At 34.8% G+C, this 479,395-nt stretch overlaps 4 protein-coding genes across 4 annotated transcripts in view; 1 reads left to right on the top strand and 3 right to left on the bottom strand.

The window, feature by feature from the left end:
* The window catches only part of LOC129516129 (disintegrin and metalloproteinase domain-containing protein 18-like), a 164,913-nt gene extending 135,948 nt beyond the window's left edge, over positions 1-28,965 (top strand). The window contains exons 17-20 of the mRNA XM_055335467.1: positions 3,875-3,955; positions 15,515-15,633; positions 19,684-19,697; positions 28,820-28,965. Coding sequence (XP_055191442.1) covers positions 3,875-3,955; positions 15,515-15,633; positions 19,684-19,697; positions 28,820-28,965 — 360 coding nt within the window. The remainder of the gene's footprint in view (positions 1-3,874; positions 3,956-15,514; positions 15,634-19,683; positions 19,698-28,819) is intronic.
* Positions 28,966-89,351: 60,386 nt separating this feature from the next.
* ADAM2 (ADAM metallopeptidase domain 2) lies at positions 89,352-229,095 on the bottom strand. The gene is made up of 20 exons (XM_055335466.1): positions 229,030-229,095; positions 223,781-223,900; positions 218,062-218,117; positions 210,721-210,799; positions 201,896-201,972; positions 200,903-201,071; positions 196,770-196,826; positions 166,575-166,646; positions 165,968-166,134; positions 165,023-165,104; positions 148,484-148,620; positions 145,417-145,597; positions 141,203-141,301; positions 140,895-141,090; positions 123,423-123,528; positions 115,401-115,584; positions 94,421-94,498; positions 94,059-94,194; positions 90,586-90,751; positions 89,352-89,385 (listed from the first exon to the last, which is right to left on the bottom strand). The coding sequence occupies exons 1-20, from the start codon at positions 229,093-229,095 to the stop codon at positions 89,352-89,354; spliced, it is 2,262 nt and encodes a 753-aa protein (XP_055191441.1).
* A 12,485-nt stretch (positions 229,096-241,580) lies between these two features.
* Positions 241,581-330,065, bottom strand: LOC129516127 (A disintegrin and metallopeptidase domain 3-like). Its single transcript, XM_055335464.1, has 20 exons — positions 330,008-330,065; positions 329,396-329,478; positions 324,989-325,044; positions 320,371-320,449; positions 314,685-314,761; positions 313,824-314,001; positions 304,313-304,375; positions 297,219-297,290; positions 296,817-296,983; positions 295,591-295,672; positions 293,564-293,700; positions 282,433-282,622; positions 268,385-268,483; positions 266,500-266,695; positions 265,932-266,022; positions 265,554-265,746; positions 252,369-252,455; positions 250,191-250,305; positions 244,754-244,916; positions 241,581-241,629 (listed from the first exon to the last, which is right to left on the bottom strand). The coding sequence occupies exons 1-20, from the start codon at positions 330,063-330,065 to the stop codon at positions 241,581-241,583; spliced, it is 2,235 nt and encodes a 744-aa protein (XP_055191439.1).
* An 18,658-nt stretch (positions 330,066-348,723) lies between these two features.
* On the bottom strand, positions 348,724-479,002 carry LOC129516126 (disintegrin and metalloproteinase domain-containing protein 5-like). Its single transcript, XM_055335463.1, has 21 exons — positions 478,948-479,002; positions 477,854-477,933; positions 472,878-472,933; positions 470,397-470,475; positions 469,881-469,957; positions 468,891-469,065; positions 467,921-467,986; positions 446,532-446,603; positions 446,194-446,357; positions 445,325-445,406; positions 438,447-438,583; positions 432,219-432,408; positions 428,115-428,210; positions 409,745-409,940; positions 382,704-382,794; positions 381,944-382,163; positions 362,454-362,537; positions 361,626-361,737; positions 358,315-358,474; positions 356,556-356,606; positions 348,724-348,808 (listed from the first exon to the last, which is right to left on the bottom strand). The coding sequence occupies exons 1-21, from the start codon at positions 479,000-479,002 to the stop codon at positions 348,724-348,726; spliced, it is 2,328 nt and encodes a 775-aa protein (XP_055191438.1).
* Between the last annotated feature and the right edge of the window lie 393 nt (positions 479,003-479,395).

Genomic DNA, 479,395 nt, shown 5'->3' with positions numbered 1-479,395 from the left:
TTGAACGGTTTTTACTGATTTTAGGGGGGGGTCTCTCTATTTCCTGGATCTGAATGCCTGTTTCCCTTCCCAGATTGGGAAAGTTTTCAGCTAGGATTTGTTCAAATACATATTCTGGCCCTCTGGCCCTTTCGGCGCCCTCGGGAACCCCAATTAAACGTAGGTTTTTCTTCCTTAGACTGTCATTTATTTGCCTTAATCTGTCTTCATGGTCCCTTAATTGATTGTCTCTTTTTTCCTCAGTTTCCCTCTTTGCCATTAACTTGTCTTCTATGTCACTCACTCGTTCTTCCACCTCGTTAACCCTCGTCGTTAGGACTTCTAGTTTGGATTGCATCTCATTCAATTGATTTTTAATTTCTGCCTGATTGGATCTAAATTCTGCAGTCATGAAGTCTCGTGAGGCCTTAATGCTTTTCTCTAGAGCCACCAGTAGCTGTAGAATAGTGCTTCTGAATTGGCTTTCGGACATTGAATTGTAATCCAGATTTTGTAATTCTGTGGGAGAGAGGGCTGTTTCTGATTCTTTCTTTTGAAGTGAGGTTTTCCTTCTAGTCATTTTGCTCAGTGCAGAGTGGCCAAAAACAAGTTGTATTGGAACACGGGGGAGTATCACTGGTCCGTCCAGCTGGTCTTCTGGGGGAGGGGCCTGCTGTGCTGATTTTCAGGTGTTAGCACTTGGGGGAGCTGCTCTGCCCCTGCCTGCTGCAGGGCTCAGCGGGGGTTGTTTACCCCGTGGGGCCCCAGGAGGAACAGCAGCAGTTGCTATGGCAACTCTGGAAGCCTGGATTCAGCCTCCGCAGGAACTACGGGGCTCGGGGCTCTCGGTTCTCCGTCTGCAGGGCCTGGAGGCTCCGGGGCGGGGCCGCTGATCTGCTCAGCTCGGGGCAGGAGCGTCCTTGCTGTCCTGGGCCCTCCCGGCCTCTGCCTGTCCCGGGGGAGGCCGGATCCTGGGCTGTGTCCCGGCGCCCTGTGCTCCGGGGCCTGCGCTGTGGGATTCGCGCTCCCGCCCTGCAGCCCCCTCCGCGGAGCCGCCGCCCGAGCCCCTCCGAGCTGCTCCGGTCGGTCCTGCCGTGCGCGCTGCAGCCCTTAGGGAGCTCGGCGCACTCTCCCGGGGTGCAGGTGTCTGTTAGTGTCCCAGGGAGCCCGAGGGCATCCCCGCCCTCCTGGGTCCTGCTCCAACTCCCTGCGAGCCCCTTTCCGCCCGCCCGGGAAGGTTGGTGCAGCTCCTGCTCCTCCGGGACGGGGCTCTCCTGTCCTGGGGACACTCGCCCCGGCCTCAGCCCGGCTCCTCGCGGGGCCCCTCCCCCTCGGAGGCCTTTTGTTCCTTTATTTCTTTTTCCCCGTCTTCCTACCTTGATAGAAGCGCGAACTCTTCTCACTGTAGCGTTCCAGCTGGTCTCTCTTTACATCTCAGGCCGAATTCGTAGATTTTCAGGATGGTTTGAAGGTTATCTAGGTAATTTGGTGGGGACAGGTGATTTGGGGACCCTGCTCTTCCGCCATCTTGCCCCTCCCCCCTCCTCCTGTTATTTCTTTTGGTATAAATTTCTGTCTCCTCATTTTGTCTTCCTGTTTGTGTCTGTTTCCATGTGTTAAGAAAGTCAGCTGTGTCTTCTGCTCTTGGAAAGTAGTAACAACATGAAGAAGCAGTCCTAGAGCGCCCTGCAGTGCAGTGTCTCCTATTCACTGGAACCTGACAACTCAGGAGATGATCTTATATGTGTTATTTATGCCTTGCTGTTGTGTATGAGTCATTTTTCCTTTCAGTGATTCAGAAGCATTCCAGTTTGTTTACTTCTTCACTAACACTTTGTTTTATTTTTTATTTGGATAATAACCATCCTAAAGATGTGAAGTGATATTTTGTTGTGCTTTTAATTTTTGTTTTCTAAATAGTTAGTGAGGTGTAGAATGTTTTTTCACAAGCTTGTTGTCTATATCTTCTTTGGAGAAATGTCTATTTATGTCTTTTGCCCATTTCTAATTTGTTATTGGTTTTTTTGTTATTTAGTTTAAGGAATCCTATATATATTTTGGATACCAATCCTTCCAGATCATGATTTGTTAATATTTTCTCCCATTCTGTGTATTGCCTTTTCAGTCTCTGGACACAAAAATCCTTTTAATTTTAATGAAGTTCATTATATCTTTTTTCTGATTTGTTCTCTGTCATTGGGGTATTATATCCAAAAAGTCATTTCCAAATTAATGTTATGAGGCTTTTTTCTATGTCTTCTAAGAGTTTTATCATTTAGCTCTTTAGGTATTGAATCCTTTTTAGTTAATTTTGGTATATGGTGTAAGATAAGGATCTAATTTCATTCTTTGGGTATGGATATCCAATTTTCCAGGATCATTTGTTGAAAAGTTTGTCCTTTGCCACTGAGTGATCTTGGCAGCTTTCTTGAAAATCATTTGACTATATATGCAAGGATTTATTTCTTGGCTGTTTAATGTATTCCATTCATCAATATGTCTGAATTTATGCCAAGATCAACGCTGTTTTCATTGCTGTAGCTTTGTAGAAAGTTTTGATATCAAGAAGTGTGAGTTCTCCCACCTTATTCTTTTTCAAGGCTGTTTTGGCTATTTAAAATCCCTTGAAATTCCATTTTAGATGGGTTTTCTATTTCTGAAAATGCATCTTTGGAATTTTGACAGATACTACATTGAATTTGTACATTGCTTGGGGTAGTGTTAGCATCTTAACATATTATGTCTTTGAGCATAAGACAAGTCCATGAACATAGGTTATTTTTGTATATCTTTATGCTTTTAATTTTTTTCAGCATTTCTTTATAGTTGTCAGTTTACAAATCACTTACCTGGTTAAGTTTAGTTGGTTAATAATAGTTGATACTGTTATAAGTGGAATTGTTTTCTTAATTTTTTCATGATGTTTATTGCTAGTATAAAGAAATGCATTTGATTTTTGTATGTTAATATTTCATCCTGCAACTTTACTGTATTTGCCAATTAGTTCTGACAAGCTATTTATTGTGTGGAGTCTTTAGAGTTTTCTATACATAACATTATGTCATTTGCAAACTTCTTTCTCTATAATTTGTATGTCTCTTATTCATTCTTATCACTTAATTGCTTTGGCTAGAATTTCCAATATTATGTTGAAAAGATAAGGCAAATTTAGGCTGGCATATGCAACATTATTTATGTATTGAGTGTACATTAATTTTCAGGGAATAATTGCAAAATGCTAATTTTTATTCTTATTTGATATCTTCATATTTTCAGTGTATTACTTATAACTTATACTTCTTTTTAAAATAAAAGAAAATAAGCCAGGAGACCAGTTTACAAAACACAACAAGGTAAATGAGGCAAAAGTTACATATCCAAATGACTAATTATGACTGGATTACCCATTTTGGTATAACAAGGGCTTTACAATGGATACAAATTAAGTTAAAATATTTCTCTTGACAATTTAATTATTCTTATCAATATTATAACAAGATTCGTGATAATTTATAATCCAAAATATTAACTTATGTTTGAAACTCAAACAAAATAATGAGTTATGTTCCAATTTTTGAGGGAACAAATCATTAATATTAATCTAATCGTTTCAAACAGAATATTAATATAGAAAATTCCTCTGATAGAGATTCTCAATTCAATTCTCAGTTCTAATTACATTATTACATAAACTATATCAAAGCAAACACCATCAGTTATTTTTCTTCAGTTGATTATTGTTTAGATTTTGTATTGGAATATTAGAATCTTTGTACCAGAATCAGAGTAACATGGAATAAAATGTCTCAACTTGAGCATCTCTTATGTGTGTATAAATAATTTTCTCATATTACATCAAATGTGAGTGATTATGAAATATCTTGTTTTACTGTAGTATTGTATAAATAAAACCTGCAGAAAAGTTCATTTGATGGGATACAACTGTAATGCTATTGCAAAATGCAGAGGAAATGGGGTAAGTAACTTTTCTTTTTGTAGTTCTAAATTAAATGTTGTTTTTGTGGGTAATTCAAAGTAAAAGTTTACCTTATTTGGGAGAGCTGAGAATGTAGTTATTTTTAAACTGACCTTGCTTAGGAATAGCTAAGTAATATAAAGAAAATCAGTGGAGCTAATTCAAAAACTGTTAAGCAAGTCGCAATATATATGTTGAATTTATTGTGAACATCCACAGCTTACGAATTAATAACGTTTAAATGAAAAACATATATTCTTTTCATATGACAATAAATGTATGTTTTGCTTGTAATTATGAACATATTTTGTTCCCCTTAGTTTTCTTAACAATTAAAATTTATGGCTATATAATATTTTATAGAAAGTATACTCAAGAAACCTATTGACATGTTAGCTACTTTTCTGATTGTTTTTATGAAGAGGTTTCTAATAGGAAATGTATCCTTATTCAAAAACTTTTTATTTCTTCCCAGCTGATAATCTATCTTAATCTGTTAATACAAATTTGCTGGTACTTTTATATTTAATTTGTACATCTTAAAATATATAGTTTTGGTCCCTTTAAAATTATTTTACCTAAATGAAAACCAGTATAAGATGTAGTCAACATTATAAAAATTATTCTAGATTTACCAAATTTATCAGTATTCAATTTTATAATTTTTGAATTGATTGGACTTAGAATATATAAGATCCCTCTTGCATTGTCTTTAATTTTCTAGACACTGTCAACAAAAAGGATAACTACATTTTTCATGTTTTGTTTTTTACTTTCTATAGTTACAATTATTGGCCTGATCTTTTGCTTTCCTTTATTTAATTATCTGTTTTAAGTCTTCAGCACTAAATGATGTTGATTAAATCTCAAAAAAGTTACAGATTATAGATTATTGATACTATTTTATTGGATCCAAATTTGTTTTCTTCATCTACCACCATTTATTTATTTTTTTAAAGAGTTTATTTGTTTGAGAGAGAGAAAGAAAGAGAATGAGCAATGAGACAGGCAGAGGCAGAGAGAGAGAGGAGCAGATTCCCCACTGAGCAGGGAGCCAGATGTCGGGCTCTGATCATGACCTGAGCCAAAGGCAGATGCTTTACCCACTAAGTCACCCAGGTGCCCCATAATTATAGCTTTGTGGTTCCACTAGGGGATGACATCTACAACCATTTAGATTCCATTTTTATTTTACTTAGATTTTTTGATTATTTTAATAAAAATTTTTACTATGAAATATGACATATATAAATAAGTAAATAATATTAAATTCTGCATTTATTTTAATATTTTCTCTCTGCTATTAATTTCAAAAATAAAATTAAAATGTCAAGTAAAATCTAATTGAAGCTAGGATTACTTTCCAGTGACATCTCAGATAGGTAATTCTATTTTTATAGTTAATAGAGTTGACTTGCAATTTTATAATTTTCAATTTGTTCAATTTTATGAGGATATAGTTGTTTAGAAATCTTATTGTGAAAATGACATGTACCCATTATTATAATACCATAAGAGAATTTCACTGGCCAAAAAATCCTCTGTGCTCCCCCTCTTCATCTCTTCCCCAGCCCCAACCTACAGCAAACACTCATCTTTTTACGGTCTCCATAGTTGTGCCTTTTCCAGAATGCTATGTGGTTAAGAATGTGTAGCTTTTTCATTTTTTTTTGTGTGTGTAGCTTTTTCAAATTGGATTCTTTCACTTAGTAACATACATTTAAAATTTCTTCATGTCTGTATTTGCCACAGTTTATTTATTTATTCACCAATGAAAGACATATTGGTTGCTTCCAAATTTTTGCAGTTATGAATATAACTATTTAAATATCCATGTACAGAATTTTGTGAAAAGATAAGTATCTAACTCTTTTAGGTATATACTTTTCTTTAAATTAGACTTCCTAGCAATTTATCATTTTATTACTCTGAAAATTAATGACCTAAATATATCAAGTTAAGAAAAGAACAATAGATTATACTGAAAATTTTAGTTATTGATTGACTGTAAGTGGTGGACATTCGTGAATCTGGTCCCCATTGTTAAAGAAAAAGTTTTCAATATTCAATTCCATGTCTTTCTTTCTACAATATGCTTTTGATGTTGTATATAAAAAGTTATCCCCAAACACAAGGCCACCAAGATTTTCTTCAGTGTTATCTTTTAGCAGTCTTATAATTTTACAATTAGTTCTATGATCCATTTTGAGCTACTTTTTATTAAAGGCATAAGTACAATTTCTTTTCATGTGGATTTCCATTACCATTTGTAAAAAGATGATTCTTTCTCCATTGAACTGCCTGCCTTTGCTCCATTATCAAAGGCTAGTTTTTTTTAAAGATTTTATTTATTTATTTATTTATGAGAGACACAGAGAGAGATAGAAAGAGAGAGGCAGAGAAACAGGCAAAGGGAGAAGCAAGCCCATGCAGGAAGCCTGATGCAGGACTTGATCCTGGGACGCTGGGATCACACCCTGAGCCAAAGGCAGACACTGAACCACTGAGCCACCCAGGCATCCCATATCAAAGACCAGTTGACTATATTTATGTGGGCTTATTTCTGGTTTCTTTATTTCATACCATCAATTTGTTTATCTATTCCTTTGCCAATACTACACTGTTTTGACTATTGTAGCTTTAAAATAAGTATACACATCAGGTAGTTAAAGTGATCCTTTTTTGTTCTTCAGTATCACGTTGGCTACTCTTGGTCTTTTGCCTTTCCATATAAACATGTTTGCCAAGTCAGTTTGTCCGTATCCACAAAATAACCAAATGGAATTTTTATTGTGATTGTATTGAATGTATAGATCAAGTGGGAAAGAACTAACATCTTGGCAATATTGAATCTTCATATCCACATACATGGAATATCTCTCCACTTACATAGATCTTTGAGTTTGTGACATTAGACCCTTGCAGTTCTCCTAATACAGGTGTTGTAAATTTATAACTATTTTTTTGGTGTTAATGTAATGGTATTGTTTTTAATTTCAAATTCTATTTGTTTATTGTTGTATATAAATAGCAATTGACTTTTATATATTAACCTTTCATTATGCTATCTTGCATAAACACTTATTGGTTCTTATAGCCCTTTTGTTGATCCTTTGGGATTATTTACACAAATAATTATGTCATCTGAGAACAAAATATTGTTTTTCTTTCCAAATTTTATATCTTTTATTTCCTGTTCTTACTACATTAGCTACAACTTCTAGTATAATGTTGAAAAGAAAAAAAAGTAGTAAGAGTAAACATCCTTGCCTTCTTCCCAATCTCAGCAGGAAAGCTTCTAGCTTCCCACTCCTTTTTTTTTTTTTTATGTTCCGTTAATGGAGTAGGCCATAATAATTTGTGAATTTCTAAATAAAGTAGAACAATTTCTTATCTGTATTTTTTTTAAAAGTTCAAACTTTATAGAGAATCATATTCAAATAAGCATGTCTAAAGAAAATAATAAAAACACTTACTTCCTGGAAAGCAACAAAGAGAATGTATTCATAAACCAGGGAACACTTCTCACATTCCTTTTTTCCACTTCTCCACAATTATCTTCATTTATTTATGAAATAAATATTATTTATGTTGGAGCCTCTCATCTGTGACCTTTTACCACCAACACAAGTGAAAGCTTGCAAAATAATTTATCTTTTTCTCTGAACCTCATGGCTTGCTTACTCTCTTCTTTCCATTTGTTCTTTTTTCCTTTCTCTCTTGACTATTTTTTTTTACTCTTTTATTTATTTTTTCTCTAGGTTTCTCTCGATTCGCTAATGTAATCTTGGCTTCAAATTGTTCTCTGCCTTTTTTAATTGAAGCATAATTGACACATAACAGCAAATTGGTTCAAGATATAGAATATTATAATTATTTAATATTTGTATGTATTGCAAAGTGATCACCACAATAATTCTAGTTAATATCCATCATCATACATAGTTACAATTCTTTTCTTGTGCTAAGAAGTTTTAAGATCTACTGTCTTGGCAACTTTCAAATATTCAATACCATATTATTAACTATATTCACCAAATTTATATTACATCCTTATGATTTATTCATTTTATAACTGGAAGCTTTTACCTTTGACAACCTGCACTCACTCACCCACCATACCTCACCCTTCACCTGTGGCACCTACCAATATGTTCTCTGAATTTATATGCTTTTTTTAAAAAAAATTCTACTTATAGAAGGAATCATATGGTAATAGACTTTCTCTGTCTGACTTATTTTACTTAGCATAATGCCCTCAAAGTCCATCCATGTTGCCACAAGTGACAAGATTTCATTGTCTTTATGCTAAATAATACCCCATTGTGTGTGTATAGACATATCACAACTTTTTTATCCATTCATTCATAGATAGACTCTTAGATTATTTATGTATCTTTACTATTATTTAAAAAATGCTGCCATAAACATCTGTTCAAGTTAGTGATTTGGTTTCTTTGGATAAATACCCAGAATTGGAAGTACTGAATCATATGGTAGTTCTATTTTTAACTTTTTTGAGAAAAAGCCATCCTATTTTCCACAATGGTTGCTCCAAATTACATCCTCACCAACAATGGTTCCCTTTCTCCTCATTAGCCTATTAATATGATAGATTACATTAATTGATCTTCAAATCATACAAATCATACTTAAAATGATACAAGGAATAAAATACATTTTATTCTGTTATATTATTCTTTCATAAATTAATTTGATTTGCTAACATTTTTTATGCTTTTTGCAATATGCTTATGAGATATTGGTCTATAGTTCTCCTTTCCTGTAATGTCTTTCTCTGGTTTTGACATTAGGATAATGCCAACAACCTCACAATGAGCTTGGAATTGTTCCTTCTGCCTCTATTTTCTGGATGAGGTTGTAAAGAATTGACATAATTGCTTTCTTAAATATTTGATCAAATTCACAAGAGAATACATCTGAGCTATGTGCTTTCTGTTTTGGAAGGTTATTAGTTATTGACTAATATCCTTATTTGGGGCAGCCACAGTGGCCTAGCGGTTTAGTGTTGCCTTCAGCCGAGGGCATGATCCTGCAGTCCCGGGATCAAGTCCCATGTCGGGCTCCCTGCATGGAGCCTGCTTCTCCCTCTGCCTGTGTCTCTGCCTCTCTGTGTGTGTGTGTCTCTAATGAATAAATAAATAATCTTAAATAAAAATAAAAATATATGCTTATTTGATTCCTAAGATGAGAGATTAAACCACTGTTTCAGATAAAAATATATTGCTATGACAGATTTTAGTCCAACTTATAATTTAAAGATGGCTTATGGAATATTGCCAAGTCTTTCTTGTATGTGGTACTGTGGTACTTTTAGGAAATAGCCTTTGTTTTAAAAAATATTTATGTGTTTAACTGCCCTTTCTTTTTTCTTTATTATGTGATGCCCTCTGATGGCCACAGGGCATTGATGGTACTAAACAGTGTAGTGCAAGCCAGGGTTCTTCAACCTTGACACTGTTGATCAGGATAATTCTTTGTGGCAAGGAGGGAGCATTGTTGTTTATTGTAGGATGTTTAGCAGTATTCCAGTAGCACCTTTCCCTTTACAGTTGTGACAAAAGTATTTCCAGACATTTGCCAAATGCTTCCTGGGAGCGAAACTGCCCATGCTTTAGAATCACTGGTGTAACTGGACCACTCATAGTTCTATAAACAGAAGGGAAAATTCTCTTGACAATCAGAACTCAGATAGTTCTCATTGACCAATAAGTCTTCATTTCTCTCTAAATAAACAAACCAGGTATAATATTCCTATTTTAATAAAGCACTGAAAATTATTAAAAAGACTTGGTATTTGTTATCTTTAGATAAATTTGGGTGAACTAAGACTGTTCACCAATATCCTAAGGCTGCCTCTTTGATAATATGGTCAGTCATTTCAGTTTTAAAGAATACCTTTTCTGAACCTCCATCACCAGGGAATGAAAATAAGTTTTGACATAAATACCAGATATTTATATCAAAATGTTATAAACATTTTTCATTTGAAACTCTGGTGCATGGATCAGAACCAGTTGGAGTGTTTGTCCAAAATACAAGTTCCCAGGCCTCTTCCCTGATCATCTTTGGTGGGGGCGTCCAGAAGATGAATCTTGGACATCCTGTGTAATCTGAACTAAAGTTTGGGGACTGTAAATAGAGATAAACTCCTATGCTGGTACTGCTTGCAGTGGCTCATTAGGCAGGCACCTCTACATTAGACTTCTTATCAGTCTTTCTTACATCCAGTGATTGTTTTGCTTTCTAACTACCCAAGTGACTCAGAACCCCAACAGTCCCTTCCTTTTCATTACCTCCTTTGTTGGGTATAAATGGAAGGGACTGAAATTGGGAAGGCAAGAGAGCAAGGGAGGAAGGCAGGAGGAACATCAATAAAGAGGAAACCACCAAAAAATTAACAAAAAAGTATGACAATTAAGGACCTTTCCATGGATAAAGTTCACCTTAAGACCCTCTCTCTCCCCAGTAATGCTTATTACTGCCTTCCGGAAATTTTGGCTTGTAACTTAACTGTAATTTTTAAAGAAACTCAGGTTATAGATGGCAGAGAGATCCAATTAAGAAAGGCCAACATTTATTGACATTAATTTACAGATCAAATTTTAGTTGTGTGAAAGCAGTGGTGAATGTTCCTAAGCTTTGTGGATCATGAGACTGGATTGCCTTAAGTTACATTTTGAAGAATAAAAAGTCACTGAACAACAACAACAAAAAAGTAATCATTGATATAATTAGATTGATATCTACCTTCTTTGATACAGTTTTCTATTAGTTGCCCTAGTTTTTCATTTATATTTTATCTTCCATTCTTTTTCGGTTTTGAATTCAGCATTTTATAGGATTCAATTTTTACTTTTCTATCAGTAAATCAACTATACTTAGAAATTTTTATGGGTACTTTGTAACAGAGTATTCCCAATCTCTCACTCTCATGACTTATATTTCTGTAATTCATTTTTCTTACCTATAAGCTATAATCACCAAATACAATGTTGCCATTATTTTGATCAAACTATTATTTCTTACATCAATTAAGAATAAGAAAAATAAAAGATTTTATTTTACCTTCCTTTTCCTTCTCTTTTACTTTTTTCTTTATGTATGTATGAGTCTCTAATCTATATCAGCCTTAATTGAAGCATTTCTTGCAGAGCAGATCTACTCATGAAAAATTTTTTGAAAGTTTGCTTGAGAAAGCTTTTATTTCTCCTTCTCTTTTGAATAATAATTTTAATGGATATACATTCAAGGTGGATATTTGTTTTTCTTTCAATATTTTAAATATTTCACTCCATTCTCTTCTTACTTCCCTGATTTCTGAAGAGAAGTCCCATGTAATTCTCACCAATGCTCTTCTACAGATAAAATTATTATTTGTTACTTCTTTCAAGATTTTCTCTTCCCTTTCTATTTTCTGGTTTGAATATGTTAATTGTACATGCATTTTTGAAATATTTACCCTCCTTGGTATTCTCTGAAGTTTCTAGTTATAAGGTTTTGTATCTGTCATTAATTTTGGGAAATGCTGCTTCAAATATTTTTCTGTTCCTTTCTTTTTTTTCTCCTTTTGGTATTCCCATGACATGCATGTTAAGTATTTTTTAATTGTGCCACCCTTCTTGGATATTCTGTTATAACTTTTTGATTATTTTTTGTTCTTTGATTCCAGTTTTGGAATTTTCTATTGATGTTTCCTCAAGCTCACTAATTATTTCTTTGGTTGTATACAGATGAGCCCATCAAAGGAATTCATTTATTCCATACTGATTTTGATTTCTGGCATTTTAAATATATTTTTTTTAGAGTTTCTATCTCTCTGCTTACATTACCCATCTATTCTTTTACGTTGTCTACTTTCCCCTAGCACATCAACCATGGTTGTTTTAGACCTCTGGTTTCATAATCACAACATCTCTGCCATCTGTCTGATCTGCACCTTGTTCTATCTCTTCAAATTATACTTTTTGTCTTTTAGTATAGTTTGTAATCCTACAGAAATGGTCCATTTATATCCATCAAGGGATGACATTTCCTGCTTGCTAGATTATACAGAGGTCTGGTCCTTGCAACTTAATGTCAGACATTCCTCTCCTAAAGTTACATAAAAACAAAATATGGAGTTACAAAGGTTACAATAATACTAGCTTTTGTACTAATATTTTTTTTAAATTTATTAGTTTCTTATCATGTAGAAAATAAAGAGTAGAGTTATAATTATAACTTTAGCTTTTAAAAATGCTTATGAATTTATCTTTATTGAGATCTTTACTTCCTCATATAGCTTTAAATTAGAATATACTGTCCTTTCAAGTCACTCTGCCAGAGACTCTTTTACTGTTATTTACAGGGGAGCTCTAGTAATAATGAATTCCCTTAATTTTTGTTTCTTTGGGAATTACTTAATTTCTTCCTTACATTTGAAGAACAGTTTTGCCAAATATACCATTCTTGGTTGACAGGTGTTTTGTTTTTTCTCTTATTTTTCTATTAGCACTTTAAGTATGTCAGCCATTTTGCCTGCTGACTTCCAAATTTTCTCATAAGGAAGCTGCTGATAATCTTACTTAAGATCCCTTGTATGTGACAAGTTTTTTGTTTTGGTGGTTTTTTGTTTTTTTTTGTTTTTTTGCTTTTTAGGTATTCTTTATTCATGAAAGACAGAGAGTGAAGCAGAGGCACAGGCAGAGAGAGAAGCAGGCTCCCTCAGGGGATCCAGATGTGGGACTTGATCCCAGGTCCCTGGGATAATGACCTGAGCCAAATGCTCAACCACTGAGCCACCCAGGCTTCCCTGTTTGTGACAAGTTACTTCTATCGCTGCTTTCTAAATTTAAAGGCCTAGAGATGCCTGGGTGGCTCAGTGGTGGAGCATCTGCCTTTGGCTTGGCATGATCCTGGAATCCCGGGATTGAGTCCCACATCAGGCTTTCTTCATGGAGCCTGCTTCTCCCTCTGCCTATGTCTCTGCCTCTCTCTGTGTGTGTCTTTCATGAATAAATAATAAATAAATAATAAATAAATAAATAATCTTCAATTTAAAAAATATTTTAAAAATAAAATAATAAATTTAAAAGCCTTTGGCTAAAGGCTTTTAGTTTGATTATACTATGTAACAGTGTGAGTCTGACTTCATCTTAAAGTTTGTGGGCTTCCAGATGTTTATATACATGTTACTCATTGAATTTGGGAAGTTTTCAGTAATTATTTCTTCATATATTCTCTCTTCTGAAATGCAAAAAGGTGTTCTTCAAGATTAAAAAAAAGATACTAACAACATGAAAACACATTAAAGCATAAAATCACTGTAAAAATTAAAATATATTCAAATTCATGATACTCTAATATTTTAATGTTAGCATGTAAATTACTTTAAACCCTGGTATAATAATTAAGGGACTAAAGTTTTAAAATTAACTAGGTACAAAAATGTGTTAATGGGTACACCATACAAAATGATGGAAATCGTGGCATTAGTTACACAAAATGTGGGAGAAGGAGTAATTAAAGTGTAGAATATTTGTATAAGCTCAAAGTTGGGTTGTCATCAGCTTAAGATAGACTGTTATATCTACAAAATATTTTATGTGAGCCTTGTGATAGCCACAAATAAAAAGCCTATATTAGGCACACCAAAGAGAAAGAGAAAGTAATCAAAGCATAAAAGTGATTTGATTTTTAAAAAATCAAATCACAAAGGAGAACAGAAAGAGGAAAAACAGAACAAAGAAACCACCAGAGGGACTCCTAGGTGGCTCAGGGAATGAGCATCTTCCTTCTGCTCAGGTCAGGATCCCAGGTCCTGGGACAGTGTCTTATGGTGCTCCTCACAGGGAGCCTGCTTCTCCCTCTGCCTATGTCTCTTCCTCTCTCTGTGTGTCTCTCATGAATAAATAAATAAAATCTTTAAAAAAAAAAACCACCAGAAAACGAGAAAAACAAAGGCAATAGTAAATCGTTACAAATCCATAATTACTTTAAACATAAATTAATTTAAGTTTTATTAAAAAACAACATCAAATGATATACTGCCTACAGTAATTTACTATACTTTTAAGGACACACTTAGGCTGAACATGGAGGAATAGGAAAGATTTTCCATGCAAATGGTAACCAAAAGGCAATAGTGTGGCTATACTTATATCAAAGAAAATATACACTTTAAGTAAAAAAATGTCAACAAAGACATTATTATATAATGATAAAAGACTCAATTCATCAAGACAATATAAAAATTAGAATAGACATGCACCTGAATTCCAAACATCTAAATATATAAAGGAAATATTAACAAAACTGAAGGAGAGAAATAAGAGAGCGATACAGTAGTAGGAAGGAAGCACAGAAAATTTTTTTTAGTGATGGTGAGTGGAACTTAATTAGTGGGTGAGAACTCTTAGTTTTATGCAAACTAAACTGTTTGTATTTTACAAAATTGTATTTATCTAATTTACTTTGTTTTTTTAAATTTGTTTTTAAAGATTTTATTTATTTATTCATAAGAAACACAGAGAGAGAGAGAGGCAGAGACACAGGCAGAGGGAGAAGCAGGCTCCATGCAGGGAGCCTGATGTGGTACTCGATCCTGGGTCTCCAGGATCCCACCCTGGGCTGAGGCAGCACTAAACTGCTGAACCACCTGGGCTGCCCTACCTAATTTACTTTAAAATGAAAATTAATACTCAACTATTAAATGTAAAAGCAGAATAACATGTAAACACCATAGGTGTAAACATCTAGAATTGCAAGTTTATCATAAAGTTTTATTTTATTATTCATTTTAAATATTTTTTACATCTATTTTATTTTGGAAAATGTGTTCACTTAAAAATGAAATACAAATAGCTGATCACTAAAGTAACATTTTAAAAAGGGCATTAGGATAAGAAATTAAAGTTTCCAGGGGTGCCTGGGTGGCTCAGTGGTTGACCATCTCCCTTCAGCTGAGGGCGTGATCCCAGGTCCTGGAATTGAGTCCCACATCAGGCTCCCTGTAGGGAGCCTGCTTCTTCTTCTGTCTATGTTTCTGCCTCTCTGTCTGTGCCTCTTATGAATAAATAAATAAAATCTTTAAAAAAATTAAAGTGTCCAAGTCAATTGATGGCAATATTATTACAATATTTTCTATAGAAATTAAAGTGTAGGAGTAGAAAATCCAAAAGTGGTGATAGCAAATGTTCACAAAATAACTAAATGAGATATTTTTGAAAAATTCTAAATTCATCCAATGTTGTACTCTCTTCTGTGAATACAATGGCCATAATTTATTGAATCCTGTGTTTAAAAATGATTGGGGAAGGGTAAAATATTTATCAAAAATGGTCCATATATGGAGGTCATAAGTATACTATCATGTAGGTAGTGATTTTTTTAATTAACTATTATGTTAAAATTTTCACTACTTTTTCTAACTTATTTCTCATACAGTATTTAGAAACTTAGAAAAATAGTGATTTTATTCTTTTGAACATATACATAAGATACAAAAACTAACATAATTTATAGTAATTATATGGCTTTTTTGTTTGTTTGTTTCAGATATGTAATAATTTGGGTAACTGTCATTGCTTTCCTGGCTATAGACCTCCATATTGTGAATTCCAGATTGGTTCACCAGGGGGAAGTATTGATGATGGAAATGTTAAGAAATCTGGTGAGTAGAAATGACACTTTTAAAGTACATGCAGTTTTTTTTTTGTACATGCAGTTTTATGAAATACTTAAAGGGCTATAATGCTCAGTCAAATCTTTCATGATCACCTGAGTAAATTAAGAGAGTTACCTTGATGTGGAGAAAAGGGAACCTTCTTACACTGTTTGTGGGAATGTGAACTGGTGCAGCCACTCTGGAAAACTGTGTGGAGGTTCCTCAAAGAGTTAAAAATAGACCTGCCCTACAACCCAGCAATTGCACTGCTGGGGATTTACCCCAAAGATACAGATGCAGTTAAACGCCAGGACACCTGCACCCCGATGTTTATAGAAGCAATGTCCACAATAGCCAAACTGTGGACGGAGCCTCGGTGTCCATCGAAAGATGAATGGATAAAGAAGATGTGGTCTATGTATACAATGAAATATTACTCAGCCATTAGAAATGACAAATACCCACCATTTGCTTCGACGTGGATGGAACTGGAGGGTATTATGCTGAGTGAAATGAGTCAGTCGGAGAAGGACAAACATTATATGGTCTCATTCATTTGGGGAATATAAATAATAGTGAAAGGTAATAAAGGGTAAAGGAGAAAAAATAAGTGGGAAATATCAGAAAGGGAGACAGAACATGAAAGACTCCTAACTCTAGGAAACGAACTAGGGGTGGTGGAAGGGGAGGGGGTCGGGGGGTGGGGATGACCGGGTGGCGGGCACTGAGGTGGGCACTTGACCGGATGAGCACTGGGTGTTATTCTGTATGTTGGCAAATTGAACACCAATAAAAAATTTATTTAAAAAAAAGAGAGAGTTACCTTGAATAGTGGCTTTAATTAAATTAGTATTACACAATATTTGTAATGAGATTTTCTCAGATACTTAGTTTTCATTAACTTAGTTTAATACATCAGAAACAGTCCTCAGGTTTTAATTAATGTCAAAGCAAGAAATAAGATGGTGAACTTAATGAATAAATAATAGATGTGCTCTGACTGCTATACCAATAAACTATCCCTCTTGTCTCTCTTCTTGTGCCTCCATATTCCCTAATACACAACAATATTGAAATTAGTCCAGTTAATAACCCCACAATGACCTCTAAGTGCACAAGGGAAAAAAAAGTCACATGTTTCTGACTTTAACTCAAAAATTCCAAATGAGTAAGCTTAGTAAGGAAGACATATCGAAAGCCAAGACAGGCCAAAAGCTAGGCTGCTTGCACTAGTTAGCCAAGATGAGAATGCAAAGTTTTTGAAGAAAATTAAAAGTGCTAATCCATAAACATACAAATAATAAGAAAGCAAAATAGCCTTACTGCTGAAATGGAGAAAGTTTTAGTAGTCTGGATAGATCAAACCAGCTAGACCATTCCTTTAAGCCAGGCAATGCCCAATCCAGAACAAGGCCCTAATTTTCTTCAATTCTTCAAATGCCAAGAGGTTTGAGGAAGCCGAAGAAGAAAAGTTTGAAGCTAGCAGATGTTGGTTCATGATGTTGAATAAAAGAAGTTATCACCATAACATAAAAGTGCAAAGGAAAGCAGCAAGTGATGATGTAGATACTGTAGCAAGTTAGCCAGAAGATTTAGCTAAGAAAACTAATGAATGTGACTACACTAAACAACCGATTTTCAATGTAGACAAAACAGTCTTCTATTGGAAGAAAATGCTGTCTATGAGTTTCAGAGCTAGAAAGGAAAAGTCAATGAGTGGCTTCAAAGTTTCAAAGGGTGGGCTGAGTCTCTCCTATTAGAGACTTATGCAGCTGGTGATTGAGTTGAAGCCAGTGCTCACTTACCATTCTGAAAATCCAAAAAATCCTTAAGAATTATGCTGCATCTACTCTGCATGTCCTCTATAAATGGAACAGAAAAGCCTGGGTGACAGTACATCTGTTTACAGCATGGTTTACTGAATATTTTAAGCCCACTGTGGAAGCCTGCTGTTGAGAAAAATAGTTGCTTTTCAAAATATCATTGCTCATTAACAATGTGCCTGATACCCTAAGAGTTCTGATGGAGATGTACAATGAGATTAATGTTGATTTCATGCCTGCCAAAAAAAATAATTCATTCTAAAGCCCATGGATGAAGGAGTAATTTTAACTTTCAATCCTATTATTTAGGAAATCCATTTCATAAATTTATGGCAGCTATAGATAGTCTATAGTGATTCCTCTGATAGAGCAAACGAAATTGAAAAACTTCTGGAAAGGATTCACCATTTTAAATGTAATTAAGAGCATTTGTGATTCACTGGAAGAGAAAATATCAACATTAACAGGAGTTTGGAACAAGTTGACTCCAATCCTTACATAGATGACTTTGGTGGCTCAAGTCTGGTGGAAGAAGTAACTGCAGATGTGGTTAAATAACAAGAAAATTAGAAGTGGTACCTGAAGATGTGACTGTATTACTGCAATCATTATAAAACTAACTATTGAGGAGTTGCTCCTTATGGATGAGCAAAGAAAATGGTTTGCTGAAATAGAATCTACTCCTGGTCAAGGTGCTATGAAGATTGTTGAAATGACAGCATAGAATTTAGAATATTAGTTAAACTTAGTTCATAAAGCAGAGTTTTAATTTTAAAAGAGGGTATACTATAGGTAAAATGCTATCAAATAGCATTACATGCTACAAAAAATTATTCATGAGAGGAAGAGCCAGCACATACACAGATAAGGCACTCTCCTGCTGCATTGCTGAAGCTCAGGGGCTTGTGTAATCAGGACATTTTTTTTTCCTGATGTTTTTCTGAAGCTGGTAAGCATGTTCCTCCCCATGCACTCTCTAGTTGCCTTGTTAAAGTGAATGGTTGCACACAATCCACAGAGGAGACACCATTTGATCTAACCTGGTGGGCAAGAATGCAGGCATTCCAGAACTCCATGGAACCATAACAATCAGAAAGAGTTTTTGACAGACCACCATCAATAGGATAGTGCACAGACAGCAGACTGAAGCACAACCATAGTCTTTCTATGGAGAGGCCTATTTAGGTAGCCTGGAGTTTAGGCTTGAGGGACAGTCTTTAAGTTTCCCACAAATGTAGAGGCTAAGGAGGTACTCCCAGAAAATGTAGTCAGGGAGACACCATCCTTGTGCACACCTTTGGCTTCACTAGAGCTCAAGAACACTTCCTAGAAAAGGTCTGACACCCATGCAGCCCCCAGGGGATAGCTTTAGATCTCCTGGTCTCAACACCAGCAGAGGTTATGATTATGGCCTCACAGGACTGCATATATTTATATATATTAAAAGCTGATGCCTGAGGGTCTGGCATTCAAGCAGCCTGAAACTAAGTGTTAAATGAGATTCCTCCCTCTGGATCACAACAGGTCGTGACACACACTAAACAACAAGGGACTATTGAGAATAAACATGCAGTTTAGAAAATCAAAAAAGTTCAAGAAATAACCAAGAGTTAGAACAAGATTCGAATGAGAATAATTATCATCTACAAGGTCACTCCTTCAAGACTGAGAGGTAGATGTTTTGCCTAAAACACAGAATTAAACACAAAATAAGGAAAAGAGAAATACATTCCAGATTAAACAAGATAAACTTTCAGAAAAATATCTTAATGATATAAAGATAATTATAAAGAGTTCAAATACTCATTAAGATGCTCACCAAATGGGAAAAGAATGGATAAATACGAGAACTCCAAAAAAGACAGATAGCATAAGAAAGTAACAAACATATGTCATCATCTAAAGAATACAACTGAAATGAAAAATACACTACAGGATTCCACAGCAGTTTAGATTAAGCAGAACAGATTAGTGAGCTGAAAGATATAGCAATGGACATCATGAGAGTAGTAAAGTTTACTTATTTATTGTTTGTTTATTATTTATTTATTTATAAGTAGTTATCCAGTTTTCCCCTTCATGATTTGTTGAGGAGACTACTTGGATCTTTTGTCAAATATTACTTGATGATATATGCAGGAGTTTATTTCTGGGCACTCAATTCTGTTTCATTGGTTTACATATCTATTTTTAAGCCATTACCATACTGTTTTGATTACTATAGCTTTGTAGTACAGTTTGAAAACAGAAAGTGTGACGCTTCAAGTTCTGGTCTTCTTTTTCTGGATCATTTTGGCTCTTCAGGGCCTTTTGTGACTCCATACAAACTTTCGAAATTTCTATTCTGGATTCTTTCTGTGATATGCCTTTGGAACTTTGATAAGCATTCCACTAAACCTATGGATGGCTTTGAGTAGTATGGACATTTTAACAATATTAATTATTTCAATCTATGAACATGGGACACATTTCCATTTGATATCGTCTTCTTCAATTTCTTTCATCAAAGTTTTGTCGTTTTCAGTGTATAGATCTTTCATCTCATTGATTAAGTTTATGCCTCAATAATTTAAATTTCTTTATGTTATTGTGAATGGAATTATATTTTTCTTCAGATATTTTATTGTATATGTATAGAAACACAACTGTTTATTGGACATTGATTTACTACTTGACAACTTCACTGAATTTGTTCGGTAGATACAATTTTTTAGTAGCGTCTTTAGTATTTTCTATATACAGGACCATATTGTTATCGGTGAAGACAGTTTTTCTCCTTTCTTACTGATTTGGGTATTTATATCTTTATCTTATTACTATAAATGGGAGTTCCAGTACTATGTTGAACAGAGTGACAGTTTTGTCTTATTTTTCATCTCAGGTAAAAGTCTTTCAAAATTTTAGCATTACCTGTGGACTTGTATATGGACTTTATTATGATAAGGTATCATAATAAATTTGTTGAGAGTTTTATAATGAAAATCTTCTGTATTTTGTCAAGTGTTTTTTGTGCATTTGACATGATGATAGGGTTTGTATTTTTATATCTTTCATTAAATTTATGTGGTTTCACATTTATTGATTTATATATGTTGAATAATTCTTGCATCTCAGATAAAATCCCACATTCTTATGATGAATTATCTTTTTAATATGCTATTAAATTTGGTTTGGTAATATTTTGTTAAGATTTTGTGCATCTATATTTATGACAGATATTTGTCTGTAATTTTCTTTTCTTGTGGTATCCTTTTCTGACTTTGGTGTCAGGGTAATGCTGCTTTTGTAGGATGAGTTTGAGAGTGTCTTCTCTACAATTGTGGGAGATGTTTGAGAAATATTGGTGTTTATCTTTCTTTAAATGTTTGTTAGCATTCACCAGTGAAGCAATCTCGTTTGGCGATTTTCTGTTTTGGGAGTTTTTGATTACTGATTCATCTCCATACTCTTATTGGTTTGTTCAGATTTTCTATTTTTTCATGTTTCAGTCTTGATTACATGTTAATAGGGATTTATCCATTGCATCTAGGTTATCCAGTTTGTTGGCTATAATTATTGATAGTAGTCTCTCATAATTATTTGTATTTCTGTGATAGTAGTCTCTCACGATTCTTTGTATTTATGTGGTATCTGTTTGTATGTCTCCTCTTTTATTTCTGATTTCATTTGATTTCTTTTTCTGTTTTCTTGAGTTAGTATAGTTAAAGACTTGGGTTTCTTAGTATTTTTTAAAAAGTCAGGTCTTAGTTTCATTGATTTTTTTTCTGTTGTTTTTCTAGCCTCTATTTAATTTACTTCTTTGATGTTGGTTATTTCCTTCTACTAACTTTGAGCTTAGTTGTTTTTTTTTTCCTTTGTTCTATGAGGTATAAAATTAGGTTATTTCCATCTTTCATTCTGTTATTAATTTCTAGTTTTATACTATTGTGATCGGAAAAGATACTTGGTACGATTAAGGAACTTTTGTGCACTGTTGGTGGAAATGTAACTTGGTACACCACTGTGGGAAATAGTATGAAATGTACTCAAAAATCTGAAAATAGGAATACCATAGGATCCAATAATTCCACTTCTGGGTATTTACCCAAAGAAATTGAAAACAATAATTCAAAAATATGTATGCGATTTTGTTTATTTCAGCATTATTTATAATAGCCAAGATAATGAAAGCAACCTAAGTGTCCATCTATATGTATTTATATAAATATAATGGAATTTTATTCAGCCATATAAAAGAATGGAATTTTGCCTTTTGCAATGACATAGATGGACTTACAGAGTATTATTCTAAGTGAAATAAGTCAGCCAGAGAAAGACAAATACCGTATGATTTCACTCATATGTAGAATTTAAGAAACAAAACAGATGAGTAGAGAGTTGGGCAGGGGTAGAGAAAAGGAGGCAGACCAAGAAATAGGTTCTTAACTATGGAGAACAAACTGATGGTTACCAGAGGGGAGGTTGTTGGGGGATGGGTAAAATAGGTGATGGGGATTAAGGAATGCACTTGCTGAGATGAACATCAGGTATTGTATGGAAATGCTGAATGATTATATTGTATGCCTGAAGCTAATATTATACTGTATGTCAATTAATTGGAATTTAAATAAAACTTAAAAAAAGACAAATGGATAAAGATGATTTTACTCTTTTAAAATTTGCTAAGACTTGTTTTGTGACCTATCATTATCTACCCTGGAGAAAGTATAAATGAATATGTTATGTATTCTATTGCTTTTGGATGAGTTTCTATATGTGTCTGTTAGGTCCATTTAGTCTATGTTGGTGATCTAAACAATCAATTTCCTTGTTGATGATCTAAATGATCCATTCATTGCTAAAAGAAGAGTATTGTGGTCCTGTACTATTATTGTATTGTTTTCTATTTCTCCCTTCACACCTCTTACTATTTGCTTAATATATTTAGTTGTTCTGAAGTTTGGTACATGAATATTTATAATTGCTATAGCTTCTTGATTAATTGATCCCTTACTATAATAACCTTCTGTTTATTGCTACTGTTTTTGGCTTAAAGTCTACTTTGTCTGATTTCAGTATAGCTACTTCTGATCTCTTTTAGTTTCCATTTGCATGGAATATCTTTTGCCGTCTCCCTACTTTGAATCTATATATGTCATTGAAGCTGAAGTGGGTCTCTTGTAGGCAGCAAATGGTTGAGTCTTATTTCTTAACCATTCAACCTCTCAAACCCTTTTATTTTTTTTAAAGATTTATTTATTGAGAGAGTGAGTGAGCAAAAGCATGCATGTGAACAGGGAGAAGGGCAAAGGGAGAGGGAGAGAATCTCAAACAGATTCCCTATTGAGTGTGGAGCCTGATGTGGGATTTGATCATGACCTGAGCAGAAATAGTCAGATGCTTAACCAACTAAACCACAAATGCAGGTCCCATTCTATGCTTTTTAATTGACATATCCACTAACACTAAGAGTAATTATTGATAAATAAGGACTTACTAATGTCATCTTATGGTTTCATGGCTGTTTTAAAGTTCTATTTTTCTTTTATTCCTTTTTTGATTCCTTCCTTTATAAATTGATGATTGTCTTTACCTTTTTTGTTTCTATTTTAGATTTTTCTTTGTCATTATTATAAGGTTTACATAAAGGATAAAACATTATAAAACATAATAAAACAAATAATATATAGGTTAACTTTGATCATATACAAAACCAATATTATTTTATTCCCCCTTTTATGTTTTTGATGTCAAAATTTATATTTTTTATTGTGTATCCATCAAAAATTTGTGAAACTGGGGCACCTAGATGGCTCAGTGGTTGAGCATATACTTTTGACTCAGGTCATGATCTTGGGGGTCCTGGGATTGAGTCCCACATCGGGCTCCCCATAGGGAGTCTGCTTCTCCCTTTACCTATGTCTCTGTCTCTCTGTCTCTGTCTCTGTGTCTTTCATAAATAAATAAATAAAATCTTTAAAATAAACAAACAAAAAAAATGGTGAGACTATGACTATTTTTATACTTTTTGTCCTTTAACCTTTACTCTAGAGTTGAAAGCATATCATTATATTACAATATTAGGATATTTTCAATCTGACTACATATGTTTGCCAATGTGTTGTATATTTTCATATGTTTATATGTTACTAATTAGCATTCTTTTGTTTCAGCTTGAAGAAAACTTTTCAGCATTTCTTATAAGGCAGGATTGGTGGTGATACATTTCCTCAGCTTTTGTTTGTTTGTTAGGGGAAAATCTTTATCACATTTTCAATTCAGAAGGACAACTTTGCTGGTTAAAGCATTCTTCCTTGGCAGTTTCTTACTTTTAGTATTTTAAATATTCATCCCATTCTCTCCTGGCCTGTAAGATATCTTCTCAGAAACCTACTGATAGCATTAGGGGAATTTCTTGTCTGAGTGAATTTTTTTCCCTTACTTATATAATTCTCTGTCTTTGGTATTAAAAAGTTTTATTATTATTTGTCTTAAAGAAGAACATTTAGATTGAAATTTTGAGGTGACCTGTTTGCTTTATGAACTTGGATGTCCAAATCTCTTCCTAGGTTTGGGAATTTCTCAGCAGTTATTTCTTTAAATAAGCTTTCCATTCCTTTTTACCCCTTGTCTTCCAGGAATCCAATAATACATATGTTATATCTTTTCATGTTGTTCCATAACTCTCACAGACTTTCTTGATTCTTCTTCCTTCTGTTTTTTTTCTTTTTGCACTTCTGATGAAATAATTTCAACTGATATTTCTTTTAGCTCACTGATTCTCTCTTCAGCTTGTTCAAGTTTGCTGTTGAAGGTCTCTATTGAATTCTTTAGTCATATATTTCAACTATTACTTTTATAGGGTTTTTTTTCTTTTTTGTTTCCTTCTCCTTGTTGAGCTTCTCACTTTGTTCTCATATTTATCCCTGGTATTATCATTAAATTGTTTATCTGTATTCTCTTGTAGCTCTCTGAGATCTGTAGAGCAGTTACTTTGAGTTCTTTGTTGAATAATTACTTGATCACCATTTGTTTTAGGACAGTTACTGGAGGTTTACTATATTCCTTTGCTGGAGACATTTCCTGATTCTTCAGGATCCCTGTATACTCTCATAGGTGTCTATACATTTAAAGATGTGGTCACCTCTTCCAGAATTTATGTACCAATTTTAAAAAGGGGAGGATTTCACCTGTGAATGGAGCACACTTGATCATCCTATGATCCTGGGCCTGATGGTGCAGAGTACCAAGTGTAGGGCCACACAGTGGCACAGGGTCCAGGGAGATGTAATACCTTTTTGGTTCAGGCCACTGGGGTCTACCTTATCAACAACTGTATGGTCCTTCTGAGCACCCTATGGGATCTATAGTTGCTGCAAGTGTTGTTTGGGCACTTCCAGGAACAATAGCTCAGGATGAGCTTAAGCAATGGTGATTGCTAGACCAAGTGGTGTGAACACATTTGGCTGCAGGGCCCAGCTGCAAGTGCCTATGTATTGTCAGAGATCAGTCTCAGAGACACTTGTGGTGATCAGGGTCAGGGAAGATAGCAAGGGCCAGTGCCAACTATGGGCTCACAGGAAGTGGTAGTGGCTCTGGGTGTGTTTGCTTTCATGGCTTTACACTCCATCTCCAGTTGTGCATGCTTCAGCATGCTTCATGCTTTAGTGATGGGCCTTTGGCTAAGAGGCATCCAGATGCACAGTTGGAGGAACTCTCTTCAGCTGCACTGATAAAGTGTTTGTATTTAGAATATACAAAAAAATTATATTAAGGATATATAAAGAATCCTTGAAACAATAAAAAGCAAACAACCTTATAAAAAGTGAACAAAATACTTTAATTGAAACTTGATCAAAGAAGATAGATAGATGACAAATAAGCTCATGTACAATTGCCCAGCATCATTTTTCATTGGGAAAATTAAATCAAAATTAAATATAATTACCTATTAGAAATTGGTTAAATGTAAACCAATACATACATACATGACTGCTGTTGTAATGTAAAATTGCAGTTTCACAGTTTCTTAAGAAGATAAACATTCATCTATCATATAATCCAGTCATTTCATTATTTACTGCAGACATAGAATCCTTATGCCAATAAAAAGCTTTGTATATAAATATTTATAACAGCTTTATTTGTAATATATAAAATCTGAAATAACCCAAATGTAAATCAACAGGTGACTTATATACAAAGTGTTGTATATTCAAATACATTACTATTGAACAATAAAATGGAATGAGCTATATAGTTATATGTACCAATGTGGATTAATTTCAGCATTACCTTATGTGAAAAAAATCAAGATTAAAAAGAATACTGTTTAATATTAAATTGTAGAACATGCAGATAGAGCAGTGGCTGCCCATGTGGAGGAGTGCTAGCATGATGAGTTTATAAAGGTGCAAGAGGAAACTTTTGCAGATGGTGGATATATTCATTATTCTGATTAAAGTGATGATTTCATGGGTGTAATAAACTTATCAAATAAATTTTAAATGTATGTATTTATTATATGTCAGAAATACCTCCAAGATGTTAAAGTAACAAAATTTAAATGGTAAATGAGAATATTCACACTATTTCATTGTCAAGTCTCAGGCACTAGTTAAACCTATCTTATTTATTTAACAAATAAAAATTTATAAGAATTTTACACTAAATGGAGAAAAGCCACAGAGGTCAAACAAAACAATCTTTAAAGTGTTTGCCTAATTGGAGCATATATTTTATCAAATCTTATCCATATGTACAATTAAAATGTTTGTATTTTATTGTATATAAGAATAAGTATACTTTTAAAAAAGGAAGTACTGTATATATGAAATATCCAAGACTCCCATCCTCTGTTAATGGGAATATAATTGTTACAACAATTTAGGAAAATCTTTTGAAAATTTACTAATGTTTACTATATGCATATGCTATGAATAAAGACTGCTACTCTAATCACATATATCTATTGAGAGCTATGTGTATATAAGTTGATTAAAGGACACACAGTAGAATATTCATAGCAGCACTACTCATAATACTCATCATTGCAAATTACTTAAATACCCATAAGGAACAGAATGCATTAATGGCTGCCATTTCTATGCAAATATATAACATACAGTGGGGTGAATGAACATTTTACAATTATAAACAATAATGTGGGTGAATTCCAAAATAGGTAATAATGAGCAAGAAAAAAAACAGACAAATATGTATATACAATATAATTCTATTTACATTAAGCCTAAAATCTGTAAAAAAAAGGTTTCTCCTTTTATTTTTTTATTTTTTTAATAAATTTTTTATTGGTGTTCAATTTACCAACATACAGAATAACACCCAGTGCTCATCTCGTCAAGTGTCCCCCTCAGTGCCTGTCACCCACTCATCCCCACCCCTCGCCTTCCCTTCCACCACCCCTAGTTCGAAAATCTGTAAAATATTGATTCAGGCTCTTAGAGACCAAAATAGTAAGTATATTTGGGAAGGATAATGATGGGAAGAAATCAGACTGGGAGTTCTGAGGTACTGGTAATATGCTTCCTGGATTTGATATTGGTAACATGGATGTGTTTAATTTAGAAAATCCTTTGAGCTGTACAATTATGGCATACATTCAATTCTGTTTACATGTAATACTTCAGCAAAAAACTAGCTAAATAAACAATAATATAAGATATTTGCAAACTTTGGAAAGAAATGATGATTAAAAATGTCCTGAGGATTCTCTTGGATTCTGGCAGGATCTGTTTTTTTGTTTATTTTTTTTAAAAGATTTTATTTATTCATGAGAGACACACAGTCAGAGAGACAGAGACACAGGCAGAGGAGAAGCAGGCTCCATGCAGGGAGCCTGACGTGGGACCCGATCCCACCCTGGGCGGAAGGCAGACGCTAAACCGCTGAGCCACTGGGGCTGCCCTGACAGGCCAGGATCTGTTTTGAAATCTGGATTTCAGGGATCCCTGGGTGGCGCAGCGGTTTAGCGCCTGCCTTTGGCCCAGGGCGTGATCCTGGAGACCCGGGATTGAATCCCATGTCAGGCTCCCGGTGCATGGAGCCTGCTTCTCCCTCTGCCTATGTCTCTGCCTCTCTCTCTGTGTGTGACTATCATAAATAAATAAAAATTTAAAAAACATGAAATCTGGATTTCAAATAAGAAATTTTTCCATTTCACTGATAATACATTTATATATTATGCACTTTGTGATTCACATAATGCTTTAGTTTTTAAGTGCAAGAAATAACAATATACTTGTCTTTCTCTGACTTAATTCATTTAACATGATAGTCTCTCCCTCCATCCATGTTATGAATGGCAAGACTTTATTATTTTTTATGGCTGGATAATACTCCATTGCATATAAATACATACACTCACACTCACAAATATAGCATAACTGTCTTTTTTTTTCTTTTTCAAGTTTTCACTTGAATTCCAGTTAGTTAAACATGCAGTGTAATATTAGTTTCAGGTATATAACTTTATGCATTTTCATCTACACTGTATGTCAACTATACTGGAATTGAAATTAAAATACAATTAGATATAATTAAATTAGATACAATTAAATTAAAATAATAAAGTATAATGTGAATAGAATAAATCTAGGGGGATGAAAACCCCTAATACCCATAGAGGTGGCCTGAGGCATGAGTGAAACAGATAAAAGGATTAAGAGTACATGTATCTTGATGAGCACTGCGTAATAAATGGAATTGTTGAATCACTCAATTGTAATCTGAAATGAATATAACACTGTATGCTAAGTATACTAGAATTATATTTTTAAACTTCAAAAAATTAGAAAAAAGAATGAACAGAAGGGCACATGTTATAGAATGTCAATAAGATGGAAAAACACACATACACACATTATATATAAGTATACAGATATAGATACAAATAAAGTATACATATGGATTTTATTTAGATGCACAAAACACAATCCATTTAAATATGATTTTCTTCAAGAAGAGAAACTGTATCTTAGCACGGGTTGGGGAAGGGGATTTTCACAGAATATTCCTTTCTAAATTTTTAAATTAAATCCTATTAATTTGTGACTTTTAACAAACATTGATATCATAAATATACTGAATATAGTAAGCAGTGCTCAAACATGTATACAGTTACCATAATAATTAAACAAATATGCATAAAAAAATAAGAAATGTGATGACAGTGCTGTTGTTGCCTAGGATTATGACCTTAAATGTTCTTTTATTTTCCTCCGTAAGAATTTGCAATGTATTAAGATTTCAATTATTTATATAAATATTGTATATATATATAATTTTTAATTGAAAGAAATATGTTTATTTAAATATTTAGTGAGATACCCACTGATGTCTATGTTTAATTTATAGATATAATTTTTATTAAAGAAGACTACAATGCACAGCAGAATAACTGGCTTATTCTGAGTTTCTACATTGTTCTGCCATTTATCATAATATTCACCATTATGATCATAAAACGAAATGAAATGAGAAAGTCATGCAAAAGAGAGAATGCAGAATATGAAGGGTAAATATGAATATGAAAATAATTTCTGATCTAAATTGCACTGTTCATTGACCAGTGAAATAAATTTATAGTTACATAACAATGATATTCATTCCTAAGTATGCACTATTTTTAGTGCATATTCCTATGTAAATGGTATTTTATAGTTTTTTTCAATGGATTGTTGCTAGCATATTGCAGAAAGTCAACATTTTTGCTCTTCTAGAATTTTTTTTTCATGAAAATTTAGTGTTTATTTTTTTATTTTTAAAGATTTTATTTATTTATTCATAGAGAGCGAGAGAGAGGCAGAGACACAGACAAAGGGAAAAGCAGGTTCCACGCAGGGAGCCTGACGTGGGACTCGATCTTGGGTCCAGGATCACACCCCAGGCTGCAGGCAGCACCAAACTGCTGTGACACCAGGGCTGCCTGAAAATTTACAGTGTTTAGATGTTGTATTAAAACTTTCTTTAATTCCTGGAACCTCAAAATGTCTCTCTTTAGTAGTTTCAAATACTGTGAAAAAAGTATCTTCAGAATTCCTTTGAAATTAGGTACTTTTTCTTATAAATTTCTATAGGCTTTTTAAATTTTTTAAATTTAAATTTACATATAGTATATTATTAGCTTCAGAGGTAGAATTTAGTGATTTATTAGTTACATATAACACCCAGTACTCATTCCATCAAGTACTCTCCTTAATGTCTATCACCCAGTTACCATATCCCCCTAACCACTTCCCCTCCAGCAACCTTGTTTGTTTCCTATAGTTGAGAGCCCCCTACGGTCTCCCTCTGTTTTTATCTTATTTTTGCTTCCCTTCTTCTAGGTTCACCTGTTTTGGTTCTTAAATTCCACATATGACTGAAGTCATATTGTATTTGTCTTTCTCTGACTTATTTCACTAGTTTCATCCATGTCATTGAAAATGGCAAGATTTCACTCTTTTTGATAGTTGAGTAATAGTCCATTGTATATATATACACCACATCTTGCTCAATAATGTATTCAGCATCAGGGAAATACAAATCAAAACTACATGCTATTCTTATATTTGTCAATCTTATCTTCTGGTGACCATATAGTTAACTCACTGAAGGCAAGAAACCTTCATATAAGTCTTTAAGTATGTATGCCCTTTCAGTCCTTGCTTTCTACGACACACCCAGTCTTTGATTTGAGTGAACCTATGCAAAAATAATAGAGAAAACTGGGCTGCCCAAGTGGCTCAGCAGTTTAGCGCCGCCTTTGGCCTGGGGTGTGATATAGGGACCCGGGATCAGGTCCCATGTCAGGCTATCTGCGTGGATCTACATAGAGCCTGCTTCTCTTTCTGCCTGTGTCTCTGCCTTTCTCTCTGTGTCTCTCATGAATAAATGAATAAAAAAATATTTTTAAAAAATAATAGATAAAACATTGGATCTTCAGGATGCCTGGTTGGATCTTCAGGATGCCTGGGTAGCTCAGCAGTTTAGTGTCTGCCTTTGGCTCAGGGCTTGAACCTGGAGTCTAGGGATCAAGACCCCCATGGGCTCCCTGTGAGAAGGCTACTTCTCCCTCTGCCTGTGTCTCTGCATCTTTATGTCTCTAATGAATAAATAAATAAAATATTTTTTAAAAGATTGGATTTCCTTACAAAATATGGTAATCAGGATCACTTATTCTGTCCTTCATAAAAATAGTCATTAAATGAATAAAATAACACACTAATAAAGTGTTATATTAGGTTAAACCCTGATAAAAACTAGAAACCAGGGTAGTGGTTTTCAAAAATTAAGGAAAGCTCCAGCAAGTCTGGCAAAGTTAAAGAAGAATACTAGGAATAGCCTTGGTATTTCTGGGGGCTTCAAACAACTGGGAGGTTTTTCAAATCCAGATCTAAGACCAAGATTTCATAAGGGATTAAATTTTACTGTACATGAGATAGGTGATGATAATTGTATCTAATATTGTGTTTCTTATATTTTTAAAATTACTAGTGAGGCTGCAAATCTTTATTTTCATTTGGGCCATACTGGTTTTCTTTCTACATGGAAGTTTGTTTATATTTTATCTTTTACAGAAGTTGTATACACACACACACATACACATATAGTTTGCTAATGTTTTTTTTTATATATGAATATTCTCTCTGGGTTTTTATTGAATTTATAAAGTAATTGGAAAATTGATAGATTTAAGTATTGTGTATTTCTATTCATTCTGGAATATGTAAAACAGAAATAAGTTTAAAAAATATCAAATAATTTTTCATCACATAAATGAATAATTATTGACTTGCATTGATACATTGAATATGTGTGTGAACTGTTAAAAACATATATAAGAAGCACACAATACAGTATGAGTTAAAAACATCAAAGTGAACACTCATGTCCTCCAACAAATTAAGATGTAAGATATCACCAGTAACACTATCCAGTTCTGGACTTCTCTTTATAGGAAGAGTTTTAGCTATTGTTTCAATATATTTATTTGTTGTAATTTATTCACATTTTATGTTCTTTCCTGAGTCACCTTTGGAAATTTGTGTCTTCTAGGAATATTATTTCATAAAAATTATAATTTTTATTACATAAAGTTGTACATAGTATTTTTTGCAATTATTTTAATTTCTGTAGGACCAGTAATGAATTCTTAAATTTCATTTCTGGTTTGTTTGTGTATAATCTCTTTTTTTCTCCCAAATATAGTTTAAGCTTTCTTAATTTTCATGCTCACCATGTTGTATTGTCTTCCTCCTTGCAGTATTTCTGCTAATCTTAATGAAATTTCTTTGTATGTGATAAGTTATTTATTCTTACTACTTTCAAGATTATTTTTTGTCCATGTCTTTCAAAATGTTGACTATCGTGTCTAGTTATGTATCTTTGTGCTTTTCCAACTTGGAATTCATTGAACTTCTTGGATTTTGATGGTTTCTCATCATATTTGGGAAATTATCAGCCATTAAATCTTCATATATGTACTTTTTTCTCCTATATCTCTCTATTCTTTTTAGAATCCATTAGTTATATACCAGGGCTTTTCATGGTGTCTACATTTTTGTGAAGCTCTTCTCATTTTTTCAAAAATTTTTCCTCTTTTTCTAAGTATTTATCAGCATGGACCTGTGTTAAAGTTAGTTAAGTCACCCACAAACTCAAATCTACTGCTGAGCCTTTCTATTGACTTTTTCATTTTAGTTATTTACTTTCACCTCCATAATTTCCATTTGTTTGTTTTTTATAATTTTGACATTTTTGTTATCCTTTTTTTTTTTTTAATTTTTTTTTTATTTTATTTTATCCATTTATGATAGGCACACAGTGAGAGAGAGAGAGAGGCAGAGGCACAGGCAGAGGGAGAAGCAGGCTCCATGCACCGGGAGCCCGATGTGGGACTCGATCCCGGGTCTCCAGGATCGCGCCCTGGGCCAAAGGCAGGCGCTAAACCACTGCGCCACCCAGGGATCCCTGTTATCCTTTTTTTAAATTGAGATATGATTGATATACAGTATTATATTAGTTTTAAGTGTATAACATAATGTTTTATATCTATATACATTGTAAAATGATGACCACAGTTAAGTCTAGTTAATCAGTTGTACCTTCTATTTCATTTCTGATTCATTTTTAATTCTCTCTTTTTTCTCAGTGAGTGTAGTAAAACTTTATGTTTATCTTTTCAGAGAAACAGCTTTTAGTTTTAATGTTTTTTTTCAGTTGTCTTTTCAGTCTCCAGTTCATTTACTTCTGTTATTATCTTTGTTATTTCATAGTTTTTACCAACACCAAGTTTTGTTTGTTCTTTTTATAATTTCTTCAGATGTAAAATTATGCTATTTATTTGAGATTTTTCATGTTCTTGATGTAGGCATTTATTGCTATGAAATTCCCACTAAGAAATGCTTTTGTTGCAGCCCATAAACTTGGTAGGTCTTATTTTCATCTTTATTTGTCTCAGGTATTATTTGAATTCTCTTTTCATTTCTTCTTTGACTCATTGGCTGTTCAGTAGTATATTGTTAAACTCCACATATTTATGAACTTTCTAGTTTTCTTCTTGTAACTGTTCTCTAGTTTTACACTACTGTGATCAGAAAAGATGCTTGATATTTTATTCCTTAAATGTATTAAGACCTTTTCATAGTTTAATATATCATTATCCTGGAGCATTAGATCGAGATCTATCATATCTACATATCTATAGCTTAACATATGATATAACTTTGATCTATCTTAAAGTTCCGTGTGCACTTGAGAAAATATGCATTCCCTTTCTCTTGCATAGAATGTTCTGTATATATCTGTTAAGTCCATCTGGTCTAATATATCATTTCAGGCAGTTTCCTTAATAGTCTTTCTGTCTGATGTTCTCTCCATTGATGCAAATGGAGTTCTGAAGTCCTGTACTACTATTGCATTGCTATATCTCCCTTCAGGTCTGTTGTTGTTTGCTTTATATATTTAAGTGCATCAAAAACGTTATATCCTCTTTGGATTTACCCCTTCATCATTTTGTAATCTCTTTCTTTGTCTCTATTATAATATTTGCTTTAAGGTCTCTTTTGTACACCCTAGCTTTCTTTTTTTTATTTTTTTTTAATTTTTATTTCTTTATGATAGTCACACAGAATGAGAGAGAGAGAGAGGCAGAGACATAGGCAGAGGGAGAAGCAGGCTCCATGCACCGGGAGCCCGACGTGGGATTCGATCCTGGGTCTTCAGGATCGCGCCCTGGGCCAAAGGCAGGCGCTAAACCGCTGCGCCACCCAGGGATCCCAACACCCTAGCTTTCTTTTGTTGTATTGTTATTCTATATTGGGTGAGAAATTATTACAAAGCTTTTTCTTGTTTTTCATGGTTTCCTTTAGTTCATGGAACATATTTATGACAACTGCATTAAAGTTTTTTCTTCTAAATCTGACAACTGCTATCTCTCAGGTAATTTGAGTTTCCTGCTTTTTTCCCTGGGTGTAGGTAACACTTTCCTATTTCTTTGCAGTCTGTAACATTTTTATTGGAAACTGGAAATTTTGGATAATACATTACCACAATAGCAATTTTGGATACTTATGCCCACCCTCCTACACAACCATTTAAGGCTTCTTATTCTTAATTTTTGTTTGTTTAATGACTTAACTGGAAGATTTCATTGAAAATAAATTTTCACTGTAATGTGATGCCTCCATGCAGCTCCTCAGATGGCACAAATTGCCCTATTGCCTGATCCAATTATCCTACCACTTTTGCAAGTGTAGCCTTTGAGGCTTGTTTCTCTCTGACCCCAAAAGGATTTTTCTTAGCTATTTTTCTGGCTTGCTCTGTTAAAAATTTAGATGGTCTTTAATTTAGCTTGTTTTCATGAATTGCTAGCCTTGTTTACCAAAATAATTTTCACAGTGTATGACAGTGTCTTTAGGTTTGAACTGCTTCACCTTCTGTTCCCAATAAATCATTTACCTTTAGAGAGCTACAGATCCAATTTCACTCTTGGGCATTTATCTCTGAGAAATGAAAATCATTTTTTTTCACAAAAACTTGAACACAAATGTTCATAACAACCTAATACATAATCGCCCAAATCTGGAACTTAAGGTCATTCAATGTATAAATCATTACACAATCTATGGTAAATCCATACTACCACATACTACACAGTAATAAAAGAAAACAAAATATTGAAAGAAACAATTTTGAGGACACAAAGGGAATTATGCTAAGTGAAATAAAACCCTTTTCAAAGCTTATATACCCTATGATTCCATCTATATAAAATTTTTGTCATATTAAAAATTACAGGTTTGGAAAATAGATTAGTAATTGACAAGAATTAGGGATAATGGGGAAAGTAGGCGATTATGTCTATAAGAGTAGCAGTAAAAACTTTTGTTGATGCTATACTTCTAAATATGATGTGATTATAGTTACATGAAACTACACATGTGATCAAGTGGCATAGAATTACACACACATACACTCATGAATGCATGTGGAAATGGTGCAATCTGAGTAATCTCTGGGTTATATCAATGTCAATTATCTTGCTTTCATATTACAGTATAGTTAGGCAAGATGTTAATATGGGAGAGGCTTAGTAAAGTGTCCATTAAACCTTTCTATACATATCTTTGCAACTTGCTATGAACATAAACCTACTTAAAAATTTTAAATGTTTAAAAAAATGGATCATGGACTGAATCTAAATAAGTTAAATTATGCAACTTTCTGACGAAAATATGAAAAACTCTGTGGACCTAGGACGAGACCAAGAGTTCTTTGACATGACAACAAATCATGATCCATAAGGAAAATTTGTAGGTGGTCAAAATTAAAGATATTTGATCTGAAAAGTACCTTGTAGAGAAGACAAAAAGACATGCCTCAATCTCGTAGAATGTATTTGCACACCATATATCCAATAAAGATTTTCTATCTATAATATATTAAAAAAATTCAAAACCAATAGTTTAAAAAATTGGTTAAAAAAGGCAAAGACAGGGATCCCTGGGTGGCTCAGTGGTTTGGCGCCTGCCTTCGGCCCAGGGCATGATCCTGGAGTCCTGGGATGGAGTCCCACATCAGGCTCCCTGCATGGAGCCTCCTTCTCTCTCTGCCTGTGTCTCTGCCTCTTGCTCTCTCTGTGTCTCTCATGCATAAATAAATAAAATCTTTTAAAAAAAGGGCAAAGACATGGAGAGTATATACAGATGGCAAGCAAGCACATTAAGTTATGCTTAACATAATTAGTCACTGGAGTAATGTAAAGTCACAATAAGATATCACACTTTTCCTAATAGATTAAGATAAAAAATTAGTAATAATAGCAAATATTGATGAGGATGCAGAAAACTGATCACTCATGATATATTCCTGGAGGAAATGCAAAACAGTATAGCTACTAAGATATATAATTTGTCAGCCTTATCATACAACCTGGCAATTTCACTGTTAGGTATTTATCCTAGAGAGAACTTTTACATATATGCAAAAAAAACTACACATAAACATCCATAGCTATTTATTATAAATTCATGTTATTTGTAATAGTTAAAACTAAAAATTATTCAAATAATCTTTTGGGGGATGACAAGGTTAACAAACTGTGGGACATTCACACCATGGGAACTACTCAGGAATAGCAAGAAATTAGTTATTAATACATGATACAATTTTGATGGATCTCAAAGGAATTACATGAGAGAAAGAAAACAAAGCTCAAGAGCTGCTATATGATGTCATTTATATAAAGTAGTTATATTATAATTACAGGAATGAAGACCAATTAGTGGTTGCCAGGGATTAAGAATAGGGAGTAAGGCAGATAGGTGTACTATGTAGGGATTGTATGGTTTCTTTTTTTTATGATTGCAGAACAATTATATATGTTGATTTTGGTGTTGGACACATTAATCTAAACATGTAATAAGACAAAATGTATTTATGCATATATAAGTACAAGTCAGTGTTTGTAAAAAATGATGAAATTAAATTAGTTCTGTAGATTATACCAGTGTTGATTTCTTGGTCTTGATAATGTAATATAATCATGCATAATTTTACCATGAGAAAAAAACAAGTGAAGGATATACACATGAAATCTCCCAATAAAGATTTTTTAAACTTCTTATAAATCTACAATTATTTCAAAAAACTAAGTAAAATTAACTTTTGCCCCCAAAAGTCTATTAAATGATACTGAAGAATCTAGAAAAGAGGATTTAAAAAATGACAATAATAACATATAGTAAAGTGTTAAATTGAAACCCAACAATATTAAGAGTCAATAAATGTAAGTCGTCTAAATACTCTAATTAAAAAAAAGCAAATGTATGGGTGGATAAAAATCAAGATAAATAAATGCTGCCAACAAGAAATCCACTTACTAAAGAAACACATGAGTTAAAAGTAAAAGATGTACCATCTTAACACAAACCAAAAGAAAGCTAAAGTGACTCTATTTATATTTATATCATCCAGAGTAGTCTGAAGAAGAAGTATTACTTTGCACCAAGAGCATAATTTGATCATTGTAATCATACTAAAAGGATCAAGTCTTTAGGAGCACATATAATTCCTTTAGTCCTAACAGTCTTTGCTCTATGTATTGAAGCTCTTTTGCATGAGAGAAAAAGCCACAAGTATAATTAGAAGTTTCACCCTCTCTCTACCTCAATTTAAGTAGACTGAAAAACAGTAAAAATATAAAAGAAACTTAAAAAAAAAACACTAATTAGCAGCATGATCTTTTAGAAGACCTCACTACAACAGCAGAAATCATATTTATTTCAAATGCACCTGGAACGTTTAACAAGTTAGACCAAATGTGTGCCATGAAAATGTAACAATAAATTCAAACAGATCCAGATCATGCAAAATATATACTCTGAGCAAAAAGAATTATACTTGTTGTTAATAACAGTAAGAAATATAAAGATAGCAGGGAAAGCACACATATTTTTAACTAATTCACTGATCAAAGAAAAAATCAGTGAAATTAAACCATATTTGGACACAAATAAAAAATAAAAACATGGATAAAATTTGTCAGATCAATATAAAGCAGTACTTTAGGGAAAAGTTATATTATTAATAAATTAATCAGAAGTATAAGAAAGTTTAAAACAACCACATACGCTTTCACATAAAGAAAGAAAAAGAAGAGCAAATTCAAACCCATGTAAAGAGGAGGTGAAATTAGGAAGTTTAGAAAATATCAATAGCAAAATAGAAAAATAGGAAAACAATCAATGAGCTCAGTGAAGCGAAAAAATTGTTTTTTGGGGGAAACACCAGAAAAAGTACTAACTGTGTAGCCACACTGGTAAGAATGAAGAGAGTAGGCAACAATTACAAATATTTAGAATGAGAGAAGATCCCTCATCACTGATCCTATAGACAATGAAAAAATACGGAGGAAGTATTTTAAAAGTATTAATATTAATAAATCTGACAACCTAAATGAAATGGACAAATTCCTGAAAGACTAAAGCCAGCAAAGCTTACTCAAAAAGAAATGGAGAGGAGCTAAGATGTTGGAGTAGTAATGGGAACCTAGGTAGATATAATCAAATCATTCTGAATACCCAAAAAATCAATCTGAGGATGGACAGAACAAACTGCATAACTAGAAGGAGAGAAGAAGTCACAACATGGAAGAAAGGAGGTGTGGAAATGTGATATGAGGGAGAAACAGATAGCAGGTGCTGTCAAGGTGAGAGAGTCCCGGTCAGGAAGAGAGGGGAGAGAGAGAGAGAGAAGCACATAGAGGACCACACAAGGAAAACACTCCTTCAAAGCCATTGACTAGAAAAAAAGGGGGGGGGGCTGATATTCATGAGTTGTTTTTTTTTAAATCAGTGGGGCTCAAAGACTGCGGTTTTAGAGGTCTATGGTGAGGTAACTGTAGGTTCTGAGGGTGTTGCAGTGCTCCTGTGGAGATGGAGGGCAGATTGTCTGGAAACAAATGGTGCCATCTGAGGGTTTCTTGGGATGCACAGGGAGAGATAGGTCCTCCTTGTTGGGGAGCATCTGGAAGAGGTGGTATTTTTTTTCCAGGAACAAAAGACCTGGTAGGCACATTACCCATCCTTGCCACTCAGTATAGATGCAGAGACCCCTACTGAGGGTAAGTAACCTTCACACTGGTTCTTTGCTGCACTTTATTGCAAACTCTACTGTACTGGGCTTTGGTGCAACTGCTTTTCTGAGACAAATCTGTGTCAGTCCTAAAGCAGCAAGATCTTCACCAAGAGGACCAACATGGGCTTGCACCACACCAGACCCCTAAAGTTGGAGTTTTAAAATTCCGCCTGCCTGCCCTGGGATAGAACATAGGTGTCCTGCACTGCCAAGAGGGCAGATATCCAGGACACACACAGGGTGAACGCAGGGATCTGAGGGATGCCTGGGACACATGAGAAGAGATTGTTCACTCTTTTGGAAAGACTTCCCAGATAGTAATGAGCATGAACTCTCCTCTCCAAGGATGAGGGAGGTGACTGGTACCATTTCTGTCCCCTGTTCTTTAGTATAAACTAACTTCAGTAAGGACCATAATGCCAACAGTGGTGGCCTAAGCTGCTTACATAAGACCCCGCCCCCCTGAACTCTGCAGATGCTGCTTTTCTCAGGCAAATGTGACTGAGACCCAGTACAGTAATATCTTCCCACAGAAGACCAGCACAAATTCTCCCCCCTCAAGCTCCACCCCCACCCCACCGTGTACCACCATGCCTACTGACCATAGAGTTCTGCAAAGCTTCGGCTCTAGTGGAAATAGCATCAGGTATTTTTTTTATTTTATTTTATTTTATTTTATTTTATATTTTATTTTATTTTATTTTATTTTTAAATTTTATTTATTTATTTATTTATTTATTTATTTATTTATTTATGATAGTCACAGAGAGAGAGAGAGAGAGGCAGAGACACAGGCAGAGGGAGAAGCAGGCCCCATGCATCGGGAGCCTGACGTGGGATTCGATCCCGGGTCTCCAGGATCGCGCCCTGGGCTAAAGGCAGGCGCCAAACAGCTGCGCCACCCAGGGATCCCGCATCAGGTCTTTTTAAACAAGCAGACCAGAACACATCTAATTAAAATTCACCACACTCTGGTGAGGTGAAAAAACAGCCAAAACACAACAGCAGAGTACATGCAGTACACATCAGAGTCACTCCCTGAAGTTCCAGGTCCTGGACAGTATATGACCTCTTCTTCATAAAGTCATTAATTACTCTCAGGAGCAGGAAACATAACAGGCTTTCTTAACACAGAGAAGAAGAAAGAAAACCAGACCAAATGCCAAGATGGAGGAATTCATCCCAAAAGAAAAAACAAAAACAAAAACAAAAATAAACAAGAAAAAGTCATAGCCAAGGTTTTAATCAAAAGAGATATAAATAATATACCTGATCTGGAATTTAAAGCAACAATCATAAGGATACTACTTGGGCTCATGAAAAGCATAGAAGACACAAGGGTGTCCCTTACCACAGAGATAAAAGACCTAAAAACTGGTGAGGCCAAAATGAAAAATGCAGTAACTGAGACTCAAAACATACTGCATATAATGACCACAGGATGGAAGAAGTGCAGGATAGAATGAGTGATATAGAAAATAAAATTATGGAAAATATTGAAACTTTAAAAAAAGGGAAAGAATAATATTAGATCACAAATTTAGACTTAGGGAGCTCAGTAACTCTGTAACTCATATCATAGGAGTCCCAGAATAAGAAAAGGAAAAGGGGAACAGAAGGTTTTATTTAAGGAAATTATAAGTGAATAATTCCCTAATCTGGGAAGGAAACCTACATCCATAAAAGAAAGCACAGAGAACTCACATTAAAATCTACAAAAGCAAGCCATCATCAAGACACATTGCAGTTAAACTTGCAAAATATAGAGATAAAGAAAAAAACCCTAAAATCAGCAAGACAAAAAAAGTCCTTAACTTACAAGGGAAGAACCATAAATTTAGCTGCAAATGTCTTGGAAGGCCAGAAGCAAGTGGCATGATATAGTCAATGTGCTGAATGGGAGAAATCTGCAGGCAACCATACTCTATCCAGCAAGGCTGTCATTCATAATAAAATGAGAGATAAATAGATTCCCAGACAAGGAATAATTAAAGGAGTTTGTGATTGCTAAACGATCCCTGCGAGAAATATTAAAGGAGAAAATTGGAGTGAGAAAGAAAGACCAAAAGCAACAAACACGTGAAGGGAACAGAGAAAATCTCCAGAAACAATAACAAAACAAGTAATAAAATGGCACTAAGTTAATATCTATCAATAATCATTCTGAATGTAAATGTATTAAATACTCCAATCAAAAGACATGAGCTATAAGGATGGATTGATTAAAAAAAAAAAGACTCATATATACTGCCCACAAGAGAATCATTTTAGACCTAAAGACACTGCAGGATGAAAGTGAGGATATGGAGAACCATTTATAATGCTAATGGATGTCAAAAAAAAACCCAAATTATCAATACTTATATCAGAAAAATTAGATTTTAAACCAAAGACTATAACAAGAGGTGAAAAAAGGGACTATATCATAAGAAGGCCGTTTATCCAACAAGAATATCTAATGATTGTAAATGTGTGAACCATCAACCCTAATATATAAAACAATTAATAACAAACATAAGGTAACTCATCAATATCAATACAAAAGTAGTAAAGGACTCTGACACCCCACTTACACCAATGGACAGATCATTAAGCAGAAAATCAACAAGGAAACAATGGCTTTGAATGACACGCTGGAACAGATGGACTTCGCAGATGTATTCAGAACATTTCATCCTATCATTGGAATACACATTCTTTTCAAGTGTATATGGGAAGGTCTATAGAATATATCACATACTGGGTCACAATTCAGGCCCCAATAAGCACAAAAATATTGAGATCATGCCATGCATACTGTCAGACCACAATGCTATGAGGCTTGAAGTTAACCATAAGAAAAGTTTGGAAAAGACCACAAATATGGAGGTTAAAGAACACTCTACTAAGGAACAAATGGATCAACCAAGAAATGAAATAAGAAATAAAAAGATTGCATAGAAACAAATGACAATGATAATCATTGGGATACAGCAAAAGTGGTCATAAGAGAGAAGTATTAGCAATGCTACCCTACCTCAAGAAATAAAAAATATATCTCAAATACACAACCTAACCTTACACCTAAAGGAACTAGAAAAAGAATAGCAAATGAAGCCTAACACCAGCAGAAGAAGGCAAATAATAGAGATTAGAGCACAAGTAAATGTCATAGAAACAAACAAACAAAAAAAGCATAGAACAGGGCAGCCCCAGTGGCCCAGCGGTTTAGCCTTCAGCCAGGGGTATGATCCGGAGGACCCAGGATCAAGTCCCGCATTGGGCTCCCTGCACAAAGCCTGCTTCTCCCTCTACCTCTCTCTCTCTCTCTCTCTCTCTCTCTCTCTCTCTCTTTCTGCCACGAATAAATAAATAAAATCTAAAAAAAAAGCATAGAACAGAATCAATGAAAACAGGAGTTGACTCTTTGAAAGAATTAATAAAATTGATAACCTCTCACCCAGACTTATATAAAAAAAAAGAAAGGACCCAAATGAATAAAATTATAAAGGAGAAATTACAACCACCACCACAGAAATGCAAATGATCATAAGAGAATATTATGAAGAATTATATGCCAACAAATTGCACAATCAGGAATAAATTAATTCTAGAAACACATAAATGACCAAAACTGAAATAGGAAGATATAGAAAACATGAACAGACCCAAAACCAGCAAAGAAATTGAATCAGTAATCAAAATTCTCCAAAAAGTCCAGGGCCAGATGGCTTCCCAGAGGACTTCTACCAAATACTTACAGAAGAGTTATTTCCTATTTTCTCAAACTATTACAAAATATCAAAAAGAAAGGAGAACTTTCAAACTCATTCTATGAGGCCAGCATTACCTTGATTCCAAAACTAGATGAAGACTCCATTAAATAAGAGAATCAGGCCAATATCCCTGATGAACATGGATGCAAAAATTTTCAACAAAATACTAGCAAATCAAATCCAACAATATATTAAAAGAATCATTCACCACAATCAAGTGAGATTTATACCTGGGCTGCAAGAAAAGTTCACAAATCAATCAATGTGACACACTATATTAATAAAATACACAATAAGAACCATCTGATCCTCTCAACAGATATAGAAAAAGCAAATGTTTTTTGACAAAATACAGTATCCTTTCTTGGTAAAAACCCTGGAAAGTAGAAGGAACATACCTTGACATCTTAAAGGCGATGTATGAAAGACACAGCTATTATCACCCTCCATGGGGAAAAACTGAGAGCTTTTCCCCTAGGGTCAGGAATATGACAGAAGTGTCCACTTTCACCACTGTTGTTCAACGTAGTATTGGAAGTCATAGCCTCAGCAATCAGACAACAAAAAGACATAAAAAAAACACAAAAGACACTAAGTTGGCAAAGAAGTCAAACTTTCACTCTTCACAGTCACTCTTCATGCTATGTAGAAAACTCAAAAGACTCCACCAAAAAATTGCTAGAACTGATAGAAGAACTTAGCAAAGTCACAGGATATAAAATCAATGTACAGAAATCTGTTGCATTTCTATACACCAATAATGACATAGAAGAAAGAGAAATCAAGAAATCTATATCATTCATAATTGTGCCCAAAACTCTGAGATACTTAGGAATAAACCTTACCAAAGAGGAAAAAGATCTGTACTCTGAAGACTATTAAAAAACTTTTCAAAGAAATGGAAAAGGACACAGAGAAATTGTACATGAATTAGAAGAAAAAACATTGTTAAAATGTCTATATATACTTTTTAAAATTTTTATTTATTTATGATAGTCACAGAGAGAGAGAGAGGCAGAGACACAGGCAGAGGGAGAAGCAGGCTCCATGCACCAGGAGCCCGACGTGGGATTCGATCCCGGGTCTCCAGGATCGCGCCCTGGGCCAAAGGGAGGCGCTAAACCGCTGCGCCACCCAGGGATCCCCTAAAATGTCTATATATACTTAAGGCAATATACATATTTAGTGCAATTTCTATTAAAAAACCACCAACACTTCTCATGAGCTAAAACAACCCTAAAAAATTGTATGAAATCAAAAAGACCCTGAATACCCACAGCAATCTTAGGAAAAAAAAAGAAAAGCTGGAGACATCACTATTCTGGCTTTCAAGTTATACTACAAAGATGTAGTGATCAAAACAGTATGGTACTTCTACAAAAATAGACACATAGATCAATAGAACAGAATAGAAAACCCAGAAATGGACCCACAACTATATAGTCAACTAGTTTCAAAAAGATGGAAAGAATATGCAATGGGAAAAAAATCTCTTCAACAAATGTTGCTGGGGAAACTGGACAGCAACATACAAGAGAAGGAGACTGGACCACTTTCTTACACCATACACAAAAATTCAAAATGGATAAAAGACCTCAATTTGAAGCAGGAAATCATCAAAATCCTAGAGAAGAACACAGTCAACAACCCCTGTCACATTGTCTGGAGCAATTTCTTACTATAAATGTCTCCTCAGGCAAGGGAAACAAAAGCAAAAATGAATTATTGGGACTTCATCAAGATAAAAAGTTTCTGCACAGCAAATAAAAACAATCAGTAAAATGAAAAGGCAAAACAAAAAATGAAAAGGCAACCTTTGAAATGGGAGAAGATATTTGCAAATGACATATCTGATGAAGGATTAGTATCCAAAATTTATAAAGAACTTAGAAAACTTAACACTCAAAACCAAATAATCAAGTTACAAAATGGGCAGAAGACATAAATAGACATTTTTCCAAAGAAGACTTACAAATGGCTAACAGATACATGAAAAGAAGCTCAACATCAGTCATCATCAGGGAAATTCAAATCAAAACTACAATGACTATCACTTTATACTAGTCAGAATGGCTAAAATTAATAACTCAGCAAACAACAGATGCTGGTGGGAATGCAACTGGTGCAACCACTCTGGAAGACAGTATGAAGGTTCTTGAAAAAGTAAAAAATAGATCTACCCTATGACCCAGCAATTGCACTACTAGCCACATATCCAAAGGATACAGACATAGTGATTAGAAGGGGCACATACACCTAAATATTTATAGTAACAATGTCCGCAATAGCCAAAATATGGAAAGGGACCAGATGTTCATTGATACATGAATGGATAAAGAAGACATGGCATATATATACACACACACACATAATATACGTATTACTCAGCCATCAGATATAATGAAATCTTGCCATTTCCAATGATGTGGGTAGAACTAGAGTGTATAATTCTAAGTGAAATAAGTCAGGAGGCGAAAGATAAACACCATATGTTTCACTAGCGAGTGGAACTTAAGAAATGAAACAGGCAAACATGGGGGATGGGGGATGAGAGGCAGGCCATAAAAGAGCATTTTAACTATTGAGAACAAACTGAGGGTTGTTGGAGGGGTGGTGAGCTAAATGGATGATGGATATTAAGGAGTGTGCTCGTTGTGATGAGTACTGGGTGTTATATGTAAGGATGAATCACTAAATTCTAATGAATCGTTAAATTCTGCACCTGAAATTGATATTGCACTGTATGATAACTAACTGGAATTTAATAAAAAGTTGAAACAGAAAAAAAAACAAAGATCAAAAATAAAAACAAAAGAAATGGATAATCTGAACAGTTTTCTATCCATATTAAAATTGAATTTGTAGTGAAAATCTGTCTATAAAGTTGTTTTCAGACCCAGATAGCCTCACTGGTGCATCCTACTAAGCATTAAAGGAAGATACAATACCAAGGTTACACAAACTCTACCACATATTTTAAAAGAAGGGGAGAGGAGAGGGCAAGATGGCGGAAGAGTAGGATCCCCAAGTCATCTGTTCCCACAAACTTACCTAGATAACTTTCAAATCATTCTGAAAACCTATGAATTCGACCTCAGATTTAAAGAGAGAATAGATGGATGCTACAGTGAGAGGAGTTCGTGATTCTATCAAGGTAGGAAGATGGAAAAAATAAAAAAGCATCTAGTGGGGGAGGGGCCCCGAGGGGGCGTGCTAAGGCCAGGCAGCGAGGGCCTCCAGGACAGGAAAGCCCAGTCCCAGAGAAGTAGGATCTTTACCAATCTTCCCGGAGGGAAAGGCGCTCGCAGGGAACTCGGGCAGGATCTCAGGAGGGGCAGTGGAGCCCCCAGGTTCCCGGGAGCACTAACAGAGGAAGTGCACCCTGGGGGAGAGGGTGCCACACACCGTGAGCCGAGCTCCCTAAAGGGCTGGAGCATGAGCCCCGCGGGACCTCAGGAGCAGCCCAAGCGGGGCTCAGGCAGCAGCTCCATCCACATGGAGGGGGCTGCAGGGCCCCGGGGGTACAATTCCAGCAGGGCAGGCCCTGGAGCCCAAGGGACACAGCTCTGGATCCAGCCTTCCCCTTGGGACAGGTGGAGGCCGGGAGGAAAAGGAGAGTTAAGTACGCTTCTGCCAATGGGCAGCCCGAGCTGTGCAGATCAGTGACCCCCGTCCCCGGAGCATCCAGGCCTCTGCAGACGGGAAGACTGAGATGGTTACTGCGGGAGCTGACTCCAGGGCAGGAGAGCTGGCCACCGCCATGTGGTTGTTCCTCCTGGTGTCACCTTGTGCCTGGAACTGAGACGGGCCTCCAGGGAGCAGGGGCCTCAGAGAATAAACAGCTCCCACTGAACCTTGCACCCGGCAGGGGCGGGGCAGCTCCTCCAGGTAAACCCGCCTGAGAATCAGCACAGCAGGCCCCTCCGCCAGAAGACCAGCTAGAAGGACAGGGGAAGAGCAAGTTCTTTTAAAAGCAGCATTGGGAAGTTCCAGAGGAAGTCAAGGGATTTACAGTATATAGAATCAGAGGATACCCCTCCTTGTTTTGTTGTTGTTTGTTGTTTCTTGTTTATTTGTTTTCCCTCTTCCCCCCCTTTTCCTTCCTTTTTCTAGTACAACTTGTTTTTAGCCAGTCTGCACTGAGCAAAATGACTAGAAGGAAGAATTCACCACAAAAGAAAGAATCAGAAACAGTTATCTCTCCCAAGAGTTACAGAATTTGAATTACAATTGGAAGTCAGAAAACCAATTCAGAAGCACAATTATAAAGCTACTGGTGACTCTGGAAAAAAGCATAAAGGATTCAAGAGACTTCATGACTGCAGAATTTAGATCTAATCAGGTCGAAATTAAAAATCAATTAAATGAGATGCAATCCAAACTGGAAGTCCTAAGATGAGGGTTAGTGAGGTAGAAGAGTGAGTGACATAAAAGACAAGTTGATGGCAAGGAAGGAAGCTGAGCAAAAAAGAGAAAAACAAAATATCATGAGGAAAGGTTAAGGGAAATAAATGACAGCCTCAGAAGGAAAAACCTACGTATAATTGGGGTTCCAGAGGGCGCAGAACGGGAGAGGACCAGAAAGTGTATTTGAACAAATCATAGCTGAGAACTTCCCTAACTTGGGGAGGGAAACAAGCATTCAGATCCAGGAGATACAGAGATTCCACCCTAAAATCAAGAAAACCATTCAACACCCCAACATTTAATAGTGAAACTTGCAAATTCCAAGATAAAGAGAAAATCCTGAAAGCAGCAAGATACAAGAAATCCCTAACCTTTAAGAGGAGAAATATTAGATTAACAGAAGACCTCTCCACAGAGACCTGGCAGGCCAGAAAGGGCTGGCAGGATACATTCAGGGTCCTAAATGAGAAGAACATGAAGCCAAGAATACTGTATCCAGCAGGCTGTCATTCAGAATAGGAGAGATAAAGAGTTTCCAAGATAGGCAGGAACTGAAGGAATATGTGACCACCAAACCAGCTCTGGAAGAAATATTAAGGGGGACTCTGTAAAAGAAAGAGGAAGTCCAAGGAAACAATACACAAAAACAGGGACTGAATAGGTATCATGATGACACTAAATCATATCTTTTTTTTTCATTAAATCATATCTTTCAATAGTAACTCTGAATGTGAATGGGCTTAACGATCCCATCAAAAGTTGCAGGTGTTTCAGCCTGGATAAAAAAGCAAGACCCATCTCTTTGCTGTCTAGAAGAGACTAGATTTAGACCTAAGGATGCATACAGCCTGAAAATAAAAGGTTGGAGAACCATTTGCCTTTTTTTTTTTCCATTTGCCATTTTTAAATGATCCTCAAAAGAAAGCAGTGGTAGCCATCTTCAGATCAGATAAATTAAAGTTTATCCCAAAGACTGTAGAAAGAGATTAAGAGGGACACTATATCATACTTAAAGGGTCTATCCAACAAGAGGACCTAACAATCATGAATATTTATGCCCCTAATGTGGGAGCTACCAAGTATTTCAATCAATTAATAACCAAAGTAAATACATACTTAGATAATAACACACTTATACTGGGAGACTTCAACACGGCACTTTCTGCAAATGACAGATATTCTAAGCACAATATCTCTAAAGAAACAGGAGTGCTAAATGACACACTGGACCAGATGGATGTCACAGATATTACAGAACTTTACATCCAAATGCAACTGAATACACATTCCTCTCAAGTGCACATGGAACTTTCTCCAGAATAGACCACATACTGGATCACAAATCAGGTCTTAACGGATGCCAAAAGATTGGGATTGCCCCCTGCATATTTTCAGACCATAATGCTTTGAAACTAGAACTAAATCACAAGAAGTTTGGAAGAAATTCAAACACATGGAGGTTAAAGAGCATCCTGCTAAAAGATGAAAAGGTCAACCTGGAAATTAGAGAATAATTAAAAAGATTCATGGAAACTAATGAGAATGAAAATACAACCATTAGAAATCTTTGGGATACAGCAAAGCAGTCCTGAGGGGGAAATACATTGCAATACAAGGATCCCTTAAAAAATTGGAAAAAACTCAAATACAAAAGCTAACCTTGCACCTAAAGGAACTGGAGAAAAAAACAGCAAATAGATCCTGCACCCAACAGAAGAAGAGAGTTAATAAAGATTCAAGCAGAACTCAATGAAATAGAGACCAGAAGAACTGTCAAACAGATCAAAAAAACCAAGAGTTGGTTCTTTGAAAGAATTAATAAGATAGATAAACCATTAGCCAACCTTATTAAAAATAAAAGAGAAAAGACTCAAAATCATGAATGAAAAAGGAGAGATCACAACCAATACCAAGGAAATACAAACGATTTTAAAAACATATTATGAGCAGCTATATGCCAATAAATTAGGCAATCTAGAAGAAATGGACGCATTTCTGGAAGACCACAAACTATCCAAACTGGAACAGAAGAATATAGAAAACCTGAACAGGCTGATAACCAGAGAGGAAATTGAAGCAGTCATCAAAAGCCTCCCAAGACACAAAAGTCCAGGGGCAGATGGCTTTCCAGGGGAATTCTATCAACATTTAAAGAAGAAACAATACCTATTCTACAAAGGTGTTCTGAAAGATAGAAAGGGATGGAATACCTCCAAGCTCATTCTATGAGGCCAGCATCACCTTAATTCCAAAACCAAAGACTCCACCAAAAAGGAGAATTATAAACCAATATGCGTGATGAACACAGATGCAAAAATTCTCAACAAGATACTAGCCAATAGGATCCAACAATACATTAAGAATACTATTCACCATGACCAAGTGGGATTTATCCCCAGGATGCAAGGCTGGTTCAGCACTCGTAAAGCAATGAATGTGATAGGCCATATCAACAAGAGAAAAAACAAAAACCATATAATCCTCTCAATAGATGCAGAGAAAACATTTGACAAAATACAGCATCCACTCCTGATCAAAACTCTTCTGAGGGAATAGAGGGAACATTCCTCAGCATCTTAAAAGCCATCCACGAGGTGCCCACAGCAATATCATTCTCAATGGGGAAAAGCTGAGATCTTTTCCCCTAAGATCAGGAACACTACAGGGATGTCCACTCTTACCACTGCAATTCACACTACTAGAAGTCCTAGCCTCAGCAGTCAGGCAACAAAAAGAAATAAAAAGCTTCCACATTGTCCATGAAGAAATCAAACTCTCCCTCTTCACAGATGACATGATACTGTACATAGAAAACCCAAAAGACTTCACCCAAGATTGCTAGAATTTATACAGCAATTCAGCAGTGTGGCAGGATACAAAATCAATGCCCAGAAATCAGGGGCATTTCTATACACTAACAATGAGACTGAAGAAAGAGAAATTAAGGAGTTGGTCCCATTTACAATTGCACCCAAAAGCATAAGATACCTAGGAATAAACCTAACCAAAGAGGTAAAGGATCTATACCCTGAAAACTACAGAACACTTCTAAAAGAAATTGCGGAAGACACAGAGATGGAAAAATATTCCATGCTCATGGATTGGAAGAATTAATATTGTGAAAATGTCAATGCTACCCAGGGCAATTTACACATTTAATGCAATCCCTATCAAAATACCACGGACTTTATTCAGAGAGTTGGAACAAATCATCTCAAGATTTGTGTGGAATCAGAAAAGACCCTGAATAGCCAGGGGATTTTTAAAAAAGAAAACCAGAGCAGGGGGCATCACAATGCTAGATTTCAAGTTGTACTACAAAGCCGTGGTCATCAAGACAGTGTGGTACTGGCACAAAAGCATACACATAGATCAATGGAACATAATAGAGAATCCAGAAGTGTACCCCCATCTTTATGGTCAACTAATATTTGACAAAGCAGGAAAGACTATCCACTGGATAAAGGACTGTCTCTTCAATAAATGGTTCTGGGAAAATTGGACAGCCACATGCAGAAGAATGAAACTAGACCATTCTCTTGCACCGTACACAAAAATAAACTCAAAATGGATGAAAAATCTAAATGTGAGACAAGAATCCATCAGAATTCTAAAGGAAACCACAGGCAACATCCTTTTTGAACTTGGGCACAGCAACTTCTTGCAAGATACATCCATAAAGGCAAGGGAAATAAAAGCAAAAATGAATTATTGGGACTTAATCAAGATAAAAAGCTTCTGCACAGCAAAAGATACCATCAACAAAACTCAAAGACAACCTACAGAATGGGAGAAGATATTTGCAAATGACGTATCAGATAAAGGGCTAGTTTCCAAGATCTATAAAGAACTTATTAAACTCAACAGCAAAGAAACAAAGAATTCAATCCTGAAATGGGCAAAAAACATGAACATAAATTTCACAGAGGAAGACATAGACATGGCCCACAAGCACATGAGAAAATGCTCTGCGTCACTGGCCACCAGGGAAATACAACTCAAAACCACAATGAAATACCACCTCACACCAGTGAGAATGGGGAAAATTAACAAGACAGGATGCGGAGAAAGGGGACCCTCTTGCACTGTTGGTGGGAATGTGAACTGGCGCAGCCACTCTGGAAAACTATGTGGCGGTTCCTCAAAGAGTTAAAAATAGAACTGCCCTACGACCCAGCAATTGCACTGCTGGGGATTTACCCCAAAGATACAGATGCAATGAAACGCCGGGACACCTGCGCCCCGATGTTTATAGCAGCAATGTCCACAATAGCCAAACTGTGGAAGGAGCCTCGGTGTCCATCGAAAGATGAATGGATAAAGATGTGGTCTATGTATACAATGGAATATTACTCAGCCATTAGAAACGATAAATACCCACCATTTGCTTCAACATGGATGGAACTGGAGGGTATTATGCTGAGTGAAATAAGTCAATCGGAAAAGGATAAACATTATATGGTCTCATTCATTTGGGGAATATAAAAATTAGTGAAAGGGAATAAAGGGGAAAGGAAAGAAAATAAGTGAAAATATCAATGAGGGTGAAAAACATGAGAGACACTTAACTCTGGGAAACACACAATGGTTAGTGGAAAGGGAGGTGGTGGGGGGTTGGGGTGCTGGCTGTTGGGCACTGAGGGGGGCACTTGGTGGGAGGAGCACTCGGTGTTATGCTATATGTTGGCAAATTGAACTCCAATATAAAAGTTAAAAATTAAAAAATTAAAAAACAAAACAAAACAGTGGTGACTTTTGGGTGCCAGGGTGGCTCATGCAGCTAAATGTCTAATTCTTAGTCTCAGTTCAGGTCTCAATCAAGTTTGTGACTTTGAGCACCTCATCAGGCTCCATGCTGGGTGTGGAGCCTACTTTAAAAAAATTAAAAAAAAAAGAATAATAAATTATGATGACTTTTATATATCTTTTCATTTTAAAATGATTTTTGTTGGACATTTGCGTTATGTTCATTTTACTTACTATTTTCTGTTATAGATGTCTATGAGGTATAGACCATTTTTACATGTTATTGAAATATATAATCTTATTACAATATACTGGTTAATAACAATTACGATATACTTTGCCTTTGTTATTAAAATAAAAAATAAAAAAATAAAAGAAGGGAACATTTCCATATGTCTTTTATGAAGCTCCTAAAGGAAGATGTAATACCAAAGTTACACAAACTCTCCCACATATTTTAAAAGAAGGGAACATTTCCATATGTCTTTTATGAAGCTATATTATCCTAATAGGAGACAGACAAATAACAACATAAGAAAGATACTACCAGTTTGTACCCCTCATGAAAGTGGATGGGAATTTTAACAAAGTGTTAGCAAATTAAATCCAATGTTATATAAAAAAAAGGATACTATATCATGATCAAATGTGATTTATCCAGGGAATACAAAGTTGCTTTACCTTAAAATTCCATCAATAATTTACTATATTAGACTGGAATTTTAGAAGATCAACTCAATAGATGCAAGAAAAGTATTTGGCAAAATCACAATATTAACATCTTCTAATTCTTAACCTGCCTAATTTTAAATCTTTATTACTTTCATTTTCTCTTTTGATTGCTATTCCCTTGATCACTGAAATCATCTGTATGATCCACAAATTCCTTTTGGACATCCACTTTTCTTCCTATATGTTTTTCTTAGATTGTCTAATTCACTTTCTTTCTTCCAAATTACCTTTTTTAGGTGTTTAATTCAAATATTAAGGATCAAAATTAATCTCCAATACCTATTGCTTGTCTACAAAGACCTCAAATTCAAGTCTTCAACCTAATTATCTCCCAACTCCTGCACAAATCTGTCTCTCCTAAAATTGGTGGTACTATCATCTCAGTTGCTTAGTTGCCTTAACAGTTCATCAAACTTCATATCAAACTAGTCAACACACCTGTTCTGTTTCCTGTGTTGCAAGGGTAAATGCATATCTACAAAATAAAACATTAATTTTCCCTGGCACCACACTTGAAAGAAACTAACACACACACACACTTTTCTAGATTTTTTTTCAGAAAACTATAATTGTTAATCCTTTCTCTGTCTCTTTGAGAAGTATGTAATTCTTTTGAAAATTAAATAAAATTTATCAACTTTACATTTGCGGAATATTTTCATTAAGGATTTTGTGGGCATCTATTTCAAACATGAACATTAAGGAAAATCGCTTCTTATCTTCCTGGCTCCTTGGGAATTTAACATTGGTGTCTAGTTCCAAGCTGTAACTTCTTGGTTATCCCAAAGAAATTGGAAGTTTTATTTACACTTTTGATAAATAAAGTTAACATGTATGACATGGACTATATCTGCCTGGTTATATAAGAGAGTGAGATTTCCTTCCATCTTTGCAATCTCCTTAGCACAACTTGGTTAGGTTTGGCACCTATTCAATTATAAAACTACTTTGTTCCTTTCTACATTTGTGAAGAGATTTCTGATGGGTGATAGGGATTCTATTTTTAATTATCCAAAATACCTCTCATATTTCTATTTCCCCATCATGGTTTAGCCATGAGGATGTTGACATTTCTGGCCTCAACTATGCACAATTCTTCTAATTAGATGTACTGCTTCCAGTCCTCATCATTCCTATATCACCATCCCAGGACTATGATGTTATTTTTTGAGATAAAATATTATTTATTCACACTTAAAGACTTTGGATAATTTAATATTACTCTTAGGAGAAAATTTACTGACTTTATACAGTTCATTTACTCCTCCAATTATGGTTCAAATCTCAAATGTGACATCCTTTCTGTAGCTACATTTGATATATGTAGAGAAAGCAAATTAGCTATATTCCCAGAGAACTTCGTATATTTTGCTAACAATGAATTTATACTTTCTAGCTATGACTCTCTTATGCATATCTGGTTTCCTTCAGTCTCTTACCTGTTTGGATATATGGATGATGGGTTTTTTTGCTTTTGTTTTATTGTTGTTGTTTTTAAGAGAGAGAGAACACTACTGGCAGGGAGACGCAGAGGGAGAGAGGTGAGAAAGAATCTTAAGCAGGCTCCATGCTCAACAAGGAGCTGGACACAGGGCTCCATCTCATGACCCTAAGATCATGATCTCAGCTGAAATCAAGAGTCAGACACTTAACCTACTGAGCCATCCAGGCACTCCACAAGTGGATGACATTCTTTGTATTTTGATAACACAGGCATACTATTTGGTTTATGCTGTGTACTCAACTATTTATATTTATATATTCAAATACTTATATTATTATTTTTAAATTTATTTATTTATTTATTTATTTATTTATTTATTTATTTATATGAGAGATAGTGAGTGAAAGAGAATGAAAGAGAATGAGCAAGGGGAGAGGCAGATGGAGAGGGAGAGGCAGACTCCCCACTGAGCAGGAAACCCAATGCAGGGTTCTATCCCAGGACCCTGGGAACATGACCTGTGCTGAAGGCAGATGCTTAACTGACTGAGCCACCCAGACACCCCAATCATTATACATATTATTAATAGTAATATAATATTGTGTTATGAATATTTATAAATATTCAAGTATTTTATATACTTAAATTAGTCACAAAAAACACATGCTTAAGAAGTAAATATATTTTTAAGGATTTTATTTATTTGAGAAAGACAGAAAAAGATCAAGCATGAGCAGGGAAGTGGCAGAAGGAGAAGGAGAAGCAGATTCCCTGCTAATCAGATAGCCTGACACAGGGCTCAATCCCATGACCTGAGCTTAAGGCAGATGCTTAACCGACTGAGCCACCCAGGCAGCCCAAGTAGTAAATACTTTAGTAAAATAGACAGACATGGGTATTTTAGGATTGAATATTAAATTATTTGTTACTAAAAAAGAATTTGTATTTCTGCTTACAAACAAGAAGAGCAATATTTGAATTTGTCTATAGGTATCGATTTAAAGGTGTATAAGCACAAGTTTCATGGAAGAAAAATTTAAGAATATCTTGTAAAAAATATCCTTATGAAACTGAAATTAGGTAGTTTTGTTTTAAATATTTTGAAGAACTTCCATACATTTACAGAATCTGTGCCATTTTACATCCCCACCAGTGCACAAAGGTTTCCATTTCTTCCCACATTGGCAACATTTGTTATTTCCTGGTTTTTATTATTTTTATTTTTTATAATAAATTTATTTTTTATTTGTGTTCAATTTGCCAACATACAGAATAACACCCAGTGCTCATCCCGTCAAGTGCCCCCCTCAGTGCCCGTCACCCATTCACCCCCACTCCCCGCCCTCCTCCCCTTCCACCACCCCTAGTTCGTTTCCCAGAGTTAGGAGTCTTTATGTTCTGTCTCCCTTTCTGATATTTCCCATACACTTCTTCTCCCTTCCCTTATATTCCCTTTCACTATTATTTATATTCCCCAAATGAATGAGAACATATAATGTTTGTCCTTCTCCGATTGACTTACTTCACTCAGCATAATAAATTATTTCCTGGTTTTTAATAGCCATCCTGGGGGATGTAAGGGAGTAGTTCCTTGGGGGTTTGATTTTCATTTCCCTAATGATCAGTGATTTGAGCATCTTTTCATGTGCTTATAGGCCACTTCTATATCTTATTTGAAGAAATATCTGTTCAGCCATTTTTTTTAAGATTTTATTTATTTATTCATGAGAGACACAGAGAGGTAGAGACAAAGGTAGTGGGAGAAGCAGGCTCCCTGCAAGGAACCTGATGCCCATCTCAATCTCAGGACCCCAGGATCATGACCCAAGCCAAAGGCAGAAGCTTAACCACTGAGCCACTCAGGTGCCCCATCAGCCATTTTTAAATTAGATGTGCGTTTTTGTTGAGTCACAGGAATTCTTTGTATAGTCTAGATATTAATCCCTTATCAAATATATGCAATCCAAATACTTTCTCCCATTTTTGGGGGTTGCCTTTTACTCTGTTGATATTCTGGGTATATATCCAAAATAACTGAAAGCAGAGCTCAGAAGAGAGATTTGTATACCACTGCTCATTGCAGCATTATTCATGGTAACTAAAAGATGGAAGCAAACCAAGTGTCCATGACAGATGAACAGATAAGCAATATGTGGCATGTACATACAACGGAATATTTCAGTTTTCAAAGAAAAATTCTGCAATATGCTACACAATGGATGAAGCTTGATGAGGTACCTGGAATAGTCAAATTTCTAGAGACAGCAAAATTCTGGTTGCCAGGGTTTGGGAGAGAGAAAAGTAGAGACTTGCTCAATGGATATAGAGTTCCAGTTTTTCAAGATGAAGAGTTCGGGGGACAGTTGGTGGGAATGTTTGCATAACAACGTGTATGTCCTCTATAGCAATGAACTCTACACATAAACATGATTTAGATAGTAAATTTTTATATTAGGTCTATTTTACTACAATAAAAAATAAGTTTTGAAAAAGATCCTGTAATTAAGCAAATAATCAATCTGTATATTAAAGCATGAAATGACAGTTCTTTCCAAGTTAATTCTATTGCCTTTCAATGTGTGAACTCCATTAAACTCCAATTAAACTCCATATTAATTGGGAAAAATTTTCCACTTAGACATTCACTTGAATCTCCTAAACATATATTTTTCTAAGAAACAAAAGTGTACAAAACCGAATAAACATATTTTGATTTTTTTCAGTCATTTCATAGCCATAATTATTTTGCCTCATACTTAAATTATAAATCAATATTAAAGTAGTAAACGCATTCACATCTGTTTAGTTTTATTTGGACTCCTTAGTTTTGTAAGAAACAAACTTATCTATAACAGAATTGATCTTTAAAATTTTTAGTGTCTGTGTTTCTTTTGCATGTGGTGTTTTGACTTGAGACTTAAATTAGAAATCCCGCAATAGATATGCTTAAAACAGACACCTGTCTGCTAATAAACATATTGTGAATTTCCATTTCCTATTTTCTTTCACTACAGTAATTCAGCCATTGCGCCAGAAACCTACGACGTGGAATATTAACACCGCCAAGCACTTCACCGGCAAACGGCCCATTTCCAGGGTAGAAAATGCACTTCGTGACCCTTACGTCACCCCCGAACGAGTCTCCGATGTCCCCGCTTTGCAAAATAAAGCGCGAGCCCACGAGGGCAGCAGGACCCGCGGGTGTGTGCGTCCCACGCGCAGCGGGCGGGGGGGGGGTGGAGGGGGGCGGGGGGAGGGACTGCGGCTGCGCGCGGGTCCGCGGAGGGGGCGGAGGGGGCGGAGGGGGCGGGGGGCGGGTGGGCGGAGCAGCCGCGCCCCCGCCCCCCGCCCCGCCCCGCCCCGCGGCCCGCGCCGACCCTTCCCACCCGCCGGAGGGCAGCGCCCCGCGCGCCGCCACCGTTCCGCAGCCAACAGCCGTCACCGTGGCCAGGCCGGCGGGCCCCGCGATGCTGTCTCTCCTGCTGATGCTCTCAGGTCTGGGCCGGCTGACCTCCGCGGGCCATCGTGAGTGACGGACCCTGCTCCGCGGAGGGCCACCGGCCGCAGAGCCCCTGGGCTCGGCGGGCCCCGGGCCCTTGCTCCAGAGCCCCGGTCCGCTGGGGAGAGACCAGCGTCTTGTCTTGTCAGAGCCCGCCTGGCGTCAGGGTCGTCCTGGGCCTGCTGCGGGGAGGGCTCGGAGCGAGGCTGGGACAGGTGCCCCTCCCTTGCCGGACCCTGCACCTGGAGGGGAGGGCGCGCACCTCTGGGGCCTGGGGCCTGGGGCCTGGGGCGCAGCCCTCCTTCACCTGCGGGCTGCGGTCGGCCAGCCCCGAAGTCTCTGGACGGGGGCAGGGTCACGCTCCCCACTTCCTGGGAGCCTCTTCCCGGGATGTACAAAGTCTGATTTTGTGGTGGGTGCGTGCGTGCCTCTGTGTGTGTGCGTGTGTGTGTGTGTTGGGGCTTGGAGCTTCAAAGGGTGAGGTGATGTGAGAGGAGAAGTGAAGAAGGAGGATGCTGCCAGGCACTGGGGAAGGCTCACACATGTCGTCCTTACTGTAGATCCCGAACCATCCCTTCTACAAATTACCGTGCCGCGGAAGATTGGGACAAACAGCAGTGATGACAAAGTTTCTTGAATGCGTGCAAATAAATCATTATTTGTATTTTCTGTGCACCTTATTCTTTGGACTATATGTGCCAAACGAATTCGTACATAATCATTTGTAAAATTGTGTTCATATTTACTTCTTTAAAGAGCTCTGACATTTGAACAAGAGCAAGAGCAGGTCTTTTGATATTTAATTTTCAAAAAATATTTCCCAAGTAATTTATAAGCATAATTCTGTCTCACACAGAGCTCTACAGACTACTGGACCTTTTATTTACTAAAAATATGTAATTGAAATATTTCATACAAGTGAGACTCATACTAATACATTTGATTACTGTGGTAGCTACATTTCATAAAGTCCCACCATCCCGAATTAACTTCTACTGAATCATTGCTTTTAGGGGAAATATGTATATATTTCATATATATAATCTGAAATTCTATGAGCAACCTATCCTGGGAGATTCTGTTTTCTTAGTTTACAAAGAAGCAAAGTAAAAGTAAAAAGCAAAATAGAAGTAAAATTGACTTGCATGGGGCCACCCCACTTATAGAGGCCAGTGTTGAGATTTAAACACCCTCCAATTGGCCCCACAATGTGAGCTTCTTACAATACAGTGCATTGCTCTCTATCTTTTTCATTTTCTGTTCCTCTGTATTAAAGTTGAAAAAATGCAAGAGTATCTCTGTTCAACCTCAGCTGGGAATGTAAACCCCAGTATGAAGGAATTTTTTGTCACCTTGGACATTAGTTCAAATGATCAAGTGACATCTATGCATATTGAATTGGGGATTATTAAAAAATGAATTGAGGATCATAAATACTAGCAAGTAAGCAAACTTGCAAATATGGAATACTTGAGTATTGATTATTTTGTAACATAATTTTAAAATAAATATGAAATGGATAAGGCTTAAAAGGTAAAATATAGGGGCGCCTGACTGGCTCAACCAGAAGAACATGCAACTCTTGATCTTGAGGCTGAGGGTGTGAATCCCACTGTGGGTGTAGAGATTACTTAAAAAAATATTTTAAAAAATTAAAAATTAAAAAATAAAAGGTAAAATATAAACCAGATATTTTTGTAGAGTATATGTTTAGGTTGAAAGCCTGAAACATTTTACATACAATTTTTAAATATTAATTAGAAAGTTCAGCAAGAGACATCTGGGCACTGAAACAGATAAGTATGTATATAATACTGGTGTAAACGCTGAAATGTATTAAAAGAACTGATGCTTCCAAATCTCCATCACATACTAGCTATGTATCAAAATAAACCTATCTTTAGTTTCCTTAACTATAAAATGGGTAAAATAGAAACTAAGCTCTCTCTCTCTCTCTCTCTCTCTATATATATATATATATATATATATATGTATATATATATATATATCATCTATCTATAGTGAGACTTTAAAAAGCACTTTATAGAATGCTTAGCTATAATGCAAAAAAAGTATTTTTAATATTTCTGTTATAATCAGTAAGGTGCAAGTATATTATGTTGTTGAAACAGAGATTTTGGCCTTGGGTAATGATATATAGTGAAGTCATTACATAATATCCAGAATATGGAAGGCAAATTACATATTTGTAAACAATAGGATAATGGAAGGATAATGAAAGTACTTCATTGGTTTGTTTCCTATACAGTTTGTAGCAAATGTAGTAATAAAATTCATCATGGAGTGCAATATACAAAAGCAAATAATGCAGTGCAACACAGAGAATAAAGGAAAGGAACCACATATTTAAATCAATGATGTGAAAAAATTTGACAAACTGCACATTTATGACTAAAACAAGGTAGAAACAGAAGGAAACTACCTCAAAATAATAAAAGACATATATTAAAACCTATAACTAACATCCTCAATGGTAAGATACTGAAAACATTTCCTCTAAAATCAAGAAGGTAAGGATGCCCATTTCTTTTAACAAAGTACTCTGGAATTTCTGGCCAGAGCAATGAGGCAAGAAAAATAAATTAGGCATCCAAATTGCAAAGAAAATTATCTCTATTCATAGATATAATCTTGAACATACAAAATCCTAAAGATGCCTCCCAAAATTGTTAGACCTCATAAAACCAAAACATCAGGATACAAAATCAATACCTGAAATATCAATTACATTTCTATACACTTAATAATGACAAATCCAAAAAGAAAACAGCTCCATTTGTAATAGCATCAAAAAGAATGAAATACTTATGAATAAACAACAAGATGAAAGAAGTATAAATAAAACTAAAATATTGCTTAAAAAAGTTGAAAGAAGATAGTCATCCATGTTCATGGATTGGATTGGTTGGCTTAATATTTAGATACAAATACCACTCATGGAAGCCTATGGATTCAATGAAATTTCTATCTAAATCAAAATGAATTTTTGGAGAAACAGAAAAATATAAAAATTCTGATAGCCAAAACAATCTTGAAAAAGATGAACAAAATTGGAGGACTCAACACTTCCTGATTTCAAAACTAACTACAAATCTATGGAAATAAAAAAGAATGGTATTGACAGATCTGTAGACCAACTAATGAACATATATATGTATATATACCATAATATATAAGCTCTCACATATATGCTCAAATTGTTATTGAGTAAAGTATCAAGACCATTCAATAGGGAAAAGGCAATCTTTTCAACGAATGGTGCTGGAAAAACAATATCCATAGCAAATGAATGGAATTAGACTGTTACAAAAATTAGACCTGTACAGAAAGTAACTCAAAATGATCAAATACTTAAACATAACAGGATTAATAAAGTTTTCTAAGAAAAAAAAGAAAACATAGGGCAAAAACTCCACAATACTGAATTTGGAAGTAACATTAAATTCACAGAAGAATAACAAAGTTAAGAGCATTACGCTTCCACATTTCAAAATATATTACAAAGCTACAGTAATCAAAATATGTTACTATGATTAAAAACAGACATATATGTCAATAGAATAGAAAAAACAATCCAAAATTACATTCACATATATAGTCAATCGGTAATCAACAAAACTGCTAAGAATACACAATGATGAAGGGATTGTGTTGTGAGAACTTTTCAATAAACGGTGTTGTGCAAACTATATTTCCACATGCAAAAGAATGAAATTGGACCTTCATCTCACATCCTACACAAAAATAAATTCAAAGACTTTCATATAAGACCTGAAACTCTAAAACTCTTAGAATTAAATATAGGACAAACTTTCTTGACTTTGGTGTAGACAATAATATTTTGGATAGTTTGAATATTTGGATATAATATTTTGTTCTCCAAACACAGATAACAAAAGCAAAAATTGACAAGTGGGACTACACCAACTTTCCTAAAACCTTTCTGTATAGCAAAGAAAACAATCAATAGATCGAAGAGACTACCTACCTTGTGAGAGAAATTATTTACACATTATACATCAAATAAGAGATTAACACCCAAAATATATAAAGGAATTTAACTCACTGGCAAAAAAGATATAACCCAGTTTAAAATGGGCAAAGAGATGAATAGACATTTCTCAGAAAGCATAAATGGTCAATAGGTATATGAAAAGCTGCTCAACATTACTAGTCATCAGAGAAATTCAAATCAAAACCACTATGATGGAGCAACTAGCTGGCTGGGTCTGTAGAGCATGGAAGTCTTGATCTTGGCATCATGAGTTTGAGCCCCATGTTGGATATAGAGATTACTTAAAAATAAAAATTTTAAAAGATCAAAACCACCATGGGATATCACCTTACCCTTGTTAGAATAACTAATATCAACTAGACAAAAGATTCTAGGTGTTGGCAAGACATGTAGAAAAGGGAACCCTTGCACCCTTTTGGTGGAAATATAAAATGGTGCAACCACTATGGAAAATAATTTGTGGGTTTCTCAAAAAATTAAAACAGAACGATGCTACTTTTGGCTATTTATCAAAAAAAATGAAAACACTAACTTGAAAATATATGTGTCCTTCTGTGTTCATTGCAGTATTATTCACAACAGCTACACATGGAAGTAAAGCAACTGCCCATCACAGGTTAATGAAAATCTCTACTTATATATATCAATATAACAATATTATTTAGCCATAAAATAGAAGGAAATCTTGCCGTTTGTGGCAGTATGAATGAAACTGAAGGGCATTACACTAAGCGAAATGAGCCAGAATCAGAAAGACAAATACATCATGTTCTCACTTACAAATGGAATCTGAAGAGTCAAACTCATAGAAGCAGACTAGAATGGTAGTTGCCAGGGCCTAGGGAGTGGAGGAAATAGGGAGACTTTAATCAAAAGGTAGTTTCATGAAATATGTATGAAAGATGGACAGGCTCTAGAGATCTAATATTCAATAATGTGACTGCACTTAATACTGTTGAGGGAGATAATTGAGAAAATGTTACCACTGGTTGATGAGTGAGCTAGACCTTGGCAACTAGAGGCTTTTCCTCTCCTCTCCTATCCTTGGAGTGTGTAGCCTACTTGTCTTTCTTGCTCTCAGATATTTCCCAAAGGACACAGTTGAAAGAGCAATGTGCTGGTTGAGACCATCTGGATGGTATATGTGACTGAATCACATTAAAACTTCTATGTACACTTTTAAGATTTGGTGGGCTGTTGTGGAGATCTACTCATCTTGCAACCATCCAAGACAACTCTTCCTTGTAAGTTCCCTCGGTTACTAAACCTGCCATCTAACAATCCAAAGTGGTCTGACTCTTTCGCTAGTCTCTCCCTGACTACCATGTATAGGGTCCAGTTCCAGATTATACATGGGAAACACCTGAGACCTTGTGAACTGACAAAATTTATATTGTATATTTGATATTTTAAGAGTCCTTGTTACAAAATAAAAAACATAGAAAGTGGTATTTATTTGAACTATGGGTATGTTAATCAGCTTAATTGTGGCAACTATTTCACAACATATGTGTATATATGTTGTATATATACAACATTTTGTATATCAAAACATCTAGTTGTACATCATAAATATATACATTTTTCTTTAAATAGTACCTCAATAAATATAGGGTTTTTAAAAATTTGGTATCACTTACTGAAGAAACAGTTACAGTACCAGTGGGAAGAGAGCATCCTGAAAGAATGGGATTTTGTCATATAAGATGTAATATATGCTTTATTTTTTTTTAGTATTGTTAACACAATGTTACATTAGTTTCAGATGTACAACACAATGAATCAACAACTCTGTATGTTATGTTATGCTCACCACAAATGTGACTATCATCTGTCCCCTACATTGCTGATACAATATCATTGACTTTATTCCTTGTTCTCTGACTTGACCTCTTATTCATTCCAAAACTAGAAGCCTGTATTCCCTCATTCCCTTTCACTATTTTCCCCAATCTATGTCATTTCTCCCATCCAGCAACCATCAGTTTGTTCTCTGTATTTATAAGTATGATTCTCCTTTTTGTTCCTTAATTTGGTTTTTGAGTTTTTTTAGATTCCAATTATGAGTGAAATTCAATTATGTCTGCCTCAGTCTGTCTGTCCCTATCATAACATCTTACAGGTCTATCCATATTGTCACAAATAGCCCAGTGTCATCCCTTTTATATGTCCACATAATATTTTATTATTTATATATGCCACATCCTCCTTATTCATTCATCTATCAGTGAAAACATGTTGTTTCCATATCTTGGTGACTGTAAATAATGCTGCAATGAACATAGGGATGCAGGTATCTTTCATATTCTTTCGGTAAATACTCAATAGTGAAATTATTGGATCATACGGTAATTCTATTTTATTTTTTTAAAAAGTCGTGGGATCCCTGGGTGGCGCAGCGGTTTGGCGCCTGCCTTTGGCCCAGGGCACGATCCTGGAGACCCGGGATCGAATCCCACGTCGGGATCCCGGTGCATGGAGCCTGCTTCTCCCTCTGCCTGTATCTCTGCCTCTCTCTCTCTCTCTCTCTGTGACTATCATAAGTAAATTTAAAAAAATATTTTAAAAGTCTTCATACCGTCTTCTACAGTGTCTACACCAATTTGCAATTCCAACAACAGTGCACAAGGGTTCTTTTTTCTCCACATCCTCTCCAACACTTGTTATATCTTATCTTTTTTATTTTAGCTATTCTGACAGGTATAAGGGGATATCTCATTGTGCTTTTGATTTACATTTCCCTGATTATTAGTGATGTTGAGTATCTTTTCATATGTCTGTTGGCCATCAGTATGACTTCTTTGGAGAAATGCTGTTCATTTCTTCTGCCCGATTTAATCGGATAATTTGGTTTTTATTGTTGGGTTGTGTAAGTTCTTTATATATTTTGGATACTAACTACTATCAAATATATTGTGTGAATATCTTCCCCCATTCAGTAGGTTGCCTTTTTGTTTTGTTGAATGTTTCCTTTGTTGTGCTAAAGCTTTTTATTTTTCAAAAAAATGTATAAGAATGCATCATGAATCAAATTTAGAATATCAGAACACAAAACATTGTTAAAACATCATATACTGCATGCTGCTGAAAATCATTCAAGATGAAATATATTAAAACCTAAACCTTCAGAATATTAAAGAGTGAAAAATGGCCACTTTTTGTAAACTAGAACATTTGTTGCAAATATTTCTCTCTTACTAAAAATACAAACTATGGAGACATTTAATTAAATTTGCTATCTCTCATTTGAAAAGTAAAATTCAGATATATTTAACATTCTTAATTTTATCACAAGGATCTTTCCCATAAGAAATGATATTTTTATCTATAGATCATTGTCCATTTCTATACTCTTTATTTCTATTTATTTTTCAAATCAGAAAGTTAATGTCTATGTCTCGTTAACATTTACATTTCTCGGGGCACTTGGGTGGCTTAGTCACTTAAGTGTCTGCCTTTGGTTCAGATCAAGATCCCAGAGTCCTGGGATCAAGCCTCACATTGGGCTCTCTGCTCAGTGGGGAGCCTGCTTCTCCCACTCCTTCTCTGTTATCCCTGTTTGTGCTCAATAAATAAATAAATAAATAAATAAATAAATAAATAAATATCTTTAAAAATATTTTTAATAGGTTACATTTCTCTAAAATATTTCTTTTTTGACACACAATGTTACTTTACATTATGCTATGGTCATCACAAGTGTAGTTACTATCTGATCCAATTCATTGTTATTACAATATCATTGATTATATTCTTCATGCTGTGCCTTTTATTCCCATGAGATATTCATTCCACAACTAGAAGCCTGTATCTCTCATTTGCCTTCACCCATTTTGCCCCCCTCCAAAAGCTTTTTGTTTTATTATAGTCCCAAATGTTTATTTTTGCTTTTGTTTTCCTTGCCTCAAGAGACATATCTAGAAAAATATTGCTATGCTGATGTCAGAGAAATTACTGCCTGTGTTCTCTTCTAAGATGTTTATTGTTTCAGATCTTGTATTTGGGTCTTTAATCCATTTTGAGTTTATTTTTGTGTATGGTGTGAAAAAGTGGTTCAGTTTCATTCTTTTATGGTAGCAGTCTAGTTTTCCCAACATTTTTTGAAGAAAATTTTTCTCATTGTTTATTCTTGCATTCTCTGTTATAAATTAACTGATTATATGTCCATGGGTTTATTTCTGGACTCTAGTCTGCTTCATTGATTTTTGTGCCCATACCATACTGTTTTGATTACCATAATTTTGCAGTATATTTTGAAATCTGGAATTGTGATTCCCTCAGCCTTGTTTTATTCTCAATATTGATTTGGATATGTATGGTCTTGGGTGCTTCCATAAAAATTTTAGTATTTTGTCTAGTTTTTTATCTCACATCTTCTTTACTTATTCATCACTTGATGGACATCAGTCCATGATTTGGCTATTCTAGATAATGATTTTAAACATTAGGGTGCATGTTTCCCTTAGAATTAGTACTTTTCATTCTTTTGGTAAATACATAGTACTGTGATTGCTGGATCATAGGGTAGTTTAACTTTTTGAGGAAGCTCCATACAGTTTTCCAGAATGGCTGTCCCATTCTGCATTCCCACCAACACTGTAAAAGCATTCCTCTTTCTCCATGTCCTCACCAAAACTTCTTGTTTTTTTTTTTTTTGTGTTGTCAATTTTAGCTACAACTCTTTAATATTTCTTATAAGACTTGTTTAATGGTGACAAACTCATTTATCTTTTATTTTTCTGGGCAAGTCTTTATCTAAATTAAAATAACCTGGTAGAGTATTCTTGGTGGTAGGTTTTTTTTTTCCTTTCAGCACTTTGAATGTATCATGTCACTTCCTCCTGGCCCACAGTTTTTGCTGAAAAGTCAGCCGATACACTTAAAGATTTTCACCAGTAGGTAATTTTTTGTTTCTCTCTTGCTGCATTTAAATTTTTCTCATCTTCAAACAATTTAATTATTATGTATGTGGTGTGGATCTTCTTGGGTCCGTCTTATCTGGAACTTTCTTGGACCTGGATGTCTATTTCTTCCTAGGTTGAGGGAGTTTTCAGCAATTATTTATTTTCTTTATTTTTAAATTAGTTTTAATTTAAATTCCAGTTAGTGAACATACACAGTAATATTAGTTTCAGGTCTATGCAATATAGTAAATCAACATTTCCATACAACATCTAGTACCCATCACAAGAAGTACACTCCTTGATATCTACCACCTATTTCAACTGTCCCCCATCCATCCGCACTCTGGTAACAATCAGTCTGTTTTCTAAAGTTAGAGTCTGTTTCTTGGTTGGCTTCTCTCTCTTTTTTCCTATGATTATTTGTTTCACTTTTAAATTTCACATGTGAGTAAAATCATATGGTATTTATCTTTCCCTTAATGACATATTTTCCTTAGCATAATACTTTCTAGCTCCATACAGATCATCGAAAATGGAAAATTTTCATTCTTATTTTATGTCTGAGTAATATTCCATTGTATGTATATAGCACCTCTCCTTATCTACTCATCAATGGACATTTTGTCTGTTTCCATAATTTGGCTATTATAGATGATGTTGCTATAAAATATCAGGGTACATGTATCCTTCAACTTAGTGTTTTTGTATTCTTTGGGTAAATAACTAGTAGTGCAATTGCTGGATCATATGGTAGTTCTAATTTTGAGGAGCCTCCATACTGTTTTCCAGAGTAGCTGCACCAGTTTTCATTCCCACCAACAGTGTAAGAGTTTCCCTTTCCCTGCATCTTCACCAACACCTATTCTTTCCTGTGCTGTTGAATTCAGCCATTTTGACAGGTGTGAGGTGATATCTCATTGTGGTTTTGATTTGAATTTCCTTGATGATAAATGACGTTGAGCATCTTTTCATCTGTCAGTCAACTGTATGTCTTCTTTGGAAAAAATGTCTCTTCATATTTTCTGCCCATTAAACAGGGTTATTTGGGTTTAGGTTGTTGAATTTTCTAAGTTCTTTATAGATTTTGAATATAAACCCTTCATCAGATACATTATTTGCTAATATTCTCTCCCATTCTGTAGGTTGCTTTATAGTTTTTTTGATAGATTCCTTCTCTGTGCATAAGCTTTTTTTATTCTGATGAAATACTAATAGTTCCTTTTTGCTTTTGTTTCTCTTGCTTCAGAAGAAATATATAGACATTTCTAAGGCCAATGTCAAAGGTTACTGCCTGTGTTCTCTAGGATTTTGATAGTTTCCTGTCTGATAATCCATTCTGAATTTATTTCTGTTTATGATATAAGAAAGTAGTCCAATCTCATTCTTTTGCATGTTGCTTTGCAGTTTTCCCAGCACCATTTGTTGAAGAGACTGTTTATCCCACTGTATATTCATTCCTTCTTTGTTAAAGATTAATTGAATTTATAGTAATGGGTTCATTTCTGAGTTTTCTAGGTATATCACCTCTTCAATAGGTTTATTCCTAGGTAACTTATGGTTTTTGGTGCAATTATAAATGGGATTTATTCCTTTATTTCTCTTTCTGATACTTCATTATTGGTATATGAAAATACAACAGAATTCTGTACATTTGATTGTGTATCCTGAGACTACTGAATTTGTGTATCAGTTCTAGCAATTTCTTTGATGGAGTCTTTTGGGTTTTCTATGTAGAATATCATGTCATCTGCAAATAATGAATGTTTGACTTCTTTCTTGCTGATTTGGATTCTTTTTATATCCAAACCTTGGACTTCCAATACTACATGGAGTAAAAGGGCTGAGAGTGGACATCCCTGTCTTGTTCGTGACTCTAGAGGAAAAATTCTCAGTTTTCCTGAATGGAGATGGTATTAGCTGTGAATTTTTCATATATGGCCATTATTATGGTGAGGTATATTCCTTCTAACCCTACTTTGTTGAGAGTTTTTGTCATTAATAGAAGTTTTACATTGTCAAACACTTTTTCTGCATCTTTTGAAAGGATTGTATGGTTCTTATCCTTTCTTTTATTAATGTGGTGTATCATGCTGATTGATCTCCAAATATTGAACTTCTCTTGCAACCCAGAATAAATCCCACTTGATCTTGTTGAATATTCCTATTAATATACTGTTGGATTCAATTTGCTAATAACTTGTTGACATTTTTGGATCTATGTTCATCAGGGATATTGGTCTGTAATTTTCCTTTTAAATGGAGTCTATATATTTTTGGTATCAGGGCAATGCTGGCCTCATAGAATGAATTTTGAAGTTTTCCTTCTTTTTTTATATTTTTGTAATAGTTTAAGAAGAATAGAAATTAACTCTTCTTTAAGTGTTTGGCAGAATTTGTCAGTGAAGCCGTCTGGCCCTAGACTTTTGTTTGCTGATAGATTTTTGATTACTGATTCAATTTTTTGGAGGTTATTCGTCTTTTCAAGTATACTATTTCTTCCTGTCTCAGTTTTGGTGGTTTATTTTTCTTCTTTTTTTTAATAAATTTATTTTTTACTGGAGTTCAATTTGCCAACATATAGAATAACACCCAGTGCTCATCCCGTCAAGTGCCCACATCAGAGCCCTTCACCCAGTCACTCCCGTCCCCGCCCACCTTCCCTTCCACCACCCCTAGTTCGTTTCCCAGAGTTAGGAGTCTTTATGTTCTGTCTCCCTTTCTGATATTTCCCATTCATTTTTTCTCCTTTCCCCTTTATTCCCTTTCACTATTTTTTTTATTCCCCAAATGAATGAGACCATATAATGTTTGTCCTTCACCAATTGACTTATTTTACTCAGCATAATACCCTCCGGTTCCACGCACGTCAAAGCAAATGGTGGGTATTTGTCATTTCTAATGGCTGAGTAATATCCCATTGTATATGTATACCACATCTTCTTTATCCATTCATCTTTCGATGGACACAGAGGCTCCTTCCACAGTTTGGCTATTGTGGACATGGCTGCTAGAAACATGGAGGGGGCAGGTGTCCCGGCATTTCATTGCATCTGTATCTTTTGGGTAAATCCCCAGCAGTGTAATTGCTGGGTCGTAGGGCAGTTCTATTTTTAACTCTTTGAGGAACCTCCACACAGTTTTCCAGAGTGGCTGCACCAGTTCTCATTCCCACCAACAGTGCAGGAGGGTTTCCCTTTATCCACATCCTCTCCAACATTTGTGGTTTCCTGCTTTGTTAATTTCCCCCATTCTCACTGGTGTGAGGTGGTATCTCATTGTGGTTTTGATTTGTATTTCCTTGATGGCAAGTGATGCGGAGCATTTCCTCATGTGCTTGTTGGCCATATCTATGTCTTCCTCTCTGAGATTTCTGTTCATGTCTTTTGCCCATTTCATGATTGGATTGTTTGTTTCTTTGCTGTTAAATTTAATACGTTCTTTATAGATCTTGGAAACTAGCCCTTTATCTGATACATCATTTGCAAATATCTTCTCCCATTCTGTAGGTTGTCTTTGAGTTTTGTTGACTGTTTCTTTTGCTGTGCAAAAGCTTCTTATCTTGATGAAGTCCCAATAGTTCATTTTTACTTTTGTTTCTCTTGCCTTCATGGATGTATCTTGCAAGAAGTTACTGTGCCCAAGTTCAAAAAGGGTGTTGCCTGTGTTCTCCTCTAGGATTTTGATGGAATCTTGTCTCACAATAAGATCTTTCATCCAGTTTGAGTTCATTTTTGTGTATGGTGCAAGAGAGTGGTCTAGTTTCATTCTTCTGCATGTAGATGTCCAATTTTCCCAGCACCATTTATTGAAGAGACTGTCTTTTTTCCAGTGGATAGTCTTTCCTCCTTTGTCGAATATTAGTTGACTATAAAGTTGAGGGTCCACTTCTCTATTCTCTATTTTGCTCCATTGATCTACGTGTCTGTTTTTGCACCAATACCACACCGTCTTGATGACCACAGCTTTGTAGTACAACCTGAAATCTGGTATTGTGATGCCCCCAGATATGGTTTTCTTTTTTAAAATTCCCCTGGCTATTTAGGGTCTTTTCTGATTCCACACAAATCTTAAAATAGTTTGTTCCAATTCTCTGAAGAAAATCCATGGTATATTGATAAGGATTGCATTAAACGTGTAAATTGCCCTGGGTAACATTGACATTTTCACAGTATTAATTCTTCCAATCCATGAGCATGGAATATTTTTCCATCTCTATGTCTTTCTCAATTTCTTTTAGAAGTGTTCTGTAGTTTTCAGGGTATAGATCCTTTACCTCTTTGGTTAGGTTTATTCCTAGGTATCTTATGCTTTTGGGTGCAATTGTAAATGGGATTGACTCCTTAATTTCTTTTTCTTCAGTCTCATTGTTAGTGTACAGAAATGCCACTGACTTCTGGGCATTGATTTTGTATCCTGCCACCCTGCCAAATTGCTGTATGAGTTCTAGCAATCTTGGGGTGGAGTCTTTTGGGTTTTCTATGTCCAGTATCATGTCATCAGCGAAGAGGGAGAGTTTGACTTCTTCTTTTCCAGTTTGAATGCCTTTTATTTCTTTTTGTTGTCTGATTGCTGAGGCTAGGACTTCCAGTACTATGTTGAATAGTACTGGTGAGAGTGGACATCCCTGTCTTGTTCCTGATCTTAGGGGAAAGGCTCCCAGTGCTTCGCCATTGAGAATGATATTTGCTGTGTGCTTTTCATAGATGACTTTTAAGATGTTGAGGACTGTTCCCTCTATCCCTACACTCTGAAGAGTTTTGATCAGGAATGGATGCTGTATTTTGTCAAATGCTTTCTCTGCATCTATTGAGAGGATCATATGGGTCTTGTTTTTTCTCTTGCTGATATGATGAATCACATTGATTGTTTTAGGAGTGTTGAACCAGCCTTGCATCCTGGGGATAAATCCTACTTGGTCATGGTGAATAATCTTCTTAATGTATTGTTGTATCCTATTGGGCAGTATCTTGTTCAGAATTTTTGCATCTGTGTTCATCAGGGATATTGGTCTATAATTCTCCTTTTTGGTGGGGTCTTTGTCTGGGTTTGGAAATAAGATGATGCTGGCCTCATAGAACGAATTTGGAAGTATTCCATCCCTTTCTATCTTTCAGAACAGCTTCTTTCTTTAAACAATTGATAGAATTCCCCCTGAGAAGCCATCTGGCCCTGGACTTCTGTGTCTTGGGAGGTTTTTGATGACTGCTTCAATTTCCTCCCTGGTTATCAGCCTGTTCACATCTTCTATTTCTTCCTGTTCCAGTACTGGTAGTTTGTGGTTTTCCAGAAATGCGTCCATTTCTTCTAGATTGCCTAATTTATTGGCATATAGCTGCTCATAATATTTTTAAAATCGTTTGTATTTCCTTGGTATTGGTTGTGATCTCTCCTTTTTCATTTGTGATTTTATTAATTTGAGTCTTTTCTTTTTTGTTTTTTAATAAGGTTGGCTAATGGTTTATCTATCTTATTAATTCTTTCAAAGAACCAACTCCTGGTTTTGTTTATCTGTTCCACAGTTCTTCTGGTCTCTATTTCATTGAGTTCTGCTTGAACCTTTATTAAATCTCTTCTTCTGCTGGGTGTAAGCTTTATTTGCTGTCCTTTCTCCAGGTCCTTTAGGTGCTAGGTTAGCTTGTGTATTTGAGTTTTTTCCAATATTCTGAGGGATGCTTGTATTGTGATGTATTTCCTTCTCAGGACTGTTTTTGCTCTATTCCAAAGATTTTGAACAGTTGTATCTTCATCTCATTAGTTTCCAGGAATCTTTTTAATTCTTCTGTAATTTCCTGGTTGACCCTTTCATCTTATAGCAGGATGCTTTTTAACCTCCAGTGTTTGAATTTCTTCCAAATTTCTTCTTGTGATTTAATTTTAGTTTTAAAGCATTATGATCTGGAAATATACAGGGGAGAATCCCAATCTTTTGGCATCTGTTAAGACCTGATTTGTGATCCAGTATGTGGTCTATTCTGGAGAAAGTTCCATGTACACTTGAGAAGAATGTATATGCAGTTGCGTTTGGATGTAAAGTTCTATAAATATATGTGAAATCCATCTAGTCCAGTCATTTAAAGCTCTTGTTTCTTTGGAGATGTTGCGCTTAGAAGACCTGTCATTTGCAGAAAGTGTTGTGTTGAAGTCTCCCCGTATAAGTGTATTATCTAAGTATGTCTTTACTTTGGTTATTAATTGATACACTTGGCAGCTCCCACATTAGGGGCATATGTGTTCATGATTGTTAGGTCCTCTTGTTGGATAGATCCTTTAAGTATGATATAGTGTCCCTCTTCATTTCTTACTACAGTCGTTGGGATAAACTTTAATTTATCTGATCTGAAGATGGCTACCCCTGCTTTCTTTGAGGATCATTTAAAAATGGTAAATGGTTCTCCCACCTTTTACTTTCAGTCTGTAGGTGTCCTTAGGTCTAAAATGAGTCTCTTATAGAAGGCAAAGAGATGGATCTTGCTTTTTTATCCAGTCTGAAACCCTGCACCTTTTGATGGGATCGTAAAGCCCATTCACGTTCAGAGCTACAATTGAAAGATATGAATTTAGTTTCATCACAATACTTATTTTGTCCATGTTTTCGTGGATTATTTCTTTGGACTTCCTTTTTCTTTTACAGAGTCCCCCTTAATATTTCTTGCAGAGCTGGTTGGTGGTCACATATTCTTCCAGTTTCTGCTGATCTTGGGAGCTTTTTATCTCTCCTTCTATTCTGAATGAAAGCCTTGCTGGATAGAGTATTCTTGGCTGCATGTTCTTCTCATTTAGGGCCCTGAATATATCCTGCCAACCCTTTCTGGCCTGCCAGATCTCTGTGGAGAGGTCTGCTGTTTTTTTTTTTAATTTTTATTTATTTATGATAGTCACAGAGAGAGAGAGAGAGAGGCAGAGACACAGGCAGAGGGAGAAGCAGGCAGAGGGAGAAGCAGGCTCCATGCACTGGGAGCCCGATGTGGGATTCGATCCCGGGTCTCCAGGATCGTGCCCTGGGCCAAAGGCAGGCGCCAAACCGCTGCACCACCCAGGGATCCCAAGTTCTGCTGTTAATCTAATATTTCTCCCCATACAAGTTAGGTACCTCTTATCTCTTTTGCTGCTTTCAGGATTTTTTCTTTATCTTTGGAATTTGCAAGTTTCATTATTAAACGTTGAGGTCTTGAACGGTTTTTATTGATTTGGGGAGGGGGCATCTCTATCTCCTGGATCTGAATTCCTGTTTTCCTCCCCAAGTTAGGGAAGTTCTCAGCTATGATTTGTTCAAATACACTTTCTGGTCCTCTGTCCCTTTCGGTGCCCTCTGGAACCCCAATTAAACATAGATTTTTCCTTCTGAGACTGTCATTTATTTCCCTTAACTTTTCCTCATGGCATTTTAATTGTTTTTCTCTTTTTCCTCAGCTTCCTTCCTTGCCATCAACTTGTCTTCTATGTCACTCACTCTTTATTCTACCTTATTAACCCTCATCATTAGGACTCCATTTTGGATTGCATCTCATTTAATTGATTTTTAATTTAAGCCTGATTAGATCTATGTTCTGCAGTCATGAAGTCTCTTGAAACCTTTATGCTTTTTCCAAAGCCCCCAGTAGCTTTATAATTGTGCTTCTGAATTGGTTTTCTGACACCGATTGTAATCCAAATTCTGTAACTCTGTGGGGGATAGGACTGTTTCTGATTCTTTCTTTTGTGGTGAGTTCTTCTTTCTAGTCATTTTGTTCAGTGCAGAGTGGCTAAAAATGAGTTATACTGGAAAAAGGAAGAAAAAAAAGAGAGAAAATTAAAAAACAAACAAGGCCGGATATCCTCTGGTTCTATATATATATATATATATTTTTTTAATTTTTATTTATTTATGATAGTCAGAGAGAGAGAGAGAGAGAGAGAGGCAGAGACACAGGCAGAGGGAGAAGCAGGCTCCATGCACCGGGAGCCGGATGTGGGATTCGATTCCGGGTCTCCAGGATCACGCCCTGGGCCAAAGGCAGGCGCCAAACCACTGCGCCACCCAGGGATCCCCATCCTCTGGTTCTATATACTGTAATTCCCTCGACTTCCCCTGGAGCTTCCCAGCGCTGCTTTGTCAAGAACTTGCTCTTCCCTGTCCTTCTAGCTGGTCTTCTGTGGAAGGGGCCTGCTGTGTTGATTCTCAGGTCTGTGCCCCTGGGGGAGCTGTCCCGCTCCCTGCCGGTGCACGGCTCAGTGGGAGCTGTTTACCCCATGAGGCCTCTGTTTCCTGGTGGCCCCTCCAAGGTACAGGGTGACAGGGTGACAGCAAGAGGAACAACCCCACTGGCGGCGGCTAGCTCTTCAGCCCTGGAGTCAGCTCCTGCAAGTAACTACCGCAGCTTCCAGTCTGTGCTGGCCTGGATGCTCCTGGGGTGGGGAGTGCTGATCTGCACAGCTTGGGGGCGCCCAGCGGCAGGAGAGTCCTCGCTGTCCTGGACCCTCCCAGCTTCTGCCTGTCCTGGGGAAGTGCAGGATCCTGGGCTGTGTCTCCCAGAGCCCTGGGATCCCTGGCCTTCACCACTGGAACTGCGATCCTGGGGCCCGGTAGCTCCCTCCCCTGGAGCCGCCACCTGAGCTGCCCCCAGGCCAAGCTGGGGTATCTAGACCTTTACCGCTTGGTCCATGGTGTGTGTCATCTCTCCCCCGGGGCACACTTCCTCTGTTAGTGCCCGGGGGAACCTGGAGGCTCCAAAGTCCCCCTGGGATCCTGCCCGAGTTCCCTGCCAGCGCCTTTCCCTCTGGGATGAACCTGTGCGGATTTTTAAAGTTATTGCTTCTCTGGTACTGGGCTTTCCTGTCCTAGAGGCTTTCGCTGCCCCCTTTAGCCCAGCTCCTCGTGGGGCCCCTCCCCACTTGATTTTATTTATTTATTTATTTATTTATTTATTTATTTATTTATTGATTATTTTTCTTCCTTCCTACCTTGTTAGAAGTGCAAACTCTTCTCTCTGTAGCTGTTTTCTCTTTAAATCTGAGGCCGAATTCATAGGTTTTCAGGATGATTGTAAGTTGGTGGGGACAGGTGACTTGGATACCCTACTCTTCCACCATCCTGCCCCACCCCCAATTTATCTAATTTTTATGGTATATGAACCTTGTCAGGAAGCTAAGGCTATTGCAGAGGCAATTAGAAATCCACAAATGTTCTATTTCCCTCCATTGTAAATCAGAAAGGAATACAATAACATCTTTAGAGTACTAAATGAAAATTATGACCTCTAATGTACTAAATGCAACCTTAAATTGCACTAAAAGAGCTTTTAAAATTGAAAGTGAAAAGTGATATTTCCAAACAAATGAAAATATAAATCGTTTGCAACGCATTGATAGTAAGATAGTCAAGTGATTTCTTCCATTAGAAACATTTTTGTAGGAAAAAAATACCAATATTGGGAAGAAGAACTGAAAGGGTAAATATTGTCAGGACATAAATTGAAGTAGACACGAAATATTAAGATTAGTAGGTTGATTTCTAAAACATGGCTAAGATGTATTTTAAATATGAAAATAAACAAGGTAGAAAATAAAAGAATAGAAAAAAGATCTATATTCATACTTTGAAAGAAATCTGCTGAAGTGCAGCCACTTTGAGGAATTTTGTCTTTAAAGCAAATATAAGCAGAAATATGAACAGTGCCATTTATTAAACATAGAGGAGATGCCAACCAGGAAGATAATACATTCAAAATCTTTCTACAACTCATTATAGCACTTCAAAATCTGAAGTGCTTTTTGAAATTTAGAAATATTAAGATTTAAAGCAATATTGGGTCTGTCAATTCATAACAATTGTTTTGTTTTGTTTTCTAATTCATAAACATTGTTTATGTCTTCATTTATTCAGGTCACTTTTACTTTCTTTTAGTAGTAATTTATAGCCTTCTTGTAGAGGTGCCAAAGGTTTTTCAAATGTTTATTTCTAAGTATTTGGCATATTGCTAATATACATAGTATGCTTTGTTGGAATTTAAAAACAAAACAGATGAACAAAGAGAAAAAAGGGGTGGCAAACCAAGAAAAAGACTCTTGTTCTGTTTTGTTGTGCTTTTGTTTGTTTGTTTTTATTTAAATTTGTTAGTTAACATACAGTGTCATATGAGTTTTGGTTGTACAACATAGTGAGTGATTCAACACTTTCATACAACAACCAGTGCCCACCATGCCAAGCTTCTCATTAATCCCCATACCTATGTCACTCATCCCCCCACCCATTCCCCTTCACCTCCTCTTTGGTAATCATCAGTTTCTTCTCTAGAGTTAAGAATCTGTTTTATGGCCTGCCTCTATTTTTCCCCTTTTCTCATTTGTTATGTTTCTTAAATTCCATGTATGACTGAATTCATATGGTATTTTTTTGACTGGCTTCTTTCTTTCTTGGGACTCACAATATCCCAGTAGGCAGGGCAAGCAGTTAGTTTACAATAAAAGGTAATAGCATAATTAATAATACCAAGGTGCATATCATGTTCTGATTGCTATGATTACTTACTATTTACATAATATTGCTAATTTGGTTACATTTTCTTCTTTTTTGGTTCATATTTTAAGAATATTTAAAAGTCCTGTAAAAATCAGAATTGGCCAATTGCAGGTAAAAATATTTCCTCAGAAATGCATCTATTTGTGTTTCTCGGGGGATGCCTGGGTGGCTCAGCAGTTGAGCATCTGCCTTCTGCTCAGGGTGTGATCCCATGTCCAGGGATCGGATCCCATGTCCAGGGATCGAATCCCATGTTGGCCTTTCTACAGCAAGCCTGCTTCTCCCTCTGTATATGTCTCTGACTCTCTCCCTATGTCTCTCATGAATAATTTTTTTAAAAAAATTGTCTTTCTTTGACTGACTTATTTTGCTTAACACAATATTCTCTACCTACATCCACGTCATTGTAAATGCAAGATTGCATTCTGTTTTATGGCTGAATAGTATTCTATTATATATATATATATATATATATATATATATATATATAATCACTTCTTTATGCCTTCATCACTTCAAACCAGTATTTTTGTATCGTTTGAGTAAATATCTAGTAGCAATTGTTGGATCATAGGATAGTTCTATTTTTAACTTTTTAAAAAAAATTTATTTATGATAGTCACACAGAGAGAGATGAGAGAGAGGCAGAGACACAGGCAGAGGGAGAAGCAGGCTCCATACACCGGGAGCCCGACGCGGGACTCGATCCCGGGTCTCCAGGATCGCGCCCTGGGCCAAAGGCAGGCGCCAAACCGCTGCGCCACCCAGGGATCCCTATTTTTAACTTTTTAAGGAACCTCCATACTGTTTTCCAAAGTGGCAGCACCAGGTTACATTCCCACCAACAATGTGAGAAGGTTCCCCTTTCTCTGCATCCTCATCAACATCTGTGGTTCTTTGTGTTGTTAATTTTAGCCATTCTGACAGATGTGTAGTGATATCCCATTGTAGTTCTGATTTGTACTTCCTTGATGATCATTGATGCTGAATATCTTTTCATGTGAGTGTTGGCCATCTGCATGTCTTTTGGGGGAAAATGTCTATTCATATCTTTTGCCCAATTTTTCATTGGATTATTTGGGTGTTGAGTTTGCTAAGTTCTTTATATTTTTTGGATGGTAACCCTTTATTGGATAAGCTATTTACAAAAATACCTGCTCTCATTCTGTAGATTGCCTTATAGTGTTATTGATCATTTCATTTCCTTTGCTGTGCAGAAGCTTTTTATTTTGATGAAGTACCAGTAGTTTATTTTTGCTTCTGTTTCCCTTGCTTCAGGAGACATATATAGAAAGAAGTTGCTACAGCCTATGTTAAAGATCATACTGCCTGTGTTTTCTTCTAGGATTTTGATGGTTTCATGTCTCACATTTAACCCTTAAGTCCATTTTGAATTTATTTTTGTGTATGGTGTAAGAATGGGCTCCAGTTTCATTCTTTTGCATGTCACTATCCAATTTTCCCAACACCATTTTTGAAGAGACTCTCTTTGTCCCATTAGATATTCTTTCTTGCTTTGTTGAAGATTAATTTACTATGTAGTTGTGTGTCCATTTCTGGGTTTTCCATTCTGTTCCATTGATGTATATGTCTGTTTTTGTGCAAGTACCATACTGTTTTGATCACTACAACTTTGTAATATAACTTGAAGTCTGGAATTGTGATACCTCCAGCATTGCTTTTCTTTTTTCAAAATTTCTTTGGCTATTTGGGGTCTTTGTGGTTCTGTACAAATTTTAGGATATTTGTCCTAGCTCTGTGAAAAGTGCTGTTGGTATTTTGATAGGGATGGCATTAAAGGAATGGATTGCTTAGGGTAATATACATATTTTAACAATATGTGTTATTCTAATCCATGAGGAGGGAATGGTTTTCAATTTCTTTGTGCCCTCTTCAATTTCTTCATCCTTGTTTTATAGTTTCAGAGTGCAAATCTCACAAATCAGTCCTCAACAAGAACAAAAGGATTGAGATCATACCATACATATTTTCCAACCACAACGCTATTAAAACTTGAAGTCAACCACAAGAAAAAATTTAGAAAAACCACAAATATGTGGAGGTTAAAGAACGTCTTACTAAAGAATGAATGAGTCAACCAGAAAACTAAAGAAGAAATAAAATAATATGTGGAAACAAATTATAATGAAAACAAAATGGTCCAAAACCTTTGGGGTGCCACAAAAGTAGTCATAAGAGAGAATTATAGAGTAATACAATCCTACATCAAGAAGCAGGAAAAATTTCAAATAAGGAATGAAACCTTATACCTAAAGGAGCTAGGAAAAGAACAACAAATGCAGCCTAAAGTCAGAAGAAAAGGGGAAACAATAAGATTAGAGCAGAAATAAATGACATAGGAACAAAACAAACAAAAAACTTAGTAGAAGAGATCAATGAAAGTAGGAAATGGTTCTTTGAAAAAATTAATATTGATAAACCCCTAGTCAGACTTGTCAAAGAGAGAAAGAGAGAGAGAGAGAGAGAGAGAGAGAGAACCCAAATAAATAAAATTACAAATGGGAAAGAAATAACCAACACCATGGAATTATAAACAATTATAAGAGAATATTATGAAAAATTTTATGCCAGATAATGGACAATTTGGAAGAAATGGATAAATTCTTAGAAACATACAAACTACTGAAACCAAAAAAGAAAGATACAGAAACTGTGAACAGACTTAAAACCAGCAAAGAAATTGAAAAAGTAATTTAAAAACCAGCCAACAAACAAAAGTCCAAGAGCAGATGACTTTCCAGAGGAATTCTACCAAACATATAAAGAAGAATTAATACCTATTCTTCTCAAACTATTCCAAAAATGGAAATGGAAGGAAAATTTCCAACCTCATTCCATGAAGTCACTATTATCCACTAGAAAAGAGAACTACAGGCCAATATCCCTGATGAACATGAATGCAAAAATTCTCAGCAAAATATTAGCAAATTAAATTCAACTAGTATATTAAGGAATAATTTACCCAATCAAATGGGATTTATTCCTAGGTTGCAAGAGTGGTTCAATATTTGCAAATCAATCAATATTATACATCACATTAATAAAAGAAAGAACCATACAATCCTTTCAATAGACACAGAAAAAAGCATTTGACAAAGTACAGCATCTGTTCTTGATAAAAACCCTCAACAAAACATGCTTAGAGGGAACATATCTCAACATAATAAGGGCCATATGTGGAAAACCCACAGCTAATATCATCTTCATTGGGGAAAAACTGAGGATTTTTCCTCTATGTTCAGGGACACTCTCCATTCCTGTTATATGACATATTACTGGATCTTAGCCTCAGCAATCAGACAAAAAGAAATAGCAAGGAAGAAATCAAACACTCCCTATTTGCAGATAACATGATACTGTATATAGAAAACTCAAAGACTCCACACACACAAAAAAAAAAATTCCTGGAACTGATACAGGAATTCAGCAGTCACAGGATATGAAGTGAATATATTGGAGTCTATTGCATTTCTATACACCAATAATGAAGAAGCAGAAAGACAAATCAAGGGATCAATTCCACTTACAATCATATTAAAAACCATAAGATACCTAAGAATAAACCTAACCAAAGAGGGAAAAGATCTAATTTCTCTAAGGGTTTGGCTCCTTTAGACACTTCATATAAAAGTGTAATTGTGAAGTATTTTTCTTTACATGACTAGTTTATTTCACTTAGCGTAATGTCTTCAATGTTCATCCATGTTGTAACATATTGCAAGAGTTCCCTCTTTGCTAACATGGAATAGTCTTTCTGTGTTTTTATCCATTTTTCTGACTTCTGAAAGGAATTGGTGTATTTAAGACTGATGGTTTATCTTCTTAAGCATTTGCTAGATTTCAATAAGAAAAACATTTCTCTATGAGACATCTTTTAACTATGATTATGATTGTTCTATTAACTAAACTTCTATCTAGATATTTAAATTCATCTTAGGTCACTTTTTAAAAAATCTTTTTAAAAAATAATTCTACCTTGGGATGCCTCAGTGGTTGAGTGTCTGCCTTTGGCTCAGGTCATGGTCCTGAGGTCCTGGGATCAAGTCCGGTATCAGGCTCCCCATGGGGAGCCTGCTTCTCCCTCTGCTTATGTCTCTGCCTTTCTCATGAATAAATAAAATTTTAAAAAAATAAAATTCTATTTATGTAAATATTTAAATGTTATTTTTAAAGACTGTGTGCCTTTTTCTCATATTGATAATTTGCACATCCAAAATTTTTCTTTACCTTGATAATCTTTTGAAAGGTTAATTTTATTAGTATTCTCAAAGAAATAACTTTGACTTTGCTTATTCTCAGTATTATATATTTTGTTTCTCCTTTATTTTTGCTTCTTTCAGTATTATTTTTTACCTTAAATTACTTTTTAAATAATTTAATGTTAGTTTTTTTAAAATTTTTCCTTAATGTTTTCAGATAGTTTATATTCCTTCTAAGCAAGGTCTAAGGTTCCCTCTAAACAAGGACTCTCTATATTATGCATTTTTTTCTGGAATTAGTATATCTAAAAGATGTATATATAGTTTGAAGGATATTTGAATTTCCATTAATTTTTCTTCTGTGACTCATGGATTATTTTAAGCAATATATTGCTTATTTCCTTATATTTATGAATTTTTAATACAACATTTGTTTTAAATTTTAGTTAGAAAATATAATCTAAATATTTCAATCTTAAGAAAGTATTTGGGTTGTTTTTTATCCAAGCATGTGGTATATATCAGTAAATCTTTCATTGTATATATATATATATATTATATTATATATTATATATATAATATTGTAAAATATATAATTATATTATATTTTATTAATATTGTTATTATATGTATATAATATATATGTGTACATATGTATAGATGTATATAATGTACATATACATATGTTATTGGGCACAGTGCTCTCTGTATCAAATAGCCCATATATGTTCATCATGTTCAAATCCCTCACTATCTTTGATAATTTTTCTAAACCTTTTTTTCTGAAATATTTGCTTCATTTATGTTGAAGCTATATTAAAAGTCATGAAATATAATTTGTTGTTATGCTTAATTTTATGTATTAATTTAAATAGGCTAAGGGATGTCTGGGTACCTAGTAAAACATTATTTCTGAATGTCTGTGAGGGTGCCTCTGGAAGAGATTAGACTTTGAATCAGAAGACTGAGAAGAAGATCATTCTTGATAAAACTGGTGCACATTCTCCAATTCTTTTAAGGCCTGGATAAGGCAAAAATGTAAAGGGGGAACTCACTCTATGCTTGAGATGAGACTTTAAATTCATCTTGCCTTTAGACATCAATAATTGTGGTTCTTAGACTAGGACTTATAGCACCACTACCCCCACCACCGTTTTCATTCTTAAACTTTTGAACTTGAATTGAATTAGATCAGCAGCTTCCCTGGTTCTCCAATTTGCAGATGTCAGATCATGGGATTTCTTGCCTCTATAATCATGTGAGCCAATTGCTACAATAAATATTATATCTATCCACTTGTATGTATCTCTATACCTATCTATCATCTATCTATCTTTTTTTAAAAAAGATTTATTTATTTATTTATTCATGATAGACACAGAGAGACAGAGAGAGAGGCAGAGAAGCAGGCTCCTTGCCGGGAGCCCAACGTGGGACTCGATCCCGGTACTCCAGGACTGCACCCCAGGCCAAAGGCAGGCGACAAACCGCTGAGCCACCCAGGTATCCCCTCTATCTATCTTTCTAATCAATCTATATATACTATTGGTTCCCTGGAGAATCCTCATACAGATTTGGGGATTTATTTTTAAAGATTTTATTTATTTGAGAAAGAGCGAGTGAGCAAATGAGGGAAGGGGTAGAGGAAGAAGGGGAGAGAGAGAATCTCAAGCAGACTGAGCTGAGCAAGGAGCCCAACTCAGTGCTCAGTCTCACAACACTGAGATCATGACCTGAGCCATAATCAAAAGGTCAGGGGCTTAGCCAACAACCACCCAGATGTCCTTGAACTTCTGTTTCTGTGGTGTGAGCTATAGGTTCCATAGATTATTTTTTTTAAATATTTTATTTGACAAAGAGTAAGCATGAACAAAGGATGGGGAGGGCAAAAAGGGAAGCAGGCTCTCTGCTAATCAGGGAACCCCATGTGGGGCTGGATCCCAGAACCCTGGGATCATGGTCAAAGCAGAAGGCAGACTCTTTCCTGACTGAGCCACCCAGTCACCACCAGAGATTTGGGGATTTTTAAGAATGAGTTTTCTAAATTGGTTCTGAGATTTCTGGATTTGGCTATCTAATTTAATATTAAATTTAAATATACTAATGACTCCATTTCTAGTAGTAAAGACAGCATTGAGAATCCATGACAAAAAACTGTTTATAAATATGTGCAAAATATCTTCATTGGATACTCCTAATCAAGCACTTGTAAGAGGCAAGAAGACTAAGGACTTTTACATGATACTTTTAAACATTTTTTTAAAACTAAGGAATACAGTAATGTTGATTTGGTTTTTCTTAATGTTGCCAGACAACATAGTGACCAAAAAAAATGACTAGTGATTTGAATTCCCGTGTAAAGCATTGCATAAATGACCTAAAATATCTACATATGCCCTGAAAAAAATTAATCTGTAGCCTCAGGGCTGAAACTGCTGAAAATTAAATTAAATTAAATCTCATCCTGTGATTGGCTGAATTATAATGCAATTAGAACTTCAAGACTTACAAGGTGTCTACCTTTATATTAAGGACATTGATTGGAAAAGACTAGAATTTTGTAAGTTGGAATGGAGACATGTGAAACTGATAATAGTGTATTTAGCCCCTAACTTCTGCTGAGTCTTTTTTTTAAAAGATGTTATTTATTCATGAGAGACTGAGAGAGAGAGAGAGAAGCAGAGACAAAGGTAGAGGGAGAAGCAGGCTCTATGCAGGGAACCCAACATGGAACATGATTCCGAGTCTCCAGGATCATGCCCTGGATTGAAGGTAGCGCTTAACTGCTGAGCCACCTGGGCTGCCCCTGAGTCTTCTTTATGGAAGAAACCTCCCCACCCTCAGAGGAAGTGACCTCACTATCCTCTGCTAAAGTGTCCTCTCTAACCCCAGTGCAAGTGGCCCTCCCACCTCCAGTGGCAGTGGCTTCTCTACTCATGTTGGTGTTTCTTTCCAAGGTAGTTTTAGCCTTCCTACCTCCATTTAGGAGATTAACTTTGAGGAAATTATCATGGCTTCCCCTGAGGTAGCTGCATGTAACAGTGTTAATTCTTCTCAGGACCCATCCCCACCACCTTCTTTGCTTCTAGACCTATAGCTAAACTCAGTCCCAGTAAATCCTTAAAGGTAAAGTACAAAATATGACCCACGAAGTGGTGGACTACACTCCAAAATAACTATCTGAGTTTTCTAATTTATACAGGAGGGAATCTGGGGAACCTGTGTGGAAGTGGATTAAGGATGTGGGTGGGATTATAGTGGAAAGAATAAAGATGGATCAGGAGAAATGTATTGGTAGGGTTTGCTTAGCAGAGATTTTGCATTTAATGTTGCAAAAACATGGCCCACTGTATAAGTTCAACCTCTGTTGGTTTAACATATAGAAGGGGAATCACAGGTGACATCATTGAGGACTTGAGAGATGTGGGGAGGTAATTTCTACCACATACTCATTCAACCCTTTTGGTTGGGCAAAAGATAGATGGATTTGGGGAAATAACCATGAATTTATAATAAGGCTTAACCAGATGGTGAATTCCATTGTATATGCTCTACCAGAGAGTTTCACTGTTTGAACAGATTAACACATCCTTTGATCCCTGACATGTAGTGGTTAATCTGGCAAATGCTTTTGTTTCCATCCTTGCCCATAAAGTCCACTGGAAGGACTTTGCTTTCAGCTGGCAGAGCCAGGGAAACACCTTCACTGTCCTACTTCATGGATCTATGAACTTTCCAGTCTTGTGTCATAATAAAGATCTTGATTGCTTTTCCCTTCCATAAGATATCACATATCACACTTGTCGATTACCTTGATGACATTATGTTGATTGGACCTAGTGAGCAAGAAATAGCAAATGTTCTAAGCTTAAAACACTTCTATCAAAGGGTGGGAAATAAATCTGACTAAAATTCTAAGATCTAAGATAGATCTAAGATCTCTATTTCTAGTAAAATTTCTAGGACTCCAGTAGTATGAAGCATGTTGATATAAACCTTCTATGGTGAAGGGTAGATTGTTGTAACTGGACCTTTCTACAACCAAGATAGAGGTGCAATGCCTAGTGGGTCTCTCTGGATTTTGGAGACAATATATTCCTAATCTGGGTGTTTTACTCCAATACATTTACCAAGTGACTTGTAAAGGTGCTAGTTTTGTGTGGGGCCCAAAATAAGAAAAGGCTCTGCAACAGGTATAGGCTTCAATGGAAGCTGCTTTATCACTTGGGCTATATGATCCAGCATATCCAGGGATGCTTGAAGTGTCAGTGGCAGATAGGGATGCTGTTTGGAGCCTTTCGTAGGCCCCCCCTAAGTGTATCACAGTGCATGCCTTTAGGATTTTGGGGGAAATCCCTGCCATAATCTACAGATAACTACTTTCATTTTCAGAAACAACTCTTGGCCTACTACTGGGTCTTTGTAGATACTGAATGCTTGACCATGGGCCACCAAGTTACCATACAACCTCAGCTGCCTATTGAGTGTTTTCTGACTCATCAAGCTATAAAATTAAGCATGCACAGCAGTACACCATCATCAAATGGAAATGGTAAATATGTGATCAGGCCCAACCAGCCCTGAAGGCAGAGGTAAGTTACATGAAGAAGTGGTCTAAATGCTCATGGTCCCCTCTCTTGCTACACTGCCTTGTCTGTCCCAGCTTGCACTTATGGCCTTATAAGGATTTCCTTATCATCAACAAACAGAGGCAGAGAAGATGTGGGCCTAGTTTACAGATAACTCTGCACAGTATGCAAGAACCAACAGAGAGTGGAGAGCTGCAGCACTATAGCCTTTCTCTTAGACATTGCTGAAGGATAATAGTAAAAGGAAATCCTCCCAAGAGGAAAGAACTTCAGGCACTGTACTTGGTTGTGAACTTTGCTTGGAAAGAGAAATAGCCAGACGTAATTTATGTTGATTCATGGGCTGTAGCCAATGGTTTGGTTGAATGGTCAGGGGCTTTGAAGGAACAAGTGGGAAAATAGTGACAAATTTGGGGAAAGAATATGTGTATGGATCTCTCTGAATGGGCAAAAAATGTGAGGTTATTTGTGTCCCATGTGGTTGCTCACTAAAGGGAAACTTCACCAGAGGAAGATTTTAATGATCAGTTGAAGAGGATGACTTATTTTGTGGATACTAGTCAGTCTATTTCTCTATCTGCTCTTACTCAAAGGGCTCATGAACAAAGTGGTCATGGTAGCAGAGATGGAGTTTATAATTTGGCTCAGCAACATGGACTTCTACTCAACAAATATACATGGTTACGGTCCATGCTAAATGCCTAATCTGGGGCAGCCTGGGTGACTCAGAGGTTTAGTCCTGCCTTTGGCCCAGGGCCTGATCCTAGAGACCTGGGATCAAGTCCCACGTCGGGCTCCCTGCTTGGAGTCTGCTTCTCCCTCTGCCTGTGTCTCTGCCTCTCTCTCTCTCTCTCTCATGCATAAATAAATAATTTAAAATAAATTAATTAATTAAAAAGAAAACACGCCTAATCTGTCAGCAGCATAGGCCAATGCTGAGCCCCAGGTGTGGCACCATTTCCCAGGATGACCAGCTAGATACCTAGTTGCAGGTTGCAGGTTGATTACACTGGACCACTTCCATCATGGAAGGGGAAATGTTTTTTCCTTACTGGAATAAACACTTGCTCTGGATTTTTATCTGCCTTCCCTACATGCAATGGTTCTGCCAAAACTACCCTCTATGAACTTATAGCATCCCTTACCTACTATTATGTTATTCTACTCAGCATTTATTCTGGCCAAGGAACTAACTTCAGAGCAAGAGAGAAGTGTGGCAATGATCCCAGGCTCAGGGAATTCACTGGCTCTCCACTGTCATGAAGCTGTTGGCTTGATAGAATGGTGGAATGGCCTTTTGAACGTTCAAATTACAGCATCAATGAGGTGGCAATATCTTTTGGGGCTGGGACAAAGTTCTCTAGAGGATAGTATATGCTCAGTGTTCAGTATATGGTGCTATTTCTAACAGGATTCATGGTTCCAAGAATTGAAGGGTGGAAATAGGAGTAGAGCCACTTATTCTTACCCCCAAGTGACCCACTGGCAAAAATTTTGCTTCTTATTTCCATGACTTTATGCTGTGCTGACCTAGAGGTCTTAGTTCAGAGGGAGGAATGCTTTCATTAGGAGACACAACAATGATTCTTGAGAAGGAAATTGGAAGATTTTTTAGGATGTGTCTTAGTGTTGCCATGCCCTGTGATAAAAGTCAATAGAGAACTACAATGACAGGACTACTAATAGTCCAGAAGTGAAGGTTTAGATCACCAAACCAGGCCAGGTACTGGCTGAGGTCATAAGGAAAACAGAATGAGTAGTAGGAGAAGGTGAATACCAGCTATGACCACATGACCAGCTACAAAAATGAGGACTGAAATGCTATGAGTATTTCCTCTTTATTTTGTTATAAATACACTTATGTGTATATATGCATATCTTGAGCTTTATTTTTTCCTCTCATTCTTTTATAGTAAGAGGTTTTGACTTTATATCAATGTTTTAATTATTGCTGATTTTATTTATATCATAGTATTTAAGCTAAAGGATATCAGAAGAATAAATATTACTCAAGGACTTTATTTCCTTTTCTGAGAAGGGATTAGTGCCTTTTTGTTTGTACACAGGATATTTATATCACAATAGACAGCTATGACATTTATTTATTTTTTATTTATTTTTTTAATTAATTATTTATTTATTTATGATAGTCACAGAGAGAGAGAGAGAGAGAGGCAGAGACACAGGCAAAGGGAGAAGCAGGCTCCATGCACTGGGAGCCCGATGTGGGATTCGATCCCGGGTCTCCAGGATCGCGCCCCGGGCCAAAGGCAGGCGCCAAACCGCTGCGCCACCCAGGGATCCCCAGCTATGACATTTATTTGAAGAATACATATAGGAATGCAAGTTGAGCAGGGGTAGATTGTGATAGTTAATTGTAAATGTCAACTTATGAACCACAAGAAATCTGATAAATCATTATTTCTCTGAATGTGTCTCTGAAAGAGATTAGTATTTTTAATCAGAAGATTGAATGAAGATTACCCTCATCAATGAGAGTAGGCATTATTCAATCCGTTGAGGACTTAAGAGAAAAAAAAGGTGGAGAAAGGTGTATTTGCTCTCTGCTTGAACTAAGGCATCCTTCTCCTGCCCTTGGACATCCACTGGCACTCTTGGTTCTCATTTTGAACTCAGACCTAAACTTACACCATTGGCTTTCAAAGTCTCAGGACTTTAGATCCATACTGAGTTACACTACCAGCTTTCCTGGTTCTCCAGCATCCACATGACAGCTCATGAGACTTCTTGGCTCCTATAAACATGTGAACCAATTCCTATAACAAATCTTCTCATTTACCTATCATCTATCATCTTTATCATCTAATTATCAATCATTGATATCCTATCAATTCTGTTTCTCTAGACAATTTGACTAGTGCATTTGTATTGTTGGAATTTCCTTTTAAGAATAACCCTTTGCATTACGATTTTTTTTAATCTCTATGAATGCTTTCAGTGTTAAAGTCTACCAAGCTTTCTTTTGTATAAAGTTTTTGGATAAAGTTCCATGGCATATATCCTCCCATCCCTTACTTTGAACCTTTACATAACTGAGTTGTACCTTTTGTGAAGAGCATATAATTGATATTTTTTTTCCAAATCTTAGAATCATTGTTTTTTGATTGGTTACAGATCTGACTATAACATAACTACATAGCATTGCAGTTTAAAATATAACAGTGAGCTTTAATCATGGTATTGGATTTATTATAAAGTGTTTCTCATGCCTACTGATAATTTAGTGCATACTAGTGCATACTAACAATTAGTATGACATAACTTTAAAAATAAGAAATGTAATATAAATACTCATAAGCATGCATTTCTTACAAGTAATTCATCTGTGGCATTTTATGTATAAGTATAAAGGTATATTTGTTATAGTAGAAATCTTCTATATATTCTTGTCATATCAGAACAATAAAATACAGGTTTTGAATCCTAGACAATCCAGCAATGCAAGTAGTTTTTTGTTTTTTCTTTTTTTCCATCTGTCTTGTCCATTGAAGATAACTGCTCTGAAAGAACAAATAAAAGGGGAAAAGTTACTTGTTTGACCAATCAATTTAAAAGTGGTTAATTCAACAAATAGCATGAGGTTATCCTAATTATAAGAGTTCTATCATGCAATTTATTTGTGACCAACTTCTGAATGCACAAATACTAAAGGATTAAACATTATTAGAAAAAATTTAAAATCACACCACAAAGAAGTTTTTAAATGGCAAAATGAGGTCATTTATACTTTATCATGTCATGGTATAGTTTGCAACATTGAAAATATTCTGCGATTCAATTTTATTATATGTAGCTATATGACTATCATCATTAATATATGTTTATATTATTTACATTTATTTAATATGTTAATTTTTTTTCATTTCTCTGTCTCTACCTTTCACCTTTAAACTATTTTATACTCACTGTGATATGATGGATTCTGTTGTCCTGGCTACTCTTTAGGTTCACTCTCACTTTCAAGTTGCCTATATGTTTCAAAATAAATATAGTCACTTAAAATTATATTTTCTTTAGGATTGTCCTATAAAACTCTGTATACAATATCAATTTTGAAAAATGTTTGAATTCCTATTTAGGATCTGAGGGCAGCCACTACTTGAGAATATCTTACCATTGAGGACATTTCTCAACTAGTATCTCAAGCTTAACTTGAGAAAAAAACACAGTAATACAATTTTACCTAAAAATGAACGAATAATTTTTCATAGTCATAACATTAGCTAAATAGCTTTAAGTTTTCCTGTGATTCATCTTCTTACATATTTATTCCTACACATTTTCATAGCTCTTTCCCCTAAAGATATTTGATATCAGTCTTTCCACAATAAAGTCCTCCAACATATGAATATTACTTTAATATTGAATTATGTTAACTACACACTGCATATTATTCAGTAATTTTACATAAACTTTTCAAAACATTTCTGTGAAATGTGTTGTTCTCTTTTCATTGATATCTTATCAATTTTAAATATTTTAATAAAATTTACCTTATGTTAAATAAAATGAATAATACAGATATAAAAATTCAAAAGCAGAAACTATTTTATAGCAATTTCTCTGAAGAAAACTAAACAATTTTAATATTATTTTTATTTTTGAGGCATATCATCAGATGTTTCTAAGGTTTTTTTAATGAAAAACCATTTGTCTTATTTTTTCTGAAGATTAGCTTTTACTATAATTCAGATTTTTTCATTCTAACTATTATTTATTGACTTTTAACTTTTTCTATCTCTGGTTGCCCTACTCTCAACTTATTTAACTGCCTAAAGGGCTAACTACTCTTTTAGATTTATCTGCTTTCTTTTAGTAAGATAATAAACACAAAATACTTTGAAATGTATAACTATTAAAAAATAATGTTCATATATATTTAATAATTAAGATCAAATAATAAAAGGAAGTAAATAATCATTAAACTAGAAGTCATTTCCACTTAATTTTACCCCAGCAGAGTTCAAGTTGTTATAAGACTAAAACTGCTGACCTTTGAAAAAATTCTGTTAACCACTATACTAATATCAACATATTAAGTATTTTGTTTTCATGTAGAGATAAAATTTAAATCTGAATTATTAGTTACATCATGATGATATTTTTAATGTTATATATATCTCTACAAATTATAAAAGTAATGAATCTTAAATATTAAATCAATATACTCATCACTTGTATACTCCTCAGTTCTCCATTTTTTCCTTTGGAAATAAACTTTTACCAGTATGATGATCAGTACAGAGAGAATAATGAGAAAAGGAATTAGTAAGAAAAATGGCCATTTTGTAGATTTGCCATGGTAAACATTCTCAACGTAGCGTCTTTCTGGGAGAGAAAACATCAGTGATTTAAAAGCAATTACCAGGAATATAATAAAGACATTTCTATATTTTAATATGACTATCAGCACAAAATTTTTAACTCTTGTATAATGTTATAATTAACATGTTTTTAAATGAAGTAGATAAGTTAACAGCATTTAAATGTGCTCCAGAATTTTTTTCTTCCATAATAGTCCTATTATTTGCTTTATCATTGAGAACCTTTTATTTAATACTCTTTTCAGAATAGTTTAATAATTAATATAGATGAAAAGAAAGTGTGACCCCTGGAAAAAAAGAATTTTTCTCAATACCCTATTTTTAGTAAGAGATACTGCTGTGAATGTTGTAAAATTTTCCTGAGGTCCAAAGTACTTTTCTTTTATTGCATTGATACGTATCATCAACATCTTATCTAATAAAATTTACTTTATGTTAAATAAAATGAATAGTACAGATATAAAAATTGCTTATTCCAACATCGTGTGGGTATTTCTCTGCTTCTTTCAAGAAGATATATAGTGTTCATTTATGTTCAGATTTATGATTTATTTCATATAAATTGTTAAATGAGTTGAGATTTTAAGGGTCATTTGATCTTATGTGAATATTCAATTATTACAGAAGAATGTTTTGAACTAATTTTCCTTCTTCATGGAACTATCTGTATTTTTCTTGAAAAATTGATTAACCATATAACAATGGGCATATTTCTGCTTCCCTATTCCATTCCATTGATCTAACTGTATATCTATCATTTACCAATGCCACATTGTCTTCATTAGTGTAACTATATGCTAAATCTATAACATAGTATATTCAATATAAGGGCAATAGACTAAGGTGTCTTTCTTTGTTGTTCTTTTTCTATTCTGAGCACTTTGGCAAATACTGTAGAATCAAATTGTTAATATATAAAAAGTTGCATGCCTTTATGATTGGGTTTTTCAATCTATAAATTTTGTGAGACTTGCCATCTTAACAATAATACACCTTCCAATGGGTAAACATGGCATATTTCTCCAATTGTTTTTGTTTAACATCTGTCTACATTTCTGTTTTAGTTTCAGTGTAAAGGTATTACATATATTTTGTTAAATTTATTTCTAAAATTTATATTTTAATAGTGTCCTAAATGGTACTGATTTTGATTTCCATTTACAGCTGCTATTATATAGCAATACTACAGACTTCTGTTTGCTTCAAGTTTTCATTTAAAGTCTAATTAGTTAACATACAGTATAATGGCAGTTTCAGGAGTAGAATTTAGTGATTCATTATCACATCGAGTGCTCAACACAAGTGCCCTCTTAATAACCATCACCCACTTAGTCCATGTCCCACCCACCGTCCTTCCAGAACCCTGTTTGTTTTCTCTAGTTAAGAATCTCTTTTCAAAAAGAAACTCTCATATGGTTTACCTTCCTTTAATTTCTCCCCTCCCCCAATGTTCATCTGTTTTGTTTCTTCATTAGTTATTATTGTCTTCTCATGTTTTATCATAGATTACTTATAATCACCTACTGGAAATCTTTACAATCTACCTGGAAACCTTGCTGACCAGAACCAATGAATTTTATTTTCCACTTTACCACAGGCTGCAGTGATTTAAACTATTTACCACTTCATAATAAATGTCCTATTTCTCCAACTTTTAATAACATGTTTTTGAATTGTCTTTGGATTGCTCACCAACAGTATTCTCAAGACAATTTCAACACATAATAAATGTCTTCAACAGTTTCCTAGGGATCCCTGGGTGGCGCCGCGGTTTAGCGCCTGCCTTTGGCCCAGGGCGCGATCCTGGAGACCCGGGATCGAATCCCACGTCGGGCTCCCGGTGCATGAAGCCTGCTTCTCCCTCTGCCTCTCTCTCTCTCTCTCTCTCTCTCTCTCTCTGTGTGACTATCATAAATAAATAAATAATAATAATAAAAAAACAGTTTCCTAGAGGTCTTTTTATGTTCTGTGCACCATTCAGTTCCAAAGCTAATGCCACGTCTTAGGTTCTTTTTATATAAATACACCATCTGAATACCATATTGTTTTCTATATTATATATATAAATATATATTGTTTACGGATAGGAGAGAGAGAGAGAGAAAGATGTGTAGGAAACTTATCCCAAATGTAGTAATTTAGAACAACCATTTAATTTTGTTCATTTTGTGTGGCATGAATTTGAGGATTTTGCATTTTCATGTATCAATGTAATCACATTTCAAACAGGAAAGATGATTTTCTGCACAATGAGTGTTCTAATAATGAGAGTTTCAAGAAAGAGTATTCTAAAAGACCCAGTCAGAATCTCACATATACATGCTATTGATCAATTACATTGTAAGGTCAACCTGGAATGATATGTGTATGCTCAAAATATGCTTTTTTTTAAAATATTTTATTTATTTATTCATAGAGACGCAGAGAGAGAGAGAGAGAGAGAGAGAGAGAGAGAGAGGCAGAGACAGAAGCAGGCACCATGCAGAGAGCCTGACATGGGACTCGATCCAGGGTCTCCAGGATCATGCCCTGGGCTGTAGGTGGTGCTAAACTGCTGTGCCACCAGGGCTGCCCCAAAATATGCTTTAATTATCTGTTAATTTAGGTTTTTATGTAGAGTTTGACCCTAAGCATCATTGGATATACTGCATTATTCTAAAACCCATCCCTCTTTGGAAAAAAAGAAATGTAGGAAACTACTTCAAACTTCTACTTATAATTGGCTAATAGGAATAACTGGCTAACATTTGCAGGGTCAGAATAGGTCAGAAATATTAAAGATATTTATTCCCCAATCTCTGCAGCATCTCCCATAGTGGCTGCACACGCTCTACAGCTCCAACTTCTGCTGGGCAGTACTCTCCCTGTGACTTAGATCCTGATATGTGGCCCTGACCATAGTTACATGTCATGAAGGTGCCTCGGATTCTGGTTCTAGTAATAATGCCTCCTTTCATTGTCCTTTTAGCCCTAAGAAGTAGTAGTGGATCCCTCTGTTGCCTCAAGATTCTCTGATTGGCTTTCAACTCTGCCATTATGTGTTAGCCTTATATTGAATATCTTCTGTGTGAAGGACTAAAATGATTTCTATTTCCCTGTCTGGGCCTTTACTGATATATCTTATTTATGATATATGTTATGTATGTTATATTATTCTCTATGGTAAAACATAAACCAGCTTTATATGTTTTACTATTTGATGTCCATACATAATCTAAATATAGATTGGTAGGCAAATAAATAAAATTTTATTTTATTAAATTTAATAAATTAAAATGTTGTTTTAATTATGTTTTCAATTTGCTATTAATACTTACCAGAACTGAGTTGGGCAAGTTGAGGTGGAAAATTGCCACTGTCAACACTCCCACCAATCCATGCATCATCAGTATTTTGGCAATTAGGAGGCAAATATGAAGGATTACAATGACAGTTTTTTTTATTATTGCATATCTGAAACCAGGAAAAATATCACCTTATGAGATAGGTAGCTATAATTATTTGTGTTCCAGTAGAATTTTAAAATAATACTTAGGTCAGATAAGGGCAATCTTTTTACATGGTTTATGAATATATAAATGTGCGTGTGTGTGTGTGTGTGTGTGTGTTTAGTTATATGTTTGCTTTCTAGGATTATTCACAATGAGTTTTATTCTCCCATCATATTACTGGTACTTACACCCCGTTCATTGCATTTGCTTGGAGTACAATCATAATCCAAGTACCCAGCATCTACACATTCTTGGTTCTTGCAAACCTAAAAGGAAAATAAGCCAAAGTAAATTAACTGAAATAACATTTGTATTTGACATTTTACTAAAAGAATTCTATATATTCTTATATAAGGATATTCATTTAGCAATAAGTGAAATATACTAAGTGATTAATTTATAGGGCTACTATGTTTCCAGCACTAGATGAGACTCTGATTATCTGATAGTAAAGAAAACAACAAAAGTATCTTCCCTTCTTATAGCGGGTTAAAAAGTACAGACATCAAATAAATAAAGTGATGATAAATATGTCATAAATACTATAATGAAAAAATAGTCTTATGAAAGATTAAAGTACAGGCAATTTATCTGATATGTGAGAACTGTTCTCATATCATATGTTCTCATATCATATATCACATATATCATAACTGTCTTATCAAACCTGGATGTTGAACAAGACTTAGTCAAGAATAGAAATGAGAGGGGATCCCTGGGCTGCTCAGCGGTTTGGCGCCTGCCTTTGGCCCAGCGCGTGATCCTGGAGTCCCGGGATCGAGTCCCGCATAGGGCTCCTGGGATCGAGTCCCGCGTAGGGCCCCCAGCATGGAGCCTGCTTCTCCCTCCTCCTGTGTCTCTGCCTCTCTCTCTCTCTCTCTATCTATCTCTATTTCTATCTCTCTCATGAATATATATATATAAAAAAAGAATAGAAATGAAGAATGCCTGGGTGGCACAGTTGGTTAAGCTTCCGACTCTTGGTTTCAGCTCAGGCCTGATCTCAGGGTCCTGAGACAAGCCTGCATCAGGCTTCATGCTCAGTGTGGAGTCTGCTTGAGTTTCTCTCTCCCTCTACCTCTTCCCCCCTAAAATAAATAAATCTTTTTTAAAAAAGAATAGAAATGAAACACAAAGTACTTATAGGAAAAGAAATATTTAAAATGACCCTACGTTGAAAGATAGTATAGAAATTTGAGAAATATTAACAGCAGTGTAGCTGTTACACAGAGAATAGCCATTCAATCATTAAATCACTATGTATTTGAGTCCTACAATGTGCCTACCCTAAAAACACACCAGTGAACAACAAAAAAATTCTCATATTGTTCATATGCAGTGAGAGATACAGAAATACAATACTAAATTTATTTGTAAAAGGGCAGGTATGATGTGATAGAAATTGTTATGGCAGGACTGTGTAAGCCGAAAGTAGGCCTATAACCTACAAGCAACTCATTATATTTAGAGATTTTATTGGAAGATGGAAAGCTGATAAAAGTAGGTTTTTGAAAGAGGATGGGAAGAGCAAGAGAAAATGTAGGATACCATTACAGTAGTCCAAGAAAATGATAACCATAGAGTGAAACTGAGTGGCTGTGGTGTGAAAATCTGTGGTTGTATTTGAGATATAATTTAGAAATTTAAATCATTTAAGTTTAATTATAATTATGAATTTTATATAGAGAATGAAAAGGGAGACAGATCAATGACACTAAGTTTCCTGGCTTATCTAACACTTTGGTGGTGGTACAATCAATTGAGGTAGAGAAAGCTAAGCAGAAAACTCAAAAGTGCAGCAATTACTTTTCGAAATTTCTTTCAACTATGCTTCATATTTTTAAAAAATTTTAAAATTTACTGCCCTCATAGAAAGGTTCTGCATGATATGGTGAACATATAATTGGAAATAGTTTTTCTAAAAATGTTTTCAAAATAATATTGTCAATATTTCTTTGGAATTCTTTCCTCTTGAAAATATATGATCAAAATATACTATTTATAAAGATTTGATCTATTTATTTTAGAGAGAGAATGGGTGGGGGAGGGGGTAGGACAAGAAAGAAAACTCCACTCTCAATGCGGAGTCCAACATCAGGCTGAAACCAAGGGGCAGATGCTTAACTGACTAAGCCATCCAGGTACTCCCATAATATGTGAATTTTTAAACCCAGAGAATGAATCTGCTCAAATAGGTTTTGCAAAAATTACTGAATGTGGAAAAATATATCATTAAAAGTGTTTGATAATTGTAGCAACTCATACCTCTGCTCAAGACTTAGAAGGATATATACTGATGTTAAATGGATGGCCAGGTTATTCTGAGGGGTTATGGTAAGAGTATAAAACTTCTAGCTCTGGTTACAGACTAGTGTTGCTATAGTTAGAGATATATGTGTTCTGTATAAATGACACATTAACATCTAATTAGCACTTGTGCAGAGAAGTTAAATATGTAATTTGCAGAGCTGTTGTCCAGAAGAAGATAAACTTAACTCTCAGAACCATTAAATAAATTCTTTGAACCAGAGAAGAAAAAAGTTGAAAAGATATTGTTGATATTATGGGTATCTATTACTGCAATGATTTTATTTTATTTTATTTTATTTTTTTGCTTAAACATGCTTACTTCAGTAGTGCCATGCAGAAAGGCTAGAAAAATATTATCTGAAGTGATGAGCTAGCTACAAAACCACAGAAGTTCTTTATCACCATATAATAATAACATAAAGAAAACAATGTTTTTTCACTAAAGTCTTTGAAATAGATTTTCAGAAATGTGGCTGTAGATAAGAAAATGATGCAGCTTCCTATTTCTCTTACTATGATAGAATAAGATTCTGTTGAAATCTTCTTGTACAGAGAACTTAAAATGGAGGATAAAATAAATGATGTACACATATTCTTTAAAAAAAACACATGCCTATACTAGAGATAAAATAAACATTATTTTTAGGTTCTCAAAATAATGAGACATTGTGGTTCCACAAAACTAACCAGAAACTGAAGCCAATATTCCTCCACTGGCCATCAGTGACCAAGCACATAGGCTTTAAATGATCATATTTACCCTGCACCAGTGACAGAATAACAAGCAGACTTTACCAAATACTGAAAAAATAATCTGGAGAGTTGCTCAGTATAATGGTGCACTAAGAAGTCTCAAGTTCTTGTTCTCCCTTGGAGATATTTTTTAAAAGAAGAAGAAAAGCTGGCTAAAATAACCAATAGGAACTCTAGAAACAGTCAATGGTCAACAGCAACCAAGAAAATGCCCAATCAAGAAATAGCCACATTCAAAATGGTGGAAAAATGAGTGAGATGTTTGATCAAATTTTCCCCACTCCTTCCCCAACATGGCACAGTCTTGGTCTGGAGGAGGAAACTGCTTAGGTCACAATTATTTCCTTTGAACTGAAGGGAGCAGTGGAAACCTAGTTTTCAATATTATAATATTTCTAGGAACTGCCTGAAGGACTGGTCTCTGCTTCACCTAACTTGAATCTCAAATAGAGAGAAGCAATGAACACTGCTCAGGAAAGCTGCAAGGAGACTAAGATTCTCAGACAGACACCTGGGGCAAAAGATTATGCATAAAACACACAATAGACTATTTAAGCACCAAGGAGAGGCTGGTATGAGACTGTTTGGAAAAATGGTACATTTGAAAGCATTCGTGTATGTGAGAAAAGGAAAAAGCCAAAAGGAAGATCAGGAAGGATGCATAATCACAAAAGTTCTGAAAAGACCACAAGCACTCTCTCTTCTCAGGCTGATTGCAAGGCTCAGAGCATCCCCCAACTGCCCTAACACAGAGCCAGTCTACAGACAGTAGAAGTGTCTGTTTTTACAAAAGTCCAATGTAAAAAAAAAAAAATTAAAATGCAGAAAAAGAAACAGGAAAACATGTCCCACTCAAAAGAAAAAAACAAAGTGATATAATGGTATTTTAATAACCATACTAAAAGGGTGCTTGGGTGGCTCAGTTGGTTAAGCATCTGACTCTTGATTTAGGCTCAGGTCATAATCTCATGGTCATGAGATCAAGCCCTGCACTGGGCTCCATGCTCAGTATTGAGCTTGCTTAAATTTCTCTCTCTCTCCCTCTCCCTTTGGCCCTCCCACCACTTGTAGTCTCTCCTCTAAAAATAAAAATGCTGAAAAGCTAAATAAAAACATGGATTGAAAATGACCAAAAATCAGAAAAATTCCATATGAATTAAATAAAAATATCAACAGAGAGAGCAAATATAAATAGCAATCCAAAAATTATGATACTGAAACATACAACAGCTAAATTTAAAAGTTCAATATATGGGTTCAACAACAAATTTTGGTTGGCAGAAGAAAGAATCAGTGATTTAATGATAGGGTATTTTACATTTTGAAGTATTAGAAAGAAAAAAAGAACAAAGAAAAATGAACAAAACCAATGGGACTTATGAAATACCATTAGGCAAATCAAATACATATTATGGGAGTTTCTGAAGTAGATGAGAAAAAAAAGGGGGCAAGGAGATTACTTGAAGAAATGATGGCTGAAAACCAAAAATGATGGCCCCATGTTTGAAGAATAACATAGATCTAAAAATTCTAGGAGTCCAGTGAACTCCAGTAAGACAAATGCAAACAGACTCATACCAAAGCACATTACAATCAAATTCAAATGACAAAGAAACAAAGAGAATCTTAAAAACTGCAAGTGAAAAAGTAATCACCATGTACAAGGGATCCTAAACAAGATTACAATAGGTTATTCAGAAAAACTTTGAGGCCAGAAGGCAGTGGACTGATATATTGGAAGTACTAAATGGAGAAAAAAAAGCTCTGACAACTGAGAATTCTATATCCAACAAAACTCTCCTGAATTTGATGGGGGAGATGAATACTTTCTCAAATTAAAAAGAAACAAACTTTAAAAAGTTGAGGGTACTTAATATCATAAAATTTAGCCTACAAAAAATACTAAAGGGAGTCCTACAGGAGGAATAAAAGGTTGCTAGTCTGTAACTAGATTTTAGAGAAATAAAGGTCTGTGGTAAAGTTAAATAAATGGTGAAAGTATAAAAACCAGTAATATTGTAATTTTCATTTAGAACTCAAATTTGAGGGATGCCTGGGTGGCTCTGTGGTTGAATGCCTGCCTCCAGCTCAGGTTGTGATCCAGGTGTCCTGAGATCAAGTCCCACATTGGGATCCCTGCAGAGAACCTGCTTCTCCCTCTGCCTGTGTCTCTGCTGCTCTCTGTGTGTCTCTCGTGAATAAATAAAATCTTAAAATAACTCAAATTTGAAAATTTCTATGACTTTAAAAGATAAATACATAAAATTAAATAATTATGAATCTATTTTAATGTATATAAAGTATATAAAATATAATTTTGAAATCAAAAACAAGTGTGGAAGGAAAAACTGTACAAGAGTGGAGGTTTGTATGTACTTGAAGTTAATTTGGTATCATTTCAAATCAGATTGTTGTAACTTTAGGAAGATATGTGTAATTCCATGGTAACCACAGAGAAAATATTTATAAAATATACACTAAAGGAAGAAGAGAATCAAAACATGTCACTACAAAACATGAACTAAACAAGAGTGAAATTGGTAATGGGGAAATGAGATTCAAAAAGCTATTATAAAAATACCAACAACAACAACAAAAAAAAGTAAAAGAAAGTCCTTCTCTATCAGTAATTACATTAATGTTAATGGATTAAATTTCCCACTCAAACTCCATGGATTGACAGAATGGGAAAACACTGCTCAAAATATGCTTAATATTCTTTCTATGCAAGAAACTCACTTAATAGCCAATGACACAAATACATTGAAAGGATGTAAAAATATATTCCATGCAAATAGTAACAAAAGGGAATGGAAATGGCTATAATAATATCAGACAACATAGATATTTTTTTAAAAAAGGTTTTTATTTATTTATTCATGAGAGACACAAAGACAGAGAGGCAGAGACACAGACAGAGGGAGAAGCAGGCTCCATGCAGGGGGCCTGATGTGGGACTCACTCCAGGATCTCCAGGATCACGCCCTGGGCTGAAGGCAGGCACTAAACTGCTGAGCCACCCAGGCTGCCCCAGACAACATAGATCTTAAATCAACCATTACAATAAAAAAAGTTCTAGATTAATGTTCTAGATTAATAAGTGATCAAATTAATCAGAAAACATACAAATTATAGACATGTGTATACCAAACATCAGAGCTCCAAAATATATGGCACAGAGAGAACTGCTGGGGAAATAGACAGCTCTACAATAATAATGGCCTTTAATATCCCACCTTTGAAAAGAAGATCAATAAGAAAACAGAGGATTTGAACAACACTATCTATCAATTGGATCTAAAAGGCATATATAGAAAATTGCCTGACAACAGCAGATACACATTTGTCTCAACTGCACATGAACATTGCTTAAATTAGGCCATATGTTAATTACAAAATGAGTCAATAAATTTAGACTAAAATCATACAAAGTACTTTTTCTGGTTAGAGTAAAGTAAAACTACAAATTAAAAGCAGAAGGAACACTGGAAAATTTAAAAATATATGGAAATTATTACATTTTAATAAAAAATTGGTCAACAAAGGACACAAGGGAAATTATAAATTATTCTCAAACAAATTAAAAATGCAATACACCAAATCTGTGAGATGCAGAAAAATGCTGTTGACAGTCATTTTTAACTATAAATCAGCATGTTAAAAATTAAAAAGTATTTTAAATCAACAACTTGAATTTGCACTATCAATCAATCAATAAATGAATGAATAAACAAACCTAAAGATAACAGAAGTAAGAAAATAATAAAGAATAGAACAGAAACAAAAGAAAATTTAGAGAAAAAAAAAGACCAATAAAATTGAAAAAAACTTTTACCTAGGAAGACTAAAATAAATAATTTTCAAATAATTAAATTACAGATGAAGATGGGACATTGCTATCAATTTTACAGAAATAACAAGCTTTATACGATCAAAAACTGAAAGCCAACATTTGAATAAGATAACAAAATGGGGGATCCCTGGATGGCTCAGCGGTTTAGCGCCGCCTTCGGCCCAGATCTTGATCCTGGAGTCCCAGGATTGAGTCCCACATCAGGCTCCCTGTGTGAACCCTGCTTCTCTCTGTGTGTTTCTGCCTCTCTCTCTCTCTCTGTGTGTGTGTGTCTCTCACGAATAAATAAATAAAATCTTTTAAAACAAAGATAATAAAATGAACACATTTTTTAGGAACACCCCATCTACCAACACTGAATCACAAAGACATAGAAAGTCTGACTAGACCTATAACTCATAAATAGATTAAATCAGTAATCAAAATCCTTTAAACAAAGAAAATTCCTGGACCAGATAGCTTCACTGGTGAATTTTACCAAATATTTACAGAAGAGTTAGATCTATTTTTGTCAAACTCTTCCAACAAATACAAGAGGGCATACACCCAGATGCATTCTATGAGGCCAGAATTACACTAATATAAGAGCCAAGGACACAATAATAATGGAAAATTACAACCAAATATTATGAACATTAATGCAATGTCCACAACAAAACACAAGTAACAGAATTCAACAGAATGTTAAAAAAAATTCTGTATTATGACCAAGTGGGAATAATTCATGTAATGTGAGAATGACTCAACATACAAAAATTAATGTAATATACCACATTAAAGGACTAAAAGGGAAAAAAATCACACAACCATCTCCATTGAAGCAGAAAAATTGACAAAATTTAACATTTTTTAAAATTATAAAAAAAATCTAACAAATTAAGAATAGAAGAAAACTCCCTCAATATAGTAAGGACTATCTATAAAGAACATACAGCTGTACTTCCAGGGAAGATGACAGAATTGGAGAATCCTAAGTGCACCGCATCCCATGGATACAACTAAATAACTCAGTATAAATAATCCAGAAAATGATCCAAAGACCAGCAGAACAGACTTTCCACATTCGAAATGTAGAGAAGAGACCATCTCAGAGAAGGTATGAAGGACAGAGATATGGACCAGAGCTAAACAGCCCTGTGAGACTGACCACAGGAAGGACAGACATCTCAGGTGTGGAGAGAAGAAACAGACCCTCACACCAGAAAGCTCAGGCATGGGAGATTCATATGAGAAAGACAAATCCCCATAATATTTGGCTTTAAAAACCAGAGAGCGTAACTTCATAAGAGTTTACAATCAGTGGGGCTTAATACCTGGAACTTTAAAAATCACTGGGCTTGGCTCTGGGAGAGCCTTTGAAAGGTGAGAGGAATTTGAGTCCCAGCCCTTAAGGAGAAGGCACAACAAACAGTGTAGAAGGAGATGGAGCATAGAAAGCAGTTTTAAAAACACCTGGGTTATACAAGGGGGATATTTATTTACTAATCTCAGAGCCTGAGCTGGAGTGGAGGGATCTTTGAGATACTTCTCCAGGAACAACGGAGCTGGCAGACACCATTTCCCTCCTTTGCCCCACACCCTAGATATACAGACACCTGTGGGAAACAATGCAGCAAAACACTAGTTTGCTAAAAGGCCTCTCTGCCCCAGTATTCTACTGCAGACATGCCCTTTCCAGCCAGATCTTATGCCAGGTTTCTTCCCATAGTTCCTGACACTGCACACCTTGCTCCTGAGTTACCGTGCAAACTTGTCCCCTCAATATTCCCTTGACCAGAGCCCATCCAAAGTGGTACCACAAACCTGGCAGTGTGCAAGCTGTCCCAACAGGGGCCAGTGCCACTCCAAAGTGAGTCCAGCTCTGGGGAGAGAAGAAGGCATCTGGTCTGACTGCAGGCCCTGACCACCAAGCTTCTCAGGGGACAACACAGGGAAAGTGTCCTGCAATTTGATGCTAACATATCTCTGGGAAACTCCTGGTATGACCCAACTCAAGCCCAAGATAGCCCCAAATTTGCCTCCTGACAGCACAGGGACCAAATCCTGCCCATACAGGCAAAGAGAACTAAGGCAGGTGACTGAACTGAAGGGAAAACCAGCTTAACCATAATAGTAGGTACATACAACAAACAAAGGAGATACCCTTGATGCACTAGGTTCTTGTAAACAGGGGACATTGCACTGCAGGGCACTATAGGACCTTTTCTTTGTAAAGCCACTACTTTCTAGAGAAGGACACCTAGCTTCCTTTCCTAACACATAGAAACAGAGAGGTAGACAAATATGAGAAGACAGAGGAATATTTCCCAAATGAAAGAATGGGACAAAAATCACAGCAAGACACCTAGATGAAATGGAGAGAAGTAATATGTCTGAAAGAGAATTTAAATTAATAATCATAAAGATACTTACTGGACTTGAAAAAAAGAGTGGAGGACATCAGTTAGACCCTTAACAAAGAGTTAGAAAACAAAAAATAAATCCGAGATGAAGAATTCAATAACTGATGGGATCCCTGGGTGGCGCAGCGGTTTGGCGCCTGCCTTTGGCCCAGGGCGCGATCCTGGAGACCCGGGATCGAATCCCACATCGGGCTCCCGGTGCATGGAGCCTGCTTCTCCCTCTGCCTGTGTCTCTGCCTCTCTCTCTCTCTCTCTCTCTGTGACTATCATAAATAAATAAAAATTTAAAAATTATTTAAAAAAAAGAATTCAATAGCTGAACTTAAAAATGCACTAGACAGAATAGTAGACTATAGGAAGGAGAAGAATGAATCTGCAACCTGGAGAAAAGAGTAATGTAAAGTGATCAAGTGAATAAGAGAGAAAAAAAATAATAACAAATGAAAATACGGAACTGGGCAACATCTAAAAGTATAATTACATTTGCATTATGGGATCTCAGAGGAGAGAGAAAAGGCAGTAGAAAATTTATTTGAAGAAATAATGGTAGACAACTTCCAGAATCTAGGAAAGGGAACAAAACTCCAGACCCAGTAGGTATAAGTGGTCCCCACCAAATCATTCTGAGAAGGTCCACACCAAAAGACATGGTAATTAAAATGGCAAAAAGGAGTGATAAAGATAATTTTAAAATGAGCAAGAGAAAAGAAAATGGTTATGTATAAAAGAAATCCCATAAGACTATCAGTTGATTATTCAGCAGAAATTTTGCAGGCCAGAGAAGAGTGGCATGATATATTCAAAACTGAAGAAAAAAAGGCTGTGACCACAAACATTCAATCCAGCAGACCTATCATTCAGAATAGAAGGAGAGATAGTTTCCCAGATAAACAAAAATTAAAGGAATTAAAGGACACTAAACTAATCCTATGAGAAGTGTTAAAGGGGATTCTTTGAGTGGAAAGGGAAAAAAATAAGTAGGAGAAAAAAATAGGAAGTACAAAAGCAATAAAAATAAGTATATCTATAAAAATGAGTCAAGGGATTCACAAAATAAAAGGATGTAAAGGATGATACTATATATATAAAGTTTAGAGATATTAAATAATGGGTTCAAACTTAAGCAACCATCAACTTAATATAGACAGATATGCAGATATGCTATGCAACTTAATATAGACAGATATGCAACTTAATATAGACAGATATGCAGAGGATGCTATATATAAATGTAATGGTTGCCACCAATCAAAAACCAGTAACAGAGCTGCAAAAAATAAAAAGGAATCCAAATATATCACAAAAGAAGAAAGCAAGAGAGGGAACAGTGAAGAAATAAAAAAAAAACGGCCATTATACAAGTAACAAAATGGTAATAAGTACATACCTATCAATTATTTTGAATGTAAATGGACTAAATGTTTAATCAAAAGATGCGGGGGGCATCTTGGTGGCTCTTGGTTGAACATCAAACTCAATTTCAACTCAGGTCATGCATGATCTTGGGGTCAGGATGGGGCCCCATGACAGGTTCCTTGCTCAGTAAGGAGAATGCTTCAGGATTCTCCCCCTCTGTTCCCCCCCCCACTCACTCTCTCTCCCTTTATTTTCTCTCTTTCTTTAAAATAATTTTTTTAAAAAGATATAAAGTGACAAAATGGATAAAAAGCACAATTTTTCTATATGCTGCCTACAAGAGACTCATTTCATACCTAAAGACCAATGCAGATTGAAAGTGAAAAAATGGAAAATCAGTTATTATAAAAATGGAAGTGAAAAGAAAGCCACAGTAACAATACTTATATTAGACAAAATAAAATTTTAAAAGAAGAACACTATATAATCATAAAGGGAACAATCCAACAAGAAGAGAAAGTAATTATAAATATTTATGCAACTATCATGGGAGAATTCAAATATGTAAATCAGTTAATAACAAACATAAAGTAATCAATAGTAATACAACAATAGTAGGAGACAGTAACATTTCACTTACATCAATGGATAGATCATCCAAACAGAAATCAACAAGGAAACAATGGCTTTGAGTGGCACATTGGATCAGAGGGATCTAACAGATATATTCAGAACATTCCATCTTAAAACAGCAGAATACACATCTTTTTTCAAGACAATTAAAACATTGTCCAGAATATATTATATATAGGAACAAAACAAATATCAACAAACTCCAAAAGATCAAAGTCATACTACGTATCTTTCATCTTTTCTGACTACAATGCTATGAAACCAGGAATTAACCACAAGAAAAATCTGGACAGAACACAAATACATGGAGGTTAAATAACATGCAACTTAACAATGAATGGGTCAACTAAGAAATCAAAGTGTAAATTTAAAAATACATAGATATATACAAATGAAAACACATGGTCCAAAATCTTTGGGATGTAGCATAAGCTATTCTAAGAAGAAAGTTTGTAGCAATATAAGCCTACCTTAAGAAGCAAGAAAAATAAAAAAATTAACAATCAAATCTTACACCTAAATAAGCCAAAGAAAACAAACAAAACTCCAAACAAGTAGAAGAAAAAAAAATACAATAAAAATTAGAGCTGAAAAAATGAAATAGTAACTAAAAAAGTGAAACAGATCAGTGAAACCAGAAGCTGATTCTTTGAAAATACCAATAAAATTGATAAAACTTTATCCAGACTCATTATTACTTATCAGTAATAAAATAATAATAATAATAATAATTAATAATAATACTACAAAAGTTCAGGACGAGGGGCACCTGGGTGGTACAGTCGGTCAAGCACCTGCCTTCAGTTCAGATCATGATCTCGGGATCTCAAGATTAAGTCCTGTGTCAGGCTCTCTGCTCAGTGGGAAGTCTGCTTCTCCCTCTCCCTCTGCTCCTCCTCTGCTCATGCTTGTGCTCTCTCTCTCAAATAAATAAATACTTTTTTTAAAAATTTCAGGACCTCACAGAGGAATTCTACCAAACAATTAAAGATGGGTTAATACTTATTCTTCTCAAACTATTCTAAAAAAAGGGGGGGGGGAGGAAGGAAAATTTTCAAATCCGTTCTATGAGGTCAGCATTACCCTGATAACCAAACCAGATAAAGACACTCCAAAAAGAGAGATAAAGAGATAGAGAAAACTACAATTCAATATCTCTGATGAACATAGCTGCAAAAATCCTCAACAAAATGTTAACAAACTGAATCTAACTCTATATTTTTAAAAATCATTCACCACAATAAAGTGGGATTTATTCCCAGAATGCAGGAGTGGCTCAATATTCACAACTCAGTCAACGTGATATATCACATCAGTAAAAGAAAGCATAGAAACCATATGATCATTTCAATTGATGTAAAAAAAGCACGTGGCAAAGTACAGCATACATTAATAATAAAAACCCTCAACAGAGAAGGTTTAGAGGAAACATACCTCAAGATAACAAAGGCTGTATATGAAAACCCACAGCTAATACCATCCTCAACAGATAAAAGGTGACAGCTTTTCTCTCTATGATTTAAGCAATACAAAAATATCCACTCTCCCTACTTTTATTCAATGTAGTACTAGAAGTCCTAGCCACAGCAATCAGACAACAAAAATAAATAAAATTAGTAAGGAAGAAGTAAAACTTTTAATATCTGCAGATAACATAATACTATATACAGAAAACTATAAATAATCCATCAAAAACCTACAAAACTGATAAATGAATTCAGTAAGGTCACAGGATAAAAAGTTAATATATAGAAATCCATTGCATTTTATACACTGATAATGAAGTAACAAAAAAGAAATTAAGAAAAAAACCTTTACATTATATCAAAAATAATACCTTGTAATAAACCTGAAGGAGGTGAAAGAATTATATTCTGAAAACTATAATGATGAAAGAAATTGAAGTTGAAACAAATAGAAAGATATTCTGTGCTCATGGGTTGGGAGAACAAATATAGTTAAAATGTCATTACAATCTAAAGCAATCTACAGATTTAATGCAATCCCTATCTAAATATCAACAGCATTGGGCTACTTGGATGGCCCAGCTGGCTAGGTGATTGACTCTTGATTTGGGCTCAGGTCATGCTCTCAGGATCATGAAATTGAGCCCTAGGTCAGGCTCTCTGCTTAGAGTGGAGTCGGCTTAGGATTCTCTCTTCTTCTTCCTTTATCCCTTCCCACTCACAATCTCTTTCTCTAAAAACAAAAAATAAAAAATAAAAGACCAACAGGATTTTTCACAGAACTAGAACAAATAATGCTAAATTTGTATGGAGCCACATAAGACACCAAAAAGCCAAAGCAATCTTTTTTTTTTAAGATTTTATTTATTTATTCATGAGAGACACAGATAGAGGCAGAGATATACACAGAGGGAGGAGAAGCAGGCTCCACGCAGGAGCCTGATATGGGACCTGATCCTAGAACTCCAGGATCATGCCCTGAGCCAAAGGCAGATGCTCAACCACTGAGCCACCCAGGTGTTCCGAGCCAAGGCAATCTTTAAAGAAAAACAAAACTATAACCTCTGGAGATTTGAGTCCTTAGGTCTGAGATGGTGCCTGGGAATCTGTTTTTGTGAGCAGAGCTTCAGGTGATTCTTAAGGACCAAGCAGGTTTGGGAAATATTGGTGTTGTAGTTAATAACAAGGCTTTGATATCAGATGGATCTGGGTTCTAGTCACATTGCATTTGCTTGACAGCTGTGTGTTTTGAAGCACAGAAATAACCTCCTTAAGTGTTAGCTTCTTGTAATAGCAGTACTTACCTCTTAGAATTGAGAGGATTCAAAGAAATAACATATATAAAGAGTGAGGCCCACAATAAATATGCAATAAACATTATCCACTATACTCATATTCTATTTAACCATAATTAGATATTTGACCATTAATGGCCAATGATAGGAAAACTCACTTTGCTTTCTAGGTGGAGATGAGATTTTACAGGAAAGTCAGTAAGGGGCACTGACTGGCTTAGTTTGTAGAGCATGTAACCCTTGATCTTGGCGTCCTGAGTCTGAGCCCACTTTGGGTATAGAGTTTTTAAAAAGTTATATCATCAATAAGACCCATTTTTTAAAAAAAGATTTTATTTATTCATTTTTTCAGGTGCCCCACTTGTTTTTAAATGGACTATATAGAAAGTCTCTACTATGGACATTTTTCCTTTATTTACTTAGATTACTAGAAAGTCTTTACTATGGACATTTTTTTCTTTATTTACCTAGATTATTGGAGTTAAACACATTACCTTTCAGATGTATTTTAAGCATTTGTATTTTGTTTTGAGATGTAGATTCCTATTGTTATTAACCTTGAATTACTATTGCATCACTATTACTATTGAAACAAACTCCTAATTTTTCCCCCAAATTAATTCTTAAGTTCACATTGCCAGGTTAATTTGAAGTACCTTTTTAAGATGTGTAAAGTACACTATACTCTTATTAATATTCTCCTGTTCAAAATCTTCAGTAGAAACAAAAGCCAGGCCCCTTAAATCTCTCAAAAACCCACCAATCTTATTATCTTTATCTCCTGACACTATTCCAAGTTTACATATGAAAGAAACCAATGGGATTGATCCCTGTTTTGTGAAGAAGCTTTATCATTTCCTGCCTCTGAGTCTTCATTGTTCCTAGTTCCCATAGGACTCCATCTCATTCACTCACCCTATAACCCAATTCTAATATATTCTGCCTATGTAATTTCTTTTATTCAAAAAATAGAACTTGGGGCACCTTGGTGGCTTAGTGTTTGAGCATCTGCCTTTGGCTCAGGTCATGATCTCAGGGTCCTAGGATGGGCTCCCGCATTGGGCTCCCCTCGGGGATTCTGCTTCTCCTTCTGCCTATGTCTCTACCTCTCTCTGTGTCTCTCATGAATAAATAAATAATAAATATTTTTTAAAGGTAAAAATTAAAACAATTTTTTAAATATAAAGCAAAAACAACACTGGAGTTATCATAATCCCAGATTTCAAGATATATCACAAAGCTGTAGTAATTAAAACAGTATGGCACTGGCACAAAAATAGACACATAGATCAATGGAACAGAATGCCCAGAAATAAACCCATGACTGTATGGTCAATTAATCTTCAACAAAGGAGGCAAGAATATGAAAATGGGAAAAAGACAGTCTCTTCAATAAATAGTGGTAGAAGAACTGAACAGCTACATGCAAAAAAGAACAAATGTTGAGGATGTGAAGCTACTGTAACCCTTTTGCACTGGTGGCAGAAATGTAAAGTAGTAGAAAATAGTATGGGAGTTCCTCAAAAATTTCCCCCTCGCCCTCCCGGTGCGACCAGCCGACCGACCGGGTCTCACGCCCCGCCCCGCCCCGCCCGCTCCGCCGGCCGCACGGCGCGCCCGTGTCTCCGCCCCTCCGCGGGTCGACCAGCAAGCCGTGCCCTCGCGCCCGCCTCGATTCCCCGTGCGGGGGCACTCGAGTGGTTTGTGCCATCGCGACCGGCGCCTGATGACCCAGCGATTCCCCAGGTCTCACCCTTTTATCCTCTCCCCCCCCCCCCCCCCATGGATCTATTCGTGACAGACGCACAGAAGCAGAAACGTAGGCACGGGGAGAGGGGAGAAAGACGCACCGGACGGGAAACCCGATGCGGTACTCGGGGATCATGTCAAACAGAATTGCAATATGATCCAGAATGCCTTTAGATACAGAATCAAACAGTTGGAAACAGTGACCTGAACAGACTTGTACACTGATAGTGGTAACAACCCTACTTACAATAGCCAGAAGAAAAACAAACCAAATGGCCATTTACAGATACATGGATAAGCAATTTATGGTACAAACAGGCAATGGAATATTATTCAGACTGAAAAAGGAATGACATTTTGGTATAGTAATAAAATGGGTGAATTTGAAAACATATTATCAGGGGAAATAAATCAGACTCAAAAGGTTAAATACTGTATGATTCCACTTGGATTGGGTACCTAGAATATTCAAATTTAGAGACAGAAAGTAGAATAGTGATTACCAAGCATTGCGGGGAAGGCTCATTGGGGAGTTATAGTTTAATGTGTAGAAAGTTTCAATGTTTCAATTTATAATAAAAATTATCTGGAGATAGTGATAGTGGCTGCAACAACAATGTGAATGTACTTATGTTTCTGAACTGCACATTTGAAAATGATTAAGAGGGTAAAATGTATGCTATACATATTTACCTATAATTTATGCTATACATATTTTACATACAAAAAATTGTATGTATTTTATACACAGTGTTTTAAAAACTAAGATAGTAGGTACAATCACTAAACTGTGAGAACAGTATATACTACTATTCACAGCAGCCGAGGGCACCCTAAAAGATGGTATATTGTTTGTTAGTATTTGGGGAATATACAGTCTAAACAAATTGAATTATTTTCCACAGTTGAAAGGGTGGAGGAAAAACAGAATATTTATTTAATACACACTATAAAGTGATTACATGTAAATAAAATGTGAGATAAGTCAAATCAATCCAGATAAATGTTTTTTAAAAAATTAACATTCATTCCTTATAATAAAACCTATTTGAAAATAAGAAAGGGGCATCCTAAAGGAGTACCATTTTATTTTTTATTTATTTATTTTTTTAGGAGTACCATTTTAAATGTTATGCATTTTTGTCCATTAAAATTGATTATGCCTGGAGTTTTATTCAGCACAGTCAACCAGTGTGATTTTTCAGACCCAGCCAGGTGACTTCCAACAATCTATTTCAATACCATCAGTAGTATGATATACTGACTTGTGTATATCTTCAGGGTTTTAATCCTTTATGTTTATGCAAAAAGTTTATGTTTTAGGAACATATGAAATCAACTCTTGTTTTCCATTCTGTAGGAAGAGGCAAATAAAAATTACCCTGCCCACATTGTAGAGATTTTTCTCATACTGTAATGTTTTACATTTTTTTACTCAAGGAAAAACAAATAAAACCAATGTATAGCAGTGCTCATAATTATCATTTCTATTTTTAGTGCTGTCTTATTCCTGTCTTCCCTTATAGCTAGCCATAGTAGCAGTAAAAATGATGGCAATTGTCAGGAATTTCTTGTTTCCACCATATTCTTTTATAACTCTTTCAGTTTCTCCCTCAGAATCATACAATATTTTCTACTCTGATCTTCCTTAAATATGGTAATAGAGTATCTGTGCTGGTTTCTTTTTTTAAAAAATATTTTATTTATTTATTCGAGAGATAGTTAAAGAAAACAGGATCAGGGAGAGAGACTCTGTTGAGAAGGAAGTCCAATGTGGGGCTCAATCCCAGGACCCCAGGATCATGACCAATTGAAAGCAGACATTTAACCAACTGAGCCATCTAGGTGCTCCTGTGCTTATTTCTTTTGAGAGAACATTTTCATATTAGGTTTTGTGCTTATCATTTTTGTTTGAATTTCAAGATCAAGACTTAAATACATATCTTAGCAAATCCGTGTTAGATTCCCTTTAAGATTAACTGTGCACAAGTAGGTAGTAACATGTACTATTTCTCATACTTAGTCACTAATGTCTGAAAATTGAAACAATATGCTTAGGATTCAATATCTCCTGCTATTTCTTTTTTTTAAGATTTTATTTACTTATTCATAGAGACACACACAGAATGAGAGAGAGAGAGGCAGAGACACAAGCAGAGGGAGAAGCAGGCTCCATGCAGAGAGCCCGACGTGGGACTCGATCCCCGGTCTCCAGGATCAGGCCCCGGGCTGCAGGCGGCGCTAAACCGCTGCGCCACTGGGGCTGCCCTCTCCTGCTATTTCTTTGTAAACCAAAAGAATTATAAAATTTCTTGTAATGATGAATCCATTAAAATTCAAATGAACATTTATAGATGAAGCATGTAAAAAACAATGATACTCTAATTTTCAGAATACCAAAATGATTTATTAGAACACTAACATGAAGCTAGCTTGATTATCTTTTGCTGGTAGAAATATATGGATATAAATGAAGCCAAAAATCTTGCAGATACCATTTGGATAATATCTCCCATAATCTCTGCCCAGCACCTGTATCCTCCCTACCTTGAAACAGAAACTTTTCCAACATTATATCTATTGCTTATTTAATGATGAATAGTATAATGGTTTAAATCTGCTGACACAGATGTCTTATTTAATAAAGCATCACCTTAATCACAAATACTGTGGCAGAGTAGTGACTACCAAATATTCCTCATTCTGTTTACTAACTGTGGTGAATAAAAATGACATGCATTCTTTTTACACTTTAGCTATTTCCAAAAATCATTCTTAAAATGTGGAGATAGTTGGAGTTCCACCAATCATCTTGAAAACACCAGGAAGAGTATCACTGTTACAGGATCTATAGCTGAAAATTAGACTGAATCTAGATCATTGATGATATGGAACCCATTAACTCTTCTCGATAAACAGTCTCCCCTACTTTTTAAATAATGGGAAAGAATAAGCCATCAACTGTTTAAGTCATTCTTGGTGGGTCTTGTGCAATTCCTAATTCATGATAGCCTATGTTTGGCTGCTTAGAAATAATGGAGAGTTAAAAATACAAGACAGTTTAGGCAATAATTTAGGAAATATTTTGTGAAGTAAATTTTATGAAATTAAAACTTATTACAAAGTTTTAAAAATGAGTTTTTGTGAGAATTTGGGGTGACAAGCTTTAGATACTTTTTTACTTACTAATTTTTAAAATAAACATTAGTAAAGCTAGGTTATAATAGGACATTAATTGTATGGCAAATATTTCCATAATTATCAGGTAATATGTTAATATATATATCCTTATTGAATATAATTAACATACAATGTTTTATTAGTCTCAGGTGTACAACATACTAATTTGACAGTTCTATGTATTATTCAATGTTCAACACAGTAAGCTTAAAAACATCTGTGACCAAACAATGTTATTATAGTATTATTAACTATATTCCCTATGCTGTACTTTTAATATATATATAAATATATTTATTTATTTATTTATTTATTTATTTATTTATTTACTTATTTATTTGAAGGAGAGAGAGAGAGAGAGGGTATATGAGTTGGGGGAAGGGCAGAGGGAGAGAATCTTCAAGTAGACTCCTAACTGAGCATGGATCCCAACATGAGGCTTGATTTCACTACCCATGAGATCATGACCTGAGCTGAAACAAAGAGTCTGATGCTCAACTCACTGAGCCACCCAAGTGTCCTCTGCCTCCATCCTGTACTTTTTATCTCCATCACATTTATTTTATAACTAGAAGTTTGTACCTCTTAATCCACTGTATCTATTTCATGCATCCCCCAAACCACGTCCTCTATGGCAACTGCAACAAATTTGTTCTCTGTATATAAAAGTCTGAACAGATGGCCAAGACACACATGAAAAGATGCTCAACATCACTAATCATCAGGGAAATGCAAATCAAAGCCACAGTGAGATATCACATCACACCTGTCAGAATGACTAGTTTCAATGACTAGCCACCTGGGTGGCTCAGCAGTTGGGCATTTGCCTTCAGCTCAGGGCATGATCCTGGAGATCCTGGAGATTGAGTCCCTCATTGGGCTTCCTGCATGGAGCCTGATTCTCCCTCTGCCTCTGCCTATGTCTCTGCCTCTCTCTCTCTCTCTCTGTGTGTCTCTCATGAATAAATAAAATCTTTTAAAAAAATAAGAAATAACAAGAGTTATTACATATATAATAATACATATTATATATAATATCTAAATAAAAAATCTATATATACTTTATATATAATAAATATAACACACCAATATGTACTACATTATATATAATAAAATATGTATTATTTTATTAAATAAAAATAAGAAATAACAAGAGTTATTATATATAATAATATATATTATTATTAATTATATAATATATAATAATATATTATTATTAATTATATAATATAGAGAGAGAGGGAGAGAGAGAATATTTGTCATAAAAGATAATGAGATCTTGCCATTGGTGACGACATGAATGGACCTAGAGGATATTATGCTAAGTGAAATAACAGGCAGAAAAAGACAAATACCATATGTTTTAATTGATATATGGAATCTAAGAAACAAACAAACAAATAATAAAAATAGCAGAAGCAGACCTATAAATACAGAGAACAAATTGATGGTTGCCAAGGCAGGGTAGAGAGGAGATGGCCAAATGAGTGAAGGACAGTCAGTGAGAGAAACAGGAATGGTGATAAATGATAACTACCCTTGTTGTGAGCATAGCTTAATGTATAGGCTTTCCAAAAATCACTGTTATACACCTGGAACTAATGTAATGTTGTATGTCATCTCTACTTCAATAAAAATTCAAGTATTGTGTATACAAAATGTAGTTATTATAATAAATATTCTATATTTATGTAAATGAGTATATAAATTAAGAGTTGTTGGAAAGTTCATGAAAATAGAGAGTGGTTACATCTCAGGTGTGTGCCTTTGAAAGATTTTGCTTTAGTCTCTTTATCTTTATTATTTTCATTGCAAAAATGACCATATATTATTTTAACAGCTATTTTAAACAATTATAGGAAAAGATAAATTCATGGCGTTGGTACTCTCTATGTAATATGAGACAGGTTAATAAAATACAGTGAATAAACAGTATGATTCTCAGTTCAGTGAATATATATAATTTCCATGAAAAAAAAGTATGAATAGCCAATAAAATGTTCATAGCAAAGTAATGTGTGTGAATGCAGATTTAAGTTTTTTTTCTTATTCTTAAAGTTTTTTATTTTTGAAATCAAATGTGCACTTAGTTATGAAAAAAATATTGAACATGCATTTGAAAATAAAGTATAAAATACTAGGAATTTATTTGGTAATAAAAGACTACGTACCTTATTAAGACCACAAACAGTTCCTTCTTTTACCCACATCTTATTGCCATCAATAAAATCATGTGGAAAATCCAATGCAACACAGAGGCGTCCATTTATTTTGGCATAAATAGCAGTGGCATTTGGAATATTAATTATTCCTTCTCCTCTATATTCACATATTAATTTTCCACATGGCAGATCCCTATAATTTACAAATAAATGAAATCATTAGCTTTTAATAAAAAGAAATATTAGAATATCATTTATAAAGTAAAATGATTTAGGTAAAGCATTGAAGGCTTGCAAAGAGACGCATGCAAATTAATTGTAAAATGACAAAAAGTATTAAGGCCTTGCCTGCATTGTTAAAAATAACTCAATATTTTAATAATTTTTAATTATTCTCAGCCTGATCACTTTTTTGGTAATAATTCCTTCACTCTTTTTTTGATTTTTAAAGATAAGTAATTCCAAGCTTATTCCATTTTAAAAAATTGGTAAAAGTTCATCTAATTATGAATCTCATTGGATTTTCTTTCCAATTTTTCAAACATAATACCTAATATCAGAATTATTAGTCCCAAAAAGACAAGAGATTGAGACCCATATTCAAAAAGCATTATTCATAATAAATATTAAAATATAGCCATGAAACTTCATCATAAAGATAGTCTATAAACCACAGAAAAACTGGTAAAAGTAACCAGAATATAAAAAAGTATTAAAAGCAAAAGGGCAATAAATAAAATTTAAAATTGACTTTCCAAGGGAAACAATGGAAACCAGAAGATTATTGAATGACAGATTCAAAAAATAAACAAACTGTCTTCCCATTCTATATATAGAGAAAAAAATCTTTCAAAATGAAATATAGCATTTTCAGACAATAATTAAGAAAATTTGTCACCAGCAGTCCTGTCCTGGACTAAAGAAAATGTATACCAAGTTCTTTACACTGAAGGGAATTTATCCTAGATGGAAGCTTGCAGAAGTACAAAATGTATATAGCTTTACCAGATTAAGGAAGTCTCTCTTTTTTCTTTTTCTTTTCTTTTCTTTTTTTTTTTTTTTTTTTTTTTTTTTTTTTTTTTTTTGAGATGGAGAGAGAGAGAGGCAGGGAGAGAGAGGGAGAAGCAAGCACCATGCAGGGAGCCCAATGTGGGACTCGATCCCAGGACTCCAGGATTATGTCCTGGGCGGAAGGCAGGCGCCAAATTGCTGAGCCACCCAGGGATCCCCAAGGAAGTCTCTTTTTATGCTTAGTTAGATGACAGTATCTATCATGGATCAGTGCTAGATTTTGTGATAAGTTAGACACAGAATCAAGAAAATTGTGCAGATAAATCTAAATGAGGAGGCTATGAGAGAGAAGAAATATTTAAATCACCTACCCCCAAAACAGATATAAAGCTGGGCAAATTTGTCAAAACAACCATTTCAGGGTGACAGATCAGACAGAAATTAAAGGCATGATCCTGAAAATAATAGCTCCATAAAGGGTAGTGATAAATTCTCCTTATATCACATCCCTAGCTGACAGGGAGGCTACATGCATGTGCTAGAGAAAACTGAAAAAGACTGACAGGAAGTAACACCAGTGAAAACTTTAAATTTGCCTAGAATATAAATGTACTCCCCAATTACAAAGAAAAGTGCAATGCCATGTGGCTCATATGATAAAATCTATAAAATGCATAAAGAAAAAAGTAATTCCACCTAAAATTTACAGAAAGTGAGAAATCGATGCAAAAACACATTAATGAAAGAAAGGAATAGAACCATTTCAAGAGTTGCAGAAAAAGCGTTCAACAAACTACAACATCCATTCATGATAAAAATCCTCAATAAAGTAGGGTTAGAGGGAACATACCTCAACATAATCAATTATGAAAAACCCACAGGTAATATCCTCTTCAATGAGGAAAAACTGAGGGTTTTTTTTTCCATATAGTCAGGACAGGGATGTCCAATCTCAACATTGCTATTTAACATAGTCCAAGAAGCCCAAACACAGCAATCAGACAACACACACAAAAAGAAAAAAAGAAGGAAGGAAGGAAGGAAGGAAGGAAGGAAGGAAGGAAGGAAGGAAGGAAGGAAGAAAGGAAGGAAGGGAAAAAGACAAAGAAAAGGCATCCAAATTGCAAGAAAGAAAACAAAGTTTCACTATTTTCAGATAACATGATACTATATCACATACACAAATTAAGTAAAGTCACAGGACACAAAAATCAATGTAGAGAAATCTGTCACATTTCTATACAACAATAATGAAGCAGAAAGAAAAAAGAAAGAATTGATACCTTTTATAATTGCACCAAAAATCAAAACATACCTAGGAATAAACATAAACAAAGAGGTAAAATATCTGTAATCTGAAAACTATAAAACACTAATGAAAGAATTTGAAGATGTCACAATGAAATGGAAAAACATTTCATTCCATACTTATGGATTGGAAGAACAAATACTGTTAAAATGTCCATATTACCCAAAACAATCTATACATTCAAAGCAATCCTTATCAAAGTACCACCATTTTTTACAGAGTGAGAACAAGCAATCCTAAAATTTGTATGGAACCACAAAAGGCCTTGAATAACCTATAAGAAAACTTGAAAGAGAAAAGCAAAGCCAGAAGCATCACAGTTCTGGACTTCAAGGTATATACCAAAGAAAATATAGCTCTGGTATAAAAGTAGACACATAGATAAACAGAATAGAATAGAAAACCCACAAATGAAACCACAACTACATGGTCAATTAATCTTCAACAAAGCAGGAAAGAATATCCAGTGGGAAAAAGACAGTCTTTTCCAGCAAATGGTGTTGGGAAAATTGGATAGCAACATGCAGAACAATGAAACTGGACCATTTTCTTACACCATACACAGAAATAAATTCAAAATGGATGAAAAACCTAAATGTGAGACAGGAATATCAAAATCCTAGAGAACACAGGCAATGACCTCTTTGACATCAGCCATAGGAACTGCTAACTAGATATGGCTCCTGAGGCAAGTGAAACAAAAGCAAAAATAGACTATTGGGACTTCAGCAAAATAAAATGCTTCTGCACAGCAAAGGAAATAATCAACAAAACTAAAAGGAAACCTTTGGAATGGGAGAAGATGCTTGCAAATGACATATGCAATAAAGGGTTAGTATCCAAAATATATAAAGGACTGATACAATTCAATGCCCAAAAAGCAAATAATCCAGTTAAAAAGTGGGCAGAAGACATGAATAGACATTTTTCCAAAAAGAAATACAGATGACCAAAAGACACATGAAACGATGCTCAACAGCACTGGTCATCAAGGAAATGTAAATCAAAAGTACAGTGGGATGTCACCTCACACCTTTCAGAATGTCTAAAGTCAACAACACAAGAAACAAGTGTTGGCAAGGATGTAGATGTTAGTAGGAATGCAAAGTGGTGCAGCCACTCCAGTAAACAGTATGGAAGTTAATCTAAAAGTTAAAAATAAAATTACTCTATGATGCAGCAACTGCACTATTAGGTATTTACCCAAAGGACACAAAAATACTGATTCAAAGGAATATATGCACCCCAATATTGACAGCAGCATTATCTACAAGAGCCAAGCTATGGAAAAAGCCCAAATGTCCATCAACTGATGAATGCATGAAGAAAAAAGTGGGAGTATATACATATATACATATATACATATATACATATATATACATAATGCAATATTATTAAGCCATAAAGAAGAATGAAATCTTGCCATTTGCAGTGATATGGATCAGCTAGAGTATTAGACTAAGTGAAATAAGTCAATTAGAGAAAGACACATACGATATGATTTCTCTCATTTATGCAAATTAAGAAACAAAGCAAATGAGCATAGTGGGGAAAAAGAGAGAGGAAAACCAAGAAACAGACTCTTAACTATAGAGAACAAACTGAAGGTTATCAGAGAGGAGATGGGTGGAGGAAGATGGGTTAAATAGGTGATAGGGATTAAGTGGTGCACTTGCTGTGATGAGCACCAAGTGTTGTATATAAACGTTGAATCACTAAATTGTATACCTGAAACTAATATTATACTATATGTTAACTGGAATTTAAATAAAAACTTTAAAGGACACCTGGGTGGCTCAGTTGGTTAAGCATCTGCCTTTGGCTCAGGTCATGATCCCAAGTTCCTGGGATGAGCCCCACATTGGGCTCCATACTCAGTGGACAGCCTGCTTCTCTCTCTCTCTCCCTCTTCCTCCCCCAACCTTGCTCATGCTCTCTCGCACTGTCTCTCAAAAAAATAAAATTAAAAAAAATTAAGATTTCAAGGGCTAAACTTAGATTAATTAATGAAAGCAATTCAATTATGTACTCTAGAATTATCACTATGTACATTAAGGCATATGCAGTATTTTAACAAAATGTGGATCTTGAAAATTATGTCTTATGGTTAATGTGAGCATCTATTTAAAGTGTATTAACATACACTAAAAATTTTATTTGGCTTATGAATCCTTTTGGAGATCTTAAATTCTACCACACAGCCAGTGGTACATCAGAGGCTTCACCAAAAGTGGTAGGGGAGAGTGACACCAGCCCAACTGTACACAATGTTCTCTAAATAACTTCCTAAACAGTAAAATCATAGCAATGATGAAAATATAGATATCTTTCTATGGTCTGATTTTTTTCTGCCTTTGGGCAAAAAAGGAAAGCGGAAAAGAAAAAGCAGCTCTTGACATTCGGGTGAAAGTATTAACAGCAAGGCATTAGAGTACTGACCTGCACTCATAACTAAATCATCATGCTTAACTGTTGAATATAAGCAATTTTAGGGGCATTAACTTTAAGCCAAGTCACTCTGTGGCCATGATGGATCAAGAAAAAGGAAAAACTTGCTCCATAAATTATGTCTTGAACATAAAAGACATGACATAAACGTTGTCCAAACAAGATTACCAAGCATCCCTTTCATCCAGCTGAGTGACTATTGCTTCATTATCAATGACTTTAACTTCTCTCCAGTCTTCCTGCTTCGTATATAAGTTCTAATGAGGTATCCAATCATAGAATTACCTTCACTTTCTGAGAACATCCGATTCAGAAGAAAGATCCACTTTCTAAAATCCTGTTGAAAATCACTTAAAACACACCCAAATCCTACAAGAAAAAGTTTCTAAAACTCTGGAACCAAGATGTCCCACAGTTTCCCATAGTGTTTAGTTTCACTGACTGGTACATGTAATATATGTTCATATATGATATGAACATCACATGTTCAACTACAAGTGTGTTCCTGTGGTCTTTGGCTGGAAGGCATCGACACAGAACCTGATCTACAAAGCATGGGTTGAAGTATATTCCAGTAAGGGTACAATTCTAATCTGAAACACATGCACATACACATACACACACAGAAGGCATCTGAATATAACCAGAAAGGGAAGAATTATATGATTAACTGAGCCTTAAGAATGAGAACTAAATCAAGAGATACTGTGGATTGTTTTTTTTTTATTCAGTGTAGAACATTCTATCTCTTAACTTGAATAATAAGAGTGCAGAACAAAACAATGGGCCTCCGTCAATTAGGTAACTGGAAATTAAAAGGTACTTAGCACTAAAGTGTGTACAAACTTCATTCTAAAATCTGGATGACCACTGAACCAACCATGTGCAGCGAAGACTCCAGGAAGTTCATAAAAAGCATCTTAAGAGGCTTAAAGAAATAAACAGTATTTCAGCTGCTACTCAAAGAGAGATTATTGTTTATAGCATGAGTCCAACTATGTTAAATGCCTCCCATAACAAAATTCTATAGCTTTCAGAAAGCATAAATGAATGCAAAGTATCTCTTACATATTTTTCATAGTATCCAATATAAAATTTAAAAATTGTGAAACATGCCAAAAAAAATTAAAGGTGATTAAAGGTGACATAGTTAAGAAGCATATTAATCACTAGATACCAATATCAAACTTATTCAAATATTGCAATTAGCAGAGAAGCACTTTATAAAAGTTAATATAAAAATGATCATTAATTTAAAGGAAAATACAGTCATAATAGCTAGAAGTTTTTCTTTAGTCAGTATACACAATTTTTATACACAATTTTAGTAATTGTGAAACAAACTTCAATGTATTTTGAGCTTGAACATATGAAAGGCAACTTATATAAATATACTAAAATGTACTCTGTGGTGTTTAATCAGAAATAAAATTATCACTGGAAGTTCATGTCTTAAATACAGAGATATATGTGAACATATAAGAAATTGCATGATGCATATATTACATGTATGTTCTAGCTCTACTGACTAAGAAGGCTTAGAAGTAATGAAAGACATTTTAAATAAGCACATCTGGTGCCCAGATATTTATTTTTTAAATATTATTCTCTACTAAAAGGAATATGGGCTACTTGGATATATAGCTGTATCCAGAGTAGGGGTAGGAAAAAGCATAACAGGAGTATAGTACATTTTGTGATAGAAAAACTTGGAAGTTCTTAAAGAGCCATACACACTTTTGATAAAACACTATAGCCAAATAAAAGAAACTCCCAGTAGCCAAAACTGAGACAATTTGAAAAGGAATAAAAATAAATATCAGTAATGTATTCTATACTATTAAGTAAAATAACAATTGGTGAATCTGAACTGATATTAACAAATATGTAAACAAACAAATAAATATAGTGAAGGGAATACTTCCTACAGCACATTTCTAGCTTAGAAAAGTAGAATCAATAATGGAGTTACAAATCATCAATGGATTTTAAACCTAGTGGGTGAAAGTTTGAAGAGGAACATGGTCTCAATATAATTTAACCTAAAATATCCAAGATTGAGAAAAAAATGTCAAGCACCTTTTAAAAACTTCATTAGGGCATACATCACTTCAGTAGTAAGCATGCCAAAATGCATAACATGAATAATTATGAAAAATATCCATCAAAATCAAATTGAAGGAAATCTTTAAAACAATTACTCTGTAGCATTTTTAAAAAACCATATGGAAAAAGAAAAAATTAAAACAAAATTTTCTAGATGAAAAATTGGTATGACTGGATTTGTTCCTTAAATAGGCAAAATAGCTATAAATACTTCACTGAAACAAAGAAATTTTAATACAAGCTATGTTTTTATAGCTGCAATGTAGTTATATAAGAAAATATCTTTATTCTCAGGAAAGACACATGATTTATTTAGGGGTTAGAGAAGGATAGTTTTTAATATTCTTTCAAATATTTTAGGAAAATCATTTTGAAGATGAGAGGAGAGTTGGAAAAACAGAAGGATAAAGCAAATGGGCAAAATGTAAACAATCGGTAAACCTAGGTAAAGGTGTATGAGGAATCTATACTATTCATGCAAACTGGAAATGTTTCTTTTTTAAATTGGAAATGTTTTACAGAATTTTTACTTTTACTATCAAATTTTTAAATCATATCAAAATAAAATATTATAATAACAGCAACATTCTAAATATTCCCAACAGACTATCTAAATTCCACACTGGCATCAACCCAATAGTGTTAATGGAATTCATGTTTATATTTTACATATCAGAAAAATGAAGCACATATCCAAGGTCACACAAGTAAGTAAGCAGTGGGATTAGGATTTGAAACCAAGATGCATGACTATAGAGTATCTATTCTTAACCACAGTGCTTTCCTTACTGGATAGTAAAAATTCATGTATTTTCATTTCATCACCAGAAGAATGCTCATTCTTTGCAAAATTAAAGTGACAATTGTTTCTCAGCCTTTTGGCTAAGATCAAGTATTGTAAAATTAAAGTGACAGTATGCAAAATAAGAAGGATCAGTCTAACTAATGTTAATGTACCTATATAAATTAAACACTGTGGGAAGGCATAAGGGATAATTAGATATAGAAGAAAGAACAGTATAAATATTCTGTATTAAAGACATAATTTCTAGTCTTCATGATCAAGTAATATTCTGATTACTCATAACTTTAATTATCTGGTGGTATTTTCTAATTTAAAGCAATAGAGTTTCTCAAATAGATTTCTTAAAGCATACTTAGTTTTACACCGTATGTATCCTGAAGCACCTGAACCACAGTTCCCAGATATATCAGCCTTAGTATTAAGGTAAGCATAACACTCTTCAGGACCAAAATCTGCATCTGAAAAAAATATGTGGTTAGTCATATTGAGCTTGTATAAATTTAAAATATTTTATGAATATATTTGAAATTCTGAAATGTTTTAAAATATATTGTAGAAAATACAATCATAATATAAATTGAAAACAAAAACTAAATTTAAGATCACACTAAATTACCTCAATGAAATATTTAAAAATTGAAAGCACTCTTGTCAACTATCCAAAAGGATATCTTAATCATAGTGTACAGTTTATTTTCTAGTTTTTAGTAAGTCTAGATATCTGTAAGTGTATTCTTATTCACTTACAGATTCAATTAAAATTTGACTTATTAGTCAATAACCTATTTTCCATAAATGTCTTTTTAAGTCAAACCATTAGACTAATATCTTATTTTTTATATTTTTCTCAAACCAAAAAATCTTGGAGGTCATAATTTTTACATTCACTATTCAATTCATGCATATGATATGTTCAATTCTCTTAAGATCTAACCTACTCAAAGTAGTTTATTTATGATGACCTCTAATCAGTTTTAATGTAGTCGAAAGATTAACCCAAGAACTTTGATAGGAAGATTTAACCACTGAATTGTGGTACTGAAGAAAAATGACACACCTAAGAGGATCCACAGTGGACACATCAGGATCTCAGCTGAAATTCCCACAGGCTCTAGTGAACTGAAAATAAGCAGTTTATTTTATCCCAGAGGTCATTTGCAAACCTCCTTATGAATGAGAAGTCAAAATTATGTGCTTCAATAGGGAAGCAGGCCATTGCTGGTGGAGATAAAAATAGACCGAAGTTGAAAGATCTTTATAGCTATAGTGACTAAATTAGAGACCCAAAGGGCTTCAACATATAGTTTATCCCCTCCCCAAAGCTTTTTCCTGCTTCTAAATGTGTGAAGAGCAAGAGATTAACCCATAAGAGACCCTTGACTATAGGAAACAAACTGAGGGTTCCCAGAGGAGAGGTGAGTAGGGGATGAGGTAAATGAGTGATGAGTAGTGAGGAGAGCACTTGTTGTAATGAGTACTAGGTGTTATACACAACTGGTTAATCACTAAACTCTACCTCTGAAACTAATAATACACTATATGTTAACTAATTGATTTTAAATATTTTTTAAATAACAAAATTAAATAAAATATAAGATGACTTCCATAGAGCAGGATGGATTTTTCTGCAGTCTCTGTATTGTCACGTATCTGCCAAGGGCAGGAGTCTCAGTAAACACAACTCTCAGTTGAAAACCCTGAAGAGTTATGCCATGAAACAGTGAACTAGATGGACCAAATTTTATTTAAACCACGTATCAGTTTCTGATTTAATTAAAGTGATGAGTCTCTCATTTCATACACTTAATAGAAGAAAAGATAGGAAATAGTAGTATCTATACAAAAGAAGCATTTTAGACTGAAAGCAGGGCTTCAAAAAGGCAAAGATTGAAGAAAATAAAAAAAAATTACTAGAAATATCTTTGTCATTCAAGAAAAAATATAAGATAAAGATATCTACCTACATTAAAATAGTTGAGAAAGGGAACAATGATATATATATGAAAATTACAAAGGATATAAATATGCGAGAAAAAAAGTATCAAAAATAAATATATTGAAGTAATTTATGGAGAGACAATTAAATATAAATATAAACTGATTTTTTAAGAAAATATGCATAATAATACAGGGTTTACACCAGAGTTTCAAGAAATTCACAGAACATTAAGAAGACTTAAGCATACAAATATACTTAAAAACGTCCAAACATATGATATGAAGACTGGCCAAAAACAAGGAAAATTTGTATCGTTCAAGGAGAAAAGAGACACAATTTGACAGATTTTCTTTAGAAAGTATGGAAACCATATGACAATAGACTAACATCTTTAAAATGTTAACGGGGATAGAGGTTCTAATTCAAGGTGGCGGTGTAAGAAGAGTCTGGGCAAATCTTCAGCTCCATATGGAAAAATTTCACATCAGTAAAACTAAAAACTAAGTGGACAACTCCTACGGATTGAGCAAAGGAGAAAAATCCACATAGAATTTGATAGTAGAGACTGAGACACAGACAGCACCACCCCACCCCTGGCATAGTGACCTACAATCATAAGGGAATACAAAACCCGAGCAATAACACAAAAAGAGCTGGAATGCCTATACTAACATCACAAAAATGCAGTATAAGAAAAATATTGTTACTAAAGACAACCAAAGAATTCTTACAATGACAAGTCAATCCACTAATAAAATATTAGTTATTAAGTGTGTTCCCTAAGAACAAAACACCAAAATCTAGGAAATAGAAACTGGCAGAATTGAAGTAAGAAATAGGCAAAAATAATACCTGATTTTTGTCAGCTTTTTTTTTTTAAGATTATTTATTTATTTGTGAGAGACACACATACAGAGAGAGAGAGAGAGAGAGAGGCAGAGGCACAGGCAGAGGGAGAAGCAGGCCCCAGGCAGGAAGCCTGTGGTAAGACTCTATCCGGGGTCTCCAGAATCATGCCCTGGGCTGAAGGCAGCGCTAAACTGCTGAGCCACACGGGCTGCCCAGTCAGCTTTCAATAATGGATAGAATAAATAGATCAGTAAGGAAATACAAAACTAGAACAACACTACAAATGAACTAGACCTATCAGATATCTGTAGAACACTATCCAACAATAGCAGGATACATATTCTTTTCCATGCATTTGGAAATTCTCCAAAATAGATCAGATAAAATGTCAAGATAGTCTAAGTAATATGACATAACTTCTCTGAACACAATTAAATTACATTAAAAATCAATAATAAAAGTACATTAGGGAATGTGCAAATATGGGAAATTATAAAACACACTCCTAAATAACCGAAGCATCAAAGAAAAAAAATCTCATGGGAAATTAGAAAATAATTTAAAGTAAATAGGTATAAAAATATGACATACAAAAATTTATGGGAAACATTTAAAGCAGTAATTAGAAAGTGTAAATTTTTTTAAAAAAAGATTTTATTTATTTATTCATGAGAGACCCAGGCAGAGGGAGAAGCAGGCTCCACGCAGGGAGCCCGACATGGGACTTGATCCCAGGTCTCCAGAATCACAACCCAGGCCGAAGGCTGCACTAAACCGCTGAGCCACCCGGGCTGCCCGAAAGTGTAAATATTTAAAATAGGAAAGAGTATTTCAAATTAATAACCTAGAATTCCATCTTAAGATACTAAAAGTAGAATTCTTAAAATAAAGCAAACAGAAGGAAAGAAATAATAGTGATTATAGCAGAAAACAATACAATAAAAGATACACAAATGACAGAAAATCAACAAAACCAAAATTTCGTTCTTTGAAAAGATCAACAAAGCTGACAGACTTGAATTATTAATTAGGAAATTTCCTGCAATGAAATGGCTGAGTGCAGATGACTTCATTGGTAAATTCTCCAAAATTTTGAGACAATACGATACATTACAGATTCTTCTAAAAATATGAGTAAGGAATGCTTTTGCATCATGCAATGTGACTTATTAAAACAACTCAAGACATTTCAAAAAAGAAAAAAATTAGAACAATATCTTTCACAAATATAGATATAAAAATTTCAAAAAATCTACAGAATTTAAGAAACAAAACAAATGAACATAGAGGGGAAAAAAGAGATGAGAATGAAAAAACAGACTCTTAACTATAGAAAACAAATGGATGGCTGCTAGAGGGGAGGTGGGTAGGTGGATGGGTTAAATAAGTGATAGGGATTAAAGAGCACACTTGTGATGAGTACTGGTTGTTGTATAGAAGTGTTGAGTCACCATATTGTACACCTGAAACTAATATATTATACTATGTGTTAACTAACTGGAATTTAAATAAAACCTTTAAAAAATCTACAGATACATTGTCCTGTATGAATAGCGATTTTAAAAATCTCAACAAAATGCTAGTAAGTTGAATTCTAGAGCATATTTAAACATTGTACATCATTACCAAGTGAGATTTATTCCTGGCATGCAAGGATGATTCAAATACAAAACTTCGTCAGTCTTATACACCAAACTAGCACAATAAAAAGGGAAAACACATGGTCATGTCAACTGATGCAAAAAAAGTATATGAAAAATTCAATGCATTTTAATGATAAAAACAACAAACTAGACATAGGAAAGTCCTTCAATATAATAAAGGCCATCTATAAAAAACACAGTGAACATAATGCTCAATGGTGAAAAATTGAAACCTTTTCCTAAATGACAAGGAACAACACAAGAATGCCAGATTTTGTCACTTAATGTAGTAGGAGTCCTAGCCTAGAGCAAGAGGCAAGTAAAAGAAATAATAGGCACCTAAACTGGAACAGAAAAAGTATTATCTCTGTTCACAGTTGCCATGATTTTATACATATAGAACCCTAAGGATTTCACACAAATACACACACACACACACACAACTAACACATCAATTCAGCAAAGCTTCAGGAAACTATTAAGATGATCTACAGCTCCAATGCAAACTATATCAAAATACCGACTTTTCTCTGCAGAAATAGAAAAATCTGTCCTAAAATCTGCATAAAATCTCAAGGGCCCTAAATAGAGAAAATAAACTTAAAAACGGAAGACAAGCTTGGAGGTCTCATACTTCCTGATTTCAAAACTTATCACAAAAGCTACAGTATTCAAAACAATGTATATTGGCATACTAGTATAAAGACAGATATATATATATATATATATATATATATATATATATATATACACAAAAATAGAATAAAATAGAGATAGAATAAAATATAATTTTCATACGTCTGATAATTTTTGATTAGGGTGCCAAAACCATTCAGCTGGAAAGGATGGTCTTTTCGATGATCAGTGTTAAGAAACTGGATATACATATGCAAATGAATGAAGTTGAACCCTTAGTTATATGATATTCTAAATTAACACAAAATGGAGTAGATACATAAATATAAGAACTACAATTATAAAACTCTCTTTTAAAATGATAGGGATTAAGGAGTGCACTTGTTTTGAAGAACACTGGGTGTTTTATGTAAGTGTTGAATCACTAAATTGTACATCTGAAATTAATATTACCCTATATGTTAACTAACTTGAATTTAAATAAAAACTTTAACATCTTTTTTTATTTGTGTATAATTTACACAGAGTGTGTTGCATTAGTTTCAGGTATACAGCATATCAATTCAATGTCTCTATACATTGTAGCTAAAAACTACAAAACTCTTAGAAGAAAATATAGAGGATAAGTTTTCTGACATTGGATTTGGCAATTATTTCTTGGATGTGACGCAAAAAACACAGACAACAAAAGAAAATATAAGTCAAAATCTTAAAAACAGTTGTACTTGAAAATGAACAGTGAAGTCACCTTTAATGGATATGAAATTTCAGTTTGGAAAAGTGAAAAAATTCTGCGGATGGATCACGGTGATGTTTGCAAAGTAATGTGGATACATTTAATGAGATTGAATTGTACATTTACAAATGGTAAAAATTATACGTCATGTATATTTTTCACAATAAAAATTTCTCAAGCATATACCAACAATCCATATCCATCAATATAAAAAAGAATACACCATGATCAAGTGGTATTTTTTCCAGATATGCAAGGTTAGTGTGATGCACTCTACCAATAAACTAAAAGACAAAAAAAAAAAAAGATCATTTCAATAAACACAGAAAAGGATGGGAAAACCTAGCATTTTACTCTTGATTTACAAAAAACAAAAACTGGGTGTTTATGGATTAGAAGTCTTCATATAGTTGATATAACATTGCACCTCAAGCTGATGTACAAATTCAACACAAAATTACTATAAAAATTCTACATCTGACTTTTTTGCAGAAATTGATTAGCTGATTCTGAAATTCAAGAAATAGAAGAGACCCAGGATATCTAAAATAATATTAAAAAGAAAAAAATTGGATTTCTCACATTTCTTGATTTCTAAACTACAAAGCTATAGTAATCAAGACACTGTGCTACTGACATAAACACAGTGATATATATATCAATGGACTAAAACTGATGGTCCAAATATAAACCGTTACTTTTGTAAACAAATGATTTTTCAGCAGAGATGCTAAGTCAGTTAAATGGGAGAGTAATCATCTTTTTAACAGTGATGCTGAAACATTTGGATATCCACATGCTAAAATATTGAGTTGGAACCATATTTCACACCATATACAAAACTAACTCAAAATCGATTCTAGACTCAAATTTATTTTTATTTTTTAAAAAATATTTTATTTATTTATTCATGAGAGACACAGAGAGAGAGGGAGAGGCACAGGCAGAGGGAGAAGCAGGCTCCATGCAGGGAGTCAGACGGGGGACTCGACCCCGGGTCTCCAGGATCATGCCCTGGGCCAAAGACAGGCGCTAAACTGCTGAGCCACGCAGGGATCCCCTAGACCCAAATTTAACAGGAAAACTCCCAGAAGAGAAAAAAAAAGGAGTAAGTCAGAACCTTGGACCAAGCAATGCTTTCTTGTATATAACACCAAAATGTAAAGCAGACACACACAAAAATAGATAATTTGAACCTCATCAAAATTAAAACTTTGCATTTCAAAGGAGGCTATCAGGAAAGTGATGATATAATCTACACAATGGAAGAAAAGATTTGCAAAATATGAACTTAACAATAAACTGAATACAGATTATATAAAGAGCTATTACAATTCAATAAAAAAGACAACCCAATTAAAACACAGGTGAAGAATGTAAATAGATATCTCTCCAAAGAAGACATACAAATGGTCAATAACCACATGAAAAGATGCTCATCTTTAGTCTTCAGGTAAATGCAAATGAAAACCACAAGATACCACTTCACACTCATTAGATCTTCCACAGAATAACTCAATATCATATGGATATCAATTAAACTAAAATTAATGTATGAGTTAATTTATTAATCTAGTTCTTAAGTTCGTATGGAGAGGAGTCAAGTCAATACATATGAAGAAGATACAAAATGCTAAGATGCCTTATTTTTGAGATATTAAAATAATTGTAAAGGGAGAGAAATTAAAATAGCATAAGATTGACAAAGCAGAGAAAAATGACCAAGAGAACACTGAGAAACATTCACACTTCTAGGTTTAAAACCAACAACCAAACAAACACTTAGGTTTTAGCAGATACCACATTGCAGTGCATTTAGAATTAAGTTGAGGAAGAGGGGCAAGACGGCGGAAGAGCAGGGTCCCCAAGTCACCTGTCCCCAACAAATTACCTAGATAACCTTCAAATCATCCTGAAAATCTACGAATTCGGCCTGAGATTTAAAGAGAGAACAGCTGGAACGCTACAGTGAGAAGAGTTCGCGCTTCTATCAAGGGAGGAAGACGGGGAAAAAGAAATAAAGAAACAAAAGGCCTCCGAGGGGGAGGGGCCCCGCGAGGAGCCGGCTGAGGCCGGGGCGAGTGTCCCCAGGACAGGAGAGCCCCGTCCCGTCCCGGAGAAGCAGGAGCTGCCCCAACCTTCCCGGGCGGAAAGGGGCTCGCAGGGAGTTAGAGCAGGACCCAGGAGGGCGGGGATGCCCTCGGGCTCCCTGGGACACTAACAGGCACCTGCGCCCCGGGAGAGTGCGCCGAGCTCCCTAAGGGCTGCAGCGCGCACGGCGGGACGCCGGAGCAGCTCGGAGGGGCTCGGGCGGCGGCTCCGCGGAGGGGGCTGCGGGGCGGGAGCAGCTCGGAGGGGCTCGAGCGGCTCCGCAGAGCGGCGGCTGCGCGACCGGGGGCGCGAATCCCACAGCGCAGGCCCCGGAGCACAGGGCGCCGGGACACAGCCCAGGATCCGGCCTCCCCCAGGACAGGCAGAGGCCGGGAGGGCCCAGGACAGCGAGGACGCTCCTGCCCCGAGCTGAGCAGATCAGCGGCCCCGCCCCGGAGCCTCCAGGCCCTGCGGACGGAGAGCCCCGTAGTTCCTGCGGGGCTGACTCCAGGCTTCCAGAGTTGCCATAGCAACTGCGGCTGTTCCTCCTGGGGCCTCACGGGGTAAACAACCCCCGCAGCAGGCAGGGGCAGAGCAGCTCCCCCAGGTGCTAACACCTGAAAATCAGCACAACAGGCCCCTCCCCCAGAAGACCAGCTGGACGGACCAGTTCCAGGGGAAGTCAAGGGACCTAAAGTGTACAGATTCAGAAGATACTCCCCCGTGTTTTTTTTTTTTGTTTTTTTTTTCTTTTTTTTTTCTTTTTGATTTCTGATTGCTTCCCCCACCCCCCTTTTTTCACCTTTCTTTTTCTTTCTCTTTTTCTTCTCTTTTTTTCCTTTTTTTTGTTTTTCTTTTTTCTCTTTCTCTTTTCTTTCCTTCTCTCTCTTTCTCTCCTTTTCCCAATACAACTTGTTTTTGGCCACTCTGCACTGAGCAAAATGACTAGAAGGAAAACCTCACCTCAAAAGAAAGAATCAGAAACAGCCCTCTCTCCCACAGAGTTACAAAATCTGGATTACACTTCAATGTCAGAAAGCCAATTCAGAAGCACTATTCTACAGCTACTGGTGGCTCTAGAAAAAAGCATTAAGGCCTCACGAGACTTCATGACTGCAGAATTTAGATCCAATCAGGCAGAAATTAAAAATCAATTGAATGAGATGCAATCCAAACTAGAAGTCCTAACGACGAGGGTTAACGAGGTGGAAGAACGAGTGAGTGACATAGAAGACAAGTTAATGGCAAAGAGGGAAACTGAGGAAAAAAGAGACAATCAATTAAGGGACCATGAAGACAGATTAAGGCAAATAAATGACAGTCTGAGGAAGAAAAACCTACGTTTAATTGGGGTTCCCGAGGGCGCCGAAAGGGACCGAGGGCCAGAATATGTATTTGAACAAATCCTAGCTGAAAACTTTCCCAATCTGGGAAGGGAAACAGGCATTCAGATCCAGGAAATAGAGAGATCCCCCCCTAAAATCAATAAAAACCGTTCAACACCGACATCTAATAGTGAAGCTTGCAAATTCCAAAGATAAAGAGAAGATCCTTAAAGCAGCAAGAGACAAGAAGTCCCTGACTTTCATGGGGAGGAATATTAGGGTAACAGCAGACCTCTCCACAGAGACCTGGCAGGCCAGAAAGGGCTGGCAGGACATATTCATGGTCCTAAATGAGAAGAACATGCAACCAAGAATACTTTATCCAGCAAGGCTCTCATTCAAAATGGAAGGAGAGATAAAGAGCTTCCAAGACAGGCAGGAACTGAAAGAATATGTGACCTCCAGACCAGCTCTGCAAGAAATTTTAAGGGGGACTCTTAAAACTCCCCTTTAAGAAGAAGTTCAGTGGAACAATCCACAAAAACAAGGACTAAATAGATATCATGATGACACTAAACTCATATCTGTCAATAGTAACTCTGAACGTGAATGGGCTTAATGACCCCATCAAAAGGCGCAGGGTTTCAGACTGGATAAAAAAACAGGACCCATCTATTTGCTGTCTACAAGAGACTCATTTTAGACAGAAGGACACCTACAACCTGAAAATAAAAGGTTGGAGAACCATTTACCATTCAAATGGTTCTCAAAAGAAAGCAAGGGTAGCCATCCTTATATCAGGTAAACTAAAATTTACCCCGAAGACAGTAGTGAGAGATGAAGAGGGACACTATATCATACTTAAAGGATCTATCCAGCAAGAGGACTTAACAATCCTCAATATATATGCCCCGAATGTGGGAGCTGCCAAATACTTAAACGAATTATTAACCAAAGTGAAGAAATACTTAGATAATAATACACTTATACTTGGTGACTTCAATCTAGCTCTTTCTACCCTCGACAGGTCTTCTAAGCACAACATCTCCAAAGAAACGAGAGCTTTAAATGATACACTGGACCAGATAGATTTCACAGATATCGACAGAACTTTACATCCAAACTCAACTGAATACACATTCTTCTCAAGTGCACATGGAACTTTCTCCAGAATAGACCACATACTGGGTCACAAATCGGGTCTGAACCGATACCAAAAGATTGGGATCGTCCCCTGCATATTCTCAGACCATAAAGCCTTGAAATTAGAACTCAATCACAAGAAGAAGTTTGGAAGGACCTCAAACACGTGGAGGTTAAGGACCATCCTGCTAAAAGATAAAAGGGTCAACCAGGAAATTAAGGAAGAATTAAAAAGATTCATGGAAACTAATGAGAATGAAGATACAACCGTTCAAAATCTTTGGGATGCAGCAAAAGCGGTCCTGAGGGGGAATACATCGCAATACAAGCATCCATTCAAAAACTGGAAAGAACTCAAATACAAAATCTAACCTTACACATAAAGGAGCTAGAGAAGAAGCAGCAAATCGACCCGACGCCCAGCAGAAGAAGAGAGTTAATTAAAATTCGAGCAGAACTCAACGAAATTGAGACCAGAAGAACTGTGGAACAGATCAATAGAACCAGGAGTTGGTTCTTTGAAAGAATTAATAAGATAGATAAACCATTAGCCAACCTTATTAAAAAGAAGAGAGAGAAGACTCAAATTAATAAAATCATGAATGAGAAAGGAGAGATCACTACCAACACCAAGGAAATACAAACGATTTTAAAAACATATTATGAACAGCTCTACGCCAATAAATTAGGCAATCTAGAAGAAATGGACGCATTCCTGGAAAGCCACAAACTACCAAAACTGGAGCAGGAAGAAATAGAAAACCTGAACAGGCCAATAACCAGGGAGGAAATTGAAGCAGTCATCAAAAACCTCCCAAGACACAAGAGTCCAGGGCCAGATGGCTTCCCAGGGGAATTCTATCAAACGTTTAAAGAAGAAATCATACCTATTCTACTAAAGCTGTTTGGAAAGATAGAAAGAGATGGAGTACTTCCAAATTCATTCTATGAGGCCAGCATCACCTTAATTCCAAAACCAGACAAAGACCCCACCAAAAAGGAGAATTACAGACCAATATCCCTGATGAACATGGATGCAAAAATTCTCAACAAGATACTAGCCAATAGGATCCAACAACACATTAAGAAAATTATTCACCATGACCAAGTAGGATTTATCCCCGGGACACAAGGCTGGTTCAACACTCGTAAAACAATCAATGTGATTCATCATATCAGCAAGAGAAAAACCAAGAACCATATGATCCTCTCATTAGATGCAGAGAAAGCATTTGACAAAATACAGCATCCATTCCTGATCAAAACTCTTCAGAGTGTAGGGATAGAGGGAACTTTCCTCGACATCTTAAAAGCCATCTACGAAAAGCCCACAGCAAATATCATTCTCAATGGGGAAGCACTGGGAGCCTTTCCCCTAAGATCAGGAACAAGACAGGGATGTCCACTCTCACCACTGCTATTCAACATAGTATTGGAAGTCCTAGCCTCAGCAATCAGACAACAAAAAGACATTAAAGGCATTCAAATTGGCAAAGAAGAAGTCAAACTCTCCCTCTTCGCCGATGACATGATACTCTACATAGAAAACCCAAAAGCCTCCACCCCAAGATTGCTAGAACTCATACAGCAATTTGGTAGCGTGGCAGGATACAAAATCAATGCCCAGAAATCAATGGCATTTCTATACACTAACAATGAGACTGAAGAAAGAGAAATTAAGGAGTCAATCCCATTTACAATTGCACCCAAAAGCATAAGATACCTAGGAATAAACCTAACCAAAGAGGTAAAGGATCTATATCCTAAAAACTATAGAACACTTCTGAAAGAAATTGAGGAAGACACAAAGAGATGGAAAAATATTCCATGCTCATGGATTGGCAGAATTAATATTGTGAAAATGTCAATGTTACCCAGGGCAATTTACACGTTTAATGCAATCCCTATCAAAATACCATGGACTTTGTTCAGAGACTTAGAACAAATTATTTTAAGATTTGTGTGGAATCAGAAAAGACCCCGAATAGCCAGGGGAATTCTAAAAAAGAAAACCATATCTGGGGGCATCACAATGCCAGATTTCAGGTTGTACTACAAAGCTGTGGTCATCAAGACAGTGTGGTACTGGCACAAAAACAGACACATAGATCAATGGAACAGAATAGAGAACCCAGAAGTGGACCCTGAACTTTATGGTCAAATAATATTCGATAAAGGAGGAAAGACTATCCACTGGAAGAAAGACAGTCTCTTCAATAAATGGTGCTGGGAAAATTGGACATCCACATGCAGAAGAATGAAACTACACCACTCTTTTGCACCATACACAAAGATAAACTCAAAATGGATGAAAGATCTAAATGTGAGACAAGATTCCATCAAAATCCTAGAGGAGAACACAGGCAACACCCTTTTTGAACTTGGCCACAGTAACTTCTTGCAAGATACATCCACGAAAGCAAAAGAAACAAAAGCAAAAATGAACTATTGGGACTTCATCAAGATAAGAAGCTTTTGCACAGCAAAGGATACAGTCAACAAAACTCAAAGACAACCTACAGCATGGGAGAAGATATTTGCAAATAACATATCAGATAAAGGGCTAGTTTCCAAAATCTATAAAGAACTTATTAAACTCAACAGCAAAGAAACAAACAATCCAATCATGAAATGGGCAAAAGACATGAAGAGAAATCTCACAGAGGAAGACATAGACGTGGCCAACATGCACATGAGAAAATGCTCTGCATCACTTGCCATCAGGGAAATACAAATCAAAACCACAATGAGATACCACCTCCTACCAGTGAGAATGGGGAAAATTAACAAGGCAGGAAACAACAAATGTTGGAGAGGATGCGGAGAAAAGGGAACCCTCTTACACTGTTGGTGGGAATGTGAACTGGTGCAGCCACTCTGGAAAACTGTGTGGAGGTTCCTCAAAGAATTAAAAATAGACCTGCCCTACGACCCAGCAATTGCACTGTTAGGGATTTACCCCAAAGATTCAGATGCAATGAAACGCCGGGACACCTACACCCCGATGTTTCTAGCAGCCATGTCCACAATAGCCAAACTGTGGAAGGAGCCTCGGTGTCCATCGAAAGATGAATGGATAAAGAAGATGTGGTTTATGTATACAATGGAATATTACTCAGCCATTAGAAACGACAAATACCCACCATTTGCTTCAATGTGGATGGAACTGGAGGGTATTATGCTGAGTGAAGTAAGTCAATCGGAGAAGGACAAACAGTGTATGTTCTCATTCATTTGGGGAATATGAATAATAGTGAAAGGGAATATAAGGGAAGGGAGAAGAAATGTGTGGGAAATATCAGAAAGGGAGATAGAGCATAAAGACTTCTAACTCTGGGAAATGAACTAGGGGTGGTGGAGGGGGAGGAGGGCGGGGGGTGGGGGTGAATGGGTGACAGGCACTGAGGGGGACACTTGACGGGATGAGCACTGGGTGTTATTCTGTATGTTGGTAAACTGAACACCAATAAAAATTAATTTATTAAAAAAAATAGAATTAAGTTGAAGCAGTAAAGGTGATCACCAATATGCTGTAATAGTAAACTGAATATATGTTGAACAACACACACACACACACACACACAATCGCATACATCTTTTCTTTCCTTCCCCTAGCTTCAGGCAACTATTAACTATCTTTATATATTTGCCTTTTCTGTATGCTTAATATAAATGGAATCAGAATCTGTTTTTTTGTGGCTGGCTTTCTTAGCTTAGCATAGGTTTTCAAAATTTATTCACATTTAGCAAATATCACTTCATCTTTATCAATTAAATGATATTCTGCTTTTTATTTACTCATTCATCATTTGATGGATATTTGCATTGTTTCTACATTTTGGCTATTATGAATAAATGGTATCAGGAATATTTGCATATAAGGTTTTGTGGGCATGTTTTCAGTCCTCTGGCTAATACATACCAAGGGTTAAACTGCTATGTTCAACATTTTGAGGAACTTTCAAACTGCTTTTTTAAGCAACTGTACTATTTTATATCTAACAATGCATAAGAGTTAGGATTTTGCCTTATCCTCACAAAAATTGCTATTTTAATTATGGCTATCCTAGTGAATGTGAACAAGTATCTTTTTGTGGGTTTAATTTGCATTTCCTTAATAATTAATGATATTGAGCATCTTTCATATGATTTGCCATTTCTATGTCTTTTTTTCCCAGAAATGTCTATTCAGATTATTTCCTTATTTGTTAAACTACATTGTCTTTTTATTGTTGAGTTGAATGTCTTATGTATTCTGTATATGACCATTATTAAAAATATGGTTTGCAAATATATTCTCCCACTCCTTGAGCTGTCTTTTCACTTTCTTGGTGATTTTCTTTGAAGAACAAAATCTCCTTAAAGTTTTGAAATCCAAATTATTCCTTTTTCTCTTATCACTTGTGCTTTGAGTATCTTATCTAAGAAAACTTAGCCTAATCCATGGTCATTAAGATTAATGCCTATGCTTTCCTCTAAAAGCTTTATGGTTTTAGCTCTTACATTTAGATCTACAATACATTTGAAGTTAATTCTTGTGTTTGGTGTGAGGTAGGGGTTCAAATTCATTCTTTTGTCTATGTACACTTGTTCAAGGACATTTATTGAAAAGATTTACAGAGTATTTTGGATCATCACAGAATTCTGGGTGGGCAGTTATTTTCTTTTGGTGTTTAAGAAGTGTCTTTACTTCATCATGTGGCTTCTCTAATTGTTGACAAGAAATCTGACTCACACTTGCTTTTTAAAGGCATTGTGTCTTTTTTCTCCCACTCTCTATGTTTTGTTTTCATCTTTTCATTTTTTGTAGTAGTTTTGCTATGATGTCTTTATGTGTTTTATCTTTAGACATTCTTCTTAAGATTCTTAGAGCATCTTGAATTTGTAGGATTAACTTTCCTTTTGAAAATTATTGGTTCTTAACTCTTTAAATATTGCTACTTTCCATTCTCTATTTTATCTTTTTAATGACTCTTTCCAAAATTAGGCAGGTTGACTGAGGTAGTGACCACTGAAATCAAATCAGGGAATTAAATGTGTCAGGGCTGATGTACAGTTTTATTCTGAATCTGCTCATTATCTTGGGTGTGACCCTTGTAAGCTACTGACTTGTCAATATTTGTCTTCACTATAAAATGTTTACCTTCAGAAAATCTCAGAAAGCTTCCTAGCCTGCTAACATAGGTACTTTAAATCTTTTAGAAGACTAAGGATTTGTGGTGGTAAGCTTACTCCACCATTTGGTCTTTATCTTGTGACTGCAAGGAAATTCATAATGCCTTTTTAATGTTTTTAATCTAATTAAACAAATTGCTGAGCAGCTTCAGAGCTCCCAAAAAGCCTCACGGAATTTTTTTCTATGGTTTTGACAGTCCCCTTAAATTTCAATTGCTAAAATTTTCTATTTTTTTTTTCTAGTGGAAGATTTCTGGTTAATCCAAGGCTGACTTTCGGCTTTCAAAATCTCCAAATGTCTCTAGGAAAAAAAATTGGCTAATAATAATCCCCTAAAATACACAAACTTTCTCTCCTGTGGTAATTTATAGTCTAATAGTTTTTAAAATATCGTCAGGGGACACCAGGTGGCTCAGGGGTTGAGTGTCTGCCTTTGGCTCAGGGCATGATCCTTGGGTCCTGGGATCTAGTCCTACATTTGTGTCCCCACAGAGAGCCTGTTTCTGCTTCTGCTTGTGTCTCTGCCTCTCTGTCTTTCATGAATAAATAAATAATTTTTAAAAGAATTTAAAAATACAATATCATCAATACAATTCATCTTGGTTTTTCTAGTTATTTTCTCACAATTACATCTGTCGCTACTCGCTACATCCTATCCCTAAATTTAATATTGAATACAGATTTTATATTTAATGTAATTGCTAAATATTTAAATGTAAATAAGCTATCTTAGAATTTATTGTCCATTCTATTTTTTTTTGCATATTTTCTTTTTTTAACTTTGTTTTTGTCTTCTTTGGGGCTAATCAAGTATTGTTATTCTTTTTGGTTTTCTCCTTTATGAGCTTGTAGTTTCATATTATTTTATTATTATTCTTGTAGCTATCTTAAATTATAAAATGAATACTTGATTTATGACAATTTTTCATTTTACTTTGTGCATTTTATTGGAATGATTGACTTTTGTTTCAGGATTTTTTTTTCCTCAGTGAAACTATTTTTTTCTATTTTTATTCTTCTAGGGATTACCACGTTTTTGATATATTAAGAACTCCATTTCATATTATTCTTTATGTTTTAAGAGATATGTTTATTAGTCAACAGTGAATTTTGCTAATTCCTATGATGATTATTTCTTCTTGCTAATTCTTCTATCCCCTGGTTTAGTCTCCCTTTTCTGCGACATCATTAACAACCAATTCTTACAGAAATAAATTTGGAAAGTAAATTATAGGAGTTCAAATGCATGCTATCACATACTTTTTTTTGGCGGGTGGGTATCTACCTATTTAAGATTTGGTGAAATTTGCAATTCTATCATAGATGATAGATGATGAAGAGGAGGAAGATAGATGATAGATAGATGCATAGAGATATTTCTCTTCAAAATTTCCTTTGTGGTTCAAGTCACCCAGTTCTTTGGGAGAGCACTTTACCATTGGATAAGTTTCTTTCCTTGTATCTTTGTGTCACCTTTCTTCAAACCAACAGTCATTCTATGTCATTGTATTTTTATTTTGGGTTAATAATCACTTTGCAACTCATTTTTTACACGAAAACTAGAGGAGGCATTTACCTGTTACAATTGAGAAAAGATTGACCCACCTGGCTATCTATATGAATATCCTAAATAATTCCTCTGTCAATTGCTCTTGCCTTTTCTGATACAGACATGACATGCTGCTGCCATTGCTGCTGTCTCCATCTTTTTCAGCAAATGATTCTGTGTATATTTTGTACCATGATTTTCCTTTTTGTTTTCAACTTTGGTGCACATCATCTTTCAATGATTCCATAGTTACTGGATCTTCATGACCCCTTTTTGGGATTTTATAAGCTATCCTTGTGGTTCCCAGGTGTGAATTTGTGTAACTGGAGGTGTGTACCTGCGTGTATGATTTAAATCGTATTCATATGCCAACTTACATTTATGACCTTCTAATGCCCATAGCCATATGTATTTATTTTATATTTACTAATAAAAATTGTGGATATGGAGTAAGAGAAGGAAGTGTAACTTATGTTCAGCCTGCTTTCTTCCTTCTTAAATGAAGATCCCATGGACTTTGAATCTTTCCCTTTATTATTTTGTGGAAATAATTCATAACTTTAATCCCAGACAACTTGTCTAATTTTTTTCTTACAGAGTATTCATTATATCTTTCTGTAATCCTTTAAAATATTTATACTAAAAATCACATTATTTTTTAAAATCACAATTATGTATCAACATCTTTTTTGCTTTCCAGAAAAATACATATATGAGATATCAAATTATAATAAATACCTGGACCAAATACAGCTGCACATTGTTGTACCCCACTTATACAACTTCCATTCAGACAGACCCATTGATTCTCTCCACATGGATGCCCATTCTGAACAAAAAAGTTATCTTGACATGTTGCAGATGATCCATTGCAATATTCAGGGAGATCACATTCATCAGTGGAAATTCTACATATTTCTCCTTTTGCAGAATACTGATGGAGTGAAGTAAATGACATTGAATAAAGCAGAATGTAAACATATAAATATTATGAAAAAGATGACTTTGTTCATGTAAGTAACATAGAAAATTTTAAAAAGTCTTACTTGACAATTTTTACAACATGCACCAGTATCACAAATTGAACCAACTTTTAGCGTACATGTGGCAGGATTACAGCATGTGTTTGAAACAGTTTCACAATCCTGAAAGGCAAATAAAATGCTCTGAAGTATCTTCCAATTTTACTTGTGTTAGACACATATTTTTATGATGACAACATATAATATAATATACAGATAATTGTTTAAATAACATGTCGGCGAACAAAATATGAAGCTACTTATTCATTTACTTAACAGATATTAGTTACTACTCTATGCTATATTGTATATCCCTGGGTAGGTTTGACTATGTTGGTAGTAGGATTTTCTGAAACTCTGGAGTCCACGAAAGGCAAGACATCAAGCTCTCTGATAAAGAGAGCTAGGTAGACAAAGAGATAGTTAAATACAAGACAAAAATAAATAGAAGCTATAATTTATCACTTTCATTATAGTGACTAGCTCCTAATCAAGTCTTATGAATCTACTGTGTCTTAACAAGTCTGTAACTTTTATGGGATGCTCAAAGTTTACTTTACATTTAATTCTCTGAAGATGAAGAGCTAGAAAATTATATTTCTAAACAAACATGACTGAAATTAACTCCTCTATATCACTCATCTATATTATTATGTCTTGATTAGTGCCATGATTCATTCAATATCCCCAGTAGTTGTATTTTTCAAAATTCAATTGTTATGCGTAATAAAAGCAACAGTTAAAAAGGAGAAGGCTGGAGAAACAATTCTTACATACAGTCACACACACTTTTACTTTTTAAATTCCCAGGGATTTGGAATAGGGTTAATTGGACAAAAATCTCAGTAAGTTACACAAAAATAAATCATGTATTTCACTAGTCTTAATATGAGTTATAGCATAATACTAAAGCAAACTAAATTTGCGGTATTTTCCAGAACTAATCTGTCTAATCAAATCATTGTATTGCCATCTATATGGGATTCCAGAAAGTAAAGTTATATCACAGGGGCTGTCTCAATTATATGATAATTAATAGAGCTATAATACACAGCTGTCAATTTTTACTAGAAATTTTCAGAGTTTCCATTCAGACCTAAACAAGAAAAGACAAGTGGGTACTGGGAAATAGTTTCTTAAAAACACATCACCCAACAAGGTATGTAAAGCTCACTTTCATATTGGGGTGGGTGCACATGAGTGACTTAAGCTACTGCTGTAGGGAACACTGAACTCCTTTCTTGTCTTGATTTTTTCACCTCCATATGCCCATATGAGTCTCATGAACTCTTTCCTTCATTACATTCCTTTTATCTCAACTCTTCCCACCTTCCTTCAATTTATCTAAGACCTATGTGGTTTAGAAACATGTTTTTTTTTAATTTATTTAATTGTGATGAGAGAGAGAGAGAGAGAGAGAGAGAGAGAGAGAGAGAGGCAGAGACACAGGAGGAGGGAGAAGCAGGCTCCATGCTGGAACCCGACGCGGGACTCCATCCCGGGACTCCAGGATCGCGCCCTGGGCCAAAGGCAGGCATTAAACCACTGAGCCACCAAGCAATCCCCAGAAACATGGTTTTATTAATTATATATGGTCCAATATTTTTTACTTAAATATTGACCTGTATTAAAATACTCAAAGCCTCAAGTATGCCTCATTTTCTTGTTGAATTGTGAAAACTTTGTATCTATTTTCCTGAATGCCAGAAGATCCTAGGTTAGGAAGAAATATGGGAGTACCTTATTTTATTGTGCTTTACTTCATTGCACTTTACGGATATTACATTTTTTTAATTGAAGATTTTATTTTATTTTATTTTTATTTTTATTCTATCAGTGTCATTTTCCCAACAGTCTGTGTGTCACATTTTGGTAATTCTTGAAGTATTTCAAACTTTTTCATTATTATTATATTTATTATGATGATCTGTTTTCAGTGATTTTTGATGTTACTATTGCAATTTTGGGTAGTGTCATGAACCATGCCCATATAAGACAATAAACTTAATTGTGTATTCTCTTGACTATTTCACGGATGAGCTGCTCCTCTTTCTCCCTCTTCTCAGGCTTCCTATTCCCTGAGACACAACATTGAAATTAGGCCAATTAATAACCCTGTAAAAGGAGGAGTCTCGTATTTCTCACTTTAAGTCAAAAGCTAGAAATGATTCAGCTTAATGAGGAAGGCATGTTGAAAGCTGAGATAGGCCAAATCCAGGACTCTTACACCAAAAAGTTAGCCAAGTTTTGAATGCAAAGGAAAAGTTCTTAAAGGAAATTAAAACTGCTGTCTCAGGGACACTTGAATGATAAGAAAGCAAAGTGGCCTTATTGCTAATATGGAGAAAGTTTTAGTGGTCTGGATAGAAGATCAAATCAACCATAACACTTCCTTAAGCAAAAACTTCATCTACAGTAAGACCCTAATTCTCTTCAATTCTGTGAAGGCTGAGAGAGGTGAGGAGGCTGCAGAAGACTGAAGCTGGCAGAGATTGGTTCATGAGGTTTAAGGAAAGAAGCTATATACATCACATAAAAGTGCCAAGTTAAGTAGAAAGTGTTGATATAGAAGCTGTAACAAGTCATCTAGAAGATTGACTAAGATAATTAATGAAGATGACTATACTATGCAACAGGTTTTCAGTGGAGATAAAACAGGCTTCCATTGAAAGATGTCATCTAGGATTTTCATAGTAGGACAGAGAAGGTAATGCTTAACTTCAAAGCTTCAAAGCTCAGGCTGACTCTCTTGGAAGCTAATGCAGCTGGTGACTTTTAGTTGAAGTCAATACTAATTTACTATTTCAAAAATTCTAAGGCCCTTAAATTTTATGCTAAATCTACTCTCTGTGCCCTTTAAATGAAACAACAAAGTCTGAACGACAGCACAGCTGTTTACAACAAGGTTTAGTGAATATTTTATGACCACTGTTGAGACATGCTTCTCAGAATAAAAGAAGTCTTTCAAAATATTACTACTGATTGACAATACATCTGGTCATCCCAAAGTTCTGATGGAGATGTACAATGAGATTAATGTTCCTATGATTGCTAACACAACATCCATTCTGCAGAACACTGATCAAGGAGTAACTTCAATTTACATTTCATAAAGTTACAATTACAATACATAGTGATTTCTCTAATGGATCTGAGCAAAGTTGAAAACTTTATGGAAAGGACTCACTGTACTGGGTGCCATGAAAAGCATTCAGAAAGCATTAACATAAGTTTGGAATAAATTGATTCCAACGCTCATGAAAAACTTGAGGGGGTCAAGACTTCAGTGGAAGAAGTAACTATAGGTGTTGTGGGAATAACAAGAAAACTAGAATTGAAAGTGAAGCCTGAACATGTGACTGAATTACTGAAACCTCATGATAAAACCTTGACAAGGAGATGCTTCTTCTAATAGATAAGCAAAGAAAGTCATTTCTTGAGATGGAATCTACTCCTGCTGTGAAGATTGTTGAAATGACAACGAAAGATATAGAATATCATATAAATTTAGTTGATTAAACAGAAGCAGGGCTCGGGAGGATTGACTCCGATTTGAAACAATTCTACTGTGAGTAAAACATAGTCAAATGCCATCACATGCTTACAGGGGGGCTGTTCATGAAAGAGTCAATCAATGCAGGAAACTTCATTGTTGTATTTTTTAGAAACTGCCAAAACCACTCCAAATTTCAGCAACCACCATCCTGATCAGTCAGCAGCCATCAACATTAAGACAAGATTATGACTTGCTGAAAACTCAGATTATAATTATCATTTAAAAAAATGTATTAGCAAATGTATTTAGCAAAAAATTATTTAACTATTTACCTTGTTTTTAAACATAATTCTATTCCACACTTAATTGACTATTTTTATAGTCAATTTTATTACATATAAACATATAACTTTTATATGCACCAGGAGATCAAAAAATTTATTGTGATATTTACTTTATTGTGGTGGCCTAGAACCAAAGGTATGCCTGTATTAAGGAAGACAACACTCAAGAGGGAAAGTAAAATCTCAGACAACTCAGTTATATAATTAATGACCTTGAAAATCACCTGTGTGAATAACCTACAAACCACTGAATCCATATAATGATATACAAGTGCACTCGACATTTTAATATAAAAGTGAGTTTGATGTATTAGGGAAAATGGCAGCATAATACTATAAAAATTTATTTATAACTTTTCATGTAATTCTGTTATATATCCTTCCAAATTAGTACTAACCTCTGCACTTCCACAGTCACATTGTTCTCCTTGTTCCACTTGTCCATTACCACAAACTGCAACTTTGTATGATGGATCTAAGTGTGGCTGATTTTGAAGACATTGGGACTTTGGCTTTGAAATAAACTGTGCAAAATCCTCCATGCTGCAGTTACTAAATATCTTCACACCACTGGAATGACTAAACATACATCAAATTTCAATTTTTTATGTAAGTTATTGCTTCATAAATTGCCTAGACTTGGAATAAAGCTACTTAATAGCATTCCACAAGAGTCAAAATGCTCAATTTTGTTAGTGTCAAGCTTTCAATTTCTGTACAAGGGAAGTCAAATCTGCAAGAATTTATATTAAATAATTTTAGTTAGGATTAAAATTTTATTGGTTCTTATATTACACTCATTCATGACATTATTTTCTCTTAAAGCTCCTATCTCACAAAGTACTGCACCTGTTTCATTTGTTGCTTCTTTTTCTTTTCATGATTCCTAAATATATAATACCCTGTATTAACAAAAGAGATTGGGCTTTTTGCTGCTTTATCTATATTTAATTATAGATAATATTATCAGTACTGCATTTTGAATAACATCTATACCTGACAGCTCAGAGAGTTGTATCTCTAACTCAAACATATCGCCTAAACTCAGGAGTCCAGTATCCAATTCTTTATTCAGAGATAACATTTATAAGCACGCATTTAAAATATCAACCCTTACTATTCTTATCCTTTTAGTGACATTTATTTTTAAAATATTTATTAACAATCAAAATTTTATTATTTGCTCATTATCATCTCCTACTACTTTTTTAGCTTCAGGAAAATGGCATTCCAACTCTTGTTCTCTAGCCAGAGTAAAAGCTCTCTCTCTCTCTCTCTCTCTCTCTATATATATATATATATATATATATATATATAATCTTTTTAATAAATGAATTCGTGGTGGAAACCATCTGTTGAAAATAGTACATTCTTTGGTTGCTTTTCTATTATGATTTTTATTACGCTGAGTAGCATTAACATGTGAAAAGATTATATTCATTAAGGTTTATAATTTGATGACAGATATAGCTAATGTGACTTTTTGGATATTAAGGCAATAGACTCAAATCACAGTTCTTTGACTTAGCGCAGGGAAAAGTTATTTACATAGAATCATGAACAAATTAGGGTGTTTTGAATGAATTACAATTTTGTTTAGAGGTCATATCCTGGTTGAACATACACTGCAGTTATGACCACAAATAATGGATTTATTATTACATTGCCAGTAATTCAGATGATTTCCATTTATATACCAAAACACATAAAACATTATATTACTAAAAATTAGGCAATGCAAGATATTTTCCTATGTGTGAACTGGTTTATAAGATATAAACTTTCTAGTAGTAAAATTATGCTGTTATAAGAAAGAAAATATCAATAATTATATCCAACTAGAGAAATTTTTTGCAGCTTGAATCTTTGCAAACATTTGTTGGATGTTCTCATTCTCCATTCTCTCATTTTTCCTTGATAATAGAGCTGATTTTCAGTTGAATACAGGATTTCCAATCAGTTTATTTAGATTACCTTGACCTTATATCTGATCTATTTTGGAGAATTTCCAAATGCATGGAGAAGAATATGTATCCTGCTATAGCTGAGTTTGTTTTATGCTTTGCTTCCTTTCTCCCCTATGTTCATGTTTTATTTCTTAAATTCCACATATAAGTGAAATTAGGTTTTTTACTTTCTCTCACTTCTTTCAGCATAATACACTCTACCTGCATCCACATCTTTGCAAGTGGCAAGATTTCATTCTTTTTGATGGCTGAGTAGTATTGCTATATATATATATATATATATATATATATATATATATATATATAATGAAAAGATATATATATATATATATACATATATATAAAGAACCCAAATGTTCATCAACTGATGGATATATATATAATCATATGGATTATATGGTCATATGGATTCATATGATGAATCCATCAGTTGATGAACATTTGGGTTCTTTCCATAATTTGGCTATTGTTGATAATGCATTCTATAGCCCCTTCTGAGATAACTAATTTATATGAGTTTCTGCCAAATCAGAGCCTGAGATAAAAACTTGAGTGCAAGTATTCTTAAGAAATGATAATTGAAGTAAAAGTGAAGGAATAGAGAGAATGTGATATTATCAACTTTGCTGCTGTAGGCAATGGGGTTGATTTTCTAAAACATAGACAAGCAGAAAATGGCTGTGAGAAATGTCCTTCAGAAAGACAAGGGGCTGCCTCTAGTCACTGACTGGATGATGGTTTCCTAAATCCTATATTTGATCCTAATTCTATAAAATCTAACCATCATACTCTAAAAATAATTATGACTACAACAAATTCACTAGATCTTTAAGGCATGACAAGGATACTGCAAAAAGGCCTTCACTAGTAACAGAAAAAGCTGAATAACAGCTTCTCTGAAACCAGGAGATGCCAATACTTTTTGTTGAGTGAGGTCAAAATGAAAGAGATTGATGCAGACAAGACCAAACTAATAAATCATTCTTGTATAGGGATCACGAGCCTGAATTTGGCTTATCAAATCATGGATTAGATTATAAATTCAGGCATATAGTAATAAATGTAGAATTAGATCACATATGACAAAGCAAGTGTGACATCAGAATACAAGTGACAGGGCAGCCCCGGTGGCGCAGCGGTTTATCGCCGCCTGCAGCCCAGGGTGTGATCCTGGAGACTCGAGATCGGGTCCCACGTCGGACTTCCGGCATGGAGCCTGCTTCTCCCTCTGCCTGTGTCTCTGCCTCTCTCTCTCTCTCTCTCTCTCTCTCTCTGAATAAATAAATAAATCTTAAAAAAAAAAAAGAATACAAGTGACAGTGTGGTAGACAATCAGCATGGGCATTGGAATGGATCCAATGACTTGGGCATTGTTGGATAAAGCTTATATTTGACCATAATTAATTATTTTAGCAGCCTAGACTCTTTAAACTAAATATACCAAACTTATTTTTAAATAAACTATGTATATAAAGCATATAAAAGTAAAGCATCTTACATTGCTTCTGGGTTCATTATGCAGACAGCTCCTGAGCACTGGCATTTGTTAATATCATCATAGGCTATTCCCATACTAAGGCTCAGTAATTGGGCTAAAATAACTGCAAGCGATTCCAGACTTATGGTTCTGGGGTGCTGGCAAAAAAGAACACACATGCACACACTCACATTCAGGAAGATAATTCATTTGCCTGGACGATAATGTAATTATTAAAGATAGTCACTCAATAAAATTGAATAGAGTCATCTAATGTATTAAACACAGGCATGCCATCCATATTGGTCTAACATGATACAGGTACTATTATCAATATAAGAAAAATATAAAAAGTGACATCTGAAATTTTACCAAAATGTAAATACATGGTTCACTTGGCATCAGGGCAAGAAAAATATTACCCCAATAACTTTTAATTATATATACAAAAGTTATATTTGTATTCACAAAAGAATATCTTTAGACATAATACATACAGGTCAAATTATTAACAGATTATGTTCATCTATTATTTAATTATAATTAAATTATATTTATATTATATATTATAATAAATTAATTATGTGAATCTTCCATACATTTAAAAAAATCAAAAATTAACCCATTGATTTAGGCTAAATAATGACCAAAAATAAGAATGCTGACTTGGCACAGTTGCTTAAACTTTATTTTCAAAACTAAAATATCTTTATAATTTTGTTTGCAAATATAAAATACTTATTATCGTGCACTTGGGACATACTAAAACATACACAGTCTAAGAAAAATCCAAAACCCACACTATCTCTTTTTAGTATATCCATACTTATCACTATTAGTATATACCTAATAGCATTTTGTCGAATATACTTCAAGAATGGTTTCTGGGAATACATTTGGGTATCTTATGTTTGTCTCTCTATATCAGCTTTGCAGCATTTTCCACCCTGCTCTCTAGCCCAGAAGGTGACACCAACAGATTATGTTAAAGGGTTCCTTTACCCTCTGCTTTTACCTTGATTTGGTCTAAAGAGAGGAACAGGCTGAGAGCAAATTATTTATTACCACCACTGCCAGCATGCCTATAATTGTCTGAAATATTGAGTGGAAGCCTCTAATCTGTCTGTGACCGTAGTAAAATGACATTGTCCTTTCCTTCAAGTCTGGGTGACATTTTTTTATTACTATCCTTACAAGCATGGCAAAGTTCTTATGTCTTGCATACCCATTGACAAATGGTCCCTTTATCAAATTATCACAGTTTAATATACCACCCATCTCAGAGAGAGAGAGAGAGAGACAGAGAAAGGGAGAGGGAGGAAGGGAGAGGAGGAAGAATGCAAAAGAAATTGAAGGATTCTGAGGATTTGGCTAAATTTCAAGAATTTAAATAATAAGATATTATATAATAATATAACAAACAATAGCATATTATTACTATAGTTACAGATTTGCTTGTTTGCAGGATAAAGTGGAAAAGGTATAACAATTATTCAATGTATCCTTACAAAATCATTTATTTTTTAAAAAAAACATTTTATTTATTTATTCATGAGAGACACACAGAGAGAGGCAGAGACACAGGCAGAGGGAGAAGCAGGCTCCATGCAGGAAGCTGAGCCACCCAGGCATCCCTTAACAATCATTTCTTATTCTGTATCTGTCCTGTTCCCTGTTATCATTTATAGCTCAATAAGATGGAAAAAATGATATTCAAAAATTTCAATTTAGTTATTTGTGTAAAAGTAGTTTCCTTCTCTCTCTCAATGTATAAACAAATCTTTAAAAAAAAAAAACGTAGTTTCTTACTCCCACTCCCCATTAACTGCTTATCTTCTATCTTCTTACTACGACATGTATTTTGACCTTTCCTTTCATAGTATGATGGGATCAGATACATGGTTTAGTTTTTGAGATGACCCTCCTTTACACTCTCATTATGACAATCTCACATTGAACTTCTACTAATCATCTCAGGCCGCTATTACAAAATACTACAGATTGGAGTGGTTTAAATAACAAATTTATTTCCTCATAGTTCTGAAGATCACAAGTCCAAGATGGAACTACCAGCAGGGTTAGTCACTGGTATGGCTACCTTTTTGCTGTGTTCTCTCACGTGGATTTTCCTCTATGTACCTGCAGATAGGTATTTCTGGTGTCTGTTCCTGTTTTTGTAAGAACACCAGGTCTATTGAATTAGAGATCCATTCTTATGATCTCCTTTAATCTTAATTATCTCCATAAAGGGCAGCCCAGGTGGCTCATTAGCACCGCCTTCAGCCCAGGGCCTAATCCTGGAGACCCAGAATCGAGTCCCACCTCAGGCTCCCTTGATGGAGCCTGCCTCTCTCTCTCTCTCTTTCTCTCTCTCTCTCTCTCTCTCTCTCTCTCTGTGTCTCTCATGAATAAATAAATAAAATCTTAAAAATAAAAAAAAATCTTAAAAATATATATATCTCCATAAAGGTTAAATCTCCAAATACAGTCACATGGGGCTTAGGGCTTCAATATATGAATTTTAGGGGGCTCGATTTAGTACATAACAGACCAATATGAAAAACTTGAAAAAGGTAAGGACTAGAGTATTAGAATCTCCTACAGAATATTTTTATGATTACTTCCATTTTGAAAATAAAATAATAGAAAAAGTAAAAAGTAAAATTAAACATTGGATTTTTAAAAAATATTTTAGGAAAAATATCACAACTAAGCAGACAAGTTTCTTTTTGCAAATAATACTTGCTTAGGACAATAGTTGTAAAATAACAACAGTACCTGACATTTATTAAGGCTTCTTATGTGTCAATCACTAGACTGAAAAAAAATATGCAGACGAGTATTGATTGAGCAACATGTGATTACTTACTATAAGTATGCCTACCACTTATGCCTATAAAATCTTTTAGTCTCTAATTTAAGGTCAGATTCTATATATGCCTTTCAGACCAAGCTTGCCAATATTGTTCAAGTCTTCTAAATTTGGTCTGAAAAATTAATTATCCAAGTATGATTTATTTGGGCTAGTAGCTCTTTCAGTGTTTGCTTTGTGTTTTTTGTAGGTATTTAGTTAGGTACATATGATTTCAAGTTTATTATATAAGGCTGGTAAAATTTTGTTTCATTCGAAATAGTGAATCACTTAAAATTCATAGTTTACTTGAAGAACCTTTTGCTGATTTACATTAACACTGATACATTAATTTTCCTTTGGCACTATATTCTGCATTTTTGTACTCTTCAGGGTTAAAATTTCTGGCATTATATATGGTTTTGAAACATAAAAGAGAAAACAATCTGATAACTTTTTTATTTTTAATAGTTGAGATTAAAATATTTTTAGCCACTTCTGGTTATTGCCTTTTCAAAATTGATAAAATTTTGTGTAATGGTTTCACACAAATCTTATGCTTTGATGCAGTTTTATGTACATATATGCATATATATAGAATACTTATTTAACATATATACACATTCACATACAATTTATACATATTATATGTACATACACATATACATACATATTCATGAATTGTGTATATATGGCACATACCTGCATACATAGTACACTATAGAAGATATAGAATGTTTTTGTTACTCAGAAAGCTTTCTTCAGCAAGTTTCCAGGCATGATCTCTCCACGAAATGTTTCTGTTCTGATTTTTAACAATATGGCATATCTTTAGCTATGCTTTAGCTTCATACAAATGGCACCAAGAAATAAATAGCCTTTGTTTCTGTCTTCTTTTTCTCAACTTAAAGTTTTTGAGATCCATCAATATTGAGTGTACCAATAGTTCTTTTATTGCTTACATTATATGAATATACCACATGTATAGCCATTTCATGGATAAGAGGACTCAGTATTGTTAAAATGTCAATCTCCCTCAAATTGACCGAAGGATTCAGTTCAAAAACCAATCAAATTCCAAGCTTTTTTGTTGGAATTGACAAGCTGATTTTAAAACAGAAATACCTAAATTAGTCTGAAGTAGTAGTAGTAGTAGGGCTTATACTACCATTATGGATGATATACTATAAAACTATAGTTATCAAGACAATGTGGTGTTGGCAGGAAGGACAAAAAGACCAATGATACAAAAGAATACATAAAAAGAATATATATATGATGATTTGATTTATATAATAAAGGCACCACTGTAATTCTGTGAAAGAAAAATAACCTGTTTACTAAGTGTCATGAAATGATTGCTTGCCTACTGTGAATAAATAATCCTGATCCCTAACTCACAGCAAACAAGTTATTTGAATGTGATTTATATAGATCTGTAATTGAAAGGTAAAAATAAGTTTGTATTAGAAAATATAAATGATTAGCAAAAATTCTTTGAAGGTGTTCCTTTTTATATCTAGTTTGTTAACAGTTTTCTCTCTTTTTTGTCATAAATGGGTTCTTTTTAAAATTTTTTATTTAAATTCAATGAACCAACATATTGAACACTACATCTGACACAAATGATGATATCATAAATGAGTTCTAACTTTACTAAATGTTTTTTTCTGCACCTATTATTTATTTTGGTATGATAGATCATGATTGATTTTCAAATATAAAATTAACTTTGCATTCCTAGAATAATTCCAATTTGGGCCATGTGTTAATCTGACAGATTGCAGATATAGTTGACATAAATCTCAGTTCATAACACAAGTGAAGAAACAGGCCCCTCTTTTAATTTTCTCTAAAAGAATTTGTTATACGTTGGTACTAGAACTTTTTGGGATTTCCTGAAGGAGGCCATCTCAACCTCAAGTTTCTGTGTATTTTCATTTTTTGTCTTATAAGATTCAATTACTCAATAGTTCAATGTTGATTCAGATTTTCTTTCCTATTGACTTGATAGATTTTTATTATTCAGGAAATTTGTTAATTTCATCCAGATTTATTGCCATCTGTTACTTAAGAACATGCCTTGTTTTATTTTTGATATGTCTGAGATCTGTGGTGATGGTGTCCTTTTTTTGTCAATGATGTTTTGATAATTCATTTGCTCTTTTTGAGATAGCCTATTAATTTTGCTTGGAATTTATCAATTTTATTTATCTTCTCAACAAATTGTTTTTGTACTTGATGATCTCCATATACATGTTTTGTATTTTTCACTGATAAGCAATATTATTTTTATTACTTCCTCCTTTCTATACAGTCTTTCAGTTTAACTTACAACTACATGTTTTTGAAATTGGATTTAGATCATCTATATTTAAGCTACCTTTATTTTAATTTGTATAACTAAAGCTACAATGTTCTCTGTTCTTTTTTTTTTTTTTCTGGCACCCCAGGAGTTTAAGTATGCTGTATTTTTGGTATCATTTAACTTAAAATGAGTTCTAATTTCTCATGTTTTATTTGCAAACCCTTAGAAGTTTTATGTGATGCTTCTATTATTTAGTTCTAATTTTAATCCATGGTGGTCAGAAAATTTTCTCTGTAAGATTTCTCTCATTGATGCTGTTTATTTATCACTGTTTTATTTATTTTGGTAAATTAAGAAAAAAGCAAGGGAAGAGAAGAAATCTTATGTATGTGAAAGATATGTTTATTTTCCCTTGTTTGAAGTGATGATATTATGGATTTATGCATATAATAAAATTAAAGTGTATACATTAAATATGAATAAATTGTTATGTTTAATGCAGTTAAAAATAAAATATTCTGCTGCTCTTTGGTATAAAGCTTTTAAATATGTTTCAACAAAATGGAAAATAGGGCATTTCTGAGTTAGATTTTTTTCTCATTCTCAAATATTATCATGGATGTCTTTTCTTCTTTTAGTCTTTCATATTTGCTTTATGTATTTTGAAGCAGTGTAACTAGGTACATGAAACATAATGATTGCTATGTCTTTTCAATTCCTTTATCATTTAGTATTCCCATTTCTTGTTTTTTTCAAGTTTCTTTTTTAGATTTAATTATTCATTCATGAGAAACACAGAGAGAGAGAGAGAGGCAGAGACATAAGCAGAGGGAGAAGCAGGCTCCATGCAGGGAGCCCAGTGTGGGACTTGACTCAGGATGCCCTGAGCCAAAGGCAGAGGCTCAACCGCTGAGCCACCCAGGCATCCCAATATTCCTATTTCTTGTAACACATCTTTCCTTAAAGTCTACTGCTATGGATTGAATTGTGTCCTCTGCAAAATCTTAGGCTGAAGCCCTAGCCCCCAGTGTGACTAATGTGACTGCATTTGGAGACGGGGTATTTAGGAAGTAATTAAGGTTAAATACAGGCATCTCATAAAACTGTGGGCTTAAAAAGAAGATCTCTTTCTCTTTCTCTTCTTTTTCTCTCTCTTTCCCCACTTCTCCCCACTATATAAAAGCACAAGAGAAGATGGATGCCTGTAAGCAAGAAAGAGAGAGAGCTGTCACCAGAACCTGACCATGCTGGCACCCTCATCTCAGACTTCCAGCCTCTAGAACTATAAGAAAATAAACTTGTGCTGTTTAATCTACCCACTCTATGTTATTTGGTTATGGCAGCACAACCTAATTAAAACATCTATTTTATTTGCTATTAACATCTCAAGAAAAATTGCTTTTGTTTAGTATTTACATTGTATACATTTTCAATGTATAGATTCCATTTTCAGAAAAATGGAGCAAACAAACACCAGTTTATCTCTCCCATTGAACCCATCTATAAAACCTGGACAGAATGAAGAGACAGTTCTTCGACAAGTCTGAAAGTATCAGCATTCAAAGGGGGAAGAATACCCTAACCCAAAGTACCAGTGAATTGGTCTCTTCTGGCCTAAAAGCCATGTAGTGTGAATTTGGAAGTGAGCACTATATTGCAAATGGAGAACCAGGAGAAAAATCTAGAATTCTAAACTGAAAAGTGGGAAAGGAAACTTGAATCTCAGGGAAAGTGGGGATGTCCTGTGTATTTCTTTTCTTTCTTTTCCTTCTGTTCTTTCATGTCTCATCTATCAGATGATTCTTCAGGGACTGTAGCAGCACTGAAGTGGACAAAATGGGGGAAATTACAGAGCCAAAATTCTGAATCTGAAGGAAGAGCACTTTTCCCTTCTCTTAGTGGAGCTTTGGGTTCAAGAATTTGGGACGAAATAAAGTAGTCCTGTTTTGTCATACTCTGTTCTCTACTGCTTGGTCTCCGGAGGTGATACAATCACAGAAATGGAAAGATTCTGGACAAAAGACTAAAAAAGGCAACCACAAATAAGTGAAACATACTAGGATGATAGAGAGGTGTGAATTGAGGAAATCAATCCCACAAAGCTATCGTCTATCTATTTACCATCCATCTATCATAATCATCTCTATCCTGTAACCCTCTCTTAATATTTAAGTCTATATTTTTTAAAATTTATGTATAAACCATTGTATTAATCTGGGCTTGCTAGAGAAATAGAACCAATAGCATAGTGAGAGAGAGTCGGAGAGAAAAACATGTATTATAAGGAATTGGCTCATGTGATTATGGAGGCTGACAAGTACAAAACTGGGAGAGTGGGCCAGCAGCCTGGAGACCCAGGACAACTAATAATGCTATTCCAGTTTGAAGGCCAGCAGGCTGAACACCCAAGGAAGATGATGGTGCAGATGAAATCTGAAGGCAATCTGCTGACGAATTCTCTCTTGCTTGTGCCGGATGATCCTTTTTTTCTATTTCAGCCTTCAAATGATTGGATTAGGCCCACCCATATTAAGGGAGATAATGTGTTTTACTTAAATTTCACCAATTTAAATATTAAATATTAAACTCTCCAAGTCAACATGCAAAATTAATCATCACAAGCATCATTCTAACATTTCAAATTCAGGTTCAAAATTAAACTCCTCTTTTACCCTTCCACTCCCCTTATGCCTCTGGCCCTGTTCCTCTGTCTAGTTTTTTCAAGACAAATCTGAGGCATAATCATTTATTATTCTATCCTACAGGTTATGTATTCCAATAAGGTGGTAAGCCCTTATGTTCTATTTTCATAGTATTTACTGAACAACATCTACTCACAAATCCAAGAATAAAACACTAGCTTATATCATTCATCTGCAATTATCTCCTATCTGGTCTCCTTGTTTTAGAAACTTACCACTCAACAATTATTTTTCCATAAGGCTACTAGAAGAATATTTCACATTGGCTTAAAAACCTCCAGTGCCTTTTTATTGCAAATTGAATAAAATTCAAAACTATTTACCAAGATCTATAAGGCCCCATATAATTAGACTCTTGTTGACTTCAACAATCTTAATATTTTTTCAGCCATCTTGTTCATGACATTCATGTCCATCTGAAAACCTTTGAATTTAATGATCTTTCTTGTAGTCTCTGACTTCTTGGACCTTGCCATAACTGCCTGTTTCATTCTTCATCCTTCCCTCTTAAATATTTTCTCCTTAAGGTTTTTCTCTGATCACCCTAGCTTAAATAGTCCCCTCCTCATCCCACCGATTATATCACCCTACTGTATGTTCTTATTAGAAAATGCCATTAACTAAATATTATGACATTACTTTCAGTTAAATGATGGCAACAGATTTTCCAAGTAGAAATGATCCTACATTCTTTGGATAAAATCACCTTGGTCATGGTCTATTATCTTATAAATTGTTAGGTTCAGTTGGTTAGTATTTTTGATTTATGTTTCTACTTCTCTTCATGTTTGTGGATAAATGAGCTCTAGTTTCATCTTGTGTAACATCCTCTTTGGTTATTAATATTATTATGGTAATTCTGGCTTCCAAATTTGTATTTTTATTTTTCTATTCTCCATAAATACCTAAGATTGAAATAATCAGTTCCCTCAAAATTGTTTTATTTTCCTTATGAGATTTTTAAAATAATTGATTCCTTTAATAGTTTGGTTATTCTGAATTTCTAGTTCTTCTTGTGTAAGTTTTAGGAAGTGATAGATTCCTATTAAAAATGTACTTATTTTTCTACATTTGCAAATTTGTTATAATAACTACTGTCTTCCTAATATTATCTACTTCTGCAGTATTTCCCCTTTATTTTTATAATTTTATTAATATATGTCTACCCTATTTTATAAAAATTAGTTTTGACAGAAGTATGCTTGTTTTTAGTTTTTTTGAGACTTAATATTCCTTTCAAATATTTCTATTCTACCTATAATGTCTTGCATTGATTTCTGCTTTTATCTTCATTATTTCTTGCCATTTATATGTCTTAAATGTTATCTTGTTTCCATCTTTTCACATATTTTATATTAGAAAATTAGCTCATAGTTTCTCAGCTTTATTATCTGCAAAGTTCATCAGATACTAATTTCCTGGACTATTCTTCCTTTACTCCTTCACTCCTAAAGTTTTAGTATCAATTATTTTAGCATCAACAATGCTTTTGATTTAGTTTCTTATGAATATGAGATTTTAATTTTATTTTTGTTTATTGTATAGCTGGAATTGTCTTGACAACTTGTCCAAAAATCATTTGATTATATATGCGTGGGTCTATTTTTAGATTTCTATATTGTTACATTGATCAGTTTAATTACACTGCAATATCTTAATTACTGTGTTTTTTGGAAGTTTTTATCTTCCACTTTTCCTCAATTTTCAAACTTGTTTTATCTATTTTCTTAATATTTGTATATAAATTTTTTGTTATCAGCTTGTCAATTTTTTCCAAAAAAAAAAAAAAAGCCTGCTGAGATTTTGATTAGGACTGCATTATTATCAGTATAATATTGCAAAGGACAATTTAATTTCATATGAGAAAGACAACAATTTAATAAATTTTTTATAAGAAACAGAGATAGGATTAAAAAATAAAATACCTTTTAAAAAGCTTAGGAAATTAGAAATGAAACTGAGCCTCCATATTATGTTACAAAGTGTCTATAATAATCTAGGAGTATTAAATCTGGGATTTTTGAGGTCCTAGCCAATTCAATAGGAGAAGAAAGAAAAGATATAAGTATTAGAAAGGAAAAAAGAATGAAATTGTTCTTATTCACATATGACAAAATTGGACACGAAAAAGTTTTAATCTAATACTACTATAGATAAACATAGAAATATACAGGTCTGTGTACAATATGTTTTTCAACATACAGAAACACATTATATTTAAAATATAATATTGTCAAAATCAAACCAAATATATGCAAAACATCTACATGGAAAGCTACTGTGAAGTTTATGCCTATTTGCTATGTATTATATATATGTATATATATATATTTGCTATGTATTATATAATAATATATATATATTAAAGAACTGGTGAGTTATTGGCTTCTCTGAATGTTCTTTTTTTAATATATTTTTTTAAATTTTATTTATTTATGATAGTGACAGAGAGAGAGAGAGAGAGAGAGAGAGAGGCAGAGACATAGGCAGAGGGAGAAGCAGGCTCCATGCACCGGGAGCCCAACATGGGATTCGATCCCGGGTCTCCAGGATCGCGCCCTGGCCAAAGGCAGGCGCTAAACCGCTGCGCCACCCAGGGATCCCTCTTTTTTTTTTTTAATAAAAAGATTTTATTTATTTATTCATAAGAGACACACAGACAGAGAGAGGCAGAGAGAGGAGCGGGCTCCTCGCAGGGAGCCCGATGTGGGACTCGATACCAGATTCTGGGATCACGCCCTGAGCTGAAGGCAGACACTCAACTGCTGAGCCACCCAGGTGTCCCTAAAGGTTCTTTTTTTAAAGGATTTTATTTATTTATTATTGAGAGAAACACACAGAGAGGCAGAGACATAGGCAGAGGGAGACACAGACTCCATGCAGGGAGCCTGATGTGGGACTCAATCCTGGGACTCCACGATCACACCCTGAGCCAAAGGCAGATGCTCAACCACTGAGCCACCCAGGCATCCCAATATATTTTACTATCAATTCTATTTTCTCATACTTGCTTGTTTCTTATTTAACTAGAATATATTTTAACTTTTTATGTTCACTTTCACTTAGTCCTAGTAATGTATCTCTTGTAAAGAACTAAACATTTGAACTTGAAAAAAATTTTAAATTCATTAGAGATTTTATCACTTAGTTGGTGAGCTTAATTCATTTACATTCACATAATTACTGTTATATTAAAATATATTATTTTGATATTTTCAATTCACTTTATTTTATATTATTATTATGTTTCTTCTTCCTTAGCTATAATTTTCATTTATTCCATTAGATTATTACATGATACAGTTTTGTTCTTACTATCCATTCTTAAGATCAAAGTTCATCTCATATGCCCATACTTCTTTTTTTTATTATTTTATTATTTTATTTATTTTTTTAAAAGATTTTATTTATTCATTCATGAGACACACACAGAGAGAGAGGCAGAGGCACAGGCAGAAGGAGAAGCAGGCTCCATGCAGGGAGCTTGATGTGGGACTCAATCCCGGGACTCCAGGATCACACCCTGGGCCAAAGGCAGGCACTAAACTGCTGAGCCACCCAGGGATCCCCCTCATACTTCTAAATTTTACTATTATCTATAACTTTCTCTTAAGAAGACAAGTTCTATAACATTCTTTTATGTCAATTCTATCACTCCTTAACCACACCATCATAGAATATGTTCTGGTTTAATATTGACATAATACCTATCATTCTCCACTGCAGCACAGTTCCAGCTATTTTCATTTATAGCTTTTCATGTTATAAGTAATTTCTACAAATATATTCTGAATGTTAGTATATCTGGGAATATTTTTATTGTGTCTTATATTTGAATGACTTCTTTTAGGTATTAATTGTGCCTTTCAAGTACTTTTATATTACTTTTTTATTCATTATTCATTATGATTTCTGCACTATAGAACTTCTTTGTTATTATGATTTTCATTTTTCTGGAAATAAAGCAATTTTCTTCATTGTATTTGATATTTCATTTCATTTTTGGTGTACTTTTTTATCTATTCTGTTTTGATGTTTTATATGACCTTTTCATCCAACAACCAACTTTTCTCCTCTCTTACAAGATGATTGAGTATAAGGGATATGGGAGACTGCAGAAGGGATTGCTTGGCAAGGATTTTTTTGATCTGATAGTAGCTATGATTTAGTGAAATTTATTTTCATTTCTCCTTCAAAAGTCTTCTTATGACTTTTAATTATTTATCTCCATTACTCTTTTCTTAAAATATTTAACATACTTATTTGAGAGAGAAAGAGAGCACACACTCGAGTTGGGAGAAGGGCAGACAGAGGAAGAGAATCTCAGCATAGAGCCCCATAGGGTGCAGTCTTATGACACTGAGATTATGACACAAGCTGAAATCAAGAGTTAGACCCTTAACCAACCAAGTCACCCAGGGGCCCCAATCTCCATTACTCTTAATATCTAGCTAAAGGCACTTTTACTTCAATAATATATTTCCCTTAACTTTTCATTTACTGCTCCTATACCTTTTCTGATGTCTCCTGGGAGAGGTTCTAATTCTGATTTTATCCAATAATTTGTGCAATTATTATATTTTTTGTACCTAATGTTTCAGAGTAGTCCATTCCTATAATATCTTACACACTTCATTTTCTTTGAAGTTCTATAACTATAAATAGTTCTGCTTCAAGTGGTATATATTGTGTACTGTGTTTTCTTCCAAAGACGTATAATACTCAGGATCTACATAGTCCATGAACTGAGGTCAACAGATAATATGTCCAGTAATGCATAATGGTATAAAAACCTTGAGGCCAAGAACTGCTTGTGTCAACCCTCATGAATGAGTAAATTAGTGACTAACAAGTAAGTGGATGAGTCCAAGGAAAAAGAATTGCAAGACATCAAATATCTTCTGCTAACTATTCTTACATGTTTCTACTAATCCAAAAGTCACCTGGGTTGTGGTTTCATCTACAAACTTTTAGGAAGAAGAAGCAACTGAGGGATATAGATCTTAGATTTTATTCCACAGCTCTGAGAAATTAGGTAGGGAGGTGGTGTTTAAACATAAGAGGACAAAGAGGAGCTAAGATAGGGTAGTAGGAGGACCCTAGGCTTGCCTGGTCCCTCAAACACAGGTAGATAACTATCAAGTCATTCTGAATATCAAGAAATTGTTCTGGAGACTAGTAGAACAAATTGTACAACTAGAGAGAGAGATAGAAGAGGCCACATCATGGAAGGTGGGATGTAGGGAGGCATGATTTGGGGGAGAAAAGGATCCCAATGAGGGAGTCCAGGTCAGGGAGGGAGACAAAAGAGAGAAAGAGAAGTGCACAAGAGATCACACAAGGAAAACATTTATCCAAAGACATTGACTGATAAAATGAGAGGGGCTGATTTTCATGATCCCTGGTTGTTTTTTTACAACCAATGGGGCCAAAGATTGGAATTTCAGAGGCCTATAGTGTGACCAGGGTGGAGCCTGGTGGGTATTGCATTGCTCCAATGGAGGAGGACAAATAGCCCAGTAGCAGGAACTGAGAATCCTCTGGTATACCCTGAGAGAAGTTCCCCTCCATAGACCACATCTCGGATAGATGGCATTATCTTTTCAGGGACAAGAGAGCTGGTGGGTGCCGTTATTCTTCCCCACCTTTCAACATAAGTCAGAAACACCTGCTGAGGGTAGCTCATCTGGACACTGGTTATTTGCTGCACTTTATTCCAAAACCCACTCCCTGTACTTTGCTGTGTCAGCTTTTCTGGGAAAAACTTACATCAACATCAGCATGGCAAGACCCTCCACCAGAGGACCATGTGATGACTGTTCCCTAAAGTTTGGAGTTCTAAAACTCAACCAGCCTGCCTGGGATAGAACACAGGTGCATGGTGCCACAAGAATGAAGTCAGTCACAGTAAAGGAAAAGATCTGAGAGATGCCTGAGACACATGATAGGTGATTATTCGCTCTTTAGGGAGGGCTTCCTAGACAGTGGCAGGCAAGAACTCCCTTCTCTAGGATGAGGGAAGGGGCTGGCTACATTTTTCTTCCCTTCCCTCAATGTAAACTAACTTCAGTAAGCACAGTGCCAACAGCGGCAGCCTAAACTGCTTACACCAAATCCCACCTTCCTACACTCTTGCCATTGCTGCCTTTCTAGAGCAATTGTCCCAGAGAATGAGATCAGTGGATCCCTACATCAAAAGATTAGCACAAACTGCATGTACCACTTCTACTGACCATAAAATTCTACAAAGCTCAGTAGAAATAGTATCAGGTCTCTTTTAACAAGCAAACCAGAGAACACTAGTTAAAATTCACCACACTCTAAACAAAGTCCAATGCTCCCCACTGCAGGCAAGAAGAAACTCTGCAGAGGGCTGACTTGAGGGAGCCAGCAGCAAAAAAAAAAAAACAAAAAACAGCAGCAAAGTGCACATAAAACACACCAGAGACATATCCTGAAGTGCCAGGACCTGGACAGTATATGACCTCTTCTTAATAAAGCCATTACTCCCAGGAGCAAGAGATATAACAGGCTTTCTGAAGACAGAGACCTAGCCAAAATGCCACGAACGGTGGTTCAATATTTGCTAATCAACTTGATACACCACATTAATAAAAGAAAAGAGAACCATACCATCCTCTAATTAGATGCTGGAAAAGCATTTGACAAAGTATAGCATCATTTATTGATAAAAAACCCTCAACAAAGTAGAGATAGAGGGAACATACCTCAACAATGTAAAGGACACATATGAAAGACCCATAGCGAATATCATCCTCAAGGGGGAAAACTGAAAGCTTTTCTTCTATGGTCAGGAACAAGAGAGAAATGTCCACTCTCACCACTGTTAATTAGTTTAGTGCTAGAAATCTGAGCCTCAGTGATCAGACAACAAAAAGAAATAAAAGATATCCCAATTGGCAAGGAAGAAATCAAATTTTCACTATTTGTAGATGACATGATACTTTATGACATGATACTTAGGCAGCCTGGGTGGCTGAGCGGTTTGGCACCACCTTTGGCCCAGGGCATGATCCTGGAGACCAGGGATTGAGTCCCACATTGGGCTTCCTGCATGGAGCCTGCTTCTCTCTCTGCCTGTGTCTCTGCCTCTCTCTCTCTCATGAATAAATAAAATCAAAAAAAAAAAAAACCTCCACCAAAAAATTTCAAGAATAATACATGAATTCTGTAGTCATAGGATACAATATTAACATGCAGAAATCTGTTGCATTTCTATACACCAATAATGAAATAATAGAAAAAGAAATCAAGGAATTGATCCCATTTATCTTTGCACCAAAGATAATAATACCCCTAGGTATAAACCTACCAAAGATGGAAATGATCTAAATTATGAAAATTATAGAACACTTATGAAAGAAATTGAAGAGGACACAAAGAAATGGAAAAACATTCCATGCTCATGGATGGAAGAACACCTATTGGTAAAATATAGATATTTTGACCCAAAGCAATCTACACATCCAATGCAATCCCTATCAAAGTACCACCATTTTTCACAGAGCTAGAACAAACGATCTTAGTATTTTTATGGAACCACAAAAGACCCTGAATAGTCAGAGCAATCTTGAAAAAAGAAAAGCAAAGTTGGTGGTATCACAATTCTGGACTTCAAGTTATATTACAAAGCTGTGGTCATCAAGACAGTATGGTACTGGCACAAAAACAGATACAGAAATCAATGGAACAGAATAGAAACCCAGAAATGGACCCATAAGTATATGGTCAACTAATCTTTGGTAAAGCAGAAAAAAACATCCAATGGAAAAAAGACAACCTCTTCAACAAATGGTGTTGGGGAAAACTGTACATCAACGTGAAAAAGAACAAAACTGGACCACTTTCTTTCACCATAGACAAAAATAAATTCAAAATAAATGAAAGGCCTAAATGTGAGACCTGAAACCATCAAAATCCTAGAAGAAAACACAGGCCACACGTATAATAAGAAGCCAGAGGCAAGAGAAACAAAAGCAAAAATGAACTACTGGGACTTCACCAAAATAAAAGTTCTACTCAGTGAAGGAAACAATCAACAAAACTAAAAGGCAACTTTTGGAATGGGTGAAGATGTTTGCCAATGACATATCTGGTAAGGTTAGTACCCAAAATTTATAAAGAACTTATCAAACTCAATAATCAAAAAACAAATAATCCAGTTAAGAAATGAGCAGAAGATATGAACAGCCATTTTTCCAAAGAAGACATATAAATGGCCAATAAACATACGAAAAGATGCTCAACATCACTTATCATCAGAGGAATACAAATCAAAACCACAGTGAGATATCACCTCATACCTGTAAGAATGGCTAAAGTTAACAACACAGGAAACAACACATGTCGCCAAGGATGAGGAAAAAGGGGAACCCTTGCACTGTCGGTGGGAATGCAAAGTAATGCGGCCACTCCAGAAAACAGTATGGAAGTTCCTCAAAAAGTTAAAAATAGAACTACTCTGTGATCCAGCAATTGGATAGTAGATACTCACCTAAAGGATATAAATTTTTATTTATTAAGTTCAGTAAGAACTTTTTAAAGTTCAAACATTTCCAATGATCTTAGAATTATTTTGTAAATTTTAATATACATAAAATAATAAATATTAACTGTATATTAATCTAAATAGCATTCTACTTATACATTTCAGCCAAACAAATTAAGCCATACTATACCAGAGCAACACCTCCTCCATAATGGCTATCACACATCTTCCCTTGAAAGGTTGCACCAACATAATTTGACTTTTCTCTGTAACTTAAGTTTAAAAACAGGATTATAATCATATGATTTTGTAAAATTAAGCAAATTACTATTGAATTTCCCTAATAAAACTTTTTGGTTTGCATATTTATATAATAAATTTATAAATATTTCCACCTAACATTAGAGCTTGAAGTGCCTAAACGTGTCTGCTTGTTTTGAAAACAGTGAAGCACATTTAAAAAACAATAAAAAGTTTATTTTTATATTGAAGTTTTAGAAAATAACAAATCTTTATGTAATAAAATTTTTTAAAATTTTTGTTACATAAAAATTTTTTTAAATTTTTTAAAATTAAAAAATATTTTTTAATTTAAAAATTAAAAAAATTAATTTAAAAATATTTTTCAAAATTAAAAATTTTAAAAAATTAAACCAATCCTAGAATATCAAAATAGAAGAGGAGTCTTATATTTTTTAAAATGCAGCACAATGTAAATATGGTATGTTAGAGATATTAAAATATACAGTAGTATTGACATATCCTTGGAGGTTTTTTGTTATCTTATGAAAATAAAACATTAAAAGAAACCCTAACTACTACACTCATCATGTGTGTTTCTTTAGATACATATTATTAATATTTCAAACACAGTTAGGGACATTTAATGATATATTACACATTCTAAGGTAAGAAAGTATAATAACAATATTGAAAGAGTGAGTTTTAAGTACAAATAAAATGATTGAGATCAATAATTCTCTGTAAAACCTGTGTTTTAAAAAATAATATTCCCATGATGTTGTATGTAGGGCAAAAATGGCATATTTTCCCTGAAGGCCTGTCGTTGTCAGAAATTGGGTCAAATATAGGTGTTTCCTTTGTATAAGATTTAGTAAAACCAAGATATGCTTACACAAGTAAAAATGCTACATCATGAGGACGCAAAACAAGATAAGATCTTTTCCATTTTAAAAATCTGTGTAATAATTCATTAGCATCTCCAGTTACTGAGATTTTATTTTCATCTATCCAAAGTTCCAATGAAGAGAGAATTATGGTAACATTAAATGATGTAAAAATCTAAATAGAAGACATAAAGAAAAATGTTTAAAGGTCATGGTTTAAATAAATCCAGGGATTTATCTATAAAAATAAACACTACATTGATAACAAATATTAAACAACAAAACTGCTAAGTCTGGTTCAGATCTTATAGAGTATATTAGTAAGTAATAAATGCTACTTGTAAAACAAGTAATAATTAACATTTTGAAATACTTGTACTTCAGCAAGCCGCATGTGACATGCTTTATCAATTTTATAATTACCATAACTTAATTAGGTATATATAATAACTATTTTCCTTTTTATTATCCCTACTCAGAAAACTGAAACTTAAAATGGTTATATAATTTGGCCTATTCCATACTCATGTGTATTCAGGCAGTGCCATAAAAAAAACGTATGGAAATTATTTAGGTAACACAGCAAATGCAAAAAACTAAAAAGGAAATACTTACAGCGTTGGTCAGTCCAATCAACTGGAAAATTTTTTGGGTGACAACAGTCATATCAGAACCCATATAATTATACTGAAAAATATAAGAAATTTTTTAAATTACCAATTTATTAGTTTTTAAACATTATTATAGAATTATATATATTTAGTGTAAAATAGAAAAAATATTTTTACAATACAAAAGACACTAAAAACTCTTCCAAAAATAAAAGAGGAGGGAAAATTTCTAAACTCATTTTATGAGGCCACCATCACCCTAACACAAAAATCAAACACTGCAAGAAAGGAGAAATACAGACCAATATTCCTAATGAACATAGATGCAAAAAATCCTCAACAAAATATAGAAAGACTAAACTCAACAGCATATTAAGAGGATAATACACTGTGATCAGTAGGGATTTTTTTCAGGAATATAAGAATGGTTCAACATCTGCAAATCAGTCAAAATGATACACTACATCAACAAAATGAAGGATACAAATTATGAGATCAGATGATGAAGAACCATCAGAAGATACAGAAAAAATCATTTTAACAAACTTGGACATTCTTTCATAATGAAAACTCTCAGCAAAGAGGGTATCTAAGAAGGTACATCAACATAATAAAAGCCCTATATAACAAGCCTATAAGTAGTAGTATACTCAACCAGGAAAACCTGAAAGCTTTTAGTCTAAGATCAGGAACAAGACAAGGATGCTCACTCTCACCGCTTTTATTTAACATAGTATTCAAAATCCTACCCAGAGGAACTAGGTAAGGAATAAAGAAGTCATATAAATTGGAAAGGAAGATGTAAATTGTCACTATTTGCAGATCATGTGATATTATATATAGAAAACCCTAAATTTACACACACACACACATATTTAGAACTAATTTTCAAAGTTAGCAAAGTTGCAGGGCAAAAAAATCAATATGCAAAAATCTGTTGCATTTCTGTATACTAGTAACAAATAGAAAAATTAAGAAAACAATTCCATTTGTATTTACAACAAAAAGAATAAAATACCTAGAAATAAGGAGGTAAAAGATATATACAGTGAAAACCAAAAGACAATGATAAAAGAAATTAAAAAATGTATAAATAGAAATGTATACTATGTTCATGGACCAGAAGAATTAGCATTGTTAAAATGTCTATAATACCCAAATGAATATACAAATTCAAGGTAATGCCTCTCAAATTTCCAATGACATTCTTCACAGAAATAGAACAAAAAGTCTTGAAATTTGTGTAGAACCACAAAAGACCCTAAATAGCCAAAATAAATTTGAAAAAAAAAAAGCTAGAGACATCATGCTCCCTGATTTTAAAATATATTACAAAACTATAGTAATCAAAACAATATGATATTGCTATAAAAACAAACACATAGACCAATGAAATAGAACAGGAAGCTCAGATATAAATCCATGCCTTGTGGTCAATTAATTCATAACAAAAGAGTGAATAATACACAGTGAAGACATTTATTATTTGCCTAGTTATCAACTTATAAGAATTCTATGAATATTGAAAATATTCATGTTTTATTATCTGAAATAAAATATCAAAATATTGACTTTGATAATTAAATTCATTTGCTTTTTAATAACAAAAATCTTTAATTTTCATGTATTCAAATATGACCTCACATTCCCACACAATTTTCACCTTTGCAATTTTAATTAGGAAGGTATTAATTCCTCCTATACTTTTTAAAAATGAGAAAAGATATGTTGTCAATTCAGAAAAAAGCTAATACCAGTGACCACTAAATTTAAATGATGTTTAAATTAATTATCAATTAAGGAGAGAGAAATTAAAATCACATTTAGATTACATTTTGTGTGCAATGACTAGCAAAACTTAAAGAGAAGTATAAAATGGATAGCTAACAGGTATGAAAGGAACATTAGATTTTCATTTTTAACTTGGATATATTAAAAAAAGTTACAATCTTTTTATGAAGCAATGAATGATATCTATTAAAATTGAAGAGCATAAATCTTTTGAGCCATCATCCCTACTCCTGGTCACCATTCTCACAGGGTTAAATACCCAAGATGGAAATACACATGAATAAAGGATAATTCATAAGCACTATTTACAGTGGAAAACAAAACAAAACTGGAAATAAAATGAATACTCACCAAAAAAAGGAATCTATTTCACCACATGCATACCTGAAAGTCCTCAAAAAGAATTAACTACTCAATTGACTTGAAGAAACACACACACACACACACACACACACAAATTAAAAATTAAATAATCCAAGAAAACATCCTACACTGCCAGACTTGATCAAGAGAAGAATTAAATGTTTACAGAAGACATACTACATTTTCAAAGATAAAAATAACTTGAAAGTAAAAGTACTGAAAGAGCATACCATGCAAACAACATTGAGAACCGACATGTCCATGAGGAAGACATGTCCATAAAATTATAAATACATATGCATCTAAAAAAAAGATCTTGGGAAAGGGGAAAGAGTTAAGATGGCAGAGGAGTAGGGGGCCCTAATTTCATCTGGAACCTGGAATGCAGCTAGATAATTATCAAATCATTCTATACACCTGAAAAATTAATGGAAGATCTGGGAAAATAATTGCTGCAGTTCTACAAAGAGAAAAGTGATCACTTTTTGCAGGTAGAAAGTGCAGAGGAGATGTGACTCTGGGGCAGTATATCAGAAGATAAGCCTTGGAGGAGAGGGAGTTCCTAAGCAGGTTACCAGAAAGTATTATAAACATCAGAGTGTAAAATTAGAACTTTAAGAAGTCTGTTACAATTGGGAACATCCCTAGCCTAAAGGTGCTCAGGTGGTGAATTGAGGCTGAATCCCAGGTGGACAGTGTGGTCTCTGGATTGTCCAGGTCACAAAAAGAATGGGGGTGCCTAAGTGCAACAGATTTCCCAAGCATCAGAGTAGTGAAGTCAGCTGAAAGCAGCAAGTTTAAGCATCAGCCTTCCACTCAGTGTTGACATAAACTGAGAACCACTGCAAGGTCGGGCAACCATTCTCTGGGCAGGAGCCCAGGAAGAGGCAGAAGCTCAAGGACAACTCCTTCCTTACCCAGGAGGAATGGCTCAGGTCCACACTGCAGGAGTCCAAAAGTTTGGAGACTGGAAACTGGGTGAAGTGCCTGAGATAAAAAAAAAGCTTAGTCGCAAGCTGGGTGAACATAGAGTTAGGATGAAAATCAGGGAAACGAGTGATTGACTGCTTTTCTTTGAGAGATCAGTGAAGAGTTGGGGGCATGAACTTTTAGCTGTGGGGCTAGAGATCAGAGTTCCATCATTTTTATGACCCTTATTAGTGCTGAAAGTTTTCAAGGAGCAAAACAGCACCACATAGTGCAATCTGGAGCCACTTACAGATTGGCAAGGTGGGCACAATTCCACCGGCAAGAATACCTGAGAATCAGTGCAACAGGCCCTTCCCATAGAAGACCAGCAGGAGCAACTAGCTAACACCAAGTCAATCGATCATATAGAAATGCAAAATTTCAGCTCTTGGAGAAAACAGTACAGCATTTGTGGTGTTTTTATTATTCTTTAGTCTTTCATTTTTTTCCAGATATTTTCTTATTTTATCAATTCTTTTTTTAAAATTCCTTTTTAATTTATATATATATGTATATTTTTGTTTTCTTTCATTGTAATATTGTAATAATACAATATTATTATTGTATTATATGTAATGTATATAATATGTATGTATATAAATATATAAAAATCTATTTAAAAATATATTTTTTCTTTCTTTCTTATTTTGGTATCTAGTTTCCTCTAACAAACAGACCACAATACACCTAGGATCTAGTTTATTGTTTTGTCATGTCTTACTTCTTGTTTGACTTTTTCTCATTTTGTTTTGTTTCTCTTTTCTTCCACTTTGGTTTTTTTTTTTTTTTTTTTGCATCTTTCTGGTGGTGTTGTTGCTATTTTTGTCTTTTCTCTCTCTTTCATCTATTCTTTTCTGGACACAATGAGGAGACAGAGAAACTCACCCCAAACGAAAGGACAGGAGGCAGTACACACTACCAAGGGTTTAACCAATATGGATGCAAGTGACATCAGAACAAGAATTAAAAACATGGCTATAAAGATACTAGCTGGGGTTGAAAAAAGTATCGAAGACAGTAGAGAATCCCTTACTGCAGAAATAAAAGAACTAAATTCTAATCAGTCCAAATTGAAAATGTTATTAATGAGATACAATAAAAAATGGAGATTCTAACTGCTGGGATAAAGGAGGCAGAAGGGAGGACAAAATGATGGAAAGTAAGGAAGCTGAGAAAAAAAGAAGAGAAAAAACACTACTGGATCATGAAGGAAGACTTCGAGTAATCAGTGATACCATAACACAAAATAATATTTGAATAATGAGAATCCCAGAAGAGGAAGAGAGAGACAGAGGGATAAAAGGTTTATTTGAACAAATTAGAGCTGAGAAATAAATAGACACTCAAGTCCAGGAAGCACAGAGAAATTCCCTCAAAGTCCATAAAAATAGGTCAACACCTCGACATATAAAAGTGAATCTTGCAAATTTCAGAGATGAAGAGAAAATTCTGAAATAAGTTTGGGACAAGAAGTCCTTAACATACAAGGATAAAAATATAAGGCTAACGTTAGACCTGTCCAAAGAGACCTGGCAGACCAGAAAGGATGGTATGACATATTCAATGCACTAAGTATGAAAAATATGCAGCCAAGAATACTTTATCCAGTAAGGCTGTCATTCAGATTAGAAGAGATAAAGAGTTTCAAGGACAAACAAAACTAAAGGAAATCATGAACATTAATCCAGCCCTGCAAGAAATATTAAAAGGAATCCTTTAAGTGGAGAGAAAGCACAAAGGCAACAAACACCAGAAACGAACAGAGACAATCTACAGAAATAATGATTTTACAGGTAATACAATGGCACCAAATTCATATTGTTCAATAATTACCTGAATGTAAATAGCCTAAATGCTCCAATCAAATGACACAGGGTATTAGATTGGTAAAAAGCAAGACCCACTGATAATGCTGTCTACAAGAGACTTATTTTAGATCCAAAGACACCTCCAGATTGAAAATGGAGGAGTGGAGAACCATTTATCATGGTGATGGGCATCAAAACAAATCTGAGGTAGCAACCCTTTTATCAGAAAAAAAAATAGATTTTAAACCAAAGATTGTAATAAGAGATGAAAAGGGATACTTATACTTACAATGTCTATCCAACAAGGAGATCTAACAATTATAAATATTTATGCCTCTAGCATAATTGGGAGCAGCCAATTATATAAAGCAATTAATAACAGAAACTTAAAGAAACTCATTGATAATAATACAAAAATAGTAGGGAATTTAACAACCAACTCAAAGTAATAGATAGGTCATCTAAGCAAAGAGCAAGAAGGAGACAAGGGCTTTGAAGGATACACTGTACTATGTCAACTTCACAGATATATTCAGAGCATTTCATCCTAAAGCATCAGAATACATATTCTTCTCAAGTGTACACAACATTCTCCAGAGTAGATCACATACTGTGTCACAATCAGGGCTCAGTCGGTACCAAAGATTGAGATTATTCCATGAATATTTTCAGATCACAGTGCTTGAAAACTTAAACTCAATCAGAAGAGAAAATTTGGAAGGAAAACAAATATATGGGAGTTAAGGAGCATCCTACTAAAGAATGAAAGGGTCAACCAGGTAATTAAAGAAGAATTTTTAAAATACAGGGAAACAAATTAAATTGAAATCACAAAAGTTCAGAACATTTAGGATGCAGCAAAAGCAGTCCTAAGAGTAAAGTATTTAGCAATAGAAGCCTCTCTCAAAAAACAAAAAATGGGGATGCCTGGGTGGCTCAGCAGTTGAGTGTCTGCCTTTGGCGCAGGGCGTGATCCTGGAGTCCCAGGATAGAGTCCCACATCAGGCTCCCTGTGTGGAGCCTGCATCTCCCTCTGTCTCTGCCTCTCTCTCTGTGTTCCTCATTAATAAATAAAAATAAATAAAATCTTTAAAAAAAAGACAAAAAAAAGAAAAGAAACAAAAAAAGTCTCAGATATACAACTTAACCTTACACCTAAAGGAACTGGAAAAAAACAGTAAGTAAATCCTAAATCCTGCAAGAGAAGAGAAATAATAAAAATTAGAGCAGAAATCAATGATATAGAAATCAAAGGAACAGTAGAACAGATCAATGAAACTAGGAGCTGGTTCTCTGAAAGAATTAATAACATTGATAAACCCCTGGTCAGGCTTATCAAAAAGAAAAGAGAAAGGACTCAAATAAATAAAATCATAAATGAAAGAGGAGTGATCAGAAACAACACGAAGGAAATACAAACCATTATAGCAATTATATGCCAACAAATTAGGCAATCTGGAAGAAATGGATGCATTCCTAGAAACATATAAAGTACCAAAACTGAAACAGAAGACCTGAACAGACACACAACCAGCAAAAAATTGAAGCAGCCATCAAAAAACTCCCAGCAGAGTCCATGGCCAGATGGCCTCCCAGCAGAATTCTACCAAACATTTAAAGAATTAGTAACTTTTCTTTGAAGCTGTTTAAAAAAAATATAAATGGAAGGAAAACTCATACTCATTCAATGAAGCCAGCATTTCCTTGATCCCAGAATCAAATGAAGATCCCCCACCAAAAAGAATTATAGACCAATATCCCTGATGAACATGAATGCAAAAGTTATTCCTAAAATACTAGCTAATAGAATCCAACAGTACATTGAAAGGATTATTTACCATGACCAAGTGGGATTTCTTCCTGGCATGCAAGTGGTTCAATATTCAGAAATCAATCAATATGATAGACCACATTTACAAAGAAAGGACATATGATCCTCTCAATAGATGCAGAAAAAAAATTTGACAAAGTACAGCATCCTTTCTTGATTAAAACTGCACAGTGTAGGGATAGAAGGAACATACCTCAAAATTATACAAAAGCCATATACAAAAAGCCCACTGTGACTATCATTTCCAATGGGGAAAAACTGAGGGCTATTCCCTTAAGGTCAGGAACACAACAAGGATGTCCATTCTCACCATTGCTGTTCAACATAAAACTAGAACTCCTAGTCTCAGCAATCAGACAACAAAAAGGAAAAGAACGGTATCCAAATCAACAAAGAAGTCAAGCTTCCCCTCTTTGCAGAAGACATGATATTCTAAGTATACAAAATGTAAGAATCCACCCCAAAATTGCTAGAACTCATACAGGAATTCAGCAAAGTAGCAGGATACAAAATCAATGCACAGAAGTCAGTTGCATTTCTATACAATAAGAATGAGGCCTAAGACAGAGAAATCAAGGAATGGATCCCACTTACAATTGCATTAAGAACCATAAGATATCTAGGAATAATCCTAACCAAAGAAGTAAATGATCTGCAGTCTGAAAACTATGTAACACTTTTGAAAGTAATTGAGTAAGACACAAAGATATAGGAAAACATTCCATGCTCATGGATTGGAGAACATTGTTAAAATGTCTATAATACCCAAAGCAATCTACACATTCAATGCAATCCCTATCAAAATACCATTCACATTTTTGAAAGAACTGGAACAAAGAATCCTAACATTTTATATTCATATGGAATGAAAAAAGACCCCAAATAGCCAAAGGAATGTTGAAAAAGAAAACCAAAGGTGGTAGCATCACAATTCCAGACTTCAAGCTGTATTACAAAGCTGTGATCATCAAGACAGTATGGTACTGGCACAACAACGGACACATAGATCAATGAAATAGAATAGAGAACCCAGAAATTGACTCTCAACTCCATGGTCAACTAATCTGTGACAAAGCAGGAAAGATCATCCAATGGAAAAAAGACAGCCTTTTCAACAAATGGTGTTGAGAAAATTGTACAGCCATATGTAGAATGAAACTGGACTACTTTGAGCACCTGGGTGGCTAAGGTGTTGAGCATCTGTCTTCAGCTAAGGTCATGATCCCAGAGTCGGATCGAATCCCACATCCAGCTTCCCACAGGGAGCCTGCTTCTCCCTCTGCCTCTGTCTCTGCCTCTCTCTGTGTCTCTCATGAATAATTAAATAAAATCTTTAAAAAGAGAGCGAGAAAGAAAGAAACTGGACTACTTTCTTACACCATACACAAAAATAAATTCAAAATGGATGAAAGATGTAAATGTGAGACAGGAAATCATCAAAATCGTAGAGGAGAACACAGGCATCAACCTCTTTGACCTCAGCCATAGCAATTTCTTGGTAGACACATCTCCAAAGGCAAGGTAAACAAAAGCAAAAATGAACTATTGGGGCTTCTTCAGGATAAAAGCAAAGAAACCAGTCAACAAAACTAAAAGATGACTTACAGAACTGGAGAAGATATTTTCAAATGTCTTATCAGCTAAAAGGCTAGTATCCAAAATCTATGAAGAACTTATCAAAGCCAAAATCAAAAAAAACAAATAATCCAGTCAAGAAATGGGCAGAAAACATGAACACATATTTATCCAAAGAAGATATTCAAATGGCCAATAGACATGAAAAAATTCTCAACCTCACTTAGCATCAGGACCACAATGAGATACCACCTTCCACCAGTCAGAATGGCTAAAATTAACAACTCAGGAAATGACAGATAGTGGTGGGGATATAGAGAAAGGGGAACCCTCTTACACTATTAATGCAAGCTGGTACAGCTACTCTGGAAAACAGTATAGAGGTTCCTCAAAAAAGTTAAAAATAGAGTTACCCGACAACCCAACAATTGTCCTATTAGATATGTACTCAAATGATACAAGCATAGTTATTCAAAGGGGCACATGTGCCCTAATGTTTATAGCAGCAATGTCCACAATAACCAAAATGTGGAAGGAGCCCAGATGTTCATCAACAGATGAGTGGATAATGAAGATATAGTATATATGTAGAATGGAATATTACTAAGCCATCAAAAAGAATCATTATCTTGTCATTTGGAACAATGTGGATGGAACTAGAGGGTATTATGTTGTGAAAAATAAGTTCATCAGAGAAAGACAAATATCACAAGACCTCACTCATATGGAATTTAAGAAACAAAAAAGATAACTAGAGGAAGGGGTAAAAAAATAAAAAGATGAAATCAGAGTGGGAGAAAAGCTGTAAGAGGCTCTAAACTATAAAAAACAAACAGGGTTTCTGGAGCACACGTAGGTGAGATCATGGGGTAATGGGTGCTGGGCATTAAAGAGGGCACTTGATGTAATGAACACTGAGCGTTATATGTAACTGATGAATAACCAGACTCTACCTCTGAAACTAATAATACACTATATGTTAATTAATAGATTTTAAATTAAAAAAAAAGAAAATAGAACATGGAATTACAAAAAAAATACAAAATGCAGAACTGAAAAGGGAAACAGAAAATTTAACAATAATATTGGAGACATAAGTATACAACTCTTAATAATTGAAGCAAAAACTTAGCACAACATAGAAACCTGAGACAAAACCAACAGATGTCAATGGGACATCCCACCTCAAACAGTAAAAAATGATTTTTCTTGTATAGGCCACAAATAGACCATATGCTATGCCACAGGACAACTCTTCGATAGTGTTAAAACAATTTTTAAAGTATAAAATATACTCTCTGACTACAATAGAATTAAATAAAAAATTGACAACTAAGGGAAATTTGGAAAATTCCAAAATATGTGGCTATTAAGCAATCAATTATAAGTAACGGATAATCAAAAAAGACATCATGGGTGTAGTAGGAAAGGCTATATTAATCAAAATACAACATAGTAAAACTTAAGTTATTTAACACAGTGCTCAAAAGCAATGTATAGGAAGTGGCTATATATTTTTTAAAAATCTCCTCAAACTAAATAAATAAATTTTAAAAAAAACAAAAAAACAAAAAAAAAACAGGGATCCCTGGGTGGCGCAGCGGTTTGGCGCCTGCCTTTGGCTCAGGGCGCGATCCTGGAGACCCGGGATCGAATCCCACATCGGGTTCCCGGTGCATGGAGCCTGCTTCTCCCTCTGCCTATGTCTCTGCCTGCCTCTCTCTCTCTCTCTCTGTGACTATCATAAATAAATAAATTTAAAAAAAAAAAAACAAAAATCTCCTCAAACTTAGGAAATTAGTCAAAGAAAAGCAAAGAACCCAAAGAAAGGAGGTTAAAGAAATTAATAAAGGTCAGAGCAATGTGCTTGAAATTCACATAAAAAATAACATAGAATATTAACATTCTTTGAAAAGATGAATGTAATTGACAAACTTTTACTTACATTGACAAAGAATATGAAAGAAGTCTACAATTATTTATTTTTTAAAGATTTTTATTTATTTATTCATGAGAAACACAAAGAGACAGGTAGAGAGACACAGGCAGAGGGGGAAGCGGCTTCTGCAGGGAGCCTGACGTGGGACTCAATCCCGAGTCTCCAGGATCAGGCCCTGGGCGGAAGGTGGCACTAAACCACTGAGCCACCCAGGCTGCCCGAAGTGTACAATTATTAATTCAAGATGCAAGAACTACAATTACTGACCATAAACAAATGATAAGTGTTATAAGGGAAGTCTGGGAATAGTGTGGTGAAAACTTAAATTAAATAGTTAATTCCTGGGAATCCTGGGTGGCTCAGTGGTTTGGTGCCTGCCTTCGGCTTAGGATGTAATCCTGGAGTCCTAGGATCGAGTACCGCATCAGGCTCCCTGCATGGAGCTTGCTTCTCCCTCTGCCTATGTCTCTGCCTCTGTGTGTGTGTGTGTGTGTCTCATGAATAAATAAATAAAATATTTAATAAATAAATAAATAGTTAATTCCTTATAAGACATAAATAACCAAAACTGACTCAAGAAGAGATAAGAAATCAACAAGCTAAAGATTGAATAAGCATTTTAAAAATTTCTACCAAAAATAAATAAATAAATAAATAAGTTTCAGAAGGCTTCATTGGTAAATTCTTCCAAATATTTAGAGAAAAACAACACAAATCCCTTATAAACTTTTCTATAAAATAGGAGGAAACTTTTTCCTATTCGTTCAATGAAGTTAGTATTACCCTGACACCTAAAGTCATAAAAGATATAATAATAAAATAAAGCTACAAAGGAATATGCCACATGAATATAACTATAAAAATCTTAAAATACTAATAAACCAAATGATGCAATGATTTGGTTTATAACCACACATTTGGTTATTCCACACATAACCAAGTGGAATTTGTCCCAGGAATACAAGGTTGGTTTAATATCTAAATACCAATCAATATAATTCAATTTATGAAACAGACAAGAAATGTGATGCTTTAAGCAAATACAGAAGAAGTACTTGAGGGGCAGTCCAGCCTAGCGGCTCAGCAGTTTAGTGCCGCCTTCAGCCCAGGGCCTGATCCTGGAGACCTGGGATCGAATCCCACGTCAGTCTCCCTGCATGGAGCCTGCTTCTCCTTCTACCTGTGTCTCTGCCTCTCTCTCTCTCTCTCTCTCTCTCTCTCTCTCTCTGTCTCTCATGAAAAAATAAATAAAATTTTTTAAAAAAAGAAGTACTTGAATAAATACTTGACTAAAGTATTGACTAAATATACTTATTCATGACAAAAACAGTCAATAAACTAGGGATAGAAGGGAACTCACTCAATCTGATAAAGGATATCTATTAAAAACCCACAGGTAACATCATATTTAACAGTGAAAGAATAAATGTTACTTCTTTTATATCATGACTAAGGTAAGGATATCTGTTCTCATTGTTCATTCCACCTTTAACTAAAGGTCCCAGCTAAGGCAATTATCAAAAAAGGAAAAGAAACAATAGACATCTAAATAGGAAAGAAAGAAGTTAAGCTCTATACTAATAGATAAAAAGATTTATATATTGAAAAATCCTAAGAAAGCCACTAAAGTATGTATGCATATAAAAGGTATTTCAGCAAATTTGCAGGATACAAGATCACTATACAAAAATCAATTACATTTCCATACATCTACAATAATCAATTCAAAATTAAATTAAGAAAATGAATCTATATACAATAACATTGAAAATAATAAAATATCAAAATATAAATTTAACAAAAGCACAAAATAAATATCAAAAACTCAAAGCCACTATTGAAAGTAAAAAGACATAAATAAATGGAAAGTTATCCTGTGTTCATAAATTGGAACATCTATATTCTTAAGATAGCAATAATTTTTAATTGTTCTATAGATACAATTTAATCTTTATCAAAATTTCAGTTTTCTTTTTTGTTGATAGATTGACACATTGATCTTAATATGTGTATGATAATAAAAGTGATGTAGGATGTCCAAAACAATTTTAAATAAGAACGAAGTTGGAGGACTCTCCTTACTCTCCAATTTCAAAACTAACTACAAAGTTACAGTAATTAAGAGTTATTAGGTTAGACTCATAATTCAATGAAACAGAATTGAATGCCCAGAAACAAAATCTAACACTTATGATGAATTGATATTTGAAATTTTAAAAAAACAGCAAGAAAATTAAATGACAAAGATGGATGCTTTCAAAATTTAAAATCATTATGCTTTAAATGGCAGCATCATGAAAATGAATACACAGAATGGGTAAAAATATTTTAAGTAATATATCTGATAAGGGTTTAGCGTCCAGAATATGTATAGAACATTTACAACTAAACAATAGAAAAACAAACAACCCAACTAAAATATATGTAAAGAATTTGAATAGACATTTCTCCAAATAAGATATGCAGAATATTTATAAAAAGTGCAAATATTCTCAACACCTCTGCCACGCATTAGGGAAATGCAAATCAAAAGCAGAATGAGAAACCAATTCACTTCCACTAAGGTGGCTATAAACAGAAAGATAGTCAATAACAAATGTTGAAAATGTAGAGAAACTGGAACTCTTATACATTTATACATTGCTGGTGGACTATAAAATAGAGCAACCACTTTTTAAAACCATTTTTTTCCAGTTCATCAAAATCTGAAACATAAACTTACCATATAACCCAGCAATTCTCATCTTTTGCACCCATTCAATAGAAGTGAAAGTATATGTCCACAGAAAACCTTATACATAAATTAGTATTATTTGTAATATTAAGAAAGCAAAAAAAAAAGTCTAACAAATGGGTAAACAAATGTGATTCATCTATATGATGGGATATTTGGCAATAAAAATTACTACAGTGTTAAAACATGCTATAAATTGTATGAACCTGAAAATATGATAAATGAAAAGAGCAGAAATAAAAGGTTACATATTGTATTATACCATTTATATAAAATGTCCTTAAACAAAAAAAAAAAGTAGCATATGATTGCTTAAGTCTTCAAGGTAGGAAAGCAGGGAGTGACTGCTAATGGATATAAAGTCATTTTGTAGAGTGATGAGAATGTTCTAAAATTAGATTACTGTGCACACTGTACAGCTATGCAAATATACTAAAACTCATTAATCATACACTTCAAATAGACCTTCTGAAGTGTAAATTATATCTCAATAAAGTTAAAAACAACAACAAAACTGAAGCAGTTACATAGCTCCTTTTGCTCTTCAATGAGTTCAGTGACTGCATCTCTCCACTATAAGTTAAGACTGGGAGGTTTATTTTCTTTCAAGGTTATATTACAGGATTTCTAAACAGGACAACAGGTAAGAAGCATTTTCCAAAAAAGGGAGTTCAAATGCAATGTTTTTTTTTTTTATTTCTTCAATTAACTCTCGAGACACCTTTAATTTTGCCTTTCCAAAAGGAAAAATATACACATATAGACATCTATGCTTAACCAAAGAACACAAAGAGATCTTCTGATAAGCCTCAACTTGAAAATTCCTATCCCTGAAACCCAGTTTATCAAAGAATTTTAGGAGGACAATCTCTGAATATACTGGCATATTTAACTGCTTCGAACTATGCTCATAAATTGAGTTGGATTAGCTCTTTGAAGGAGATAATTAATTTAGAAAGGTGGAAGTAAATTTTACATTAAGTTAATTTGGAGAATAGAAATAGAAATTTAAAAAATGAGATTGGACAAGTTGAGAGAGAATATTAAGAGAGGAATGGTGTTCAGTAAATACAAACAAGTCTTTCAAGAAGTGTAATAAATAAAAGAAAAATATCGCTGTGTTACCTAAGAGAAGGGAGACTGTTGTTTGTTTTTAATACAGAATAACACTTATTTTTTTATGAAAATTGATGATGTGGGCTGGATTTTTTAGTGTCACATCCTTCAATGAGTGAGTGTTAATGTACACTACCAGAGTTCTCATATTAGATTGGAGCACCATTTCATCCATACTAACATCAAGGAAAGTAGAGAATATGATTATATATCCAAGTTCAGTATTTGATAAAGACTAAAGTTTGTGGGGTTTCTCTCCTGATTTGTTCTATTTTATTAGTAAAATATGAGTCTGTAAGATAACCAGTAAAAATTGGAAAAGCACAGTGAAGTTTGGACATGTATGAGATTAAAGTGAGAGCATTCCCTATTATGGTGTATTCTTTCTACTTATAAACAGATTATTTCTAGACTTCAATTTAAACAGGTGTGAGGCTTTTCCAGGAAGATAATTAAAGGAAAAAATGGCAAGTGGGTTGAAGATGTTTGCAAAGGAGTGACAATAATAAGGAACCATAGGATACATGGTTTATAAGGGAAAGGTTGATTACATGATAAAGGCCAATCCAAAAGTGATAGAATCAATGATGAAAGTCTTGGTGGCATAAAATATGCAAGACTGGAAATGAGGAAAGAGAAATACCCAAAAAAATGGAAGCCAAAGACTGTAATGCTTGAATATAAAAGTATGGAGAAGTGATATTATAGTAGTCATCAATTATAATTTATAATCATGGCAGCTGGCGGTTGAAGCAGGCTGATGAATAGTACTTACTGAAGTAGTAAAGTCAAGGAATTGGAAAGTATGGGAATTGAAATGAACATTCATGTAAAATTATGATACGAGTATTATTGGAAAGTAGAGAGTGACCAAAGTGTTAAACTTTTCAGGAAAAAAAAAAAGCAAGGAAAATGTAAAACTTTATTTATATTCTTTCCATTCCTGTATGATGTTACTTTGTAGTGTATTAAAGTATATTTTCCTACCCCTTGAATTAGAGGCTGGACATTGTTGCTCTTTTTGGATGTTTTAGCAATCATGATGTAAGGAGAAGCTTATAAGCCACTTACAAAGTGAATGTTGCTGTTTTGAAGGACCCTATCAATGCTAATAGCATGCAAACAACCCCTCAAAAAAAAAAAAACAAATTATAGGCCTATTTGCAGACTGATGAGACACCAAGTGGAGCAGAGATGAGATATGCTAGCTGAGACACCCTTGGACCAGTCAACCCAAGCAAAATTCAACCTTACTGAAGATACATGAGTGATGCCATCCAGTAAGAGAAAATCTTGCTGAGATCAGAATAAAATTTAAAACTGTGAGTTAAATGAATAATTGGGTGGCTTTTCTTTCTTTTTTTTTTTGAACCACTAAATTTTGGAGTACCTTATTATACAGAAAAAGCAAACTGATATAAAAAAAAAAAAGTTTCAAGAATCTTTGGAGGTGGAGCTCCCGGCTTAAATGAGCCTGGGCTGCCCGCGCCCACCACTTGGGAGCTGCTGGTGGGGGCGCTGCCCCTCGAGCCAGCGCGCCTGGCCGCCTGGCTGCCTCTTCGGCCCGTAGTGAGGTACCGGGCCGCTCGGGAACATGGCCCTAGAGCAGCTGTGCGCAGTCCTCAAAGTGTTGTTAACAATAGCACTTGTAGTCGAAGGGATTGTTGTGGCCCAAAAGACCCAGGATGGACAAAATATTGGAATCAAGCATATTCCTGCAACCCAGTGTGGCATTTGGGTTCGAACCAGCAATGGAGGTCATTTTGCTTCAAATTATCCTGGCTCTTATCCGCCAAACCAAGATACAAAGGAGTGTATCATTTGCTTCAACGTGGATGGAACTGGAGGGTATTATGCTGAGTGAAGTAAGTCAATCGGAGAAAGACAGTGTATGTTCTCATTCATTTGGGGAATATGAATAATAGTGAAAGGGAATATAAGGGAAGGGAGAAGAAATGTGTGGGAAATATCAGAAAGGGACACAGAACATAAAGACTCCTAACTCTGGGAAACGAACTAGGGGTGGTGGAAGGGGAGGAGGGCGGGGGGTGGGAGTGAATGGGTGACGGGCACTGAGGGGGACACTTGACAGGATGAGTACTGGGTGTTATTCTGTATGTTGGTAAATTGAACACCAATAAAAATTAATTTATTAAAAAAAAAAAACAAAAAAAAAGGAGTGTATCTACATTTTGGAAGCGGCTCCATGTCGAAGAATAGAGTTGACCTTTGATGGACATTATTATATAGAACCATCATTTGAATGTCGGTTTGACCACTTGGAGGTTCGAGATGGGCCATTTGGTTTCTCTCCACTTACAGATCGTTACTGTGGTGTGAAAAACCCTCCACTAATTAGATCAACAGGGAGATTCATGTGGCTAAGTTTAGTTCTGATGAAGAACTTGAAGGACTGGAATTTTGAGCAAAATATTCATTTATTCCAGATCCAGACTTTACTCACCTCGGAGGTATTTTAAATCCATCCCAGATTGCCAGTTTGAGCTCCTGGGAGCTGATGGAATAGTGCATTCTAGTCAGGTAGAACAAGAAGAAAAAACAAAACGTGGCCCAGCAGTTGATTGTATATGGACAATTAAAGCTACTCCAAAAGCCAAGCAGTCTTCACACCATCTTCACCAGGAGTACCTTCCATCCGAAGAATCACTTTCTTTGCTCACCAGTGAGAAAGTCCTCTTCTGTTAAAGTTTTATCATGAGATTGTTGCAATTCAAATCTAGTAATTTCAGTTTGAAATATTGAGAAAATTACCAAATGTGACCCAGAGACACAAAATGAGCAAATTCTGTTGGAAAACTGGCTCTGATAGATTTGCTTGATATAGCATTGCCACAGATTTTCAATAAATGCAGTATCTGAGAAGCACAAAAAACAAGGTATGCCTGTATTTTTACAGAAAGGCCACCAAGAACAATGAACTGGAAAACTACTTGCATACTCAAACACCAGTGACTTCTTTTTTATACATAAGTAGATTTTTCTGAAACATCACCCATTAACTACTTTATCCCATTTTGAGTATTCACTGGTTAGGGTGGTTAATCTTTAATATTTTTTACTTTGAATTTTTTTTAAGATTTTGTTTATTTATTCATGAGAGACACAGAGAGAGGCAGAGGCAGGCTTTACGCAGGGAGCCCGATGTGGGACTTGATCCCTGGACCCCAGGATCTTGCCCTGAGCCAAAGGCAGACACTCAACCACTGAGCCACCCAGGTGTCCCTCCTTTGAATTTCTTAAATCTGTTTGCCCATTTGGTTAAACACAGTTTTAAAAATTTGATCCAATTCCCATGTCAATTGTGTATAATATTTTGGATTTTTAATTTTAAAAATGTAGTGATTAAAGTTACATTCTCCAGTGTTCAATATTACATTTCTAAAAATTTATGAATATAGAATTTCTCCAAGAAGTATTTCAGAAAGAGAGCAAGAACTAAGAAATAATAAGAAATAATAATTTCATAAACACTTAGATAACTAAATATTATCAAATAAAAAAGGAAAAACTATGTAATATTATAGGTATAGAGGAAATATATGTTCCCATTATCTTTTCTACGTACCCTATCATGAGTTTGAGTTTTATAATTCCTATATACAGTTTTGTATCTTCATATTTATGTACTATTCAAATATATACTATTCTGTATATTTTAAAAATTTGTATCAATTGTGGAAATAAATCAGTATCCATTCTCCTTTTTTTTTTTTTTAAAAAAAAAAAAAGAATCTTTGGAGGTGCCTGGGTGGCTCAGCTGGTTAGACATCTGACTTTTGGTTTCAGGCTCAAGTCATGATTGTGGAGCCTACTTGAAATTCTCCCTCTCCCTTCCCTCTGCACCCCCCCCCAAAAAAAACTTTAAATTACAAGAAATAAAAGAATATACAAAAATATCTAATTTATGGAAATAATGAAATAAAATTCCTAGCAAATGTGTGAAATTTATAGGAAGAAAATTCATAAACTTCTCGGGGATTAAAAAAATGATTACAGTCAGCAGAACTTCTGAGATGGTAAAATGATGAGCTCTGTAAATCCTAAATCCTTTCCACAATAAGCAATGATAAAACAAAATTTTCAAAAAAAAAACATTTCAAGATTCTTGAAATTGACCACATACAAAAAACAAGAAGCATTTATTAAATAAAAACTTCTAATATTATGGAGAGAGTAGTAAGAATCTGTTGCATTTTATTTACTTGAGGCTGTTCCCATCACCATCTCAAGTTCTTCTGTATAGTAATTCTGCCATGCTAGGTCACGACATGCAGCAGCTTCCCTTCTAGAGGAAGATGAGTTGATATGGAGCAGAGCAAGGGCAAAATGCCCTGAATGCATGCCTAGATACATCGTCAAAAACAATAGTAATCTCTGTATCGATTGAACATCAAAAGTCATTATTACAGCTAATCTCAGGATGTGATTCTCATTGTTTCAAAAAACAATCAAAAGACTAACATGGAGGTGGAGGGAATTAAATAGCCATCGTATACAACGTATATGTTGATTCATATATCTTTGGTAGTCTGGAATATTCCATGAATACACAAGATATCATTCAGGCTCAGGAAAGACAATATAAGATCCAAGATATCCACAAGTTCATGTATAAACAAACTAGAGACATTACTTACTAGCAGAAGACACGTGAAAATCCTGATACAAAATTAAAACCTCCCTGACTTGGAAGACTACCTAAATATTGAATACTATCCCCCATCCACAGATGAATCCCAGATAGAAGACTTACTGCTCAGTTGTTGAAAGATAACCTTTGACTCATCATTGACTAGCTGACCACTAAAATATGCTAGCCCAAGATATAAAACAAAACAACAAAACCTAGGAAACCTGGCTTAAAAATAGAAACAAAGGGGGAAAACCAGTAATGACCAACATTTTTAAACTGCCTACAAGACCTACTACATCTGCAGATTGAAAGTGAAAGGATGGAGAAACGTACATGATATAAATGGATGTCAAAAGAAACCCAAAACAGTAATATTTACATGGGATAAACTAGACTCTAAAACAAAGTCTTTAACAAGAGATAAAGGGCACTAAATAATCATAAGGGGGACAATCCAACATGAAGATGTAACAATTGTAAATATTTATGCCCCAACATGGGAGCACCCAAATATGTAAGAATTAAAAACAAATATAAAGGAACTCATTGATAAAAAAAGTATGAGACATTAACCTATTATATCAATAGGCAGATCATCTAAAATAAAATCAACAATGAAAAATGACTTTGAATAGCACACTGGAACAGATAGACTTAATAGATATATTCAGGATATTCCATCCTAAAACAGCAGAATATAAATTCTTTTTAAGTGCACATAGAACATTCTCAAGAATAGATCATATATTAGATAACAAATCAGGCCCCCTCAAATACAAAAAGACTGAAATCATACCATGCACCTTTTTTGACCACAGTAATATGAAACTTGGAAGTCAGTTAAACTACAAAATTTAGAAAAACCACAAATACATGGAGGTTAAACAACATGCTACTAAACAATAAATGGGCCAACCAGGAAATATAAGAAGAAATTATATATATATATATATATATATATATATATATATGCAGTATATACATATATACATATATATATATACCTATACACATAGATACATGTATACATAGAGTATATATGTACATGGAAACAAATAAAAATGAAAATACCACAGTCAAAAACCTTTGGGATACAAGAGAAAAATATATAGTAATACAGGCCTATTCCAAGAAGCAAGAAAAATCTCAAATAAACAACCTAGACCTACATTCAAAAGATCTAGAGAAAGAACAACAAGTGAAGCCTAATCCAGAAGAAGAATGATATAGAAACTAAGAAAACTAAGAAAAACAAAACACAATAGATCAATGAAATCAGGAGCTAGCTTTTAAAAAAAATAAATAAATAAAATTGATAAACCTAAAGCCAGGCTTATTGAAAAGAGAAAGGACCCAAACAAAATTACAAATGAGAGAGGAGAAATAACAATTACCACAGAAATATAATTATAGGAGAATATCATAAAAAATATACCAAAAAATGGTCAACCTGGATAAATTGCTAGAAATATATAGACTTTCAAAACAGAAATAGGAGAAATAGAAAACTTAAGCAGACCAATAACTAGCAAAGATATTGAATCAGTAACAAAAAAAAAAAAAACAAACTCCAAACAAACAAAAGTCCAGGGCCAGATAGCTCCACAGGCAAATTCTACCAAACATTTAAAGAAGAGCTAATGCCTATTCTCAAACTACTCCAACAAATAGAAGAGGAAAGAAAACTTTCAAACTCGTTGTATGATACCAGCATTACCCTAATACCAACACCAGATTAAGACTCCACTAAAAAAGAGAACTATAGGCCAGTATCACTGAAGAATATTGATGCAAAATTCTCATAAAATAGTAGCAAATTGAGGCGGGGAGGGCCCAGGACAGCAAGGACGCTCTGCGAGCTGAGCAGATCAGCGCCCCGCCCGGAGCCTCCAGGCCCTGCCGAGAGCCGGAGCCCGTTAGTTCTGCGGAGCTGGAATCCAGGCTTCCGCGTTGCCAATAGCAAATGCGGCTAATCTCTGAGACCTATGGGTAAACAACCCCCGCTGAGCCCTGCAGCAGGGGGGCAGAGCAGCTCCCAGTGCTAAACACCTGAAAATCAGGCATCAGCCCTCCCCCAGAAGACAGCTGGACGGACAGTTCCAGGGGAATGTCACGGGGGAATTAAACTCTACAGAAATACTCCCCGTGTTTTTTTTTTTTTTCTTTTCTTTTTTCTTTTTCTTTTTGATTTCTGATTTGCTTCCCCCACACCCCCCCCTTTTTTTTCACCTTTCTTCTTTTTCTTTCCCTTTTTCTTCTCTTCGTTCCTTTTTTTCTTTTCCTTTTTTCTTTTCTCTTTACTTTCCTTCTCTCTCTCTTTCTCTATTTTCCCAATACAACTTGTTTTTGCCACATCCGCACTGGAGAAAATGACATAGAAGGAAAAACCTCACCTCAAAAGGAATGAATCAGAAACAGACCTTCTCTCCCACAGAGCTACAAAATTGTATTAACATTCAATGTCAGAAAGCCCATTCAGGAAGCACTATTATACAGCTAATGGTGGCTCTAGAAAAAGCATTAAAGGACTCCGAGGATTCATGATGCAGAATTTAGATCAATCAGGCGAAATTAAAAATCAATGAATGAGTATGCAATCCACTAGAAGTCCTAACGACCGAGGGTTAACGGAAGGTGGAAGAACGGAGTGAGTGACATAGAAGACAAGTTATTGGCCAAGAGGGAAATGAGGAAAAAAAGAGATAAACCTATTTAAAGAAATCATGAATACAGTGATTAAGGGAATCAATGACACTCTAAGGAAGAAAAATCTACGTTTAAATGGGGTTCCCTGAGGGCGCGCGAAAGGGACAGAGGGCAGAATATGTATTTGAAAAATCTAGCTGAAAAACTTTCCCAATTCTGGGCAGGGAGAAACAGGCAATCAGATCCAGGGAAATAGAGAGGATCCCCTAAAATCAATAAAAAAACGTTTTTCAACACCTCGACATTATGAGGGAAAGCTTGCAAATTCCAAAGGATAAAGAGAAGATCCTTAAAGCGCAGAGACAAGAAGTCTCTGACTTTCATGGGGAGGAATATTTGGTAACAGCAGACACTCTCCACAGAGACTGGCAGGCCAGAAAGGGTGCAGGATATATTCAGGGTCCTAAATGAGAAGAACATGCACCCAAGAATACTTATCAGCAAGGCTCTCATCAAAATGGAAGGAGAGATAAAGAGCTTCCAAGACAGGGAGGAACTGATAAGAATATGTGACCTCCAAACCTGCTCTGAAGGAATTTTAAGGGGGACTCTTAAAATTCCCTTTAAGAAGATGTTCAGTGGAAAATCACAAAACAGGGATAAATAGATTTCATGCTGACCACTAACTCTTATCTGTCAATAGTAACTCTGAACGTGAACGGGCTTATGAACCCCATCAAAAGGCGTCGCCTATGGTTACAGACTGGATAAAAAGGCAGGACCCATTATTTGCTGTCTAAAGAGGTACTCATTTTTGAAGAGGACACCTACAACCTGAAAATAAAAGGTTGGGACCATTTACCATTCAAATGGTTCGATCAAAGAAAGCAGGTGTAGCATCCTTATATCGGTGTAAACTAAAAATTTACCCCGACGACCGTAGTGAGAGATGAAGAGGGAAATATATCTACTTAAAGGACTTATCCAACAAGAGGACTTAACAATCCTCTATTATATATGCATCGAATGTGGGAGCTGCAAATTACTTAAGAATATTACCAAAGTAAGATATACTTAGATAATCAATACATTTATTACTTGGTGACTTCACTCTATCATCTATAGAAGGTCTTCTAAACCAAACATCTCCAAAGAAACGGTGCTTTTCAAATGATACATTGGACCAGATAGATTTCACAATATCTACAGAAATTTACATCCAAACTCAACTGAATACACATTCTTTCAAGTGCACATGGAACTTTTTCCAGAATAGACCACATACTGGGGTCACAAAGGGTCTGAACGATACCAAAAGATGTGGGATCGTCCTCATATTCTCAGCCATAACGCTTGAAATTTGAACTCCAATCCAAGAAGAAGTTTGGAAGGACTCAAACACATGGAGGTTAAGGGACCTCAGCTAAAATATAAAGGGTCAACCAGGAAATTAAGGAAGAATTAAAAGATTCATGGAATATGAGACTGGAAGATAAAACTGTTCAAAATCTTTGGGATGCAGCAAGCAGTCTGAGGGGGAAAATACTCGCAATACAATGCACCATTCAAAAACTGGAAAAAGAACTCAAATCAAAAGCTACCCTTACACATAAAGGAGATAGAGAAGAAGCAGAAAATGACCGACGCAGCAGAAGAAGAGAGTTATTAAAATTCGAGCAGAACTCAACGAAATGAGACCAGATAGGAAACTGTGTGTTGGAACAGATCAATAGAACCAGAGTTGTTCTTTTGAAAGAATTAATAGATAGATAAATTGCCAACCTTTAAAAGAAGAGAGAGAAGACTCAAATTAATAAAATCATGAAGAGAAGGAGAGATCAATACCAACACCAAGGAATACAAAACATTTTAAAAACTAATTATGAACAAGCTTACGCACTAGATTAGGAATCTAGAAGCAGAATAGGACGATTCTGGAAAGCCACAATTACCAAACTGGTAGCGAAGAAATAGTAAACCTGAACAGGCAATAACATGGAGGAATTGAAGCAGTCATCAAAAACTCCCAAGACACAAGAAGTCCAGGGCCAGATGCTTCCAGGGAATTTATCAAACGTTTTTAAGAAGAATATACCTATTTACCTAATGCTGGTTTGAAAGATAGAAAGAGATGGAAGTACTTCCAAATCTATTCTATGAGGCCAAGAGAATCACCTTATTCCAATACCAGACAAACACAAAGAACCAACAAAAGGAGAATTAAGACCATTATCCTGATGAACATGGATTGCAAAAATTCTCAACAAGATTAATAAGCAATAGGTTCCAACAAACATTAAGAAAATTATTCACCATGGACAAGTAGGATTTATCCCCGGGAGTTGCAAGGTGGTTCAACACTCGTAAACAATCAATGTGAGTTAATCATATCGCAAGAGGAAAACAAGACCATATGATCCTCTCTTAGATGCAGAGGAAAGCATTTGACAAAAATACAGCATCCTATTCCTGATCAAAAACTCTTCAGAGTTTAGGGATAGAGGGTACTTTCTCGTATCTAAAAGCCATTACGAAAAGCCCACAGCAAATATCATTTCTCATGGGGAGCACTGGGAAGCCTTTCCCCTAAGACTCAGGAACCAGAAGGGATGTCCATCACCACTGTTTTCAACTAGTATTGGAATCAGTCCTTAGCCTCAGCAATAGGACAACAAAAAGGACATTAAGGCATTCTAATTGGCAAAGAGATGTCAAACTTCTCCTTCTTCGACGATGACATGTTAACTTTACCATAGAAAAACCAAAAGCCTCCACCCAAGATTGCTAGAAATCATACAGCCAATGTGGTAGCGTGGCCTAGTGAATACCAATTCTATGCCCAGAAGAAATCAATGGCACCTTCTATACACTAACAATGAGACAGAAGAAAGAGAAATTAAGGAGTCAATCCATTTACAATTGTACCCAAAAGCAGAAGTTACCTAGAATAAAATACCAAAGAGGGTAAAGGATCATTATACCTAAAAACTCACTAGACACTTCTGAAAGATTGAGGAAGACACAAGAGAATGGAAATAATATTTCCTCTGCTCATGGATGGCAGAATTAATATTGTGAAAATGTCAATGACTACCCAGGGCCACATCTTTACACGTTCACTGCAATCCCTATCAACTAACATGGACTTTTTTCAGAGGACTTAGAACAAATTATTTATGATTTGTGTGGAATCAGAAAAGACCCGAATAGCCAGGGGAATTTTAAAAAGAAAACCATTAGCTGGGGGCATCAAAAGCCTGATTTCAGGTTGTAATACAAAGCTGTGGTCATCAAAGGACAGTGTGGTATGAACAAAAACAGAACAATAGACAATGGAACAGAATAGAGAAATAAGAAGAAATGGGAACCTGACAACTTTCATGTCAATAATATTCGACAAAGGAGGAAAGAACGATCCACTGGAGAAAGACAGTCTCTTCATAAAATGGTGCTGGGAAAAATTGGACATCCACATGCAGAGAATGAAATACTAGACCACTTCTTGCACCATCCACAAAGATAAAAACTCAAAATGGAAGGAAAGATTTTAATGGTTTGTGAGACAAGACTCAATCAAAATCCTAGAGGAGAACACAGGCAACCCTTTTGACTTGCCACTGTAACTTCTTGCAAGATAACATCCCCGAAACAAAAGATACAAAAGCAAAAATGAACTATTGGGACTTCATCAAGATAAGAAGCTTTTGCACAGCAAAGGTACAGTCAAACAAAAACTCCAGAAAAATCCGACAGAATGGGAGATGATATTGCATATAAATATTCAGAAAGGGGCTAGTTTAAATCGATAATGAATTATTAAACTCCAACCAAAGAAACAAAAAATCAATCATGAACTGGGCAAAGACATGAAGAGAATTCACAGAGGATGACATGAATGGCCAAATGCACATGAGAGAAATTGCTCTGCCATCACTTTGCCATAGGGAAATACAAATCAAAACCAAATGAGATACCACCTACACCGTGAGAATGGGGACATTATAGGCAGGAAACAACAATTGTTGGAGAGGATGCGGAGAAAAGGGAAACCTCTTACATGTTGGTGGGAATGTGAATGTGCGCACTCTGGAAAACTGTGTGGAGGTTCTCAAAGAATTAAACATAGACCTGCCATACGACCAGCCAATTGCATGTTAGGGATTTACCCGAGATTCAGATGCTATGAAACCCGGGGCACCTGCACCCGCTGTTTCTAGCAGCCATGTCCACAATAGCCCAAACTGTGGAAGGAGCTCGGGTGCCATTCGAAAGATGATGGAATAAAGAAGATAATGTAGGTTTATGTATAAATGGAATATTACTCAGCATTAGAAACAACAAATACCCACCATTTGCTTCAAGTGGATGGAACTGGAGTTATTATGTGAGGGAAGTAAGTCAATCGGAGAAGGTCAATACAGTGTATGTTATTCACTCATTTAGGGAATTGAATAATATTGAAGGGAATATATGGGAAGGAGAAGAAATGTGTGGGAGATATAAGAAAGGGAACAGAAACATAAAGACTTCTACTCTGGGAAATGAACTAGGGAGTTGGTGGAAGGGGAGTGAAGGCGCGGGGGGGTGGGTGGTGAATGGGTGCGGGAACGGAGGGGACACTTGACGGGATGGACTGGGTGTTATTCTGAATGTTGGTAATTGAACACCATTAAAAAGTAATTTATAAATAAAAAAATAAAAAAAAATAAAAAGAAAATAATATAGTAGCAAATTGAATCCAACAACATAGTAAAAAAAAGTCATTCACCAATCAAGTAAGATTCATTCTTGGGTTGCCAGGGTGGCTCAATAAGCATAAATCAATCAATGTGATATGACACATTAATAAAAGAAAGGATTAAAAACATGGTTATTTCAATAGATGCAGAAAAAGTACCTGACAAGTACAACAACCATTCATGACAAAAACCCTCAACATAGTAGGCTTAGAGGGAACATACCTCAACATAATCAAGACAATTTATGAAAAATCCATAGCTAACTAACATCATCTTCAGTGGGAAAAACAGAGTTTTTCCTCTATGGTCAGGAACAAGACAGGGATGTACACTCTTATCATTGTTATTTAACATAGTTCTGGAAATTGTAACTACACCAATCAGACAACAAAAAGAAATAAAATACATCCAAATCAGCAAGGGAGAGGTCAAACTTTCCCTATTTTCAGATGACATGATACTCTATATGAAAAACCTAAAAGACTCCACCAAAAAATTGCTAAAACTAATACACAAAGTTAGTAAAGTTGTAGGATATGAAATTAACGTACAGATATTTGTGCATTCCTATACACTAATAATGACACAGCAGAAAGAGAAACTAAGGAATTAATCCCATTTACAATTGCACCAAAAACTACAAGATACCAAGGAATCAACTAACCAAAAAGTTAAAGACCTGTACTCTGAAAACTATCAACAACTAAGAAAAGAAACTGAAGAGAAATGAAAATATGTTCCAGGACTCATGGATTGAAAGAACAAATACTGTTAAAATGTCTATAGTACCCAAAGCAATCTGCACATTTAAGTAATCCTTATCAAAATACCAACATTTTTCAATAGAACAAAAAATCCTAAAATTTGTATGAAACCATAGAGACCCTGAATAACCAAAACAATAATGAAGAGTAAATCTGAAGACATCATGTTTCCAGCATCATAATCACATCTTTATGTTTCAAAGCTGTAGTGATCAAAACGATATGGTACTGGCACAAAAATAGACACATAGATCAGTAAAACAGAATAAGAAACTCAGAAATGAACTCAAAACTACATGGTCAATTAATCTTTGTCAATGCAAGAAAGAATATCCAAGGAAAAAAGACAGTCTCTTCAACAAATGGTATTAGGAAAACAGGATAGCAACATGCAAATAATGAAACTGGGCCACTTTCTTATACCGTGTACAAAAGTAAATTCAAAGTGGATGAAACACCAAAATGTGGGACTTGAAGTCGTGAAAATACTAGAGAACACAGGCAATAATTTCTCTGACATTGGCCACAGCAACTTCCTTTTAGATATAGCATCCTGAGGCAAGGGAAACAAGAAAAAATAAAACATTGAGATTTCATCAAAATAAAAACTTCTGCACAGCAAAGGAAACAATTAGCAAAACTAAAAGGCAGCCTAAGAATAGGAAAAGATATTTTCAAATAATGTAACTGGATAAAGGTTAGTACTCAAAATATATAAAGAAGGTATAAAATTCAATACCAAAAAAATCAATAATCCAATTTAAAAATGGGTGAAAAACATCAACATTTTTTCCAAGAAGACATACAGATGGCTAACATACACATGAATGCTCTACATCATTCATTATCAGGGAAATACAAATCAAAACTGCAATGAAATATCACCTCACAGTTGTCAGAATGGCTAGAATCAACAACACAAGAAGCAGCAGGTGTTGGTGAGGATGTGGACAAAAGAGAACCATCTTGCACTGTTTGTGAAAATGCAAATTAGTGTATCATTCTGGAAAACAGCATGGAGTTTCCTCAAAAAGTCAAAAATAGAAATATCCTATAATCCAGCAATTACACTACTAGGATTTATCCATAGTATACAAAAATACTAATTATAAAGGATACATAAATTCCAACATTTATAGCAGCCTTATCTACAATAGCTGAAATATGGAAACAGCCCAAGACTCCATCAACTGATAAATGAATAAAGAAGATGTGAGATTATATATATATATATATCACATGTGATATATGTATCTATCTGAGATATATCTCAGATATATCTATCGCTGTGGCCAATGTCGATAGATAGATGATAGATAGATAGATGATAGATAGATATAGATATATCACATATCAGATGTATATATATATTATATATATAGATATAGATATATCACATATCAGATGTATATATATATTATATATATTATATATTATATATAACGGAATATTACTCATCCATAAAAAGAATGATATCTTGCCGTTTGCAACGACATGGTTGGAGCTAAAGAACATTATGCTAAGTGAAACAGAGAAAAACAAATACCATATGATGTCACTCATATGTGCAATTTACAAAATAAATAAGCAAAGAGAGGGAAGAAAGAGGCCTAAATAAACAAACAAACAAATAAATAAACAGATCTTAACTATAGAGAACAAACTAACGGTTACCAGATGAGAGGTAGGTGGGAGAATGGTTGAAATAGGTAATGAGGATTAAGGAGGACACTTGTGATGAGCTCTAGGTATTGAAAGCAAGTGCCAAATTACTATATTTTACACCTGAAATTAATATTATACTGTATGTTAACTAACTGTAATTTAATTAAAACGTTCATAAACAGATAACAAAATATGCTGAAACAGCTAAGAGAAAAGAAAGAACTAAGGAAATTCAGGAAATGGAACATGATTTATGAACAAAATGAGAATAATAAAGATAGAGAAATTATAAAAAGAAATGAAACAAATTCTGGAGTTGAATAATGCAATAAGTGAATTGAAATTCATTAGAATGGTTCAAAAGTAGATTTGAAGAGACATAAGAATCAGCGGACTCAAGAATAGAATAATTGAAATTACTGAGTCTAAGAATCAGAGAGAAAAAAAGAATTATAAGATACCATTGTGCAGAACAATACATGAATTATGGAAGTCCCTAATAAAGAAGTTTTTTGAAGAAACAATGGCCAAAAACTTCCCAAATTTGATGAGACACATGAAACTATAAATCCTGGAAGCTCAACAACAATAAGAAGGATAAATCCAAAGGGCATCACATCAATACACTTTATAATCAAAGACATTACAACCAAACTATCAAAGTTAAGACAAATATAGAATATTGAAAGCAGCAAGAGAGAATAATAAATTATCAGTCAATTTTTCATCAGAAATCTCAGACACCAGGGACAACTGTGTGGCTCAGTCAGTTAAGTATTGGACTCTTGATTTCAGCTCAGGTTGTGTGTGTGTGTGGGGGGGGAGGATGAAAAAAGAAAGAAACCTCAGAGGCCAGAAGACAATGGGATGACATATTTAAAGTGCATTTTGCATTTATGCAAAATGGTACATTCACTTTAGAAGAAAGTCTAGCAGTCTCTTACAAAATGGAACAAACTCTTACCATATGATCTAGCAATAATACTCCTTGGTATTTACCCAAAGGAGTCAGAACTTATGCCCACACAAAGACCTGAGCATGGATGTTTATAGCAGTTTGGTTCACAATTTTCAAAACTTGTAAACAACCAAGATATCCTTCAGTAGCTGAGTGAATAAATAAATTGTGGTACATTCAGACAATAGAATTTTATTCAGTGCTGAAAAGAAATGAACTATTAAGCCATGAAAAGGCATGGAGTAAAGTTAAAAACATATACTAAGGTGAGGAAAATAGTTTGTAATGGCTACATACTCTAATTTTCAATTATATGACATTCTGAAAAAAACAAAACTATGGAGATAGTAAAATAATTAGACATTTCCAAGCATTAGGAAGATGAGAGGGATAAATAAAAATTACTAAGAAACTATTCTAAAGGTAGCAATGGTTTTAATTTATGTCAATTATGTAAAACTAAGAATAAATTGATAGAGATTTGATTTCCAACTTATTAACAATACTAGTAATTTAAAATACATTAAAACAGATATAAAGCAAAAGCAGTCATTTATTGTCATTTCTTAAAAATTTATCCCAATTTTTTATAACCCTTCATTGCTAATATAAATGGACATAAAACAAATAAATCAAAATATACTTACCAAATTCTTTTCAACTACAACATGCATTTCTATATACTGAGAGAACTCAGGAAGTGGCTGAAAAAAAAAGTATTACTTAAATATTTTAATATATATCATTACCTCATGAATTCAGTGTCGCAAAATATACTTTTATATATAAAAAAGAATTAGATAAAATAATCAAAACTTGCTATCATTGAATCATTTTCAGAAATTTTGCCTTTGTCACTTCTTTTGCTTTTGATCAAATATTCAATTTACTCAAGAAAAACTTTCCATTACTTCCAGTGGGCAATTTCTCATTGGTACTGGGCTATTCATATTATTTTTTCTAAAGAAACTTTTCTATTGACTTTCCATTACAAAATATGTGTGTTTAATTAGCTTAAAAATTCTATTATACTGTAGTGTGTGGTCCTCTTTTTTTTTTCTAAACCCCGAAGGAGTGAGGACATATCTCTATCTAAAAGAATGGGATATCATTTGAAGGATAAAGTAATTTTTGTATAATTTACTTCAGAAAAACGTTAGCCAAATAATTTTTTTAAAAAAATGTTTGCCAACAAATAATTAAAATGACAAACTTTCTTAAATCAGATCACAGATATTTCAAGATGTATATTCTGAGTATGATGTGATCCACTTAGATCATAGTAGTTAAATTAGGCATAAATGTGAAGCCTAACGGTATTTCAAATCTTGCTTATCATTTATGTGACTTAGATTGTTTTCCCAAAATGAGGACAAAGTAATAATTGTTATAATTACTATTAATAAAATGTTACTTTTATTCATCATTATTTTTCATGAAGGAGGAACACACATGTGAGACAGATGCTGCAAGCACTTTGAGACTATAAATGTGGAAAATTCAAAATATTTTGTTACTAAAATAGCATATCGTCTATATGCACTGAAAAATATTTGGAAGCAGAAAAGGATAATCAAATATCAGAAATTGAGGAAAATTTTGTCATGTTTATTTTAGTGTCTGCATTTTTTCTTCTTTACACTGATATTTAATCCTTTGAAAGTTCAAAACCATTGCATTTTAAACTGTTTTTCTTTAACATATAAAGAGAATAATTAAGGAGGGAACAACAAATCTGGGGATTTAATAAAGATGAAAAGAGTGATGATTTTAGTAATTTAAAGGAAAAAGAAAAGTTCAGAAAGGTCAGATAGAAAACTTTAGGATTGATTACTCATTTTCCCCCCTCACTTTAAAATTCTCTTTCTTAGCCCAACTTTTGGAGATTTGAGGGTTTCATTTTAAAAATGCTGATGAAATCTCCTTATGGTCTACTGCTTTCTTGTCATTTCTTCCAAAATTAAGCACTAAATTTTGCATAACAGTCTTGCATATAGGATTCTATCCTTTTATTAAAGTCCCTAAACAAGAAAATAACACTATTTTACTGGAGGATAAAAATAAAACAAACATTTAAATTAATTGAGAAAAATAATGTATTAATGGATTGAGAGATTCAAATCTGTTTTTGTTTTGTTTTGTTTTAATGAATATTAGTGTTGCTTAACATTCCCTGAAGTAATTTTTGATCATTGTCATACTTGAGATTGGGATTGGTAATATTCAGTTAATAATAATTTATTCATTTACTGAGCAATAAGCTTGTATGCAGAAAAAATACACAGTTCATCCTAAACAAATAAAAATTTAAGACAAAAATGCATAAAATAATGCCAGGAATTGTGTGTGTTGGAAAAGTGAGTAGATATTTGATTTCAAAAGACCTCTAAAGCCATTATATTTAATAAGACAAAGTAGCCATATACAGAGACAATTTGCTTAGATATGTGTTATATAAGGATATCTCCAAATGCAGGAAAGTTTGCTTTAGTCAAGTAAATGCTAAAGAATTGTATCTAAGCAAGAAAATCACATAACACTACCTGATGATCTAAATGCAACATGGGTAGGTTAAAGATTTAAGTTTAAAAATTGTCAAAGGTCATTAATACAAATATTCAGGGAGTAAGATGGGACATGAAGATAAGTGATGATAGATACATAAATGATAGATAGATATAGGTAGATAGATAAGTAGGTAGATAGATAATGTGTGTTTGTATATTTTATCTTGGAATTACTCAGGAAAAAAACTTGAGAGTGGAAGATCTGTAAATCACAGTAGATAAATCAATGGAAAAATACATGACAAACAAATGAAAACCTGAGATATAACATGAAAAATATCAGTATCTAAATGTGAATGCATAAGGAAAAGTCAGAAAAAGTGGGATAGAATGGAAAACTGGAGAGTTTTATCAGGGAGTAAAGTGAGTAAAAAGTTCTAGAGAGTTTTTATTTTATTTCACCATCAATATCAAACTTAATGGCAATGGACTGAATCCTTTCCTCCTAAGATTGGAAAAAGACAAAGATATCTCTTCTCACTAATTCAACATTATACTTGAGGTGCTAACCAGGGCAATTTAGCAATGAAAAATAAATGGAAGGCATCTTAATTGCAAAAGAAGAGGTTTGCAATAAAAATTAAGTGTGCAATAGTATTTCAATAAAAAATGTAGAGATAAATTTCACAAAAGAAGTGTTGATGACAACTTGAAGACTAAACTGTATAAAACATTGCAAAAGAAATTAAAACCTAATAGCCAAAGGCTACTCAATGTTCACAGATAGAAAGAGTTAATATTGTTAAATGGCAATATTTCCCAGAGAAATCTACAAAATCAACAAAATCCCATCTGGCTTTTTAAGGGAATTAAAATAAATAAAATTTAAAAAATATTTGGAAATGAATACTACCCAAAGTAGCCAAACAGTTTCATAAAAGAGCATCCCTGAAGAGCGTACATCTACTAATTCCAAAGCATACTTCAAAGGTATAGTGGTTAAAAAAATAAAATGTGGTTCTTGTATATGAATAGACATAAAGATCAATGAAACATAACTGCAAGTGCAGAAATAATTCCAAACATTTATGATCAACTGTCCTTTGGGTGAAAAAAAATATGAAAATTCAGTGGAACAATGTATATTTTTTTCACTAAAAAATATTTTGGGAAAACTAGATTCCAAATAAAAAAATGATGAATTTAGAACTCTATCTCATTCCATACAAAAAATTGACTTAAAATGTGTCATATATTAAAATGTAAGAGATTGAATAATAAAAGTTTTAGAAGAAATATAGTAATGATTTTTCTAACTCTGGTGTGGTGGATAGTTTTATCTGTCAACTTGATTGGGCTACAATGCCCTGATTTATAGTTAGACATTATTCTAGATGTTTCTGTGAAGGTAGTTTTGAAGATAAACATTTTTATTGGGGGACGTTGAGTAAAGCAGATTACCCTTCAAAATGATTGGACCTCATCCAATCATACGTATATATACATGCATTTTGTTGGTTATGTTTCTCTGTAGAAATGTCTGCCCTGAAAGAAATCCTTAACTACTGTATTTGCTGAGCTGAGATTGTTGAAAACAAAACTCAATCTCATTTATATGAATGGATGAAATATTATGCAAATTGAATTTCCACTGTTACATGTGTCTACTATTAAAATGTGGACATAATTGGGAAGGAATAAGATCTTGAAAATTGGAATAAAAACATATGGGAAGACTCTGATGAAGCTCGAGTTCTCTGAACCCCTAAATTCTGATGAATCTTCTTTTCTAGTAGAAGCAATCTCTCCATTCCTGTATAAGATTAACCCTGTCTTTCTTGAGGAAATGTAATGGCCTCTCATGAAGCAGTCGCCTTTAAAGATGCAGGTGACTCTCTTCAGGACCCTAGATATGTAACTTCAATATTTATGTGAATTGCTTTTGTGTTAATTATATCAAAATTTTGGCATAATAAACATCAAGAAAGGAGTGCATCTGCAGACAATAAAGATCTAGATCACAAGAAAACATGCTACTAATAGTGGAAAATGCCAGGTTGTAGTTCTAAAAAATTGAATACTAGTTTTAAGGCTTACAATAGAGGTCATGAAGTTTCTAGTATATCTATCTATCATCTATCTATCTATCTATCTATCTATCTATCTATCTATCTATCCAGTCTGTAAGGTATGTTAATGTAAATAATTTGTACATTAGAAAAATACATTGTTTATATTGCTGCATAGTAATCATAGTTTACTCAATCACCTACCTCTATACTTTGTATTTTATGGGACATTTCTCTTGACTCAATATCCTTCTCAGCATATAAAGAAACACCTTTATTCTTATGTTTTACTTGATAAACCACATGTTCAAAACCAATTGAAGGCTCCAAGGGCTCAATACCATAACTTACATTTTCAAACTGTAGTAAGCCCCTACAAATATCAAAAAATAAGTAAATAAATAAAACAATGCATTTTTAAAGTCAATACAATAAATAAATAACAAAATGACAGTGAATGAGTTTAATAGTATGTAGATTATTTTGAGTCAGTCTTAGATGGTAAAGTAGGAAAGAGTTCCTGAATGTCCACAAACTCACTGAGTGGCAAGAATTGTAACATAATTGGTATTCACTTAGCCATATAAACTATAATATTTTATAGTTTACAAATATATCAAAAATCTCAATTCAAGATTGAGTAGGAGACATAACAAGAATTTGCATACTATGCTTTCCCACTGACAGTTTTCTACAATAAGCCATGCCTCACTTTAAAACTCCTGAATAGGGGATCCCTGGGTGGCGCAGCGGTTTGGCGTCTGCCTTTGGCCCAGGGCGCGATCCTGGAGACCCGGGATCGAATCCCACGTCGGGCTCCCGGTGCATGGAGCCTGCTTCTCCCTCTGCCTGTGTCTCTGCCTCTCTCTCTCTCTGTGACTATCATAAATAAATAAAAAAAAAACTCCTGAATATAATTTTTAAGAATTTAAAAATTTGGGAGGCCCTTGGGTGGCTCAGTCTGTTAAGCAATTGACTCTTGGTTTTCGATCAGGTCATGGTCTCAGGGTCATAAGATGGAGCCCTCTGTGGCAGGCTTCATGCTCAGCCTTCTCCCTCTGCTCCTCCCCACTTCTGCTCTCTCTCTTAAAAAAAAATTAAATTTAATTTAATTTAATTTAATTACATTTAATTTAATTTAATTAAAAATTTCTAAAACACGGTTCTACTTTGTAATCGTAAAATTATATAACGAACCTGAGTCCAGAACATGTGCTAACGATGACCATAGAATTTGGATAACCTTCAATATACCCTTGGTAGTAGCAAAAATTCTGAAAAATAAAGATACCTTTATTAGCATAATTCATTAGAACAATTCATGTTAAAGGAAATATTTTCAAATATCTAAAACATATATGTTTATTTGCATATATGTGTCAAATACTCATTATTTCCAAAATAGATTTATAAGATTATTGCATGAGCATTTGGTTCAATTATCCAAAAATTTTCCTGTTATAAATTACACATGACATTTGCAGTCACTAGGGTCAAAGTAAAAATCATCAAAAACTTTTTTTCCACACTCTCTTGACTTAATTTTGCAGGATAGAGGTTAAAAAATTGAATCCAAAGGATAATTTGTTCTTTTCAGAATTACTTGAGTACAACGGCCAACTAACTTGCATTAACTCTCACTGATAATAAAGCAGAAAGGTAAAGGAGGGGGACAGGGAACCCTCACTAGAAAGAAAACTGCATTTTTTTAAGATTTGCATTTGTAATGGTTTTCACTTGAGGGCACTCCTCAAGTCAGGTCAGCATAATATTTCAACAAAAAAACCCAAATTATTGACCAGTTTGAAAGTGTCTAGAAAACGAGATGTGATATTCAAGAAAGGAGGAGGCACAGACTCAGGCTTTAAAAATGTGTGCTATTGGGATCCTTGGGTGGCGCAGCGGTTTAGCGCCTGCCTTTGGCCCAGGGCGCGATCCTGGAGACCCAGGATCGAATCCCACGTCGGGGTCCCAGTGCATGGAGCCTGCTTCTCCCTCTGCCTGTGTCTCTGCCCCTCTCTCTCTCTCTCTGTGTGACTATCATAAATAAATAAAAATTTAAAAAAATTAAAAAAAAGTGTGCTATTAACTCAGGTGCAGGTTTTTTACTTACAACTAAATTGACACTATATGAAAATAGTTTAGTAGAAACTAAAACCAAAAAAACTGGAAGAACTAAGGAGAGATTTTTGGTTGTCTCCAAACTCAAGAGTAGAGTTTGGAAACTGGTCCCGTCTAGTTATTTGTCTGCAATAGCAAGAATAAAAAAAAAGAAAGAAAGAAAAGTCACAAGCTCCAATGTATCATTGAATATGGCTAGTATATGATTTTAAAATATTGTATATATGAATAAAAGAAAAATGTGGCCCCTAGTCAAGAGAACAATCCAAAAGAGAGCTGACCCTGAAATAAGTCAGGATTTTGGAATTAGTAGAGGGGAAAAAAAAAGGCATTAAATCAGTATTAAAAATGTGATCACGAATATAAAGGAAAGTTTGATAACAATAAGCAAATTCAGCAAAGAAATAAACGTTATATAAATGCCAACTCTAAATTTTAGAACAAAAAATATATTTAAAATGAAATGTACAGGATAGGTTTTACTGCACATTGAAGAAGGTAAAAGGTTAAAAAAAAGAGTATGGATCTATAAGATATTATCAAATCTGAGAGAAAACTGAGGGAAAAAAAGGGACTTTAAAAAGTAAATATAGTTGCAGCAACCAGTAAGGCTATATTATCTAACATATACTTAATTGGAGTTTCTGAGAAATGGAAAGAAAAAAATAGGTAGAAAAACATTGAAGAGATAATGGCCAACACTTCCCTAAATTCAGTGAAAAACTACAATTACAGATTGAGAGACTGAATATACAAATGGACAAAGGCCAGACCAAATATTAAAAATAGTCCTTCAGTAACCTGTCCAGAAAACCAATCCCATGGTTGACAATAAATAGCCCAGAAAGCCAGCCCACTGCAAATCAGATTTCATATTGCTATCTCCAGTAATAATCCAGGAAGCTGAACAATAACTTATATAACAGTCACCTCCAGATAATCAAGACTTGATTAAAAACTATCAGCTTACCTAATTTTTTGTCTCTCCTTCCAATTTAGGACCAAGCAGAGAAAGTTAAATATGTACTCCTAAACATAAAACATAAAATACTTCACCATTTCTTGTTAGCCTACACCTTCCTCAGGCCAACAACCTCTAATCAGGGATTCATGAAGCTTTCCCTTTTTTCTATCATATAAATGAGATAGGGACAGATAGGGCTAGGCAGGGAAAGATAAGAGAAAGGCCCCAGAGTCAGGTTCCCATAAATCCCAAGGACACTGAGATGCAACAAAAACAGAGATAAAGGAAGTAAATCCGGCCCCCTGGCCCCAAAATGCTAGGGAGTATCTTCCTTTGACATCTACCAAATAATCACCAAGACTCAAAACAATCATATGTCATTCATTCAAAATGGCTCAAGAAATCCCAAGTCCATCAACTCTTTAATGAGGTTTTCTATAAGAGGCAAGCTGAAAAAGCCCTCAGTGGCAACCCTGTCAGGATCCCTTTCACTTCTGAGAGCTTTCTCTATATCTTTGCTTGATAAACTTCTATTGCTTTACTCCTCTCATTTCTCCATGAGATTCATTTTTTGACTCTGTAAGACAAGAGCCAAGTTCTCCCACTTCATAAACCTTTCCTACTTTCCTCCTGCTTTTGAGTGTCTGCCAAGATTCAACTCTCTCACTCTGGCAAGCTTTGAATAAGTAGCCTTCACTTATTCTCATTGTTTGGTTTTGCTTATTTCCACAAGATCTAAGGAACTCATTAGGATAAAAAAAAAAAGCCGTAGAAACTACTTATGAAAGTGACCAGATATTGGATTTATTAAGAAAGAAACTTAAAGGAGTTTTTAAGTTTTAATTCTTGAAGGAAATTATTGAAGGAAACCATGATTTAAAAATAGATGTATGATAATATCATATCCAATAGAGACTATCAATAAAAGGTAGAGATTGTCAGAAAAAGTAAAAAACAAGACAAATCTATAATCTGTCAACATGTACCATGCTTTAAATTCAAAGATACAAATAGATGGAGAATAAAAGAATGAAAAAAGATGTATCATGAAATAGCATCCCCAAGCAAATCATATAAAATAGACTTAAAAAAATTTTTTTACTAGAAATGAAGAGTAACATTCTAGAATTATTAAAGTTTCAACACATCAGGAAGATATAACATTTTTAACACATGTGCACCAAATAACAGAACACCAAATTGCACAAAGCAAAAAAAACTAGGTAAAATTAAAAGCAGAAATAGACAATTCAACAATCATAGTTGGAGACTTCTTTTCTTTTTCTATTTCACATTCAGTAATGGATAGAACAACTAGGCAGAAGATCAACAAGGAGATATAAAGCTTGAAAACAGCATAAATCAATGAAGCCTAGCAGACATCTGTTAAACACTCCACCAAATAACAATAATAACAGAATATACATTCTTCTTATGTATACACAGAACATTTTCTAGGATAGACTATATGCTAGGCCATAAAAAAGCCTCATTTAAAAGTATACAAATAATAAAAATATGTTTCTAAAATAGCATGAAATTCAAACTCGTTTACACAAAAATTTGGAAAAACTCACAAATATGTGGAAATGAATAACCTACTATGGGTCAAAGAACAAATAAACCTGAATCCAGAAAATACTTTAAAGTAAGTTAAAATGAAGGTATACCATACTAAAAAGTATGGTAGGTAGTTAAATTAGAGATAAATTTATGTGGATAAGCGCATATATTAAGAAAGAAGAAAATCTTTTCTTTTTTTAAAGATTTTATTTATTCATTAGACAGAGAGAGAGGCAGAGACATAGGCCAAGGAAGAAGCAGGCTGTCTGTGAGGAGCCTGATGCGGGACTCAATCCCAGAACCCTGAGATCACAACCTAAGCCAAAGGCAGATGTTCAACCCTGAGCCAACCAGGTGCCCAGGAAAGAAGAAAATCTTAAATTAATATCCTAATCACCCACCTAGGACATGGGGGGAAAAAAAGGAAAGAAAAGAAACTAAATCTACATCAAACAGAAGAAAGGAAATAATAAAGATTAAATAAATAAATAAGAACAGATAAAAAATAAATCAATAAAACCAAAATGTGACTCTTTAAAAAAATAAAAATGACAAATCTTTACAACAGCCTGAGTTTGATACAGAAACTTATTTCTCAACAAATAAAGTGCATTAATGGGTTTATGTGCTTGAGATTAACATAAACTTTACCATATAACTCTATCAGTTGAAAGCAGCTAGTCTGGTTGGAAGATACCCTAGGTTCCTTAATAGTCATATACCATGCCAGTTGGTACTCTAAAAGGCTAGGGTTATATTTGAACCGGAGATCATTATATGGTATGGTTTTCTGATAGAATATGTGGGTTCAGGAATTAGTGTTGAGGTGGGAATGTCTCCTCTCACGATTATACCTAATAATCTTTTAGAATTTTTGCATTCCATCTCAGTAAGGAAATTTGTCCTTACATAAAATAGTACATAACAGGGACATAAAAACAGTTCCACTAATTTGGAAGATGAAAACTTCCAACTGGATGTGTTCAGATTCTTATATCACTAAACAAAGGCTAATCTAGTAGTTGGAGTGACTGACTCTGAGTATCAAAGGGAAATTGGTTATCTTTACCAATAAAAGCAAGAAGGGCTATGACTTGAACCCAGCTGATTATTACAGCAACCAAAAGAAAGTATAATTAAAGATGCAAGCCCTTTGGGAATAAAGATTTACTCTATTCTGCTTGGTTAATATCCATAACAAGCTAAGATTCCGGGTGAAAGCAATGGGAACAAGGAATAGGTAGTAGGAAGGAAAAGCCATAGACAGCAATTATAACTTAATACAGAAATCAAGAAAATAGTGGCTTTGCATATTTTCTCTTTTTTTCTTATATGTATACATATGTGTTTATTTGTATGAGCTAACCATTTTCTTTTTCCTTCTTCCTATTATTGGTTTATCTACAAGTTGTTGAAAGTCAACTTCACAATTTAATCTCTAGTTATCATAGTATTAATTAACGATCACAATGGCTCTTGTGATTCTTTTTCTCCTCAATTGAAGGGAAGAGTGGGAATTTCTTCACTCGTAAAAAGGTAGCTGAATCTTGTTAAATAGAAATATAGGGTAAATATGTTGTTTTACCAGAGTTCAAATGTGTGCAAATGAAGCCTGACTGGTCAAAGTTGTAGACTTTATCAATTATTGATGTATTGGCACTCAGCTTCTAATAAATCTTTTATCCGCTTTGTGCAAGTAAATCTAGGCTCCTAAATTATTTTTTCCTTTGCCAAGAGGCACTGAAGATTTGCCAGAAGAGCATGTAAGAGAGCATGAGAAGAGAGCTTTGTTTCCTGGTTCCAGTGTGCTGGTTTGGAAAGCTCCTGTAAGTGTCCCGCTCATTGTACCACCAGGATCCCTCAGTACTTGATGATTCTCCAGTACACAGATCCTTTAGTGCATGATGGTCACTAGCACCCATCAACCAGTAGTTTCCTCTCATGATTCAGATCCCTTTCCTTTTGTAGCAGAGTAGTTTTGTGAGATACTGCTTGGTGAACAGCTTTCCTGACTACCCTAAACAGATTTCCAGAAAGTTCCAAAAAGAAATTCTATAGCAATACCTATTGGTACAGCACCATTGTGGCTTCCTGCTCTTCAGCTTTAAGTGTTCCAAATACATGAGATATATATTTTTTTATTCATTTATGATAGTCACACAGAGAGAGAGAGAGAGGCGCAGAGACACAGGCAGACGGAGAAGCAGGCTCCATGCACCGAGAGCCCGACGTGGGATTCGATCCCGGGTCTCCAGGATGGCGCCCTGGGCCAAAGGCAGGCGCCAAACCGCTGCGCCACCCAGGGATCCCCTACATGAGATATTCTTAAATGTATATGAAGAGAGGCACAGTTGTGCCTCTTCTAACAAGGTTTGGATCGCAGCCCTGGGATAACAAGACTGTCTTCTTTATCCCAGTTCTAGGGTTGCTGGCTGCTTCTTGTATCTGGTATTCCAACGTTAATTTTAGAGTTCTCTCTACTTCTTATTTTTTAATCCAGTCTCTGTTGCACTTAATAATTCTTTATGTAACATTTTCCCTAAGTTACTATATAGTTTCTTTACATTGAACTATAACAGTGTCTTAATTTAAAAAAATTTTTTTTCATTAGCATATCATCATAACAGATTACTTTGCCTTTTTTTTTTTAATTGTGGGCCCATGTAGAGTTTCAACGGTTCGAATCATAGTTTATAAGATCAAAATAAAATACCTGGACCTTTCCACCAGCTTTTTCTACTTCCTTCCAAAGGTGGTTTATATAATTCAGATTGATAAATTTCTAATCTTTTGGAATAATCAGTAAGTTATATCAGCATTATAAATATTTAGAAAAGTTATAAATAAACAAGTAAAAATCATTTTTAAGTAAGCATATGATAGAATCTTCATGGAGGAATCAAAAACATTATTATTATTAATCAATTTCCTTCTTTTTTTTCTATTTTTATCATTGCCATTTCTTGCACTGTTTTCCTTTATCGCATCTTGTTTAATGTTCTTTTTGCACTAAAAAGAATGTGCATACTGTTGCTACTCTGTGTTATCTCCTATAAATGTTGATTAGATGAAGATGATTGATAGTTCCTCTCAAGATCCACCAGATTTGCTATTTGTTTCCTCTTCATCTATCAATTATTGAGAAAATATTTAAATCTTCAATTATTTTAATAATTTATATATTTCTCCTTTCATTTCTGTCAATTTCTGCCTCATGTAATTTGATATCTATTTTTATGTGCATACAAATTTTGAATTGTTATGCTATCCTGGTGATTTTACCTTTTAATAACATGAAGAATATTTATTTGTTCTAGAGAAATTGTAAAGTCCACATTCATGAATGGCTTATACTTGTAAGCTCTAGGCAATAAATAAATTCTTTCTATGTCTAATGGACTAATCTGTTCTTTTGTAGCTAAGTCTGTATTTTCCAAGATAATATGACTTTGAGGGATAAAAATCACTTGTAGATTTTATTAAAAACAAATTTACCTACACTTTTAACCTAATTCAATAAACTTTCCTGATTTTCCCTGCACTAGAAATAGGCCTGCAGTTTTGGCAAATATCAGTTATCTATGTGGAACCATATATGTATTACATTTGAAGCCAGCATTAACAACCTACTTCATTCAGGTTTTCAATAAAGTATTCTTTGCTTTGTTTTTTAAATTATACATTAATCTCTCATGGTCACCTCCTGGGATGTAGGGGCAGAGGTAGGTGCTAGGAATGGCAGAATTACATAAAATTCCGGTATGGGATATTGTAGCTCTGGTGTCTCTTTGTCCCACTGGTTCCAACTTGGTCTCTCTCACACACACAGGCACATACATGCTTTTATGCCACACACACGTATCATACATTTATGTATGTATGTGTGTATAGCGTTGACAGCACATAGTATTTATGTATTTCTGTAGATGACTCACGTAAAATTTAAACCAACTCACCATATCTATTATTTCTTCTGTTAAAAGCTAGTCTAAACAAAAATGCTTTAATTTCAAAGTACTGGTTGATTCACTACACAGAAATCAGGAATACAAACAGAAAAAAAAGCAATAAGAATTGGTAGGGCAGTGAGAAAGAAAAAAAAAACAGTATATCAGACATGGTTCATCCTAGCAATTCTATGCACATTTCTTGATTATTTTTACAACAAAGCATAGACACTATTAAACAAAGCTTCAACTGTTCCAAATACATGAGATATTCTTAAATGTATATGAAATTCCATGTATATTTATTTAGTCCTTGAACATGTTAGACAAGTCTTTGGACTCTCCTTCTCTTCCCAGATTTACCTTACTTGATTCAAATTGTGTTGTTTTTTTTTTTTTTTTCATTTTAAGTATTACATGGTATTTTCAACCTTACTGCTACCTGTACTTAAGCACATACATCATCATGAAATAATAGCTTAAAGAAATCACAATCCTTTTTGGTTTGGTTAACCATCTTTGTAATAAGGGCTAACTTGTGACACATTGTAAGCAGAAGGTTAGAGGTTCTCAGAAAAAGAAAATGAGACCCAGTTTTTGTGACCCAAGAGAAGTCATTTTAGGCTGGCAGGTTTTTTCTGTAATTTATCCCCACCAGCACACTGTATTTGCCCAAGCACACTTCCTGCAGAGCTTCCTAGGAAATATCAGAATTATAAAGAAATGCAAAAACCTCAGTATTTAAGGATTTTAAGGGAACAAAAGGAATGCAAAAACTGAATCTCTATCAGGCCGGGAAATAGCCTAAGAATATCAGAGACAATAAATCTGTAGTAAAACTCTCAGAGCTGTTTCAAAAATAAACAAGGCCCTGCATTCTCTACCCATGATAAGAGCCCAAGACTCCATCTCATTTATACTGGCTCTCTGAGCATGCCCCATAGCCTCTTCCCCTTGTCCAACACTTACCTTTTTTTCATTATCATGCTAAAATCTCCACACCATGATGAACACAATCTTCATTAACAAGCATAAAAATGTATGTATAGGCATGTTTTCTAAGGACACCTGCACAACTTTATCCCTGCCTTTGCACGTGATGACTAATTTGCCCTCTCTGAGTATTCACCCTAAACACAAAATAAAAAGAACCTGCTCCCTCCTGTTTAGACTTTGGTGCTATTCCCTGTGATCTTGTTTGTTGCAAATAGTTTCCTTTGTGTGACAACCACCCAGTGTAGTCCCTATCTATAGCTCACCAAGGAGAGAACCATCTTAGTTCAGTTACAGCATCATCAAAAGTAAATGTTAACTTCATTTTAAAACAACACATAACTCACAATCCTTTGTTTTCTAATATGCGAACCCTAAGTTACGTGATCATAGGAACTCACATAGTAAAGGTAAAACAGAGAGTAAAATCATACCTGAAACTGTTGTTCAAGAGGCTTCATACTTCCTGTGCCATTATATCCATAAACTCTAAAATTATGAGGCAAAAAAGCTCTGTAAAATAAGTATAAAAAGTATTTAATGGGAAGTTTGTTTTCTAAGCTCCTATTTTGAAAATATATTTATTGTATTGTATTTATTATAGACAGGAGTAGACAGGGTCAGGGGAGAAATAGAAAGATTACTTTGTTCTAATTTTACTCAAAAATTCTGGTGTCCAGACCTCTCCTCATTCACTTCACCATCATACTGTCCTCTAGACTGTTTTAATTTTATAATACAATAGGCAAGGGGCACCTGGGTGGCTCAGTGGGTTGAGTGTTTGCTGAGCCCTGTGTTAGGCTCCCTGCTTAGTGGGGAGTCTGCTTCTCCTTCTGTTCCTCACCCTACTCTTGCATGTGCACTCTCTCTCAAATAAGCAAAATCTTAAAGAAAAAAAGCAGTAATAGGCAACATCCCTTCCTGGGATGTTCTTCAGCATAGTTCATTGTCTTATCTACTTCAAGTCTTTACTTAAATAACAACTTATCAGTGAGGCTTATCTTGGCAAGTTTATTTTAAAAATGCAACTTTCCTAATTATCAAAACAGGATTTTCAAACAACACTTCTAACTTTGCTCTCTATTTTGCTTAAGCATTTATCAACTTCGAACATTCTTCCTAATTCATTCATTTTTATTGATGTAGGAAAGATGTTAGGGTTTGAAGCCGACAGCCAAGAGTTCTTGAGACCTCTTTGGTACAAAAAAGGTGATTTTATTAAAGCACAAGGTCAGGATCTATGGGTAGAAAGAATTAAACTAAGGTCATGAGGAGTGGCCAATTATATACTTTCAAGTTGGGATGGGATTCAGGGTAGACTTATGTCTCTAAGAAATTCGAAAACAAGGTTTCCACGACCTTGAGGGGCTAGCTGTTGTTAGGAAAAGTTCATTTATTACTGTCTAATAAAACCTTAGTCATGATACCCTTCAGATGTATATCAGTGGGTCATATACTTGGGGGATGGCTGCCAATATACATCTTGTGGGGTAGTGATAAAGGAAGTTTCTGAAGGAATTTTTGTAGGTTAAAGTAGACTTACAGGATGGGGGGGGGGGGCGGGGGGTTGGGCTAATACTACCTTTTGCCCCTAGCAAAGTATTAGTGCCAAAGCAGATGAGTTTCCCAAAGAATGTCACTCTGCCTGTTTCAAGGATTTGTCAGTGGGCTATATGTAATAAGGAAATTTAATTTTTTCTTTGCCTTTGTTTCCCACATTAATACCATCAATAATCTCATTTGATAACAATATAAACAGAGATTCTTGTTTATTTTGTTTACTAGTGCATCCTAAGCACTTAGAAAAATATCTGTAAAATAGCAAATGGTTGCTAAATATTGAAGTAATGTGACAAGAATTCAACAGATTAGATGGAGATCTCACATTACAATATATTATTTATAAATATGGGAAGAATATGCCGAAATGGCTCTGTAAATTTTTAAAAGATTTTATTTATTTATCTGACAGAAAGAGAGAGGGCACAAATAAGAGGGGCCACAGAGGAAGAGGGAGAAGCAGGCTCACCATTGAGCAGGGAGCCCATCATGGGGCTCAATCCCAAGACTCTGGGATCATGACCTGAGCCCAAGGCAGATGTTTAACTTACTGGGACACCCACGTACCCTTGAAATGGCTCTATAAAGAGAAAGGGTAATTGTAGATATCCCATTTCATTTTCCTAATTTAAGCATAATATAAAAATCTGTGACTGCCATGGCAGTCTGGATTTGTTGAAGCAAAAGGTCAAAGAGCCAAACCATTGACAAGCACCGCAAGATTTTTTGCATTTTTGTCATACCAAAAAAGACTATGACCCACAGTAGAGTGGGGCTTCAAGAAACACACAGATCCTGAGTTGAAGGTCCTATAAAGAGATTTAGCTGGTGATATGTGGACACCATTTTTTGGCAAAGAAAGAAAAAGCCAAATGTCCATATTTGGGCAAGAAAGCTACTTAGGGATGCCTAGAAACAGGCAGAGCGCCTGATGTCATGTATCCCTCGAGTGAAAATAATGAACATTTGAAGTATATCAAATACATAGCTTCTCTCCCTGTAAAATCTTTTGCCAACATTGGAAATTATTCAGAGTGGCCAAGGAGCTAAACTTAAATTCTCTGAAAATAATAACGAATTTTTTTTCAAAAATGATACAGAATCAATAAACTCAATGTAACTCATGTGTAATAAAAGCAAAGAAAAAGCACATCTGATTTGTTTAAAAGGCTAATGAAAACCAAAATAAAATCTTCAAAGCATTAAGACAAAAAAAAACAAAAGATTTTATCTTCAAAGAAATAGCAGTAAGACTACCTTGTCAATAAAAATGAAGAAAATCAGAAGATACTAAAATGACAATTTTAGAAGACTGAAGTTATTTACAAAATGTCATCCTAGAATTTATTCCAGCAAAAAAAGTTAAGAGTAGGGTTAGGTAAAAATGTAACAATGAACACAAACCAATATAATTAAAAACAAAGAGACTTACAACAGAAATATGGAGAATTCCAGAGATATATAAACTAACTGCACATAGAAATGAAATGCAGGAAGAAATAAAGAGCACCAACTGAGTAAATTTATTGTTAAATATAAAAGAATATTGACTGAACAAAAAATAATAGTAATATCTCATTGGTATTGACAAGTATGCAGGATTATAATGGCTGAAAAAAATAATGCCATATGTATTGATATTTAGAAATACAGTAATGTAATATAAACTTGAGTATTTATTGTAATGTAAACTTGAATATGTTTGCTAATAGTAAAACAGAGAAAATTCTACACATTCAAAGATATGAGGGGGAGCTAAGAAGTATTTGGAGAAAAAAAGTTAGCCTTAAGTTTATAAACTAGAAAATAAAATTGTTGATGAATAATCACTTTAGAATTCACTTGCAGAATTAATAAAGGTCAAAATAAGCACAAAAAAGTCAAAAGCAAAGCAATAATACAAAAATCATATAATGTAGGCGATGACTGAAGTAAAGGAATTTTTTTTTACTTAAAACTACAATTTTTCAGAAAGGAAAAATTCTCTTTACTAAAATGTCATAAATGTGAAAACAGAAGGCATAAAATAAAAGAAGTTATTTGAAAAAAACATCATGAATTAAAGACTTTTAGGCAAAAAGTTGAAAGAATTCCTAAAAATAGGAACAAAAATGTTAGATTACACATTACTTTTTAAAAAGTATAAATGTCTTACATAGTGCTTCACAAAGAAGACAATTCAAGTAGCCAAATGATATATTTTTAAAAATATTCAGACTTACTTGCATTTAGAGAGATACATATTAAATCACAATAAGATGTCAGTATATAATCAATAGTTATTGAAAAGTTAAACTACCATTATTAATAGAATATGCAATTCAGAGGGGTATATAAATTAGTATAATGTTTTGGGAGAATTGCTTAATAATTATGACAATGCACATAATTTAATAATCCAGTCTATCTTTAGTTATATGTCATAGAACATCTTGTGCACATGTACCAAAGAATATATATATGAATTTTCATATTTGAATATTTGAAATATCTCCATAATAGAAAAAAAAACACAAAAAAGCAGAATATATTGTTGTATAATCATGAAATTGGATCTTATACAGTAATAAAAATGAATAAACTGAAATTACTTTTAACAACATTGGTAAATCTCACAGGCATTATTTTGAGTGGCTAAAATAAGCTGTAGAAGAGTACATCATTTAAATTCAAAACAAAGAATAGAAATATATTACTAGGATAATTAAATAAAATCAAGGAAATGATTATCACAATGATCAGAAAGTGGTTACAAATAACAGAGATGGAAAATGATATCCAAAAAAAAAAAAAAAAGAAAATGATATCCATTTGGCTCTTGGAGGTCAGTCAATGTGTGTTTGATGGCAAAGGGATACAGGAATGTTCACTTCATAATTAGTCATTTAACTGCATAAACATATTTCAACAATTAATTAAATAAAGGTAATTAGTAGTGATTTTTATGAAAGAGAGAAGATTCAATCCCCTATTTCCATTTCTACTCTCAACACACAGAAATGACCAATTAACCATACTAATACATTTTTTAATATGTTACTACACGTTAAACAATGAAGTGGTTTGACAAATTATGGCCTATAGGCCAAACCCAGCCCATCACTTTAGTGATATTAGAATATAGCTAGGTCTATCTATTTGCATATTCCCTATGCTGGCTTTCGCAATGGCAGAATTGAGAGGCTACACGAAAGATCAGATGAAGTTCATTCTAAAATGTTTACTATCTGGTCCTTTGCAAAAAGTGTACTGATTCTTGCTTTAAACAGAATGATCAAAAAAAATAAAAGCAAGACTAGTGCTTCAGCTAAAAGAGTAAGCAGGTGACACTACAAATTAGTACGGAATCTGAACCAGAATTGTGTCTTAGGGATGGAGTTTTTTAAAATGCCCTTTAGTCTCTGGCATGAGAACACATTGTGGGCTTTCAAGTAAAGAGCATGGAGCTAGAAATATTCTCAGTAATTTGTAAACAGAGGAGAAAAAAATTAATGCCTGCTGTTGGTGGACAACTGGGTCCATGATTGAGATCCACATCGGGCTCCCTGCAAGGAGCCTGCTTCTCCCTCTATCTGTCTCTGCCTCTCTGTGTCTCTTATGAATAAATAAAATCTTTAAAAAAAAATGAAAACCCTAAACTACAGCTCATGCAGATGTGGAATGGGTTACAAATGGTCCCATCATTTCTGAAACTCTGAGATAATGAACAATATAAACATTGGAGCCAGATAAACGGACCCACCAGGAATGAAGCAGAAACATCCATAAATCCATTGCTCTACTTAGAGTTGCCGCAAAAATCTTCACTATGTAAAAAATATAGTCTGTGTGAAGCACAATAAAATGAGGTTTGCTTTAGTATTATCCTCACTATTCTAATCTAGATCCATTCCCGATTTTGGCAAGAACAACTTTGAGCAATATGATAAAATTGGTGTTCTATTTTTTTTATATTTGAAGGCCCTGGGGGATTGCCAAGTTTCTGTGACAAGGCACATATTTTTGCTAGCTCTGCACACAGCCAAAACTTCATAGGCTGTTGAGAGTGCAAGTGATAGCACCCTGTTTGTATATAGACTGTTGGCTAAGCCTGAAGCCAACTATCTGCCAAGACACCCTGAGTAGAGACAGTGGTCACTGAAGGCTTCATGACTCCACCAGCAGGGATTCCCTGGCCACACTTTATTTTGTTTCCTTTCATCACAGTATTAATCACTATATTCTCATCTGTTCATATAAAATGAAAGAAAAAAAACACAAAGTTTTACATTTTACTTTGATTAGAGATTTTGTCATATATATAAAGTTGAGATCTATTTGTGATTACTTTATTGATATTTTGCAACAATATTTTGAATTTTTCTGAGCCAAGATTTATTTGGTGACTTTTATTTTCCAAAAAGCTGGTTTTTCTTTGATTAAGCATTTGTAATTATGTTCTAATTTTATCATGCTAGTCATTGAGAATATGATTACTCTTCAAAAGATTTTGTGTTCTACTATGTGATAGCTTTTAAGTGTACTTTGTATGTAAATAAAAGCATTAATTGTAGGGTATGTAATACTCAATTCATCAATTACATTCTCATTAATTGTATGTTCTGTATCTTTTTTTTCTTAATATAAAAAGATAGCTTATGAATAGCAGTATACTCTTAAGCTCTATCTTTTTTATATTAGAAAAAAAAGTATAGAATATACAGTTCAACTAATGATGACACAGATAGCTAACAGAACATGAAATGATGCTCAATATCACTTATCATCAGGGAAATACAAATTAAAACCACAATGAGATATCACCTCACACCTGTCAAAATGGCTAAAATTAACAATACAGGAAACAACAGATATTGGCAATGATGTGGAGAAAGAGGAACCCTCAACTGTTGGTGGGAATGCAAGCTGGTGCAGCCATCTGGAAAACAGTATGAAGATTTCTTAAACAGTGAAAAATAGAGCTACCCTATGATCCAGAAATAGCCCTACTAGCTACTTATCAAAGAATACAAAAAAACTAATATAAAGGGATACATGAACCCCGATATTTACAGCAGCATTGCTTACTATCACAAAGTTATGGAAATAGCCCAAGTGTCCATCAACTGATAAATGGATAAAGAAGAGGTTTTATATATATATACATTGTATATATATGTGTGTGTGTGTGTGTGTGTGTGTGTATATATGAACAATGAAATATTACTCAGCCATAACAAAGAATGAAATCTTGCCATTTGCAATGACTTGAGTGGAGCTAAAGTATATTATGCTATGCGAAATAAGTCAGTCAGAGAAAGACAAATATCACGTGATTTCCCTTATAATGTGGAATTTAAGAAACCACACAGATTAACATAAGGGAAAAAGAGAGGGAGTCAGGCAAACCATAAAATAGATTTAACTATAGAGAACACACTGATGTTTCCCAGAAGGGAGGTGGGTAGGGGATAGGTGAAATAGGTGATAGGGATTAAGGAAGGCACTTGTGATGAGCACTGGGTATTATATGTAAATGATGAATCACTAAATTCTACTCCTGAAATTAATATTATAGAATGTATTAACTGGATTTTAAATAAAAATTTGGGGAGAAAATACACAACTTCACAGTTTTAAAAATACATATGTAGAGTTCTGAAATTCTTATTTTTACCATTTAAAAAGTACCACTACAGTTCTGATTTTTCTTTATTCCATAATATAATGTACCTATTTTTCTCCTCAATTCATCAGCTGGCATAGGATTGAGTTTGGCTAATCACAATATATATTCTAAGTCCTTAGTACATTCTGACAGGATATGCTAAGTAATTTTCTTTTTTTTTTTTCAGTTAGTAATTTTCTTTTAATTATCACTATTCTTTCCACCCTAAAATTCATGATGTTCTTTTCAAATATAGCTGAATATTAGGGATTCAAAAACAAGACATATCTATGTTCTGATAAAATAAAAATAAAAACTAATGTTTCATGAAATCCATGGATAGCCAAATAAAAATCTGGTGCTACTGAGAAGGAGGAAGATGGGAGTATACACTACAGGTCCAACTTCTAGATATTTATTGTATAAACTGGAAGTTTTTTAAGGCATAAGAGAAAAATGAATAGCCAGTTACTAGGAACATCTGAAAATGCAAAATAACTACATTCTGGATTAATTACAAACAACAATTAGAATAAATACAAGTGATAAAATAATGTAGATCACCTACTTTTGCATTAAGTTCACCGTGTATGTTTTCCCTTCAATTATAATGTTGTAGGACACCTGGCAGGAGAGTATATTAAAAAAGCAAAGAAAAGTGAGAAGAATATTATTTTATATTAATGATAATTACATTCAAAGTACATTAATACAATAAAAGAGGAGAATTTATAATTTAATGTTGCTTTATTTGATATTTAAATATTGACTTTCATAATAAAAATAGATGGAAGAATATGATTTGTGCCATTTCTTGTTAATTTTTAAATGAAGCTAACGAAACATTTGACTCTGAAAGATTGTTTTTTTATCCAATAATCACATTAGCTTAATAAAGAATGAGACCACTGCAAAACTTATGCTAAATTATTCTACATTTGACTCTGAAAGATTGGTTTTTTATCCAATAATCACATTAGCTTAATAAAGAATGAGACCACTGCAAAACTTATGCTAAATTATTCAATACAAGATTTATATAGAAGAGCAAAGATTTAACAGCATATAGAGTATAGTATTTGCAGATTTTATAAAATTAATTCCACTTTTGGATCAAAACTCATTGATCTATTTTATTAATAGTAAGATTAAGAAATGATGTCTCTTAAATGGGCAATTTAGTCTTAATACATCAATTTGGGTAGCTTTGACATCTTTACATCATTAGGTCTTCCAATCAAACAGCATGAGATATACTCCATTTATTTAAGTCTTAAATTTTTTTCGTGTTTTATTGTCTTCAGGGAGGAAGTCTTGCTTATCTTTGTTAGATTTATTAAGATTTTGATTTTTATGTAGTGTAGATTTTCTTTTTAAAAGTTTCATTTTAGGGAACCCTGGGTGGCGCAGCGGTTTAGCGCCTGCCTTTGGCCTAGGGCGTGATCCTGGAGACCCGGGATCAAATCCCACGTCGGGCTCCCGGTGCATGGAGCCTGCTTCTCCCTCTGCCTGTGTCTCTGCCTCTCTCTCTCTCTCTCTCTCTGTGTGACTATCATAAATAAATAAAAATTTAAAAAATTAAAAAAAATAAAAATAAAAAAAATAAAAGTTTCATTTTATATTTTTGTTTTGCACAAGGCATTTGATCTCTATAAGCCACAATTGATTATTATTTTTAATTATTACATACTTTGGGCATATAAACATTACAGCAAATTACATTAAATGCCTTGTCACCAATGTCTATGTTAAAAAATAAAAACATTGCAAGTATTTGAAAACAATTTTAAGTGCTCTCTCATCCCATGGTTAATTCTCTTTCTTGCACTCCAGCTAACCAACATCCTGAATTTTGTGCTTATCATTCCCATGCATATTTTTATATTTGTTACTAATTATGGATGTTTAATTTTTTGCATAAACTTTAGCTCTGCATAAATATAATACTTCTAAAAGTTATATATTTCATTGCTGGATTTCATTTGCTTGAAACAATCTCATACAAAAAGCACTATGCATACATTTGCTATCATCATTGTCATCAATATATGTAGCTTTAAAAAATTTTTTTTCTGATGGTATAGTATGCCATTTTCTGAATATAGCACAGTTGTTTCATCTATGTGGTTGATGGATATTTTATCTTGTTTCACTATTTTAGGAAATGCCCCAATTAATAATGTCAAACATATCTCTTTGTGAATATTCCTCAGATATATATTAAACTAAACCTATGAAAGAACTTCTTTTATTAAAAAGTACTTTTGCAACTTCACCTGAAGTTTAAAATTAATCACCAAATTTGTTGTACCAATGTAGAGTCACAAAATGTGAATAATATTATCCTTTTATCCATCTCCTCTAATTGCATTTTTTGTTAGATTTAACTTTTGCCATTGATGATGTTTAATAGTAACCTATTGTATTTCACTTGACAAGTACTGATAAATTTTCTGATTTGTATATATGTTTGATAATTATTACCTCCTCAAGTTCAACACTTGTCACTCATAACTTTGCACATGTTTGTATTTTTTTGTTTTTTTATATTATTGTATGATTTCTTGATATATTCTGAATACCTTTTGTGTGTTATATGGATTGCAAATATCTTCTGTGAATCTGGAATATTTTTCAATTTGTTTATGGTAACTATTTATATCTTTAAATCTAGGTATTCCCTAATCCTTCACTTAAGAATTTCTGTCCTTTTTCTTTTTGGTATAATTCTTCTGTATTAAGGTCCTAGAAATAATCTTCTATCTGGTCTTTCAGATTTATAGTATTTTACTCTCAGATTTAAATGATCTTGAATCAATTTTGCTGTATAATGTAGCACTAATACACACTTTATCATAATTCTGTATCATTAATCAACTGTGAGTTCACTGTTTATTAACCAGGCTATTCTTTATCCAATGATTTCATTGCCACCATTGAATAGAGTAAGTTAATATGTGTGTGGGTCTTTAGGTGGCACTCTATTCTGTTCTATTAATTTGTCCCTTAGATCATACCACATCATATTAATTACTAAAACTTTAAAATATGTTTTGAAATGAATCAAAGTGAATCACTGTTTTGTTCTTCAAAGTTAGCAATCTTTTACCATTTATCATGCCATATATATTTTAGAATCAACCTGCCAATCTCCACGAAATTTTTTTTAAGATTTTATTTATTTATTCATGAGACACACACACACAGAGGTAGAGATACAGGCAAAGGGAGAAGCAGGCTCCCTGCAGGGAGCCCAGTGTGGGACTCATCCCAGTACCTCAGGATCATGCCCTGAGCTGAAGGCAGCCACTCAACAACTGAGCCCCCCAGGCAGGCGTCCCTCCATAAAATTTCTTATTCGAACAGCAGTCAATCTATGGATTTGGTGAAAATTAACCCAAGAAAATACTAAGTATTCTTGACTGCCAACATGATCTATCTTTTATCTTTCCACTTTTATTAGTGGCTGTGTAATGCCTTTTTTAAAAAAGATTTATTTATTTTAGAGAGATAGATGGAAGAAGAGAGAGCATAAGTGGGAGGGGAACAGGGAGAGAGAATCTAATGTCTTTCAATAAAGGTTGACTCTATCCTAAAAAGTCTTTACCTTTTTAATAATATTTATTAAGGGACCCATATTTTTGGCCTAAATGTGTGTTGTACGTATTTATGTGTGTGTATACATACATATACACATGTATATAATATGTACACTTTATCAAAGATGTTATTTACCAATAAATATTAAATATATGTGTATATTTTCCCTAATTTTTTGTTCTACATTTCTACTTAATTTTAATATTTGAGTCTTATAGTTTGTTCTTATTTTACTCTTAGTTTATAATACCATGTAGAATATCTGGTATTCTGATTTCACTATGTCAAGGTGTTGTCAATACTGATTTTTATTTCTTCCATGTTGTCATACTTGCATCTGAGGATTCTCTTTTTTTCTACCATTTCTCAGTTATTATATGTTTAATATAGCCTCTTCTCCAGGTTTTTTCCCTCTTTCAGGAATTTAGTTATTATATACCTAATTCTCTAATTCTATATTCCTCTTCCTTAGTCATTTGTATGTTACATCTATCTGGTGTCTTTAGCTAACTCTGGTCCACTGTTAATTCTTGATTTTTTTTCCCACTTTCATTATACTTTTTCACAGCTAGATGTGCCATTCAGTTGTTGGTTTTTTTTTTTTTAACTGCTAGTTTAATTTTCTTTTCTTAAAATCTATATCATTTATCTATGAATTATAACAATTAAACACTATGTTTCTTTTTAAAGATTTTATTTATTTATTCATGATAAACACAGAGAGAGAGACAGAGGCACAGGCAGAGGGAGAAGCAGGCTCCATGCAGGGAGCCGGATGTGGGACTCGATCCTGGGTCTCCAGGATCACGCCCTGGGCTGAAGACAGGCGCTTAAACCGCTGAGCCACCCAGGCTGCCCTATACACTATGTTATATTTATAGCTTTGTTAAACCAATAAGTACAATATAGCCTCACTGTTTCAAAAAATACTGTATATGTATCCAGCAGTATTCTAGAATGGGGGGATAGAGATATTAACAAAATAGTAAACTTTTTCCCTGGTGAATTTGACAGTTGAGGACTGGTAATTTTTTTTTTTGAACTTCTCTTATGAGAATTACTATCATAGAAGGTAGTGATGCCTGGCTGGAGATATCTCCTTCTAAGTCATTCTGTATGTATTTTCTAATATGAGCAAGCAATTTCATATTATTTATGCATTCAAAAATAAAACTCTTTCAAAATACCTTAATGCTTCACCTTTTTTCTATTTAAATGATTAAATTTTAAGTTTTCATAAATATGCATTCCTTTTAAAATGATATATTGATAATTTTAAGCTTATAAATATCTGAAAGAGGGTGACAAGTGAGTAGTTGCTAAGGAAATATTTGCATTCAAATCCTGGAACATTTCCTACCCAACCAAAAATAAAATTAAGGTGTGGTGTTTGAAAAAACACATTTCATATCTTGGAAATGACTCTAGAAATCAGAAATAAATAAATAAATAAATAAATAAGAAATAAATAAGAAATAAATGATATTTTCTAATCCAAAGAAAAGGAAACCTAACACCCTGAACCAAGATGAATTAAGATGGCATGAAAAAAGTCTTAATGATTAACATATTTGCAACCAAGATGCAAAAATTACTCATATAAAACTTCATTAAATTAAATGATCATTAGATAGTATAAGGAAGCCATAAGCTTAACAAGGACCAAAAAAACCCTCCAAATATAGCCTAGTAAGTAAAAAGAGAATCTCTAGATGAATTGGGTCAATGATTATTCAAAAAAACTCAAGTGGGAAACATTTTAAAAATGGGACTTGGGGCTTTAATAATAAATATCACTGCACTATATTTCTATGAAGCATTATCTTGATTCATTTTCAAAAGGGCTTTTCCACTTAAGGAAAACTGGATATAAATATAAAATTCACCAAATTGCATGGATGAAAACGCCAAGTTTTCTTCTTACAAAAAAATCCACATGATTTTAGAATGTGAAAAATGTTAGTGCTTAATTACATGAGATTCAGCTCCTCCACTGATTGTTGACCGTATTTTCTCTGGTATGGTAATTTGCACACGAAGTCTTTCAGAATCTGCAAGATACAAATGTTTTATTAAAGTAATACCATCACCTCATAGCTTCCTCCATTATTTCCTCATCTAAATCCACAGTATTTCATATGTCACCTTTTTTTGAGCTATCTTTTCAAATACACTCTATTCCCACTTCTTTCTAGAATTACAAGAGAAATTCAGTACAAGTAAAGTCAGGTCCTTGGGACTTTGCAACTACAGAGTCCACAGGTCGAAAAATGCAGAGCAGTATATGAAACTCTAACCTTGAGGCATTCACTCGAACCATGGCATCTCTCATTTTTCATATGGTACCAAGATGAGTGGGAAAGCCCCCTCATGTCCAATGTGGATTTTGGTCGGGGAAGGTGATGTGGTGGTGGGCTCTGGCTTGCAGAGTCGGAGCCCCTGCAAGAAGGCACTTTTCCAGGGTATCCAGCCTCTTAGAAGAAAATGGAGAGAGGAACTGATATTCCCGAAAGGTCAGAGGCAAGGTTTTTGTACTTACTATTGTCTGTCTGGAGCCCGATGAGCCCGATGAGAAGAAGCAGAAAGCACAACATAGCTTCATGTCCTTGATGCCAGCCCGAATATTGGCGGTTGACTTGCCTAGAGGGCAGTTGGGAGCGCGAGGAATATCCCTCCTGGCCACGCACCCTGCAAGAGACACCCAACTTTGAGAGCAGAGGTGAGTCAAGAGCATTGGTATTGTGCATTGTTGAACGTGGACTATCTTGCCACCTGCGTCTGTGTAGATTTCGAACAGTGTGACCCCGCTATGAGGATAAAAAGGAACAGAATCACTTTCAAAAGGAAGAGCTGAAGAACAATTAATGAACAGGAAGATTCATATATACTTCTTACTGAACTTTTAATACAAGATATGTATGTATGTTCAATCAATATATAAGATAAACTTATATTCTTAGAAGTTATAAAAAGAACAAATTACATCCAGTATAGAAAAAAGGAACATAAGAGGAAAAATCAATAAAATAGAAAACATGTAATAGAAAAAAAAAAACGAAATCCCAAATTTAGTTATTTTAAAAGTTAATAAAAATAAACTCAAAGAATGAATAATGTAGAGAAAAATCACAAATTATTAATCTTGAAAATGAAAAAAAGGAATTTGTTCTACAGAGTTCAAAAGAACGATAAAGGAGGGAAGGATACTATGAACAGCTTTGGCCAATATATCTAACAACTCAGAAGAATTGGGATGAATATATATATCTTCAAATAATATTCAAGTAAACAAACCAGTGTAATTAACACCTAGATTCAGATCAAGAAATAAAACATAGAACCACAAAACCCTAGAGTGCCCCATGATAATCGTTACTGTCACCATCATAGTTTTGTCTGTTTTTGAACTTTAAATAATTGGAACCAATCACCATGTACTCTTTTATATGTGAGTTCTCTTAATATAATGATTATGAGAGCCGGCCAGCCAGCCATACTCTGAAGAGCAATAGCTTTGCTTTTTCCTTATAGGTGTTTATCACTCACTGAATGAATATAAGACCATCTATATTTTCATTTTACTGTTGATTGACATTTGGTTTATTTATAGCGGTGGCTATTAAAAACTATATTTAGCTATTTTATTTCTTTGATGAACATATGTAGTGATTTCCTTCCGTTACATTTCTAGAGTGAAGTTGCTAAATCACCATGTATGTTTTATAAATATTTCTGAGTTTTCCAAGATTGTTGTACTAATTTATTTCTTCACCAGAAATATTTGAGAATTCCAATTCATATCAGTGCCTACACTTTTTTGTTTTTTATTTCATTGTAGTCATTTTGGTGGACTTATAGATGCCCTGCATTAATTTGCAGTTTCAGTTATTAACAAACTTTACCACAATTGTATATGTTTATTTATATAACTTATTTGGTAAATGCTTATATAAGTCATTTATATAACTTATTTGCTAAGGCTTGTTTGACACTTTGGTCCATTTTTCAATTGACTAGTGTTGTCTCTTTTGTATTATATGTTGAACCTAATAATGCATTCTAGATATGATTCTTTTGTTGGATATTATGGTTTGCAAATATCTTCTATACTGGGGCTTACATTCAATGGATTTTTGTATATACACATTGGTGTTCAGAAATTTACTCCCAACCCCTTACGGTTTGCTGGGATTTTCATGATATGTATCTTATTGTGAATGTGAATTTTATCAAAAGCTTTTATTATAGGGAAACCTGGGTTGAGTGTGGGTTGAGTGTCCGACTCAATTTTGGCTCTGGTCATGATCTCAGGGTAGAGCCTACTTAGGTTTCTCACTCTCCCTTTCCTTCTACTCTTCCTCTCCACTCCACACCTTCATCCTTACTGATGCTCTCTCACTCTCTTTCAATTAAAACAAGCTTTTGCTATATAAATTGAGGTGACTATATAGCTTTCTCCATTTTCTGTTAATTTGGTGAATTAAAATTAATGGCTTTCTAGAGTTTAAACAAATTGTATGCTGGAATACATCCTATTTGATGTACTATCTTTTTATATTTTGCTGGGTTGATTTGCCAGCATTTTGTTTAGGATTTTTGCATCCATGGTCATAACAAATATTTGTCTGTAATTTTCTTTCATTGATTATTCAATGTCAGTTGTCAGTTTTTGTACCAGAGATATGCTGCCCTCAAAAGAAAGTGAAAAATGTTATTCCTTCCTCTATCCTTTGAAAAAGTTAGTGTAATGTTATGAATATTTCTTCTTCTCATGTTTCTTAGAATTTAGAAATGGAGTGATTTGGACCTAGAATTTTATTTGGGAAAGACTTTCTTTTTAATTTATGAAACCAATTTTTAAAAAGAAATGGATTCAGATATTCTTTTCTCTTTGTGTTAGAAAAGTACTGTTTCTGATGGGTTTTATCCAATTCTTCTGAGTTGTTAGATATATTGGCCAAAGTTGTTTATAATATCCTTCCCTCCTTTATTACCCTTTGAACTCTGTAGAATCTGTACAAATCCCTTTTTTTCATTTTAAATATTTATAATTTGTGATTTTTCTCTACATTCTTCAATCATTCTTTGAGTTTATTATTTTTATTAACGTTTAAAATAACTAATTTTAGGATTTATTTTTTTTTCTATTACATGTTTTCTATTTTATTTCTTTTTGATCTTATGCTCCTTTTTTTCTATCAGGATGTAATTTGTTCTTTTTCTAACTTCTAAGAATAGAAGTTTATCTTATTCATTTTAAAGAATTCTCCTTTCTAATATGTACATTTAAAACTATAAATGTTCATCTATTCATCACTTTAAATTTATCACCAAATTTATATGTATTATATTCAGTGAATGTTGATATACTTTATTACTGTTCATTTCAAAATGTTTTCTAATTTTCATCATGGTTTCCTCTTTGCCCCATGTGCCACTTAAATTCCATAAGTATGAGGATGTTCCACTCACATTTTTCTTATTAGTATCTAATTTAATCTTGTTGTGGTCATGGATCATACTCTGAATCATTTTAAGCCATTGTAATTCACTGAGATAAGATTCATTTTGTTCATTTAATGCTTCATTTGTTCATTAATGCTTCATTTGTTCATTAATGCTCCACATAGACTTCAAAAGAATGTGGATTATTCACTTGTGAGCTATGTTATTCTATAAATGTCAAATAGGTCATTAGATAACAGAGTTTCAAATATTTTGACATCTGTGTTAATTCTTTTGCCTGCTTGTTCTTTTAATATACTCAACTAAGAGAGTAGATATATCTACTACTCCTTTGTGTTCTATCAATTTTTTTATTCTTATATTTTTAAGACATGTTATTTTGTATATCCCCATTTAGAGATGTTTTGTCTTCTTGATGAATAGCCTTTATCATTATGAATTTCACTCTTTATCTATTGTAATACTTGTCGTCATCTTCTATTTTGTCTCACACTTACATACCCAGATTTTGTTTTATGGTTAGATTATGCATGGAGTATTTTTTTAAAATTTTTTTTACTTCTTTACAGAGAAGGGTAAACAGTACCATGAATATACAAATAGGAACATCCAGACCAGGAGAAACTACAAAAAAACTACAAGTCAAACACTTGAGGCTTTTATGAAATAAATTATTGGGGGAGAGGGGCGGTAAAATGGCATCTTAAAAAATGCGTTCATATGTTGGTTTTCAGTATTTATGTCTTATTTTACTTTGTAAATAAGTAATTTCAAATTTCAAAATATTTTTAAATTGTATCCTTATTTTTAAGGTGTGTATGTGTATTTTCAATAGTATATAGATTTTTTAAAATCCAGATTGGCAATATTTAGCTTTAATTAAAGCAATATGTCTGTTTCATTTACTGTTCATACAGATATCTTTACTTCTCTCATCTTGCTAGTTTTTATATTTTTTTCCAGGTTATTTTGCTATTTTCTTTCTTTTTTAAAGATTGATTGATTGATTGATGATTGAATTTAGAGAGAAAGAGAGCGTTGGGGGAAGGGCAAAGAGGGAGAGAGAATCTCAGACTTCCCACAGAGCACAAAGCTGGCAGGTCTCCATCTCATGACCAGAGACGAAATCAAGAGTCAGATACCTAACTGACTGGGCCACCCAGGCACCCATTGTCTTTTCTTTTTACTTGTTTACCTTCTTAGAAAATTGTAATGAGCACTGGGTGTTGTATGGAAGTGTTTAATAACTATATTTTATACCTAAAACTAATATTACACTGTATGTTAACTAACCAGAATTTAAATAAAAATTCAAAAAATATAAAGTCATTGTCACTTCCCCTCTAGTGACCATCAGTTTCTTCTCTATAGTTTAGAGTCTGTTTATTGGTTAGTCTTTCTCTTTTTGTTTTCCCCTTTGTTCCTTTGTTTCTTAAATTCCACATATGAGTGAAATCATACAGTATTTGTCTTTCCCTGACTATTTCTCTTAGCATAATACGTTCTACCTCCATCCATATCATTGTAAATGGCAAGATTTCATTATATTTTATGACTGAGTAATATTCCATTGTGTATATGTAGGACCCCTTCTTTATCCATTTATCAGTCAATGGATACTTGGGCTGCTTCCATGATTTGGCTATTGTGGATTATTGCATTGTAGTACTTTTGTTTTCTCCTTTCCACTCAAAGAGTCCCTTTTAATATTTCTTGCAGGGTTGGTTGGGTGGTCACAAACACCTTTAGTTTTTATTTGTCTGGGAAACTCATTATTTTGCCTTCTATTCTTAATGATAGCTTTGCTGGATAGAGTGATTTTTACATGTTTTCCCATGTAGCACTTTGAATTTATCATGCCACTCTCCTGTAGCTTGCCAAATTTCTATAGAGAAAAAATGAGCTAGCCTTATAAGTTTTCCGTAGTAAGTTAAAGACTCCTTTTGTCTTACTGCTTTTAAAAATTAACTATAATTTATTAATTTAATATGTCTTGATGTTGGCCTGCTTTTATTAATTTTGATGGGAGTTCTCTGTGCTTCCTGGATCTGGATGTCTGTTTCTTTTTTCCAGATTAAGGAAGTTTTCTGCTATTATTTCTTCAAATTAATTTTCTACTCTATTTTCTCTCCATCTGAGGTTCCTATAATTCAAATATTATCCTGTTTGATGGAGTCACTGTATTCCTTAAGTCTATCCTCATATTACATTATTCTCCTCTCTTTTGTTCGGCTTCATTATTTTCCATTACTTTGTCTTCCAGATTGTTCATGTGCTTCTTTCAACCGGCTGTTTGTTGTGTCTAGGCTGCTTCCAATCTCATTTATTTCACTTTTCATCTCTGATTTATTCTTTTTTATTCCTTTATCTTTGTGGTAAAGGTATTATTAGTGTCTTCTATTCTTTTCTCAAGCCTAGTGAGTATCCTTATGATTGTTGCTTTAAATTCTCTATCATTTATGCTACTTACATCTGTTTTGCTTAATCTTTGGCCATGGCCTTCTATTACTTTTTCATTTGGGATAAATTCCTTCATCTTTGCATTTTTTCTAAGTCTCTGCCTTCTTCTCTATGTTACAAAAGTCAGTTGTATCTCCTGCACCCAAAAGTAATGACCTTATGTAAAAAAGCTCATGTGATGCCCACAACTTGGCACTTCAGGGAGCATCTCGGGTATGTGGTGCCTTAACTCTGCTGTTGAGTTTTGGCTGTTCTATCCTTCAGACAAATCATTTAAAGAGGCTTTCTTTGCCTGCTGTGGGCTGTATATGGTCCTGGCATAAATGTGATGAGTTTTAACTAGGTATGCTCTGGTCTGCTTGTGAAATATGAGATATGTTGTCAGCCAGCTCCTTTGTCCCCAGAGAGCCATCTCTGTAAATTCCATCTCGCAGGGAAGCACATAATGAAGAGTAAATAGTCTGTCCATTGTGTGCCCCAGGCATTCTTTAAATCTCTGTTTCCATGCTACCTGGCCCCAGATTGTTTGCATGCCTTCTCTCAAGGAGCAGGGAAGTGCTCTACCCCAGCCATGCTCACTGACCTTTAAGACTCCAAGTTATAATCCCTGCTGGTTGAAAGAACTCAAAAAACTCAGCCTTTCTTATATCCCAAGACAATGGCTTTGGGGAACTATTCTCCTTGTGTGATACCTCTGTGCTCCTCTCTCTCTCTCTCTCTCTCTCTCTCTCTCTCTCTCTCTCTCTCTCTCCCTTCTCTGCAAACACAGCTCCCTGTCTTCATAGCACCCATGATCTGTTTCTCCCCTATACCATGTCTCCACATTTCCTACCTTCTTCAATGTGTCTTCTTCTCTCCCTTTAGGTATGGAATTTGTTCTGTCAGTCTTCAGGTCAATTTCTGGGGTATTTAGGATGATTTGATAGTTATGTAGCTGTGTTCCTGGAAAGAGACAAACCTAGGGTCCTCCTACTCCACTGCCGTCTTCTGACTCCAGACCATAGCTTTTTAATATAAAACTGGTTGGGATCTCAGAAGACAGACACTCTTGAGAGAATTTAGAAGATGGCGATCTAATGCTTCATAATCAAGACTTCAGAAAGCAATTAACTAATTACCAAAAGGACAATACCCTCAGGAAAACAGATCCTGAAAAACACTGGGAAGCTTAAACAAAAAGAAGGATCTCAAATCCAAGAAGATACTTTCTAAACCAAAAGGAAAAAAATTACTCATGAAAGTGGAAAGCTGACTCCATTAACGTTGCAGTGGCATCTCATTGACTGAAGGTAAGTAAGGGCAGCCTGCTTTTGCCAGACAGAGGAAATCTTCCTTCTTTCTGCTGGATTATGCAAGCTGTGATGAATGGTACATGCACGAGAGTCCTGCCTCCCTGACTTCTTCACACCAATTTAGTTAGGTTTCCTTGACACAACCTCACAAAATTGATCTAGAAATCCAGAGCCATTCTCAATAAAAGTCCCATCGAGTGAGTTTATATGAGCATGTGTGTGCATGTGTTAGAATTTATCAAGCTAATTATAAAAGGTTTATGGAAATGAAAAGGATCTAAAAAGCCCAAACAATTTTTAAATAAAAAGTCATACAGGCATACTTTATTTTATTGAACTTTGTTTTTGCACTTTGCAGAAACTGCATTTTTGCAAATTCAAAGTGTGGCAACCCTCACTGAACAATTTCATAGGTGTGATTTTTCCAACAGCATTTGTTCACTTCATGTCTCTGTGTCACATTTTGGTAATTCTCACAATGTTTCAAACTTTCTCTTTATTTGTTATGGTGTGCATTATGTACATCTGTACATATACAGATATGTACATTGCTTTTTGGACATAATGCTGTTGCACACTTAGTAGACTACAGTACAGGGTAAACATAACCTTTAATATGCACTGAAAACCCCCCAAAATTCTTACTTTATTGCAATATTGCTATATTGCATGGTCTGGAACCAAATCTGAAGTATGTCTACAGTATTACTGTACTATAAAGCTCCAGTAATTAAATGAGTGTGTTAATGGCTTCAAAGAGACACAGATTAGTGGAACAGAATATAGATTGCAGAAAGATTATCTTTTTCATCTCTCTCTCTTTTCCTATAACTATATATGCATAGAAGTACACGTTTATATATAAACACATATGTATATATAATATATATAATATGTATATTCATGAACATATATATATTTACATGTATAAATATACTCACAAACACATATTCGATTCTTTGTAGGTAAAGGTAACAAATAGTTTCATGAGAAAAGCACTGCCATGTCAATAAGTGGTTCTAGAAAAACTACATGTTCCTATGAGGACAGGAACCCTAAACCCTTCATCATGCCATATACAAATACTAATTTGAAATGAATCATTGAGTCAAACATAATCAATAAGACTATAAAACTTCCAGAAGAAAATATAGGGAAAAAAGAAAATATAAGGCAACTTTTCATGAACATATGTACAAAAATTTTTTGAGGTAAGTGCAAAAGTAACTAACCAGAAAAGAAAAAAAAAAGATAAATTGGACTTCGTTGTAATTAAGAAAATTTGACCTTTTTTTAAAGTTTTATTTATTCATGAGATAGAGAGAGAGAGAGGCAGAGAACACAGTGGGGAGCTAGATCAGAGGTTTTTATACAGAAGATGGAAAAGCAAAGTATTTAATTGGCTATAGTTTATTTATTTATTTATTTATTTATTTATTTATTTAAGATTTTTAAATTTTCTTATTCATGAGACACACAGGGAGAGAGGTAGAGACATAGGCAGAAGGAAAAGTAGGTTCCCCACTGGGAGCCCAATCCTGGAGTCCTGGAATCCTTACCTGAGCCAAAGGCAGGTGCTCAACCACTGGGTGACCTAGGCATCCCAATTGGCTACAGTTTAAATGGTTGCCCTTTTTGGGCTAATCTAGTTATTTAGATGTTTATAATTACTTATTTCTTGAGTTTCATTTTATAAGATACCAAAGCATTGATTCTGCCTTGGGTTTTGGTTTGCTTATATGGACTACCAAAGGCATTAGAGCCCCTCCAGTTTAATGTCTTTCTTGTTTAACTTCTCTAACAATATACATAAAGAGAGATGTACAACTTAAAATCAACCATCAGCTGAAGTAGATTATCCTGGTATTAAACCTTCCCCAAATCTCTATGACCTTATAAAGCATTTTTAACATCTTCTTGCTGAGATGCTCCAGGGGTCCCCAAGGTCTGTGTTCTCTCTCATTGCAATGACTAATAAACTTAACTTGTTTTACTACAGTTGTGTTCACAATTGTCTTTGGCAGGAAGGCATTGACAGGAGGAAATAAATCCACTCTAACTCTCTCCTCAGTTAAGGACTTTCTTCTCAATGTTACAGCAATTAAGGCACTATGGCCTTCCACAAATATGCTTAGGTAAACCTTCAAAGGTTAGACACTGTCTGCATTATTCCTGTTATATCCCCATTTCCAAGCCATGTTTTAGTGGAATATATAGGAAACATGAAAACATGAAAAATTGAAAGCCCATGAGAAAAGAATCCTTTATATGTCTAAAAAAACCAACATGGCATAATGAGGTATTAAAGGAGGTAAAGAAGAGAGATAAAGGAGGTCAGCTCTAAGAAATAAAATGAGTATGTAAGCATACTCTATCACAGAATATAATGGCTTCAGTAATTCCATATATAAAATATAAAATATAAAAAATGAAGACAGGTTCTGAACACTTCATGTAAAACTCTTTCATGTCCTATATAGCTATACTTTTTGACAGACATTTTGATGTAAACAAGTGAAGTTTAAAGTGATCATGCAATGGTAACGTACAAACAGAAGTAAATCTGAAAAAAATTGAAGAAAATAAACTTTTATGCAAATAATTTTTCAGCCAAAGGTAATGGAATTGTAATGGAATTACACTCATTACTGGTTTTTGATTTGTGATTACCATTAGGTTTGTCTATAGCATCTTCTACATATAATAGTCTATATTAAGTTGATGGTCACTTAAGTTTGAACCCATTCTTTCCTGCTTTACGCACATACACACACACACACACACACACACACACATACATTTTAGGTATACGTTGTCATACCTTATATCCTTTTATCTTGTGCATCCCTTGACTGATTTTAACAGATATACATATTTTCACTGCTTTTGCGCTATTTTACTCCTACTTATGGTCTTCCTTCCCACTCAAAGTCCTCTAACATTTCTTGAAGGAGTGGTTTAGTAGTCATGAATTCCTTCAGTATTTTTTTTGTCTGAGAAACTCTTTATCTCTCCATCTATTTTGAATAACAACCTTGCTGGAAAGAGTATTCTTGGCTGCAGGTTTTTTTCGTTTCAACACATTCCATATATCGTGCCACTTTCTTCTAGCCTGCAAAGTTTCTGCTGAAAAAATAATAGCTTTATGGTATTTCCCTTGTATGTAACTATCTTCTTTTCTCTTCCTGCTTTTAAAATTATCTTTATCACTACTTTTTAATTTATTTTTATTTATTTATTTTAGAGAGAGCATGTGTGTGCATGAGTGGGGGGAAAGGCAGAAGGAGAGGGAAAAAGAGAGAGAATCAAGAGAATCCAGGGTGCCTGGATGGTACAGCCAGTCAAGCAACTGACTTTGGCTCAGGTTATGATCTCAGGGTCCTTGGATTGAGCCCTGGGTCAGGCTACCTGCTCAGCAGGTAGTCTGCTTATCCCTCTATCCCCACCCCACCCCCCATTCATGCTGTCTCTCAAATAAATCAATTTTAAAAAGAGAGAGAGAGAGAGAATCTCCTGCTGAGCATGGAGCCTAACATCAGGCTTGATTCCAGGACTCAGATCATGACCTGAGCTGCAGCCAAGAGTTGGATGCTTAATTGACTGAGCCACCCAGGCACACATCACTACTTTTTACATTACTGTATGTTTTGGTGTGGATCTTTTTGGGTTGATTTTGTTCAGTTATCTCTGTGACTTTGGGATCTGGATTTCTGTTTCCTTCCCCAGATTTGGAAAGTTTTCAGTTATTATTTCTTCAAATATATTTTCTGTCCCCTTTTCTCTTTCTTTTCCTTCTGGGATCCCTATAATGTGGATGTTATTATGCTTGATGGGGTTGCTGAGTTTCCCAAGTCTTTTTGCATAATTTTTTTTCTCTCTCTCTCACCTTTTCAGCTTGATTACTTTCCATTACTCTGTCCTCCAGTTTGCTGATTCAGTTTCTGCTTCATCTAGTCTACTATATATTCCACTTAGTATATTTGTAATTATATTTATTATGTTCTTCATCTGTGATTGGCTCTTTTCTATCTCTTTTTTAAGGGTCTCACTGTTGTCTTCCACTCTTTTCTCAAGTCCATTTAGTATCTTTATGATCATCACTTTAAATTCTCTATCAGACATATTACATATTTCCATTTTGCTTAGGGATCTTGCTATGATTTGTCCTATTTGGGGGGGGGCATATTCCTCTGTCTCGTTTTTCTAACTCTCTGTGTCTGTTTCTCTGTATTGGGAAAGTTGATTACATCCCCTGCTCTCAAATTCAGTGGTCTTATGAAGTGCCCTGTAGTACAATGTCCCTTATTCACTAGAACCAGCTGTTTAAGAGGTGTCTCCTATGTGTACTGCATGCACTCTGCTATTATGGCTAGGCTGCATTTCCCTTAAGTCTACTTCTCTGGAGTGGTTCTCTTTAACCTGTTGTGGGCAGTGTTTGGTCTCTGTGGTGTTAGTGGGCCAATGTGGGGCTGCCTTGGGCTTGAGTTGAGTTAGAACAGCATTTGCCATAGATGTGATAACACCAAATTTCAAAGTACTTTCCCTGCGTTGTCTCCTCAAAATCTTTAATTGGTGGGTGGGGCCTGCAGTCAGACCAGTTTTCTGCCCAGGCCCACTGCTGAGGATGCAGTCTGACTTGTTTGTATATGGTTATTTTTTCTTCACCCTGAGGAAGAGGTCACTTTGGAGTAATGGTGGCCCCTGTCTGAATTGTTTGCCCACTGCTAGGCTTATGGCACTACCTTGAATGGGTTCTGGCCAAGAGCATATTTTATGGAGTGGATCTGCCAAATTGCAGAGGGGCAAGGCATGCAGTGTTAGCAAGTTAGCTAGTTAGTGTCTGTGCTACACTGGTTTCAGCTTGTGGCCCTGTGTTTATGCTGGGGGGCAAGGGAGAGAAATGGCACCTGCCAGCTACTTTGTCCTAGAAGAATCTCCCAAAGGTCTCTGTTCCTGTAAGACAAGTTCTGCTTGTTGTAAGAACTCATGAAATTCAGCCCCTCTGGTTTCAAAGTGAAATCTTATGGGGATTTGTCTTGCCTATGAGGAATCTCCAGTGTGGTAGTTTGCTTCACCATGCCTGTAGGCTCCTCCTTCCCATTGACCATCTCTTGGGGTCATTTAGCTCTCCCACCACATCTACACCATTCCTACAATCTTTCATGAGGTCTCTTCTTTTCATTTCGTTGTGAAGTTGTTCTGTCAGTATTCGGATTGTTTTTTGGGTTAGTTACATTGATGTTAGAATTATCTAGTTGTATCTGTGGGATGAAGTGAGGCTAGAGTCATCCCACTCACCATCTTTCCAGCAATCCTCACCCTTGACCCTTGATGCAGAGAGTGTATACCTTGGCTAACATCCTCAACCCTGGCCTGGGAATTAGGGAGACAGAGAGGAAGGAAGGAGCAGATTTAGGATGGGAGAGGTAGGGATCCCAGAGCTACAGGAAATTTCTCTCCGGGAAGAGCCTGGTTGGAGACAAAAAGAAATGGTTGAAGCACTAGTAGTCTCACCCTATTGGGCGTTCAATCTTCCAAGCTCAGAAAGCAATCCAAAGAGAAGGAACTAGGCTGGGCTAGAGCACAGCCAGCATGGCCAGGGCTGAAGGCCATTGGGAAGCTCTAAGGCTGCAGGCAAGCAATACTCAGGAGTTCATCACACTGCCCTAAGCCCTGTAAGGACTGTACTTGCTTTCAGCTCATGCTGGATCACCCTTAGGGCTTCCATGTGGCTCAGCAGCTGCCACAGGATGCAGAAGAAGAAGAAGCAGACACAGGCTTATGCCTTTGCACACAACTGATTTGTTCTGGCTAAGTTTACATTGATTAAAGCCTTCAATAGTGACACAGGAGCAAATGAGCATAATTTGCTCTTCTGAAGTTCTTGGTAATTTCATTTCTCCATTTCACAGTTTTCTGGCATGTTTTATTTGCTGTTTTGGAGGAATAGAGGAAAATAGAAATGTTAAAACCTTGTACAAGAAATTTTGTTTAAAAGCTACTGCAGACTTAATTTAGGAAAAGGAAACCTAAGTGTTTTGTTAACAGTTACTCTAAGCACTAGCAGGGAAGCTATAGAGGTGGGAAGGGCAACAAGGCAAAGAGAAACTGTGTCCCAGGTGGACAAGAGCATGAAATTGTCTTTGAATATCCTAAGAGAAATCTTAAACCACACAAGTCCAAAACCTTACTCAACTTCTACCCACTTCTCATCTACACCTCCTTTTATCCCAGCACACCCTATTGCAAGCATGAATTGTATCAACAGTTGCAACATTAAACTCATCAGGCTTAAAACGTGGGCCTGCTAGTACTACACCAGAGATCCTCAGAAATTTTTATTAAAATAAGGCAGGCCAGTGATCACAATGACCTAAAATAAGTTAGAAATGAGGATGGGGAAAGTAATGGTAGAATTATCCTATGTGTCATATACATGTATGATGTATACATGTATGATATATAACATATATCATACATGTATTATATATGTATATATTATGTATAATATATATCATACAATTCACCCACTAAAGTGTACAATTGAATGATTTTAGGATTTTTTTTCATATATTCACAGATGTGTGCTTTGACCACCCCTCACCCAGCCTAAACAACCCAGCCCTACACAGTCATTAATCTTTATCTCTATAGATGTCCCTGTTCTGGATATTTCATACAAATAAATATGATTTTGTGACTGGATGTATTCACTTAGCATAATGGTTTCAAAGATTAACCCATGTTGTTGAGGTGTGTTTCATTCCTTTTTATGGCAAAATAATATTCATTGTGCATAAATTACTATCCATACAATGTTTATCCATTTATTAGTTGATGGACTTTTGGCAAAGGAATCTCTTGGGCTCTGTGGTGAGCTACTCTCAGGCCTGAACCAGGAGCAAAGAATCTTTGTTTATTGATGGAGACTCTGTAGGTTCTCATTAGATTCTACCTAGGTTGATGGTTTCTTTATCCATGTACTATGCTTTGAGGTATGCAGAAGTGCACTCATTTCAGTAAGAGGGAGATGAGGAGGAGGGCACTGAAGCAAGAAAATCTTACCCCGAAAGCTCAGCTCAGTGAAGAAGGAGTAACAATTCTGGGTTCCCCAAAAGAAAAAGATATATCCTAGATCTCAATTTACCTGAGGCCAAGGATGTATCACCTGGAGATGCAACATTTATATATGACCAGGAACTCAGTTCAAGCAATTCCCTGAAGATAGAATGATCTTAATGACTCTCTGAAGGTTCTGGGGCTGCCCTTACCTAGCAATATTTCCTCTCAATATCCAAAAGCCTAGAATGTATAGAGCAGGGATACTGGAGAGATGTGGACTATGGGTGTCTTTTCCTGAGAAGGGATCAGTTAGCATGGCCCTGGGGATCTAAGGGTGGGCAGCAGCAGTGTAGCTTGGGATGTAACAATTTTCTTGGTTCAAAAGAGGCAATATTGTTTTTCCCCATTAAGGATCACAGCAAGTAGAGGAATCAATAGACACAAGCCTACATATTTCACTCTCAGGATTTATTTTTTTGTTTGTGAAATTGAAAGCTTTAAGCCATAACAAAAGGTGAGAATAGCAGATTTTTTTTCATTATAGAATCAGGTCACTTAATGGTGAATGTCTTGGTTAATAGTCTTTCTCCAACCTATGGCTTTTGATGTTGCTTAGTCACTGTTGTAAAACAGAGAAAAATGGAAATGTTAAATTTTAATTGTTAATAAAAGCTATCTAATTTTACTATGCAACTACAGGTGTAGGAAGTAATTAGCATATAGAATACTGCTTATGTCACAGTCTATGCCAGTGCTCCATGAAATTATCAAACCCAGTTTTCTTTTTCCTGAATTGTCTGTGACAGCTCCAGTAAAAGGAAATACTATAAAGTGGTATTCACATGCATTTCAGTTATACAGTTTCAACAATTCATGTGGAGAAAAGAAAATTATCAGCAAGGAAAAAAGAGGAAAAGAACATTAAAAATATGTGAAGAAATAAATAACTATTGTCTATTTTTATCTCCCGAGGAAGAGTACTTCCAGAAGTCCTCTATGCATTTCCAACAGGTGTCCAACCTACGTACACATGTTAAACTCAAACTCATTCTTCACTCCCTCCACGTGGTCACTCCCAACAAAAACTGGTGCTGACCAGGCTGTACAATATGTCATTAGTAAAAGGTGTCATCATCCATTGGGTCAGAAATATTTATCTCTGCAGGTTTGTCTCTGTAGTTCTCTTGTATTCTAACCCAAATACACCTATCCAGTCACCCATTCAATTGAGTCTACACCTCTGTTATATCTCCTAAAACAATTCTTTTCCTCTTAATCCTGCCCTTCTCACACATTTCTGTGGATTCTATAGTATTAAAGTTGTTTCACTAACCTTTGGTTCTTACTGACTCTGAATGACTTTTCCCCTACTTTATCCCAGTAAAATTTGTAAAAGGCAAACCATGTCATCCTGAATCCCTCCCTTACAACTTCAAAAATACTTTAACTATACAAGAAATACTTCTATATAAGAAAATGACTCCTTGTCATGGCATACCAGACACTTGTCTTGGCTCATAATTACTTGAGTAAGTTTTCTCTTGCAATTTTAATTTTAATAAATCTTAAAATGTATTAAGAGCACAAATTTGAAAACAGGACTGCATTTACATTTAATCTTGTTTATCTTGCTACTTTATCAATAAACATCATTTAAATACTTCTTACACTTTATACTCAAACTGTCAATTCATTTTGTTGGTCACCTTCAAAATTTGTTCCTAAAATCATCTTTACTATCCTTGATCGCAGGTACCATCCCTTCCCTCCGGGATTGTTACAGTAGTTTCTCCACTCTCTAATTTCTCCAGTTCTACTGTTGCCATCATACAGACTATTTTCAACAAACCAACCTTTTGTGTTTTAACAAACCAGCCTTTTAAAGTGAAAGTAATGTGCTTCAAACTTTAATCTTCCAGTGATTTCCCTCTTTCACTGGGAATAAAATACAGATGGCCCCCAAATCTCCAACAGCCTACAAGAGTTTTACTGTCTGACCTACTACTACCACAGCCCTCTTGCTAACTCTGCTCCAGCTAACCTGACATGACTTTTATTCATCAAACATTACTGGCTTATTGTTTCATTGGATCATTCATGTGCTTGGAAAGCTCCCGCCCAGGTATATGCATGGATATACCTGCATAGCTCTGCTAGCTCTATTCCTATGTCAGAAAGAGTTGATTTACAGCTGGAATGGAAAAGCTCTACCTTTATCTCTGGGAAAGCCAGGATCCCTGGTTTCACTTTTTGCCAAGATGTCAGTGAGATTTGTCATGGGCTGTTAAATTTTTTTTTTATTTTAAGTTCAATTTGCCAACATATAATATCCAGTGCTCATCCCACCAAGTGCCATCCTTAGTGCCTGTCATCCAGTTACCCCACTTCCCCTCCCGCAACCCTTTGTTTCCCCAAAGTTAGGAGTCTCTCATGGTTTGTCTTCCTCTCTAACTGTTCCCCACTCAAGTTTCCCCCTTACCCTAAAGTTCTTTTCACTATTTCTTATATTCCATGTATGAGTAAAACCATATGATAATTATCTTTCTCTGACTGACTTATTTCACTCAGAATAATACCCTCCAGGGTATTATGGATACCCATCCATGTCGATGTAAATGGTAGGTATTTGTCCTTTCTGACGGCTGAGTAATATTCCAATATTCCACTGTGTGTGATATATATATATATATATATATATATATATATATATATATATATATCACATCTTCTTTATCCATTTATCTGTCAAAGGACATCTTGGCTCCTTCCACAGTTTGGCTACTGTGGACATTGATGCTATAAACATTGTGGTACAGATCCCATCATTTCACTACATCTGTATCTTGGGGAGCAAATGCTGGGTTGTAGGGTAGCTCTATTTTTAACTTCTTAAGGAATTTCCACACTGTCTTCCAGAGTGGCTGTACCAGCTTGCATGCCACCAACAGTGTAAGAGAGTTCCCCTTTCTCCACATCCCTGCCAACATTTGTTGTTTCCTGTCTTATTAAGGAAACTTGAGGCCTTGTGCATGAGGTGTACCTGTGGTGCCCATTGCTTGCCTGCAGTCTCTTTGCTGCACTGTACCATTTACATTTAAATAAAAGCCTCATGTGAGTTGACCCCAGAAAGTCAAGTACCTCCTTTCAAATATCTAAACTGGGAAATACTCATTCAATCATATTCAAAACTTCTATCCAGCTCCTCCCTCACCATCAACTCTCCCATTTACCTCTACTGAAAAATAAGAACATTTTACATGAAGGGTAGTAGTTATGTTTTCTTTGGTGGCAGATGGGAAATAGAAATCCATTAACAACAACAACAAAAGAAATTCATTAACTTAACTCTCCATCAAAGTAAAATATGAAGAAGTGGCAAATTAGTAATTGGATGAATTCTTGATTTCACTAATGGTTGAATTTTTAATTTTTCCATTTACTCCCAGTGATAGGTCTGTCAAATACTATGATTTCTCTATGTATCTGACCTATAAATATGAATAAATATAGGTATACAAATGTATATATGTACATATACAATTTACAGATATATATTTTGAATATATGCAAATGCCAACTTTATCCTATTTTATAGTAAAGAATTTTCTTTCTAACCTGGAGGGACAGTGCAATTATCATTTTGCCTTGCATCTAATAGATCGTCAAAAATGGAAATTTCATTTTCCATCACCAGGTATATATCAGGCTATGTGTATCAAAATTGTGAAGTTCTTAAGAGTTAGAGTCTGGAGTCTGGTTGTCTTAAATGAAATTATATCTCCCAAATTTACTAAAATTTTGTACACATAGTAACTTAAGTTTTTTATGTCTGTCCCTTCATTTCTAAAATGAGGATAAATATAACCATGGAGCCTTAGTGAGGAAGAAATATCAATGTTGGGAGTCAATCTGTGTAAATCTACCATGTTAGAACTTAAATGTGTGAGCAGGATGCATGATGGCTCATAAATATTTTAAAGTCATTTCTTATCATAAAAATGTTGGTTAATAAATCTCTGGTAATATTAACAAAATATCAAATTTTAGTTTTGAAATTAAAACTAAATTAAGTTTAGTTTTAGTCTTTGTTTTAGTATGTCATGATGTAATATGGAATAATAGCTTTTTTACACTGAGGTATTGTTAAAAATTTTAAACTATTTTATGAATTATGTCACTTTCACTAATTTGTTTCCTCCATTTACCTTTAACTTGATGACTGGTGGCTGTTACTTTTGCTGTCTTCTGATACAGATCTGTAAAAAAGAAATAGCATTACATTAGGGTTAGAAAACATTATTTTTTTCTTTTTTGAGTATACTTGGCACACAATGTTACATTAGTTTCAGGTATACAACGTGGTGATTTCACAAGTATACGCACTATGCTATATTCACAAGTGTAGATACCATCTATCCTATTATAGCACTATTACAATGTCATTGACTCTATTCTCTGTTGTGCCTTTTATTGCCATGATTTATACATTCCATTAGTAGAATCCAACCTTTTCTTCTCCCTTTCACCCATTTTACCTAGCCATCCACCCCACTCCCCTCTGGCAACCAACAATTTGTTTTCTGTATTTATAGATCTGATTCTGCTTTCTGTTTTATTCGTTATTTTTTCTATTCATAAGTGGAATCATATGGTATTTGTCTTTCTCAGTCTGACTTCATTTAGCATAATACTCTCCAGGTATTTTGTTAATTTTGAGAAATCTCCATAATGTTTTCCACAATAGCTATACCAATTTACAATCCTACTAATGGTGTACAAGGTTTGTTTTTATTTCCTGCACATCCTTCCCAACACATTATTTTTTGTTTTATTGATTCTAGCCAATATGATAGGTGTAGGTCATATCACATTGTGGTTTTAATTTGCATTTCCTCAATGATTAGTGATGCTGAGCATCTTTTTATGTGTCTGTTTGCTATCTGTATATCTTCTTTAGTAAATGTCTCTTCAGGTCCTTTGCCCATATTTTAATCAGATCATTTATGGGGTTTATTTGGTTTGAATTGTATAAATTTGCAAATGTCTTCTTCCACTCAGTAGGTTTCCTTTTCCCTACTTCCCTGAGTATAAGCTGATTTTGGCATAGTCCTAATAGTTTATTTTTGCTTCTGTCTCTTTTGAGGAGACATATCTAGAAAAATGTTTGTCATCAATGTCAGTGAAATACTGCCTATGTTTTCTTGTAGGATTTTTATGATTTCAGGTGTCACATTTAGTTTTTTTTAATCTATTTTTTTTTGTATATGGTGTTAGGAAGTGGTCCAGTTTCTTTTTCTTTCTTTCTTCTTCCTTTCTTTTTCTTTCTTTCTCTTTCTTTCTTTCTTTCTTTCATTCCTTCTTCTTTCTTTTTTTGCATGTAGCTGTCCAGTTTCCCCAGCACTATTAGTTGAAGAGACTGCCTTTTTTCTCATTGTATATTCTTGCCTCCATTGTCACAGATTAATTGACCATACAGTTTTAGGTTCATTTCTGCCTTCTCTATTCTGTTCCATTGGTTGATGTATCTATTTGGGGGCCAGAACCATACTGTTTTGATTTCGAAAGCTTTGTAGTATATCTTGAAATCTGGGACTGTGATACCTCTAGTTTTGTTCTTCTTTTTCAAGATTGCTTTGGTTCTTTGGGCTATTTTGTGGTTCTCTAAAACCTTTAGAATTGTTTGTTCTAGCTCTGCAAAAAGGAAATGCCACTGGTAGTTTGAGAGAGATTGTATTTAATCTGTAGGCAGATTTGGGTAGTATGGATATTTTAACAATATTCATTTTTCCAATCCATGAGCATGAAATATCTTTTAATTTGTGTCATCTTCAATTTTGTTCATCAATGGCTTATAGTTTTCAGAGTAAAGGTCTTTCACTTCCTTGGTTAAGTTTATTTCTAGGTATTTTATTCTTTTTGTTCCAATTATATATGGAATTATCTTAATTTCTCTTTCCACTACTTCATTATTAGTGTATAGATACACAATTGATTTCTCTGTGTTAATTTTGTATATTTCAACATTGCTGAATTCATTTAATATAACAGTTTTTTAGAGGAGTCTTTGGTTTTTCTATGTAGAGTATGTTGTCATCCACAAATAGTAACAGTTTTACTTCTTCCTTACCAACCTGGATATTTTTTATTTCTTTCTGTCGTCTAGTTGCTATGGCTAGGATTTCTAATACTATGTTAAAAAAGTGGCAAGAGTAGACATCTTTGTCTTGTTCCTAATCTTAGAGGAAAAGTTTTCAGAGTTTCATCTTTGAGGATGATGTTAGCTGTGAGTTTTTCATATATGGTATTTTTTATGTTGAGGTATGTTCCTTATAAGTCCACTTTCTTGAGAGTTTTTTTTTTGGTGGAAGTTTTATATATTATCTTTATTTGCTCAAGTAAGCAACAGAGACATTTTCTTTTAGCATAGAACAATGAGACCTACTTATTTATCCTTACTTCTGCATTCTTTTTTCCCTAAAGATCCCCTGACTAAACAAAATTGTGATTTGTATAGTGATATGGTAAAGAAAAAAGTTCTGTGTAAGTGAAATGTTAGATAAAGAAAGACAACTATCATATGATCTCACTTATATTGGAATCTAATTTTTTTTAAAACAGAAAATAACCTCATAGATACAGAGAATTGATTGGTAGTTACCAGAGGTGGGGGTGTGCTGTGAGTGAAATGAATGAATGAATTCAAAAGATACAAAGTTCTGGTTACAAAACAATTAAGTCATGGGTATATAATGTTAACTATATTTAATAATAAAATATTGTATATTTGAAACTTGCTAAGACAATAGATCTTAAAAATCCTCATCACAAGAAAATAAAATTTTGTAACTATGTGTGGAGACAGAGGTTAACTAGGCTTTTTGTGGTGCTCATTTCAAGTACCTTAAGTCTAATTTTAGAAACATGAGCAGTATTAAGTGTAAAATGGGCATTGTCTTATCCATATTCTCCCTTTGCTATAATTTTTTTATATTTTTCTCAACTTCAACATATTCTATTCATTAAATTTCCTTATCTCTATTAATCCCCTTGGAACAATCTGAAAAAAATAGAGGTTGCTTAGGTGGTAGACAGAGCCTACTAAAGCAATTGTAGTCAACATGGCTTTCACTTTGAAAGGCACTGTGAATTTATTAAGTAGCTTCAGTTATTTCTAGATCTATAAGAACAAGAAAGATAACTACTACATGAAATTGGAAAAAATTTGGTATATAACAAGACTCAACATGTCTAATACTAACCCAATTCATCTGAGATCCAAACTTAACACTTTTAAGTCCTATTTGTAATATTCTAAAATATATTTTAGTTTTTCCACAATTGGATTTTAATATGACTTTTAAAAATAATAAATTTACTTACTCTTCACTTTCTGATCCCTCTCTGTTCCAAAATCTTATTTGATTCCATTTAAGGGCAACAATGGCAATTAAAATAAGGACAGGTATAAAAATGTAGAAACTGATCAAGAGGCCATTTTTTTTAGGAGCAGCATGTCGCTTTCTGAATAAGGTGTTGCTTTTCTCTGAAAATGTGAAAGTACATTTTAACTTTTTCAAAAATAATATTCAAAGCTTATTAGTAATTTGAAATATAAAAATTTGGGATTCATATAATACAGTCCTAGGATAAATAAGTTTATATTTTTAAATGTTTCCAGTAAATAAATAAATAATTTTTAAATGTAATAAAAATAAAAATGTTTTCCAATATTCTGACTATGCCCCATAAAGTATTATATATTTGTCAACTCAATATATAATTAATATAAATCTACATTTAATCTTTATATGTATATTCAATCTTTATATTTTCATATTTTTCTATACCCTTTTATGGACGGCTGCTTAAAACACATTAAACTGATATTCAAATTTATTCATTTAAAAAATAGAGTAGGTATAAAAGAGGGACTCTAGGGTTGGGGAAGACATTGGAGAAGTAGGGACCCTACTTTCATCTGGTCTCTGGAATTCAGCTGGATAGCTATCAAATCATTCTGAACATTTGTGAAATCAACCAGAGATCTAAGAAAATAATTGCTGCAATGCTACTAATAGAAAAGCAACCATTTCTACAATGTATGAGTATGAAGAAGTGAATCCTGGTGATGTATCAGAAGATAAACCAGACAGAGGGAGCCTCTGTAAGCTGGCTATGGGAAAGTGATATAGCAGCAGATTGCAAAATAGGAACTTTTAGAAGTCTGCTCTGGCAAGGGACATCCCTGCCTGAAAAGCAGTCAGGTAGAGAAGCCAGGTAGAATCTTTGGTGGGACAGTGTGGTCTCAGGATCCCCAAGGTCACAGAAATAATAGGAGTCCCTTAGTGATGCAGAGTTCCCAAACATCAGAGCCAGGGAGCCAGCTGCAATCAGTGAGCCCAGGAGCGGGTTTTCAGCTCAGTGTTACCATAAACAACATAAGTATTAACTATTTTTTTTAGTATTAACTATTTTTAAAGACTTTTTTACATTTACTTTTTTATATGCATATTCTTCATTTTTGGCTCCCTTTTATTACGTTCATTTTTTTTTTTTTTTGGTCTATATGTTTTCCTTTCTTTACAATTTTGGGATCTAGTTTTTTTCTAACAACAGACCAAAATACACCCTGGACATAGTGTATCACCCTGTTCTGTCTACCTATTTGATTATATTCTCTCTTTTTTTCCTTATTTTCTTCGTGGTTTTTGATCTCTTCTGATTTGTTTAGTGTATATTTTGCTGGGGTCATGGTTGTATTTTTGTACTTTATTCTCTCATTCATCTGTATTTCTCTGGACAAAATGACAAGATGGAAAAACTCCCACCAGAAAAAAGATCAAGAGGCTGTACTAACCGCCAGAGCCTTAATAACTATAGATATTAGTAAAAATGTCAGAGCTAGAATTCAGAATAACTATTATAAAGACAATAGCTAGATTTGAAAAAAGCATAGGACACACTAAATAGTTGCTCTCTGGGGAAATAAAAGAACTAAAATCTAATCAGATCAAAATCAAAAAGGGTATTACTGAGATGCAATTAAAAATTGAGGCTCTGCCAAGATAAATGAGGCTGAAGAGAGAATCAGTGACATAGAAGATAAAATAAAGAAACTGAGGAAAAGAGAGATAAACAAGTACTGGAAAATGAGGGAAGGATGTGAGAGATCAGTGATACCATGAATCAAAACTATATTAGAATAACTGGGATCCAAGATGAAAAGAAAAGGGGGGGGCAGAAGGTATACACTGGAGTAAATTCTAGCTGAAAACTTTCTCTAGTCTGGGGAAGGAAACAGGCATTCAAGTCCAGGAGGCACAGAGAACACCTTTCAAAATCCATAAAAATAGGTCAACACCTCAAAGTATAATGGTGAAGTTTGCAGATTTCAGACAGAAAAAATCCTAAAAGCAGCTAAGGACAAGAGGTCCTTAATCTACAGAGGTAGAAACATAAGGCTAGCATCAGTCCTATCCACAGACAACTAGGAGGCCAGAAAGGACTGGCAAGATTGGAGCAAAAATAAATGATATAGAAACAAAAAAAGTAGAACAGATGACAAAACTAAGAGTTAGTTCTTTGAAAGAATTACTAAAATTGATAAAACCCTCACAACACATATCAAAAAGACCCAAATAAATAAATAAAATCACGAATGAGAGGAGATCACAACCAATACCACAGAAATGTAAACAACTATAAGAGAATATTATGAAAAATTACATGCCAACAAACTGGGCAATCTGAAAGAAACAAACTACTAAAACTGAAATAGGAAAAAATACAGAAAATTTGAACAGACCTTTAACCATCAAAAAATTTGATTCAGTAATTAAAAATCTATGAACAAACAAAAGTACAGAGCCAGATGGCTTCCAGAGAGATTCTACTAGACATTTAAAGAAGAGTTAATACTTATTCTTCTCAAACAGTTCAAAAAAATAGAAATGGAAGGGAAATTTTCAAACTTATTCTACAAGGCCAGCATTACCTTGATTCCAAAACCAGATGAAGACTCCACTAAAAAGGAGAATTATAGGTCAATATCCCTGATGAACACGGATGCAAAAATTCTCACCAAGGTACTAGCAAATTGAATTCAACAATGCATTAAATGAATTATTAACCACAATCAAGTGGGATTTAGTCCTGAGCTGCAAGGGTGATTCAATATTCACAAATCAATGAACATGATATGCCACATTAATAAAAGACAGGTTAAGAACCACATGATCTTCTCAACAGATGCAGTAAAAGCATTTGACAAAAAAGTACAGCATTTATTCTTGATAAACTCTCAACAAAGTTGGGATAGATGGAATATAGTTCAACATTATAAAGGCTAGAGACAAAAGACACACAGCTACATATCTTGACATCATAAAAGCCACAGATAATATTATCCTCAATGGGGAAAAATTGAGAGCTTTTTTTTCTATGGTCAGGAACAGGACAATGATGTCCACTCTCACCATTCTTATTTAATATAGTACTGACTTAGCCTCAGCAATCAGAGAATAAAAAGAAATAGAAGGCATCCAAATCAGCCAGGAGGAAGTCAAACGTTTACTATTTGCAGATGACATAATACTCTATGTAAAAAATCTGAAAGATTCCACCCCAAAATTGCTAGAAGTGATATACCAATTCAGCAAAATTGCAGGATAAAAATCAACATACAGAAATCTGTTGAATTCCCATATACCAATAATGAAGAATCAGATAGAGATCAAAGAATTGACCCATTTACAATCAATCACACCAAAAACCACAGGATACCTAGGAATCAATCTAACCAAAGAAGTGAAATGCCTGTACTCTGAAAACTATAGAACACTTATGAAAGAAATTGAAGATGACACAAAGAAATGGAAAAGAATTCCATGCTCATGGATTGGAATAACAAATATTGTTAAAATGTCTATACTATCCAAAGCAATCTACACATTTAATGCAATCCCTATCAAAACAAGAGTATCTTTCAGAGAGCTAGAACAAACAATTCTAAAATTGGTATGGAACCACAAAAGACCCTGAATAGTCAAAGCAATCTTGGGGGAAAAAAAAAAGCATGAAGGGCACCTGTATGGTTCAGTCAGTTAAGCATTTGCCTTCAGCTCAGGTCATGATCCTGGGGTCCTGGAATTGAGCCCCCATGTTGGGCTCCCTGCTGAGCAAGGAGTCTGCTTCTCCCACTGCCTCTCTCTGTGTCTCTTTCTCTTTCTCTCTCTCTCTCTCTCTCTCTCTCTTTCTCAAATAGAAAAAAAATAGAAAGAAAGAAAAAAAACAAAGCTGGAGGTATCACAATTCCAAACTTTAAGCTGCATTACAAAGCTGTAATCATCAAGACAATATGGTATTGGCACACAGACAGATACATACATCAATGGAAAAGAATAGAGAATCCAGAAATGGCCACAACTATATAGTCAACTAATGTTTGACAAAGCAAGAAAGAATATCCAATGGAAAAAAGGCAGCCTCTTCAACAAATTGTGTCAAGAGTACTAGAAGCAACGTGTAGAAGAATGATAATGGACCACTTTCTGACACCATACCCAAAAATAAATTCAAAATGGATGAAAGACCTACATTGGGACCAAAGATATAATTGAATCTTTGAACTGCTGAAAGTGAAAATTCTCAGTGCAGAGTTCTACTTCCAGTTAGAATACACCTCACAATTTGAGACATTTTTTAAAAACATTTCAAAGACAAAAGCTTAAAACAGTTGGTCACCACAAGGTACATTTTTTTTTAAAAGGAAGTTTTTCAGTGAGAAAGAAAATGACCCACATGGAAATTTAAATGTGCTGGAAGAGTTGAAAAGCCCTTAAAAACAGTAAATGCGTGGGTAAATGGGAATATTTATATAAAAAAATCTTTTTTTTAATTTTTATTTATTTATGATAGTTACACACACACACAGAGAGAGAGAGAGAGAGAGAGAGAGGCAGAGACACAGGCAGAGGGAGAAGCAGGCTCCATGCACCAGGAGCCCGATGTGGGATTTGATCCTGGGTCTCCAGGATCGCGCCCTGGGCCAAAGGCAGGCTCCAAACCGCTGCGCCACCCAGGGATCCCTATAAAAAAATCTTTAACTTTCCATTGGCTGTTTAAGGCAAATATAATAATGTATTGTCCAGTTTGCAACATATCTATATGCACACATACACACACACACACATAGAATATATAGTTAAAAATGCAAATGATGGAAAGACATAAGGAATTATACCGTTATGAAATTTTTACATAATATTTAGAAAAAATGAAAATGCTGTGAAGAACATGAGTTAATGTTCATGAATGTTCACCAAATACATTTAAAAATGTTTTATACCATCTACTATCCATATCTTTCAATAGGATGGTCAACTTCAAAGATGCAACTTGGTCGTGAACTATCACATCACAATAGTTAACACCCTTGGAATATACAGAGTATATAATAAAACTATTACCTATTCTGTAATTTAACCATACTTATCTATAAAACTCTGCCATATAAACAGAAATGTTTTGGGAAGTATGGTTTAAATTAAAGGAAGGCCTATTAGCATGTTCACTTCTTGACTGGAACTAAAAGCATATGCAAAATTTTGACAGATAGTATGATCTGGAGCTGTACTGTTTAATTGCCACTAGCCACAAATGGCTACTTAAATTTAAATTAAATAAAGTAAAATAAAATGGAAATTTTAGTTCTATAGTGGCACCATCAAAGTCATGTGCTCAATAGCTACACAGTCAGTGGAGACTATTTCCCTAAGTGCAGAAATCACTACTGAAGTACACTGATCTTGATACTAACTTTCTGGATACCAAAATCCATCATTATAACTTCCTCCTGGTGATGATGGTGATGGGAGACAAATTGGAGGAGAATATCCAACATCACAGTGACAATTAAGCTTATCATTGCAAATCTAAAACCAAAACCAAACAAAAAATTAGATCATTTTAGGTAAAATGCAAACATTAAATTCATTATTTGTGACTGTTGGTCAATGTAAGTTATTAAAATATAACTTCATATACTATAATTTTTATTTTAATATGGAAAATAATTTTTAAAATATAATAAATGTCTTTGTAATATATTTTCAATGTCATAGGTACTTCCTCTTATTTGTCTCTTGTATTTTAAAATAACAATAGATTACAAGCTGATACAATGAAAATGTCTTATTCTACAAAGGCATAGAAATTATGAAGCTAGAAATTATAAAATAGTGGAAGTTGATATATATAATGAATTGTGCTAGATTTTAAAATATGTCTAAGAGCCAATTTTTACAAAAAAAATGGAGAAAAAAAAAAAAAAACAAAGGAAAAAGCTTGCTTAATGAGACACAGATACCAAAATGTATTTTGCTAGAAGTAGGAAGGCTATATCTATAAATGTGACCTGGTGGATGGGCACTTGGATAGCTCAATCTGTTGAGCATCTGCCTCCAGCTCAGGTCATTATCTCAGAGTCCTGGTATCCAGCCCCACATTGGGCTCCCTGCTCAGCAGGGTGTCTGCTCCTCCTTCTCCCCCCTTTGCTCTTCACACCTGCTCATGGTTTTCTCTCTCTCTCCAATGAATAAATAAAATCTTTTTAAAAAATGTGATCTGGTGGATGAATCAAAAGGGTCAGAAGCAGAAGAAAGAGTCTAGAAATAGATTCATGCAAATTAAATTTAAACTAAGGAAAGAAAGAAACAAAGGAAACTGTTAATAATAGGACATGTAAGTGATTTGGGAGAAAATTTGATACAAGTCATGTAGGCAGGTCACTTTCTTCCTGGATTATTATATAAAATATGAAGCATCAATGTAGCAGGAGATATTAGCCAAAAAGTTAAAGCCAAATGCAGGCTTGGGAACATTTACTAAATTTACAAAATTTCTATTCCCTGATAGATATTTTCACAATGGATGGACAAATAGAAATGCAAATATGACCATACATGCTTAAGAACTGTATCTTAATTTCTTAATTAAATGTAAATTAACAATAGATTTAGCATGTGAGAAGAGATTTTAAAATCTGAGAATGTAGTCTTGCCAAAATTTGAGAAAATGCATTTTTATCCATAAGGGTGAAAGCAAAAACAGTATAGTATTTCTAAAAAACATAATATCTATGAAAATTTAAACTGCATAAATTTGACCCATCGTATTTCATTGCTAGCAATTTAAGAAATCAGATAATTGTGTGAGGGGTAATGTATAACAATGTCCATTACACTATTACTTACATTAGTAAAGTAAAAATTTGACATTATCTTAAAGTCCATTGGTAAATGAGTTTTCAAATATAGTTTGGAAGAAATATACATGGAAGTAAATTGAAGTTATTAGAGGATGAAAGAGATCTGTATGGATAAGAAATTCTGCTCTCACAAAAATATTAGATTTTAAGTAATATGTGTAATATAAATAATATGTGCAATATAATAGTGTGTTTAAACATCAGTACACATACATTCAATTACAAGCAAAATTTATATAAACATATAAATATATATTTGTAATCTTCAATGAATCCATTTCTAAAATTTCATACTGGAGTATTTTTCATGCTGCATTTTTGTACAAAGTTCAAAGTTATTTTTAGCTCATGAGGCCTATAATAACCTGAACACATAAATCATATGTATATGTATATGGAATGGAATCCACTTTATTAAATTTCTAAAGGAAATTTCTACATTGAATGATTCCGAACTTTATTACCACCTTGGAAAAAGTTACTGACATGGATTTTATTTTATTTTTTAAAATATATTACTTATTTACTCATGAGACACACACAGAGAGAGATAGAGGCACAGGCAGAGGCAGAAGCAGGCTCCTTGCGGGGAGTATGATGCTAGACTCGATCCTAGGACCCTGGGATCACTAACTGAGCTAAAGGTAGACACTCCACCACTGAGCCACCCAGGTGCCCCTGACATGGATTTTAAACATTATACATGAAAATAGAGGAAATATTACATACCCCATGTCCACTGCAATTTTTTTCTGACTCACAATTTGGTCTATTTGGGTAGTTATTGATGTCTTCGCAGAGTCCACGAAAACAATACTAAAATGTTAAAACAAACAACAAAAATTTTAAATGTAAAGTCAAGAGTTGCACAATTATACTTGGTACAAAAATTAGACACACAAAATAGATTCATATATACACACACATACAGAGCATATGAATCTGGATTTCATGACATCTATTCCTTCTAATAAAATTAAGTTGAAGTCTAAATGGCATGTTATTACTTTATCATATAAAATTCTGAGAATGAGATACTAGTTATTTTCTCATGAGGCAGCAGAGCTGTAAGTTAGTTGATACTAACTGGCCTAAGAACAAATATAGCCAACTTGTACTGACCATTTGTAATAAGCTAGTATCTGTCTTTGCATTTTCTATGCATTTTTATAATATATATTCAGAATGACCCTGTGAAGATGTTTTAACCTCACCTTATATTTGATAAAAATAAATGTACTCTTTTATGATCATGCATGAGTGATTAACAGAGCCAATATCAGTGCAGAAACTACTTCAGTCTCAGAGCCACATATTTATAGATCAATGCTAAATATTAATGTTCCTGTCATTTTTAGATTTATTTCCAACTTTAATGATAATCTTTCTTCTCTTTCACATTAGCAGTGTGACCCAGTACAAATTATTTAAACCCTCCTTGCCTCAGTTTTCCATCTTTGAATTTGGAATATAATTGATACCCAATTTTTTTAAAAACTATAGGTTATAAAAATGTAGGTTTTAAGGATGAAGTAATTTGTTAGACATAAAGGGATAACAGCAATGTTTGGCACACAGTAAATTTTCACTAACACAAGATATTGTTTTACTTATTCTTTATTTATTTCATTTTTTGTAGACTTTAAGTGCTTATTCCCCTGTCCAAATTTTAATTTACCCTAAATATCTTACCTGTAGACAAAACCATTTTCATTCTCCTTAAACATTGTCACTGTGGCAATAATACACTAGTCATATTTCACTTGGTTGTCCTTAAGGGAAAAATAAGCTATGAAAAGTTAAGACCTATGCTTCTGATACAGTTTCCTTCAAGTAAACAGACCAATTTATAGGTGGCTTTTTTGTAATGACAGCAAACAAGAGACGCTATAAAAGTACATAGCCTTGGGATGATGTTTTGAATATAAACTAATACACAAGACTTCCTTCTTTGAACAAGAGACACAAATAATGTCAAACAGAAGCAGACACATCATAGTTCAAAGGAAAAAAAAAAGCAATATAAGTAAATACGTATTTCCTAAAGAGAAATACCTGGATTATGTAAGCATATTTTCTTATATAGTCCCAGGTATGAGTAAGAAAAAGGCAGATAATTTTATTTATTTATTCAATGATTAGCTTATCTCATTTTGGATGATTAAATGTCTCAAACATACCCCTTTTCAAGTGTAAAATGAATGTGCTGAGATGTATTTGTCCTGGCCTACCTGTGTGAGCTAGAAATCACTTAAACTCTTTACCTGTTCTAAGTCTTTTTTTAAAGATTTTATTTAATCAAAAAAGCTTTCTATCACATCTAATATTAAGCAAGCTTGTATTGTGAGAATAATGTTTATCTCTATGTAGTATACTTTTCACTCAGTATATTACAGTATTAAATACATATGTTTTATTTAAAATTTCATTGTGATTAGTAAGAGAGACATACTTTTCTTTGTGTTAATAAGTAAGATATAAAGTCTCCCCTCTCTCCCTCTTTCTCTTCTTATCTAACAAAATAATTTTTACAAAGGACCCACATTTAATGAGAGTAAGGTAAGAAGTCTTTCCTTTCCAACCATTCTGAAATCAACTGAATAATGTAGAATAACAGATGAAAATAAAGTGTATCTTTAATTTTCTAAACAATCATAGAATAATTCCAGTTCAAGTTCACAGACATGGCAGTCACGATTGTTCCCCCTTTCCTAATTAATGTGAGTAAAGGAGAATCAGAACAAGCCAATTAGAAGATGAGAGAGTTAAGAACTTCCTGGGGTTTTGAAATAAAATGAAGGTCACTGGTGGATAAAATGCAGTGTGGAAGCAACCACATCAAATGCAATGATAAAAGAGAGAACCTAGTTGATCAGCCTCACAATGCTCTGGAGGAGCTGCAGCCTCAGAGTAATAAGGAAAAGCAGAGGAAGGAGACCCAAAAAGTCAGGTTGGGCAGGGAGGCTAACAGGTGGAATTGTCCATGGAAGTCTGTCCACAGAACCACAGAAGTAGTTAGTTCTCATATTCACCACTTGCCTCTCCTTTCTCTCAATTACAAAATGCAGCCAACACAACATTTTTTATCCCAAGGAAGAAAATTTAGAAAGGTATTTTGTTTCCTAAAGCAACTGAATTAATGATGACTATAGAATTTAGGCTTTTCAAGTGGTCTGTCCTCTAGGAGAGTCCTATCCAATTAAACTACAGGATGTACCACAGCCGAAATGGCCAGTTCCCAAATGAAGACAGTTTGTGAAAAGTCCCTGTCACATGGATAAGGCTGTAAATTAGTTTTCTTTTTAAATTAAAAATAAAATGGGAGTAAAAAGTCATGCCAGCTCAAAGTTCCTACTAAACCAAGTAGGAAGAGTCAGTTTCCCTCCCTCCCTCCCTTCCTTCCTTCCTTCCTTCCTTCCTTCCTTCCCTTCTCTTCCCTTTTCTTTCTCCTTCACTTCCTTCTTTTCCCTCCATGGGCACATTAGTCAAATGGGCATAAGCTAGTGATCAGACCTTCCCAGGCAGAGAATCACTGATGGTGAGATGAGTGGTCATACAGGGCAGTAGGACAAACCAGCATGGCATTCTTCTGTGGCATTCGTATGCCTCATCCTCATATGATTTTATTTCAATTGTTATCATTATTTTAATTGTATTCTCCCTGTAGGTAAGATATGGTTTCACTCTCATTACTTTTTTTTAACATTCTTCATCTTGAGGGGGTGTGGCAAGATGGTGGAAGAGTAGGGTCCCCAAGTCACCTGTCCCCACCAACTTACCTATATAACTTTCAAATCATCCTGAAAACCTATGAATTCGACCTGAGATTTAAAGAGAGAAGAGCTGGAACACTACCGAGAGAAGAATTTGCACTTCTAACAAGGTAGGAAGACGGAAAATAAATTAATAAATAAAAAAGAAACCAGTGGGGGAGGGGGCCCCACAAGTTGCCGGGCTAAGGTCAGGCAGCGACAGCCTCCAGGACAGGAAAGCCCAGGCCTGGAGAAGCAAGAACTTTAAAAATCTTCCCAGACAGAAAGGTGCTCGCAGGGAACTCGGGCAGGATCCCAGGGGGGGCAGTGGAGCCCCCAGGTTCCTGGGGTCACTAGCAGAGGAAGTGCGGCCCGGGGGAGAGCGTGCGACACACCGCAGGCCCAGCGGGGTAAAGGGCGGGACCTTGGGGAGAAGCTCAGGCAGCGGCTCCAGACGGAGGGGGCTGCGGGCCAGGGAGCACAATTCCTGCAGTGCAGGCCTTGCATTCCAAGGCTTATGCGGGACACATCCCAGGATCCTGCATCCCCCCCCAGGGCAGGCAGAGGCCGTGAGGGCACAGGACAGCGAGGATGATCCAACCGCAGGGCGCCCCCAGAGCATCCAGGCCAGTGCGGACTGGGAGACTGCGGTAGTTACTACGGGAGGTGACTCTAGGGATGGAGAGCTGGCCGCTGCCACTGTTGCTGTTCCTCCTGACATCCTGTGCCTGGGAGGGTCGGGGCCACCAGGGAACGGGGCCTCATATGATAAACAGCTCCTACTGAGCCATGCACCTGGTAAGGGCAGTGCAACTCCCCCAGGTGCACACACCTGAGAATCAGCAGAGGAGGCCCCTCCCTGAGAAGACCACCTGGAAGGACAGGGAAAGAAGAGCAAGTTCTTGACCAAGCAGCACTGGGAAGCTCCACAGGAAGTCGAGGGATTTACAGTACATAGAAGCAGAGGATACCCCTCCTGTTTTTTTGTTTTTGTTTTTTGTTTCTTTGTTTTTTCCCTTTTTTTCTTCCTTTTTCCGGTACAACTTGTTTTTAGGCACTCTGCACTGAGCAAAATGACTAGAAAGAAGAACTTACCACAAAAGAAAGAATCAGAAACAGTACTCTCTCCCACAGAGTTACAGAATTTGGATTACAATTCAATGTCAGAAAACCAATTCAGAAGCAAACTATAAAGCTATTGGTGGCTCTGGAAAAAAGCATAAAGGATTCAAGAGACTTCATGACTGCAGAATTTAGATCTAATTAGGCCGAAATTAAAAAGCAATTAAATGAGATGCAATCCAAAATGGAGGTCCTAATGACAAGGGTTAATGACGTAGAAGAAAAAGTAATTGACATAGAAGACAAGTTGATGGCAAGAAAGGAAGCTGAGGAAAAAGAGAAAAACAAAAGACTAGGAGGAAAGGTTAAGGGAAATAAATGACAGCCTCAGAAGGAAAAATCTACGTTTAATTGGGGTTCCCGAGAGTGCTGAAATGAACAGAGGACCAGAAGGCATATTTGAAGAAATCATAGCTGAGAACTTTCCTAACTTGGGGAAGGAAACAGGCACTCAGATCCAGGAGATAGAGAGATTCCCCCGCCTAAAATCAATAAAAACCATTCAACAACTCGACATTTAATAGTGAAACTTGCAAATTCCAAAGATAAAGAGAAAAGTCCTTAAAGCAGCAAAAGAGACAAGAGATCCCTCACTTATATGCAGAGAGATATTAGATTAACAGCAGACCTCTCCCAGAGACCAGGTAGGCCAGAAAGGGCTGGGAGGATGTATTCAGGGTCCTAAATGAGAAGAACATGCAGCCAAGAATACTCTATCCAGCAAGGCTCTCATTCAGAATAGAAGGAGAGATAAAGAGCTCCCAAGATTGGCAGAAACTGAAGGAATATGTGACCACCAAACTAGCTCTGCAAGAAATATTAAGGGGGACTCTATAAAAGAAAGAGGAACTCCAAGGAAACCATCCACAAAAACAGGGACTGAATAAGTATTATGATGACACTAAATTCATATCTTTCAATAGTAACTCTGAACATGAATGGGCTTAATGATCCCATCAAAAGACGCAGGGCTTCAGACTCAACAAAAAAGCAAGACCCATCTATTTGCCGTTTACAAGAGACTCATTTTAGACCTAAGGATACATACAGCCTGAAAATAAAAGGTTGGAGAACCATTTACCATTCAAATGGTCCTCAAAAGAAGGCTGGGGTAGCAATCCTCATATCAGATAAATTAAAATTTATCCCAACGACTGTAGTAAGAAATGAAGAGGGACACTATATCATACTTAAAGGATCTATCCAACAAGAGGACCTAACCATCATAAATATTTATGCCCCTAATGTGGGAGCTGTCAAGTAGATCAATTAATTAATAACCAAAGTTAAGACATACTTAGATAATAATACACTAATAGTGGGAGACTTCAACACAGTGCACTCTGTAAATGACAGATATTCTAAGCACAACATCTCCAAAGAAACAATAGCTTTAAATGATACACTAGACCAGATGGATTTCACAGATATTTTTACAGAACTTTACATCCAAATGCAACTGAATACACATTCTTCTCAAGTGCATATGGAACTTTCTCCAGAACAGACCACATGCTGGTTCACAAAACAGGTCTCAACCGATACCAAAAGATTGGGATTGTCCCCTGCATATTTTCAGACCATAATGCTTTGAAACTAGAACTAAATCACAAGAAGAAATTTGGAAGAAATTCAAACACGTGGAGGCTAAAGACCATCCTGCTAAAAGATGAATGGGCCTACGAGGAAATTACAGAAGAATTGAAAAGATTCATGGAAACTAATGAGAATGAAGATACAACCATTCAAAATCTTTGGGATACAGCAAAAGCAGTCCTGAGAAGGAACTATGTTGCAATACAAGCATCTCTCAAAAAAACTGGAAAAAACTCAAATACAAAAGCTAACCTTGCACCTAAAGGAAGTGGAGAAAGAACAGCAAATAAAACGTACACGCAGCAGAAGAAGAGAGTTAATAAAGATTCGAGCAGAACTCAATGAAATAGAGATCAGAAGAACTGTGAAACAGATCAACAAAACCAGGAGTTGGTTCTTTGAAAGAATTAATAATATAGATAAACCATTAGCCAACCTTATTAAAAAACAAAAAAGAAAAGACTCAAATTAATAAAATCACAAATGAAAAAGGAGAGATCACAACCAATAACAAGGAAATACAAACGATTTTAAAAACATTATGAGCAGCTATATGCCAATAAATTAGACAATCTAGGAGAAATGGATGCATTTCTGGAAAACCACAAACTATCAATACTGGAACATGAAGAAATAGAAAACCTGAATAGGCTGATAACCTGGGAGGAAATTGAAGCAGTCATCAAAAACCTCCCAAGACACAGAAGTCCAGGACCAGATGGCTTCCCAGGGGAATTCTATTGAACGTTTAAAGAAGAGATAATACCTATTCTACTAAAGCTGCTCTGAAAGATAGAAAGGGATGGAATACTTCCAAACTCATTCTATGAGGCCAGCATCACATTAATTCCAAACCCAGACAAAGACCCCACCAAAAAGGAAAATTATAGGCCAATATCTCTGATGAACACAGATGCAAAAATTCTCAACAAGATACTAGCCAATAGGATCCAACAGTACATTAAGAAGATTATTCACCCTGACCAAGTGGGATTTATCCCCAGGATGCAAGGCTGGTTCAACACTTGTAAAGCAATCAATGTGATTGATCATATCAGCAAGAGAAAAAACAAGAACCATATGATCCTCTCAAAGATGCAGAGGAAGATTTGACAAAATACAGCATCCATTCCTGATCAAAACTCTTCAGAGTGTAGGGATAGAGGGAACATTCCTCAGCATCTTAAAAGCCATCTATGAAAAGCCCACAGCAAATATCATTCTCAATGGGGAAGCACTGGGAGCCTTTCCCCTAATATCAGGAACACGACAGGGATGTCCACTCTCACAACTGCTATTCAACATAGTACTAGAAGTCCTCACTCCAGCAATCAGGCAACAAAAAGAAATAAAAGGCATTCAAATTGGCAAAGAAGTCAAACTCTCCCTCTCTGCAGATGACATGATACTATATATAGAAAACCCAAAAGACTCCACCCTAAGATTGTTAGAACTCATACAGCAATTCGGCAGTGTGGCAGGATACAAAACCAATGCCCAGAAATCAGTGGCATTTCTATACACTAACAATGAGACTGAAGAAAGAGAAATTAAGGAGTCAATCCCATTTACAATTGCATCCAAAAGTATAAGATACCTAGGAATAAACTTAACCAAAGAGGTAAAGGATCTATACCCTAAAAACTACAGAACACTTCTGAAAGAAATTGAGGAAGACACAAAGAGATGGAAAAATATTCCATACTCATGGATTGGCAGAATTAATATTGTGAAAATGTCAATGCTACCCAGGGCAATTTACACATTCAATGCAATCCCTATCAAAATACCATGGACTTTCTTCAGAGCATTGGAACAAATCATCTTAAGATTTGTGTGGAACCAGAAAAGACCCCAAATAGCCAGGGGATTTTTTAAAAAGAAAACCAGAGCTGTGGGCATCACAATGCCAGATTTCAGGTTGTACTACAAAACTGCGATCATCAAGACAGTGTGGTACTGGCACAAAAACGGACACACAGATCAGTGGAACAGAACAGAGAACCCAGAAATGGGCCCTCAACTCTACGGTCAACTAATATTCGACAAAGCAGGAAAGACTATTCACTGGAAAAGGCCAGTCTTTTCAGTAAATGGTGCTGGGAAAATTAGACAGCCGCATGCAGAAGAATGAAACTAGACCATTCTCTTACACCATACACAAAGATAAACCCAAAATGGATGAAAAATCTAAATGTGAGACAAGAATCCATTGTCCTAAAGGAGAACACAGGCCACACCCTTTCTGAACTTGGCCACAGCAACTTTTTGCAAGATACATCTATGAAGGCAAGCGAAACAGAAGCAAAAATGAATTATTGGGACTTAATCAAGATCTAAAGCTTCTGCGCAGCAAAAGAAACGTCCACCAAACTAAAAGACAACCTACAGAATGGGAGAAGATATTTCCAAGATATTTCTTCAGGTTCTTACATTTTTAGGTTGATGCTTTTTGGCAAATCTTTCTGGCAAACTCTTTCCAGGAGTCACTTCCTCAAATACTTTTCCATCCTTAAATTCTTTCTCCTATTCTAGAATGACAATGTCATGGATATTATGTCTTTTGTTATAATCTCACAGGTCTCTGAGGCTCTATTCATTGTGTTTTTAGTCTACTTTCTGTTATTCAGATTAGGTATTTTCTATGGTTGTATCCTCAGGTTACTGATTCTTTACCCTGTCCCCTCCATTCTGCTCCTGAGCCTATCACTGAGTTTTATATATTGATTATTATATTTTTATTTTTTAAATTTCCAGTTGGTTCTTTTTTATATCTTCTCTCTGTGTATTAGAACTTTCTATATTGTTTCTTTTCTTTTTTTTAATTTAGATTCAATTAACCAACATATAATACTCCATTAGTTTCAGATGTACTTTCTATTGTTTCATTAGTAGTTTCAATCATGTCTGTAATTGCTCTTAAAAAATGCTAATGATGGCTGCTTACATTCTTTGAAGTATACTGATAACCATCTTGGTGTTGTCTTGGTATTAGTGTTTGGGTTTTTTCTCTTTCAATTTGAGATTTTCCTGGTTCTTGGTATGAAGAGTGATTTTTTATTGAAACCTAGATATTTTTAGTTTTATGTTATGAGATTCTAAAACCTGTTAAAGCCTGTTGTAACAGTTCCTGTTAGAGCTCTAGAGGAAAGGCAAGGGACATTGCCTCATTATTGACAGGTAAGGTTGGAAGTAAAGATTCCACTAACACCTGAAATGAGAAGAACTCCTAATTACTAGAAGGGTCAAAGAAGGACAGATGCCACTGGGCCTCTGCTCATTACACCCTGGTGAGAGTGTAGATATGACCCCAATTTTTTCTGTTTTCAGTTGAAGTAGAACAGCTATTATTTAAAAGTGTACTATTTGCTATACTGCTCTTTTGGCTAAAGAAGTTTGGCCTTCCTTGATGACTTCTTTTTGTCTGTTCTATTTGGCATTTCTGAGTTGCTAGCTTCTCTGACACCCAGCTTGGGATATATGTGGCAAAAAGAAAAGGAAACACATTGCTATGTTGTTCCTTGGGTTTTGAAGTCTCTACTTAGTTTGCATTTCTCTCTTCAGCTTTCAGAGTCTTCTTATTTTTGCCTTACATATAAAATTGTTTTTTAACTGTACATAGTAAAAAAGTATGTCTAGTGCATCCTTCTGGAACCTCAAATCTCTATCTAGTCATTTTTAATCATCACATATATATTTGTCAATATTTTCCTATACATGCAACTCTTTTTGTAGCGTTTAAGAAATCTTTTAGTGTACCAGACACTAAATTTTCTTTGAGCTCTGTATTGAAAATCTTTATCTGCAATTCCTCTGAAATAGTATTTTCTATTTTAGCCTAGAGATTAGTTTATCTATTCTTTTTTTTTAGTTTATTCTTATACCAATACTACAATGGTTTAATTATTTTAACTTTACAGTAAGTCTTGATATTTAGTAGTATGAATTTCCAGTTTCCATTTTCTTTAAAACTATATTGACTACAGGGTGTCTGAGTGGCTCAGTCAGTTAGGTGTCTGCCGTTGGCTCAGGTAATGTTCTTAAGGTTCTGGGATCCAGTCCTGCCTCTGGCTCCTCTGCTTCTCCCTCTCCCTCTGCCTCTGCTCTCCCTCCCATTCATGATCTCTCTCTTTCTCTCTCAAATAAAGAAAATTATTTTTAAAAAATAAAATTACATTAATTATATTGCCCTTTACATTTTTAGGTAAACCTTTAAGTCAGTTTTTCAATCACCACCAGCAGAACATCCTCACTGCTACCAAAAAAGTGAAAACCAAAAAAAAACCTGCTGGGAGTTTGTTTCTTGGGGGTATATTCATCTATTGATTGAGAACATTAACATCATAACAAATTTAAGTCTTCCAATAAATGACGATGGTCTATCCATTTTTTAAAAGATTTTATTTATTTATTCATGAGAGACACAGAAAGGGAGGCAGAGACATAGCCAGAGGGAGAAGTAGGCTCCATGCAGGAAGCCTGATGTGGGATTCGATCCCAGGACTAGGATCACGCCCTGAGCCAAAAGCAGATGCTCAACCACTGAGCCATCCAGGCATCCCGGATGGTTTATCCATTTCTGTAGATCTTCTCTATTAGAGTGTATCTCTACTTTACACTATACTTTGCAGTTTCAATGTAGAAGTTGTCTTGCATATCTTTTATTTAGTTTTCCTAGGTTATAAATGCTTTTAAATGCTATCAATGCCACAATGTCATGATGCTAGCACTCCTTCTAAAAACTTTACTTTTAACCTACTTATGAAGATCTAACTTCAAAGACATAAAGTCACAGGGCTGTTACAATCTTGGCTTGGGAAGGACCAGCAAGACAACTTTAGCCAAATCACAATCTACACTTTAGTCAAAATCAAAACCCACAGAATTTCCATGTGTAATCCAAACAGAAGAAATGCATGTTTCGTAGGTTTTGCTCTGATTTCTTATACACTATGTTGGAAATATATGGTGGGGTCATTAAAAATTATTTGCAAATGTTGCTGTATAGAGAAATGTAGCATACTATAATTTAACCAACCTACAGTTGGTGTTTAATGTGTATTGGTTTTATTCTTTATTGTAAGTCAATTCATAATTGCTCTATACTAGTGTATATTTCCTAATAGCTAAAAATTAATTCATTATTACATTAGAAATGGATTTAAAAGTATGTTAATATATTAAACTCTTTACACATTATTTTTAAAGTAGGCTCCATGCCAAGCACAGTTCAAACTGATGACCCCGGATCAAGACCCAAGCAGAGACCATGGTCATACACTTAACTGACTGAACCACCCAGGCATCTCACTCTTTACATATTTCTAAATCACTTTCCAGAAGGCATGTGCTAATTTACACTTATTTTAAGATGATACTAATTATGCTTCTCACCATCAAATGCTATTTTCAATGCCCAAATAACACAAAAATAACTGCTGGATATTCATTTAATTTGTATTTATATAATAACAAGTTAGATGGAACATTTTCATATTCTATAGTCATATATTCAATTTCATGAGACTTTTTTGCACTGATATATGTTGGGGGTATGTGTGTATGTGTGTGCATATACACATATACATACTATACACATATATTGTGATATATGTATATGTTGTGATATATATATACATATATATATATTATGTGGTGCTTTCTTTAATACCAACTGAGTGTCTAATAATTCCATATAACTCAATTCTGACACTATTTGGAGTTAAAATCACATTCTACAACTTAAAAGTGCCATAAGACTGCCCCATGTCAGATACCAGATGCAAATCCCAGACCACCTATACTTCTAACCATCTGGCTTATAAATTGGAGGTTCCCATGGCCCCCTCCTCAGGTTTGATAGTTTGCTCATTTGGCTCACAGAACTCAAGAAAACACTTTACTTATGTTTACCAGTTTATTACAAAGGATGCAACTCAGCAACAGTTGAATGGAAGAAATGCATAGAGTAAGGTATACTGGGCACTACGGGGCAAGGAGGATGTCATAGTGCCCATGACATCTCTAAACATCTTATCATTGCAGCAGATTGTTCACCAACTTAGAAAGACTCTGAATCTCAATGTTCAAAAGTTTTTATGAAATTCAACCTCTAGCCACACCACTTTTCTTTCATAGAGGTCTGTGAGTGGGGCTAAGTCTTCCAACTCTAATCATTTGGTTTTTCTTATAACCAGTCCCACCCTAAAGCAATCTAGAGATTCCACCCTAAGTCATATCATTAGCATAAACTCAAGTTTGGTTGGAAGCAGATGAATAACAGAACACATTCTTCCACACACAGGAAGTTCCAAGGGGATTTAGAAACTCTGCCAAAAATGAGGGACAAAGACCAAATTATTTTTATGTGTTATACCACGAACACACACACACACACACTCAAATACCACCTTAAGGTATATTAATGATTAAATTAGTTAATACATTTACGTATTTACTCTGTCATATTTATAGTAAATATTTTTTCATTTTAAATATCTTTGAAAGGATGACATATTAATTTATAATAGTCAGTGATAGTTTGTTCCTTTGCAATTATGTCATTTTTATGTCAGAATATCTTTTCTCATTCTTAGACAAGCTTACTAGTCACTTCCGTTTTCCTCTTGATTTTCATTTCTTAAAATATTATATCTCAATATAAATATTTTTATTAAAATATGTGTACTTTTTTCCTTTGGTCAACTAATTTTTTAATGGTACAGTTTAAAAAGTTTATTTTGTTTCTCAAAATTTTTAAGAAAAAATATAAACAAAGCTTAAACTCTGTTTTATTATTGTGTCTTATGGGAAGGCCAAATTTTTAACATACATATATTTTGCTTTTGGAGGAAGAATTAGGCAAGTTGGCCAATGACAAATAAACATTTTACTTTCATTACCATCAAATTGTCAATTATAGAAAGATTAAATTCTTGGCTTCTTTTGCTTTTCTTCGTTGTTCTTATTAGATTGTTCTGACCTCCTTTTTCATGTATTATCTGATTCTTTTTTGTTTTTTATTTACACAGATTTTTGAAGATTAGATTCTGGCTTACCAAAGAGGTTTAGATTCTCAAGTATGAGAAAACAAGTTTAAATATCTATAGCAAAATTTATAATTAAAAATGATAGTGAAGTAAGCATTCCTTTGGTTAATAGAAATTCTGATGTTTGAATCTTAAGATCATGAAACAGTAACCAAAATTTGTAATATTAAATATAAATGAAAAATCTTAAAGTCTCTCTCTTTCCAGAGGGAACAGTTCTATATCTCAGTGTAGATGCAGTGTATCCAGGGGAGGAAGTGAGTTCCGGGTCTTTCTAGATCATCATCTTGGACCTCATCCTCTTTTTTCTCTTTCTTATGCACAGACACTTATATACACAGACACTCAGACACACACACATATCATGTATGGAATCAAGTAAAATTTTTACTTACCTTATTGTATCCACACATAGTGCCATTGCTCATTTGGGTAAGATCCATAGCTGAAGATGTTGTGTCATTTCTTACATGGGCTGACAAACAAATATGGCCTCCAAGGTAAGTATATTGAACATCATGAACTGATGATTTTGGTACTATTTCTGAATGTGTCCAGTGACAAACTAACTTTCCACAAAGGATACTCCTGGCAATATGAAGATAATTCAAAATGTTACTCAGATCATAACATCAAAGTTATTCAGAACATACATCATCTTATATAACAAATAAATTCATCTGTATATATTAGGTCCATCTCTCATTTGTATTAACTTATTTTTGCATACACACACACATGCATTTGAGAAAAGGAGTTAGCTAAATACACACCCAAAACTGCAACCTGTGTTTCCACAATTTCCAAAAGTATCTGCTTGAAAATTCACTTCTTGTGTACATAGATAAGTAGAAACTTTAGCAACTGAAAATATAAAGTTATAATTACTCATCTTAAAAAATTTTTAAAATAAAAGTGGTAAATTACTATAGGGACATCTAGACAATAACAATGCCCAGTCAGTGTCATCTGCTATAAATATTTAGTGTCATCTACTGGATATATGAGAAGGAGAAACACTAAAAACTATCCACTTGAGAATAGGAAAATTGTATCACAGGCAGAAATAATTAAGAAACTAGACATTTGCTCTTTTATCTATAATTCTAATATTCTGCTCTCCTTTGCACCTATCACCTGAAATTGGATTAATATCCTCTTTTATTGGTCCTGTACTTATTAAGTCTGTTTTGCCTGTTTATATAGTTCAAAGTCACATTGATTCACAATTTTATTTTCAAATTTGGATTTAAACAAAACATATCTTTTATAATGGCTATTGGATGGATTATTGACTTTAGAAAAATAAATGAACCCCAGAACAAAAGACATAACGATTACATTTTCCAAATAATTTTTCACACTGTATATCCGGATCTTGGCATACTCCTCCAAAGCAAAAGGCAGTCTTATTATTGCATGGTTCTAAATCAACAGATTTCACATCAGGTACACAAGATGTAGATGATCCATTGCAAAATTCTGGAAAATCACATGGATCTGTCCTTTGCCTACATAAACGTCCTCTTTCTGCTATCTGTGAGACAAAGAAAAACTAGTATTTTTTTAAAGTAGTAAACCAAAAATGTAAAAAAAAATCTTAAATGAGAGCAGCATATTTCTGTTACTTCCACTAGTAAAAGTGGAAGTAACATTTTAACTACTTAAAGTCAAATTATGAATTTACTTAAAAGCTCAAATGAAATAGATTGGAAAAAAACCCAACTGTCCATCAATGGATGAATAGATGAACAAATTATGGTATTCATACAGTGGAAGGAGCACTGATATATATGCTACAAGGTGGATGAAACTTCAACACTACCTTAAGAAAGCCAGACACAAAAGGTCACATATTCTATACTTCTACTTATATGAAATATCCAGAATAGGTTACTCCAGACAGAACACAAATTGGAGGTTGTCAGAGACTGAGGCGGAGGGAAAAAGGAGAGCAAGTGGTTAATGGGCTGGGAGTCTCCTGTTTGAGTGAGGAACATGTTTTGGAACTAGGTAGAGGTGGTAGTTGTGCAGCATTGTGAATGTACCGAATGCCCCTAAATTGTTCACCTGAAAATGGTAAATGTTATGCTATGGGATCTTACTCTTAATTTTTTTAAAGGCTCTACCAAATGTAGGAATTATCCCCATGTGTATGGAAAAGGGCAAAGGACTGTGTAGAAAAGTCTTATTGTTCAATACCGCTGATTTGGAGACCAAGGCCAAGATGAGAGTTCTGATGAATGGAAGAATGATAAGCTTTATAGCTAAGTATTAGAAACTCTAGACTTAAAAAAAAAAAAAGAAAAAAAAAGAAACTCTAGTCTTGCCTCTTTATTCATACTCCTTGAAGACAAGTGACCACTGGCTTTAATTACTAGCACAGAGAGTGAAAACACACACAGAACAAAGTAGAATGATGTTAGGAGAGATTTCATTGACAGAGAACCTACCAATCAAAATCTCTAATGGATCAGCTTCTATGACTGTTGTTGACACCTGAAAGTAACACAAAGGCAGCAAGAGGCTACAATGAAGTGATCCCCAAACACAAATCTTACTCAGACTCCTTTTAGGTGTGGCAATAAAGGAAAACTGAATGGAAAACTTGCCAAGGGAAGTCAATGATTCAATCCACTTCTGGGACCAGGAGTCCTTGCATAGAACTTCAGTACTAAACATACTATATCTTGCTGACTATACTACATGGACTCTTTTTCTGCTGTTCTCTAAATGAGATTGTTATTGTCTGTTTATTCAAATATTGTATGTCAACTGTGTGTTGGGCAGCTTATTTTCAATTTTGTCATAAATTGCCTGATCATGAAGAGCTAAATTCAGGTATGACCAAGAGTAATTCATAGTGTCCAAATAATCAGAAATTAATATTGAATAATAACTAGATGGGTCCTGAGTAGATTAAAAATGATGCAGTGAAAGGCATAGCTAAGGAGGTTGGAAAAGATCTAAAGACATCCTTGGAACTTAGAATTAAGTACATATATGAATGTATGTACCTGAGTCAGGTACATAAAGTTGTATGAATGTATGAATTAACTAAATGTATGTATCAGGTACATAAAGATACATATTGTATATATAAGTCAGGCACATAAAATTGCATATTTGAAAGCTGTATAAAAAAGTCTAAAAATGCTAAAAAAAAAAATGAACACACAACACAAAAAAATATGGAAGAAAACCAAATAGTATTTTGAAAGCTTACCAGACAAGTTTTTCTATCACAGCATGGTCCGCTGCCACACTCTGCAAATCCAATCAGAGTACAATCTACAGGGTTACAACATTTTCTATGACTGCATTCCTATAAGCCAAAATAAAAGAGTTAAATAATAGGAATTTTCAATCAAATAAATAAATGCATGTATTTCAAAATATACAAAATATTTCCTGAAGTTAATTACAAACACATTATGATTTTCACTTCTGTATTTAACACTACATCTAAACTTATATTTTCAGCATAGGAAAAAAAAGATGGTAATTAAATCCATGCTTCTATGCTCAAGAAACTGAACTACAAAAAACTGAATGCAATTTCTTTCAGTCTTCTAGGAGTATGAATTGAATGCACTCTAACTTCTTAGTTTTTAATTTATTATGCCCTAAGTACTTTTCTATTTTACCAGACCTCCTCAAGATCTCATATTGGGAACATATAACAATTTATGCATGTAACAGAATATTCTAATCTATAACATTTTATTGTCATAAATAATGGGTCAAAGAAAATAGTTTATCTTTTTAGCTCTAAGGCCTTATGTTAAATATTAATTCTAGAAATTATTAGATAATAGAGCAGAAAAATATTAATGACTCTTCATAATATACAATTTTTTCTTTTCATACAGTAAACGAGTGATGTTTCACAAGACTGATAGTAATATCTAAAAATTATTAAAGTGGAAAGGTACAAATAACTGTATCTATATTTGTTTCAATATTATTTTTATTGCTAGAGTGCTGAAAATGTCACATATCTGCACATTATGCTTTATTTTATATTTTGTGTCTGTATTTCTGTTCATGTATTCCTGTTTATTTTCTTTATTTATAAGCACTATATTAATGATGTTAACTCCTAGCCACCTATATATATCACTACCTTTTAAAATTTGTCATGACACTTACTTTTGTTTTGATTTATTTTTCAGGTAAGTCTTTGAAATTGTGATATTGTGAAATGGTATACCCATGAAATCTGAGAATCATCATCTTATTTTTTTCTTCTTTTGTTCTTTAAGTTTATGAATAAAACTTTATTCCACCCTGACCCCACTAAATATGTGAGTTAATGTTTATAAAATGTTAGTGTCATATATTCACATATATTCACTTATTTTCATTTTAGCTTTGTTTTTTTGGATTTATTTATTTATTTATGAGAGACATAGAGAAGGGGGCAGAGACACAGGCAGAGGGAGAAGCAGGCTCCTCACAGGGAGCCCGATGTGGGCCGGGATTCTGAGATCATACCTTAAGCCAAAGGCAGACACTCAACTGCTGAGCCACACAGGCAACCCTACATGAATTTTTAATTTGAGTATAGTTCACACAATGTTATACTAGTTTCAGGTGTACAACTTTGTACTTTGACAAGTTTATACATTATGCTAGGTCTGTAAGTGTAGCTACATCAGTCCCCATACATCACTCTAACAATATCATTGACTATATTCCTTATGCAATGTCTTTTATTCTTGTAACTTATTCATTCCATAACTGGAAACCTGTATCTCTCTCTCCCGTTAATCTATCCTGCCCAACCATTCACTCTCTACCCCTCTGGGAACCATCAGTTTGTTCTTTGTATTTATAGATCTGATTTTGCTTTTTGTTTGTTTATACATTTGGCTTTTTTTTTTTAGATTCCACTTAGAAGTGCAATCATATGTCATTTTTCTTTCTCAGTCTGACTCATTTCACTTAGAAAAATGCCCTCTAAGTATATCCATGTTTTCTCAAATGGCAGAACTCAGCCTATTTTACAGCTGCAGAATATCCCATTCTGTGTGTGTGTATATATATCATTTTCCTTATCAATTTGTCCATTGATGACAATAGCTTCCATATCTTGGCCATTGTAAATAATGTGATAAGTGATGTGTATGTCTTTTTGAATTAGTGTTTTTGTTTTCTTTCAGTAAATACCAGTAGTGGAATTACTGGATCATATGAATTTCTATTTTCAATTTTTCAAGGAGCCTCCATACTGTATTTCACAGTGCTGCACCAATTTAAATTCCCACAGTGTACAATTCCCTTTATCTCCACATCCTTACCAATACTTGTTATTTCTTGCTTTTTTTTTATTGTTATCTATTCTTTCCAGTTTAAGGTGACATGTCATTGTGACTTTGATTTGCATTTCCCTGATGATAAGTGATGTTGAGCATCTTTTCATGTGTCCATTGGTCAACTAGATGTCTTCTTTGGAAAAATGTCTATTCAACTTTAAATCAGATTGTTTTTTTATGCTGTTATATAAATTCTATATGTATTTTGGATATTAACCCCTTATCGGGTATATCCTTTGCAAATATCTTGCCCCGTTTCATTTTCCTTTTTTTCTTTATTTTAATTCCAGTATGGTTAACATACAGTGTTATATTAGTTTCAGATTCCATACATCACCCAGTACTCAGCATGCCAAGCGCACTCCTTAATCCTCATCACCTATTTAACTCATCCCCCTACCCACCTCCCCTCTGATAAATATCTCTTTCTTCTATATAGTTAAAAGTCTGTTTCTTGGTTTGTAAGGATGTGGAGAAAGGGGAACCCTTTTGCGCTGTTGGTGGGAATTTAAAATGGTTCTTCAAGAAGTTAAAAATAGAACTAGCCTAGTTGTGTTACTAGGTATTTACTGAAAGAATACAAAAATACTAATTCCAAGGGATTGAGGAACCCAAGGATAGCAGCATTATCTACAGTAGCCAAATTATGGAAGCATCCCAAGAGTCTACTGATTTATGAATAGATAAAGATGTGGCATATATGTATGATGTATTATGCTAAGTGAAATAAGTCAGTAAGAGAAAGAAAAATATGTGATTTCACTGATATGTGGAATTTAAGAAAGAAAACAAATAAGCAAAGAGGGGAAAAAAGAAAGACAAACCAAGAAACAGACCCTTAACTATGGAGAATAAACTGATAGTTACCAGAAGGGAGGTGGGTAGGGGGATGTGTTAAATAGGTGATGGTGTTAAGGACTGCTCTTGTTTTGATGAACACCAGGTGTGTTATAGAATTGTCAAAACATTATATTGTATACCTGAAACTAGTATTACATTATATGTTAACTGGAATTTAAATTTTAAAAAACTCTATTTTATCTGATGCAAGTAGTGCTGTTACACGTTTCTTTCTTGTATTTGCATAATTAGTGTTTCCCCATCTCCTCACTTTCAGTCTACGGTATCTTTAGGTCTGAAATGAGTCTCCTGTAGGCAGCATATAGATGGTTCTTGTTTATTTTATCCACCCTAACATGCTCTGTCTTTGGTTGGGGTTATTTAGTGCAGTTACATTCAAAGTAATTATTGAGCCTTTCTTCTCTTTATCTCATGTTTGTTGGTTTTCTTTAGTGATATACTTGAATACCTTATTCTATTTTTTGCACATCCATTACTGTTTTTGATTTATAATTACTATTTGTTTTATATATAACATCTGCACATAGTAGTCTATATTAAACTGATGGTCACTTATAATTTTGAACTCATTTGGTACTCCTCTCCCTTTCATATTTCAGATATTTGTTATCATATTTTATACCTTTTTATTTTAGGAATACCTTAATTGACTTTTACAGAAACACTTATTTTTTACTGCTTTTGTGGTTTTTATTTTTTGTATAGTCTTTCCTTTCCACTCAAAGGATGCCCTTTACTATTTCTTGTAAAGCTGGTTCAGTGGTTATGAAATCCTTTAGTTTTTGATTGTCTAAGAAACTCTTTATCTCTCCTTCTATTCTGAATTATAGTCTTGCCAGATAGAATATTCTTGAATACTGATTTTTCCCTCAGCATTTTGAATATATCATTCCACTCTCCTCTGGCTTGCAAAATTTCTGCTGAAAAAACTAACTCATAGCTTTATGGGGTGTTTCCTTTTTATGTAACTGTCTTTAATTCTCTTGTAAACTTTAAAATTTTTTATCACTATTCTTTGCTATTTTAATTACTATATGTCTTGGTGTGGACCTCTTTGGGTTGAGTTTGTCAGAAGATCTCTGTGCCTCCTGAATCTGGATCTCTATCTCCCTCCTTAGATTTGGGAAGTTTTCAGTTATTATTTCTTCAAATACATTTTCAGCCTCACTTTCTCTCTCTTCCTCCTCTGGGATCCCTATAAGGTGAATGTGATTATGCAATAATGACAGTAATTATTGCATAATAAAAATACACTCTGTCTCTCCCTTGTTTAGCTTGATTACTTTTCATTACTCTATCCTCTAGGTCACTAATACATTCCTCTGCTTCCTATGGCCTACTATTTAATCTATCCATTGTAATTTAAATTTTATTTATTGAGTCTCTGTTATTTTTTATCTCTTTAGGCTTTATCTGATCTCTTCCACTTTTTTCTGAATTCCAGTGAGTATCTTTATAATCATCAAATTCTCTATCAGGAATATTACTTATTTCTGTTTCACTTAGATCTCCTGCTGTGATTTTGTCTTGTTCTTTCATTTGGGACAAGTTCCTGTTTCATTTTGTCTTCCTCTGTTTCTCTGTGTTAGGAAAATTATATCCTTTGCTCTTTAAAGTAGTGACTTTATAAAGAAGAGGTCCTACAGTGCCCTGCAGTGCAGTATCCTCTGTTCACCAGAACCTGGCATGTCAGAGGAGTCTCCTACGTGTGTCGTTTATGTCCTGCTATTGTGTCTCAGTGTCTTTTTCTTTCAGTTCAGACTTCTGCACTGATTCTCTGCCTGTTGTGGGCTGTGCTTGCTCTCTGTGGTGTTAGTGAGACCCAGGCAGGCTAGCTCTCAGGGACATGACTGCAGGAGGGCTCACAGTGGTGTGATGGTTTTAGCAAAATTTGCACTGAACTGCTAGTCGTAGGCTCAGATCCCCCAAAGTGCAGCAGTGGCCAGGGATATGGCACATGTTAGTGGCAGCAGCCAGGGTACAGTGTGTGTGGATGGCAAAGTGGCCAGGATCATGTGGTGGCTGGCCACAGTGTGAGGCATCTGTGAACACAGAGGCTGGGCATAGAGCAAGGTTGTGGCTGGATAAGGCACTCACAGCATTAGCAAAACTTATGCTGAACCAGTAGTCTTATGTTAGTTTCCCAAAGGAAAGTAGTAGTCAGGGGCACAGTGCATGTTAGCAGAAGCAGACAGGGATGCAGTGTGGTGTCTATCTCAATCAGTCAGAGACCCCCAAATGTGGAGCAATGATTGGGTGAAAGCCAGTGGTATGGGCAGTGAAAGGATGGAACAAAGGAGACATTAGTTTATTGAATACACTACAAGGGAGAGGGGCTGGAGGCAGGACAACAAAGGAGAGAGAGGCTGTCTGCAATGGGAGCCATATTTAAAGTGGGAAAGTGAGGAGGTATGGGATGTGTGGAATTTTTCCTTTATCTAATGAAAAGGAATATTCCCTTTATTTATTTAAAACTGTCTAGTTTTAAGTAGTTTATTGGTTTGTTAGGTCATGTATATCTTGAGGTGAGTGGCCTGATGGGGCTGTCTGTATTCAGCCAGGTGGTCACTGTGGGCCCTCTCTACATTGCATTGCTCAAGACTGTTTGCCTAAAAGCAGCTTCTACAGGCAGCACACTGCAGTTGTGACAACCAGGAAGATGTGATGTCTGTGTGCCTGGTGGCTTGGGAGTGAATTGTGGCAGAAGCTGGGGACTTGTAATGTCTTTACCTTCTGCAGGTGGGCGGGGCAAAACACAGCAGTTAGCAAAATTTGTACTGAGCCATTAATCCTGGGATGCAGAGCCTGGAGGCAGAAGTTGGGCAGGGTGTGCAGCATTAAAACAGTTCCCACTAAGCCCAGCTCTGAGGCTAGAAGGCTTGGAGTGGGCAAGTCTTCAGTGGGTGGCTCAAAGTGCTAGCAGGTTAGGTAGCAGGTATACATGTAGCACCACCTTTTGCACCTTCGGCTCTGTGTTTATGCTGGGGGATTGTGGAGGAAAATGGCAGCTGCCAGCTCCTTTGTTCCCAGAAAAGACCCCAACATGTTCTAAATCCTTATAAACAGGTATCTCTCCTGTTTGCCCCAGGCATTGTGCAAAATGTCCATTCAATATTGCCTCCTGCAGGCTGTTGTCTTTTTAAGTGTGGGGACCCAGCTATCACTTGCCCTCCAGCTTAGTTCAGTGCCTAGTCAGCTGACTTTTAAAGCTCCAGGCTCCAAGTCCCCCTGGTTATACAAGCACAGTTCAGTCCCTCTGGTTTTCAAGGCTGGACATTATAGGGACTCATTTCCCCCATGTGGGCTCCCTAGTACTTTCCACTCTGCACACCTGCAACTCCCTCCTGCAGACAACTCTCAGCCACTGTATCTGCCTTTCTTAACCTCTCAGATTCACCTTCTTCCCTACATGTAGTTGTGGAGTTTGTTCTGACAGTCTTCAGGACGCTCTCTGGCTTATAAACTCAGATATGAGTGATATCTAGTTGTAAACATGGGACAGGGTGAGCTCAGGGTCCTGCTACTCTGCCATGCTCCTGGAATCTCCTTGCTTTTTTATTTTCTTGATGGCTTCCTTCACTATACAAAAGCATTTCATCTTGATGTAAGTCTCAATAGTTTATTTTTAGTTTTGTTTCCCTTGCCTGAAGAGACATAGGTAGAACAATGTTGCTATGATTGAAGCCATAGTAATTATTGCCTCTAAAAATCTCTTCTAGTATTTTCATGGTTTCAGGATCACACTTAGGTCTTTAATCCATTTTGAGTTTATTTTGTGTATAGTTTAAGCGGTCAAGTTTCACTCTTGCATTTTAGCCATCCAGTTTTTCCAACACCATTTGGAAATGGTAAGAGACTGTCTTTTCCCAATTGTATATTCTTGCCTCCTTTGTCAAAGATTAATCGAATATATAAATTCGGATTTATTTCTGGGCTTTTGATCTATTCTATTGATTGATGTGTCTAACTTTATGCCAGGACCATACTATTCGGATTACTACATTTTTGTAATATATCTCTGATTCTGAGATTGTGATACTCTCATCTTTGTTCTTCAAAGATCACTTTGGCTATTCACGGTCTTCTGTGAATCCATATAAATTTTAGTGTTATTTGTGTTAGTTCTGTGAAAAATGCTGTTGGTATTTTGATAGGGATTGTACAGAATCTGTAGATTGCTTTGGGTAATATGAACATTTTAACAATATTAATTCTTCCAAACTATGATCATGGAGTATCTTTCCATTTGTTTGTGTCATCTTCAATTTCTTTCATCAATGATTTTTAGATTACAGAGTACAGATCTTTCACCACATCTAATATCATACTTGGTGTGGAAAAACTGGGAGTTTTTCTTTAAGATCAGAAACAAGATAAAGATTCCACTCTTATCCCTTTTATTCAACATAGTACTAGAAGTCCTAGCCACAACAATCAGACAAGAGAAAGAAATAAGAGCCATCCATATATTGGTAAAGAAGTTGAGCTGTCTCTATTTGCAGATAACATAATACTATACTCAGAAAATCCCAAAAACTCCACCAAAAAACTACTAGAAATAATAAATGAATTCAGTAAAGTTGCAGGATACAAAATTCATGCCCAGACCAATAGTGTTTCTAAATGCTAATAACAAAGTAGCAAAAAGAAAACAAATAGAGGGGATCCCTGGGTGGCGCAGTGGTTTGGCGCCTGCCTTTGGCCCAGGGCGCGATCCTGGAGACCCGGGATCGAATCCCACATCAGGCTCCCTGTGCATGGAGCCTGCTTCTCCCTCTGCCTGTGTCTCTGCCTCTCTCTCTCTCTCTCTGTGACTATCATAAATAAAGAAAAAATATACATATAAAAAGAAAACAAATAAAAAACAACACCATTTATATTTGCAGCAAAAAAAAAAAAAATTACCTAGGAATACACTTAACCAAAAAGGTGAAAGACCTATACTCTGAAAACTATAATACATGGAATTGTTTTGACTGGTATGTTGTAAGAGCAGCTTTGATGAAAGATCTTTCTTCCGAAATAGAAGATAAATTTTTTAGGTGCCTTTATAACACAACAATTTATTCCTGACCTTTTGTAATACCTGGATTATCATGTAATATTTTATATAAAATTAGATACAATGTTTTCACACTAACTGCAAAGTTAGTGTATTATTAAAGTATATCAAACCTTTATTACTATATAACATCTTTTGAATTTACAGGAGTCAGATGATATTCTTTTTCATTTTTATATTTCAATATTAACAAAAGTTTGTTATTCTTCACAATATAAGTATTTTAATGAAAAATTATCTAGAGAAGGGAAGATAGAGGATTGAATATACATTAAATATTAATGTGGGGGGGGCAAAAATCAATGACATGACAGGGAATTCCCAGGATAGTATCAAAGAAAGGGCCTATAGTAGAGAGCAAGTTTTCACAATATTCGATGAATAATGTAAATTTAGACTAAATGCCTGGCTTAGAAATTGACTTGTAAGGACAACTGTGCTGTAGGAATAGAATCTCATCATGGGACTAGAAGCCAGAACTTTATAAAATAGGTAGCTAAGGTCCATCATTGAGAAATTTGAGAGTCAAAAAGACATTTCTTTTTCTCCTACTTGTCCAAACCATTATCAAATTCTCTTCAATATTTAATATCTTACAATTTTTCTCTCTTGGTAAACCTAATATATGTTGAAAAATACTGAAATGTTTATTTCTGGAATAAACCCCAGAAGCATATTCTTTTTCATATACTAATTTCAGTTGATAATTCTAATTTAGATATTTTGTAAGTATATTCCAAAATGTAAATCAGCCATTCAAAGTAACATTAATAGAAGGCATCAACAATTGTCATGATTTAATTCTATTTCTATATGCCTGCAAAGGATACTGGGAATTAAAATTTTTGCAAGTACTCATTTTACAATAACATTCAAAAACATTAAATATTTAGAGTTAACTTTAAGAATTAAAGATACTAAATAAGTGAAACAAAATATGCTCATTGTTTGAAAATCATAACATTATGAATATGTCCACTCTCCTCAAATTCATCAATAGATTTTTAAAAATCTCAGTCAAAATTGGATATACATACATATAGAAAAAAAATACGCTGATGTTTAATTTACATACATTACTTAACATGGATTATAGATATATATATAAAAGCTAAAATAAAAAAAAATTCTAGAAAAACATTTATGAGAAATCTTCACAACCTTGGAAGAGATAGGGCACAAGTAGTATAATGCATAAAAGAAAAAAAATGATAAACAATTTTATCCAATTAAAACTTTAAGCACTGGGTGTTATTCTGTATGTTGGCAAATTGAACACCAATAAAAAATAAATTTATTATTAAAAAACTTTAACTTTTTGAAAGATATCATTAAGAAAATAAATATGTACAAAATGTTTGAATAGACACTTTAAAAATGGGGATATATAGAAGTCCCATAATCATATGAAACAATGTCGAATATAATTAGTCATCAGGGAAATACAAAATAAAGCCACAATGCACACATTCAAATGACTAAAATGTAAAATAATGGCAATAACAAAAGTTGATAAGGATTAAGAACAACTATCACTCTCATACGCAGATTATTTGAACGTAAAATATTACAATATTTGGGAAAGCAGTTTGACATTTTGTTATAGATTTAAGAGTAAATTAACATATGATTGAGCAATCCCACCACTAGATATCCGCAGAGATAAAAACATAAATTCAACAAAAGATCTGAACATGAATATTCCTTAGAAGCATTTTTCATAATAACTGCAAATGAAAACAACCTAAACATTCATTAATAATTTCATGGATAAACATTCCACTATATAAATATAATGAAGACCACCTCGACACATCGTAAGTCTTTTTGTTAAAAACCAAAGATAAGGTCGCAATGCCTTTGTGATACAACAAAGATGGGTTCTATGGATCATCTGGCTAGGTATGGCAGGCAGAAGCAAAATTGGGCACTGATGTCTTCAGTGACAATGGGACAAATGGTTAAAAACAGAACTACTCTATGATCCAGCAGTTGCATATGGGGTATTTACCCAGGGATACAAAAATACAGATTTGATGGGATACATGCACCCTGAGGTTTATAGCAAGCAGCATTATCAACATTAGCCAAATTATGGAAAAAGCCCAAATGTCCATCAATTGATGAATGGATAAAGCAGGTGTGGTATATATATACAATGGATATTATTACTCAGCTATTTAAAAAAAATAAATCTTGCTGCTTGCAATGATGTGGATGGATCTAGAGAGTATTATGTTATGCAAAATAAGTCAGTCACAAAAAGACAAATACCATGTGATTTCCTTGATATGTGGAATTTAAGAAATAAAACTGTGACCCTAGGGAAAAAATAGAGAGGCATCTCTATTATGATTATGTTCTTAACTATAGAGAACTGAGTATTGCTGCAGTGGAGGGGGGCAGTCTAAATGAGTGATAAGCTTTAAAGAGGGCACTTGTGATGAGCGCTGTGTGTTTTACGTAAATGATGAATCACTAAAGTCTACTACTGAAATTAATATTACACTGCCTGTTAACTAACTGGAGTTTAAGTGAAAATTTGGAGAGAAAAAAAAGCGAATTTCACAGTTTTAAAAACACATTAATGTAGACTTGTGAAATTTCAGAATTATTATTACTTTAATTACCTAAGAAAAGAAAAAAGAACACATTTGACCAGATGGACTAATAGATCAACATTCCATCCAAAAGCAGAAAGAATACACATTTTTCTCAAGTTCACATGAAATATTCTCCATTTTAGGTCATGTGTTGACCACAAAGGAAGTCTTAGTAGTTTTAAGAAGACTAAAATCTTTTTTTTTTAAAGAAAGTTGTTTTTTTTTTTTTTTTTTTTTTTTTTTTTTTTTTTTTTTTTTTTTTTTATGATAGTCACACAGAGAGAGAGAGAGAGGCAGAGACACAGGCAGAGGGAGAAGCAGGCTCCATGCATCAGGAGCCCAATGTGGGATTCGATCCCGGGTCTCCAGGATCGCGCCCTGGGCCAAAGGCAGGTGCCAAACCGCTGCGCAACCCAGGGATCCCAGAAGACTAAAATCTTATCAAACATCTTATCTGACAAAGATATGAAAGAAGAAATCAATTGCAAGAAGAAAATTGGAAAAATTACAATTATGTGGTGGTAAAACAATATGGTAGTGAATAACCAATAGGTCAATGAATAAATTTTTTAAAAATCAAAGGATATTTTGAGACAAATAAAAATTTAAATGCAACCCAGAAAAATGTGATGCAGCAAAAGCAGTTCCAAGTGTGAAGTACATAGCAACATAGGCTTATCTCAAGAAATAAAAAATATCTCAAACAATCTAACTTTATACCAAAGTAGGTAGGAAAAGAAGAACAAAGTTAGTAGAAGGAAGAAAATAACAAAAATGAAATGGAAGTAAATTAAAGGGAGACTGAAAGCCTAATAGAAAAGATCAATGAAACTAAAAGCCAATTCTTTCAAAAGATTAAAAATATGATAACTTTTAGCTAGACTCACGAGAAAATGAGAGAGAGGTTACATAAATAAAATCAGAAATGGAAAGGGAGAGGTTACAATGGATACCAAAAAATACAAAAGTTCATAAGAGGTTATTATGAATAACTTAGTAGAAATATATAAATTCTTAGAGACACATATACCAAAACTGAATCATAAATAGAAAATATGAATAAACTGACTACTAGTAAGGAGATAGGGTCAGTAATCCAAAACCTCCCAAGAATCATAAAGCCAAGATCAAAAGGGCTTCACTGGTGAATTCTCAAACACTGACAAAAGGTTTAACACTTACTCTTCTAAGCTCTTCCTGAAAACTGAAGAGCAGAGATCATTTTCAAACTTACTTGATGAGGCCTGAGTGCAAATTATTCAGGTGCTTGTTAAGTATCTATCCATTGCACATTTTATTCATCTTCCATGCATATATTTCATGTGTATTTTATGAAATGATGAGTATGAGATATTTATTGTTAAAGTGGGCAGAAAACTACCTTTCAAAAGAACTAAAATATACTAAAGTATATTTAGTATAAAATATACTAAAGTATATTTGAAATAACTTATTATTTTCGAGAGAACTAAAATATAGTGAAGAATACTAAAATATACTAAAGTATATTCTCTTAGTATATACTAGTATATTAGTATGCACTATTATGCTTTCTTAGTATATTTTAAGAAAGAGAATATAATTTAAATGAAATTCCTTCAGAAGGGAACTGTGACATGCAAAGAAATACTAATAACCAAAAAGAACAATAGATAAAAAAAAGGAGTACTTTCTGAATAAACTCTTCAGGGCATTTTCTAATGTAAAGTACAGAGGTGACAGAAATGCAATGTTTACAAAAATGTTATGTAAGTTAAGCCCTGTTATTTTGGAGGTGGCCTAGATATGGTTAAAATTTACATATGTATAGTAAAAAAAGCAAGAATAATCACTAGAGGAAAATTAAAAGTACACATCCACTAAGCTATAGAAATAAATGGTGGAAGAAAAACAAAGCACACAGATTTAAAAAAATGAACAGAAATTCAATTAAAAAACATGAAAAATTTTGAGGCAAATAAGATTATAAAAAATATGCAGTCTAGAGGAGTGTAAAAAGTCATAACAGCTAAGTGTAATGAATTACCTAGAGAAGATTGTTACAGAAAGATGCTATTGAGTAAAAAAAAAAATCCAAATATATTATGGACTTTAGTTAATGAAAAATATGCAAAAATATTAATCACAATGATGTTTAAGAGGATAATCTGATTAATCAAAGACAGATTGGATAGTAACTCAAAACCCAGTGTAGATCTTGAACTTAATAGTACAGGAAAATGAAATGAGAAGAGAGAAATAACAGGGAAATATCAATTAAGGGTAGCTACTGTGTGCATAGATACATAGATAATGTCAGACCAAATAGACTTTAAAACAGAAAGCAACATTAAAGAGATTCAGCATTTGAAAATAAAAGTTAAATTTTTAGGATGATATAACAGTCATAATAGGGGCACCTGCGTGGTTCAGTTAGTTAGGTGTCTGCCTTCTGCTCAGGTCATGATCCCAGGGGCCTGGAATCCAGCTCCTGCTAGGCAGGGAGCCTGCTTCTCTTTCTCCCTGCCCCTGCTCATGCTCTCTCTCACTATCTCTCTCTCTCTCAGATAAGTAAATAAAATCTTAAAAAAAAATCGTCATAATATATCTCTTCACCATATAAAACAGCTTCAAAAAACAGAAAGCATAAATTGAATAATGTATAGTGAGAATTAGGCAAATCTAACTGTATGGTTAAAGGTATCAATATTATCTCTCAAGTACCAAGTTCAGGCAAATAAAATTCATAAAGATACAGAAAATATGAGGCATTCACCTAAAAATTATCATGTAATCAAGTTGTATAGAATTTTGATTCTAACAATTCAAGAGTCTACATTTTCTCAAGTGAACATAGAACATTCCAAAAACTCACCATGCATTAGTATATGAAAACAGGCACAACAAAATACAGTGATTAGCTATCTTATCACACGCAACTAAAAAAGGGCAATAGCAAAAAGCTAAATATAAAATAATGAGCCAAGGATTATTATTAATCCAATTCTGTGAGATCAAGTTAAAATAAATGAACTTCCTCCAGATGCAAGAATGGAAATTAGGAGATGAAGAGGTACACAACATACACGTAGTAACTTATTGAGCCACTGCAGTCACTTTGATGAATTCAGGAGATCCTTGAAGTGACATAATATTGACATTACCAATGTTTATCATACAGAAATATATGGGTATTACTACTAATGGTTGCACCATGAAGAAAATCTACCTCTTTAATCCACACTACATTTACCCCTTACTTAAACTCTTCAAATGCTTTAAATTCAGAGTGAGTCAGTTATTACATACCCCATATCTCCATATCTTGGATGTTTAATAAAATGGTGCTGCATTTCAAAAAAAGTCCTCCTGTATCACATCTATATTTATAAGACTACATGTGAAACACAAAAATGAATCTTTGGAAGAGTTATAAATGTTTGTTACTAACCCCTTCAAGGCCACAATCACACTGTTCTGGTGGTTCCAGAATTCCATTGCCACAAGCTGCTGCACTTCTTCCTTGGTAAACCACTTCTGAAACTTTTTGATTCTGAAGACACTGAATTTCAGGCTGTGAAACCATATGTTTAAAATCATCCATGCTGCAACTGCTAAAATACTTTACACCATGGGAACGTCTAAAAATAAATTATATTCCTCAGATACATGGAATACAGTCAGTATCAAAGTAACACTATGAATTACTGAAAAGTACCAAAAATTCTGTAGTGCTGCATTTACAGAGGAGCCAAGAAGGAAGAGAGAGGATTTTTATCTTTTATATAAGTTCTAAGTAAAAGCAATATGTTTATTTCTATTATAATTCAATATAATAGACATCTAGGAAGTAGAGGAATTTATGACATGAGTTAAAATATATTAAAACATAAATAATGTTTGCCACAAAAACTCTCTTTAAATATGTCCTATTATTATTTCCATTATGATTATCAACATCACAATTTTAATAATTATTATAAGCACTAGTTATAAGAAAATGACACATGCTAGAAAATTTATGTGGAAAACTGAAGAAGTAATGATGGTTGATAGTGTTACAGAAAAATCAGAATCATTTGTACTTTGATAACAAAATTAATCAATTAAAATATCTCAACACTGATTACGTAAAATGTATAAGCCCTAGATTCATTTTATTTCGTTATCTTTGGAAATATTTCTGTGCTTCTATATGTACTGTTTAATGATTTTTATTTAATTTTGTAACAATCTAAAACTTAGAGAAATTACACAAAAATAGACCAAAAAAATTTTCCCCAAACAATGAAGAAACACAATCCTAATAACTCTAAATATTATGCTGTATAATTCCTACAGACATTAATTCTTTAAAAAACCCTTCAAAATCAGGAAATAATTACACATTATCTAATCCTCAGATGTCATCCAAATTTCCCATCATTACAATATTGGTACTTTATAGCAAAAAGATCCAGTTGAGAGTCAATATTGCACTTTTTTCAATTTTTTCTCCAAGTTTTTATTTAAATTCCAGTTAGTTAACATGCACTGTAATATTGCTTTCTGGTGTAGAATTTAGTGATTGATTCATCACTTACATGAAACCCTCAGCGCTCATCACAAGTGTTCTCCTTAAATCTTTCACTCATTTAACCCATCCCCCCCACCCAAACTCCCCTCCAGCAAACCTCAGTTTATTTTCTATAGTTAAGAGTCTCTTTTATGGTTTGCCTCCCCTAAGTTGATTGTTTGATTTCTTAAATTCCACATGTGAGGGAAATCATATGGTATTTGTCTTTCTCTGACTTATTTTGTGTACCATATGCTCTCTAAATCCATCCACATCATTGCAAGTGGCAAGATTTCATTCTTTTTTATGAATGAGAAATATTCCATTGTGTGTGTGTGTATATATATATATATATATATATATATATATATACACCACATGTGTATATATGTACACATACTACATCTTCTTTATCCATTCATCAGTCAATGGAAACTTAGGCTCTAAATTCTGGCTACTGATGATTATGCTGCTATAAACCTCGAAGTACACATATTCCACAAAATCAGTATTTTTTTTTATCCTTTGGGTAAATACCCTGTATGCAACTGCTGGATTGTAGAGTAGTTCTGTTTTTAACTTTTGAGGAACTTCCATATTGTTTTCCAGAGTGGCTGTAGCAGTTTGCATTCCCACCAACAGTGTAAGACTGTCCCTCTTTCTCTGCGTCCTTGCCAAGCACCTGTGCTGTTTTTTCCTGTGTTAAGTTTGACCATTCTGATATATGTGAGGCAGTATACCTCATTCTGGTTTTGACTTTTATTTCTCTGATGATCAGTGATGTTCTTTTCATGTGTCCATTAACTATCTGGATGTCTTTGAAAAATGTGTATCTACGTCTTCTGCTCATTTCTTAACTGGATTACTTGGTTTTGATTATTGAATTGAAGCTCTTTCTTTTTTTAAAAAAAGATTTATTTATTTATTTATTTATTTATTTATTTATTTATTTATTTAGAGAGAGCGAAAGAGAGGCAGAGACACAGGCAGAAAGAGTGAAAGAGAGACAGAGAGAGAAACAGGCTCCATACTGGGAGCCCGACGTGGGACTTGATCCCGGGTCTCCAGGATCACACTCTGGGCTGCAGGCGGCGCTAAACCGCTGCCACCGGGGTTGCCTTGAATTGAAGCTCTTTAAGGATTTTGGATACTAACCCTTTATAAGATATGACATTAGCAAACCTCTCCCATTCTGAAGGTTGCCTTTTAGTTTTTTGTTTCCTTCAATTTGCAGAGGCTTTTTATCTTGATGAAGTCTCAATAATTCATTTTTGCTTTTGTTTCTGTTGCTTTTTCAGACATATCTAGTAGAAGTTGCTACCTGTGCTCTCCTATAGGATTTTGATGATTTCAGGCCTCACATTTCAATCTTTCATCTATTTTTAATTTATTTTTGTGTATGGTGTCCAAAGTGGTCCAGTTTCATTCTTCTCCATGTTGCTGTCAGTTTTCCCACACTATTTGTTGAAGAGGCTTTTCTTTTTCTCCCTTGGATATTCTTTCCTGCTTTATCAAACATTAGTTGGCCATATAGTTGCAGGTTATTTCTGGGTTTTCTGTTCTGTTCCATTGATCTGCTTTTGTGCCAGTACCATACTGTTTTGATTACTACAGCTTTAAAATACAGTTTGAAGTCCAGGATTGTGATTCCTCCAGCTATGTTTTTCTTTTTTAAGATTGCTTTGGCTATTTGGGTCTTTGGTGGTTCCATACATATTTCAGGATTGTGCTATTTCTGTGAAAAATTATGTTGGTGTTTTCATATGGATTATATTAAATGGGTGGATTGTTTTGGGAAATGTAAATATTTTAACAATATTTGTTATTCCAGTCCATGAGCATGGACTATTCTTAAATTTCTTTGTGTCATCTTCAATTTCTTTCATCAGTGTTTTATAGTTTTCAGAGTACAAATCTCTTTCCTCTTTGGTCAGGTTTATTTCTAGGCATCTTATGGTTTCTGGTGCAATATTAAATAGGATGGATTCCTTGACTTTTTCTGCTGCTTCATTATTGGTGTATGGAAATGCAACAGATTTCTGAATACTGATTTTGTATCCTGTCATTTTAATTTGTTTATCTGTTCTGGCAATTTTTTTTTTGGTGGACTCTTGGGTTTTCTATATAGAGTATCATGCTGTTTGCAAATAGTGAAAGACTTCTTCCTTGATGATTTGGATGTCTTTTATTTCTTTTGGTTCTCTGATTGCTGAGGCTAGGACTTCCAGTACCATGTTAAATAATAGCATTGAGAGTGGACATCCTCACCTTGTTCCTGACCATAGAAGAAAAGCTCTCAGTTCTCTCCCATTGAGAAAGTTATTAGTGGTGGGTTTTTCATGTAGGGCCTTTATGGTGTTGAGGTATGTCCCCTCTATCCCTATTTTGTTGAGGGTTTTTTTTTTTTTATCAAGAGTGGATTTGTACTTTGTCAAGTGCTTTTTCTGCATCTATTGAGAGGATCATATGGTTCTTCTCCTTTCTTTTATTAGTGTGGTGCATCACACTGATTGATTTGTGGGTCTTGAACCACTTCTGCAACCTAGGAATAAATCCCACTTGGTCATGGTGAATAATTCTTTTAATGTACTGTTGAATCTGATTAGCTATTATCTTGTTGAGAATTTTTGCAGCCATGTTCATGAAGGATATTGGTCTGTAGTTCTCTTTTTTCATGGAGTCTTTGTCTGGTTTGGGAATCAGGATAATGCTGGCTTCATATAATGAATGTGAATGTTTTCCTTTCATTTATATTTTTTTTGGAATAGTTTGAGAATAGGCCTTAACCCTTCCTTAAATGTTTGGTAGAATTCACCTTTGAAGCCATCTGGCCCTAGACTTCTTTGTTTTTGGGAGATTTTTTATTACTGATTTAATTTCTTTGCTTATTTTTCAGTCACTCAGGTTTTCTATTTCTTTATGTTTCAGTTTTGGTAGTTTATATGTTTCTAGGAATCGATCCATATCTTTCAGATTGTCTAATTTGTTGGCATATACTTTTTCATGATATTTTCTTATAATTGTGTATCTGTTATTTCTTCTCTCTCATTTGTGATTTTTTAACTCTTTTCTTCTTGATAGGTCTCTCTAGTGGTATATCAATTTTATTAATTTTTTTCAGGGAACTAACCTCCTCATTTCATTAGTTTGTTTTACTATTTTTTTAGTTTCTTTTTAAAGATTTATTTATTCATGAGAGACACAGAGAGAAAAGCAGAGACACAGGCAGAAGGAGAAGCAGGCTCCCTCTGGGAAGCCTGATGCAGGACTTGATCCTGGGATGCCGGGATCACAACCTGAGTCAAAGGCAGACGCTCAACCACTGAGCCACCCAGGTGCCCCCTTTTTTTAGTTTCTGTATCATTTTTTTTCTGCTCTAATATTTTCCCTTCTTCTGCTGGCTTTCTCATTTGTTGTTCTTTTTCTAGTTCCTGTATGTGCGGACTAAGTTGCTTACTTGAGATTTTTCTTGCTTCTTCAGGTAGGCCTGTCTTGCTATACTTCCCCCTCTTATGACCAATTTTGCTGCATCCCAAAGGTTTTGGACCATCATATTTTCATTTTCATTTGTTTCTATGAATTTTCTTATTTCTTCTTTAATTTCCTGGTTAATCCATTCATTCTTTAGTAGCATGTTTAACCTCCATGTGTTTGTTGTCTTACCAAATTTTTTCTTGTGGTTGGCTTTAAGTTTCATAGAGTTGTGGTCAGAAAATATGCATGGTATGATCTCAGTCTTTTTGTACCTGTTGAGGGGTGATTTGTGACCCATGATTTGTGACCCAATATGTGATCTATTCTGGAGACTGTCCCATGTGCACTCAAAAAGGACGTGTATTCAGCTGCTTTAGGATAAAATGTTTTGAGTATATCTGTGAAGTCCATCTGGTTCAATGTATCATTCAAAGACATTGCTTTATTGTTGATTTTCTGTTTAGATGATCTAAAATCCCCTAATATCACTGTATTATTATTAATGAGTTGCTTTATGTTTGTTATTGTTTAAATTATTTGAGTGCTCCCATGTTAGGGGCATATATATTTACCTTTGTTACATCTTCTTGTTCTGTAGTTTATAATACATTGCCTGCCCTTATTCATCTCTTGTGACCGATTCCATTTAAGATCTATTTTTGTCTGATAGAAGTATGCTACTCTGGCTTTCTTTTGATGTCCATTGGCATGATAAATGGTTTGCCATTCCCTCAAAATCTGCAGATGTCTTTAGGTCTAAAATTAGTCTCTTGTAATCTTGTAGGTAGCATATAGATGGGTCTTGTTTTGTTTTGTTTTGTTTTGTTTTTATCCATTCTAACACTCTATATATCTTGTGGTTGCAGTTTTAGTCCATTTACATTCAAAGTATTATTGATTGATAGATATGTATTTAGTGCCATTTTATTACTGTTTTGTCATTGTTTCTGGAGTTTTTCTCTGTTCCTTTCTAGTTTTTGTCACTTTTGGTCTTTCCTTCCACCCAAAGAGTCCTCTTTAATATTTCTTACAGGGCTACTTTAGTGGTCAAGAACTCCTTAGATTTGTTTGTCTGGGAAATTCTTTCTCTCTCCTTCTATTCTGAATGATAGCCTTACTGAATAAAGTATTCTTGGTTGCAGATTTTTCCCACCCAGAATGTTGAATATATCATGCCAATTTCTTCTACCTTGTCATATTCCTGTGGAGAGATCTGCAACAACCAGCAGGGTCTTCCCCTTGTAAGTTAGAGACTTCTTTTGTCTTGCTGCTTTAGGATTTTTTTTTAAGATTTTATTATTATTATTATTCATGAGAGACAAGAAAAAGGCAAAAACATAGGCAGAGGGAGAGGCAGGCCCCCTGCAGGGAGCCCGATGCAAGCCTCTATCCCAGGACCTTGGGATCCCACCCTGAGTCAATGGCCGCAACTCAACCACTGAGCCACCCAGGTGCCCCAGGATTTTTTTTTTATCATTGTGTTTTGCAAAATAACTATAGTATGTTTTAGTTTTGGTGTGTTTTTGTTGATTTTAATGGGACTTCTCTGTGCCTCCTGGATTTGGATTCCAGATTAGGGAAGTTTCCCTCCCCACATTAGGGAAATTTCCAGCTATTTCCTCAAATAAACCTTCTGCCCCCTTTTCTGTCTCCTCTTTTCTGGGACTTCTATGATATGAATGTTATTACATTTGGTGGAGTCACTGATTTCCCTAAGTCAAATCTCATGATCCATAATTCTTTCTCTTTTGTTCAGTTTCATTCTTTTCCATTATTCTATCTTCCATATCACTTATTTTTATTCCTTTTCTTCTTTTATCCTTGTGGTCATTATGTACACTCTGGTTTGAATCTTGGTTATTGCATTTTTCATTTGATAGTTTTTAATGCCTTTATCTCTGTGGTAAGAGCCTCCCTGAAGTCTTCCATTCTTTTGTCAAGCCCAGTGAGTATCCTTATAATTGTTTCTTTAAATTCTCCATCAGGCATATTCCTTGAATGTTTCACTTAGATCTCTGGCCATGACCTTTTCTTGTTTTTTCTTTGGGATGGATTCCTCTGTCTTGACATTTTGCCTACGTCTCTTTTCTTCTTCTGTTTATTAGAGAAGTCCGTTATGTTTCCTGCTCCTGAGTAATGGCCTTATGAACAAGAGGTCATATATCGTCTAGGGCCTGGTGTGTCAGGTAACATCTCTGGTGTGTGCTACATGTACTCTGCTGCTGTGTTTTGGCTTTTCTATCTTTCCAGCAAGTCGTCTGTAGAGCCTGTCCCTGCTGGCAGTGGATAGTGTTTGGACCTTGGCTAGCATGTGGTGAGTTTTAACTAAGTGTGCTCTGGTTTGCTTGTTAAATGAGATCAGATGCTACTTCCACTAGGACCAAAGCCTGCAGAACTCTGTTCAAAAGATGTGGTGCATGCAGGGATTTCTGTTGGTTTTCTGGGGAAGAGGCCCACTGGGCTGGGACTTAAGCACACTTGCCTGAGAAAAGCAGTACCAGTAGAGCACAGGGGTATGGACTTGGTGTAAGCAGGTTAGGCAACCAGTATCAGTGCTGGTTTATGCTGTGGGGCAGGGGAAGGAAATGGGGCCAGCCAGGTCCTTTGTCCCCATAGAGGGGTCTTCATGCTTGCTGCTCTCAGGGAAGCACTCCCAGAAGAGCAAATAATCTCCCCTCATGAGTTCCAGGTGTTTTTCAGATTGTTTCACACTGTTTCTGTTGCTTCCCTGCCTGGAGCAGTGCAGTGCACTTTGAATTCTGTCCCAGTGAAGCCTGCTGACTCTGAAAACTCCAAACTTTAGGGATGTGCTATGGCAGGGGCTTTGTGCTGGTCTTTTGGACAAGGTTCTGACAGTGTTGGAACAGATGCAGGTTTGACTGAGAAGGACAGGGATCTGAGATTTGGAGCAAGCAGGCTAAGGAGACAGTGTCCATCTAGGTTAGCTGCTCTCAGCAGGTGTCTACTGTGCCTACTGGGTAGGGGGAGGAAATGGTGCCCGCCAGTTCTTTTGTCACCAAATTTTCATCCTGTGACCACTACCTCTCACAGATATGCTCCAAGAAGAGTGAGCAGTCTCTCTCCCATACACCTTTAGTTGATCCTCAGATCACTCGCTGTCTACCCCCAGGGTGCTTGCCTGCCTTTTCCCTAGGAGTGGCAGCACCCTCAGGGCTCTATCACAGCTATGATGGCCATCCTCTAAAATTCCAGACTTTGAGCCCTGCTGGTTGCAAAACCTCTTGAAAATCTGCCCCTCTGTTTTTTTTCAGCCAATGGATTTGGGTTTGTTTCCCTGTATATCCCCACTACACATTATCTGCTACCAAGGCTCTCTCCCCCTCTGCAGTACCTGGAATCCATTTCTGCCCCAATCCATGTCTCCATGCCTCCTACCATCCTTGATATGGCCTCTCTCTTCCTATAGTTGTGCAGTTTATTCTGTCAGTCATCAGATTGATTTCTTGGATGTCAGAATAATTTGTTATCTAGTTGTGTTCTAGGTACCAGACAAGCCAAGGGCCTCCTTACAATGATGCCATTTTAGCTTCTCCTCAACCCTTGCATTTAATTCTCATGTCTCCTTAGTTTACTTACATTGTTTTTTGTTGAATTATATGATTATGAGAAGTTCTGTGATTACAAACTTATTATTCGGTAGAATGTCCCTCAATTAGGACTATAAAATATTTCCTCATAATTAAACTGAGGCTATGCATCTTGGCAACATCATCACAGGAGTGTTGCTGAGTCTGTTTCACTGCATTCTAACAAATGGCATAGGATTTCAATTTGTTACAGTACTAATGAAAGTCGTTTTGATTAGCTAAGGTGTATCTGCTAGTTTTCACTCTAAAATTACTTTTTTCTTATTAGTTAGTAATTATCTGAAGAGAAATACTTTGGTTTTGTGTTAATATCCCATTCCTAATTATGCTTTCAATTTTAATTTATTCATATATTTATATGAATATGGAATCATGTTTTCTGGTCATGTTAATAAATAGGCTATAATCCATTACTATCATTATTACTTATAAAATTCAGATTCCCACAGATTTCACTATTGGGAGTTGGCTTTTGTGTCTCTTTGATGAATCTCCATAATTCTTTGAACACCTCCTAATTTTCTCATGCAATATGTTCCAAGCTTCTTTTTCTTTTCTTTTATTTTTCTTTTATTTTCAATCATTCCTTTAAAGTGCCCCAGTTATTTTAGTAAGGAATAGTATTTTTAAAACATGATTTGGGTGATACATGTATTATTGTTACTAGATTTTTTTCAAGAGAAGAGATCAAGGCCATGCTCACATCTTAAGAAATCACAGCCCCTTTGCTCTTACTTACAATTTGCCATATCCCCACCAATTCTGGCTCCTGCAATGGCATGAGCTTACTGATACTTCAGTCTCAGGAGAGACAACTTGTTAGGGTATGGCTAGCCAATGATTTGAGTACCCAGGTCAGTAAGACTTTTAGAGCTCCTATTGTCCTCCTATTTTATTTCTTGGTACACAGCTACTTACTCATGCTTCTTAGTTCTTGTTAGTGGATTGGTCCCACCTGCTAGTATTTATAGTGCATTTCAGTTTGGGAAACTTGTGGAATATGCTTTTGCTTTATGTTTGTTTTTCTAGTTTCACTGTGTTTTATGAGAGAATAGGGGGAGGCTAAAATACCATGCTGACACTTTTACCACTTGATTTCCATCCTTTCCCTTATTCTTGAAACACATCCTTCCCTAGGTAAAATTCCATCCTATCTTGGTTCTTGTTTCTTTTTAAAAGACTTTTTAAATTTACTTCTTCATGACAGACACACAGAGAGGGAGAGAGAGAGGCAGAGACACAGGCAGAGGGAGAAGCAGGCTCCATGCAGGGAGCCCGACGTGGGACTTGATCCCGGGTCTCCAGGATCCGGCCCTGGGCTGAAGGCGGCGCTAAACCGCTGAGCCACCTGGGCTGCCCTTGGTTCTTGTCTCTAATATTTTCTTTCTGTCTGTTCCTGGTCACTGCAATTCACTTGTTTTTCCTCAATTATTCAGCCTGTAAATATGAGAAGTATACAAAGCTAATCTTAAGGTACCCTTATCACTCTTTTAACTTCTTTGTAAATGATCCTCATGGTTTTAACTTCCATCAATAAAGTGATGGCACATTTTAAATTCCTTACTCTCTGAGATCAGGACATATATATAGCTATGCATCTAACTCTAATGGATGACTCAGAATCCTCAAGTTAACATAAACTGCCCTCAAGACTTCTCATTTCTCTGCTTTCCTAAAATATTTTTCTTTTTCAATATCTGTTAATAAGTGTGATAGCTAAAAGCCTACAAATAATTCTTCACATCCTTTTTTCTCTCAATCCTAATAAACTGCCATAAATTATTATGAGAATTATCTCTAAAATATTACTATGTTGTTATTCCTTCTGATATATATTACATTTTAAGATAATTTTTACTATTCATACTGCATAAATTAATTTAAAATGTGTTTGGTTACCATTTATCATAAAACTCTAGTTCTTGCATCATGATTGCACAATCAAGCTCTTCCATATACATTCTTGAATCATCTGGCTTTCTTCCCCGGACTTCTTATGTTTTAGCTTCACTGTATTTTACTTTCTTTTCCCTATGTCTAAAACTTTCTTCCTTATAGTCTCAGCTATTTTTTTTTTCTTTTTTATCCTTCTCTCAATCTCCTTATTCTAGTCTGTCCAGCTTTTCAGGCTTCTTGCTCTTCAAGTATCACTTCATTTGCCAGCCTGAAAAGTTTTCAACATGCTCTTATGACCAAATTCATATCCTTCATTATTGTTTCCTCAGAAAACTTTCCTTTATCAGAAAGTTTCTCCCTGCCATGTATTCCCTATTTATTTCCTTCTTGGCACCTATCATAAGCTATTTATACTTTGTTTAAAAAGTAGGTTTACTTTTTAATTTTCAGACACTGATAGGATATTTATGACAAATCTATCTTGTTAGCCATTTATAAGACTATCACAATCACCGCAACACAGTAAGTGCTTATTATATATTTTTAGAATGAATGAATTTCATCTCAAGACTCTAGTAAATGCCCAGAAAGTCATCATCAACATTCACTTTCTCTGTAACATTTAATATAGAAATATTAAGTACATTTTATGCAATATCAAATACTCCTCTTTAAATAAGATAAAAAACAGAGAGGGGGGCAAACCATGAGAGACTCTTAACTCTAGGAAATAAACTGAGGATTGCTGGAGGGGAAGTAGGTGGGGGGATGAGGTAACTGGGTGATGGGCATTAAAGAGGGCACTTGATGTAATGACTATAGGTGTTATATGCAACTGATGAATCACTAAATTCTACCCCTGAAACTAATAATACTATATATGTTAACTAAATTGAATTTAAATAAAAAATTAAATAAGTTTAAACAAGCACATTATGTTTTTAATAAAAATATTCTTACTCAAGTTGTATTGCAAGAGATGAAACATCAGTTACTGCTACAAACATTTCCCAAGAGAAGATATAGATTTGATAAAAATAAAATCTTACATTGCTTCAGAATTCATTATGCATGTAGATCCTGGACAATAACAATTGTAGATGTCATCATATGTTAATCCTAGATTAATTCCAAGCAACTGTGCCATAACAACTGAAAATGCATCTAAAGTTATCATCTGTGGATACTAAATGCAAAAAAAACAAAACAAAGGAAAACAGAATTGTTGCCTAAGTTATTTCTTCACCTCTTTGATCTTTTCTTTTTTGGCCATATGACTTAAATGTAAATACAAATTTAAGAAACTACTATGTCAGAGCTCATTATTTTCTTAGGAATATGGAGAGCAAGAAATAAATAGGTAAATTTTTTCTTTTTGAGTTATTATATTTTTAATCTAAATGGCACTGACATAGAACAAAATAAGATTAATGCTTTTATTACATATTAAATTCCAATAAGCTTTAAAAGTTTTTGAGAATATTCACTGTTTCAGTAACTATATTATTTTTTAATGAACACTTAGAAAAAATGCATAGATTCTTAAGGGTGAATTTGCGATCAGTTTTGACTTCAGAAATACTTTTGGGAGAAAGTCAAATCGATTTTTTTTAAAGCCAGAATACTATAACAATTTGAAATTAGCATTTTGTCTTCAAAAAAACTCTTGGGAAGTAATGATAGCAGTAGACACAAGACCTTGGCAACTTATAATCCTTTTACTATCTCCACAGTTTTCCCTTTTCAGAAGGTCATATAGTTGGACTCATACAGTATGTAGCATTTCAGATTGGCTTTTCTCACTAACCACTATGCACTTAGTTTTTTCCATGTCTTTTCATGGCTTGATGGCTCACTTTTTTTTAAATCATTGGATAGTTTTCCTTTATATCAATTTACTCTAGTTTATCAATTCATATATTAAAGGACATCTTGGTTGCTTCCAATTTTTAGCAATTATGAATAAAGCTGCTATAAACACGCATGTGCAGGTTGTTGTGTGGATATAAGTATTCAACTCATTTGGGAAACACCAAAGAGGACAATTACTAAATTATATATATATTAAAAAAAAAGACTAAGGACTTGAATAGATATTTTTTCCAGAGATAGTATACAAAAAGCAAAAAGAATATGAAAAGATGTTCAGTACTAGTAATTACAGAAGTGCAAGTCAAAACCACAGTGAAACATCACCTCATACCACTTAGAATGGCTGCTACTAAATAACAACAACAATAACAGAAAGTAATGTGTTGGTAAAGATGTGATGAATGTAAAATGTAAACTGTTGGTAGGATTATAAAATGATGCAACCACTCTGGAAATAAGAATCTTGGTTCCTCATAGTATTAAGAATAGAACTACTACATGATCCAGCCAATACATACTTCTGGTATATATCCAAAATAATTGAAATCAGTATCTTGAAGAGCTATCTGCATTCTCATGTTCATTGCAATATTACAATAGCCAAGGTATGGAAATAACCTAAGTGTCCACTGACAGATAAATGGATAAAAAGTGTCATTATATATATATATATGAATATTATTCAGCCATAAAAAGAATGCAATCCTGCCATTTGCAACAAGATGGATGAACCTGGATAAAATTATGCTAAGTGAAATAAGCTGGACACTAAAAGAAAAATACTATATGATCTCTCTCATATGTGGAACTTAAAACTGTCACACACAGAAACAACAAGTAGAATGTGGATTCCAGGGGCCAGATTGTATGGAAAATGAGACAAGTTGGTAAAACAGTACAAATATTCATTTACGGAAGATGAAGAGGTCTGGAGGTCTGTTTCACAACAATGTGAACATACTTAGCACTACTGAATTGTACACTTAAAACTAGTAAAAACGGTAAATTTTATATTACTTGCATTTTACCACAATAGTAAAAAACTTTTAAAATTATAACATTTGAGTTTCAAAATTTTTAAAAAAGTATACTCTTATAAAAATTTGTCAAAACATTATGACAGATGTACTATACATATTTTGTTCCTTGAAGTGGATATTTCAAAACATGATATAAACTGAGTAAATGGGAATAAAATACATACCAGAGCAATTCCTGCAGCAAACTTTGGATTGCAGGCCATTCCATGATATGTTGCTCCCACATAATTCAAAAGGTCCCTATAACTAAATAATAAATTTTTTTCTCAATAAATGCATTTTAAATTACTAACTGAATGACTTTTAAGAATTGGATTTCTCAATAAACCTTTTTTTTAAAATACAAATATTACATATTACATCTAATGCTTTCAATCGTTTTGTATTTGGGTAATCTCCCATAGTTCCTACAAAAGTTAAGTTCTAAAGTCTATTTTAACATTATATGATACACGGTCCAAAACCCAGCAGTGCCTAATCCTTTCAAAAAATTAATCACCATTGTTGCCACCACCGGATGGATATAATTCTAATATGTGTAAGTCAGGATAGCTTACTGCCATGATTTGCACATAGTGAACCCCTAACGCATGTAAAAAATGTTGGATTGGAGGACAGGGAGACAAAGAAACAGAGTATGCACTAGATCCATTAAGAATAAAAGAGATAGCATGTAGAAAGTGTCCTCATACATTTCAGTCTTTAGTTTTTGTAGCTCTTGAGTCCCCAAACCTGACCTTAAATTCCACAGGAATCACCAATTTATTTAGGAATATCTTGCATATTATACCTTAAATTCCACAGGAATTACCAATTTATTTAGGAATATCTTGCATATTATTCTTGCATATTATTCAGAATTATTTTTATTATTTCCATCTCAATAATCAAACTATTAAGAGAAACCTATATAGAGACTCTTAAAAAAATAGTGCAGTAGTTAATAGCTACATCTTAGGTCAGTATAGATATACCAGACAGTAACCACACTACTAATTTGATGTATTATATTTTAACTAGCATTATATGCAATTATTGCATTCTGTTAACTAATTTACATTGCGTTTAAAGTTCAAATGATGGTTTTAATTATTTACTAAGAAAACCTTTAAAACCATTGAGGCCCTATGTTTATCTCAAGGCTTTCAGAATTTTCAAGTTTACTATATTTCCATAGGTAACAGCCTACTCTGAGAATACTTGCCTATTATGACTTAGCATCTTACGCTATTGTCAGAATTTTATATTTTGCATTTCATCAACACACTATGCATATAATCTTTTTTTGAAGTGTCTTATCATTACATAAAACACACTTTGTATAAAACCTTGACAGCTATCATATGAAATAATTTGACAAACCCTATGTCAATACAAATAAGATACTTGCATTAATAAGTATGCCATATCATGGGACCTTTGAAACAAAAATTGTTCTTTCCATGACACAAATCTTTGTAGTACTTCATTAGCATCCCCGCTAAGTGAAATCTTATTTTGATCTGACCAGAGCTCCAAAGAAGTTAGCATAATAGTCATATTTAGCTGGGAAAACATCTGAAAACAGAAGGTACATAATATATAGTTTTAGGTAATCATAAATATAACATTACATTTCTATACATAATGTTAATATATTCAATTTACTCTTTTTTGGAGATGAAATTCATTCATTGAGGGATGAAACTAGTTGATAGGACTAGTTTTTAAAAAACTGGAAATGGTATTTACACAACCAATATTACTGCATTAATAGGAATGTTTCTTACTTAAATGAAACACAAATACTTACAGTGTTGATTAGACCAAAGATATGAACAACTTTCTCAGCTGCAATTGCTACTTCAGAGCCCATATAATCAAACTGAAAGGCAAATTTTGTTTCTTAATTGCTAGTGACAAGTAATAAACTATTACATATTAAATGGATATAAAATATTAAAATAATGCAGGGCTCAGGTGAAAGGAAAAAATAGAATTAAGATTTATCAAGTACTTAGTAAGTTTTAGGCATAAACCTAGAGACTTCATACATTAATCAATAATCTTAAGATGAAAAGGTTGTGATTGACTTTCTCTTCACACATAGAGAAATTAAGAGTCAGAAGTTAAGGTTCCAAGATTCCGTAATTACTAACGGTAAGAACCAGGACTCAAGTCTCCAACTAACTACACTACTAAGTCTTTTTTCCCCACTATAGTATGCTGCCATCATTTGTCTTCATCCCACTAAAACATGACAATATATCCTGGATAAACCGCGTACTTTCTAAATGCAGACCTCTGAGGACCATAACAGTGAATAATTTCAAGAATATGTCTTCATTCAAAGGAACAGAAGTCATAATATTTTCTCTAAATATTTCTAATTATGTGTATGTACACATTTCTAAGTGTTAGCAGAAAATATAAAAAGTGGCAAATTGGTATCTTCAATAACCTAATTTTCAGCAAGTCTGCCAAAAACTACTAATAGAAAATTAAATATAATGGATAGACTTCTCTGATTTGGACAAAAGAGATGTTATCCTCCCAGGTCCTTAGAGACTATTTATACTTTATTTCTCTGTATGTAGCCTACCCCAATAAACTATATTGCATAGTTACACAATGCAGCATGTGTGATATGAGTGAAAGTGATCCTTTGCAAAACTGAACATATGAAAAGCAAGACAAAAGAATACAAAAATATGACTATGGAAATAAACCCATATAGTTCAATAGTCACAAATTATCAACAGACCAAATATTAGGTAAATGAGAGAAACTATTGAAAAAATCCACTACATGCAAATTAAAATAAAAACCTCTAAATTGTGAGTACATAGAGATATTAAGAGTCAAAGCATGAAAATATACACCAGGAAAATAATACAAAAAAGCATATATTATACGATAATTATATTAATCAATGCAATAATTACATTAATATTTAAAAAGCTTAAAAGCAAAAAGTGTACATAATAATTATCACAGTGTATTAATATTCAATTATTAAGAAAGATGGAAGAATTCTAAACTTGACTATAATAGCATAGCAACAAAATGTATAAAACAAAATTTAACAAAATTAGAAATTATCATAGTGAGAGATTTTTACATAGTTTTCTTAATCATTAATAGATCAAACAGGCAAATTAATAGATACAAGAGTTTTCAAATTAAAGCAAAACTTAGATATGATATGTATAAAAACATATAAAACAATGAGACTTTTTTTTCAAATATACATAGAGGTTTTACATAAATTGACTTATATTAGGCCATAAAACAGTTATTTGAATATAAAACATAAGTGTCACTTTGATCACATTGTCCAATCACAATGCAATTAAGTTAGTTATAGTAATATGTATAGTGTTATTTGATAAAAAGTATTTTAATCATGTTATTTTTACTTACATGGATAACTCTAAAAGTTCCATGATGCAATTTATAACTTACTTTCAAACAGAAAGAGCACAAGTGATAATGGGATACATTGTAAAACAATAAGTCTAAGAAAAGAGAATATAGGTGTTGTTTCATTATTTTTACAGCTTTCTTAGTGTATGTGCTGCCGAAGCAAGCACTATTTTTACAACTTTTATGAAAGTTTGAAAATATTTTCAAGTAAGATGTTTTAAAAATGAAGATAAAATAAAGACAACTGCATATGAACAAACGCTGAAGAGACCTCATCAACAGGCTAAACAAAAAAATCAGAAATACAGACCAACAAAAGAAATGAAGAGTCTTGGAAATGTTAAAATGTGGAAAAAATGAAGTGCTTTTTTCCTTTCCTTAATATCTTTAAACAAATCAATATTTTATTTAAACTAATTCATTTTGTGGTTTATAACATATGAAGAAGTAAAAATATATTACACTAATATCACAAAGAGGTTTTATGGAATTTTACTGTTGTAAGGTTCTTACATTGTATGTGAAGTGGTATAACATTAATTCTAGATTGTAAAAAGTTAGGAACATTTCATTGAAACACTAGAGAAACCACTGGTGTAAGATATGGGGATAAAGAGGTACAGCAGGAAAAAAAAAAAACAGTATGAGAAATAAAAGCAAGTGCTGAAAATAACCCACTAATCCAAGGGTAACAAAGGAGGAACAAAGAAGTAAATCATTGATGGGACAAATAGAACACTAATAGGACAATAGCACTTAACCTACATCCATATTTATCAGTAATTTTGATAGACATAATTCAACTGAATTTCTAATGAAGAGGCAGAGATTATCTGACTGAATAGAGAAAAAAAAAAGACCTACCAATATTGTTTACAGAACTATACTTTAAAACTTAAGATAGACAAACCCAACATAAAAGAAGAAATACTAAGCATATTTTAAGGAACTCCTCCAAGTTTTTAGTAGTTGGGTTTCTTTGTTTTGTTTTGCAGGATGTCATTTGCATTGAAAATGCCTTCTGTTGTTACTGGAATGGTAAGAAGGTACCCAGCTAAGTGGAGAGAGGAAAATAGGCCATCTAGATTCAATGTTAGCAACCTGATGGGAGAAGATGTGGCTAAATATAATTCCACCACCTGTGATCTTGATTTTAGGCCAAATACTGTTACTCCCCATGTAACAACAAAAATCAAAATCTAAATGCCCCTGGGGTTCAGTTAAGATGGTGGAATAGTAAGAGGATCCTATGTTTGCCTCATCTCTGGAACAAAGCTAGTTAAAATGTTGGATCATTCCAAACACCCAAGAAATCAATCTGAGGACTGACGGAGCAAACTGCAGAACTTGGAGGGAGAGAAGAAGTCACATCATGGAGGGTAGAAGGTATGGAGACATGATTTGAGGGAGAAAAGAACCACAAGTGCTACAGAGGAAAGGGAGCTCTGACCATGGAGAGAAGGGAGAGAGAGACAGACACAGGGAAGGGGAAAGGGAAAGAGAGAAGTGCACAGGGGATCACATAAGAAAAACTCTCCCCCAAAATCATTGACTGGGAAACAAGAGAGGCTGATTATCTTAAGTGTTTACAACCAGCAGAGCTCAAAGACTGGTGTTTTATTAGTTCCATGCTGTAATTGGTATGGAGACCAGTGGGTGCTGCCGTGCTCCTGTGGAGAAGGAGGGTAGATGCCAGGAGCTAATGATGCAATCTGAAGATCCCCAGGGATGCACTGGGAGAGACGGTCCCCTTTCTTGGAACGCATCTAGGAGAGGTGACTTTCCCTGTCAGAGACAAAAGAGCTGGTGGGCACCATTGTGCTCCTCATTACCCTTTAAGCATGGGGGACAGAGACATCTGCTGAGGGTGGCTAACCTGGACTTGGGCTTTTTGCTGTGTGTTACTCTAAACTCCAAGCTCCTGTGCATTGGTACAGCCCCTTTGGACAAAGTGGTACAAGCCTCAGCCTGGCAAGACCCTCACTCTGAAGATCAGCATGGGTCTTTACCACAATGGGTTCCTAAAGTTTGGAGTTTTGAAACTCATCCAGTGTGTCTGGAATAGAACATAGGTGCACTGCATGGCCTGGCAGGCAGACTACCCAGACACAGACAGGGAGAAGGCAGGGATCTGAGGGATGCCTCTGACACACAAGAGGAGACTGCTCTTCTATGAGGGCTTCCTGGACAGCAGTGGACATGAACTCACCTCTTTAGGGACAAGGGGTAGGGCTGGTCCACTTTTCTCCCATACTCATCAGCCCAGACTGACTTCAGTGAACAGCACCGTTCCATCAACAATAGAGGCTTAAGCTGATTACAAGCCACTCCTGCTTATGTTCTGCAAGTGCTTCTTAACTAGGGCAAGTGTGCCTGAGAGCAGCAGGCCCCTACCCCAGAAGACCAGCAAAAACCTCCTTATGCACCAAGTCTACTGACCATAGTGCTGCAAAGCTTCAGCTCAAGTGGAAATAGCATCAGGCCTCTTTTAACAGGCATACCAGAGCACAGCTAGTTAAAACTCACCACACTCTGGACACGGTTCAAACTCCCCCACTGCAGACAAGGAGAAACTTCCTGAAGCATCAGGCCAGGAAGAGTATATGACCTCTTCTTAGCAAAGCCATTACTCCCAGGAGCAAGAAATATAACAGGCTTTCCTAACACAGAGAAGACAGAGACCTAGACAAAATACCAAAATGGAGGAATTCATCCCCCAAAAAAGAACAAGAAAAGGTCATGGCCAGGGATCTAATCAAAACAGAGATAAGTAAAATGCTTGGCCCAGAATTTAAAGCAAATCACAAGGATACAAGCTGGGCTTGAGAAAAGCATAGAAGACATCAGGCAGTACCTTCCACAGAGATAAAAGAACTAAACACTAGTCAGGCAAAATAAAAAAATGCTGTAACATAAATGCAAAACTGACTGGATGTAATGACCACAAGGATGGAAGAAACAGAAGAATGAATAAGTGATATATAAGCTAGAATAATGGAAAATAATAAAGCTGAAAAGAAGAGGAAAAAAAAAATATTGGATCATGAATGTAAGACTTGGGGAACTCAGTGACTCCAATAATATAATAACATTGATATCATGCAAGTACCCAAAGAAGAGAGTGGAAAAAGAAGGTTTATTTAAGGACACAGCTGAAAACTTCCCTAATCTCGGGAAATAAATAGATATCCAAATCCATGAGATACAAAGAACTCCCATCAAAATCAACAAAAGCAGGCAAACATCAAGACATATTACAGTAAAATTTGTAAAATACAGACATAGGGGGGAAAATTCCTAAAGGCAGCAAAGAAATCCCCAACTTACAAGAGAAGACCAGTAAAGATAGCAGCAGAGGTCTCCACAGAAACTTGGCAAACCAGAAGACAGTGACATGATATGTCCAACATGATGAATGGGGAGAATGTGCAGCAAAAATACTTTATCAAGCAAGGCTATCGTTCAGAATAGGAGAGACAAAGAATTTCCCAGACAACCAAAAACTAAAGGAGTTCATGACCATGAAACTAGCCCTACAAGAAATATTGAAGGGGACTTTTGAGTGGGAAGAAAAGACCAAAAGTGACTAAGACTAGAAAGGAACAGACAAAATCTCCAGACACAATGACTTAACAGGTAATAATACAATAGCATTAAATTCACATCCATCAATAATAACTCTTAATGTAAATAGAATAAATGCTTGAATCACAAGACTTGGAGTGTCAGAATGGATTAAAAAAACCAAGACTCATTGATATATTGCCTACAGGAGACTCATGATAGACCTAAAGAAACCTGCAGATTGAAAGTGAGGGGGTGGAGAAAAAAGCAGGAAGGGAAAAAATTCCTTAATCTACAAGGGAAGACAGATCAAGTTCACAGCAGATCTCTCCACAGATACTTGACAGGCCAGAAGTGAATGGCAGGCTATATCCAATGTGCCAAATGGGAAAAATATACAGCCAAGAATACTTTATCCAGCAAGACCAACATTCAGAATAGGAGAGATAAAAAGTTTCCCAAACACAAAAACTAAAGGAGTTCATGACCACTAAACTAGCCCTGCAAGAAATATTAAGGGAATATTCTTCGAGAGGGAAAAAAAGACCAAAAGCAGTAAAGACTAGAAAGGAGCTAGCAAATTAGATTTCAATTTATATTAAAGCAGTTGGACACTATGTGAACTCAAAATTTAATTGAATTAATATATTTCATTAATATGTGGGAAAATATTATTTTAAAAAACTTACAAAATAGTATATCTAAAACAAAAATGGGACTCTTGGGTGGCTTAGCAGTTGAGCATCTGCCTTTGGCTCAGGGCATGATCCTGGAGTTCTGGGATGGAGTCCCATATTGGTTTTCCTGCATGGAACCTGCTTCTCCCTCTGCCTGTGTCTCTGCCTCTCTCTCTGTATCTCTCAGGAATAAATAAATAAAATTTAAAAAAATCTTATAAAACAAGAGTATATGAATATATATGCATGTGTACAATTAAAACAGAACATGTATACATATGATTTATCTCCTGGTAATAAAATTATGTGTGGGGTCGCCTGGGGGCTCAGTTGGTTAAGTTTCTGCCTTCAGCTCAGGTCATGATCCTAGAGTCCTGGGATTGAGCCCTGCATCAGGCTCCCTGCTCAGTGAGAAGTTGGCTTCTCCCTCTACCTCTCACCCCACTGGTGTTCTCTCTCACTCTCTCTCTCTCAAATAAATAAAATCTTAAAAAAAAACTGTGTTTTTTCTTTATTATTTTTTGTCTATCTATTCTTTACTGTTATTGATTTTTTAAATTATTTAAAGATCTAAATATTTCCTTTTTTAAAAATATTTCCATTTATGACCAAAATCATGACATTGTGACACTTGTTAAGATACTTTACGCAAAAATATCAGTGATAATGGACAAATCTGATTTTTTAACTTGCTACTCATATGACTTTCCTCAAAGTGATTACATAAACAAGAATTCCATAACTAAATGGATATTCCTATGAATAAATCTCATTTTCGAAATACAGAACTTCCACTAGAGAACTCAAGGAATTATACAGCCAGCATAAACTAATCTCATAAAAGAGAATATTTAACGATAAGGATCTAATAAACAAAATAGCTTGTTTTAAAACAGAAATCAATTCAAGGAAAAGAATTCACCACATTACAGAGTGGATTCAGAAATATCTATAGCTAGTTGTAATCCAATAGCTATACTGTAGTAGAACCCTTGCATACATACATATACATCATTGCTAGAATTCTATACTGATTTGGAAATCAATACCATAAATATTGGTCCCTGTATGTCAATGTAAAAGCAATTAACAACCTTTTTTTTATATCCTGCTATCCTAAGATACATATTGTGAACAGAATGAAATATCTGTATTGCAAACAAGGCAAGTTTCTTTTTCATATTCCCTTTGAACTTAAACACAAGACAAAGATATGATGCAATATATCAATAATACCTACCAAGGCTTTATCCATAACGACTTGTATTTTCAAAACTCTTTTCAATAGCACATCTGAATTTTTCTGTGAAACAGAGAACATACATTAAATAAAACATTTTAAAAATTCTTATATTGTTTGTAATTATCATGAACATTACCTACATATATATATACACATAATTACATACATACATACACAAAGAGAGGTATAGATACATAGAAAACCAGATAGATACAGATTCATCATGATATAATTAGAAAATAAGAGAATACCCACTGAATAAATAAGTAGATTCCAAATACAAATTTTAGGAAGAAATCAAAAGATTTTACCTATATTCCTGATAATTAGAATCCTCAAAAAGTTACTGGAGGGAGAACCCATGTTTCCTTCCTCTGAAAACCTCTTCCCCAACCTTGAAGTTAAATGAACTTCCACCGACTGTGCTCCAAATGTTGCCTCTATATTCTCATTATTTTAATTATCTGTATTAACTTGTGGCTTATATTCAATAGAATGCATCCATTTTAAGAATACAGCTATAAGAATTGGTACTAATGTAAATAGCCATGTAACAATTTCCAGAAGTAAGATAGAGAAAATTTCCATTTTGCTCTGCCAAGTCAATCATCCACATGGCTGAAGGCAACCAATTGACCTGTTTTCTCTTACCATAGGTTAGAATAATCTATTCCAGAATTTCATAGAACTGGAATCATATAGTGTGTACTCTTTTGTTTCTGACTTTTTTCCCTCAGCATTCACTCATGTTGTGTGATTATTAATTCATTAGTTTTTACTGCTAAGTAGTGTGTCATTTTAGAAATATACCATTTTAGAAATATACCATTGACCTGTCGATGCTGTGAAAGATGGAATAAAATGGTGTCACTTATGTAAAGGTGTTTTAAAACATAACTGGGAGGACATAAAGGAGGTAGGCCTTATGCACATCCTCACTGGGTAGAACCATGAACTTTTGAACTGGGCCCAAACTTAAATATTCCTAGGGCCCTATACAAACTTATCTGCAACTTGCTAATAGTAACAAATTTTTACTTAGTGACAGCTTTAAGAACCAATTATGTTTAGCCTACTTTACGTTTCTGCTAACAACAATCAAAATCTTTGTAAACATATGCAGGCAGATTATAAAGACATAATAAATAAATATTATGACATGAATAAATCTATGAATATCCATGTACAGATCATTGTAAAGTTATATTCATTGTTCTTGGTAAATATTTAAAAATGGAATACTTGAGTCATATGGTAACTGTGGGTGTGTAAAGTAATACAAAAAGTACCAGATTGCTTTCTAAGATAGTTTGATTATTCTAGGGTCTTTGCATCTCCTCATGAATTTGAGAACCAATATGTGTGAAAATGTTTTCTGGAATTATCAAAATTGGGATTATACTGAATCTACAGATTAACTGAGGGGAAATGAACATTTTAACAATGTCAATATCTTTATTCCTTGTGACCTTGCTCTTATAGCAAAGTGACACTCTTACAGTCCTGATTGCTTTGACAGAATTTCTTTTTAATCTATACACACAGAGTTAGGTCACTAAAAACATAAGGTTATTTTTTTCCTTTAAACAATGTATGCCATTTTTTAAAATTTTATTTATTTATCCCCAAGAGATACAGAGAGAGAGAGACAGAGACAGAGACACAGGCAGAGGGAGAAGCAGGCTCCATGCAGGGAGCCTGATGCAGGACTCGATCCCTGGACTCCAGGATCACGCCCTGAGCCAAAGGCAGAGAGAGACTCAACCGCTGAGCTACCCAGGTGTCCCTGTATGCCATTTATTATTATTCTTTTTCCTATTTAGTACCCAGAAACTCTAGTAAAATGCTGACTGGCAATAGTGAGGGCAGACAACCTTGACTTATTCCTAATCTTAGGGTCTGTTTTAGTCAGTGCAGGCTGTAACAACGTATACCATAGAATAGCTGGCTTAAACAGGAAACCCTCATTTCTCACAGCTCTAGAGGCTGGGAAGTTCAAGATCAAGGCCTGAGCAGATGCCCTTGGGTAAGAGCACTCTTCCTAGCTTGCAAATGGCTGCCTTCCTCTCACAGGACAAAGCAGAGAGAGATAGATCCATATCTCTTCCTTTTTTTTTTTTTTTTTTAAATAAGAGCATTAATCCCATCCTGAGGGCTCTATACTCACAAATGATCTAATTTAATCCTAATTATTTTTCAAAGGCTTCCTGATGCCATCCTCCTGAGGGTTAGAGTCAACCCTCAGGGGAATTTGGGGAACACAGCAAGCAGTCCATAACAGGTAAAACATTCAGTCACTTAACATTCATTAGGTTAGCTGTAGATACTCACAGATGTTCTTAATTAGATCAAAGAAGTTTTCTATTCTTAGTTTTTATCATGAATGGGTATTGAATTTTGCCAAATGAAATTTCTAGAACAACTGATTAGATCTTATGGCTTTCTACATAACTATGTTAAATTGTTTTATTTAATTCCTCTTTTTTTTGTACTGCTTTAGTAATAATGTCTCAAAATCCCATAGTCAGAATTCTTGAAAGAATATTTTTATACCATAATGGCAACTGGACTGGGTAAAAAAAAGTTGGGATATTGTATACCCCCTAAAGAGCCATTCTCAACATCCTCTCCATAGATATTCCTGTCTTATAAGCACTTCATTTTGACAAAGGCTAAAAAGCCAATCTTGAGTTTTTACATATTTGTAGTTGATTTTCTTTGATGCCAAAAATCCTATAGAATATTTATAAAGTCCAGCATATTAACAACATTATATATATCTGGGTGTTGCCAGTTTCTATCATGGTTTCTTGAGAATTTTTCAAATTTAGGACTCTTTTTTTCAACGTTTTATTCTTTAATAACCTAGAATACTTTGGGTGCTATTTTATTCATGAATGACAATATTAATTATCTAGAATTTCTATTATCAGTCTTTCACACTCCATTAGTCAGGATTCCTCAGAAAAACAGAACACTTATTATAATTTGTTATAATTAGATTTATATAAGGAATTGGCTCACATAATTATAGAGGCTGGCAAGTTCAAAATCTACAAAGTGGGCCTGTAGGCTATAAATCAGGCTGAACTGATGCTACATTTCCGGTCTGAAGACAGCTGGCTAGAAGATTCTGTGGGAGGGTCCACCCTTTTGTCCTATTCAGGACATCAACTGATTGGATGAGGTCCATCCACATATGGAGGACATTTCTGCTTTATTCAAAGTCCACTGATTTAGATGTTAATCTTATTCAGAAACACCCACAAAATTTGACCAACTGTCTGAGCAATATGTCCCAGCCAAGTTGACACACAAAATTCACCACCACACATTCTTAGGTTTTTTTCTATCATCATTTTATATAATTGCTTTCTAGACTCTTAAACCTGACTATAATATCATGTATTGGGGTTTATCGTAGTGTCTATTATTCATTAGCTACTTATCAATGGCTTTCAATTTTAAAATAGCTTTATTTTTCTCTTACATTTCCTGAGCTCTTCCAAGGATCTTTTAAACAGATTATATAAATGTAGACCATTAGACTACTATAGAATGTATATCTCAGGGCTCACATTATCTAGGTTTGAGTTTTATTTCTATATCTTATCAAAGAATTTTCCAGAATAGTAATTTAAACTCTAAATCTCTGTTTCCTGATCTGAAAAGGGGGACAGCCATACTAACTTTTAGAATTGTTCAAAAAATTGGAAAGACAGGATATATGTAAAGCTCTTAGAACAGTATGTGGCACCTATGAAGCAGTACATGAATATAAAATAGTTTTTTCATTCACTTTGGATTTTGTGTTTTTCTATCTTATATTTATATTTCATATACTTCATTTATTCTTTTCTAAATATTATTATTTTAGAATATATGTAGGTCTTTCAAGTCAAATCATTCTTAAAGGGTAGAGATTAATGATTTTTATTACACTTTTGCTTTATTATAAGAAATGACCAATTATCTAAGGATGTTTGCTCCCTTCTCCAAGAGAACAGATATCAATGAGACACCTGTCCAGACTCAACTGTATTGAGGTAGGGATGCACACACCCTTCTCCCCTTACTCTTGACTAAATTCAAAGAATCTAATTGAGGACTCTTACGGGCCCCAAATCAGAGCTAGGAAGGGAATTAACCAGGAGAGTTTCATCCACTTTGATATTTTCCTGAGCAAGACATAAACCTGTTAAGCCACTGACAGTTGGAATTGTTTGCTTCAAAATCTTCTGGGATTTGACCTAATAGCAATTCTCATGAAAATACGGGATGAGGACAGAAGCTTACACAGCTCTTCCATCTTTTCATGTTTGAAATTTCATGATATTTGGCAACTATTATTTGTGAATTTGGTTGTGATTGCTTTTGGGCTACTATCTTCAATCAGGAGGAGATCAGAGTCTCTCTTTTTCTGTTTAATTGTTGTTTGTTTTACTTTGAGGAAAGAATATTTCACATTAGGAGGAAAGAAAATTTTTAAATTTCAATAAAATATCTCAGTTATGTAGTTCTGGCTTCATACAGAATTACAGATCAGAAGTTACTTTGCCCCAGTTTAAGTAATTGTGGTATTGCCTTTCAACTTCCAGTATTGCTGCTGGGAAATTTCATGCTATTCTGCATCCTGACCATATATAGGAAACCAGATTTTTTAAAATATCAGTTCAGGGATGCCTGGGTGGCTCAGTGGTTGAGTGTCTGCCTTTGGCTCAGATTGTGATTCCAGGGTCCTGGGATCAAGTTCCACATCAAGCTCCCTGCGTGGAGCCTGCTTCTCCCTCTGCCTATGTCTCTGCCTCTCTTTCGGTGTGTCTCTCATGAATAAATAAATAAAATCTTTAAAATAAATAATTAAAATATCATTCAGAAACTCACTTTAAACAATTCTGATAAGTTTCACTTTTTTTGAAGATTGATTGATTGATTGATTTGGGGGAGGAGAGAAAGCAGGAGCAAGTGGGAGAAACAGAGGGAGAGGGAGAAGCAGACTCCCTGATGAGTAGGTAGCCAGATGTGGGGCTTGATCCCAGGGCCTCAAAATCATGACCTGAGCAGAAGGCAGACACTTAGACGACTGAGCCATCCAGGTGCCACTCTGAGAATTTTTCTTGGATTATTTTGTGATTTATTCATTTCAATTTCCTGTTTATTCATACTGGGAACTCCTGTTGTATTACCCATCTCTTATTTTAATTTAAATATCTTATCTCTTGATTTTCCTTGTCATTTGTCTTTGTATTTTACTTTTTGTGTGATTTCTGGAATTTTATCTTGTGAACTTCCTATGGAGTTTTCTTTCTTTTTTCATTTTTATTATCATACTTTTAAATCCCTAAGAACTATCACTTATCTGCTAAGTGTTGTTTTTTTTTTTTAAATAGCACTCCATTCCTAAATTTATGGATGAAATATTTTGTCTAACTCCTCTAAGGATATTGCCATTTTATTTTCTTCACCCTCTGTATTCTTTGGTACCTCAAACTTTAAAAACTTGATCTTTTCATGTCTCTATCTTCCATTTTAAATTGTTTCAGCATATGTCTAGTACCTCTTCATATTAGCAGTTGAGCTCTCAGCAGCTTATTCCAATATCTTGATAACCACATATGGAATTTTTGGGTATTGTCTTTGGAGAAAGCAATGTGTCTTGGTTGGGAAAATGCTGTCAACATAAATAGTTTTGATTCTTTTGGCTGGTTTAATTCCTTTCTGACGAGTCTTCCAATACACTTCTCAGAATGTATAAGCCTGGTTCAAATATCCAGTGTGCCAATTGGAAATTAAACACACTAGTTTCAGTATGGTATTCCTCTACAGGGAAATACAATAGCATATCTGTGAATGCTGTCCCCATTTCATAGACTCCCCAAAGAAAGCAGTGTTCAATTATCTCTCAGTCTACAAATAAACAATTCATTAGGAAAGGAAACCAGGATGGCTAAATACTTACACATCTTATTTTCAACCAATTATCTTCTTAAGTCCCTTTAAAATTATTTCTTAAGGTAACTGTACAGAAACATTTGAATAGTACTGTAGTACGTGTCACATTTCCCATAGCCTATTCCAATTCCTATTTCAGGATTTCTATTCCTTTAGTGCCTGGGAGTTTTGGTCACATCTCTTTAAAGAATGAAGAGGTAGACCAGATGAAGAGTAGTGGACAGCAAAGCAAAGTTTATTGAGTGATAGTACAAGGCTCCCAAAGAGGGAGGGGACCCAAGAGGTATGCCATTTTGGTGTTCAAATCAAGGGACTTTTCAAGGTCTTTTGCACAACTATTTTAAGCAAGTAGAGTGTGGGCCCTCTGCAGATTGGTTGCTAAGGCATGCTAATCAGGGTTTCAATCATGTACCTGTCTACCTATCAGGTTAATGTTTAAATTCTGATGGTCCTTTTTGGACTGACATCTGGAGACTTATGTCTTAACTGTTTCAGCTCACAACAAAATGTCAATAGTTGCATCTGAGGATGTTTTGCAAAAGTCACTTTTACAGAAGTTGCAAAATGGGATGCTATTGTGGTCTTTCTAAGCTGCAAAACAGGATAGTAGTCCAGTTTTGTCTTAGCTGGCCTGGCTCCCTGTCTTCTTAGTGGGGACCCTGGCCCTGACTACCTAATTGTCCAACTAATTCCTAACATTATCAGTTTCAGATTCATCTTTTTGGGGGCTAAATCAGCTATCTGCTATTTGATATGCATTATTATTTCTTCTGTTTTGTATGTGTTTATATGTTTATGCCACTTTAAAAATCCCTTTCATTTAGTGGGTTTCTTAAAAGGGATAAGAGGGATAAGTGCATGTGTTTAACATGTTTTTAATAGATAAGCCCTTTATAGTATTATATTTGGTTTCTGTTCTACTTTTCACCTCTTTGTGTTTACTTTCATGAATATAAAAATATGCCTAAAATATGTTTTTATGTTATTCTCTCTGTTCCCTTTTAAAATCTGATATATAATCTCTTTATTCATGCTCATAAAAGCACTAGTCATGTGATAATATGCTTAACTAAACCTATAGATCTAAGCCTATCAAATATAGGATGAAAAGCAACTTTCAAACTACTTCATGAAAGATAGAAAATTCACAAACATATATCAATATTGACTTATCTCCATTCCTGCAATGATATCTTTGGTTTTGTCTTTGGTTCTGACATTTTTGTCTATTTTAATTCATTACAACATTTTGTTTTGTACCCAAACTTTCCATAATGACTTCATTAGCTTGATCCACTACATTAGAAAATATAGTATGGTAAGCAAATAATAATAGTAATAATGATTTTTATTTATCACTTTTTAAATTTTTCTACATACTATGCTAAGTAATTTCCATTTATAAAGTTATTTAATCTTTAAATAACTGTATGAGTCATGTATTATTTTTATTACTGCTTTTTCACAAGTAAGAGAATTTATACACAGAAAAGTTATATTACTCATCCAAGTTCTTATAGCTAAAATGGACAGACTTGTAATTCAAACCAAGGCAACTAGGATGGTATGTTATCCCTATCCTGTCTGATCTCTCTCATTGCTAATTCACTGGAGGAGGATGGCTTCAAGTACAGTGTTACTTGAATTTTCCAAAGTTATGTCCATCCCTTCAGGTTCTTCCTCTGCCACAGAATATTCATGGAATCCTTCAAGTTTTTCAATTTACTTATGTGATAGTGCTCTGTTTCAGTGGTGAAAATTGTCTTCATTTGTATCCAGTGTTGTACTACACTATGCAAATGGCTTAAAGAAATGGCATAAAGTTTGGAGTCATCTCTATATCTTTTATTATTTTTATGAGTTTTTGTAAGGGCAGTTTTATTAACCTGTATATGTACCAATATCTTTGACAAAATAAACACAAGCAAATTAAAGCAACAGAGATGGAATTCATCATAAATTCAGTTCAAGTATCATTCATTACTATTTTACTTTGCTTCTTTTTAAAATGATATCCAACTGTGATGAGAATATGTGGACAGAGATTCATTCATTTTAGCCACTGATGTTGAAAAACGAAGCTGTTCAAACATTTCCAAGGAGGAAATTAAAATATATATTTTTTGAGAGATACATTATGTGTATATATATTCTTTGAGATATATATATTCTTTTGAGATATATATATAAATATATATATTAATTTTTTAAAAGCCTCAAATAATTCATGAATGTATCTTCATATACTCATATATATATATATATATTTTGAGATATATATGTATATATCTCAAACAGTCTTTGGAAATATGCCTACCCTAGATGTAAATATTTATAATCAAAGTGTGATTGTTTAGAACTGTGCTACATTCATGAAGTACATTTCTTGATTAAAGTAAAAATATAAAAATGGAAAGGGGCACCTGGGTGGCTCAGTCAGTTAAGCATCCAACTCTTGATTTTGGCTCAGGTCATGATCTCAGGATCCTAGGATCAGCCCCACATCAGGCTCCGTGCTCAGTGGGGCACCTGCTGAGGATTCTCTTTCCCTCTCTCTCTCTGCCCCTCCTCCTGCTTGTACACACTTTCTCCCTTTCTCTCTCAAATAAATAAATCTTTAAATATATATATATATATATAAATATACACACACACAAATAATGACATAATTATATAACCTATATACATTTTAAGTCTATATATAAATTTATTTTAAATTTTATATAAATTTTATATAGATTTATATATATGGAAATAACCTATATACATTTTATAATTATATAACCCATGTACATGATAGATAGATAGATAGATATCACAAAAGGGTATACATCAAATGGTTGAAGTGGATTCCACAAAGTCATTTACCTCTAGAAAATGGCATATGGTCCATTCTTATTTTCCTTACATATGTATATGTTTATTTTAATAGATGTTAAGCAATATACTTAATTTAAAATAATAAATGTAACATAATTTAATTATAAGTAAAAATATGTATTCTTCTTTTAATAGAAAAAAGGAAATTTCAAAGAGGAGTATATAGCTATATCGCTATATAAATCAGTATACTTATAAATTTCTATTTATAACTAGAGATACTAAAAGAATCAGAATACTTCACTACTCTAAGAGCACTATCTCTAGACAATGAGATTTAGACAATTTCCTGCCTCTTTTCTACTTTTACATTTTCTAGCAAAATTTTCTATTAAAAAAATATTGGTGGGGAAAATTTCATACAAACTAATAATCAAAAACTTTGTGTAACATTATATTAATAGAATGTTAATTCGAAAACAGTATAAATATGTATATATGCATCAATATACTCACAATTAGAAAAATGTAAGAATTTTGGTTTTTTAATTATGTGCATTTATAGCTATTACATTTTCTAGATATATGACTAAACATAAAAATATATTTAAAATTAATATCTTACAACAGAAGATTTTAATTACCAGTTTATTTGCTTTCCAAATGTAATAATTCCAATGTGAATAAACTTATCAAAGATAACACAAGCAAAGATCACATATAAGTGGTTACTTACTTCTGATTTCACGAGAATCCTGTAGGGCTGATCTACCAGTTGAGTCGTAGTATAATTTTCTTGTACAGGGGAAAAATCAATTTTATTATTCTTTATTTGATAAAGCATATGTTCATATGCAGCTGCAGATTCCAATGGCTCAATGCCATAACTGACATTCTGCAACAGCAATAATCCCCTAGATATTTAAACACATAAGAAAGAAATAAAAACATAATTAATCTAGATTACCTACTGAGAAATGTAAATCAACATTATATAAAAACATTTTTTTAAAAAAAACAGGCTTTTTTTTTTCTTTTTTTTTAAGATTTTATTTACTCATGAGAGACAGATTGAGAAAGAGAGAGAGAGAGAGAGGCAGAGACAGAAGCAGGATCCATGCAGGGAGCCTGATGTGGAATCGATCCCGGGACTCCAGGACCACTCCCTGGGCCAAAGGCAGGCACTAAACCACTGAGCCACCCAGGGATCCCCCATAAAAACATTTTGTAGGAATTTAACAGTGGTCTTTGTGGTCTAATATCTAAGAATTATCTCTTCTTACTTGGCTAAACTTTCAAACACAATTTTATAGCTTCTTCTCTCTATTATGACATTTAGAAGTCATTGTGGTGCTAGTGCTAAGAAATGTGAATATTCTTCCTGCTAGCAAAAACTCTTTCTGCGTAAGTTTTATGACTACCAGCCTGATAAAGAGAATAGGAAAAATGATAAGAAGAGGAGGAGGAAAGTATATGAGAAGAAACAAAATCAAAGTCTCTATTTTCCTTGTCTTCACTCTAACCTTGAAGACATTTCCAAAAATTATAGGGCCACACAAGATTTCCAATCATTTATATCTCTAGAATATGCCATTACCTGAGTCCAGAACAAATGCTAAGTGTCACAACTGATTTTGGAACCTCTGCAGCATATCCTTGATAAAGGCAATGGCCCTAAAAAGAATATATGAAGATACATTCATGAATTATTTGAGGCTTTTAAAAAAGTTTTTAAGATATTTAAATTCCAGTTAGCTAAACACATAGTATAGTATAATATTAGCTTCAGATGCACAACGCAGTGATGCAACACTTCCATACAACACCAGGTACTCATCACAACAAGTGCATGAATGATTTTTAAATAGTTTCTGGTTTATCTTTACTTCCTAGATATCATCAAACATTCACATTTAGCCATTACCATAAAATTATCCACCAGATATTCCATTATCTGCAATCTCTTCCTCTTAAACCTTTTTTTCTAAGAATAGTCATGACTCCTATCCTTTGCCAAATAATTCTTGCTTTAATTCTAATTTTTTGACAAATAACTTTATCTGCATCTTTTCTCTCTTAGCCACATTTCTTAAATGTGTAGTTTATAACTGCTAACTTGATGTAATTCACAGCATTAATTTAACTTCATATGTGAACATGTCACTTGTTTTTTTTTTAAGTTACCCAAAAGTATCTTAATCAATATTTCTTAATTTCTTTCTCTTTAGTATCTTACCATGTTCATCACCCTTAGTTTGAGCTTTCCTTCTTATGGACTTCCACAGCATTAATCTTCCCAGATTCTCCCCTAATACTCTCTTTCAGTGAATATTCACTTCTCTTCCCTTAAAAGTCTAGTGACATCTACAGTCAGTCCTGTTCCTTTGTTAATGCTATGCTAATAAAAACTATAGTATCATCACATTCTTAATGAATTTGTTTCTATGTCATTATTATATGTTATTAGCTGTCATGCATATTATTCCCATTAGTTCCAGATAGGAACTTCCCTCAGTGAGAAGGGAGTAGCAAAAATAGAGGAGAGGCACAATGACATCCAGTGGCCTGAGTACAGCCAGAAGAAATGCTCTCCATCACATTGATCCTTCATCAGCTGATCCTACCTATCAGTACAAGATAGCCCAGGTGAGTACCTCTTACCACCACAGGCTGCAATAGCAGAAGTCCAGTAGAGTCAGAAGAACAACGCTCAATGGAATAATATTAAAAGCTATAAAAAAGCTGAATTGTCATTGGAACAACACACCACACTAAATCTAAACTTAAACTGCATTGACTGCCTTCAAAAACAGATTTAAACGTCAAAGATTCAAGCGAAAATCACTCACTATACCAAGAACCAAAAAACTCACAACAAAAATAAGAAAAGACAACTGATGACAGTATTGAGATGAACCACATGGAAAACTGCTTCAGTGAGATTACAAATTATCTTGAAACAAATGACAGAATAGAAACACTAGCAAAAAATCTACTTGGGACAAAGAGAGTCATTACCTAATCATAAAATCATCAATCCATTCAGATGACATGGCAATCCTAAATGTACTAGGCATCAAAAAACAGAGCTTCACAATACGTGAAGCAAACACTGATACAACTGAAAGAGAAAGACAACAAAAAAGCAATAATAAATGATGAACTCAGTATCCATCATTCAGTTATTGGTAGTACTAGGCAGGAAATCGATAAAAATACAGAACTGAATAACATTAATCAATATGATCTATATTACATTTATGGAAGACTCCACCCCAACAGCAGAGTACACATATTTTTCAATTATCCAAGAGCATTCATTTACACATACAATATAGCGGATTGTAAAGCAAACCTTCACAAATTTAAAAGAATTGAAATCATACAGGATATATTTTCTAACCATAATGATATCAAAGTAGAAATCAGCAGACAAGAACAACAGGAAAAATCTCCAAACATTTGGAAATTGAACAACACACTTTTTTAAACCCCATGGATAAGCAAGAAGCCTCAAAGGAAATTTTAAAATATATATAACTGTATTAAAATGAATATACAGCATATTGCTGTAGGCTGAAGCTCGAGCAGTGCTGAGCAGGAAATTTTAGTACTAAAATGTTTACTGTAGCAAAGAGAAAAGGTCACAAATTGATAATACATTTTTCTCTCAACAAACTAAAACAAGAAACCCAAGGAAAGGAATAAGGAAGAAAATAATAAACATAAAGCTAAATGCTATGACACTGAAAATAAGGTAATAGTATGGAAAAAGCAAGAAAAAAAGCTGATTCTTTGATAAATTCAATAAACTGAAAAATCTCTAGTATGATTAACACAGTTAAGAAGAGAGAAGAGAGCAGTCATTCATGTCAGAAACAAAACATTCCTGTAATCATTAAAGGATACTAAAGGCCATGACAAAATTACACTACTAAATTCCACACCTAAGATAGAATGGATCAATTCCTTAAAAACCACAAATAACAAACAATACATATGAAACAGATAAATAAGATATTCCTATAACTATTAAATAAACTGAGTCGGTAATTTAAAATTTCATACACATACATACACACACACAAATCCCCAGGACTAGTGACAACAATAAAGAATTTTACCAAACAACTTAAAAATTGCCATGTTCTTTATACAACATCTTCCAGAAAATAAAACGGGAAATAACACTTCCAAATTTATTTTGAGGCAGATATCATTCTACTACAAAAATTAGACAAAATCTGAACAAAAAAAAAGAAAACCACAGATCAATACTTCTCATGAACTTTGATTTAAAAAAAATCCTCAAGATATTATTAGCAATCAAACCAGTCATGGGTAAAAAGAATTATCCATCAGAGCCAAGTTGCAGCTTGCGCAAGGTTTTTTTTAGGTTTATACCAAAGCATTTTCTTTCAATCAACTACAAATGGTATTGTATTTTAATTTCAGTTTCCACATGTTGTTAGCTAGAAATGCAGTGTATTTGTTGTGTTGATCACATATCCTAAAACCTTGCAGAAGTTACATATTTTATGGTGTTTTTTTAGATGGATCCTTGAGATTTTTTACATAGATGTGTCTTGTACAAATATGGGGCATTTTTCTTTTTTCCTTTTCAATTTGTATGCTTTTTATCTCTCTGCTTTGCCTTTCTGTGTTTGCTACAACTTCTAGTGCTGTACTGAAGTGTGTTCCCTATCTGCAGGATATGCATGCTGAAATTACAAAATGTTATTAAAATACATAAGAAAAGAAAAAAGATCAAAAAAATGGAGAGTCTCACTGCATTCACAGATTGGAAGACTCAACATAGCAAAAATGTCAAGTCTCCACAAATTGATCTACAGGATTAAGATGTTGTCTATCACAATCCTAGCAAGTTTGTTTGTATTCATAAAGTAATTTAGTCTGAAATTTATATGAACAAGCAAAGACTATCCATGATAAAAATATTAGAAAGGAATAAAGTATGAGAAATCACTGTTGTCTGCAATAAATGCTTAATTTACAAGTAGAAGCATGGTAGTGGCAGAACTACAGACACAGAGGAACTGAACAGAATAAATAAGAACTGAGAAATATATCCACAAAAATATGCCCCACTGACTTTCTGACAAAGATGCAAGAGCAATGCAATGCAGACCAGTCTTTTCTATCAATGGTGTTAGAACAAATACACAACCTCAGTCAAAAGAATAAACCTTAATCCAAACCTCATACCTTACACAAATTATCTCAAAATGAACATACAATTAAATGTAAATAAAACTGTAATACTTTTAGGGGGAAAAATCTTCAGGAACTAGGCATACATGGAATTCTTAATTTGATACCCAACTCCATTTATAAAAGGAAAAGTTGATAAATTCACTCTCATCAAAATTAAAGATTTCTAATCAATGGGGGACCTTTGAACAGGATAAAAAGAAAAATTACAGATGGGGAATAAATATTGGTACATCATATATCTGGCAAAAGACTTACATTTAGAATATATAAACTGCTTTAAAATCAACCATAAAAACTAATCAATCCAATTAGAAAATTATAAAGGATATTAATAGACATTTCATTTCATAAAAATTTATGTTCAATATCACTGGACATTAGGTACATGCAAATTTAAAAATTACATGAGACATCACTAGACATTTATTGAAATGACTAAAATTCTAAAAAAAATTAAATACTGATCAAATGGTGTCAAAAATACAGACGTTCTATCTTTCCTACATTGCTAGTGGAAGTGTAAAATGGTACAGACACTCTGGAAAATAGTTAAATTTTAAAATATTAGCTATATAAAATATAAGTATAAAAATATATATATATATATTTACCATATAATGGCAATCATACTCCTGGGCATGTATCCCAGAAAAATGAAAAATTATGTCTACACAACAAATCGCACATGAATGTTCTTACAAGCATTACTTTCAATGGTTAAAGATTCTAAAAGATAAAGCATGAGAAGATGGAGACCTGATGTTTCTTTGTGGGAAAGTGATTGTTTAGAAATTTAATTTCTTAAATAGATTTCAAATGATTGAGATTTTCTATTATTTCTCCCCTCAAATTTGATAATTTTCCTTCCTTTTCAGGGAAGTTGACCATTTCATCTAAATATCAAATTTATTGACATAAAGTTTTCATAATACTTCAAAATATTTTATTTTCTGTATGACTAATCATATTTCCCCTTTGTCCCTAATATTGATGGAAATTGTTTTTGTTCTAGGTTAGTCTTACTAAGGGTTATTAATGATATTTGTCCTTTTAAAGAACTAAATTCTGGGCTTTAATTTTTTCTATTCTTTTTCCTTTTTCTATCTCATTGGTTTCTACCCTTATCTGCATTATTTCCTTCCTCTACTGTGTTTTTACGCTTTACAGAGTATTTAATTTTGTATTGAAATTAATTTAATGGCAACCTTCCTGAATCCTCTTGTTGCTGAGTTTTAGGCCTTGGGGTAGGGAATGAGGGTGATAAGAGTATCTCTCACTCTCTGCTCTTCAGTAGAGTCTTACCCTCTTCAGTAGAGCACACAGGCAGCCTAATCGTTAGTCAAGGGCATAAAGACAATTCCCTCCCTGCAAAAAATTCATACATCTGACGGCCCCTCTATCTGGTCCTGAGTCATCCCAGTTAAAGCTGCATCAGCAGCTCTGGTCCAAGTCTGCAAGCTCTGCTTGGTCCCAACTCCCTATGCTATGGTTGAGACTTTACCCTCAATCAGAAGGGCCAAGTTGAATGTGACTCACCTTCTGGCTTTCTTTTCTCTCTGAGAGAAAATTTTTCCTGATCTGCCTATTGTCAAATGTCTCAGAACAGGTGTCTTGTGTACTTTGTTCTGCCTTCTACTTTCAGATGGTGACAAAAACAATGTTGCACTAGTTTATTTTTAATTTCACTATCTCTCAATTGCAATATAGCAATAGAATCTGACCCTTCACTTACATTTACTTCTTGCCAATCATCTGTTCTCACAAAGTAAATATCTCACAGATTAAAGCTAATTTTCTCACATACTTAAAAATTTCTGGAACCCTATCCACATTTTAGGATACAATGTAAACTCGTATGTTTCACACATGAACCTCTTCAGATTCTGTACCCAATATGGTTTAGCATCCTTACTCTCCCTTTCTATAAGGGCTTCTGATCTGTTTGCCCAATAATTCTGTGGGGTAGAAAGCATTTTTTCTTCTTGCCAATGGCAACTTAATGATATTTAAAAAGTAAACCTACACGGTGTAAAGCAAAACTAACTTACCTTTATAAATGAAGAATCTGGATACAATGTTCCTGATTTGTTGTATGCATACACCAGGAAATGAGGGTCTAAAAATGACCTAATTCAACCAAAGTAATGACACTTCATTGTAATTGTAATATTAGCAAAACCAGAATCATGAAATTAAAATTTACTTTCAATTTTACAAGTTCAAATATCCAAAAATTAAATGGTCTCCTCTCTCCATTACCTCAGTTGCACTCTGATAGCACATTTCATATATAAGAAAAAATATTAAGTGGCATAATCAGATAGCAGCAGGGACACCATAATGACATAGATTTATGTATACTAGAAACCAGGACTTCTGGATTCCAACAGCAAAGTTTTCTTTTAGCTTCAACAATCAATACATCGCATTGCATAAATATGTTGATATTTCCTAACAAGTAGCCATAGGTTGATAAGAAAAAAATATGCTTTTTCCAATAGTTTTCATGAAATTATACTGTGATAAAAACACTTCCCAAATTTTCAATGCCTCAAAACAACAATGAATGTTCTTCACAAGTTTATTGCAGGTTCAGCTCCACTTCATTCTGGAACCTGGGAAAAGACATACCTTCTTTATTTATTTATTTTTAAGATTTTATTTAGTTATTCATGAGAGACAGAGAGAGATGCAGAGACACAGGCAGAGACACAGGCAGAGGGAGAAGCAGGCTCCATGCAGGAAGCCCCACATGGGACCCGATCCTGGGTCTCCAGGATCATGCCCTGGGCTGAAGGCGGCGCTAAACCACTAAGCCAACGGGGTTGCCCAAAGACATACCTTCTAACCCTGGAACATGCCTTGCTTGAAGCAGAAGGAGAAAAGAAATTGTAGAAGCACACAACAGTTTTTTTTTTTTTTTTACACAACAGTTCTTAAAGCCTTTGTTTAGAAGCAGAAGATTAGTGCCTTGCTCAAATTTCATAAGCTAAATGATATCTATAGACAAACCTCATATGAATTGTACCAAAGTGTCATCTTCTTACAGAGAAGATAGTGATTGTTATGGAACAATCTGACACCACTATTTATTGCTGGGAGACTGGGGTTTCTTAAGGATTCCAAAAACTAAAGCATAGTTCAAGGCCAGAATCAAAGAGGGACCAGAGCATTCATTGAGTGTGTGCTTTCACCTCTACTTTTCTTTTTTTAAGATTTTATTTATTTATTCATGAGAGACACAGAGAGAGAGAGAAAGAGGCAGAGACAGGCAGAGGGAGAAGCAGGATCCATGCAGGGAGCCCGATGTGGTTGGTACTCGATCCTGGGACTCCAGGATCACGCCCTGGGCTGAAGGCAGATGCTCAACCGCTGAGCCACCCAGGCATCCCTCACCCCTACTTCTCATTCCAGATCTGCTTCTTCATCTTCTTTCATTCCTGACAACTCTTTCTTTCCTCAGTTCAAATAACAAAACTAGAGAGCTTCCCAGAAAAAAAAAAATACTGATATTTATCAGCTCATATCCCACTTATATTCAAGGACAATGCTGAGTGGCCTGAATTGTTTTAGGTGCGAGTACCTGGAACATGAATTCTGGCACATGGGCAGAGCCACATTTTAGCAACTAATCAATTATTATACTCATTTTTTTAAAAGATTGTATTTATTTATTCATGAAAAACACACAGAGAAGCAGAGACACAGGGCAGAGGGAGAAGCAGACTCCCCATAGGGAACCCGATTTGGGACTCTATCCCAGCAGCCTGTGATCACACCCAGCAGAAGGCGATGCTCAACCACTGAGCCACCCAGGTGTCCCTCATGAATATTTATTTTTATCGGCAATAAATCCCACAAAGGAAGAAAACAATCAATAGGTTGGATAGCATGTTTGTAACATATAGAACAGATTAAGAGTCAATACCTACAACAAACACAAATGCGTCATGGGAAAAAAAGAAAAGCAGAAAAGTCATAAATTGAAAATAAATAACACAAAACATATGAATAAAAATGAAAACCAAGGGCAACCCCGGGTGGCTCAGTGGTTTAGTACCACCGTCAGCCAAGGGTGTGATCCTGGAGACCGGGGATTGAGTCCCACATCAGGTTCCCTGCAAGGAGCCTGCTTCTCCCTCTGCCTGTGTCTCTGCCTCTCTCTCTCTCATTCTGTGTCTCTCATGAATAAATAAATAAAATCTTAAAAAAATAAAATAAATAAAATAAAATAAAATAAAATAAAATAAAATAAAAATGAAAACCAGAAAGGAAAAACAAAAGCTTAGGAGAAGCAATTCAACTAGAATGGTCAGTAAACATTTGAAGATACTACATATTAATAATCAGGGAAGTGCTTATTAAAATAACAATAAAATAGCATTTCTTATCCATTAACAAAAATAAGTGAAGATACTTATTGAGAATGTAGAGAACAGAAATGTTTCTGTACTGGTCTGAGTGAAAACTGGGATAAACCCTCTTATGTAAAAACTAGTAGCATATAGCACTCTTGAGAATTGTATCATTTATAATCTATCAATTTCATGGGTGCCCAGAGTATCATGGCCAAAGATATCCATAATATGGCTTTTCTTGCTATAAATATATAGGTGAATAAATAATAAATGAGATATATTTATTTGATGACTACATATGTATTTACAATCAATTAGCTCTTTCTGCACAAAATCAGTGTAAATAACTCTCAGATAAAAATGACATGTGATGTGGGAAATATCAGAAAGGGAGACAGAACATAAAGACTCCTAACTCTGGGAAATGAACTAGGGGTGGTGGAAGGGGAGGAGGGCGGGGGGTGGGGGTGAATGGGTGACGAGCACTGAGGGGGACACTTGACGGGATGAGCACTGGGTGTTATTCTGTATGTTGGTAAATTGAACACCAATAAAAATTAATTTATTAAAATAAATAAATAAATAAATTATGAAATAGGCTGAAAAAAAAATGACATGTGAGGTGCCTGGGTGGCTCAGTTTGTTAAACGTCCAACTCTTGGTTTTGCCTCAAGTCATGATTTCAGGGTCATGAGATCGAACCCCACTATGGCTCAGTACTAGGCATGGAGCCTGCTTAAGACTCTTTCTCTGGTTCCCTCTGCCCCTCACGGTCACCCCACACATTCTTTCTGTCTGTCTCTAAAAAAAATAAAATAAAAAGTTATACAAAATGTTTCATGAAAAGCATAACCACAAAACCAGAACAATAACATAGTAAGTATCTACTGTTCACATTTTTGGGTCATTAGTTCTGCTAATGGTGGCCAGGCTTGCTCATTGGTTGGTCTGGGATTCAGCTGGATTTTGGCTGATCTAGAGATGATTAGGCCAATATAAAAAATACTGGACTAATATAAACTATGGTCTTTGTGTAATAATGATGGATAGGATCGTCAGTAATAATAAATATATCATTCTGGTGGGGCACATTGATAATGGGAGAGACTACACATGTGCAGAGGCAGGGGGCATATAGAAACTGCCTGTACCTTCCTCTCAATTTTGCTATGAACCTAAGACTAGTCTAAAAAATTAATACTAAATTGGAAACAGGAAACTGCAAACAGCTAATAATTGTTTAGAGAAGTTTCTTTAGGGAAATACAAATTGATACAAAAATGTGATAGAAAATTTTAACACATCTTGCATGCTTTTGAAAATCTGAACTGCTACTGTCTTTTCAGAAACTGGCAATATCTCTCAAAATCCTAATACAAAATGTGAGTAATAAGGAAAGTTGTTGTGCAAATTAAATCAGTTACTACATGCAAATTGGAACATGCCTACCAATTGGCAAGTGTTCCATGAACATCAGTTACTTTTGTTGTTTTTATTGTTGTTGTTACCATTATCACCATCATTACTATATTCATACGTCTTGATCCAGAAACCCATTTCTTGGTAGCAAGCCCACAAAACAAAATATCTATTACATAAGAAAATACATACAAGGATGTTTATTGAAGGGCTCTATACTGACAATCCTTGGAAATATAACCTCATTACCTATCAACATGCCATACTACAACTACAGTTATCTTTTAAAGAATAAGTTAAGATATACAGAGAGAAGAGGAAAACGAACACCATTATTAAATAAGACCTGCCAATTGCAAAACAGCATTTCCATTTCTCTAAAAAACTTTTTTGGTAGGTTTCTACATATTTTATTTAAAGAAAAGGTGAAATTTAGAATAGAAAATGGTGGAAAGACACATACGAGGTTATTAATATTGGTTTCCTCATGGAGTGAAAATTTAAGATAATAAAAAGATATTGGTGTAATATCAAATAAAATGTTTAAAATCATATAAATGTATAAAATGACATGAACAAAATTAAACATGGATAAATTAAATCATTGCCTTAATTATTATAGTTATAATAATAATAATTATAAATAATTAATAATTAAGAACTACATAGACTAATTTTCATTTATCTGACATAAACATTAATTTTGTAATATGAAACTAGAACTTGGCTCAAATACTAGATTTAAAATCTCAAGCTGAAAACTCAGATGCTAAAACAAAGATGTAACATATTAAATATGTCATTTTCTTGTTTAGGCTCAACTTAGAGTAGTAACTATAAAAATTTCAGAAGTTAAAAAGACTGTATGAAAAATGGAATGTCAACTTACTGTTTTTCAAGATGGAGAGTGTACCTTTTCCGGTCAATTTTGATGGCATAAGTGACCTATAGCAAAATATTCAAGAAGAATGTAATTATTAGAAATTCTGAATTCTTAAAAATCAAAAGCCATAACTTCTTAAAATATATTTACTCTTTCATATAGACAACACAGATCATATCACACATCTCAAAATAATATATACATACATAATTGTAATCTTCCTTCAATCTTGTAATGTATGACAGAATTAATCATAATTAAACTTAAAATCAAAGAGTCTCAATCTATTTCAAAACTAAGAGCATTAGTCGTAGAGTAATCTTGGGAGAAACTAATTTTATTATCTTTTTTCTACTTTGCAATTTCTAGCCCAAGTACATTAAAAAATTAAAGAATACATCACAGTTCCCCTTTTAAGATTAAAGGAAGTATCCCCTAACTATAAAAACACTCTTTATCTCCCACTCCTCTTTAGGAATTGCTTCAGCTACAGAGGGTCACCTCACACCAAGTCACAACTTTCTGAGACAGCCCACATTTACCGAGAAGCCCCGTCATCCCAACTCCAGAGATTGATGGACCATGCCAGCTTCATACTTTGTTGAGACTCAAATGCGTCTCCATCTCCCCTTCCGACTTCCTGCCCTCCCCTTCCACAGGGGCTCATCACAAGAGCATACCCTAATAAACTGCCTTCATGGGAATCTTCTCAAAGACTCCATCCCAAAGAACCCAATCTGTGACATGATCATAAAACATACACATTCTTCACAGCATAGCACTTGGTTAATGTTGGTAAACTTTCCACATTTGCAAAGAACATGAATTTTGTCATTGGATACAGTTTTCTGCATTTTAAAACTTCTCATGTTCAGTCCCCTGTAAGCTTACAGCTATTGAAAAACGTGTATGGAGTTGCCAGGGGGCACAGTAAGCTAAGCATCTGACTCTTGATTTTGGCTCAGGTCCTGATCTCAGGGTTGTGAGATCGAGTCCCACATCAGGCTCCCTGCTTAGTGCAGAGTCTGCTTAAGACTCTTTCTCCCTTTGTCCTTCTCCCACCTCTAAAATAAATAAATCTCTTAAAAAGAGATGTGTTGACATCTTCTCAAATTATTGTGATATTATTTCTTTCTCCTTTAATCTGTAGTTTTCTTCATTACATATTTTGAACCTTTGTTGTTGGTTGCAAACAGGAATAAAATTAACAAAATGGCAAACACTTATAAAGTATGCCTCTATGTCATCTTCAGAATTTGACTTGAATTTTGGGTTGTAATTTCTTCAATATCATACATTATCATTTAATATATATGAATAATGAACAATGTAGAAGTGTATTTTTAAATTTCCATATACATTTTCAAACCTTAATATTTCACTTAATTGCACTGTTACCAGATAAATACTATATTATCAGTATTTGATTTTTAATGTTTTTTCCTTGCTTTTGTCAATTGTGTTGAATAATCTGTATATTCCTGAGGAGAATGTGATTACTACAGTGATAAAGTTGAATTACAGCTAGATTAGAAAAACACTATCTTTATTTCTGGGGTTGCCTAGAAGTCTAGATTTTCTGATTCTCAGTTAAGACAAAGGTGGTAAGATTTAAAATGTACTTTTTAAGGGACAAAATCTCTCTTGGCCAAGGTTAGCTTCTTTAGTGCTTGCCTACCTAGTTTGACAAGGCTGGCTTGGCTACTTAGAGAGTCACTGAAAGCTTTTTAAGAAGTTTTTCCCAAAGTCAAAATTCCACCAATAAGTCTCATTATTTCAAAGACTCATCATGTTCCAGGAGAACAGAGATTGGATTCATAGGGAGCTCACTGTAGATGTTTCTTGAATTCCTGATATTTGCCTGAAATATTTCTCTTGCTGCACCATATGCTTTGCCATTAAATAAAAGCCCCATGGTAATACCCTGTAGAGTCTAGTGAATTCTAATGAACAGCAGAGGGAGGAAAAAACCAATATATTCACTGTGATGGGTTAACTTCTATATAAATCAATCAAATAAAATATTTTTGTTGTTCAAATTGTCTTTAACTTTATGAATCTTTTTATGATTTGTAAGGCAATACTTGAGGAAAACATTTTAAGACCTATGAAAATGGATTTGAAATTTTCTCCCTCTAGTACAATCTGATCTTATGTGTGCTGAGAGCATTTTTAAAGACATATACAAATTTAGAATGTTTATATGTTCCTAGTAAATGGAATACTTTATTAAGTAATGATGTTTATCTCTCACAATGGTGTGAGGGTGTGTGTGTTAAATGTTGGGTTTTTTTCTGCTTTTATCATGGATATTTGGTTTGCTTTTGGTTAGCATTTTCCCAGTATGTGTCATATTCCTCTAAACATTTAAACTCTCTAGATATTTGTTTTGGTGTAATAGCTTTTATGAACACATAATCACTGGCTGGTTTGGGTGCCATAAATAAAGACAAACAGACCAGTCTATCAAACCTGTCCCAGTGTCTAACAGTTTTCCACTTAGCAATTCAATGCTCCTCTCCAATCTTGCCACTAAGGTTCCAATCCTTGGATTCCTATCAGATCCCTGCGTGTCTTTACGCAGTGTTGACACTTCTTTCTTGAAAACAAAGTGTCCTAACCAAAACTTCTAAGTCATATAAAAAGGGAAGTAAAAATCAGTACAAAAATATTAACCAGAAAAAAAGATTCAAATAGGCAATATATATAAAAAGGTATATTAAGACTTAATAAAAAAATGCCAGTTAAAAATGAAGCTTTCATTTTGATGCTCATGTTAACAGAAATGAGAAGCTAGAAAGTTAAGTGTCATTATTCTTTGTTAATGGGAGTCAACTATCATACAACTTTTATGAAAGATGTCTTGCAAATATTTATCACTTTTTTAATGACTTGCTCATGATCCTATGGAGATAACTACCTAAGAAGGCTTATAAAACTACATGTTTAAATTTGGCAAAGAATGATGTTACATCCATATAATGCAATAATCATGCAGTTATGAAAAATGAGAAAGCAATGTTTACTATAAAAGTAAATTCTGACCTTATAAATAAATTAAAAGCCAATTAGCACATCATATATTACCATCAAAAATATATGTGCAAAAAAATATGTGTAGGAGTGTGCATGTCTCTAAAAATTCATTCAGTTTAAATTTACTACCTTTAGAAACTGAGGCAGACATTCACTTTCTTAACAACTCTTCGTACTGTCTAGATTTAATTTTACAACGTACGCGCTTTCCTTCTGAATCAGGTTAAAAATATCATATTTGTTTTATTTTTTTCATATTTGTTTTAATAGATGTATATATTTCTATATAAGCAAATATAAGCATGAAAAAATCTTTATAATCATTTTTAAAAATGTTACACAACAAATACTAGTGTGACCTCATTTACATAGAATATTTCAATGTACATATTTTCTAGAAAAAGTCCAGGAGACTTTTATATGATAAGAATTTGGGGCACTTTTGTCTGAGACTGTTTTTAAAAATTTTCATAATGTTCATTGGGAAATGAAAAGAAAAGTCAAAATACTTGCTTTCATTTAAACAACATGACTCTTTAACACAGTAATCAGAACAAAAAAATTCCAAAGGATATACATGAATTGATTTGGGTCATGTAGTGCAATAATAAAACACTCATATAAAAAATGAATTTTCCACAGGATGGCTCAGTTGGTTAAGCATCTTGATTCTTGATTTTGGCTTAGGTCATAATTTCACAACTGGAAGCCCCAACTGGAGCTCTGCCCTCAGTGGGGAGCCTGCTTAAGGCCCTCTCTCTTTCCCTCTCGTACTCTCTCTCAAATAAATAAATTCAATTTCTACGACCCAGCAATTGCACTGTTGGGGATTTACCCCAAAGATTCAGATGCAATGAAACGCTGGGACACCTGCACCCCGATGTTTCTAGCAGCAATGTCCACAATAGCCAAACTGTGGAAGGAGCCTCGGTGTCCATCAAAAGACGAATGGATAAAGAAGATGTGGTTTATGTATACAATGGAATATTACTCAGCCATTAGAAACGACAAATACCCACCATTTGCTTCAATGTGGATGGAACTGGAGGGTATTATGCTGAGTGAAGTAAGTCAATCGGAGAAGGACAGTGTATGTTCTCATTCATTTGGGGAATATGAATAATAGTGAAAGAGAATATAAGGGAAGGGAGAAGAAATGTGTGGGAAATATCAGAAAGGGAGACAGAACATAGACTCCTAACTGTGGGAAATGAACTAGGGGTGGTGGAAGGGGAGGAGGGTGGGGGGTGGGGGTGACTGGGTGATGGGCACTGAGGGGGACACTTGATGGATGAGCACTGGGTGTTATTCTGTATGTTGGTAAATTGAACACCAATAAAAAATTATTTTATTAAAAAAAGGTGATTTTTTAATTACGTGCGTTTCTGAAGCTTCACCGTCATTGGTATTTGTCCCAATCTTCCGCGGCACGGTAATTTGTAGAAGGGATGGTTCAGGATCTACAGTAAGGACGACATGTGTGAGCCTTCCCCAGTGCCTGGCAGCATCCTCCTTCTTCACTTCTCCTCTCACATCACCTCACTCTTTGAAGCTCCAAGCCCCAACACACACACACACGCACACACACAGAGGCACGCACGCACCCACCACAAAATCAGACTTTGTACATCCCGGGAAGAGGCTCCCAGGAAGTGGGGAGCGTGACCCTGCCCCCGTCCAGAGACTTCGGGACTGGCCGACCGCAGCCCGCAGGTGAAGGAGGGCTGCGCCCCAGGCCCCAGGCCCCAGGCCCCAGAGGTGCGCGCCCTCCCCTCCAGGTGCAGGGTCCGGCAAGGGAGGGGCACCTGTCCCAGCCTCGCTCCGAGCCCTCCCCGCAGCAGGCCCAGGACGACCCTGACGCCAGGCGGGCTCTGACAAGACGCTGGTCTCTCCCCAGCGGACCGGGGCTCTGGAGCAAGGGCCCGGGGCCCGCCGAGCCCAGGGGCTCTGCGGCCGGTGGCCCTCCGCGGAGCAGGGTCCGTCACTCACGATGGCCCGCGGAGGTCAGCCGGCCCAGACCTGAGAGCATCAGCAGGAGAGACAGCATCGCGGGGCCCGCCGGCCTGGCCACGGTGACGGCTGTTGGCTGCGGAACGGTGGCGGCGCGCGGGGCCCTGCCCTCGGGCGGGTGGGAAGGGTCGGCGCGGGCCGCGGGGCGGGGCGGGGCGCGGCGGGGCGGGGCGGGGGCGCGGCTGCTCCGCCCACCCCGCCCCCTCCGCCCCCTCCGCCCCCTCCGCGGACCCGCGCGCAGCCGCAGTCCCCCCCCGCCCCCCTCCAACCCCCCCGCCCGCTGCGCGTGGGACGCACACACCCGCGGGTCCTGCTGCCCTCGTGGGCTTGCGCTTTATTTTGCAAAGCGGGGACATCGGAGACTCGTTCGGGGGTGACGTAAGGGTCACGAAGTGCATTTTCTACCCTGGAAATGGGCCGTTTGCCGGTGAAGTGCTTGGCGGTGTTAATATTCCACGTCGTAGGTTTCTGGCGCAATGGCTGAATTACTGTAGTGAAAGAAAATAGAAAATGGAAATTCACAATATGTTTATTAGCATACAGGTGTCTGTTTTAAGCATATCTATTGCGGGATTTCTAGAAGTCTCGGATCAAAACAAATACAGGTGCACACAGATAAAGAGTGTAAAAAAATTGTATCTGAACCAATTAGTTCTGTGGTCGATAACTTTCTTAGAAAGCTCCTTTGTTAAGGAAACTAAATAAAACGCTAATTATGACATGGATGCATGTATGTGTTTTAATCCTTCGGTATAGAATTGCCATTTATTTATTTATTTGTTTGTTTATTCATTTATTTAATAATTGCAATTTAAATACCAGGCCAAAAACAAATCATAACTATGAAATAATCCTGTAAGAACAACTTTATTTTCCCATTATTTATTTATTTCATTGTGTATAGCTTGGCTTCTTAGGAAAATCTGTGGCTAGTAAAACGTTAAATGTAAACTTTTCTCCCCATTAGTATGACATTCACACATGTGAAGGGAGTAACTTGGAAACAGCATTCATTTTCTAGCTAAATGCACAAGTAGTGACTTCTATAATTTCAGTTTTGCAAGGACATTTTTGCCAGACAATTCTTGAGTTCTCCTTCCATGGAACACTCTGCTTACATTCCTTACATGCAATATTTATGCATAAAATCAAATGGTGGTTTTCTCAGTTTCTAAAAGGAAAAAAATAAAAAGAAATGGACGAAGCTAACTTAAAAAATATATACATTCCTTTTTCATGATTTTCCTAAATCTAATTTTAGTGTCTATTTATTAGGAAAATATTGGTACAGGTAACAAATGATAACAGTAGGAATTTAACTTAAAAATAGCCACTTCTGCATATTTCACTGAAGTCACTGAAGTATGTGATGCCTAATCATTTAGTTTTGTTATGATCTGTGTTGTATCCTGTATTTAATTTATTTGAATATTTCTATGTACCTTATCTTTTTTCCAAATTATATGAAAAAATGATGGGATTAGCATATCAAAATTATGTTGCTTATGGTAAATTTTCCTGATTGTCTATAACCTGATTAAACTTTTTAAGTCTAATATATATGTTACTGAAGGAATGAAAAATATTGAAAGGTTATTCATGATTCTTCTAAAAATCTGTTGTTTAGTCAAGTAACCAACAGAGAAAATATATATTTATTATCTAAATTCATTATGGTATTTGCATTGGTGGTATTGATGGCTCACTTTTTGCTGGGCATAATTTACAGGCATTCACATCATTTGAATTTAATTCAAAAATTATTTTTACATGTTTACTATAAGCCTGAAACCGGACAGATATCAAAATATGTGTGACAACATCCCTGTCTCTCCAATAAATAAATAAATGCAAATAAATGATGGATTTTTGTGTTAGAATGGTAACTTGTAATAGTTTGGGGATGGTGGGATTGAAATGATGAGGACTAGAAATAATAGGTTCATTAAAGGAAATTTTATAAAGTTTAGGCCAAAAATGTCTACAGCCTCAGGATGAGAGTGGGAAGAAAAATAAAGTTGTAAGAATATCAGAGATTTATTTAAGAATAAAAATCAGCTTGCTGAATAATATAATATGGAGATTGGTGAAATTGTTGAGAAGACCTAGACATTGAGATGAGAAGCGCACCAATTTTATTTCATTTTTTATGGCTTTATCTATAACTTTTCAGAAAATTACCTACAGTTATAATTTTTTAAAGTTGTATTTAAACTTAAACTTTTATTTAAATTATGTCCCAGTTAGTTAACAGACAGTGTAACATCAGTTTCAGGCATACTATATAGTGATTCAGCACTCACACAACATCCAGTGCTTGTTACAAGTGCCTTCCTTAATTTCCATCACTTGTTTCACCCATCCCTCCATCCATCAGCACTCTGGTAACCATCACCTATACTTAAGAGTCTGTTTCTTCATTTGCCTCTCTCTCTCTCTCTTTTGCCTCTCTGTTCATTTATTTTGTTTCTTAAATTCCATACATGAGTGAAATCCTGTGGTATTTCTCTGCCTCAGACTGACTTTTTCACTTAACCTTATACCTCTAGATCCTATTCATGTCATTGCAAATTACAAGATTTCATTCTTTTCATGGCTGAGTAATATTCCATTATATATATTGATGACTTCTTCTTTATCTATTCATCAGTCAATAGACAAGGACTGTTTTCATAATTTGGTTATTGTAGATAATACTGCTGTAACATTGGGGTGCATTTATCCCTTTGAATTAGTATTTTTATATTCTTTGGGTATTTTTAACTTTTTGAGGAACCTCCACACTGTTTTCCAGAGTGGCTGCACCAGTTTGCATTCCCACCAACAGTGCAGGAGGGTTACCCTTTCTCCACATCCTTGCCAACACCTATTTCTTGTGCTGTTGGTTTTTGCCATTTTGACTGGTATGAGGTGGCATTTCATTGTAGTTTTGATTTGCAATTCCCTGATGATATTTGATGTTAAGCATCTTTTCATGTGTCTGTTGGTCATCAGTATGTCTTCTTTGGACAAAGTTCTCTTCATATCTTCTGACCATTTTTTAATTGTATTCTTCATTTTCGGGGTGTTGAGTTGTATAAATTATTTATAGATTTTTGATACTAATCCTTTATCAGATATATCATTAGCAGATAGTTTCTTCCATTCCATAGGTTGCCTCTTAGTTTTGTTATTTCCTTCACTGTGCAGAAGCTTTTTATTTTGATGTAGTCCTCTTATTTTTGCTTTTATTTCTCTTACCTCAGAAAATCCATCAAGAAATATGTTGCTATGGCTGGTGTCAAGAAAGTTACTGCCTCTCTTCTTCTCTAGGATTTTAATGGTTTCCTGTTTCACATTTAGGCCATTAATCCATTTTGAATGTATTTTTTGTGTATGATATAAGAAAGTAGATCAGTTTCATTCTTTTGCATGTTGCTCTTCTGTCATCTTAACACCATTTGTTGAAGAGACTGTCTTTTTCCCATTGGATGTTCTTTTCCTGCTTTGTTGAAGATTAATCGACCTTATAGTTGTGGTTTAATCTCTTGGTTTTCTATTCTATTCATTGATCTATGTGTCTATTTTTTTTCCTATGTGTCTATTTTTGTGCAAATACTATACTCTCTTAAATTGACTACAGCTTTGTAATATACCTTGAAGTCCAGAATTGTGATACCTCCAGTTTTCTTTTTCATTTTCAGGATTGCTTTAGTTATTCAGGGTCTTTTGCAATTCCATACGGATTTTGGGATTGTTTGTTCTATTTCTATGAAAAATGCTGTTGGTATTTTGATAGGGATCACATTAAACGTATAGATTACTTTGGGTAATATAGACATTTTAACAATATTTCTTCTTTCAGTCCATGAACATGGAATGTCTTTCCATATCTTTGTGACATCTTCATTTCTTTCAGCAGTATTTTTATAGTTTGCAGAGTCTTTCACCAATTTGGTTAGGTTTATTTCTAGGTATCTTATTGTTTATGGTGCAATTGTAAATGGGGTTAATTCTTTATTTTCTCTTTCTGCTGCTTCCTTAAGGTGTGTCAAAATGCAACAGATTTCTATATGTTGACTTTGTATTTTCAACTTTACTGAATTCATTTATCAGTTCTAGCAATTTTTTATGGCATCTTTAGGATTCTCTCTGTATAGCATTATGTCATCTGGAAATAGTGAATTATTTCTTCCTTACTGATTTGGATGCCTTTTATTTCTTTTTGTTTTCTGATTGCTGAGGTTAGGACTATGACTACTATGTTAAATAACAATGGTGAGAGAGGACATTCTTGTCTTCTTGTGACTATAAAGGAAAAGCTCTCAGGTTTCCCCCATTGAGGATGATATTAGCAGTGGGTCTTTCATAGATGGCCTTTATTATGTTGAGATATGTTCCCTCTAAACTGACTTTGTTGAGAGTTTTTATCATGTTGTACTTTGTCAAATGCATTTTTCACATCTATTGAAATGATCATATAGTTCTTATCCTTTCTTTTATTCATGTGATGTATCACATTGATTGATTTGTGAATATTGAACTATCCTTGCAGCCCAGGAATAAATCCTGCTTGATCATGGTGAGTGATATTTTTCATGTATTGTTGGATTTTCTTTACTAGTATTGAGAATTTTTGCACCCATTTTCATCAACCTCTACTTATGCACTCTCTCTTTCTCTAAAATGAATGAATAAATAAATAATCTTAAAAAATATTCTCTTAATTGTTTGTATTTCTGTGGTATTAGTTGTTATTCCTCCTCTTACTTGTGATTTTATCTATTTGGGGCCTTTCTCTTTTATTTTTTCTAAAAGATTTTATTTATTTATTGGAAAAAGAGAGGGCACAGGGATGGGGGAGGAGGAGAGCAATTGTTTGTTTTTTTTTTTTTTTTTTTTTTTGCTTAGATAATCTGTCCATTGATATAAGTGGGGTGTTAAAGTCCCCTGCTATTATTATATTCAATAAGTTTCTTTATGTTTGTTATTAGTTGTTTTATATATTTGGGTGCTCCAATATTGGGGGCATAAATATTTACAATTGTTATATCTTCATGTTGGATTGTCCCCTTTATGATTTTATAATGGCCTTCTTTGTCTCTTATCACAGTCTTTGTTTTAAAGACTAGTTTTTCTGATATAAGCTTTACTATTCCAGTTTCCTTTGAAATCCATTTGCATGATAAATGTTTCTCCATTCCCTCACTTGCAATCTTTAGGTCTAAAATGAATCTATTGTAGATAGCATAGAGATGGATATTGTTTTTTAATCCATTCTGACACCCTATATCTTCTGTTTGGGGATTTGGTCTATTTACATTCAAAATAACTATTGATAGATATGTATGTATTTATTGCCATTTCATTCTTGTTTTGTCATTGTTTCTGGAGATTTTCTTGTCTTTGTCACTTTGGTGTCTCCTTTCCACTCAAATGGTCACCTGCAATATTTCTTTCAGGGTTGGTTTAGAGAAAGTAGTTGAAGCATACAACTATAAGAAATCATCAGATTGCTAGGGAAGAAAGTAAGAGAGTAAGAAAGAAACAAAGTCTTTTGTGTATCTTTCCACTTTTCTATGTGTATTCTCTTCAATTTCTTTCACCAACATCTTATAGTTTTCAGAGTATAGGTGTCTTTACCTCCTTGTTTAAATGTATTCCTGGATATATTATTCTGTCGATACGATAGTAATGGAATTATTTTCTTAATTTCTCTTTCTGACAGTAAGTAGAGGAAGATCTCTACATGGATACATGCATGTGTGTGTGTTTTCATCCTCCTATTGAGATCTTTCACAAAATAAAACTTTTAAATTTGGATGAAATGTTATTTATTGTTATTTTTGTGTTTGTTGCATTTATGGTATTATGATTAGGAATTCTTCACCAACTGTTTGATCCCAAAGGTTTTCTCTTTTTTATTGCCCTTAAGTTTTGATATTTCCCACTCAAAATCTCTTCAAACTAACAAGTTCAGAAAAGTTGCAGTAATAATAGATCAACTAAGTTAATTGCATTTCTACCACCAACAAATGTGTGAAAATAGATATTAAAATGCATTTCAGTTTATACTTTCTAGGAAAATTAATATACTCTTCAGCATTTATATTCAGTATGCAGTATGCATTTTAAAATTAAAAATACTGATTAGAAAATCAAAGAAAATGAAATAAATGGAAAGATGTATTCATGAGTTGGAACATTTAATGTCTCAAAGAGCTAAATTATCTTAAAAGTGATCTGCAGTTTTGATGCAATTCATATTAAAATTGCAGCAACTGTTTTTGTAAACAAGATAATTATAAAATGTACATAAAAATTCCAATGACCTAAAATAGTCAAACCAATCTTGGAAAAGATGAGTAAAGAGAACATTGTCTTTACAAAGAGAACATTGATGCTGTCTTACTATATAACTATAGTTATCAAGATAGAATAGTACTAGCTAACAGATACTAGAACAGTTGAATTGAGTAGAGAACCCAGAAATAATGAACAAGCCCAATTGAATGGAAAAATCATAGCCTTTTAAATAAATGGTGCGACTGCAATTAAACATCCATTGGCAAAAGAATGAACCTGGACTGATATCTCAAACATTATGCAAAATTAGATAAAATTTGATCCAAGAGGGATCCCTGGGTGGCGCAGCGGTTTGGTGCCTGCCTTTGGCCCAGGGCGCGATCCTGGAGACCTGGGATCGAATCCCACGTCGGGCTCCCGGTGCATGGAGCCTGCTTCTCCCTCTGCCTGTGTCTCTGCCTCTCTCTCTCTCCCTCTGTGACTATCATAAATAAATTTAAAAAAATTAAAAAAAAAATTTGATCCAAGAGTTAAGTGTAAAATGTAAAACTTTTGAAGAAAAGGTTAGGAAAAAACATTTGTGATCTAGAACTAGTCAAAAAGTTCTTAGCTTTAACACTGAAACCACAACACATAAGAGGAAAAGTAGATAGATTTGACTTTATTAAATTTTAAAACATATGCTCTGTAAGAAACCCTGTTGAAAGGATTAAAAAAAATTAAAATTCAGACTGGGAGAAAATAGTTTCAGACTGAATATCTGACATGGGACACTCATCTTGATTATAAAAGAACCTCAAACAGGTCACCAAAGAAATCAAAAGTGAAATAAAAAAAATTCTCCAAGACAAATGAAAAGGGAACTACAATATATCAAAACTTATGGATTCAGTAAAAGCAATTGTCAGAGGGAATTTCATAGCAATAAATGCCTGCCTCAAGAAACAAGAAAGATATCAAATAAACAATCTAACTTAGCACATAAAGAAACTAAAGGAGGACAAATTAAGCCCAAAGCTAGTAGAAAGAAGGAAATAATAAAGATCAGAGTAGAAAAAAATGATATAGAGACTAAAAAGCCAATAGAAAAGATCAATAAATTCAAGAGCTGATTATTTGAAAGGACTTTAAAATCAGACAAAACTTTAGCAAGACTTACCAAGAACAACAGAGATGACTCAAATAAATAAAATCAGAAGTGAATGAAGAGAGATTATAACTGGTGCCACAGAAATTCGAAGGATCATAAGAGAATACCATAAACAATTATATGCCAACAAATTGAACAACCTAGAAGAAATGGATAAATTCCTACAAGCTACAACCTTCCAAGACTGAATCATGAAGAAACAAAAAATCTGAACGCACCAAATACTACCAAGGAGATTGAATCAGTAAACTAAAATCCTCCCCAAAATGGCCCAGGACCAGATGGCTTTTCTGTTAAATTATACTAATCATTCAAAGAACAATTAAAACCTTTATTTCTCAACTCTACCAATAAATAGAAGAGGAGGAAATACTTCCAAATGCATTTTTATGAGGCCCACAATATCCTGATAACTAAATCAGATGAGAACACTACAAGAAAATAAAAATATAGATCAATATCCCTGATATAGATGCAAAAATCCTCAACAAAACATTATCAAACTAAATTCAACAATACACTAAAAGGATCATACACAGTGTGCCTAGGTGGCTCAGTATATTAATCATCTGCCTTGGGCTCAGGTCATGATCCTGGGGTCCTGGGATCAAGCCCCCACATCAGGGCTCAATGAGGAACATGTTTCTCCCTCTCCCTCTGCCTGCCACTCCATCTGCTTGCACTCTCTCTGTCAAATAAATAAATAAAATCTTTTAAAAAATAAAAGGATCACTATAATCAAGTGGAATTTATTCAAGGGATATAAGGATGTTCAACATCCACAAATCAGTGTTATATACCACATTAACAAAATGAATAATAAAAATCATATGACCATTTCAATAGATGCAGAAAAATCATTTGACAAAATTCAGCATCCATTTTTTATAAAAACTCAACAAAGTGGGTATAGAGAGAACATACCTCTACATAATAAAAGTCATATATGATGAACCCACACCTAACATCATACTTAGTGAAAAGCTGAAAGTTTTTCCTGTGAGATCAGGCACATTATCTTGTTCCTGGATGCCCATTCTTGCAATTATATTCATCCTTGTACTGGAACTCCAAGCCAGAGAAATTAGGCAAGAAAAAGAAATAGCATAAAAAATCAGAAAGGAAGCAGTAGAATTGTTTCTGTTTACAGATAATATGGTCTTATGTATAGAAAACCCCAAAGGTTAAAAAAAAAAAAAAAACCTGTCAGAACTAATAAGCAAATACAGCAAAGTTGGAGGAAAGAAAATCAACATGCAAAAATCAGTTGTGTTTTTACATACAATCAACAATCAAAAAAGATATTAAGAAAAAAATCTCATTTACAATAGCATCAAAAAGAATGAAATACTTAGGAATAAGTTTAACCAATAAGGTGACAGGCTTATACACTTAAACTAGAAAACATTGCTGAAAGGAATTAAGGTAAAAATAAATGGAAAGACATTTCATGCTTATGGATTTGAAGATTTAATATTGTTAAAATATTCATACTACCCAAAGTGATCTACAGATTCAATACAATTCCTATCAAAATTCTAATGGTACTTTTTTTTTTACAAAAATAGAAAATACAATCCTAAAGTTCATATGGAACCAAAACTGACCTTTAGGAGCCAAAATAATCTTGAGGAATAGGAACAAAGCAGTAGGCCTCATACTTCCTGATTTGAAAACTTTAAAAAGCTACAGTAACTGAACAATATGTTAATGGAATAAAGACAGACACATAAACCAACAATGCAGAATAGAGAGCCCAGAAGTCATCTCACATATATGGCAACTAATCTTTGGAAAAGGAGTCAAGACTAGTCATTGTTGTAAAGGTAGTGGCTTCAACAAATAGTGTTTGGGAAACTGGGTATGCACAAGCAAAGCAATAAAAGTGGGTCCTTTTCACACACCACACACAATAATCAATACAAAGTGGATTAAATACTGAATTGAAAAATCTGAAATTGTAGCCTCTAACATGGGGAAAAACTTTGTAACAGCAGTGATGGCTGTGACACCAAAAACACAGTCACAAAGAAAAGTTACAAACAAAAGCAAAAATAAACAAGTGAGACTACATTAAACTAACAAGCACAGAAAAAACGAAGAAAAGGCAACCTACAAAGTGAGACAAAATATTTGTGAACCATATATCTGATAAATGATTAATATCTAAAATTTATAAGAATCTCCTATAATTCAATAGCAAAATAGTGATGTTCAATCATAAGGGAAATGTAAATCAAAACCACAATGTTACTTCACACGTGCTTGGATGGCCATTAAAAAAAAAAACTGGAAAGTAATTAGTGGTAGTGAGAATGTGGAGAAATTAGAACCCCATTACACTTTTGGTGGGAATGTAAAGTGGTCAGCTGCTATGGAAAACAGTGTAGAATTTCCTCAAATTAAAAAAAAAATTAAGATTTTATTTACTTATTCATTAGAGAGACGGGGGTAGGGGGCAGAGACACAGGTAGAGAGAGAAGCAAACTCCATGCAGGGAGCAGATGTGGGACTCGATCCTGGGCCTCCAGGCTCCTGGGCTGAAGACAGGCACTAAACCACTGAGCCACCCAGGGATCCCCAAATTAAAAATGAATAACCATATAGCCTAGCCACTCTCTTTCTAGGTAATTATTCAAAATAATCGGAATCAGGATCTCAAATAGATATTTGCATTTCATTTTCATTGCTGCGACATTCAAAGAACAAAGCAATGGACAACCTAGATGTCTATCAACAGATTAATGAACTTAAAAAATGTAGTATATACATATAATGGAGTATTATTTAGCCATAAAATAGAAAGAAATCCTGTCACATGCTACAACATGGATCAACCTTGACCACATTATGCTAATTGAAATAAGCAAGTCACAGAAGGACAAAAACTACATGATTCCAGTTAGTATTATCAGGTATCTACAGTAGTCAAACTCAGAATCATCAAGTAGAATGGTGGTGATGGTTGCCAGGAACGGGGAGCAGGGCAAAATGAGGAGTTGCTGTTCAGTGGATATAGAATATCAGTCATGCAAAATAAAAATGCTCTGGAGATCTATGTATAGCATTGTGCTTCTATAGTTAATAATACTGTCTACTAAGAATTTGTTAAGAGGTCAGATTTTAAGTAGTGTATTTTTTACCACAAAAAAAAAAAAATGTTGAAGTCCTAACTCTTGGTACCTACTGTTTATTCTAAATCTCCCTCCAATTCAGCTACCACCTGGAAGGTCTCCATGGCTTCCTGGGAGTGTAATGAAAACTTTATCCTGAAGTGCCAGAACCCTCAATAATCAAAATTTTCTTATTCTAGCATTGTTAGGCATATCCATTCACAGTTACAGTGGGACACACTCAGGTGTGTACCACATGGGTTCCACTCATATTCCACTACCCACCCCCTGTCTCCCTTGGGAAAAAACACTCCCAATTCCTCTGGCTAATCAGAGTCTATTATCCCTGCCAGTACAATGACTCTTATTTTTTTTGCTTTTTTGTCACTGGATACAAAAACTTCAAAGTGCCCTTTTTGTATTTTAGTTAGAAAGTTAGGAACTTGCTGTTTGTTCTGGAAAGAGCCTGCCTCCTTTAGGAACCATGACCTTCTATCCAAAGATCACAGAATGTGGGGCAGAGGCCAGAAAGTTCCCTAATAGGTGACTGGGAGAAAAGGTAGGTGGGGCCACTCCTACTACCACCCCTATATTCCCATTCTATAGTCCTTCCTACTTGTGACGCATTAGGAATTCTGGATTAATAAATATATTGCATCCTAACAATATTGTATTAGTCAAGTTTCTCCATAGAAACCAAACCAATGAAGTATCTATATACATATATAAAGATACATGTGAGATTTATTTTAGAATTGTCCCATGTGGTTATGGGGGCAAAGAAGTTCCATAATCAGCCATCTGCAAGCTGGAGAACCACGAAAGCTGGTGGTATAATCAATGTTTGATGAGTCTGAAAACCTGAGAATCAGATGCTGATGAATTAATTTATCTGAGTCCGTAAGAACCAGGAACACTGATGCTGAAAGGCAGGAAAAGATGGGTATCTCAGCTCAAGGAAAGAGCGAATTCACCCTTCCTTTACCTTTTTATTCTATTCAGATACTTAGAAACAATGTTTTACTGCGTATCTGGGTATCTTATAGCCCAGTCATGTTGACATATATTAATCACCACAGAAATCATCCCATTATTTTAGAATACCTCCTTCAATCTGGTGCTTCAGTTTTAACTTTAGAAAGCTGTTGAAGAGTTCTGTAAGGCTAAGTGGCACATTATGAGAAACAATCAGTGGATCTCATTCCCATGTGTGAATTGGGTACCTTGCTATGGCGCTATGAATGTGGGAGTCTATGCCTATGGATTCCATTATATTACTGGTTATATCAATAATCCCATATACCATAGTGCCAGTTAAGGCTCTGCAGGTAGGAAAGGTTAGCCAATAATTGAACAAAATTAATAGAACAAAACTCTGGCCCTTCCAGGATGGAAAAAGTTGTGAACTTGCCACCAAGTTGCTTTCCTCAAAAAAAAAAAAAAGCTAAATTGAAGCTTAATATGGGTCTCTGCCTCTAACAAGTTTGACATTCAGAGGCAGCAGTAACTATATTTGCTTCAGTAAGTGGAAATATAGATATTAGGCCTATACATAGCTACCATAGCTATGCCATTTATATGCCTATCATGACACTCCTGGGGAAATTTGTTTTTAATTAATATGTGATACAAAAAATACTAATACTTTGTACCTACTCTTATATGTGGGAATACCCACATGCCTCTACCACAGACCTCCTTGTCTCTAATGCTTCAGTACTTTTCAGGCCCATAACCAGAAGGCCAGAAGTCCAGGTTATTTATTGCCTCTCAGATTTGAATTCACTATTCAATACTTGTTCTGCAATAATGGATTGAACTCTGAACATTTTATCCATTACAAGTGAGGATGATGCTAAACTTAGCCATTAGAGGATCCCAGAGGCACATTGAGGAAAGAAGAGATTCCTCTGGAGTGTATTGTGCTTTTCTTTTGCTTATTCCTTCTGCACAGGGAATATGAACATGGATGTAAAATATTACTGATATGAATGGAAAATAATATATTCCCCAAATCAGTGGCCACACACCATGTGCTGAAGATTTTATTAATCACTTCAATAGACACATCTAACACATTGATTGAAATTAGGTATACAGTTCACCATTGAACAACACAAGTTTAAACTTCTCAGGTCCACTGATGTGCATTTTTTTCAATAAATATATGTACGGTAGTATAAATGTATCTTCTCTTCCTTATGATTTTCTTAACATTTTTTCTCTAGCTTACTTTATTGTAAGAATACAGTATATAATACATTTAACATGAAATATGTATTTAGTCAAGTGTTCATGTTATCAGTAAGGCTTCTGGTCAGTACTAAGCCATTTGTAGTTAATTTTGAGGGGAGTCCAAAAAGTTACACATGGATTTTTTACCTGTGGAGGGGGATTCAGCATCTGTTAGAGATGTTCTGAGCTGTTCAAAGGTGAATTGTATTGTTAGATATGGCAGCATCAGTCTAATCATTTATCAAGTTCCATCTCGTTTTTGCAGGGACCAGACTGACAAATTAAACAAAAATATGATGGAGACTACTGTCCCTGCAGTAACAATGGTACTAATTTCTGCTACCTCCTTTCTCCAATATATGTCTGTTTTTTGCTTTTGAGTATAGTTGACACGGAATATTCTGTTTTGGGTGTACAACACAGTGATTTAACAATTCTACGTGTCACGCTATGCTCACCACAAGTGTAGCTATTAACTGTCACCATACAAGATATGTTGTTTTTGATTTACCATCTTGACCAGAAGGGATGACGTCAGTCAGAAGTTTACTTTTGTTCTTTCCTACTAGGATAATAGCTTTTACTCAACAGGTGAGGGATCCAATATGGAATTACCTCAACTGCCAAGTATATCAATTTCAGTTATGTATTTGAGAACTGAGGGAATGACCATTGGAGGGATCTATAGACCCAGGAGGCAACTATGAGCCAAACTTTAGCCAAGAACCAATTTATTATCTGGTTCTCTTAGTCCCCAAATCCAACAGTGGTGCTGATGATCCTTTCGGTATCAATATCAACCCAGATTTTGCATCTAATTACCCTCAAAATATATTGTCAATCCCCCTTTGCCAGTGTACAGACACTTGAGTAATTGGCTTAACTTCCCTTAAGACAGGAGGAGTCAAGATAGTTTATACTTTCCATGGAGTTAGAGGGTCTTTCCAACAAGCCATATTATCATTCAAAGAGTTTCAGATCTGGGCACTTGGGTGGCTCAGTGGTTGAGCTTCTGCCTTTGGCTGAGGTTGTGATCCCGGGGTCCTGGGATTAATTAATCCCCTGTAGGGAGCCTGCTTCTCCCTCTGCCTATGTCTCTGCCTCTCTGTGTCTCTCATGAATAAAAAAAAATAAAATATTAAAAAAAAACTAAATAAAAACTGGTTCAGGTCTGGGAGCTGAGACTCAAGGATTGTGATTTTTTTTTATTGGGAGATAATCCTTGGTCTCCTGCTATTCTTGCTTTCTCTTCATTATTGATGTAATCAACTCCCTAGTGGCTGCCAGTCTAGTTTGCATCCAGAAAGCCACAATCCTCTATTTACTGTCTGCAAAACTACCTGTGAGTCAAGTCCCCTTGGCGGCTCCTCACCCATACTAATCACAGTGGTAATTATGGCCTCTTGGATTCTGGCAGCTAAGCATTACCCCCTGACCAGTAGATCACCATCTGTGTTATGACAGATTTAATCCTAATTATTGGCCTAGGAGTCAAAAGAAGAGATGGGAAACTCCTATGGGATAGGCGTGGAGGCACCTATTGTCTTGTGGGGAAGAAATGTCTACAACACCTTCAAGCATAGTGGCTTCCAACCAATGAGCAGAGGAGGTGGGAAGAGAATGGCATACATCAAGAAGTCCTCTTCCCTGTTTTCAAGATTTCAGGTTTTTCCCATAATGCTATGACCTTAGCCTAACAGATCTCCTCTGGCTGAGTATTCAGATGTCTCTGGAACTTGCAAGTGTGACAAACACATCTGCCAGCCATTCACCCATATCCCGCATGCAACAACGGCTGATAAAGGCCTCCTTGTAAGCCCCACTGAGACTCTATGGCTTGCAGGCATAGGAAGTAACTGATTGTCAATACCTTTCAATCTCTTATCCTCCTACAAGGCATCAACAAAATTTAGCACTAAACAGCTAACTCCACTGATTTAAACGTCTGCTTTATTTCCACCACCACATTCTCCTCTAGCCGGCTAGTTTTCCTTGTCGCCATGAAATTTTTAGAGTTTTACTGCCACCTGGTGGTAGGGACAATCTGCGCCCTTTTTCCAACCAGGATCCTGTCATCCTTGCTTGTTAAAGAATTAGAAATCAGGGGATCCCTGGGGGGCGCAGCGGTTTGGCGCCTGCCTTTGGCCCAGGGCGCGATCCTGAAGCCCCGGGATCGAATCCCACGTCCGGCTCCCGGTGCATGGAGCATGCTTTGCTTCTCCCTCTGCCTATGTCTCTGCCTCTCTCTCTCTCTGTATGACTATCATAAATAAATAATTAAAAAAAAAGAATTAGAAATCAAACCAAGTCCACATCTTACTACCAATTTACTTGTAACACTTCCAGTATTGTTTTAATCTGGAGATGCCAAGACAGGCATAAATGTGCATGGATTTTATTAGAATGAAAACCACTGTGAAAAATGGGGAGAATGATAAAAAGCCTGAGAAAGTTGGCAGACAGTGAAGCAAGTCTGACCCCAAGGGAAGGAGATAGGGACAGAAAAATGAATAGTAGTAGCCTAGGATTCACACAGTTTAAGGAGGATCCATTCAATGTAAGGAAGGCTCAGCAGGACTGTGGGGAAGTCCTCAAGCCAGAGGCAGCTGTCAGAGGAGTACAGAGTCTTCCAGGATTGCCTGCCTTAGTATCTCTATTAAGATTCCACCATTGGTTGGGATCATGGACAGTGTGGCCTTAACAAAACTGTGTAGCAGCTCAGACCCTTCACCACTCATGATCCTTGTAGTAGGAAGACTGCAAAGAACATCCTTGTGGCTGTCACTCATGGCACTCAGTTTATGAATACACTTATGTGTAGCCAGGGTGTCCAACTTTTAGAAATGGATATAGGCATATATAGCCATTGATGTAGCAGTGGCACTTTTCCAATGTCAATATACCTCAGAAATTTGTTTAGCATCCAACTCAGAAACTAGCAAACTGATTCTATAGGGACTTGTGAGGGAATGGAGCAGAGGGAAGCCATAGCCAAATCACCACAGCCCTCTCAGAGGGTGCTTTAGAAGGTCTTGTCTTACATCATGGGAACTATGGCAGCCTTGTATCGAGTTACAGATGTCACAACCTTCGTTTTTTTCCATTTCATATGTGGTAGGGACAGTAATTCTCACCAAATATTCCACGAGTTCTCCTGATGTATGCCAGCCTCCTTTGTTTTTTTTTAATAAATTAATTTTTATTGGTGTTCAATTTACCAACATACGGAATAACACCCAGTGCTCATCCCGTCAAGTGTCCCCCTCAGTGCCCGTCACCCATTCACCCCCATCCCCTGCCCTCCTCCCCCTCCACCACCCCTAGTTCATTTCCCAGAGTTAGGAGTCTTTATGTTCTGTCTCCCTTTCTGATATTTCCCACACATTTCTTCTCCCTTCCCTTCTATTCCCTTTCACTATTATTCATATTCCCCAAATGAATGAGAACATACACTGTCTTTCTCCGATTGACTTACTTCACTCAGCATAATACCCTCCAGTTCCATCCATGTTGAAGCAAATGGTGGGTATTTGTCGTTTCTAATGGCTGAGTAATATTCCATTATATACATAAACCACATCTTCTTTATCCATTCGTCTTTCGATGGACACCGAGGCTCCTTCCACAGTTTGTGCAGCCTCCTTTGAAGTTAGAATTATGTGACTAGATTGAGCCAATGCATCATGGGAATAAATTATTTGTATCACTGCCAGTTAGTTAGTGGACAGATACGGGTTTTCCACATTTTCTTCAGTTTTGTTAGCAACATGAAAATATAGAGCTGCAAGACTGAAGAAGCCTGGAAGGCTAGTCATCAAATAGAGGACAGACTCTGCTACCCAGAAAAAGTACCATACCTGCACAAGATGACATAATCCATCAGAATCCAAGAATCAGCTAAAGCAATGAGTCAAAGGGGAAAATGTTATTATGAATAATCTCAAATTTCATAGGTGAGTTCATTCTCCTTGGTATCTTTCCCTGGATCCTAACTGTAATTCTGGAGAGGCAGACAAGCTCTGTATATTTTCCTTTGGTGATCCACATGTGCGTACTCTGCATGTCCTGAGCTCTACCTGTTTAAGTTGGATTCTTCTTTTACCCAGGAGTTCAAAAAAGCAACCTCACATAACACACTTAGGGAGAGGTACAACCACCTACAAGAATTATTTTGGTAATCTGTGTCTAGTTCACCATAAGGCTAGTGGGCATTTAGGTAGGCATATGAACTCAGATAAAACACTGATTCTGTGTGTGTGTGTGTGTGTGTGTGTGTATTTGAGTTAGCAGCAATGAAGAGTATTTTATATCAGGAGAATAACCAGCATTATCAGAGAAATATCCTACTGATTACATATTTCAAAGATAGATACCTCAGAATAAGTATTTTGCAAAATCTCCCTGGGTAGAATATGCACATAATTATGAGCTACTTGTATACAAGGAAAAGACACAAAAGTCAAGGATAAATAACACCAATATTTAAGGGCAATTAAATGGATGGTAACAAAGTACACTGAGAAAGAATCATCAGAAATAGACACACTACTAGGAATCAGAAGAGAATGGAAATGTTTCCGAAATGAAAGGACCAAATTTTAAACGAGGAATAATCAAATATAAAAAACCTAACAAAAAATTAAAAGAGAACTGAAATGAATTCATAGAAATTAACACTGTAGGGATCCCTGGGTGGCGCAGCGGTTTGGTGCCTGCCTTTGGCCCAGGGCGCCATCCTGGAGACCCGGGATCGAATCCCATGTCGGGCTCCCGGTGCATGGAGCCTGCTTCTCCCTCTGCCTGTGTCTCTGCCTCTCTCTCTCTCTGTGTGTGTGACTATCATAAATAAATAAATAAATAAAAGAAATTAACACTGTAGAGGTAAGTGATTATTTTTCCAGAATAATTCCAGAAAAATGTCATATACCAAAGCTTGTCTGCATTAAGCAATGAGGAAATGGTGCTGCATTTGGATTTCTGAGAACTTACATCTAGTACTGAAGGAAGAGTTCACATGACTGTATATCTGCACAAGATCGCATATTTTGGCTGGTACAGAATTACTAAGCCTTGCATTTCCTAAACAGGAAAAATATCCTTAAAGTATTACATAACTATGTGATTTCCAAATTTTCAGTTTTTTCACACAATTTGTATGGAATTATGAGTAATAGAGAAGTTTTCTCCAGGAAGCAGAACATTTTATTTCAGCAGCATTCTCCTAACTGCAGCATCATCTCCTTTTCAAATCCAAAAGCAAAATGATTTTCCTACAAAACATTTCTACTCCATCTTTGCTGGATCATATGGTAGTTCAAGTTCTAATTTTTTGAGGAACCTCCATACTTTTTTCTATAACATCTTCATTTTGCATTCCCATCAACAGTGTGTAATAGTTCCAATTTCTCCACACCTTCAGTAAACTTGTCTTTTTTTATGAGTGCAAAATTTCTTGCCAGCTGGTAGAAACTGGCCCAGCACACCACTGCCAAGGGTGCCAGTAAAGAGGAAGATCCAGGTTCTGTAGGGCCCAAACTATATAAAATTTGATGAACCCTGAGAAAAAGAATACAAAATTTAAGGTCCTGACTTTGAAAAGAGCCCTATTCAAGTAAGTGATCCTGATGCTTTTGCTTCCTCAGCTCCATGATAAATCTACTCTTTTTTGGTAAACAGATGTCTTGACTGGCTAAAGTGGATACAAATCTTTCAAAGAGGAGAAGCAGTAACAAGAGGAAGATTGAGTAAGTGCCACTGGGGCAAATCACAGGCTAGATGAAAGTTAGGAGCTCTGAAGAGAAAGAAGGAGATTGGACTGAAAGAAGAAGATTCAGGTCAACCTAAGGAGCATAAGGAAAAACAGGACATGCTATCCTCGGGTCATGAAACTGAACTGGCAGGCTCTTTTGATGTCATGAGACGAGGGTTTTGGGCTGCTTCACCGATTCAAAGCCTCTTCTGGATTCAAGTTGGGAGTATATAGGGAAGAGGTTGAGACTAAAAATACAGAGAAAACATCAGACATAATTTAAGAGATTCAAGTGCAGATGTTTTATTTCATACTTTAAACCCCCAGCAGTGAAAACAGAGGTGAGGGTGAAATTATTTTTCCCTTCTTGGTTTAGGTCAGTTTCTGATGATTTATTTGGTAATGTCCTTCTTCTAGGCCAAGGTCATTAGAGACTGTTGCTGTAAGAGAAAACAAAATAAAACAACACAAAGTGCCAGTGTTGCCTTTTTTTTTTTTTGAGCTCTAATATAAGTAATTTAAAGGGCACAGTTAACTGAAGGGAAAGGATCAGAAAAATAAAAACTAATTCCAATAAAAACAATTATCTGTTACCTCAACTGCAAATACTCTTAGTTTTATAATAGAAGTTACCTCCTCAAATTCCCTAACTTGTTCATTTGTCTATGTTTGGAAACTATTTAGGTCAATAAAACAAAGTGCCTTGCAATTTCCATTCTAAGTATATGAACTAATTTTAATTTAGAATAAAAGAAAAAAATGTGAGAATTCTAAGTACAATCACAGTTAATAAAATATAAAAATACTATATATATGCACACATCCATTCATGTGTGTAAATCTATATATTAAAATGTTGTAACAATGACCATCCTAGGTGCTAAGATTAACGATGATTATTTGATTCTTTTGCATATATATTTTTTAAATGAATGTTTATTTCTTGTTACAACTGTAATAGGATGCAGAATGATACACACACTGACATACATATAGAGTTTATTGAATGACTTCAAAAGGACACTCAAGGCTAGATTTGGGCATTCCAAGGTCTCTGGATGGAAAAGGATCTTAATGTAATTAAAATCTAAAATCACCCTTCATAATTATGAAAAATGAAACCAGTTTTAAAAAATGTTGCAAACTTCAGTACAAAACTGAAAATGACAAAAATTTTGGAACAAGATAAAGAATGTTTAAAAAAAGGAATTTATTAACAGTAGGCTAGTCCCAAAATCCCAATTTACATAACAAGAATCAGAGAAATGAGAGATGGGAAAGAGTAAAAATATACTAAGCATCTCTCATAAAATGGAAGTCTCAAAAATGCCTGTAATCTCATATAACTATATTGTATGTTTTCTACCTGTCATACTCATTATAGAAAGAGCTCATTAGTAAATGACATGGTGAAAATACCAAAGAAAATGAATTAGGATAGTAAAATTAAAATTTAAGGTATACTATAGCTCAGAAAGTAAACCATTCACATATCTAATTGCCTAATAATAAATTACTTATAAAAGTTACAACTTGGTATAATAGATTGGTGATTATCACCACAACTAGATAATCTGGCAATAAGGATAAAAAACAATGATAGTGTACATATTATATTTATGCTTTGATCAATTTCTCTTCTAGTATATATCCTGAGACTATAATTCGACAATTGCTCTAAAATGTGTATTTATATAATAATGCTTATTATGGGGTGTTTACAACAATGAAAAACTGGAAGTAGTCTAAATATTCATAATAATGGATTTTTAAAATAAATTATTTTTCATTTTTAAATTGAATACTAAAAATAAATAAATAAATAAATCCCTGAGTGGCTCAGCAGTTTAGCGCCTGCCTTTGGACCAAGGTGTGATCCTGGAGTCCCAGAATCGAGTCCCACATCAGGCTCCCTGCATGAAGCCTGCTTCTCCCTCTGCCTGTGTCTCTGTCTCTCTCTCTCTCTCTCTCTCTCTCTCTCTGTATCTCTCATGAATAAATAGATAAAATCTTTAAAAATAAATAAATAATTTATAAATAAATAAATAAACTGAATACTCTATGTCACAAAATATGACATAGGCCTATATTGTATGACATGCATAGTTGTGCATAATAGTCTCTAAACAAAAGTATAAATATATCTATGTTTTGCTTAGAAAAATATTTAAGAAGATATGCATCTACATTGTTAATGGAAATTTTCTTTGGTTATTGTGATTATGAGAAACTTTTCCTTAATTTATCTATCTACCAAAGTATCTGAGCTATTTTAATTAATATTTGATAGTACATTAAAAATCAGAAAGATGTTATTTGAAAATAAAAGCTCTATATCTTATTCATTGTTAGTACTAAAGTTTATGTGGATACCACTATTTTCTTTCTATACGAGTTTCAGAATATTTTTCTTAATTCTCCATGCCCATGTATCCAAAAATATTTTGACTGAGTTTATGTTAAATATACAGAAACTTAAATACACATAGATGACTGAGTTGAAAGAGAAGCAAGCAAGATTTAAAGTTAAAAGTATAGCAAAGGGAGAAGTAAAGACAATCAGCTTCAAATTAATTGGAAAAGGAAAAAAAATATTTTTGCTAATTGACTCATGGGGAATTAGACTTCATGGGGAATTATCTTTGTCAAAATTCAGGAAAATAAAATCAAGTTAATAATTTAAAATAGATGCAAAATTTAAGTACAATAAATACAGTTTTAAAAATGAAAATAAGATTTACAAATTTAATTGAATCCAGGGCACCTGGGTGGCTCAGTTGGTTGAGTGGCCAACTCTTGGTTTTGGTTCAGTTTATGTTCTCAGAGTGGTGTGATCCAGCCCTGAGTAAGCTCCATGCTCAGTGAGGAGCCTGCTTGAGATTCTCTCTCCCTCTCTCTCTGCCCCTACTCCCTCCAAATAAATAAATAAATCTTTTAAAAAAGTTTTGATAAAAAAATTTAATTGAAACATAATAGACGCTAGATGGTTCAACAGTGATTAAAAAGTATGTTGTACCAATATATACTCCTACCTGAAATGTGTCAGAGACCTAATTCCTTAATATTCTCAAGAACCCTTAATGTTGCCAGTTCTTTTAATTTTAGCCACTTTTGTAGGGTTTAGGAGACTCTCATATCTCTTTTGTCTTTTTCGGATAATGACATTTGAATTTTTCATGTTCTAAGGCTTTTGTTATCTTTTGTGAAGACTGTTATCTATTAGGCAAGAAGCTATTTGCCTATTAGGTTATCCCACCTTATGTTACTGATCTGTAAGGATTTTTATATATTCTGAATGAAAGTCCTCATTGAAAATATGTTACAAAAATCTTCTACATTGTAGCTTCCCTTTCCCTTTCATAAGTCTTTTGGGAAGCAAAACATCTTAAATTAAAAAAAAATTATTGTATTGCAGTAAACCCTTAAAGGAGATCTCTTAACAAACTTTTAATTATTGTTAATAATAGGGACAATATTGTACAGCAGATCTCTAGACCTTATTAATTGTGCATAACTGAGATTTTATTCTCCTTGATTAGCAACACCTATTTTGTCCTCCTCCCAGACTGAGGCAACCACCATTCTACTCTATGTTTTTATGAATTTCACTACTTTGGATACCTCACGTAAGTAAAATCATGAAGTTATTTGTCCTTCTGTGACTACTTTATTTCACTTAGCTCACCTATGTTGTAAACTAAGATTCACCTATGTTGTCACATATACAGGATTTCCTTCTTTTCTCATGGCTGAATGACATTCGACTTTATGTATATACCACATTTTCTATATCCATTGATGGATATTTAGTTTGTATCCACATCTTGACTATTGTTAAATAGTGCTGCAATGAATATGAGAATGTTATCACTTTGATATCCTGATTTCAATTCTTCAGGCTAAATATCCAGAAATAGGATTACTGGATCAGTAATGTCCTATTTTTAATTTTTTTGAGAAATCATAAACAGTTTTGCATAGTGGATGCAATAATTTGCATTCTCACCAACAAAGTACAATGATTCCAATTTCTCTATAACTTTGCCAACACTGTTGACTTATTTTTTTTTATAACAGCCATTTAACAGGTGATGCCTCACTGTGGTTTTGATTTGCATTTTCCTGATGATTAGTGATGTTTCGCGTTGTTTCACATACCTATTAGCCATTATAGTATGGCATTTTAGAAGTGTCTATTGAAGTCTTTAGCCCACTTTTAAGTCACATTATTAGGGGGTTTTGTTTGGTTTTGGTTTGGTTTTTTGTTTTGTTTTGTTTTGTTTTGTTTTGTTTTGGAGAAAAGGACTCTCAAATACATTAACTCACTTTTTGATTGATTGAATGATTAAAAAGTAAGAAATACAATGATGATATTTATTCTGATAATTTTTTTTTCAAATTAAGAAATATTTTTAAAAAAGAAATATTTTTTATTTCTTATTTAATTTAAATTCAATGTCCCAACATATAACACCAAGTGCTCATTTCATCATGTGCTCTCCTCAATGTCCATCACCCAGTTACCCCATTCCTCCACTGAACTTCCCCTTCGGCAACCCTTCATTTGTGTCCCAGAGTTAGGAGTCTCTTTTTGTCTTCCTCTTTAATTTTTCCCCACACAGTTTCCTCCCTTTCCCTTATGGTCTCTTTCACTATTTCTTATATGCCACATATGAGTGAAACCATATGATAATTTTCTCCAATTGACTTATTTCACTCACAATAATACCCTCCACTTCCATCCATTTTATAGATATATAAAATCTTCTTCATTCATATAAGGACACCATGGACCCTTCCAAAGTTTGCCTATTGTGGACATTATGGCTATGAACATTGGGGTACAGGTGTCTTGGCATATCACTACATCTGAATCTTTGGGGTAAATATCCATAGTGCAATTGCTGGGTCGAAGGGTAACTCTATTTTTAACTTCCTGAGGAACCTCCATACTGTTTTCTAGAGTGGCTGCACCAGCTTGCATTCCCACCAACAGTGCAAGAGGGTTTCCTTTCTCCACATTCCTGCCAACATTTGTTGTTTCCTGTCTTGCTAATTTTCGCCATTCTCACTAGTGTGAGGTGGCATCTCATTGTGGTTTTGGTTTGCATTTCCCTGATGGCAAGTGATGTGGAGCATTTTTTCATGTGCCAATGGGCATGTGTAGGTCTTCTTTGGAGAAATGTCTGTTCATGTCTTCTGCCCATTTCATGACTGGATTGTTTCTTGGGTGTTGAGTTTGATACATTATTTACAAATCTTGAACTCTAGCCTTTTATCTGTCATTTGTGAATATCTTCTCCCATTCTGTAGGTTGTATTTTATTTTTTTAAAGACTTTATTTATTCATGAGATACAGAGTGAGAGAGAGAGAGAGAGAGAGAAAGAGAGAGAGAGAGAGAGAGAGAGAGAGAGAATGACAGGCAGAGGGAGAAGCAGGCTCCATGCAGGGAGCCCAACGTAGGACTCCATCCCAGGTCTCCAGGATCATGCACTAAACTGCTGAGCCATCAGGGCTGCCCTGTAGGTTGAATTTTAGTTTTGTTGATTGTTTCCTTCGTTGTGCAAAGAAGCTTTTTATCTTGATGAAGTCCCAATAGTTCATTTTTGCTCTTGTTTCCCTTGCCTTCATAGATGAGTGTTGCAAGAAATTGCTGTGGCCAAGTTATTAATAGGTTGTTGCCTGTGTTCTCCTCTAGGATTTTGATGGATTCTTGTCTCACATAATTTAGATACTTCAACCACTTTGAGTTTATCTTTGTGTATGGTATAAGAGAATGGTACAGTTTCATTCTTCCGCATGTGGCTGTCCAATTTTCCCAGCACCATTTGTTGAAGGACTGTCTTTTTTTCCAGTGGATATTGTTTTTTGCTTTGTAGAATTGAATTGACCGTAGAGTTGAGGGTTAATTTCTGGATTCTCTATTCTGTTCCATTGACCTATGTGTCTGTTTTTGTGCCAGTACCGCACTGTCTTGATGATCAGAGTTTTGTAATACAGCTTGAAGTCAGGCATTGTGATGCCCCCAGCTTTGGTTTTCTATTTCAACATTCCTCAGGCTATTTTCAGGAACTTTTCTGGTTCAACACAAACCTTAGGATTATTTGTTTCCACTCTGTGAAGAAAGTCCATGGTATTTTAATAGGGATTGCATTGAATGTGTAAATTGCTCTGGGTAACCTAGACATTTTCAGAATATTTATTCTTCCAATCCATGAGCATGAAATGTTTTTCCATATCTTTGTTTCTTCCTTGATTTCTTTCATAAGTGTTCTGTAGTTTTTAGAGAACAATCCTTTACCACTTTAGTTAGGTTTATTACTAGGTATCTTATGGTTTTGGGTGCAATTGCAAATGGGATTGATTCCTTAATTTCTCTTTCTACAGTGTCATTATTAGTGTATAGAAATGCAACTGAATTCTGCATTGATTTTGTATCCTGACACATTGCTGAATTTCTGTATGAGTTCTAGCAATTTTGGGGTGGAGTCTTTTGGGTTTTCTGTGTATAGTATCATGTCATCTGCAAAGAGAGAGAGCTTGACTTCTTTGCCAATTTGAATGCCTTTTATTCCTTTTTGTTCTCTTATTGCTGAAGCTAGGACTTCTAGTACTATGTTAAACAACAGCAGTAAGAGTTGGCATCCCTGTTATATTCCTGAACTTAGAGGAAAACTCTATTTTTCCCCATTGAGAATGACATTTGCTGTGGGCTTTTCAAAGATTTTTTTTATTTATATATTCATGATAGACAGAGAGAGAGGGATGGAGAGAGAGAGAGAGAGGCAGAGACACAGGCATTGGGAGAAGCAGGCTCCATGCCAGGAGCTCGACGCAGGACTCGATCGAGACCCCAGGACCACGCCCTGGCCCAAAGGCAGGCGCCAAACCGCTGAGCCACCCAGGGATCCCCTCTGTGGGCTTTTCAAATATGGCTTTCGTGATATTGAGGTATACTCCCTCTATTCCTACACTTTGAAGAGTTTTAATCAGAAAATTATGTTGTATTTTGCCAAATGCTGTCTCTGCATCTATCGAGAAGATCACATGGTTCTGGTCTTTTTTTTAAAAAAAGATTTTATTTATCTATTCATAGAGACAGAGAGAGAGAGAGAGAGAGGCAGAGACACAGGCAGAGGGAGAAGCAGGCTCCATGCAGAGAGCCCGACGTGGGACTCGATCCTGGGTATCCAGGATCACACCCCGGGCTGCAGGTGGCGCTAAACCACTGCACCACCGGGGCTGCCCTATAGTGCTTCTTTTAAAATTAATAATGTCCCTAATTCAGACATGTATTCCAACATTTGTTACACAAATATCACAGCATGCAACCTTGTACTGCAAGGATGAAGACAGAACTTGAAAAATAATCTGAGGTGCTCTATAAAATATTCTCTCCTTTTATATTCTATCCATCATGTGGTAAAAGAAATTTTTATATACTGACAGTGAAGGGAGAATATATAATTTTATAAAATGTTCTATTTGATTACTGCATAATCTGATTTCTAAATTTACTTTCTCAGATGAATTAAGACAGTAAAATGAATGAAAATTCTAAGGCTTTATCTTATTAATAGTAATTTTTTCTGAGATAACTGTAACTATAAGCATGAATGATATCCCTTATAAAATTAGCCCTCTTTGTATTTGGCAGTAAAATGTCATTAAGATATAAGTGCCCCTTTCCAATGCTCAAAACAAAAATCTCACAAATTATGTGCTTATTGATGCTTGTGTGTGTATACACAAAAATCACTCCTTTAGTGTAGATTGGGGAGGAGAGGTTGAGATATCAAGAAAACAAGTTTTATTGTTTATTATTATAAATACTAATAATAGTGAAAACCATAAAGAATATTATGAACAAATGTTTTGGTTTCAAATTAACAATTTTGAAGTTCTCCTAAGCAATGATCAAAACATGCAATGCACCAAAAGAAAAAAAAAACAATTCCAATGCACAATGGCTAATCACATTGTTCTACACTCACCTTACACTGGGTGATAACTTGCTGTTACTACTGCTTTCTTCTGACACAGACCTATTAAATTGACAAAATTTATTTTAAGTGTGGAAATTTAAAAATATTGAACCAAGTGACTATTTGAATGAAGAATATTTTTCAAAGAAATAGAGTGATTCATTAAATAAAATGTCTCCTTTCAACAAAAATAGATACATTTCAATAAAATAGATACTGTTCTTTTTTTTCCTTGAAGTAGACTAACATACAGTGAGTGTTATATTAATTTCATGGGGGAAATTTAATGATTCAAAAATTCTATACATTACTCAGTGCTCATCAAGGAAAGTATGCAGTATTTTATACCAATTATCCCCTTCATCTCTTTCACCTAAGCCCCCACACCCTCTCTGGTAACCAGTTTGTTCTCTCTATTTAAGATTCTGGTTTTTTGTTTCTTTTAAAAAGTTCTGTTTGTTCCTTTGTTTTGTTTCTTAAATTCCACATATGAGTGAAATCATATGGTATTTTTCTTTCTCTGATTGATTTATTTCACTTAGTATTATACCCTGTAGGCCCATTTATGTTATTGCAAATGGCAAGATTTCATTCTTTTTATGGTTGAGTAATATTCCATTGTGTATATATACCACATCTTCTTTATCCATTCATCCATAGATGGATGTTTCATATTGGAAATGCCATCATCTACCTTGCTTTGTTGATTAACTCCTCTTATCTTCATTTTACATTTATTCAATTATTTATAGGCCCACATTTGTACAGACACATCCTCTGATTCTATGATATCCTTAACTTCTCAGGTCAAGTTAAGCCAAAAACTTAAAGTAGCAGTCAAATATTTGTTAATTTTTCTACATTTTTCTATTTTTTCTTTCTTTCATAACACGTGTTTGTATCTTTTCTTCCTACCAATTCCTGGAAGTTAAAACTAGAGGAAAATACCTCTGTGGAAAAATATAGTAAATTATGAATAAGGGCTTAATAATCATGTCTAAATATTTATTTAACTGGTTACACATAATGTAGTGATTGCACTTACCAATTTAGTATAATCAAAAGTTCATGATATATTGGAAAGCTATTTTTATCTCCCATTTTGTAGAGTTGTATATAGAGAGAAAGCTTAAGAACATAGAGATTAAACTTGCTCAAGGTATCGTAGTTTCTGCATGTAAGATTTAGGAAGTAAAACTAGGGTTTCTCAAGCTAAATACATTTTTTTCCATTTCATGATGCTTCCTCCTATCTCCTAATGTGTGTTTTGAACTGCACATGTCATTTATAAATGACTTTATAAATTAGCAGCATCAATATTTAAGAAAATAAATATTTTGGAAGTAGGTTCATAAATACTATCTTCGGCTGAGAGAGCTCTTCTGAAAAAGTTGTTTACCACTGTTCTGAGAATCTGTAGCTAAAAAATTTATCTTTTGAAAGTTCCCTTGAAGTTCGGTGTTACACATTCTCAGAAGCCTTTGGACAATGAAACTATTTAGATAGGGTTGGCAGACTAAGAGGCTGAATAAACTTCTGCTATACTCTTGTCAGCCATATCTCCTCTTCAAGTGATACTAGTGGTAAAATGAATGGTGTTAGTAATGAGTAAAACTAGGAAAAAAAAGGGAGGGTATCAAACTGCTTTGAAATGTATCCCTCCACCTCTCCTCACATTATTCTATCTACAGTCTTAGATTATTCCTGATGAAACATGAGTACTTTTTCCTTGACTCATTAAATTTAGTAAGAGTAAACATACATATACCTCTCACTTTCAGTTTCCCCTCTGTAGCACAGCTCTCTTATTTTTTTATGCTTTATTAAGACAACAGCAGTGATGATGAGCACAGGTAGAGAAATGTAGAAAATGAGTTGAAATTGGTGTTTTGAAGGAGTGGTATTTCCTTCCCTCAAGTTGCTTTTACCTATAATGGAAAATAACCATTTCAAATTATGTTAAGAGATTTTATTAACCAAACAAAAATATGGAGAGAATATCATTACCAACATTATTCCCAAACACTAAATATTTCACTCACATATATTATGAATTATGAATGTAATAAAATATTAAATATTAAATTACCATGTAAAATAGACTGTTACTGGTATTCTACTGATGTCTATGAGTTTTCAACATTACATCATACAGTGATTTATTTGATTGAAGATAATCTTTTATGAAGCACATGCTTAATACTTGCAAATATTTCTTCAGTTTCTATCTGATATAGCTTATCCAAAATTCAAACATGTATATCATAGAGAGTATTGAGATTGTAGATTGTACCCACAAATGAGAATTAAACCTGGGAAGTGTGGCATTTAATTTCTTTTACGTTACTTAAATATCTTTCTAAAAATTAAAAATTAGTAGTCACTAAATAATTATTTAACTAAGTTCTTTAATCAAATATATAGCAATAAATTATTAAAATGGCTCTATAATTATTTTGTAGAATGCATGGCTCAGCCTGGCTTTGACACATTTCTGACCAACTAATGTTAATATCACATTTTTCTCATTAGCTTATTTTAAAAAAATATTTACTTATTTATTTTAATGAGAGAAAGCACACATGCATGCCTGTGAGCAGGGGTGCAAAGGGAGAGAGACAGACTCTCCAGCAGATTCTCCATTGAGCAGGGAGCCAACACAGGGCTCAATCTCATGACCCTGAGATCACAACCTGAGCCAAAATCAGGTCTAATGCTTAACTGACTGAGCCACCCAGGTGTCCCTCCCCATCAGTTCTTATTCATTCTCAGCTGACCTCTGTATTCATTCCTGAGCATCTGATCTATGTGCCTCCTCTACTTCCACCTCTGTACATACCAGCCACCTATCTGGGTTTATAATGCATCAAGCTCTGCTTTCTCCACAATTGGCAAGCATTTTTTTTTAATTGGTATAAAATACTGCTCTATCATTTCTCTCCCAGTTGAAACAATGGGGAAGCTGACAAGTAAAGAAACCCCCACCACCACCACCACCCAGTTATAGTCAGGCATGATCACAGCTCAATATCCTCTTCTTAGGACTGCCCCAGTGCTTCTCCCCCAGTTCCCATATCATTTTTCAAGTCAGTTCAAGCTAGGAGCAAACCTTTCTTTCCAGTCTAACTTTCTGCTTGTGAATGGGGTTCTCAATATCTCTGGGATGAGGATTACATAATATTTGTAATGATAAAGCCAGTAAATCAAATGAAGAGAGCATCCACTCTGGCTAAATACTGCAGATTGAGTCTTGGCTACTTGCATAGTCTTGTGGATAATCAAGGATACTACATGGGTTATTTGAAAAGGAATGTAATATATGCCCAAGTGGTCTCAGAACATAAGTAGGATTTCTAGGAACCAGAAAAAATGGTCATACCTCTTTACCCTCTGTCTAGTTCTAACAGGCACTTCTAATAATAACTGAGAAAGAATATTTTCTTCATTTAATCACTCTGGGTTTCCATTTTCCATTGGTTAAGACTAGTCCTTTTTTTTTTTTTTCTTTTTGGTTAAGACTAGTCCTTAGTAATATGCCTTCAAGTTTCTTCTATTTCATTCCAAGGTGTCTCAGGGAATTATTCAGGCACTTAATTATTCATGGTGTTTCACCTCCTCCCTTTGATTACCCCCAACTGTCTTAGCCTTTATGACTCAAGAGTTTAACTGTTAAATCAAATTCCCTGAAACATAGTTCTTACCCCTACCAAACTTTATAGGTGAACATCAGATACAGAAAAAAAAGGTTTTTCTCCTGAAAGAGCCTGAATCCATCAGCTGAAGCTGCCCAAAAGTTTTCCTTCTTAGGACCTGGTTGGCTCAGTGGTTGAGCAACAGCCTTTGCCTCAGGTCTGGGGGTCCTGGGATCAAGTCCTGCATCAGACTCCCCACAGAAGCCTGCTTCTCCCTCTGCCTATGTCTCTACCTCTCTCCCTGTGTCTCTCATGAATACATAAGTAAAATCTTTAAAAAAAATAGTCAAACTTTTAATTATTCCTACTATATTTATATTCTCATTTTGAAAATTCTTGCATTTATGAATCTTAATAATATACAATAAGATAGCTTGTAAAATTTAAATACTGAGGAAAGACTTTTTAAAAAGAGGTAAACATCAATTGCTATTTCAAAGGACATACTATAAAATATTGTCATTATAAAATATTGTTACATTTTTGCTCACTTATTGGTTATACTATAGAATGCTATCAATTGACACTGGTAACTAGCTCTATTGTTTTGCTTAAATAACAGCATTTATGTAACAAAAAATAAAAAATACAGAATATGTAATTTTAAAAAAATATCTATTTTACACATATTTATGTGAAAATAATAATATATGTATAATTATATGTTACATGTTAAACTATTATTCCTTTTTTTTTTTTGGTCTGATAGAGTTTAATATGACTGTGTGCTAGCTCTGTAAAAGTTGGTCACCCTAGTATCCAAGCTTCAGGTAAATCTGCCAGAGTTTCATTATTTATTTGTCCCAAAAGAAAAGTGGTGAAGGTGGACGGCCTCTGCTTCAAGGTTATTCTAGGTGGGTTCCAATATCTTCTAAAACCAAGGAATATCTCCCAGGTATTCCCAGTCCTATACAGGGCTGCTTAATCTCAAAATACTACTCGGGGACCCCAGGGGAGATATTCTACAGAGGATAGTACAAAATATTAGACTGGAGTCCTTACAATGCAGTAAAAAGGAATGAAAAATAGCCTGAAAAAAAATCTGATGGCATTAATATGACAATGACTACTAACAAACACTATTTTAAACCTGAAATGTGTGAGACCATCCAAAGTAATCAATCTAAATTAACTAGTCGAATTTTTTGCACCAGAATTTCTACTTTTAAATTGCCTAACACTGGGTAGACTTTTTGTTAGCAAACCATGTCAATGTTGATATAAAAAGTACAGAATGAACTTCTACTGTCTTAGATTTAAAAATCTTCCAAATGAAACAAAAACATATTTGTTGGTATCAGTTTCTTTGTAACCTAACTTGGAACCTATACTTTCATTTCTTCTCTCACATATTGTCTTGGATTAATGAAATTTGAAAAATACTAACCGGATGGAGCCTTGTGCCCATCATCTATACTTCCAAATTCTCCCTTCTTCTCCAGGCATGTAGGAGGAGCAAACCCCTGTTCACAGTGGCAATGATGTAAATTGTTGCAAACCTGGAGTAATCAGAAAATAGAACAAATAAAAATTTGTTCTATTTATGGACCAAAAACTACAGGCCAATGAATATTCTATACTTATTCAATAGAGAATTTATTTCAGAGAGTTCATCCAGTCCACAGAATTTAACTTAAACAGACAAATTTAATAAATTTTCATAAATTTTCTCTTGAAGTTGTCCATACTTTAGAAAGTATATTCAGCTTCTGCTGCCAAAGCAATTTTTTAAAAAAAATTCTAAAACTCTTACCATTGTCAGACCCAAATATTGGTAATTACCAGTAACATTCCACTAATTATCATTTAGTTGCTAGTTCCATAGAACAGTCCAAACTCTGATTAACAAGCAAGAACTAGAAGAAAAATTCTAATGGCTTTTGTTTACCAGTTTCTACCTTCCCTCTGTGAAAATAAGATCATTTTGGTTATGTTATAATACATGGTGCACATAGTACATCCGCCCCATATGTTTACCAAACACTATTATACATCCAGAATCATCTTAAACATTTCTACTTTATTTTCTCTAATAAATAGTTTGGCAAAATTTCTTAAGAAAATAAGTTTGAAGTTATAAATTATTGACTGTTAAATGACATTAAGCAGTATGAAAATTATTTTAAAATTATTAAAATAATTTTTAAAAATCTCTGAACTATTTCACTGAATTGTTCAAAGCATCTTGTTTAAAATGAAAATGAAAATTACTTACTCCATGGCTATTGCAATAAGAAGAATTGCACTGCTGAGTATTTATCTGGTATTGAATTTCTACACAGGAAAAGTTGATACAATACTAAAAGCAAAAGGAAGTGAAAAATAGTCACACAGATTGTGGATGGATAATACATAAAAAAAATTGAAGAAAATTTCAGAATTCACATTATCAAGAATTGGCATAAAAATACAAAAAACAAAATAATGTAATAATTGAAACATTGAAATAAATGTGAAATAAGCTATGTGCCTTCAGACTGTAAAGATGTAACTATATGTGAGAAGTTAGAAATTTTATTTCCTTACCATTTAGCACTAGAAGTCAACTTAAAAAGAGAACTATCTGAAAAAATAATTTGATTAGTTCTTTGAGTTAAAGAACTATCTAAAAAGCATTAAAAAAAAAATAACCCAGGCTCCACCTGAGACATTTCTGGGGGCAGGGTCCACATGATTATTGTGAGCAGTTAAGGTTGAGAACTCTGAAGTGGGCAGTTGAGGTCTTAAAATTATGGGTATGAATAGCACAGGAAGATAGTTTACTATTCCATGTGAAAAAATTGATGAGAAAGAGAACAGGAAGGATAACAGATAATTATATTAGGTAATATGACAACAGGAGATTCCCAGTTATGAGGTGGCTAAAAGGCCCTCAAAGAAAATGAGTGTCTCATGTGTGAATTTATACTGTTCTAATTTATGGCATCAATTTTTGTGGTCTTTCCTAATTATCAAAAAATTTTTCAGTAAATTCAATACTTGGTGAAAGGATTTCATTTTTTGAGTGAATTATGTCTTTGGATCATAATAACAAGTAGGTATGCAAAAAGAAGAGAAGGACGCTGGAAAAAAAAGATATTTGAGCCAATCTCCTTTAGAATTTAAGGAGAGAGAGAGACCTCAGATCATATTTATATTCCAAATGCTTCCAGATGAGCAAGATGTGATAGAAACTTTGGTTATTTTCATGGACTACTATCAAAATGTTTTATATAGAAATACATTTAAATTTAGCAAGCATACCTTGTGACTTTCTCTAAAAAAAATGAATGTAAAAAAAGACAAATATCATATGCTTTTCACTCATATGTGGAATTTAAGAAACAAAACATACTAAGAAAAAAAAGAGACAAATAAAAAGAAACAGGCTCAGAACAAATTGTTGATACCAGAGGTGAGGTAGGGGGATGGGGGAATATTCACTTGAAACTAAGGTAATACTGTATTCTAACTATAGCTGAATTAAAAATACAATACAAAAAAATTAAAAGTTTAATAAATATGTTAATTTAACCTTCCATTGTATCTCTTGGAATTAATAGCTTGTAGGATTAATTAGAATATTAAGCTGTTATTAGATATATAATTAATTAAATAATAATCTAACTTCTAATAATCAAATTATTTTATGCTATTTTATGTTTTAATACTGTTTTTTTATTTTCAAATTTTTATTTAAATTCTAGTTAGCAAAAAAAATAAAAATAAATTCTAGTTAGCTAACATACAGTGTAATATTGGTTTCTGTCGTGGAATTCAATGATTCATTACTTACAACACCCAGTGCTCATTATAACAAGTGCCCTCCTTTGGGGTGCCTTGGTGGCTCAGTCGGTTAAGTGTTCCATTCTTTATTTTGTCTTAGGTCATAATCTCAGAGTCCTGGGATCAAACCCCACCACAGGCTCAATGCTCAGCTGGGAGTCAGCTTGAGGACTTCTCTCCCTCTCCTTCTGCCCTTCTCCCAACTTGTGTGCATAAGCTCTCTCTCTCTGAAATAATCTTTTTTAAAAAACCAAAACACAAAACAAAACAAATAAACAAAAACCCAACTGCCCTTCTAATTTCTATCACCCATTTAGCCAATCCCCACCCACCTCCATCCATCAGCCCTCAGTTGGTTCTCCATTTTTAAGGAGTCTTATGGTTTGTTTCCCTCTCTCTTTTTTCATTTTTCCCCTTCCTTATGTCCATCTGTATTATTTCTTCAATTACATATGTAAGTCAAATAATATGGTATTTGTCTTTCTCTAAGAAAAAAGACTTATTTTTCACAGCATAATACATTCTAGATCCATCCATGTCATTGCAAATGGCAAGATTTCATTCTTTTTTGATGGCTGAGTAATATTCTACTCTATATATCTACATCTTCTTTATGCACTCACCATTTTTGGACATTTGGGCTCTTTCCATAGCTTGGCTATCATTGATAATGATGCTATAAATTTTAGGGTGCCTGTATCCCCTTGAATACTATTTTTGTATTCTTTGGGTAAATACTCAGTACTGTGATTATGGGTAGTTCTATTTTTAACTTTTGAAGGAACTGCCATTCTGTTCTCTAGAGTGGCTGTACAAGTTTGCATTGTGGATGAGGGTTCCTTTTTCTCCACATCCTCCCCAACACTCGTTGTTTCTTGAATTTTCTTATTTTAGCCATTCTGACAGGTGTGAAGTGATATCTCATTGTGGTTTTGATTTGCATTTCCCTGATAATGAGTGATGTTGAGCATCTTTTTGTGTCTGGATGTCTTCTTTGGAAAAATTTCTGTTCATGCCTTCTGCCCATCTTTTATTGGATTTTTTTAGGTGTTGAGTTGTAAAAATATATATTTTGGATACCAATCTTTCATCAAATATGTCATTTGCAAATATCGTCTCCCACTCTGTAGGTTGTCTTTTAGTTGGTTGTTTCCTTCACTGTACAGAAGCTTTTTATTTTGATGTAGTTCCAACAGTTCACTTTTGCTTGTTTCCCAGATTTTAGGAAATATATCTATAAAGAAGTTGCTATGGCCAATGTCAAAGAAACTACTGCCTGTTCTCTCCTGTAGGATTTTAATGGTTTCCTGTTTCACATTTAGGTCCTTAATCCATTTTTAGTTTATTATGTGCATGGTGTAAGGAAGTGGTCCAGTTTCATTTTTTGCATGTAGCTGTCCAGTTTTCCCAAGACCATTTGTTGAAGAGAATTTTTCCCATTCCATATTCTTTCCTCCTTTGTTGAACATTACCATATAATTGTGGGATTATGCCTGGGCTTCTATAATGTTCCATTGATCTAGGTGTCTATTCTTGTGCCAGTACCATGCTCTTTTGATCAATACAACTTTGTTATATAACTTGTAGTTTGGAACTGTGCTACCTCCAGTTTTGTTTTTCATTTTCAAGATTGCTTGGGCTATTCAGGGTCTTTTGTGGCTTCCAAACACATTTTAGTACTGTTTCTTTCTAGTTCTGTAAAAAATGCTGTTTTGTTAGTGATTGTATTAAAACCATAGATTGCTTAGGGTATTGCAGACATTTTAAAAGTATTTGTTCTTTCATTCCATGAACATGTAATGTCTTTCCAGTCCTTTCTGTCATGTTCAATTTCTTTCATCAGTGTTTTATAGTTTTCAGAATAAGGCTTTCATCTCTTTTAAGGTTATTCCTAGGTATTTTATTGTTTTGGGTGCAAATGTAATGGGATTATTTTAATTTATTTTTCTGCTGCTTGATTATTAGTGTTTAGAAATGCAACAAATCTCTGTACCTTGATTTTGTATATTGTGTATATCCCCTGTGAATATAATGAACTCATTTATCAGTTCTAGTAATTTTTGGGTGGAGTCTTTTAGGTTTTTTTTTCTGTTTTAACACATAATCATTTTTTATTTTCCCTTTTTTAAATAATAAATTTATTGTTATTGGTGTTCAATATGCCAACATACAGAATAACACCCAGTGCTCATCCCGTCAAGTGCCCCCCTCAGTGCCCATCACCCATTCACCCCCACCCCCCGCCCTCCTCCCCTTCCACCACCCCTATTTCGTTTCCCAGAGTTAGGAGTCTTCATGTTCTGTCTCCTTTCTGATATTTCCTACCCATTTCTTCTCCCTTCCCTTATATTCCCTTTCACTATTATTTATATTCCCCAAATGAATGAGAACATACAATGTTTGTCTTCTCCGATTGACTTACTTCACTCAGCATAATACCCTCCAGTTCTATCCACGTTGAAGCAAATGGTGGGTATTTGTTATTTCTAATGGCTGAGTAATATTCCATTGTATACATAAACCACATCTTCTTTATCCATTCATCTTTTGATGGACACCGAGGCTCCTTCCACAGTTTGGCTATTGTGGACATGGCTGCTAGAAACATCGGGGTGCAGATGTCCCTGCATTTCATTGCATCTGAATCTTTGGGGTAAATCCCCAACAGTGCAATTGCTGGGTCATAGGGCAGGTCTACTTTTAACTCTTTGAGGAACCTCCACACAGTTTTCCAGAGTGGCTGCACCAGTTCACATCCCCACCAAGAGTGTAAGAGGGTTCCCTTTTCTCCACATCCTCTCCAACATTTGTTGTTTCCCGCCTTGTTAATTTTCCCCATTCTCACTGGTGTGAGGTGGTATCTCATTGTGGTTTTGATTTGTATTTCCCTGATGGCAAGTGATGCAGAGCATTTTCTCATGTGCATGTTGGCCATGTCTATGTCTTCCTCTGTGAGATTTCTCTCATGTCTTTTGCCAATTTCATGACTGGATTGTTTGTTTCTTTGGTGTTGAGTTTAATAAGTTCATTATAGATCTTGGAAAGTAGCCCTTTATCTGATACGTCATTTGCAAATATCTTCTCCCATTCTGTAGGTTGTCTTTGAGTTTTGTTGACTGTATCCTTTGCTGTGCAAAAGCTTCTTATCTTGATGAAGTCCCAATAGTTCATTTTTGCTTTTGTTTCTTTTGCCTTCGTGGATGTATCTTGCAAGAAGTTACTGTGGCTGAGTTCAAAAAGGGTGTTGCCTGTGTTCTCCTCTAGGATTTTGAAGGAATCTTGTCTCACATTGAGATCTTTCATCCATTTTGAGTTTATCTTTGTGTATGGTGAAAAGGATGGTCTAGTTTCATTCTTCTGCATGTGGATATCCAATTTTCCCAGCACCATTTATTGAAGAGACTGTCTTTCTTCCAGTGGATAGTTTTTCCTCCTTTATCGAATATGGATTGACCATAAAGATGAGGGTCCACTTCTGGATTCTCTATTCTGTTCCATTGATCTATGTGTCTGTTTTTCTGCCAGTACCACACTGTCTTGATGACCACAGCTTTGTAGTACAACCTGAAATCTGGCATTGTGATGCCCCCAGATATGGTTTTCTTTTTTAAAATTCCCCTGGCTATTCGGGGTCTTTTCTGATTCCACACAAATCTTAAAATAATTTGTTCTAACTCTCTGAAGAAAGTCCGTGGTATTTTGATAGGGATTGCATTAAACGTGTAAATTGCCCTGGGTAACATTGACATTTTCACAATATTAATTCTGCCAATCCATGAGCATGGAATATTTTTCCATCTCTTTTGTGTCTTCCTCAATTTCTTTCAGAAGTGTTCTATAGTTTTTAGGGTATAGATCCTTTACCTCTTTGGTTAGGTTTATTCCTAGGTATCTTATGCTTTTGGGTGCGATTGTAAATGGGATTGACTCCTTAATTTCTCTTTCTTCAGTCTCATTGTTAGTGTATAGAAATGCCACTGATTTCTGGGCATTGATTTTGTATCCTGCCACACTGCCAAATTGCTATATGAGTTCTAGCAATCTTAGGGTGGAGGCTTTTGCGTTTTCTATGTAGAGTATCTTGTCATTGGTGAAGAGGGAGAGTTTGACTTCTTCTTTGCCAATTCGAATGCCTTTAATGTCTTTTTGTTGTCTGATTGCTGAGGCTAGGACTTCCAGTACTATGTTGAATAGCACTGGTGAGAGTGGACATCCCTGTCTTGTTCCTGATCTTAGGGGAAAGGCTCCCAGTGCTTCCCTGTTGAGAATGATATTTGCTGTGGGCTATTCGTAGATGGCTTTTAAGATGCTGAGGAATGTTCCCTCTATCCCTACACTCTGAAGAGTTTTGATCAGGAATGGATGCTGTATTTTGTCAAATGTTTTCTCTGCATCTAATGAGAGGATCATTAGGTTCTTGGTTTTTCTCTTGGTAATATGATGAATCACATTGATTGTTTTACGAGGGTTGAACCGGACTTGTGTCCCAGGAATAAATCCTACTTGGTCATAGTGAATAATTTTCTTAATGTACTGTTGGATCCTATTGGCTAGTATCTTGTTGAGAATTTTTGCATCTGTGTTCATCAGGGATATTGGTCTATAATTCTCCTTTTTGGTGGGGTCTTTGGCTGGTTTTGGAATTAAGGTGATGCTGGCCTCATAGAACGAATTTGAAAGTACTCCATCTCTTTCTATCTTTCCAAACAGCTTTAGTAGAATAGGTATGGTTTCTTCTTTAAACGTTTGATAGAATTCCCCTGGGAAGCCATCTGGCCCTGGACTCTTGTGTCTTGGGAGGTTTTTGATGGCTGCTTCAATTTCCTCCCTGGTTATTGGCCTGTTCAGGTTTTCTATTTCTTCCTGTTCCAGTTTTGGTAGTTTGTGGCTTTCCAGAAATGTGTCCATTTCTTCTAGATTGCCTAGTGTAATGGTGTATAGCTGTTCATAATATGTTTTTAAAATCGTTTGTATTTCCTTGGTGTTGGTAGTGATCTCTCCTTTCTCATTCATGATTTTATTAATTTGAGTCTTCTCACTCTTCTTTTTAATAAGGGTGGTTAATGGTTTATCTATCTTATTAATTCTTTCAAAGAACCAACTCCTGGTTTTGTTGATCTGTTTCACAGTTCTTCTGGTCTCGATTTCGTTGACTTTTGTTCGAATCTTTATTAACTCTCTTCTTCTGCTGGTTGTAGGATCTTTTTGCTGTTTTTTCTCTAGCTCCTTTAGGTGTTAGGTTAGCTTTTGTATTTGAGTTCTTTCCAGTTTTTGAATGGATGCTTGTATTGCAATGTATTTCCCCCTCAGGACTGCTTTTGCTGCATCCCAAAGATTTTGAACGGTTGTATCTTCATTCTCATTAGTTTCCATGAATCTGTTAAATTCCTCCTTAATTTCCTGGTTGACCCTTTCATCTTTTAGCAGGATGGTCCTTAACCTCCACATGTTTGAAGTCCTTCCAAACTTCTTGTTGTGATTTAGTTCTAATTTCAAGGCATTATGGTCTAAGAATACACAGGGGACGATCCCAATATTTTGATATCGGTTCAGACCCGATTTGTGACCCAGTATGTGTTCTATTCTGGAGAAAGTTCCATGTGCACTTGAGAAGAATGTGTATTCAGTTGAGTTTGGATGTAAAGTTCTGTAGATATCTGTGAAATCCATCTGGTCCAGTATATCATATAAATCTCTCGCTTCTTTGGAGATGTTGTGTTTAGAAGACCTATCAAGTGTAGAAAGTCCTAGATCGAAGTCACCAATATAAGTGTTTTATTATCTAAGTATGTCTTAACTTTGGTTATTAATTGATATATTTGGCAGCTCCCACATTCGGGGCATATATATTGAGGATTGTTAAGTCCTCTTGTTGGATAGATCCTTTAAGTATGAAATAGTGTCCCTCTTCATCTCTCACTACAGTCTTCGGGATAAATTTTAATCTATCTGATATAAGGATGGCTATCCCTGCTTTCTTTTGAGGACCATTTGAATGGTAAATGGTTCTCCAACCTTTTATTTTCAGGCTGTAGGTGTCCTTCTGTCTAAAATGAGTCTCTTGTAGACAGCAAATAGATGGGTCCTGCTTTTTATCCAGTCTGAAACCCTGTGCCTTTTGATGGGGTCATTAAGCCCGTTCACGATCAGAGTTACTATTGAAAGATACAAGTTTAGGGTCATCATGATATCTATTCAGTCCTTGTTTTTGTGGATTGTTCCACTGGACTTCTTCTTAAAGGGGAATTTTAAGAGTCCCCCTTAAAATTTCTTGCAGAGCTGGTTTGGAGGTCACATATTCTTTCAGTTCCTGCCTGTCTTGGAAGCTCTTTATCTCTCCTTCCATTTTGAATGAGAGCCTTGCTGGATAAAGTATTCTTGGTTGCATGTTTTTCTCATTTAGGACCCTGAATATATCCTGCCAGCCCTTTCTGGCCTGCCAGGTCTCTGTGGAGAGGTCTGCTGTTACCCTAATACTCCTCCCCATAAAAGTCAGGGATTTCTTGTCTTTTGCTGCTTTAAGGATCTTCTCTTTATCTTTGGAATTTGCAAGCTTAACTATCAAATGTTGAGGTGTTGAACGGTTTCTATTGATTTTAGGGTGGGATCTCTCTATTTCCTGGATCTGAATGCCTGTTTCCCTTCCCAGATTAGGAAAGTTTTCAGCTATGATTTGTTCAAATACATATTCTGGACCTCTGTCCCTTTTGGTGCCCTCGGGAATCCCAATTAAACGTAGGTTTTTCTTCCTCAGGATGTCATTTATTTCCCTTAATCTATTCTCATGGTCTTTTGTTTGTCTCTTTTTTCCTCAGTTCCCCTCTTTGCCATCAACTTGTCTTCTATGTCACTCGTTCTTCCAGTTCATTAACCCTCGTCATTAGGACTTCTAGTTTGGATTGCAACTCATTCAATTGATTTTTAATTTCTGCCTGATTAGATCTAAATTCTGCAGTCATGAAGTCTCTTGAGTCCTTTATGCTTTTTTCTAGAGCCACCAGTAGCTTTATAATAGTGCTTCTGAATTGGCTTTCTGATATTGAATTGTAATCCAGATTTTGTAACTCTGTGGGAGAGAGGACTGTTTCTGATTCTTTCTTTTGAGGTGAGGTTTTCCTTCTAGTCATTTTGCTCAGTGCAGAGTGGCCAAAAACAAGTTGTATTGGGAAAAGGAAAAAAAGAGAGGAGAGAAAGGAAAGAAAAGAGAAAAAGAAAAAAGAAAAAAAGGAAGAAAAAAGGCAAAAAAAAAAGAGAGAGAGAGAGAAGAAAAAGAGAAAAGAAGAAAAAAAAGTGTGGGGGAAGCAACAGAAATCAAAAAGCAAAAAAAAAAAAAAAAAAAAAAAAAAAAACCCAGGGGAGCATCTTCTGATTCTGTAGACTTTAAGTCCCTTGACTTCCCCTGGAACTTGTCCGTCTACCTGGTCTTCTGGGGGAGGGGCCTGTTGTGCTGATTTTCAGGTGTTAACACTTGCAGGAGCTGCTCTGCCCCCTGCCTGGTGCAGGGCTCAGTGGGGGTTGTTTACCCCGTGAGGCCCCAGGTGGAACAACCACAGTGGCGAATCCAGGCTCTGGAGCCCTGGATTCAGCCCCCACAGTAACTACAGAGCTCTCCGTCTGCAGGGCCTGGATGCTCCGGGGGCGAGGCCGCTGATCTGCTCAGCTCGGGACAGGAGCGTCCTTGCTGTCCTGAGCCCTCCCGGCCTCTGCCTGTCCAGGGGGGAGGCCGGATCCTGGGCTGTGTCCCTGGCGCCCTGTGCTCCCAGGCCTGCGCTCCTGGATTCGCGCTCCCGGCTGGGCGTAGACCGAGCCCCTCTGAGCTGCTCCCAGGTCCAGCCATGCTGCAGCCCTTCAGGGAGCTCAGCGCACTCTCCCCGGGGCGCAGGTGTCTGTTAGTGTCCCAGGGAGCCTGAGAGCATCCCCGCCTTTCTGGGATCCTGCCCGAGCTCCCTGCGAGCGCCTTTCCACCCGGGAAGATTGGTGAAGCTCCTGCTTCTCCGGGACAGGGCTTTCCTGTCCTGGGGACACCCGCCCCAGCCTTAGCCCGGCTCCTCGGGGCCCCTCCCCCTTGGAGGCCTTTTGTTTCTTTATTTCTTTTTTCCCCCGTCTTCCTACCTTGATAGAAGCGCCAACTCTTCTCACTGTAGCATTCCAGCTGGTCTCTCTTTAAATCTCAGGCCGAATTCGTAGATTTTCAGGATGATTTGAAGGTTATCCAGGTAATTTGGTGGGGACAGGTGACTTGGGGACCCTACTCTTCAGCCATCTTGCCCCTCCCTTCTTTTAGGGTTTTCTATGTATAGTATCACACCATATGCAAATAGTCAAAAATTTTACTTCTTCCCTACCATCTTGGATGCCCTTTTGAAAATATATTTTATTTAAATTCAATTTGCCCACATATAATACCTAGTGTTCATCCCATCAAGTGCCCTTCTTAGTGCCTGTCAACCCAGTCATCCCATCCCACCACCTTCGTCCCCTTCTGCAACTCTTTTGTTTGATTCCCAGAGTTAGAGGAGTCTCTCATGGTTTGTCTTCCCTCTAATTTTTCCCCATTCAGTTTCCCTCCTTTCCCTTACAGTCCCATTCAGTATTTCTGATATTCCCCATATGAGGGAAACCATATGATGATGGTCTTTCTCCAATTGACTTATTTCACTCAGCATAATATCCTCCAGTTCCATCCATGCCAAAGCAAATGGTAGGATTCGTCCTTTCTGATAGTTGAGTAATATTCCATTGCGTATATATACCACATCTTCTTCATCTATTCATCTGTTGAAGGACATCGTGGCTCCTTCCATGGTTTGGCAATCAGGGACATTGGTGCTATAAAACATTGGGGCGCAGGTGTCCTATTGTTTCATGACATCTGTATCTTTGGGGTAAATATGCAGTAGTGCAATTGCTGGGTCATAGGGTAGCTCCATTTTTAACTTCTTGAGGAACCTCCATACTGTTTTCTAGAGTGGCTGTACCAGCTTGCATTCCCACAACAGTGCATGAGGGTTCCCCTTTCTCCACATCCTGCCAACATTTGTTGTTTCCTGTCTTGTTAATTTTCACCATTCTCACTGGTGTGAGGTGGCATCTCATTGTGGTTTTGGTTTGCATTTCCCTGATGGCAAGTGATGTGGAGCATTTTTTCATGTGCCAATGGCCATGTGTAGGTCTTCTTTGGAGAAATGTCTGTTCATGTCTTCTGCCCATTTCATGACTAGATTGTCTGTTTCTTGGGTGTTGAGTTTGATACATTCTTTACAGATCTTGGATACTAGCCCTTTATCTGATATGTCATTTGTGAATATCTTCTCCCATTCTGTAGGTTGTATTGTAATTTTGTTGACTGGCTGTTTCTTTCGCTGTGCAGAGAAGCTTTTTATCTTGATGAAGTCCCAATAGTTCATTTTTGCTCTTGTTTCCTTTGCCTTCATAGATGTGTGTTGCAAGAAGTTGCTGTGGCCAAGTTCTTAAGAGGTTATTGCCTGTGTTCTCCTCTAGGATTTTAATGGATTCTTGTCTCACATAATTTAGATTTTTCATCCATTTTGAGTTTATCTTTGTGTATGGTATAAGAGAATGGTACAGTTTCATTCTTCTCCATGTGGCTGTCCAATTTCCCTAATACCATTTATTGAAGAGATTGTCCTTTTTCCAGTGGATACTCTTACCTGCTTTGTCAAAGATGAGTTGGCCATAGAGTTGAGGGTTAATTTCTGAATTTTCTATTCCGTTCCATGACCTATGTGTCTGTTTTTGTGTAGGTACCATACTGTATTGATGATCAGAGTTTTGTAATACAGCTTGAAGTCAAGCATTGTGATGCCCTCAGCTTTGGTTTTCTATTTCAACATTCCTCTGGCTATTTGGGGTCTTTTCTGATTTCATACAAATCTTAAGATTATTTGTTCATTTTGTACCCCTTTTATTCCTTTCTCTTGTCTGACTGCTATGGTTAGGACTTCCAGTGCTATGTCAAAAGAAGTCGTGAGAAAGGAGATTCTTTTCTTGTTCCTGACCATAGAGGAAAAGCTCTGTTTTTGCCCATTAGGGACGATATTATATTTGCTGTGGGTTTTTCATAAGTAGACTTTATTATACTGAGTCATGTTCCTCTAAACCTACTTCGTGGAGGGTTTTTATCATGAATGTATGTTGTCAAATATTTTTTATGCATCTATTGAGGTAATTGTATGGTGTTTGTCCTTTTATTGATGTGCTGTATCATTTGATTTATTTGCAAATTGAACCATCCTTGCAACCCAGGAACAAATTCCAGTTGATCATAGTGAATGATTTTTTTAATATATAGTTTGAATCGGTTTGCTAACATTTTGTTGAGGATTTTTGCACCTATGTTTATCGGGGATATTGGCCTATAGGGGGTTTGTGTTGTTTGTTTGTTTTGTAGTGTCTTTATCTGGTTTTGGAATCAGGGTAATTCTGCCTCATAGAATAAATCTGGGGGCACCTGAGTGGCTCAGTGGTTGAGCATCTGCCTTCGGCTCAGGTCATGATCCCAGAGTTATGGCATCAAGTCCTGCATCAGACTCCCTGTGGGGAGCCTGTTTCTCCCTCTGCCTATGTCTCTGCCTCTCTGTGTCTCTCATGAATAAATAAATAAAACCTATAAAAAAGAATAAATTTGGAAGCTTTCCTTCCATTTTTTTTTTGTAAAATTTGGAGAAGTATAGGTATTAAACTTTCTTTAAATGTTTGGTAGAATTCACCTGTAAAGCCATCTGTTCTTGGGCTTTTGCTTTTGGGAGTTTTTCAACTAGTTACTCAATTTCATTGCTGGTAATCAGTTTGTTCAAATTTTCTATTTCTTCCTGGTTCTGTCTTGGTAGGTTACAATGTGTCTAGGAATTCATTCATTTATTCTAGGTTGTCCAGTTTGTTGGCATCTAATTTTTCATAACATTCTCTTATAATCCTTTGTATCCTGTGGTATCAGGAAGTCATTCACACACAAGAAAGGAATAACTTAGCACCAAAAAATCACAAAACAAAATTTGTAGGAAATACAAAAAAATGCACAATATTAAAATAACAATTCATTATGACTTTGAGTCTAGACAAGATAACACAGACCTATTTCTGCATGCGTTTCCTAAGTACAATTATAAAACATTATAAAATTATAAATGGCTGAGAGATAAACAGAAGTACTCAGAGGTGGTAAGAAAAAGGGTGAGCCGATTTGAGATCCAAACTGGAAAAATAGCACAGCAGTGGAGTATCCTGTGCTCCTCCCCATTTCCCCTCTGTTCCAATACAACAGAAGTATATTTTTCTATCAGTACAATGCTGCCCTGATATTACACAGCCATAAAAAAAGGATGAGATCTTGCCATTTGTGTAACATGGATGGAGTTAGAAGGTATTATTCTAAGTGAAAGAAGTCAGATTGAGAAAGACAAATACCATATGATTTCATTCATATGTGGAATCTGAAAAACATACAAATAAATAAAAAGCAGAATTAGATCTATAAATACAGAGAACAAAGTGATGATTGACAAGGGAAGGAGGAGGAGGAGCAAAATGTGTGAAAGAGAGTGAGAGTTATAGAATGAATAAGTCATAGAATAAAAGGTACAACATAGGGAATATAGGGAATATAGTCAGTGGTGTTGTAAACACTTCTAGTAAACACAGTATAATATATAGAGAAGTTGAATCCCTAAGTTGTTCACATGAAATCAGTGTAACATTGTGTGTCAACTATATCAAATATAAATATTTTAATGATTTACAATCACTCAAAAGAAAATGAAAAACATGTATATGTTTAAGTCATGCACAGAATTGGTTTTGTGAAGAACACAAAATGATGGAAGTAATCAAAGAAATTTATTAAATGGAGAAATACACCAGGTTCATGAGTTGGAAGTTTCAACATAACAAAGATATCAATTCTCTACAAATTGATCTATCAAAATCCCAGCAAGGCTGTAAGCAAAAACATGCTTATTCTAAATGTATATGGGCAAGCACAAGCCATAGAATAGCTAAAATAATCTTGACAAAAGAATAAAATGAAAAGCATCACTTCACCCAATATTGAGGCTTCTTATATAGCTAAAGTAATCAACAGTGTAATATTGGTGGAGGAACATAAAACCAACAAACTAGAGCATAAAACCCCAAAAATATACTCACACGTTATGATTAATGGAATTTGAACAAATGTGCAAAGCTATATAATGAAGTAAGTACAGTCTTTTCCACAAATAGTACTACAGCAATTGTACATCTGTGGTGGCTAATTTTATATTTCAAGTTGGCTAGGCTATGATGCATAGTTGTTTGGTCAAACTCTAGATTTTGATGTGAAAGTATTTTTTAGATGTGATTAACATTTAAATCAGTGGACTTTGATAAAGCAAATTGCTCTCCATAATGTGGGTTGACCATCCAATCAGTTGCAGGCCTTAAGAGCAAAGACCAAGCTTTTCCCAAAAAAGAAAGAATTATTCTCCTGACTGCAACATAGAAACTAGCCTAAGTTTCCATCCTGCTGCTCTGCAGAATTCAGATTCAAGACTGAAACATCAACTCTTCTCTGAATTTCCAGACTGCTAGATTTTGAACTTGCCAACCCCCACTGTTAAATGAACTAATTCCTTGAAATAAACCACTCATTCTGTCCTTGTAAAAATACACACACATAAACACAAATACACACACACACACACACACACACACTATTGATTCTGTTTCTCTGGAGAACCCTACTACAGTATCCATAGACAAAAATAAAATCTTGACCTAAGTCTCACAGATTATTCAAAAATTTACTCAAAATAAATGATGTTTAGAAAAACACATGGCACAGGGTACATGGGTGGCTGAGTAAGTTAAGCATCTGCCTTTTGCTCAGGCCATGATCATAGGGTCCTGGGATCTAGCCCTGTGTTGGGCTCCCTGCTCAGCAGGGAGTCTGCTTCTCCCTCTGCCTCTCCCCCTGTTTGTGTGCACTTTCTCTCTCTCTCTCTCTCTCTCTGACAAATAAATAAAATCTTTTTTTTAAAAAAAGAAAAACACATGGCAGAAAATTTGGGCTATCTAGGACTAGGCAAAGAGCTCTTTGAGTTGACTTTAAAATGCTTACTCTGTGAAAGCCCATGTGAAGAGGATGAAACTTAAACTACAGATTAAAAGAAAATATTTACAAACCACTTAACTAACAAAAAAATTAGTATCCAGTGTAAAATATCAAAACTTGACAATAAAAAATACAACTAGAAAATCCAAAAAGAACTTTAAGAGATATTTTACTGACAAAAACATATAAATGGCATATAAACACACAAAAAGATACACATCATTAACTATTAAGGAAATGAAAATGAAAATTACAATGAGATATCACTATCCACCTATTAGAATGGCTAAAATAAAAAACTGATAACACCAAATGCTGGTGAAGATGCAGAGAAACTAGGTCTTTTATATATTGCTGATGGGGATGTAAAGTTGTACAGCCACTCTGGAAAATAGATTTGCAGTTCCTTATGAAATTAAATATATATTGGCCACATGGTTCAGCAACTGCATTCCAGGGAAATGAAAACATGTCCACACAAAAACTTACACACAAATGTCAATAGCAACTTATTTGTAGTAGCTGAAAACTGAAAACAACCCAAATACTTTTTTAAAGATTATTTACTTCAGAGAGAGAGAGAGAGAGAGAGAGAGAGAGAGAAAGTACATCTGCAAGTCGGAGGTGGGGTAGAGGGAGTGGGGAAGAGAATCCTCTAAGCAGAACAAAATCAAGAGTTGGGAAGTTAACCAACTGAACCACCCAGGAGCTCCCCAAATACTCTTTATGGTTAAGAATGAATGGTTAGGCAAACTGTGGTATAACTATACAATGGAATATTATTCTGCACTAAATATGAACAAATTATTGACACATGCAGCCTTCTTGATAGATCCCAAGGATATTATGCTGGGTGACAAAACTAATCTCTACAGGTTACTACATGATTCTATTATTATAACACTTTCCAAATGATGGAATTATAAAGATGAAGACCCGATTAGAACATGGGATCAGGTATACAGGGGAAAGATATGACTGCAAAGTGAAGCCATGACAGAGTTCCATTTTGGTGATGGAACGGTTCTCTGTATATTGATTGTGATAATAGTCCCATGAATATACACATGTTATAGAATTGCACAGAACTACACATACAGAAACACATTCATGTGAAAAGAGATGAAATTTAAATAAGGTTTCGATCAATTTCCTATTTTTTATATTGCATAGGTTAAAGATATTAAGACAATCTGGGTGTAGGATAGACAGGACCTCTCTAACCTACTTCCAATTAAAGTATAATTATTTCAAAATTAAAAGTTTAAAATTAAAGAAAAAAGATCAATTTGAAATGCTTTAATGTCCCTTTTTGTTGTCTGAATTGCTGGAGGCAGGACTTCCAATACTATGTTGAATAGCAGTGGTGAGAGTGGACTCCTGTCTGGTTTCCTGATCTAAGGGGAAAGGTCTCCCAGTGCTTCCCCATTGAGAATGATATTTGCCTGTGGGCTTTTCGTAGATGGCTTTTAAGAAATCGATAAAAGTTCCCTCTATCCTACACTCTGAAGGGTTTGAACAGGAATGGAAGCTGTATTTTGTCAAAAAGCTTTTCTCAGCATCTAATGAGAGGATCATATGGTTCTTTGTTTTTCTCTTGCTGATATGATGAATCCACTTGATGTTTTTACAGTGTTGAACCAGCACCCCGAAGTTTCTAGCACCATGTCCACAATCAGCCAAACTGTGGTAAGGAGCCACGGAGCACATCGAAAGATGAAAATAAAGAAATGTGGTTTATGTAAACAATGGAATATTACTCAGCCATTAGAAACAACAAATACCCACCATTTGCTTCAACGAGGATGGAACTGGAGGGTATTATGCTAGTGAAGTAAGTCAACCGAGAAAGGACAAACAGTGTATTGATCCACTTCATTTGGGGAAATATGAATAATAGTGACGGGTAATATAAGGGAAGGGAGAAGAAAATAGTGGGAAATATCAGAAAGGGACACAGAACATAAAGACTTCTAACTCTGGGAAAATGAACTAGGGTGGTGGAGAGGGGAGAGGGCGGGGGGTGGGGGTGATGGGTGACAGTGCACGGAGTGGACACTTGAACGGGATGAGCACTAGGTTGTATATTCTGTAGTATGGTAAATGAACACCAATAAAAATATTTTATAAAAACAAATAAAAAAATAAAAAAATAAATAAAACATCAATTAACAAGTGAAAAAAAAAACAAAGAAAAAAAGAAAAAAGATCACCAATAAACTATGCTAATTCTGGGTAAGTGGATTCCTTCTTCATATTTTTCTCCATTTCAAAAGGTATTCAAAGATATATTACCTTTAAAATTTATATTTCTATTAACTTTGTAATGTTAAGACAATGGAAAAAATGTTATAAACACCAAAAAATACTGGAAATAAGTGTTCTGAAATGTAAAGAGAATTTATTTCTAGGTGATAGTACTATAAATGATTTTTTTCCTCTTATTATTCCTTTTCTGTATTTTAAAGTCATTTTTGATGTATATAAATTATTTAATAGAAAAATCGTGTTAATTTTAATCAATCAAGTAAAGCTCAGCCAGAAAACATAAAAGAATAAGGAGTCACTGGAACTAACGTAAATTAATTCCCATGAAATGTGTTAAGCAAAAAGAAGTGCAAAAGTATTTATAGAACTTGTTTAAAAAAGGAGATATAAAAATGTACATATCTGCACCATTATGCAAAAATAAAAGATAAGATAACTGAAACTAAATAAAAACTAAGAGAATAGAAACTAATAAAAACTAATTGTTTCTCTATTGAGAGTAGGGGAGAGTAATGAAAATGGTAGAAAATTTACAGTGATGGGAATGGAGTAGAAGGATAAAAAAAATGATAATTCTTTGAGTATAACCATATATAATTTTAAATCTTTTTTTTTAATTTCTAAATTCTCTAAAAGATTTTGAGAGAGAGAGAGAGCACATGTGCACAGGAGCAGAGTAGAGGGCACAGAGGAGCAAAGCGGGGAGAGACTCATGCTGAGAACAGAGCTAGTCACCGGGCTCCATCTCACAACTCTGATATCACAACTTGAGCTGAAATCAAGAGTTGGGTGCTTAACCAACTGAGTGGCCCAAGTGCCCCTATAGTTTTGAATCTCAAAAATCATTTTATATTTCACATATCAAAAACTAAAATAAAATAAAGTGAACAAGGACAAGGGAAAATCCAAAAAGTTTACTGTTTTTCAAATGAACAATCTAAACATGTCAAGGAGGAAAAATGAATTAACCCAAATAATTCTTGAATAAAATATTTTTACATGCACTTCAGAATAAAGGCAAAAATAATTTCACAGTGGAATGAGTCAGCATTTCTGAGATGGTTTAATGTGCATTCCAGATGCATCCAAGGATGGAATTTACATATATCACTGTCAAAGAAAGTGCCAAAGTATATCACTATCAAAGAAAACAATCGCAGATATGAAAAGGTAGGCTAGAATGAACCCTATATTGTGGATTCAATTGAAAAGTATAATTTTGACTTCATGTTTTTTAATGTAGATATATAGATATAGAAATATATATAAAATATGAGTACGATTATATACATATATACATAAATACATATATTCATGTATATGTATCTATATATTTTCATATGCATGAATAGTATGTAGATATAAAAATTTCCTAGTTCTGTCTGCTGATGGGGCCAGAAAAAGTGACACTCCAATAGCAAAAAGCAAAATTAATACCTAGATCTTGGTTTCTAAATACCATTTCCCAATCAAATGAACCAGGGCTCCTTGGAGAAAGGCTGATTTTAAGAACTGGGGCAGGAAACATACAATATGAATGTAGAACATCTTGTGATTCTGGAAAGTAAGCAAGCACTCAGAAAGAAAAAAATCACAATGTTACCAGTTTGTCAAAGACATGAGTTGATTGACCAAATATAGAAAAACTTGAACAATGAAATCAATAAAGTAGTATTGGATTATAACCCAGACCATGAGTCTATAATGTTACAAATAAATGACTGAATACATAAATGTAGAACAAACTAACCTTCAGTGCAGAGGAATTCAAAATAATTTGTGTAGCTACTGAGCCTCCAAGAAGGTGTAACAAACTTAAATATGGGCTATGCACAGTAACTTCTTTCAAGGAAGTAGAATATAAAGATGGAAATAAAGAGTAACTTTACAGCAAGAAATCTGACAAATATTACCTCAGGCAAGTGATCAAGGTTAATATCAACACTTGACAATGATATGATGAAAGATACTTTACCTCTGGGGTTTCCTTCCAAGAACACATAAACGTAGCCTGCTCATGAGAGAAACATCGGACAAATCTTAATTTGAGGGACATTCTACAGAATATCTTACTAGTTCTCCTCAAAACTCACAAGGCCATCAAAAAAGAAATTATGAGAAACTGTCACTGTCAAGAGAAGCTTTAAGATACATAATAAATGTAATATGGCCTTTTTGGTGGAATCTTGGAAAAGACATTAGGTAAAATAAATCTGAATGAAGTATGGAATTTATTTAATATAATGTATGATTAGTTCATTGATTATAACAAATGCACCATATCATTGTTAGATGTTAATAACTGGGAAAATTGGATGAGTTGCTTATGGGGAAAGATGGATAAATGGGCAAGAGTAATGGTATGCTCTAAAACTGGGCATGGTGATGGTTGCACAATTCCATATATTAACCAAATGCAATGAACTGTACAGATTATGGGTGATTTTTATGGTAAACAATATTTCCATAAGGCTATTTAAAAATGAATTGCTTGGTATATTGCCAAAATGAGTATACTATAAATTTTTTTTAAACACTGGAAATTTTGTAGTTCTAATTACCATAGCAGGACCACACACAGTGCCATCTTGTACAAATGTATCATCTCTATCCTCAGGTGTTTCATATGTTGTCCATGTATTTTTAATGACCTTTTCTTTGCTTCGATATGTAGATACACACATTTCCTCTCGGACATGTGAGTAAATCACAGACAAATTTGCACGTGATACTAATGCCTTGTGTGGCCACGCACAGACTAATTTTCCACATAGAAGATTACTAGAAGCATAAGGAAGGAAAAAAATCATCATATTATTTACTGAAATAACATAGATTGCTGATGTACCTAAGTTTAAAAAAAAGTGTTTTACTAATAACTAGTTTTACTAAATTAACTTACTAACTTAACTCCAGTTTTCAACAATTTTCTCTCAGAAAACATTTTTGAGCACACTGATTTATGTATGATGTGACATTTTTTGTTTTGTGAGGCTATGTGCCAAGGGAAAAATTAAAATTTGAAATCTGACAGCCTGGTCTGTCTTATATTAGTTTCTGAAATTTGAGCTAGTCTTCAATTATTTCTAGCAAATTATAACTAGTCTTCAATTATTTCACTAGTAAAATAGAATAAATAATTATTACTACAAACATCATTGTTGTAAAATTATAAGCACTGAACACATATCATTTGTAGCCAATGGGTACAGCTCAGATCATAAAAAAAAAATAAATCTGTGATAAATTGTCATATATTCTAGGACCTTAGCAACATTTAACCTACATCCCAAACAAAACTACAAATTTCTAAATACATACCTAAAACTACAAAAGTCTCGGCCACAGTTTCCATATCTATCTGCTCTTGAATTTATTTCATCATAACAAGCAAATGAACCACCTCTAGAAGCTAAAAGAAAAAAAAACTTAAGTAAATTAAAGTACATAATTCCAATAATCATTGTAGAAATAATAAGCTGATTTTGGAAATTATAATGAGATACTTAAGGAGGTTTATAATTAATTAGAATTAAAAAGTTGCTGAGGTAGATCTAGGATTAAAAAGAGAGCTTCTCATTTTAAGCTTGGTAAACTTTGTTTCATATCAAACAGAAAATAAACAGCAACATTATTCATATGGCATTATATTATTAGAAATATAATAATTGGAAGTATTGTCCTCTCTTTGCCCTCTGAATTGTTTTTCTTCCTTAGCTGACTACCCAATGTGAAAATATAGTTTGTGTTAGTCCAAACAAAACGGGAGCAAAAGAGTATCTATGATTCAATACTGATAAGAAACTCAAGGAGTATTTTTCTGAACTCTTCTTCAACACTAAAGTCCTCATTTCTGTTCCCTTGTATCCTAACAATCACACACACACAAAAATTAAGGGGGTCCAGTCTGAAATGGCCACTTAGGAAGGCCCTGAACTTCCCTCCTTGCTCACTCCAAATCTATACCTATTTATAAATTCTTCCTAAAAAGCTAAGTACTTACTAAATGGCTTCTGCACAATGAAAAGACAGAAAGACCACACAGAGAACTGCAACAGAGATGGAGACCATGTAACAGAGGAAACCCTCACCCCTGATGTTACAGTGGGAAGGGATAGGGACCATGAGCAGATTCATCTGCCCTGAATCATAGGGGAAAAAAAGTTGCAGTTTAAAAGAGCAACTAGAATTTAAGAGATCCAGCCCTAGAACTCCAAATGCTGGGAGTGCTGCTGGTACTCTACAGGTCAGAGTGGCTGCTGAACACCACAGTTTACATATGCCCTCCACCTTGATAGCAGAGACAAGGGCAGGGTCCTGATGCTACAGCTAGTCAGCTGCTTCAGTGAACCCTGGGTTCCTAGCCCGTACCAGCCCAGGACACCGTGAGCACAGAAAAAAAAAAAAAGCCATGGTTTAAAAGAGCAACTAGAATATAAAAGAATGAGGAAGGAGGAAAATGGTAGAAGAGTAAGGGTATTGATTCATCTGGTCCCCCAAACTTACTTAGGTAACTTTCAAAACATCCTCAACACCTACAAATTCAACTTGAGATGTAAACAGAGAACAGCTGGAATGCTACAGAGAGAAAAGTGATAGCTTCTGACAAGGTAGGAAGGTGGAGAAAAGGAAGATAAATGGGGGTGGAGGAGGGAGCCATGGAAAGCTGCTGTAGGAAAGCAGGGCAGCAGAATATCAGGAACTTTAATACCTCAAAGAGTCTTCCCTGACTGAGTGCTCAGTGGGAAAACAGGTCAGAATCACAGGAGAGCCAGAGAAGCCTCAATATTCCCGGAGACACAATAAGAATAGGGGCAACCAGGAGAATGCTCACTGCAAATTGTGGTCCAATCTTGGTAAAAGACTGGAATGCTGCAACCCTCCAGGGCATCTGGGAGAAGCCAGCCAGGTGTGTGTCCAACACCGGAGTTATCTTTACCTAGAGCCTGGCACAGAGGGATGCAGGCTGTCTTCCGGTTCCCTTCAGCAGAGGCAGACCCCGTGGGGACAAAAGACAGTGAAAACTCTCCTGCCACTGGGCACCCTTCAATTTGTACAAAGCAGTGCTCCCATGCCTGCCCCCAGGAAGATCTGAGCCAGTGTGCACTGAGAGACTGTGGTTCAGTACACGTGATGGTGTCCAGCCCCAGAGCCAAGAGCTCCCCCGTGTACTGAACTGCAATCTCTCAGTGCACACTGGCCTAGATCCTCCTGGGGGCAGGCAGGGGGTACTGATTTGTACAAATTGAATGCCACCTACTGGTGGGAGAGCTTTCACTGTCTTCTGCCCTCCCAGGTTCCGCCTCTCCCAGAGGGGACAGAGGATAGCCCACTCCTGTATGCTGCTGGACTCTCAGGGCAGAGAGAGCTCAGCTGCTGGACTTCAAAACTAGTCTGCCTCTCCCAGATGCCCTCGGGGGGTTGTTGCCTTCTAGCCATTTGCCAGGACCTAGGAGGCTTAAGTCCCACAATTGGACCATGGTTTGCTAGTGAGCTTTCTGCCTGACGCCCCTAGTGAGCTTACTCCCTGGCGCCCCTATTCATACTTTGTCTCTGGGAATATTGAGACTGCACTGCCCCTCCTGCAAGTCTGCCCTATTTCCCCACTGTGCAGTTTTCAGGCAGGGAAGACTCTCTCAGGAGCAGATTTCCAAAGTTCCTGATTATGCCCTGCACTGCTGCCTTGCAGTTGCTTACTGAGGCTCCCTCCCCTTGCCATTTATCTTCTGATATATCCCCTCAGTTTCTTTTCAGACTCCTACCTTGTAGGAAGTGATCACTTTTCTCTCTGTAGCATCCCACCTGCTGTCTCTTTACATCTCAAGTTGAATTCATAGGTGTTCAGGATGGTTTGAAAACTATCTAGATAAATTTGGGGGACCAAATGAAATGAGGACCCTTATTCTTCTGACATGCTTCTTGCCATCTTGCCTCTCCCAATCACATATTACCCTTTTGTCATTAATAATTTTACCTTAAATACTATTCTCACTGATTTATATTGCTATACCAACTTGATCTTTGAAATTTAGACTTGCCTAGTATATGTTTTTTTCATCCCTTATTCTCAATCTTTGTTTTTAGTTGATGTCTTATAAACAGCCTTCATATGGGACACAATAATGGAGTTTGCTATGCATGTATGTTTAACATATGATGGTGATACAGGAGAGCTAGGTTCTTATCTCATGGAGTCAAAGAATGAATATCATGGGCAATGGAGAGTGAGTAAAGCGATAGAAGTTTATTAAGCAAAGATAACAGGGAAAGCTCTCAGGAGAGAGAGGGGTCCTGAAAGGGTTGCCACTGAAGGCTTTTTGGCAGGCCTTTTATTGAGAACCTAACCAGTGAGCCCATGGTCTTGAGATTTTTTTGTGCTTTCTTGAGTGATTGGCATATGGCTGACTTTGGGTCTGGTGAGTTTATGTGACTACTTGGCAAGCATCACAGGGAGATATTTTTTAACTCTGCTCACTCATACAGCCATTCTGCACTGGAAAAAATGACTAAAATAATTCACCACAAAAGAAAGAACCAGAAGTAATACTCTGCCACAGACCTACTTGATATGGATTTAAGTAGCATGTCAGAGATACAATTCAGAAGTACAATTATAAAACTATTGGTAGCTCTGGAAAAAAGTATAAAAGACTCTAGAAATTCTCTTACTGCAGAACTGAACTCTAATCAGGCCAAAATTAAAAATACTTTAAGATGCAATCTAAACTGGATTCTATTACTGTTAGGGTTAATGAGGTGGAAGAGAGAGTGAGTGACATAGAAAATAAATTGATAATAAGAAAGCTGAGGAAAAAAGAGAAAAACAAGAACCCATGAGGAACGGCTTTGGAAAATAAATGATAGCTTGAGAAGGAAGAATATATGTCTAATTGGGATTCCAGAAGATGGGGGGAGAAAGAGAGAGAGAGAGACAGAGACAGAGACAACCACAAAATATATATGAACAAATCATTGCTAGGAACTTCCTTCATATGGGGAAGGAAACAGGTATTCATATCCAAGACATAGAGAGGATACCCATCCCAAAATCAACAAAAAAATGACCAACACCGCAACATATAATAGTGATGCTTGCAAATTTCAAAGATTAAAGAGAAAAATCTAAAAGCAGCTGAAGGCAAGAAATTCTTAACTTATATGGGGAGAAATACCAGATGAACAGCAGACCTCTCCACAGAGATCTGGCAGGCCAGAAAGGGCTGGCATGATATATTCAGAGTATTAAATGAGAAAAACATACATCCAAGAACAGTTTATCCAGCAAGGCTGTCATTCAGAATAGAAAGAGAGATGAAGACCTTCCAAGATAGAAACAATATAATCCTCTCTCAAAAAAATTGGAAAAAAACTCAATATACAAGCTAACCATGCAACTAAGGGAACTGTAGGAAGAACAGCAAACAAAGCCAAAACCAAGCAGAAGACAGATAATAAAGATTTGAGCAGAGATCAATAAAGTGGAGACCAAAAGAACTGTAAAACAGATCAACAAAACCAGAAGATGGTTCTTTGAAAGAATTAATAAGATAGATAAATCCCTAGCCAGCCTTACTAAAAAGAAAAAAAAGACTCGAATTAATAAAATCACAAACAAAAGAAAGATCACAATCAATACCAAGGAAATACAAAGGATTTTACAAATGTATTATAGGCAACTATATGCCAACAAATTAGGCAGTTGGAAGAAATGGATGCATTCCTGGGAAACCTATAAGTTACCAAAATGGAAATAGAAAATCTGAACAGATCAATAACTGGTAAGAAAATTGAAGCAGTCATCAAAAACCCCCTAAGACACAAAAGTCCAGGGCCAGATGGCTTCCCAGGAGAATTCTACCAAACATTTAAGGAAGAAATAATAAATATTCTACTAAAGCTATTTCAAAAGAGAGAAGTGGAGGTAATACTCCCAAACTCATTCTATGAGGCCAGCATTACCTTGATCCCAAAACCAGACACCCCACCGTAAGACACCCATTCATAAAGGAGAATTACAGATGAAGATCCCTGATGAACATGTATGCAAAAATTCTCACTAAGGATTCAACAATACATGAGAGGATTATTCACCAGGACCAAGTGGAATTTATTGCTGGGATGGAAAGGTGATTCAAAATTCATTAAACAATCAATGTGATAGATCACATTAATAAAAGAAAAGACAAGAATCATATGGCCCTCTCAATAGTTGCAGAGAACTCGTCTGACAAAATACAGCATCCATTCCTGATTAAAACTCTTCAAAGTGTAGAGATAGAGGGAACATATCTCAATATCATAAAAGCCATATTTGAAAAGCCCACAGCAAACATCATTCTCAATGGGGAAAAACTGAAGGCTTTTCCCCTAAGTTCAGGACATGGTGGGGATGTCCACTCTCACCACTGTTATTCAACATAGTCCTAGAAGTCCTGGCCTCAGCAATCAGGCAACAACAACAACAACAACAAAAATAAAGTGCATTCAAAATGGCAAAGAAGAAGTCAAGCTCTCCCTATTCATAGATGACATGATATTATATATAGAAATCCCAAAAGACTCCACCCCAAAATTACAAGAACTTGTACAGCAATTCAGCAATGCAGCAGGTTACAAAATCAATGCACAGAAATCAGTAGCATTTCCATACACTAATAATGAGACTGAAGAAATAATAATGAGACTGAAGAAACTAAGGAATCAATCCATTTATAATCATATCCAAAACCATAAGATATCTAGGAATAAACCTAACCAAAGAGGTAAAGGATCTATACCCTAAAAACTATAGAATATTTATGAAAGAAATCAAAGAATATATAAAGAGATGAAAAGACATTCCATACTCATGGTTGGAAGAATATTGTGAAAATGTCTATGCTACCCAGAGCAATTTACACATTCAATGCAATCCCCATCAAAATACCATGGACTTTCTTCACAGTTGGAACAAATAATCTTAAGATTTGTATGAAACCAGAAAAGACCCCAAATAGCCAGAGGAATGTTGAAATAGAAAACCAAAGCTGGGGGCATCACAATGCTTGACTTCAAGCTGTATTACAAAACTCTGAATATCACATCAGGGGAAAACTCCCTTGCTGGGAAAGAAAAACCCAGGGAAGAGGAAATCAAAAAGATGTCAAGATGCCCTTCTCACTTGCTACAGTAAAGCCACTTAAGGCTATCCATTCATAAAGAAGATGTGGTCTATATATACAATGGAATATTACTCAGCGAAGTAAGTCAATTGGAGAAGGACAAACAGTGTATGTTCTCATTCATTTGGGGAATATAAATAATAGTGAAAGGGAATATAAGGGAAGGGAGAAGAAATGTGTGGGAAATATCAGAAAGGGAGACAGAACATAAAGACTCCTAACTCTGGGAAATGAACTAGGGGTGGTGGAAGGGGAGGAGGGCAGGGGGTGGGGGTGAATGGGTGACGGGCACTGAGGGGGGCACTTGAAGGAATGAGCACTGGGTGTTATTCTGTATGTTGGTAAATTGAACACCAATAAAAAATTAATTTATTAAAAAAAAACAAAAACAAAAACAAAACTCTGATCATCAATACAGTATGGTACCTACACAAAAACAGACACATAGGTCATGGAACGGAATAGAAAATTCAGAAATTAACCCTCAACTCTATGGCCAACTCATCTTTGACAAAGCAGGTAAGAGTATCCACTGGAAAAAGGACAATCTCTTCAATAAATGGTATTGGGGAAATTGGACAGCCACATGGAGAAGAATGAAACTGTACCATTCTCTTATACCATACACAAAGATAAACTCAAAATGGATGAAAGATCTAAATTATGTGAGACAAGAATCCATCAAAATCCTAGAGGAGAACACAGGCAATAACCTCTCAAGAACTTGGCCACAGCAACTTCTTGCAACACACATCTATGAAGGCAAAGGAAACAAGAGCAAAAATGAACTATTGGGACTTCTTCAAGATAAAAAGCTTCTCTGCACAGCGAAAGAAACAGCCAGTCAACAAAATTACAATACAACCTACAGAATGGGAGAAGATATTCACAAATGACATATCAGATAAAGAGCTAGTATCCAAGATCTGTAAAGAATGTATCAAACTCAACACCCAAGAAACAGACAATCTAGTCATGAAATGGGCAGAAGACATGAACAGACATTTCTCCAAAGAAGACCTACACATGGCCATTGGCACATGAAAAAATGCTCCACATCACTTGCCATCAGGGAAATGCAAACCAAAACCACAATGAGATGCCACCTCACACCAGTGAGAATGGCGAAAATTAACAAGACAGGAAACAACAAATGTTGGCAGGGATGTGGAGAAAGGGGAACCCTCTTGCACTGTTGTGGGAATGCAAGCTGGTACAGCCACTCTAGAAAACAGTATGGAGGTTCCTCAAGAAGTTAAAAATGGAGCTACCCTATGACCCAGCAATTGCACTACTGCATATTTACCCCAAAGATACAGATGTCATGAAACAATAGGACACCTGCGCCCCAATGTTTTATAGCACCAATGTCCCTGATTGCCAAACCATGGAAGGAGCCACGATGTCCTTCAACAGATGAATAGATAAAGAAGATGTGGTATATATACGCAATGGAATATTACTCAACTATCAGAAAGGACGAATATCTACCATTTGCTCTGATGTGGATGGAACTGGCGAGTACTATGCTAACTGAAATAAGTCAATTGGAGAAAGACCATCATCATATGGTTTCCCTCCTATGGGGAATATAAGAAACAGTGAAAGGGACTATAAAGGAAAGGAGGAAAACTGAGTGGAGAAAAAATTGAGAAGAAGACAGATCATGAGAGACTCCTAATTTTGGGAAACAGAAAGAGTTGCAGAAGGGGACGAATGGGATGGGGTGGGATGGGGTGACTGGGTGATGGCACTAAGGAGGGCCCTTGAAGGGATGAGCACTGGGTATTATAGTATATGTTGGCAAATTCAATGTAAATATAAAAATTAATTATGGACAGGAGAGGAGCCTCAGTTCCTTATTTGGCTTACCACCTCAGTGACCCCCATGATCCTAGTCCACACCATCACCAGCAATCCTTCCAAGGTGGCTCAAGCACTATGCACACCAAGACACCTCCAGTCAGTGCTCACTACAGCTCCAGCCCTCTTGCCAATGTGACACAGATGCAAAGCACCCAGAGAACATACCAGGCCACCTTGGCTATAGATAGCTTGCCAGAACATCCCCAGCTCAGAAAGCTCTGGGGCCTCCCAGCTCACATTTGTTTCAGCTCCAGCCACTGCATAAGAGCAACTCCTGCACAAAGTGCCCAGGTAATGCCCAGCCCATGCCTTGCCTTGCTCCAGCTATCCTGCAAGAATACCATCTGCATGGAGTAACCAGGGACAACATGGCCTGCACCAACCTTAGCATCAGCTATCCTGCCATGGTGCCTTCTGTGCACAGAGCCCTGGGACCCCTCCATTTGCATCCATTCCAACTTGCAAGAACAAACTCCAAGGTTGATTAAAGGAAGGAAGGAAGAAAGATAAGAGTAGAAATAAATGAAAAAATAATTTAAAAAACAATGAAATAAAGAGCTGGTTGGTTCTTTGAAAAGATAAAAAAATTGATAAAACTTCAGTCAGACCCATTGAGAAAAAAAGAGGACTCAAATACATAAAGGGAGAATTAAAACATGAGAAGTAACAATTGGCACCACAGAAATACAAAGAATTATAAGAAACTACTATGAAAAATTACAGAACAACCTAGAAAAAACACATAAATTCCTAGAAACATAAAATCTATCAAAACTGAATTAAGAAGAAATAGAAAATCTGAGCACACCAATTAATAGTAATGAAATTGAATCAATAATCAAAAAACTACCAAAACATAAAATTCCAGGACCAGAAGGATTCATAGGTGAATTCTAACAAATATTTAAAGAATAAATATCTATTCTCCTCAAAATTCTGAAAAATAGAAGGAAAGCTTCAAATACAGTCTATTCCAGCCATCATCACCTTGATACCAAAACCACACACACTACAAGAAGTAAAAGTATAGGTTAATAGTTCTGAGGAACATACATGCAAACTCTTCAACAAAATATCAGCAAATCACATTCAACAATATATGAAAAAGATCATTCATCATGATCAAGTGGGACTTATTCTGGGGATGCAGTGATGGTTCAATATTTACAAATCCATCAATATGACACACTATATTATTAAAATGAGGGATAAAAATCATATGGTCATCTCATTAGATGCAGAAAAGGTATTTGAAAAAGTAAAACATCCATTCCTGATAAAAACCCTCCACAAAGTGGATTTAGAGGGAAAATACCCCAATACAATTAATGTCATCTGTGAAAAAACCACAGCTAACATCATATCCAATGGTGAGAAACTGAGTAATTTTCCTCAAGATCAGGAATAAAACAGGAATGTCCCACTCTCACCACTTTTATTCAACAGATTCCTAGAAATTCTGGTCACAGCAATTAGACAAGAAAAGATATGGGCGGGCGGGGCCAGATGGCCCAGGAGCAGGGTCCCCAAGTCACCTATCCCCAACAACTCACCTAGATAACTTTCAAATCATCCTGAAAACCTACGAATTTGACCTGAGGTTTAAAGAGAGAACAGCTGGAACGCTACAGAGAGAAGAGTTTTTGTTTGTAACAAGGTAGAAAGGCAAGAAAAAATATAAGAAAGAATCCAGTGGGGGAAGGGCCCTCGAGGAGCCAGGCTAAGGCCCAGCGGCAAAAGCCCCCGGGACAGGAAAGCCCAGTCCTGGAGAAGCAGGAACTTTAAAACTCCGCACCAGATTCTTCCGGATCAGAAAGGCGCTTAGCAGGGAGCTCGAGCAGGATGGCAGGAGGGGCAGTGGAGCCCCCAGGTTGCCGGGGTCACTAACAGAGGAGGTGCGCCCAGGGGGAGAGGGCGCCACAGACCCCAGGCCAAGCGCGGTCAAGGGCTGGAGCGCGCCCAGCGGGGCCTGGGGAGCAGCTCAGGCAGCGGCTCCGGGCGGAGGGTCTGCGCCCTGCTGCCTTCGGGAGCCGCAGCCCCAGAGCGCGATTCCAGCAGCACAGGCCCCGGATCCCAGGGCGATGGGGGGCACCGCCCAGGATCCTGCGCTCTCCCCGGGACAGGTGGAGACGGGGAGGGCACAGGTCAGCGAGGACTCTCCTGCCGCCCGGCGCCCCCAAGCTGTGGTCAGCACCCCCGCCCCGGGAACATCCAGGCCAGGGAGGACTGGGAGATGCGGTAGTTACTGGGGGAAGTGACTCCAGGGCTGGAGACCTGGCCACCGCCAGTGTGGTTGTTCCTCCTTGTGTCACCCTGTGCCTGGTACGGGGTGGGGTCGCCAGGGAACAGGGGCCTCACAGGATAAACAGCTCCCACTGAGCCGGGCACCTGGCAGGGGGCGGGGCAGCTTCCCCAGGTGCACACACCTGAGAATCATCACAGCAGACCCTTCCCTGAGAAGACCAGCTGGAAGGACAGGGGAAGAGCAAGTTCTTGACCAAGCAGCCCTGGAAAGCTCCAGGGGAAGCCGAGAGATTTACAATATATAGAACCTCTCCTCTTTTTTTTCTTTTCTTTTCCCTTCCTTTTTCTAGTGCAACTTGTTTTTAGCCACTCTGCACTGAACAAAATGACTAGAAAGAAGAACATCCCACAGAAGAAAGAATCAGAAACAGTCTCGCTCCCACAGAGTTACAGAATTTGGATTATAATTCGATGTCAGAAAGCCAATTCAGAAGCACAATTATAAAGCTACTGGTGGCTCTTGAAAAAAGGATTCAAGAGATTTCATGATTGCAGAATTTAGATCTAATCAGGCTGAAATTAAAAATCAATTAAATGATATGCAAACCAAAATGGAGGTCCTAATGATGAGGATTAATGAGGTAGATGAAACAGTGAGTAACATAGAAGACAAGTTGATGGCAAGGAAGGAAGCTGAGGAAAAATGAGAAAAACAATAAAGACCATGAGGAGAGATTAAGGGAAATGAATGACAGCCTCAGAAGGAAAAATCTATGTTTAATTGGGGTTTCAGAGGGCGCTGAGAGGGACAGAGGACCAGAAGGCATATTTGATCAAATCATAGCTGAGAACTTTCCTAACCTGGGAAGGGAAACAGGCATTCATATCCAGGAAATAGAGAGATCCCCCCCTAAATCAATAAAAACCATTCAACACCTCCATATTTAATAGTGAAACTTCCAAATTCCAAAGATAAAGAGAAAATCCTTAAAGCAGCAAAAGAGACAAGAGATCCCTAACATTTATGGGGAGAAATATTAGGTTAACAGCAGCCTCTCCATAAAGACCTGGGAGGCCAGAAGGGACTGGCAGGATATATTCAGGGTCCTAAATGAGAAGAACATGCAGCCAAGAATACTCTATCCAGCAAGGCTCTCATTCAGAATGGAAGGAGAGATAAAGCGCTTCCAAGATGGTCAGAAACTGAAAAAATATGTGACCACCAAACCAGCTCTGCAAGAAATATTAAGGGGGACTCTGTAAAAGAAAGAGGACCCCCAAAGAAATAATTCACAAAAACAGGGACTGAATAGGTATTATGATGACATTAAATTCATATCTTTCAATAGTAACTCTGAACATGAATGGGCTTAATGATCCCATCAAAAGATGCAGGGTTTCAGACTGGATAAAAAAACAAGACCCATCTATTTGCTGTCTAAAAGAGACTCATTTTAGACCTAAGGACACCTACAGCCTGAAAATAAAAGGTTAGAGAACAATCCACCATCCAAATGGTCCTCAAAAGAACACTGGGGTAGTAATCCTCATATCAGATAAATTAAAGTTTATCCCAAAGACTGTAGTAAGAGATGAAGAGGGACACTATATCATACTTAATGGATCTATCCAACAAGAGGACCTAGCAATCATCAATATATATGCCCCGAATGTGGGAGCTGCCAAGTATATCAATCAATTAATAACCAAAGTTAAGACATACTTAGATAATAATACACTTATACTTGGTGACTTCAATGTAGCGCTTTCTACAATCGATAGGTCTTCTAAGCACAACATCTCCAAAGAAACAAGAGCTTTAAATGACACACTGGACCAGATGGATTTCACAGATATCTACAGAACTTTAAATCCAAATGCAACTGAATACACATTCTCCTCAAGTACACAAGGAACTGTCTCCAGAATAGACCACATACTGGTTCACAAATCCAGTCTCAACCGATACCAAAAGATTGGGATTGTCCCCTGCATATTTTCAGACCATAATGCTTTGAAACTAGAACTAAATCACAAGAAGAAATTTGGAAGAAACCAACCATGCAGAGGTTAAAGATCATCCTGCTAAAAGATGAAAGGGTCACCAGGAAATTTGAGAAGAATTAAAAAAATTCATGGAAACTAATGAGGATGAAGATACAACCATTCAAAATCTTTGGGATACAGCAAAAGCAGTCCTGAGAAGGAACTATGTCACAATACAAGCATCCCTCAAAAAATTGGAAAAAACTCAAATACACAAGCTAACCCTGCACCTAAAGGAACTGGAGAAGGAATAGCAAATAAAACCTACACCCAGCAGAAGAGAGTTAATGAAGATTCTAGCAGAACTCAGTGAAGTAGAGACCAGAAGAACTGTAGAACAGATCAACTGAACCAGAAGTTGGTTCTTTAAAAGAATAAGTTAGATAAACCATTAGCCAACCTTATTAAAAACAAAAGAGAAAAGACTCTAGTTAATAAAATCATGAATGAAAAACGAGAAATCACAACCAATACTAAGGAAATACAAATGATTTTAAAAACATATTATGAGCACCTATATGCCAATAAATTAGGCAATCTAGAAGAAATGGACGCATATCTGGAAAACCACAAACTACCAAAACTGGAACAGGAAGAAATAGAAAACCTGAACAGGCTGATAACCAGGGAGGATATTGAAGCAGTTACCAAAAACTTCCCAAGACACAAAAGTCCAGGGCCAGATGGCTTCCCAGGGGAATTCTATCAAATGTTTAAATAAGAAACAATATCTATTCTACTAAGGCTGTTCTGAAAGATAGAAAGGGATGGAATACTTCCAAACTCATTTTATGAGGCCAGCATCACCTTAATTCCGAAACCAAAGACTCCACCGAAAAAGAGAATTAGACACCAATATCTGTGATGAACACAGATGCAAAAATTCTCAAGAAGATACTAGCCAATAGGATCCAACAGTACATTAAGATTATTCACCCTGACCAAGTGGGATTTATCCCTGGGATGCAAGGCTGATTCAACACTCATAAAGCAATCAACATGATAGATCATATCAACAAGAGAAACAACAAGAACCATATGATCCTTCAATAGATGCAGAGAAAGCATTTCACAAAATACAGCATCCATTCAGAGTGTAGGGATAGAGGGAACATTCCTCAGCATCTTAAAAGCCATCCACAAAAAGCCCACAGGCCATTTCATTGTCAATGGGGAAACACTGGGAGCCTTTCCCCTAAGATCAGGAACATGACAGGCATGTCCACTCTCACCATTGCTATTCAACGCAGTACTAGGAGTCCTAGCCTCAGCAATCAGGCAACAAAAAGAAATAAAAGGCATTCAAATGGGAAAAGAAGAAGTCAAACTCTCCCTCTTTACAGATGATTTGATACTGTACATAAAAAAAACCCAAAATACTCCACCCCAAGATTGCTAGAACTCATACAGCAATTTGGCAATGTGGCAGGATACAAAACCAATGCCCAGAAATCAGTGGCATTTCTGTACACTAACAATGAGACTGAAAAAAGAGAAATTAAGGAGTCAATCCCATTTACAATTGCATCCAAAAGTGTAAGATACCTAGGAATAAACCTAACCAAAATGGTAAAGGGGCTATACCCTAAAAACTACAGAACGCTTATGAAAGAAATTGAGGAAGACATAAGGAGATGGAAAAATATCTCATGCTCCTGGATTAGAAGAATTAATATTGTGAAAATGTCAATGCTACTCAGGGCAATTTACACATTTAATGCAATCCCTATCAAACTACGATGGACTTTCTTAGAGAGTTGGAACAAATCATCTTAAGATTTGTGTGGAATCAGAAAGGACCCCAAATATCCAGGGGAATATTGAAAAAGAAAACCAGAGCTGGGGGCATCACAATGCCGGATTTCAAGTTGTACTACAAAGCTGCGATCATCAAGACATATGGTACTGACATAAAAACAGGCACATAGATCAATGGAACAGAATAGAGAACCCAGAAATGGGCCCTAAACTCTATGGCCAACTAATATTTGACAAAGCAGGAAAGCTGATCCACTGGAAAAATGACAGTCTCTTCAATAAATGGTGCTGGGAAAATTGGACATCCACATGAAGAAGAATGAAACTAGACCATTCTCTTACACCATACACAAAGATAAACTGAAAATGGATGAAAGATCTAAATGAGACAAGAATCCATCAAAATCTTAGAGGAGAACACAGGAACACCCTTTTGAACTTGGCCACAGTAACTTCTTGCAAGAAACATATTGCAAGATACTATTGGGACTTAATCAAGATAAAAAGCTTCTGCACAGCAAAAGAAACAGTCAACAAAATTAAAAGACAAACTACATAATGGGAGAAGATTTTTGCAAATGACATATCAGATAAAGGGCTAGTATTCAAGATCTATAAAGAACTTATTATACTCAACAGCAAAGAGACAAACAATCCAATCATGAAATGGGCAAAAGACATGAACAGACATTTCACCAAAGGAGACATAGACATGGCCAACAAGCACATGAGAAAATGCCTAGCATCACTTGCCATTAGGGAAATACAATCAAAACCACAATGAGATACCACCTCACACCAGTGAGAATGGGGACAATAACAAGACAGGAAACAACACATGTTGGAGAGGATGTGGAGAAAGGGGAACCCTCTTGCACTGTTGGTGGGAATGTGAACTGGTACAGCCACTCTGGAAAACTGTGTTGAGGTTCCTCAAAGAGTTAAAAATAGAACTACTCTATGACCCAGCAATTGCACTGCTGGGGTTTTACCCCAAAGATACAGATACAGTGAAATGGCAGGACACCTGCACCCGGATGTTTATAGCAGCAATGTCCACAATAGCCAAATTGTGGAAGAAGCCTTGGTGTCCTTCAAAAGCTGAATTGATAAAGAAGATGTGGTCTATATATACAATGGAATATTACTCAGCCATTAGAAATAACAAATACCCACCATTTGCTTCAACGTGAATAGAACTGGAGGGTATTATGCTGAGTGAAGTAAGTCAATCGGAGAAGGACAAACATTCTATGGTCTCATTCATTTGGGGAATATAAAAAATAGTGAAAGGGAATAAAGGGGAAAGAAGAGAAAATGAGTGGGAAATATCAGTGAGGGTGACAGAACATGAGAGACACCTAACTCTGGGAAACGAACAAGGGGTAGGAAAGGGAGATGGGCGGGGGGATGGTGTGACTGGGTGTTCGGCACTGAGGGGGACACTTGATGGGATGAGAATTGGGTGTTATGCAATATGTTGGCAAATTGAACTCCAATAAAAAAAAATATACAGAAAAAAAAGAATGCCAAAAAAAAAAGAGAAAAGAAATAAAAAGTATTTAAATTAGTAAGGGAGAAGTAAAACTCTCACTATTTGCAGAGGACAGGATACTGCATATAAAAAACACTAAAAGCCTACCAAAAAACTACTAGAAGTAATAAATGAATTAAGAAAAGTTGCATGATAGAAAAATTAATCCACAAAATTTGGTTGCACTTGTGTATATTAATAACAGAGTAGCAGAAAAAAAATTAAGAAAATCATCCATTTATACTTGCACCAGAAATAACAAAATACCTAGGAATAAACTTAAGCAAGAAAGTGAAAGATCTATACTCTGAAAACTATAAAACATTGATGAAAGAAGTTGAAGATGACACAAATTAATGGAAATATATTCCATGCTCATGGATTGTAAAATCTTCAAACTGTCCAAAGCAACCTACAGATTCAATGTAATCGCTATCAAAAATACAACAGATTTTTTCACAGCACTATAACAAATAATATTAAAATTTTTATGGAACCCTGAAAGACCTCAAATAGACAAAGCAATGTTGAGAAAGAAAAAGAAAAGTGGATATATCACAATCCCAGATTTCAAAATATGCAGCTAAACTATAGTAATCCAAAGAGTATGGTACTGGAACAAAAATAGATCAACAGAACATAATAGAGAGGTCAGAAATAAACCAGAAATGACACTTATGTTGTCATTTATTCTAGGACAAAGGAGGCAAGAAAATATACTGGGGAAATGACAGTGTCTTCAATAGTACTGGAAAAACTGGGCAGCTACATGAAAGAGAATAAAAATGAAAATGAAAAAGAAAATAAAAATAAAAATAAAAAACCTTTTCACACTATACACAAAAATAATCTCAAAATGCATTTAAAGACCTAACTATAAAGTACAAATCCATAAAACTCCTATAAGAAAACACAGGCAGTCATTTTTTTGACATTGGTTATAGCAACAGTTTTCTAGATATGTCTCCTCTAGGCAAGGGAAACAAAGCAGAAATAAACTATTAGAACCACATCCAAATAAAAAGCTTTTGCATTATGAAGAAAACCATCACCAAAGCAAAACAGGAACCTACTAAATAAGAGAAGGTATTTGCAAATGATATACGCAATAAGGTGTTAATATTAAAATTCTGTAAAGAATTTCTATAACTCAACATAAAAAAATCCAATTAATAAAAGTGAGCAGAGGACCTAAATAGACATTTTCCAAAGAAGACATGCAGATGGCCAACAGATACCTGAAAAGAAAATCATCAGGAAAAGTTAAATAAAAAGCAAAATGAGACATCACTTTACACTCCTCAGAATGGCTAAAATAAAAAAGACAATAAAGTGTTGGCAAGGATGTAGAGAAAAAGGAACCCTTATGCACCTTTGGTGGGAATGTAAATTGGTATAGCCCCTGTGGAAAACAGCATGGAGGTTCCTTGAAAAAATAAAAATAGAAATGTCATATGATCCAGTAGTTCCACTAGTGGGTATTTACTCAAAGAAAACAAATAGTAAAAAAAAAAACAATTTGAAAAGGTATATGCACCTCTATGTTTACTGCAGCATTATTTATAGTAGCCAAAATATGGAAGGAACCCAAGTGTCCATCAATAGATGAATGGTTAAAGAAGGTATGGTACACATATACAATGGAATATTACTCAGCCATAAAAAATAATGATATCTTGGCATTGGTGACAACATTTATGGACGAAAGGGTAGTATACTAAGTGACATAAATCAGACAGAGAAAGACAAATACGTATGATTTCACTTATATATGGAATCTAAGAAACAAAACATATGAACAAACAAAAGGCAGGAAGAGACACATAAATACAGAGAACAAACCAATCGTTGCTGATGTTGTGAGGGGGAGATGGGAAAATGGCTTGAAGAATATGGGAGACACAAGCTTCCAGTTATGGAATGAATAAATCATGGGGATAAAAGGTACAGCATAGGAAAAACAGCTGATATTGTAATAGCATTGTATGGTGTGAGATGGTAGCTACACTTGAGGTAAGCATAGCAAAATGTATAGAGTTGTTGGATCACTATGTTGTATGCCTGGAACTAATGTGACATTGTGTGTCACTTATACTTCAATTAAAAAAAGAACTACTGAATTTTAAAATCAAGGACACCAATGTTCATCTACTTCACCTCTTTTATATGCTTAGTTATGCCTAATTTTAAAAGCTTAAAAAAATTTAATGTAATAATAGCTACCCTTTCACTATGACTTGGTGACTTAGAGGTGCATTGTGTTGATCATGTTAATCACATGTAATAAAACCTGAGATCTTGGGATGTCTGCATGGCTCAGTGGTTGAGCATCTGTCTTGGGCTCAGGGCATGATCCCAGGGAGCCTGCTTCTCCCTCTGCCTATGTCTCTGTCTCTCGCTCTGTGTGCCTTTCATGAATAAATAAATAAAATCTTTAAAAAAAACCTGAGATCTTTTGTTGTCACCACTATGAACTGGCAAAGGAGGTCCCTTCAGCAATTTCACAGATTTTCATAGCTGGAGGACATGATCAATAAACTGTTTTCTGTCTTGACACAATCCATTTATATAAAAGATGCTATAAAACAAGTTAAAATAGATTTGTGAGCAGAATCCACCATAATCAGCAAAGGTCTTTTGAAAAGGCCTACTCTTGAACTCACTCAATAAGTAATTAGCTTCCCTTTGCTTTGTCCCAAATTACTGATTTGTTCTGATTTAATTTGATTAAATCTAACCTAAACTTCTTAATTCTCCCAAACTCTATCCAAGGGCCAGGATCAAGATGGTACAAAATTTAAGAGGGTAGAGGAGCAAAACTTCAATAATCAAATAACAATGGTTTTGAAAATCAAAATTAATGGCATGAAAAATCCATGATAAACAAAATATTATATTTTAGATAGGGATAGGTCATTGTCATGTAACACTGCTTTACTGCCATTGGAACAGCTCCTCAATCAGCCCTCAGTTCCTTTGAGTGCCCTGGAGAGCTAGGTCAGTAACCTGCTCCATCTGCTTCCATACACTGGAGGAAAAGTGAAAGATGCAAAATGCAGGTCATCTCCAAAATTGCTCCTGGGATCTCCCACCACTATGAACAACCCAACATCCTTTTGGTGGCCTTTTTCAGCTCAACTTTGGGGCTTAGGATGGCAAGTATTTCTGCATTGTTTTCTTGACTATCAAAGCCCACTGCTCTGACCATCCCACTGCTGACCTGAGTTTTCTTTTCTTCCCAAGACTATGTCCACTATGATTCCAAAACCTAACTCTCCTGTGGCCCCAAAAGATTTAGGCATCTTGGGCAACAACCTTCTTACTCTTGTCTCCATCTTGTAGGCTTTGAACTGATAACACCACAAGAACCATAAGCATGAAAGACATTGATTGGAAGTTAAGTTTGGGACGTTCTGGAACATGACCTCAACCCTATTGTTTCCAGAAGCCAGTGGGAACACGTTCTAAGATAGACAATGCCAATGCTGGCCACATCAGGAACTGCAATGACCTGCTATGGAAATGGTTTTTGTAGAGATTCTGATAAGGTAGAGGCATCAAGAAAATGCATTTTTCACCTGGTAAGTCCAAGAAAAAGTGAGTAACTGGGTTTGTTTTGTTTTGTTTTGTTTGTTTCTTTGTTTGTTTAGGTGGCTGTAAGAATCTCTAGGGGAAAAGTGTTTATTTTGTCGATTTTTATGTAACTGTTTGCCTTAGTTATTAATCCTTTGAATTTTATAACCCAGCGCTTCCCACCACATTTTATTCCCATGCAGGACTGTAATGAAGGTAGGCAGGTATTTGTGTTTCTGTTTATGGGTGAGAAGACCCAGTGTTCTGTTACTTGGTGATACTTAGTGACACTAAGCCCAGTATTCAAGAGTATTAAAAGCAGCTACTCCTAAATATATTCACATAGGGGGCTGCAACAGTTGAAGTAAAACAAGTACAATTAAAAGGAAGCATCTATGGGGCACCTGGGTGACTCAGCCAGTTAAGCATCAACTCGATTTTGGCTCAGATCATGATCTCAGGGTTCTGAGATTGAGCCCCATGTCAGGCTCTGCATTCAGCAGGGAATCTGCTTGAGATATTCTCTCTCTCTCTCTCTCTCTCTCTCTCTCTCTCTCCCTCTCTCCCTGTACCCCCACTCTATCTCTCTAAAATAAGTAAAATCTTTTAAAACATATTTTAATCTTTTAAAAATCTAGATATTAAATATTTAATATCTAAATATCTATAGACAGAAAGAGGAGAAAGATGAAGTAATTCCATAATGCTTCCATTTGTAAATACTCCAGGCCCCACACATCACTGGAATATATCAATAATTCTCTAAACATTAATGTATTGAATTCTCAAATCAAAAGCATAGAGTGGCTCAACAGACAAAAATACAAGACCCAACTACACTGCTTACAAGAGACTCACTTGAGCTTTAAAGTCATATAGAGGCTCAAAATGAAGGGTAACAAAATATATTTCATGAAAGGGGTAATCAAATGAGAGCCAGGATAGCTATATCTATTAATAGACTTTAAGTCATAAAACAGTAACAAGAGACAAAGATAGTGATGTAATTATAAGGAGGTCAATTCATTAAAGAGATATAACAATCAAATATATATGCACCCCACAACAGAGCACCTAAATATATTAAGGAAATACTAATAGCTCTGAAGGGAGAAATAGATGACAATACAGTAATAGTAGGGGAAATCTATACACCACTATCAACGATTGATAGATTATCCAGACAGAAAATCAACAAGGAAATGTTGAACTTGAATCATACATGAGACCAAAGGGAACTAACAGACATATCCAGAATATTCTATTCAACCACATTAGAATTCACATTCTTCTCAAATGCACATGGCACATTATCTAATACAGAGCACATGTTAGGTCACAAAACAAACCTTAGAAAATTTGAGAAAACTGACAGTCTTTTCTGATCACAATGGTAGAAAACCAGAAATCAATAACAGAAAGTAAAACTGGAAAATTTTAAAAATATGTGCAGATTAAACAATATACTCCTGAATAACCAATGGTTCAAAGAAGTAATCAAAAGAAAAAATCAAGAAAAGTCCTAAACAAAAGTGGAATCATAATGTAGAAAAACTTATGGAATGCTAAAGAGCCCAAATAGCCAAAGTAATCCCAAGAAAGTAAAAAAACTAGAAGCAATATATTTCCTATATTTCAAACTATACTACAAAGCTGCAATGATAAAAAAAAAACAGTATAGTATTGGCATAAAAATGGAGAGACCAATGGAACAGAATCAAGAGCCCAGAAATAAACCATACAGATACAGTCCACTAATATATGACAAGAGTACCAAGAAGCTCAATGGAGAAAAGAAAGTTTCTTCAATAAACAGTGCTGAGAAAACTGTATAACCACATGGAGAAGAATGAATTTAAACATCTACTTTACACCACTCATAAAAATGAACTCAAAATAGATTGGAGACTGAAACATAAGACCTAAAACAATAAAACTCCCAGAAGGAAATGCAAGGAAAGAACTCCTTAACATTGGCCTTGGCAGGGATTTCCTGGATATGAAACCAAAAGCATAAGCAACAAAAGCAAAAATATATATGTTAAACTACATCAAACCTTTTATAAAGCTGCTTCATAGCCAAAGAAACAATAAAGTGAAAAGATAACCTAAAAAAGGAAAGGAAATATTTGCAAATCATATATCTGATAAGGCACTATTATCCAAAACATATAAAGAACTCATACAACTCAGTAGGAAAAAAATCAAATAAATGTATTAGAAAATTGGCAAAGGACCTGAATAGACATTTTGCAAAGAAGACACACAAATAATCAACAGGTACATGGAAAGGTGATCAACATCGCTGATCATCAAGAAATTGCCAATCAAAACCACGATGAGATATCACCTTACACTTGTTATGTTTGCTATTACAGAAAAGGCAATAATAACAAATGTTGTCAAGGATTCAGGAAAAAAAGGAATACTTGTGTACTGTTGATGGGAACGTAAATTGGAACAGTCACTATTGAAAACAGTATGGAAGTTCCTCAAAATCTTAAAAACAGAAAAAAAAAATAAAAATTAAAAAAATCTTAAAAATAGAACTATCATATGATCCAGCAATTCCACTTCTGGGTATCTATCCAAAGGACTTGAAATCAGGATCTCAAAAAAGGTATGTGCACTCCTATGTGCATTGCAGCCTTATTCACAATAGCCAACATATATATGCAACTTGTATAGGAATGAAGGAATGAATGTAAAAGAAAATGTGATATATCTATATTATTCAACCATGAAAAGCAGGAATTCCTGCCATTTGAGACAATCTGGATAAACCTTAATGGTATTATGCTAAATTAAATAGATCAGAGAAAAATAAATCCTATATGTTACCACTTACATGTGAAATCTAAAAAAGCCAAACAGAGAAACAGGGAGCATTTTGGTGGTTATCAGGGGCTTTGGGTAGTGGAAAGAGGTAAATATTAGTCCAGGGTATAAACTTCGAGTTATAATACTAATAATTCTAGAGATCGAATGTACTACATGTTGATTATAGCTTATAAATACTGTATTACATACTTGAAAGGTGCTGAGAGAGTAAATCTTCAAAATTCTCACCACAAAAACAAATGGTAATTATATGACAGGATGGAGGTGTTAAGCAATGCTATGTGATAATCATTTTGCAATATATAAATGTATCAGATCAACATGTTGCATGCCTTAAACTTATACAACATTATATGTCAATTATACCCTGATCATGTTAGAGGGAAAAGATATTCCAGAGGAAAAAGACACCAGCAACATGCCAGTGTAGGAAGCCCTGGACTCTCCTTTACATTCACAAATTCACCAATTCAGCTTCAACTCATGGATTAATTTTCTTTGTGATGAACCCTAAATTAAATGAAAGGCCCTTTTGCTCTGGGAGAATGCAAAACCAGACTTGCCAAAGCCAGTAGGGAGATTCAAGACACCCTGTTGTCAGAGACCTTACTACAATGCAGTACCTTACAAGCAGGAAGAGACCATCTAGCTCTCTGTTTCACCCAGCAGAGAAGGATCTGCTTGGAGGTCGAACATGCATACATTTTCAAGGGAGCTGCCCAAATATCTGGAATCCGTCTTCCAGTTGTGGGAGCTCTGTTTGGTCTGAACTGTCTAGATGCCCAGGGACAACAGGAGTAGCAGCTTGAGCTAGTAGTTACCAATGAATGGTACTCCCTCTATTAACCACCAAATGAATGGATAAATAATCCCAGCTCTTAGCTTCCCCCCTGGGAGGCAAAGACTTGATCCATTCATCTAGATCCCCAAGTACCACACTGAAATCATGAAGCTGACAATACACTACACTAGCAACTGAAAAATGTACTAGAGAGGTTCAATAACAGACTAGGTCAAGCAAAAGGAATGACCACTGAACTCAAAAAGAAGTCACTGGAAATTATTAAGAACAGCAAACAAGATAAAAGAATGAGAAATAGTGACTAAGGGACTTATAGAAGTCCCACCAATGGGACTAATATATGCATTATGAGAGTTCCAGAAAAAGAATCGAGAAGGAAAAGATCAGGAAGCATATTCAAAAAAATAATGGCTAAAAACTTCCCACGTTGGAAGAAGGAAATGGATATCCAGATGGAGAAAGATCAATGAACCTCAAATAAGGTGAACTCAAAGAAATCCATAACAAGGCACATTATAATAAAATTGTCACAATTCAAAAACAAAGAGAGAATTTGAGAGTAGGAAAAAAAGTGAGTTCACACATACAGAGGAACCTCCATAAGACTATGAGGAAATTTTCCAACAGAAACTTTACAGTCCATAAGGCAGTGAGATGATACTCAAAGCACTGAAAGAAAAAGCTTCCAACAAAGAAAATTATATCAGACAAAAACGTCCTTCAAAAATTAAATGGAGACAAAATCTCTCCAGACAAACAAAAGCTAAATGAGTTCATGACCACTAGCCCTGCCTTAGAAAAAATGCTAAAGATAGTAATGCCTGCATTATGCTGGCATAAGACATCTCTCTTTTTGTGCCTCTTTTAAAATTAAAAATCCACATAGATTTATTATATACCACATCTATTTTGACACTCAAGGAAGAACAGAAGATGGAAGAAAATAGTTCCCAAGCTTTAAGAAATTAAAGATTTAGATGTAAACACGCAAAGCATGATGTTAAAAGAGCAAAACACTAATTACTTAATGGGCTTCAGAGTAAGGAAATAATGCAACAAAGCTTTAAAAACATTTTAGCTGGGATGCCTGGTTGGCTCAGTAGGTTAAGTTTCTGACTTCCACTCAAGTCATGATACAGAGTCCTGGGATTCAGCCCCATATCAGGCCCCTTGCTCAGCAGGGAGTCTTCTTGTCCCTCTCCTTCTGCCCTTCCCCCTGCTCATGCACTCTCTCCCTGTCTGCCTCAAATAAATAAATAAAATCTTTTTTAAAAACCTTTTTATTTGAATTATTTTAAATAATATTAAACAGATAATGTCTACATATAAAATGAATTGGATTTTTTTCTTTCCACAAATTTTTTATTGTGTTGAAATATATATATAAATAACATTTACCATCTTAACAATTTTTTAGTGTATTGTTTAATGGTATTAAATGCATTCACATTGTGTAGCCATCACTACCATCCATTCATAACTTTTCATCTTATAAAAGTGAAACTCTATACTCTCCATTCCTCCTCCTCCCAAGTCCTTGGCAAACACCATTCTACTTTCTTTTCTTTTTTTCTTTTAAAGATTTTATTTATTTATTCATGAGAGACACAGAGAGAGGCATAGACACAGGCAGAGGGAGAAGCAGGCTTCTGGTAGGGAAGCCTGATGCGGGACTCAGTCCCAGGATCCTGGGATTGTGACCTGAGCCAAAGGCAGATGCTCAACTGCCGAGCCACCCAGGTGCCCCACCATTCTACTTTCTACGTCTATGATTTTGACTATGTGAGGTACCTCATATCAGAATCATAGAGTACTTGTCTTTTTGTGACTGGCTAATTATTTCAGTTAGCATAATTGTCCTCAAGATCCATCCATGCTGTAAAATATTACAAAATTTCTATCCTTTTTAATACTGAATAAAATTCCATTGTTTGTATATATCACATTTTTCTTTTTCCATACATCCATTGATGGGTACCTGGATTGCTTACAAATTTTAGCTATTGTCAATAATGCTGCTATGAACGTGGGTGTACAAATACCTCTTCCAGACACTGCTTTCAATTATTTTGGTTATATTCTCATAAATGGGAATGCTGGGTCATATAGTAATTCTATTTCTAATTTTGAAGGAACAATCATCTACTTTCCATGGCAGCTTGTACCATTTTATATCCCCACCAACAGTGTACAAGGGTTCTGATTTTTCTACATACGCCCCCATCCTTGTTGGAGTCTTTGTGTTGTTGCTGTTGCTGCTGCTGCTGCTGTTGTTTTTGTAGCCATCCTAACGAGTGTGAAATGATATCAAAACCTTATGGTTTGGATTTATATTTCCCTAATGATTAGAAGTGTTGAGCTTCTTATCTTATTTGAAGAAAATTCTATTCAAGTTCTTTGCCCATTTTTTAATTGAGCTGTTTGCTTTTTATTGTTGAGTTTTAGGAGTTTTCTATATATTCTGGATATTAATTTCTTATCAGATACATGACTCATAAATGTTTTTCTCCCAATGAAACAAGACAGCCAGAAAACAATTAATAATATGGACTCTTATTTGGGGCAGGTAACACAGTTGTAGGAACTGTTCTGGGTATTGTAGGATATTTAGTAAGCATCCCTGACTTTTACCTTCTAGAAGCCAGTAAGAGTCCTTTCCCAGTTGTAAAAACCAAAAATGTCTGTAGGCATTGGGTCTAGAAAGCAAAGGTAATGAATCCTGCTAAATGTACTACAATGCACAGGACAATCTCCCTCATTCCCACCTCTCACAACAAAGAATTATCTGGCCCAAAATATCAATAATGTTGACACTGAGAAACCCTGATGTGACTGTTGGGTTTGCACCCACATTCCTTCAGATGTTACACAACCTAATTTCATGACAAATACCCCTAATAATGTATGTGACTTTACAACTAATGAGATTTCCTCCCTTTTAGAAGATAAACATCACCACAAACTAAATGATGCTAAAACTTTAACATCATTTTATATTATACCTAAATATTAAGTTTCTGCATGTGCAGAAATAACACTGAAGAGTATGCCGTAGGAGCTAGACTTGTACAAAAAGAAAATGTGCTAAGGAACTTAGAAAAGGACACACATTTTACCCCATAAGCATATTTTGGCCAGAAACTAATAATTTAGTGGCACATACTGATTTGTGTGAGCTATGTGCAAGAAGATTTTTATTGGCTGTTGCCTATAAATCATGTTATTCTTATCTTGGAAAGCTAATGCCTTCTTCAGAACTCAAGACCATTCTGGTTAACCAGTGTCCATGACAGATCACAGATGACCTAGTTAAAGAATTTTAGTTAATTTGGATTGAAATACAGTTATGGTTGAGAAAAATTTTTCAACTCCAAAATTATCAATTTCCTTTTCCCCCTAAAAATGCTCACAAAATGTGATTGTTTTTCAAAAATAAATACAAAAGCTAACTGTTAATCAGGCCCTGACTTATCATATCCTAGATGCATTAACATAAATAGTCAATAGGACTGAAGAGATATTACTTCAAAATCAAGATGCTTCAAATGTTATACTTGCCTCCAAGAAATTTTTAATACTTTGGGAGAAGACTATTGTACTTGAACACCTGAAGCTCTCATAGAGAGCTTTAAATCACTCAAATTACTAAAGAAACAGTAAACAAGATAAATAACTTGAGGTATACCTAGTTGACATCCCACTATGTGGATCTAAGTTTATCTGACTAGCACTGAAATTTAATTTCCTAATTTTACTTAGGGAAATATTGAATCATGGATCTGTTTCTACTTATTTTACTGGCCATTTGTTTATATCTCAATTATGTTTATGTACTAGTCTAATGTCACCATTGTCTTGCCAGACAGCGCAACTATGATTCTGATAGAAAAGCAGAACAAAATTATAATTATCACCAAAACCTCATCTCCTCCTTAAATTCCTGTCATTCACATAGATCTACATAATACTTACATAGGTATACAATACCTATGACCTGTCTAAGGAAGGCCTAAATGGAGGACTGAGATAAAACACTTTACTCTCTCAAAGAATATGAACTATATATATTCAGGAAATTGTATATTTCAATGAAGCTAATGATCTATACATTTATAGGAAGCTATTAAACTGAACTAGACAGGTCATAAACTGAAACACTCACTCAGGAGCAAGTCCGTTTGAGCACACACCAACACTTGAAATCCACCCAATTAGTTATTAGTCCTGCTTTGTTCTAGTCAAACCCCATGTTTCATTTAAGCCTAAATTAAACACCACCACCACCAATTCTATATAATATTCTGAGAAGCTGCATTTCCACTTGAGTTTTCTTCCTTTGCAAACAAGAATTCCATGTAAATTAAGGAGTTTTTTGCTTTTCAGAATCAAGAAAATTTTATTTCCTTTAACACTAAGACACACTAGGCAAGATTTCACTCATTAACAAATTATATTTACATTTTTGTCCTATACAAGTGAATAATGAAGCTTAGAATAATCAGAATTTAGGAACAAAGAAGAAAGTTTTGATCATTACCTCCACCAATCAATTTTTTACACTGTTTGCTAGCTGTCCGACATCGTCCCTCATAACAAAAGGCATCACCAGATTCACAACTTTGTCCGTTGCGTGCATAAGTGTCAGGCACACAGTGTGAGGAAACCCCATTGCAGTATTCAGTGAAATCACATTCATCCAAAGATTTCCTGCACGGTATACCACCTGGTCTTAGCTAGCAGGGAAAGAGGAACATAAGAAAAGATTATGCATCAGTGATACTCAGTTTCCTTTTCCTTCAGGCTTTAATTTTTCATTTATCTTTTTTTCTAAGTTGCTAAGAGCAAGGAGAAAACAAATGATCTTGTTAACTACTTAAGCATTGCGTGGAAATTTAAATAATTAAATTTACTGTGGAAAAAGGAGCCGGTAACACTTGTGAGAGAATTGGGAAATTCAAAGATAAGTAGACTGCCATAATTATAAAAAAGACAAAAGCAATTAATATAAAAATTAATAAGTAATTAATATAAAAACTACTTAAAAATTACTTTAGATCCATTATGGCTATGCTTACATGGCAGCCTTTGGTTTCTCCATATGCTGTCCCTTCAAGCAGAAATCAGCAACCATTTACAAAATAATACATATGGGTCACAAGCATTTAGAAAAAAGTTTGTAGATTTTAAGGACACACAGGAAAAGATTTACTTCACATGTCATATTACAAACAACTATAAAAAAAACCTTCCCTAATTATATACCTCTGATCTCTTCAGCACTTACTCTTTAGCTGATACCTTACAGTATTTCCTTTCTGTATGTGTCTTTGCCACAAACTTCCAAATATCACTACAAACCCTTTCTTCAACCTAAGCCCCAATTCTTCATGGCTATCATCAGTATCCCATGCAAACTAGGTCAAATTTGTTCTAGCTTTCAAAGATTCTAGAGGCCTAGCTTCTATAACATTTATCAATCCCCAAAATAGGTTTTCTATATACTTTTTTCCATGTTGTCACAAATATTTGCTATATATAGCAATTCTGACACAAATTCTTCAAGTGATGTGTGGGAAGACAAAACAATGCTTGAGTCACCCGAGCTTATGTAGTTAGCATTCAAATAAAAATAAATGATCAAAATTATTTCTAAAGGAAAATACATATAAGCATAATAAAAAAATATTAATACCAGTTTCTTTGAAATATGCTTCATTTTATAAATATATATAAATGGCAATATTACATTTATTCTAATTTCTTCTATTGTTTTGATTTTTTATAGCAGTTTGAGGGTCACAGAAAATATGAGGGGTAAGTACAGAGATTTCCCATATAACTCCTGCCCCACATATACAAAGCCTCCTCTTATCAACATTTCTGCCTGGAGTGGTACATTTGTTACAATCAATGAACTTACATAACACTGATCATAATCAGTCAAAGTCCATAGTTTACATGAAAGTTCTTTCTCATTGTTAAACATTTTATGGGCTTAAACATATGTATAATGACATGTATCTTTTGTTATGGTATCATACTGAGTATTTTTGCTGCCCTAAAAATCCTTCATGCTCTGCCTATGCATCTCCCCTTCGGTTCCTGGCAACCAGTTTTTACAGTCCTTTTCCAGAATGTATTTGGAATCATAGAATGTGTAACCTTTCCAGATTGAATTCTTTCACCAAACTTCTTTTTCAATATGTATAAATACCCAGTTCCTAAAATCTCTTTCCTCAAATGGTCTTGGAACCAAGTTTTATCATCCTCCTGGCTCATATAAAAAGGTATTCATGTTTCTTTTCTTTGCTCCTTAATTCCAAAATGGCCCTAAAAATGGATGACTCCCTTTTCCTCCTAAATATTAAGAATGTTTTCTCCTAAAATCTTTTTATGTTTTTTTAATTTTCTTTTCAATTTATTTTTATTCTAGTCAAGACTGTCAGTCTGTACATGTAATGTGCAATTCATTGTCAGGACTATGTCCCTTTACTCAACTAAATGAGGAGTGGATGGTTAATTTATTGCCTCTGACCAACACACAAGTCTTGACTGCATCATAAAGAGAGTACTGTGTATATAAGAAAACTATAGTTTGAGCTATATATCATATCGATAATTAGGCCCAAGGACTAATGAGAATCACAACTACTACTCCAGTTTTAACAGCAGATATTCACACATCTCTGTTGATATATGAATCTGGTTTAAGTTATTACTTTTAGGTGCAACAATGATGGAGAATTTGGTAATCTGCTATATTGCTTGTGTTCAATAGGTTAGTTAATTTTTTTAAAGTTATATTTAATATGAATAATTATGACTAAATCGTGCCTACTAATGAAAAAAAAGAGGAGTGTACATCAGCAAACGTCAGAATAGGAGATTCCTGGCTGCATATACATAGAAATGCCTATTTTAAACAACTACCATGAATGAGATAATCTGACTGAAAGGTTCGAGTCTCAGGTGAAGCAAAAAGTCTGAGAGTAGATGTATTGGAAGTTGGTAAGAAGAACATTTTCACTTTACCCATATCACCCCTCCCAAAAGGTGGCACAGTTCAATGCTAAGAGAGACTGTCCTGGCTGGTGATTTATCTGACAGAAAAATTAAAGTAATGAGAACATGGTTTTCCAAGCACTACAAAACACTGCCCATGAGACTTCTTTTGTCTCACTCCACTCAGAACACTGAGGTACTTGGCATACTTAAATAGTCTGGGAACACCTAGGAATAGGGGAAAGAGATGGGAGTTCACAACAATCAGTGTGTGAACCAGCCACATATCCAATTAACTGGCTTATAGATGCAGCAAGAGTCTCATCCATGAACCAACAGGATGCTTCATCTGAGGACACCCACAACTAGCCAACAAATACCCCCAGCACTCCATGCTCACACCATGTGGCCGGAACTCCAAATTCTCCAGCAGATGACACACATGAGCCTCCAATAAGTGGGCGCAATCCTGCAGCCAACACATGGATATCAGCCCCTGGCTTGACTCTGCTGAATTGTACAACTTAGAACACTTTAGGGCACTGAACTAGAGAAAATTTATGAGAGGCTCTCCATAGCCAGACTGGCTTTCTGGGATTGAAAGACGGTGTACAATCCTGATCTCTCACTTCCTAGGAGGTGTGGAACAACCCTAGGAGAAGAGTGGAACAAGCACACTCCTAAAAAAGGTCTGAGAGACCCCCCAATAATCTAGCTGAGCTGACTGGTGATTGGCTTCTTTCTCTCTCAAGGCCAATTACTAAACACTGAAAGAGATGGCTACTTCTTCAAATGTGAAGGCAGCAACGCAAGGCTTCCAGAAATGTAAAGAATCAAGGAAACATGATGCCACCAAAGGAATGAAACAAAGCTCTTGTGGAAGACAAATGAAAGAAATGGAAACAAACAAATCTAACAAAAAATTTAAAATAATCACCTTAAGCTCAGATAAGAAAGCACAGAAAGACAAATAAAATCAGGGAAATGATACATGAAAAAAAATGAAAAGTTTCACAAAGAAAAATTATTTTTTAAAAAAGAACCAAACAGAAATCCTGGATCTGAAGAATACGAGTGAACTAAAAAATTTTATTAAAAAGCTTCTAGGGCACAGTTGATCAAACAGAATAGTGAACTCAAGAGCAATCATTTAAAATTTTCCAGTCATAAGAACAAAAAAAGAAAAAGATTAAACCCTAACTGGTATTTATAGAACACATAAAAAGAAACAGCATATGTGCTATAGGAGTCCTAGAAGGAAGCAGTAAAAGAGAAAGGGCAGAAAGTTTATGTAAAGAAATAATGACAATTTCCCAAATCTAGAGAGGAAAATGTACATAAAATCCAAAAGAATTCTAAATATACTGAACATAAGGAGGTCTTCAAAAGACACATTACAAATCAATTGTCAGAACTCAGTCACACAGAATTTTGAAAGTGTAAGAGAAAAGCAACTCATCATATACAAGGGAAGCCATATAAGACTATAAGTAGATTACTCAACAGAAACCTTGCAGAGCAGGAGAAAATGGGATAATATTTTCAATGTGCTGGAAAAAAAAATACTAACCAAGAATAGTATATCCAGGGATGCATGCATGGCTCTATCAGTTAAGCGTCCAACTCTTGATTTCAGCTCAGGTCATGATCTCAAGATCATGATATCAATACCTGTGTCAGGCTCTGAGCTCATTGAGGAGTCTCCTAGAGATTCTCTCTTTCTCCCTCTCCTGCTGACCCTCCCCCACCACACACACACACACACACACACACACTCTCTCTCTCTCTCTCTCTTTCTAAAATAAATTTGAAATAAATCTTTAAAAATAGAAAAGAATACTATATCCAACAAAGCTATCCTTCAGTAATGAAAAAGAGATGACTTTTCCAGATAAACAAATCTAAGGGAGTTCATGTGTCTTACAAAAACTACTAAAGAGAGGTCTTCAAGTAGAAATGAAAAAATTCTAATTAGCAATATGAAAACATATAAAAGTATTAAAATCACTGGTAAAAGTAAGTTATAGTTAAATTCAGAATACTCCCACTACTCTAATAGTTGGTGCATAAAGTTTTAACTCTAGTATAAAAATTAAAAGACAGAAGTATTAAAAATAATTATAGCTATAATAATTTGTTCATGGATACAAACTATAAAAGGATATAATATATGAAATCAATAGCATAAAATGAGGGGAAGAGTTTTTGTATGAGATCAAAATTAGTTGTCATCACCTTAAAATAGAATGTTATAATTATAAATTATGTCTTGTGTGAGGCTTGTGGTAATCACCTACAGATACATACATAAATATCTATAGTGAATATACAAAATATAAAGAGAAATTAATCAAAGCATACTACCACATAAAAATAATCAAATCACAAAGACACTAAAAAAAGGAAAAATAGGATTAAAGAACTACAAAAGGGCAGCCCTGATGGCTCAGCAGTTTAGCGCCACCTTCAGCCCAGGGCGTGATCCTGGAGACCCTGGGTCTAGTCCCACGTCCGGCTCCCTGCGTGGAGCCTGCTTCTCCTTCTGCCTGTGTCTCTGTCTCTCTCTCTCTCATGAATAAATAAATAAAATCTTTTTTTAAAAAAAACTACCAGAAAACAATAATATGGCAATAGCAAATCCTCCCTTAAATTTAAAGTAAATAAATCATAATAAAAAGATACATAGTAAGCAGATTAATTAAAACAAGATCAAACTATATGCTACCTAAGAGATCCAGTTAAACCTTTAGGACACACATAAACTGAAAGTGAAGGGATAGAAAACATAGTCCATGCAAATAGCAACCATACAGAGCAGGGAGGGCTAAATTTATGTCATTATAAAATAGACTTCAAGTCAAAAACGGTCACAAGAGACATAGAAACTTATTATATAATGATAAAGAAGTCAGTTCATTAAGAGGATATAACAACTGCAAATATACATGCACCCAGCATCAGAACACCTAAATATACAAATATTGACAATACTAAATAGAGTAGGCAACTTCATCACTCTACTTTCGGTATTGGCTAGATCATCCAAAAAGTAAAATCTGTACTGGATTAGTGGGCTTGAACAACACTATAGACCTAATGGACCTAACAAAAAATGCAGAATGTTCCATCCAACAGCAGCAGAATACAAATTTTCCTCAAGTGCACAAGGAACATTCTCCAGGGTAGATCTCAGGTTAGGCCAAAAGAAAAAGCCCTAACAAATTTAAGAAGACTGAAATTATGCCAAGATTTCTTTTCTAATCACAATGATGTTAACTAGAAATAATTGCAGAAAAAAATCACAAATATGTGGAAATTAAACAACATACTCCCAAACAAATAATGTATTGAAGTAGAAATCAAAAGGAATCAAAAAAAATTCAAGACATGAAAAATTGAAATATAACAATTCAAAAACTAAGGAATGCATTAAATGCAATTCTGAAAAAAATGTTCATAGTGACAAACATCAACAATAAAAAGAAGGAAAATCTTAATTAAACAACTTACTTAACACGTCAAGGAACTAGAAACAGAGCAAACTAAGTTCAAAGTTACCAGAAAAAAAAACAAATAAAATTTAAAACAAAAATAAATAAAATAGAGATGAGAGAAACAATAGAACACATCAGGGAAACTGCAAGCTGGTTTTTGTAAAGACAAAATTGATAAACCTTTTGCTAAACTAAGAAAAAAAGAGAAGATTCATAGAAATTATAAATGAAAGAGGTGACACTACAACAAATATCACAGAAATTCAAAAGAACACAAGAGAGACTACAATTATATATATACTACATAACAAATCATATAATTTAGAAGAGATAAATTCCTAGAAATCATTTACCAAGATTGAATCATGAAAAAAATAGAAAAATCTGAACAAATCAATAATGAGTAAAGAGATCAAATCAGTTATCAGTTAAAAATCTCCCAACATAGAAAAGCCCAGGATCAGATGGCTTCACAGATGAATTCTTCCAAACATTTAAGGAATACTAAATGTTAATCCTTTTCCATTTCTGCCAAAAAACTGAATAGGAAAAAAAAACTTCCAAACTCATCTTATGAAGCCAGAATTATCCTAATACCAAAGTCAGACAAATATACTACAAGAAAAGAAAACTAAATGCCAATATAATTTTAACCTGATGAACAAACCTGATGAATGTAAATATAATAATTCTCAATAAAATACTAGCAAACTGATTTCAATAGCACATTAAAAAGTATCATACATCATGACCAATTGAGATTTATGACTAAGATTCCAGGATGTTTTAACATATACCATTCAATAAATTTGATATATCACATTAAAAAAGCAAAGATAAAAATGTGATGAACTATGAATGTTGGCTAATTGAATTTAAATAAAAAATAATATGATCATCTCACTAGATGTAAAAAAAGCATTTGAGAGAATTCAATATAGTTTCTTTTTTTCTTAATTTTTATTTATTTATGATAGTCACACAGAGAGATAGAGAGAGAGGCAGAGACATAGGCAGAGGGAGAAGCAGGCTCCATGCACCGGGAGCCCGACGTGGGATTCGATCCCGGGTCTTCAGGATCGCGCCCTGGGCCAAAGGCAGGTGCCAAACCGCTGCGCCATCCAGGGATCCCTCAACATAGTTTCATTATAAAAATTATCAACAACTAGGTATAGAAGGAATGTACTTCAACATAATAAGAGCCATACATAACAAGCCCTTGGCTAGTAAGACAAAACTGCCCCCTCTCATCTTTTTTTTTTTTAAGATTTTTTTTTTAAATTTATTTATTCATGAGAGACACAGAGAGAGAGACAGAGACAGAGACACAGGCTGAGGGAGAAGCAAGCTCCTTGCAGGGAGTTTGACGTGGGACTTGATCTCAAGTCTCCAGGATCAGGCCCTGGGCTGAAGGCAGCGCTAAACCACTGAGCCACCCGGGGTTGCCCTCTCTCATAACTCTTATTTAGATTAGTACTGAAAGTCCAAGTCACAGGAATTAGGCAAGAGAAAAAAAAAAGGCATCCAAATTGGAAGAGAATTCAAGTTGTCTCTGCAGATGATATTATCCTATATAAAGGAAACTCTATAAAGACTTTACAAAAAAAAAATGAAAAAAAATGAATTCAGTAAAATCACAAGATACAAAATAAAAATATAAAAATCAGTTTTTTCATACTAAGAATGTGCTATCTACAAAATAATTAAGGGGGAAAAATCCCACTTACAACATGAAGCAAAAAGAGTAAAATTCTTAGGAATAAAATTAATCAAGGAAGTAAAAGATCTGGATCCTGAAAAATATAAAACACTGATGAAAAATTCATGAGGACACAAATAAATGGAAAGATATCCTTTGCTGGCTTTGCTTTGTATCTTTTTGTTGTAATAATGCATAGTGATACGTATGCCATATGCTGAATTCTCTGAGTCCTACTGATTCATTAAACCTGGGGATAGTACCAGGGGACCTCTGACAAAGAGGAAAATTGTTGTCTTAACAATACTGTCTTTCATTCCATTCACATGGAACATTTTACTATGTATTTAGATTTTTAATTTTTCTCAGCAATGTTTTGTTATGTATATGTTTTACATTACTTTTATTAAATGTGTTCCTTAAGTACTTTTCCATGCCATTGTGAATGAAATTATTTTCCTAATTTAATTTTCAGATTATTCACTTCTATTATTATAGAAATACAGTTCATTTTTGTATAGTTGTGTATCCTGTGACTTTGACTTAACTCATTTATTTAAAAGGTATTTTGGTAGATTCTTTAGGATTATTTACATACGAGGTCATTTCATCTGCAAACAAGAATTAGTTGCACTTCTCTTCCAAATTTGATGACTTTATTTCATTTTCTTACTTGACTGTACTCTCTGGAATCTCTAGTACAATGTTTTAATAGAAGTGATGAGAGCCTACATCCTTGCTTTGTTTCTGATTTTAGGGGGAAACACTCAGACTTTTGTCATTAGTGTGTTAGCTCTAGATTTTTCACAGATGCTCTCCACCAGGTTATGTTCTTTCCCATTTCTAATTTGTTAGTAATTTTATAACAAGTAGGTTCTGTTTCTGCATCTTTTGAGATTAGCAAGTGTTTTCTTTTCCTTTGATTAATATGGTGTGTTATATTAATTAAACCAACTTTATATTACAAAGATAAATCCCTCTTGGTCATGCTGTTTAATCTTTTTCATATGTTTCTTGATTCTGCTTGTAACTTTCTTAGATTTTTTGCATCCATATTCATGAGGTATATTAGTCTACAGTTTTCTGTGATGTCTTTGGTAACCAGGTGATACTATCTTCATAAAATGAAAGATTTTTTTCTCATATTTTCAGGAAGAGATTGTGGAGTATTGGTGCTCTTTCTTTTTTTTAAGTGTTTGATAAAATTCACCAATAAACTCACCTGGACCTGAGCTTTTCTTTGTGGGAAGATTTTAAGTTACTGATTCAGTTTCTTTACTTCTCCATTCAGATTTTCTACTTTTTTCTTAAGTCAGTTTGGTAATTTGTGTCTTCCTATTTTATCTAAGTTGTCTAATTTGCTGGATATGGCAGGCCAGCAGATTTCCTTATAATTCTTTAAAATTATGTACTATCAGTACTGATTCTCCGCTTACATTTCTGTGAAACTTCTTTTTCATAGTCTAGGTAAATGTTTATCCAATTCTATTTATTTTTCTCAAAGAACCAATTTTGTTTTCTCTGATTTCCTTTCAACTTTATTTCCTTCCTTATATTTGCCTTGGATTTAATTTGCTCTTCTGTTCATAGACTTTCAAGGCACAAGCTTACACTATTGATTTATTTCATATTTTCTAATATAAGTATCTATAAGTAAAAATTTCCCTCCAAGCACTGCTTTACCTTTATGCCATATGTTTTAATATGTTGTTTTTTAGTTTTCATTCAGTTCAAAGTATTTCTAATGTCCTTGTGATTTCTTCTTTGACACATTGATTATGGAGAAATATATTTACTTTCTAAAATTTGTTGATTAAATTTCCTTTATTTGTTGATTTTTTATTTTATTGATATCAAAAAATATACTTAGTATTATTTTAGTCTTTTAAAATATACTAAGCCTAGTTTTATAGCCTAGCATATGGTCCATCCTCAAAGATGTTCAATGTGTGCTTGTAAAGTCTATATATTCTGCTGTTGCTGGATGGAGGATTCTTTAGTGTAAATTTGGTTAAGTTGTTTGACAGTGTGATATAAGTATTCTATATCAATGATTTTTAGTCTGGTTGTGGGAGGCCATAAGCCAGAAGACCCAGCAAAGCTACACTCAGATTTCTGACCCACAGAAACTATAAGGGAAAATGTGTATTTTAATTTGGGGGGTAATATATTATGCAGTAATAGATAAATAACATAACATAACCATACAGATTCTGACTCTTGCCTGCCACTCTGACCTTGTCTATCATAGTACGGGTTTTCAAAAAAACAGAGCACAAAGCAAAACTTATATCCTAATGCTTCAGTAAGGTTTGGGAGCCCAAGTAGACCAAAGCAAAACAAATACAAGATGGTTGGTGCATTAGTAAGCTAGCCAAAGCTTTGCCAAAGATATGTAGTTGCTGTCTCCAGAAAGAGCATATGAAACATCGCATCTCAAAAAATCTACCATTCAAATTAAGCAGAAAACCATTGCCAAGCATACCTGGGTATAGTCACATAGACTCAGTCCAGGAGACCATGTTCTATAGCAAATCGAGTAGTTACTTGATCATATCGTATATGAATTCTTCATTTTTACAAAGTTATTTACCAGAGTTTTATTTTATTGTCTTTAAAACAGAAGCCAGTTTACAAAATGTCTGATTTGTCCACCATGTTCTAGAAATGTGTATAATATAACTACCTTGCCTAACTATGGTTTGAATTGGCATTTATAATATAGAAGCCATATTTTGGAAGTAAATGCTAATTAGGCACTTTTGTCTTTTAATCAGTATCAATGAGCAGAAAAACATGTTTCAACAATTCTGGAAAGACATGGATACTAGGTCCAATACACTATTTCTTTATCAGTCATTAAATTGTAAGAGCATAACAAGCCATTTTTCTTCTTCCTTGATTCATTTCCCATTCTCAGAATCTATTACTTTTCTTTTGTTTGAATCTTTTACACCAATACTTCTATATGTCACTGAGGTATTAGATCGAATGTCATGCCTTACAGAGCTATTTCTAAAATACACCCTCACTCAGTCTTTATTCTTTTGCCCTAATTCATTTTTAAATCACTTTATCACTATCTGAAATTATCTTTTAAATATTTGTTTGTTTAAGGATTAATCTTCTGTAATACCCCTCAGTATGGGGTAAAATATTTTCTGAAATAGTGAGTAGACAAACAATTTCAAGCTGAAAATAAACTGTAAATGAGTATCTGCTCCTTATGTCAACCTCTTATTTCATCTAAATTTCACTGAGTTTTTATTTGTCTCTTTTGTTTGTTGTTTTCTCCGCACTTTGTTACTGCACATTAGTTTTAAGGATATGAGCAAAGAAGAGTGGTGTCTAGCTGCCACATTTAACTGAATTACACCAATTTTTCTTTGATATTAAGAAAACTTAATATTTCCAGTACCATCTTTTTTCTATTTTTCCTTCTGGTCTAATCCTTACATTTGGCTCTACCTGCTTAATATTTGTCCTCCAACTCTATGATTCATTTGAGGGACAGAAATTTAGGTATTCACTAAGATTAGTGTTGATTTCATGCATAATTTGCAAATGTAGTTTATCTGTAATATTTCATATACCGTCAATTTTATTGCTCTCAGTTCTCTTCTTATAACATTGTCTTAATTCAAAGAGGTCAACCCTTATAATTTTTTGAGAATGACAGTTTCCTGAAACTGCTTCTGTATCCTACAACTTAGTTTTAAAACCATATCCAAAGAATGATGTCACAAGATGGCAGAATAAGAATCCTCTACTCATATTTCTGTTCAGCAAAAATACATGACAGCAATCCACAGACAAAAGTGTCTCCAGCAAAACTCTGTAATCCAGGTAGGAGACACCAAAACCCAGGTGAACTTTAAGTCTGAGGAAACCCAATTTGAAAAGTTGGGTGAGTTGGGTGAGTTGCCCTCACCCAGGCAGCTACTTGCTGACTCAACTAAAGACCCAGAAATAGCTCTATACCTGAAGACTTGTCTCAGCCACAAGTGGCAATGATCCTGCTATAAGTATCATATGCCAAGGTACCCAGGAGTCACATCCACCCATGCATGAGTAAGAAGCACACAAACCTTAATCCCAGATGTACACCCTCAAATTGCCCCAGAATCAGCTGTGGTCCAGGAGTACCTGGAGGTAAGCACCACACACTTAGTTTGACTATTTTGAAAGGGTCCTGTGACTAGGCTCCAGCTCCTACCAGCAACAGCCTGAGAACCATCCTGCTGATAGAGGGATTTGACAGGAGACACTCTCATCTGTACCAAAGATTCAGAACAGGCCCTATATTCAGCTCCAGCCCCTCTCCCAGTTCCCAAACAATCTTGCCAGCCAAGGAACTTCACAGGAAACATTCCCAATTGTGTTGGAAGCCCAAAAAGAGCCCCATATTATGTGGTAGTCCCCTCTCAGCCTCAATCCACTAAGAGTCCTGCCAACAAAGGGACCTGTCAGGAAACCCTTCTGTCTATACTCCCAGAAATCTGGAAAAACTTCTATATTTGACTCTAATCCCCTCACAGCTGCAGCCCATCAGCATTCCTGCTGGATGAGAAAATCAGCAGGATACACTCCTGTATGTACCCCTGGAGATCCAGAAATGACCCAATTATAAGCTTCATTCCCTACAAGCCATAGCCTGCCAGCTGTCCTCCCAACACAAGGACCCATCAGAATATATTCTAGACTGTACCTAAAAAGATCCTGAAATGGCTGAAAACTTGGATCTAGCCCCATTATCAGCCATTATCAGAGAGTTCTCCACCCTACTCAGGGACCTGGCAGGAGACATGCCCATCTGTGCCTCCAGAGCTAGGCCCCCAGACCTCAATCCTGGTCATGGATCCTGAAAGAGCACAGGAACACAGTTCCAGCCATTCAAAGCCATGGTCAGGGCTATCTTTGCCCACAAAGGATCCATCAAGTGATCTGGCAGGAGCCCTCCTAGGAACCTAGTGGGAGTTACACCCATGCTCACAACTGGTAATAAGATGCTGTGTGAGCCTCCAATTATGGGCCCTAAAGCATACCCTTATTCCACTGTCATCCTACTGAACAAAGTACTAGAGGAAATCCCATATAGGAATCAAATAGGACCATGCCCACCCAAGCCCAAGGTTAATAAGCTCAACAACTACAGATCTCACTACAGACCCAGCAGCAGTCTTGTAAAATGGTTCTAACCCATCAACTGTCAATTCTGGAGTTAACCCCATCAGCCTAGGAATTGACAGATCTTTACCTGCAGAAAGCATTCTATAGAGACTGCAAGAGTTGTTTACTCTTTTAGACACACAGATATCAACCAAGGCTACATGGATCACAAAGAATCAGGCAACTATGACACCATAAAAAGAAACTGATCAAGCTAGAGTAACCAACCACAAAAAAAATGGAGATCTAAAAAAAATGGAGATCCATGAGTTGCTTCACAAAAATTCAAAATAATCATCTTAAAGAAACTCAGTGAAATGCAAGAGAACACATATAGATAACCGAACAAAATCAGGAAAACATGTAAGAATAAAATAGAATAAAGAAATAGAAAACATTAAAGAGACCTAAACAGAAATCTTCAAGTTGAAGAAAATAACAGAAATAAAAAATTCATTAAAGGGCTTCAACATAAGAATCAATCATGCGGAAGAAAGAATAAGTGAACTTGAATACTATTGACTTGAAATTAGCCAGTTACATGGGCAAAAAGAAAAAAAAAGTGAAGAAAGCCTACATGAATTATGAGACAATATAAGCAAATTAAATTCATATTTTGAGAGTCCCTGAAGTAGAAAGAAGAGAAAAAGTAGAAAGATTTTTTAAAGAATAATAGATAAAAATTTCCCAAATCTTGAATAGGTATAGAAAGGCAGGAACAGAAAGCTAAAATGACTCAAGCAAGAACAATCTAAGTTTGTCCAAGACAAATTATAATTAAAATGTGAAAAGTCAAAGGAAAACTTTTGAAGCAAAAATTGAAAAGAAAAATTACACATATGGGAATCCATATAAGGTTATCAGGAGATTTCTGTGCAAAAAAAAAAAATGTAAACGAGGAGACAGTGAGGTGCTAAATTTAAAATGCCAAAAGAAAAAAACATGCTGGATAAGAAAACTATACATGGCAAAACTGTCCTTCAGAAATTAAGAGAGTTAAAGACATTCTCAGATAAACAGAAGCTAAGTGAGCTCATCACCTCTTGACCTGTCTTATAAGAAATCTCTAGGGATTTCATCAAAATTAAATGAAAGGACACTAACTTATAAAAACATATGAAAGTACAAAACTCACTGGTAAATGTAAAAACAGACTCATATTCAGAATATCTTACTACTGTAATGGTGGAAAATATTTTTATCTGTAGTACAAAAGCTAAAAGACTTGTAAAAGTAAAGTAAAAAGTTATAGTATTATAAATATTGTTACAACGATTTGTTAAAGGATGCACAATATAAAAAGATGCAAAGTGTGATGTTAATAGCACAAAATGTGGAGAATTAAATGAGAATTAGAAATGTAAAGCTTTAGTATGTGATTGAAGATAGGTAATTATCAGCTTAAAACAGACTATTATAGGTAATGGAGATTAAGGAGTGCACTTGTGATGAGCATCAGGTGTTGTATGGAAGTTTTGAATCACTATATGTATACCTGAAACTAAGATTACACTGTATTTTAACTAAATGGGAATTTAAATAAAAAAATTAAAAAATAAAAATAAAACTACCTTATACTCTGACAATTGCACTATTTACTATTATTGTATTTACCCAAAGAAAACAAAAACACTAATTTAAAGGGATACATGCACCCAGATGTTTGTAGCAGCACTATTTACAATAGCCAAGATATGGAAGTAGCCTAAGTGTCCAATGATTGATGAATGGGTAAAGAAGATGTGGTATATATATGCAATGGAATATTATTCAGGCATTAAAAAGAATGAAATATTGCCATTGCAATGACTTGGATGGAGCTAGAGTATAATACTTAGTGAAATAAATCAGAGAGAGGAAGACAAATACCATATGATTTCACTCATATGTGGGCCTTAGGAAATAAAACAAATAAGCAACAAGAAAAAAAGAGAGACAGAGAGTCAAATCAAGAAACAGATTTTTAATTATGGAGAACAAGTTGATGGTTATCAGAGGGAAGGTAAGTGAGGCAAGGGGTTAAATATGTGATGGAAATTAAGGACTTAACTTATTGTGATGACCACAGGGAGAAATATGGAACTACTGGAATACTGAATTATTATATTGTATACCTAAAATTAATATAACACTGTATGTTAAGTAACTAGAATTAAAAACTTAAAAAATAGGGATGCCTGAGTGGCTCAGTGGTTGAACATCTGACTTCAGCTCAGAGCATGATTCCAAGGTCCTGGGTTCAAGTACCACATTGGGCTCCCCACAAGGATCCTGCTTCTCCCTCTATGTCTCTGCCTCTCTCTATGTCTCTCATGAATAAATAAATACAATCTTTTAAGAAAACTTATAAAATAGACTATTGTATCTATAAAATGTTTTGTATAAGCCTTATGATGATCACAATGAAGAAAGAGAAACAAATCAAAGCACACCACTACCAATAAAATCACAACATACAAAATACAAAATAAAGCACAAAGAAAGACAGCAAGAGAAGAATGAAGAGAAAGAGAACACAAAAAAATAAAACCAGAAAATGATTAACAAAATGGCAATAGAAAGTTCTTAACTATCAGTGATTACTTTAAACATAAATGGATTTTCTCTAACCAAAAGACAGAGTGGAAAATGGATAAAAAGCAAGATCCAATAATAAACTGGCTATAAGAAGCTCAATTTACCTTTAAGGACATTTTTATGCCGAAAATAAAGGAAAGGAAAAAATATTCCATACAAATGGTAACCAAAAGACAGCAGGGTTTGCTATTCTTAAATCAGATAAAATAGACTTGCAATCAAATCAGTCACATACACACACACACACACACACTTGCACACAAACACACACACAAAAAAAAACAAGAAAAATGAATATAACACTTGTTTTAACTATATATGCACCAAATATTGGAGTACCTAAAAACTTAAGTAATATTGACAGACTGAAGGGATATATAGACAGCAATTCAATAATAGTAAAGGACATCAATACCCTACTATTAACATTGGATAGATCAATGAGAAAGTGAATCGGGAAGAAAATGGCAGGCCTGAATAAAACTATAGACCAAATGGACCTTCCAACTGGAACAAAATACACATTCTCCTCAAACACACATGGAACATTCTCTGGGATAAAACATATGTTGGCCCACAAAGCAAGTTTTATGAAATTTAAGAGAATTGAAATAAAATCTAATATAATTCCCATGCACAATGGTATAAAACCTTAAAAAAAAGCAGAAAAATTCACAAAATATGCAACTTAACATCATACTCCTGAACAACCAATGGACCAAAGAAGGAAAAACAAAATCAGAAAAGCATCTTGAAATAAACAAAAATAAAACAAAACAAAACAAAAAACATTACCAAAACATAAGGGATATAGCAAAAGTAGTTCTAAGTTTACAGCAATAAATGTCTACATTAAAAAAATCTCAAATAACCTAACTTTATCCCCAAAGAAAGTAAAAAAGGAAAACAAACTTAGTCCCAAGTTAGTATAAGGGAGGAAATAACAAAGACCAGGCAGAAATACATGGAACAGACCAAAGAGCCAAACGGGAAAAAAAATCAATTAAACCAGGAGTTGGGTTTTGAAAGGATTAAAAAAAAAGGCAAATCTTTAGCTAGACTAACAAAGAAAAAGTGATAGGACTCAATAAAATAAAATTATGAAAGAAAGAGGAGACACTAAAATTGATATAATAAAAATACAAAGTATCATAAGAGGCAACTATAACTATTATCTACCTACCAACTGCATAACCCTTTAGAAGAAATGAATAAATTCCTAGAGACAGACAACCTAGCAAGACTGAATCATGAAGAAATGGAAAACTTCAGCAAACCAATCACAACTAAAGGGACTGAATTTATTATTAAACCTTCTAACAAAGAAAAGACCAGAAGTAGATGGTTTCACAGGGGAATTCTATGAGATATTTAAAGAATTAATGCTTATATTTCTGACTCCCAAAAATTAAAAATGAGGGAACACTCCCAAACTCATTTTATAAGGCCAACTTTACTCTGATACCAAAGACAGGTAAGGACACTACAAGAAAAGAAAATTACAGGCCAATATCCCTGATGAATACAGATGCAAACTTTCTCAACAAAATACTAACACACCAAATTCAACAGCACATTAAAAGTATCATATGCCAAGATCAAGTGAGATGTATTCCTGGCATGCAAGTATGATTGAACCACAGAAATCAATGCACATAATACACCCCATTAATAGAAGTAGGGGTAAAACTCATATAACCCTCCAAAGTGATGCAGAAAAAAAATCTGACAAAATGCAACACACTTTTATGACAAAAGCTTTCAACAGTTTTGGTATGGAACAAACATATATCAATATAATAAAGGCTATATATGACAAACTTGAACTAATGATTTTCAATAGTGAAAAGCTGAAATCTTCCTATGAGATAAAAAATAAGACAAAGTTCTCCATTCTTACCACTTAATAAAGCATTAGAAGTCCTCGTAAGAGCAAATAGGCAAGAAAAAAGAATTAAAAGGCATCCAAATCAGAAAACAAGAAATAAAACTGTGGGGAAACGGAAAGATGTCGGTTAAGGGTGCAAATTTTCAGCAATAAAATGAATCAGTCTGGGGATCTAACGTACAGCATAGTGACTAAAGTTAATAATATATTATTTACTTGAAAGTTTCTTACTAAATGTTAAGTGTTCTTTCTATGTAAAGTGGTGGATGTTTTAACCTTATTGCAATCATTTAAAAATATATACTCATATGAAATCATTATATTGTACACCTTAAACTTACACAATGTTATATGTCAATTTATCTCAATAAATCTTGGGGAAAAAATTAAAGATAAAAGCTTATTCATTCTCCAATCTTATGGACATCTGCCATTTGCCTTTTTCAGAAGTTTCTTTTTTCTTTAGGATTCCAGTTAATTGTTCTGGTGTAGGTAAATTATTCAGGAATTCTTTAAATGTTTTCAATAAAGAGGGGTTGGTTGATTGTAACAATAACTGAACTGCAAAGGAACACACACTTGCACACAAGTGTGCAAGAAGACTTTACAAGAAGATGAAGAGAATTTAGCTAATGGAAAAGAACAAAACAAAACTAACTTCTTGACCCCATGTAAGATATGGTGTTAGAAAATAAGACCTGGATGTTCCATGCAACTGAAGAATTACTGAACTCTAATTGAATTTATTTTTTTAAAAAAGAAAAAACCTTAAGAGGGTTGCTCAGATGTATTTTGATTACAGAAATATCTCAATGGGTACAAGAAAGATTTGTAATATAGTATAGAGATGTGAAGTCAAGTTGAGAGAGGAGAATCATCAAGCATTATGTACATGAGAGTCCTGGAAATGACAGATTATTGAATGGACAGAAGAGTAAGAGGGGTCCAATGTTTTTGGATATGATACAATGAGAAGGGCTGATAGGATATTAACATACTTTCCATCTCTTTGAAACAAGTATTTCAAGAAATACAAGGAATTTAATGCTGAGCTACTATAAAATAGATTGCCTCTTACCTTGCAATCTAGCGTGCAGCATTCCCCAGAACCACATTGTTTACCAGTTTTTATTACACACGATCTAGGGTCACAGCAGGCTTTATGCGTACAAGTCTGTAAAATAGACAAATTCAAATGGTCTCTTCTCACATCAATTATGATAATTTGTCTTTTAAGAAACTTGCCAATTCCAACTAAATTGCCAAATTTATTTATACAGAGTAGTTTTTATATTCCTTATTTTAAACATATGTAGGATGTGCAGTAAGTAATGTATCCTCTTTTGTTCCTGATACTAGAAATTTCTTTTTTCTTTCATATCTCTTTCATCAGCACAGCAAGAGACCTATCAAATATTATTGTCAAAAGCACTGATTATTCATCAGCACAGCAAGAGACCTATCAAATATTATTGTCAAAAGCACTGATTATTGTCAAAGCACTGGCTTTTATTTTCATTCTCTGATTTCTATCTAATTGATTTCTACTTTTATCTTTATCATTATTTCCTTCTATTTATATTAGGTTTAACTTAGACTAGTATTTTAGTTACCTGAAGCATTCTAATTGATTTTTTACCTTTCTTCTTCTCTAATATAATCTTTTATTTCTATAGATTTTCCTTGTAATGTTTTAAATGAATCTCATAGATTTTGACATTATGTTTAAATGTACATAATGTTAAATCTATATCCTAAAATTGCTTTTGTAATTTTTTCTTTGAGCCAAGGGCCATTTAGAAGTTACAGTTTAATTTCCAAATATTGGGGGCTTCTTAAGATATTTTATTAAACTTGATTTCTAATTTAATTCTCAACATAAAATAAATATGTTGAGATTTATTTCATGCTTCAAAATATATTCTATCCTAATAAATATTCCAATTTCCTTTTAAAGGAATTATATATTTAAGTTGTTAAATATAGTAACCAATAAATATCATTACATTAAGGTGGTTTGTAGTACTGTTCAGGTCTTCTATATCCTTGCTTTTTTTTTCTAGTTGTTCTATCAGTTAATGAGAGATGCGAAATAAATCTCCAAATATGATAGTAGATTTTTAAGTTTCTCCCATTAGTTCTGCCAGTGATTGCTTCATGAAATTTGAAGATTTAATGTGTGTATATATGTAAATATGTTTTTATGAATTTATATATTTATTATTGTTATATCTTATGTATTTATCCTTTTATCATTTTGAAGCATTACTATATCTCTACACTATATATTAATATAGTCACTATAGCTCTTTTATATTTGCTGTTTGCTTGTTATATCCTTTTCTGTTCTATTACTTTCTACAATACAGAGTATTTGGGGTTAAAAAGAATCTCTTACTGATAGCATGTGATTGTCACTTGATTTTTATCTAGTCTGACAACCTTTGCCTTTTGATTAGAGTGCCTGTCCTATTTATATTTAACGTAATTATTAATACACCTGTATTTCAATTTGTTATTTTGCCATTTGTCTCTAGCTCATCTTGTGTTTGTTCCTCAATTTTTCCCTTCTTGTCTTATTTTATGCTGATGAAATATGTTTTGTATCTAGCCAATAAATCCTCTATTGGCTTTTTAGCTGTATGTCTGTATAATTTTTCAATATTTGCCCTAGGATTTACAGTTTCTTTGAAATACTATAATCTACTTAAAATTACTACCGATTTTCTTCAAGTAAATTATAGAAACCTTGTAACAGCTTTTTTCAATGTACCCTTTCATATTTAGTGCTGTTATATTATTATATAGCTGTAGATATGTAGACACAGGTATATACACATAAGTGTGTATATGTGCTTATGTATGTATATTAGTGTTTATATGCATATATACATATATTAATCCATTAACACATACATATCCATACATATATGGGTGTATATGTGCATAATAAATACAAATGTAAATAGATATTTATATGCACATATATGTATGGTGTATATATCAATGCATAGTGAATAATTATATGTATTTACATATTGTGCGTGTATATAATGTAGTTAGTAAAATTAACAGCAGAAAAGAAAAAGGACACATATAATTATTTATATTTACTCACATATTTACCAATTCCCTTGCTCATCCTCTTATAAATCAGACTGATCATCTATTGTGTTGGCCCTTCAGCCTAAAACATTTTAAAGTCTTAGAATTTTCTGTAGTGTAAGTTTATTGTGACATACTGTCTCAGCTTTTGCTTAACTGAGAATAATTTTATTTGCTTCCACTTTAAAAGATAACTTCTTTGAATATAGATATCTTTTTCCTTGATCTTTTTTCTTTCAGTATGTTTGTCATTTAAAAGTCTACTGACCTCCATGACTTTTAGGAAGTTAGCTATATTTTGTATCATTGTATCCTGTACCTAATATGTCATTTTTTTAGGCTGAAATTAAGTTTTCCTGTTATCTTGGGACTCTGGGGGTTTTATTGATCTGTGTATAGAAGTGGAGTTTTTTCGTGCCTATATACTTATAGTTTAACGAGCATCTTGGATTCATAAGTAAATGTTTTCCTTCAAATTTGGAAAATAATCAGCACTACTCCTACAAATTTTTTTCTGTCACCTATTTTCTCTTTCCTTTATCTTGAAATCCAATTACACTTACATCGGGCTTAATATTTCCTCTCAGGCATCTAAGGTTTTGTTGTTTTTCTTCAACTCTTTTCCTCTCTGTTCCATAGATTATATGTTTTTATTGTTCTATTGATCAACTTCATTGATTATTCTGCTTTTGGTCAAGTTCATTAATTCTTCGGCTTTTTGATTTATTTCAGTTATTGTACTTTTCATTTCTAGACTTTAAATTTATATGGGTTTTTTTTATAGTGAACTTCTACTATTGATATACTTTAGCTGCTCATTCACAAGGATAATTTTTTTCCTTGAATTATTTGAGCATAATTTCCTTTAATGCTCCTAATATATTAAAAAATAACTACTGTGAAGTCTTTATCTGATAAATACAATATCTTTGACTTCTCAGAGTCAGTTTCCCTTAACTGCATATATTTCCTAAATCTGGTTCACATTTTCCCAATTCTTTGAATGTCTAGTAATTTTTGGTTAATAGTTAGATTATAGGTACAACAATATAATGCCTGTATTCAGCTGTATCCTTCTAGATGCTTTTTGTTTGTTTATTTTTTGCCCAGGAGGCAGTTAAGCAACCTGGGTACAAACTATAAACTTTATCTCTCCAACAACTATCTCTGCTCAACTCATATGGCTTCTAACTGCTGAATTTTTAGCCTGATTCTCTGGTGAATGTGACATTCAGCCAAGGATTTAGGCAGAGAGAACACTTAGGTTTCAGAGTACAAATTATCTGTAATTTCCTCATTTCTTAAGGTTTCTCTTTAATTTCCAGTTGCAGTCCCAAACACACAGGGCTCACCTGGGGCACCTATATCTTTAAGAGTCTCATCCTATTTTTTTGTCCTATAGGGTAATTCTGGGCCATGCATATTTTAGCAGTAAGCCAAATATGTGTAAAATTGAACATCAGATTTTAGGTTGTACCACTTTCACAGTTTCTCTCACTTTCAGGGTTTTCCCCTGTATTTCCAGTGATTTTCATCCCTGAAATCTGTTCTCCTCTCACACTGAGTCATAGAGCCACAATTTTCTATAGCTACATTTTTATATTTTCTACAGGTGATAGATTTTTTTAAAAATATACTTTCAACTGGCATCATCTGTCAATAGAAAGCTTTCTGCTTTATATAGCAAACAATGCATTTTGCAATTCCACTGTTAACAGTCTATTGTCTTTAGATATTCCTGTCTTTGTTATTGTTTGTATTAAGGGTATATCTCAAATCCTTAGACACCCTTCGTGATAACTAATTATGAATTTGGAGTTGACACATACACTAAATATCAGAAGGCAATCTATGAAGGTAAACATTATCTAAAAGGCTTTTGGTACCACTTCAAAAAAAAAGGCAAAAATCAGAAACTTGAAGGCTTCCATCTTCCCCAAAGTCGATCTTTTTCCATTTGTTTTTCTAAGAAACAAGGTCTTCATCTTTTTTACCTGTTATACACATATATACACATACTTTTTACCTATATACAGATACATATAGGAATTTTTTTAATTTAAAATTTTCTACTAACCTGTATAGTGCCACAATCACATTGTTCACCTTCTTCCAATTTCCCATTACCACATACTCTCCTCTGTCTTTGTTTATAAACTGGTATTTCAGGAAGGATGTTCTGAAGACATTCAAAGCCAGAATGTGAAGCTAAGTATTTGAAGTCATCCAAATTACAGGTGCTAAACTCCTTTACACCCCCAGACTGCCTAAAATATTTTTAAAAAATGGATATGACAAAAATTATTGCTGTATATCTGCATTTCCACTAATGTATGGTATTCTGAAAAGAGATTTAAAAAGCATTGTGGGGGAAAAAAAGCACATTTTTTAAAATATTCACTGCATTGCAAAACATACTATTGTTGTATCACACATTTTAAGTTTCACCAAGAAAATTATTGTAATGAAAAAAAATACAAAATCTTTTTATTGTCATCCATCCTGTTTTTAAAAAGTCACAGTATTTTTTTTATCTATCTTGTGACCATTATTAAATCTGTAAATATAAGCACTGTGTTCATTTTATTTACTTTCCCAATGCCAAACAACTGAATTTTAAATTTGAAACCTCAGTATTTAACATTTTTTAAATTTTAATATGATTTTAATATAACAAAATTCTTGTAATGATAATATAAACATGTTTGTATTAATTTTAATAGTATTTTAGAGCTTTTGCTCAACATAATTGAACATTTCAAATAAAAACCTGTTGACACTGAAGAAATACAATCCTAAGAGATTACAAATAATTATATGCCAACAAATTAGGCAACCAAATGCCCCCCTTAATACCCATCACCCAATTGCCCCATCCTTCTGCCCACTTCCAGCAACCCTGTTTGTTCCCTATTGATGAGTCTCATATTGTTTGTGTCTCTCTCTTTTTTATCTTATTTTTCCTTCCCTTCCCCTATGTTCATCTGTTTTGTTTCCTAGATTCCACATCTTAGTGAAGTCATATATTTTTTTCTGACTGACTTATTTTGCATAACCTAATACACCCTATGATGACAAGTGATATGGAGCATTTTTTCATGTGCCAATCAATGGCTATGTGTAGGTCTTCTTTGGAGAAATGTCTGCTCATGTCTTCTGCCCATTTCATGACTGGATTGTTTGTTTTCTGGGTATTGAGTTTGACAAGTCCGTTATAGATCTTGGATATTAGCCCTTTATTTGATATGTCATTTGCAAATATCTTCTCCCATTCAGTGGGTTGCCTTTCAGTGTTGTTGACTGTTTCCTTTGCTATGTAGGAGCTTTTTTATCCTGATGAAGTCCTAAGAGTTCATTTTTGCTTTTCTTTCCCTTGCTTCTGGAGATGTGTCTATCAAGAAGCTGCTGCAGCTGAGGTCAAAGAGGTTGTTGTTGCCTGTGATTTCCTCAAGGATTTTGGTGGTTTTCTGTCTCCCATTTATGTCTTTCATTCACTTTGAGTTTGCTTTGTGTATGGTGTAAGAAAGTGATCCAGTTTTATTCTTCTGCAGGTGGCTGTCTGATTTCCCCAACATCATTTGTTGAAGAGACATTCTTTTCCCCCCACTGGATATTCTTTCCTGTTTTTTCGAAGACTAGTTGACTATAGAGAGAACTGAGGATCCATTTTTGGATTCTCTAGTCTCTTCCATTAATCTATGTGTCTGGTTTTGTGCCACTACCATACTGTCTTGATGATCACAGCTTTGTAAACAGCCTGAAGTCTGGAATTCTGATGCCTTCAGTTGTGCTTTTCTTTTTCAACATTACTTTGGATGTTTGGGGTCTTTTCTGGTTGCTTACAAATTTTAAGATTCTTTGTTCTGGCTCTCTGAAAAATGCTAGTGTTATTTTGATAGGGATTGCATTGAATGTGTATGTTGGATAGCATAGACATTTTAACAATATTTGTTCTTCCAATCCATGAACATGGAATGTTTTTCCATTTTTTGTGTCTTCTTCAATTTCTTTATACATTCTACAGGGTATAGATCCTTTACCTCTTTGGTTAAGTTTATTCCTAGGTATCGTATGGTTTTCGGTGCAATTGCAAATGGGATTGATTCCTTTATTTCCCTTTCTGCTGCTTCATTGTTGGTGTATAGAAATGCAACAGACTTCTGTGCATTGACTATATCCTGTGACTTTACTGAATTTTCCTGTATCAGTTCTAGCAATTTTGGGGTGGAGTCTTTTGGATTTTGCAAGTTCCTTGTGATATGTCATGGAATTGACCTCTTTTTGTTGATTTTGAGGGGAGTTCTCTGTTCTTTTTAGACTTGAATGCCCATTTCCATCCCCAGATTAGGGAAGTTCTCAGCTATAATTTGTTCTAATAAACCTTCTGCCTCTTTTCCCTGCTTTTCTTCTTGGACTCCTATGATATGGATATCATTTCACTTTATGGAATTGCTGAGTTCCCTAAGTCTATCTTGGTGATCTAACAGTTTTCTCTCCCTCTTCTTTTAAGCTTCATTATTTTCCATAATTTTATCTTCTTATATCATTAATCCACTTTTCTGATTCCTCCATCCTTGTGTTTGTGGCTTCCACTTGGGACTGCATCTTGGTTATAGTATTTTTAATTTTGGCCTGGCTATATTTTAGTTTTGTTATCTCCACAGTAAGGAATTCTCTAGTGTTTTCTATGTCGTTTTCAAGCCCAACTAGTATCCTTATAACAATCGCTTTAAATTCTACTTCAGACATCTTACTTATATATATATTGGTTAAATCCCTGGCCATGTGTTCTACCTCGTGTTCTTTATTTTGGGGTGAATTCTTCCATCTCATCTTTTTGTCCAGAAAGGAAAAAAAAGAAAGAGAAAGAAGATCAAACAACAACAACAACAAAGTAAAACAAAGAAAATGGGGCAGCGGGGGTGGGGGGACAAGAAAAACAAAAAACAAGGTGTGTTTTGGTCTGCTTGTTAAAAGAATCTAGGTCCCAAGATAAAAAAAGAAATGAAGTAAGATGGAAGTAAGAAAAAAACAAACTACATATATGTGTACATATATATATAACAATAAAACTTTTAAAATTTAATAATAAAAGATTTAAAAAGGAATCAGAAAACATAAAATAAATGAAAAAAGAATAAAAGAATAAAAGTAAAAAGGAAGCTACATCCTACTTCCCCTAGAGCTAATGCTTGCAGTACTCTGTGTCCAATAATCTTAGTGTGAGCTAGTTGTTTGTGCTGGCATTCTGGGAAGAGCCCTGCTGTGCTGATTCTCAGGCTGACTTGTTTTGGTGGGAATGCATTTCCAGGGCACAGGGGGCGGCAGAGCTAAGTGTAGGTGGCCATGGCCTTCACTAGGTGGTACTGTTTTGTTTCCTGAAGCCTTTCAACACTGATGGTGGGGATGAAAATTGCTGTGACCAGCTTTCTAGCCTCCAAGCTGGAAGTTTGTACCTCCTACTCTTCAGTGAGCCCTCACAGAAGAGCAATCAGTCACATCTGTGTCCCCGGTTTCCATCTGAACCCTATGTTCACCCTGCCTGTGTCCAAGCCTTTCTATCTCAGGCATGCAACTGAGTTTCAAAACTCCAAATTTCAGGAACTCTTGTGGCATGGACCTGCACTGTTCCTCCTGGGGAGGATGTCACCATGCATGCCAGTCAGTCCCAGGAAAGTAGTCACACGACCATTTAGCAGTTCGAAGTTTATAGCAGAAAGCTGGCAACAAGACTCACTGCTCTCATCCCAGGAAAACTGTTGCACGACCATGCCACAGTTCATAGTTTATAGTAAAAGCCAGCACTAATATCTGCTCCTCTCCTCTGGCTTCCTGGTTCCCATGCCTGGGAACAGTGCATCAACTTGGCACCACCCATTCTTCCTGCATTCCAGGGTATCCTCAGTGCACCCTGTCACTCTTGGGATTCTATCCTTCTTTGCCATCTAAGGAGCTTTAAGCCAGGCACATTCCAGACAGTAGCAAACTTCCAAAGGTTCAGATTTTGTGCTCTGCAGCTTCTAATACCTTGCAATAGCAGCTATAAGCAAGTTCCCTCCCTACCATCAGATCCACAGCTTTATCTATCCCAAATGAACTTACACACCTCTTACCTCCCAAAATGTGGCCATTTTTCTACTTAAGACTCGGCAGATTTTGTTCTTTCAGAATCTGATTGATTTCTTGGGTGTTAATAATGATTTTATAACTATCTGGCTGTGTTTGAGGAACAGGACAATCACAGGGTGCCCCTACTCCTCCCACCTCTTACCCTACCTCCCCCTTACCCCTCCCCCTGGAGAGAGAAACTTAAGCAGGCTCCACACCAGGGTCAAGTTCACAATCCTGAGATCATGACTTGAGCCAAAATCAGGAGTCAGGTGCTTAATCAACTGAGCCCTTAATTTCTAAATTCTTGACATTATAGAACTAAATTGAATTTTATTAATACTCCACTCTTACATTTCTTATCAACAAATGAATAAAATTCATGAGCCAAAAGCTCAAAACTAAAAACAGGGAAAATCTTATAAAACTAAATATGGATTCCAACATTAACAGCTGAACAGAGAATGTGATTCTAAATTCTTGGCAGATGCCAAAGTTCTGTAGAAACTAAACACAAATTGTTTAAAGCTGGAAGCCCTGGCCAGAAATTACACAGTTAGAACATGGGAAAACAGCAGAAAGGGGTTGTAAGTGAACCTATACTGTTCTAGCTGCACTTCATGTCCTTCTCAGAGGAAACCCCAGTATTGATTAGGTTTGGGACAGACTAATACTGACAGGGGAACCTAGTAATAGTAACCTGCCTACCAGAAAAGCTTTCCACTGGACTGGCAATACAGCAAATGAACTAGCAATGAACGATCTGAAAATGAAATAAAGAAAACAATTCTATTCATAATAGTAAAAAAATAAATAAAAAGGAATAAAATATTTGAAGATAAATTTAACAAAATAAGTACAAGATATGTAAACTGTAAAAAACAATATATTGCTGAGAAAAATTAAAGAAGACCCAAATTAATAAAGACATATATCATACTCAAGGATTAAAAGACTCAACATTATTAAGATGGCAGTTCTCTCAGTATTGGCCTATGCAATTAAATAACACAATACTTACCAAAATCTTAGCAAGAGTTTTCATAAAAATTAGAAAGCTGATAATAAAATACACATGAAAGTACAAAAGATTAATTAAGTGAGGGAAAGGATGATCTTTTCAAACAATGACATTGGAATAACCAGAAACCTACCTAGCAAAAATAAAAAGGAACTTAAACACATATACATAATTTATTCAAAATGTATCATAAAAATTAATAAAAGAGCTATAAAACCATGATGCAAAAAATTGATAAATTATACTTCATCAAAAAATTTTTCTCAAAAAAGGCACAATAAGAAAGAAATATTTGAAAATCAGGTATCTGGTAAAGAACTCCGAGCCAGAATATAATCAATCCTTACAACTCAATAAAAGTGTGAAAATTTCTACTTTGTTTTTCTCTAAATTGACAGGATTTTTGAATAGGATCTTCAAAGAAGATATACAAAGCTATTAAGCATGATAATATGTTCAACATCATTCAATATCATTAACTTAGAGAGAAATGCAGGTTAAAACCACTATGAGATAACGCTACACACCAACTAAAATAATTTAAATTGAACATACTAAGCACACCAAGTCTTTATGTGGAAGAACCAGGACTGGCCACATAATTTGTGGGAACCCAAGCAAAATGGAAATATAGGGTCCCCTACTTATAAAGCAGGGAAAATATATTATTAATGTTACTAAAATAAAGTGTTTTCCTTTCCTCAGCAGTCTCTCTCAATGGGTCATGGTGTTATTTATTTACAATTTAACGTCTTTCTAAATAAAACAATTTACTTAATTGTTAATATGAATTGTACTGTTCATCCTTTATTGTACAATGCCAGTTTTAAATGGAATTATCAAAGCATTTAGCTTTATGCGGCATTACTGAATTTACACAATTCATATGCTTTTTCCCTAGAGGTTGCTTTCAATTTGGCCAAGGGAGAAAAATACAAGCCAAACTCCAAAATTTAGGAAGGAGGAAGAGTTTCATCAGCCATGGAGAGGCCTGCAAGAGTGTTGGTCCTATTTTGGCATGTGTTCCATTGTACTTGAAAAGAATGTATTCTATAGTTGTTGGGTATAGTGTTCTGTAAGTGTCAATGCAGTTTGGTTAATAGAAGTATAAAAATTCCTCACCAAAACAAACAAAAATTTTTAAAGGAATATGTGCAATAAAGAAAATTATCTTACACTGCTTTACGTGACATTGTGCAAACATCTCCTGAACAATAGCAAATGTCAGGATCATCATAACTCAATCCCAGATTAAAGCCAAGCAACTGCACGATACTGACAGTGTATGACTCCAAGGATAAACCCTCTGGATACTAAATATAAGGAAAAAGAAAAGAGTTAGCTAAGAATCTTATACTATTCTATAATAAAATTACTATAATAAAAAGTTAGTATATGCTATGCTAAATAATAAAAAATAGTACATAAACTCATTTTTAAAATCAATGCATTCAAAATGCCTATGTAGATACAACTGTAGTAGAGTTATATAAGCATATGGACCATAGACATTAAATATGGATGAGTGAACAAATAGTTTAATTTCAAAATACAATACTTAATGACAATACTAGCTACCTAGCTAATCTAACAGAGTCTCAAACACCATACTGTATTAATTCTTTGAGTCATTTTAAATAAAATGACTTTAATCTTTTATTTTTAACAATCAATTGTACATTCTCTTTGTAGTAGGCAGCCTCTGACATGAATCCCAATGATCCACTTCCTGGCATTCACATCCTTGTGTATTCCTACCCTGTGTGTATAGGTTGGACTTACTTTCTTCTAATTAACTAAATGTAGCAGAACAGATGGCTCATCATTTCCAAGATAGATTATAAAAAGACTGACTTCCTGGTTTCCTGTGTGATGTGGTAGAAGAAAAAAAAAAAAAGACTGACTTGGATTCTAAGTCTCACTCAGTCTCTCTAGGTGAAGCCAGCTGTGACATCATGAAGTAGGCTTGTAGAAAGGCCCACATGCATGAGTTGGAAACAGATTTTATGAGATCTGCTATAGAAAAATGACTAACTTTGGAAGCAAATCCTTTCTATGTTGAACCCTGAGATAATTACAGCACTCCTTGACACCTTGACCTCATGCACCTAGACTCTTGGCCCACATAACTGAATTGTTTTCATCTGCTAAGTTTGATGTAATAGGTCACACAGCAATAGAAAATTAATAACCCTCATGAAGTATTGTTCTCCTTTGGATCATTTCCAATTTCTACACAAAGATGTTTATAGAAGCTTCATTCCTAATTCCCAAAACTCACAAGCAACCACGATGCCCCTCAATAGGTGAGCAGATAAATAAACTGTGATCTATTTCAGACAATGGCATATTATGCAGCATTAAAAAGAAATGAGCTATCAAGTCATGAAAAGAAATGCAGGAAGTCTAAGTGCATATTACTAAGTGAAAAAAGCAAGGCTACATACTGAATGATTCCAACTACATGGGAGTCCATAAAAAAAACTGTGGAGACAATAAAAAGGTCCATTTTTGCAGTCAGGGAGGGGAGAAATTAACAGGCAGAACATAGAGGATTTTTAGGGCAATGAAAATATTTTGCATAATAATACTATGATAATGGAGAACTATCATCTTTTGTCCAAACTCATAAACAATGCCAAGATTGAGTCCTAATGTGAACTATGGACTTTGGGTGATTTTGATGAGTCAATGTAGGTTCATCCTTAGTAAAATATATACCATTCTGGTGAGAGATGTAGATAATGAGAGAGGCTGTGCATGTGTGTGGGCAAGTGGTATATGGGTAGTCTGTCTTACCTTTCACTCAGTTATGTGGTGAACGTAGACTGTTCTTAAAAAATAGTCTTTAAAAAGGTGATGGGTTCCTTATGACCCAGGCTACAGTGGCAAATAAAGAACTATTCAGAGAAGGCATCCTTAATCCATAATATGTCTTGCTTTCATGTATATAAAGACTCATTATAGGGGATCCCTGGGTGGAGCAGCGGTTTAGCACCTGCCTTTGGCCCAGGGCACGATCCTGGAGACCAGGGATGGAATCTCACGTCGGGCTCCCTGCATGGAGCCTGCTTCTCCCTCTGCCTGTGTCTCTGCCCCCCCCCTCCATCTCTCTCTCTCTCGGTGTGTGGTCTATCATGAATAAATAAATAAAATCTTTAAAAAAATAAAAAATAAATTCCTTTAAAAATTTTTTAAAAAATAAAGACTCATTATATACGAGGTACTTTAATTTAGTTATGCACTGGTCTACAAGGATTCCTTATACTTCCACTTGTGTTTCTCCCTTTTACTATCATAATAAAATGCTTTCTTTGCTGTTTAGCACAACTTATGCCGTATTCTGTAATTTCATTATCCCTGAAATTTGGTTATATGAATCAAATTGTATTAATGGGTTAATTGCATTCGTTACAGAAATGACTTTAATTTTCTGTATTGTGATGTTTAGATATCTGGGGCCTTGCCAATGCTAGACTCCTCCCAGGGCTACCCAATTAAGATAGTAAAACAACTTACCTGCAAGTGTGCCTTTCATATGGAAACCAATCAACCTAGAGCCCATATACCCTACCACCTCTTTTATGAGGCTCACATACTCAGGCCACTCTCCACCTGCCAAAATCAGGTACTAGAGCCAGATACCAGAAAACTAGACACAGTCTCTATGCAAGAAAGCCTGCCGAAATTATTCAAACTAGCCAAACCTATGCCTGCTTACTTTGCCTTACCCATTCCTCCCTTAAAGAACCAACAAAGGCTCTGGTCCACATTTCCTCCATGCTCCCTTTGCTGCCTGAACAACCCTAATGCTTCCTTCTATGGCCCTTGCAAGGCATGCCTTCTGTTTCTAGGGAACTATATGTTAAACTTCTTCCTGCATTACCATGTCTGCATGTCTTCTAATACCTGATGAAAATAAACTAGATTAGTTCTACTTTAGTCCAGTTAGTTAATTCAAACTAGACTACAACCAAATTAGTTGCAAATATATACTGTAAACGCTATGACAACTGCCTAAGGAGTTTTTTTTAATATAATTGATATGCTAAGAGAGGAGAGGAAATAGAATCCCATGAGATGTACAATTAAAACTACAGAAAGCAAAAAATGAGACAGGAAGATTTTAAGATTTTTTAAAATTTATTTATGATAGACATAGAGACAGAGAAAGGCAGAGACACAGGCAGAGGGATAAGCAGACTCCATGCCGGGAGCCCAATGTGGGACTCGATCCCGGGACTCCAGGCCCACGCCCTGGGCCAAAGGCAGGCGCCAAACCGTTGAGCCACCCAGGGATCCCTGAGACAGGAAGATTTTAAAAAGAAATAAGAAACCAGGACAGTGAATAAAAAAATAGATAAAATTCAACATCCATTTATGATTAAAATATCTCAACAAAGTGGGTATAGAGGGAATATACCTTAACATAATAAGGGCCATATATGACAAGCTCACAGTTATCATACTCAAAGGTGGAAAACTGAGAGCTTTTCCTCTCAATGGGATCCTCCACAAGGATCCCATTCCTGTTACTTTTATTTAACAAAGTATTAGAAATATGCAAATAATGGAACTGGACTCCTATTTCACACCATTTACAAAAATGAACTCAAAATGAACTAAATACTTACATGTAAGAAATGAAATTATAAAACTATTAGAAGAAAACATAGTGAAAAAAATCTTGACATTGGTCTTGGCAATAATTTTATGGATATGACACCAAAACCACAACAACAAGTTTCATTACTATAAAAGTTTCTGCATGGAAAAGAACCAATCAATAAAACAAAAAGGCAACTTAGAGATTAGGAAAAATGGGTTTTTAAAATACAGATCTGATAAAGGGTTAATATCCAAAATATATTAGAAACTCACACAACTCACGATCAAAGCCAAATAAGAATTCCTGTATTAGGAACTCATACAACTGATAAAGAAATGGTCAAAAAATGGTGCCTGGGTGGCTTAGTCAGTTGGGCATCCAATTCTTGATTTCAGCTCAGTCATGATCTCAGGATCATGAGATTGAGCTCCATATTGGGCTCTATACTCAGCATGGAGTCTGCTTCTCCCTCTCCTGCTCCTCCTCACCACTCTCTCTCTTAAAAAAATAAATAAAATCTTTTTTAAAAAAATAAATGGTCAAAGGACCTGAATAGACATTTCTCCAAAGAGAATATTCAAATAGACAACAGGTACATGGAAAGATACATGCTCAGCATCACTAATCATCAGGGAATTACAGGTATCATTTCACATCTATTAGAATGACTATTATCAAAAAGACAGATAATAAATGCTGGTGAAGAAAATGGAACCCTTGTGCACTGTTGATAAGAATGTAGATTGGTACCAACAATATGGAAAAGTGTGGCGATTCCTGAAAAAAACTAAAAATAGAGCTGTCATATGAATCATCAGTTCCACTTCTGGGTATATATACCTGGAAAAAAGAAAACCTCTGTCTCAAGGAGGTATTTGTACCCTATGTTCATTACATCCATATTTACAACAGCCAAGACATGATAACAACCTAAATGTCCACTGATAGATGAATGGAAAAGGAATATAGTGACATAGTAATAATACAATTGTATTATATATTTGTATTGTATATTTGAAAGTTGCTAAGAAAGTAGATCTTAAAGGTTCTTATCGCACACACACACACACACACACATACACCACATACACACACATAGCAACTGTGTGAGATGATAGATGTGTTCATTAACCTAATTATGAAAATATTTCACAACATACACATATATCAAATCATTATGCTATACGTCTTAAACAATATTATGTCAATTATATCTCATTAAAGGTAGAAAAATGGATCTTATGTATAAATTCAGCAAGATTAAAAAAATCAGCAAGGTTATATATACAAATATGTATAAAAATAGACTATATATATATGTATATATATATATATATACCCTAGCAGTGAAAAATTAGAAGATGAATTTAAACAATCAATATCAGTTATAACAGCATCAGGATATATAAAATAGCTATGAATAAATTTAGCAGAAGATATATGAAATCTAAGAGAATTTTTATTTTAGAGAATTTTTATTTTACTTTTATTTTTTTTAAGATTTTATTTATTTATCCATGAGAGACACAGAGAAAGAGGCAGAGACACAGGCAGAGGGAGAGGCAGGCTCCATGCAAGGAGCCCGATGTGGGACTCGAACCCAGGAATCCAGGATCATGCCCTGTGCCAAAGGCAGGCAGGCGCTCAACCGCTGAGCCACCCAGGTATCCCTCTACAGAGAATTTTTAAAAGACATCAATAAATGGAGAGATAAATCATGTTAGTGGACACTGGAAGATCCAATGTTGTTAAAATAAATTTCCCCTAATTTATTTATAAATTACACACCATTCCAATCAAAATCTAAGTAAGCCTCTGCATCTGTGTATCTGTGTGCCTGCATGTAACTAGAAAAGCTGATTTGACAACCTTTATGAGAATACGAAGCTATATATAGACAACAGACAAAGAACAAAGTTGGAGGACTTTATCTTGATTTCAAGACATTTAATAAGGCCACCATATTCAAGGAAGTAATTATTTAATTATTTTGTCACTTTAAAAAAGCCTCTTAAAATATTATGATTGGTAGCTATCTTTCTGAAATCTAATCTTCAAACTCTTTGTTGCTAATATTAACAAAAATAACATGTTTACATTTATATTTTAATTTTATAATGATATTTTTACAGTATTCTTGCTAAACTGATATTTTCATCTTTTTTATTTACGAATTTCTATTTTAAAAATGCCAATCAAAATTAGTCTTAAGAATGGCATCAGGAAAATACACATACTAACCTCTTTTTTTTTACTAACCTCTTATATTCAATAATTCTTATCACCTGCTTTATTTGCTTTACACACACACGTGCACAATCTAAAAATTAGTCCTCAGCAATGAAACATTGTTTTCAAGAATTAACAACAGTGATGAAGACTTGGACAATTTCTGATGGTCTTTCCTCAAGCTTTGGCTAAAGGAAGACCAAAAGCAATCACTGAGAATAAAAACAAATCCCTATAAAATGTCTGTTCTCTTAGCCATGGTAACAAACCCAGACTGGTTTTGGATTTATCTAATCAATCAATATGTAATTTATAGGAAAGATAACAAGCAGATATCAGAGCTGATCATAAGTATCTAATCTGTCAATAACAATTCACTTCATTGTACATGCTACCAAAATACAGCCAACTGTACTGCTGGCTCAGTACAAAGTGTAGACTTCTTTTTTTGAAGTATTCTGTTAGTTCCTTTCCCTACTTTTTATACAAGTTGTTGCAAAAGGAATATAAATCTATAGTAGGAGTTCATTCTCACTTTTACCAGAAAACAGTAATTATGAATATTTGATGGCTGTTTCTTCCTCCAACAGTCCCAAACACCCCAAAGAATTGAAAGCATTAATAAAATAGTTACCTTAAAATAGAAAAAATAACAATCAAATAATAAAAAAATCACATGAATTTACACCAATTATTAATGTTGGGAGAAAAGCTAGTATGTTTAATAACATTAAAATTACATTGATTATGTAATAAATATTGATGCAAGTATGTCACTGTTCAAAAAATTTATTTAGGTCAAATATTTTTTTTAAATATGGCATTATAATCAGTTCAATTTATAAATGTTCTTTTTTTCTTAAGATTTATTTATTATTTTAGGAGACTAAGGGGCAGAGGGAGAAGGAGAGAGAGAATCTCAAGCAGACTTCCCACTGAGCACAGAGCCAATGCAGGGCTCAATCCCACAACCCTGAGATCATGATATGAGCCAAAAATCAAGAGTTGGATGCTTAATGGACTGAGCCATCCAGGAACCCCTAAATTTTCTATTTCTAAAAGCAATTATATACAGTTTAATATTTAAGTTCCAAATTAGTAATATAAAAAACTATTAAAGGATTAATAAACTAAGCAATAGATATATTCATTCTTTAAAATATTTAGGAAATTTTGAAACATGAAAATAATGAGGAACTGGAAAATAATTACATACCAGAGCAACTCCTACAGCAAAATTTTTATTACATATTTTTCCAGGAAATGTGGCTCCTATAAAACTAGGATATTTCTGGAAGCTAAAAAATAATAATTTTCCTCAGAATTGCATATGAGTGGTATTATTAATGACAATCATTTTCATAGCAACAAATATTACCAAACAATTACTATGCCCTAAGCTACTCTGAATTAAACTATTTAAGTACATTTTTCTCAAACCATCAATGTTAAGAGCAATTTAATATTTTGTAAATTTTAAATTTAATAAACATCTGGAAGTATAATAAGGATAAGGCCTAATAATTTATGCAAAAGGTTATTGCACTAATGTTTATAGCTTTTATGCTAGTTCCCTGTACATTTATAGCTCTAAAAATAAAATTTTCTGTGATTTTCTTATTTACTAATTCACTAAAGATTAATATATTTTTCTGCACATAAGATTCTAGAGCATGTAACAATTCCATATATTCATTCTATTAAAAAGTCAGATAAAGAAAAAGGTCAGATGAGAGACAAGAATGTGAGACAGCAGCAAGTAGTATAACTTTATAAACCAGAGGAAAACAAAGAAATTATATCACTCATAATTAATCTCTCTTAGATATTTCAGTACTTTTATGTAATTTTACTTATATCAGATAATTTTATGTCAGCTTATAAAAGTATTTTTTAAGTATTGCCTCACATCAGCTCCTTGAGGACAGACTCTTAACTTTTCCCATCCCATGATGCTTTTCCCATCCCATGAGGCATATCAAATTTAGAGCAACATAACATTTAAATGCTTATTTTTTATAATTAACATATGAGATCACTTCATTATTCCTTTAATGCTATACAAATATGGAATGCTGTACTCACGCAAACAAATATGTAACCTGATGAGGTCGCAAGATATGCTTGTATTTCCATTCTAAAAATCTAGATAATATATTATTAGGATCTCCTATAGTAGAAATTTTGTTTTTATTTGACCAGATTTCTATGGAATTTATTACAACAGTCAGTTTTAACTGGGAAAACATCTAAAAAAATAATAACAAATTTTAACATTATTTTAAACTTTCAGAAAAATGCATATAAAATAATTCAGTATTTTGATTTTGGGAATTTCAATAGCACAGCAAAATACTACATATCAATTCCTATTACTTATACTTTTACAAAACAAAAAAACAAAATAGTTTTTTAAAACTTACAGTGTTAACAAAGCCAATTATCTGAATAACCTTCTGTGTTACAGCCTTTATATCAGAGCCCATGTAATCAAACTGAAAAAGATAAACTATTTTTAAAAATTAGTGGATACCATCAAGAATATATTACACATCTTTTACATGCACAATGTGCTACATTTTAAAGTAGCCATAGGGCTACATTCCAGTTGAAATCCAGGAAATCAATAATGATGTATAAACAATGATTTCCAAAAATTAATAAGTAAATAAACTCAACTTATAACTTAATGTATATAAGAAGTAAATAAAAATATTTAATAACATGATTTTAATGTTTAGTGCACTCAACTTGTGGCATTACTTATTGCTTATAAAAATTTAATCATTAATTTTTTAATGTGGTATTTTAAAGTGCACTTATTTCTAAAATAACAACATATAATCACAAACCAAAACATATAAGCACAAAGAGGTGGAAAATCCTAAATGAGAGGTTCACTCTTAATGTGACTCTGGATACTGCGTTTGGTATATTCTTTCATATCACCATGTAACTCATGTTCTAAATTCTTATTCCAATAAGCTCTTTCTATGTCTAATTGCTTTAGAATGCCAAGACAGGGCAGCCCTGGTGGCGCAGTGGTTTAGTGCTGCCTGCAGCCCAGGGTGTGGTCCTGGCGACCCGGGGTCCAATCCCATGTCAGGCTCCCTACATGGAGCCTGCTTCTCCCTCTGCCTGTACGTGTGTGTGTGTGTGTGTGTGTGTGTGTGTGTGTCTCATGAATAAATAAATAAATAAATCTTTAAAAAAAAAAAAGAATGCCAAGACAATGTGAAATAACAATGGTGATGTCAGGTATGTGAGCTTTGCTCTGGATTTTTCATTGGAAAACTTCAAATATTTCATGATTTAATGTTCAGTTTAAGATGAGTATTCTAGATTGTGTTGAGAAAAAACTAAATCTTTTTATTTCCTAAATGTTTACAAAAAACAAGAGTTGAATTTTTATCAATAGCCATTTTGATGGTGATTGACAATGGCTTTTATCTTTTGACCTATTGATACATTTCATTAATAGATTACTTACACTATACCATCTTATTCCTTGATCAAAGCATTACATTCTATTAATTTGCTATCAAAATTAATATTTTATTTAGAAGTTTATAACTTTAATATGGACCTGTTTCTCATGTGTTTGTATATGTGCACACACTTTGTCATAATGATGAGCAAATGAATGTTGCTTAGTAAATATGAGAGCACCACTTAAAACTAAGTTGCATTTTTTCCTATGCCCTAAAATTGTATTAGTACATGAATTGTCTTGCCAAAACACTTAAAAACTTTCCTTTAAAACTATACCTAACACAGGCAACTGAAAAAAATTCTTTTCCCCAGCTTTTTATGATATAGTTAATATATAATATTGTGTAGGTTTAAGGTGTAAAACATGATTTGACTTAAATTCTTATCTCCCTTGGAGAATTCATTAAATTTGCACTTGTTAATTTTAATCTTCTCCAAAGTCATAGTTATATCATCTTAATCTTTACTAACATCATAATATGTATTTGTCCTTTTTGCTTAATTATACTTTCTACCATTTATTTTTCAACAACAAGCTCTTAAATTTATTTATTTTAATGTTTCTGTTTATCAACTTATGTTTTATTAACTATTGTTTATTCTCCTCACATTCCTCATTTTACGGTTTTAGATACTATCCTCTGTGGTAGGCATTCTAGCTATTTACCAATATTCAGCTCTCTTCTAGTTCAGGAGCCCTTCCTTTCTCAATATAGGCATGGCCAGTTTATTCACTTTGGACAATGAAGTGAGGGCAAAGTGATAAATGACACTTCTGAGACAAAGTATTTCTCTACTATGGCTCACGTCTGTCTGGTCTGCTCTTCTATTGGCTTGGAAATTGGGAGAGAAAACCTATTAGTAAAGAAATACCAAAAATCTTAAGCATTTGGAAGGCTGAGCCAACACATGGAAGACAGTTGTCTAGAGAGTCACCTAGATCCATGGCTGACATCACATGAACAAAAATTAAACTGCATTTAGCTATTACTATTTTGCTTTTTTTCTTTTTTGATGTCTGAATAATATTCCATGGTATATATGTACCACATCTTCTTTATCCATTCATCACTTGATGACATTTGGGCTCGCTCTATAGTTTGGCCATCGTTGATAATGCTGTTATAAACATTGGGTTGCATACATCCCTTCAAATCTGCATTTTAGAGCTAGAATGTATTTATGCTAAGTGAAATAAGTCAGAGAAAGACAAATACCAAATGATCTCATATGGTACTCATATGTGGAATTTAGGAAAGAAAACAGATGAACATATGGGAAGGGGGAAAAAAAGGAAAGAGGGAAACAATCCATAAAGGATTCTTAATGATAGAGAACAAGGGGCACCTGGGTGGCCTAGCTAGTTAAGTATCTGCCTTTGGCTCAGGTCATGATTCCAGGGTACTGGGATTGAGCCCTGCATCGGGCTTCCTGCTCAGCAGAGAGCCTGCTTCTCCCTCTCCCTCTGCCTCTCTCCCTGATCATTCCCTCTCTCTCTCTCTCTCTCTCTCTCTCTCTCTCTCTCTTTCCTCCCTTTTCCTCTCTTTCTCTCCACTCCCTCTCAAGAAAAAAAAAAAGAAAAAATTGACAGAGAATAAACTGAGGGTTGATGGAGGGGGAGGATGGAGGATGGGTTAAATGAATGATGGGTATTAAAGAGGGCACTTGTGATGAGTAGTGCATGTTACATGTAAATGATGAATTACTGAATTCTACTCTAGAAACCAATATTGTACTCTATGTTAACAACCAAAATTTAAATTTAAAAACATGCAAAGAAAAAGAAAAGGACCACATTAATTACCAAAATCAGGAATGAAAAAGGAGACATTATAGTAATCCAGTAGTATGCTATAGCAGGCTTATACTGGTTCACTACAGCTGATTTTTAAATTTTCAACCCAATTTTTAAACAGCTATTACTAAATTATATACATTTTCAACCAAGTTAAATTAAAAATAAAGGTAATAAATACATTTAAAAAAAGATTTTTTATCATAGTACAACCTAGCCTGCTATAATTAATCCTTATGCTCCAAATTTTTAAAATATTGTATGAAATTCATTAATTTCTAAATAACTTATAATTATAGTTTTGTTTCCACTCTGAAAAAGTTACTCATGATAGTATTTAAAATTTTTTCACTGTATTATTTTTCTTTATCTCTTTTAATTCTTGTTTTAGTATATTATGATAGAGTTTTGGCATATTGATTTTTACTTTAACAAAATTATTGGTGTTTTCCTTGTGACCTAGAAATGACTACTGATATATGTATTTCCTACAGACATCTTTAGGAATTTGAATATATGTGACATCTATTCAGAAGGTACAAAGGTAAATAAATGTTTAGTGAAGCTGGCTAATAAATAATTTGATCTCTGTTAACATGTTTTTTCCATATCTTTTTTTTTTTTTTTATGATAGTCACAGAGAGAGAGAGAGAGGCAGAGGGAGAAGCAGGCTCCATGCACCGGGAACCCGATGTGGGATTCGATCCCGGGTCTCCAGGATCGCGCCCTGGGCCAAAGGCAGGCGCCAAACCGCTGCGCCACCCAGGGATCCCCTGTTTTTTCCATATCTTAAAGGCTAAGAAAAATGCCTTAATGCACTCCACTATAGTTTTGGGTTTTGATATATTTCCAGAGGTTTTGTTTTTTAGTTTATTCATAACTCACTTGTCAACTAAGAGTTCACTATTAGAAATGCATCTGTAATTTGAATTGTGCTTTTCAACCTAAATATCTTCATTCTTCTACTTTAGGCTTTGTATCCTGAATTTACCTGTTAGTAATACCACCTTGATCATCTTTTTAATTGACAATCCCGGTATATTTTTGGTCTTTTAAAAAAAATTTTATTCTTAACAATGCCATTTTGTTTAAGTTGTCTCACATATATCATGTAAGCTGAGAATCTTTGCACTTTAAAGAGATAGTTAACCTACTCACATTTTAATCAATGGAGCTGATCTATAATTTTGTTTTCTTATTCATGTCTTCATGGTATTTCCTTTTGACTTTTGTTAGGTTATATATGAATATTTGGGGGCTGATTTTAAAGTTATACATGTGAGATTGTATATTCAGATATGTTTAAACATTGTAAAACAAGTTTCTCCATTTTTATCCACCAGACCACTTACACAAAACCTCTTATAAGGTAACAATAAAAAATTTATAGGACTTTGCAGTATTCAACTATTGTTTTCAAAATTCTTACTATCTCTTAGTATGAATTTGATGGATATGATTAAGTAAATGAAACAACCCCACACCCTGCCAAGTGATTAGAAGCAGCAGTATATTTCTCTTTCTTTTTTACTTAGTGATAAAGTCTGTGTAAATATTTTTTTGAAATACCTATTTCTTGTTACTCTGCTCCAAAATTTTTATATCAATTTATTGAGGTATAATTTACATACAATTACATTCAGAAGTCATTAATTTTGATAAGTACAACTTACTTTTTATTATGAAAAAAATCAGTATACATAAAATTTAAAATTCAAAGACTATCCTTATATCCTTCAATTAGATGAATCTAGTATAAATGTTAGATAAATTTCCATATATATATATATATATCTTATATCTGTTTATAGAGGTAGATCTGGGCATACATTGTTCACTTTTCTGGACTATTTGATATTGACTTGAAAAGACTTCCACATGTACTCCCTAAGAATAAGGATTTTCACCTGTTTGCCCACTACAGCATTATCATAAGGAAGAAACAACATTAGCTCAATAATATTGTAACATAATATTGCCAGAGAGTGAAGCTAATCTGTGGCCCTTTCCATTGCTGAATACAGCTTCCATCTAACCCTGCCAACAAAGAAACCTAACCAGAGCTCCCTGAAATCCTGGTAGCCCACCCAACAGGCCCAATTAGAAACACTTGAACAGAAAGCCTGGCAAGTGTCTCTGCATCTACAGAACCAGGATGATGGTCCTCACTGGCCAGGGAGTTGAGGTTGCAATTCTGTCTGATTAGATCCATAAAGAAGGCGCTTTCTAGGTAAGGGCCTGTTCTGCAGCTGATACCAGGCATGAAACTAATTTACAGCCATCCCCAAAGGTGAATACAGTCTCAAGCCCATCTGAGAAGGAAACATAATTGGAGCTCCAGGATTCTGTGTATCCCATCTTGCAACTCCAATTAGAGTAGATTTCGACCACCTAGGTAAAGCTAGGTTGGTGGCCTGTCCAGGCCAAGGAATTTGGTGCATAGTTCTGCCTAATATGATTCTGAAACAAGAGACAACCACAGTCGTGTTCTGTATTGAGGACACTGCAATGCCTGGAAACTAATTCATATCCCAGCTCACTGCTGAATATAGCCTTCGTCCATCAAACCAGGAACATAACAGAACACAGGGTGCTACATAGCCCACCCTACAGCTCTGCCTACAGTAGTACTAGTAATGAACAGATCTTTGCCTTCCACACCTGTAGAGCAGAACTAGTAGCCTCATCTGACCAGGAATTCAATGCATAGAGCTGCCTGACTTGGGTCCACAAACATGAGCTGTAGAAGCCATGAGGCTCATTCTGCTGCCATACCAGGACAATAACCTAATACATAACCCTGCCCAATACTGAGTATATATACAGTCCTGAAGCCTAGGAATTCTGATTAGAGAATCCAGGCAACTGCAGAGCCTATCCTACAGCTTCACTTGGGCAAGGAACTAAGTCAGTATTCCTATACAATGGTTCTCAGCCAGCAGCACCTACCCTCAACTTCAAAGCTCAGTCAGTAGTCTCACCCAAAAATATGCATTGATAGTGAATAACACTTGCCCAAGGATGCTACCAGCTGACATACCCAGGGCTCAATTTAAGGCAAATGGTGAATGACTATCTCTACTAAAGCAACCTATAAAATCTAGGAGGAAAAAAATCACCTATTCAATGGTGATACTGACATAAGGAATCAAGATCATGAAAATTTGGAAAAACAAGGTACCACCAAAGGAAACTAATAGAGCTCCAATAACTCATCACAATGATATAGAGATCTACAAACTGTCAGAGAATTTGAAGTAATTGCCTTAAAGAAGCTTAGTGAACCACAAGAACATGCAAATAAAATTAGGAAAACAATGCATAAACAAAATGAGGAATTCAACAAATAGAAATCATTTTAAAAAATGACATCTTGAACCTGAAAAATACAACAACTTAACTGAAGAGTTCAATAGAGAACTCCAAGAGCAGACTTTACCATGCAGAAGAAAGATTCATGATCCCCAAAATAGGGAATTTTAAATTATCCAGAGGATCGAAAAAACAAAGAATGAAAAAGTGAGGAAAGTCTACAGGACTTATGGGAACAATAAAAAAGAAACAATATCTGTGGGAGGGGCAAGATGGCAGAAGAGTAGGGCTCCTCAACTCACCTGGCCCCACAAACTTACCTAGATAACTTTTAAAACATCCTGAATACCTGTGAATTCAACCTGAGATTTAAAGAGAGAGCAACTGGAATGCTACATAGAAATTTTCACCTCTAACAAGGTAGGAAAGTGGGAAAATAAAATAAAAAAGAATAAAGTGGGGGAGGGGAACAGCAAATAGCTGGGCTAAAGAGGAGCCTCCAGGCAGAAAGTCCAGCCCTGGAAAAGCGGGAACTTTAAAAGATCCGCCCTGAGTTTTCCCTGACAGAGGCGAGCTTAGCAGGGAAATGAGGCAGAATCGCAGGAGAGGCAGTGAAGCCTCAAGATTCCTGGAGTCACTATAAGAGGAGGAGCACCTGGGGGAAAGCTCACCACAAAATGACTTCCAATATCAATAAAGGGCTGGAGCACCACAGTCCTCCAGGGCATTTGTGAGAACCCAGTCAGTTAGATCAGCGGCTCCAGAGCTCCCTTTAGCCTAGAGCATGGCTCCAGATGGAGGTGGGTGTGCCACATTCCCTTCAGGAGAGGAGCTCCCTGGGAGCACAGGTCCAGTGACACAGGGCCTAGATCCCAGGGTGCCCAAGTGGAAAAAGCAGGTGATCCTTTGTGCCCCCTGGGACAGGGGGAAGCAGGGAGGGCACAGAACAGCAAGGACTCTCCTGCCACTGGGTGCCCCCAAGCTGTGCAGATCAGTGCACCAGCACCCCAGGAGGATCTAGGCCAGTGCAGACTGGGAGACTACAGTTAGTTACTCACGGGGAGCTCAACTTCAAAGCTGGAAATCTGGCCCCACCATTGTTGTTTTTCCTCTTTGTTTCACCTTGTGCCTGGAGGAGGTGGGGCTTCTAGAAAACAAAGGTCTCACGGGATCAACATCTCACTCCCAGTATGTGGAAAAGGGCAGGCATCTCCACCCAGGCACAGACACCTGAGAATCAGCACAGAAGGCTCCTACCCTAGGAGAACTGCTGAAAGAACAAGGGAAGAGCAAATTTACTGACCAAGAAGCATTGGAAAGCTCTAGGACTGAGAGAAATAGCATATAGAACTAGAGGGTCCCTTTCCCCCTCTTTTTCTTTTTCTTTTTCCATTACAAATCATTTTTATATCAGACTAAAAATTTCCAATATTTTTTCTCTTTCCCAACTTAACAATATTTTACCAGCTATTTATTTTCACTACTTTGTTTTAAAATTTGTTTTTTTACATTAGTGGTCCTTCTGCTTTATTTTGCACTGTTTTCTTTTTCTTTTATTTTCTGGTCTCTGACCTCTTAGAATCATCTAGGGTGTATTTTATTTAGGTTGTGATTGATATTATTGTCTCAGGCCACTCATACAGCCACTCTGCACTGGACAAAATGACAAGAAAGAAGAACTCACCACAAGACAAAGAATCAGAAACGGTTCTCTCTGCAGCAGTTGCAGAATTTGGATTTAAATATGACGTCAGAAAATCAATCCAAAAGTACAATTGTAAAACTAATGGTGGCTCAGGAAAAAAAGCATAAAGGACTTTAGAGATTTCGTTACTGCAGAACTAAGATTTAATCAGGCCAAAATTAAAAATAGATTAAATGAGATACAATCCAAGCTGGATGTTCTAACTGCTAGGGTTAATGAGGTGGAAGAGAGAGTGAGTAGCACAGAAGACAAGTTGGTAAGGAAAGGAAACTGAGGAAAAACGAGAAAAACAAGAGCCCATGAAGAAAGTCTTAGGAAAATAATTGACTTGAAAAGGAAGAATATATGTCTAATTGGGATTCCAGAAGAGGCTGAGAGAGAGAGAGAGAGAGGACCACAAAATTTATTTGAGCATCATAGCTGAGAACTTCCCAAATATGGGGAAAGAAACAGGCATTCAGATCCAACAGATAGAGAGGACCCATAAAAATATCAATAAAAATCGTTTGACACCTTGACACTTAATAGTGAAACTTACAAATTTCAAAGATAAAGAGAAAATTCTTAAAGCAGTGCAAGAAAATACATTCTTAAATTATATGGGGAGAAATATTAGATTAACAGCTCTCCACTGAGACCTGGCAGGCCAGAAAGGGCTAGCAGGATATATTCAGGGTCAGGGTACTAAATGAGAAGAACATGCAGCCAAGAATACTTTATCCAGCAAGGCTCTCAATCAGAATGGAGAGATAAAGAGCTTCAAGATAGGTAGAAACTGAAAGAATATGTGATCACCAAACCAGCTCCGCAAGAAATATTAAGGGGGACTCTGTAAAAGAAAGGGGATGCCCAAAGAAATAATCTACAAAAACAAGAACTATTGAATAGGTATTACGATGACACTAAATTCATATCTTTCAATAATTACTCTGAACGTGAATGGACTAAATGATCCCATCAAAAGATGCAGGGTATTGGACTGGATAAAAAGACAATACCCATCTATATCCTGTCTACAAGAGACTCATTTTAGACCTAAGGACACCTCCGGCCTGAAAATGAAGGGGTGGAGAACCATTTACCATTAAAATGGTCCTCAAAAGAAAGCTGGAGTAACAAACCTCATATCAGAAAAATTAAAGTTTACACCAAAGACTATGGTAAGAGATGAAAAGGGACACTATATCATACTTAAGGGGTCTATCCAACAAGAAGACCTAACAATCATGAATATTTATTCCTCTAATGTGGGAGCCACCAAGTATATCAATCAATTAATAACCAAAGTAAAGAGATACTTATATAACAATACACTAATAGTGGGAGACTTCAACATGGCACTTTCAATAAATGACAGATCTTCTAAGCAGAACATTACCAAAGAAACAAAGCCTTAAATGATACACTGGACCAAATAGATTTCACAGATATACACAGAACCTTCCATGCAAACACAAGTGAATACAAAAATCTTCTTAAGTGCACATAGAACTTTTTCCAGAATAGACCACATACTAGGTCACAAATCAGGTCTCAACCGATAGCAAAAGATTGGGGAAATCCCTTGCATAATTTCAGACAAAAATGCTTTGAAACTAGAATTCAATCACAAGAAGAAATTTGGAAGAAACTCAAACACATGGAAGTTAAAGAGCATCCTACTAAAAGATGAATGGTCAACTAGGAAATTAGAGAAAAATTAAAAGATTCACAGAAACTAATGAAAATTAAGATAGAAGCATTCAAAATCTCTGGGACACAGCAAAACTGGTTCTAAGAGGGAAATACATCACAATACAAGCCTTCCTCAAAAAAATGGAAAAAAATCAAATACACAAGCTAACGTCACACCTAAAGGAACTGGAACAGGAAGTAAAACCTACACCAAACAGAAGAAGAGAGATAACAAAGATTTGAGCAAAACTCAATGAAATAGAGACTAGAAGAACTTTGGAATAGATTAATAAAACCAGGAGCTGGTTCCTTGAAAGAATTAGTAGGATAGATAAGCCCCTAGCCAGTCTTATTAAAAAGAAAAGAAAAAAAAGACTCAAATTAATAAAAGCACGAATGAAAGAGATCACAACCAATACCAAGGAAATACAAACAATTTTAAAGATGTATTATAAACAGCTATATGCCAACAAATTAGGCAATCTAGAAGAAAGGGATGCATTTATGGAAAACCACAAATTACCAAAACTTGAACAAGAAGAAATAGAAAACCTGAACAGGCCAATAACTAGCGAGAAAATTGAGGCAGTCATCAAAACCTCTCAAGACCCAGAAGTCCTAGCCTCAGCAATCAGACAACAAAAAGAAATAAAAGGCATTCAAATTGGCAAAGAAGTCAAACTCTCCCTCTTCACAGATGACATGACACTGCATATAGAAAATCCAAAAGATTCAACCCTAAGATTGCTAGAACTCATACAGCAATTCAGCAATGTGGCAGGTACAAAAACAATGCACAGAAATCAGTGGCACTACTATACACTAACAGTGGACTGAAGAAAGAGAAATTAAGGGATAAATCCCATTTACAATTGCACCCAAAACCATAAGATACCTGGGAAGAAACCTTACCAAAGAGGTAAAGGATCCATACCCTAAAAACTACAGAACACTTCTGAAAGAAATTGAGGAAGACACAAAGAGATGGAATAACATTCCATGCTCACAATTGGAAGAATAAATATCTATGCTACAATAGGGTATGCTTTGAAAATGTCTATGCTACCCAGGGTAATTTACACATTAAATGCAATCCCTATCAAAATACCATGGACTGGGCAGCCTGGGTGGCTCAGCCGTTTAGCGCTGCCTTCATCCCAGGAAGTGAATCTGGAGTGCTGGGATCGACTCCCACATCGGGCTCCCTGAATGGAGACTGCTTCTCCCTCTGCCTGTGTCTCTACCTTTCTCTTTCTCTCTGTGTCTCATGAATAAATAAATAAAATCTTAAAAAAAAATACCATGGACTTTCTTCACAGAGTTGGAACAAATAATCTTAAGACTTGAATGAAATCAGAAAAGACCCTGAATAGCCAGGGAATATTGAAAAAGAAAACCAATGCCAGGGGTATCACAATGCCTGACTTCAAGCTGTATTACAAAACTGTGATTGTCAAGATATATGGCACTGGCACATAAATGGACACTTAGACCAATGGAACAGAACAGAGAACCCAGAAATGGGCACTCAACTCTTTGGTCAACTAATATTTGGCAAAGCAGGAAAGAAAATCCACTGGAAAAAAAGAAAGTCTCTTCAGTAACTGGTGTTGGGAAAATTGGACAGCCACATGTAGAAGAATGAAACTAGACCATTCTCTTACATAATACACAAAGATAAACTCAAAATGGATGAAAGATATAAATTATGTGAGACAAGAATCCATCAAAATCCTAGAGAAGAACACAGGCAACAACCTTTTTGAACTTGGCCACAGTAACTTCTTGCCAAGATACATCTGTGATGGGAAAGGAAACAAGCCAGAAATGAACTACTAGGGCTTAATCAGAATAAGAAGCTTCTGCACAGCAAAAGAAACACTCAACAAAACTAAAAGACAACCTACAGAATGGGAGAAGATATTTGCAAATGACATATCATATAAAGTGCTAGTATTCAAGATCTATAGAGAACTTATTAAACTCAACACCCAAGAAACAAAAAATCCAATCATGAAATGGGCAAAAGACATGAGCAGACATTTCAGCAAAGAAGACATACACTTGGCCAACAAGCACCTGAGAAAATGCTCTGCATCACTTGCCTTCAGGGAAATACAAATCAAAACCACAATGAGATACACTTCACACCAGTGAGAATGGCGAAAATTAACAAGACAGGAAACAACAGAAGTTGGAGAGGATGTGGAGAAGGGGGAACCCTCTTGTACTGCTGGTTGGAATGCAAACTGGTACAGCCACTCTGGAAAGCAGTGTGGTGGTTCCTCAAAAAGTTAAAACAGAGCTACCCTATGACCTATCAATTGTACTAGTTGGTATTTACCCCAAAGATACAGATGTAGTGAAATGACGGGACACCTGCACCCCAATGTTTATAGCAGCAATGTCCAAAAAAGCCAAACTGTGGAAGGAGCCATGGTGTCCTTCAACAGATGAATGGATAAAGATGTGTTCTCTATATACAGTGGAATATCACTCCGCTATCAGAAAGGATGAATACCCACCATTTACTTCGACATGGATGGAACTGGAGGGTATTATGCTAAGTAAAGTAAGACAATAGGAGAACAACCATCATAGTTTCATGATGTCTTATATAAGTGTCTTATATAAGACACTCTAGATTTTAAACCAATGACTATGAAAAGAGATGAAGAAGTGCCCACAACATCATAATAAAGAGTTCTATCCAAAAGAAGATCTAACAATTGTAAATATTTATGCCTCTAACTTAGGAGCACCCATATCTATAAAATAATAACAAACATAAAGGAATTCATTGATAATAACACAATAATAGTAGGGGACTTTGACACCCCACTTACAGCAATGGTCGGATTATCAAAGCTGAAAATCTACAAGGAAACAAAGGTTTTGAATGACACAATGGACCAGATGGACTTAACGCATATATTCAGAACATTTCATCCTAAAACAACAGAATATACATTCTTTACCGTGTACATGGTACATTCTCCAGAGTAGATAGCATACTAGGACATAAATCAGCCCTCAGGAGGTCAAAAAATAGAGATGATCCCATGCATATTTTCAGACCACAATGCTCTGAAATTTGAAGTTAACCATAAGAAAAAGTTCAGAAAGATCACAAATACATTGACATTAAAGGACATCCTACTAAAAAATAAATGAATTAGCCAGGAAATTAAAGAAGAAATTTTAAATATATATGGAAACAAAGGAAAATGAAAGCGCAATGGTCCAAAACCTTTGGAAGGCAGCAAAGGCAGACCAAAGAGGGAAGTATATAGCAATTCAAGCCTACCTAAAAAATCAAGAAAAATCTCAAATACATAATCTATTCTTACACTTAAAGGAGCTAGAAAAAGAACAAAAAAATGAAGACTAAAGCCTGCAGAAGAAAGGAAATATTAAAGCTTAGAGTAAAAAAGAAACAAACAAAAAAAGAGTAGAACACATCAATGAAACCAGAAACTGGTTCTTTGAAAAAAAATTATTAAAATTATTAAAAATTAAAATTGATAAACCCCTAGCTAGACTTATCAAAAGACAGAGAGAGAGAGAGAGAGAGAGAGAGGATGCAAATAAATAAAATCATGAATGAGAGAGGAGAAATCACAACCAATACCACAGAAATACAAACAATTATAAGAGAACATTATGAAAAACTATATGCCAACAAATTAGGCAATTGTAAAGAAATGGATAAATTCCTAGAAACACAGAAACTCCAAAACTGAACCTAAAGAATCAGAAAACTCAAACAGGCTGATAATTTGCAAAGAAATCAAATTAGTAGTGAAAAATCTCCCAATAAACAAAAAGTCCAGGACCAGAAGGCTTGACAGAGGAATTCTAAAAACCGTATAAACATGAGTTAATACCTATTCTTCCCAAACTATTCCAAATAACAGATGTGGAAGGAAAACTTCCAAGTTCATTCTATGAGGTCAGCATTACCCTGATTCTAAACCAGACAAAGACTCCACTGAAGGAGAGAATTGCAGGCCAATGTCCCTAATGAACATGGATGCAAAAATTCTCAGCAAAATACTAGCAAATCAAGTCCAACAGTACATTAAAAAAAATACGTTAACCACAGTCAAGTGCAATTTATTCCTGGACTGCAGGGCTGGTTCAATATTCACAAACTAATGTGATACACCAAATTAGTAAAAGAAAGGATAAGAACCATATGATCCTCTCAATAGATGCAGAAAAACATTTGACAAAGTACAACATCCATTCTTGATGAAAACATCCACAAAGTAGTGGTATAATGAACATACTTCAACATCATAAAGGCCATCTACAAAAACCCCACAGCAAATATCCTCAATGGCAAAAAACTGAGAGTTTTTCCTCTGTGGTCAAGAATAAGACAGTGATGTCCACATTCGCCACTGTTATTTAATACAATACTGGAAGTTCTAGCCTCGGGGATCAGACAATAAAAAGAAATGCATCCAAATTGGCAAGAAAGAAGTCAAACTTTCACTGTTCGCAGACAACATAATACTTTATGTAGAAAACCCAAAAGATTCCACCAAAAAATTATTAGAACTGATATGCAAATTCACTAAAGTCCCAGGACACAAAATCAATGTACAGAAATCTGTTTCATTTCTATACACCAATAATGAAGCAGCAGAAAGAGAAATCAAAGAATTTATCCCATTTACAACTTCACCAAAAAAGCATAAGATACTTAGGAATAAACCTAATCAAAGAGGGAAATGATCTATGCTGAGAAAACTATACAACACTTATGAAAAAAAAATTAAAGAGGACACAAAGAATGGAAAAACATTCCATGTTCATGGATTGGAAGAACAAATATTGTTTAAATGCCTCTACTACCCAAAGCAATCTATACATTTAATGCAATCCCTATCAGAATACCAACAGCATTTTTCACAGAGCTGGAACAAACAATCCCAAAATTTTAGGGAACCACAAAAGACCCTGAATAGCCAAAGCAATCTTGAAAAAGAAAAGGAAAGCTGATGCATTACAATTCCAGACTTCAAGTACTTCAAATACTGCATGATTTCATTCATATGAGGAATCAAAAAAAAAAAAATTAAAAAACCCAAACAAACAAAAAACAGAACCAGACTCACAGATACAGAGAACAAAATTGGTGGTTGCCAGAAAGGAGGAGGGTCAAGTATATGGGCAAAACATGTGAAGGGGATTAAGAGATATAAAATTCTCATTATAAAATAAAAAAGCCATGGGGATGGAAAGCACAGCATAGAGACCTTAGTCAATAATATTATAATAACTTTGTATAGTGGCAGATGGTAACTACACTTACCATGGTGAGCATGCATTATGTATATAATTGTCCAATCTCTATATTATACCCCTAAAACTAATATAGCATTATATATCAACTATACTTCAATTAAAAAAATACAACCCACAAATACTTAATCAGGAAGAAATAAAATATCTGAATAGAGCAATAACTAAAAGGAGATTGAATCAATAATTTTAAAAAATGTCCCAGTGAAGAGCAGCTCAGGACTAGATTACCTCACTGGTGAATTTTACCAAATAGAAGAATTAACACCAATTCTTCTCAAACTCTGCCAAAAACAAAATCAAAGATGTTGGAACAATCTCAAATTCATTTTATGAAGCCTGCATTACCCTGATAGCAAAGCCAAAAAAGGGCCCTATAAGAAAAGTACACATCAACATTCCTGTTGAGTATTGATGGAAAATTGTCACTAAAATACTAGCAAATTCAGCTATTCAGCAGCACATTAAAATTCATTTGCCATGATCAAGTTATAGCTAGAACAACCAGACTTAAATCAATAAGGAAACAGAAGATTTAAATATACTATAAACCAATTGACAGACATATACAGAATGCTCAACAGCAGCATATACATTCTTCTAAAGGACACATGGAACAATCTGCAGTATAAATACATGTTAGGCCATAAAACAGTCTTAACAAATTTAAGAAGACTGGTACGATACCAAGTATCTTCTCTGACCACAATAAAATGAAACTAGAAATAGAAGGAAAACAGGAAAATCCATAAATACGTGGAAGTTAACTCACTCTTAAATAACCAATGGGTTAAAAATAATAATAATAAATAACCAATGGGTTAAAGAAGAAGTCACAAGGGACTGAGAAAATATCTGGAGGTAAATGAAAGCAAAATACAACATTCCAAAATAATGGGATACAGTGAAAACAGTACTAATATGGATGCTTATAGAGAAAGTGCTTACATTAAAAAAATAACAAAGTTCTCCTCCGATTGACTTATTTCACTCAGCATAATACCCTCCAGTTCCATCCACATCGAAGCAAGAGGGTATTATGCTGAGTGAAATAAGTCAATCAGAGAAGGACAAACATTATATGGTCTCATTCATTTGGGGAATATAAAAAGTAGTGAAAGGGAATAAAGGGAAAGGGAGAAAAAATAAGTGGGAAATATCAGAAAGGGAGACAGAACATGAATGACTCCTAACTCTGGAAAATGAACTAGGGGTGGTGGAAGGGGAGGTGGGCAAGGGGTGGAGGTGACTGGGTGACGGGCCCTGAGGTGGGCACTTGACGGGATGAGCACTGGGTGTTATTCTATATGTTGACAAATTGAACACCAATAAAAAATAAATTTATAAAAAAATAACAAAGTTCTCAAATTAACAACCTAACTTTTTACCTCAAGGAACTCCAAAACATAAAAACAAACTACAGAGGATTGCCAACTTGTGACAGATTGATTAACAATTTTTCTACTTTACAACGATACAAGAGTGATGCACATTCAGTAGAAACCATACTTTGAATGTGGATCTTTTCCTGGGAGAAAATTTTACCTATACAATCATTCTGTTTTACACTTTCAGTACAATATTCAATATATTACATAAGATATTAGACACTTTATGATTTTGCTCACTGTAGGCTAATGGAAGTGTTCTGACATGTTTAAGGTAGTCTAGGCTAGGTAATGATGTTTGGTAGATTAGTTGTATTAGGTGCATTTTTTACTTTTATTTCCAACTTATAATAGGTTTATCAGCCCATAACACCATGGTAAGTTGAGGAAGATATGAAACTAAAAGTTAACAGAAGGAAGGAAATAATAAAGAATAAAAGAGAGAAAAATGAAAGAATAGAAAAAACAATTTTTAAAATTAATGAAAACAGGAGTTGGTTTTTTGAAAAGATCAATAACTTGACAAACTCTTAGCTAGATTAATAATTTTAAAAAAGCACAGATAAATAAAACAGAAATGAAGAGCGGACATTACAACTGATGTCATAGAAATAAAAAGGATTATAAGACTACTAAGAATAATTATATGCCAACAAATTGGATAGCCTATAAGAAAAAGATAAATTCCTACCAAGACCAAATTCATATCAAGACTGAATCACAAAGAAATAAAAAAAATATGACCAGACAAATAAAGAGTAGGGATATTGGATCCGTAATCAAAAACCTCTCAATAAAGAAAAGCTCAGTACCAAATGTATTCACTGGAGAGGGGCACCTGGGTGGCTCAGTGATTGAGTGTCTGCCTTTGGCTCAGGTCGTGATCCCAGGGTTCTAGGATTGAGTCTGCAAAGGCCTCCCTGCGAGGAGCCTGCTTCTCCCTCTGCCTATGTCTCTGCCTCTCTCTGTGTGTCTCTCATGAATAAATAAATAAAATCTTTTTTAAAAAAATTCACTAGAGAATTCTACCAAACATTTAAATAAAAACTAACACTAACCGCCCCCCCCCAGCTCTTTCTAAGAATTGTAGAAGAGAAAAACATTTCCAAACTCATTCTATGAGGTCAGCATTATCCTGATACCAGCAAAGCCAGGTAAAGACACTACAAGAAAAATAGAAGTCAATTATCCTTGGTGAATATTAATGCAAAAATCATTAATAAAATGCTAGTAAAATGAATTCGACAATAGTTCATTAAAAGGATCATACATAATGACAAAGTGGGATTTATACCTGAAACATAAGATTGATTTAACATATTAAAAAATCAATGTAATACCACATATTAATAAAACAAAAGACAAAAAAACCACTTGATCATTTGATGTCAAAAAAGTGACAAAATTCAGCACTATTTCATCACAAAAACATCTAACACACTAGTAATAGAAGTACCTCAACATAATAAAAGCCATATATCATTACAGCTATTATCACACTTAATAGTAAAGACTGACAAATTTTTTTCTAAGAACAGGAAAAAGGCGACCATGCCTACCCTCCCACTCTATTCAACATAGTATCAGATGTCCTAACTATAGGATTTAGAAAAGAAAAAGAAAAAAAAAGACATTCAAAAGAGAAATAAAGAAGTCTGTTCATTAATATGATTTTATATGTAGAAAATCCTACAGATTCCACCAAAAAAAAATGTTGGAGTTAGGAAACAATTTCAGCAGTTACAGGATATAAAATCAACATTAAAAATCAGTTGTCTCTATACACTAACATGACCAATCACAAAAAGGAATTAAGAAAATGCTCCCTTTTTCTGTAGCATCAAAATGGATAAAATTCTTAAGAATATACTTAACTTATGAGGTGAAAGACTTTCACAATGAAAACTAAAGGCATTGGTTAAAGGAAATCAAAGAACATGCAGACAAAAGGAAAGACGTCTCATGCTCGTGAACTGGAAGACTTCATTGTGTTAAAATGCCCAAACTACCCAAAGAAGCTATCTACAGATGCACTGCAATCCTTATCAAAATCCCAATGGCATATTTTGCAAAAATAGAAAAAATAGCCTAAAAGAAGAATCTTACTTCCTGATTTTAAAAATAGCCTAAAAGAAAAATCTCACTTCCTGATTTCAAGACATACTACAAAGCAGCAGTAATCAAAACTATGAGGTACTGGCATAAAGACAGATATATGGATGAATGAAATCGAAAAGAGTATCCAGAAATAAAGCCCTGGGTATATATGGCCAAATGATTTTCAACACAGGTGCCAATATACACAGTGGAAAATGGAAAGTGTCTTCAACAAATAGCATTAGAAAAACTATCTCTACATCCAAAAGAGTGAATTTGGTCCTTTAAATCATATACAAAACTAAACTCAAAATTGATTAAAGGCATAAATAAAATGTAAGACCTAAAGTGATAAAACTCCTAGAAAAAAGCATAGAAGAAAACCTTCAGGACATTGGATTTGGCAATCATTTTTTGGATATGACACCAAAAACACAGACAACAAAAGTAAAAATAAACAAATGGGATTACATTAAATTTAACTTTTATGCATCAAAGGAAACAATCAACAGAAGGAAAAGTTAACCTACAGAATAGAAGAAAACATTTGCAAACCACATATCTGATAAGTTAGTATCTAGAATATAAAAAAATCCTATAACTCAACAACAAAAAACAATTTTAGAATTATTTAATAATAGAAATATTAATAATGGAAAAAGTATGGCAGTTACTCAAAAAAATTAAACATAGAATTAACATATCTTCTAACAATCTAGCTTCTGGGTATACACCCAAAAAATTCAGAGCAAGATCTCAAAGAGGTATTTAGATATTTATGTTCCTTGCAGCATTTTTCACACTAGTCTGAAGGTAAAAGAAACCCAAACGTACATTACAGAAGACTGGGTAAAGAAAATGTGGTATATAACATGCAATGAGATATTCACAGCCTTAAAAAGGAAGATAATTCTGTCACATGCTACGACATGAATTAAACCTGAGGACATTATGCAAAGCAAAATAAGCCAGTCACAAAACTTCAAATACTCTATGATTCCACTCATATAAATCATGGAGTGTTTGAAGTCAAAATCATAGAAATAGAAAATAGAAAGGTGTTTGCTCAGGATGGAAGAGGGAGAGCAGGGTAGGGGCTGGGGATAGTGTTTCAGGATGAAAAGGTTCAGAGATTTGTTAAACAATGTGAGTATACTTAACACTACTGAACTATACGTTTAAAAATGGTTAGTATGGTAAATTTAATGTTACATGCTTTTTATTACAATAAAAGAATAAAGAAAACTAGGATTCAATGCTAGATCTGACTCCAAACTATGTACTTACAACTGCTAAATCTAGTTTACTATGAAACATAATAAACTCTGTACTTATTCATTAGAAAACAATTAGAGAAATGGGTAATTCCACACTGGTGGACTGTTTCAAGAAAGAGCACCAGGGAAGCTTCCTTAGCAAGCTCCTCACTGATCTGCGCCAAGGCCATAAACAGTCCTCATACCTGACACTGGCAACCACACAGCAATATAAATTGTGTTTAAATGAAGTAGTTGATATTTCTTAAGTGTATCCCTATCTGCCTTTAAATCTTAATGAATTATTTTCTCTGTGAGGAAAAAAAATGGCTAAAAAAATAATCCTATTAAAAGAAAAGAAAGACCACAGGTTATAAGATAACTGTATCAATAAAAGGTACCAGATTAGTTAAAAGGATTTGAGATTGATAGATCCAAAAGGTCTCTGGGTTCCCAACCAAATAAATAAATGGTTATTGGTTTAAGCATCTAAATTTTGAAGTGATTTTCTATGTAGTAATAGATAACTTATGCTGATTTTGAAGTCTACTTTGTCAGATATTAATCTAGTTAAACAAGTTTTTTAGAATTTTTGTTTTTATGATATATCTTTACAATCTTTTACTTTCATTATGTACCATATTTTAGATATGTCAGTTTTAGGCAGAATGTGTGCATACATGTGTCTTGTATGATAATCTTTGTCTTTGCTTCCAATTAATCTTTATCGTTGGTTTTTAACTACAATACTTAGTTTCTCTACACTTAATATAATTACTTACATGTTTGCGTTGAAATTTATCTTAACCTTAGCTTTTAAATGTGTCCCACATTTATGAAACAAATGTTTATAATGGTTTTCTTTCCCTTTATTGACTTCTTTTTGTGGATTATTCTTAATTCTGCTTTTCTACTTCTACTTCAATTTCTGTAAACTCTGCCAATATTTAGCTCAGCTTTCCAGCTTCATATCCACCTATTCTAGAATCAACAGACTCCCTCATGGAATGAAATGTTTTTGTAACTTCTGTCTTTAAAATTTTAATATCTGAAGGTTTTCTGTATCTAAATCTATTATTTCTTGTTTTGCTAACCCTTGTTTATGGTACCTAATTTTCTTATAAATTTTGAGCTCACATATGGCTGATAATAACCTGCGGGAATCCTGCTTGAAGTTGCATTTCTACAGAGAGAAATATTCTTTGTCTCCAACAGGTGTCCTTGGACCTTACCAACCTGGAATAAATGTAGCCTCATAACTTAGAACCTCCTAACTACCTATGTTATACAAACTAAATACCTTAACCTATACAAGGTCAAAAGTATAATCATGAATCCTCAATATGAAATTTTTTTTTCATTTTTTTTCTGTTATTTCATTTACCTAGAACTGAGAACAAAAGAGATAACTTGTTTTCTCCCCTCTCTTAGAAGTAGCATATTTGTTTTGTAGACTATTCTTTCAATTAAACCAAAGCAGTTAAATATTATTGTATGTGAGGGTTGAGAGTTTCACTGAGGATGTAGTTCTTTTGAAAAAAAAAATGACTGACAAGCTTTAAAAAATGAAAAATGCTTTACTTAACAAAAGCAATTAGAGATTCTGTACATAAAATAAATGAATTAACAAACTTGGCTTATGCACAATTTTTAAAAAGTTATTAGTTGCAAAAGCAAAATAAACATTTATCAAAAAATAGTTTTAAAAATTTTATTACATTATTGAAATCAAGCTAAAGACAAAGCTTAAAATCATTTTAAAATAATAAAAAGGACCTACCAGATTTTTATCCACAATAATATACATTTCAAGATTTTGAGGGTATAACTTGAAAAATTCAGTTCTCTGAAAAACACACAACATGAGTCCTGAGGAATTTCCAAAAATTTACCTTCTATTTGAAATTATATTCAGAGGGAAACTGAAAGACATGGTGCTACTAATTACATAACAAAGCTGCTTCAATCTACAAAATTCCAAGTACTATTCAGAAAATTCTATTCCAAAAAGTGTCTGTGGTTAATAGAATGTTCAATAAGATCTCAAGCTATACAAGAATCCAGATATTTGTTGATTTTAGCAATAGCTGCAATTGGAAATACTAACTTTACAACATAAATCTTTTCTTTCTTGCCTTGTGATAATTTTCACAGTAGTCTTCCATATAGGCAGATTTTCTGCTACCAATTATTAGGAAACTACTTCTGGCAAACAATAAATTTTAGAAAAATATTACTGAAGTTTACAATCAATGGCAGTTCACTAGAGTCTGGAATGTTATTTATGACGTTATAGCAGTTTACAGGCCTTTATGGAAGAAGAATTTGTCACTTTGTTTTACAGGTACCTCATGTAGGCCACACTAATAGTATTCATTTCTGAACTCTCCTGAAACAAAACTTAACTTAGAAATCTAGATCACGTGATATTTTCAACTAATTTATCAGCCTAATTGAGGAAAAGGGGTAATTTACATTACCTATCCAAAGGTCCACATGTGAACATTAATTTTTTTAGTTTCTTGAATCCTATATTCACATTTCCAAGATTAATTACCTAAGTCTTACTAAACTTTAATAACAAACTTAATGAAGAATTTCATTTTTTATCCATTTTAAAAGTCATGGAAGGCCTTCATGAAAAAGTAAAATAATCTTAAGATCTGCAAGTCATCGAATTTTGCTCTGAAAGTATTTTTCATTTCACAAAATTATAGGGAATAAGTTAAAATTAAAAAGTCAACACTTACTTGTGACCTTTCTTTGTTATAATAATATACACTGTCATAGCTGTAACTCCTGTTTTCTCCTAAGAGAGGTATATTAGTGTTACCAAGTTTTTCTTCATAAATCATGTGCACAAATCCTGATATGGCCTCCATTGGTTCAATTCCATATGAGATGTTTTTAAGCTGCAATGTTCCCCTGAGTATTAAAATAATCAAAACAAGTCTGAAATTATTCTACTAAAACTATGATATTCTAATGAGAAATTTTGGTCAAAAAGAATATTTTTACATTTAAAGTCACCTTGGTTTCTCTACTTTATTCATTGAGGTGTTAAACTCAGAACTGGACCAGTAATACCAAAGGATACATATTGTTTTATATTACAAATATTCTAAGAGAAATATTTTTATTATCTTAAAGAAAGCATGTTAGTGCCATGGATCTGTGTGATTAAACAGGAAGGACCCCATCCTAAGGCATAGGTTTTCTCAACAAGCTTGTCACATCTATAAGCACTCTCTTCCTTAGTCTTAGGTTTTTTTCTTCTTTTTGAGCTCCCAGTCTTCCAACACTTAATACCAGAAGTCATTTTTTTGTGTGGACTTAGCTGATGGTTTTACCTGCCTAAAAATGACCAAAAGCAGAGACAAAATATCTGTCAGATCTAGGCATTCTGCAATTGTCAACCATTCTAGAAAATTAAGAAATCAATAAAAACATTAAAAAACCTAGAAAACTTAAAGAAATACAGAGAGACCAACCAACACCCCCTTACACTCAAGACTGCTCAAAGCCTCAAGAAGCAGATCCTGTTAGAATCAACAAGTAACCTTTCATCAAGGACAAATGCTCCTGAGGTAACCAATTCTATTTTACCAGCACTTCTGTTTCATTCCTTAGTTAACTGAGATAACAAAGGTGGATATAGAACTAGAAAAGATAAGTGAAGGATCAACAGGACTAGCAGGATCTAATGCCAGCTAATGGGATATCTTTAAATAGGCTACAACCTGAGTCCTGAACAAGTGTTGAGTGACACAAGAGAATTTGGAAAACCTGCAACATATCCATGATAACTGCAATCCATCTGAAAAAAATACACAAGAAAAGATAACTTATTTTTAAAATGGATATGCCTGTTGTGTTGTTTGTATTTATTACTTTATCTATCTTGTACTTTAACATGTATGGGCAATTACCCAATGAATTTTTGTCAGGTAGAAATAAAAACTAGTCCAGGTCATTCAATTTCAGTGAATGTGTAAAATAATATTCTAGAAAATTTCAGAATATTTACATTTTTTAAAGATTTTATTTATTTGTTTATTCATGAGAGACACAGAAAGAGAGGCAGAGACACAGGCAGAGGGAGAAGGGAGCCTGACATGGGACACGATCCTGGGTCTGCAGGATCACGCCCTGGGCTGAAGGCAGCACTAAACTGCTGAGCCACCTGGGCTGCCCCAGAATATTTACATTTTTAAAGATAATCCAAAGTAATAAATCTGTAAAAAGTTACCTCTTACCTGAGCTAACAAAGACTTAGAATGTTTGATGTCATCTTTGTCATAAAAGTAAACAACAGAAATTGAAGATAAAAATGATCTAGACAAAAATCAAAAAGATACTATGTTTGTGACACAAAACATAGATAAAATTTTTCTTTATAATACAAATTATCCTTTTACTGAGGAGTGGTGGTGCCAATTACCTTTGCGTAGTCTATTGTCCAAATACTTCTCTGTCATTTACAGTAAATCAGGTGCTGAGGGAAGCATTTGAACTATAATAACATAAAACTAACCTGCATGCTAATGAACAATCCAAATAGTTAGAAATGGTAAATAGTAAAATAACATAGATTTCAATTTCCAGCATAGAACTTTAAAATCTTTGTCTTTATTTCTCACTGATTCTAGATTTTAAACCTATCTTAAATTTAAAAAATAGGGTTAGAACAGAATTTAAAAAGATTTTCTTGACATTACTACAAATTCATATTCTTTAATTTGAGCCAAGTACCAAGTTCTCAACAACTGTGATAATAATTTTCCTTTATTCTCCTCAGTAACAATTCAGAAACTTGACACCTCTCTTGCCAATCATTCCATATAACCTCCACATCACTTCAGTTTCAGATCACCTGTACCCATCCTCATTATTTCCAGAGGATGACTACTTCTATTGTTCAAAGCATATCCTTATACACACTTGTGCTACAAATCCTATCTATGCTGTATATTGAAGATATATACTTTTTCAATCCTATAATTTTAAACTATTCCTCTCTACTCTTTTTACGTTAATGCTATTTGAAAGTTTATTATGAAATCATTATCTTCACAAATAATTCTCCCTTGACCTTGTGTCCTACTCTAGCTATTCTTTATATATTTTCATTTCTCAATGGTGTCTCTCAAAAGAGCAGCTTACACATAGATTCTCCACTTTGTCAATTCTTATTCACCCCGAAACCACTCTGGAAAAGATTCATAACCACCAGAATGTCAGATCCAAATGGGAATTTAAAATCATTGCCTTGAATTTCTAACATAATTTTGAAAATGCTGACCCTCAGTCTAGTCACTTCACTCACATCACACATCATTGTTCTGCTTCTCTTCCTACCTTCCTGACCTTTCCAGCGTGGTCTTCCATGTTGGCTGCTCTTTTTTTACATTTATCTCAGAAATATTGATCTTTCCCAGGATTCATTCTTTAGTCACTAGTCTATTTATAAGCACTTTATAAGCTCACTTTTTTATATTACAGCCAAATGATTGATTACTCCTAAATCTATATCCTTAATGACAATCTCTCCCCAGAAATTCAAATTCCTATATTCATATACTTAATGGGGAAAACCCATCTGGATATCTTATAGGCACTGCAGACCAAATTCATCCCTTCCTCACACATAAATCTCACTTGTTGATCATTTAAATAACTATAACCTACCCATTTTCTTAAGCAATAACTAAATTATCCAAGATGCCTCACCATTTCTCAATCACTCTAACAAATCCACCTTTGAGGTCTATTGAATTTTTCTTTCCAGTACTATGACCAATGCCATAGCTCAAGCCACAATCATCACTCTCCTAAGCTACTATATAACCACATAATTAGACACCTTATCTCAACTTTTGCTTCCTTAAAAAAACAACTACCTTATCTCAACTTTTGCTTCCTTAAAAAAACAACTTCCTTAAAAAAAAACTTCCTTAAAAAAAAAACAATCTCAATGGGATTATAAAGTACATAGTTAAAAACATTTTTGGCTTCCAATATCCTTATCATGGCATTACAGATCTATATACAACCTGGCTCCTGCGTACCTTCCAAAATCTTTTACTTCTATCCTCCAGGAATGTGTCCTTTAGTAAATCACATGGACTTTTGCACACCACAGAATCCACTCTGTCTCATGCCTCCATGTTTTGCACACAATTTCCTCTAAACAGAATGTCCCCCTATATTATTTCATTTCTTTTTTTCTTTTTTTTTAATACTTTATTTATTTATGAGAGCCACAGAGAGAGAGAGGCAGAAGCAGGCTTCCTGCAAGGAGCCCAATGCAGAACTGGATCCCAGACCCCGGGATCATGCTCTGAGCCGAAGGTAAATGCTCAACTGCTGAGCACCCAGGCATCCCACTACTTCATTTCTTTACAGAGTTCACAAGGTATCTTCTCTCAAGATACAAGTTATCTTTTACCTCTTTCCAAAAAATCTTCCATGATTTCCAAAGAATGCAATCTACATATTTATTATATTACCATATTATAATAAAATTCTCCCTTTCTCTGTTAATTTGTCTGAATATATAAATTCTTTCACTGTGGACCATGTTTTACCTTTATATGCCTATGATTTTACCCAGAAATCAACATACAATAAGTATCACATGTATATAGATATTAAATAAATACACATTTGAATTGAAATGATTCTATTCATACCTATTTTTAAAAATCAAGAAACCAAAGAATAAAATAGTTACTTACTGCTTTTTGAGATGGACAAAATATGGTTTTCCTTTTATTGTAATGACATAAGCAATCTGTAACATGAGTATCCAAGAAAAATTAGTAATAATACTTGAAAATAATATATGCTAAATAGTATCATTTCTGAGTTTTGCTTTAAGAATATTGACAATATTAATAATTATATAAAACCATTATATATGCTTCCCTTCCTTTGTGATATTCAAAGCCTCAGAATTCTAAATTGAAAACTAGGTAGTAGTCCCCACAGGCCTATTACTCACCCTAACTAACATTTCTGAGGAAGAAGTTTGCCTGATGATTTAACAACCTTTTGGCTTAGACACATACCACCCTTCACCATGCCTAAGGCAAACTATCAAAGAAACCCACCTTACTCTAAATAACTTGTCACTTGTTTACTTCCAGACCTTCCAAAAAGTAAATTACCCTGCTCCATGAAAGAGATACTCCTAAAATATAGCACTACAAGAAATGCACTACACTTTTCTAGCAATATAAAATAATAAGTACCATTGTATTTTGCTTATCCACATAAGCAATGAAACTCCTCTTGGACAGAATGTAGGAGAGGATAGAACAGGAGCAGACATGACTAGAGAACAGAAGATAACAGAAAATATAAAAGTCACTAAATTATTTATTTGGCTTATTTTAAAAAATTATTTTAACAATAGAAATAGCCACTTAAAAGTTTTCAGTTCCTTAACTTTGTATTATAGTAGAACATGATTCTTTGCAACAGGTAAATGTTCTGAAAAGAGTCATTTGAATGGCACTCTAGAAGTAAGTACGTAAGTGGGATCTGGTGAGGATCCTGAGAATTGTGCTCTCTAGAAATACCTTATTGTTAAACACATATGATGAAAAATATGAGAAAAATAGGAGAGAATTTCAGATCAGAAGAGTAGAATATTTAATAAATAAATTTAAATTTTAGAGCAGAAAAATTGCAATACTTGCTATTAAAAATTCAATAGCTAGGGTTTGAGAGATCAGATGGTGAAGAAGATGGAATTGGTGAATAGGAAGACAGATCAGTAGAAAATATTCAGATTGAAGCACAGAGAAAAAAATACCAAGAAGAAAATAAAAGAAGTGTGACTCATTAAAAATGTCTAACACTGGGGATGCCTGGGTGGCTCAGCGGTTGGGCAGCTGCCTTCGGCTCAGGTCATGATCCCGGGATTCGGGATCAAGTCCCACATCAGGCTCCTGCAAGGAGTCTGCTTCTCCCTCTGCCTATGTCTCTGCCTCTCTGTCTCTCTCTGTGTCTCTCATGAATAAATAAATAAATCTTTTTTTAAATGTCTAACATTAATGTAATTATAGTCCAAGAAAAACAGAAGAAAGATAAAGATAAGAGACTAGGAAAGATATAGATTTGAGGAATTAATTCCTGAGATTTTCCAAAACTTATGAAAGATGTTAACCTATACTCTCAAATACTCTATTAATCTAAAACAGATAAAATACAAAGAAAACAAACCTAGGCATATCATACTCAAGCAACTAAAACAAAAAGAAAAAGCACATATTTAAACAGCCACAAGAGAGAAACGCACATTACTTTCAAAAGATTTTTAAATAAAGCATGCCTAAATCTCCCACAGAAAGAACAAACACCAGCAGGCAATGGAATAACATCTTCAAAGTGCTGAAAAAATGATATTTAACCATGAGTTTATATCCAGCAAAAAATATACTGAGATTAATCTATGCTTTTGTACATGTAAGTTTATTTCTTTTTGTTCATAAGTGGTATTCTCTTTTGTGGATATGCCATAATTTGTTTATCTATTCAATAAGGATGGACATTTGGGTTGTTTCCAGTTTTGAGCTGTTAAAAATAAAGCTGCTGTAAACATCAAAAAAAGAAAAGAAACTGAAGCAAAGCATGAATGATTCCAAGAAGGTGTTGGCTATCCTTGCCATATGTTGCCTAATGTTGTTCAAAGAGCACCTGTTATCCTTTGCCTGGACGGTGAGGTTATGGTCAAAATATTATTCCTCTTGCTTTATCATCTATGCTGTTTGAAGTAAGTGATTAAAAGATTTTTATGATTTGGCTGATGTTCAGTATTCTTCAATTCTCTTGCATTCACCAAATCTGTTGACTCTCTTGAACAAATGCAATTGAAAGAATCCTCTGTTTATTTGAAGCACTGAAATAATGCTTTAATTCTAAAACAAGGCCCAAAGTATTCTTGCTGACTTTTTCAATAATCTCTCATTTGAGTGAGGCCTACTTATTTATTTTTCAAAGTTACCTCTTTTTTTTAAGATTTTTATATATTTATTCGTGAGAGACACACAGAGAGAGAGACAAGAGACATAGGCAGAGGGAGAAGCAGGCTCCATTTGATCCCAGGACTCTAGGATCACGCCCTCAGCGGTTTAGCGTGTCCACACCCAGGGATCCATCAAAGTTACCTCTTTAGCAATAGGATTTCGCAAACTGGAAGAAGAGCAAAGAATGTTACTGAAGTAGTCAATTGCATTAAAATGGAATGTGTGGAAGGAAGAAGTAAGCCCTGTCCTCAAAATGTATCTGTCTTACGTCAAGCCTGTTCTTAAAGGGGAAAACATTTCTTATGAAAAGGAAGAGAAATTCCAACTTGAAGTGGATACTTGCTCTATCTTTTGAAATAGTTTTAATACCTTGAAGAATTCAGTTCTTTTATCTGGATGTTACTAAACAGTTTTCCAGCATGGGAAGAAGTAGGGCTGAAGAGCAAGAGAATAAAATTTGGTGATAATATTCTGGTTTTGTCAATGAACAACATTTTAAAAGGTTGTCAAGAGATACAACATGATAGTGAAAAATGCAAAAGCAAGCTAAGAAGAATAATGATGAGAGTTGTTAACTTCACAATGTTAATGTCTTGTGTTTTTTTTTTTACCACCAAATGTTCATTGGGAAATATAATGAAATAAATTATATGTGACCACTGTATAAATTATATTACAATATAAATGGAATAATTGCAAGTAGTTTTATAAGCAAATTCTGTAAAACAAGGAACTATTAAGGCAAGTCAAATCATCATGGAAATATAATTCAAGAAAGAGGTACATAATTTAGTTCCTGTGAAAGGTGAAATGAAATGGAGTCACATGTCAAGGAGTCTTAAAATGGATCCAGAAAGCCATTAAGGAAATGGGATTTATGTATATCTTCACAGGGTGGAACCACGAACTTTTGAATTAGGCCAAACCTGTGAACTGGACCAAACTGCACTTCCTTGGTGATGGTCTTAGCAACCAATTATATCCAGCCAAGATTAGTTTTCTGCCACTAACACTAATCAAAATTCTTTGTCAAAAATATATACAGTCACTCCTTTTTGTCTTAAAAACCCTTTGTTTTTGTTCCCTAGGGGGATATAATTTGGGTTGCTACTGAATCTGTGATTCCTAAATTGCAATTTTGAGATTCTAAATAAATGCTTTCCTTTTTTTCAATTCCACCTGTTATCTTTTTTTAAATTTTATTTTATTTATTTATTCACAGAGATACAGAGAGAGAGAGAGAGGCAGAGACACAGACAGAGAGAGAAGCAGGCTCCAAGCAGGGGGCCTGATGTGGGACCTCATCCCAGGTCTCCAGGATCATAGGCCGGGCTGCAGGCAGCGCTAAACCACTGTGCCACTAGGGCTGCCCTCCACCTGTTTTCTTAGTCAACAATACATTTTGTTTCAGATGAACAACAAATAATTTTTAGTATTTAAAATTATTTATTATGCACCATGCAATACTTCTTTTTTTAACTTTATGTATCTATGCATAGGCAATTAGAAAAAATTCAAAATTAATTGGGTACCCATGTTCTTATTTCTTAAATCTGGGAGGTTTCCATGTTGCCTCCTAGGCCTTCTTACTTTTGCAGGTCTTATACTATACTGAATACATTAAATACATCACACCCCACATTAAGAATAATTTTCTGTTGCAAAAATATTAAAAGGCAGCTTTGAAAATTTTTATTGTTAAAAGAAATTGAACTTTCATATTATTAAATGACTTAAAAAATGCTAGAGATTGGACAAGTGGTAAACTCAAAGATCATCTGTTCCGTGATAAAGAATAAAGAGAGAGGGTTGGTATTATTCATTTCAGGAAAAAGAAAGTAAACAAGAAGTCCAACGGAGCCCTTCTTTCTGATCAGAAAAAAAAGCTGGAGTAGCACTCATCTACTTTGCATGACTAAGAATTCACTTGATGGGTGGTGGGCTAGGCCTGGGGAGTGGATAGTGAATAAAATCCAGCTACTACAGGAAGAAAATGTAAAGAAATAGTACATGGGAGGGCTAGGGGTAAAAGGAGAAGGAAATCCTTATGTAAAACAGTGCATCCTTATGTAAAACACAGAAGGATGGTTTTTAAAAACCATGACAAATATAAAAGTTAATTAGGAGACCACCCACAATTATGACTAGCATTAGATTATCCTATAGTAGAAGGAACCACGTGAGAAGTAGATTTTCCTGGGAAATTAGTGAAGGAATATGTACTAATACCCAGGCTCCTCTGTAAGCTAATTACCGAATCACCTTTCAGCTCCTCACTGATTCTGAAAGCTGAGGCAAGTAGCTGAAGGAAATCACCAGGGCTAGGACAAGAGGACCAGAAAACTCAATGATCAAAAAAGAAATACTATTTGAATGCAATATTTCAGACAATCAAAATTAGTGCCCCCCAAAAATCTATGATGAACAAGTTATCAAAGTTTTAAAGAAAGATAGTATCTGACCCTGACTCACCTTACCCACCTTACCTTTATCCTCCAAGAAACACATACATACAGAGTCACACACATTCATACACTTCAAAATTCTCATTGTTGTAAATCCAGTTCCAGCTGTCAGCTCTGCCTCCCAAGTATTCTGTTCCTGCCTCTATTCAGCAACTTTGGTCTTGATATTAAAGGCAACTTAACACAATTTAAGATATAAAAATATTTTCCAATTACATTATTTTCTGGATTTCTTTTTGCATCAGATGATGAAATCTTCTCAGGAACTGTGGTCTGCAGAAATGTTTTATGAGGATCTAAAATAAAAATAAGCAAAGTTATTTTGATACCTACAATCCTATATTATCCATTTCTAACTCCAATCCCGCATTTATTTCTGTACATTACCAAATTTTTTTTGTATTATCTATGTATCTACTCTTCCTTTCCACTGTGCTTCTGGTCTGTTCGTTCCTATCCACATATTTCTTGGCCCTTGTCAATATATTAAGTTTTTATTCTCTCTCTCTCTCTCTCTCTCTCTCTCAATCTCTATACATAGACAAATACACATACAGAGAGAGAGATTCCCAGTTAGGCAGTTTGACAGTTTGGCTAGGTAACACTGAAAAACAAACTGTGGTATTGTAAAAGAGGTGTGGAAAAGAGAAACACAAGTACAGCAAGAAAATGGGATCAGGGACGCCTGGGTGACCCAGTGGTTGAGCATCTGCCTTTGGCTCAGGGCATGATCCTGGGTCAGGGGACTGAGTCTCCCCCTGGTCTTCCTGTGAGGAGCCTGCTTTTCCCTCCTTGTCTCTGCCTCTGTGTCTCTCATGAATAAATAAATAAGTAAATAACTTTTTTAAAAAGAAAATGGGATCATTCGCAGGGGAAAAATACAGGATACTGAATATAAGAGTGATCTGCATTTTCAGTGGAGCAGGTGGAGGACAGCAGTCACCAAATCATGAAATCACTGACAAACAGCTTCTTTACGACGATGCAATTATTTCTAGAATAGCAGAATTTTGTATGTGGAAAAGACCCCATTATTTCATCTTTGTCCATTTTACAGACAAGAATACCAACCTGGAGACGTGAAAAGATTTTCTGCCTGGAGGCTGTCTCTGCTTTCTTGGCCACAGATGCCAAAGCGAGGGCCAAGGAGAAAGTGGGTAGGGAGAGCTCGGGGCTGGTATAAGGTCTGGGCCTGGGGCCTGGACCAAAAAATACGTTCCCCTAAGAGAACACATTCCGCCCCCCCCCCTCCAACACACACACACCGCCAAAAGCCAGGATGGCAAGGAGTAAGAAGTATCTGGACTTACTGGGGCCTGCGTGCAGCTCTCCAAGTCGAGCGAGAAGGACCAGAAGAAGGAACATGGCTCCGCTGTCTTGGAGCCCGGCTGGCCATGTAACAGCAGTTGAAGCGTGAGGAAGGTGGAGGCGCAGCTCGCGCAGGGCGGCTGAGCGCTGCAGGGGGCACGGCGGGGAGGCAGAGGGCTCTCAGCTCGCTCTGCTGCCCCTGGGGGTGGCTTAGCTCGGTACCATGCCGCAGCGGGCAGACCAGGGACAGCTAAAGCAAAGACACCCACACACATTCAGCTTTTTGTTAAGAAAGGAAAGATTGAGAAATTTTCAATTCTGAGATTAGGGTGGTTCCTGGCGAGGCGTTCGTTTATATCTTGTACTTAGACCAACGGTTTTTGAAGTCATTTCTTGTTTCAGTGAGAAAGAACAAAGATAAAAATGCTCAAGTTACTGATGGCAAAAGAA

Source organism: Nyctereutes procyonoides, unplaced genomic scaffold (genome assembly GCF_905146905.1).
Source record: "Nyctereutes procyonoides isolate TBG_1078 unplaced genomic scaffold, NYPRO_anot_genome, whole genome shotgun sequence".
Taxonomy (NCBI): domain Eukaryota; kingdom Metazoa; phylum Chordata; class Mammalia; order Carnivora; family Canidae; genus Nyctereutes; species Nyctereutes procyonoides.
Note: the sequence above shows the minus strand (reverse complement) of the source record. Positions and strands in the feature narration are given on the sequence as shown.

What these genes read in the sequence shown, in the direction of transcription:
- LOC129516126 (XM_055335463.1), bottom strand. Translation starts at nt 479,002, where the DNA reads ATGTTCCTTCTTCTGGTCCTTCTCGCTCGACTTGGAGAGCTGCACGCA. An exon ending in TAATTGGCTTTGTTAACACT is followed by an intron (nt 446,358 to 446,531) that starts GTAAGTTTTAAA and finishes TTATTTTTTTAG; the next exon opens with ATGTTTTCCCAGTTAAAACT. An exon ending in GCTGCACGCTAGATTGCAAG is followed by an intron (nt 409,941 to 428,114) that starts GTAAGAGGCAAT and finishes TTTCCCTGCTAG; the next exon opens with CTAAGACCAGGTGGTATACC.
- LOC129516127 (XM_055335464.1), bottom strand. Translation starts at nt 330,065, where the DNA reads ATGCTGTCTCTCCTGCTGATGCTCTCAGGTCTGGGCCGGCTGACCTCC. An exon ending in GCTGACCTCCGCGGGCCATC is followed by an intron (nt 329,479 to 330,007) that starts GTGAGTGACGGA and finishes TCCTTACTGTAG; the next exon opens with ATCCTGAACCATCCCTTCTA. An exon ending in TCGTTATGGATAAAGCCTTG is followed by an intron (nt 297,291 to 304,312) that starts GTAGGTATTATT and finishes TTTGCCTTTCAG; the next exon opens with TTTGATTATATGGGCTCTGA.
- ADAM2 (XM_055335466.1), bottom strand. Translation starts at nt 229,095, where the DNA reads ATGAAGGAATTTATCCCAAATGAAAAAGTAATAGAAGGCCATGGCCAA. An exon ending in ATAAAATACAAAGTATAGAG is followed by an intron (nt 196,827 to 200,902) that starts GTAGGTGATTGA and finishes TTTTTTTTTCAG; the next exon opens with CCACTTCCTGAGTTCTCTCA. An exon ending in ACTTGCCCAACTCAGTTCTG is followed by an intron (nt 90,752 to 94,058) that starts GTAAGTATTAAT and finishes TGATGTTTTCTC; the next exon opens with TCCCAGAAAGACGCTACGTT.